Source organism: Phocoena sinus, chromosome 9, assembly GCF_008692025.1.
Source record: "Phocoena sinus isolate mPhoSin1 chromosome 9, mPhoSin1.pri, whole genome shotgun sequence".
NCBI lineage: Eukaryota > Metazoa > Chordata > Mammalia > Artiodactyla > Phocoenidae > Phocoena > Phocoena sinus.
Genome location: NC_045771.1, coordinates 29,227,401 through 29,752,788, shown reverse-complemented (window position 1 = coordinate 29,752,788; position 525,388 = coordinate 29,227,401). Strand labels below are relative to the sequence as shown.

Here is a 525,388-nt window from a genome sequence, read left to right as displayed (position 1 = left end):
AATATGGTGGAATTTTGATGTTTTATGCCTTGTGATAGTCCACATTTATGACTGCTTCTGTGTGCATTGTGTGGCAAATAAAACTTCACTAACAAATGTGAATTACTTGAAATATAAACATCTTTGAGAAAACCTAATAATAGGAGTCCTCCTTAAATTTCCTTGGGGGGGTGGGGAATAAAATGGAGTCCTGTGTCCATCACCGCCTATCTAGAGTCAGTTGCTACAAGACCAGGGTGACGAAGAAACACACACTCTCATGTGGAGAGAAGTAAAATTAAGACCTAAAGAGAACTTGAGTGTCCTGGGTTATGGGAGGAAAAGTCTTGGCAAGCAAGTCACTAAGCTGTGTGTAAGGCAGCAAGCTCCAAAGAGCACGAAAGCCATCAACTCCAAATACCAAGAAAAATGTCCAGTCATCCATCAAATGACACTACCTCTGGCAACAGAGTATCTTCTGGAGTCATAGAGAAGAGCAAAGAAACCCACTTTAATCCTCAGTTACTGCTCAAATTAGGGTGTATGCCAGTTACAAGCAGAGGGCTGCTGAAACCACCCACCATCTGAATGCTGTTGGTGCTACACATTCCTCTAAGTGATAGAAAAATCCCCACACTGAGGGCAGTCTATGACTGCCATTAAAACTGACACAAAGAGTGCAAATCATTCCCAGGTCTCCGAACAGAGATCCTCTTCTATTTCTAGAAAGCAGTGAAGTACCTTTTAAGTCATAGACTTGAAGGGCCCTAGAATAATAAAATTTTAGAGGAAGATGCTTTAGAAGTACATCTCCCACCACCCCCACCTGCTTTTAGTAAATGAGGAACATAGAGCCACGAGAAGTTTTAAAAGTTGCTCATTTACACCTCTAGTTAAATCAGATCCCAAGCTAAAATCCAGAATCATACTCTCTAACTAGTTCAGTGATTCTCAAAATTGCTGTATATTAGAACCCCTTAGGGAGTTTTGGACAAATCCTAACACTCAGGCTATAACCCACACTAATTAAATTGGAATCTCTGCAGATGTGGCCTGGGCGTCCAGATTTTTCAAAGTTTGCAGGGTAATTCTACTCTGCAGCAAAGTTTGAAAACCACTGCAACTAACACTTTACAGATGCCTTAAAACTAGCAAAGGAGTTTCTTCAGGTTTAGTTGGATCAAATCCCTCACCTGTGAATTGATACCTGGGATTATTCCTATGTTAGAAGTTAAGAAGAAAACAGAGCTGCAGTTACTGTTCTAATATTCCTGAAGAATGGTATATCAAAGTCTGTGATCAGCATCTCAGCAGGGGAGACCTCACCACATTTGAGGCATTGCAGAACTGGGTAGTTTTAATAGCTTAAACCTGACCATACCTCCCTATAACTGGTACCACTCAACTCTAGTTCTTCTGCCTTTTGGAATCCACAGCATAAGCAATCCTTCTCCCATATGACAGCCCTTCAACTCCCTGAGGGCAGCTTCTAGTCCCCTCCTCTCTAAGTCTTCTCTTCTCTAGGATCATAGAAGCGCAGTAAGACTTGACATCACAGCTGTCATTCCGTCGGCTCTACATTTTTCTCTGTGAGAATAACGTTTTTGTGCACAAGGGTAGGATAGAAAAATCCCCAAATGGGCATTACAGTTTGAATGTAGAATAACACATTAGGAAGGCGGAATGGTCTGTTCATTGCCCGTGAAGTAGGAACCCAGTTCTCTGGCCATGTATACTTCACTCAGTACCTTTGAGTGTGTGGCCACGTGCTGAAGATACTAAGAATAAGATGGGTCCCTGTCCTTCAAGAAAAGGCAAAACTCTTCTTTTCAGTTTAGAAAACAACAGCAGCTACTATCTACGAGCAGTCTCATGTGTGTCATTCCTACAGTCAGGAGCAAAACTCAGCTAGCTAAGCAGTAATGTAATACAAGTTCTTCAGTCCACAAGGCAGCTCATTTGTCTACATCTTATTGCACTCATTCTGCTCAAGTTGTGCAGAGGGAAGGAGCTGCATAGGTATTTGGTAGGATGACTGAATTTCTGTTGCTTCTTGGTATAATACCCTTAACAGTACACCTGCAACGGTCCTTCACAATCAAAACAGGAAAGATGTTTTGAGAAGTATTATGTTTTGAGAAGTATTATGTGTCTGACATAATAGATGCTTCTCATAAAATGTCTTATTAATTCCTCATAACGACACAGTGGGATACTGAGACTCGGAGAGTTGATTTCTCCAGGGCCATACTGGTAGTAAGAAAAGAAAGTGAGATTCTAAGATCGGTCTGACTCTTTGCATTGTTAATCTGCATTACAATAATATTTCAAATCTTGGTGGGAATTCACTGACAAGCTTCAAGAATAAAAATATTCTAGGCAATTATTATTACTTCTTGAGCACATGAGGCTGAATTTCAAATATGTATACTCTAACTATGACTGGCGAATCTACTTTCACCTTTTACTTCTGAAAGAGTATACTCAGACCTGAGAAAAGCCTTTCGGCACTGAATTACGTAGACTTCACTCACTACAAGCTTAAGGTTGGCAAGTATAAAATGCAGGATGCCCATTTAGATTTGCATTTCAGATCAACAAATAACTTTGCAGCATAAGGATGTCCCAAATATTACATGGGACGAGTATAACATTGGACAAAGACATACTAAAAAATTATTCATTGTTTATCTGAAATTCAAATTTAACTGTGCATCCTACATTTTTATTTGCTAATTCTGACAATCCTATGCAAACTAGAAAATTCAACTCAAAGTACTACAATAAGGATATAAGTAAATATATAATTTCACATAATAGTGTGTGTTCAAAAATAGCAATCTATCCAGTCGGCAATGACATCAGTTCTTTTTCCAGCTTGCTCTTTTGATATATACAGTGTGTCAACTAACGTCCTTGGGCTACATCTTCTCATACTCACAAGATAACTGTGCAAATCCAGGCACTACGTACAGTTATCACTTCTTCTAGAGAAGGAAGAAACTCTTCCCACCTATGGGAAAACTCTCCCAGAAGTTTTGCAGCAGGTTATCTGTTATGATTCATTAGCTAGAACCCTGTCACATACTGATGTATGCATGGATTATTGGCAAGGCTATGGGTCAGCCATGACTGGTTTAAAGCAATCAAGATGCCTTCCCTGTGCCTGGAGCGACTCTTCTCTGAAGCGCACAGCCGAACAGAGGAGGGTAGATAATAGAAAATAATCAGATTTTTGTTTGAACTGCAGGGTAGAGAAAAAAATGGGTGCTGCCATCTTCTCTCGCATTCACCGCTGAAACAACCCAGCTCTCAGCCAACAATTTCTGTGGCACTACTCAGCAAAGGCCCTTAGTTCCTGAGAGAACCACTGAAGCAGGAACCTCCTGGCAACAGCGAAAAACCCTAAGAAAACCCAGATCACATCATTTCCATCCCATGCCATCAGCTTACATCCTGTACCCACATTTTGTACACCATATGATTGAATAGAGAACTGTCCAGGAGCGAGCATGACCATTTGAATGAGAAAGCAGGTTCTGGCAGCGGTGCCCCACTCTGCCCAGCCCATCCCGCGGGTTCTGCGGGCCGGTGTGGAGAAGTGCCCTTCTGGGAGCTTTTCTGCCCCTCGCCAGGTTTTGAAGTTGGAGTCACAGGGGCCAATAACTCATCACACCAGCACTTTGGAGGCTGCTGCTCTGCTGGCGACTCCGTGGAGTCCTTCATCTCCCGAACACTCAAAGCTGAGCAGGGAAGGAAACACGGCTGGGAAGAGTGTAGCCCTGGGACTGGAACAGTGGATTTGGGTCAGAAGACATGAATTTGCAAACTACTATTTTCTAGTAGCCTCTTTGAACTCATGCTTAATGATGTATGACTTATAGGGCTATTGTAAGGATCATTTTTTTTAAAAAATACAAGATATAAATGGAGACAGACCTTCAAGATGGTGGAAGAGTAAGACGTGGAGATCGCATTCCTCCCCACAAATGCATCAGAAATACATCTACATGAGGAACAGCTCCTAGAGAATACCTACTGATTGCTAGCAGAAGACCTCAGACCTCCCAAAAGGCAAGAAACTCCCCACGTACCTGGGTAGGGACAAAGAAAAAAGAAAAATCAGAGACATAAGAATAGGGACGGGACCTGCACCAGTGGGAGGGAGCTGTGAAGGAAGAAAGGTTTCCACACACTAGGAAGCCCCTTCACGGGTGGAGACTGCAAGTGGTGGAGGGGGTAAGCTTCGGGGCCACGGAGGAGAGCGCAGCAACAGGGGTGCAGAGGGCAAAGCGGAGAGATTCCCGCACAGAGGATCAGGGCCGACCAGCACTCACCAGCCCGAGAGGCTTGTCTGCTCACCCACTGGGACAGGTCGGGGCTGGGAGCTGAGGCTTGGGCTTTGGAGGTCGGATCCCAAGGAGAGGACTGGGGGTGGCTGCATGAACACAGCCTGCAGGGGGCTAGTGCGCCACGGCTAGCTGGGAGGGAGTCCGGGAAAAAGTCTGGAGCTGCCTAAGAGGCAACAGACCATTGTTTCAGGGTTCGTGAGGAGAGGGGTTTCAGAGCTCCACCTAAACGAGCTCCAGAGACGGGCGTGAGCCGCGGCTACCAATGTGGACGCCAGAGACGGGCATGAGACGCTAAGGCTGCTGCTGCCGCCACCAGGAAGCCTGTGTGCAAGCATACGCCTCCCTTCCCAGGAGCCTGTGCAGCCCGCCACTGGGGTCCCGGGATCCAGGGACAACTTCTCCGGGAGAACACACGACGTGCCTCACGCTGGTGCAACGTCACACCGGCCTCTGCCACCGCAGGCTCACCCCGCAACCATACCCCTCCCTCCCCCTGGCCTGAGTGAGCCAGAGCCCCCGAATCAGCTGCTCCTTTAACCCCATCCTGTCTGAGCGAAGAACAGATGCCCTCAGGCGACCTACATGCAGAGGCAGGTCCAAATCCAAAGCTGAACCCCAGGAGCTGTGCGAACAAAGAAGAGAAAGGGAAATCTCTCCCAGCAGCCTCAGGAGAAGTGGATTAAATCTCCACAATCAACTTGATGTAACCTGCAACTGTGGAATACCTGAATAGACAACAAATCATCCCAAATTGAGGCGGTGGACTTTGGGAGCAATGATATACATTTTTTTTTTCCTTTTTCTCTTTTTGTGAGTGTATATGTGTATGCTACTTTGTGTGATTTTGTCTGTATAGCTTTGCTTTTACCATTTGTCCTAGGGTTCTGTCTGTCCATTTTCTTGTTGTTGTTTTGGTTCGGTTTGTTTTTGGTTTTGTTTTTTTTTTATTATAGTTTTTAGTGCTTGTTATCATTGGTGGATTTGTTTTGGGTTTCTTTGCTCTCTTCTTCTTCTTTTTTAAATTACTTTTTTATTTTTTTAAATTACTTTTTTATTTTTTTAAATTATTTTTTAATTTTTATTTTAATAACTTTATTTTATTTATTTATTTTTTTCTCCCTTTTCTTCTGAGCTGTGTGGCTGACAGGGTCTTGGTGCTCTGGCCAGGTGTCAGGCTTCTGCCTCTGAGGTAGGAGAGTCGAGTTCAGGACATGATTCCGCCAGAGACCTCCCAGCTCCACGTAATATCCAACAGTGAAAACTCTCCCAGAGATCTCCATCTCAACACTAAGACCCAGCTCCACTCAACGACCAGCAAGCTACAGTGCTGGACACCCCATGCCAAATGACTAGCAAGACAGAACGCAAAACCACCTATTAGCCGAGATGCTGCTTAAAATCATAAAAAAGGTCACAGACACCCCCAAACACACCACCGGATGCAGTCCTGCACACCAGAAAGACAAGATCCAGCCTCATCCACCACAACACAGGCAATAGTCCCCTCCACCAGGAAGCCTACACAACCCACTGAACCAACCTTAGCCACTGGGGACAGACACAAAAAACAATGGGAACTATGAACCTGCAGCCTGCAAAAAGTAAGTTAAGCAAAATGAGAAGACAGAAAAACACACAGCAGATGAAGGAGCAAGGTAAAAACCCACCAGACCAAACAAATGAAGAGAAAATAGTCAGTCTACCTGAAAAACAATTCAGAGTAATGATACTAAAGATAATCTGAAATCTTGGAAATAGAATGGAAAAAATACAAGAAACGTTTAACAAGGACCTAGAGACCTAAAGAGCAAACAAAAAATGATGAACAACACAATAAATGAAATTAGAAATTCTCTAGAAGGCATCAATAGCAGAATAACGGAGGCAGGAGGATGGATAAGTGACCTGGAAGATAAAATAGTGGAAATAACTACTGCAGAGCAGAATAAAGAAAAAAGAATGAAAAGAATTGAGGATAGTCTCAGAGACCTCTGGGAAAACATTAAACACACCAACATTCGAATTATAGGGGTTCCAGAAGAAGAAGAGAAAAAGAAAGGGAAGGAGAAAATATTTGAAGAGATTATAGATGAAAATTTCCCTAATATGGGAAAGGAAATAGTTAAGTCCAGGAAGCACAGAGAGTCCCATACAGGATAAATCCAAGGAGAAACACGGCAAGACACATAAAATCAAACTATAAAAATTAACAACAAAGAAAAAATATTAAAAGCAGCAAGGGAAAAACAAGAAATAACATACAAGGGAATGCCCATAAGGTTAAAAAGCTGATCTTCCAGCAGAAACTCTGCAAACCAGAAGGGACTGGCAGGACATATTTGAAGTGATGAAAGGGAAAAACCTACAACAAAGATTACTCTACCCAGCAAGGATCTCATTCAGATTTGACAGAGAAATTAAAACCTTTACAGATAAGCAAAACTAAGAGAATTCAGCACCACCAAACCAGCTTTATCACAAATGATAAACGAACTTCTCTAGGCAGGAAACACAAGAGAAGGAAAAGACCTACAATAACAAACCCAAAGCAATTAAGAAAATGGGAATAGGAACATACATATCGATAATTACCTTAAATTTAAATGGATTAAATGCTCCAATCAAAAGACCTAGACTGGCCTAAGACATAGACATAGACTGAAAGTGAGAGTATGGAAAAAGATATTCCATGCAAATGGAAATCAAAAGAAAGCTGGAGTACCAATTCTCATATCACACAAAATAGACTTTAAAATAAAGACTATTACAAGAGACAAAGAAGGACACTGCATAACGATCAAGGGATCAGTCCAAGAAGAAGATATAACAATTGTAAAATTTATGCATCCAACATAGGAGCACCTCAGTACCTAAGGCAAATGCTAACAGCCATAAAAGGGGAAATTGACAGTAACACAATCATAGTAGAGGACTTTAACGCCCCATTTTCACCAATGGACAGATCATCAAAAATGTAAATAAATAAGGAAACACAAGCATTAAATGGCACATTAAGCAAGATGGACTTAATTGATATTTATAGGACAGTAAATCCAAAAACAACAGAATACACTTTCTTCTCAAGTGCTCAAGGAACATTCTCCAGGATAGATCATATCTTGGGTCACAAATCAAGCCTTGGTAAATTTAAGAAAATTGAAACCGTATCAAGTATCTTTTCCAAGCCTTGGTAAATTTAAGAAAATTGAAATCGTATCAAGTATCTTTTCCAACCACAACGCTATGAGACTAGATATCAATTACAGGGAAAAAATATGTCAAAAATACAAACACATGGAGGCTAAACAATACACTACTTAATAACCAAGAGATCACTGAACAAATTAAAGAGGAAATTAAAAAATACCTAGAAACAAATGACAATGAAAACACAACAACCCAAAACCTGTGGGATGCAGCAGAAGCAGTTCTAAGAGGGAAGTTTATAGCAATACAATCCTACCTCAACAAAAAAGAAACATCTCAAATAAACAATCTAACCTTACACCTAAAGCAATTAGAGAAAGAAGAAGAAAAAACCCCAAAATTAGCAGAAGGAAAGAAATCATAAAGATCAGATCAGAAATAAATGAAAAAGAAATGAAGGAAACGATAGCAAAGATCAATAACACTAAAAGCTGTTTCTTTGGGAAGATTAACAAAATTGATAAACCATTAGCTAGTCTAATTAAGAAAAAAATGGAGAAGACTCAAATCAATAGAATTAGAAATGAAAAAGGAAAAGTAACAACTGACACTGCAGAAATTCAAAGGATCATGAGAGATTACTACAAGAAACTCTATGCCAATAAAATGGACAACCTGCAAGAAATGGACAAATTCTTAGAAAAGCACAACCTTCTGAGAATGAACCAGGAAGAAATAGACAATATAAACAGACAAATCACAAGCACTGAAATTGAGACTGTGATTAAAAATCTTCCAAAAAACAACAGCCCAGGACCAGATGGCTTCACAGGTAAATTCTATCAAACAGTTTGAGAAGAGCTAACACTTATCCTTCTCAAACTCTTCCAAAATATAGCAGAGGGATGAACACTCCCAAACTCATTCTACGAGGCCACCTTCACCCTGATACCAAAACCAGACAAAGATGTCACAAAGAAAACTACAGGCTGATATCACTGATGAACATAGATGCAAAATCCTCAACAAAATACTAGCAAACAGAATCCACCAGCACATTGAAAGGATTGTATACCATGATCAAGTGGGGTTTATCCCAGGAATGCAAAGATTCTTCAATATACGCAAATCAATCAACGTGATACACCATATTAACAAATTGAAGGATAAAAACCATATGATCATCTCAATAGATTCAGAAAAAGCTTTTGACAAAATCCAACACCTATTTATGATAAAAACCCTCCAGAGAGTAGGCACAGAGAGAACTTACCTCAAAATAATAAAGCCCATATATGACAAACCCACAGCCAACATCGTTCTCAATGGTGAAAAACTGAAAGCATTTCCACTAAGATCAGGAACAAGACAAGGTTGCCCACTCTCACCACTCTTATTCAACATAGTTTTGGAAGTTTTAGCCAGAGCAATCAGAGAAGAAAAAAAATTAAAGGAATCCAAATCAGTAAAGAAGAAGTAAAGCTGTCACTGTTTGCAGATGACATGATACTATACATAGAGAATCCTAAAGATGCTACCAGAAAACTACTAGAGCTAATCAATGAATTTGGTAAAGTAGCAGGATACAAAATTAATGCACAGAAATCTCTTGCACTCCTATACACTAATGATGAAATATCTGAAAGAGAAATAAAGGAAACACTCCCATTTGCCATTGCAACAAAAAGAATAAAATACCTAGGTATAAACCTACCTAAGGAGACAAAAGACCTGTATGCAGAAAACTATAAGACACTGATGAAAGAAATTAAAGATGATACAGATGGAGAGATATACCATGTTCTTGGATTGGAAGAACAACATTGTGAAAATGAGTGTAGTACCCAAAGCAATCTACAGATTCAGTGCAATCCCTATCAAACTGCCAATGGCATTTTTCATAGAACTAGAACAAAAAACTTCACAATCTGTATGGAAACACAAAAGACCCCAAATAGCCAAAGCAATCTTGAGAAAGAAAACTGGAGCTGGAGGAATCAGGCTGCCAGACTTCAGACTATACTACAAAGCTACAGTAACCAAGATAGTTTGGTACTGACACAAAAACAGAAATATAGATCAATGGAACAGGATAGAAAGCCAGGAGATAAACCCATGCACATATGGTCACCTTATCTTTAATAAATGAGGCAAGAATATACAATGGAGAAAAGACATCATCTTCAGTAAGTGGTGCTGGGAAAACTGGACAGCTACATGAAAAAGAATGAAATTAAAACACTCCTTAACACCATACACAAAAATAAACTCAAAATGGATTAAAGACTTAAACGTAAGGCCAGACACTATAAAATTCTTAGAGGAAAACATAAGCAGAACACTCTATGACATAAATCACAGCAAACTCCTTTTTGACCCACCTCTTAGAGAAATGGAAATAAAAACAAAGATAAACAAATGGGACCTAATGAAACTTAAAGCTTTTGCACAGCAAAGGAAACCATAAACAAGACGAAAAGACAACCCTCAGAATGGGAGAAAATATTTGAAAATGAAGCAACTGACAAAGAATTAATCTCCAAAACTTACAAGCAGCTCATGCAGCTCAATATCAGAAAAACAAACAACCCAATCCAAAACTGGACAGAAGACATAAATAGATATTTCTCTAAAAAAGATATACGGATTGCCAACAAACACATGAAAGAATGCTCAACATCACTAATCATTAGAGAAATGCAAATCAAACTACAATGAGGTATCACCTCACACCAGTCAGAATGGCCATCAACAAAAAATCTACAAAAAATAAATGCTGGAGAGAGTGTGGAGAAAAGGGAACCCTCTTGCACTGTTGGTGGGAATGTAAATTGATACAGCCACTATGGAGAACAGTATGGAGGTTCCTTAAAAAACTACAAATAGAACTACCATATGACCCAGCAATCCCACTACTGGTCATACACCCTGAGAAAACCATAATTCAAAAAGAGTCATGTGCCAAAATGTTCATTGCAGCTCTGTTTACAATAGCCAGGACATGGAAGCAACCTAAGTGTCCATCGACAGATGAATGGATAAAGAAGATGTGGTGCATATATACAGTGGAATATTACTCAGCCATAAAAAGAAACGAAATTGAGTTATTTGTAGTGATGTGGATGGACCTAGAGTCTGTCATGCAGAGTGAAGTAAGTCAGAAAGAGAAAAACAAATAACGTATGGTAACACATATATATGGAATAAAAAAAAAAATTGGTTATGAAGAACCTAGGGGCAGGACAAGAATAAGACGCAGACGTAGAGAATGGACTTGAGGACACGGGGAGGGGGATGGGTAAGCTGGGATGAAGTGAGAGAGTGGCATGGACTTACATACACTACCAAATGTAAAATAGATAGCTAGTGGGAAGCAGCCACATAGCACAGGGAGATTAGCTCGGTGCTTTGTGACCACCTAGAGGGGTGGGATAGGGAGGGTGGAGGGAGACGCAAGAGGGAGGAGATATGGGGATGTAGGTATATGTATTGCTGATTCACTTTGTTATAAAGCAGAAACTAACTCACCATTGTAAAGCAATTATACTCCAATAAAGATGTTAAAAAAAATTTGTCCAAATTAGCACTCTTGTACAAAGTCCTAGAAGAATTTCCTCTTAACGTTTATCCAAACCCATCCTCTGTACAAAGTTCAGAGATTTGGATTCATTTCACTGGCTAACATTTGTACAAATAATCCAGTCCTATTCAGTAAATATTTATTGAATTGTTACTACAAACTCAGAACTATGCTAGGAGATAGCAAAAGTTCTAACATAACTTTGCCTCTCAAAGAACTTATAACATCATCAGCATACTTTCTCTTCAGAAAGTGAAACTTACAGAACTTAAGAACTCTTTCCCCTTATAAAAAGTCTTAATTGACAGTTCTTTGAAACAAACTATAAAGAAAAGGAAGGAATATAGCTTCCATTTACAAACAGCTGCCAAACCCTACTTTTCTTAGAAAGATCCCTCAGGAGTTACTCCATTATCTGATGACATCAGCTTCTTATCATGTCCCCAATACAACAGCTAGGAGAAATAAACCAATATTTACCATGAATATTAGACATCTGTCTTCATCTGCCGCCCCTTCAATTCACTTGCCATGTTTTAAAACTTTTAGTTTACTCCAACATGGCATTAATAAGACATTTATTTATTTATGCTAGATACAAATATTTAATTTTTAAAATTATTTGCGGTCGGCTAATCCAAACTCTCGAGTGTCCTCAACCTACCACATATAAACTATGTAACAAAAACAACTGTGATCTTGTGATTATAATTCAGCCTTTACAAAAGTTCTATCGTTGAAATTTAGACTTTCTATTTTTATGTTATTATTGTGTGTATGTGTATCAGCCATAACCACGGGTGGCAAACTAGAGATGTAGTGAATTTTCATTTCATATTTCATGGTATGAATGTGTGAAGGATTGACTGATGAATATGAAAAAAAGCTAGCATTCCTGCTTTCTTTCAGTGAGGGTACTGCTTTTTCTTTTTTCACTCCTAAGAACTAACAATTGCCATTCTGTTTTACTATCTTTGTATTGTCACTATTCTTTCTTAGAAAGTAGTCTCAGATGGTTAGTATTCACAGTAATAAAGAAAAAGATGTCATGACAGGGACATAAGTCAACCATACATAACTCATACAGGTAGTTTTAATAACTTACAAGCATTTCTATTATCTTAGTATATTTCTTAGCTTTATCAGGAATATTACTCACTGTAACTGACTAGAAAAAAAGACTTGGGATGTAACATGGTTGTTTTAGAAAACGTATGCAGATCTTCCAAAATGACTAGTAGGAACTGAATTATGTGTTTTCCTTGTGAGTTTTATACTGATGGTGTTTCATGAGCCCCAGTCACCTTAGCATTGGGTCACAGAAAGGAAACTTCTAAGTCTGCCAAGGTGGAAATGAGTTGGTTCTCACCTCAGAGAAAGTGGCTTCAAATGTGGCAGCAGCCAGCATGGGCTGCAAGACTGACCATATGTTAACTTAATGAACTAGGTCCCAAGATCCATTCCTTAGATCAGACATAAAAATGAGAATGTAACGACTGAAAGCTTATGTTACTTAAGTTTACTCTCTGTCTCGATCTTTTCTTTCTTTTACGGTCCCCAACTTGCACGCGTACTAAGAACATTATAATCATTTCTCCTCTTCCCTCCCCTCCACAAAGTTCACTCTATTCAGGCCGGTGTCGCCAACTATCCCATGAACTTAATGTATTTGCCGTACATCCAAAGTTTCACAGACGTGCCTCATTCAGTTATGGGAGTGGATGGGGATGGCCAGAACCTGAAAAATTAGACCAATCAATTAGGGTGTGACTGGAACTTGAGTGAAGAACCATCAAAGGGCAATGTTAATTCAGGCAGCCAAGCGGAACCAAGAATGAGGGGAATTATTGGCAAGGGCGAGGTGGAAATCTCAGCAGGAAGACAGATGGCAGCCTCAGAGAGGTCCAGCAAATGGTAACAGGCAGGTGCCCTGGCAGACAGACAGAACCCAGTGGCACAGGAGTTGGGCAGCAAAAACACGAAAAGTTTCCCAGAACAAGAAGCGGACCTGCCTCCCCCACACACATCAAGGTGATTTAGCTACTCTCTGCCAAGGCCCAGTCGGTGAGGCTGGTCCACAGAGATGAACGCATGATTCAAGAACAAGAACCACAGTTCCAGAGAAATTCCTCTAGTTTCTACTTTTAAGAGTCATAATATTAAGATTACAAAAGTTTCTGGTTTCCAGATGAAGGAAGATCTTACATGCTGGGCTGAGGAGTTGGCCCTTTATTCAGAGGCAATGGCAGTCACTGAAGGGTTTTGACGTGATCAGAAGAATAATATAACCAACAACAGCAGGGGTTTAGAGTCAGACCCAGATTGGAACGCTGGCTTCTCACTCGCTGGGCTGGTAATGTGATAATGAGCAAATGACCTCACCTCCATAGGTCTCAATTTCTTCATCTGTATAACCTACCTCCTCAAGTGGTCATGAGTATTATGTCATATGTGAGGGGCCTAAATTTAGCCGCGGTCACACCGTCCTTTGAGGTTGAAGTAGAATAGGCTGAGCCTCTTTCCCGCAAGCAGTGGGTACATTTGTTTTCCCCTTGTCATCCCTCTGGAGATTCTTGAGATGGGAAAAGAAGGGGAAACAGTCCTTCTAGAGTTCTGAATCAGTTTACAGGTCACCTTGTCACCCCATGTATTCTTTTCTCTAAAGGGCGACGACCTTCAGAAAAAGATCCCTTCTCTCTCAAAGTATCGCCAGTACAAGCCTCCATTCATAGCTGCCTTTGAAGTCTCAAAGAATCTGAGAGGATTTTTGTAGTAGCATCACATACAACTCAGAAACAAATATTAGAAATCCTGTGGCTATTCTAGTACTACTTATTTCTTCCTGGTTGACTTTTCCTGAAGTTTCCATGTTGACTGACTCCCTCTTCTCTATTCTGCTCTCCCTCTGTTTATACTCCAACCACAAATTCCTAGTCATTTCCCATGCAGACGACATAGCTATCTTTTTTTGTCTTATAGTCTTCTATCAAACTCTGCTCTAGAGGTCTCAGCTTTCAGACAATTCTTTTCCTAAGAGAAATTCTGATGCAAGGAAATTAGCAAGAGATTAGCAGATCAGATTAAGATACAGCCTAGAGTATAGACAGCTAGTTTTCGGAAGAGAACCTGGGATTAAGATAGCTGCGAGGACGGTGTCCCTGATGGCGCAGTGGTTGAGAGTCCGCCTGCCGATGCAGGGGACACGGGTTCGTACCCCGGTCCAGGAAGATCCCACATGCCGCGCCCGCGTACCGCAAAAAAAAAAAAAAAAAAAAAAAAATAGCTGGGAGGAGTTATTCTGGGATCAGAACAAATAGCAGACCCTAACCTTGGAAATTTCCTTCCAAGAAGCTACATTTTGATTGGATTAGGTTATAGAGGACTATTTGCCTGGTGGCATTACTGAAAACAGTATAGGCAACAGCAGCCAGTTCATGGAGTTTACCAGCTGTCTGTGGTCAAGGACAGAGCAGAAGAGAGCCCTACCCGTCCCACTGTCACCCCAGGCTGGCGGGGGGCACACCCAGAGCTGTGCCATCCTGAGGAGCAACATGAGAGGCTTAACACCATGCCGGGAAATGGACTTCACTCAAATGATCCAGGCAATCCCTCAACAAATAAACAAGCAAATAACAATAACAAGCCCCAAAGTGGGAGGGAGTGACCAGAACCTAGAGTTGCACAGTGAATTATCTAAAATACCTAGTTTCTAACAACAAAAAAAAAGGCCTGAAAAGAAACAGGAAAGTGTGACTCATACACCAGGGACAAAAAGCAGACAACAGAAACTGTTTGTGACAGTGACCTGATGTTGGGTCTAACAGAAAAAGATGTCAAAGTAGCCATTATAAATATGCTCACAGCACAAAAGGAAGTACGGCTAGAGAAGTACAGGAAGGAGTGACGGCGGTGTCACATCATATAGATAGCATCAATCAAAAGATATAAATGATAAAAGCCAAATGTCTTTAAGTGCTCTAGTCTCAATGATACATTTTATATTTATACATATAAATACATTTCATATAAACAAAAAATATATATAAAACAACACATTATATCCATGAAATGTGTTGTTGGTCCCATGACATATAGAAATATTATTGTAATATGTTGGCCAATAACAGCAGAAGGAGGTGGGTGGGAGCAAAACTATAACAGGCTGAGGAAATGACTATAGGTGATAAATTAATTATTTTACAAGATAGAAAGGAAAGAAGGAAGGGAGGAAGGGATTCCCCTGTCTACTTCATCAAAGACATTGACACCAGCCCCTATGTTCCTTAGCAGTTACTTGCTAAGTTCCTGATGCCCTTCTGAGTTCTCAACCCCACTCTGGTGCTGAAACAAGCCTGAAGTCACAGTGCAGATGGTATAACAGGAAGGCCAAGCCTATTCACTACCAGAGCTTCTGAGATTCCCTTTGTCCCCCAGCTGTGGCCTGTCCCTATTGTCCTGACACTCCTGGTCCAGTACTAATTATGAGCTCCTGCCTACTTTCCCCACCTGACATTCCAATTTGGATTCTTATTTAGAGTCAGAAATCCTTCCCTAAACCCTATCTTCCTGGCTAGGCCCTAATGCTATTCTTAATCTCTTTCTCTAGAGGCTAGACCTAGCTCCCTATATTTCATTTGCTTTCTTACTTTTCCGGGACCCATTGGGAATGGACCCTTAAACCACTACAGTGCTCCAACCTGCTCAACTTGGAATTTTCTTGATGTTCTTCAAGATCCCCCCACCCCCATCAGCTCCCCACCACCATCACCACCCTCCAACACACATACATACACACACTCACACACACACATTGTTTGACCTTCTTGGATACTAAAACCCGCAAGAAGCAAGTCTGGGTCTGCCTTGACCCCTCAGTCATGTACCTCAACCCCTAGAGCTGGGGCACGTCCCCAGATCTTTCTGATATTGACCTGTAAAGATTTGATGGCTTCTGTGTCTCTGCGTTTGGCCCAAAGTTGCATGAGTTTAACAGTGAATATTTTAAAGTCTCTTTTCAGGACTGATCTCACAGCTTATGGAAGTAAGCAGGTTATTAGCTTCACTCCTGAGTGAGCTTGTGACATAACTGTCTCCTTACTGTCAGGCTGGTTTTTGTTGGTTTGTTTGTTATTTTTGCTGGTTGTAGCAGGCTTGCAACAAGCTACATAGCTCTCCCCTTGCCTATACCTTGCTCTCTTTCCTGTCAAAAGCAAAGGAAGAAATCTTCTAATCTACTTTGAGCAGAAAATCAGGAGAAGCAAGATGATAGAATAGAACTCAGAGTCAGAGGAAATATACTCTAATGGGAGTCTAGAAAAATGCATGAGCTTTAGTGTAAGGATTTCATGTTGTCTGTTTTTGCATAAGGAGTGTGTGTACATGTATGTGTTTTATCCATCTATGTTCTGTGTAGTTAAGGTTCTAAAATCAGTAACTCTGGTCATGTCATGAAAGTATTACTGAACTAACCTTTTGAAAAAAGTCTCTGAGCAAATATTTGAAGGAAAATTTACTTTTCGCAGATTGTGATATTCCAAATCTAATTTTGTTCTGAGCTACTTCAAGCCTATCTGGTGAGTGAAATGACCAGTGAACTGGGAAGCAGAAGACTGAGGTTCTCATCCAGATTTTTTCTGAGCCAGGAAGCCTAGAACTGTTTAATGGCTCTCTACCTGGAGAGGTGGAAAGAGTTTTTCATCCCTAACATTCTATTAACTTCTTTCATTTTAATATTATAGTTCCAACATCGAGCGATTGGACCACATATTTTAAAATTCTGTCCTTTTGAGCTCTGACAAAAATTACTAGCAATAGTAGGTGTTTTAGAGGCAAAATATTCATGACCTAATATCCTTTACTTAAATCTAACACAAAGTGCTGATATGGAGAATGTCCTTCAATTCTATTGATAACAATAGTTCAGCGTTTTGATATTATTATGACAAATCACATCTCAATTGTTAAAGTTCAAAGTTACAACATTAGTTTACATGTTATCTTTGGTTAAAAAAACGAAAAACAATCTCCTGCTTCTCAGAGGCTTTAAAATGGTTCTCGTGTTACATAAAACAAATACTTATATCTCCTCTAGGTGTATCTAGAATTTTAAGTGTTAAATTTGCTTTCTTTCTACTCTTTTATCTTTCAAGTTTGAAGGTGGCTGTGAATTAAAACATACAATTGTATTATGCACCCACATTCATACTTAATCTCATAATTTTTTTGAACATTGGACATTCATAGAAGGCAAAATTGTAGTTTATTAATCTGTGCTAATTTGTAGTTACAAATTTCCTCTGTTCATTCAGATTCAAGACCATAAATCATGATTCATTTTAACCCATTATTCTTTCATTTACAGGATAAAAATGACAATATTATATGATTTTTATGACTTAATAATCATCACAAAATAATTAGTACAGCAGTAATCAATTATAGTTCAGTATAAGTACATTTGAGATTCTTAATTGAACAGAATGAGGGAAAGTTCTGATTTTCAAAAGATATGTTATCTGCTAAAACGAATGGTAGTGCCAAATGTTTTAGAATTTTTTGCCATGCAGATAATAAAACTGCAGCGATTGGACTAGAAATATCAAACTCATTTCAATAACTGGCTCATTCTTAAGACACACTTCCCACTTTGCGTTCTGCATCCTCTACATGAATACTGAAAAGGAAACACTTAACGAGCCCTGATGAATACAACAATTATAACACAAAAGAAATCATTAATGCATCAGAACAGAAGAGTATGTTAAAATTAGGCTTTGGCTGTAATTATCCTCCATTTGAGAAATCTTCTTAATGTAAAAATGATTAAACAAATCATGAGTATTTACTTAGTCTAATTAGTTAGCAGCACTAAGGCACATTTAATTTAATCTGTGCCCTTTTTATATACTCTGTTCTAATGATCTATAGAAGATCTGAATATTTTACCACTTTAAACCTTTTACAATACCCACATCATAAAATCTTTCTTCTACACCCTTAGCTCCAATGCCCACAAAACTCCCCCAGACCAATTTCCCACATTGTGCTTGGTTACTTGTGCTGAAGCGTTAAAAGAGGGAAAGGATTAAGGAAGCATTGTGTGACTGGAGTTAGAACCGAAGGGGAATGAGGGAGGGAAGGAAGTAGGAGAGGGGGAGGGACACGAGGAGGGAGGGGGAGAAGAGGAAGAGATATTGAGGGGAGAAAGAAGAGAAGGAGAGGGGAAGGGAGGGTATGGGACGAGGGGGAAGGGGAGAGAGGCGAGGAGGTTGAAATAAAAAAGAAAGAAAGAAGAATCAGAAAAGGAAGAGTTAATGAGATGGCTGAACTGGAGAGAAGCAGAAACACAAAGATGGTTTTGCACTCATATCACTCATCCATGAGCCAAGCCTATGTTTTAAAATTATCTGTCTCTCTACTTATCTATCTGGCAGCAGATTTTTTTTTTTAGTCATCCTTTTTTTCTCTGGGATAAAACACCTGAAGATAGGACTAAATTCTGCCTATAATTCTCCAAAACAGAAAATTCTCCAAGTTCCCTAATAATTTTTTCTGTCCTTCCATAACCAAGGAAAGTCCGGGCAACCCAGTTGGACTGAGAGTCTATCCTGTTTCTCAGGATCATGGGTTCTTGCTGCCCTCTGGAAATGTGGCCCTTAATCAACAGAGGGCTAGTAGGAGGGTTGGAACAAACAACCTGGGTGCTGGAAAGCAACTTAACGTGTGTACTCTCTGTTGGATATCCACTCCATTTAGATAGGCAGGCAGAGTTGACTCGTATCCGAATCAGTTTCTTCCCCTGGTCGCATCGATGGCAAAAAAAAATTTTTTTAATCAATCTTTCCTTTTAGTACTTTAAAAAATAACTTATGGTCGGCAGTTTATTTGCTGATTACGTTTTTAAAAACCATGCTTAGAAAAGCTGTGCTAAATGAGTTCTTCCCGAATCTTTACGTATAATGATCCCGAGATAGCTCAAGTGCATGCATACACTAAAACGTTGTTTCTATATACGAATGAAATCACGATTTGGATCTATAAAAACCATTTGACAATAATTCAATTTTGATTAGAGATCTGAGGTAGAAAGTAACTCTCAAAATAAGTAGCTCCAGGGGCTTCCCTGGTGGCGCAGTGGTTGGGAGTCCGCCTGCCAATGCAGGGGACACGGGTTCGCGCCCCGCTCCAGGAGGATCCCATGTGCCGAGGAGCGGCTGGGCCCGTGGGCCATGGCCGCTGAGCCTGCGCGTCCAGAGCCTGTGCCCCACAATGGGAGAGGCCACAACAGTGAGAAGCCCGCGTACCGCAAAAAAAAAAAAAAAAAAAAAATAAGTAGCTCCAAAATCTTTTCTATCACCAAAATTAATGTGTAGTAAAATAAATACCTGATGAATGATCAAGGAATCATGCTCAGATTCATTATTGAACCAAAATATTAAAAAAAATATATATGCTGCACACCATTGATTCAAGTTTTCAAGAGGGAGGAAACATTTGGGAACTCATCTAATTTCATCAGAGTTTATATTTATCTGGCAAGCATGGAATGGCTCTACTGGTCATTAAAATATGAAATGCTTCTGAAATAGCTGCTGCTCTGAGCCCTTGGCTCCCCAGCTACCTGGCCCACACTCCCACAATCTTTGACCCCTAGAAAATAAAGCATTAAGGCTGGGGCAGCACTTGCCCTCCAGGAACTATGGAACAGCCATTCTAGTTTGTTGTCGTCTGGACAATAATGGTGTTAAGTATTTTAAGTGCAATCTCTGACTGGAATACATGCTGCCATTTTTCATCAATAGGAGAGAATATGTTTGCAGGGGAAGGAGTGATATGATAACCGTAGTCTTCTGTCTGTCTGTTTTTAAACTGCAAGCTTTTACACACTTATTTCCTTCAACGAGGGCCAGCCTATCTCACCCTGTCCCTGGATATCATTAGAACTTGCTCTATATACAGGCACCAATATGGTGACTCAACTTCCATTGCCAATGCTGTGCTCCATTTCGGTATGCTGTTGCTCCTGGTGATGTAGGCATGACTGCACTGTCATTGTGCCTCCCTTCTTCTCACGGTTTTGTCCACTACTCCCTTGGTTGAAGTAGAAGAATGATATGCATGTGGAGGGCTGAGCCAGTCCTCCTCCAGCCAGTGTAACAATTCTTTTAAGAGGTTCGCGATTAGAGTGGTTTGTGACCCCAGTATTTTCCTGTGCAAATTTTCATTTGCATATTTGAATATTCATTTGAATATTTTATTTAGTTTCCTGAGGCAAGCTTCCTTTGGCACTGGGTTGAAGGTAGCACTTCTAACAGAGATCAACTCTCCTCACCAATAATTACACTGACAAGTCTAAAATGGGACAGCTTTGCTCTCTCCCCTTTTCAAATTGAGTTCCCTGGGACGAGGACCACTGTTGAGAGAAACCCCTCCTTCCTCCAGAGGTGCATCCCAAAGGCCTTGGTTCAGTTCCACAATGTCAGGGCACCATATCGCTTCCAGAAGGTAAATGAAGCCTTCTTGGCGCCATCTAGGTGTGAGATGGTGTTCAGGAGATGAAAAGCCGTTTTCATCTCCACCGCATGCACACAATCGGTCAGGCTACAGGAATGTACTTCCTTTCCCTATCTTCCTTACTACCTTTAGCATCTTCTCAATTATTATTCTTAGTTGTTCCATCCTAATCAAAAACATATCCAAAATAATTGTTTGAGTTTCTATTTTACATGAAACAGTACTGAGGTGCTGAATAAAATAGCACCATCTCTTCTTTCTCCATTTTGTGAAAAAAAAAATTTTTGCTGATGTAAACTCTCCTCATTTCGAATTCATTATTTTGTTTTCTCCCTCTTCTCTGAGGTAAAAGGGCTTTGGGTGAGAAGTGATCGAACATTGATGTGTCACATGAAACTTTCCCTTTTCCACTCAGCACTAATGAAAATATTTGCCTTCTACTTAACTAACAGGTCTTTTCTTTAAAACTTGCTGAACTTGTTTTTAACGTAGTAACTTCGGTGCAGACCATAATAGGGATGCTTCAGATTTTCAACTCTTTCATTCCTTAGGGAAGAAAGAAAGAAAGGAAAAAAATCCCCAAGCTTACAGGCTGAATAAGGAGAATGAAAAAAAGAATCTTAGTTCATAAAATAATCATTCAAAACTTTCATTGGCTTATTAAATTATTGCTTTTCATTAAATACCAAACAAAAAAAGCACTTACTGTCACAGACATAATACATGCAAATTGCCAATATAATTTTATTTTATTTTATAATCATGTGGAAAGCACAAATAGAAATGATCATCCATCATTAACAGGTATGTAGTGCTTTAGAATTTTAACAGTAATATTTACTGATTGGGCTAACTCAAACTGAACATATGGCATACCCAAGTTTTTTATACCCTTAAAATATCTCAATTCTACCTGGAAATGCCCTTCTGTAAATCTACCCATGCAATTTTTAAAAATTGGTAAGACATAAAGGTATATACAGTCAGCATAAGAATATTTTAAACTGTTTCATCTATTTCACAAAATTATTCCACTGAAGCTAAATAAATAGTCATCAAATTACTACCCAGAAGAGTCAGCAGCTGCTTCTATTTAAGGCTTTCATATATGTCTCTACTGTCCCCTCCCTACTCCTCTAAATTAACCCTGGAAGGAGACAGCAGGATTAGTTTCAAGAGTTCTTTCTCCCTGCAGGGCACTGGGAGATGATGGAATGGGGAACAGCTGCATTTCCTGAGCCCACTTTGCCCCTTCTTGTTATTTTTCTTCCTTTTCTTTCCCGCCAGTCTCACCCTACCCTTGTACCATCTCAATTAGTTCTCAAGCTTTAAATTACATTGATATCTTGACGACTCCTATAAGTACATCTCTAGGCCAGAACACTTCTACTGGGAACTCCAGATTCTAGCATCCAACCAGATACAGGTTATGTCAAGTTCACGTGTGCAAAATGGAACTCTTAGCAATGGAACACTACACCACTTCTGAACAAGTAGTAAGTGGGATCACCATTGATTCGAACCACCTTTCAACCAGAAATCTAGATTTTATCCTTGATTCGTTCTTTTATATCGACATTGTATTCACTCTAATGGAAAGTTCTATCAATTCTACTGCAAAGCATACTGCAAATCCATCTCATTTTCTGTCCCCATTGCCACCAACCTAGTCAAACAAACTGCAGTCTCTCAACTGGACTGCTCCCTCAGCCTTTGGCACATTAATATTTGCTCCCCTCAATCCATTCTCCATAAAAATACAGTAGGAATTACTGTCCTATTATGACAGAAAAGGGAAGTGAGGTTCCCGATGGTAAATAAATTTGCCCAAGGCAACATGGCAATAAAGGATAGAGCTAGGATTTTAAGCCAGGTGGATCACGCCAGAAGCTCAGCAATTTATCCCATTCCATATAACTACAAAATGGATCTAGCTAGTTCAGATTGTAAATTCTTTTTACTAAACTATATTGCTACTCTATATTTAAAGGAAGAGTGACCAGAGGGATACTTTTCATGTCTCTGAAATTAAAATGGGCCAGAAAACTCATACATGTGTATATACATATATATATATATATATATGTATACACATCTCTGTTATTCAATTTAAAAGGTGCTTTAGACAAAGACTTAATTGAAAAAGAGTGAATTTCAGTAAGACTGTCATTGGAGATCTTTTCCCTTTCATAGAGCTCTCTTTAAAAACCTCAGTCTTTTTGCATCCAAATGTTGTCACCATCTTTGACCTCTCTCTCTCTCTCTCTCTCTCTCTCTCTCTCAGATTATCCTATTTGATTATTTTAACATTGTTTAGAGTTGGAGCCTGATATAAAATCCCTCTTTCAGAATTTCAGCAGCCACAACAGTACGTAGAAGACAACCCTTTTTATAGTTTCCACAAGTTTTAAAGTCTGACCTTTTGCCTCAAATAATCATGGGGGGGGGGCGGTTAAAAAAATAAAAACAAGCATCTAGGGCTTCCCTGGTGGCGCAGTGGTTGAGAGTCCGCCTGCCGATGCAGGGGACACGGGTTCGTGCCCCGGTCTGGGGGGATCCCACATGCCGCGGAGCGGCTGGGCCCGTGAGCCATGGCCGCTGAGCCTGCGCGTCCGGAGCCTGTCCTCCGCAGCGGGAGAGGCCACAACAGTGAGAGGCCCGCGTAACGCATTAAAAAAAAAAAAAAAAAAAAAAAAAAAAAAAAAAAAAAACAAGCATCTACTGGCTGTATGAAAAAAATGAACACTAGGGCATGTGGCTGGTGAGTGAAGGAGACCTTAAGGAATTAAATAGGCAACCCAAAATCTATAGGGACAATTGCTGGGCTTAGGGATTTTTCTCACTCCAATGGGGCATAGGATATGTGATCTCTGGGAGATTGTATGAGGGCAGAGCTTCAATCCCACGAAGTCTGAAGTTCGAGTTTTTGCAGGGTATCATTTACACTCTGCAGATCATCGCCTAACTTTGCACAAGGGTCTTTGGAGCCTCTGTTTGGCAGCCAGCCACGATTCACCGCAGCAGCATATTGTCAAGGCAGCTGGTCCTTGATCTGCACACACATATACACACACACACAGCCCACTGCAGAAATTAACCCTTTCTCACCTAACAACACATACACACCCTTGTTTTTACACTACCTATAAAAATCACCTCTGTTATTCCATTGAGGGCCAGTTGTGTACCAACTCTTTTCGTATAATATCTCTAAGCTTTTCAACAACCCTATAAGATAGATATCATCATTTTCAATTTATAGATGAGAAGACTAAGAGGTTGAATATCTTTCCCAAGGTCTCAGATCTAGTGTAAGGCTGAACTGTAATTCAAACCAAGATCTGTCTGGTTCCCAAACGCTCTTGCCATTGATAACTCATTGATAATTCATGCATCACACAATAGGACTTAGAGAAGGGGCAAAAGCTCTTTTGAAGTGCAAACTCATGAAAAGTCATTAGGAAGTTAGGTAAATTCCATTATTAAGGTTACAAGTCTGTCTTCATTATTACCAGAGCTGACTTGCTTGAGAAACATAAAAACCAATGACTACTTAAAGTGTGTGCTTTAATCACAAGGATATGTCATATTTTAAATATTCAGTACTTTAAGGAAACAGCGTATTTTAATAAAGCACTAAAAAAGTTATAGATGTTCCAGAAAAGGAAGGGAATTGGCAATAATGCGGTCAGAATGTAGTAGATTCAAGGTCGGTTGTCTAACTCTCAACGGGCCATTCTAGGTTGGCATTCTCTAGTGAATTTACCTAATCTAGACACTGACATCGACTTTTTGATATCACAATTTTGATCTGTGTCTAATACTACAAGTGATTCCTACTAAAGAGAATTTGGGTTCCTCCAGATTGGTTTTCATGTGGAAAAAAATTCATTAATAGATTATTAGTTAAAAAAATATTCAATTTAGTATAGTTATATGTAAAAAAGGATTAGTTCTTCTTTTCAGTTTTCAGTTATTTTATAAACCTATTATCCCATGTAGAAAGCTAACACATTTTCACAGTCCATTTAAAGGAGGTCTTTGGTTACTGTCTGGAACCAGTTATAAGTCTTGTTAATTAAACTCCTTTTAAACATTTTAAACTGCACTAATGCATTTAATATGCTCAATTTTTTTCTATGCATATATGAATTATCTAACAAACTTAATCAAGTATTTGAGGAATACTTAGAAAATTAATAAATGAAACTTTTAAAATGGTTTAAAGTTTTCTTAAATCTTCAAATACTACTGGGTTGGCCAAAAAGTTCGCTGGGGTTTTTCCATGTGGAAAAACCCCAACAAACTTTTTGGTTGACCCAATATTATAAAATTGATTATAGTCAGTCTAGACACATGATTCTATATCACTTCTCATTTAGACATTTTAAAACAATATTACAAGCTTGAGCTGTTTTTCTAACACGTAATGCCTCTTAGGCATTACAGATACTTAATTTAGCGAGTATACACACATTAATTAATGTAAAAAATTAATATTTCATTTTGGTTCTCTTGAATATTCCTACAATTAATTCCAAATCTTTCAGATATGAAAAATTCTTTCCCACAAAGGAAACATATCATCTCACAAAATTTTAGGGGTTATTTCCCCATATGACTTTTGGAGCTGTCTTCTAATCTGCTCAGTGACCTCAGGCAAGTCCTGGGATAAACCTGGATCCTGTCTGTGCAGGGCTGGAATGTACCGAACCCTGTAGATTATAGCAGCCTATAATAAGGACTTCCACTGTGAAAGAAGAAAACTTCATGTGGCTCATATCCATTAGAAGTGAATTACATCGTTATCTAATTTTCAAGTCAGGTTAGGGTCTCCAACTCCCACCCAGGTGGCCATACCTCTTAATTGGATTTTACTTTCCTGAGTTCTTAAGACAAGTAAATGTATTCACATCTAGGTATAATGACATTGGATTGTAAGGCAATCCTGCGTTTTCTCACATTAATCAAACCACCCAACTCTTCCCAGTATTAAACCACATTAAATTGAATTCTGAAATGTCTTGGAGCCTTGTCTGACTCTACTGCTCACAATTTCCAAGGTCATTCTATTGACAGACTCATCTCTTAAGGGAAGATGCACATTAACCAGGCTCACAAAAGTAAAGTGTCAAAACAAAATGCCAATGTATTAATTTACAAGGAGAAACAGAACTGGTAAGGAAGCCGTGCACGTAAAATCCTCTGGTGCACACATTATTTTCCTATAAACAAGCCTCGTAAAGAGGTGAGCTTTTATCTGAAGGCTGCTTGGTGAGTACAGAATCAGAACAAGAGGAATTAAATATATGATTTGGATAACTAAGGACATCAGCACAAGACAATCTGATATACCTGCCAGGGTTTAAAGGAGCCTAATAGATAGCATCCCTTTCTACCCTGTAAGTTTGGTACCAACTGAAAGGCAAATATGGAGTCAAACAGATGGAGCTGTTACTGATAAAGGCTAGAGTGAAGACACAGCTTTAGCTATGCAACTAAGTGCACTTGATAATATTTCTCCATTGAATTAGACCAACTGACATTGTCATTGGTACAGCTGCTCAATCCTAGGTACCACCACAGCCAGGTGTCTGACTACAAGGAAGTAGACAGACCAAAATTGCATGTATACTATGGGAAGGTTGGTTTCCATATAGGGAAGAGAGATATAGAAAGAGAGAGAGATGGGGACAAAGAGAGACATCTTTCTCTTCCAAATTTCACTTATTAGGTAAGACATTTCTTCTCCTGTGGGAAGAAGTAAACAAGGAAAAGAAGGGCCAACAGGGTTTCTCTTAGGGAATCCTTCTCAATTCTACATATGGAATAGGAGATAAGTGCCCTACAAGCCCTGGCAATACCCACCTCCATGTGAGGGATTGCTCTGCTCTGCTGAAGGGCCAGGAAAGGGTTGTATACCTGGATCAGGACAGCTTCTACCTCTGATGGACTCAGGATGGGCACAGCCCATGAGAAAGATTCTCATTTTCCCATCCTTCTACTGAAGATCAATCACTTTTTTCACCTGTAGTTTTTTTTTTTAAGTTCTTTTAATATAAAAAATCAGGTTGATGTCAAGCTTCATGGGCCTGAAAGCTAGTCTGCCTTTCAAAATACTCTGCATGTCTCTGCTCTGATCTGTTATTATATTTCAATCTTAATTCCCTCAACTCCAAATTCAGGAAGGATGACCCTGTCTCCCACCAGCCCAAATCATAAGAGAAGTACTGAATAGACTCTGTGGAGATAAAACTCCACCACGAGACGGAGAGGTTCTTTTCTGTTTACATGCTCTTGGGAACCTTCATTTAATAGCAGTAATTGCTTTCTTTTTACAGATAAATCTGGCTTGCTGCTCAGTTTTTCAAAGCTAAAAAAAATTGCTTAGGAATAAATACATGAGTGCTGAGTTTATTTTTTAAGCAAGGGAAGATTAATATAAAAGTTAAGAAAGTAGTTACTTCTGGGAATAGAGGAGGGGAAATGCAATTGGTAAGGAACACGGGACTTTTAAGTACAGTTAAATGTTACATTCCTTAATCTGAGTTGTGGGTACAGAGGTGTTTATTGTTATTGCGTATACACTAGTTATATATTTAGTATTTTATATATGAATAGTACATTTCAAAATTAAAAATAATTTACTGAATAAAAATGGTAGGTGTAACGATTCCATTTATGTAAAATTTTATGTATGAGTGTGTATGTGTAAAAATAGAGATGTGTAAAATAACAATCATTAAAATATCAATAGAAGATCTCTCCAGATGGTGAGACTTCAGATGTTTTTGGTTTGTTTATGTTTGGAGGGTTTTTTCTGAATTGTTCTTATTAAAATAATTAGAAAAATCAATAAAGCACAATTCTCATTGTGAACCAAGAAGAAATATAACTCCTGCACATAAAAATTATTAAATAAAATTGTATATGTAGCATTGTTTTTTCACATTTATTATTAAATTGTATTCCTAAACATGTATTTTTCTCAGGTTAAAGAAAAAATAATATCTGCTATATTGTATGCTACATGGGTTCAAACCTCACTCTTGGTACCAAAATCTGTATTGTTTTTCTATTGCTGCTGTAACAAGTGACTACAAACTAAATGACTTAAAACAGCACCAGTTTATTATCTTATAATACAGAAACTCAGACGTCCAACACAGGTCTCACGAGGTTGAAATCAAGATGTTTGCAGGGCTGCATGCCTTTCTTGAGGCTCTACAAGATGATCCATTTCTTTGTCTTTTTCAACTTCTAAAGACCATCCATGCTTGGTGGCCTATAGACTCTTTCCTCCATCTCTCTAACCATTTTGCCCTCTGATTCTCTCTTCAGTCTGAGAGGGTCTTACAAGCTCTCACATGATTAGGTTGGGCTCACATGGATAATCCAGGTATTGTCCCCACCTCAAGGTCCTTAAGATTAACTATATCTTCAAAGTGGCTTTATCCATGTAAGATAACACAGATAGTCACAGGTTCCAGGAATTAGAACAGGGACATATTTAGGTGGCCATAATTCCACCTAGAGTAGCTGGCTTGCAGATACAGAAATGTAATTCTGATCATTCTATGTTTATACATATATAATTTTCCTCTAACTTTTAAAAAGATATATTGAGAAATTTCTTTTAATCTTCAGAAGCACATCATCAAATGTGACCCTAATTTGAATTTATTCAAAATAACTTCTAAACAAAAAATGGAAAACATTGTTTATGATAATGACCCAGTCAAAAAATAGGTACTTTTTTTAATTGCCAAAGAGAAATTCAGTCACAAAAATACTGAAAGCCCAAACTTTATAGATCATTTAGGGATTTAATAAAATAAGGTTTCTTCAACAAACTTTTAAAAAGATGATATAACAAAACTGCCACAAAGCTGAAGAATTATTGTACATATTATATATATACTTCAACCAGGGTTAGCTTTCCAAATGGGTGACAAGAAAGCCAGTGAGAGCCAACTGCTGCACCCTACTCAGACCACTTCTTACACCCCATCTATTACTTGTGTAGAAAATTCCTCCAAGAGAGATTCATTCCTTTGGGTTCAAAACGTCTATTAAAATGCCAGTGCTAAGAGTATAAGCTAAATATTAGCAAAAACCTCGGCTTGGATTTGTTAAAAACTAGTATAAAAATTGACATTTGAGGAGAGAAGTGAACCAGAGGAAATCTACTAGAAGCTAGGAGTGAGTCATTAAAAAGGAAAATGCAACAATCTAACTTTACCTATTTTCTAATTTTTAATGCACCATCCTCTACCAATAATAAGACAAGTCATGTCAACCAGCCAGGGGATGATAAAAATGTAAGAATATACAGGAATTTTTATTAAATTAAAAAAATGTAATGTCCTGACCAGAGAGAAGAGTGACAAGGAATTCTTGCTGAAATAATACGAAAGCTAGATATAACTTTCAAGAAATGGAAATAAATATAGGCAGCCTATCATAAATCATTGATCATATGTATGCCTAATGTTCTATAACATTTTCCCAGCAGTACCCATTGTTTATTCATATTAATAAAAAATCACCTGAAATTAGTGCCAAATGCCCTATGAAAATACTGCAAAGCAAGGACATTACTTATAAGATTACTTCTGCTTCTGGTCAAAAGAGTTTGAAAGCTTTACATCACTCAGTGGCATATTTCATTTTAAGCAGCCTTGTCTACTTTCATCTTTGTGCTATGTATAGCATGCTGGACTATCTTCCTAAGATCAAAGGGAAACTCACTGTACTTTATTTACAAAGGCAATTTTAATGGGTAACAAGGGTACTTATTTTACTACACTGACTAGTCCCTTTGAACTACTATCTTCACTGATCCATAGACCAAGCTCAAATGTGGAGAAGGCTTCCTTGAATCTGGAAAATGTTCTTAGCCTAATTGGTGCACTTTCTTTGAACTGCATGCCATTGATTTTACCAGGCAGTAAGTGTACAACAGAGGTTCCTTCAGGACACACAAGGGCTAAAATCTTTTTGAAAACAAAAACCAGAACAAATAAAAAATATACCAACACTGCAAGATAGAAAATATTGGATCTCAATATCAAAACTGGATAAGAATAACTCCTTCCAAAGTCTATGATTATGATATTAGTAGTTTTTACAGTAATTGGCACAGTTCTCTGTGTTATCTGGCTATGGGATAATGTATAATGCTCACTTCTACTTTGATGTAAGTAGAAAATATGTTTGTTCTGTGTGTGACATTGATACCAATGTGATGGTGAATATATGTGAGGCAAGGTGTTGCAATGGAAAGAATATAGATTTAGGAATTTTGCATTCCAATATATCACATAGGTAGAGGGTGATTTTGCCTAAGTTGTTAATATCTCTGAATCTCAGATTCCTTACGTTCAAAATAGGAAGTCCCTTTTTGTGATAGACATCAATGCTGCTCACCAGAATTTCTGGCTCTCTTGCTTTGAGGCACATGAGGAAGTTACATTCTGTTCCCCACTGAAGTGACACATGCTGCTGTAATTTGCTTTGACCAGTGAAATGTGAGTGGAAGTAACATGTCATTTCTGGGAAGAAACATTAAGTGGCATTATGAAACTTTACAGAAGTATCTTTGTTTTCAATTTTGGAAGGATGTATTGATATGATATGGAATTGCAAGTCTGAGCAGTCACGGGGAAAGGAGCTGCCTTTGAGAATTACCTAGATCTAGGCTGTTTTAAGCCACTGAGAGTTGTTATTATAGGATAACCTAACCTATCCTGACTAAACATCTTTGTGAGATGAATGAAAGGATGAAGTAAATTTTATATGTATATACAAAGCACCTAGCTGAGTGCTTAGCACATTTTATTTGATTAACAAACACTGCAACAAAAGCCCAGGACCAGATGGCTTCACAGGCGAATTCTATCAAACATTTAGAGAAGAGCTAACACATATCCCTCTCAAACTCTTCCAAAATATAGCAGAGGTTGGAACACTCCCAAACTCATTCTACGAGACCACCATCACTCTGATACCAAAACCAGTCAAAGATGTCACAAAGAAAGAAAACTACAGGCCAATATCACTGATGAGCACAGATGCAAAAATCCTCAATGAAACACTAGCAAACAGAATCCAACAGCACATTAAAAGGATCATACACCATGATCAAGTGGGGTTTATTCCAGGAATGCAAAGATTCTTCAATATCAATGATTCTTCAAATCAATCAATGTGATACACCATATTAACAAATTGAAGGATAAAAACCATATGATCGTCTCAATAGATGCAGAAAAAGCTTTTGACAAAATTCAACACTCATTTATGATTAAAAACCCTCCAGAAAGTAGGCATAGAGGGAACTTACCTCAATATAATAAAGCCCATATATTACAAACCCACAGCCAACATCGTCCTCAATGGTGAAAAACTGAAACCATTTCCACTAAGATCAGGAACAAGACAAGGTTTCCCAGTCTCACCACTATCATTTAACATAGTTTTGGAAGTTTTAGCCACAGCAATCAGAGAAGAAAAGGAAATAAAAGGAATCCAAATCGGAAAAGAAGAACTAAAGCTGTCACTGTTTGCAGATGACATGATATTATATATAGAGAATCCTAAAGACTCTACCAGAAAACTACTAGAGCTAATCAATGAATTTGGTAAAGTAGCAGGATACAAAATTAATGCACAGAAATCTCTTGCATTCCTATACATTAATGATGAAAAATCTGAAAGAGAAATTAAGGAGACACTCCCATTTACCATTTCAACAAAAAGAATAAACTACCTAGGAATAAACCTACCTAAGGAGACGAAAGACCTGTATGCAGAAAACTATAAGACACTGATGAAAGAATTAAAGATGATACAAACAGATGGAGAGATATACCATGTTCTTGGATTGGAAGAATAAACATTGTGAAAATGACTCTACTACCCAAAGCAATCTACAGATTCAGTGCAATGCCTATCAAACTACCAATGGCATTTTTCACAGAACTAGAAGAAAAAATTTCACAATTTGTATGGAAACACAAAAGACTCCGAATAGCCAAAGCAATCTTGAGAAAGAAAAACAGAGCTAGAGGAATCAGGCTCCCTGACTTCAGACTATACTACAAAGCTACAGTAATCAAGACAGTATGGTACTGGCATAAAAACTGAAATATCGATCAATGGAACAGCAGCTCAATATCAAAAAAACAAACAACCCAGTCCAAAAATGGGTAGAAGAACTAAATAGACATTTCTCCAAAGTACATGTACAGATTGCCAACAAACACATGAAAGAATGCTCAACATCACTAGTCATTAGAGAAATGCAAATCAAAACTACAATGAGGTGTCACCTCACACCAGTCAGAATGTCCTTCAACAAAAAATCTACAAACAATAAATGCTGGAGAGGGTGTGGAGAAAGTGGAACCCTCTTGCACTGTTAGTGGGAATGTAAATTGATACAGCCACTATGGAGAACAGTATGGAGGTTCCTTAAAAAACTACAAATAGAACTACCATATGACCCAGCAATCCCACTACTGGGCATATACCCTGAGAAAACCATAATTCAAAAAGAGACATGTACCACAACGTTCATTGCAGCACTATTTATAGTAGCCAGGACATGGAAGCAACCTAATTGTCCATTGGCAGATGAATGGATAAAGAAGATGTGGCACATATATACAATGGCATATTACTCAGTCATAAAAAGAAATGAAATTGAGTTATTTGTAGTGAGGTGGATGGACCTAGAGTCTGTCATATAGAGTGAAGTAAGTCAGAAAGAAAAACAAATACCGTTTGCTAACACATATATATGGAATCTAAAAAAAAAAAAAAAATCGTTATGAAGAACCTAGGGGCAGGACAGGAATAAAGACACAGACGTAGAGAATGGACTTGAGGACATGGGGAGGGGGAAGGGTAAGCTGGGACGAAGTGAGAGCGTGACATGGACTTATATAAACCACCAAATGTAAAATAGATAACTAGTGGGAAGCAGCCACATAGCACAGGGAGATCAGCTCAGCGCTTTGTGACCACCTAGAGGGGTGAGATAAGGAGGGTGGAGGGAAACGCAAGAGGGAGGAGATATGGGGATATATGTATATGTATAGCTGATTTACTTTGTTATAAAGCAGAAACTAACACACCATTGTAAAGCAATTATACTCCAATAAGGATGTTAAGAAAAAAACAAAACACTGCTTCTTTTCCTTCTCTTTTTCTTCAATCTTGTGCACTTTTAGCAAAGTGAGCCTGCTGTTATAAACTTATTTAAAACAGTACAAAGTTAAAGATTTCCCCTCACCCTTTCCATGTTTTCCTATTATCTTATCACCTCTCCTGCCTCTTTTCCCTGATTTACAACAACCAGCCATTAGAGGCAGAGGTAAAAAAAGTACTTCATAACAATTTCCTCACTCCTCATAGTGGCAGTTTAAAGAGAGAGAATTGAAAGGTTGTTTAAGGGCTTCCCTGGTGGTGCAGTGGTTGGGAATCTGCCTCCCAATGCAGGGGACACGGGTTCAACCCCTGGTCCAGGAAGATCCCACATGCCGTGGAGCAACTAAGCCCGTGTACCACAACTACTGAGCCTGTGCTCTAGAGCCCACGAGCCACAAATACTGAGCCCACGTGCTACAACTACTGAAGCCCACGCGCCTAGAGCCCGTGCTCCGCAACAAGAGAAGCCACCGCAATGAGAAGCCCGCGCACCACAGCGAAGAGTAGCCCCCGCTTGCTGCAACCAGAGAAAAGCCCACACACAGCAACGAAGACCCAATACAGCCAAAAACAATAAATAAATAAAATAATAAAATAAAATAAATAAATTTATTTTAAAAAATAACGATTGCTTAAAATTACCTGCAATTGCTATTTTTGTCTTTCAGAAGCTGCAAGAGTAGTTCTCTCTGGGTTATTATTTTCTTTTTTGATGCTCTCACCTTTGATTACTTCTTAAGAACCATGGCAGTTCTGAAGTGTATTTTCCATTATGTTTACTTCAGGGTCACAATCTCCCTTGGTCTAATTGGTCTGAGCATTAGCTATCATTTTGTTTAAATTATCTTGGTCTTAAATCGATTTTCTTAAATTTACTACTGGACCTAGAAAATGGAAGCATACAGAAACAATAAAACAATTTTTCTAGCTCAGTGGATTCAAGAAATGGCCCTGAACATAGTTTATATCATTAGTGGCCAGCATATGTAGACCACTGACTTTGTGCCAGGAACTTTGCTGAGTATTTTGCAAGCCACCCTTTATGTAATCTTCTTTGCAATCCTATGAAGTAGGCACTGCAATCAAGAATGATGAAGTTGAGCTTAGAGAAACTAACTCATCAACATCTCTATGTAGTATTGAGTGGAGCAGGTGTCCATATGATTAGTCTCCCAACAAGCCATTCTGTAAGTTACCAACCCATATGGTTGTAGGCGTACAGAAACAGACCATTCTAAATTGGTTTCTTATATACCAAGCACCACTTGATAACTCCACCACATCCCACATTCGTCCATAATAAATGGAATGCCTACATCTACATACAGGAATATCACACACAGAGAATATTTGTGTCTGTAAATTTCCTGGAAAGCAGAGGGAGGAACAAGAGGACAGTACTTTTATTTTCTCTTTGTCATCCAAGGCTGAAGTAGCAATTATTTGTTTATTGTACTTGGGTTATTTACAACGAGCTGTTTTTAATCCATATTTATTGAATTACTGGATATGGTTAGATAAATGATATTTATGAATGACTATGAATTCATGAATATCATGAGTATTTATAAAACATAGAAGTCTGATCCTTGTCTCTCAAAGCTCAGTTTCAGAAGGGGAAATGGTTGAAATATATACTAGATTTTTGCTGTTGTGTAACTGTTGTCACCTGGTGTGATGGGGAAGAGAGTAATACAGCTCTAGTTTTCTTTGCAGAATACTTCAATTTCATTCCATGGTTAAGTTAATTTAAACTGCTACGGAAAAGTATCTCTAGTGCCTTATACTTCCTAACCTCAACGTTAATTTTTTATTGTAAGGAGGCTGCTTACAGCACTTCGAAAGTTTTGAAATAGAAAGAAAGTATTACATAAAATGAACTGAAAGAGAACAGGGACAAAATCAAGGAGCAAATGAATAGTTATAAATGTTGTTTTCAGATTAGCAAACAATATTGCTTTCAAATGGCAACTAGCTTCTTTATTTTCTCACATCATCTTTATTTCTACCTCAATTTGTACATATATGTATTCATGGAAATTTTCTAGATTCATGGAAAATTTCTTGAAAGTCCATCATTCACTCGATTCAGTTGTAAAATACTAATTCTACAGAGACAAACAGAGTTAAATGGGAGAAAAATATTGGGGGCTAAAATGTGCCACATAGTTTCATATAATATAGTTGAATAAATATTCATATGACTATAAGTATATGTGCCAAGTCAGAAGGAACTTGGGAGGACATCTCGTTCATACCATGCCTGTAGGTAGGGGAGTCTTTAAATTACCAAAGGCAGACAGTTATTAAGAACTTTTCCTTGATTAGTCATAAATTTGCTGCAGGGAAAAGAGCTAGTGATAAGGAAGCTGATGTTTCCTCAGACAGCGATTTTAAATTTTAATTTTGTTAAGTGTCGGTAAATTACAACAGGAACACATTCTAATTATAGCCACGGAACCAAGCAAAAGTTATACAAAGATAAAGGAAGATACACTACCCCATTTTTTTTTTTTTTTTTTTTTTTTTGCCGTACGCGAGCTTCTCACTGTTGTGGCCTCTCCCATTGCGGAGCACAGGCTCCGGACGCGCAGGCTCAGCGGCCATGGCTCACGGGCCCAGCCGCTCCGCGGCATGTGGGATCTTCCTGGACCGGGGCACGAACCCGTGTCCCCTGCATCGGCGGGCGGACTCTCAACCACTGCACCACCAGGGAAGCCCTACCCCATGTTTTAAATACCCTTCCACCCACGTAACAGGGATAACCTGCATTTCCACATGACCACTCAAACCAGTGTAAACACATATACTCACAGCCACTCTCTCCCTCTCCTCTCTGTCGCTCTCTCTGCCATTCTCTCCCACTCTCTCCCTCTCTCTCTTTTTCATTCACGTTTTGTTTATTGTTTTACAAAAATGGAGTAACACTATTGTATATATTTACATTAACATGCAATCTGATTTTTTCCTTTAAAAATACATCCTTCTGAGTCAATAAATATAAATAGAATTCATACTTTTGAATAGCTACATTGTGTAGATGTACTGAAATTTACTTACCCATTCTTCTATTAATAACACTCAAATTTTTATAGTTTTTGACCAGTAAAAAACCTTTCAATAAATTTTCTTATGTGCAAATATTTACAAACTGTTTATCTTTATTTCTATATAATAAATTCCTCAAGGTGATTTTGGCCTAATAATTATTTTTTGTAATAAATACTTCCAATATTAATCTCAGGTCCTGAAATCAATGACTTTCTAAGTAACTCATCTATAGCTGGTTTGCTTATAAGCATTTCCCTTAATGATCAATTTGTCTAAAACAAAGTCATATTGAGGCACATGGTAGACCATGTAAGTGCCTCATTTGGCTCCCCTTCTTAAATATTTCTTCAATATTAATTTTGTGGGAGAAAATATCAACTAATGATAATTAAATACCAACTTTAGGTTCAAAAGAAAAATTTATATTATATATCCTAAATATCACAAGGCATCTTAATTTTTTGTAACTTTCATTTATAAATCTCTTTCCCATAATTCTTTTAATTGTATTTTTTTTCACTGTGAAAGAACTCCAAAATAATCTGAGTAACTCACCAGGAGGCATGTTAAAGGTTTGTAAACTTAGATAATAAAATATATCACTTTTTTTCCTGGACTTAGTATATGTCTGTAGAATTAGAGCATGGAAAATTAAAATAGAAAGAAGAAAATAGAAAAGTATTTAGTAAGTCAAAAGGTGTGACTTCTTAATGTGGGAAAAGAAGTGGAGTGAAGGATAGTATGGTACACTGATGTTTCTTCCTTGGAGTCTCGCTGTATATATACACATATGTATATTAATGCATTATTTTTTCTATTCACTGAAACCATTATGCACAAAGCGCTAGATGATATGGTGTACTACATAGTTGAGAAGACATAGACCCTGTCCCATACACATATAGTGCTGATTTATTTTGGTCTTGGTCAACTGCTCTTAGAAAAAGAATACACTACCCTTCTTTTATTTTATGCATCTCTGACCACTTTGTCATTAAATTCTCTCTTGCCTAGCTAAAGGTCTTCTGATTCCTGTCATATTGTTTGTTTTTAAAGAGCAAACATAGAATGATTTTAATAGTTTATATACATGTTATGTAATCTGAGGACAACTGAATCCCAAATGGATCAGGCCTAAGTCACTGTGGTAAAGAATTCCTAGATGACAGAGATATCACACAAGAAATACTTACCTATACCTTGATCATAGGTAATATATTGCATTTTGACGAAACTGTCTCCAAAAGAACTGTACTGTAATGCTTTGGTAGGAGTGACTTGTTATACCATTACCATTTCTATGAATTCATCCTCACTCCAATTGGAGATTTAGGAAGATAAGAAAAATACATTAAATGTTTATAGAAGTTTTATATAATTGCCAAAAATTGGAAACAAGCTACATCACCTTCAGCTGATGAAGGAATTAACAACCTATGGTACACCCATCAATGGAATACCACCCAGTTATTCAAGGGAATACACTTCTGATAAACACAAAACATGGATCAATCTCAAATGCGTTATGCTAAATAAAAAGAATCTGACTCAAAAAGTTACATAGTTTCTGATTCTATTTATATGGCATTCTAAAAATGGCAAAACTATACGGACAGAAACAAAGCTTTGTATACCAGTGATTCAGTCTGGTAAAAGAGGATAATGACAAAAGGGATATAAGTTAATTTGAGAGGAGGACAGAACTGTACTCTGTCTTGATTGTGGTGCATTTTTCAAAATGCAAAAAGAATGACTTGCCTTGTATGCAAATTATACCTCAATAAAAAACAAATACCACCACCACCAAAAAGGAAAATATTTTCTAGTAATTACAAAGCATACTGCCATTAAGTGGAATATACTAACTCTACCAAAACCTAACGTATTAATTTTTATGGATTGCCCTAAGGTGAAAGATATAACTATGGTTTGGGACAGAACATTTTTGGAATTTAATTCACAAATGCCTACATAAACATGATATAAAGCCCTTATGTCTGCCTCTTTAACATTGTATGTTTTTTTCAGCATAAGCAGCGAGTTGATGGCTTGGCAGCTGTTAGCATTTGTTCAGTTTTCATTATTTGACGAAATGAGAATAAATCTATTCTCTTGTCAGAGTAGCAAAAAGGTTCCAATTTTATTAAATAATTAGTTTTAAAAATATTTTTCAAATTAGAAAGACCAAACAAACCTATGTCATGGTTTTTAAAATAAGGGAAGTAATTAACAATGGTATTTAAATTAAACATACATGATAATTTTAGTAAAAGAAAAATAGAATCTTTCAGGAGAAACTAATATAAAATACAAATAATTGCTATAAGATACAAAAGACATATACCAAAAAAGCACTTGTTGTATAAATCTGTTAGGAAAGTAGAAATATCACTTTAGAAAAGAAGCGATAACATGGAATGAGGCCATCAGGAATAGACATTTATTAGATTTCTGGAATTTTTGACCCTTTTCTCTCCTTCTTAAACTGACTGTGTGATCCATTGCCAGCCAGGGCCCCAATCCATACACATACAGAGCAGATAATTCCAAATTCTATCCTGCATAATTCTTTCTAGCAAAGCACACTTAAAAATACTTTAATGACTTCTCACAGTGATATTATTATATCACTTATAATACCTAAGCAGGCATTAATCTTTTTTCTTTTCTGAGCATGTTTTAAGAAAATGTATGACTGAATTAACTTGGTTAACTAAAATAAAATATTGCTAGCATGTGGATTTATTTATTGTTTGTTTCCACTTGTGATTCTTAAAAATTTTACAATCTATTTCAAATCAAATTAAATTATCATGCATCTGTTTTTCCATTAGCAAACTGATTCCAAGGGAAGTTCACCAAAATCTAAAATATATGATAAAATAAAGTTTCTTATAAAAATTGAGATAATCCATGAGATTTTCAATTTTTCTAAAAATGAATTTATAAGAACGCTAATTTTCATTTTATGACTTTTTAAGCCTATATTTAGTTTTTACTTAGTAGCAATCTTTTAATTGAAAAAAGAGCATCATATGTAAGATATTAAGAGCATGTGCTAATATATTCTGTTTAACAAAGTAGTGAAAATTGGATACATGCAAATGATTCATCAATGGCATGTTAATCATGGAGGAGAGAGTTGTCTTTTATTCTGTGATGACTGAAATGTGGACCTGAGTAACTCATGGATCCCTCACATAGGTGGACTCTGTGGAAGGTCTGTCTCTCAGGGCTTGCAAGTCCTACTTCTGCAGTAACAGTCTGAAAACCTTTACCTCATCCCAGGAGGTGAGGAGAAGATGCCCATTATCAGATTAAGCCCTCATACTCAAACCCCACACAACTGAAATAGAATGACATGGTCTCATACCCTTGCAAGTGGTGGAAAATATTGACGTGAGCCAGCAAAATTCAGTGTAAGAAAACACTATGTGCTTCTGAGTGGCATGGCTCCCCACTGAATAGAGGTATAGAGGTCAAAATTAAGTGTCATGGTGGCATTATTCTTTCCAGAAAAAATCATATACACAAGGAAACTGGAAATGGGGGAAACAGGAAGACTAATGGAAAGGTAAGTTGCCTTGGGAAGCAAAACTAGACAGACACACTCTTATTAAAAGAATGACCAAAGAGTGAGAGATTATGCTTCTGGTTCAGATGAACAAAGGTGTCCCCAACCCCACAAGTGTTCATTTGGGAGAACCTAAAGTCTCTGGGGTTTGAACTGCTTACTCTCAAGAGGGAAGAAAAGGATAATTTGTGACACTATATCTCCCCCTTACCAAGGGTTCCAAAAGCTATGATGGTGCTGAAGTGATACCTTAGCCAAGATGCAGGGGTCAGTGCTCTGCCTCTGCCCAAGGCTGAGAAAAGAACAAGAACTCTCTCTAAAGTTATTCCACAAATTCTTAATTGTCATGGTAGAAAATCATCTTCCTGAAAGTGATTTTTAATTAAAATCAAGGCTGAGGCTGTATTTTTGAGGGTGTAGGATGAGTAAAATTGAACTGAACTTGTGAAGCATACCTCAGGGAAACTTTCTGATGGGGCTACTGTGGGAGTTCCAGGGAGAATTAGGAATTTGAGTGTAAAGAAAAACTCTTGTCAGAGAGAGTAAAGAGTTCATCTTGGTTGACTAGTCTACACTCGTTGAAAAGCAAAAACCTAGGGAAATAGGATTTTGTTAGTATTTCTCATAGCGCAGATCAGTTGATCTCACCATCTTCAGAAAGGTTTAATTGCATAAGAGAATTGAAAGGAGAAGAAATTTGCAATAGCAAATTATGTGTTTATAAAATACATTACAGACAGAATTTGTGGAAACTTTTATATCCATTATCAAAATCCCAAAGGAAACTTAATTGAGGTTGACTTTGTATTTGGAACTAATGCAAAGGGCAAACTCTGGAGCTGCCCTTGATATTTACTCTTTTTGAACCGAACACTTGGGTCACAGAACATGGGTGCACATACAGATAACTCGTCCAGTTTATACTGACGAAGATTCTCCCCATGATTGAACTTTAGTCAGGCTCTTCTGTGAGCTCTTTTTCAACTAGAAGTCGAGTTTGGGGCTTCTGTTTTCATCCCTGTATTGTTCAATTTTAGCAAGAATCCTGCGAAATTGGTTTAACCAGAATTCCTCATCCTCCATATCTTATCACCCTCAATCATCCTCCAAGATGTCTGATCACCCTGGCATGACTTTACCAAGAACCGTATTAAGTCAGTTTAGCCAGAATCCCCCTTTGCTCCTGATATTTCCTCTTAGTAATTCTCCTTCCAGCAACCCCCAGCTTGCTCCCTGGATAAAAATTCCCACTTTTCCTGGTTGTATTCAGAATTGAGCCAGTTCTATACTGAGGTCTCTTTCCCCAGTTGCCAAAGTTTTTCTGAATAAAATCTGTTTTTATGGCCTTAGCTACTGTCCAGGTCTGGTTTTTCTTTAACACCTAGTTAATGGGAAGGATGCTCCACACTAGATGTTGCTGTTGGAGAAGAGACCTTGAAAATATCTCTGGGCTGGACCTGATCAGGCACTTTTCCAAATAGTTGCTTCTCCAGCAGGGCTCAGATGATAGTTATTCAATGCTGTGTTTCCCCTGCAGCATTTATGGCATAAACAGTCTTTACATATTCGGGATCCAAGTAGTCATAAATACAGCCATTGGAAGCTAGGCTCTTTCACTATAGCTAGGTCTCTTATCAAGCTTACTCCGTTCAGGCAATATTCAAGGTGCATTGTGCCAGGGCATCCAGGCCTTCACTAATTGCTTTTTAAACCACATGATCCTTTTCATAATGGCTAAAACTGTAAGGCTCAAATAAGAACTGCCATCAACTCTTTGGCTTTGGCAGAGGGAAATGTGTTATTAACCTTTCTTATTGCCACCTTTTTAGTTGTGCCAATAAATAAACAAAGTGTGTGTGTGTGTGTGTGTGTGTGTGTGTGTGTGTGAATATATAAAAGAAAGAGAAAAAAGGAGACAGACATGGGTGGGAGTGGGGTGACCGGGGCAGGTGGGCACGTCTTCATACAAGTCCGGTTATTTGTGGGTTGATGTATCTGTGTCTGAAATCCAGGTGTGGAAAGACAGAACTGTATGGTTGAGGTGAACAATAAAATTTATGAAAAATAAAATTTTCAAAAACTACAAAAGTAGCTCCCTAACTGTAGAGGCCATGTCTTTGAAAATTCCTGTGTAGGAGAATTTAGAGTTGAGAAAAATAGAAAAGAGTAAGCAAAGTCAGAAATTAACCAATTAAAGCTGTTAGACTTTTATGTTCACGACACAGAGTAGAAAAGAATCTATTATCCCTAAGGGTAAGATCAATGACAATGAATGAAAGCAAGTAATAATTTGATCTGTACTGGTTTCTTTGATTTGCCACCCAAACCACTATCAATCCATGAGGTCCAGGATCAGATCAGCAATGCAGTCACAACCAAAGAGACCATTTTAAAGTAATTTAAGCTCTTCACATGTATTTCTTAAAGTCCATGAAGGCGGCATATTTCTACTGCAGTGCTTAAAATTCTCCTCCCTCCCCGATCAGCATCTCTCTCATATGGTAGCTTCTGTGCCCCTCCCTTCAAAATTCCTCTGAAAAACATCCATGAAACTTTTATGCCTCAAGCCACTCTAGTACTCAAATTGTTCTCTTTCAGCCCACATTCCTTCTTTTAATAGTTCATCACGAAAGTGCCAAAGACAAGTGGAACAAGACAGGACCATTTTTGGAGATCAGTAGAAGTCTGGTGGAGGGTGAGGGGATGGGGAACTGACTAGATAAAGCCAGAATTTATTTTTGTAGATAAGAGGGAGGAGAAAGGCCAGTATCACTCATTGTTTAATACATTTGCCATCTCACATTGAGAAGACATTTTTTTATCCAAATGCTTAATGCTTTTCTGATTTGATGGCTTAGAGATGCTGACATCTGCATGCCAATCCCTTCCCTCCTGCTTTCCTGTCCCTATATCCTTCGTTCATCTCCATCAGCTTTTTCTTGTACAGGACCCAGTACATGCCTCTTCTGCGAACTAAGTTTTCTTTCCTTTAACATTCTTTATCTTTTCCAAGTCTTAATTGCAAAAGTGTACTTTCTCTACTATTTGGTTGACTTCTTTTTCTCTTCCTAACCTTATTCTCTATTTTTTATTGAAGCATAGTTGATTTATAATACTATATTAGTTTCAGGTGTACAACATAGTGATTCAAGAGTTTTATAGATTATGCTCCATTTAAAATTATTTTAAAATAATGGCTCTATTTCCCTGTGCTGTACAATATATCCTTGTTGCTTATTTGTTTTATACATAGCAGTTTGTGTCTCTTAATCCCATACCTTCACCTCACGCCTCCTTCCATCCCTCTCCACTAACCACTAGTTTGTTCTCCATATCTGTGAGTCTGTTTCTGTTTTGTTATATACATTCATTTTATATTCCACATATAAGTGATAACATAGAGTATTTGTCTTCTCTGTCTGACTTATTTCACCAAGCATGATACACTCAATATAATGAAATATTACTCAGCCTGAGCTTATTCCCTAATTACTAACAAGAGTAATTTGAAAAAGCACATATTGGGTAATTTACATAAATATATAAATAAATTTTAAAATGCTCAAATTTTGCCAAAGGAGAATTTTTATTGGGAAATGACTGCTGTATTTCCGAGTCTGCCTTCACTTATTCAAGTAAACTCTTAATCAAAAAGATCATGTTTTGTTAAAGGCATTATTGCATTACTTGACCTTGGCTTGTACAATTTGCTACGTGTTTCTTCTGCTCACTGGTTGCAAATGTCCCCTTGCAGCTTACTGCAACAGCTGCTTCAACATCCTGTTCACAGTAGTGTTAGGTTGCATCACGGATCACTGAATGCCAGAATACTGGCTGTGGTCCAGGATCTTGGTAGTGGTGATATTATCTGGTCATTTTAGATAAAGTATGGCTTCAGTCGATGGTGATGAAATATATTTCAAGTATAAGATACAGTAATTATGACAAGTGAGATCTTACAAATATGCAACAGGTCATAATCTACCACTGTTCTTTCAGACCTTTAGCTTGGTTAGGAATCTGAAGCCAATATCACAGATTACTCTGCCTTCCAGCACAGCTGTTTCTGATGAAATGTTTCACTTAGCGCACTATTTAACAATATCTTCTGCCTAGGCATATCTGTAGTGATAGCCTTAATTCTAATTTGGCTGGCACAATGCATGCAATGTATCAGTGATTCAATATATGCTACATTAACCCTTCAAAATGGTTGTTTTAATGCTCAGTGAAATAGACTGAACCTGTTTTTTCATAATTGTTGCCATGCTTTGTGTCATATGTCCCTGAAAACCTGGCCAAAACTTTGCATCTTGCATGTATCAATGCCTGACCCAAAGAAGACGTGGCCCGGCAACTTCTAGGAACTCTGCCAGTCAGAGAAGCTATAGTTTGGTTAGAGACCCCCTTTCTGAGATCACCTGACCCCCTTTCTGAGAATATGAATGCAACAAGGAGGCTGCAGTTAGTAAAAAACAACAGAAGCAGACATTGGTGCAGCAGAAGTAGTAGAGACAAAGCATTAGGGAGAATGGGACCACACAGTCAAGGTCCAAATAAACACTTTGTCATTTACTAAGGCTACATGTAGGAAGGAATAAGGAGCCAGCCACAAGCTGAGGTTCCTTGACTGGCCTTCCTAGGGATTATGGTTAATATCCATCAAAGACGTGAGGGATTTTATGTCACAAAGCATGTTGATCATAGCAACATCTGTGATCCTGACTTTTGAAAAGTTTTTTTCCAAAGAATAAAGAAACTGGGAAAATACCTAAAGCTTTTTAAAATGAAATATTTACATGCTATTTGTAAATTTTTGTGATAAATATGCATAATCTAAATTTACCATTTTAATCATTTTTAAAGTATACAATTCAGTAGCATTAAGTGCATTCAAAACATTGGGCAAACTAAAGCACAGCAGGGCAGAGAGAGGTAAGGTTGGTTGGAATAACCTCCTGCCCACAATTTTTTTTTTTTTACATCTTTATTGGAGTATAATTGCTTTACAATGGTGTGTTAGTTTCTGCTTTATAACAAACTGAATCAGTTATACATATACATATGTTCCCATATCTCCTCCCTCTTGCATCTCCCTCCCTCCCACCCATCCAGGTGGTCACAAAGCACCGAGCTGATCCCCCTGTGCTATGCAGCTGCTTCCCACTAGCTATCTATTTTACGTTTGGTAGCATATATATGTCCATGTCACTCTCTCACTTTGTCACATCTTACCCTTCCCCCTCCCCATATCCTCAAGTCCATTCTCTAGTAGGTCTGCATCTTTATTCCCGTCTTACCCCTAGGCTCCTCATGACATTTTTTTTCTTAGATTCCATATATATGTGTTAGCATATGGTATTTCTCTTTCACTTTCTGACTAACTTCACTCTGTATGACAGACTCTAGGTCCATCCACCTCACTACAAATAACTCGATTTCATTTCTTTTTATGGCTGAGTAATATTCCATTGTATATATGTGCCACATCTTCTTTATCCATTCATCTGTCGATGGGCACTTAGGTTGCTTCCATGTCCTAGCTATTGTAAATAGAGCTGCAATGAACATTTTGGTACATGACTCTTTTTGAATTATGGTTTTCTCAGGGTATATGCCCAGTAGTGGGATTGCTGGGTTATATGGTAGTTCTCTTTTTAGTTTTTTAAGGAACCTCCATACTGTTCTCCATAGTGGCTGTGTCAATTCACATTCCCACCAGCAGTGCAAGAGTGTTCCTTTTTATTCACACCCTCTCCAGCATTTATTGTTTCTAGATTTTTTGATGATGGCCATTCTGACTGGTGTGAGATGATATCTCATTGTAGTTTTGATTTGCATTTCTCTAATGATTAATGATGTTGAGCATTCTTTCATGTGTTTGTTGGCAGTCTGTATATCTTCTTTGGAGAAATGTCTATTTAGGTCTTCTGCCCATTTTAGATTGGGTTGTTTGTCTTTTTGTTATTGAGCTGCATGAGCTGCTTATAAATTCTGGAGATTAATGCTTTGTCAGTTGCTTCATTTGCAATTATTTTCTCCCATTCTGAGGGTTGTCTTTTGGTCTTGTTTATGGTCTCATTTGCTGTGCAAAAGCTTTGCAGTTTCATTAGGTCCCATTTGTTTATTTTTGTTTTTATTTCCATTTCTCTAGGAGGTGGGTCAAAAAGGATCTTGCTGTGATTTATGTCATAGGGTGTTCTGCCTACGTTTTCCCCTAAGAGTTTGATAGTTTCTGGCCTGACATTTAGATCTTTAATCCATTTTGAGCTTATTTTTGTGTATGGTGTTAGGGAGTGTTCTAATCTCATTCTTTTACATATACCTGTCCAGTTTTCCCACCACCACTTATTGAAGAGGCTGTCCTTTCTTCACTGTATATTCCTGCCTCCTTTATCAAAGACAAGGTGACCATATGTGCATGGGTTTATCTCTGGGCTTTCTATCCTGTTCCATTGATCTATCTTTCTGTTTTTGTGCCAGTACCATACTGTCTTGATTACTGTAGCTTTGTAGTATAGTCTGAAGTCAGGGAGCCTGATTCCTCCAGCTCCATTTTTCCTTCTCAAGATTGCTTTGGCTATTCGGGGTCTTTTGTGTTTCCATACAAATTGCGAAATTTTTTGTTCTAGTTCTGTGAAAAATGCCAGTGGTAGTTTGATAGGGATTGCATTGACTCTGTAGACTGCTTTGGGTAGTAGAGTCATTTTCACACTCTTGACTCTTCCAATCCAAGAACATGGTATATCTCTCCATCTATTTTTATCATCTTTAATTTCTTTCATCAGTGTCATAATTTTCTGCATACAGGTCTTTTGTCTCCTTAGGTAGGTTTATTCCTAGATATTTTATTCTTTTTATTGCAATGGTAAATGGGAGTGTTTTCTTGATTTCACTTTCAGATTTTTCATCATTAGTGTATAGGAATGCCAGAGATTTCTGTGCATTAATTTTGTATACTGCTACTTTACCAAATTCATTGATTAGTTCTAGTAGTTTTCTGGTAGCATCTTTAGGATTCTCTATGTATAGTATCATGTCATCTGCAAACAGTGACAGCTTTACTTCTTTTCCGATTTGGATTCCTTTCATTTCCTTTTCTTCTCTGATTGCTGTGGCTAAAATTTCTAAAACTATGTTGAATAAGAGTGATGAGAGTGGGCAACCTTGTTTTATTCCTGATCTTAGTGGAAATGCTTTCAGTTTTTCACCATTGAGGACAATGTTGGCTGTGGGTTTGTCATATATGGCCTTTATTATGTTGAGGTAAGTTCCCTCTATGCCTACTTTGTGCAGGGTTTTTATCATAAATGGGTGTTGAATTTTGTCAAAAGCTTTCTCTGCATCTATTGAGATGACCACATGGTTTTCTCCTTCAATTTGTTAATATGATGTATCACGTTGATTGATTTGCATATATTGAAGAATCCTTGCATTCCTGGAATAAACCCCACTTGATCATGGTGTATGATCCTTTCAACGTGCTGCTGGATTCTCTTTGCTAGTATTTTGTTGAGGATTTTTGCATCTATGTTCATCAGTGATATTGGCCTGTAGTTTTCTTTCTCTGTGACATCCTTGTCTTGTTTCGGTATCAGGGTGAAGGTGGCCTCGTAGAATGAATTTGGGATTGTTCCTCCCTCTGCTATATTTTGGAAGAGTTTGAGAAGGATAGGTGTTAGCTCTTCTCTAAATGTTTGATAGAACTCGCCTGTGAAGCCACCTGGTCCTGGGCTTTTGTTTGCTGGAAGATTTTTAATCACAGTTTCAATCTCAGTGCTTGTGATTGGTCTGTTCATCTTTTCTATTTCTTCCTGATTCAGTCTTGTCAGGTTGTGTATTTCTAAGAATTTTTCCATTTCTTCCAGGATGTCCACTTTATTGGCATAGAGTTGCTTCTAGTAATCTCTCATGATCTTTTGTATTTCTGCAGTGTCAGTTGTTACTTCTCCTTTTTCATTTCTAATTCTATTGATTTGAGTCTTCTCCCTTTTTTTCTTGATGAGTCTGTCTAATTTTGTTTATCTTCTCAAAGAACCAGCTTTTAGTTTTATTGATCTTTGCTATCATTTCCTTCATTTCTTTTTCATTTATTTCTGATCTGATCTTTATGACTTCATTCCTTCTGCTAACTTTGGGGTTTTTTCTGTTCTTCTTTCTCTAATTGCTTTAGGTGCAAGGTTAGGTTGTTTATTCGAGATGTTTCCTGTCTCTTAAGGTAGGATTGTATTGCTATAAACTTCCCTCTTAGAACTGCTTTTGCTGCATCCCATAGATTTTGGGTCATCATGTCTCCATTGTCATTTGTTTCTAGGTATTTTTTAATTTCCTCTTTGATTTCTTCAGTGATCACTTGGTTATTAAGTAGTGTATTGTTTAGCCTCCATGTGTTTGTATGTTTTACAGATCTTCTCCTGTAATTGATATCTAGTCTCATAGTGTTGGGGTCGGAAAAGATACTTGATACAATTTCAATTTTATTAAATTTACCAAGGCTTGATTTGTGACCCAAGATATGATCTATCCTGGAGAATGTTCCATGAGCACTTGAGAAAAATGTGTATTCTGTTGTTTTGGGGTGGAATGTCCCATAAATATCAATTAAGTCCATCTTGTTTAATGTATCATTTAAAACTTGTGTTTCCTTATTTATTTTCATTTTGGATGATCTTTCCATTGGTGAAGGTGGGGTGTTAAAGTCCCCTACTATGAATGTATTACTGTCGATTTCCCCTTTTATGGCTGTTAGTATTTGCCTTATGTATTGAGGTGCTCCTATGTTGGGTACATAAATATTTACAATTGTTATATCTTCTTCTTGGATTGATCCCTTGATCATTATGTAGTGTCCTTCTTTGTCTCTTCTAATAGTCTTTATTTTAAAGTCTATTTTGTCTGATATGAGAATTGCTACTCCAGCTTTCTTTTGGTTTCCATTTGCATGGAATATCTTTTTCCATCCCCTTACTTTCAGTCTGTATGTATCTCTAGGTCTGAAGTGGGTCTCTTGTAGACAGTATATATATGGGTCTTGTTTTTGTATCCATTCAGCCAGTCTGTGTCTTTTGGTGGGAGCACTTAATCCATTTACATTTAAGGTAATTATCGATATGTATGTCCCTATTCCCATTTTCTTAATTGTTTTGGGTTTGTTATTGTAGGTCTTTTCCTTCTCTTGTGTTTCTTGCCTAGGGAAGTTCCTTTAGCATTTGTTGTAAAGCTGGTTTGGTGGTGCTGAACTCTCTCATCTTTTGCTTGTCTGTAAAGATTTTAATTTCTCCATCAAATCTGAATGAGATCCTTGCTGGGTAGAGTAATCCTGGTTGTAGGGTTTTCTCCTTCATCACTTTAAATATGTCCTGCCAGTCCCTTCTGGTTTGCAGAGTTTCTGCTGAAAGATCAGCTGTTAACCTTATGGGGAGTCCCCAGTGTGTTATTTGTTGTTTTTCCCTTGCTGCTTTTAATATGTTTTCTTTGTATTTATTTTTGACAGTTTGATTAATATGTGTCTTGGTGTGTTTCCTTGGATTTATCCTGTATGGGACTCTGTGTGCTTCCTGGACTGATTAACTATTTTCTTTCCCATATTAGGGAAGTTTTCAACTATAACCTCTTCAAATATTTTCTCAGTCCCTTTCTTTTTCTCTTCTTCTTCTGGAACCCCCCTAATTCGAATGTTGGTGCTTTTAATATTGTCCCAGAGGTCTCTGAGACTGTCCTCAGTTCTTTTCATTCTTTTTTGTTTATTCTGCTCTGCAGTACTTATTTCCACTACTTTATCTTCCAGGTCACTTATCCATTCTTCTGCCTCATTTATTCTGCTTTGATCCCATCTCGAGGATTTTTAATTTCATTTATTGTGCTGCTCATTGTTGCTTGTTTCATCTTTACTTCTTCTAGGTCCTTGTTAAATGTTTATTGCATTTTCTCTATTCTATTTCCAAGATCTTGGGTCATCTTTACTATCATTATTCTGAATTCTTTTTCAGGCAGACTGCCTATTTCCTCTTCATTTGTTAGGCCTGGTGGATTTTTATTTTGCTCCTTCATCTGCTGTGTGTTTTTCTGTCTTCTCATTTTGCTTATCTTACTGTGTTTGGGGTCTCCTTTTTGCAGGCTGCAGGTTCGTAGTTCCCATTGTTTTTGGTGTCTGTCCCCAGTGGCTAAAGTTGGTTCAGTGGGTTGTGTAGGCTTCCTGGTGGAGGAGACTAGTGCCTGTGTTCTGGTGGATGAGGCTGGATCTTTTCTTTCTGGTGGGGAGGTCCACGTCTGGTGGTGTGTTTTGGGGTGTCTGTGGACTTATTATGATTTTAGGCAGCCTCTCTGCTAATGGGTGGGGTCGTGTTCCTGTCTTGCTAGTTGTTTGGCATAGGGTGTCCAGCACTGTAGCTTGCCGGTCGTTGAGTGAAGCTGGGTGCTGGTGTTGAGATGGAGATCTCTGGGAGATTTTTGCCATTTGTTATTATGTGGAGCTGGGAGGTCTCTTGTGGACCAGTGTCCTGAAGTTGGCTCTCTCACCTCAGAGGCACAGCACTGACTCCTGGCTGAAGCACCACGAGCCTTTCATCCACACGGCTCAGAATAAAAGGGAGAAAAAGTAGTAAGAAAGGAAGGAGGAAAGAAAGAGGATAAAATAAAATAATTAAAATAAATAATAATTATTAAGAAAAAAAATTTTTTAAGAAAAAAAAAAACGGACGGATAGAACCCTAGGACAAATGGTGAAAGCAAAGCTATACAGACCAAATCGCACACAGAAGCATACACATACACACTCACAAAAAGAGAAAAGGGGGAAAAAATCATAAATCTTGCTCTCAAAGTCCACCTCCTCAATTTGAGATGATTCGTTTTTTATTCATGTATTCCACAGATGCAGGGTACATCATTTGGTTGTGGAGCTTTAATCCGCTGCTTCTGAGGCTGCTGGGAGAGATTTCCCTTTCACTTCTTTGTTCGCATAGCTCCCGGGGCTCAGCTTTGGATTTGGCCCCGCCTCTGCGTGTAGGTCGGCGGAGGGCGTCTGTTCTTCGCTCAGACAGGACGGGGTTAAAGGAGCCGCTGATTCCGGGGCTCTGGCGCACTCAGGCCGGGGGAGGGGGGGGGGAAGGAGCACGGAGTGCAGGGCGGGCCGGCGGCGGCAGAGGCTGCTGTGACGTTGCACCAGCCTGAGGCGTGCCGTGCGTTTTCCCGGGGCCCTGGATCCCGGGACCCTGGCAGCGGCGTGCTGCATAAGCTCCCCGGAAGGCGGGTGTGGATAGTGACCTGTGCTCGCACACAGGCTTCTTGGTGGCAGCAGCAGCAGCTTTAGCATCTCATGCCCGTCTCTGGGGTCCGCTCTGTTAGCCGCGGCTCGCGCCCGTCTCTGGAGCTCCTTTAAGCACCGCTCTTAATCCCCTCTACTCGCGCACCATGAAACAAAGAGGTAAGAAAAAGTCTCCTGCCTCTTCGGCAGGTTCAGACTTTTCCCCGGACTCCCTCCCGGCTAGCCGTGGCGCACTAACCCCCTGCAGGCTGTGTTCACGCCGCCAACCCCAGTCCTCTCCCTGTGCTCCGACAGAAGCCGGAGCCTCAGCTCCCAGCCCCGCCCGCCCTGGCGGGTGAGTAGACAAGTCTCTCAGGCATTCCTCTTTGCGGGAATCTCTCCGCTTTGCCCTCCGCACCCCAGTGGCTGTGGTCTCCTCCGCGGCTCCGAAGCTTCCCCCCTCCGCCACCCGCAGTCTCCGCCCGGCGCCCGCCGCCCACGAAGGGGCTTCCTAGTGTGAGGAAACCTTTCATCCTTCACAGCTCCCTCCCACTGGTGCAGGTCCCGTCCCTATTCTTTTGTCTCCGTTTTTCCTTTTTTCTTTTGCCCTACTCAGGTACGTGGGGAGTTTCTTGCCTTTTAGGAGGTCTGAGGTCTTCTGCCAGCGTTCAGTAGGTGTTCTGTAGGAGTTGTTCCACGTGTAGATGTATTTCTGGTGTATCTGTGGGGAGGAAGGTGATCTTCGTGTCTTACTCTTCCGCCATCTTCCCCCTCCCCTCTGCCCATAATTTTTATTGCTTAACAACCAGGGCTTTTGCTACTAGGCAGGATTTAAAACTGCCATTCAAAAAAAGTACCTGTGGGGCTTCCCTGGTGGCGCAGTGGTTGAGAGTCCGCCTGCTGATGTAGGGGACACGGGTTCATGCCCCGATCTGGGAAGATCCCACATGCCACGGAGCGGCTGGTCCCGTGAGCCATGGCCACTGAGCCTGCGCGTCTGGAGCCTGTGCTCCGCAACGGGAGAGGCCACAGCAGTGAGAGGCCCGCGTACCACAAAAAAAAAAAAAAAAAAAGTACCTGTGATAATTAAGCTACTTATTTATTATTTGGCCTGTGGGCTGTTCTTATCAAACTAAAAACTACATTTATTTTGAGCCTCAGACCATGCTAGAAAATATAGCTCTTGATCAAAACCACTTAGTTCATATATGTTTTAACTACATACAAATACATACATATAGTCATTCAGGAAAAAAAATCAAACTCAAATATTTTGTATTTTTACCAATAAGTGCTTCATTTTGTAAAATCAAGTACTTTTTATTTATTTGATTGTAGAGCAAGCACTTATTCCAACAATCACAATTAGAGAATAAAAGATTTCTGAACATCCTTTTAATTGTAAAAACTATGTTTTTATGAGTCATAGTGCTAGGGGCTCTTTTGAGAGAATAAGTCCTGCATCTATACATCAAAGATAACTTCCTGTGTTAAAACAGTACTGCAAACATTTATACATATTCAAATTTCAGTATCTATTCAACATATCTTTATGGGTGGGTGACATTGAAGCATGTAGTTTTGAGGCTTAGTCTTCCACTAATCTGGAATAGATCCTCTGCAATTTTTTGTTGTGTTTTGTTTTGTCTTGTATGATCTTGACAATTTTTCAAGACTATAGGCCACTTACTTTGTAAAATATCCTCAACTTGGGCTTGTCTGATATTCTTTCACAATTAGATTCAGGTTCTACATTTTTGGCAAGAGTACTACAGAAGCAGTGTTGGGTTTTTCCAAAGCATTATGTCAAGAGGCATATGATATTAATTTGCTTCATTTCTGTTGGTATTAATATCAGTCATGTGTTTAGGTAGTGTCTACCAGATTTCTCAAAATTATGATATTTCTCTTTTCACTGATTAGCATTTGGGCAGCGATACTTTGGGACTACTTAAATGTCCTATTTCTCATCACACTGGTACCCATTTGTTCTAGCATTCATTGATGATTTTTGCCTGAACTGATTGTTGCCAAATGGTTACTTTCAAACTTCATTATTCCTTCAACATTTAACAGTTGACATTTCTACTTAACTTTGCCTTCTCAGCCATTTATCATTCCCAGATTTGGCTAGCGAGAGCCCCTTTAAACTGGTTCCTAAGGACAGATTAACTTTTTATTGTGTCTAATAGGAAAGACATGAGATGCATAGGTGTGGTATAATAAAAAACATATTTGATCTTTGTCCTTAGTTCCTGACACAGAGGTAGTACAACTCTTGGACTTCCTGAGTGATATGCATATCTTTTATTTTTCATAACAAGCTCTTTTCAACCATACCTGATTTTTGCTGAGATGACTTGACAGGCCCCTAGATGGCTTCCAAATAATCGGGACTAATCACAAGAAAACTCAACCAGGTAATGAGAGGGTTAGAACTTGCAGCATCGCCCTTTAACCTCCAGGCAAGGGAGAGGGACTGGAGACTGAGTTTAATCATCAATGGCCAATAATTTAATCTGTCACATTTATGTAATAAAATCTCAATTAAAAAAAACACAAAACTAACCAACAGGGTTTGGAGAGCTTCCAGGTTGGTGAACAAATCTAGGTGCTGGGAGGGTGATGTGCCCTGAGAAGGCATGGAAGCTCCCTGCCACCCCTAACTCTTGCATCTTGCCTGATGGATCTCTTCCATATGGATGTTCTTGAGTTGTATCCTTTATAATAAGCCTTTAAATGTAAGAAAGGTCTTTTCCTGATTTCTGAGAGTCATTCTAATGAATTATTGAGCCTGAATGGGATAGGGAGTTGTGACAGTCTCACAATTTGCAGCCACATGAGATGAAATTACAGTTAACCTGGGGACTTAAGACTTGGGACTGGTATCTGAGGTGAGGGCAGCCTTGTGGGACTGAATCCTTAAATCTGTGGAGTCTGATGCTAACTTTGGGTGGTTAACGTCAGAATAGAATTGAATTGTAAGACACCCAATTGGTGTCAGAGAATTGCAGAATTGCTTGATTCTTAAAGACCACGGAGTAGGGATCAGCCAGTCTCCCAAGAGCTGGATACATGGAATTAATTTATAATATTTAACTAAAATAACAAAATCTTTGAATAAAAATCAGATCTAGGATGAAAATAACCTCAACAACCCTGGACAGGAACAGGGAATCGAGGAGAAAGAAATGAAAGTAAGACAGTAGGGAGTTTCACCTTTCACATCTGGTCCTCTGATGCCCTGATGTCTCCTCTGCTGTTCTCAGGATCTCATGATCCTCCCACGCCTTCACCAAATTGTCATGGAAAATAAGATGACAGGCTCCAATTTTATAGCTGGGCTTTGTCAATCACAAGGATGCAAAAATGAGAGAGACACACACAAACTCAATGTGACTCCTGGCCAAACCTCATTTCCTTAATTGGACTTGCTAGAAGTGCAATTTATATTCAAAAAAGAGTCAAGGGATTTTCTTTAGGTACATTAAGTCATAAAGCAAACTGTTCATGGCATTTAGGCTAACTTATGATAGGTTAGCAAACTTGGAGAGTTATTTAAAAGAGTGCTGATAGTGCATTTTAAAAGTGACCCCAGGGGCTTCCCTGGTGGCGCAGTGGTTGGGGGTCCGCCTGCCGATGCAGGGGACGCGGGTTCGTGCCCCTGTCCGGGAGGGTCCCGCGTGCCGCGGAGCGGCTGGGCCCGTGAGCCATGGCCGCTGCGCCTGCGTGTCCAGAGCCTGCGCTCCGCAGCGGGAGAGACCACAGCGGTGAGGGGCCCACATGCCGCAAAAAAAAAAAAAAAAAAAAAAAGTGGCCCCAGTATGTTTGTCCAGGGGAAATAAAGCACAAGGATTTCATCAGTTCATTGAGCTCATAACTACATACATGGTTATGCAGTTTCGACTATTATGGAGATTGATTTCTTCTTCTAGAGAAAAGAGAGGAGGTTGAGTCTTAGAATGAACAAGACATTATACAAAACAGAGCTACTTTTACGGGTAAAATTGCTGTGGTTGTTATTAAAACATAATGGCCTCTAAAGAAAGTGTCCTGGAATGGAGAGGACAGAGTTTCCCTAATAATCCCCAACTCTCCTGCTCCCTGAGTGATAGTCACACCCTTACTAGGTTTATAGTAACTATTGGGTTAGCAGCAGATTAAATGATGCCACTTTGATTGATCAAGTTTAAGGATATGTTATTGGTTGATGTACTCTCTTTCTTTCCGTAGCAGGCTCCTCGTTGTTACTGTAACACACCAGGCACACTCCTCCCTCAGGGCTTTTTACTATCTGTTCCCTTTACATAGAACCTTCTTCCCAGAGATATCTGCCTATATTAGTCACCTTCGGCTGCTATACACATAAAGTGCCATATACTGGGTGGCTTAAACAATAGATATTTATTTCTCACAGTTCTGGAAGCTGGGAAGTCTGAAATCAGGTACAGATTTGGTGTCTGGTGAGAACTCTCTGCCTGATATGTAGATAGCTACTTTCTCACGTGATAGAGAGAAAGAGTGCTCCCGTCTCCTCCTCTTCTTCTAAAAACATTAATCCCAACATGGGGGCCCCACCCCCATGACCTCAACTAAACCTAATTATCCTCCCCAAAGCCTTACCTCCAGATCCCATCATATTGGGGATTAGGGCTTCAACATATGAATTTTGGGGTACACAAACATTCAGTCTATAGCACAACTTCTAAGCAGGTTTTAATTGCTCCAAGTGAGCTTACTGCCTTCTTCTTCTTCACTTCTTCTTATTGGCCACCTTCTCATATGATCTTTTCTTTGATTATCACCTTCCTAACTCTAAAGGGCAAATTGTTAAAAGACCAGCTAGATCCAGACTGCAAGCTTAGAGCTAATGGAAAGGAAAGGGAAAGTATTTCACTTCCTTTCCCCCAGCCTTTTCAATTTTTAATTTTGTGTTCTTCAAGAATACTGGGCTTGCTGGTGGCACAGTGGTTGAGAATCTGCCTGCCAATGCAGGGGACACGGGTTCAAGCCCTGGTCAGGGAAGATCCCACATGCGGCGGAGCAACTAAACCCATGGGCCACAGCTACTGAGCCTGCGCTCTAGAGCCCGTGAGCCACAACTGCTGAGCCCACGTGTCACAACTACTGAAGCCCATGAGCCTAGAGCCCGTGATCCGCAACAAGAGAAGCCACCGCAATGAGAAGCCCACGCACCGCAACAAAGAGTAGCCCCCACCCACCACAACTAGAGAAAGCCCGCATGCAGCAATGAAGACCTAATGCCCCCAAAAATAAATTAATTAATTTAAAAAAATACTTTACTAGAAATTACCAGAAGTAAACTTATATAGCTTGCCCAATGAGCTGTTACAGGAATTTTAAATGGGAAATGCTATCTCCTGTGAATTTCACTGAGTCACTGATATATAGTTTAATAATATCTTCTAAGGATTCCAACTTTAAAGCAGGGATCTACTTCTTAAAAAATTTGTTTTGCTCTGCTTTAATGTGTATTAAGAGATTTTAATTAAAATCACAGTAAATAAAATTAACTATAAGACTCAATTAATTTACACTAGCTATTGTAGTACATTTATTCTAAAATATACATTTAGAACAATTTAGGTCATTAATTACTGTTTATTCAGGTTCTGAAATTTAATAACTGCTCAATAATTCTGCAAATCGAAATCCAAAATAATTCATTTACATAATTTGCCTTTCATTGTAATTTTTGTTTTTGTTTTGTTTAAAAAACAATGTTTTGTTCTGAAAGTATTATATGGATTACAATATTCTTTGTGTAAATATCTCTGCTTATAGAAATCTGTGTCATTAATCATGACACTCTTTGGTTAAATCAGTTATATAATTATCATTTTACCACATTCTTGAATAAGTACTTTGGCTTATAGAGCTATGTGCCATTGGTTAGTCCACTGTTATGTACAATTGCTTTTTATCAAGGAAAACTTATACTTCAATCAATAAGAATACCAGAAACTTACTTTTAACAAAAACAAACAATAACCTCCTCCATGTAAAACTTGTTCTCTAGAGTAAACCTGGGGTAGAGAGTCACATTCTATAACCCAGATAAATAATAATTTTAAGGAAAACAAGTGGAGAAGTACAGCCTGGAAAAACAAAAAGTTCCATCATTATGGTTAACCATATAATATACATTTCCATGAAGTTAATATTATTTCTCTTATTTCCATACATATTTTATCCAAGAGAAGTTTATAATACTCCTACTGACTCTGAAAAGGCTTACACTGACCAGTGTAATGTTATTAAGCTTGAAAATGGGCAAGGGATACTCTAAGTTCACCAACAAATGATTCACTGAGAGTCAAAACTGGTTACTAATTCCTGGATGATTTAATTGAGAAGTATGTTCTAGTAGGACTTGCATTTCTTGGGTTCTAGTTTAGCTGGATGGTGAAAACTAGGAGTAGCCAGAATCTGGATTTATAATAAAACACTAAGGCTGAAAAGACAGGCCCAGGCTTATCTACAGCTGTTGGAAAATAGAAAAGCCCAGTTCAAGAGACATAAAATAGTGTCTAGTATTGGCCAACAGATCATATACTTATACTGTGTGGTAAGCAGCCTCCAAGATGGCCCCCAATGATTCTCCTCTCCTGGTAGTCAGTCCCTTGTGTCCTCTCCTCCCCCATTGAATCAGGGCTGCTATGGATAACAAACAGAGAAAGGTAGAGGTGGGAGTGTGTGACTTCTGAGGTTAGTTCTTAAAGGTCTCTGTGGCTTCTGCTTTGTTCTCTTGGATTGCTCGTGCTGTGGGAAGCCAGCCATCACGCAGCAGGGACACTCAAATCCATGGATCTTGGAGAGATTCATGTGGAGAGAAACTGAGATTCGCTGTCAAAAACTGGCACCAATTTACCATCCATGTGAGAGAACCTTCTCAGAAACACATCCTCCAGCCCCAGTCAAGCCTTCAGATGACTGTATCCCTGGCAGACATCTTGACTGTAACCTCATGAGAGACCCTGAGCCAGAATTGTTGCCCATCAAGCAGCTCCTGAATTCCTGACAAAGTAACTGTGAGAGCTAATAAACGTTTACTGGTGTTTTAAGTCACAAAATTTTAACTTGTTGTGAAACAATAGCTAAATAATGCATATTGTAATCATTATTAAGATAGTAAAGAGGCAGACAGAGCAATAACATTGACTTAGGAACATTCAATATTGAAAGCACAAGCGTCACTATGACAGTGACTCAGATCTGTGGCACAAGCTCAGAGTTACATCAGCAGCAAGAACTTTGAGAAAAAAATGCCTAAATACATCCTATTGAAAATGTTGTGCTTTGACCACAGTACTATAGGGGGAGGGGGAGTACAGATGAGAAGCTAGTAATTTATGGAGAGAAATCTAAGAAGCCTAAGCCTCTGAATTAGTCATAATCATACGAATTCTTCTAATATGTATATAGTACAAATATGAATAAAAATTACTCCACTTGCTTTTTCAGATGGAACTTTAATGTGATTTCTGTGAGTCATGCTCCTATTTATACTGACCTCTAGTCCTGAGTTTGAGCTTTTTTTCCAAGAGGTTATTTTTAGCCATTGTAAAACAGGAACTATTTTAAAGTTGCAATTTCTTGATCTGTAAATTAACACAAATTTACAATAATTCTGTGTTCAATTCTTTTTATCTTGCTGTGTCTGCAAAATATAAGTATTTGCCAAAACAATGATTTCCTATTGTATTTTACTATTTTTTTTAACATCTTTACTGGAGTATAATTGCTTTACAGTGGTGTGCTGGTTTCTGCTTTATAACAAAGTGAATCAGCTATACATATACGTATATCCCCATATTTCCTTTTTAAATTTAAAGGAAATTAGTTGTTACTTTCTGAGCTTCCCAGGACCAGATAAATGGATTGTACCTGCTAAAAATCATTTGGATTTTTAAAATACTCTTCACTCTGTTTCTCATTCAAACTGTATAGTGCCCTACTCTCACTTAGCTGTTAAGAGGTAATGAATAAACCAATTCCCAAAATACACTCATTTCTGACAACTCCCAAGGAATAGGCATTTTTATAAAAAATAATAATTTTAATGGTGGCTTGTTTATGAAGAAACCACTTTTGGAAGGAAAGCCTTCCCACATAGACATTTGCCTGCCCTGCATGAACTCAGGCTTGGGTGTGAGGATCAGCATGGAACTAGCATTTGGACAAAGGAGGACATTTAGAGCAGTTAAACTTTGGAGTAAGGAAAGAGTAACACAGAGTTGTGTTAATTCAAGTCAAAGAGATTTTCATTCCTGCCTACCTTTCTCCACAGACTGGCACTTAAGGAAATTATACTCTTTATACACCTAAAAATACAATGGAATATAAACTAACTTCCTTCCTTCCTTCCTTCCTTACTCTCTCCCTCCTCCTTTCTTTCTTTTTCTTTCTTTCTTTCTTTCTATCTCTTTTCTTTCTTCCTTCCTTCCTTTTTTCTGTCTTTCTTGCTTTCCCCCTTTCTTTCTTTCTTTGTTTTTCTTTCTGTCTCTCTTTCTCTCTCCCTTTCTTTCTTCCTGCCTTTCTCTCTCTCTTTCTCCCTCTCATTCATTCTTTCTTTCTTCCTTTCTTCCTTCCTTTCTTTCTTTCACTTACCTTCACTTTAACAAACAAACTTGCTCTTTGGTTTCTGTCAAAATATATATATAAAAGACTGTCTGAAACATATTTGGAGTCTCTGGGTACCATTAATTGAGTGCTTACCACATGGTAGGTATTATGACAACTTTTCATCTAATGTGTCCAAGTATGTATTATTACCCTCACTTAACAAATAGGGAAATAGGAGCTTGGAGGAGAGAGCAAATAAATGACTTGCCAGTGCCACACTGACAATATAAGGTAGCCCTGGGATTGGTTCCCAGGTCTGCCCAGCTCCAGTGCCATGATTTTAATGACTACACTATATACTGCGGAGAAATATAGCTGCTGTATTGTAGTGCTTACAAATGTCAGGGCTTCCTCTGAGAACTTTACATACAGCTACTCTTTTATTCTTCACAACAGCCTTATGAAGTAGGAACTATTATTATCCCTATTTTCCAGCTAAGTAAACAGAGACAAGGAGAGATTAAGTAACAGCCAATGAGTTATGGAGAAGGCATTTGATTCCATACTGTCCAACTCCTAAGCACATACTACAAACCAATACATCAACAAAAGTTAAAGAAAAAGAAAAAAGCACAGTGTATTTTGAAGACACTACAATATAAAAGGTTTTGAGAAAAATTAAAGTTAAAAATTATCTCTAAATCTATTGCCATAACAATAAAAGCAATAAACAATATCTTGTCAACAGCTTTGAATAAGAATCAGGCTTTGGAGACATTTCAACATTTTAATGATCCAAAAGTAACCTTTCAAAATTGCATTGTATGTTTTTGAAAGGTTCAAATGCATCTTTTTATTTTTAATTTTTTAATTTTTATTTTATATTGGAGTATAGTTGGTTAACAATGTTGTGTTAGTTTCAGATGTACAGCAATGTGATCTAGTTATGCATATCATGTATCTATTCTTTTTCAAATTATTTTCTCATTTAGCTTACTCCAGAGTATTGAGCAGAGTTCCCTGTGCTATACAGTAGGTCCTTGTTGGTTATCTGTTTTAAATAAAGCAGTGTGTACATGTCAATCCCAAACTCCCAATCTATTCCTCCCCACCCCCCACCCCAGTAACTATAAATTTGTTCTCTAAGCCTGTATGTTTCTGTTTTGTATATAAGTTCATTTGTATCATTTTTTTTAGTGTCCACATATAAGTGACATCATATATTTGTCTTTCTCTGTCTGACTTACTTCACTTAGTATGATAATCTCCACGTCCACTCATGTTGCTGCAAATGGCATTATTTCATTCTTTTTTTTTTTTTTTTGATACGCGGGCCTCTCACTGTTGTGGCCTCTCCTGTTGCAGAGCACAGGCTCCAGATGCGCAGGCTCAGCGACCATGGCTCACAGGCCTAGCTGCTCCGCAGCATGTGGGATCTTCCCGGACCAGGGCACGAACCCGTGTCCCCTGCATCGGCAGGCAGACTCTCAACCACTGCGCCACCAGGGAAGCCCTATTTCATTCTTTTTAAAGGCTGAGTAATATTCCATTGTATATATGTACCACATCTTCTTTATCCATTCCTCTGTTGATGGACATTTAGGTTGCTTCCATGTCTTGGCTATTGTAAATAGCACTGCAATGAACATTGGGGTGCATGTATCCTTTTGAACCATGTTTTTCTCTAGATATATGCCCAGGGATGGGATTCAAAATTGCATTATGTTTTAATTCATTTAAAACAATTGCAAAGATGAGTCTTCAAAATTTGCGGTTTTTACTGCACACACAAATAAAATGTTAAGTTAAAATTGGTCTTTTTAACTTTCACTTGTCTAAGGGTTGATCATTTTTAAAGATCTTTATGCTAACAAGAGTAGATAAGGATAACGTAAGTTAATTCAAAACAAATTTTTGAGAAAATGGAAATTAAATGGTTAATAGCTGATGATGTTTTTGCAGACTGTAAAGAAACAAAAAGGAAATTATGACTAATTCAGCTCTAAATGAAATGAACTAAGAGAGAAGGTGTGTATTTCTCTAAATCTGGGCTGAAAGTCAAATTTGAAGGTATACGGAAATTCCGTTTTCCTGTTGGTGAACCAAGTAATGAATAATCTTGATTTTGAAATAGATAAGTTGCCACCCATAAATTATTTCTTGGGTTAAAAATAGATGCATAGTTTAAAGTAAATTTTTTCATAAGAATGATAAAGAACTACTTATTCAGTATTTATCATCGTCAAATTGCATGCATTGACATAGCTATCTCTAAGAGTCTGCAATGAAGATTGTTAACACTCATGCTTACTACTGAGAAAAGAATGTATGATTGCATAATCCTAAAAACCAAGCTGTGCATGTGTGTGTTTATAACGCAGGCTGGGAAGGGAAGGAAGGAGGAGAGAAGAGAGGCATGAGTCCTATTAAGTTTATGTAAATGGTCAGATTTTAAGAAAAGTTAAAGATTTTCTTAAATAATTTAATGAACCTTGATTTTAAAGTTCTGAGCCTTAAAGGAATGAGAAGGATGATACATTTGAACAAATAACTCTTTAAGAAAAAAGACAAAAACTAGGAAAAGATAACTTTGAACATTTTGGACACACATAGGTCATCATGAACTCTTTTTCTACCAGATGGCATTAAAGTGGAAAGCATTGTGAATGGGAGAGAGAAAGAAAGCAGTTCCTTCCATGAAGAAGTTAATTTGGAGGACTCATAAGGGAAAATAATGTCTTATATTTGATATATCAGCAGAAATACATCCAAAATGCTCAATCAAATGTTGGAGTTAGGAAGCTGGGGACATAATACATGCCTCTGGGGATTTGACACTAAGAAAGGCTCATGGTTAGTGATCTTAATGTAAATGAGAAAGCCAGAGTTAAGCTGTAATTGTTGCAACTCATGACAAGGGAGCAAACCATTTTTTCGTCTCTTAAAATTGGACTCTAAATCTTTTTCTTGGCAAATCATTAAAAAAAAAAAAAGGGAACACTAAAAACATGAAACAAAAAATGTGATCAGAACTAAATTTTGACATATATTTCATAAGTGAAATAGAACACATTAATCTATTAGATTGCCTGCAAAATTATAACCAACCAGATATAAGATACATAGTTAAAATAAAATGATTCAAGAAAGGTTGAAAGAAAAAAGCAAACAAATACTAATCATATGGGGAAAAATAAGATTTGCAATATTAATATTAGGCAATTATTAAGTTAAAGCAAAAAGTATTAAAGAAAAAAATACTTTAAAATAATAAAGACTGAAATCCACAGTAAATACCTCTCAAGGATCTTTATGAACCAAATAACAGCTTCAAAATGAAAAAAGGAAAAGCTGTAGGAAATACAAGTAGACATAGAAAAATAACGACAATAACAATACTTAGCATATGATAGATTAAGTAGATAGAAAAATAGTAAGACTATAAAGACCCTCAGTAACAATATCATAGAACTTATAAGTATTGACTATATATTGAAATCAATATCCTCAAAAACACAACCACAGCTTTTCAAAAATTGCTTTAAGCATTTACAAAAATTTGCCACACGTTAAGCTATAAAAATTCAATAAATTCTAAAATGTAGAACACCGAATCAATTTAGGAAAATTAGAAGTCAACAAAAATAGAAACGGTAGCAACATAAAATCCTCACAACTATCTAGAAATTCAAAATTCTCTGGTAAAACAATTTTAGGAGTAAAAGGATATCAACATTTTATAATATTTGCCATGTATAGTAATAACAATGAAAAAATAAAGCAATGCTTAAAGGAAACGTTAGTATTATGCATATACATTACTACATAAGAAAGAATAGAAATAAATATTTTAATCTCAAGAATTTGAAAAGGAACAATTAAATAAAATGAAAAAGAATTGTTTCAGTAAGGTTTTTGGTTGAAACCAATAGATACTAGGTCTATAAGTTTAAATAGATAAGTTAGATAACTAAATAGATAACTAAATAGATAAGTTTAGGTAGTTAATGAATTAATCAGAGGAAACATTGGGTAGCTCACCAACTCTCTGGTAGGACCTGTGAACCAGGCTTAGAAGCTTCACAACTAAGAACAATATAAAAAAAAAAAATCACAGCACTGAATTGAACATACGTATACAGTCACCACTAACTATGGAAAGTGCAGACTGTACCACCAGCTCTGCATGCTGCAAGCGCTGGATGTGGACACCGTCACATTTATCAGAATGAATTCCTCACAGTGCTGGCTTCATCATCAGTTTCTAATTTCTGATTTGATCCACTATGGGTTCATCTTATTGGCAGAGCTGAGATCACACGCTGTAAGGAAATCTGTGAAAGCAATCATCTACATGGCTTTTATTACCATAAGATAAAGAATTCCCCAAACATAGGCAGTACATTCAATGAGCACTCAAAAATATGACAAATATCACCACAGCCCAATGCATTAGCTGCCTAACATTACACACACTCTTTTTTCAAAGCTGAAGTTCTGAAAATTACATCAGTAAAAGCAGCCTAAAATAATGCAACATAATTACATTATCCCCTCATATAAGTGAAAACCTCTGCTTAAAAAGAGACCCTCTACAATCTTATAAATTTCTACATCTAAACCAGCAGAGTCAGAAAGCTGGAAATCAAATATTTGAGAAGAGGGTCACTCTCACTTGAATTACATTCCAGGACTCACCACTTGAAGAAGTAACACTATATATGGGTCCCTGGTTTAGAGCAGATAGTATATCCCATCAGATAGTACATGAAATCTGATCGTCAATTGGCCATTCTACCAATCCATAGGGACAGATTCTTTTAGGATTGTTATATGGTAAGATTTGTGAATCCTATGAATCAAAACTGACTTTATTCTCTAAGGAAAAAAATTATTGCCACTTCAAACTTGGAAGATCTCCAACATATTCACTCTATCACAAAGTTGCCTGGGCCTCATAGGCTAAGATCTGGTTCCTGTTGCTGTCAAATTTGACACATAGTTGTGGCAGTGACCAACTCAATCTTGATGAGAAAAGTTTTTGCTGTTGAGCCCAAACAAAATCTCTGTCCTTGCCCCAGTGCCCACTAAGCCAGCCTTGGAGTTGAACCTGCAAAGTAACAGACTGACATCCACAGAAATGAGCATCTTTCTCATCTGATTATGGAAAGCTTATTTTGCAGTGGGGGTCTTTTGTGAACATTCATATGAGACACAAATATTCTCACTTGTTGGATCATTACCCCAAACCCTTTGTTACCAATCTTCCAAACTGTCTTTCTTCAAGTCACAAATCATTTTGTCAAACAATTAACCATATCATGAATTGATATATCTAACTCCTTACCTCGTCACCCCACTGCACAATTCTTTAATTAGCATTGCTTCCATGCTCTTCAGACTCCACAGCCACAGCCCATCCTAATATCTCACCTTGCATCTGACTTTATCACAGGAGAAATTCTCAGTAGCACAATGATACTCCATATAGGTTTATTACCACACCGCTCATCACCCTCTGACCAGGTAATAACCAATTCCAAAATTATACTTTAATGGCATGCTCTTTAAAGTTACTTCTGGTACCAACTGTCTCAGCTTGGGTTTCCCAGAAAGCAGAGCCAATAGGAGGATGAGTTTTTGACCTGGCCACTGCTTGTTCTCAAGAAGTGTATAAAGTGCATTTCCAGATAGTCACTTGGTGGGTTGGGATGTGGAAAAAATCCATTGGTTTCCATGTTTCTGTGGTCAAAGATTGTCCTCATAGTGTGTTAAGTGCTCTGCAGTTCCAGGGTGTGCATGCATAGGCAAGATCTCAGAGCAGAAGGAAGAAGTAAGAGGCATGCAGCATGGGCTGGAAGTAAGAACTGCACGGTCTAGGGGAAAGGGAAGACGCACATTGTGTGAGAAAGATGCAAGGCACCTGTCTGTTTGTACCCTGGTGAGGTCAGCCAGAGCTCAGGCAGCTTAGAACAAGAAACAGGTGACGCCAGAGGCTCTGAAGGTGTTCATAAACGGTGTCTGATATACAAGGACTCTAAAATGTCTGTAAGTTCTTGATATTCAGTTCTTGGCTGCATTATTTCAGTAATATCGTGAGCCAGCATAATATCTAGTAAGATGTTGAGATAATCAATGTCCCTATGGATTATATTGTGGCATGGAGCTGAAGCAAGATAGAGGAGGTTCACTGCTATCCCCTCTAGATGAAAGAGAACTTCTGATGTTCTCGCTTGAAATACAGAAAAAATCATTTCACAGATCAAGAGCTGCATTACAGGTGCTGGAGGATGGGCTGACTTTCTCCTGGAAGTAGACCACATCTGAAACAACAGTAGCATGACAGGTATGTGTAAGGAACAGTAAGGAAGTCTTCATGACTATAGTGTAGTGAGTGAAGTGAGAAAGCAGAGGAAAATGACACTGCAGAGGTAACAGGACCAATCACTCTGGACTTTGTAGACCATTGTAAAGACGTTGTCTTTTTTTTTTTTTTTTGCGGTACGTGAGCCTCTCACTGTTGTGGCCTCTCCCGTTGTGGAGCACAGGCTCCTGACACGAGACTCAGCGGCCGTGGCTCACGGGCCCAGCCGCTCCACGGCATGCGGGATCTTCCCAGACCGGGGCACGAACCCGTGTCCCCTGCATCGGCAGGCGGACTCTCAACCACTGCGCCACCAGGGAAGCCCAAGATTTTGTCTTTTACTGTGACTGAAATGGTATACCATCGGAAGGTTCTGAGCAGAGGAGAAAAATCATTGGCCTTATCTTAAAGATAACTCTGCCAGTCACGTAGAGAATGGACCCTAGAGAGGAAGGGTGTAGAGGGAAGCATAGAGGCTAGTTAGCATTCTATTACACACACACTACAAACCAATAACCAAACAGAGAGATGATGGTCAATTTTCCCAGGCAGAGATCTTTCAATTTTTAATGGTAGGATTCATCTCTCTGACATTCCTGAAATGTATATCATTTTTGATAATTGGAAGTTTTAGGGTGCAAGATAAAGTTTCCACTTGACCCTTTGTACTACTGTTACCAAATGGGGATTTTCCCAGTTGCTCAATATATCTATTTCAACATTATATTATGCAACAGGGGAAATTATCCCAGACTGAGTTCAGAGTAGCATGGGGCCCACTGTGAGGCAAAGTCAGTTGAAAACTCTACTAATTACATGAATTCTATAAGCACTTATTTTCATTTGTGGACTATAGCATTCTTTGTATCCAAAGATTAACAATTAGTTGAGAGAAATATCCAAGTCCCAGAAAATACACTTAAGTGTATTCCCTTAAGTGCCTATTGTTTCTTTGGGCAAGTTAGTAAGAAAATTGATGGCATTGATTTATAATGATGCGAGGTCCCTTCTCTAGTGTACCAACCTCCTCTTCATTAAATGGATTCTAGGGATTCCACTCAGGTCTTGGAACATAATACAGGGGTTCAGATCAAGCTCCTGTTCTCCAGACCTCGAATTTTTGTTACAGAGGATAAATAGGACCTTAGTGTGCTGCCCAACTATTTAATTCACCAGGACCTGACCAACAATTAGCCATCAGCAGAGATCTTTGCAGGTTAGATCATTCACATTTCCATCCAGGCCCCGGTGTTTATTAAGACCAAGCTCATTCTGCCCCTGGTAGTTAAATGCCCTATTTGAATGCTTATGCTGCTTTGGATCCTAGCATCCCCATTGCAAACAAAGAGCTCATGCCAACTGCATCATCTTTTACCGGCATTCCTGGCTTACAGAATATTTCCCTGGAGTATTTTTTCAAAGTTAGTGGTGCTCTCCTCATAAATATGTTTCTCAGTGTCTTAGTAAAAGGAAGGTCTTCTGGTCCACAAAGCAGACATGATTAAGGGGAGGGTGAGAAAATCACATTTGATAAGTCCATTTCAGCTTTCCTGCCTCCTTCAGTTTAGATTCTTGTCATCAAGGAATTTTGGCATTTCAACTTCATTAAATGTAGGTCACTGTTAAACACACATTTAGTCAACCAGAGAACTACTCCCAACTGCTTGTCTATATGCACCCATATATATAAATCCACCCCTACCTAGAATTGTTTCTCCTTTCCTACTTTAGCATCTTTAAGATCCGTTTCTAATTCTGTTCTCCTTTTCTCCAAAATAAATTAGCACAATGTTGCAAATGTGGGCATATTGGCCCTCTCTTCTTTTTTTAAATTTTACTTTATTTTTTAAAATTTTTATTTATTAATTTTTTTTTTTTTTGCGGTACGCGGGCTTCTCACTGTTGTGGCCTCTCCCGTTGCAGAGCACAGGCTCCAGACACACAGGGTCAGCGGCCATGGCTCACGGGCCCAGCCACTCCGCGGCATGTGGGATCTTCCCGGACCGGGGCACGAACCCGTGTCCCCTGCATCGGCAGGCGGACTCTCAACCACTGCGCCACCAGGGAAGCCCTTACTTTATTTTTTAATTGGAGTATAATTCTTTACAATGTTGTGTTAGTTTCTGCCGTACAACGAAATGAATCAGCTATACGTATACCTATACCCCTCCCTCTTGGACCTCCCTCTAACACCCCCATCCCACCCATCTAGGTCGTCATAGAGAGTCTGACTTTGTATTTCGCCTCTGAGTCAGGCTGGAATTTGATTCTAGTTGTGAGTTTGAAGACAATCAAGAGGAGATGACAGTGAGAAATGAGCAGAATTAGATTCCCTTGAGAGGTAACTCTCTCAGGAATGCTCAATAAGGGATTTTCAAGTAAGGCAGGAATGTCCTCATTTAACCACAAAAGGAGGGCATGGTTTTTCTGGCAGTGGATGCTAAGAAAGATTCGTGAATTGGGGATCTCTGAGTCATCTAAAACTTCCCACAAGACCCCACTCCTATTTTTTTTTTTTTTTTTTTTTGCTGTACGTGGGCCTCTCACTGCTGTGGCCCCTCCCGCTGCGGAGCACAGGCTCCGGACACGCAGGCTCAGTGGCCATGGCCCACGGGCCCAGCCGCTCCGCGGCATGTGGGATCTTCCCGGACCGGGGCACGAACCCGCGTCCCCTGCATCGGCAGGCAGACTCTAAACTACTGCACCACCAGAGAAGCCCCCCCACTCCTATTCTTCGTACCATACTCTTTCTTGAAAAAAAAAAAAAAAATTGTACTCATACAAGATCTGGTAGGATTGTGAATTTCCCTGATGCTACAACCCTATAAATTGCAGAATAAAATTTGGAGTTTACAGATCAGAAAAATAAAATTATTTTATCACAGTTATAAATTTTTTGGAATTCCTTAAGCAAATAATTTAGAAGTTTTCTATTTTTTTTTTTAACTTCTCCAACACAATGTTAAAGCAAAGAGCATACTGTTCTTGAGTTCCTCATGACCTTCCCACTGGAGACCAACATAATCCTAATACCAAAATATACATGGAAAAGACTAGAAAAGAAAACTACAAACCAATAATCCTCATAACCTTAGACACAAAAATCCCTCAAAATATTAATAAATCAAATCTATCAAAATATAGAAAATATTACTATAGTATATAATCAGGTGGGGTTTATCCCAGGAATGCAAAGTTGGTTTAATCTTCAAAAAAATCAATCAACGAAATTCACTATCTTATCAGAACAAAGGAGGAAAATCATATATAATATAAGTAGACTTAGGAAAAGTATTTGACAAAATTCAACACCAATTCATGGTTTTGAAAAACAACTTTCAACACACTAGGAATAGAATGGAAGAACTTCCTCAGTTGGGTAAATGCTACCTTCAGAAATCCTACAGCTATCATCATATTTAATGATGAGCTATTGAACGCTTACCCCTTACAACTAGAAATGAGGCAGGAACATTTTCCTTACTAACACATTTCAACATTTTTCTAGAGTTCTACCCAGTGTAACTGAGGACAAAATAGAAAAGAAGATGTAAATTGTCTGTATTAGTTTTCTAGGGCTTCTATAACAAAATCCCAAAGACTGGGTGGCGTAAACAATAGAAATTTGTTTTCTCATGGTTCTAGAGGCTAGAAGACCAAAATCAAAGCGTTGATAGGGCTTGTTCCTTCTGAGGGCTGTTTTCTCTCTGTGTCTTCACATAGTCTTCTCTGTATGTATGTCTGTGGCCAAATTTCCTCTTCTTATAAGAATACCAGTTATATTGGATTAGGGCCCACCCTAATAACCTCATTTTAAATTAATTACCTCTGTAAAGACCCTTTCTCCAAATGCAGGCATGTTCTCAGGGGATTAGGACTTAGGAATTTGGGGGAGACAATTCAGGCCATAACCTTGTCTTTGTTCACAAATGACATGATTATATACCTAGAAAATATTAAGAAATTTACAAGACAAAAAACACTAAAACTAAGTAAATTTAGCAAGATAACAGTCAATATTTTAAAATTAATTATATTTCATATACCAGTAAGAATAAAGGAATGTTCTAGGATGACAACTGTGCAGTAAGCACAGACAACAACCAGTACCAATTAGAGTAGAATATAAAAAGAGAGATAGTGTGATGGCAAATTAAAGGCGGTTGAGGATTTAGCATGAGAAAAATAGAAAAATAACTGGAAACTACAGGGAGAGAGAGACAGATGAGAGAGAAATAATCAATGGTCCAAATATAAAACACAGTAAAAAATGGCATGACTTTGAGCACCTAATGGAATGTATAAAGTGGTGTTGAAAACACTTTCTTTCAACTGTCCCCATGGTTGTAACACTGGACCCCTAAAGAAGAAAAGCTTCTTTGCCTAAGAACTAAAAAACACTTTCATGGTGCTAATGATGTAAATGTTTCCTATTTTTAATCATTTAGAATTATCCTAGAGACAATGGAAGAAATATTAGTCTCTGGTTACAAGGCGAAACAGAGTATTAACAAATATGACAGTGTAACAATATAGCTACAGAAGGTGGGGAATTGAAGGGGAAGAGGTAAGATAGAAAATAAGGTGGGCACTCTAGTAACTTCATCTTCCAAGTGAGAAGTCAATAGGTGCTTCCTCAAGATGTTGGAGTTAGGATTATAGTTATACACTTTAAGTGTATATAATTAATATTACAAATATAACCAATGACACAACAATTATTTATCAAACCCTGGAAGCAAGGAAGGAGTGTAAGTGTTCTATATTCTCATCTTTTGTATTGAAGAGGCAATAGATCTTATCCAAAATTAATACTTTAAGAACTTTATAGACATGAAATTTTGAGTTCTGAAGGCAACTACCGGAAGAATTAAAAACAGAAACAGTAATTACCTCCAGAGAAAGGAAGGGGGCTGAGGAAGGCATTGCATTGTGTTATAAGCTATTTTATACTATTGTTACCACATGCAGGTGTTACTCAAAACGAAAATCCATATTATCTATTATCTATCACCTCTATTTCTGTCTATAAAATTTGGGGACAATTGAATGATCATTTAGAAAAAAGTTATTTTAGATTGACTTTCTCATATAATAATTCAAAGCCAAATTTCAGATTGTTTAAGAATATTAATAAAGAAAGAAATCCTAAAATAACTAGAAGAAAATCGGGTGAGCATTAAAAATCTTAAAATAGGAAAGGATTTTATTGCAACATGATGAAATTCTGAAACCACAAGGAAAATATTGATAGATTTGATTCAGACTGGGAAGATTCCTGGTCTTTTATCATGATTTTTTATTATTATAAATATAGTAAGAATAAGTAATATTACTATTATTTTTACCAAGGGGAAGGGTAAAGTTGAACATACAAAATGGCCTATCTCAAGCTCTCTTTCACTTTTTGGTTTTTTTGATGACTATTTATTAATTTGGAAAAAACAAAGATATATTTTAAAAGTTCCTTGAACATGTAGAGTCCAGTGGAAAGAAAATAAATGTCTCTGAATTTCATTAAATCAACTACAAAAGAACATATGCTTTGGTAAAATGTGTTGGACTTGACAGTTCCCAGCAATAAGTTATTAAATACTGGAATAGTCTACCAAAAATAATAGTATCATCAATTATACATTAGTATTAGGTGATACATTTCATTTTCTTAATATTTAGATGCCACTGGTTGTTTTTTGTTTGTTTTTTAGTGAGTCAAGAGTTGCAGGTATCAGTGCTCAAGATATATACTAAGAAGATAAGTCATTGTTTCTATATCTGTGGAACTCCTAAAATTTTTACTACACTTTTGTGTAAAATGAGGTGATATTTTTATTCAAAAATACAAAATTATTTTCTTTATTTTTATTTTTCTGCTTTTGCTATTATTTTGTTTTAGGGATTAGAGAAGTAGAAAAAGGAAGAAAACTATGGAGGACAAATGATAATATAATACAAAAATTTGTTTATCACTGCCCTCTACTGTATGATTTTCTCAAACCAACACTATTTGGTTAAGGAGACCACAATGTTACTGATAGGGATGGGACATTGACCCAAGAAGGTTGGGAACTCTTCAACTGCAGCATCAGTCTGCAGCAGGTTTTCTCAAACTTGACGTTTTGGACCTACTAACTGTTGCAGGTGGCTGTCCTGTGCATTGCAGGATGTTTAGCAGCAGCCCTGGCCTCTACCCGGTAGATGCCAGTAGTACTACCCCCAAGTTGTGACAAGTAAAATGTCTCCAGATGTTGCCAAGTGACCCCCGGGGGACAAAATCACTCCTGGTTGAGAACCACTGGTCTACTGTTTAGCAATCATATCTGTAATGTAGTCTCATTATGAATCAAGGCCCTAGGCATCCAACAGTGTTATCTGTTCCCAAGGGTCCACTTATAATCTAGATGACATATAGACTTACTTGTTTACGCCATCAGTTCAGTCCTAAAACACATGTGTTGAGCTAGATGAGAAGGCAGCTCAAGTGATAGCATGACGTTCATTGATGGTGCTCTTCCTCTCATCGTCACACCCTCCAGCCATCATCACACAATCAACACAGTGTGAGAATTCTATTATTAATTAGTTCCAAAGCCTGAACAATGTTGTTTCTGCTACCTCAGCTGACCTTACCTTAGCATTTTGCATGTTGTCCAGTGTTCCAGGATTTCACTTGGCAAATAATCCTTTCCTCCTTGTGTTCTGACCTCATTTCCTATTTGTGTATCTGCTTCCCCCAGATCCTGACCTTTATGTGTCTGACCCAAGGCTGATAATGAGACTAGGTAATGAGACTCAAAATCCTGAATGTTTCCTTTGCTTAATGACTTGGCTTGGTATTTTGACTCTTGGACACCACTTTGACACTGATAGCAATATAACTCAGCATGAAAGTTTTTAGAGAATAAAACTGATTATTCTAAAAATAGTTGACAGATATTTGCTCAGTTTTATAGAACTTGGAAAAATTTGGGGATGCGGACACAACACACTACATAGGTTACCAATCTGATTGCTTTCATTTCCCTCTCATTCTCTCTCTTCACATATATTTCGGATTATAAAATAATTTTAAAGTTTGGAAAATACAGAAATATATATAGAAAATACAGTCACTTCTAATTCTACTATCGTTCAGAAATAACTATTAACTAATTAATGTAATTCAAGTCTAAATCTATATATGTCTGTAAGTGTGTATGGATCTATCCACATACACTTTTTTTTTTTTACAAAAGTACTATCATATTCCACACAGTGTTTGTAACCCAATTTTTCACTTTGTTATGTATCAAGAGTGATCTCCAATATAATTAACAACGCATATAGCAGGGGCTGGTCCCACCTGAGTGAGATAACTCTATCATAGCTACATAATAAGGGAGACTCAGAGAGTCTAATAGGAAGGGCCCAGGTAGCCAGGGTGGTATGGGACATTCTAGTGGCTCAGAGCAGCTGCTACTTACCAACCAGTAGAAGTATTTCAATTATTTATTTTTTTAATTAAGATTTTATTTATTTCTTAGAACAGTTCACAGCAAAATTGAGGGGAAGGTATGGAGATTTCCCACATACTCCCTATCTCCACTCTTGTACAGCCATTATCAACATCCTACACCAAAGTGGTACATTTGTCACAACTGATAAATCTACATTGACACATTGTGATCACCCAAAGCCCATAGTGTAAAATATGGTTCATAACTCTTGGTGTTGTACATTCTATGGGTTTGGACAAATGCATAATTACACTTATAATGACACATATCCATCATTATATTATACAGAGTATTTTCACTGCCCTAAAAAATCCTCTGTGCTCCACCTATTCATCTTCCCAATCCCCCTCATAACTCCTGGTAACAACCAATTTTTCTACTGTCTCAATAGTTTTGGCTTTCCCAGAATGTCATAGTTTGAATCATACAGTATGTAGCCTTTGCATATTGGCTTCTCTTAGTAATGCCTTTAGGGTTCCTCCATGTCTTTTCACGGCTTGATAGCTCATTTCTGTTTAGCACTGAATAATGCTCCATTTTCTGAATGTGCCACAGTTTATTAAACCATTCACCTGTTGAAAGACATCTTGGTTGCTTCCAACTTTTGGCAACTATAAATAAAACTGCTATAAGCATCCATGGGCACGTTTTTATTTGGATATAAGTGTTCAGCTCCTTTGGGTAAATACTAAGGAGCACAATTACTGGACTGTATGCTAAGAATATGTTTAGTTTTATAATAAAACACCAAACTGTCTTCCAAAGAGGCTATACCTGTACTATTTTGCATTTCCACTAGCAATAAATTAGAGTTCCTGTGGCTTAACATTCTCACCAGCACTGTGTTGTCATTGTTCCAGATTCTGGCCATTTTAATAGTGGTATCTCTTTTTAATTTGCGTTTTCCTGATGGCATATAATGTGAAACATCTTATCTCAGTATTTTAACAACGGGTTAGGATTGTATCCATGTAAATCAGCTGATTAGCATTCCTGAATACTTATATAGTAATAAAACTATGATATATAATGGCTGGAAAATACCTGAATCTGTGGATATTTTATCCACTACATCTTTATATTGGTCTCCAGCACTTTTTCCTTTTGCTGAATCTACACCTTCACGATTCATCAAAGAAACCATCAGTTCTCAATCACACTTATGTTATGAATTACTCTTGCTGAATGACCTAGTAGCATCCTCAAAATTTGACCATATTAAACCACCTACCACACTGTATTTACCTAACTATCTGCTTCTCTTACCAAGATGTACATACCGTAAAAGCGGAAGCTGTGTTTTGGCCATATTTTGTATTAGTGGTATTTGCTGTTCAATAAATGTTTACTAAAATGAACTGTAATAATATTCTTTCTCATGTTCTCTAGGAGTCTTACTTATTCGTCAAATTAATATTTAGAACTCCAAATGATTTTTTGAAAAGATAGAGCATCATGAATTACCATATTACTTTCATTTTCCCTCTGCCTGCTCTTCTAGGCAAGCCTAATTAAAAGCTACTTTGGAAGTAAATCAACTTCTGACTCTGAGAATTTTTGGAAAACATTCTATTTAGAAAATTCTCGTCAGCATTCCATTCCAGTTACTTGAATGACCACTGGAATCCCATTTTCTTCACAGAGCTTAGTGGTTAGCAATCGTGATAACTTCATCTTGCCCTCTCTGGTTTGAACTTGGAAACTTATGAACTTGTGCTTGATACTCATGTATTCATTCATTCAAAAATGCATTACATCTTTATTAAACTCATATCACCTTCAGATCTGTGGATCAACAGATGAATAAAACATGATCTTTGCCCTTGAGGAATTCCAGATTAGTGGAGGAGGCAGGCTTTTAGTAGTGTAGTGAGTTTCGTAAGATATTTATGTACAGAGTGTAAGAAAGCACAGTATTGTCATATTTTCACATTCTATTTCTTCAGTGGTAGGAATACCCTAACCAAGCTTAGAAAAATGTTTTGCCCCTACTAGCAAAATAAGACTTCCTAGGCCTTAAATGATTAAAAACAAGATTTAAATAAAAATAAGAAAAAAACCCTTGAATTTTCCAAACACTGCTTCTTGTCAATATCATAGAGCTCCTGAGTGATAAAGGAGAAAAGGAAAAGGAGAATCTTTGAAGGTTTTCCAGCAATGTTAAAAGTCCTTACAGTCGCTGAAATTTTTGATATTGTATCACAAAGAGAAGATGCTTGATAATTTATCTTTACATTACCAGTCTCATGAAAATGAATGTTAGTAAGCTTTCAAAATCGAACACAGAAAATAGTTATAGACCATGATGCCATTGTGTATAAATACATTTACATTTGCCTTCTGTGAGAAGCCCCTAAGTAAGCATCTCAGTGTATCTACCACCTGGAGCAGATAATTTTCTTAGTATACTCCACTTAATAATTTTAGAAAATTATTTTCAAAAATAATCATTACATGAAATAAATAATGATAATAGCCAGAAAAGAAATTCAGACAGTATACATTCTTTTATTGAACTTCATTATATAATCATGCTTGTAATGAATAATTAATTTTACAGTGAAAAGGAAAAAAGTAATGGATTAATCCCTTTTAATTACATTTAAGCAATTTTTGAAAAGGGAAAACATATTGGCATGTTGCAGTAATAAAAAATCTACATTAAAATGTAATAGCAATTAAATATCAAATGAGAAAACTAACAATTTTTAAAGAATACATTTAATTTTGAAGATATTATTTAAATTTAGGAATATGTTTCATGTATGAGCTAAAATTTGCATTTAACAAACAAAAATATTACCCCAGCAGTTCATAGACAGTTTCACTGTTTTAAATTTAAAATACAAATTAAAGCTCCAAGTGATCATATAGAATTACATAATTGAAATAACTCAAGTTCTGTGTCTTTGTCTTTACAAATCAGCATGCTTTCAATGTTTATTTCCAACCCACTATCTAACAGGAATATGTGGTGCCAGTTATTAAAATTCAATCATAACTTCAGAGGTTGTTTAGAACTTAAACCAACAAAATATTTTTTTAGGGAGAAATATTTTATCACTGACACTGCTTAGAATCACTGGCACATTGTGACAATAAAAGCAGACTGAGGATTATTTTTAATCCTCTAAAGACAATGCTCCCTCTTATTTGCCTGCTCCCATTGTAACACCCTTAGAATAGCACTTACTGGACCATTTACCTAACGGTACTGTCACTTCTACAAATAATACTGTTTTATGATTACACTTCTGTGCCAAGCACTGGGCTAGGTACTCATACGTTACTCCTTTGGGCCTCGCCACAATCTAACAGGGCAAGTATCCTTCCTTATTCTTATTTCAAAGGTGAAGAAACAGTCTTAGGGATATTGAGCAACTTGGTTCAGGTCATATGAGCAAGTAACAGTGTTCAAACGTAGGTCTGTCTCACTGAAAAGCCCTACTATACCCAATACTGCTTCCATTTCTTCATGCAAAAAGTAGGAATTGAGTGCCTTTGCAAGCTGGGAATAGCGCAGTGCATAAGAAACAGACCCTGTCAGCAAAGTGTTGTAAAATTAGTCAAGCACCTCACTTTCCGCAAAGGTGGCCACTCTCCTATGTCTATCACCCGAGATTAGTTTTACCTATTCAGAAACTTCACCTCCATGAGTATAAGTCATAGAGTATGTAGCCTTTAGTGTCTCCATTTTTTTTTTTCTGTTCTCTCTGGAACTCCTAGCAACAGGTTTTCAAACTTCAAGACCAACCCTCAAATTTTTCTCTTTTCTCTCTCTTTTTCTTGTTTCTTCTACTTTCTGTATTGATGTCATTAATCATGACATCCGAAACTTGCATTTTTAGAATTCCCCTATTTATCCTATCTGCTACAGTCTCTCAGAGTCTTCATTTCCTTAAGTGATTTGTTACATTTGAGCGTGAGCTCATTTCCAGCAGAAGTTCCTCTTTGTGTCCCAGCCTGAGGAGCAACCCTAACGGGTATTAGTGTATTTGTCTCCATATAAGCTCTCTCCTGTTTCACTCGGCCTGACCAATGTTTACTACCTTGTTAAAGGGTCCCTGCGCCTTGTAAGGAGTCTGAATTTGGACTCTACACTCATGCATGGGTGCAGGTCTGGGGTCTAAATTCCTCTGGGTTGCCTTTTCACTTATGATTCTAGGTAGATGGTTGGCAAGCTTCTTTGCTGTGTTCCCAGTTTCACAGAAGGAGCAGTCCTCTGAGATTACTGGCTTTTTGCAGGATGGTTAGCTTTAGCTCCCTACAAATCTGTGACCTCAGGCTTGTCTTTAAAAAATGATTAAAGAAGACAATTTAGGTGATGCAAAAAAAAAGTTATTTAACACTTCATGATGTGGACCGTCTCCATTTGGAGAACTGCAAAATGGGTTTCCCACCACCTTAAGACAATAATCTCTAGTTCTTTCAGCTCCAATTCTTACTCACTATTCTGACTTTGAGTTTACTCTTCTTTTCTGGCACCTGAGGGTTTCAAGCTTTTTTTTATCGTATTTATCCAGAATTTCCATTTGTCTTGGGGGAATGGTCTTGTGACAGCTTCAGAGCCACTTATCCATCATTCTTCTCAATATTGTCCCCCTCCCATGTGCTGAACCTCCAGAGAGCAATCCCCTCTGCAAAGTCTTCTTAACTCTCGTCCCACTAGTCACTTGCTGTCTTTTTCCTCTCTCTCCTCTTCTCCAGATTCTCCCATCAAAAACACCCAGGAACCAGGTCAGGAAGTAGAACCTTCCTTAAAGCCATCTTTTTAGTTGAGTATTGAGAGTGGAAAAGGCTGGAAACTTCCATTGATATACAAAGTAAGACTATTATCCTACTGCTTATAACTTATCTATTAAGTGACTCAATGAATTTTAAAGATGTAAAATTAGGTCATGTAAAGACAGCATTTTACTCTGCTTTCTTCCCATATTATATCCCTGTCAGGGAGGATATATTGCTTGGCACAAAGTTAAGAAAATATTTCATTTCAAAGTTTCACTCTTGTGGCCTCTCCCGTTGCGGAGCGCAGGCTCCGGACGTGCAGGCTCAGCGGCCATGGCTCACAGGCTCAGCCGCTCCACTGCATGTGGGATCTTCGCGGACCAGGGCACGAACCCGCATCCCCTGCATGGGCAGGCGGACTCTCAACCACTGCGCCACCAGGGAAGCCCTCAAAGTTTTACTAGCAAGTTTTCAAGATGATAGTTTTCTTTGCAAGATAGGGACGTAGCAGAACCTTAAGACACAGGCAAAGGTTCCCCTGAGGTTATGCTATATGAAGGATTTAAATTTTCCTTTCTCTTGGACTCCTGGTAACAGTCATATTTTGCATCCGCTTTGAATCTCTTCCCTATATTCTAATTCCCTCTACTTAGTCTTCATGCAGTACTCTTACATAGCCTTACCCGAACCACTTCTCTTCTAAATTTGGTATGACAGTGGCAGTATAACAGTCGAGTTCTAGGTGGTCCAGCTTCAAAATAAGCAGGGATACAAGGCAAAGCTAACAGTAGCACAAAGGAGCATATCTGCAATATGGATAACTTACAAAGGGTCTTAACACTATTAATGATGATGATAATGGAAGCTGACATTTATTGTATCATAACATTTATCAGGCATTAACCTAACTGCTTTGCTTGGATGATATTATTTCAATCTAACACTCCTATAATTTAGTTACTATTTAGCTACTATTGCTATTTTAGTTTACAGATCAGGAAACAGAGGCACAGAGGGTTAAAATAACTTTCTCAAGGTCATAAAACTCATGTTAGATAAAGTGACAGAGAAAGGGGAAAAAAAGGCAAGGAAAAAACCAGAGCGTCTCTGGGGTATCTGAGCAACAGGAGCCTGTGGACCACCTATTTACTGTGCTGGAATTAATGCAATTCTGCCACCCTGACTTCAGTTTTCAAGTTTCTTCATTCCCAATTTCAAATCCTAAGAGAATGCAACTAATAGGCCCAGCTTTGGTCTGTCCCTGGTAAGTTAATGAGCTCTGGTCAGCTAGCACAGTAATGTAATACAGGTATAGTCATCCCTATATATTAGGAGCATTGCCTAGAAATGCAGTAGTGGTTGTAAGTGGGCAGCTACTCCAAGTGGTATCTACTATATGACCTAATGATGTAAGAAGCTATCACATGTGTGTACATATACAATTTTCTGCAGCTGATACATGGTCTAAGAATAAGAATTACATTCACTACAAACTCTTGGGTGTAAGATAGGCTCAAGGATGTATTGTACAGCATGAGGAATATAGCCAATATTTTGTAATAATTATAAATAGAAAGTAACCTTTAAAACTGTATAAATTTTTTAAAATATCAAATCATTATATTGTACACCTGAAACTAATATGTTTTATGTCAATTATATCTCAACAAAAAAGAAACAAAAAAACAACAGAATTATTGATACATTCATTAATTAAAATATATAGAGTGTAGGTTTTATTATTTTTTAGTGTTCAGGAGTATGTATGTATATTGACTGAATTGGGAACCATATATTATCTCTTTTTCCTTAATATGGAAAACTCCCTGAAGAAGCTCAGTTTACACTGAAATGATGGATTTCCATTTCTATTTTTTCTATTTCTGACAGCTTTCCCCCTCTGAATGAACCACCTGCTGAAAACAACAAAAAATGAAGAGTTTAAAAAAATCAAATACATTGATGAACTGGTAGGAAATGAAGAAATTCTCACAGGGAAAAAAAAGGAAGGAAGAAAAATGAGAATATCCTGAGAAATAATTGAGACCAAAGTGGGCTTCATACCTGTCTTGACCTTGGAACCCAGGAAGAAAAAGTCTCCCCTGAGAATCTATAACAAGCCACTTGGATTTTAGGCCCAAATTCAATCTATCTGTGCAATCCAATAAACTTCAAGTGGAGAATTTAATCTGGTACTAGGATTGATGGTGCCTCCAAGCAACTTGCAGAAGCAAATTCTAAAAATCTCTAGGAAAACTCAGTTTTAACTCTGGCCTCAAAGAATTCCCAGTTACAATCCCAGAAACACAAGTGCAGAGTCCAAAATAACAACCCACAAGGAAAAAGTCACCATGCGCAAAAGCTAGAAGAAACAGCAAACAGCACAAAAAACCAATAAAATTTTCAGTATTGGATTTAACAGAGTATAGACTATGTTTAATTTGTATAAGAAATTAGAAAATGGCTCAAAAAGAGAAGCAAATGGAACTCCTAAAATTAAAAAGTATTTGAAAAATTTGAGATGGATCATATAAAAGAAAGACTAAGTGAAATGGAGTTTAAAGTGAGAAAATTTTATTGATATCATATAGATGTTCTAAGAAATAATGGAGAAAAATAAGAAATGAGCAACTCTAAAGAGATAAGGGCTGAGAATTTTCTACAACTGTTGCAGGGCATTATTCCTGAGATTTAGAAATCCTCTCAAATCTTAAGCATGGTTAAAAAAATTTTTTTTAAGGAAAGAAAGAGGAAGGGAGGAAAGGAAGACATTCATACTTAGATTCATCACTGTGAATTGCAAAAATATCAAAGAGATCTTAAAAGCAGCCAGAAGAAGAAAGGGAGGGAGGAAATAAGACAATGCACTAGATTTTAGATAAAAGTACAGAAAATAAACTAGGTAATTCTTATTAGGACTGAGGTACATTTCCTTTGATATTCATCAATATGACAGGTAAGTATCCTGATTAAGAGCTGTGAAAAAGTCTTGAGTACAAGAAAAAGTAAAGGAGGGAGAAAGGATAAAGTGTTTCAAAAGTAAAGGAGGGAGAAAGGATAAAGTGTTGCATAAAGTGTTTCAACTCCAATCTGAAAAACATAAACAGAACATTAAATTATGAACTAAAGACACATTTCCCTGAAAAAAAAGTTAAGACAGTTGTAAATTAATAATACCCAATCTCTACTGAGTGCAAACGTTTGAAAGAAAAAGGAAACAAACTGAGCAGTGAAAGGCTAAATATAGCACGGTTGAACAAATGCTGGGAGTAGTCGAAAGATTAAAAAAAAAAAAAAAAAGACAACTCCCGGGACTACAGACGTCTAATACAGGCTTTTTACTCAACGTTATCTAGTTATTGCTAAGATAGCCCATTAGATAGTAAGGTTTCATCCGTTATTTCTGCTTGCTCACTTTTTTTCTGGTGCAGGTATATGTATAGATCAATTACATTAGAATGAAGACCAGACGGACCGCAAAATAGACTGTATAAGAGGCTATTGAGAAATATTTGTTCACCTTTTAATAAGGGAAATACATATTTACTCCATATTCTGAGTGTAAACTATCTTAGTTAGATGGCAGCCAATCTATCGTCCCACTTACATCTTTAGGAGTGGATACGGAAGATAAATTCCAGCAATGAGCTCTGTTTTAAACAATCCCAATTGCCCGAACTTTGCTGATAATTCTAGCATTAGAACCTTTGCCGTCTGCCTGGCACTACTTGAAATCCATGACTCACAAACGCCGGGGCGTGGAATCACAGCAGTAAAAAACAGGTGAAAACTTGTTCCTAGTTGTGTTCTGCAGGCGCATACAACTCCCGTCATTCCTCGTGTAAATATCAACAAATAAACAGAGGCACCGCATTTCAGATTCTGTTGCGCACCGTTCGCAACGGCGCTTGGTTTTTGTAGTTTCCACGTGGAGGACTGCCAGCGGGTTCAAGTTTGCTGGGGAGGTGCTAAAACTACACTTCCCACAAAGACGCGGAGGCGGACTCCGGTCGGCCTACGTCAATGCTTCAGCCAGCCAATGACCGCTCCGGGCGGCGGTGAGGCAAGCGCTGTCAGGAGCCAAAGTGGTTTTTTTTTTTTTTTTTTTTTTTTTTCCGCCGAAGCCGAGCGGGCGCTGCTAGCGGAGGCGCCATATTGGAAGGGACAAAACTCCGGCGACAGCGAGTGACACAAATAAACCCTTGGACCCCCTCGCTCCCCCAGCTCTGAGGGCCGCGATGTTGTACCTAGAGGACTATCTGGAAAGTGAGTGGGCGGCACTGGCGGGCCCGACTTGGGGACCTGCGGGCGGGCGAGGGCTGGAGTGGACGGGCTGGCGGGATGGCGGGAGGGAGGGGGAGGCGGGGGATGTTTCTTTCTCACGGTAACTGGCAGCCTCGCTGTGGGCTGCCGGCTCCCTCGACCCCCCCGACGCACGCACGTACGCACGCACGCACGTAGCGACGTATGCGCGTACTTTCGCCTTTGGCCCCGCCCCTCTGACGGACTCTCCCTTTGACAGTGATTGAGCAGCTACCAATGGACCTGCGGGACCGCTTCACCGAGATGCGCGAGATGGACCTGCAGGTGCAGAGTAAGTCGGCGCGTTTGCCCTTGTTCGCTGCGCGCGTTCGGTGCCAGACTTACTTGCCATCGACACCAGCGACTCTGCTCTTTGGCTCTCCTCCGGCTCACTCGCTAGTACAGAAGGAGTTGTCCAAAAGAACCGGCAATGCCAAATCTTGCCTCTTCTGTCTCCCACGCTAATTTTCTCCTGGCTTTTACAAGAGAAGGTGGCATTAGAGCACGTGTGCTCCTTTCTCGAATTTGTGACTGTGCAATAAAAGTTTCTATACCTTCGTTGAGAATGTAGATATGTTTTAGTGCACATCGGCATACATGTTGCGAAGATTTTGACTTGAGACTTCATGTATAGAACATAGATTTCAGCATTTATATTTTTGTTGAAGTTCATGCTAATAAATATTCAAGAGCGGACAACACATAGAAGCACAGGTTATATGTAGTTCTTTAGAGACCCTGGTGAACTTGGAATGTCGCATTTGAAAAGTTACACATTAAAGGATGAATTCTCAACTGTCAACAATATGGTAGTTTCTCAGTCAAAATAAGAAAGTAAATAAAATTTTACTGTAAAGCTTCTTGTCTGCTGTAACAAAAATTTTGCCTTTTCTTCTTTCAGTTATAGCTTGGTAGTCCGGAGACGTGTTCCCCAAAATAACCTTGCTCTTTCATAGAACAGTATTTAATTTATTTGATCTTTTTTTTTCTGTGAAGTTTCTTTAAAGAGTTTATGATTTAGAGAGGGTAAAGAATAAATACCTTTGGAGATAACAAGGTAAATACTTAGAGCAAAATTTCGAAACAAGAAAACAGTGCTGAGTACCAAATGTATGTCCATCATGCTCTGAAAGAACCTCACACACCTTTCCCCTTTGTGAAATGAATATATTATAGCTGTTCCAACTATCTTGTAGAGATACTATATTAAAATTTTTAAATGTGAAATATACGATACATAATTAAAATGTATAATCAAGTGTACTTTGTTGGCTTTGTGTCACTCCTTTTGTTTGGAGAAATGTAAGTACTCCTTAATTGTTTGAATAATATTAATGGCTGGCCTTCATGGGGTATATCTGCAGATGTTTCTTGATCCCATGTGTACCAGCTATGTTTGGAGTATACATAGAATTAGGATTGAGGTAAGTTTCTTGTGCTGACAGGTTTTCTTCTTAGAAAGGTAGGGGTGGGGGAAGATCTGGGTTTTGGGGTATGATAGGGAAGAAAGGAGTATCATGGAAAGCGATCAGAAAACAGCATTCCAGAGTGCGGGAATCTTGAGGTAGCTAAGAACCTGCCCCCCAGCCCCTGCTTCTCTGCCCCACCATGCCACACACACTTCCATACCCAGTGTTCGTGAATATTCTTTTCTTAGCCTCCTGTCGGTTTTATGTGGTGCATAATACAAGGTGATACATCATGGAAATCACCTTCTGTTCAGTGGATTGCAGTGTGGAAGTCTGAATTGTGTGTTGTTTCTCCAGCTTGCTCACGAAATTCATTTTAACTTTAATGTAGTTGAAATGCTAAATATTTGCTAAAGTAGTGTTTTCTACAGGATTGAACGTAGATTTTATCATCAGACAGATCTGAGTTCATTTTAGGGCTTTACTAACTTATTCATTGGCCTTGACCACATTGCCACTTCTGAGGGATTTTTATTGTCTTGCGGATTAAAAGAAATACAGATAAATTAGAAAGTTTAGTACCTGATACGAAGTGGGCATTCAATAAAGGGAAGTTGTTATTTTATACTTTCATTACAAATGTTAAGTCCTCTAGCAATTTGGACTTGATAATGTAAGTTAGAGGTTTTTTAAAGTTGCATTTTTTACAATAATTAGAATTATCTAAAGTGAATAGGTATTATGGATTAACAAAAGATATCTCTTTGTCAAATAAGTTAGGAAATGCACTATTATGCACTGCAGATCTCCAAAACAGTATAGTAAAACGGTTTTCCTCAATTTACATAGCAACAAAATCCCTTTTATTTATTTTTCCTTTTTTAGCAGACATAGAATGAAATGACTATTCTTAGCACACACTTCAGGAAAAACTTATCTGGAACAAATAATAATGTGCGTTAAGTGAATAAATGATTGTACCTATCACGTTCAGTCATGATATGAGATGATGGGGTGCTTAATGGTATATAGCAAGAGGTTGAAACCTTTTTGTCACATTTTTTTATTGAAATAAATGAGAGGATTATCAAGTGGTGATTTCAATAACGAATCGTGTTTCAGCATATCTGGCTGACTTTATACTGTTAGTTTTTGACCCCAAGCCTATACTATTCAACAACTATGGTATAGAATCTATCTACATTGTTGACTACTTTGACTATTGGAAAAAGTTTAGAAGTAACAACAAAAATAAATTGTCAGTAGGGAAAATTGTAGCTTTTTTTTTACTAAGGTAACTAAGGCACCATATATTTACATTATTAAAACATGACATATTTAAGTTATAGACCAAGTAAAACAGTGTATGTGCTCAGATATTTTTTTCTTTCTTCACGTCAAAGCATGTATATTCACTGTATGAGTTTGGTCATCTAAATATGAAATGTTATGTCCTAGATGCAATGGATCAGCTAGAACAAAGAGTCAGTGAATTCTTCATGAATGCAAAGAAAAATAAACCGGAGTGGAGAGAAGAGCAAATGGCATCCATTAAAAAGGTATGTTCAACACTCTGGATGATTTATCTGTGAATTTTTGAGACCCTCTGAGGAAGCTATTTTAAAATTGAATAGTTTGGGGGATATCAAAATGAGGGAAAGTTATCAACAGCTCTTTAGAATTTAAACGTGACTTATAAAATTAAAAATGATGTATTAAATGTTAGAGCTTCAGGTATAGGAATTTATTTTATATATAAATTTGTTTATTTATTTTTGGCTGTGATGGGTCTTCGTTGCTGCGCGCGGGCTTTCTCTAGTTGCGGCGAGCCGGGGCTACTCTTCGTTGCGGTGTGTGGGCTTCTCATTGCAGTGGCTTCTCTCGTTGTGGAGCACGGGCTCTTGGCACACGGGCTTCAGTAGTTGTGGCTTGCAGGTTGTAGAGTGCAGGCTCAGTACTTGTGGCACAGGGGCCCAGTTGCTCCGCGGCATGTGGGATCTTCCCGTACCAGGGTTCGAACCCGTGTCCTCCACATCACTGCGCCACCAAGGAAGTCCAGGAATTTTTAATCATTGAAGCATCTTGGTAATTTAGAAAATTATTTCAATAATTAGTGACTCATTAGAGAGTCACAAAACCATTTAAAAAGTACATTTTTTCTTTTAATTTGTTTTGTTGTAGTTACAGGTAATTAACGTTGCCTTGTCTTTAAATGTGTATTGTCTTCCAATTTGGGCCACAGACTGGAGTGAAAATTAGCAACGTTGAAGCATATTTTATATATTGCTAGGTACCTAGGTTGGTGGAATCATAGAAGAACAGAATCCTAAGAATTGAAAAGATCTTTAAAAAATATTTAGTTTAAAACTCTTAATTTGTACATCAGTTGGTCCTAGAAATACAGAATTCTTTGAGTTTTTGTTAGTTTTATAGTACTCAGAACTCTCTTCCAGTTTAGAATGGGTATCAGCTCTCCCCTCAAGGTTTGCTTTAAAGGCGTGATTTAGTTTATTTGGGGATACGGTGGAAGAACTACTCACAAGCCCTCAGTTTGGTCATGACTGTGCCATTTGACTATGTGACGTGGGACAGGTCCTTTAATACCTCTGAGTAATAATGGCTCCCTTACCCCCAGCCTTCATAGAATTGTTCAAGAATCAACTGAGAAAGAAATTTGAAAATTAGTTGTGTTGTTTATTTTACCACATGGGGGGAATGTTATTTCTGTTAGGAGCAAAAACTTCAGAATCTTCTATAGAATTAGTCCTGACTTGGAGGATATCTGGAGGCCCAGGTGTGTGTGAGTATAGACTTCACATACATGCATCCTAAAGTCATTCATCATCCCTTTATCCTGTTAGGTTTTTGGGGTAGCACGGCTTGGATATACCCTAAAAGTCTGATACTTAATGGAACTTCATAGAATTTTTAAAAAATAATTTGCTTTATACAGGGGAGAAATCTAAAGTATTGGTTGATTGTATGAATTGATACCTAGCTTAAAATGAGAATTATAGAACAGTTGGAAACAACGGACATGCAGGTCAGAATCCTTTCAATAGTTGCTTTTGTAACAAGTTTTAAAAATGGTTAGCATAAATACTCTTTACAAATTAGATAAGTCTTACATCTTAAATAACATTTATTTTTGAAGAAAAAGAACTATTCATTGGCTCACATAACTTGTACTAGAATAGAGGCTAGACTTGGATGATTTTTATTTATATCTTTTCTAGGAATTCTGAACATCTTCCTTTAATCCTTGGCTGTTGTCTAAAATTTCTAATCTTACCCCGTTCCCACCCTATCCCTGACTGGATTTTTATTGCTAATGTATAATGACTGACAGTGATAACAAGCTATGATAATGAAAAATGCAGTTATATGTCCTGCATACACATATTTTTAAATTATTAATTTATTCTTGAAACACAAATGTTTTTATTCAGGATTACTATAAAGCTTTGGAAGATGCAGACGAGAAGGTACAGTTGGCAAACCAGATATATGACTTGGTAAGTAAAATTAATGTGCATGCTATGCCGTATTTTAATTATGGATTATGTTTTAAATGGTGCTTATATGTAATAGGAAGAACAGACTAAACTGAATTATTGCTCTCTTGATCCCATTTAATTTCAGAGTTCAGTGTCTACTTTTTGGTTTCTTTGTGGAAGAGAGCCAGAGAGTCCACAGTCAGTAGTAGGTCAAGAACCTTGTATTTTAGCCAAATCTACGTTGCTATAAGATTGTAGCTCATGTTAAGCTTTTTTTGTTTTTTTAACAAAAATGGGTGTTTATTATACTAATCCTTATCTTCTTAAGGGAGTGTGCTTACTTGCCTGATAAATCATCTTGAGATTGTTTCTGTGACAAAATACACGTAAGAGTACTATGTTGATAGTTCTTGGTAGTCTGATTAAAATGAAGAAGAGACTTATTTCAATCTGTGTTAATGGATAGCACTCAGCTGTCTATTAAGTGATGTCAGTAGATAGTGCTCAACAACTGGCACAGGTGGCAAAACTGGGAAACATGATTAAATGAACTTTAAAAACAGGGTTTTTTACAGTAGCAGCAGCACTTCTTAAAGATTGAAATCACCAAGAAGACAGATATATGCAATATTTCTCAAATTGGTATAATTATGTTTGGTTTTTTTTAATGTAAAGCATCTTCTCCCAAAGTATATACTTTAGGAAATACTCATTTCTGATTCTCTCTCAAAGCAAGTTAAAGCTGAAGACAAATGCTCACTTTTGATTAACTTTAGCATATGGATTCATATCTTATTTTTGTAGTCTTGTGTGGATACAGTTTTATTACTGAACAGATACATGTTAATATAAATGTCATTGGTGTGCATGACACAGGTAAAAGGTACATATCCCATTTGGTATACATTGTGAATGCTATACTAAACTAGAAAGCATTTGTCATGTAAAACCACAGAAAATGCTTAATTGTTTTTACATAGTGAAAATATTTTAATGGATATAAAGATCTAGACTCTTTTGCTCATACAGTTAGTCTGAAAACAGTTTCATTAAAGATACTGACTAAAGAAGGGTAGAGTGGGCTGGTGGCTTGATTTACTGTGGAACGAAAACCAAAAAATGTTCTAAATTGTTTTGGTCTTGAATTAGGTCTATAAACATAGAGAAAGACATTTATGTTTGAATCCAGGACTAATTTGTTTAAAACATTCTTTCTCATATGTAGTGACTAGGTGTCAATCTTTATTTAGAAACTACCTGCTTTTTAAATCATACAGCTCTTTGGTTCCAATCTTCTGTTTATATTTTACTTTACTACTTTTTACACCTTTATTAAAAGTACTTCATGCATTTAGAAAAAAAATATATAACAATTATATGCTTTTTAAATGTGTGTGTGTATCCATCTCTTGTTTACAAACCACACTCTTCATCCACTGTGTACTTGGTGTAATGGAGTTTTATGTGGGTACAATGGAGGAATGAAGAGTAAATGCTATAAATGCTCCTGTCCTCAAGGCGTCTGTTAACTAGTTGGGAAGACATGCCCACAGAGGCGTGCCCATAAGTAAAATGGAGAGCCTGTATAGAAACATGTTAACAAATAAAGATTAATACAGTTGGGTATTAAGGGGATCTGGTAAAAGACTGACCTAAGTCAAGCAGAGTTACTGTTGATTTCTTAGAGGGTATGAGATGAGTTTTGAACAGAATTTATTCAGAGCCTCGGGGGCCTGGATTCAGGTATTGTATTGAGGGGAAAGCATTTCACTCAGAGGTAATGGATAAACACAGAATGAAAATAAAAATTCTTTGAGGGAGATAGGTTATTTAGGCTAGAGATTGAAGGAATAACAGGTGATGTATTAAATTTAATACAATATAATGAATGTAATAAAAAACAAGGACCCATAATGGATTCTTGCAGACGTGAGTTTAGCTACTTCACTGACAGTAAGACTTTGGAAAAGTTATTTAATCCTGGAACCTCAGTTTCCTTATCTGTAAAATAGCAGTATTAATTTGTGCCTTAAAGGAAGATTTGAATCAATCTCTCTCTCTCTCTTTTTCGACAGAGATATAGAGACAAATATAGATACATCTATATACATATGTCTGTATCTGTCTCTGTAAATCTCTTATCTATATCTGTGTGCGCGCACGTGCGCGCACACACACACAGAGTGCTCGTAGCTTGGCAGATAGTAGGCACTCGCTCTTTAAAAAGACTCACTTCATCTCATTTCTCTAACAAATTTTCTACTTTCCTGAAGCCACTGCTTCCCTTTCAGCTCTGCCAAGTTAAACCTGTTTTTTTTTCCATAGTCCCCCATTATTTATTTCTAAGACTGCCTTTTGTCTTTTCTCTACTCTTTCCTATTTCTGTCCCTTTCTTTCCCTCCCCTTTTCTTTTTGTTACTCCCCCCTTCTTCCTTTTTAAAGACTCCATTGCTATTCCAGGTGACCACAATATCCTTAATATAAAATCCATTCTTCTTGAGACTTTATGTTAATTTATTATCTTCCCACCTTTGTGGCCTTTCTCAGTCTCCTTGGATATCACTCAGAGCGGTTGCTGTTCTGAAGGGTTCTGTCTTTGACCTGCATTGTTTCTTACTCTGTTCAGTGGTTCCCATGTAAAGGTAGTTTTCTTCTCATCTTCAGCCCCAACTCCAGAGGCTGATGAGACCAAATGCCACACGGTAAAGCATTGTTGTGATGCCAGTTTTACCCCCTCCCCGCCACACTCACCACCCAAGCTGAGAAACATTTCTCCATTACTTTTCCATGTGTACGCTTAGTTTTAGCAATTATGCAATAATTATTCTTCAAGCTCAAACTTCTCCTCTGAGTCTGTTCTTATCTGAGAATTCCTAGGCCCTGGAACTCATTGTATTAAGACTTAAGTCTTCTTGTTTTACTTCTTTCACTAGCATCACTTCTCATGAATAAATAATTGTTAAAATGTTAAAATCAATTATGTACCCTCATTAAATTCCTATAACATTTAACAGGTGAGATCTTAGAAGGCCCTGTGCTTCAGAGGTGAATAGATAGGATATAGTGTAAGCGTAAAAATACAGGAATTTTTATTTATAGATCCTTTACCCAGTAAACAATGGTACTTGTATTTATACAGTCCTACCTAGTGGGAGAGTATAACTTTCACTCATACAGCAAATATTTATAGATCTCCAACTGTGCGTGGTCACTGGTGCTGGATGGGCAGTAATGATACAGACAGGCAATGAATATAGGCAAACTAGATTATTGGAGATTTTGGTAAGTGCTGTGAAGGAAATAAACATTGTGGAAAGAGGGGGAAAGAGTGAGTCACTGGGGGAGGCTTTAAGAGTCTACTAGTCAGGATGAGTGTAGTCTAAGGAGGTGACACCTGAGGCAGTAGTTGGAAAGCGAGAAAGAGCCACAGCCATGTGACAGGCTTAAGGAAGAACATTTCAGGCAGGTGATGGACCAAATGCAGTGTCTGAGGTGCAGTGTCTCAGTCTCCTTGGGTAGACTGACAGGTTGCAAAAGGAAAGAGGCCAGTGTGCTTGGTGTGTTGTGGGAAAGAAGAGGGTGTGAGCGGGGCAGGCAGAGGCCGGCACGCGCAGGCCTAAAAGCCGATGAAGCAGTGTTTTTAGTCTAAGAGCAGGGGGAGGCCAGTGAAAGATTTTAAACAGAGGAGTGGGACACACCTTAGAGGACATTGTATGTATGGCTTTGCTTAAACATTAATTATTATGGAAATGTCAAGTAAGCAGGTATTATTGTTACAGGTTTTGAGATACAGCAATTGAGTATATAATTGTGTTTGATTTTGCCCCTCAATGTTTTCTATAGCACAGTATTTAATTGTATTATTTTTCATTAAAATATTTTATTTACTTTTAAAATCAACAGTAAGCTTTTTATTCCTGTGACCAGCACTGTACTGACTACCTCATGTATTAAGGAAAAAAATCAGACTGCATAAATATCCACAAATGAAGAAATTTGTGGACCTAGGGGTTCATTGGAACGAACCGACGCTTTATTTAAGAGGGTTTAGTGAAATTTGACTAACAGACAAAAAAAAGATCTATCTTATTAAAATAATTTCTTTCCAGAATCCTGATGTTCGTAGGCTTTAAACACTTTTTGGTGTTCCTCAGTCAGATGTCACTGTCATAAGTCCACATTAGATTACAATACCTAGTGAAGGTGATTTATATATACGCTGATAAAGCTTGAGCTCTTGGTTAATGCTTGAATGGTTTTAGCAGCCTCTTACAGCGCTAAATACCCTTGAACTTGCTTCTTTTTTATATCCTGGTTTATTCCTGAGATGATTATATTTCAGGCCCACATTTTACCTATAAATTTGAGAATTCCTCATCCGATACTCTAATTAAGGAAATATATTATGTGAGCTTGACCTTTTGATTTGTCTCCTATCCTTATTGTCTTTTAGGAGAATGATTAGATGTAGTTTATGTGCTAAGACCTTAAGTATTTGATTCACCCTAAAGATGGATCAAATTTGCATCTAGTTTAAATTTAATTCAGGATGTGAAGAATCATTTTCATGACTTACCATCAGAGAAATGATTTGCCATCATGTTTCCTTTTTATTCCCCAGTTTACCCTCCTGATTCCCTATTACTAGATCTTTTCATGGATAGAAATTTCTCTCTTATTGCCATGGATTTCCACTTAGAACCTTGTAGACTGAGTGCTCATTGTGAAAGGGCAAACTTGACATCTAACTTTTAGAATTTGACAGTGTTGGAAGCCATAAAATCATGGAAAAACTTTTAAAAAGCTTTATTCAGTTCAGTTTGAGTCCATCAAGTGATGCATTTTAAAATTTGAATATTGGAAAACTGGGAGAGACAAAAGAGAAAGAATAAAGGATTATAGCTCTATGCAAAAATAATTAAAGGGTCAGGATTTTTTGTTTGTTTCATGCAGAGGGGCCAAGGGTGACTTAAATATTTTATGATCATGAATATATTAACAAATAATGTTGACAGAATTTCCTTTGTCTCTGTAAAGGTCAGAAAAAGGACACTAATTTAAAGAAGTTATGATTTGGGGTTGTAGGATATGATTTAGGGTTGTAGAATAAGGACCTTTTGTGGCTAGCATTTATTGACATTAATTGGGGAGCAGATCAATAATTAGACTCTGTGGTCAGCCTTGTGTTAGAAATCTGTGGTTAATGAAAAATCTCTCGATTGGATCAGTACCCTCTTTACCACTATAAATCAGTCTTACAGGGTCAGGTGTTTGTAGAGCGGTACGGTAACTTGGGTTCTTGCTTCACCAGATATCTGGGGGGCCATTATGGAGCTCAGCTAGGATAGGTGCTTTACCCATTCAGAATCATGTAGGTAGAGGGAATGCACTTCATAGGTTTCAGATACGTTCAGTGCAGCTCTTACTATTGCTGTTTAATACTGTTTAAGTATCCTGGTGCTTTATAGCTTAAGTTAAATCTTGTGGTCAACTTCTTTCCAACTCCTAATTTGATTTAGTACAGCAGTGGTGAATCGAGTAAAAAGAATTCTCATTGTTTGATAATTGCTTATAATATTAATCAGTTCATAATCTTTTTTACCTACCAGTGGGAATGATTGAAAGCTCCCTTACAAAACTCCCCACCACAATGTGGTTAAGGCTTTTCTGTATCTGTTTATTTTAATTGTGAGTTCCGTTTTTCGAGTTATTAACTCTTTGGGTTCCACTGCTTTTTCTGAACTATCTGATATTGGGAATTCCATCATTATTTCCATGTTTTCAGGTATAATAAACATTATTAGTGCTATCTTAAAAGATTATTAAGCAATTCTTAAATTCAGGGGTGGAATGAGTTAGGGAGGTATGTATGGTTTCTTCATCTCACCTCGATCCCCCCCTGCCCACAACCGAGATTCTAACATTTCCTGTCTATACTGTCTGCCCCTATGACAGGCCACACCAGACTTTGTTTTTCTCTAAGAATTCTGTTTGTCTTCTTGTCTCTATACACTCTTTAGTTCTTTAATTATCACTCCTTCTTTCCACCTGTTTGAAAACAATCCATTCTTCACTATCTAACTCGTTCATAATTCCTTTGTCTACAATAGCCCAATATTATATTTTTTCTTTATGTGCGACTTCTGACCTTTTCTCGCTATTTTTTATTTGTTACATCTAGGAGATTTTTATTTATTTGTTTGTTTATACCTTTACTGTGTTAAAAATCTTACATAAATCTTGATTTGTCAGCTAAATTTTAATTCCTATGAAGGCAGGAATTCTCTCATTCTTCAGGTATTCTCCGTTTACCCAGTGCCAAGCACACGATAGGAACTCAATATTTATTAGTAGTATAGTTGTAGGTAAGAAAGGTGGTGGAGTATTTTCATTGCATTAAGTAGACTTGGAATTTAGATATGAGTATTTTTTCTGATTTCCCTTGAGATTAAATTTTGACAATGTAAGAGATATTCTTGAATAACAGGTCTGTGTTCACACTTTATTATTGGAAGGGAGTTTCCATTAAAAAGGATGCTCAGTTACCTGCAGGTTCTTTGAATAGTAGCATGTGTCTATAATACGTGACCCTATAGAATTTTAAATATTGTAATTACAACTTCTACCAAGCTCTGAAAAATTATGTGTGAAGATGGGAGGAAAATTGGGCCTTGAATTATTGAAAAAATCATAAACCAGCATCCCAATGATTACTGTTAATATACAAAATACAAATAATAAGACAATATTCTTATTTTTTTTCAATTTGAATGCTATTACTTTGAGTTAAAAAATTGGCTTCTGCATGCGGAAGTCCAGAGGGCAATGTTAGGTATAAACAGTGAAGCACAATCTATTACAGATAGATCAGAGTTAAGTCTCATTTTTATAAGGCACTAGTTATTGAATTTGGGCATGTTGCTCAACCCTTGTGAGCTTTAGTTTCTTCACTTATGAAGTTGAGACAGTAATAACCTATCTCAAAAGATTAGAGCAAGGACTAGAAAACATAAACCTTCCAATGCACCAAACACATTTGTGGCATCTAACACCCGCAAATTGTCTTTTGCTACTCTTCTTCCCCACTCCCTCATTTAGATACACATTATTTAATCGAAAGTCTTATTTAAATATTTTGCCCTCTGGTGTATCACAGCATTTTGACATTTGTGAGAAAGTTACTCTTAAATATAACAGTGATTAAGAGGGAAACTAGAGTTTGAAAAAAAAAGATGTTGACAATAATGTGACATGAATATTTTTCAAGACTTGGTGTTTTTTGGTTTCACTTCAAAGTAGTAAATTTGAATAAGTATTGAAAAAATTTAATATTAAGCTTTAAAAATACATTGACTTGTTGCTAGTTTGAGGTGTCATAAAATTTTCTGAAATCAGTCCAAAGATCTCTAGGTGAATGAGAAAATACAATTTTGCCACCTTAACCAAGGGCAACAGTATTACAATAAAACCCTTTTTTTTTTTTTTTTTTGAGGTACGCGGGCCTCTTACTGCCGTGGCCTCTCCCGCCACGGAGCGCAGGCTCCGGACGCACGGGCCCAGCGGCCATGGCTCACAGGCCTAGCCGCTTCGCGGCACATGGAATCCTCCCAGACCGGGGCACGAACCCGCGTCGCCTGCATTGGCAGGCGGACTCCCAACCACTGCGCCACCAGGGAAGCCCACAATAAAACCCTTTTGACCAAGCTCTTTGTGGAATGGCATTTTCTGGCTAAAAACCCTTTTGTTTCAACTCTTTACATAAATGTTTACAAGTATAATGGTCCACTTTCCTGCCTTAGAGAAATGTATGTATAGAATATAGGAGCCTCTTTGTTTGTAGACTGAGGATCTTTCATTCCTTACTGTGACAGTTATTATGGTCTGGCAGTGTGGATGGCCTTGTTATAAGTAGGAGATTAGGCTAAAGGTAATTGCAGGGCATACTAAGAACTGTTACCAACCCTCCTGTACCACCCACCGCCCATCTTTGCTTTACTTTTCATATCCTACTTCTTCCAAACATTTTCTAACAAATTGTGATTCTGGTTTCTTAAAACTTAAAATTTATTCAAGGAAACTTTGGAGATACTTAGCCTAGCACCCTCATGTTATAGATTAAAAACCTGCAGTGTAGGTTGATTGACTTGCTCAAGGATACAAAGCAGATGCACTAAAAGAAATAAAGATTTAGGTTTCCTCATTAAACTGACACTTTAATAGTGTCCCAAATTGTGGTGGTTATCTTTGATCTTCTTTGAAACAGGTAGATCGACACTTGAGAAAGCTGGATCAGGAACTGGCTAAGTTTAAAATGGAGCTGGAAGCTGATAATGCTGGAATTACAGAAATATTAGAGAGGCGTAAGTAAACTTTACAGTTTTGCATCAATGTTGGACAGTACATGTGCACATCACTGAGGAGACACACGTCCCGCAGAGGCTTCTCAGATGCTGCTCCTTGGTGGACGGTGGCACCTGGGTGGGATAGCTTGGTCCCCAGCAGTTGGACTGTTTGGGTCACGGATACTTGGAGAGATAATATATCATCCACTCACTCTGTATGAAAATAACGTATTAAGTCATTCCATTTTTTAACATGGATATATGCTAGTAAGATGAGTGGTAGGAACAAAGATTTAAAGGAATACAACCATCTAGAAACAAGTCAGCCATCTGGCATTACGTGTTTTGACTTTGCCCTGCCAGTTTATGCACTTAAGTGTTGAGGAAGGTTGTTATTTTTTCTTCTTAAGGACTGACTTAAAGCTTTCCCTCAGCTGTGTTACTAAGAAAGATTTTAATGAGTTCTTCAACACTTCCTCTTTTTCTCAAGAAGTCTTTCCTGAACTTTCTCTTATCAGCAAGAAACCATTTTAATATTTCTCTGCAAGACTCGACTTGATCTCCTGCTATAATTTACTCTTATCACTTCTAGGGTTTAACTCAGGAGACTTCCCCAAAATGGAGACATGAGTTCTGTTTCTTTAACTAATTTAGCTCTTCCAGCCTAAATAGATAACGTCCATAAAATCAGATAGTGCTGTGCTAAGCCCAGAGTAGGCACTCACTAAATGTTAGTTGAATCAATCAGTATTATGGCTGATTTCTAGTAGAATTTAATTAAAGGATTCAAGCATCTCTTTTCTTGGTGCATTTCAACAGCAAGAAATAGGTACAGCAACATGTACCTATTTCTACACACAGATGAAAGGTTTCTTTAGAGTGTTAGGTTACATATACCTCTGTTTATATACTCAATAGATGTCAACTAGGGCAGCAACCACACATGAATCCATCTTGGTACCCATAGTTGCATGTTTGTATTCAGAAATAGATCCATCATTTTAGATGATCATCTTATTTATTTGTGATACTTTTATTCCAGGGGGACCCTATTTGAAGATAATAAGTATTTTGAGGCAAAATAAATTTTTTTTTTTTTTGAAATGCTGATAGTAGCTGTGAGTAGCAATAAACCATGCCTATTCAGTACTGCAGGAAGGTTAATGAAGCATCCTCTGTAAGGACTCAGACATTTGAAAGTAAATTAGATCAAGTTATAAAAATTGCTCCACCCTGTGCCCTGCCATAATTTCATCTCAAGGGATCAAGATAAACCCAGGAAATTTCTTTAAAAGTATTTTAAAGCTTGGCGGTAGAGATTCTATGCATCACTTTTCACAAACAAAATCCCTAACTTCTTTTAGGAAGTCTTTACTATCGCATGTCATTTTAATGATCAAAGGATTTTCTTTCATATAGTAATTTCCCATTGCCTAATACTTTAGACTCTCCCATTAAAAGGTCTTCAGCTCAGTAACTCTAGGTTGAGTTTTTCAGATCAGTAATGGAGTTATAATACCCATTCATCCACTTATGTTGTACCAAATGTCGTGAATTCCCTAACTCAGACATTAGCATGCTTTGACCCATTTTGTACTTAAGGTGAATATTGAAAAATAGGTTACTTATTGTTTAGAAAGAGGATCAGATTGGCTCAGGGTAAAATTGGCAGTGGTGACCCTCTAATGTGTTTGGCTAAAATGATACATGCATAGGCATCAGAGCTTGCCAGTTCTTTGCTGGTTAAGGGTACAGAATGCCTGTATTTGATTGATGTGTAAGGTTCTGTGGCGATATCTCATGTGGTATATCTCTATGCCTCTCTTTTTTTTTTTTTAGGGTCTCTGGAATTAGATACTCCTTCACAGCCAGTGAACAATCACCATGCTCACTCACATACTCCAGTGGAAAGTAAGTTTGATTTAGGACAGCTAAAATTTTAAAGACAATTAAAAATTCATTATATTATCTATGTATTCTCTTTCACTAGCTTTACACAACCAATTGAGAAACGAATATCCTCCCCTTTTATTTTGTGAGATGTAGTTTTTTCATTGCAATTACTGGCAGATTTATCTTCTTAATTTGGGAAGAGCATATTTGATTTGGGAACAGGTAGTCTGTTTTCCCTGAAATTCATTGCGGAAGAACGTGTGGTACTAGTAGCAGTGTATACTGACTACATACAGATAACTGATTCTCTCCAGGGAGTGTTAGAACTAAGCCAAACAGTAAACTACTTGATTGTGGGCTCTTTGTCTTTTTTATCCTTGCTTTTCAATTTTTTAGCTTACTGTTGGCTTATAATAAAGTCTCAAATGGTTAGTGAGTTAGTGAGTAAATGAATGGTTAGTCAGATGCTAGCTGGCTAGATGACCGTATCGGTGCCTTTTTTTGACAGAGCAATTTGATATGAAAGAAAGATTGAAAATTATTTTAAATTGTAGTTAATGTTTTGAAAACAGAATTCTCCTCATGTTATATGTGAAACCATGGTGTATCATGGGTTGTCTTCACTACTTTCCTATTAAAGTTTTTTAAACGTCCAAGCAGTCTGCTCTTACTAAAACAGGTGACACAGAGAGTTCTGTTTGTCCTGTCTTCTCAGAAAACATAATGTTCTGTATTCCATGAGGAACTCAGATCATAACTGTATCAGTTTATAACCAGATGGAAGTACAATATTATGCCTTGTCTATAGTTCTCTAAAATTTTTAAAAATTGAATTTTTTATTTATATTCAGAAAGGAAATATAATCCAACTTCTCACCATACGACAACAGATCATATACCTGAAAAGAAGTTTAAATCTGAAGCTCTTTTATCTACCCTAACATCAGATGCCTCTAAGGAAAATACGCTAGGTAAGTTTATTATCTTAAATATGATTGTTTTCTTTTTTTCTTTGCATTAAACTAAAGGGAAATGACAGCAATTAAGATTAATTATACAGATTCTTTACCTGGTTAAAGTGTACGATAGGAAGAAAGAAGTAAAAATGTGACATGAAAATTTTAAATTTAGTGATTATATCTTTGCTGAGAACTAATATATTTTAAGCTCACTAACTTTATGTTCTCTCTAACCATTTTTATTGCTTCTTTAATTCTATACAGGTTGTCGAAATAATAATTCTACAGCTTCTTCTAACAATGCTTACAATGTGAATTCCTCCCAGCCTCTGGCATCCTATAATATTGGCTCCTTGTCTTCAGGAACTGGTGCAGGGGCAATTACCATGGCAGCAGCTCAAGCAGTTCAAGCTACAGCTCAGGTAAAAAGGAAAAAGGTTTGGAAACAATGTTAAATTTTGTCTGGATCCTTGGCAAACTCAAATAGAAACAACTAGATAGGAACAAAAAGAGTTTTCTTGCATTGTAAAATTTCATTTTTAAATCATAGTTTTATGATATCTGACATTTTATCTAATGAAATGAATATGCAGAAATTCCCTGATTGATAATGAAAAGTAAAAAATAGATTCATACAACCTCATGCAGACCCCTTCTCATAGTAATTGCTCATGACGCCCATATTCTTGACTGTAAGCCACAGCACCTGCTAGGACTATACTTTATTCTTTCTACCGGTTCCAGGGCTTTCTCTATAGCCTTAGAACGTAGGTTGCCTTGAGTTTGTTCACTTCTGTACTGGTTATCTGTATTCCAAATTAAGATACCCATCCTGTAGTTACTTCATAACTAGGTAAAAACTGATCTTAAATCTTTACATAAAATAGCTTAAATTACAATGATGAAAATAATGGTTTAAACAAAATAATATTGGATAAGCCAAAATAATGCTGTAACTAGTAAGACTTGAAAAAGAAAATATACATACTTACATTTATTAATACTACCAATGAATGTCTTTCTAAGATGAAAGAGGGACGAAGAACATCAAGTTTAAAAGCCAGTTATGAAGCGTTTAAGAATAATGACTTTCAGCTGGGAAAAGAGTTTTCCATGCCCAGGGAAGCAGCTGGCTATTCATCATCTTCAGCGCTCATGACTACGTTGACACAGAACGCCAGCTCGTCCACAGCAGATTCACGGAGCGGGAGAAAGAGCAAGTAAGTTTTATTGCTACAGTAGCCCGTACCTTTACTAAGTATGCAGACTACCTGGCATCCAGCTGGGCTTCCATATATTAAACAAAGGCAGCATGATATGATGGGTCAGGGTGAACTTTGGGGAGGTGGGGAGACATGACATTTCCTTCACACTGACTTACTTTGAAAGGGATGAAGTCTTTAAAAAGTGCTAAGAGACCATAATTTTTCTAGAGTCTTAAATTGGGTTTATTAATAAATGACTTCTTTTTATTTTCTTTTGTTCATTAAGATAAACCATCTTATGAAACTTTTTCTGCTTATAACACCTTATTTTGTCATGTGTTTCCTGGAAATTTTTTTAAATAAGATTCTTCATTTTGATTAAGAGCAAGTTGTCTTAATTCTTGGTATTACATCCCCAAAATTGAAATTATGAAAATATCCCTAGATTTTGTAGATGAGACTCTTAAGATGATTATATAAAAACCAAACAGCATTTGGCACCATCTTTCCAAAGTACCTGCATATGTTAGGTGTTCATACATAGTGAAAGTTCAAATGCTCGGTCAAAAGAATTGTATCATAATTTTATCATAATTTGTTCTTTAAATGTATTTTCTGCAAGTAAATGTTGTATTTTCTGGGTTCCTGTACTTTCTGTGACTAAATCTCTAAAAGAATGATCAATGTAGAATTACCACAAAAGTGCTAAATATCTTAAAAATTCATTAATGACCCAAACTTTTTATAACTGCCAATGATAAATTTTTGCATTTTTAAAATTTATTAGCATACGGATAATGGTAAATTTCTTGTGAATTTTAACACTTTTTTTTCCTGTCCTACACAGGTAAGTATTCACATGTCAGTTGATGGTCATGATTATTTTCATCAAATGCTTCTGTGTATTTGTATTTTAGATTTTGATGAAGAGTATTCAGTTTGCTTAAAAATACAAAGAATGTCTGTAAGGTAGCCATAACTAATACTAATTCTTAAAAGTATTACCTACAATTTAAATCAATGGTAAGTAGTAACTGATTAAAAATTTATTCTAAAAACTTTGAAATATTTTGAAAGAATTTCCTTTAAATATATTGTTCTCCAGAAAACAAAAATCTCAGATAAAAATAAACTGTTAAGAAAAATGTTTTATTGCTCTAAACAATTGTGCTTTTAAATCTGTTTATCAGATTATTTGAGTGTTAAATATTAATTTATACATTTAATGTTATTTCATATCATACCACTTACTTAGAAGTTATTTTCAGGTAACTTCTTATGGATGCTGAGCAAATAAAACTGATACTGTTTTTTCAGAAACAACAACAAGTCTTCAAGCCAGCAGTCATCATCTTCCTCCTCCTCTTCTTCCTTATCATCATGTTCTTCGTCATCAACTGTTGTACAAGAAATCTCTCAACAGACAACAGTTGTACCAGAATCTGATTCGAACAGTCAGGTTGATTGGACTTATGACCCAAATGAACCACGATACTGCATTTGTAATCAGGTAAAAATCTGACATAGGTCTATAAAAGCATAATCTGAATAAATTAGGAAAAAGAGCTACTCCATTTTTATAGAGTTCTTTTTACTCCAGTTAAAAATACCTTTGCTTCTTTAATATATTTTTCTCCTACTACTTATAAAAATGACATGTTTGCTGTAAATACAGAGTATAAAGAAACATATAAGTCATCCATAATCTTGGCCCTCAGATATAACCTATAATTAAACATTTCAATGTACTACTACTATGTACCCCACATGGATGTTGTCTTAGCCTGCTCAGGCTGCCATAATAAAATACAACAGACTGGGTGGCTTAAACAACAGAAATTTGTTTTCTCACAGTTTTGGAGGCTGGCTAGTCCAAAATTAAGGTGCTGGCCAATTGTGTTCCTGGTGAGGGCTCTCTTCCTGGCTTGCAGACGGCCCCCTTCTTGTTGAGTCCTCACATGGTGAAGAAAGAGAGCTTTGGTATCTCTTCCTTTCATTATAAGGACACCAACTTGATTGAATTAGGACTCCACCCTTACAGCCTCATTTAACCTTTATCCTCTCCTCACAGGCAGTCACATTGGGGGTTAAGACTTTAACACATGAATTTTGGGAAGGGACACAAGCATTCAGTTCATAATACATATGTACACAGATACACACATAGGTGTATGTGTATTTGAATTTGACAGTTGGAATCATGGTATGTCCTTTTATGTAACTGGCTTTTTTCACTAAATCATGTGTACTGAACATGAATTTTCTTGTCATTTTTTTCTCCTCATAGTTATCTGTTATACTCTGTACTGTAACTTATTTAGTCAATATTTAGCTATAAATTATTTTAGTGGTTTTATTTTTTAAAAATTACAAATAACATTATGGTAGGCATTTTTTATGTAATCCATTTCATACATCTAATTTCTAGGACAATTCTTTAGAATTAAAATTAAGTTATAAATATTTGATACCAACTACCAAATTATCTTCTAAAATTTATTACCAAAATTAATTGATGAATATGCCTGTTTCCTAAACCCTGTCCAGCACTGCATTTTATTCTCTCTTAAAAACCATGTACCAATTTTGATAGTTTTGAATCACACAGTTGTTTCAATTTACCTTAGTAGTAAGATTGGATTTTTTTGGCCATTTTGATTTCTTCTTTTATGTGTTGGCTGATTTTTTCTATCATTTTTGTCACATATAAATATTTTGCTTGGTTTAGTTTTTTAATTCTAAAATTCCAATTTTATGTAGTAATGACTGTCAGTCTTTTTCTTTATGAATTCAGCCATGGATTACATCCTTAGGAAGGCCTCTTCCCCTTTACCCCTTATAAATGTGTCTTGATTTTTAAATGTTTTCGTCTGTTGATATGCTTTAATTTCTTCACATTTAAATCTTTAATCTGTCTGCAGTATATTGTGTTTAACAGTGTGAGTTGCCAGTCTCATTTTTAAGAATATGCCATTTAAGAGTTTGCTAGTTCTGCTGTCACCTGATAAACATTTTTTAACGTTAATGATTAAGAATATCCTATAAATATCCTGGCAGTAGAGGTAGATTACCTACAAAAGAACAAAATCAGATTCACCCTAGATTTCCCCTCTATAACACTAAAAATAGAAGTTGATGAAATATGTCTGTAGAGCTTTGAGGGAGAGATCTAAGTACCCTCCCCCCGGCCCCTACCCCACACCCCCGCAAATTGTTACCCAGAGAAGTTGTTGATCGTGTGCATAGAACCACAAACAGATATTTTCACTCATGCAAAGAATCAGGAAGTATGCCATCTAGTAAAATAAACTCTATCTGAGAATGTATTCAGTTCATTGAGAACTTAAATGAATTCAGGAATTAGGAAGTCGTGCTGTAAAGTGCTAGTGAAGAACAGCAAAAAGAAAAATGAGAAAGGACATATAATAAATAGATAATAAGTTTAGAAGTTTCAATGAAATGGGCTATTGACTGCAAAAATATAAATGACCTAACCTGACCCAAGGAAAAGTAAAAAAAAACTTAAGTATGTAAATAATCAAGAAAGAAACTTAAAATCTTTATAAAAGGAACCACCCAAAAAGTTGGCTCCTTTGTCGAGGTAGTCTGCAGAACAAATTCTTGCAGATTTTCAAAGATTACATAATTTCTGTGTATCTCCCCCTACATCCCAGTCCCAAAGAAACCTTCCAGAAAAAAAAACTGTAAACTGTGTAAAATTATATGCCCTGTTTCTTAATGCAGTTGTATATTCAGTGTATTTCCCTCTATTTTCTTAACAGTATCATAGACAATTAATTTGGGTTTAGGTGCTTGTTATATAGTCATAACAAAAATATTTAATTTTCTTTTAACTAGGTATCCTATGGTGAGATGGTGGGCTGCGATAACCAAGATGTAAGTATTAAATTTTTCTATTTAGGAATGAAAAAATCACAGATTATTATTGCTAGAATGTATACTTTTTTGTTTACTGTGTCTCTCAGTATAAGAAAACAGGTTTGAAGTTATGTTAATTATAATAATGCTAGAGTATTCCTCCCCCAAATAGGCTAGTATGCCTTAAGGTATTCCCTATTTTAACTTTTTTAAAGCTAATTTTACAGTTTTATGTGCAGATTATACTTCTCAAAAGGTGCTACGTCGTATGAAAATTAGAAACACCCTCCTCCCCTTTTGCCAAAGAGTGCTGTGTTTGCTAGAATTCAGTTCACTTATCACAGTGAAGAATTGGAACTCTAGAACAGTACATTCTTTCGGGAAGCATGGTGCTAAGGTGAAGGCTCTAACGGGGGTTATTTTCCTCCTATTAGTGTAGTATTTCCTAAGGTACTCGGCAAGTGTCAGCTGATAAGAGCCACTTCTGATATTAAAAAATAAAGAAGGTTTGAAAGAAAAGAATTCCTGTTTATTTTCTTTGAAGCTTAATTTGGGTTAGATATGTTTTGAATGCTGAGAATATTTTTGTCTAGTAATTTCCACTCCCTTCTTAACTGTCACACAGCTCAGCCTCCTCTTGTCCATGTTTTCCTCCAGAGGGGTAACTGAGCCCTGAATTCTAAAGAGGACTAATCAGTAATGTCAAGATCCTAAGGTTAATAATAAGAGTTTTAAATTTTTAAAACAATTTGAAAATTGATCAGGGTTGGCTCATGAAAATGTGTGCTTTCCTGACCTGCCAGGTTCCCAACAACACATTCACATAGAGAAAGACTTTCCTTCCACTCCCTGTGCAGAACCACTGCGGGCTGTTTGTGATTATTGCAAAACCATTTCAAGAAGACCATTGTAAACTGTCTCCTGGGGCGCTTAGTGCAAATGAGGGATGAGAGTTCTGTGAATACCTCGTCATACTCTCTCTGAGCCCTCTCATTCCCAGTTGTGCTCTTCTAAGTGCTAAGATTTTCTGTGAACGTGTAGGACCACTTAGTATATTGCACTGTGGAACTCCTTTTCTCTGCATATCTAGGAGTAGATACACCAGAAAACCCAGGGCAATCCTTTATGTCTTAATTACAAGTAGCTTGTTCTACTTTATGAGGAAATGAATAAGGCTGAATATTAAATAAAATCTTTAAAATACATTTACCGCCGATGTGAGAGACCCATCTCACTTCTTCTTGTGAGTTGGTATCAAAGTACTCTCCAGCTTAATGGAAATTAGTGAATTTGTGTTCATTATTTAAGATTATGGGAGTAGATTACATGAACCTCAGAGTTAACAAAGACGCACAATTTTCTGTGTCTCCATTTCCTCATCTCTGAAACTTACCAGTTGGACTAAATGAACAACAAATCAGCTCCTAGATGTCAAAGTTCTGTTTCCATGGCTCTAATTATTAATATTTAGTCTGCTGGGCATATTTTAACATACTTCCTAATCTTTTACTAAAAACTATTTCTTTGCATTTTTGCTTTCTAGTGCCCCATAGAATGGTTCCATTATGGATGTGTTGGATTGACAGAAGCACCAAAAGGAAAATGGTACTGTCCACAGTGCACTGCTGCCATGAAAAGAAGAGGCAGTCGGCACAAATAAGGGTGGTCATTTCATTTGAGAAAGAAAAAAACTCCAACATTTTATATAGGACTTTAAAAAAAGGAAAAAAAGAGAGAGAAGAGACAATGCATTTCCAGGCAACCACTTAAAGGATTACATAGACAATCCTATAAGATCTTGAACTTGAATTTTATGGGTTGTATTTTAATAATGTAAGTAAATTATTTATGCACTCCTGGTGTGCTCTGAATATTATTCCAGTCAGCCTTGGATTATTTCAGTGGCCAACATATGCAGACGTTTGTACTCCTCAACCATTTTCTCCAAGTAATGGGCATTCTTTAATTTAGACTTCAAGGAATTCCAACGATGAAGATTTTAAGAAAAGGATTTTATATTCAACAGGTATGTTCTGCTGCATGGACTGTACTCCAGAGCTGTTACGTAACACTGTATATAAGTGGTTGCAAAACAAAAAAAAAAGTCAGTGCTTCTAAAAAGAATTTAAGATAATGGTTTTTTAAATGCCTTTATAATAAGCTTTGTTTCTTTGTGAAACTAAATTCAGCGGGCTGAAGGAAATGGTTCATGTGATGAAGTGGGCTGGTGTCCTCTAGAGTACCTGGGTACATAAACAGAAATGCCTGTAGGTAAAAACTAATCTGTGCCATTAGTCTTTATATGTCTCTGCATCCAGATAGAGTGCAGTTCACGAGGGTGGGAGGGGGAGGGGCTGAGGGGAAAGGGTGTTGAAGTGATACATTTTTATACCAAATGTGTTTATTTTTTTGTGCAAGTAATCCTTAAGATTGGAATTGTATTAGGTGTTAAAATAAAGTTTTTAAAAAATTACTTGTATTTATACTTCACACTTAATAATGAAAATTTCTTAATTCCAACTAACTTCCGATTTTCATAATCTAAAAAGGACAGAGACCCAGGACACAGAATGCTGCGTAATCTGTTATTTCTTTAATAATGCTTGGAATTTGTGATATGAAACTAAGGGAAAGACATTTTTAATACAAATTTGAAATGCAAATGTATTTTTCTAGAACATCTCCCTGACTTTTCCTTCAGTCTAAGGGACATGAAAGAAGTCTAACTACAGCAGATAAGATGAAAATAATGATTGTAGTTGTTTTGACTTGTGGCAGTGTGGCCAGCGTAAGTAAAGAGAACCCTTGGATTGGAGCTTAAAATTCAGTTCTCTTTTTGATTCTACCACATGTTGGTATGACAGTTAATTCACATCTTTAATCACTCTGGGCCTTATTAAACCAGGGTGACACTGGCTTCAGGATGTCTATAAAGCACTCCTAAGGTTTTATTCTATAGGTGCTATTTAAATTATAAATTTTGCATAGTGGAAGTTTTATTTAATGTAATATCGAGTCTGGTCGATAGAAAAATCCTTAAAATGTTAGAAATACTTATTATGTTGTATTTCTTTTATATTGAAAGTTACTGGGCCCATCAGATTTCTGCTTTAATCAAAACCACTTATGAGCCTCTTAGAACTTATACAGAAAACTATGAAATCTATGCAATGCTACCCAAAGGGTATGGATTAGATAGGGGATTTCAGAGGTCTCTTTCCAGCTTCAAGATTCCATAATTCTGAGCTGCTGCAGTCTGATTTTATAACTGGACAGCCCATAAAACTAAGTTAGGTTCATTTGTGGGTACTCATGATTTCGTGATACTCAGTATTTTCATGGAGATTTTATAAACCTTTAAAAAATAATATATAATGTAGTATTCAGTTAGCTTATTAGCATGTTGCCTGGAGATGCTCAGTGGTATTGTTTAATCTGTATATAATGACTTTTCCAAACCCATTTTTTTTATAGGAATTGGTCAAAGGGAAGAAGCCTTATGTACAGCCTTATTTTAAGAGAAAGTTCCTTGTCAGAGTCAGGAACATCCCTATTTCCAGCTGCTATAGCCCCTTTCAATGTGTGAGTTCCACTACTTAACTAAATCACTCAGAAAAACATTTTGACAAATTTTAAGCTCAGACATTGAATATTTTATGAAGTGTGTATAAAGAAGTAAACCAAAATTTTGTGCAGTTATTTAGTAATGGGTAGAACCTATTCATATCTGAGATCTATACAATGGGCCAAACATGGAACTACCTCATCAAAAAAAAAAAAATGTGGCCAACTATTAATATTCTTTGTGACATTTACATCAAGGAGTATATGAGCATTTTTGGTATTATAATATACACATTCAAAATCTTTGTTGTACAAAACTTGTGTAACAGTTGGTGACACAAAAAATCCAAATGTGCGTTCACAGTTTATAGGTGGTGAAAATTGAGGCCTTACTGCTGTGGAGTGTATATTACAATGTTCATGGTGACACATTTGAAGCAATAAATGGCTTAATTAAATGCCTAAATGAAGCTGAGTGTTTGATAAACATACAGTCATTCTTTTTAAGGGCAGTTCATTTTTTTGCTCTTTTCTCCTTTAAAGAAATTCCACATATTTTAGATTTTTAACCATCTTTGTTTTGTGCAATGTTAGTGCTCTTTGCCCTTAGACCTCAGAAATAGTCTTCTTGATCTAATTAATTAATTATTTTAGTCTTAGAAGAATAAATATTTAGTATACTGCCAGGAGTAAGAGTCTCTTTGTAGACGTTGTAGCGTTTTCCTTCAACTCTCACATTTAACAAAAAATCTTTCAACAGATGGGTTTTAAGAGTAAAAGAATATCCTCAAAAATGTTCACTTTTGTAATTAAACGTTAAGCACTTAGATGTTGAAAATACACAGATGAAGGTATTCGTGTGTATATGGGCGTATGTGTGTGAGAGTGTGTGTGTATGTTGGTGGGGGAAGTGGGAAAGGATGGACATGTTGACAAGTAATTGCTGTATTTTGATAAGTGCTGTAATAGATGGATGTACAAAGTATTCTAGGAACACTGGGAAGTTTAACATAGGAGGTATCATTTGAACTGATTCCTAAAGACAGATGAAGCAGGGAAGGTTTTCCAGGCAGGTGAAATTGTTCTAGAGCCGCAAACATTCTGGGAATTTAAAAGTAGTCCGGAATGAGTGGACATGGGTTAGGAAGATGTGCTGTCAGGGAAGGGAGCTGGAGAGCTGAGCGAGAGTCCATTCGTGGGCATTTTACACTGGGCCATGGAATTGTTTGTCAATAGGAGCAGTGATAGCATTTACATGTTGTCAGTTAAATACTTTATGATATAACAGTTTAGTGAAATCATAGCACTTTTCTTATTGAGATTATAAACTAGAGATGGCAAAAATTAATTAGTCTATAACTTGGAAGTTGCTTAAAAGTTCTAAATTTAGGGTGAAACTTTTCTCCCAATTTTTGAAACTACAAATCAGAATTGCTAGTCAAGAGTTTTAGATTCCCCTATTTAGATGATAAAATCTAAATTATTAAAACAGATTGTAATTTCTGAACCAGGATCTTAATATTCATGTTTTGATTTTGCTGCAGAGAAAAAGTTTAAAGTGATTAAAAGATGAAATGACTTGAAAGTTGTTTTGTGTTTAACTTAAGTTTGATAATAAGGAAGAGATATACCCCCTTCTGGCCATTTCCATTTTAAAGTAGTAAGTCATGTATATCTTTTAAGTCAATATTTTAACTTAATAAATAAGATAAATGACTTTATTTGCTAACAGATTCCTGGAAACCTAGACATAGTAAAATGTTTATTTGAAAGAGATTTAATAATAAATTCTTCAGAGCCATATACTTTTCTTCACTCCTGGCAAAGGAGACTATAAAGAGCACATTATAATCATTCATTTTTCTGCTGCTCATTGAAAATTCAGAAGCCAATGTGAGAGGTGAGGGTGAGGAATGTGTACAGGTGTGTGTGTTGCTTATTCCCGTTCCCCACTTCTACTGGCCTGTTAGTGAAGAAGAGTAGTTTTTCATAGGAAAGTGTATACTTGCTAGTCTTAATGATGAACTAGTTTAAAACATTTACAAGTTTAATATTGCTTGTAGGAAAAAAACAGTGGTCATATTTTAATTCACTTTGCACTGTTAAATCTACTCCAGTAGAGGGACCCTCCATGCTAATACGTTAAGAATAATTATAATTGGTACCAAGTTACTTTAAAAAGCTGTCGAGGTCAAGTGGAATACAAGGGGCCAGGCAGAAATATTTCTAAATAACCCTGAACATAAATATGAGTCAGTTCATTGGAGTGATTTTGCTGATATTATAATTAGCCCAGTAGAAACTTTTAATGTGACCTCCCCAGTATGTCCCATTAGAATTTATCAATTTTTTATTTGTATCCTTGAAGCATTTATATATTTATCTTCAATATGACAAATAATTGTTTTCTTGAGTAGTTTGAGGCATTGATCATAAGGATAATTTTTTTCATGGGTTTCCCAAGTGTGCCAAAAGATTCTTCACTTTTCCAATGGTTGCCACTTATGAATGTTTGAGAGAGTTCCCTTATCTGTTGAAAACAAAACAAAACAAAACATTAAAAAGCTCATATATTAGCATATGATTTAAATATAGAAGTAGTCTTTTGACTTTATGTGGTATACATGTAACCAAAGAACCATACTCTGTCAAAGAACGTTTCCTTCTTAGCCACTCAGATTGGCTAAATGAATGCCAGTCTTCATTGGAGTGATAAGACCAAACCTACCCCTTCCCATCTCCCATCACACACATCAGTCTTTCAGGGAGAAAATTTAATGCTGGGAAAATTTCAAAATACTTTTTGTTTTCTGAAAATAAAAATGGATTATTGAACTGTGATTACATTTTTTAAAAGAAAACAAGCTAAATTATGTGGCTATCTTGAGAAAATTTCTTTCAGTGTATTATGGTGTCCAAGGAATATTATATTGTCAATCTACAGAGAAGAGGAATGAAATTTCTAGTTAAGGTAAAGAACATAATTTGCTACTGTGATGTAACAAATTGAATTTGTTCATGTTTTGCGTATTAATTGATAAAAAAATTAGGAATTCTGGCTCCATGCCAAGGTGTAAGTTTACATCTCAAAATAGTAAAACATTGGGAATGTATAATTCATTGGATTAAATATTTACCATTCTACCTGTGTAGAGGATGCGAACCTTAAAAGCAAATTTGGAAGGCTTAAAGGAAATAATATGCCCAAGTTGCATTTGTTTGGGGGAGCAGTATAATTACGCATTCAAGGAATGGTTAAAAATCCCAGTGAAACTAATTCTGTCATTGCCACAAGCTGCTCAGGGACTCACTATTCTAAATTAAGTAACAGACCATCTTTGGCACCCACATGTAAAAATTGTGCAACAAACTATTCCTTTGGTTAAACTTCAGTTTCCCAACGTTAGCCCTACTGACATTTTCTGCCAGATGATTCTTTGTTGTGGTGGTGCTGTCGAGTGCATTGTGGGATGTTTAGCAGCATTCCTGGCATCTACACACGAGATTTCATTAGCATCGCTCCTGGGCCCACAAGTTGTGACAACCAGAAAAGGGTGTAGACAATGCCAAATGCCCTCTGGGGAACAAAATTACCCGCACTGGGTTAAATGTTAACAAGATGTGAAATATTTCTTGTGGGAAAAATGGCAATAATATGGAAAAATATTTGAATTTATGATGTATAGACCTCCACAAATGGGAATTTTTAAATCATTTGCAGGAAGACACTGATAGATACTGCAAGAATAAGGAGATGAGTAAAATAGTTTCTGTCAGAAAGCAGTTTATACTGTAAAGAGATATAAGTACACTGATAACTAGAATACAGCATGGAATATGATAAAAGTAATTTTGGGTACTGGTGCAAGCAGATTCAAAATGCTTATGAAGAGAGAAAGTTGTGAAAAATAAGTAGAGTGACTGGTCAAGAAATATGGAGAGCTGGTGAGTGTACGTCCCATTTCAGAAAGGCAGTACCAAGTGTTCTCATATGGACTCTCCAGGAGATTTATATGCTCAGAAACACTGGTCTAGTGGACAATTTAAAATGATAAGCATTTAGGGACTTCCTTGGTGGTGCAGTGGTTAAGACTCCGTGCTCCCATTGCAGGGGGCCTGGGTTCGATCCCTGGTCAGGGAACTAGATCCCACATGCCTGCCGCAACTAAGAGTTTGTATGCCGCAACTGAGGAGCCGGCGAGCTGTAACCAAAGAGCCCTGGAGACGCAACTTAGGAGCCCACCTGCTGCAACTAAGACCCAGTGCAACCAAATAAATAAATAAATATATGTTTTTAAATGATACGCATTTAGTCTGGAGGATTTTGTCTATCTGGACTGTTTTGTTCATCTAGAAATTTATAGACTATAGAATGTATCTGTTCAAGCAAACATCAAACAAGAAAAAGATAGAAAAACGAAGATTTTCACTGTGGTATTTTATTTCCATGTGTAAACTGAACAAATGCTGTGCCTGAGGGAAGTCCCTTCTACCCTTTAATGCAATTCCCAGACCTCTGCAAATCCTGAGCTCACCATTCAGCAGCCTAGAGTGGTTTTAGAACCACTACAAAGGAAGGGAAAAATCTTTTTTTTTTTTTTATTGAACTAAAACCCCATAAAGTTTCAGTGGTCTTAAATTGAAATCCATAGATTTGTACAAAAAGTGACTCCACATAATGTTTAGGAGAGAGGCAATGGAATTGCGTTAAAAGGAAATTAAGCAAGTTTAAATGTTGATTGCATTAGAAATTGCAGAAAACTTGCAAAACTGTTTTCGGATTTCTCTTCATACTCCTCCAGCATATCAAGAACAAGACATGAGCCTAACTGTAGACGGAACTTTTGGTTTTTCATTATAATGAGTGGGAGGTGTAAAGTTCTAAAGACAAGTGAAAGGACGTATGATGCTAACCCTGATATAAATTAGTGCTCTGTGTTTGCATGGCTTTGTGGGATAACACATGATCAGGTATATATGCACGTACCTTACACTAGTGCAGCATTTTCCTCCACAAGGACAGTGTGGGCCCTGAGGCGAGAATCTGACCTTGCACACAGACTTTCCTATTCAATCTTGCATATATGTTGCACCATTGAGAGTAACCACATAAACTTGACCCATGTGGTGGTTCTTATTCTACCCAAAAAACAAAAGAGTTTTTGCTTTGTGAGTTTACAATTAAAGATAGTGGTAATATAACAGTATTCACAGATAAATGAAGATAATGGCCTTCCTAGTCTGACTTATAATATCTTCATTAATAAATCACGTGGGGAAGAAACTTTTTGGATTCCTGTCTACAGATGGCTAAATAAACCCTTTAACTTAGGAATTAGAGCCATCCTTGATCAGGACCGAACTCTCCAGTTCTATCCTTAGTTGTCTCCCACTAAGACATAAAACCTGCAGCAGTTGAAATATTTGTGACTTTTCAGGGCCCAGTTGAGAAACTGCCACTTTCCTGAAGCTTTCCTTATCACTTCTCAAAAGATGTGAACTCCCAATTACAATTCTCCATGGCACTTGACTTATCTCCATCTTAGTTGTGGTTGGGAATGCTATGTTTATCAACCTCTTTTCCTTTTCCTCTTGGGCATGTAGCTAAACCTCATTTTCCATCTCAATTTCAGTTAGGTGGGTCCATATGATTGGGCTCTGACCAGTAGAACGCGGACTGCAGGATATATGCCAATTTGAAGCTTAGTCCCAAAAGACCTCTCACATAATTCTCCTTGCCTTTCTCATTTCTCATCTGCTAGTAGGATTCAGAGGATCTCAGTGGGTGTCCAAGATTCTAGCGTATGGAAAGTCACCAGGTGGAAGGACCTTGGTTACTAAATGTCTTAATGGAAACTGATAAACACTGGAAAATTATATGAATGCAAAACGAGATTTTATTGTATCAAGTCTCTGAGATTTCAAAGTTATTTGTTACAGAAGTTATCCTATCCTGACCAGTTCATCATTGTGTTTATCATATTTTAGTCATTTATGGTATTTGTTATATGTCTTCAGTTTTCCACATTGCCTGGGATGATGTTTTTGCATAGTAAAGATTCAATATGTAATTTGTGATTTAAAAGTTTCCTGTATGTTCAGAGCTTATGGGGAAATTTCCGTAGTCATAATTTGAAGAGAGGTGGTAGGAGCTGGGAAGAGGTCATTCAGACTCTTTAGGGAAGAGGTACTGGAAGGTGAGTGCCCAGGTGTGACTGACAGCAACCCCAGGACTTAACTCATGACATCACCACTAGTATCTACAACTGAATTTTACATCACTGTGGTCAGGAGCTTTCTTGTTTTTTCTTCTTTTTTTTTTTTTTAAGAAGATGTCGGGGGTAGGAGTTTATTAATTAATTTAATTTTGCTGTGTTGCGTCTTCGTTTCTGTGCGAGGGCTTTCTCTAGTTGTGGCAAGCGGGGGCCACTCTTCATCGCGGTGCGCGGGCCTCTCGCTATCGCGGCCTCTCTTGTTGCGGAGCACAGGCTCCAGATGCGCAGGCTCAGTATTTGTGGCTCACGGGCCTAGTTGCTCCGAGGCATGTGGGATCCTCCCAGGCCAGGACTCGAACCCGTGTCCCCTGCATTAACAGGCAGATTCTCAACCACTGTGCCATCAGGGAAGCCCCAGGAGCTTTCTTGAAAGAAAAAGGCTTTCCCCTGCAGGAAACCAAGTGGGCCCAGAATCTGAAGACTTCCTCTTCTTACCAGGTTGCAACAGAGAGGAAATCCATGTCAAAAATGCATCCCTACAAGCGTAACTTTGGAGCCTCAGGTGACCTGTGAGATTATCTAGTGATCGCTGAAGCCGCTATTTTATGAGGAAAGTGACACTCAAAGAGAGAAATACTTTCCCAAAATTCCTGATAGGATACTGGAATCTTCTCTATTAGAGATAGCTTTATTTCTCTAGTTTAAAAAATAAAATAATTTTTAAAAATACCTTTTCAAACAACAATTATTAAATTCAACCTCTCCTTTCACCCCCACTTCATATCAAAACCGAAAGGGAACATAAGTGTGATGGAAGAGCATGTTTTGTGTTAGAGAGGTTTGAAGAGGAAGATTGTTGTGTTTTGTCCAACCTTGAACTATAGAATTCTAAAAGACCTGCCACTCTATTGTCCCAGGTTGATGCCACTTAAATACAGGCCCTTGAACACTGAAGTGATTTAGGGAAAGAGGTACTTTATGAAATTATATGCATAAAAACATTCAGTCTGAAACACTGCCAGAATCCACAGTTTCATATAATTCTACTGCGTGTTACCCTCCTACTCCTCTCACTGAAACAACTTACTCTCTGTCTTCACTGTTCCCTGATCTGACACCTCCAGACTCTAACACATGCTCCTACTTCACCTTGCCTTACAACTAGGGAGTAAATACCTCCCACTTGTAGTCTCCACCTTCCTCTCATCCCTCTCTTGCTCTCATTCTCCCAAACCAGCATCGGCCCCCCCACCATCACCTCAAAGAATAAAGGAAAGAGAACTAATACTAAGTGCTCATGTTTGCTTTGGGGGCTTCTCCAAGAGGCCCGATATTTGATAATTATCTGTTCATATGTCTGGCACCAAACCAGACTGAGCTCAGCCACAGGATTGAAAACATAACAGACATGCATTCAGCATGCATTTTTCCAACACATGTGCACAGAACGCTTATCGTATACATTATTTCATCTAGTCACGCCAACAACACTTCAAAGGAAGAATTAGTATCCTCATTTCACAAATCACTTGTTTAAAACCATGTGATAAGAGGCAGTGCTATGATTCTAAACCCAGATGGGACTAACTCTAATGTCAGATGTTGTCTATGGACTGCCTTAGTCTTTTTGTATCTTATTTCCCACCTCTTCTTTCCAACTTCCCACTCTAATTATCCCTTTTCTCACTTCTGCAGATAGTCGTTTATTTACCATCTTCCCACTGGGTTTTTCAACCTGCCAGTATCATTTCTAGAACACTAATTTGCCATCTTCTGATTCCTGTTACTTGAAGTATAGCTATAAAATTAACTATGCTGTTGTCTTTCACTTCTCCCAGATCAAAGACAATATGATTTTAGCATCTGGTTTATGTTTTAAATTTAATAATGCATAAAAATAACCCCTCAGGTTCCTCAGACTCTCAGTCTTCAGACTTTTTGCCTTAATAGAAATGTGTGTTCATTCCTTTTCACCTAGTAAAGAACTTCGTCTCACCTCAGATCACACCAACACAAGGACAATTCCAGTTTAGAGAACACCAATTCTTATTATCTCTCAAATTACATTGTAACTATATCTTCCAACACTACTGTTTAACCATTTCCTCTTAAAACTCTCTTGGCTTCTAAAAGTCAAATGCCACTTCATTTTCCCCTGCTATCAGTACTTCACTTGTCATGGGATTGAGGATTCTGAATCTATAAATAAAAAATATTTTTAAAAACTGGAGGGGATATATGCAAGGGTTCGGGATAAATCTAGCTTTAGTGTGAATACTTATTCTCTAAAGCTTTAATTAATCTGTTAAGGTGTTAAAGTAGTTTCTTACAAGCGAGAAGGTAGATGACCTTTTGTCTCTGAATCTATAATAGCGAGGCACCCGTAGGGGGCGCTCCGTCTCACAAAATACAAGTGACTGACAGCGTGCCTAAGGGATGGGATCACTTTAGAGGTGTGGCCTCACAGGAGAACCTCAGCCCACAAGAACGAGTTTGGGTCAGAAATAGGTCACAAAACCTATTTAGAAGAGCCTTGGAAGAATATCTGCTATGAGCCTAAGCCAGTCCTGGGTGTCCAGAGATCGCAAAGCAAAGGCTGGGAGAGGTGAGCAACATGCACTGGACAGATTGCCTTTCTCCATGGCATTCCCTGAGCTGACTCAGCAAAAGTGGATGGAGTTTGCAGACTTGCCCTGTTAGGGGTTCCTTGTGGCAGTCTGTATAGCATTAGATTGAGTTGACTTCTGAACAAAGCGTGCTGCGTACCCCTTTCTGATGACCGAAAGTTACCAACGTCTGCTATAGTCCACTCATCACGGGAGTGAAGTGTCAGGCAATTAGCCTTTGAAAGACTCAGCCCTAGTCCAGGAAAGGAGCAATAATGTGATATGAGTTAGGTACTGAGCAGAAAAAGATCATTTCCAGTGGAATCAGTGCATACAACAGACTTTCATGTTCTGAGGTCCAGACAGTACCCGTGACCCTCTTATCCCCATAAGAGTGACCGTAATTCCTTCGAGTGAAGATCCTCCCAATTCCCTCACCGAGCCTGCTTTAGTCTCCCCCTCGACCTTTGACATCAGCTGACGAAGGGCTATTTGTTTTTCCAATGCTGTATTAGAAAAAAAAAGCAGAAGGGGTCAAATATCAAATAATGTATTTAAAATTCTACAGCTCTGGGTGGACAATCACATTTCAGGGGAAATGAGAAATGTTGTTCCAGTCTGGGGAAGCCCACCCTTTCTGATCCTGGGCTAACGGCGCGCTCCGGCAGCCCCCGAGGACCTAAGAGCCCGGGCCTTAGCCCCGCCCCCTCGCCGGACAGTGGCTGCGCTGCCCGCGGGCCCCGCGCCCGGCTCCCTGCGCCCTGCTCCCCGCTCCCCTCAGCGAGTGCGGCCGGCGCGCGTGTGGCTCTGTGTGCCTGCGTGAGTGTGTCCGTGGGTGGGAGATGAATTGGAGTCATACGACTGGGTGTTTCCTTCCGAGTGGTTTTGATCAGCAATCCATTAGGGGATCATTGTAAGTATTTTTTTTTTTCTGGCTAAAGGATGAAAACTGAGTAAGTACGTAGAACTTTGAACTCGAAACGGAATGAAACAAATACAAGGCAAACCCCGCGGATGGTAACCATGTCCCTTCAGACCCTGTATTCCCTTTTTCTGTTAAAAGCCGGGAAGGCTTACAGGAAAGTGGCAGTTTAAAATGGAATGAAGGGAAGCAGTTAAGAAACATGAAAGGCTGAAAGCAGGACAGCTTTAAAACCGGAGGAAAAGTGAGGAACTGTTAAGGCAAGCTGGCCCGCCTCCAGCCGTGCAACAGGCACTATGGTATAAACCTACTGCGTTCTCCGGTGCTGTTTTTAGACTCCAGATTTACTTTGGTGTTGCTTCTCTTTTCCTGTGAAGCTTTTACTGTGAGCCTAAGGATGTTGTGAAAAATAAGGCATTACCGGAAGCAACAGTTTGACAGCCTGGGGTACGCTCAGGTTATTAGTTACAACTATTTTTATTTTGATGTCTTTTTTTAACCGAGGCCAACCACTTTTTACTGTCATCCATGGAAGGGCTCTTATTAACCGCCGCAGACTTTTGGGACCGATGATTCTTTGGCAGGATACTTCGGAAAGTTCTTAAGTGGGGATGGAGCTATCTTGATTTGATTTAAGTTGTGGAAAAAGAAGACAGATTTGTGTTTTTCATGCTGACAAAAAATAGCTGCTATGACTTTTCCGGCAACGTGGACAGGGGCCAAGCGAAGCTGAACTGGTCATGGTCTGTCGTCCAGTGTTCCTTTGTCGTCGGCGATTTTGCCCCCGGCCCTTCTTGGTGGGCTTGGTGGTGGCAATCTGTCTCTTCTACCAGACCCTGACATTCCGGGGGGCAAGGAAGCTCACAGCTGCTGTCCCTGAGGCTGCCCCAAACACACCCACCGAAACCCAGGCAAGCAGATGCAAGGAAGGATTCTCCCTGGACAAGCAGTGCTTACTTCTCTCCGATAAGGCACAGGAAGTCAGAAAGGTAAGGCGGTCATAAGCTTAACCTTGACATTCTCTGCAAAGATAGCAGTCTGCTTCTCTCTGTCCCTTCTGTAAGACTAAAATTAACTTCCATGAGGCCTGAAAAGGATCCAGAGTATACACAGTCCAGACAGTGACCTTATGACAGTGAAACACATGTTAGCTTAAACTTCTTACATTTACTTCCAGAGAGTCCTGGTCATTATTTTCTCTCTCAGAATTTCACTTCATTTCAGCTAAATGAAATAGACAATTTGGAGGAGATGGGAATGATGTGAATTCTTTCTAAAATACTGGGATTCTGAGAGATCTGAAGATTTACAGTTCAGGAACAAAAATCAAATATTCATAAAATTTGGTAAACGTTGAGTGTCTCTTTCCTCAAGGCAGTCAGTATGAGTGGTCAGACCATTCCAGACTTGAAGTTACTGCGAAATTACATTTTATAATTGGTTAAGTCTATTTGTCACATTTCTAAAGCAATATATTTATTTTTCAAAGCACTTAAAAAATAGTAAAATAGGCTTCTTCAAAAGAATTGACACGGCATTTTATTGCTTATAGAATTAGAAAAATACAGATTATTCCATACTTATACTATTCTAATTAACTTTACTAATCTTACTTGTCAAGTGTTGGAAAAACACAAAACATAAGTAAATACACAGAATTTCTATTTTAATATACCACTCTGTTCATGCCTGTTAGTGAAATGAAGACCTTTAAAATAATCCAGTCTAGAAAAGAAACAGAAAAACACACACACATATTCATGATAGCAAAACCATTGATTTCTATGATACAGCAATAGTGTAGCAAGATAATTTAGGAATCTGTAAGTACTATCTTATATCTAGAGTAGATTTAGGTAGGTCCTATGATCATGGTTAGTGTTTGGAGCAGAATTTCTTGTTGAATACCAACACTTACTGCTACCATTATTGCTAACACCACACCATCTTGTTTTAAAAATTCTTTTATGTATTTCACTTCAGACTCATAACCTTTTGAGCTAGGTAAGATAGGTACGATGACACTCAAAGATGTTTAGGCAGGCCACATTATGACATGATACATCCATCTGGTCCCTACTGCAGGGAAGATGCTCTAAAAAGTAAATTCAAAGCTCTGATAACAATTTGTGAAACCACAGCTGTAAGAACTTACTGAAATACGAGGTAATATCAGGTTTGAACAAAGAAAATGTGAAGACTTTTGAGTGATTATTTTATCAACAATGTCCAAGAAATAGGACAAAAAGGCAAATAATATCACTAGAAACATATCGAGATGAAACTTCAATGGCAAGTGTGAATCAAATATTAAATTAATTGAAGAATTTATATTTTTTGTTAATTTATACCAGCATTAACTTAACTCTTATCTACATTTTTAATACATCAAATTTATGATGGGTGTAAACTATGACTTTGAAAGTCACTTCTTGTTTGTTTCCAATAAGTATAATTTCTTTAAAAATATTGGAGATGGTTTTGCTCTTTAGGTACCTAAAACTTTTGCTAAGAACTTTGGACAAAAAGGTTTTTATTCATTAACTTACGGCCTTTCTTACTCACTACTTGACTTTACGGTGACTCCTGTTTTTGACTGTAACTCAGGCATATGTTAACTGTTATTTGTAGGCTGTCACAGAAAATTCCATTTCAGCTTTGGACCTCCTGCCACTTATAAACCATCTGAAACTTATTGGTTGCTCGTGTGAAGCATTCACTCTAGAATGTTCTTCACAAAAAATGCCTAACACATGATGATTTTTTTCCACAGTCTTAAATATTTTAACTGTAAGCAAGATTCTGAAGTCACAATTATAGTTCAGAAGCTCAGTGGATATGAAAACTGAATTTCCAAACATTTGCCATGTACTTCTATTTTCAACTTAACTTGGGCCAGCCTTTGGTTTAGAGCCAGTTTTTTTAGACAGAAAGTATCATGTGGAAGTTAGTTAAAATCCAGTATAAATTAGTTCTCCTTGTAATATATGTTCCAGAAAAGAATCAAATAATAATCCCTTTTTGAAGATTAAATATTCTTTCAGACAGCTAAAGTGAAGAAAGAAATGTGTTTGGAGTACATACATAGATCCTTCTCAAAAACAGCTACTTAAGAAGTTCATTAAAAAGATAACTGATAAGATGCTACCTAGATTTTCCTCAAGACCTAAAATATAGCTTTTTAGGCATTTTATAGAAGATGCATTGTTCCTATCTATAAATTTTGGGTTTTGTTATTACTTTTATTGGCAAACCAAAATATTCATTTTACTAGCGCTTTCCCTTACTTGTATCCATCCATCTTTAGGTGACTTTTAAAGTTACCTAAAACAGCTGGTCTTGACCTAAGGTTCATGGATTCCAGAAAGTATTTGGATGTATAAGATGTCTACCAAACCCAAGCATTTTATGCAAAAAATGTGTGTACATGTATGTGCTGTTCTCTGGGAAAAACTATGATCCTCTTCAGATATTCAGACCTAAAGAAACACTAGGAAATAAGACAATGCTTAAAAAGCAGTACATTTCAACTTTAATTGCCCCTTCAGGAAAAGTTGGGTCTGAGTTTATAAATCTAAAAAAGGAAAAATAATCTTAACGAATCCACTAGAAGACGTTTGAAAAACTATTTCAGTGAATGCTGTAGTGTCTGCAGGGATAGACATTCTGAAACCGAAGTATACTCATAGCGTATTTCTCAAATCATAGTTTTCATACTTTCATGAATAAGCAATAAGTATTTCCCAGTTGTTTTGGTTGTAGTTGTTTCTAAGAGAGGACATTTTATGCTTTACCAGCCAAGTAACAGAGCGTTCTGGAGTAGCAAATATTTAAAGGTAAGTGACTGTGCTCTTTACACCTTTGTAACTGGGATCTGGTTCAATGTCTAAAACTGTTTTCAGCACAGATTGAGATCATGGTATGGTATATGCCAACTTTCCATAGTGAGGAAGTGCGCTCCCTCCTCTGGCCAAATTCCTTTTTCCATTCGAGCTTTACAAACAGCCTTGCTAAGCAGATATACTTTTGTCATTTTTTCTGGGTTTTCTCCCAATATTAGTTGCTTGTGCTGTGTCTTAAAATTATTTCAACTTAATATATAAACTGAAGACAATTTGAGTTATCTTCACTGAAGTAGGTCACACAATAGATTTATTTATTTTCCTAGAATCTAACATTTCAATATTCCATAACATAGGAAGCACATTAAATTATAAACAGACACAATGGAAGAAAATTTCCTTGGTAAATGCTCCTTTAATGGAAACTTAGCTCTTTGGGGAATATATTTGTACTCACCATAGCCATGTGTTTCTGATTATCTCTTGTTGATGTTCCACAAGGAGACTATTTCTTTGTTGTTTGACTCTTTGTTCTCCATTTCTTCTTGACTATTTTCAGTGACAGTTCCCTACAACCACTCTCCCAGTGTCCAACAATAAGCCAATGCAGATAAGTGAATGTTTTCACTACAAATACTTTTTATTTAATCTGTTTCTGTTTCTAATAATGCATGATATATTTAGCATTTGAAAATTCTAAAAATTACTTGTTTAGCCTAGGTTTTCCCAAAACAGAACCTATGGCAAACACTTAAATGATAACATTTTATTGGTTGGTGCAACCCCAGGAATATGAGAGAGGGGGAAATAAAGAAAGAAGGAGAGCAAACACAAATGGGTGAATTATCGGGAGACATTTCCAGAGAGGCCGTATTAAACTACTGCATCTCAGAACAGGCACCGGGGGAAAAGGGCAAGAAGGACAAGCAATTTATCTCTCTCCTGGCTTTCTCTTTCTTCCGTCTTTCATTGGTTAGAATTGGTCCCATGCTGCCTCTAAGTAGTGTTGCGTGGACTCTCTGGGTGGCCATGGGGGAGACAGAGCCTCGGTGGGTGCAGTGCTGCCAGGTAAAAGTGGGGTGGACCCCCCTTTCAATCTGTAATGTGCATAGGAGCGTCCAGGTCTCTGGTGGGCATGGTGGTGAAAAGTGTCCATAACTTTATGATCACAACAGTGGCATGAGTAATGCCCTTTGGAGGGGTAGGGCAGGGTGATCTAGTAGTGTCTGATCCAGTAGTTGTGCTAATTTTGCTTTCTAAAATCCACAGAGAATTTCTAAATATGTTTCTACTCTTGGGAAATAGCATCACTTTCTTTAAATGAAATATTTGTAACTATCTCACTGAGAGCTCTCCTCTCCAACTGAAAAAAAAGCCCTTCCTTCATCTTTACCTTTTCTCCTTCTCATCCCTTTCATTCATTCATTCACTTTCTTCATTTATTTAGTAAATATTTGTTGAGCCATTTATATTTGCCAGACACTGTGTCAGGTACTGGTGATACAGAAATATACAGCACTCTGAGACAGACAAGTAAATAAAGAGAATGTTAGGGAATCCATAACTTTAAGGCAACATTTTGAAAGATGAGAAGGAACTAGAAAGGGTAGAGAAAGAAAAGAGTATTACAAGCAGAAAACACCGCATTTGCAAAGAAGAAATTAAAGAGTGTGTGTGTGTGTGTGTGTGTGTGTGTGTGTGTGTGATGTGTTGAGGGAAGCAGAGCGAGAAGGCAAATAGATGAAGTAGAGAGTTCAGCAGGATCTAGATGTCGGAAATGTGGGCATGATAAGGAGTCTAGATTCTGTCCTGAAGGCAACAGGGAACCCCCAAAGAATGAAAAGCAAAACGTGGCACGAATAGAGAGAACACTCCAGAATGCACATTGCAGAGTGGACTGGACGGGATCGAATTAAAGGCAGGCAGTCCAGTTGAGATGCTGTTTTAGAGATGGGAGTTGTGCGCCGGCAAGCCAAGGAATCCCAAAGCTTGCCAGCAAACCACCAGACGCTCAGAAGAGGCCAGGAAGGATTCCTCTACAGGTTTCAGGGGTAGCATGGCACTGCTGACACCTTGATTTCTAGCTTCTAGCCTCCAGAGTTGTGAGACAATACATTTCTGTTGCTTTAAGCCACTCAGTGTGTGGTACTCTGTAATGGCAGCCCTGGGAAACTAATAAAATTGGGGAGGCAGAATGGTTCAGCACGTGAGCTCTCAAATCAAATCAATAGCACTTGTTACCTTGCTACCTTGGGAACATTTCTTGACCTCTTCAGGATTTTCTTTCCTCACCTGAACATGCATATATTATCACCTTACAAGACTACCGTGAAGCTTAAATGAGAGAAATCATGTGAAGCACTTGAAGTGTCTGGCGGGTAGGAAGTGCTCAGTTAGTGTTAACTATCAGGATAATTATTATTTAATCTCTTTGAGGATTTACCCATTTCTGTAGTTTCTATAGACCCTGACATTTGGCCTTCCCAGAGTAGGTGAGCAATGAGTTATTGCTGGCAGTGAACATAAGTACTTGGGTAAGGAGAGTCTGAGATGAAAGATATATTGAGTTTCTCTCCCTGTTCTCCAACCTCTAAGCTATTGCCTTTTCGCAGTAAAATGAGCCTTTAGAACCAAGATAAAACCTAGGGAGGATGATAATGTCACTCAGAGTGAGGCCTGCTTACCTCTAAGCAAGGTCTTCAGTTTGGGCTGAATTTTTTTTTTTTTTTAAGTTTACAATGCTAGCACTATCCGCACGTTATAGCTGAGGATATGGAGAGATGAGATGGGTGTAGAGTAGGGGAGAGAGGTTAAGATTTTTGACACTGAATAAATATTTATCTATTTGTTTACTATCTGTCTCCCTACATAGAATATAAGCTCCTTAACAGCAACGACTTTATTTGACTGGTTTATTGCTACATCCCCAGTGCCAAAACAGTATCTGACATCTAATGAGCACTGAATAAATATCTAGTCAGTGAATGAATAAATAAATGAATCATGTGTTTAAGGGTCAGAGACAGTCCTCTTTAAAGCAGAGGCCAGGAGATGAGAGGAGCTCCGCCCCGCTCTCTTTTTGCCTTCACTCAACTCTCAGGTCCTCCACTCCATCTTTTCCCTGTACCAATATTCCTCGAAGTCCTTCCTGTACCATTTTTTGCACTTTTACCTAGTGTAACGATCTTGCATTTTGCTACATTGAATTTGCTTCATCAGTTACTATACAGCTCTCTTCTTCTCTTCAGCTCATTTGTCTCTTTGGGATTCTTCTCCTCTAGATAAACATCCTCAAGTATCTACCATAAATTACAAAACAAAAAATCTCTCCTAACCTACATGCCTCCCTAAATACTTCCATCCCTCTTGGCTTCTCTGTCGCCATCATTTAACCCCTCTTTGTCTCAAGCAATTTCCATTTCTTTAACACATTCTGACAAAAATTGAGGTTTTCCTTTTACATGTTTTTATATTTTAACCAGATTTGGATGTAAATATTCTAAAATAGAGCTGATGGCATCTAAAGACAGAGGTCTATGTATAGGAGTCTCTCAGGAGATGTTTTCAGCATACTAACAGGTATGTGATTTTCCTAGAATTGTTTGGGCTAATGATGAGCATTTAATACTTGTGGATTTCTCTGAGATAGTTTTTTTGTTTGTTTTTATTAATATACTTGCATATATTTTATTTTTTGATGTTTTTCTTATTAGTTATCTACTTTACACATATTAGTATATATATGTCAATACCAATCTCCCAATTCATCCCACCACCAGCCCCCCACCCCGCTTTCCCCACTTGGTGTCCATACGTTTGTTCTCTACACGTGTGTCGCTATTTCTGCCTTGAAAACCGGTTCATCTGTACCATTTTTCTAGATCCCACATATATGTGTTAATATACGATATTTGTTTTTCTCTTTCTGACTTACTTCACTCTGTATGAAAGTCTCTAGGTCCATCCACGTCTCTACAAATGACCCAATTTCGTTCCTTTGTATGGCTGAGTAATATTCCGTTGTATATATGTACCACTTCTTCTTTATCCATTCATCTGTTGATGGACACTTAAGTTGCTTCCAAGTCCTGGCTATTGTAAATAGTGCTGCAATGAACATTGGGGTGCATGTGTCTTTTCGAATTATGGTTTTCTCTGGGTGTATGCCCAGTAGTGGGATAGCTAGGTCATATGGTAATTCTATTTTTAATTTTTTAAGGAACCTCCGTACTGTTCTCCATAGTGGCTGTATCAATTTACACTCTCACTAACAGTGCAAGAGGATTCCCTTTTCTCCACACCCTCTCCAGCATTTGTTGTTTATAGATTTTCTGATGATGCCCATTCTAACTGGTGTGAGGTGGTACGTCATTGTAGTTTTGATTTGCATTTCTCTAATAATTAGTGATGTTAAGCAGCTTTTCATGTGCCTCTTGGCCATCTGTATGTCTTCTTTGGAGAAATATCTGTAGGTTTTCTGCTCATTTTTTGATTGGGTTGGTTGTTTTTTTAATATTGAGCTGCATGAGCTGTTTATGTATTTTGGAGATTAATCCTTTGTCCATTGATTCGTTTACAAATATTTTCTCCCATTCTGAGGGTTCTCTTTTCATCTTGTTTATGGTTTCCTTTGCTGTGCAAAAGCTTTTAAGTTTCATTAGGTCCCATTTGTTTATTTTTATTTCTGTTACTATAGGAGGTGGGTCAAAAAGATCTTGCTATGAATATGTCAAAGAGTGTTCTTCCTGTGTTTTCCTCTAAGAGTTTTATAGTGTCTGGTCTTACATTTAGGACTTTAATCCATTTTGAGTTTATTTTTGTGTATGGTGTTAGGGAGTGTTCTAATTTCATTCTTTTAAATGAAGCTGTCCAGTTTTCCCAGCACCCCTTATTGAAGAGACTCTCTTTTTTCCATTGTATATCCTTGCCTCTTTTGTCATAGATTAGTTGACCATAGGTGCCTGGGTTTATCTCCGGGCTTTCGATCCTGTTCCATTGATCTATATTTCTGTTTTTGTGTCAGTACCATATTGTTGTGATTACTGTAGCTTTGTAGTATAGTCTGAAGTCAGGGAGTCTAATTTCTCCAGCTCTGCTTTCTTCCCTCAAGATTGCTTTGGCTATTTGGGGTCTTTTGTGTCTCCATACAAATTTTAAGATTTTTTTGTTCTAGTTCTGTAAAAAATGCCATTGGTAATTTGATGGGGATTGCATTGAATCTGTAGGTTGCTTTGGGTAGTATAGTCATTTTCAAAATGTTGATTCTTCCAGTCAAAGAACATGATATATCTCTCCATCTGTTTGTGTCATCTTTGATTTCTTTCATCAATGTCTTACAGTTTTCTGAGTCTTTTACCTCCTTAGGTAGATTTATTCCTAGGTATTTTATTCTTTTTGTTGCAATGGTGAATGGGATTTTTTAAAAATTTCTCTTTCTGATCTCTCATTGTTAGTGTCTAGGAATGCAAGAGATTTCTGTGCATTAATTTTGTATCCTGAAACGTTACCAGATTCAATGATTAACTCCAGTAGTTTTCTGGTGGCATCTTGAGGATTCTCTATGTACAGTATCATGTCATCTGCAAACAGTGACAGTTTTACGTCTTCTTTTCCAATTTGTATTCCTTTTATTTCTTTTTCTTCTCTGATTGCCATGGCTAGGACTTGCAATACTATGTTGAGTAATAGTGGCAAGAGTGGACATCCTTGTCTTGTTGCTGATCTTAGAGGAAATGCTTTCAATTTTTCACCATTGAGAATGATGTTTGCTGTGGGGTTTTCATATATGGCCTTTATTATGTTGAGGTAGTTACCCTCTATGCCCACTTTCTGGAGAGTTTTTATTGTAAATGGGTGTTGAATTTTGTCAAAAGCTTTTTCTGCATCTATTGAGATGGTCATATGGTTTTTCTCCTTCAGTTTGTTAATATGGTGTATCACACTGATTGATTTGCATATATTGAAGAATCCTTGCATCCCTGCGATAAGTCCCATTTGCTCATGGTGTATGATCCTTTCAATGTGTTGTTGGATTCTCTCTGCTAATATTCTTTTTTTTTTTTTTGCTAGTATTCTTTTGATGATTTTTGCATCTATATTCATCACTGATATTGGTCTGTAATTTTCTTTTTTTGTAGTATCTTTGTCTGGTTTTGGTATCAGGCTTAAGGTGGGATCATAGAATGAGTTTGGGAGTGTTCCTTCCTCTTCAATTTTTTGGAAGAGTTTGAGAAGGTTGGGTGTTAGCTCTTCTCTAAATGTTTGATAGACTTCTCCTGTGAAGCCATCTGGACCTGGGCCTTTGTTTGTTGGAAGCTTTTTAATCCCAGTTTCAATTTCATTACTTGTGATTGCTCTGTTCATATTTTCTATTTCTTCCTGGTTCAGGTTTGGAAGGTTATACCAGTTTAAGAATTTGTCCATTTCTTCCAGGTTGTCCCTTTTATTGGCATAGAGTTGCTTGTAGTAGTCTCTTAGGATGCTTTGTATTTCTGCGGTGTCCGTTGTAATTTATCTTTTTTCATTTCTAATGTCATTGATTTTAGTCCTCTCTCTCTTTTTCTTGATGAGTTTGGCTAAAGGTTTATCAATTTTGCTTATCTTCTCAAAGAACCAGCTTTTAGTTTTAGTGATTTTTGCTCTTGTTTTCTTTGTTTCTATTTCATTTATTTCTGCTCTGATCTTTATGATTTCTTTCCTTCTACTAACTTTGGGTTTTGTTTGTTCTTCTTTCTCTAGTTCCTTTAGGTGTAAGCTTAGATTGTTTATTTGATATTTTTCTTGTTTCTTGAGGTAGGCTTGTATAGCTATAAACTTCCCTCTTAGAACTGCTTTTGCTGCATCCCATAGGTTTTGGATCATCATGTTTTCATTGTCCTTTGTCTCAAGATATTTTTTGATTTCCTCTTTGATTTCTTCAGTGGTCTCCTGGTTATTTAGTAACATATTGTTTAGCCTCCATGTGTTCTTTTTAAAACATAGTTTTCCCTGTGATTCATTTCTAATCTCATAGCATTGTGGTCAGAAAAGATGCTTCATATGATTTCAATTTTCTTAAATTTACTGAGGCTTGATTTGTGACCCAAGATGTGATCTATCCTGGAGAATGTTCCGTGCACACTTGAGAAGCAAGTGTAATCTGCTGGTTTTGGACAGAATGTCCTATAAATATGAATTAAATCTATCTGGTCTATTGTGTCATTTAAAGCTTCTCTTTCCTTATTTATTTTCATTTTGGATGATCTGTCCATTGGTGTAAGTGAGGTGTTAAAGTCCCCCCACTATTATTGTGTTACTGTCGATTTCCTCTTTTAGAGTTGTTAGCAGTTGCCTTACGTATTGAGGTGCTCCTATGTTGGGTGCATATATATTTATAATTGTTATATCTTCTTCTTAGATTGATCCCTTGATCCTTATGTAATGTCCTTCCTTGTCTCTTGTAACATTCTTTACTTTAAAGTCTATTTTATCTGATATGAATATTGCTACTCCAGCTTTCTTTTGCTTTCCATTTTCATGGAGTATCTTTTCCCAACCCCTCACTTTCAGTCTGTATGTGTCCCTAGGTCTGAAGTTGATCTCTTGTAGACAACATATGTGTGGGTCTTGTTTTTGTATCCATTCAGCAAGCCTGTGTCTTTTGTTTGGAGCATTTAATCCATTCATGTTTAAGGTAATTATCGATATGTATGTTCCTACGACCGTTTTCTTAATTGTTTTGGGTTTGTTTTTGTAGGTCCTTTTCTTCTCTTGTGTCTCCCACTTAGAGAATTTCCTTTAGCATTTGTTGTAGAGCTGGTTTGGTGGTGCTGAATTCTCTTAGTTTTTGCTTGTCTGTAAAGCTTTTGATTTCTCCATTGAATCTGAATGAGATCCTTGCCAGGTAGAGTAATCTTGGTTGTAGGTTCTTCCCTTTCATCACTTTAAGTATATCATGCCACTCCCTTCTGGCTTGTAGAGTTTCTGCTGAGAAATCAGCTTTTAACCTTATGGGGGAGTTCCCATGTGTGTTATTTGTCGTTTTCCCCTTCTTGCTTTTAATAATTTTTCTTTGTTTCTTTGATTTGATTACTGTGTGTCTCGGCATGTTTCTCCTTGGGTTTTTCCTGCCTGGGACTCTTTGTGCTTTCTGGACTTGGGTGGCTATTTCCTTTACCATGTTAGGGAAGTTTTTGACTATAATCTCTTCAAATATTTTCTCAGGTCCTTTCTCTCTTCTCCTTCTGGGACCCCTATAATGTGAATGTTGGTGCATTTAATGGCATCCCAGAGGTCTCTTAGGCTGTCTTCATTTCTTTTCATTCTTTTTTCTTATTCTGTTCCGTGGCAGTGAATTCCACCCTTCTGTCTTCCAGGTCACTTATCCATTCTTCTGCTTCAGTTATTCTGCTGTTGATTCTGTCTAGTGTATTTTTCATTTCAGTTACTATATTGTTCATCTCTGTTATTTTGTTCTTTAATTCTTCTAGGTCTTTGTTAAACCTTTCTTGCATCTTCTTGATCTTTGCCTCTATTCTTTTTCCAAGATCCTGGATTATCCTCACTATCATTATTCTGAATTCTTTTTCTGGAAGGTTGCCTATCTCCACTTCATTTAATTGTTTTTCTGGGGTTTTATCTTGTTACTTCATCTGGTATGTAGTCCTCTGCCTTTTCATTTTGTGTATCTTTCTGTGAATGTGGTTTTCGTTCCACAAGCTGCAGGCTTGTAGTTCTTCTTGCTTCTGCTGTCTGCCCTCTGGTGGATGAGACTATGTAAGAAGCTTGTGTAAGTTTCCTGATGGGAGGGACTGCTGGTGGGTAGAGCTGGGTGTTGCTCTGGTTGGCAGAGCTCAGTAAAACTTTAATCCACTTGTCTGCTGATGGGTGGGGCTGAGTTCCCTCCCTGTTGGTTGTTTGGCCTGAGGTGACCCAGCACCGGAGGCTACTGGGTCTTTGGTGTGGCTAATAGCGGACTCTGAGAGGGCTCATGCCAAGGAGTACTTCCTGGAACTTCTGCTGCCAGTGTCCTTGTCCCCGCAGTGAGCCACAGCAACCCTCTGCTGCTGCAGGAGACCCTCCAACACTAGTAGTAGGTCTGGTTCAGTCTCCTATGAGGTCACTGCTCCTTTCCCCTTGGTCCTGATTCACACACTATTTTGTGCAGTCTCTGTTCCCCTCAGTCCGTCTAAGTCCTGCAATCAAATCCTGCTAGTCTTCAAAGTCCGATTCTCTGGGAATTCCTGCTTCCATTGCCGGACGCACAGGTTGGGATGCCTGATGTGGGGCTCAGAACCTTCACTCCAGTAGGTGGACTTCTGTGGTATAATTGCTCTCCAGTTTGTGAGTCACCCACCCAGTGGTTATGGGATTTGATTTGATCGTGATTGCGTCCCTCCTACTGTCTCACTGCGGCTTCTCCTTTGTCTTTGGATGTGGGGTACCTTTTTTGGTGAGTTCCAGTGTCTTCCTGTCGACGATTGTTTAGCAGTTAATTGTGATTCCGGTGCTCTTACAATAGGGGGTGAGCATACATCCTTCTACTCCGCCATCTTGAACCAGTCTCTCTCTGAGATAGTTGATTAGAGCTATGTTAAATTTTTACAGTGAAATATGCACATGGATGAAAAATTGTTCATACTGAGAGAATTTTATACAAATTCGAATTTGCTTACATTAGACAAATTTTAATGAAGTCTTGATGAAGCTCATATTTAAGCAAGTTATGTTACATTTCCTTTGAACCAAGGAATTAATCAGTTTATAGGTGTCATTCTCTCCTGGGTTTTTTTTGCACAATAGTGGCAACAGCCTCTGCCTTTCTCTCTGTAAGCAATTCTGTTTCTTGTTCTAATGGAATTGGAAACTCTCATAAGATAAACCCTCTGAGATGGAAACCACTGGATACACTGACATTATAAAAAGTGCTTCCTATTATCAACTTGGAGTCTGTGGCCTTTGGGGTGAAAAAATGTTTTGGTTTTACTTTTCTGTTTGGTTTCCACTGGATATTTTTTCTAGGGAGCCATTCTCACTAAAACGATGAGCTCATGTTCTAAAATAGGATTTATGTTCTCTAACAGAAACTATACCAAAGTTGGAAATCTGCAAGGTAAAAGTCTTTTGTCAACCTTTGTACTTTACAAAGACTTGTTCAAAATGCAAACCAAAATATCTTGGTTATCAGGCACAGGGTTAAAAAAGGAATATAATGATAGCAGACGTATTGATTGAGTCTTGTTTATATATAAGGATCTTAATGAAAAAAATTTATTCAACTTTCAATTAAATTCACTAATAGAGGCTATGGGTACTTAATAGATGAACCAAAGTAATAATTAAAAAGAGCACAGGAATTTGAAAGTGCAGAATGGATCCTATCAATGTGTTCTGAAATGGAACTGCATTTGGTTTCACTAATCCTTACTTGGGGACTCTGAACAGAACCCCCCACCAGTTTGCTTGTACTGCAACTCAAACAGAATAACTCTTTAAGGCGGAGGCTCTGAGGCTCTGCATATTGATGGGGAGAACAGACCTGACTCTCCCCAGCAAGGCTTCTAACCCCAAACCTGTTTAGTATACAGAATAAGCAGTCTAATAGAGCATCAGAATGTTGTGGAACAAACATGGGCTTTCTTACACATAGGTTAAAATTCCAGACGTGTCATTTACTAGCTATAGCACATAGACAAATTTTACCTAGACTTCTAAACTCTCAATTTTCTCGTTGGAAAAATGAAGCTAACTAAGCCTTACTTGTGAAAACTGATTATGTGTTTGAAAACAGTAAGCATGGTGGCTGACCAGAGTTGGTGTTCAATAAATTATGGTGTCCTTCTTGCCCCTGAGAAGCTGGGTTTAAGCTCTGACCACAAAAACACGCACTTTAAAGGGCTGATATTTGTTTCAATAATGCACGTATAGTACATATTTTTGATCCTCAGCCTATGTGCTTTCTTCGTTATATTTTGCTTAGGCAGATGTTTAAAACGGTGTGTCCTATACTAACCGTCTGTCACTTGACGCTCTCAGTGCAGTCAAACGCAGGCACATTCCACTGGTTTTCCAGGGCTGTGCACAATACTTCCTTCTTCTCCCACTCAAGAAAGTGTTTGCCTGCAAGTAGTGGGCATGCAGCACGTGTTCCCTGATTTCTAAAGTGTAAATTATTACAAATTTTGATATTTTAATTCTTTTTTATAGCCAATGTAGCCAATATCTTATAACATACCTCACAGCTGATCTTGACAAAAAGAACCCGGTATCTGCTGCCATTCTGACTATGACTAAGAGAGACATCTGGGGAAGAGTGGCCAATTCAGGATGGGAGAGTCAGGCAAGGGAAAAAGCCTGATGACAATGACTAATCTATGGGAAGAAAGGACAATTTATTTAAATAGTAATATTGCTCCAGGATCCTGGTGTTTCTCGTCGGTTTTGCAATAAGAAAAAGTGGATGGTGTCGGGCTGGTGGTGTAGACTTCTGGAAACCTCCTGAACCACCTGTTAAAAGTCTGTGTATCTGAGGCAGATCCTGCTGCGCCCCACTCACGGTCTCCAGGCAAAAGAGAACACACACAGATGGGGACCCAGAACCGATGCTGAAAAGTTGAGTGACCATGGACAAGTGATCCTTTGGGGTTCATTTTCGTGGACTGCGGCATGTGGGTGGAAATGCCTGTTACAGGGATGATATGGGATCAAGTTAGGCACGAATTAGGCAGAATGCTTTGGAAAACATGGAGATTATAAAAGGCAGGCGACTAAACATTATCACATTTGTTAAAAGATAAACTGAGACACATTGGAAATTTTAAGACTTTATGTGAGCAAAAGTCGATTCCAATTGGGCAGCACCAAACCCGAAGTGGCTAGGAACGCTCCGAGGGCATGAGCCCAGGGAGAGACTTTTACGGAAAAAAGGTGGAAGGAAGCAGAGCAAGGAAATTATCGATTGGCCACAACTTAAAGCCTCCTTTGTGATTGGTTGTCCTTAAGTGTCAGTTTCAAAACCTCCACTTTGATTTGCTTATATAGACCACTGGCATTACAGCCACCTCAGTCTACAGGCCTACTTGTTCAATTAATTTAACACGTCCCAAAGAATAAGGCCATGAAAATATTCTCATTGCACTTGGTGCCTCTGAGGGAGAAGAGTGCATATATACAGCATAACTGTGAGTACCAGGAATACTCCTTCTTTTCTTTAAAAACTTATAGTGTGCTATACAGATGTCAGGTTATACAGTTATTTTTGAAAATGCCACTAGGAGTCCAAATTGGCACTGTCACAGTTGAGTTTCACTGTTTCTTTAACAAGTGATAGGAAGTATAATAGCATTCCAATAGTTTCAGCCTTAAGCCTGCTTCTTTCCTAGTGGAAAATCTAGCATTAATTTAGCCAAAGTGCACAGATGCCTCAGGAAAAATGGAACAGGAAATTAACTTTTATGTGGCAGGCAGGAACTGCCTGACTTTAGCAAAGTATCAGCCAGAAAGTAGATTTTCATACTGAGCAGTAAACCTTCCCTACCGGACACACCCAGAGGGCAGAAGTGATTTCAAATGGGTTTTTCCTCACTCCTCCATTTATTATTAATTATTTTTTCGAGTAAATAGTGAAAATTAATAACACATCTGAAGCTTCCTACACATAAGCTAAACCTATTTATCCATGTATTTTAGCGCTATACATAAGCTATTTTTAGAGCAGATAGATTTGGAGCAGTTAATTTTCTTTTTCATGGGGGAGTATAGAAGCAAAAAGAGGTAAGCTGATTACTTTTCTTTTAAAGAAACAATGGTTAAAGTAATACTATGTCTGCTTTAAACACACTTGTTTGCTGTAGAGCAGAGCAAATGTATTTGTGAAAATATCTTCTGTCAGAAATAGAAACCTCAAGAAGCTAGAATTGTCTCCTGCTTTTAATATAAAATAACAACACTTTAAAAGGAGCCCTTCTCTGTGATATAAATGAGAGGATGTCTCATCATCCAAAGATGTGCACATGATCTTAAGCACAATTCTTAACAAAACCCTGAACAAAGTAACCAAGTACTTGCAATAATGCAACCACTCCCTGAGAAATCTAGCATTTACACAAAACCTTCTAATAAATTACTGGCAGTTAGATCAGGGCAGGGATCAAGTTTACACAATGCCTGGCACATAAAACGTTGAATGAATTGATGAATGGGAACTCGTATAATTCACGCTGTGTGTCCAGTACAGGACTTCCTGTGGTGGCCAGCAGTCCTTGAATTCTTCTTTTGGGGTTTCAATTGGGTTCTTAAACACTGATCTCCACTGGGTTCATCCAGGTCCTTCTCCATTTATAAGATGTCCTTACCTCCTGCTTTCCTGAGAAAACCAAAGCAATCTGTTGTGTTTGAAGAGATGCTTTCTTCTTTAGGCCTGACCTATGAGATCATCTGGTGGACCCTTTAAAAATAAACTGGACTTCTAGCAAGAGAACTTACTTTTCTAGCCAGTCACAGAAAAAAAAAAAAAACAACAAATGATATTCTGCAATCCCTTACGGAAAGGATTATAGAGTTTAGGGAGTTGAAAATTTGATAACAGTATTAGATGATGTCTTATTCCTTCCTCTAAAGATAGTGCTTATGTTGTGGTATTACTGGATATTGTCATTTCCTGCCAATTTTTGATTTTTAAAGCAAAAAGTTGGCCATGAAATACTTAAACATTCTAGAATGAGTGTGTAATTTGGAGAGCTCTAAGATTTTGGCAGGAATACGTGAGGTTGTGTTATGAGGTGGTGGTGTGATGGTACAGCATCTGGCAATGGGAAGAGGATCAGGGCGGACTGGATGGAGGCTTCTAACGGGGAAGCACAGAGAAGAGGGCTCTCAGGGCTCAGTCAGGCTGGGAGGAGAGTTACCCAGGGTCGTCCTCAAGCTTGTGTATTGGTACTGGCCAGGGAGCTGAAGGGACAAGATGAGGAGACCATAGAGTGTGAACAGCCACTCTGTTCACTCTGAGTGAACAAGGGTGCTCAGAGTAAGCAAGCAAAAAATGTGTGCCAAGGCATAAATGTGCACTTAAGGAGACTTGGTCTACACATTTGATGTAAGGCAGGATGTTTCCTTTCTGCAGACTTTGGTGTCTAGATGTTTAACACGCGTTCCCCCATTCTTTTCAACACTTTGAGCCCCACATGGGTAGGGTGAGGCAGAGTTCCTCTGGGTTTGTGAGATGTGTGCCTCTATCCTGTAGCCTTTCATTCACCCAAGAATTGGAGCTGACCTTTGCTGCCCTGGAGATAGAGGCAGGACCACCTGCATGGAGTGTGTTGGCTTTCTATCCTTAACCATCTGTGCAATTCATGGGGACCCTGGATTTCTGGGGAGAATCCAGATAAACTGGGTGCTACTTGGATGTGAGTGCTGAGGGGAGATGAAAGGAGCCGGGGATGCTATCTGCATGGATTGACAATATTAGACACTTGAAGTGGCCTTAGGAACCTCTCCTGGGAGTATGAATGTGGTGACTGGATCGACAGTGGATGGAGAATCTTAATCGCCATCTCAGTGCCTGAATTCTATCCTTGCATCCAGCAGGTGTTTCATTTAGGCTGGACTCTCTATCCAGGGGAGGGCATATTTGCCATGGTGCTGGAAGAGATTCTTGGCTGGCCACCACAAGTTTTTTCATGGTGGCCTGATGCAGACGCCTGGGGTCTTAGTGTGTGCAGTGGTGAAGTGCAGAGAGGACTGCATGGCTAGGAGGAGAGTCGAGGTCATAAACTGGGAAGGATGGGTGGTGGGAGGATGTGCAGCAAGCCTTGTAGTAGGGACAGTGCAGAGAAGGGAATAGGATTAAAGTGGAGAATGAAGTGAGTAAAAGTTAATAGGTAAGTCCTATGGAAGGTCCTAAGAGCAAACAATGGTGACCATATTTCTAAGCCCCAAAGAGGGAATGTAATCTTGCTAAGGGCTTTTTGTATCGTGGTTGTGAATTTATTTATAGGACATTAAATCATATTTAGTTGTGCAATGAACATACTGCCTAATTTTTATCTGACACCCAAATCTAAAAAGTGTGTCCATTGTGTATGTGGTGTCAGTGGCCATATTTTATTTTCATAATGATGTTTGCTCTGACACTGGATTTTTAGCAGAGAAGAATAGTAGAAATGGTGATCCATTGATTATTTTTAAATGCTTTAATGTCCCTAATATATAAACACAGCCCTTTAATATTCTCCTTGTGACAGAACCCTTATGAAATCATTTGACTGAAGTTTGTAGGGTCTTAATTCTGTTAAATTAATTAAACAAGGAGCCCATTAGACCGAGGTGGCTGTGAGGCTGTGTGGGCCTCTGTAGGCAAACCAAAATCTAATTCTGTGAATGGCTCAGGGTTCCGAAATCAAAACGCCAAGGATGACCAGTCACAAACAGCCAACTAGGCTTTAGGCTACAGCTCATCAATAATTTCCTTTCTCTGCTTCCATACTTTCTCTATATAAGTCTTTCCCCAGCTCCCATTGGCAGAATGTTCCTAATCACTTCAGGTTTGGTGCAGTCCAACTGGAATGGGTTTTTGCTCAAATAAACTCTTAAAATTTTAAATATGCCTCAGTTTATCTTTTAACAATTTAAAATATTTTAATTTGTCAAGATCACTTTTATGCTATTTTTTTTTTTTTTTTTTTTTTTTTTTTTTTTGCGGTACGCGGGCCTCTCACCGCTGTGGCCTCTCCCGTTGCGGAGCACAGGCTCCGGACGCGCAGGCTCAGCGGCCATGGCTCACGGGCCCAGCCGCTCCGCGGCATGTGGGATCTTCCCGGACCGGGGCACGAACCCGTGTCCCCTGCATTGGCAGGCGGACTCCCAACCACTGCACCACCAGGGAAGCCCTATGCTATCATTTTTAAAGTGATATTTATGCCATTGCTTTTTTTTTGGCCACGGGATCTTAGGTCTCCAACCAGGAACCAAACCCGTGCCCCCTGCAGTGAAAGCACAAGAGTCTTAACCGCTGGACCGCCAGGGAAGTCCCAATGTGATCACTTTTTAAGAGATATTTAAATACGCCTTACATTTATGAGGGGTTGTACATTTTCTAAAGATTTTATTTCACTGTTTGAGTCTCCTTTGATCCTTACAACAGTGAGAAAAGTAGGATGGGAGGTTGATGTTCATTTGCAGATGAGGAAAGGGAAGTACACCTAGTGGAGGTTAAGTGGTGTCAGTAGACAATGAATGGGGGAGTGGGGTGGGAAGTAGAATGGAAACTCAGGATTCATAAGTCCTTGGGGTGTTGCTGGCAAAGCCTCTGACTTAGATTCAGGGTCTCTGGCATCCATTAAACTGTTTGGTAGATTGTATGCTGCTTAGGTATTGATATTGTAATGACCCCAGTGTTCTTTCCTTTCTGTTACTGTTGCCTTTGTATGGACTTCTATTTTAAGGTTGAATTGCAGAATTAACTCCTTGTTTTGGCATGGGGGACAGAGACTTGCTATTATTTTAACATTTTTCAAAAGAACAAGGTCTCTCCTTGTCCTCTGCTTGGTATTTCATAATTGGGAATTGTTGATTTTATATTTTGTTATATTTTTACGGATGTCCTTTAACCACTGCTGACACTGTGATAAGATTCAGGGGGCTGGGGAGCTGTTACTCTAAGACCAGCAAACGCTATCAGGGTTTGAGGATGGAAAGCAAATAACGTCTTCCTCCTCTGAAGCTCTATGTGATTAAGTGTCGGATTAATAGAAGACTGAGAATGGGAAAGAACTGTAGAGAAAGAGGAAAGCAGAAGGAAGGAGAAAAGGCAAAAGAGGGACACTTAGAGTGGTTTTTATTTGATCCAAAATAGAAAGTAAAATCAACTGTGCCAAAAGAAAAAGTAATTTACATTCTCTTCTGATCTCATTCAAAGCTTTATCTAATTCTTAAAGATGTCTCCAAGGACGTTATCATGACCACCATCTCCCAGCTAGTCCTGTGTTTTTGTACTCTCAGCTGGGTTTTGTTATGTCTGTAAAGTTATAGCAAATAGTAAACCGATGGCCCACAGCTGTGCATCGTGGGTGGCACCTCAAGGAAAGGAGTCTTGAATTCGTTGGAGGAACAGCCTCCAGAGGAAGCTGAAAAAGATGCTTACTATGACCTTCAAAACAGCTAGAAAAGAGCAACAAAAATTTGGGAGAAGCAGAGAGGCAATCTAAGCTCCTCCATGTTGGTTGAAATGGATGAGCACTTCAGGGGGGTGAGATAGGCAGTCAGCAAATGCAGGCATGGGGAGGCAAGCAATCACAGCAGCAGACTCCAGATAGGGACTCCAGGAGAAACCCCTGTTCTTGTGTTCTTGGTTTGTTTTCAGTTTCTCACTGTCTCCAAGGTGCCTGCTCTGTGTGCGGGTCAGCCTGGGGAAGGAATGAGCTGCACCCAATTGAAGCTACGCCCAACCTGTCTGTACATTGGCTGGGGTTTGAAGAGCTGAGAAGTGGCCTTTTTTTCTTTTTTTTTTTTTTCCTGTCTTGAAAGTTGCTCTTCTCCAGGCACTCCTCTTCTCCTTCCTCTGGCTACACAGGCTCTATACTGCGCACCCCTCTTAGAAAGGCGTGGTGTGGTTCTGAGTTGGGAGGGCAGAGAAGGGCATTAGACAGAGATGGCCGAGGCATTCTCATGGTTTACCATCAGGTTATATGCTTCGTACTTTATAGGTGGAGTGGGAAGTCTCTTCTGATGAGCAAAAATCATACTATATCTCTTAAGTCTCAGTGTTTCAGATGTTCCCAGTGGACTAAGGCAATTTGATGTTTTCTCTCATTAAATATTTTCTAGCTTAGGATGGCCGGGTCAGGCTCTGTCCTGCTGTTCTCTTTTGTTTTCCTCTTTTGTGCCCCTTTCTTCTTCTGCGCCACCAGGGAAGACCTCTGGGTCATCTTTGACACTTTGCCCTGACCAGATATCTTATCTCTGCAGGAACTTATCTTTCATGATACCATTAATTGTCTATTGCTCCTCCCACTAAAAAGTAAGCTCAGTGAGAGCTAGAACTTTATCCAGGTTCTTCACTATTGTATTTCTCAGAGACTAGAACCATGCCTGACACATAGAAAGCGTTCAAATATATATATATATGTATTTGTACATCTTTATTGGAGTATAATTGCTTTACAATGGTGTGTTAGTTTCTGCTTTATAACAAAGTGAATCAGTTATACATATACATATGTTCCCATATCTCTTCCCTCTTGCATCTCCCTCCCTCCCACCCTCCCTATCCCACCCCTCCAGGCAGTCACAAAGCACTGATCTGATCTCCCTGTGCTATGCGGCTGCTTCCCGCTAGCTATCTACCTTACATTTGGTAGTGTATATATGTCCATGCTTCTCTCTCGCTTTGTCACAGCTTACCGTTCCCCCTCCCCATATCCTCAAGTCCGTTCCCTAGTAGGTCTGTGTCTTTATTCCTGTCTTACCCCTAGGTTTTTCATGACATTTTTCCCCTTAAATTCCATATATATGTGTTAGCATACGGTCTTTCTCTTTCTGACTTACTTCACTCTGTATGACAGACTCTAGGTCTATCCACCTCATTACAAATAGCTCAATTTCGTTTCTTTTTATGGCTGAGTAATATTCCATTGTATATATGTGCCACATCTTCTTTATCCATTCATCTGATGATGGACACTTAGGTTTGTTTCCATCTCTGGGCTATTGTAAATAGAGCTGCAATGAACATTTTGGTACATGACTCTTTCTGAATTATGGTTTTCTCAGGGTATATGCCCAGTAGTGGAATTGCTGGGTCATATGGTAGTTCTATTTGTAGTTTTTTAAGGAACCTCCATACTGTTCTTCACAGTGGCTGTATCAATTTACACTCCCACCAACAGTGTAAGAGAGTTCCCTTTTCTCCACACCCTCTCCAGCATTTATTGTTTCTAGATTTTTTAATGATGGCCATTCTGACTGGTGTGAGATGATATCTCATTGTAGTTTTGATTTGCATTTCTCTAATGATTAATGATGTTGAGCATTCTTTCACGTGTTTGTTGGCAGTTTGTATATCTTCTTTGGAGAAATGTCTATTTAGGTCTTCTGCCCATTTTTGGATTGGGTTGTTTGTTTTCTTGTTATTGAGCTGCATGAGCTGCTTATAAATTTTGGAAATTAATCCTTTGTCAGTTGCTTCATTTGCAAATATTTTCTCCCATTCTGAGGGTTGTATTTTGGTCTTGTTTGTGGTTTCCTTTGCTGTGCAAAAGCTTTGAAGTTTCATTAGGTCCCATTTGTTTATTTTTGTTTTTATGTCCATTTCTATAGGAGGTGGGTCAAAAAGGATCTGGCTGTGATTTATGTCATAGAGTGTTCTGCCTATGTTTTCCTCTAAGAGTTTGATAGTTTCTGGCCTTACATTTAGGTCTTCAATCTATTTTGAGCTTATTTTTGTGTATGGTATTAGGGAGTGATCTAATATCATACTTTTACATGTACCTGTCCAGTTTTCCCAGCACCACTTATTGAAGAGGCTGTCCTTTCTCCACTGTACATTCCTGCCTTCTTTATCAAAGTTAAGGTGACCATATGTGCGTGGATTTATCTCTGGGCTTTCTATCCTGTTCCATTGATCTATCTTTCTGTTTTTGTGTCAGTACCATACTGTCTTGATTACTGTAGCTTTGTAGTATAGTCTGAAGTAAGGGAGCCTGATTCCTCCAGCTCCATTTTTTGTTCACAAGTTTGCTTTGGCTATTCGGGGTCTTTTGTGTTTCCATACAAATTGTGATATTTTTTCTTCTAGTTCTGTGAAAAATGCCAGTGGTAGTTTGATAGGGATTGCATTGAATCTGTAGACTGCTTTGGGTAGTAGAGTCATTTTCACACTCTTGACTCTTCCAATCCAAGAACATGGTATATCTCTCCATCTATTTTTATCACTTTTAATTTCTGTCATCACTGTCTTATAATTTTCTGCATACAGGTCTTTCCTTAGGTAGGTGTATTCCTAGATATTTTATTCTTTTTGTTGCAATGGTAAATGGGAGTGTTTTCTTGATTTTACTTTCAGATTTTTCATCATTAGTGTATAGGAATGCAAGAGATTTCTGTGCATTAATTTTGTATCCTGCTACCTTACCAAATTCATTGATTAGTTCTAGTAGTTTTCTGGTAGCATCCTTAGGAATCTCTATGTATAGTATCATGTCATCTGCAAACAGTGACAGCTTTACTTCTTCTTTTCCAGTGTGGATTCCTTTTATTTCCTTTTCTTCTCTGATTGCTGTGGCTAAAACTTCCAAAACTATGTTGAATAAGAGTGGTGAGAGTGGGCAACCTTGTCTTGTTCCTGATCTTGGTGGAAGTGCTTTCAGTTTTTCACCATTGAGGACGATGTTGGCTGTGGGTTTGTCATATATGGCCTTCATTATGTTGAGGAAAGTTCCCTCTATGCCTACTTTCTGCAGGGTTTTTATCATAAATGGGTGTTGAATTTTGTCAAATGCTTTCTCTGCATCCATCGAGATGATCATATGGTTTTTCTCCTTCAGTTTGTTAATATGGTGTATTCCGTTGATTGATTTGCGCATATTGAAGAATCCTTGCATTCCTGGAATAAACCCCACTTGATCATGGTGTATGATCCTTTCAACGTGCTGTTGGATTCTGTTTGCTAGTATTTTGTTGAGGATTTTTTCATCTATGTTCATCAGTGATATTGGCCTGTAGTTTTCTTTCTTTGTGACATTCTTGTCTGGTTTTGGTATCAAGGTGACGGTGGCTTTGTAGAATGAGTTTGGGAGTGTCCCTCCCTCTGCTATATTTTGGAAGAGTTTGAGAAGGATAGGTGTTAGCTCTTCTCTAAATGTTTGATAGAATTCGCCTGTGAAGCCGTCTGGTCCTGGTCTTTTGTTTGTTGGAAGATTTTTAATCAGTTTCAATTTCAGTGCTTGTGATTGGTCTGTTCATCTTTTCTATTTCTTCCTGATTCAGTCTTGGCAGGTTGTGCATTTCTAAGAATTTGTCCATTTCTTCCAGGTTGTCCATTTTATTGGCATAGAGTTGCTTGTAGTAATGTCCTATGATCTTTTGTGTTTCTGCAGTGTCAGTTGTTACTTCCTCTTTTTCATTTCTAATTCTATTGATTTGAGTCTTCTCCATTTTTCTCTTGATGAGTCTGTCTAATGGTTTATCAATTTTGTTTATCTTCTCAAAGAACCAGCTTTTAGTTTTATTGATCTTTGCTATCATTTCCTTCATTTCTTTTTCATTTATTTCTGATCTGATCTTTATGACTTCATTCCTTCTGCTAACTTTGGGGTTTTTTTTGTTCTTCTTTCTCTAATTGCTTTAGGTGCAAGGCTAGGTTGTTTATTCGAGATGTTTCCTGCTTCTTAAGGTGGGCTTGTATTGCTATAAACTTCCCCCTTAGAACGGCTTTTGCTGCATCCCATAGGTTTTGGGTCGTTGTGTCTCCATTGTCATTTGTTTCTAGGTATTTTTTAATTTTCTCTTTGATTTCTTCAGTGATCACTTCGTTATTTAGCCTCCAAGTGTTTGTATTTTTCCCTGATCTTTTCCTGTAATTGATATCTAGTCTCATAGCGTTGTGGTCGGAAAGATACTTGATACAATTTCAATTTTCTTAAATTTACCAAGACTTGATTTGTGACCCAAGATATGATCTATCCTGGAGAATGTTCCCTGAGCCCTTGAGAAAAATGTGTATTCTGATGTTTTTGGTTGGAATGTCCTATAAATATCAATTAAGTCCATCTTGTTTAATGTATCATTTAAAGCTTGTGTTTCCTTATTTATTTTCATTTTGGATGATCTGTCCATTGGTGAAAGTGGGGTGTTAAAGTCCCTTACTATGAATGTGTTACTGTCGATTTCCCCTTTTATGGCTGTTAGTATTTGCCTTATGTATTGAGGTGCTCGTATGTTGGGTGCATTAATATTTACAATTGTTATATCTTCTGGATCGATCCCTTGATCATTATGTAGTGTCCTTCTTTGTCTCTTCTAATAGTCTTTATTTTAAGTCTATTTTGTGTGATATGAGAATTGGTACTCCAGCTTTCTTTTGGTTTCCATTTGCATGAAATATCATTTTCCATCCCCTTACTTTCAGTCTGTATGTGTCTCTAGGTCTGAACTGGGTCTCTTGTCGACACCAAATATATGGGTCTTGTTTTTGTATCCATTCAGCCAATCTGTGTCTTTTGGTGGGAGCATTTACTCCATTTACATTTAAGGTAATTATCGGTATTTATGTTCCTATTCCCATTTTCTAAATTGTTTTGGGTTCGTTATTATAGGTCTTTTCCTTCTCTTGTGTTTCTTGCCTAGAGAAGTTCCTTTAGCAGTTGTTGTAAAGCTGGTTTTTTGATGCTGAACTCTCTCAGCTTTTGCTTGTCTGTAAAGGTTTTAAGTTCTCCATCAAATCTGAATGAGATCCTTGTTGAGTAGAGTAATTTTGGTTGCAGGTTTTTCTCCTTCATCACTTTAAATATGTCCTGCCAGTCCCTTCTGGCTTGCAGAGTTTCTGCTGAAAGATCAGCTGTTAACCTTATGGGGATTCCCTTGTGTGTTATTTGTTGTTTTTCCCTTGCTGCTTTTAATATGTTTACTTTGTATTTAATGTTTGACAGTTTGATTAATATGTGTCTTTGCATATTTCTGCTTGGATTTATGCTGTATGGGACTCTCTGTGCTTTCTGGACTTGATTAACTATTTCCTTTCCCATATTAGGGAAGTTTTCAACTATAATCTCTTCAAATATTTTCTCAGTCCCTTTCTTTTTCTCTTTTTCTTCTGGAATACCTATAATTCGAATGTTGGTGCGTTTAATGTTGTCCCAGACGTCTCTGAGACTGTCCTCAGTTCTTTTCATTCTTTTTTCTTTATTCTGCTCTGCAGTAGTTATTTCTACTACTTTATCTTCCAGGTCACTTATCTGTTCTTCTGCCTCAGTTATTCTGCTATTGATCCCATCTAGAGTATTTTTAATTTCATTTATTGCGTTGTTCATCGTTGCTTGTTTCATCTTTAGTTCTTCTAGGTCCTTGTTAAATGTTTCTTGCATTTTGTCTTCTATTTCCAAGATTTTGGATCATCTTTACTATCATTATTCTGAATTCTTTTTCAGGTAGACTGCCTATTTCCTCTTCATTTGTTAGGTCTGGTGGGTTTTTATCTTACTCCTTCATCTGCTGTGTGTTTTTCTGTCTTCTCATTTTGCTTATCTTACTGTGTTTGGGGTCTCCTTTTTGCAGTCTGCAGGTTCGTAGTTCCCATTGTTTTTGGTGTCTGTCCCCAGTGGCTAAGGTTGGTTCAGTGGGTTGTGTAGGCTTCCTGGTGGAGAGGACTAGTGCCTGTGTTCTGGTGGATAAGGCACTGGATCTTGTCTTTCTGGTGGGCAGGTCCACGTCTGATGGTGTGTTTTGGGGTGTCTGTTGCCTTATTATGATTTTAGGCAGCCTCTCTGCTAATGGGTGGGGTTGTGTTCCTGTCTTGCTAGTTTTTTGGCATAGAGTGTCCAGCACTGGAGCTTGCTGGTCGTTGAGTGAAGCTGGGTGCCGGTGTTGAGATGGAGATCTCTGGGAGATTTTTGCCATTTATTATTATGTGGAGCTGGGAGGTCTCTTGTGGACCAGTGTCCTGAAGTTGGCTCTCTCACCTCAGAGGCACAGCACTGACTCCTGGCTGAAGCACCACGAGCCTTTCATCCACACGGCTCAGAATAAAAGGGAGAAAAAGTAGAAAGAAAGAATTAGTAGAGGAAGAAAGAAAGAAAGAAAGAAAGAAAGGAGGGAGGGAGGGAGCAGGGAAGGAAGGAAAAAAAGAAAGAAGATAAAGTAAAATAAAATAAGATAAAATATAATAAAGTTGTTAAAATAAAAAAATAATCATTAAGAAAAAAAAATTAAAAAAAAAAAAGGACGGATAGAACCCTAGGATAAATGGTGGAAGCAAAACTATACAGACAAAATCTCACACAGAAGCATACACATACACACTCACAAAAAGAGGAAAAAATCATAAATCTTGCTCTCAAAGTCCACCTCCTCAATTTGGGATGATACGTTGTCTATTCAGGTATTCCACAGATGCAGGGTACATCAAGTTGATTGTGGAGCTTTAATCCGCTGCTTCTGAGGCTGCTGGGAGGTGTTTCCCTTTCTCTCCTTTGTTCTCACAGCTCCCAGGGTCTCAGCTTTGGATTCGGCCCCGCCTCTGCGTGTAGGTCGCCGGAGGGCGCATCTGTTTTTCGCTCAGACAGGACAGGATTAAAGGAGCCACTGATTTGGGAGCTCTGGCTCACTCAGGCCGGGGGCGGGGGGGGGGGGGGGGGGGGGGGGGGGGGGAGGGGCACGTAGTGCGGGGCGTGCCTGCGGCGGCAGAGGCCGACGTGACGTTGCATCAGCCTGAGGCGCGCCGTCGTTCTCCCGGGGAAGTTATCCCCGGATCCTGGATCCCGGGACCCTGGCAGTGGCGGGCTGCACAGGCTCCCCGGAAGCGGGGTATGGATAGTGACCTGTGCTTGCACACAGGCTTCTTGGTGGCGGCAGCAGCAGCCTTAGCGTCTCATGCCCGCCTCTGGGGTCCGCGCTTTTAGCCGCGGCTCGCGCCCGTCCCTGGAGCTCCTTTAAGCAGCGCTCTTAATCCCGTCTCCTTGCGCACCAGGAAACAATGAGGGAAGAAAAAGTCTCTTGCCTCTTCGGCAGGTCCAGACTTTTCCCCGGACTCCCTTCCGTTCAGCCGTGGCGCACTAACCCCCTGCAGGCTGTGTTCACGCCGCCAGTCCTCTCCCGGTGCTCCGACCGAAGCCCGAGCCTCAACTCCCAGACCCGCCTGCCCTGGCAGGTGAGCAGACAAGCCTCTCGGGCTGGTGAGTGCCGGTCAGCCCTGATCCTCTTTGCGGGAATCTCTCCGCTTTGCCCTCCGCACCCGTTGCTGTGCTCTCCTCCGCGGTTCCGAGCTTTCCCTCTCCGCCACGCGCAGTCTCCGCCCACGAAGGAGCTTCCTAGTGTGTTGGAAACCTTTCCTCCTTCACAGCTCCCTCCCACTGGTGCAGGTCCCGTCCCATGGAGGGAGGGGGAGTCTGGAGTCTGGAGAAAAAGCAGAGTGATTGACCATCGATAAGAAGTGGACAGGTTTCTTCTCTGGAAATCAGAAGAAAAGAGGAAATGCTGGTTGTGCTGATAGGCTATAGGTTTGCCAAAACAGACGTAGTGTAACTCAGTGTGTCTCCTTCTAAGATGGCTACTTTCCTCTGTCAGGAGGAGGCTGTTATCTGTAGAAATAAGGAGGTAGCTGGAGAGTGGGAAAGTTTGTCACTTTGGAGAATGTGAGAGAGAATTGACCCAGGAAGCATAGTTGGATGGTCTGGGGAGTGTGAGGACTGCATTGGCTTTGCCAACCAGGATCTGTCCAACTGAGCCCTTTTCTTCAGCAGATCTCAGCACCCCAGCCCAGGGGCAGGTCAGGCGGGTTGCAGAGATCTTCCTCGGCTCTCTCAGATCAGAGTTTTCACAGCATCCTCTTCCTCCCGGTTTACCTGGCATGTCATCATTTATTATAACTAGATGTTTATGTCTGCTTTCCTTGATGGGCTGTCACTTCTGTGAGGGCAGAGACTTGCCTGTCTTATTTAATGCTGTGTCTCCAGCTCGTCCATGCTTGAGGTTTTGCCATATGACTGTGATGCACGTACAGTGGAGCAAGGGAATTTAATGTACCGGGTAGGGAATATTGGATCCTGGAATCTGAGATGCAGAGAAGGAAGGTGAAAGGAGGCTAGCAGAAAGTTGGCATTAGGGGGAAAGACCAGTGGTTGAAGAACTGATATATTAGGAATTAAATGAGAAGATCTGGAAATAAATGAATGTGATCAGAGAATGGAGTATCGCATTTTATAATTTCAGAGATGGGACTGTTTGGGGGACCACAAAGATCAAGCAAGATTTGGCCATTGGAGTGGGTGGTTGAAGTGAAGTGGAGGAGAGAGTCATTAGGGATAGAGAGGCCATGGATATCTTATGACTTGAGATGCGGATGTCGAAGCCTCCACGGAGACTTTCTAGTGGATTTTTTTACCTGACAGTGAGTAAAATAATGAAAGGGCATGCATATATTTGCAAGTGATGAACTCATAGTTTGCATTTAGCGTTTATTCATTTGCTCATTCATCCTCCCGTTCACTCTTATTTAGAACCTGGCAGTAGGCTGTGTGTACAACAATGACCAAAGCAGACAAGTCTAGGCCCTCATGAAACATACAGACTTGTAGGAAGGGCAGACAGTATACAAGCGATCTGTAACTATAAATTGTGAAGAGTGTCAAAGGGAAAATTAGATTGAGGAATAGGTGAAGATGAGGTTTGGCAATAGCTATTTCATCAAAGTTACATTGTGGATGCTCTTTAATATTGAAACTTTATTGCTTTTGTTTAGAACTTACATAGAGCCACAGATGGGTAAATTTGCCTTACATTGGATGTTGGGTGTTGGGATAGCCCCAAAGTACAGTTTGGGGGTACATTCAGAGGGTGCTCAGTTGTCATGGAGTAGTTCTGAGAAATGTGTGATCGTTCCATGATGGGCTCAAGGTTCAGCTGAGTCAGCTGTGAGATGGAGGCCGCGGGTCATTATATGTTCATTTAAGTAGGGAACATTCTCCGGGGCTCTGTTTGCATATCCAGGGAACCTGCAGTTCCTAAACTGTCCTACAATTATAAATAGTGTTTAAGTAGAAAATGTATAGGATATGCATCCTGGAAAACTCCATCCATTTTATTCCTTGAATTCTCTAAAATAAGTGTACATCTTGCCAACGGAAAAAAATTCTCTATTCTTGTAGTGGAAAAATTAAAACGTAATTCACTATGATAGACTCTATAATATTTCTAAAATGCCAAAAATCTAGACAGCATGGCAAGTTGACTTTTAGTTTTATATGACACACATACGACGAGGTCTACTATGTGATTTGTATTTGAGCATCAAAAAGTGTCATAAATACGTGGCTACTTTAATAAATCCAGAAAAAAATCTTTCTGTCGTATGGAAAAAAAACAAGTTTTATTTCTCATCTCTACTATATTTTTAAGAGCTGTATTTCTTGCTTTTGTGGTAAGTCTTGGTAGAGACTTGTTAATAGTAACTGAGAAATATAGTGCCTTTATAATATAGCTCTTTATTGGATTTTTTTTTTACTGTAAATTCATTACTTTGCTCAAGTATTTGACTCTATTTTTGTCATTCTTGCCACTATTCTACTGAAACAAATTGCTTTATTTTTATTTTTTTAAACATCTTTATTGGAGTATAATTGCTCTACAATGTTGTGTTAGTTTCTGCTTTATAACAAAGTGAATCAGCCATACATATACATATATCCACATATCTCTTCCCTCTTGTGTCTCCCTCCCACCCTCCCTATCCCACCCCTCTAGGTGGTCACAGAGCACTGAGCTGATCTCCCTGTGCTATGTGGCTGCTTCCCGCTAGCTATCAATTTTACATTTGAAACAAATTTCTTAATACAAATTTTCACCACTTTCTATCCCAATCTTCCATGGTAGTATTTATAAAAAAGACTTTTATATATTGCAAAAAAAGATGTTTGTATTCATTCATTCAAAGAATATTTATTATGTGCCCATATGTGCCAAGGACTATTCTTAGGCTGGGGAAACAAAAGTGAACAAAACAGACAAAAGTATATACTTTCATTTACCTTCTTTTATGGTGTGGGGAAACAGACAATAAACATAATAAAGAAATCATATTTTTGCCTTAAAAGATGATAAACCCGACAGAGAAAAATATGTATCAGGGTATATAGAAGCATATAGTTTACTGTAGAAAGGCTTTTTATGATAGAGACCAAACTATATTAATTGAAAAACTTACAGAATTCCTAATATAAAAGCAGTTACAATATGATATAGATTTTTATTCAATTTTACTTGTATATATTTGACATCGTTTATTGGTGGGATGCTGTGTTGGACACTTTCAAATAGAAAACTGATTTAATTTCACCATACAATCTAATGAAGTAGGATTTGCTACTGCAACTATACATATGAGAAAACTCTGATGTGGGGAGATTACATCACTCTCCCCATTGGATGAAGCACGCGAGTGGCAGAGCCAGAATCCAAATCTAGATTTTTGATTCCTTACATGGCTTCATCTAACCCTCCAACTAGTTTATTACGACACTCTATCCTAAGGCGGCATAGAGGCGTCAGATTTTGAAGTCCTTCCAGTAAAAATAATGTGTTCGGTTATAAAGCAGCTTTCGTGTAGTCCAGCGAAGTGATTTCTGAGGGGCTATTCTGCAGATCTCTCAGGAAGAAGGGAGAGAAGGGAAGTGACTCGGGGTTCAGAGTGTCAACATCCAGTAACACTCATTCTTTTCTAAATTCTCCACAGCAGACCCGCAAGTCTTAAGTTCAGTTGTTGTAGTGATAGCCAGGTTAAATGTATTCTTCCACTAAAAATATACCCTCAAACTTGTAGGAGTCATCAGGAGCTCTCCTTTCCAAACGTGCTGCTCCGGGCATTTGATAATCCCGCATTTGCTGGTGCAGTTGACATAACTGTATTTCACATCCGCAGTGCATGCCCCTGTTGTTGGACCAGCTAAAACCGTTCTCGCCCCTTGGTATTGGGCCATTCTGCTGATACAGGGTGTTATAAATATTATGACAGGGGCAGTTTGTATAATAAAACATAATTTGGCAGGATAAGACAACATAATTTGACAGACAAACTCATTTCCTGTTTATTCTCTGTAGTCTGAGACATGAGTTAAAATTCCAGTGTGTTATAAAGGTTATGATAAAATATGGCCAGTAATTAACACTGTCTCTATAAGATAGGCGGGTAAGAACTATGCTGCTCTTACTTAAACTGATCATGGTTTGGGGGGTGGGGGTGGGAAAGAGGGATTATATCTTTCAAAATAATAAGAACTTAAAGTTTGAAAATATACTCTCCTCATGTGAAATCACCGCTGTACCCGAGCCAGCTGTAATCGAGAGGGGCATCCTGTGATTGTGAAAGAAAATAATGTGAGAAGGGAAATCTGGACACTGTATTTTGCTTGAGTGACACTGATATATTTGGAAGCATCCGTCTTCCCCTTTCACCTAGATGCATGTTTGTTTATTTTGGCCTCCTATGGGCCACCGTTTCCCTCTAATTGCTGAGTCCAAAGGCTCAACCAGTAGTTGGTTTCAAATACTCCTTAATTGTTTATCACTACGAACAATTACAACATTTGCTGGGGAATTATGTCCCAGTTTGCAGTTAAATTCTTGAGTTTAAATTGTTTCGTTATCAATAAAATGCAATGTCCTTTAACAAGGGAAAATATCTGATCATGTTTTCCCAAAGTACCATGCACAGAAGGTGTGATAGCTGGTGTTCTCTTTCTTTCCTTTGTATTCATCACACACGTATTAAGAGCCTATGTTAGCATGTGTCAGGCAAAGCTCAGATACAGAAACAGTGTTTCTGACTCTCTGCTCTTTTTGATATATGACTATTTTAAAAACACATATATAGGACTTCCTTTATGCCAGGCACAGTTCTAAGCACTTTACAAATATTAAGTCCTTAATCCTCACAGCAGCCTTAGGAAGAAGGTACTGTCCAAGGTCACATGATTAGTGCTGGTGGAACCAGGGGATTCGAAGCTGGCAGCCTGGCTGCAGAGTTTGTGTCCTTCTGCGCTACACCATGCTTTGTCTCTGAATTTTCAGATAGCCATCATTTGTATGCAATGAAAATAGGATATGGTTCCTGCCCTCAAAGGGTTTACAAGCTAAAGCTGTTTCTTCTTTCCATATGTATATTCAAAGATCAGATCTTGATAGAGCATTACAGTCCATTCATTTACTAGATATCTTCATTTATTAAGTATGTACGATGTGTACTAGAGACACAGGGACAATGCAGGCTGCCCATTAAGGAACTCACATCAGGGAGAGACACAGTTTCATAAATGCTGATGGAAGGATGTATTTCAATGAAAAATTTCCAAAGAGGTACTGTTTGATTTGGAGTTTGCTAAACAGAAGAATGGAGAGAGAGGAAGGAATTGTTGGTTGAAGGCACAATGGAGTCTGTATGAAGGAGCAGAATGGGATCACGAATGGAAATGACTAAGAGTACAACATGACCAGAGAAGGAAGATGGGGTCTAAGTTCAAATGACCTACATTCCTTGATAAAGATGTGGAATTGTTTCGGTCAGTAGTGGGAAATAATGAAGAAATTTAAGGAGTGAAAAGACAGGGTACAAAATGTGTCTTAGATCACTGAAATGGACAGTTTGATTCAGAGCTGCCACTAAAAGTAATGTGGCTTCCCAATTTCATTTTTTACCTCTTCCCCCTCATCTGCCTCCTCCAACCCCTTTGTCTCCTCTTCTTTGGCCTCTCCCATTTTTTTTTTTTCTCTAACCCCCATCCACTTTCATCACTCCTTCCAGTGGTAAAAAATGTCTACTTTATCAAGGTTTAGTCACAGATTTTCAGGAAAACACATAGTATCCACCATTAAACCGTATAATGAATTTCAATGTCAGTATTCTTTCTACTTGCCAATTCAAACTTCCCTCTTTTTTTTTTTTTAAATAAATTTATTTATTTATTTTTGGCTGCGTTGGGTCTTTGTCGCTGCACGCGGGCCTTCTCTAGTTGCAGCGAGTGAGGGCCACTCTTCATCATGGTGCGCGTGCTTCTTATTGCGGTGGCTTCTCTTGTTATGGAGCACGGGCTCTAGGCGCGTGGGCTTAGTAGTTGTGGCTTGTGGGCTTAGTTGCTCCGCGGCATGTGTGATCTTCCCGATCACACGACACGGCTCGAACCCGTGTCCCCTGTATTGGCAGGCAGATTCTTAAACACTGTGCCACCAGGGAAGTCCCAAAACTTCTCTCTTGTTAACGGTATTTCAAACATCAGCGTGAGAAAGAAGAATATTTCTTTGGAGGAGCAATAAACCACTGAAGGAAGAACCTAAAATTATGATACTTAAGTGATACCCTCCCCTTCTCACATGAAGTTCCATCCTGCCTCATTGAGATGCGTTCAAATTTTGCTGCGTCCTGATGGAGAGAAGCATCAGCATTGTGCGTCTCCAGAGAGCTCTGGGATTGCTTCTCAGCTGTGCTCCCCTGTCCTTCCGGTGCAAAATCCATCCTCCCTGAGTCTATTTCCTCTAATGTGTTTACCTAAAAGAACTGTTAAAAGATAAGGCAGTTGGAACTACTACAGAAAGGCACAATGCAGATGAAAAGCGTTGCTATTAATTTCTATTTTTCAGCCGGAGTTGAGCTCAGTATTTCCATGCTACGGTATTCCTCCAGGAACTCTGTATTTTAATGGCCTGAAATTTTCATCTTTCTGGAATAATGAGAAAAATACAGTTCACCTTCAGTTCTCGCAGATGAGGTTGGCTTTGTCCTGGTCAGCCTTTCAGAGGATCTGTCATTCCTTTACAGAGAAAAACGTAAAAGACAACTTTCTGAACGGCCCCCGATTTGCATTAACGATCTCCTTCAAGGGAAACGTGCTCCTTTTTCTCCTTGAATTTTTATGCCTTCTTTCCTTCTGTAGATCGAAGAGTCAATTGAGATCCACTTCGGCAGCCATGGCAGAAAGGCCATTCTCTACAGGCCTCCTTCCTCCAGCAAAAGGGAGCTTCAGCTCCACCAGCGCATTCTCACTCGGCATCACTATGCGGTTGTCATCACTGAAGAAAGGTTCAGTGCCGACCCTGGGCTGGGGCTACTAGAAAAAGGTCAGAGTCAGAATTAATTACCAAAGTAATTAATTGATTACCAAAGTGGCTTGTCTTCTAATTTAAATACTTCCTGAAATGTGCTACTCTCTTCCTCTAAAAAAATTCACAAGAACCAAGTTTTACCCACGATCAACTTGCTTGCATCATAGAAAACTTGGCGCCTTTTCTGCTTCCTCTCCATTTTCTTTTAGCTACATTTCTTTATTCCCGAAATTATTTTGTTTATATTTTTATAGCATTTTGGAGCTGCATAGTTCATCTTTAAATGCTACATAAAACATGTTTATGTTTATGAGTCCAAATACATGTTCTGCCCAGCACCAAACTGCTCAATATTTTAAGAAAATTGCCACTTCATCTGACTGCAAGTAGAATGTGCTGGAAATTGTTTCGAGAAGCTAGCTTAAATGTGATTCACAGATTGGTTCTAAATGCAAAAGAAGTATAGATATTTATCTCACACGCCATTACTAGCCAAGTACTTTTTATTTCTGTCATTTGAAGTGAAAAATAGGAGACAAGTTTTTAAACAAGTTATTTGAAGAAAAAGTTGAGTAGGTGATGAAGGTCAAAAAGGGCAATAACAGTAACAGCTGACATTTCTTGAGTGACTAACCATGTGACATGTTGTATCCTGTATTCATGGCCTCATTTAATCCTCACTGAAGGCCCCTGAGTGCCCTAAGATTAAGAAATATTCATTCCTTCCCCAATTCCAGAAGAGGAAACAGGCTTTGAGAGGTGCAGTGACTCACCTTGTATCTTAAACCTGCGGTGATGGAAAGGCAGGATTTGAACTCCTGTGTCCCAGCTCTCACTTCTGTGCTTGCCCTCTTCACCTCCGTGTTGCCCACTCCCTCTTTTGGCCCCTTATCCTGCACTAACCTATCATTATTAGAGCTACCAGGATGTATAGCACTCGTTCTCCATGAGCCAATCAGATTTTTCTCTTTACGACAACGCAGTGTATCCGTTTTCCTTTTTATCAAAAGGGAGGGGAGGAAAAGCAATTTGAATCCACTGCTGATCTCCGTGATGGTTTCCTTTGGGAGAAAATGTCAGATCCCGGTGCCACAATAATTTTCATTTGTCATTTCACTTTCAGCCATCTTGACATCCCAGTAGCACTTGCTCTTCAGTTAGGTTCCCCCTTGCTCTTTAAAGTGCTGGTTTATGCTGGTCAGTGGAAGAGGCTGGGGGACATTTAGCCATGATTACTCTTCATGACCTTTTACCATGTTGGCGGTAAAGTTATAAGCTGCTTAGCTAACAAAGCTCCCAGGGAAGAAAGCCCCAAGAGATCCACTTTGATGAAAAGAAAGTTCTTTAAAATGTGCAGAGGTCATTAGCACAGGTCTTCAGGAATGCCATTTGCTGGTCCCCGCCCCCAGGAGAAGTATGGAAATCTAGAGCTTTTGGAAACACATAAGAAAAACAAAAGGGAAGTTGAATGCTCTGGAATATCAAAGCAGCTGGAAACCAAGTTTACAAACCTCACCGGGGTTGGTTCTATTAAGAAGGACCAATCTAAAGTTCTGGAACATCCATAAATGATATTGTCAGAAAAGCACTGATCAGAATAGCTGTTGTTGGTATTAAGGAAAGATGTAAAACATTTAGTCTTCCTCTCATCCCGTAAATTATTTTAGCCCATCGCTGAACCAGGTGCTTGACTGTATAACCACCGCCTTTGTGCCACATGAGCTGTGCTCCTGGAATCCTGCAGAGCGTCGGCCCTGATAACACAACACTATTGTCTGAAATTCCCATGTTCTTCTGTCTCCTTGGTGCTGCTACTGACTGTGTATAGGCACAACTTGGATTATCTGTGCCTTTCAACTTCAATTCCAATTTTCAGTTTTCTCCAGTTGCAAAACAAGGAATATGGCTCTTCTCTCCCTTGATGTCCTTGAGTCAGTTTTACAAGAAAAAGGAGGATGACTTTGCCGCTTCCAAATACCAAGAAAGTGCAAAGAGAGCCTGAAGGCAATAGAATCTGGCAGCAAAGGGAGCTGCTGGGCCTGTAGCACGAGATAACTAGATGGTGTCACCAGAATTTATCAGTGTAAATACTGATTTGGCTCCCTTTCCCCACATTTCCTCAGCTTTGAAAATATCCATGCCTCTTTCTGGGTATTCTTTTACTTTGTATAGTAAGATATTTTTCCTGGATCAGCCTCAAGAAAGGGTAGCAATTTCACAAGTATGGGAAATTGGTTCTTCATTTGATTTTGTAGTTTTCACTGTGAGAGCATGTGCATTGAATACCTGAGATAAAAAAAGTTCTATGACCGTCATCTAACATGTCCCTGATTATCTAACCTACAGAAAAAAAAGCCACTTTTTTATTGCAGCTTATTTTCCATGGCCACACATTTAATCTACAAATTATGTTTGAACTGAAGCCCTTACTGTCCAAAATATTTTCTAGAGATTTGATTCCTGTAAAAATTTTGTTTCTTTAGTTCCACATAGCCACCCCATGCCTATTTTACTATGTGTACAGCAGCAGCGAGTGAGATGCTATATTGGTACATTTAAACTTCATCTCTCCATGTTGAGCAGCTTGGGGAAAGTGGAAGCAATTCAGAATGATCTGGAGACCTACCCCACCTCTCTTTCTTTTCACCATTGCTGTTTGCTAACCTGAAGTTTGAAAATACTACATTAAAAACAAAATAGGCACTCCCACAAAGTACTCAGGTGCAGATTTGACACATTTATAAAATACATTTTTAGTCCTAGGAAAATAAACATAAAATGCGTTTTCCCTATTCTACTCATTTATTCCACCTGCTTTCCAATCCTCTTTTGACTTGACCCCCACCATTTCTTCTGATCACTTTTTTGTGCCATCCTTTGAAGCACAGGTGGCCTTTTTCCAGCATGGGGCCACTTTTTTTTTTTTTTTTACCATTTAAGGCCAGAAATGGATAAAAATTAGAAAAAATTAAAGGGTGCTAGTTCAGGCAGGCAACATCCTACGATTAAGTATAATCTGTTCTTGCAGAGTCACATTTGGGCTTCATATTGTATTTAATTTTCCCACTAATTTAGTAAACATTTATTGAAAGGAAAAGTAACCAGTCTTGGGTTGTAAATTCAAATATGGGCATTATGTTTTTCCCCGGTTAATTCCATTCTATGATATAACAGAAATTGGTGGTTCTAACCGGAACGACTCTAAGGCTGTGTATACTTGACCTTAAGCAAGTTCAGTTCTCTGAGTCCTAGCTCTCTTATCTGTTAAACGCAGTAATGAATTTTTACTTCACAAGAGTGTGTAGTGAGAATTTGATCACTTTGTCCACACGCATCAGAGTTCTGGGAAGAAACAAAGTAAAGCCCCATCGATATTTTTCTCATTCAGTAGTCTGGTAGTGGGACCCAGAAATTTATATGTTAAAAACAGACACAGGTAATTCTGACATGTAACCTAGTTTGGGGAGCATTGTCCTGAGGGATATACTCTTGGTTCAAAGAATAGCAACGTTTAAAGTTAACTTTGGGAATAAAACGATACAAAAGTCTGCTTGCTACAATGCCATTGAACTACTTAAAATTTATTGGTATAGTTAGGTACCAGCATTTTGACTTTAAGCTGATTTTGAGAACAGTAAGAGGACAATTGTCTTTACAGATTTATGCCTACAAAACTTAGCAGAATGTAAAACATATACATTTATGGTCCTTCAATACCCTTCTTTGGAAAAATATATCTTACGTCCCTGCATTTGTAAGAACATGTAATTCTCTAAAGGAAAAGATTGGAAGGACCAACCAATTCTTCCCTTTCCTAGTATCTAGATAGTATTTAGTAAATCAGTGCTTTAGTAAGTGGAACAGTATAGTGGCCCAAAAGAGTAGGTGTTTTCCAAAAAAGTTCTTAACCTATTCCCATGGCAACATCCAAGAAGGGTGTGACTCAGGAGACTCTGATTCAATGGACTTTATCATTAGATCAGAATTATTTATGTATACTTGAAGAGTAGAGCATATTTAGCAATTTTCTGTCCACTCCTGAGTACATCCTGCACTGTTACATTAAGTGTATTATATAGTCAACGTGAAAAACAAATGCCAACTGCTATCAAAGCTACAGAATTGGAGTCACTCTTATGGTTTCAAATTGCTCTTGTTTTTGTAACTTGGGGGTTTTACATGGAATGGTTTTTGAAGAAGTACAGAAAGTGAAAGACCATAGAAATTTTCTTGCCAGGGGTTGGCAAACCATGGCCCACTGGCCAAGTCTGGCCCAACGCCTGTTTCTGTAAACAAAGTTTGATTGGAAAACAGCCACGCATTTGTTTTTGTACTGTCTTTGGCCTTTTTTTCTACAACAGCAGAGCTGAGTAGTTGCAACAGAGACTGTATGGCTCTTAAGGCATAAAATATTTATTATTGGGCCCTTTACAGAAAACATTTGCTGACCCATGGATCTAGACTAATTCTATGTCATCTGATTTCAGACCAAGCTGATGGTTAAACTCTAGGACTGAGGTAGGCTAGGTTTTAACTTACATCAAATCTCATTCAAAAAGGATTTGATGGTTTATAGTCAAACATATAATAATAAGATTACTAAAATGGAAATATAAAATTAGGGCTCAAACTGGATATTCCTCTTAGCTACCATAATTTCGGCTTAATTTTGGCTTGAGCTGCCAAGTACCCAGAGCAACAAGGGAAAGAATAGAGGTTTCACTCTCAGGAAGGAGGGAGTTCTATAGTTCCTTCCGCTGATCTTCGACATGCCCAAGTAGTACATTTAAAACAACTTTTTCAAAGGGATTATTAAGTTGATGACATTATGTAATGGGTCAAGGGTCAGAGCAACATTTGTATTGCAGACGAAGTGGATGTCATATCTCGGTTCACAAAGCAACCTTCCAATGCGAGCTGAGAGTGTAACATGATAGCATGGTATAGTGAAAGCATTTCTAGGAAGGGCAAGGGTTAATACTGTGATAAATAGTATTTATCGATATTTGTATTGATACTACATTTGATATATTGTGTTTGGAGATCGTATTTTAAATAATATTGCTACAGCTTTCCCCCCACTAAGAAGGACACTGTCATTTACCCAACTGTGTTCTTGGGATGCACTATTAAAAGATACAGTTAACAGAGCGAGAGATACAGATCACTACTTAATGTTGTGGAAAATATATTAAAGAAGAAAAAGCCTATTTCCTTCCTTGTTTATAATTTTATAGTTTCTCTCCTCCCATAGTTTTGTTTGCATTCACCTGCACTCTTAAAAATGTCCAACACATCCATGTATCATTTGAAATCTAGTCTAATTTTGAAGGTTTATTTATAATGGCTACTTGCCAGAGCTGTTTCTGCAGTTTATATGGAAAAGAAACATCTCTTATAGACCAACCTTAACTTTTGTAATGGAAAATGTATTACAAAATATATATGTATTCAAAAAGAAGCCATAAGGAAGTTGAGGTTAAATTAAGTAAGAAGAGCTTAACCGCAATAATTGCTTTCTTGGGGAGCTAGTAGACTGTGTTAATTAAAGGGAATAAGCTGTGGAGTTAAGACTGAACCTGGGTTGGACTCCCTAGTGTTACCTTTAATGGTTACACTACCCTGGGCAAGTTAGCCTCTCAAAGCCCTAGTTTTCTCTTCTGTAGTGGATTGTTTTGAGATGGTTCTGAGAATGCCACGTGGTAGGCACTCTAAATATGGGAGGTAATATTGCTACTGCTGTCAGGAACTAGATACAGAAAGGAGATTGTGAATATTCCTTTGCGGAGAGGTACGTTTAAAGTGGGTTCTATCAGTAGCAGAAGGGTGCTGCTACTAGATATTTTGCATTAAATGAACTTGATAGGTCTCCCTATCAGGTCCTGTCCTTTCCAAGTCTCCCTCCCAATTTAACATGTTTTCATTGACAGATCTGTGTTGTAAACCCTCCTGAAATTCCAACACACAGTCTCTTGGATCATTCCATTAGGAAAAAACAGCTAAACTTCTAAAAAATCTGTAAACTCCTTGAGGTCAGGAGCCCTGTCTGCTCAGCTCATCACATAAAACGAAGCCCTCCACATAGGGGCACGCAATAAATATTTATTGGATACATGAATAAATGAGGATAAAATAGTACACCAACAGCTGAGCCCCTTACATAGTGAACTGCCTCAGACTTTCACATTAAAATTTAATTGGTCAACATTTCATTTTTATGTAGCTTTATAGGAACACTGGTATTCTTTTCATGTTCAAATCTCTTACAACAAAAATAATGCAACCAGAAATTCAGTAGTAGATAGAGCTAATACTTTACACATAAAACAGTTCTATACTGTTGAGGTTTTTAATGCTTGTGTCCATTTGTTCCCCTCTTTGGTTTTCAAGATTCCTCTGCCACATTTAGCAGTGTTCCTCAGCCTATTGGTTTTGTAGGGAGGGCGGATGGGTTTAGTTCTGAACATACTCAGACTCGGGTGCCTTGAGGTTTTCATATGGATGTATTTAGCAGAGACTGGAGGTCAGGGCAGGAGATGTAGATTTGTAGGTTATCTGCTTGGAGGTGATGATTGATTCCTTGAAGTTTTAATATTCCGTAAAACAATAGAAGGCACAGTGTTACCTAAAGATTCTCTCCAGTAAAGGACACGGAAAAGTAAGCATATAGCTTTTTCAGCTCGTGAATGTAGACATTAAAGGTCAAAACCCCCATCATGTCATTTAGGTCCTGTTTGTGTCCTCTGCCTTACGCCTTCTGGTTCTTTTCTTAGCATAGTGTAAAATATTCACTTTCATGCTCTTCCAGTCCCTTGCTTTGGAAAAACATATCATATGACCCAGGATTTTTATAACATGTACTTCTCTAAAGAAAAAGAAAGAGGCACCATCAAATTTTTCTCTTTCATAGCATCGAGGTACTATTTAGTAAATCATTGTCTTAGTTCGTAGAATGAATAGTGGCCTAAGAGAAAGTAAATGTTTTCCAAAAGTTTTAAACTTGCTCCCAGGGTAGAGTCTAAGTAATATGTAGTTCCAGAGACTCTGACGCAGAGCATATTTTATCGTTGGGTCGGAATTATTTATGTATACTTGAAGAGGGCATATTTCTACAGTTGCAGCAGAAACCAGAACTGTAGCAGGAACGGGAAAATAGATTGTTCCTATTGAAAAGACCGTTTCTGGGAGGCCCTGCAAGTAGTTGGGCCAGTATTTTTGTATTCCCGCTGTTTAACGGGTCGCTTGAGTACAAGATTTATTTGTGGTAACCCTAGAAGGCATAGGACCAGCTGAAGGATGAACGTTGTATCAATCAGACTCATCCAGCAATGGAACAGCCCATTTCAAAGAGTAGGAAGTTTTGTTGGAATGGGAGCAAAGCAGGGATGCTGCTGAGGGGCTGCTTTATCAGCCAGGAGAATGAGTAAAATCACCATCGACGCCCTTTTCAAATCTGCGGTTCTGGGATGGGCGCTAACATTTATACAACACAGAATGAGAGAAAGCAAGACAAGATTTTAAACCTCTATCATTTTAGGATTCCTTTCCTTGAGTCTTTGCTTTTAGCCTCCTGTCCTCTGGGCAGAAGAGAGGAAGGGGAAGCAAAGAAGGAGTGGAGAAATGTGTATCTGGAGGCAAAATTGTAGACGGTCCCTTTTGGCTAGCAGTGCACGTTCATAACAGATGCTGCTTCTCATCAGTTAAAATTTCAGAGCCTAATGAACACCTCACTCCTCTTCCCCTCCAGCCCCACACCAGCACTCCTGCTGCCTTCCTGAATTTAATATGCGTTACAACTGTTTAGCAGGAAGACAAAAGAGTAAAGGCCCCATTTAAAAGGCACAGTGGGGCTTCCCTGGTGGCGCAGTGATTGAGAGTCCGCCTGCCGATGCAGGGGACACGGGTTCGTGCCCCGGCCTGGGAAGATCCCACATGCCTCGGAGCGGCTGGGCCCGTGGGCTCGTGGGCCATGGCCGCTGAGCCTGCGCGTCCGGAGCCTGTGCTCCGCAACGCGAGAGGCCACAATAGCGGGAGGCCACAACAGTGAGAGGCCCGCGTACCGCAAAAAAAAAAAAAAAAAGGGCACAGTGTGTTTTGCCTTGTCGGTATTTCTCCTCGAACACACTGGACATACGTTTTCTATTAGGCAAGTAATAGGTTTTGCACGGTATCAGAAGTGCTTCTGTGCCTTCAGTTAATCGAACTAGAGAAGAAAAGACATTGAATCAGAGAAACGTATAGGGCTGCACTGTTCTATTTTTTTGTGTATGACACATGGTAATTGTGTGTTCGCATTTATTGTTATTTTCCTCATTGCTCATAGAATTACTGATGTGTTTACAACCGAACAGACTTTGTTCTTTAACTGGCACAGGAGAGCTCAAGGAATGTTTATTAAACCTTAACTCGGTTGAGTTGTTTATACTACAGGGACCTGAGTTCAATTTACTTTAGTTTTTGAAAAAAAAAAAACTTTCTTATTTATAAAAGTTGAGCTGTGAGTGACCTCTCCAGTCTGATGTTTCCTTTACCCTCCACTGTGCAAAAGGGAACAAAAAGCCACTGTCTCATTTTTACTCCAAAGAAACTAAACTACTTCCTTAAGTGCGTTAGTTCTTTCAATTGAAAATGGTAACCAGATGTTTACTGAAATCCCTAGCATTTCTCCTTCAAGCCTAGCTTCTTTCTAATTGTTTGATCTTTTTAAGTTTCATAGAAACCAGATTGGGTATTTGAGTTTTCCATAGCTGGGAAATGTTTAATGCAGCTTTGCAGATACTTTCTTTGTACTGTTTCTTTAAATGCACTTCCTTCTGCTTTTATTTTTTAAAAAGATGCAGCATGGAAAATTTTATAAGTTTTTATTTTTTTTATAAGTAATTTATTACAGATCATTGTTCTTTTCATATTTCTTTAGAATTGAAGAGACTGGGGATTTTTTGTTTGTTTTGTTTTGTTTGGAACTTAGACTTTTTTGCTTGGTTTTGCCACAGACTAAACTGTGCTCTAAGTGACAGATTTAATTTGTAAAAACAAATATTCGTATTATATTTAGATGGAGAAAGACTCTAGGAAGGAAAACAAACTCCTTCATATGGGACCTTTCAAGTGACAGAGTATGTGGATTAATTTAAGGGTGTTTGGAGACTCCAGATACAGTGCATTTACTATGCTAGTGTATTATCAGATTTAGCTGCCTGAAATATTTTAGACCTTGTCCTCAATTTGGTAGGAGTTTAGGAGCAGCTAACCATATTTTCAAGACCACCTCTTAATTTTTGTATCACTTTTACTTTCTACTTTCAGTGTTACAAATATCGTTGAAACGTCCCGAATCACTTCCTTTATAGACTTGACTTTTCTCAGTTAATTACTATTTCGCTCTGGATATCTTATATGGTTTCTATCTTATTTTTAGCTAAAGTGGCTTCCTCTTAACAGCGTCTCTTTGTGGAAGTACAAACCACGGTTTGGGGAACAAAGACTTAAGGAAAAGTAGTTGGTTTTTTTTTTCCCCCCTTGTTAATCTCTCTCTAATTAACTCTCAATAATCAGATTTTCACCCCACCAAAATTGTCCTTTCAGAATTTACCAAGAAATTCCTTTTTGTTACAAAATCCAGCCACCATATTTACAATTGCCTTATTTTTGGTAGAAGAGCATGTTTGAGCATGGGTGGAATGTAAATTAGGCTTTAATGTAAGTTCACTGAGATAATTTCTCAATTTCCGTGATCTTACTCTAGCAGTGTTTCTCAAACTTGGTGAAATGTGTTTATCAGTGGAATAAATACCTATCCTAGCACTGAGGGGGCGCTACATGCTCCAGGATTTTCTTACAAACCCTTTTCTCTCTTAACTTCCTTGATAATGCCCTTGCCTGCTTCTCCCACCTTTCTGACGCCTCCTTCTTTATGATTTTGCCCCAAATATGAGCTTTCTCCAGGTCATTGATCCCTAGCCATCTTTTTTTCATCCTGTCTTGATGTTCCCTCAAGACATCTTTCTACAGATTCAGTGATCTCCTCTGGGAACTCCTCAGTGGTTGCCAGAGGCTGGGGCTGGTGATCAAAGGGTAGGCATGGACATATACACACTACAAAACGTAAGGTAGATAGCTAGTGGGAAGCAGCTGCATAGCACAGGGATATCAGCTCGGTGCTTTGTGACCGCCTGGAGGGGTGGGATAGGGAGGGTGGGAGGGAGGAAGATGCAAGAGGGAGGAGATATGGGAACATATGTATATGTATAACTGATTCACTTTGTTATAAAGCAGAAACTAACACACCATTGTAAAGCAATTATACCCCAATAAAGATGTTAAAAAAAAAAAAGTTCTGGAGATGTAATATATAGCACGGTAACTGGAGTTATAATACTGTATCGTCTATTTGAAAGTTGTTAAGACAGATTGTAAAGGTTATCCTTATCAAAAAAATGTATAACTATATGTGGTGATGGATGTTAACTAGACTCATTGTGGTGATCATTTCACAACATATATATATATATATGTATACATACACACACATACCCAGAGAGAGAGAGAGAGAGAGAATCATTATGTTGTACAGTACACTTGAAACTAATATAATGTTAGATGTCATTTATATCTCAAAAAAAATATTCCACTTGGGATAGAACCTCTAAATAATGTCGAATCCTAATCTGTCTCCTATAAGCTTTGAGAAAGCATGGATTTTCCAGGTACCTGGTAGTTTTGATTTGTGTGTCCCAGGGCCTCAGCATATATAAATAATGGGTAATGCATGATGCTTCCATTCTGTGGGTCTTGCCAGCCATGTTCCTCTGACTAGTACGGCATTCTCTCACCTCCTAGGCTCTAAAGCTCGCATCAGGTCCTCTCTCTCCTTCAGCCACAGCACAGATCCGGCACCCTGAGCCCTGTAAGGTATGCCTTCTCTTGGCCATGACTCCATGTTCCTCACAGTTACTGTGCCTCTTTGGTGCTATCACAGTAACTATTGCTCTCCCAGATGCTCGTCTCTGCCTTCTGTTATACATCCCCACCACAAGTGCCAGTTTAATATTCCACAAGGACACCTCTGCTCAAATCACTTTCCTGTGCAGAAGTGTTTAATGATTTCTTATTTCCTCCTAAACAGAACGCACATTTCTTACCCCAGCATGCGAAGCCATGGAGTCAGACATCTTCATATCCCTGCGGTAGCATGGCTCTCAGGCTTGTCCTCACTCTTGCATTACCCAGGGAATATAAAAATTAAAGAAGCCAATGCCCAGGCCCCACTTCAGAAAATTATATCAGAATTTGGGGGGAAGGGATTGGATCTGGGTATCACTTTTTTTTTTTAATTCTTAACTTTATGGCCTAAAGTTCTTATTTTACCAGAGTTCTTTTTAAAAGCTTTATTTTATTGAGGTATTGTTGATTTACAATGCTGTGTTAATTTCTACTGTACAACACAGTGATTCAGTTATACATATATATGCATTCTTTTTCATATTCTTTTCCATTATAGCTTATCACAGGATGTTGAATATAGTTCCCTGTGCTATCCAGTAGGACCTTGTTGTTTATCCATTCTATTTATAACAGTTTACATCTGCTAATCCCAAACTCCCAATCCATCCCTCCTCTCCCCCTCTGCAACCTCGTCTATCTATGTCTGTGAGTCAGTTTCTATTTCATAGATAAGTTCATATGTGTCTTGATTCCACATATAAATGGTATCATATGGTATTTGTCTTTCTCTTTCTGACTTACTTCACTTAGTATGATAATCTCTAGGTCCATCCATGTTGCTACAAATGGCATTATTTCATTCTTTTTTATGGCTGAGTAATATTCCATTGTATATAAGTACCACATCTTCTTTATCCGTTCATCTGTTGATGGACATTTAGGTTGTCTCTATGTCTTGACTATTGTAAACAACGCTGCAATGAACATAGGGGTGCATGTATCTTTTTGAATTATAGTTTTCTCCGGACATTGGGCATTACTTTTTTTTTAAAAGCTTCCCAGGTGATATTAATATGTGGGCAGAATGGAGAACCACTTTGATTGGGCTACTCACCTTTGATCACATTTCAAAACTTTCTACTTTGCAGTGCTATTGAGGCTTTTGTCTCCTAGAATTTCCTCCTTTCTGCCATTTGTTAAAATCCAAATTAATACATAAATTCACCCATAAATTCCCCTCAAACTAGAAATGGTAAACAAGTTAACTAAGGCCTCATTACACGTTAGTCATATACCTCTGATGCCTAGATTATGCTTTGTTATATTTTTATAATTTTTGTCTGTTACTCTCATCTCCCCTTTTATATGACAAACTTCTTGTAGAACAGGGAGTATTTTGTTCATCTATTTATTCATTATCCTGCATAGGATGGTGCCTTGTGTATACCTAGTAGGTACACAATTAAATGAATAAGCAATTGAAAAAATAAACCTACAAATATACTAATAAAAGAGCTGAATATTTCCTTCAGATATTCAAGCATCATTTGCTTCTTTGAAGTTTAGAGAAAAAATAGTGAGTGCTTGATAGGAAATAGCTGTATTGTAGAGCAAAATGAAATGTGCTTCGGAATGTGTCTGAGCAAAACCAGCTGAAGAACAGAACTCACATGCCCACTGCCTCTAGTGAAAGTTCTCTGTAACCTTGTTTCAGAGTCCGTCAAGCCAGTGATGTCTCTGTTTTCAAAGAAAGAAGAATTCTGCCAATAGCTAATAATAACCTTTAATAATAATAACTCATTTCAGCTCTTTGTCTAAGGAAAAACATGAAAGTCATATGTGAATCTCATCATCTGTGCAACAAAATGATCTATTTAGAGCAGGGAACTCTTGGAATTTAAAAACTCTGTTTAGCATTCCAACTCGTTATCAGAGTGACCAAACAAGTGATTAAGGAGTGTAGAGGACAGAAATGACTCTCAGGGGTCCCTGCTTCTCTAATTGCTAGCTCTGTATTTTATACTTATCAGAAGGTAAAAGGAATCCTTCCCTGAATACTTGCTTAAGGAACATGGTTTTGGCAAAGTTTGACCATAGTATCTACCGATTTGCTAGGACTGTGATTCTCAAATTTAGTATGCATTAGAATTATCTGGAAAGTTTGTCAAATCACAGATTGCTGGGCCCTACTTCCAGTTGATCTGATTCAGCAAGGATAGGGAGGTGGGTTAAGAAATAATAAGTTCCCAGGTAATGCTAATGTGTTGGTCCTGGACCACTTGTTGAAAACTACTGTCCTAGGTATTTCTTTATTACAGATTTTCAGTGTTTCTTCCAGAAGCACAAAGATGTTCTGCCTATTTGCTATTTTAAGTATTTAGTGGCCAAGCAGTTCCCCATTTGCCTCGCTAGGACCCTGAGTCAACCTTCTACCTTGGTGAGAAGCCCCCTCCTAAATTTACGTAGATGCTAAACCCATTAATTATGAGTTAACATGCAAAGCCTTGGTACATGTTAGCTTAATTCTTTACAGTCAAAAGACCAGTGATCGCATTTTAAAATGATAGCAACAAGTAGCTGAATTTAAACTGTCTTTGGACATGTTGGGCTTGCTTGAAGATAGTGGGATGAAGGTAAAAATGTGGACAGATAATTTATTCCAAATGATAGTTCTATGCTCCCAAAGAGAAGCAAGATGGTACTGTGGAAGAGAGGAATACTGGCTTGTGTTGCAATGTCTATGTGAAACCATGACTAAGTTACTTAATTTCTTAGATTCCTTTCATTTTACAGAAGGTGCAGATTTTTGGATTAGATGATATTTAAGATCTAGTTCAACTGGAAAATATATAAAAAGAATAATAGGGCTTCCCTGGTGGCGCAGTGGTTGAGAGTCTGCCTGCTGATGCAGGGGACACGGGTTCGTGCCCCGGTCTGGGAAGATCCCACATGCTGCGGAGCGGCTGGGCCCATGAGCCATGGCTGCTGGGCCTGCGTGTCCAGAGCCTGTGCTCCGCAACGGGAGAGGCCACAACAGTGAGAGGCCCGCATACCTCAAAAAAAAAAAGAATAAAGAATGAAGGAGATTACCTAAAATGCCACCAGCAAAGACAGTTAATTTGGGGCACATTTCTTTATAAGTTTTTTATACATTTTATACAATTTTCTAGTTTGCTTTTTTACCATACTATTATATCAGAAATACATGCTGTAAAAACTTTGTAAATGTTATTTCAAGGCCTACATAAAATTATATTACTGGATGTATTTAATATTTACTTAATTTAATGTCCTTAATCTTTCCCATATGTTAGATATTTATGATATTTTTAATGTTTTGCTATTGTAAATATTGCACTCACAAAATTGTTGTTGTTCTATGGAAGTATAGCATGAAAATCCAAGTTCACAGCTGTAGTATAAAACAGATTAATATTCTGCTGGAAATTGGTACTTGCATCGTAGTAGGAATGCTGGGAATGCCAGAATGGCAGGCACATTCCATGGTAATCTGAAGGCTCATCTGAGAGAGCCAGTATCAGGAATAACAAGTGTTTGCCCTTCCATTGGTTTGTTTGCTCAAGCATTCCTGTTCATTATTTGTTCATTTTTGGAGAAACAGCATATTAAGGGTATCAGAAAGACCTTACTTTGTGTTGTGTGAAATCTCTAACTCATAACTGTACACACCATGACTCTAGCACCCTGAGACTGATTTTGTTTCTTGTCTTATGGAAGGAAATCCTATTACTTTGTCACATTGAGTATTTTACATCAATTTTCATCACAGACATTTTGAATTTTAAAATGATTGAGATCTATGTTAATTTTATGTATTTTTTCATTTGTATATAGCAGTTGATTGGCATCTTAACAGTACTTTGAAAGACGTACAATGTTTGAAAAGACTCAGTGTCTGTTTTTCTTAGAAACTAATAGTTCTTTATTTGGATGCATATTCTAACCACATTTTTAGAAAATAGTTTTCCCATTTATAAAGATGTTATATGTTTATGGTAGAATATTGAATCAAACCTTTGCAAGTACAAAGATGAAAGCGAAAATCATTCCAAATCCCACCACCCAGAGATAACACAGTTAAATAATGTTGTGCATGTTTCCAGGCACCTCTCTAAGCATAACACACACGTACAAACACACACACACCCACACACAACCACACACATTTACATTCTGACTTTTTGCCTCCTGCCTCTTTTACAATAGTTTACCCCACATGTTTTAACAGATACTTTTTTCAAATTTTTTTGGCTGCCACACGCAACTTGCGGGATCTTAGTTCCTCGACCAGGGATTGAACCTGGGGCCCCAGCAATGGAAGCGCAGAGTCCTAACCACTGGACCACCAGGGAATTCCTGAGACATTTTTAATATTTTGATAAAAATAAAGACTGTGATAAAAGTATTGTCATATCAATGTAGTTTTTAAGGATTGTGATAAATTGTTATATCACTAGTTTTAAGTTAGCCTTTTTTGATCATTAACTAAATGCACTGTGCTATGTAGTTTATATACATTAACTTATTGAATTCTCACTTCTAGTCCCCAAGGTAGCTATTTCTGTTTCACAGATGAGGAACTGAACAGTGTATACCATAAATGGTGGAGTTAAGGTTTGACCCAAGGACTGTCTTTCTCCAAACCTGAGTCTTTGACCACAGTATCATCCTAGTTTCTTGAAAGTGTATGCAAAGTATTTGCTTCATTCTGTTTTGTGTTTTATTGTATGGGTATACCATAGTTTTTAAACCAAGTTCTTCTTGACAGATAGTTAGAATTTTTTCAACTTGTTAATACAAAATCCAACTTTACTACCATATTTGTTTATATTGCTTTTTTGAGATTTGGGTGTAATGTGGGATTATTGTATCAATGCATTAAATATTAAAACTGTGGTTCTTCCTGCCACATTCCTCTACAAAATGATGGTTCCTATTTTTACTTTCATCAGCAGCACTAGTTCTCCATGGATCTTCAGTATCACATTTTTTAATCTGATGAAGTTAAAAATGTCACATCATTTAAATTCTTTCATAGGAAAGGAAGCTTTACTTACACATCAATTTAAAAATATTTCTATTTTTCTAAGTGCTATTTTTTAAATTTAATTTTTTATTTCTAAATCTTTTTTATACAAAGGATATGAATAAGCAGTTTATATTTTCATATCTAAATGTCAAAACAAAGGAGAAAAGATCATGAAGTTCACAAAAAGCTACAGAAAGACAATTTAAAGTATAGCATATCACTTTACAGTCCCAGGACTGGCAAATTTCAAAATTGGTGATATCACCTGTTGCTGGTGGACATTCCAGGAAAGGAAGCTCTCATACATTGCCTGTGGAAGTGTGAAATATTGTAGCCTTTTTTTGGAAAACAATCTGGAAAATCTATAACATTTAAAATACTTATAGTTTCTAAGCCAGCAATATTATTCTTGGGAATTAATTTGACAGAAGTTAAAGCATTAAAAGATAATAAAATATATACATAAATCTTAAAATTAACACTGTCAAAGAAAATGGTTTTAACTAAGGACAATCAAAATAAGGGAAATGAGATTATGCTACAAATTTTGAGTAATAAATAATTAGAGAGAAAAATAGCAAATTATGTTCCTAGACTCTCTGGAGAGGTGGAAAACTCATGTTAAGAGATTAGAGGAAACACCAGTTTTGCAGAATTCTATTAAAATATGTGGAAAAAATGTGCTTCTTAGATGTGTAGGAACAATACACTTTAATAATACGGTACACTTTAATATACTTGGCCTAGTTTCATATGGGCTAAGTGTTCTTCATCTCATAGATGACAGCATTATTAGCCTCAGGAGACACTTCTGATACCCCCTTGGCTTCTGAGAGCAGGGCCAATTTTAAGAAAATTATGAAGCGGATGAAACGGGTTTTAGGCAATAGCTCTGCTTACCCATTACCCAAGTCCCTCCTTACCTAAAGCACCCACTTTAGCGTCCCACAGGGTTGGCCTAACTAGTCAGGTCACATCTATCACATGGGGCTCATTGCTACTCACTCATGAAAATGTACCTTCCTTCATCATCAGTTTCAGGGCTGAAGATGTCACATATTCTAGCAAATGCACTTGTACTGCCAATGAGAGAAAACTGATCCCAGTTCTAGGTCCCAGTTCTAGACAATGTGTATGAATTTTAACTGAGGCCTCATGCTGAAGAAGTCCTCTGTTTCCCTTAGACCAAAACCACCAAATGGTGTCTGTTGAGTTAACATACTCTCCTTCTACGGTAAGAAGGCCTATTAACAAAACATGAAGGGGTGGTACAGAATTGAGACAGAAGATTATTTTCTGTGTTTTCTAAATTCTACTCATACTGCCCTATTCAGAAGGCTTAAATAATAGGCGGCAAGACATATAGAAGATGTCACATTTCTTCTTGAGTTTATCATCGAGACCACAAATTTATCTGCCTGTATCTTACCTCCCACCCACCTATCTATTCATTAAACAACAAATACTTATGTAAAGCTTATCAAGTACTAGGCACTGTCCTAAGCACTTTACAAACATTAACTCATTTAATTTTCATAATATCCTCCCAAGAGTGGTATTAGTGTTACTAGGAGATCTGAGTTTTAGGCCTCACATCTGCTTTTTGGAATGACCTTGAACAAGCTCATTAGATCATCTATTGCTTGGTATGAAAATGGAAGATAAGACCTGTTCCGTAAATATCTCACGGAAATATTATGATTGGTTTAAGTAAATCTCCAAAGATTATTGAAAATAATGCTTTATGAATAAGAGCTGTGTAATCCTGAAATACCTGTGGCATTAAGTAATAAGCCATTGAGAGAATTGATTCTTTTTCTCATGTTAGTGAACTATATTTTCTCAAGCCTTGATTCTCATCTGTGCTGAATTAGTGCATAATTATTCTTAGAATAAATTTTAAATCAATGACTCCCACCTCCCTCTCAGATTGCTTGAAGTCCCCAGTGCATTATTATACAATGTTAAACCAGATATGATTAGGTTTTATTCACTGCATTTTAAAGAAGTCATGCAAAATGACTTTTAATAAATCAGGAAGAAGGAATAATATTTGGTTAAATGAAGTGTCACCACACTAATTATACACTAAAACCTCCTGCACCATTCTGTGGAATTTGGTACAAGGAGTGTCTGTCAAAAACTCAAGTCAAGTACTCAAGTAATAAAAGAACCCATTTTCAAGCATCGTCCTCATAACAAGGATTATGACAAGGACATTATAGCCAGGCATCAGAATATTTTATAATTGACACTAAACACGTTTTATTTAACACATGTTTATTAAACATGAGCTGGGTGTAGGATACTAAAATCGGTGTGGATGGAGAGAGAGCATTATAAAAGTGAGTGAGACCTTTCAAGGAACTATAGGGCAGAGGTGTATATCAGTGTTTCTCAAACTCACATGTGCATACTGGGGATTTTGTTACTGACAAATTTGATTTGGTAAGGTCTGAGTTGGGGACTGAAATTTTTCATTTCTAACAAGCTTTCACTATATGAAAACATTACAGATCCAAGGATCATTTTTGAGTAGGAAAGATGTACATGTTTAACTGTAATATAAGATACAATAGGAGCAGTATGAAGAGCAGAAATAAAATGTTCTGAGAGAACAGAAAAGGAAGGGACCAATGCTGAATGTGGGGGTCTAGGAAGGTGTCACAAGTGAATACTTGATATGTGACAATGATTTCTCAAGTAGATTTTAGAGGGGAGAGCATTCATCAGTATGAGCTGCATGTTAGGGCACGCAGGTCTAAAAGTGTATGGATCAAATGGTAGCTCTATTTTTAGTACTTTTTTAAGGAACCTCCATACTGTTCTCCATAGTGGCTGTACCAATTTACATTCCCACCAACAGTGTAGGAGGGTTCCCTTTTCTCCACACCCTCTCCAGCATTGATTGTTTATAGATGTTTGTTTTGATGATGGCCATTCTTACGCTGTGAGGTGATACCTCATTATAGTTTTGATTTGCATTTCTCTGATAATTAGTGATGTTGAGCATCTTTTCATGTGCCTCTTGGCCATCTGTATGTCTTTTTTGGAGAAATGTCTATTTAGATCTTCTGCCCATTTTTTGATTAGGTTTTTGTTTTTTCGATATTGAGTTGCATGAGCTGTTTGTGTATTTTGGAGATTAATCCCTTGCCACTCCTGGGCATATATCTGGAGAAAACCATAATTCAGAAAGATATGTGTATCCCAGTGTTCACTGCAGCACTGTTTACAATAGCCAGGATATGGAAGCAACCTAAATGTCCATCGATGGAGGAATGGATAAAGAAGATGTGGTATATATATATATATATATATATATGAAATGAAATATTACTCGGCCATAAAAAAGAACAAAATAATGCCATTTGCAGTGACATGGGTGGACCTAGAGATTGTCATACTGAGTGAAGTAAGTCAGAGAAAGACAAATTAAAAAATATAAAAGAATGGTACAAATGAAACTATTTACAAAACAGAAATAATAGACTCACAGATGTAAAAAACAAACTTATGGTTACCAAGGGGGAAAGGGAGGTGGGAGGGATAAATTGGGAGATTGAGATTGACATATACACACTACTATATATAAAATAGATAACTAATAAGGACCTACTGTAGAGCACAAGGAACTCTACTCAATACACTGTAATGACCTATATAGGAATAGGATCTAAAAAAGAGTGGATATATGTATATGTAAAATTGATTCACTTTGCTGTACAGCAGAAACTAACACAACATTGTAAATCAACTCTACTCCAATAAAAATTAATTGAAAAATAAATAAAAGTGTATGGAGTCTCAGGGGCCAACAAGGGTCCATGTGGCTGAGAAGTGGGATTTGGGGAGTGCTGCTTTGAGGGAAAGAGCTAGAGAACTAGGTTGGGGCAGGTGTGAAGGATCTCTGTTGCTTTGCTAAGGAATTTGATCTGTATTGTGGTGGCAATGATAAGATCTGTGTTTTCAGAGGATGATTGTGGCTTTATGGAGGAAAATGGATTAATGAAGGGAAAAGAAATAGAAGCAGGGTGACTAATTAGGAGACTTTGCTGAGATAGTGAGATCTTAGATTTAGACTGTGATAGGATTTGGAAAGGTCAGGCAGGAACTATTTAAGAAATTCTAATTTAGGTTGGATGGGAATTGGAGATCAATGGGAAGTGGAATGAGAGACAAGTACTAGTTGAAGGTGATGTTATGCTTTCTAGCTTGAGGGAGAGAAGGTGACTACACCTTTGACGATAATAAAACTGGAAGGACAGACAGGTTTTTGGTAGGAGATACAGGTTCTGATTCATATGTGTTCAGCAGGGCATTTGTCTTAGGATGTAACTGGAGATCTGAAACATAAGAAAGGTTAAGAAATGTAAATTTGAGAGTCAGTGGCAGGGAAGCAATAGCTAAAGCAATGAATGTAAATAAATCATCAAAGGAGTTGAATTTAGAGAGAAATGGTAACAAGTGAAATGAAAGGCTAGAAATTTGGGGAGCTGCATGTATTGAGGAGGGTCTCAAACCCTGAACTTGATCTGTTTTTCAGTCTTCTGTATTTTAAATACCATTGGAATTGTCTTTATCAGAGAATCCATCTTGTATAGAAAGTAATTATTTTTCACTTTCTTCATTGTAGTGCAGATTGGTTTTGTAATACAACATTCTTAGTATAAAATACTTGGTGAGATACGTAATTAATATGTGTCTAGTTACAGCCATATACTTAACAGTCATCATCTTTTTTTCTCTGGAGAATATGTTTATTCTGATTTTTTTTTAAAAAACTAAAGTCCATACTTCATTCAGATTTTTAAACTTTTTACCTAATGTCCTTTTTCTGTTCCAAGATCCCATCCAGGATACATTACATTTAGTTGTCGTGTTTCCTTAGGCTTCTCTTGGCTGTGACCTTTTCTCAGACTTTATTTGTTTTTGATGACCTTGGCAGTTTTGAGAAGAACTGGTCAGGTGTTCTGATGTGCCTCAGTTGGGTCATGCCTGGTATTTTCTGATTAGTATAGGGTTATGGTTTGGGGGAGTAAGACCACGGAGGTAAAATTCTCATCATATCATATCAAGGGTATAGACTATCCACATGACTTATCACTGTTGATATTAACCTTAATCACCTGAGAGGTAGTGTTTGTCAGGTTTTTCCACTGCAAATTATACTTTTATTTCCCCTTTCCATACTGGACTCTTTGGAAGGGTGTCACTGTGAGCAGCTCATGCCCAAGGGCTAGGAAGTTGTGATCTACCTCCTTGAGTCTGTAGTAACTATGAAAATTATTTGATATTTTTCCACACCAGAGATTTGTCTCTTCCTCCCCATTTATTTTTTTATTCAATAATTTGTTTATATCAGTATGGACTAGTGGATATTTATTTTATACCAATATTACTTTATTTATTTTTTGCTCCAATTGTTCCAGTTTTGACCGTTGGCTCCCATGCCCCTTTAACATACCTCCATCACTGCTTTTGTTCATTTGTTTGTTTGCTTGTTTGGTTTTGAGCTCTTCCTCATTTTCTGGCACTGTGATGCTCTAGGCTCATCTTGTACACTTACTTTTCCAGCCCTTGAATCAGCCATAGCTCCAAGGACCCCTGGTTCCTCTTATTGGAGAATGGAATTGGAAACCAATATCTGAGTGTTAGGTGCAGTCTGAGTTTTAAATTGCAGTCTGAGTTTTAAGTTGCTGCAGAGTTCATTTCTTTCAAGGTCTCCTAAGATGGTGAGAATTCCAGACTTGTAGAAATTTGGTAAAATGCAATAATGAGAGTTTTCTCCCAGATAAACAATAGTCTTGAAGCAGTAAAAGTTTAAACACACATGCACACACATCTAATCAGTTATACTTCAATAGAAGACTATATAAGTGGCATGAAAATCTTTTTTTAAAAAAGTCACTTTAAAAAAAGAGAACAAATGTATGGATACCAAGGGGGAAAAGGGGTGGGGTGGGAGGAATTGGGAGATTGGGATTGATACATATACACTACTGATACTATGTATAAAATAGGCAACTAATGAGAACATACTGTACAGCACAGGAAACTCTACCTAATTCACTGTGGGGACCGAAATGAGAAGGAAATCCAAAAAAGAGAGGAGATATATATATATATATATATATATATACATATATATATATATATATATATATATATATGTATATATATATATATATATCTGATTCATTTTGCCATACAGTAGAAACGAACACAACATTGTAAAGCAACTATACTCCAATAAAAATTATTAAAAAAAAAAAAGCCTATGGGACTTCCCTGATGGTGCAGTGGTTAAGACTCTGAGCTCCCAATGCAGGGGGCCTGGGTTTGATCCTTGGTCAGGGAACTAGATCCCGCGTGCTGCAACTAAAGATCCTGCATGCCGCAACTAAGAGCACGCATGCTGCAACTAAGACCAGGTACAGCCAAATAAATATTTAAAAAAACAGAAAACAAACCAACAAAAAAACCTATAGAAGGAAACTTTAGCAAGCCTTCTAAAGTAAACATTTCTTGAGCTTATTTCATAGAAATAAACTTATCTATTTCTTTTCATGATCTTCTTAATGAAAAGTTCCTTTAGAACAGGAGTCTTTTAACTTTTGCAAAAGTTTAAGCATAGTGTTGCTTTCTTTTTTTTTTTTTTTTTTTTTTTTTTTGGTACGCGGGCCTCTCACTGTTGCGGCCTCTCCGGACACGCAGACTCAGCAGCCATGGCTCACGGGCCCAGCCGCTCCGTGGCATGTGTGATCTTCCCGGACCAGGGCACGAACCTGTGTCCCCTGCTTTGGCAGATGGACTCTCAACCACTGTGCCACCAGGGAAGCCCAGTGTTGCTTTCTTGAACTTGTGAGTAGGTTAGAAAAATTTCAGGAGTTCAAAACTCTTCACAGAAACAATCTCCAAACCTCTCTTAGGGCAGAAAGCTGGTAGACATTAGGGCAGGAAAACTTTATCCCTAGTGTGGATTTAAAACATCAAGGGAGAGAATGGTTTAGAATTTCTCTGTGGTGAAACACAAAGTTTTCATCATCAGCTCTTAGAGGTTAAGGAGCCAGAGGCATAACAAGCAAAAGTCCATGACCAGCGTCTTGGGGCAAGAAACCAGATTTAATTAGGGTTTGTGACCATGTTATATAATGCATTGAAAATCTCAAGTTTCAATATATATGATTTCTTTTAAAATGAATTCTGAAAATTGAAATATATAATCCAATAAACATCTACTAAGTGTCTACTATAATCAGTGTTATATACAAGAACTTGGATGTTTGTTGTCCTTAAAGAAAAGCCATGAATAAAATTAATTATGGGTAGATCCATCGTATTAAGAATACAGTTAAGGGAACAGGTTAATGCAGCTTGGTTCAGGAATGGCTAATTTATATTCAAACAATCTTGTGATAGAATCAAGCATAGAACCCAATTTATTATTAATAAGTTAATAATGTATTCAATAATGTAAACTATCTACTAAGTCTGGTAAAAGAAGGATACAGAGAAAGGAAGACTTTATTATGTGATAAGAATCTTATAGTTGTGAATAAAAGGCTGTACAAAGGGAACAGTGAACATGTAAAATATCCTGTTATAAAGGAATTTTATGTATTATTTAATAATTGTTATATTATAAAGGAATATTATGTATTATTTAAAAATTAAACATTTTCAGTATTTCACACTGAAATAAAACAAATTTTAGGAAATCATACTACTGTATCCTTAAGGAATATAAATAGTGTAATACTATGAATAAGTAAATGAGACTTGGCTTTAGTAGCTATGTATCTTAAAAGTTCCTGGACAAGTTTCTTTTCCAAGTCATACTTTATAAATCTTTTCTGCTTCAGTCAAATGTATGTGGTCACAGAAAAGTTTCTAATAAGTAAAGCACTTGGAATCTGCTATTAGTTTTCATAATTAATATTACAATTCTTTAAATGCAATGACTGGTTACCTTTGTTTTTCTTATGTACTTCTCTCCTTCATTCTTACTAAGAACCAAAATGTATCTTTATGTCCTTTTTAAAAAAACTACTCTAATATTTTTTCTTATTATTCATCCATTTTTAATTTTTACAAAAATATTTCAATATCCTAGCATTTTATTGAGTCTTAGTTATTGGTCTACTGCTCACATTCAGTTATTCATTCATCTATGCATTTAGCAAATAGGTAGCAAATACTTGTTAAGTTCCAGCCACTGTTGTAGATACTGAGAATACAGCAGTGATTAAAATAGGCCCTGTTCTGCCCTCGTGAAGCTCACATTCAAATGGGGATAGACAGGCAATAAACAAATAGATAAGAAATACATAATGTGTCAGATGATGATAGATGCTATGGAGAAAAGTAAAGCAGGAATAGACTTGTGATTCCTTGAGAATAAACAGCATGTATAAGAATGATGCTATCTCAGAGCTCTCCGTTGTTCTCTGGGTTGAATTACTGATCCAGTAGACTTTATCAATGAGGAGGTCATTTGAGAGCCAGGAACGATTGTTTGCTTTACAATCTGACAGCCTGACTATGAGAACCTGGAAATATTCTAAAGGAAGCCTCACTCCTTAGGGCAGATGCTTGATTAAAACAAAAACAAAAAGCTTTAAAAATAGCTCTTACTTTTAACACTGAGATGTTAGGTGGTTCCTGAGAATGCTTAGAGAAGGATAAAAACTATAGTCAGTGCCATATTATGTCTGAATTAATAAAGCTGGACCCTGACATCTCCTTCTAAAATTGTCTGTGGAGTTTTCATTGCTTCCAGACCCAACACTATGGAGGCATGATAATGAGCAATAATGTTCTACAGTTTATGGGGAGAATCCTATAGATTTTTCACGTTGAGATGGAGAATGGAACACCCACATCCTGTTTTCTAAGAACTATGTCCTATGACCTCTCTGTTTAAGGGCTTGGCTAGCCTGATCTGGGAGCTTGTCCTGCCCTGGTTTCTTTGTGACAGGGAAAGAAATCATTTTCATCATCAAAAAAAAGCTGAGAAACTTTTAGAGGTTTCTTTTCAAAAGTAGGTAGAAACCCAGTTAATATTTATAGTTCCTGAGTACATGTGCAGTTGAGAGCCATCTCCTTTTACACGTGAATATTTCTCTTACTTCAGTTACCAGTGGTATCACTAATAATGTTTTAGGATGCTATTGCTGGGTGAGGGTCTAGGAATACCTGAGTTATACCTGTTATAGTCTTCTTCCTCCAAGGTCCCAAAGGAAAATAGACACTGGACAGTAGTTGAGAAAATACCAAAGCTAGATAGTTCCTCTTTGTCTCAGTTTCTTCTTCTGTAAAGTATGTGTAATAATAGTTTCTACTCCACAGTGTTGTTGGAAGTTCTGCATAAGTTAATACATATAAGGCATCAAAAGCTAAGTGTCTGTGTTGCCTCCCTGTTTTTTGAAGCAATAATGATGTAATGATCACAAACATGGCTTCTGGAGCTAGACTTCCTGTATTCAAACTCCCTTCCCATCACGAACTAGATGGCTGACCTTGGGCAAGTTATTTAACCTTTCTGCACTAAAAAAAAAAAAGAAAAAGTATATCTAGCAGGGTACTGTATAAAATAAATTAATTAATGCAAATACTCGGAACAGTACCTGGCATACTCTAAGTACTCAAGAGCTAATTGCTGTTGATTCATTACCACTACTACTATTCCTATTCCTTATTTATTAGTGTGGCCTTGGCGCCCAAATCCTAATGCAGTATTCTAAAGAGTTAGGCTGAGTCACATAAAGGTCTCCTTTCCCTGTGCCAGGAAAGCCTAAGAAGCCATCATCCAAATTGGCCAGGATCTGCTTTGCCTGTTTTTTCCTGAATCTAAATCTTTTTTTTTTTTTAAGTTACTTTTTATTGGAGTATAGTTGCTTTACAATGTTGTGTTAGTTTCAGTCCAAATCTGACTTCTCAGCTCTTACACTAATGTCGACCTTCAGGGGACAGAAGAAACACATCAAGTAAGACCAACACCAAAAATGTTTGCCTCGGTGCCTAGAAAGAGCCTGTCCTGGACCACGTATAACTGTGGCAACAGCCCTGAGACAGACTGAATGTGGAAAGAGTCCAACGAGAGAGTGTGAACAAGAAAGAAATGAAGGCAGGTCCACCTAGGAGTGGGACCTGGTCCACTTTAGCAATCCAACCAAAAAGACATAAGGGAAAAAGATGGCTACAGGCCAATCGTTTTTTTCCAGGCTTGTTAGAGAAAGAACGACTCGAAGAGGCCACACTTCAGTCCTTGCCAACTTTAAGATGGCCAACCAAATGTCTTTGGAGTTGAAGTGACCTTATTCAACCGTGCGAAAGAGCACGGCCAAAGATGGAAAGCAAAGGGTATGTTCAGACATCCTTTAAAGACCAACTGAGCAAATATCAACTGCCTATAGTCATCTCAACAAAACCAATTTACCTAATGAACAAGCCTAATTCATTGAGAGCTAAAACATGGAACATCAACTTGCTGAATGAACAATTCGTGGAAAACTGACAAACCAGTGTTTTATACCAGTTCTAAGGACTGTTTGCTGCTACGAAAGCCAGAGCCCAGGCAGAGTTTGGGCCAGGTCGGGCCACTAAGGTAAACTACAGAAAATGTGGGAAGCTGGCCTCAGCTGTCAGTGGCTGCCTTGTAGGATATGAACCCAAAACTTCTAAGTTTTCAAATGAAAGCTGAAATCTGGATTTTTATGTGAATTGTGCTAACATTTGCATTTTGACAAACGCTTAAAATAAAAAACAAAACAAACACTGTGCAGACCAAATGCACCCTATACGCGGGCATTACACCCCCTGTGTGCCCGCAGTCTGCAGTCTCTGCTGTACGCATCGTCCACTAAACACTCATGCTTTTAGGTTGTTGAGCGTGGCCCCAAAGCTTCACAGTATATAGTAATCTGTAATCTTGTTGAGGAACAGATTTGTATCCCAGATGTTCCAAGGTTGACTTCTGAATGTTATTTACTTCACTACTGAGTATGCTTTGCTCTCTGCCCAGTTTCTAGATTTCAGTATGGTTTTGGGAGTTTTTTAAACCAAGCTTGAATTCATAGCACCACTCATAAAACAAATAAAGCTTTTTTCTTTAAAAAAGGGCTGTGGGAATCAGGCAAGGGAGTAGATTTCTATATAGAAATGAAGAGAAATTGAAAAGGTCTACTTTAACTAGAAAATTGAACTAGGAAATAGAGATTTGGAAGTTTGATGTAGAATTCAGCAAGGGTAACAGTAGGAATTTTGAGTGGAAACAACCAGCATTTTTTTCAGACCGTGGTAGCAAGAATTAGGCAAGAAGGATATGAAGAGATCGCTGAAAATTTTTGGTTATACTTTACTTCATTTTAAGAGGAAATTGATGTGCTCTACGGTATTTTTGAAATATTAACTTTTCACTTAAAATATTAATTAAATATTTTTGAGAGATGAGGGGTAACCTTATGAATATCAAGAAATTGTGTGATGCTTTATAAGTTAGCCTAAATTCTTTTTGATGTTTAGATTCCTTATAGCTGCTAAGGGCAGTGACTGTCTGCCCTTTTGTTTTGCTATTTACTTTCATATTTCTAGTACAGTGTTCAGCTCAGAGGAGGTTCTTAATAAACTGAATACTTTGAATTATTTAAATGTGTCTCCAGTTTCAAACATTTATGGCTTAAATATGTATTTCTTTCTATCAATTCTAGAAATTGTGTGTATGCCTTGGGTAGTGAAGGGGGGCATGCTTCAGACTTAGAGGAATATAAAACGTACTGTTTTTTAACTCCCAAACAATGCAGTCCATAATATGAAATTCCTCTTTCTCTGCATATTCTTATCTTCTGAAAATATTTAGTTGTGTATATTATAACAGGAAGTTTCCTCTAGGGCTTTAGTGTTTCCTGGGCTAGAAGTAATATCGAATGAAAATAGTCTCTGTGTTTTCCCTTTTGAATCCATGTCAGAGGTTTTGGCTGAAAATGCCAGGTGCACATTTAAAATAAAGTATTGGAATCATCATAGAGTATTAGGTTTTGGCCATTGGAATCTGCTTGTAGTTTCCTTCAAAGTGAGAGTGCATGGGACAGGGTAGACCCTTGACACCTAAGGCCTGATGGCTATTACCTGGGTGAGTTCTCTCCCAACTCCCAATCAACAACATCATTTCTCCTTGTTCTTTTGAACTATTGTGCTATCTTCCAGCATCTTGAGATACATCAAGCAAACAGAGAAGCTCTAGGACAAGAGCTCAGTTAACTTGAGTTCAGTTGTCTGGATCCTTTTGTTTGGCAGAGAGGTTTCCCTTCCAGCAACAGGACAACTATAGAGGGACCAATAGCTCAGACAGCACAGGACTTGTCAAATGGAAAAGGACTTGATTAGTGCAGAGTGAAATTTCATTCCTAATTGTCATAGATATTCTTCCTCATCAACTTTTTTTTTCCTGTATAATTCTTCTTTGAAAGCATTATGCTCTCAAGTGAGAAATTCTAGGAAATTTTTAAAAGATAGAATTTGGAGGCATTGGATATTTTCTAGCTTTTTGAAGCCACTAATAACGCAGGAACTGACTTGTGAGGTCTGGCATAAATAGTTACTTGAAGGAACATTTATCTTAGTATTGATCAACAAAAGATGCCATGTGTACAGCAATTGCTTCATTGTCTAAACCGGATTTCCGTCCAAAATGGAGAACGTTTCCCAGGTAGTACCAATTCTTTTATATATTACTTAGTGTTCTTTTTCTGTTTTTTTTTTTCTTGAGATAGATATTTCTATATTGTTTCTGAAGTAATGTGTTTACTACCCTATCATTAGCTAGTTATTCATTCATGCATTTAACAAATATTTCTAAAGCATCAGTTATATGCAAGGTAAGCTGATACAAATTTATGTAAATAGATCAGAAAGAATAAGGGGGCTTCCCTGGTGGCACAGTGGTTAAGAGTCCGCCTGCCGATGCAGGGGACACAGGTTCGTGCCCCGGTCCAAGAAGATCACACATGCCACGGAGCGGCTGGGCCCGTGAGCCATGGCTGCTGAACCTGCGCGTCCGGAGCCTGTGGTCCGCAACGGGAGAGGCCACAACGGTGAGAGGCCTGCGTACCGCAAAAAAAAAAAAAAAAAGAGTAAGGGAAAATAAACCCATATATAGCCACATAAATGTTAATTTTTAAGTATTCAATTACTTATGCAAGAATATACTCTGCTGAGATTATTTTGGCAAGTAACTATGATTTATTGACAAAGAACTTTGTTCTTGGTGAAATAGATGAAATATCATTTCTTTAGTCTGTGTTATACTCTGTATTTTAGAGTCAACTCTGTCTATAACTAGAACACAAATTCCTTTTAGACTAAACCTATCTTAAATTTTTCATTAAATTTTATTTTCTACCTAACATAACTTTTTCTTTGTAAGAAAACTTACAAGAGCATTTTTAAAAATTTATTTATTTAAGTTATTTACTTTTGGCTGCGTTGGGTCTTCATTGCTGCGTGCGGGCTTTTCTCTAGTTGCGGCGAGCGGAGGCTACTCTTCGTTGTGGTGTGCGGGCTTCTCATTGCAGTGGCTTCTCTTGTTGCAGAGCATGGGCTCTAGAGCGCAGGCTCAGTAGTCGTGGCGCACGGGGCTTAGTTGCTCCACGGCATGTGGGATCTTCCCAGACCAGGGCTCGAACCCGTGTCCCCTGCATTGACAGGTGGATTCTTAACCACTGCACCACCAGGGAAGCCCCTTAAGAGCGTTTTTGGTTTTCAAGATCTATGAAAAGTAATGGTAATACGGAGGCCCAGAACAAAATGTTCGATGTTTTGAGTTCATATTGTTATAACTCTCTCATCTCTTAAAAGACTTTATAATTTTCTTTCCTCCCAATCTCCAATTAAGATTTTATAAATTTATAAAATTAGTGATTTGAAACATTCTAATTTTAGTCTTTTAAAGGAATTTTATGATATAACTTAAGATAATTGGATTTTCCCTAGGATACAATATTAAAGTGTTATTTCTGCTTAATTAGAAAAGGTGAATTTTAGTTACTTTGAATATATGCTTTTAAGTATATTCAGAATCATTGTTACTTGTGTTTTAGGATTTAAATAATTACATTCTTTAATCTGAAGAAGTAAATGGTGCCTTTAAAAATCTGATAAGAAATTGTTTGTTTTTCCATACTCTTTTGCTATTAGGTGATTTGGGCTCTTGGGATCTGCTCGTTTGCCTGTCTTCTGGGAAAGCTGGTGGAAAACCTTGCATATCCAGGGAAGACATGTGCCAGTTAGGTTTGCATCAAAAGGTAAACATTCTTTTTCAAAATGTGCACAGATTTTATCAGATCTATGAACATTAACACCAGTACTTCCTGGTCCATAATGTTGAAAAAAAAAAGTATTGAAAAACTGGAACCGTTGAATCTTTGGAGAAAGTTTCAATGGCCATGCGTTATACACTTTACCATAAATTTTCACCATTTGGGTTTGATAAGATCCCCTTCAACTTCAGCTGCTAACAATGAGGATCCAGTTTTAGCTAGTGGGACCCAAAACTTGACCTTGAAATACATAGCCCATGGAGTGTTGCTTACCCTGGCCACCTGTTCATCCAAAGTAGTAAAAATTTTATTTACTAGATCCCTATTTTGACTTTTCAAACTTAAATTGATATCCTGAATTATAACAAATTTATATAGTTTTTATTAACTTTTAAAATTGACATCCTATATCTACTATCGTGTGTAAACTTTTACAAATGCTTCTAGAAAAATTAACTAAAAATTATCAGATGCCTACAATGTGCTAGTCACCGTGCTGGAAAATTTGCATATGCTCTATTTTTGGTAACTTTAACAAATCTGTGAGAAAAGTGTCAAAACCAATAGCTATTTTTCAATAGTAAAAGAGTACTATAGTAGCTACCGTGATCATTTGATATTTCTGCAATTGACAGTTGTGATCACTCCTTCTTCCTTCTAACTCTTTCCTCCCTTGACCCTTAGACTGAGCACATTCTTTCGCTTCTTCTTGTACATCTTTGGCCATCCTTTCTGTGTCCTTCAGAGCCACCTTTTCTCTGTCCATTCTTTAAATGCCTCTGTTCCCCAGCACCACCCCTAACGTTTCACCTACCATTTGTAATTGATGACTCCCAAATCTACATCTAAAGTTCAAAGCAGTTTCCCATGCTTCAGGCTTGCGTGTGTAACTACCCACTGAGCATCTCCACTTAGACGTCACATAGGACCTCAGACTCAATGTAGAGAAAATGAATTCATTATTTTCCCTGGTAAACTCACATCTGTGCTTGCATTTAGAAGCTCTGCAGAATTGCTCTGCTGTTCATGAGCGTGATTAACCACTCTGTCACTTCCTAATATAGAAATCTGGCCTTCACCTTTGAGCCCTTCCTCTCTCTTGTCATCTGCATTCTATCAATCATGAATACTAAGGAATTTAACTTCTAAATAGTTCTCAAATATCTTACCTACTCTCCGTTCTTACTACCTTTATCCTGGTCAGACAGTCACCATGTATAACCAGGACCATTGCTGAATCCTCCTCACTGATTTTTCTGAAGCAAGTGTTTTGCTCCTGAAATCCATCGGGCTCTCAGTTATCAGAGTGAAAACTAGAAAATGATGAATTAACTGGGTTACTCCTGTGCTTAAAATCTTGCATGGCTTCCCATCAGCTACAGGATAAAGTCGACAATATTTGCTGTGTGTATCAGTCAACCTCCCAGCAGGAAACAAATGCCATACTCCAAAGGATTTAACTGAAGAGAAACTAATGAAAGAGCTATTTACAGAGCTTTTGGCAGGATAAGAGAAACAAAAAAGATTAGAGGCACCCAGGGACCAGCAACATCATAAGGTTTTACCACCCTTGGTCTGAAGAAAGGTGCGTACAATAGAAGGAATTGTATAGCAAAACCAAATAAGAGCCGGAGCCAAGAAAGAGGGATCTGTGGAAAGGAGCTATAAACATAGGGGAATGTAGCCATTGCCAAATCATAGCCCTGTAGACAGGAAGCCAGGAAGATAAGTATTCAGCCTCTCTCTACTCCCACCTTCCAATCTCTTGCCAAGGCCTCCTCCTGAGAACAATTCTAAGTGCTTACATATTTGTTTATATACGTTCTTTACATATGAAGAGACTGAAGCACAGAGAGATTTAAGAAAATTACTTAAGTCCTCCTAGCTAATAAATGAAGCATCTAGGATTCAAACTCTGGAAGTCTGACTTTAAATTCTGTGTTCTTAACCATATCACTATAGAGCCTTTCTAAATAAATATTTAGCTGCTGCACTTAAAACCTATTCTAATGAATATTCTTAAAGAATATACAAATTCTAAATGATACATTTAGATAACTATCACTTTGGAGCATGAATAATTTGAAGTTTTGTGAACCATGACTTATTTATGTAAACATAAATATTCAAAACAGAAATTGCTTCAGATTTGTTGGGTATGTGTTAGGATTGTTAATGACCTTAGAATGAACAAAGAAAGGGCACCTGCTCAGATGAGGATTACTCACCTCTTCAGAGCTTTGGAATTTAAGTGCTTAATGAAAATGATCTTAAGGTCTGTTATAGATGATGAATGACCAGGAGTCTCTCTAGCCAGGAGGAAAGTAACAGGAATTTAAAACTGTATTGGTCTGTGTGATGCTGAAAGTGAAGCAAGGTCCACTATTTGGGGTGACACTAAGTTTAGTAAGTGGGGCTCTGTCTCACCTCTAACAGGTCCTGGTATTTCAAGAGCAGAGAAATTCGTTTTTAGTTCTGAATGTGTGTAGGATTAGCAGTCCCTGAATCTGGGATGCTGTTTTTAGTACTTGGAGCACTGAGAACTACTGAAATGGCTCTTATTTTACAGTGTGCTAGGACATTTTCAGGTGACCGTGATGGAGTGATAATTACCTGGGAGAGACATGGATGATAATAAGACTTTTTTCTTTCATTAGCTGGTTCCCTTCTTGCCATTAATTCTCTTCATTATGGATGACACTGAACAGCTTTCAGAGAAGGTCTGATTTTTGATAAAAGATGTGAACATCTGTACAGATCTAATGAAGAAAAAGGACAGTTCCCTAAGACACAATGTGACATGTGTGTCACTCTCAATGTTCATGAGTGACCAAAAAAAATTTTTTCCCTGGGTGCTTTCTTACACTTTATATAAATAGCTCATCTCAAATGTCTACTTCCCTTAATGAGTTAATGGTATTACTGTAGTTTTAGTTTTTTTGAGTTATAAACACTTTCTGAATGTTTATAATTAACATCATACTGTTGCTCTTATTAATGAAATATGTCTCAAAATAAGAATGATTTTTTTTTTACTTTTGCTTCTGACGGTATGTAATGAAAACAATTTAGATTACCACAGAGTAGGACTAAAATATTTTTAAATGCACATTTCCTTTCTCCCAGTTTGATCTCAGAAATATTCTAGGGCCCAAATGTCATTATCATTTTTTATATGCATTCTAATCCTTTCAAAGATACAGAAGCTTCTGTGCCAAGAAAAACAGCTGTCTATATAAAATATACATGCGCACACTTGCACGCACACACACACACACACACACACACACATATAAAGCATTCAAACCCAGTACAAAATCGGTATATATTAAAAATGACTGTTGGGGTGGTAATGATGTGTCAGTGTAGCTTCATCAATTGTAACAGATGTACCACTCTGGGGGAGATGTTGATAATGGGGGAGGCTGTGTGTGGGTCGGGGGGAGTGGGTATATGGGAAATCTCTGTACCTTCTGTTCAATTTTGCTGTGAACTTAAATTCTATTAAAAATAATTATTGCAGTATTAAGCTGGAGGAGCTCATCGTATAGAAGTCAGCTAATCCCAGTGAAAACTTCTTTATGTTCCACTTGATAATGATGCAAATCTTATATATTTTATGATGTACATAAAAATAAGAAAAAGCACTAGGATATTGAAGAACATTATTAGGTTTAACAATTAAAAAGTTAATTAAGAAAGTTAATATGTGTAATAAAGTTGATTTAGCACAGCGGTAGGACCCATAGCCTTGTATGTGTTTATTTTTTTGTGCCAAGTTATTTAGTTTAACTGCTTAGCTTGGTGCTCAGTTCCAGAGTAGAACAGAGACGATATTTCTAGTGTCACGTGTCACCATGGCCAGGTCATCTTCTTCCACTCTGTGAATTCCAAGGATGTGCTTTGGAGGAAAGAGCAGTGGAAGAGGTTATTGGGTAGGAGATGGGAAAGTGAGAGCAGTTGCTTCCTTTGGCTTGACTCTGGTTTTTTGAAGCAAATGCTTTGTTGACCCTGAGTCAGTTCATCGTTGTGACCCAAGGTCTCATGTGAAAAGTCATCTCTCTGATATGACACAACAACTACCCTTGTATCTGAAATCTGTGCGAGCTGTACTCTGTCTTTGCAGCATTTACACACATTCTTCTGGCCCGTTAGTTCAGTTACTGTTATCCATTTAACCAGGGCTCTGCTAGTCCTTTCAGTTTGTAGAGGTCAGGACGGCATACCAGGGATGCTCTAAACGTCTGCAAGGCCGGTACATTTACTCTGAGCCCTTCAAGAAGTGGGAGAAGGTTTTCAATAGGACCTGTGTCCATACACAGCCTTCACTACTGCTTACCTAATGCTGCTTCTTTTTCTTGGCCCTTCTATCGTTAAAGATTCTATTTAGTCAATAGCAAATGAGTGATTTTTTTCCTTAAGTGGAGGAAAATGGTTCAAGTTTATTGACTTTTAAACCTTTTCACAATCTAATTTAGAAAGGTTCTTTGTGTGTTAACAATAACAGCAAAACCCCCAAGCCTCTAGGATGGGTTCCCCAGACCTTTGCAATCATGCTCTGTCCCTCCCTCCAGCCTGTCTTAGACTGAACTGAAAACTTCAGGAGTTTATGAAAGCCCTTCTTCTTTTCCTACATTTAGACTCTAAAATTGATCACTTTTGAATTTGAGAAATGTAGACATTCCTAAAATCTAAAGTGTACTATACACTTTTCTCAATTCTCATATTCACAAGAGCGGATTCTGCTGAAGCCTGGGCTTTATTTATGCATGACCTGGGCTGAAGTTTACAGTTTGCTGAATAAACGGATAGAGTTAACAAAATTGCAAGGGTTAGAGAACTTTTAAACGATGAACTGTTTCAAAGCACTTTAAATGAATCCTTTTTTAAAAACTACAGCTTATGACTGAATTATTGAATTGATCAAAGCTTAGAGCAGAAGTGGTATTTAGAGACCCAAGGCTCTATTTTACAAATGGAGAAATTGAAAAGAAGTAAAGTGACGGGCTCAAGGTTCTGATTTTGTTACATGCCAGAAGTGGGACTACAGCCCATGTCTCTGGTTCTCTCTCTTTTCTCCAGCTGCAGCTGAGTTCTTTTTATCCAGTCAGGCCAGCCGGCCACAGTAAAGAAACTCTAATATGTTTTTAGGGTAGAGTGAATTAATTTGAAAGTAATCAATAATTGCTCAAAAATGAATCTGATTTTCAAGCTGATTTACACTGACTCTTTCTGTTGGTTTTAACGAGGCGTTACCATGTTTGGCATTATTTGGGGGATTTAGCTGAGAATAGCTAATCTGTCAATTCAGAAGAGGAGGGAATTAAGCTTGCTTGTATCTTTTCTTTAAAAATTGTAAGATATGTTTGAGTTTATGACAATATTTATGAAGCTTTCTAAGAACAAATTTTTGTTAAAATATAGTTTTGTGGTGACTGGGTTTTATACTCGAAAGCAGTAAATACCCTTCAGTATGAAGTGAAAACTATAAATGCTAACAGGTTTAGCATTGAATTACCACTAGATGTCCGTGATTCAAATCACTGAGGGCCTTTGGAACTTGGCAGTGTAGTTGACTTTGAGGAATGTTTAGTACTAGTTTTTGCCAAAGCAAAATGTGCAACTATCAAGTGAGTAGTGTTACTCTACTTGCCATAATGACATAAATTTTTCTCTAGCAAATTTCATGGCTTTGAAATATATCAAGGTTTTAACAAGTATTCCCCAATATTTTGAACATTTCTAAGGGCACGTTTTTATTTTATGTTATCAAATAAACCACTCTATTATTTTGGATTTTAATGTTGACTTACAGAGATTTGAAAGTAAGAGGTGGATGGTGTAGACAATGCTTCACATCTGTACCCTGTAGGCTGTTTGTATTTTCTTTGCTTTAGCAGAGAATGCCTAACTCACTAGAATCGTTTTTATTCCTTTCAGGTAAACATATTACCAGAAATACAACATCAGCTTTGCAGAAGGGAAGGATTATGTCAACTAATTAGAAGATTTCCAGGTAATCTTTCATTTGCTTCCTTATGCGTAAACCTGTGAGATATATAGGCTTCCTCAGCAGACACCGACTAAGGAGCTCTCAGATCAGCATACTAAGCTCCTTGGTTTATCAATTCCACTATCACAAATCTTCCAGAATCCACAAGGTTTTGCCAATGGGAGGACCTTGATAATAAGGAATAACACAAAACATTGATATTCTTTCTTTTAGATTTGCCTTCTAACTTTCTAGATGAATATTCCTTTTCTTCCTATGTATTTGTCTTCAAAATAATTGCTGCTTCATATTTAAAACAGTTATTATAGTACTTCTTAATTATACAAAACTTGAGGTTTTAAAAAAATGTATTTCTTTATGTTAAGTGATTCTGATCTTAACAATTTTGTTTCTTCTTTCTGAAGTTCTCTCAATTTGTCTTGACAACTTTAGAAATTTGGGACAAAAATTACCATCTCACTTCCTCGTAGAACCCCAGAGTGTAAAAAACACATCAGATGGCATATGAGTCTTCATAGATGAAATTATAGCCTACTTGAAAACCCATCAGTGAAAGAGTTCCTCACATTTCTAGTTTAAAACCCACTTAATGTTTAATAGTTATGCCCCTAGAAAGTATTGCACTATATAATTAAAATTTAAATCCACATAATTTAAATTATGTTTTTAAAAATTAATTTGTGTCTGAGTTGAATCAGAAAACTGGTATCTTAACCCATCAGCTTTTCCATGGGGTTTCTGCTTCTACATCAAACATTAACCACATTGACATATCCCATTATAAAGACTACAGTCTTCTATTGTCACTTACCAAGGATTAAAATAAAATAAATATAAATCAGCAATTAATCTTTCAATTTAAGATACTTGTTTAAAATAAATAATAGCTGTATAAACCTGGTTCTGCAGTTATCATTTTATATGACAGGTGTATTTGACTCCCTAATCTCTTTGTTTTGTTTTTGTAAACTTTAGTTGGATAGTTTTTTATTTTATAAAAAAAATAAGTAATGTTTTCGTGAGAAGCAAGTAAAATATTCCCATTAATGCATTATTAATAAGTATCTAGAAATCCTTTAATTAAGGCAATTTGAAAAACGTTTGTTTATGTTTTGACCAGAACTTACATACTTCTAAAGTATGTTTTTCTTTGTTGCTGTTTACATTTCAAAATGATTGATTAGCACTGGAGTTAGCAGAATAGAATCATAATAATGAAAATCTGTTTGTAGCCAGAAATGGATTACCAGTTTAAAAAAATTCCCCAAACAACTCTTACCTAAGTTTATATTTTGCTTCCATAAAGTTAAAAAGTTTTTTTTCTGTCTTTTTTGCCTTAAACATTTTTTTTTCTCAGGAACATCTGTAAGTTCCAGACACATGTAGTCCTTTCCCCACTCTGTCTAGTTTGTAATTTTCTATTTATCTCTGTGACTAACAAGGTAATTTCATGGAATATACAGCCTTTCTAATTGAATTATTTCTCCTGTAATGTTATCTTTCTGTAGCTGAAGATAATTTTCTTAGATGTGTAGCTTTAAAGCAATATGTCTACAACATTGTTTTCTGATATAAGCTTTATAAACAATAGCTTATGTTAGAGACTCTGGCAATGAATATACAGTATACACTATAAAATCAGTATTCACAAGATTAAAAAACACGTTATTTGTTGTGAATGCTGAATGTTTAATATTGAATACAGATTAGATAGCATCATGCCAGTACCTAAAGTTATTTTATAAAGCAAGGTGTTATTAAAAAGATAGTAAAACTAAACATAATACTATATACTTTAGCCATTTTATTTAAAGCCGAAGTGGCCCATACTGTTTTGAGCTGTGTTTCATTTAAAGACAGGCAAAACACAAATTTTGAAACCATAGATTTTTAGCTCTACCGCGTATTAGCTGTGTGAGTTAAATTTGGGGTTTGTTGGTTTTTGTTTTTGTTTTTTAATCTATATAGTGAGTAGAGTGAGACCCATTTCACAGATTTAATTTAAAAAATAAAGTGTAGCTACAGGTATGTCTATGTGTGTGTATAATTTTATTTGAAGAATGAAGCATATTACAATATATATGTATTATGTTACCTCCAAAATGGTAACTGGATGATCCTAGATTTGAAAAGTCCATTAACAGGCCTTTCAATATTTTCTCTCTTCATATGATTATCACTACAGTTTTATGTTTCTGTCAAAAACTGTGAGGAGTCTGAGATTTCACCTACTTCCAAGCTCACAAGTCTGCCTGCCACAGTTTCATGGGAGCTGGCAGAAGACAGGAGACTCCTGGGTCAGAGACAAATGACTTTATTGTTTGTAGCGATAGCAGCAGACAGATTATCAGCATTGACACTGGTTCACTGAATCCCAGCTCCAGCAGGGCAAGTGAAGAGGGCTATGAGGTGACACTTGTATACTAAGTGGTTTGCATTTCCAGAGCAGAACTCTGACCTTAGGGAGCTTGAATGTTCCTAATGGTCAGTGAGTATGCCTGCCCTTTGCCTCAGAGAGACACATTATTTTTGTTATACTGGACAAAAACTTCTCTTTGCTCTGGAGCGAGACACCATCTCTATCTTTCAAGGCTATCTGCTGCATAAATATCTTTGAAAAGATAGTTCAGAACAGATTGTCAGTGCCTCTGTTTGCAAACGATGCAAAAATGTGAAAGATGCATGGAGAAGTATCTCCTAACCATTTCAGAGAAGAATACCTGACAGGTTTTAGCTCTGAAGCTTAAACAATGTATAATTCAGAGCAAGATTTAAAGCCTGGTTGTGCTTCAGTTTTTTTATCTATAAAAATAAGACATTTGGCAGTGATCAATAATGGTGAGATTTCATGATTCCACCGTGCCTTTTTCCCATACAGACGCGCTCTCCCAGGCTTTATCTTGAGCAGTAGGTAGAGACAAGGATGCTATGAAAGGAGGGATGATCATCCTGATAAATCTGAGTGGGACCTTGCAAGTGTGGCAGGACAAGCAGAGTGTGGGCCAGATATATATGGGAGCGTTTGAAGACAGAGTGTCAGACTAAGACAGTCTGTTCCGTTCCCCAACCACACAGAGTGTACCTGCCATTAGACTTGGGACTCACATTGAAAGGCACAAATCCATGGAATTTTTACTGGCTAGCACAAAGGTTTATTTTTATCTTGCCATTTAATGCTTTGGTGTTTGAAATCAAATGTTTTCATTGGCCCAAACTTTTTGCTAATGGTTTTTGTTGCTTTTTATTGTTTGTTTTTTTTTGATAAAAAGTTTTTTTCCCCTATATTTGAAATATAAGTACAAAACAAAACATCACAGAAACTGTTTTACTTGGGTTGTTGTTTTTGTTCTCCTTTATGATATCCAAGAAGCCCTGGTTAGGAGTGTGCCAAAGTTTTGGCTATTACTCATTCTTTCCAGTAGTTTTATCTTAGTTCTGAGCACTGGCTTTTACATGAAATTTGAAATGTACCCAGACTCGTACTCAAAGATAGCATTTTGAACATTTTAGGATCTCTGGCCTCATCTTTTTAGTAATGTGAGTACATAAAAAAAGAAAAGGAAAATGATAAATAGGATTTACACATTCTGTTGTATTGAAACAAGTGTAGACTTTAAAAAATTATAGATATTTACAACCAAATATAAAATATATCTTTAAATAACATAATTGAACTTATTTTAAAATATTGACCAATAATAGCTTTTATCTCACATGGAACTGATGATTGTTTTTAAAATTCTAGGTCTAAAAAATTCTGTTTATCATATGATATCAGTGAAGTATTGTCAGGGAAGCAAATAGCCTAGCTTGAATTTAAACAAAGCAACATGGAAATTGTCAATGCTTAATACCATTTGAGGATTTTTATTGGTTTCATTTTTTCCTCTCCTCTGCTGTAAGGAATGTACTCCTTCAAACAAGAATGTGAGAAATGAGATTCCCAGTGTTAAAGGAAACTGGGGACTTACCTCTACGAGGCAATCAGGCAAACTTTCACAGCAGACCAGAGTTTGCTTATTCTCTGTGCTCTCTAATGCTGACACCCCCGCTATGTGTCCTCTGAATGCTCCTTCATGCTTATATCTTTCCAAAGTCTTCCACCTCTGTCCCACACATGATTATATCCTTTGTGCAAAACATTCTTTCCCCAAGTAAAACTCTCATCTTTTTAGTATGACTGACTTCAGCTAGGTAATAGCAGCAAGTAAGTTGATGGAACTAATTCAGACTAAATTACACCCTCACCCCAGTCATAAGCCTCTTAGATGTATTTGCATTTTTATAAAAGAAGCTTGCAAACCCAATGAATTTCTAATTGGTAGAATTTCTGGAAGCGCATTCAAATTCCCACTCAGTTCATCCAGTCCATTACCGAGACTATAGCCAGAGTGATCTTTTCCTCCATCTCTTTCAGAAATAAAACAAGTCTATTGGGCAGTTTGTCTACGGACTAAACAGTGAGGCCCAGGTAACTAGCCATCTGATGCTCTGACTCGAGCTGGGGATAGATTTTTAACTAGATCAGAAGTCACACACCCAAATGTTAACAAGAGCGTGGCATGTGACATAAAGAATTCATAACCAATACAGAAGCTTGAGAGACCAAATAACCCGCACATTTTCAGTATTTGGCTTGTCTTCAAATGTATAGACTCATTAACATAAGCCATTTGGGCTCCAAGAAGAGAAGAGGAGTTGGAGACATAGGAAAGTACAAGGCAGTATGACATAGCATCACCCAGATATACCTCAGCAGAGTGGCATTGCTGGAAACATAAAGTTCCCTCATGTTTCTCATCCCTGTTGAATTCAGTTACCACTAAGATTCAGATCCCATCTGGTGGCCTGGTCCTTCTCCTTCTACCTCTTTATTCCCGTACTTCTCTCCACTCCTTCTTCTTCGCACATGTTTGCATTTCTCTAAACCCTTGTTAACTCCACCTTCCATTTTCCTCACAAAGTGGTAACTTTGTTAATCCCTAAGAACAATGAAGCTGGGTGTTCTACTAAAACCTTAATCTCTGGAGTTGGGAGGGATTTGTTGGTGTCTCTCTGCCAGTCCTCCTTACTCCCATCTCTCAACATCCTGATCATTCAGAATATTCAATAAGAAAATCATCACCTTGGTTAACTTCTCCTGGAGACTTCAGATCTGCTATCATTCTTATCAGTTTTGATGTCCACACCAATGACCCTTTCATCATCACAGCTCTTTGATCTCATCAAATCCATGACCTTCCTTTCTCTGCACCTTCTGCCTCCCGCCTGTGTAGCCTTGCTGATTGATTAGTAACTCGCATCACAGACAACTGCATCCATCTTTGAGACTTTAAACTAATTTACCACTTTATAATCACTGTCTTTCTGGCTTTTTCACTCCTTCAATGCCTCTGAGCCTAGAATCTCAGATGTCACTTTCAGTACTCTTAATTCTGCTACTTTCTCCAAGGCCCTCAGCCATATTTGGCCATTAGAGAGCATGAATAGTGGTCAGTGGAGGTAGATTCTGTTTATCAAGCGTGATTCTGTTTTCAGGCATGAAAGGTCACAGAAATGTTCTTCTCTTTCTTTCCTGTATCCTGTTACGTTTTTTGGCCACCCATGAGAAGGAAAATAGAAATCAGATTTTAAAAATGATCAAACATGCATTTTTTTAATTCCTTTTCCCTTTCCCTTTTATTATGCTAGTGAGCCACATTCAACATGAAAAGAATAGAAAATACAGATAAGCAAAAAAAAATGTAAATTTAGTGAAGCTACATAATTTTCCATACTTTTCCTGTTCATGAACAATTTTTACATACTAGAGTACTATGCAATTCAAGTGTGAGCAAGTCGTGGCATGTTTATCTGTGGAAAACTATGAAGACCTTAAAAGTGATGGGAAGTAGGGGTAAAAGTGATGGAGGGACTTCCCTGACTGTCCACTGGTTAAGACTTTGCCTTCCAGTGCAGGGGGTGTGGGTTCAGTCCCTGGTCAGGGAGTTAAGATCCCACATGCCTTGCAGCCGAAAAACCAAAACATAAAACAGAAGGAGTATTGTAACAAATTAAATAAAGACTTTAAAAATGGTCCATATCAACAACAACAAAATCTTTAAAAAAAAATAATGGAGAGCTACATTTATTGGCATAGAAAAATATTCACACTATATTGTTGAGTTAAAAATAAAGAGGAGTAATCCCAATATATATATATATTACATATATTTTATATTAGTATATATTTTACCTATTCATACAATATCTATGTAAAATATATGTTAATAATATATTTTGTTTTAAAACTATATACTTACATATACACATATGTATATTAATTCATTTAGTCCTCACAATGTCTCCATGAGGGAGATATCATTATTATTCCTATTTATCTCAAGTGTAGAGAAATTAAGTAAAATTTTCAGTATCACACATCTAACAAATGGTATCTTCACATAGTCAGTATGAGTCTGGAGTCTGCTTTCTTAACCACTTCACTCCTCCAAACTCCTCCGGGTGGCATTCACGGCCTGCCACAGGCTGAGGTCCCTACATTTCTCCCTGGTCTCCTGTTGTCCCCCAACCTAACTCTCTGCTCAAGCCAAGTCCCGCCCTTCACTGTCCCTTCAACACCAGGCTTACTGCCCGCTCCTTTTCCTGCCTTTACCCTAATGACCTCATTTAACTTAACCATCTCTTTAAAGACGTTTTCTCCAAATACAGTCACATTCTGAGGTACTGGCGGTTAGGCCTTCAACATGAATTTTGAGGATTCAGCCCATAACAGCCAAGAAAGAGGCAGGGAACTGTGATTGGCAGTTCACCAGATCCATATGGTGAGAGGAGAACAGATCCCCAAAGGAAGAAAGATACTGGACAGATAAAAACAATGGATGTCTATTATTATAGGTTTTTCTGTTTTTGTTTTTGGTTTTTGCGGTACGCGGGCCTCTCACTGTTGTGGCCTCTCCCGCTGCGGAGCACAGGCGCTGGACGCGCAGGTTCAGTGGCCATGGCTCATGGGCCCAGCCGCTCCGCGGCATGTGGGATCTTCCCGGACCATAGCACGAACCCGTGTCCCCTGCATCGGCAGGCGGACTCTCAACCACTGCGCCACCAGGGAAGCCCTATTGTAGGTTTTTGATAAATATTTATTGATTGTTTATGATAAAGTCCATGCCATTCTTTAGGCAGAACGAACCATTCTGCCTAAATGATTCATTTTAAAGTAAGGGAATATTCATGTTTCCTTCTCTTTGTTACTTTCTACCATGAACCCCAGTTCTCACATGTTCTCAGACCTTTCTCTGCTCTCCAGAGCTAGCTAATATGAGTAATTATTTCGTTCTGCTCTACTTTCCTCTCTCAAGTATACCCTTTTTTTCATTCGATATACTTCAACCCAAAATACTAATTTTATGGATAACAATTTTAGACACCATTGCAGACCAGTCAGAATTTCATGGAGACTATTGAATCATGCAGATGCAGCAATCATCTACTGAGTCTGGCCTATCCATAAAACTGATCACTCTGCCTGTGAGCCATAAATCTCTAAATGGACTAATCACAGACACAATCAAATGGAGACTTTGAGAAAACGGTAGCATCGCCTTGCTTCATTTCCTTGAAAACGGGAAAAAATACTTGCTGCTTATTATAGCCTGTTAGTCGTAAACTACGTAATTCTTCTTTCCATTTGGCATATCTTAAGACTAAGAAGCAACCTTGTCGATGTGCCTGGCATATACACTGTGAACGTGCTTCCTGCCCGGCCACTGGCAAGACAGGAGGGAGGGTCAGTGGAGGCTGGTAGCACTGGGGTATGAGGATCAGTGGGAGCTTTGGGAGACTCACTTTTTCTTTGGGAGAAGCTAGATCGAGCTCAGTGACCCAAAGGTGCTTCTTGCTCTGGTGTTGCTCACGATGTTATACTTTGCACTTTGGGCATCAGGACAGTGTGAAAGGGACAACACGTCCATGTTCCAGTAATGGAGAGCAGCATAATGGCAGCTCCTTGACGTCTCGGAAGTTGTGCTAAAGACCGGCTGGCTGAGGAAGCTGATTGATCCCTCTGCTCTTTGGTTAAATGGCCCTGACCTTTTAAACTTGAACTGGTTTGGTGAATCTTTACATTTCTGGTTCATGACTTGTGTACCTCCTGCCATCATGTAGGTATATTTACTTATTTCACTTCGGGAGTTTGTTATCTTGTGCCAAACACTGGGACACATGAGGGGCAAGATTGCGTAGCACACTTGCAACAATGTGTGTGATTCTGATGATTAAATCTGATTTTCAGCAGACCATAGAGGAAGAGGTGATAAGAGAGATACTTACTTTTGTTGTCCAAATCTTTCCAGCAAGTCCCCATTTACTTATTTCTGTGCTAAACATAGTAGAGTAGCACTGTGTCTAAATGGCACCAAAACAACTTGTTAAAACATGAACAACTTTAAACAACGAAACTGAGTTCCCTTTGCATTACGTAATAAAAACTCAGTGAACTGTACTTGTACTTCATGGATTTGTTTACCCTGTTTGCCCAGCCTGCATCTATTAATCAATAGTTTATTCCTCGCTGTGTGTAGACACGTTCCGTGACTCAATATGTTGCCCTCTGAAATAAACTCTACCATATTTGTTTGCCTTTTCCTCAACGAAAACATTGCCCAAGCAGTGATTGTGATATTTTCCCCATACCACTTCTTCCTGAGCCACTGTATTTGCAACAGAAATACTAGCAGAGAATCTGAAATCTTGATAAGATGCCTCCCAAAAACATAACTTGCTTTAAAATAGATGAAAAACTTCTTGCAGAAATGGCCAAACTTTTTATTTTAAGCCATCAGGGGCTGCTTTATTTGGGGATTACAAGAGCTAGATTAAGAAGGGGGCAAAATGAAATCAAGTTCTAGAATCTAGCTGCTGAAGTGGTGAAAATTCATCCTGAAACTTACATACTTGCCTTGTTTTGTGAGTAAACTGAATAAGCAAAAGAGAACTATTCTATGATTTTGATTCATTTATTTCTGTATATATATACAGAGACAGAGAGAGACAGAGATTTTGGTGTTGGAGGATATAGTATGTTGAACTTCAAGAAAATCTCTTACCCAGTCTCCTTCTGGTGGTAGAGGTAGATACTGAACAGCAACAACAAAATTACAAGTGTTATGAAAGAAAAACAATGTTAGTAGATTTGCAGAGCTCATGGCTTGTTCATTCATTTTCATGGAACTCCAGGGCTGGGAGCTGACTTTTGATTTGCAGGATATCATTGATATCAGGAAATGAAAACCCGCTAAAGTGATGCATTTAGCCCTAAGGCACACAACTTCATAGAGTGTATGTTACATAACACATTTATTCGTGGGAAGATGATGCTTGTTGTGACTAGTCTCTTGAAGTTCTCATTGTAACCATAATAATTAATAATATGATTTATTAGGACTGATACATTTTAATAGGCATTTAGTGTCTTCCAGTCTGATAGATCCTATTGAAATATATATTGATAAAAACCAAAAATGGGATTTGCAGCAAGCTACAAAGTGAAATAATTCATTTCCCTAAATAGAATCTTAGAATCCTTCATCTGTAGTTGAAGTTATGATTAGAAAGGTTACGTATCTTGGCAGAAGTATAATTAACTGAATGAATGGGGTTGTTTTGGAAGATGCTTTACTCTTTGATGATGGGTTGGGTGTGCTTCTGTCTGGGAGAGACGCATAGACTCTATTATATGGTAAACCCCATTCAAATCCTGTGATTCACTGCTTCGATAACTTTTGGGACGATTTTCTTTAAACTTCTCTTAGCACCACCTAATGGTAAAAATGATATCATAGTCATAGCAGCAGTTACAGTCCCAGTGTTGATAGTCATTTCACAAGAAAATGTGTAGCTTATCAAAGGGTCAACCTACCCCTAAATAGACAAAAGTTGGTAATTCAGCCACGTTAACTGAGAAGGCCTTTTGAAGGACTCTCTTGCCTCATCCATTTCTGGGTGGGCTCATAAGTACTGGTAAGAATCCTAGCCTGAGGTCAGAAGAATTCTAACCTTCAACCTAGTAAAGGCGGAAGTCAGGAATCCTGTGGTCCCCGTATGAGGAGACCTGAATTCTAGTTCCACACAGCTACTAAGTATAGTGACATGACTCTGGGAAAAGTACTTGGTCCATTTGTGCCTCTTTTCTAGACTTGTAAGATAGGAACAATTATAGTGACCATTCTTTCCTCACAGAGTTGTCATGCAAATGCTTTATAGAAGAATATGTGTTCTAAATCTATAAAAGTAATATTAAGGTATTATTTCTATATTGCTCAAGATATCCATGAATTGATTCAGAGAGAAAAATTGAATGAGGCGTTCAGTTTTTCAGATTGACATAAAACTGTCACAACAATATATATTGTTCTTCTTTTTGGAGGCATGCTGATATGGAAAGAAAGCATATTGATGCCCAAGTATTTATCTAAAGTTAGAGGTTGAGTATAGATAGTCATCAAACACGATTAGTAGTAATTTTGTGTTTGTTTTACAAATAGATTGGGGCTTCATGATTTATGCCACAAGGTTATATTATAGATAAATTACCCTCAAATAATAACACATGGTAACATTAATTCTTTACTTATCATGTGTCAGACACTGTGTCAAGCCCTTTATCTACTTACTCTTTTAACCCTCTGTAACCATCTGTGGGGCAGATACTGATATGCCTTCTTTAGATAGAGGAATGAAAGCTCCAAGAACGTCTGAGCTACACAGCTGGAAAGGAGCAGATCCATATCTCAGGTACCATGCTATACCTCTTGTAACAAGCTTGAGCCACTATACTGTATTTTAAGCCTGTCCCTTACAATGCAAGAAAATAAGAAAGGAGCTATTTAAGAAAGCCTAATACCTGGGCCTAATGAGAAAGGGAACTTGTTTACCACTTTTATTATTATTAATCATCAATATTATTATTTGATCAACTAAAGTAATTCTTATAATTTCTTATTTATCATAATATTTACATATAAGGAGATATTAAGTGAATTTGCTGCAGGCAGGAGATTGTTTTGCTTTAGTCTTTTTTGTTTGTTTGTTTTAGTTTTTTAATAGGGAACTCAGTAACAGATGGGAATTGCCTACCCGGGGAGAGTCAGAAGCTCAGGTCCTCAGTGCTCACTGGCACTTTCTGGAGGGTCCTCTCTACCTTTCTTCTGTTACCGTTTTATCTGATGTGCCTACTCAGGCTCAGCTCCTTAAGCCATCCACAACCATTTTTAGGCAAAGTAGCAAATTTCACGGGACAAACCTCATACCGCAGCCGTATGCCTGGAGTTCGGGGCATCTCAGATGTGGGTGTAGCCACCAGCCTGAGGTCTGGGCCTCTGGAATGACAGTGACCACTTTGGGCCACGTGGAAGGACCAAGTATTAGTAGTCCTGGCTCTTCAAAGCTGCTCTTCTGACCTTTTTGGGAGGGCTTTTAGAATTCACTGGCTGTGCTGCCAAAAGGGTTTATAAAGCACCAATCTGGGGATGTGAAATTAATGAATGTAAGTAGAACAAAATTACGTTTTGTGGGTGATACATGATTTCTGTCAGAACAAGTAATTGCTTTGACCTGATGGCACATCTGCTGTTGGGTAGTGGCGAGTGCAGACTGAGCCCGGCTGCATATGTGTGGATCCCATCTTGACGTCTTAATAGCCCACTGTCCTTGGGCAAGTTTCTTACCTTCTCCATGCTTCAGTTTTCTGTCTGCAGTGTAGGGACAATAATGACTCTGCCTCCTGGGGTTGGTAGGAGGGTCGAAGGAGTTCATGCACTTAAAGTACTTGGAACAATGCCTCACACAGAGTCAGCAACCCTGGAACATTAAGTATTTAATAAGCATTTCCATAAATATTAGTTGCTTCAGTAAGTATTTCCATAAATATTCGTTGATAAGTACTAACCACTGCTCCTATCCATTTGGTGAGACCCATGTTTTTCAAGATTCACTAACCTGGGAATAAAGCTAGGATATATATATATTTTTTTAATGTCTTTATTGGAGTATAATTGCTTTACAATAGTGTGTTAGTTTCTGCTGTATAACAAAGTGAATCAGCTATACATATACATATATCCCCATATCCCCTCCCTCTTGCGTCTCCCTCCCACCCTCCCTACCCCACCCCTCTAGGTGATCAAAAAGCACCGAGCTGATTTCCCTGTGCGATGCAACTTAAAGCGAGGATCTTAAAATGGTCACAAAAACATTTCTTTGCCTCCACCTACACTCACTATCTTCAGGTCTCTTCATCTCAAAATCCTGCTTCCAATCACTTTTGGATCATCCTAAAGCAATCTTTTCATTCATTCCTATCAGACCTCACAGTCTTTTTGGATAAATTTATTTATTAATCTCTGGTGGATCTGGAAGGAACAAGCCCTAATGTAATGCCCTAACTTTGATTCAAAGGACAAATAAAAGGCAAGTACTTTATAGTGTAACAATTTGTAATCTAATATGTAAATGTTTAGGCATAATGACAGCATAAGGAGTAATGAAATAGTCAAATGCTCCCTCTTTTATTTGGAATCTCCATGAATGTGACAGGTACAAATTCAGATTGGTGCAGTTGGATCATAAGGAAACTAAGATTCCACGGGTCACATCGCTGTCGGTGAACAACTCTTGAGACAGTCACAAGCAAAACAAAGTATAGTGTTCCCTTGCTTGACTATGAAATCGCACTCCTGAAAAATTCAGGGTATGTTAAAACTGGGTAAAGTGCTTGGGGTTTATATATAAAATGGAGTCAAGCTCCAGGTTCAAATAATTACCAACAGGCTTTTCATCCACTTCAATGTCCAGTGAGACATTCAAAAGTGATATAGGGTGGGGGAGAATTTACTGTTTTGCACAGAGCGATATTCAACATAGTAACAGCTGTTGTGGTATGTGCCTTGGCCGATGAGAATGGATATCTCACTATTCAAACGGGCGCTGGACTCTGCACCTTACCAATACATTCCAAGTAAACATCAGCCTTATGCTACATAAGGCAGAGATCTGGGCTTTATAACCCTCATCTATTAAATTTCAGTAGCATTCTTGATCATTGTGATGGCCTCAAATGCCCCCTTTGTCTCAGAGGGTGTACCTTATGTGCTCATGAACACAATCCTCTTATACTCGATACCGTGTCCACTATTTTCTCCATTTCTGCTCTGGTGCCCTGTGGTCATCTACTGCCAATGTAACCGCTGGTCACACCCACCAAAGGTGTTCTGCCACTGGAGTGCCCCATGGCAGAGGCTGCTGCTGCACCTGCCATTGTCTGTGGTGTCCCATGCCCAGTGTAAGGGATCCTGAGGTTCACGCTGTGCCTGCTTCTCCTCTGGCTGCTGCTGAAACTGTTGGTGCCATGTCCCATGTACCAGTCACTGTCTTGTCCATTGGCTGGAAGTCTACCGGTATTCTCAGAAGCCTGAATAAGTCAACACTAAATTGATTCAGCAGTAAAAAATCAATAGTCAAAATCTTCCTTTATGTTATTTTTTTTCTATTGTATGTAATGTTACACTCTCACTAAAAAAAACATTCTTTCAGTATTGTTTTAGCTTCTGACCTAAAACCTGGAGTGGCAGTAAGGCCTGTGGAATATAGGAGCAACATACTAAAAGCTGCCCTTCTCTTTCATGTTGTCCTGTTATCCTTGGACTTCTCTTCCATCCACTCTTTTTTCTCTAGGACAGATTCCTTACTATTAGGCTTTACCCACCGTTCTTCCAGTCAGGGCCAGACATAGTGAACTCCTAGCTGGACACGGATTGGTGTCACACTAAAACTCCATCACACTGGTCAATAATAACCAGACAGCATTCTTGTCATCATTCATTGACCATAGGGTTTCAAAGAACAGCCAAAGTAGGTGTCTTGTCTTATCCTAGTTGAGGGGGTTGGGATGGTCGTGTTTAATATCATTGAGTTCTAACAATGTCACGACTGGACCTGAAATATTTCTGTTGAGCATATGGAAATAGGACTGCATTTATCCTTCAGATATAAAGCCATAGCTATTTATATTCTTGTGTTCCAAATATTGCAGAAGCGGGAATGTTTACTTTGTATCTAAATACAGAATTAAGAAAAAGAGAAAGATTATGTGGTTAAGTAAACTGATTATGCCTAATTTATCTTTTCGGTTCAGTATTTTGTAATGTTTCTGTTTCTAGATTCCTTCTCTCAGTCCTGTGTAGGTCATTCAGCAGCCAACTTTAGAAGAGCTTGTGTCATTTAAGAGAAAGAACTTTAAACTATATTCAAAGAGGACTACGAAAAGCAAAGATACCACCGGCAAAGTGATATTTAAAATTTTCCAGTTACATGAGTTATTGGTAAATCTACACGGGCTGTGCCACGAGCAAAACAATGTGCCAGGTGTACTCTGAGCTTTTAATTAAGAGAAATTTTACCTTTTGGACAGATTTTAATAGGGTATTTTGCTGTTTGTAAGCCATTGAAACAACGGTTTAAGCCATTCGTGGGTGAAAAGCCCTTAATTATGTAGAATATAGATCATGAGGGAAGCAAAACTGAAAAACAACCCCAAATCCTAGAGACTCATGTCAATTTGGAAAATTTCTAGTCGTGCCCCAATGTCACCTCAAGCCCCTAGAACTAATGGATTCTGTGAACGGTTTAAGTGATTTGGTAAATAAAAGCCAGATTTGGGGGACCGAAGAAAATGCTGAGTAAAGAGCAACATTCTCAGAGAAATCAGCTGTAGTGGTGAGTTGGAGGCCAGGTGAGTAGTTGTGAGGCAGCGAGCTGAAAACGTGAATCGCAAATCATTCCATGGATAATGGCGGCCATGAACCGTTGTCACTTTTCACTCTAGATCCATGAAATTGAATGCACAGCCCTTCTAATAGAAACTTAATGTACTTTTCTCTAAATCAGATTTTGCTCACCTGCCTGTGTCTGTATCACCCCCCCTGGCCCTGCCTCTTCCTCATAGCTATATGCCCCAGCAGCCAAGTGGCCCAAGGGACCTGACCTTGGCCCCAGGGGATTAAGCCAGGTGTGGCAGGGAGCTTAGGCAAAAATAGCCCCTCCGAGGGCTTCCCTGGTGGCGCAGTGGTTGAGAGTCCGCCTGCCGATGCAGGGGACACGGGTTCGTGCCCCGGTCCGGGAGGATCCCACGTGCCGCGGAGCGACTGGGTCCGTGAGCCATGGCCGCTGAGCCTGCGCGTCCGGAGCCTGTGCTCCGCAGCGGGAGAGGCCACAGCGGTGAGAGGCCCGCGTACCACACACAAAAAAAGGCCCCTCCGAGAGAATGCTGAGCATTAGGTTGTGTTAAGCAAACAAATAAATTAATTAAAACGCCCCCTCCAACAACAGCATGATTTACTGGTAAATAAGCCTTGAGGAGTAGTTTAAATTTTTTAATAGTTTTTTTGTTTCTTTGTTTCTGAGAGTAGAGCTGGGAACAATATGGCAGCCAAGGGGCAATTAGCCTTATTCAACACACAATGAAATTTCTGCAAAATTCTACTCTTACAACCCTCTTTTTCCCCTAGGCAACCCCCTCAGCTCACCAAAACACCATCCTGCACATCCGCTCTCCTCAATGGTCTCTTTGTCCACTTTCCTCTCTAACTCATTTATATAGATTTAAATATAAATTTATTTTTTCCCATACTTCAAACAACATTACGAAGATTTGGTTCCCATATAAGCATGTATCATTCTTTCTTAGAGAGGAAAAGAGGACCAAAGGAGCAGAAACCTCTACTTTGATAATTTTTCACTGTTACTTAGCCTTTTCCCCTTTTGACTTAAAACTAGCTTGAATTTTTTCCACTACTTACAATCCAAGCTTTTGATTCAGCTTCCATTGGCTGGGTCTACAGAGTCAAACTCTAGCAGAGAGCTTGATTGTTAACTCATGACTTTGAACCCCTGAGTGATGCCACAGCTTACAGAATTTTTTAAAGCCATGACTGCACATCCCTAAGTTATTGAAAATGACTGAGATATTATTGGATACCAGAGAATTATTTTCCCTAAGACATTTAGCGTATTTTGTAAGAAATAGCAAGATATAAATGACATTATCCACCACCCACCTATTTTAAGGCATCTAAGTAGCAGCTTAGACCTGGAAGTACAGTCTGGGATTGCAAGGACATGCAAACAAGTGGTGTTAACTGAGATAAAATGCTGATGTCAAGGGGTGGTGGTGTGATGAATTGGAAGATTGGGATTGACATATTTACACTAATATGTATAAAATGGATAACTAATAAGAGCTTGCTGTATAAAAAAATAAATGAAATTCAAAATAAAACCCCAAAACAAAAAGCTCTGTAGCTTGAGTTAGAGTGTGTTAAATCTCTGGAAAATAATATATGTATATAATATAAATATATGTTTATATAATATATTAAATAAATTATATATAAATTAGGTAATTTGTATATATACATATGTATACACATATGAACACATAATCTAAAAGTAACTTGTCTGTACAAAAGATGTGAGATGTATGAAGAAAATATGAAGAATATTCTTATAGAAAATATTTATTTGAATTTAATGTCCTGGCCTAAATTCTACCCAGAGTAGAGAGTTTAGGGAGAAAAAATTCAAGATTTTAATCACCTTATTAACATCTTTAAAGACCAACAGTTATTTAACACTTCAGATATGAAGACCCTTCCCTCCCTTGGCTCAGTTAGTTGGTTAATTCTTTAGTCATTTACAAGATACAAAATAGGCCAAACGTACCTGGCTACTGATGGGCTTACCCAGCTCAAGGTGAAACTGAAGCACCAATTCAGAAACTCTTGTCAGGCTCTGCTTGGCTTCTGACTTGCCCTTGGTGCCCTCATCTATGAGGAGTAGATTCCTGTGTCGCTCAGCCGAAACTGACATCCGCAGACTCCAGTCATATCACTGGTCAATTGGAGGGAAAGAACCTGAGGACAAAATGGTTCCGTAGGAACATGTTTGCTCAGTGTCATAACCAAAAATCTCTTCTGACATATTTCCATGTTTTTGACCTATTTCTGGCATTGGGATCTCTGGCCCTCATTAGATTTCATTTTGGCAATTGTCTCTAGTCTCTGAATGTTCTATATTTGTCTCACTCTTGGAGTCAGATATTATGAAAATATTGTTATTTTAAATATGTACTGGTTCACATATAATAAGTTTATTTGTAAATACTATAGAAGTGGAGAAGGAAATTGAAGGTGATACCATGTACCTTTTATTATACAAAAAATATAGAGTGAAAATTGAAAACGGAGTTGGTTCGTGAAGGTGCCATTAAAGAAGAGCTATGTTCATGCGTGTTTTCACTTAAAATAGGCTCAATGACTCACAGTGTTTGTGTCTTACATTTAAATTGAGATTGACTTGAATATACTTAAAAAAGAATTTGGAATCACTGTTACAAATTTCTAGTAAGTCATTTATTATTCTGATGTAAATGATATCAATAACATTTCATGGTTTACTCCAGAAAATGTTCCTGAGAAAAAGTTTAATATTAATAAAGTGATTAACTTATTTTTGCAGTGAGTGGGCTTAGACAGCTATTCTATTATCATATTTGTTGCACTCTAGGTACTAATGTTTGTGGGAGGTTGTGTTTCAAATTGTTATTAATGACGCTCATTAATTTATACCAAATTATTCATCTTTGGGCTTGCTGAAGTAGCCAAGTATTTTTTCTTTTCCTTTTCTTTTCCCCTGGAAAATTCATGTAGAAAAACATCAAAGCAAAATTAAGTTGCCATAAAGTAATAAAACAATCTTTCATGCTGCTTGATCATTGCAGTGAAATCATAGGGGCAAGAAATTGAAGTAGGAGTCTAGACATAGCTTTTATTACCAAGGAAAATGAGAATTCAAGGTTTTTACGTTGTCATGGTTAAAACATAGAGGAGTCCATGGGGAAAATTGTTTTTGTAGAATTGCATGACTTTGACACTTCCACTGAAAAAGAGCAGAAAGGAGGGCATTTATGACTTGCATTTACTGAGTGCTCAGTAAGTAAACAGTTGATTGATTGGTTAGTTGGTGGAAACTTTATGCAATGATTACACTTTGATTTTTCTAACCTTGTACATACACCTATTTTTTAAAAGTATCAATATGAGTGTTCGGAAATAAGTCATTATTGTTGGTCTTTACTTTTACACACTTCAAAAACCCACTAAATAATATTTTACAAAATAATGAAGCACTCTGGTTGAGGTTACCAAGGTCATGAAGCATGACAAACTCTAGCACGTGAAGGACTGTATTGTCAGGAAATCAACTCAAGTTATCTATATAAAATTCTCATCGCAAACAGAAGGCAACTCCTGCAGCCACCATCCCCTAATCGAGAGAGCATCTCCTAGCTGTATGGAAGAAAGACCCTCTTGGTGTGGGACAGAAGGAGACATCAAATCTACTTCACCTTCTGAGAAAAAATTTTGAAATCAGTTATTATAATTGTTTTTCTAGTCTGTGGTAAGATAACATACTACAAAGCAAATGCCCCTCTAAACATGCCTTCATGCTTGAGGGATTGAACCTTGGTTCGGAATGGGGAGAGAATTTGTGGCCTCTTTCCCTTGGAACCAGTAGTTTAACATAGCAGACTCTATTATGGAAGCCATTCCAAAAGGAAACAATAGAATGACTGTTTTTTGCCCTGTTGAATCTTTTCAGAATTGCAACTTCCGGTGAGCCCGTCAGTATGTCTGGATCAGAGCATACAATTAAAGCTGAGTAATTCAAGTCACCTTTTAAAAACAGTGAAGTCATATATGTGGAAACCAGGAGACTGGAGACGTGAACAGCTGTAAGCTAATTATCTTGAATTGTTATGTCAAGCGTGCATTTTAAGAGATAGCTAATAAGAGAAAAGCACCAAACACATCTGGGGGTTTTACATGTTTGAATTATTAGGTTCTGTTATATAAATTTTAGGCTATCTCTTCTTAATAAATAATGCCACCATCGATTTTCTGCTACACTAATTCAAATCTATCTTGCCATAGAATAAACGTTTGGGTAAATAGGACTCTTATCCAGGAAGTTACATTAATGGAAATTGAATTTAAAACCTTGGCCATGTGAAACTAAAATTTTAACTTCCATTTTATACTCAAATAACATGCCTTGGTCTACGAGTATGGCTGAATGATTTTTTTCTATTATTATTTTTTTATGGCTCTGAGAAAGCAACTGTAGGGTACCAAGTTATTCAAGTTACCTTCAGGGAAAGGATTTTGTCATGTAGATAAATTATAGTGAAAAATTAAGAGATTTTAATTATCTTACCCAACACACAAAATAGTTTGCCCCATGTAATTTTATAATTATTAGGTAGTATTCCACAGTTAATAGTTTTTATTGAAGAATCGTATGCATTTCTGCTCACCTAGACTTCAAAAGATGAAACAGCACAGTCTTTTCATTGATCAAACTTAGATATTTGAAATATAGAAATATGATGCCGAAAAGAAAATAGTTATACATTTTGGTATCATTTATAATGAAATTATGTTTGTTTTATCACAAAATATTTAACTAGTGTTATTTTTCCTTTTTTAGACTGAAGTGTTTCCTAATACTTCATCCCTTAAATTAACCCTTAATTATCTGTGGTGCAGGTTATTAGGTAGAATCAAATTAGTGGGGAAAGTATTTCGGCATATTTTTGGTGACCTGCCTGTCCACTATTGAGAAACAGTATCTTTTCTTGTGGAGGATAAGATAGAGCAAAGGTAGGAGAGGGCAGAACCAGAAAATTTCAGGGGTATCCTAAACTTTTATATGTATCACTTTTGTTGGGATGGTACCAGATGTGACTAATTTAAATTTTTTAGATCTTTAAGCCTCATTTCAGGTACAATTTTAGACATCGTTTAAGACAACCCATACACTGAAAGCTGGGGTCCAGTGAAAGAGAGATGGGGTGTACAAAGCTCTGAGGCAATTTATAAATTACATACCCCAAATTATGGAGCTTTAATTATATTTTTAATTTTTTAGGAATCAAACCACAGTCCTAGCTCCACAAGAAATACTCTTGAGAGCCAAAGATTTATCCGTAATTCTTAAAGCGTATGTGCTGGTGACATCCTTAACTCCTCTGCGTGCATTCATTCATTCGACTGGCACGGTTTGGAATCCACCAAAGAAAAAACGCTTCACTGTCAAGGTAAAATTTCCATTGTTGCAGTTATTTCCCACAAAGTATACTGGAGATAAGTAAAGTGAGTTGGGCTGCCTTTCTCCGACCTTTATGATTATCAAATCCCAAGGAGCAAAGATTGTATCGTTTTATTGCTGCAAGCAGAGATTTTCATTTAATAGGTGCAGGTTCAAAAATGAACTGGAAACAGCTTAATTCACTAGGGATCACAAAGGCTACATCTTCTTTTTCTCTCAATTCATCTTTTTAGTTCAGTTCTTTGACCCATTGTAGAACTAGTTCTCAGCTGTGGTCTGTTTTTCTTGACTTTCCACTCATTCAAGAAAAATGTAGTCAGTGCAACAGAGGAAAATATAATTTTGCCCTTATGCTTTTTGCTTCATTTTTAGGAAGCATAATGCCTGTTTCATTTCACCATTCAATATGGAATATTTGCTGAGTAAAAAACAATGCTCTCAAGGGTGCCTGACATAGTAGCCATGACATAAAGCATGATGAGAAAGTTTTCAAGGTAGAACTTAATAATAACCTACTTAATAATAACCTCCAAAAAGTTTAGTTATAAGAGGTAATTCAGGTTAGCTCATTCGAAAATAAGGTCTAGTGAGAATATACGTGATACATTTTAAGGAGTTTCTGATTTTACAGAAATAATTTTTCAAAGTGTAGTTAAGGGGAAATGCACACATGCATTCTTTCAGTTTCTTCCCACTTCCTCATATCTGTTTTCTGAACAATTATTTCTGTAAGATCAAAGATGCCTTCAAAGAACAAATACTACCCGATCCCTCTTATAGAAGGAATCTAAACTAGTCAAACTCACAGAAGCGGAGAATAGAATGGTAGTTAGCAGGGGCTGGGGAAAGAGGGAAATAGGGAGGTGTTAGTCTAAGGGTCTAAAGTTTCAGTTATGCTAGATGAATAAGTCCTGGAGATCGACTTACAGTATAGCGCCTATAGTTAATAATACTGAGATTTGCTAAGAGGATAGATTTTATGTTCTTATCACTAAATAAATAAATAAATAGGGTGGGTGGAAACTTTTGAAGTGGATAGATACGTTTATGACTTGATTGTAGTGATGGTTTCATGGGCGTATACTTATCTCTAAACTCATCAAATTGTATGCATTAAATACGTACAGGTTTTTGTATTTTAATCATAAAAAAAGGCACAAGTGCCTTTTATAGTTTTGAGAGATTTAAAAGTGACTGTACTTGATACTTTTCAGAATTTTTCTTACATAAACTGCACTTTAAGTTTTGGAAAATCTTCCAACAGGGAAATAATTTTAAATGGTATGTTTAAAAATTGTCAGTTAAAAAACAGATAAGCATGACAAAAGATGCAGATGTTACATTACTTAGTAAAGTAGGTAACTGATATTTTAAGGAAATGGTGTTGATGACTTAGGTCTTAAGGGTGGTTTATTTTAAAGACAATCATCTCATCTCAATTATATCAGTATTAAGTGGTTTTTGATCAGGAAAAAGTGGAATCTAATTTGATTTGTCTTTCATGTTATCTCCCACAAGTCTTCACAGTGGCTGTTTATATTTCCCTAAGAACCTTTAATTATTCCCCAGTTGCCTTTTCTGTTAAGTTGAATTGTATGCAATTGCTGACAATTGGCCAGTTTTGACCTACAAAAAATTACAGTTTCATATGATTCAACCAAATAATTAGAAATCAGATATAGAGAGATACAAGAATCATAATCCTCTATTCATGTCACATTCATGTATTCGACAAATGTTTGTTGAGCAGAGATCCAAATCCCTGTCCTTGTAGAACTTGCAACATCTGTGTGTGCAAGCCTCCTCTCCTATTTTATCTTTTTTATTTAATACATTTTATCGCCGTTTCCCACTTAATTATCATTCCTCTCAAAGGCCATCATTATAATGATTTAATGTGTGTTTTTTGTGCATATTCTTGTAAAATAAGCATTTTTATTTTGTTATGCATGCAAGTATCTTTAGCATATAAACTGTATTATATAGTTTTTCCTTTTTCTTTTACTATATATATATATATATATATATATATATATATATATATATATATTGGGCCGTGCGGCATGTGGGATCTTAGTTCCCTGACCAGGGATCAAACCCATGCCCCGCCCCCTGCAGTGGAAGCGTGGAGTCTTAACAATTGGACCGCCAAGAAAGCCCCTCTGACTATTTTTTAAAATGCAGCACTACGTATTTTTAGGAAGAAACCTTCCACGTTGCTATGTGTATATCTTCTGTTACTTTTTCACTGATTTGCAGTATTAGTGATGTGTTTTCCCTTATAGTTTACCTCCCCATTGCTCCAGTGATAGACATCTGGATTGCTCCAGCTCTTGGCTAAAGCAAACAGTACTTCAAATGCACAAATCCTTGTATCTGACTCTTTATGAACCTGCATATGATTTTCTGAAGAGTGTATACCCAGAACTGGGATGGCTGGGGCATAAGATATAGGTTCATTTGATAGAATTAAATAATGCCAGCTCGCCCTCCAAAGTGCCTGTATCAATTTCTGTACCCCCACATAAGCCAACATTTGACCGTTTCCAGCTGTGACAGGTGAAAAGTGTTATTTTGATCTTGCAAATAGCTCAATTTGCCGTCTCTCTGTTAACTTTATCACAGTGTTATTTTTTGATTAGAAATCTTCAATTCATTAATCAAATTAATTTTTCCATATGCTTCCTCTTTGGGGATTTAGTTTCAGAAATCCTTTCTTATCTCTAAGTCACAAAGGTGTGCTTCTCCATTTTTTTCTATTACCTTTATAATTTTCCCTGGACATGTAAATATTTAATTCAACTAGAGATCACCTCTGATCCAGTTTTTTTCTTTTTTCCTAAATATTCCATTCTCACGGGCTAAAAACTCATCATTTCCTATGAATCTGACATCACTTTTGTTGTATAACTTTCCATATGTATATGGAGCCGCCTCTGATGTCTCTGTTCGGTTCCAGTTGGCCCACTCTTTTTTAATATTTTGGCAGTATAAGTATGTCTTCATGCCTGACACGGGAGGTACCTCTTGTCTACTTCTTCTTTTCAAGATTGTTAACTATGTGGTGGGCGTTTATTTCCTCATAAACATTTTAGAATATCAATTATACTTTTAAACTCCTACTGGATCCACCTCCTAGAGTAATGGAAATAAAAACAAAAATAAACAAATGGGACCTAATGAAACTTAAAAAGTTTTGCAAAGCAAAGAAAACTACAAACAAGACGAAAAGACAGCCCTCAGAATGGGAGAAAATATTTGCAAATGAATCAACGGGCAAAGGATTAATCTCCAAAATATATGAACAGCTCATGCAGCTCAATGTTAAAAAAAACAAAAACCCAATCAAAAAATGGGCAGGAGACCTAAATAGACATTTCTCCAAAGAAGGCATACAGATGGCCAAGAGACACATGAAAAGCGGCTCAACATCACTAATTATTAGAGAAATGCAAATCAAAACCACAATGAGCTATCACCTCACACCAGTTAGAGTGGGCATCATCAGAAAATCTACAAACAACAAATGCTGGAGAGGGTGTGGAGAAAAGGGAGCCCTCTTGCACTGTTGGTGGGAATGTAAATTGATACAGCCACTTTGGAGAACAGTATGGAGGTTCCTTAAAAAACTAAACATAGGGGCTTCCCTGGTGGCGCAGTGGTTGAGAGTCCGCCTGCCGATGCAGGGGACATGGATTCGTGCCCTGGTCCGGGAGGATCCCACATGCTGCAGAGCGGCTGGGCCTGTGAGCCATGGCCGCTGGGCCGGCGTGTCCGGAGCCTGTGCTCCGCAACGGGAGAGACCACAACAGTGAGAGGCCCGCGTACTGCCAAAAAAAAAAAAAAAAAAAAAAAACACTAAATATAGAATTACCATACGATCCAGCAATCCCACTACCAGGCATATACCCAGAGAAAACCATAATGCAAAAAGACACATGCACCCCAATGTTCATTGCAGCACTATTTACAATAGCCAGGTCATGGAAGCAACCTAAATGCCCCTCGACAGACGAATGGATAAAGAAGATGTGGTACATATATGCAATGGAATATTACTCAGCCATAAAAAGGAATGAAATTGGGTCATCTGTAGAGACGTGGATGGATCTAGAGACTGTCATACAGAGTGAACTAAGTCATAAAGAGAAAAACAAATATTGTATATTAAAGCATATATGTGGAACCTAGAAAAATGGTACAGATGAACTGGTTTGCAGGGCAGAAATAGAGACACAGATGTAGAGAACAAGCGTATGCACACCAAGGGGGGAAAGTGGCGGGGGTGGTGGTGGTGGAATGAATTGGGAGATTGGGATTGATACATATACACTAATATGTATAAAATAGATAACTTATAAGAACCTGCTGTTTAAAAAAATAAATAAAATTCAAAAAAAAAATCCTACTGGAATTTCAATATAATACTGAATTTTTAGCTTAATTTTTGAAGAGTTGATTATTCATAATATTGTCTTTCCATTTATTCAGGTCATTTTATTTGTCCTTTATTAGAGTTTAATTTTTATTCCTCCACAGAGATCTTATATGGTTTTGCTTAAGTTTATTTCAAGATTCCTGGGAGTATTTTTTGATATTGTTATTTATTTATTTATTTTTTTTTTAACATCTTTATTGGAGTATAATTGCTTTACAGTGGTGTGTTAGTTTCTGCTGTATGACAAAGTGAATCAGCTATACAGATACATATATCCCCATATCCCCTCCCTCTTGTGTCTCCCTCCCAACCTCCCTATCCCACCCCTGTAGTTGGTCACATAGCACCGAGCTGATCTCCCTGTGCTATGCGGCTGCTTCCCACTGGCTATCTATTTTACATTTGCTAGTGTATATATGGCACTGCTACTCTCTCACTTCGTCACAGCTTACCCTTCCCCTTCCCCATGTCCTCAAGTCCATTCTCTACTTCTGCATCTTTATTCCTGTCCTCCCCCTAGGTTCATCAGAACCATTTTCTTTTTTAGATTCCATATATATGTGTTAACATACGGTATTTGTTTTTCTCTTTCTGACTGACTTCACTCTGTATGACAAACTCTAGGTCCATCCAGCTCACTACAAATAACTCAATTTCATTTCTTTTTATGGTTGAGTAATATTCCATTGTATATATGTGCCACATCTTCTTTATCCATTCATCTGTCAGTGGACACTTAGGTTGCTTCCATGTCCTGGCTACTGTAAATAGTGCTGCAATGAACATTCTGGTATGACTCTTTTTAAATTATGGTTTTCTCAGGGTATATGCCCAGTAGTGGGATTGCTGGGTCATATGGTAGTTCTATTTTTAGTTTTTTAAGGAACCTCCATACTGCTCTCCATAGTGAGAACAGTAGTGGCTGTATCAATTTACATTCCCACCAACAGTGCAAGAGGGTTCCCTTTTCTCCACACTCTCTCCAGTATTTATTGTTCGTAGATTTTTTGATGATGGCCATTCTGACTGGTGTGAGGTGATACCTCATTGTGGTTTTGATTTGCATTTCTCTAATGATTAGCGGTGTTGAGCATCCTTTCATGTGTTTGTTGGCAATTTGTATATCTTCTTTGGAGAAATGTCCGTTTAGGTCTTCTTCCCATTTTTTGGACTGGGTTGTTTGTTTTTTTGATATTGAGCTGCATGAGTTGCTTGTATATTTTGGAGATTAATCTTTTGTCAGTTGCTTTGTTTGCAAATGTTTTCTCCCATTCTGAGGGTTATCTTTTCACCCTGTTTATGGTTTTCTTTGCTATGCAAAAGCTTTTAAGTTTCATTAGATCCCATTTGTTTATTTTTGTTTTTATTTCCATTTCTCTAGGAGGTGGGTCAAAAAGGATCTTGCTGTGCTTTATGCCATAGAGTGTTCTGCCTATGTTTTCCTGTAAGAGTTTTATAGTGTCTGGCCTTACATTTAGGTCTCTAATCCATTTTTAGTTTATTTTTGTGTAAGGTGTTAGGGAGTGTTCTAAGTTCATTCTTTTACATGTAGCTGTCCAGTTTTCCCAGCACCACTTATTGAAGAGGCTGTCTTTTCTCCATTGTATTCTCTTGCCTCCCCTATCAAAGATAAGGTGACCATATGTGCATAGGTTTATCTCTGGGCTTTCTATGCTGTTCCATTGATCTGTATTTCTGTTTTTGTGCTGGTACCATACTGTCTTGATTACTGTACCTTTGTAGTATAAAATAAAGTCAGGGAGCCTGATTCCTCCAGCTCTGTTTTTCTTTCTCAAGAGTGCTTTGGCTCTTAGGGTCTTATGTATGTCCATACAAATTGTGAAGTTTCTTGTTCTAATTCTGTGAAAAATGCCATTGGTAGTTTGATAGGGATTGCACTGAATCTGTAGATTGCTTTGGGTAGTATAGTCATTTTCACAATTTTGATTCTTCTAATCCAAGAACATCGTATATCTCTCCATCTGTTTATATCATCTTTAATTTCATATGGGTCTTTCATCTCCTTAGGTAGGTTTATTCCTAGCTAGTCTACTCTTTTTGTTGCAGTGGTTAATGGGAGTGTTTCCATAAATGTTCCTTCAGAGTTTTCATCATTAATGTATAGGAATGCAAGAGATTTCGGTGCATTAATTTTGTATCCTGCTACTTTACAAAATTCATTGATTAGCTCTAGTAGTTTTCTGGTAGGATCTTTAGGATTCTCTATATATAGTATCATGTCATCTGCAACAGTGACAGTTTTACTTCTTCTTTTCCGATTTGGATTCCTTTTATTTCTTTTTTTTCTCTGATTGCTGTGGCTAAAACTTCCAAAACTATGTTGAATAATAGTGCTGAGAGTGGGCAACCTTGTCTTGTTCCTGATCTTAGTGGAAATGGTTTCACTTTTTCACCATTGAGAATGATGTTGGCTGTGGGTTTGTCATATATATGACCTTTATTATGTTGAGGTAGGTTCCCTCTACGCCCTTTCTGGAGAGTTTTTATCATAAATGGGTGTTGAATTTTGTCGAAAGCTTTTTCTGAATCTATTGAGCTGATCATATGGTTTTTATCCTTCAGTTTGTTAATATGGTGTATCACATTGATTTGCATATATTGAAGAATCCTTGCATTCCTGGGATAAACCCCACTTGATCATGGTGTATGATCCTTTTAATGTGCTGGTGGATTCTGTTTGCTAGTATTTTGTTGAGGATTTTTGCATCTATGTTCATCAGTGATACTGGCCTGTAGTTTTCTTCCTTTGTTACATCTTTGTCTGGTTTGGGTATCAGGGTGATGGTGGCCTCATAGAATGAGTTTGGGAGTGTTCCTCCCTCTGCTATATTTTGGAAGAGTTTGTGAAGGATAGGTGTTAGCTCTTCTCTAAATGTTTGATAGAATTCACCTGTGAGGTCATCTGGTCCTGGGCTTTTGTTTGTTGGAAGATTTTTAATAACAGTTTCATTTTCAGTGCTTGTGATTGGTCTGTTTATATTTTCTATTTCTTCCTGGTTCAGTCTCAGAATGTTGTGCTTTTGTAAGAATTTGTCCTTTTCTTCCAGGGTGTCCATTTATTGGCACATAGTTGCCTGTGGTAATCTCTCATGATCCTTTGTATTTCTGCAAGGTCAGTTGTTACTTCTCCTTTTTCATTTCTAATTCTATTGATTTGAGTCTTCTCCCTTTTTTTCTTGATGAGTCTGGCTAATGGTTTATAAATTTCGTTTATCTTCTCAAAGAACCACCTTTCAGTTTTATTGATCTTTGCTATTGTTTCCTTCATCTCTTTTTCATTTATTTCTGATCTTTTCTTTATGATTTCTTTCCTTCTGCTAACTTTGGGATATTTTTGTTCTTCTTTCTCTAATAGCTTTAGATGTAAGTTTAGGCTGTTTATTTGAAATGTTTCTTGTTTTTTGAGGTAGGCATGTATTACTATAAACTTCCCTCTTAGAACTTCTTTTGCTGAATCCCATAGGTTTTGGGCTGTTGTGTTTTGATCGTCATTTGTTTCTAGGTATTTTTTAATTTCCTCTTTGATTTCTTCAGTGATCTCTTGGTTATATAGTAGCATATTGTTTAGCCTCTATGTGTTTTTATTTTTTACAGATTTTTTCCTGTAATTGATATCTAGTCTCATAGTGTTGTGGTCAGAAAAGAAACTTGATATGATTTCAATTTTCTTAAGTTTACCAAGGCTTGATATGTGACCCAAGATATGATCTGTCCTGGAGAATGTTCCATGAGCACTTGAGAAGAAAGTGTATTCTGTTGTTTTTGGATGGAATGTCCTATAAATATCAATTAAGTCCATCTTGTTTAATGTGTCATTTAAAGCTTGTGTTTCCTTATTTATTTTCATTTTGGATGATCTGTTTGCTGGTGAAAGTGTGGTGTTAAAGTCCCCTACTATGATTGCGTTACTGTCGATTTCCTCTTCTGTGGCTGTTAGCATTTGCCTTATGTATTGAGGTGCTCCTATGTTGGGTGCATAAATATTTTTGATTGTTATATCCTCTTGGATTGATCCCTTCATCATTATGTAGTGTCCTTCTTTGTGTCTTGTAATAGTCTTTATTTTAAAGTCTATTTTGTCTGCTATGAGAATTGCTACTCCAGCTTTCTTTCGATTTCCATTTGCATGGAATACCTTTTTCCATCCCCTCACTTTCAGTCTGTATGTGTCCCTAGATCTGAAGTGGGTCTTTGTACACAGCCTGTATATGGGTCTTGTTTTTGTATCCATTCAGCCAGTTTGTGTCTTTTGGTTGGAGCATTTAATCCATTTCCTTGTAAGGTAGTTATCGATATGTATGTTCCTATTACCATTTTCTTAATTGTTTTGGGTTTGTTATTGTAGGTCTTTTCCTTGTCTTGTGTTTCCTGCCTAGAGAAGTTCCTTTAGCATTTTTTGTAAAGCTGGTCTGGTGGTACTGAATTCTCTAAACTTCTGCTTGTCTATAAAGGTTTTAATTTCTCTGTCGAATCTGAATGAGATCCTTGCTGGGGAGAATAATCTTGGTTGTAGGTTTTTCCCTTTCATCACTTTAAATATGTCCTGCCACTGCCTTCTGGCTTGCAGATTTTCTAGTGAAAGATCCGCTGCTGACCTTATGGGTATTCTGTCCTATGTTTTTTGTTGCTTTTCTCTTGCTGCTTTTAATATTTTTCTTTGTATTTAATTTTTGATAGTTTTATTAGTATGTGTCTCGGTGTGTTTCTCTTTGGGTTTATCCTCTGTGGGACTCTCTGTGCTTCCTGGACTTGATTGGCTATTTCCTTTCCCATGTTAGGGAAGTTTTCAACTATAATCTCTTCAAATATTTTCTCAGAGGTTTTCTTTTTCTCTTCTCCTTCTGGGACCTCTATAATTCTAATGTTGGTGCATTTGATGTTGTCCCAGAGGCCTCTGAGACTGTCCTCAGTTCTGTTCATTCTTTTTTCTTTATTCTGCTCCCTGGCAGTTTTTCCATCATTTTATCTTCCAACTCACTTATCTGTTCTTCTGCCTCAGTTATTCTGCTATTGATTCCTTCTAAAGTATTTTTAATTTCAGTTATTTTTTTGTTCATCATTGTTTGTTTGCTCTTTAGTTCTTCTAGATCTTTGTTAAATGTTTCTTGTATTTTCTCCATTCTGTTTCCAAGATTTTCGATCATCTTTACTATCATTACTCTGAATTCTTTTTCAGGTAGTTTGCCTATGTCGTCTTCATTTATTTGGTCTTGTAGGTTTTTACCTTGCTCCTTCATCTGTAACATATTCTTTTGTCATTCCTTTTTTTTTTTTTTTTTTTTTTTGGGTGGGTCTATATTCCTGTCTTACTGATTGTTTAGCCTGAGGTGTCCAAAACTGGAGTTTTCGGGCAGTTGGATAGAGCCTGGTCTTGGTCCTGAGATTAGGACCTCTGGGAAGCCTCACTCCAATTAACCTGGGGTCTGAGGTTCTCTCTTAGTCCAGTGGTTTGGACTCAGAGCTCCCACCACAGGAGCTTGGGCCCGACCTCCTGCAAGCTGGTCATTGGCAGTTCCTCCCATCCCCTTTGGTGTCCGTAGTCCCCCAGTGATGCCTGGTAGGTGCCCTAGTTGTGCAGAGATGTGAATTCCATGTTCTTCTAGCCTGCCATCTTCAAGAAATACTATTTTTAAAGTGGAATTTCTATTTGATAAACTTGTTCCAATAATTTAACTATTAATATCATTGGTTTTACGAGGTGTTTTATCTGCAAATAAGGTCATGTTAATCTCTTTCCTTTTAATTCTTGGCTATCTTCTTTTCTACTTCCTTCTTTTTTTTTTTTCTTTTCCTTGACTAATGTTGCCAAGAATCTTTAAAAGCAGAACTGATAGTGGATGTTCTTGAGTTGAACATCTTTTAAGATGGGCACATCTCAAGTTTCTCCATTAAGTAAAATGCTCGCAGTAGGTTTTTGGTATGTAATCTTTGCAATGTCTGCCAAAGCAGTGAGAATAATATAATTAAGTACAATGGATCTATCATTACATTTCAGCCGTTACAATTTATAGGTAGTCTTGTTTCATCTGTACCCTCTCTACTCCCTTTCCCTAGCACTAATTTATTTTGAAACAAATACAAGACATCATATGATTTCATTTATAAATCTTTTTACAATATAACTCAAAGACATATGGATTTATAAACTTTACCAAGTCAAGGAAATTCTCTTTTATTTTTAGTTTGCTGGAAATCTTCATCGTGAAATGATTTTGAACTTCACCAACACTTTTTCTCTGCATTTTGAGATAATCATGATTTTTAATCCTCCTCAAGTTTATGTGTATTATATTGCTAGATTTTCTCTTAATAAAACCTCCTTGCATAAATGAGATAAAACCTACTTGATAAGTATGTGCTATTTTCAGTACTCTGTTGGATTTGTTTATTTACAATTTTTATACCTTTGATCATAAATTATGTAGATTTATATTTTCTTATATTTCTCATACTTGGTTTTTACAGTTGAGATTATTGTAGCTTCATAAAATTAAGCTGGATAACTTTCACTTTTTTTCAGTTTTTTGGAGCAACTTATATAAGATAGAAATTAGCTTACCCTCAGGAATTTGGTACAAGTCTCTTGAAAAAAATAGATTTGGAGGTTTTTTAAAATAGCATTGACATTTCAACTTATTAAAACATTTTGATTTTAAGTTCACAATTTCTTCTTGTACAATTTGGCAATTTTGGGGGGGTTACCAATTTCGTCAAATTTTCAAATTCTTTAGTGTATAGTTGATTATAATGTTTTGATTTTTGTATCTGTTGTGTCTATAGCTATTTCATCTTTTTAAATTTATCCTTTGTAGATATGTGTTTTTTTAAATTTTTTGATTAGAATTGCCAGAAGTTTTTTTTTTTAGAGTTGGTTAAATCTTTTTAAAGAAACTAGTTTTTTATTTTGTTAACCTTTTTCATCATTTTGAAGTTGTTCCCAGTTTCACAGATTTATGCCCTTATTTGTGTCATTTCTTGGTTTCTAGTGTTTTGTTTGTTTGCTCTATTGTTTCTTTATAGTTTCTTTATTTGAATGTTTGCCTCCTTTATGCTTAACATTTTTTGTTTCCTAGTAAAAATGGCTAAATCTATATGTTCCTTTTATGTCCTGCTTTAGTCATGTCCCATAAATTTTGAATTATTTAATTCTAATTATTTTTTAATATTCTTTATGACTGCCTTGTTTAACTCAAGGTATTTAATAACATATTATTCCATTTATAAACAAAGGATTCTTTTTCAGCTATCCTTTTGTTATGAATTTCTAATATATTGCATTATTATCAGAGGGACAAATCCTGTATGCTACTGCTGTCTTGGAATTTATCCAGGCTTTCTTTTATTAATAATCTTTCTATTAAAAAAAAAACTTCCATGGGTGCTTGAAAAGAAAAACTCTACATGGGTATAGAAATTCTGTATATATTAATAGTTAAAGGCTCTCTTATTAATCATATTTTGCAGATACCTATTTGTTTTCCTCTTGATCTGATAGTTGCTAAGTGGAATGTATTAAAATCTCCAACTACAGTTGTTGGTCTGTTTCTCCCTGCCATTCAGTGGGTTGACTATTTTGAAGTTATATTGTTTGCTACCTGTTATTTATGACGGGTACAACTTCTTTCTCCATAGTTCCTTTAACCAGTATATATTAGCTTTCTTTTGTCTTAGGATACTACTGCTTTAATTTCTATTTTCGTCAGCTGTGCGTTTGCTTTTAGTTCATATTTTTGTTTTACCATATGTATTTTTAATTTTACCCTTTCTACATGACTTTGTAGTAAATGTATTTTTAAATAGTCAATATAGTTTTGGAATTGATTGTTTTCATCCAATCTGAGAATCTTTGTTTTCAATTTATGATTTTTTTTTTTTTTTTTTGCGGTACCCAGGCCTCTCACTGCCGTGGCCTCTCCCATTGTGGAACACAGGCTCCGGACGCGCAGGCTCAGCAGCCATGGCTCATGGGCCCAGCCGCTCCGCGGCATGTGGGATCTTCCTGGACCAGGGCACGAACCCGCGTCCCCTGCGTCGGCAGGCGGACTCTCAACCACTGCGCCACCAGGGAAGCCCTAATTTATGATTTTTAACTTATGTGCCTAGATTGTGACTACCATCTTATTTTTTTAATTTTTCAATGCATTCTTTTTGTTTTATTTAAAATATTTTTTCCTGCTTTTCACTGTAAAGATTGAATTTTCTTCTGTCAGCTTAAAAGTTATACATTCTTAATATAACATGCAGTGGATATCCTTCATTTAAGACATATATTCATGTTTATTTTCTCCTATTAAGTTCTTAAATTTTTAATATCTCCCACTCTGCCCCCTTAAGACTAATATCCTTTGCTCCCTACACTACTTCCCCACATTGCAGTGTAGATCTACAGTGTAGATTTTTAATTCTGGTTGAAATAATCACTTTTTGTTTTGTTTTGTTTTCTTAAAAAACCAAACCTAACCAAACTTTATCAAGGAATTTATCACCCTCACATCCCCTAAACTGTTCACAACATCCCCCTGGATTTGTTTCTTTTCTTATTTGTGTTTCCAGTTTGGGCCTGAAGTCTTTACTCTTTAATTCTGGGAAATTTGTTTCCATTATTTCTTGGAATATTTTTGCTCACTGTTTCTTCTTTCTTTCTTCTGTTGTTCAGATTTTGACCCCTTCCGTCATCTGCCGATACCCCACAACTTGAGAACTATGCACATTTTTACTTAGATTTCTTACTATTTTTCCTCTTGGTTCTTTTTAATGATCTTCTTTAATATTTCATTTTGCTACTATCTTCCATTATTTCTAGTATGAGTATATTAATCATGCTTATTTTAAATTCCTAGCCCATTGGTTTTAGAAGTCCAATGTGCTATCCATTGCCACAGAACCCCTTGTCCTTTAGTTTTAGGAGCGTGATATATGGCATTTAGTTTGTTGCTTTTCTTTCCAGGTGCCTATACTTTTCATTTGTCCCCTATTTTGTCCTTTGAGCTTAAGTTATCCTGCAGATACTATTTATTCTCACCATTATCATATTGGGGGAAGGCCAGGTAAATCCAAAAGAGGTATGAGGATGAGTTCCAGGCATTGTAAAACCACTTTTGATCACTTCTCTCAGCTACTACGGTATCAGGTGACTTCCTTGGTCAGAATCTCACTCCCTAACCTCTTAGATAGAAAAGCCCTGGGGGGAGGCACTCTCCTTCATTATAATCCATCAAACTTGGGGTTTGAGAGAGAATAGGGTAGAGGAGTGAATGCCAGATGTGATGTAATCCCACACGTCTCATCACCTCCTCATCTGAGCGGGACATTCAGCAACCTGAATCCTGGGGTGGGCTTCACATCCTTAACAAGAAAGGAGCAGCAGTGAATGTCCTAGGGGACCACAGGGGGAGGCAGGAGGGAAACAAAAATGCTTTCCTCCAAACTGTCCTCTCAAAGAAACCTCTGGCAACACCCTCCTCAAACTCCAGCAATCCCTGCCCACTGCCACCACTGGCCAAGCCAGTTCAAAATATCTTTCAAAATCATTTTCACACAAGTTTTCATTTGTTCTTTAGTTAAATTCATACTTTAATCTCATTTAACCTATAATAGTTCACCATCTTGATGGGAAACTGAAGCTCCTAGATAGTCCAAGTAATTGTTTTTTAAGTTTTATTTTGTTTTTTCTTTATTTAAGCACCACATCCTCCAACCCCAGTAGAAATGACTGGTAGAAATGATATGCTTTTTTGTGTGATAGTTTTTATGTATTTCCTAAAGGAAAATCATATGAAAAGAAAGCTCTTTGTGATTTGGTTTTCTTTAGATTTTCATGCTTTGTTCACTGCTTTGTTTGTTATTCATATCTTTGTCATGTCTGCAGGACAGATGTGAGCTGCAGTTGTAGCATGGGAAAGCTTGCAGTTCTTGTCATTTTCATCCTCTCCTTGGGATTTGTCTTTTCAAGATCTTGCTTGATTATTCTGGACAGTACTGTTATCTGCTCTCAAAGGGAGGTAGTGCAGCTTCCTGGATTAATGTGCCAGAGAGCAATTATTTCCTTCTAGAGGTCAAAGTTATACTTGATGCTACAGATAGATTCAGAAAACAAGGGTCTATTTATTTACCCAACTGAAGTACTTATAGCTTCAGTTAAAACAAATAGATTATACTTATCTGTTAAATCACTTAACCATTCTCCAAAATACAGCTACCTTGTGATATTTTTAGAAGTGAAAAAATACAGAAATGGTTTTCAGTGCTAACGTGGAGGACAGGACCAAAACCCACTTTAAAGACTAACCATGTGATATCAATGTTTTATTAAATACTGTTCTTAAATTTCCACAAAACATAATTTGCGTGTGTGTGTGTTTGTACTGAGTCCTGAATACAAAGGCTAAATTGCTCGGTTAAATCAGTAGTGATTTATGCACTGTGCAGTGAGGCAAGCCCACTAAACTGGTTATTGGTGGCCATTTATAGAAGATTCTGGCAGCTAAAGGAGTATGAAAGTAATAACAGATATAACTATGAGCTCATTTATTTCCAGTTACGTCTGCTGCTGAGATACTTTATGTACTATAGCTTTGGAGAGAGTTGAAAAATATCATTAATGCAAATTTGAGAAATAATGGAAATAGAAGCTTTATAAACTAAACTTTTCTAAAATCCCCTTCTGTACAGTAAAAATAATTTAAAATATAAGTGTTAGATGTTTCCAAAGAATGTTCAAATTTAAAAGGGAAAGGGAGGTGGAGAAGAAAGAAAATTAGTAGCAAATGCAACATTTGATTATTATATCCTTTGATCCAGTTTTAAAACCACCACTTTTGCTGCTTGCTGTTAAGCAATGTCATTTTCTTGGTGAATATAATAAATTCAACTGCAAGCAATATTTTATTCAAACATTTCTTCCCTGAAAAATCTCTCAATTCAATTATAAAACCCTCCAGTTATACCTATGCATTGAAGAGTAGAACTCTTCCACAGACACTGTAACTATACCTTTCAGTCAAATACATCCATGGCTGTCTTTATATGCAAGTCATGTAGATTAACTGCAAGAAATTTAAATTTGGTTCTTAGAGTAAAAAGTCACAAGTTATCCCGTCATCCACTGTAAAGTTATCCAGCAGAGAGGAAGCTCTCCTGTCTATAACTTCTTTATGATGTCTGGAGATTCTGTATACTTGTGATCATGGCTGACTGCTTTGATGAAAATGTATTGCTGGAGTGATTTATGACTTCTGGCGGGAAGACCTATCCAAAGCCTTATTTTCTCTAGTTGAGACATAACTTAAATGAATTTGTATTTTGATCAGCCATTCCATATTTGAAGGCGTTCTTTTGTTGATATTTGATATTCAGAGGTTACATGAGGATAATTCCTTGAATGTAATCAGCTCTTGATAAATGCTTGGGTGGCATTCAATCAAAGATGATTTAAAATTGTTTAACCATGTGAAGAAATTGCCCAAGGATATTTAATCCCTAGCTGTTCTAATTCAGCCCTGTATTTTGCAATGATCTTCTAGTGGCTTTCCAGGAAATGTAATAGGCAGATGTCATCATCTGAATTTCTGGGCAGGGCCACTTTGATGGAAAAGGGAAAACACAGGACATTGCCGTCTTTGCTCACGTCAGTATCTGTGAGAATCACCTCCAGTGGAAACCAAAGTTAAAGCAAGCTGCCGCCCAGTCTCTGAATCACCAGCTCTCTACCACCACTGCACTGGCCTTTGGGGGACCATTCTTCCATTTCCAGTGCCCACAGTTCCCTCTCACATCGATGCAAATCAGCAAATGTGCACAGAGGAGAGAGTGAACCTTGGCAAAGAGGGGCATGTTGTTATTTACAAGGACCCCTTTTAAAAGATGCATATGTCTCTTATTCAGTTTGGGAACCATGATACAGTTGTAGGGATAAAGTTAGCCTCATTTGCCGTCAATATTTATACAGTGCCTTTCATAATGTCAGGTGAGATAGCTCATATATTCTCAAGATAAAAATGAGTAATGTCTTTCGAAGCAGGTATAAAGTTACATTATAGTTTTTCAACTTGAGGAAGTGTTCTTCTCCTGATCTTCATTTTACATCTAAACTGCAGACTATGGAGCAGACCTTGTAAAAGACTTCTTTACTGAGCATCTGGCCCTTCTGTAGGCCCAGGAGATTTATGTCAGCTGTAGCAGGAATGTGAATCAAAGCCTGCTTCTGGGATTTTGTAAAAAGAGTTGATGTATTACTTGGTCTACTCTTGCTTGGATTAAATTTAAAAATTGCATCAGGGTGTTCATTTTAAAGTATGATTTTATATAAATAGAAATTATAGATAACCAGAATAAAATTGAATAAACGTGATGAGAGCTGGCTTACAATAAAAACCTAAATAATAATTGCAAAATAACACTTATCTAATCAGCCCATATTGGTGTTAAATATTATTTCAGGTATATGTTAGCTCTAGAAAAAGAATGATTATTTTGCAACTGCCCAGGATTTTAAAGTGCATAAATGCAAAATAATTTTATGCTGTTGATGGCATTGATGCTGCCCATGGCAACTTTGTCTCTTGTGTTGAAAAATTTCCTTTATTCATTCATTTTATTCACTCATTCATTTCCATCTTTGTTCCATAAAAGGCTTTCGGGTAATTTTGTACATTCATTTATTCTTAATACTGAACCTGGATTATTAGCCTAAGAAAATTATTCATTAATCATGGCCATGTTTACTTGATCAAAAGTGATCATTTAAATCCATGAACCTAAGCTTGCAGAACTGCAGGCAAAATATATTTTTAAAAATTTACTTATTTTATTTATTTATTTTGGCTGTGTTGGGTCTTCATTGCTGCACACGGGCTTTCTCTAGTTGCGTTGAGCAGGGGCTACTCTTCATTGTGGTGTGCAGGCTTCTCATTGCGGTGGCTTCTCTTGTTGCAGAGCGCGGGCTCTAGGTGCACGGCCTTCAGTAGTTGTGGCTCACGGTCTCTAGAGCGCAGGCTCAGTAGTTGTGGCGCACAGACTTAGTTGCTCTGCAGCATGTGGGATCTTCCTGGACCAAGGCTCGAACCCATGTCCCCTGCATTGGCAGACGGATTCTTAACCACTGCACCACCAGGGAAGCCCTCAAAAAATATTAATCAGTGAATGATTGTCTATCATTATCATTTTTGTTAAAGGTATCTTGTTAACTGTAACTTGCTAAAAACTGAAACTTGGGGAAATATTTTAGAATAGGTTCTGCGACAGAAGATAAATTTTAGAGTAGGCTCTGCAACAGAAGATAAATACGAATTTTTTATATATACCATCTTTGTTAATTATGTCATCTCTTCTGAACTAACATAGTGAACAGATATAATTATCTGATATGGACACATTATATATATGCATTGTAGTGACAACATAAAGGTGAAACTTAACCCTAATGAATAAATTTGCTAATTATTATTTCCTTTAATGCAAGAAAACTGATGGACAAGTGTTAATTATCCATCCAGAAAAATGGAGGTTAACTGATATTCAGGGACTTCAGGTGAAGTAAGTGAATCCATTCAGGGTGCTGGAGAGATGGAAGAGGGAAGGCCTCAGTGGTAGTTTGGGGTTTAAGGTGTGTATTTGCCTACTCCTTTGCTCCCTGCCCCCCCTTTACCTGTCCTGATCAAAGCCCCCTTCTCCTTGGCGCCATCTAGTGGATGCCTGTGTCGGGATGAGGAAGATGCCCAGTTAAGGATTTGCAAAGATCAAGTGTCATTTCTCCAAACTGGAACCTAGGAGTGGATGGCCTGTGGACATCACAGAAGCTCTTATAAATTAGTTTATGGAGGCTCTTCCTCTTTCTGTTGTTATCCCATACAGACTTATTGCTCTGGTTTCTGGTACACCTCACTGATCAGAAGTTTATAAAATAAACAAGGGTTTAGAGTAAAAACTGAGCATGAAAAATGAGGACTCTTGTAAGCAGTGCTCCAGAGCAGTTTAAGCATCCACAGGGAACATCTTAATTTTTCAGTTTCTCATTATTTCTTCAATAGATGAGCTAGCTAAGCCAGAAAGATGTTCAAAGGCAGAGCAGCTATAATCTCTTCCTTCACTACCCTCCATATGATAAGGATTTGTTAAAATGAATCTTTGGGTAATGGACCCATGAATTAAGGCAAAACTCCCTGCCATCTTCCTGATATTTTTTTCACTTCTAAGAAGGCATCAAGAGAGTTACCAAATTTAATTTCATAAGCCTTGATTCTTGGACTTTGACAACAAGGCTCACCTGAGTTTTGCATCCCTGTGGTAATGTTAAATATCTTCTGAGGACAGGAAAATATATTGGGAGAAAAAATTAGATAAAGTAAATAAAAGAGTCAAGAGAACAAAAACGAAGCAGAAAAATTTACTTGCCTAAATACATGTAAAATTCTTTAAAGAAGAGATTATGTTTATTTTTGATTTACAAAAGAAAAACCTTCAGTGCCTGACACAATACTTAATACTCAGCAGACAGAGGGGAGAGAAATGGCTTGGAATAGAGACTCCACTCATCAACTTGCTGTTGATGTAATAATCAGTAATTATTAGTAATAAATAATAAATAATCAGTAATAAAATAACCCCTTTACAAAGTATGATGTGAACGCAAAGTAATAACAGTGAAGACAATGGGAGTAAATGTTGTCAAAAATTAATTACTTTAATGCTTAAGTTTATTCTAAAATACATACCCAGTGGAGAAGACAGGTGATATGTACATTTTCACTTTAGGTATAGAAACAAAATAACTTTCCACTAGTACATTTTGAAGATCATTATATGTTTGTCATTTTAAACATTTCTATTTACAGTTTCCTTTATTCTTTGAGATCTATCTTTAAAGCTGTGACAAATTCTAAATATAAAATATTCCCAAATGTGCCAGCTAGGTAAGACTGATTTGTCTGCTAAAAGAAGACAGACTTTTGTTCCCTTCAGGAGAAAATCTGACTTGCATTTGTCTTATGTGATTTATGCATTGTAAGTTTAAAATGAAATACAGCCTTTCCCCTCCCATATATTAAAATGGGACTTCAAATTTGAAAGAAACAGCAATCTTCTCTGAAACCTACATAGCTATGTGATGAGACACAACAAAAATACTGTATTGCCCCCAAGTGGTCTTTATAGGTATTGCCTGCACTGTCCAATAGTGAAAGAAAAAGAGAAAGCAAAAATACTTGGACAGCAAATCTTTGACCATTTTCTTTCACTGGAATATACATATTTATTTTTGAAAAGTTATTTGATAATCCGTGCTGTGGTAGTAAGGCTATATTGCTAAGTAGAGATTCTGAATGGTGGTAAATCTTCAGTGCAATTTAAATTGCCTAGGTTACACAGTTATTTGGAATGATATCAACATTTGTAAGTCACTGGGAATTGTTTTTCCATTTCAGGAGATTTTGCAATGCATAGGTTTTTCTTTTAATTACTGTAAAGTTAGTACTAGCACTTTCGACTCAGCATCTGAGAGTGCATTATTTTTATCCACGTATCTTCTGTGTGTACTTCTGTTTGATTTCAACCTGAACCTCAAATCGGTTTTTAGCCTGAATTCCTTTGAATTATATAAATGACCTAATATTGTGAGGTGGAACTGAAAGTTTGTCTTTCATTTCTCTGAATGTTACTAAGGCAGACAAAGATGGATTCTTTCTCAGGATCCTGCACACACGCATCGTGCTGTATTCTATACGTACTGCAATATACAGACATATTTCATTGCTTTTTAAAATTCTGTTTCTTTGGAGCATCTTCCAGTAAAGCAGTCATTCTCTGACTTCCTCATTTCCTGATATGGAGCATCCGCATACCCCCCAGTCTATCCTCTGTCTCATAACAGCTTGTCCTCTCTCCCTCACCTCCATGCTTATGAAACTATTAATAGTTATTAGAAGCTCTATGAAGCAAGTTTTACCATTTGGAGAAAGGGACTGCAAACAAGAGAGGAATTCCTGGTATCCCTGTATTTATATGTATCTATATGTGGTATGTGTCCCCTTCTAAACCAGCTCCCCGATGCCTGGTGTCTAGTCTTCCAGAATCCAATAGTCCCAGCCATCACAGCCTCCTTTACCTGTTTAAAACAGTACTGTTCCTGTTTTCCCTGGTGGTGCAGTGGTTGAGAATCTGCCTGCTAATGCCGGGGACGCGGGTTCGAGCCCTGGTCTGAGAGGATCCCACATGCCGCGGAGCAGCTAGGCCCGTGAGCCACAACTACTGAGCCTGCGCATCTGGAGCCTGTGCTCCGCAACAAGAGAGGCTGCGATAGCGAGAGGCCCGCGCACCGCGATGAAGAGTGGCCCCCGCTTGCCACAACTAGAGAATGCCCTCGCACAGAAACGAAGACGCAACACAGCAAAAATAAATTAATTAATTAATAAACTCCTACCCCCAACGTCTTAAAAAAAAAAAAAAAAGTACTGTTCCAAATTGATTTCTATCAGAAATTTGATTCCAGATATATTTGAAAGGCATAAGAATTTTCCCGTGTGCTTGATTACCCAGATCATCTACATAAAGAATATGTATTCAAGTCACAGAGAGTGAAATTATTACTTTAAACTCAGAAGTCAAAGAAGAAAAACATTACGCTGAGGAACTGTGTTACATTTTCATGCTTTCAAGGAGTTACCATTAAAGGAAAAAGAAATGTGATTTTAAAATACGAATAAGACAATGATGACGTTCTTTCAGGCTGAGTGAGAAGCATATATCCAATTGCATTTTTACTCTAAAGGAGAGAGAAATAAATCACTAGTACTGGATCTATAGTGTTGGATCTACAGAACTAAAAACAAAAATCCCAAAGCATGACCTCTAGAGGCCTAGATATGGATGTGCAGTAGGAAGATCCTTGTACCAACTGTGTGACCTCAGGCAAGTCTTTCAACCTCTCTGAACCACTTTTTCTATCTGAAAGATAGGACTAGTTTCCTATGGGTTAAATAAGTTTTTTGATTCCTTGTACAAATATTTACTGGGCACTTCTCATATGAAGTGTCTCATATGCTAGACATTTTGTTAGGTTCAAGTGATATAGTAACAAACAAGACAAAGTCCCTGCTTTCATGGAGTTTATTCTTGTGTTGAATAGTAGATGAAATACAGATAAAAATTAATTATACATATATAAACAAATACAGAGAACTACAATTTTTAAATAAAACTTTGAAAGGTTGCTTTCCATGAACAGTTATTACAAAATATTGGCTCTATTCCCCGTGTTATACAATACCTCCTTCAGCCTATCTTACACCCAATAGTTTGTACCTCCCACTCCCCCCCCACTGTCTCCCCCCAACCCCGGCAACTGGTAACCACTAACTTGTTCTCTATATCTGTGAGTCTGCTTCTTTTTTGTTATCCTCACTAGTTTGTTGTATTTTTTTAATTCCACATATAAGTGACATCATACAGTATTTGTCTTTCTCTGTCTGACTTACTTCCCTTGGCATAATGCAGATTTTTAATATTGCTAAGAATGCAACGAGGGAGGAGGCTGTGTAGAAAGTGACTGGGTTGCCTACTTTTGAGAGGTAGCAAGATCTCCCTGACCAAGTGACATCTGAGCTGTGCTTCATGGAGGAGACTGAGTGTCATTTGAAGAGCTAGTGGTAAAGCATTCCCAGCAAAGGGCCCATTCCGATGCCCTGAGGTAGGAGAGTCCAGGCATGATCACAGAACACCACGGTGTCGTCATGAGATCTGCCTTTTCAAGCCCACTCTGCTGCTGCTGTGTAGAGAACGGACTCAAGAGGATTATGAGTGGGGACAGAGCGACCAGTTGCAACGCATCTGGGTGAGGAGGATGGTGGCTTGGATGGGTCGGTGAGGTGGTGATCTAAAGAAGGTGAGAAGGGCGTCCCTGGTGGGGCAGTGGTTGAGAGTCCGCCTGCCGATGCAGGGAACACGGGTTCGTGCCCCGGTCCGGGAAGATCCCACATGCTGCGGAGCGGCTGGGCCCGTGAGCCATGGCCGCTGAGCCTGCATGTCCGGAGCCTGTGCTCCGCAACGGGAGAGGCCACAACAGTGAGAGGCCCGCGTACCGAAAAAAAAAAAAAAAAAAAAAAAAAGGTGAGAAACTGGCACCTTTTGGAGGTAGAAACAAGAGTCAGTGGTGAGGTGAGAGAGAGGGACTAGACAGAGAGGACTCTGCAGCCATGGTGTGACTGGTGGTGCCCTTTCCTGAGACAAAGAACATGGAAGCGGGTGGGACAGAGAAGCGGGAAGTAAGGAGGTGGAGAGGAGGAGAGCTTCCTCCTGTCACGGCAGACTAGCCAGTTACATGATTCGTCTCCATTTGTCTGGCTCTTAGGTCTCCTTTGCTCCAAAACTCGCCCGAGGGCCCTGCATAGAATAAGTTCTTGCCTTGGGAGCTTGGTGTTTCTTTTCCCGCTCACTTTCCTCCCTGCCTTTCTCCACCTCATTCCCTCTCCCTTCTGCCACTTCTAAGTCGTGAGCAGAATAACTAGTTGCTCATCCTGCCTAGTGTGACAAGGCAGGCCCCAGGTGTCCAAGTCCCCATTACTGTAAAAACAACCCAGGCAGAAGTGCCTGCTTCTCAGCCACCATGGGATCAAGGGTTCTCTTCAAAAACATGGGACCTCAACTCACAGATCAGTTCCCTTGGAGGATAGTAGGATGATGAAGTGTGATGTATTCCAGTAAGAAGGTGAGAAGAGAATAATTAGGAATCTGTGCACCCTAGTAAGGGTTCAGTTTATCCAGCGTTTGGGGTGGAAGCCAGAGTGAGGTTGGAGAAACCAAACTAGAAGGAGCAAGCATTCGACTGTGCATTCTAGGCACTGAAAATGAAGAAGCTGTGACCTGCTTGAACAATGGCAATCATATAAGGAAAATCAGGAGACATATGTCCACAGAGTCCAATGATAAAATCTTACAACTTTTACTTTTTTTTTTGCGGTATGTGGGCCTCTCATTGTTGTGGCCTCTCCCGTTGCGGAGCACAGGCTCCGGACGCGCAGGCTCAGCGGCCATGGCTCACGGGCACAGCCGCTCCGCGGCATGTGGGATCTTCCCGGACCGGGGCACGAACCCGTGTTCCCTGCATCGTCAGGCGGACTCTCAACCACTGCGCCACCAGGGAAGACCCTAACTTTTACTTTTTTCTGTAAAATCTCTCCAATCCTTTATATCCTACTGAGAGATTCTAGACGGGGCAATAAGGATAACCTGCCAGCTCCCTGAGAGGGTTGAATGTAACGCAATCAGGGTTCTACCATTCAAAGCAAATAATTAAATTTTTATGCTCTTCATAGCCTTCTGTATTTTGGTACCTTGCTCCCGATCAATTCTCTGATATACATATGGGGAATTTAAAATTTTTTAACCATGAAACTGATTAAATCACAGAATCTACTTTCTGAATTTCCAATTTTAATGTATGCTTTAAAGCTTAGGGTTATTAAGAAGTACAAATGAATAAAATCATTCATGTTACCGGAAGCATGAAACTTACTTAAATATTGGAGTTTTGATCTAATTCCAGAGAATGAGGAAAAACTATCCTAATTTAGGTTCAGTCAATTAATTGAGTTTTTCTGTGGTTTACCCTAAAGCAAGCCAATTTTCAGTGAGCTAAAACAAATGACGAGAATATTTATTTTCTTAAACCATTTGACTTAACACAGAATTTGTTCTTGATTCAGGCAATTTCATTTAAGTCACAAAGAAATGTCCTTAGTTTTTCCAAAAGGTAATTAGGCTACGCAAATGCTCAAGTTGTTGAGTTGATTTGTTAGATGTGTGGGTGTTTGAGAATTGTGACAGTTTCAAACACATTTTCCGTGAAAGTAAAAACACAGATGATTCATTCTTCAATATTTCAGGGTCCATCCACATTCCTAAATCTGTATAATCAAAGCCGCAGTAGCAGAGGTAATGCTGGGGCTTTGCAGCCAAGCAGACTGGTTTCAACACCCATACAGGTTACCTTTTAGCTGTAAAACCTTAGGCAAATTACTTGTGTTCTCAGCCCTCGGTTTCTTCATCTATGAAACAGGGATAATGAGTATCAACCTCATAGCATTGCTGTGAATATAAACAAAACAGTGCATGAGAAACACACAGTGTCTGGCACATGGTGTCAACTTGGCTGGGGTTAGTGAGTATTATTAAGTATGACATAGAATTTTATCCAAATACCACATGTGTGTGAAATGAAGAATCACATCAGTGCTTAGGTTTGTAATTTAGTCATTTTCTTCCCTCCCTTTCTCAAATCTTTTTTCCTCTTTTCCTTCTGTTTTTATATATCTGATTTTCCCCCTAAATCATGACCCTTTAAAACACAAAGGAGACTTCTTGCTACGGTCCAGAATGCTCACCAGCCCTTCATCCCCTTCCACAGCCCTCTGACGTGCAGCAGATGTGTTCTCTGGGCCAGACACAGCCAGAGCTATGATCCTCAAGTGGGGTGTCGTGTGCCTCTGGGGAGCGATGAAGACTCTCCAAGGGGTACACAGGCCCATAGATAGTTTCAAAAGAATCAATGCCCATAACTTCATCTTTCCCACGTATACCTTCCTAAAATTTGATCTTGCTGAGACAGCGCCTCTAAAGCGGGTGCTTTTTATTACCCATCCCTTCATGCACAGACCTCTGCTCTTCAAAAGAAAGACCTAGCGCTCATCTATCCCTAATATTATAATAATAATTGCTCCAGGGTGAAAAAATTTTTGCAGACCCTCCCCAAAACAGGTGCATTTAAATATGGTTTTCATTAGAGAAAGTGAAGGATGCTAATCACCAAGTAACAAATCCTCCACAACTCAGATTGTTTTCAGTTTTTAACAAAATTAAATATTTCATGATAAATCACTACTTGTTTTTTTTTCATATACTTTGGAGGGAGCTCAAGGAATTAAATCATGTTGCTCTAGCTAAACCCTTCCATCTACATCTATGTATTTGTGTGAACAAATCTCCATGCTTACATTGAAAATAATATTAATACCAATACTGAACCCTTCTCATTCTAACAATAAATACTGTTGTCTCAATGGATAAAAAGACTCAACTAAGTGAATAAAAAGAAGTCGTATCCATCTAAGGGGTGCATTTCCAAAACAATTTTACTTTTTATTTTATAAATTATTTATTAAGATTTGTAATGTATTTCTATTTTTCTGACCAATTGTGTACAACAAATAATTGTAATCGTAACTCTTTGGAAAAAATATTTTAAAATTTAGAGCCATATGGTAACTGCAATTTTAAATTAAATTTATAAACATTTGTCTTATTGAGAATTGTAAGGTGATCAAAAAATACTTTGTATATAAAATATATTACATTGGAATAAAATTCTGAGGTGTTCAAATTCCTTCAGATACACTTTAAGAGTTTGGCAAGTGCCAGGGAGAGAGAATGATTAGGTCAGAGTCAGACAGAGAGATCCCAATTGAGTCTGTAAAAGGCAGAATAATAATATCAATCAAGAACAATAGACTTGGGCTTCCCTGGTGGCGCGGTGGTTGGGAGTCTGCTTGCCGATGCAGGGGACAGGGGTTCGTGCCTCGGTCCGGGAAGATCCCACATGCCGCGGAGCGGCTGTGCCCGTGAGCCATGGCTGCTGAGCCTGCACGTTCGGAGCTTGTGCTTCGCAACAAGAGAGGCCACAACAGTGAGAGGCCCGCGTACCGCAAAAAATTAAATTCCAACTGTATTAAAAAGAGGTAGATTTGAATGCATATTTATTCCCCTTTTAATTTGGAAAAGAACATAGACTCTTGGATTTCATATATTTAGTTGTGTCCTTAGTTCTACCATGGATAAAACTGAGTCAGAACTCTTATGTGATATTTCCTTTTAAGGGAAAATATCACATAAGATATTTTCCTTTAAAAAAAAGTCTTTTCCTTTTAACCTGAAATGATCATCCTCTAGACTTCGTGTTCCATCATAAATTTGTCCTCTATTCTTGGTCATTCCTACGAGCATTCAAGCTTGCTGTGTGATATTTCTCAGACTAAACAAGCAAAAAGTTCAAGGTTAAAAGATTGTTTCTGGATAAAACAGTGAGTAAGAGGAGACGGAATAGAGATGGAAACTATTTGCAGGAGCTGAGAAATGGAGCAAGGGAGGGGTTTTTTGTGTTTTGTTTATTTTGCAAAATTTATAACCATTAAAAAGGTGTTCTTCTGGACTTTTGTGGTACAAAATTAACAGGTGTTTAAACATGGTTGTTAGAGGGAGTAAGGCTGTGAAAACTGCAATATTACTTAAAATTTTTTTTAAATTGTGGTAATATATACATAACATGAAATTTACCATCTTAACCATTTTAAGTGTACAGTTCAGTAGTGTTGAAAATATTTACCTTGTTGTGAAACCAGTGTCGAGAACTTTTTGCAAAACTGACATTATATACTCATTAAACAACTTTGCATTTCCCCCTCCCCCCAAGCCACTGGCAACCACTATTTTATTTCCTTTTTCTAGGAATGTGACGACTCTAGATACCTTATGTAAGTGGAATCAGGCAGTGTCTTTTGTGACTGGATTATTTCAACTAGCATACTATCCTCAGGGTTCATCTGAGTTGCAATATGTGTCTGAATGTCTTTCCTTTTTAAGGCTAAATAATATTCCATTATGTGTATATACTACATTTTGTCTATCCATTCATCCATGGATGGATACTTGAGTTGCTTCCACCATTTAGCTATTGTGACTAATGCTGCTGTGAACATGGATGAACAAATATTTCTTTGAGACCCTGTTTTCAATTCTCTTGGCTCTGTACCCAGAAGCTGAATCACTGGATCATATGGTGATTCTATTTTGATTTCTTGAGGAACCTCCATACTGTTTTGCATAGTGGCTGCACCATTTAATATTCCCACCAGCAGTGCTCAAGGGTTCTGATTTCTTCCCATCCTTGCCCACACTTAATATTTTATGGGTTTTTTAAAATAGTAGCCATCCTAATGGATGTGAGGTGATATCTCATTGTGGTTTTGATTTGCATTTCCCTAATGACTAGTGATGTTGAGCATCTTTTCATATGCTTGTGGGTGAAAAATGGTTTTAAGTACTAATATTCTTCTTTATTTTGAGAAGATGAAAACTCCTCTCTCCCGCATTAATACTGAGGGAAATTCTGGTAAGCTTTAATAAGGTACAATGCTATTAAACACTACTGAAAATTCAAAATATTGAAATATCAGTATTCTGCTATAGCTTCTCAGTTAATCAAGAACATGACTTTAAAAAAAAACTCTAATATTGGTTAATCTTTCATCCTGTGTTTTAACTCTTATGTTATCTTTTTCTTATCTCAAAAATTCTCCTGAACAGCTGTGAGCTTCTATTTTTCAAAGGTTTTATTACAAGTCACCAGAAAAATGCTCATCCTCCCTCGCTCACGAGATGGAAACGAGAGATAAACATGTTGTCCTAAGGAGAAAATTTATGTTATCCAGAAGTTCCAGTAAACTATTTCTCTTATCAAAGTCTCTGTGGTTTCTGTAATGTTATACTTAGGTTTAGTTACTCAACAGTGTTTACTTAATACCTACCCTGTGTTAGATACTGGCCACCCAAAGATAAAATGGTACAGTATCTGCCCTAAAAGATCTTATGGTCTAATGGTGAGAGCAAACAAGAAAGTCAACAAGTTCAACACAGAACAACATGCTTTGCCACTGAGAACCATCTGCCTAAGGTCCTATGGGAGGATAAAGGAAATTAATCAGGTGAAGCCCAGAATTTAGCACAGGAGGGGTTTGTGAGAGGTGGGGTGGGGGAATGAGGTGAATATAAGGGCAGTTTAGAAATATTTTAAGATATTAAAAACATAACTGAAGTTTTCCTACAAATATTTTGAAGTTCATCCTTAGTCCCTCTTGTCCTTCTATTTTTAGTTGATAATTTTGACCGATCTACGTATATTTCAATGGCTAGATGTGGAAATTACAAATACGTTACTGGGTTATTGCTTGAATTTTACACAAGTACAAACAAGTGGTGATGCTTTAACTACCTGGTTTTACAGCCATGATCTTACAAGGTCATTTTCTACATAATTTATTTTGCACTAAATTTGTGTTTCATTTTTGTACTGAAGGAGGAAAATTTATAGTTCATAAAATAGTTTCATGTCATGTTAAATGTTTTAAGATCTTCTTTTATTCATTTTTACCTTACTGCCAAGGCACTGATTTCCTTGGGAACTTATATCCTCATGTTTAGGTAATTCAAAAACATCGATTAAACGTCTTGATCTAGAGACAGAGAAGTCTCCGTGATATTTGAGTTCATGGCTGATTTTAACTTACAAAAGTGAAGGTGTTCTTTCAGATATTTGTGTTTGGGTTAAGAAAGCTCCTGTGAAAAGTGTATTGTGGGTTCTGATAGCTTTGAATGGAATTACTATCAAATAATTTCAGATTTGACATTGTCTCATGAAATCATCAAGCACATTTCTCTCTTTCTACGTGCGAGCACGTTGAGATGCACAGAACTCAAGTATTTGACCAAGGAAATACAATTAGTGTAACAAATTACAATATGAGCAGACAGTCAAGGAAGTCTGCCACTTAGCCTAAGTGGATTAGCTTCAAAAATTGATATAAGTATTCTGCCCTCACTGGGCAACTTATTGAAAGTTGATGATTAAAAAAAAAATAGTAAGCATTTGCATGATTCTACTTTCACTTCTGGCATATGTAATTTGCTTGCCACTGTACTAAATAAAGAGATGACTCATCTAGAATTTTCTTTGACTTGAAGGACTTAAATAAATAGAAATGCATGCAATGAGATAGAAGGAAATGCATATAGAGACAAAGATTGGTAACAGAACGAATACAAAAATGAAGAAGTCTCTCTGTTTTGAATTGTGCCTTTTAAATGCCATTTCTATCTCCTCTCTCCACATTTCTGTTTGTAATGGCAGGTGTCTAGCTTCTTGTCCCCCTGCTTTCATGAGTGGTGGTTGACATTGGTCCTTCTCTTGGAAGGCTGAGTTTTAGGGAAATGGGAGGAAAGCCAGTTATTCTGGTCCTTCAGTTCTCCTCTTTCACTTCTGCTGGGAAACATACCAGTGATGGGGTCTATTTACCCACCATGCCTCTTTCTTCTCCCTTTTAAATATATTTCTATTGAAAGGCTTATCATATATTTTTTAAATGTTCTTCCTTGATTGAAGGAAGGCTGTGGACTTTTGTTTTAATTAATAAAAGGCGCTAACGTGTACTGAATATTGATGTGTGATGGGTGGTGGTGTACCTTATGTACATTCTCTGATTTAATCCTAGCGATACCTCCATAAAGTTACTGTTAGTAATCCCGCAAAGTCTCACAATTTAGTAGTAACAGGAGAACCAAAGTCGAAACTGTGACTTTCAGCCTCTAAAGTCTATAGAGTTACCACCATGCTATGTATCTTGTCCCCCAAAACCCAGCACACAGTGCTTTCCACATGGTGAAAAATTAATTCCAGTCAAAAATTAAGAAATACACATTTCCACAGTAGAAGAATAAATACAATCCTGAGCAGTAATTTGCTAATTATTTTTTACCATGGAGGATATAATTTGATAATAAATCTTATATATCCTATGTGCTACACAAACATTTCCAACTTTCTTAAATTATTAACCTTGAACCCTGTGATATTCAGAAAACATTAAAATGGAAAAATGCAATAATATTATCAATAACCCTTTCTATATAACATGGTGAAGTGAGTGAAATGTGATGAGTTACTTTGATTTGGAAAAACATGTGACTCTGTTTTGGCTCAAGGGTGTTAATATTTTTAGTGTTAGCTTTGACTTATTTTCTTTTGATCATACAGTTATTACATTCATTTTCCTTAGTCCTTAGAGAGGGAAAAACACCCCAACTGCCAAACGCTAATGATGTGTTTATAGGGTCTTAAAGTGTACATCTCATTAGGTTTCTGGTTTTCAGCTGGGAAGAGTTTATGAAGTCAGCATTTGCTTCTCTTGGGTGAATTTTGCTTGCGTATCTTAAAGATACATTTACCATCTCCCTCAGGTGATTTGTGCCAATATCTGTCCTTCATTATTATAACAACAAAAGTTTTTCACTTTGCAGTCTTACGCAGCTCAGATAAATTTAGTTTGTTCTTCCAAAAATATTAATAGTATACCTGCTGCATGTTTTTTCAAAAAATATTTTTTGTTCTTCATTTTTGAAAGCGTGTGTTTATCCAGAGAAGGTTTATGAATCAATTTGAGGTCTGTTTTATACTTTTTAGAAAGTTTGACTTGAACTTTGGTGTTAAGCATCCTCAAGGTACAGTTTTGTTGTTGTGATTGTTTTCATATTTAAGCAAATAAAAATAGCTCTTTGTGATACCAACTATAGTGTTTCTGTGAAGACATAAACCTAACATCCTGCCCCTTTTTGTAATACGGCCTCGTTCTCTCTAGCCACATGAAGCCTGAAATTAACATGTTAGGAGGACACTGAGATTCTCTTAGATTCTTCTGTGGTTGGCTAGAGCTCTCACAGCAAAACACTGTGAAGAAGAAGCGATTTCGATATAGTTCTTTTTGTTCTGATATATGCAGGAAAGGGATAATAATAAAAAGCTTAATTTGAATTTCATACTTTACAGTGACTTTCTTGCAATTTGGCCTCACAACTCTCTTTTTGGTAGGTAGTAACCCATTTTAAAGAAAAGGACACAAAAATTCGGAGGAGTGAGTTGCAAGTCCAAGTTCACCTAGGTAGAAGAGTCACAAAATAAACTTGGCAGTTCTGATCACAAGCTCTGTGAGTTCCACTTCACTTTCCATGATTACGTGCCATGGAATGAGAAGAAAAACGGAGTAAGCACCTCTAAAGTAATTTAAATTACAGGATGTTTTGGCACCCCACATTCAATCGGAGGGCTTATATTTTTAAATGTATACAATATATATACATTATATATTACGTGATAATATATATTTATTATATACCTTAAGTATATTATATACTCTTTCAGTATATTTTACAATATATGTATATTTAAAATATATATGTATGTATATATGTCTTAGATGATCAAATTTTCCTTTTTAAGGAAGTTTTTTTGAGTGTGTCAAGGAGAGATAGTCTGAAGGGATCTTTCACATTGTTCACTTTGGAAATGATAGAGAGACAAATTGAGATTGTAGTTTCAACATGTGAATCCTTTACTTTGTTCATAGCTGCAAACATTTTTTGAGACGTTCCTGAGAACAAGTTCACCTCTTCAGGCTTTTGATAACATGAAGGAAGCTATTAGCAAACTCCTGCTAGCAGCTGAAGTATTCAGTGAAACATCTACTCTGGGACCAAAGGTCTTCCATAGGTAAAAACAAATTTCAATGTTAAAAAAAATTTAAAAAAACCCTACTTCTAACAATTGATTGTTAGTGAAAATATATCTTAATTATCACAAGTAGGTGCTACTTGGAAAATTTTATATCAGTGTAAAATATGAACTTCTAAACTTATGTTTTCTAATTTGTTGATCCTAAAACTTCAGAGCATGTTAAAGACTCACCAGTATTTAAATAGTGGTGACAAGAAATAAGGCAGAGTTATTTAAATTATCTTTTTAATTGCAGCCCCTTTCAAACTCAGTTATTTTTATCATATATGCTTTCCATTGACTAGGTATATTTTTATTTATAGATTTTTATTAACAAAATTCATTAACTCATCTCCGTATCTCAGTTTACTTGAATATAGTTTCTTTTTCTAGGGAAATGTTAAATCGAGTATGTCAAAAAAGGAGGTGCCTCCATGTAAGCTTTATCGTGCTTTATATGCGAATAAGAATGCCTAGCACAGAGGAGTAGGAGAGCTTCCTTTTCCATATTACATTTTTATGGAGTCACTTCATTGTTTCGTTTAATGTATTATGAATACTTTAGATATATTTGTATTTTCTGTAAGGAACGAAACAGATTCCAAATCCAAAGATAATTTGTATTCAATTTTGGATTATCCAAGCCACTGCTCTTTGTAATTAGTATGGACCTTGAAATTTAACCTTAGTGATTAGTAATCATATAGTATCAAATAATAGAGTAAATACAGCAAATAGAATGTATTTTTGTTACCTTGTGTTTTTATTTCAGATGCAGATTATGTTTTCAGCTTTTAACTTTTGATATTGGTTATGGCAGCGTCAGGTCCCCTGTAGTGCTCCAGGTGAGTATGCCGGAGTCCTCATGGGATCTTCCCCTTTGGCTGAAGTGAAGGGTGTGTGTGTGTGTGTGTGGTGGTGGTGGTGTGTTCATTCATAGTAACTGATCAATGAGTGCAACTTGCGTCAAACTTACTACAGACTTATATTTACTGTGGTTCAGAGAATTAACTAGCATATGGAGAGTCTCTGATTTGAGTTACAATACCCACTCTGCATCCCTGTTGAAAAAATATGGATTTTTTTTTGTGGTTCAACCACTGTTTTTGAAATAAATGTGGAATAAAGCTAAGTATGTGTTAATGCAGGAAAACAGACATTTAGATAATAGAAAATAGCAGGTAACCTAGCTTATTCATATGGGTTTATAAAAAAGGTAACTCTTTTATTCTTTACATATAGATATTTAGTTTAAAATTGGCCTATATTTTAATTTTAAAAGCCATAGGAATTTTTGAAATATTTGTTTTCAATATTTGTTTAAATATATGGAAACTTAAGAGTGTTTTTTGTACACTCTGATTCTTTTACTTCCTCTTAAATTAAATTAACTCATTCAGGTCATCTCCTCCAGCATATTTTTAATCTAAAATGGCCCTTAGTGGCAAGAAGATTTTTAAATTGATTGCATTAGTCTACAGAAAGCTATCTTGGGATATGGGCTGAGAAGAAATGAAGAGAAACAAAATAAAATTACGTGCAACCAGAGTTTGACTTCATACTGTAATGACTGGTTTTCAAACTATTACACAAGGAGAATGATTACATTATATATGGCTCAGACATTTGGCTGAATAGTTCAAAGATTTATCTCTAAAATTTTGAAATTTTATGAATCTACATCTTCTAATGGTCATTTATTCATTATTTTACACACATATCTAATAGTTTATATTATGATTTTTAAAATTTATTGTTCAGAAATGTTATTTCCATAAACACAAGGTCTTCAACAATGAAGGAGTTCAAGACAAACTAATTTGATTTTACAAAACAGTTAATGTTCTTATAAAGAATTGTATTTTCAAAAGAGCATTACTTAGATTTTATAAAACTGTTGACCTCCAAAAGGACCACTAGATGTCAGTTCTGATCTTTAATCCAACGGGAAATGAATCACGTCTTAGAAGTGGTTTCACTGCATTAAAAGTAAGTCGATGAAAAATACTTGCTGTGCTTTTACTCTTTCACAGGTGCATGAGCATTTAAATTTTCAAGATGATGGTAATATGGATTTTGAGGACCAAAACACAGAAGAATTCCTTTTAAAAGACACTTTCAATTTTCTCCTGTCTAATGAATCTTCACTTTCCATATTTTCTGAGATATTTCAGAGACTTTATAGATCAGGTATATTTAAGGTAAGTGCATATTTTTGTACTGACAAATACTTATTTCATTTTTGGAAGGTGCCATTTTCTTTACTGTGCAGGTAAGCAACGTGATAATTCATTTGAAATTGATTTGTATCCATTATATAAACCTCTTAATATTTTTCCGACCTAAGGACCAATATTATTTTTATGTCTCCTAAGTATGTGACTGACTGATTATGATGAAATTATGGGTTGAAAATGAAGTAAAGCAGTCCCTAATTCCCAGGGAAAATTTGTGGTTATAATGAATAATACATATTACATATTATAAAATACTTTAAAAGGAATACCTGAACCTTTTAGAGGCAGTTAGAATAGCCGTGAGTGCTCTAGATTAACATCAAGGGACTAGAGTTATAATACTAATTTTTTTTTAAAGCATTCACATCTGGTTAACGTCTTTGGTTAGATAGATGCCGATGATTATGGAATAGTGCTTCAGAGTAAGATTGGTTAATTTTTATCATCTGTTAGTACAAGTTTTCTTGATGCATAAAAAAATATGTACAGGTTACTAGGTACAGTATTGTTTTCTATGTATCTTTCAGTTTTAAAACCATAATTGGAAAATTTGGAAAAGTAGAATGTGAAGGGTCTCACCAAGAAGCAACGCTCTAGAGAGAGATGGTTTTGAGAGAGATGACATTATAGACTGTTGTTTCCCTATGATTTTATTGATTCCTTCCTAGAGTTCCGTTTCCCTTCCTTAGTGAGTGGATTGCCATTAAAACCATTAGAACCATTTGACCCAGAGGGAATGGTAATATGTGTATCTTTTGCTCTAAGGGATGCATTATAATGAAAAATGAATGTGAGGAACATGGGGGGTTGAGTCTGTTTACTGGAATCCGTGAAACTCGAAAATGGTAACGTCCCATACATGAGGTTCACGTGTAAATTTGCTGCTCTGATCTTTTGTACCCTGAAGACTAAAAAAAGACTTTTCCTGCATTTCCAAACTGTCACACTCATTCTGTCCTTCTGGGCCCAATTTCCCAACCTTACTACCAAAGTAGTACTTACTGAGCTATTTCAGGTCCTTTGGTCAAATATGAAGCTTTCTTATATTCTGACATCATTTTGGCAAGTTAAAGTTATTATGTATTATTTAGAATTAATTAGCCCAGCTGTTTATAGAGTTCAAAATTTGGTTCTTGAATTGTGTTAAACATGGTTTGACTTTGTAGCAATTGCTTAAGAGTTGCATTTTTTCTCCCCATTATAGGGTGAAAACTATCAAAAAGAACTAAATCAATGCCTATCTTTAGAGGAGATTAACTCAATTATGACTTTCATAAAGGAACTCAGGAGTTTGGGACAATTCCAACTGGTAAAACAAAAGTGACCTTTGATTCCTCTTGATTACTGAGATTACAGTAGATCAGCCATAAGAGACTTGATTTTGACTTAAAACTAGGTGAAGATATTTCTTTAAGGAATAGAAATCTTTGTAAGCTTCTTCTTTTCAGAGATATAAATATTAAGATGAGCAGAATGCATATTCTTTAAGAGTTTGCAGATAATACATGACTTACTAAAAGTGAAAGAATATGGAATTAGTATAGCTGGCAGGATTTGATAGTTCTTAAGGGGAAAATGCTAACATTTTTCCAAAAAAGTTTGCTTTTAGCTTTGGGACATTTACATGTAACCAAAATTTCCTTCTGTTTATTATGCCCTTTTTCATTTGTGTAAAAGTAAATATTACTCAATAGAACAATAATATTTTTTAAAACTACCTAAATCTTAATTTGTTGTAACTCTGTAGCAAAATCCAAAGAAAGAAAATGTAAATAATTATAATAACTTTTACTGGTTTCAGCCAAAAAATATATATGGCATTTATTTTGTTTTCTATGTATTTTCCTGGATTCTGTTAAGTTATTGCTCAATATCAAAGGATAATTTATTACATATACATATGCATGCTCAGTACTCGCTTCGTTTCCAGTTCCGCCCTTATATAGGTAAATTATATTGGATTCATATTTTTCTACCTAAGATGTGTTTATACAAAATATCTCTTTAAAATAGCATTTTTAAAAGTCTACTAATAATTTATTATTAATCTGTTTGAATAAAATACTTATTTTTTACTTAAAATAATCTGTGTATTCAGATGCTACTTGTATGAATTATAACCAAATTACTAAATTAATTAGTGAAGGTTTGACACTTGTTTTTATAATTTAGCTCCATATTTTAGAGGGTTCAAAGTAAGCTTATTGCTCCAAAGATAGTGTAATTGATGGGTTATTTTAATTAATTTAAATATAATAAGTATTACATTCATGACAGTTTGGGTCAATACTCTACAAAGATAATCAGAGACCTGGCTTCATCCTTCATCCTTCAATATCTTCAATTTAAGATATTGTGAAAGTAAAGAACATCTCTTGGCACAGTGTGAAGAATAGAAGAATTATTTTGTAGGAGAAAGGGCAGACACTAATTTCCTGACTCTCAGAGTAGAAAGAGGATAACCATAGATTTTTTTTTGGTAGGATTAATATCTCTCACCCTGAGATTTGTAAGGCACTTGTAACCCAAGAGAATCTCTCCTCATTTTTCCTGCTACCTGACGCACTCTGTTATTCAGCTGTTTTCAGGTATCTATAGAAAGCAGATATCCATTTCCTTTCAATGAAAAGGGAAATAAAATTCACCACATTTGAAAGTATACACATCAGCAAAATTAGTTCCTTATAAAAAGTGGCATTTACCTTGACAGCAACACAGAAAATTAAATTATGGTATAGATAATGGATTTAAATAAATATCTGATTTTTAAAATATCTGAATAAATAAATATAAGGCCTTTCCTAGTAATACTACATTTTATTTTCCATAACTTAGTCTGATATTCTGCTTTCAAATATTCCTTCTCAGCTCTTCCCATCTACCACTCCTGGGTTTCAATCTTTGATGCGTGAATTTTATGATATGGCAAATCCTGTGGGGAAACCTGGTTCCATCCTGACCCAATACTGGTCTCTTTTAAATGTATTCGAACAATTTCAGCTCCTGAATAAAAAGGCACAGCCACACCCGCTGGAATGGTAAGAGAGCCACAAATTTGAATTGTGCAACCCCAAAAATCTCTAAAGATTGATTTCAAAAGGCATTGCCTACATTAAAGAAAGCAACAAAAAGAAGTGTGTCCAAAAATTCATGCTCTGGAAAATAAGCTTCTTTAAAACATTGAAACCATAATGATTCTAGTGGTCTTCAAACACTGTAACAAAAATATATCCAACAGTTTTTCAAACCATCAGGACTTGACTCCATTCAAAAGTCATGTTTAAAATTAAAAGTTTCAAGCTAGTTTCATCCTGTGATATATATCCTTGAATTACAGGAGCATCAGACAGAAAGAATTAGGTGAGATTTGTTTTATGAACCATCAGTCAGAGTGGAGCCCGAGACGGTATGAGCATTCATTTGGAGTTTTTGAGGCATGACTTTATTCTAGGCAAAACCTATCCAAATTTATAAATATGTCTGTCTCTACCGCAAGATTAGAACTTTTTTTTTAGAAGATGGGATCTCAGAGAGAAGCATTCGGCCAGGAGAAAAGGTCCTTGGCCTCCTATGTCCACTTCCACTCTAATGAGGGGTAGTAATGAGTGAATAAGAGGGTTGCTGGGCCAGAGAACATAGTAACACCCCCAGTTGCCAGGGGAAGGGGCAGTGCCTATGGTGCCAGCTAAGTCTGCTTCCCTTTTATATGATAGAATTAAGAGTATTTGACTTGTCTATTGCCAGGAAAACAGAAGTAAACCTAACCTCCCAAGGGAATGAAAGACTAGATGGCCGTGCATGGTCATCAGTGTCTCTGAAGTTACCCTCACAAACGGCCTCAATTCTACTGACTTGTCCTTCATTTCCTTCTGCCTCAGGAGACAGTGAAAACAGTCCTATAAGAAACATTTTTTTAATAGTTCAAAAATACAAGCAATCACATATTCAAAGAATTCATAGGACATCTCCCAGGACCAGAACTCACTTTAATTGCCACATCTTTATGCAGCTGGCCTTATTCTCGAAATAATAGGATTGATAGAAGGTTTTGTTTGTTTGTTTGAAAGTTAGGTTTTAAATAATACAGCCTACTGTCCCTTTGTTTGTTCTTTGCACTCACTCAATCCAAGACTGTCTCTTTCGCCGTTGTCGATGAGGGAAGAACAGACTTGATTTACCAAGGAGTCTATTTAAGTATGGTTTTTAACTTTGGGTAAGTTCCTTTGAGATATGCAAGCTTTGGAAAGTTTATTCCCAAAATTTGTCTCAAGGTCCACATTTGTTATAAGGTTAAGCAATTGCCTTAATTTCGGAATATCGAATTTAAGCCTAATTCTAACCCTAACTGATTCCTTCCAACAATGAAATTTACTAAAGGTCAGTTTTAAATATAGTTAGAAAAAGTCAGGACCTTTTTGAATCAGAGAGACTTGGATTCAAAAATCCCAACTCTAGAGTTTATTAATTACAGCAGGTAAGATTTTCCTCTGAGTCTCAGTTTCCATACCTGTAAAATATGGATTATACCACCTACCAAGTATTGTTTCAAGATTACATAAGATAACCTCCATCATGTACTGCATAGTGTGTGGTGTGCTGCAGAGCAGATAGGTAGTAAATATTAATATACTTTCGGTTTCCTGTTCCTATACCATCCAAAAGTCACTTCAGCATCGACAAATGGGGTATATATTTTTCTTTCATTTATAGGAAAATCAAGATAAGTATGAAAGCTTTATCTAAGTTAACACTAAGATAAGTAAACTTGAAGTCTTTATCAAGAAACAATTACATAAATTGTTTCTAGAACATTTTAAGAAAGAATACTCAATTCTAATTATCTTCAAGTTTACCAGTGAATGTATATATATTTAATTATCATTCATGTGTATTACAAGGAGGATGGCATATGATACACATTTTCCAGATGAGGAAACTGAGGTGCTGAGAAGATGGGTTATTTGCCCAAGCCACGCAGCTGTTTGAGTTGAGACTAGGGCCCTGGCCTCTTGCCCGTCGTCCAGCGCTTTACACCAAGACCTCATGCTGACAGGAAGATCACGTGTAGTCATTCATAATTGCCCTTATCTTCACAGTGGTCTTCTCCAGTTTTTCATACCAAAAAAGCCAATTTTACATACCTGTACTATCTGTGGGGTTTAATGCCTTCCTCTACCCTTTTAAATAAAGATCATCTGCTTATAGCAACAAGGTGAGGAGAAATAAAGTCAAAAGTGACACTTATGTCTGTGCCCTGAGGCTCAGAATCCAGAGGTCCCAACAGAATTAGTGGAAATCTTAACAGAATGAAAACACTAAAATCAATGTGTGTGTACTCTCTGCTAATTTTCACTTTACTGGAAATAAAGTAGCAAGTGTAATTTGCTCTAATCACATGCTTTCCATAAAAATACACGTTGTCAAAACAAATAAGTTATTCACAAAATTACACAAGAAATCACTTGCAGGATGAGTAAACATACAAAGCATCCCATTCCATTAAGATAGTAACATTTCTAAAATTCAGTTTACATGCATTTCAGAGTTGTATCTTTTATGAGCTTTGTTTAGAGTGTTTACTTCATATGAAATCAGAGATTTTTTTTTTTTTACTTTGGCCTGGCACTCAAACTTCAAGTAAACGTATATCACCCCATGCTTGCTTTATCTATTTCTTCATTCCTCGGAGGAGGAAAGTTATTTTAAAGTCCTAGACATCATAATTTTTCACCCCTGATTACATCATTGCATATACTAAAGGGAAAAAAAGACTTTAAAAATAAAACTGCAATAACATGATCACACCTCCCAACATTAACTATAGTTTTAGTTCCTTGATGCTTCTTAATTTCCTATCTGATGCTTATATTTTAAGGGAATTGAAAATGCCTTATTCACCTCTACTGGTACAGTACAATATCTGGAACAATAAATCTTTATAAAATGTAATTTAACACAGAGCGTTTGATTGAATCTTCATAGCATCCTTGTGAAGTAAGGCCAGTGTTGTTATCTCTGTTTCTCCGGAGTAGAAATGGAGCCTCACAAATGGAGTAAAGTGAAGTCACATCCTGTCCAGTATTCTCTATCATCAGGACCAGCAATTTTTCTGTCTGCAACTTAAGATTACTTTGGTCCCAAATTTGAGGATTTAAAGGCCAATCTGGCTGAGCATTTAGTTATACAACAGAAAAATGAGGCAAACACACCAAGATATAACTAACCCTTAAAATTCATTCCTGTTCATCAGAGTTTAAGGATAGAATCCCTGGCAGGACAGGTCACTTTCTGCATGGTACGCTTCAATTTCTTAGATTATATGGATGTTCTTCTCAGTCTGTGTCTCAGAGTTTCCAAGACTTCTTGCTTCAAGACTTTGTAATTTTAGCCAAACAGATTCCAATAGGAATGTGTGTTTCTGAATCACTTCTGTTGGACCTAGGCTATCAGAGATTGTTCCCTTTTGGACCAAAGAGTGACTTTTTGCCCTGGTTTTCTTCAAATGTGCTTCTGCTGATTAGAGATGATGAGATTTCCATCCACCTCACTTGAGACAAGATTGCCAGTTTTGAGGAATGAAATCCAGAAAGTTTTTCTTTGTGTTCATCAAAATAACTGTGCTCACACACAGGAAAAAAGATAGTGTGTTAGATGTAATTTCCATGAATTTTGTTCAGTGCATTGATCCAGAGATGTTTGATATTGCATTCACAGGAATTCTTTCGCAGAGGATGAGAACATGAAAAAACCACAAGTACCATTTAATGCAATTGAAAATAAAAAAGGTAAAGGATGTAGTCCCACTTCTTTCTACATGAAAAACAAGTATTGTGTGGCCAAAAACATAAAAAATGTTTAGCTTTATTAGCAATCAAAATTAAACTGGAAAATGCTGTTTTCCCTCAAATTTGGAAAGAGTTTTCCTCTTGAAGATAATAGAGTTGGGAAGAGTGTAGGAAAATGAGTATTCTCATGTTGCTGGTGGGTGTATAATTTAGAACAATCTTTCTTAAGGGGCCATTTAACAACACGTAAGAAAAGCTTTAAAAGTTATTCTTACATACCAGAAATTTCACTTCCAGATATTCATTTTAAGGAAATAGTTAAGAATGTACACAAAAATTTAATTACATAAATTACTAATAAATGAAAAAAATAGCAACTACCATTATTGCAATAATAGTGGATTGGATTAAGCTATAGTCATCCAATAAATTGCTATAAAGCCATTCTAATATTGTGGAAAAATAGCTATACATTAAAGATGTTTAAGATACATTATTAAATGAAACAATTGGCTATGAGCAATATGGACCTTAAGGAAAATTAATGGTGATTTTGATTTCTCTCTTAAGCTTATCTCAATTTTCAGTTTTTTTCCTTCTAAAGAACATCTGAGCTTTATGTCACATGAAAAGAAAATGTTTCTAATTTTCAGAAGAAAAAATGAAAAGAAGTACATGTGTCTACACTTTTTTTAAAAAAATCGAAGTTTTCCTACTACAAATCAAGGTTTAATCCAATGTAGTGGTTCTGGGTGTGTAGCCCCTAAACCAACAGCAACAGCATCATCTGGGAAGCTTGGAAAATTCAGATCTACTGAATCAGAATCTCTGGGTATAAGGCCCAGTATTCTTTATTTTAACAAGCCCTTCACATGATTCTGAGGCATGCTAAAGTTTGATAATAAAATGAATCAATAAGGTCAGGGAAGAACTGATGTTAAACTGCTGTTCTGATTGTCTTTCTCTCTCCCACCATTTTTTTCTTCTCTAAATGATTCTTTATGCACTCTGTTTTTATTCACTCATTTGTCCCATTGGTATTTATTAAGAAGTCTTTTAGATAAATGTTTAGTTGAATTTAGAAACAAAGTAAATATCAGTGGAACCAACTGGATGGAATTTATGTAATTCTAATGGTTTGAGAAATTATAGCCATAAGATCATAGAACTAGAGGAATTCTGATAGATCAACTTCAAGCAATAGATGGCATTTAGACCATTCATTTTTCTCCCTTAATGTTTTCATATTTGAAATAATTATTTTTCTGCAATTTGAACCAAATAGCTTCTTTTGTTTTACTCTAGGTTTCAGTTTAACTTAGAAGTGCTTTCTGATGTAATAAAAATTAAATAATAAAATATGTGTTTTATTAAATTATCCTGAGTTTCAGATACCTGAATATGTATTCTTTTTATTTTGATTAATAGTTTCATTTTTTAATTTACATTTCTTTTTTTAGCTGCAGTTCCACAAATTATTAATGAAACCAAAGAAATACATTGCATTAATGGTGAGTTCCAATGAAAGTGCTTCAGAATCATAATCAACACTTAGGTTGAATAAGTCATCATATTGGGGCATCTTTAGGCTGATTATGTATTTTATGTAAATTTTCAGAAGTTATGAGATTTCTGAATGAATTCATGTTTGCTACTTTTGTATAAAAAGATTTTTAATTTTCCATTTTTGAAAATCGAACATTATATTTTTATATTTAAAGACAGTAACTTCCAAACTTATTTTGAGGGGCCCTAACGGTGCTAATGCTTTGCCTTGGGGACTCTCAAATGGAAGAGCTTGGCATCTCCTCTATATATTGATTTTTAGGACTCTCACTACCCAACAGTGATCCTTTTCTCCCAGATTGTTGATATAATGGATAGTACTTGATTTGAGTTTTCTTTATAACAATTGAGAGTTTGTTTTTTTTTGTTTGTCTTCTTTTTTTGCGGTACGCGGGCCTCTCACTGCTGTGGCCTCTCCCGTTGCGGAGCACAGGCTCTGGACGCGCAGGCTCAGCGGCCATGGCTCACGGGCCCAGCCGCTCTGCGGCATGTGGGATCTTCCTGGACCGGGGCACGAACCTGTGTCCCCTGCATCAGCAGGCGGACTCTCAACCACTGCACCACCAGGGAAGCCCCACAATTGAGAGTTTTTAAGCCAAATTTCAATTTCTTTTCTTAAAATTCATGAATTTTTTAACCAAGGTATAATCAATAATATAAATACATATATAATAGTAATACATTTTAAGTATTATATAGATTTTTTAAATAATTTTCTTCATTCTGGTCAGTATTATTCCAGTGGTCTTGCAAATATATCATTCTAGGGAATCTTACTGACTTTTCCAAGATCACAGTGCTATTAAATGCACGAGCTGGATCATGAAAATGGGTCTTCAGATTCTTTGTCCAAGGCTCATGTATTATCTTAATATCCTATAATAAATAATATGATGGAAAAATAAGAATTCTACTTATCAGGTTTGTTTTTTGGCAGTGTATACGTTTTTAACATATATATGTGTATATATATATAATTGGTGCTGAAACATACATAGAAAATTTAGCCTTTCAGAAAAAAATCTATTCTGATAAAACATTAAAGGTGAAAACAATAAAATTTATGGACTAAGATCTAATTTATGATAAATAGAAGTCTTCCAATTTAATAAATCTAATTTGTCTCTTCTAAAATGCAATTTAATTCATTCACTGTGTTTTAACACTATCATTAAAATCACGATAGGTTGAGAGGTGATACAATAATGTGGTTTAATAGAATCAACAAATACATCCAATTAAAAAAAAGAGCATTTTGAATAAAGTACTGCTGATCAGGAAAAAGTAACAGATATCCTTACACTATTCCCTCCCTGCATTTATCATCCAATCTCCCACTTCTAGAAAAATACATGCTACTCAGTTCTCTTGGGAGGCTGGTACCCAGTGTGTAGTGAGAAAAGGACTAGTTTTGAGAAAACTAGGAGCAAGGTTAGAACGAACATTTGTTGAGGGTCTAGTGTGCCAGGATCTGGGTTAGATCAGGAAAGCCACTTCACCTCTTTGGTCTTTTGTTTTCTCATTTATAAGAGGAACGATTGTACAAATTAATCTCATTTTTTTTTTTTTTTTTTAGTTTTCAGGTAGCATAGGGTGGAGGATACAAACACGTTAAATAAGCTCTTCAACTTTGTTCATATTTTTATGTTGATTAAAAACTAGTCCTACCTGGGTCTTCAAAGTTAATATTCCTATTTTTATGGTATAAGATTTAAAAAAATAACTCGATGCCTTAGAACAAGTGGGATTATCTTTCAGTGTCTAGGCTGTTTTTGTGTTTAATATGAGTTACGATTATCCCTCAAGAGGGTAACAAAATTCTGCAGTTAAAAGAAATCCATTAAAAGCAACCAGGACTTCAAACAGCTTTCCCATATATACTTGCCAAATACGTTAAGCAGCCTGCTACCACCTTACCTCACAGTGGGTTCTCTGCAGAGCTAAGGTAAGCTGGCCTGAGACGAGTTGGGACTGGATTGGGAAGGATGCCAAGGAAACACCAGGTGTTTGTAGGCAGCACCACTGATGATTCAGTTGAAGATGATGTCAGGACAAAATCAGCTTTCAAGCAGGGGTCTAGGATGCAGTACATAAGCCAGAGGTGAAGAGTTTCTGATGAAACCAAAAACAAGCACTTGCTAAAATCTTCCTTAAGAGAATGATTACACATTTTCTTTCTTTTAGGGCTGAGTTTCAGTGTTGTAATGGGCAGGCCCCATTGAAAATGTTCACTATTAAGTGAAAGTATAAACTGCGAGGAAATTAACTCTCAGTGACTATTTTATAAAAATATATAAAGTTAAAGTATCAATACATTTCCTATGATTACTATTTTGAAAAAAATCTTCCACTTTGTTATTCATCTAACTGGTTCTGAGCATAAAAGTGTAGCGCACATATTTATATTCCCTTTCTGCCTAAGAAATGGTGCTTTTGAAAGCACATTCCATATCCCTGAACTCCAGCTTGTTTAAAGTGTTAGATTGGGTTCACAGTCTCCATTTGAATCAGAGCTCATGACCAAAAGTAACCTGTTTTTACTGTGCTTATTTCAGTGCCTTGAACATAGACTATGCCAGAAAAAAAAAAAATCTTTGATGAAAAAATGAATGTGTTATTAATAAGTGATTGAATTCAAATGAAAAGCTATGGTCCTTTTCAAGGTTAAATCTAATAATACAGTCTCACCCTTATTCTTTCATTTTTTTCTCTTTCATTATAAAAAAATTTATGAGCTGGTAGGATTATTGAAATTATAGATGAAGTCCACCTACATCTGTCACCCAGATAGAATCTTTCATAACAAGTAAAATCAATCAAGCAGGTATTTACCCAATTCACTGAGTTATTCAACCAAACTGACTAATTTTTATTGACTTTTCCCTGCAATGACATTACAATGTATCTATTTTATTATTATTGTTCCTAATTTGTACCAGAGTAGTTTTTTCTTTGACCACCTGAGAAAACTCTCCTGGAATGTGGGTCAGAAATACACACATTTATTCACTTTCATTATTTTAGGGCATGATGGGAATTAAACTGACACCTAGTTCTCAGAACTAGAATGAAACACCTATAAAGTTGGTGGTATTCATTGCCATGGATTTGGTGATGCATCTGTCTCCGTGTCTGGCAAAGAAATATAAAACTTTTGGTATTGTTGAATCACAAAGTCCAGGATGTGTTGGGAGATGGGAAGGAGAACCAAGGAAGTGGTTATGAGATGCCTTGTAAGCTTTATTGGGAACTTGGCCTAGATTCTGGCAGTGATGAGAAACTGTTAAAGAACTGAAGCCAAGTCATCAGATGTGATTTTAGAAAAATCGTTGTGATAGCTCTATAACAATAGAGGAAGAGACAGCCGTTAACAGGATAATCGACTTTTCTTTAAGTGCAGGTGTATAGCTTCCTGTGGCAAATTTGGTGTTATCCTTCTGTCGCTATGTTAAACATCATTGAACATCTTATTTAAAGGCAACAGAAGACATTTTCATTTTACTGGTTTTTACAGAATTTCCTATGTTACCTTTACTGGAATTTTGTTGACTATTGAAAAGTATTTCTGGCACAAAATACTTGTTAATATTTCTTTGAAAAACATTTGCTTTTGAGTAATTTGTTTATTTCAAATATGAACATAATGTAGTTTAGCAGTGGCTGGTGTATGTGCCTAGAAACATGTTTTTAGTTTTTTCTAAGATACTTTTGCAAAAAATTGAGTTATCAAATAGAAACGCTTTTTTTAAAAATGGCTTAGAATCAATTATATGAAATAATATGCTAGGTTCTGTAACAGGGTTGAGCAGAGGATAGCATTTCCTTCTTATACTTTAGGGTACTTTCTTAGGTTAAGGTGGCCGGAGTATGGAGGGGGTCTCATGTTTTTGTGTCTGAGTGTTTGGCATGATTTGGATTTCACATTCTTTGCTTCACCCTCCTGCCTGTAAGCTACATATCAATCCAATGGCAGTTTAATGACACTTCCCATCAAGAAATTTTCCTTATTCCCTGCTGGTATCCTTCTGTCACCACCCCACAGAGTCATCTCCCCCCCATTTACACAGTTGCTTGATATATGCAATAAATGTTATGAAATGTTATCAGTCCACTGGAGAGACATTTTCTGACCTTCTGTGCCTTTAAACTTTTAAAGGCTGAGCAAAAAATATCAACTAAAGTCAACAACTGTTATATGAGGCAAGGTCTACAAAATTTGGCAAATAGAAAACCCAGCTGAAGCCACAAATCAACTATGACCAGAGGACCAAATGGAAAATCAGCAGTGATCACTAAAGTTATTCAAAAGAATTTTAAAAACCTTAATCATATATGATTTTTAAACATTTATCCATGCCGCAGGTGTTTCTATCATTGTTTTGTTTTTTTAAACAGATAAAGATGCACAATGTCATATCAAGCAGATCTTCACACATCCGCATTTAGAACTAAATCCTGAATTTAACTCAAAGATCAAAGATTATTACTCTGAAGTCCCATTTGATGTGGTAACGCTGACAATTGGAGCAGAGACTTCTAAGTGTCAGTGCAAGGTGTACCTGCAGGAACGGGCAGGACCAAGGTATGAAGGAGCTGACAGGGGCTGAGGGGAGACATCATAGCGGGAAGCACACCTTGGAAGCAACCTTTGAAGATGGTTCAGAAAACCTGAGGCACAAGATCTTTTGGAGGGATTGCCAGGGTGTGAAATCCCTCTGCTTTACAGATGCCATGTTGTTAAAAAGAACACATGAGTGCTCTACTGATCTATTAACAATCTTTGTGTTTAATCTTTGTAACAATGTTGTAACAAGAGAGGATCTTGTGATATGAAAAGTATCAAAGAGGACTCATTCAGGGAAAATTGAGTTTATTGTTATCTTTATGTTTTTAGGTAGTTGAAGAGTTCACCCTTCTGAATAGTAGCCTCCTCTACCCCAACCCAGCTCCTCAAGTTTTTGAAGATTCAGGTGTTGATTACTTAATAAACATGTTGGTGAAAATTTGTGGACATAGTAACACTAACTTTCTTAGTCTCATGGGATTTTTTTCTATTGACTCTTTTGAGAGTCATCAACTCTTTGGTTGATAATTTGAACAGAAGATAGAATTTTATGACATTCCATGTCCACGGCAAGAAATATACTCATATTCCTATGTTGTATGGAAAGAAATGCACCCAGCATTCCTGGGAGCTCAGAAAGTATAATAGAAAGGAAAGAGGATTCAAGTCAGGCCAACCTGGGTCCCAACCCTGACTCTACCATACTCCACTATATGTAAAATGGGAAGTATCATAGTTTTTGTATGGAGTTGTGAATATTAAATGAGATAATATATGACCCTGACAGGTGGTTAATAATATTAGTTCCCTTCCCTGTAATTGATAGGGGACATGACTTGCTCTGCAAGATAACTCTTGGTATACCAAAGCACAATGAAACATAAGTTAAAATAGTTTTTTCACATTTTAGGTTTCTTATGAAATGGTGCAGATCTTATCTGTTTTTAATGAAAATTGTATACATTTAATAAATATTGATGTATGAGTCAATATGGGTTGTCTCTCTCATTCTCTCTCCAGCTTTGCCAACTACCCTCTGGGCTTAGGGATGAACAAAATCTCAATGCTTGTGGTGGATGAATCTCCAATCCAAGGTGAGACCCTGATCACATACAAACTCACCATCTATAGAGAAGACCGTCCAAGTCTGCCTTTGTTTGAGGACTTCGCAGCATGCGGTTTTGTGCAGGTAAGTGAATTTTACATTTGCACATGGGTTGAATTGGGAGTGATCCTTTAACCCAGGTGAAAAAGTCCAAATGAAAATTATTAGAAAAAAGTGGATGCTTTCAAATCCAAATAATTGTGGCCTCATTTCAAAAAAGAGTACCAGCCAGGTATCTAAGATACCTTTTTGTGAGTGATTTTCTTTTAAGTGTGGTGGCTATTCCCTGCACTTATAGTGTGCAGTGGATTTATTGTGGTTAATATTGAAAAAAATGTCTGAGTACTCGCACTTAGTTATGAAATTGGTTTTACATTTCCTGTTTAAATTGTGCTGTGTTTCTTGGATTTGTCCCTGGAACTACTTTGAAATTTTAAACTAGATTCAGTGGAATTTGTTTTAAAGAATAAAAGGAAAATTTATGAAACTATTTTACAAAAGGGATACCAGATGAATGAAATTAAATTTCCTTGGGTAGATACATTTCGCCTTCACTTCTTGTACCTTAATCATTTCTAAAGTTTGCAGTTGCTCCAGTGAGCAACACATACCATTCTGTAGCCCTGTTGATTTTGGAGGAGGGTGAACATTACCCAGAGACTTTGTCTTATTTGGTGGTTCTTTCTTCTGTGTTTTCATTTTTTAGGAGTCTGTGTATAACCCTCTATATTTGTGTACATCATACACCCTGGCTACAAGTGATTCCAGGGAAGTAGTAATTGATACTCTCACCATATCTACTAATCCACTTAGAATAATTCCACCTATGTCGTATCTCAGTGATTGATATGCTAGTGGGAGCATGAACCACAGATGGTTAATAAACGAGAGAAATGGCTGACTGGGCCTCAGTGAGTAGGATGGATACCATGTTTTCCTAAATGTAGTGGCCATATAGAGTGTTCTCTCCCCTCTACCCACCACCACCACAATCTCATCTCTTCTCAAGAATTTAACACTATTTTGTAAGGGTACTCATTGCTGAGATTTTTATTTTTCAAGAAAATATAAAAGAAAGGTTGCTTCAGAGGTTGCTTCCAAGGTGTGCTTCCCGCTATGATGTCTCCCCTCAGCCCCTGTCAGCTCCTTCATACCTCAGTCCTGCCCGTTCCTGCAGGTACACCTTACAGTGACACTTAGAAGTCTCTGCTCCAATTGTCAGTGGGAGGGAGCTGTGAAGGAGGAAAGGTTTCCACACACTAGGAAGCCCCTTCACGGGAGGAGACTGTGGGTAGCAGAGCGGGGAAGCTTCAGAGCCATGGAGGAGAGTGCAGCAACAAAGGTGCGGAGGGCAAAGCGGAGAGATTCCTGCACAGAGGATCGGGGCCGACTGGCACTCACCAGCCCGAGAGGCTTGTCTGCTTACCCGCCAGGGCGGGTGGGGCTGGGAGCTGAGGCTCGGGCTTCGGTCGGAGCGCAGGGAGAGGACTGGGGTTGGCTGCGTGAACATAGCCTGAAGGGGGCTAGTCCACCACGGCTAGCTGGGAGGGAGTCCGGGAAAAGTCTGGACCTGCCTAGGAGGCAAGAGACCATTGTTTCGGGTGCGCGAGGAGTGGGGATTCAGAGCACTGCCTAAACGAGCTCCAGAGACAGGCACGAACTGCCGCTATCAGCGCGGACCCCAGAGACGGGCATGAGACGCTAAGGCTGCTGTAGCAGCCACCAAGAAGCTTGTGTGCAAGGCCAGGTCACTCTCCACACCTCCCCTCCCAGGAGCCTGTGCAGCCCGCCACTGCCAGGGTCCCGGGATCCAGGGACAACTTCTGCGGGAGAACGCACGGTGCGCCGCAGGCTGGTGCAACGTCATGCCGGCTTCTGCCCCTGCAGGCTCACCCTGCATCCGCACCCCTCCCTCCACCTGGCCTGAGTGAGCCGGAGCCCCCAGATCAGCTGCTCCTTTAACCCCGTCCTGTCTGAGCAAAGAACAGATGCCATCAGGCGACTTACACGCAGAGGCGGGGCCAAATCCAAAGCTGAACCCCGGGAGCTGTGCGAACAAAGAAGAGAAAGGGAAATCTCTCCCAGCAGCCTCAGAAGCAGCGGATTAAATCTCCCCAATCAACTTGATGTACCCTGCATCTGTGGAATACCTCAATAGACAACGAATCATACCAAAATTGAGGCATTGGGCTTTGGGAGAGGCTGTACACTTGGGGTTTGCTGTATGTGACTGACTGGTTTCTGGTTTTATGTTTATCTTAGTTTAGGATTTAGAGTTTATTATCACTGGTAGATTTGTTTATTGATTCGGTTGCTCTCTTCCTTTGTCTCTTACATATATATATATATATATATATATATTTCCTTTTTCTCTTTTTGTGAGTGTGAATGTGTATGCTTCTTTGTGTGATTTTGTCTGTATAGCTTTGCTTTTACCATTTGACATAGGGTCTGCCTGTCCGTTTTCTTTTTTTTTTTTTAATACAGTTTTTAGCGCTTGTTATCATTGGTGGGTTTGTTTTTGGTCGGGTTGCTCTCTTCTTTCGTTCTTTTTTTTTTTTTATTAAAATTTTTACTAATTATTTTTTATTTTGATAACTTTATTTTATTTTATTTTATTTTTTCTTTCTTTCTCTTTTTCTCCCTTTTCTTCTGAGCCGTGTGGCTGACAGGGTCTTGGTGCTCCAGCCGGGTGTCAGGCTTGTGCCTCTGAGGTGGGAGAGCTGAGTTCAGGACATTGGTCCACCAGAGACCTCCCAGCTCCACATAATATCAAACGGCAAAAATCTCCCAGAGATCTCCATCTCAACGCAAAGACCCAGCCCCACTCAATGACCAGCAAGCTACAGTGCTGGATACCCTATGCCAAACAACTAGCAAGACAGGAACACAACCCCACCCATTAGCAGAGAGGCTGCCTAAAATCATAATAAGGTCACAGACACACCAAAACACACCACTGGATGCGGTCCTGCCCCCCAGAAAGGCAAGACCCAGCCTCATCCACCAGAACACAGGCAGCAGTCCCCTCCACCAGGAAGCCTACACAAGCCGCTGAACCAACCTTACCTGCTGGGGGCAGACACCAAAAACAACGGGAACTACAAACTTGCAGCCTGTGAAAAGGAGCCCCCAAACACATCAAGTTAAGCCAAATGAGAAGACAGAGAAACACACAGCAGATGAAGGAGCAAAGCAAAACTCCACCAGACCAAACAAATGAAGAGGAAATAGGCAGTCTACATGAAACAGAATTCAGAGTAATGATAGTAAAGATGATCCAAAATCTTGGAAATAGAATAGAGAAAACACAAGAAACATTTAACAAGGACCTAGAAGAACTAAAGAGCAAGCAAACAATGATGAACAACACAATAAATAAAATTAGAAATTCTCTAGAAAGAATCAATAGCAGAATAACTGAGGCAGAAGAACGGATAAGTGACCTGGAAGATAAAATAGTGGAAATAACTACTGCAGAGCAGAATAAAGAAAAGAGAATGAAAAGAATTGAGGACAGTCTCAGAGACCTCTGGGACAACATTAAACGCATGAACATTCTAATTATAGGGGTGCCAGAAGAAGAAGAGAAAAAGAAAGAGACTGAGAAAATATTTGAAGAGATTATAGTTGAAAACTTCCCTAATTTGGGAAAGGAAATAGTTAATCAAGTACAGGGAGCGCAGAGAGTCCCATACCGGATAAATCCAAGGAGAAACACACCAAGACACATATTAATCAAACTATCAAAAATTAAGTACAAAGAAAAAATATTAAAAGCAGCAAGGGAAAAGCAACAAATAACATACAAGGGAATCCCCATAAGGTAACAGTTGATATTTCAGCAGAAACTGCAAGCCAGAAGGGAGTAGCAGGACGTATTTAAATTGATGAAAAGGAAAAAGCTACAACCAAGATTATTCTTCCCAGCAAGGATCTCATTCAGATTTGATGGAGAAATTAAAACCTTTACAGACAAGCAAAAGCTAAGAAAATTCAGCACCACCAAACCAGCTTTACAACAAAGGTTAAAGGAACTTCTTGAGGCAGGAAACACAAGAGAAGGAAAAGACCTACAATAACAAACCCAAAAGAATTAAGAAAATGGTAATAGGAACATACATATTGGTAATTACCTTACATGTAAATGGATTAAATGCTCCAACCAAAAGACACAGACTGGCTGAATGGTTACAAAAACAAGACCCGTATACATGCTGTCTCCAAGAGACCCACTTCAGACCAAGGGACACATATGGACTGAAAGTGAGGAGATGGAAAAGGTATTCCATGCAAATGTAAAGCAAAAGAAAGCTGGAGTAGCAATTCTCATATCAGACAAAATACACTTTAAAATATAGACTGTTATAAGAGACAAAGAAGGACACTACATAATGAGCAAGGAATCAATCCACGAAGAATATATAACAATTGTAAGTATTTATGCACCCAGAATAGGAGCACCTCAATACATAAGGCAAATGCTAACAGCCATAAAAGGGGAAATCGACAGTAACACAATCGTAGTAGGGGACTTTAACAGCCCACTTACACCAATGGACAGATCATCCACAATGAAAATAAATAAGGAAACACAAGCTTTAAATGATATATTAATTAAGATGGACTTAATTGACATTTATAGGACATTCCATCCAAAACAACAGAATACACTTTCTTCTCAAGTGCTCATGGAACATTCTCCAGGATAGATCATATCTTGGGTCACAAATCAAGCTGTGGTAAATTTAAGAAAATTCAAATCATATCAGTTATCTTTTCCAACCACAATGCTGAGACGAGATATCAATTACAGGGAAAAAAATGTAAAATCTACAAACACATGGAAGCTAAACAGTACACTACTTCATAACCAAGAGATCACTGAAGAAATCAAAGTGAAAATAAAAACTTACCTAGAAAGAAATGACAATGAAAACACGATGACCCAAAACCTACAGGATGCAGCAAAAGCAGTTCTAAGAGGGAATTTTATAGCAATGCAATCCTACCTCAAGAAATAAGAAACATCTCAAATAAACAACCTAACCTTACACTTAAAGCAAGTAGAGAAAGAAGAACAAAAAACCCCCAAAGTTAGCAGAAGGAAAGAAATCACAAAGATCAGATCAGAAATAAATGAAAAAGAAATGAAGGAAATGATAACAAAGATCAGTAAAAATGAAGCTGTTTCTTTTAGAAGATAAACAAAATTGATAAACCATTAGACAGACTCATCAAGAGAAAAAGGGAGAAGACTCAAATCAATAGAATTAGAAATTAAAAAGGAGAAGTAACAATTGACACTGCAGAAATGCAAAGGATCATGAGATTTCTACAAGCAATTCTGTGCCAATAAATTGGACAGCCTGGAAGAAATGGACAAATTGTTAGAAAAGCACAACCTTCTGAGACTGAACCAGGAAGAAATAGAAAATATAAACAGACCAATCACAAGCACTGAAATTGAGACTGTGATTAAAAATCCTCCAACAAACAAAAGCTCAGGACCAGATGGTTTCACAGGCGAATTCTATCAAACATTTAGAGAAGAGCTAACACCCATCCTTCTCAAACTCTTACAAAATACAACAGAGGGAAGAACACTCCCAAACTCAATCTACAAGGCCACCATCACCCTGATACCAAAACCAGACAAAGATGTCAGAAAGAAAGAAAATACAGGCCAATATCACTGATGAACATAGGTACAAAAATCCTCAACAAAATACTAGCAAACAGAATCCAACAGCACATTAAAAGGATCATACACCATGATCAAGTGAGATTTATCCCAGGAATGCAAGGATTCTTCAATACATGCAAATCAATCAATATGATAAACCATATTAGCAAATTGAAAGAGAAGAACCATATGATCATCTCAATAGGTGCAGAAAAAATTTTCAACAAAAGTCAACACCTATCTATGATTAAAAAAAGCCCCAGAAAGTAGGCATAGAAGGAACCTACCTCAACATAATAAGGGCCATATATGACAAACCCACAGCCAACATCGTTCCCAACGGTGAAAAACTGAAACCCTTCCACTAAGATCAGGAGCAAGACAAGGTTGTCCACTCTCACCACTGTTATTCAACATAGTGTTGGAAATTTTAGCCTCAGCGATCAGAGAAGAAAAAGAAATAAAAGGAATCCAAATCGTAAAAGAAAAAGTAAAACTGTCACTGTTTGCAGATGACATGATACTGTACATAGAGAATCCTAAAGACTCTACCAGAAAACTACTAGAGCTAGTCAATGAATTTGGTAAAGTCACAGGATACAAAATTAATGCACTGAAATCTCTTGCATTCCTATACACTAATGATGAAAAATCTGAAAGCGAAATTAAGGAAACATTCCCATTTACCATTGCAACAAAAAGAATAAAATACACTGATGAAAGAAATTGTAGATGATACAAACAGATGGAGAGGTATACCATGTTCTTGGATTAGAAGAGTCAACATTGTGAAAATGACTATACTACCCAAAGCAATCTACAGATTCAAGGCAATCCCCATCAAACTATCAATGGCATTTTTCACAGAACTAGAACAAAAAATTTCACAATTTGTATGCAGACACAAAAGACCCCGAATAGCCAAAGCAATCTTAAGAAAGAAAAACAGAGCTGGAGGAATCAGGATCCCGGACTTCAGACTATACTGGCAAAGCTACAGTAATCAAGACAGTATGGTACTGGCACAAATACAGAAATATAGATCAATGGAACATAATAGAAAACCCAGAGATAAACGCATGCACATATGGTCACCTTATTTTTGATAAAGGAGGCAAAAGTATGCAATGGAGAAAAGACAGCCTCTTCAATAAGTGGTGCTGGGAAAACTGGACAGCTACACCTAAAAGAATGAAATTAGAACACTCCCTAACACCGTACAGAAAAATAAACTCAAAATGGATTTAAGTCCTAAATGCAAGGCCAGACACTATAAAACTCTTAGAGGAAAACATAGGCAGAACACTCTATGGCATAAGTCACAGCAAGATCCTTTTTGACCCACCTCCTAGAGAAATGGAAATATAAACAAAAATAAACAAATGGGACCGAATGAAACTTAAAAGCTTTTGCACAGCAAAGAAAACCATAAACAAGACAAAAAAACAACCCTCAGAATGGGAGAAAATATTTGCAAATGAAGCAACTGACAAAGGATTAATCTCCAAAATTTATAAGCAGCTCATGCATCTCAATAACAAAAAAACAAACAACCCAATCCAAAAATGCACAGAAGACCTAAATAGACATTTCTCCAAAGAAGGTATATAGATTGCCGACAAACACATGAAAGAATGCTCAACATCATTAATCATTAGAGAAATGCAAATCAAAACTACGATGAGATATCATTTCACACCAGTCAGAATGGCCATCATCAAAAAATCTAGAAACAATAAATGCTGGAGAGGGTGTGGAGTAAAGGGAACACTCTTGCACTGCTGGTGGGAATGTGAATTGGTACAGCCACTATGGAGAACAGTATGGAGGTTCCTTAAAAAACAACAAATAGAACTACCATATGACCCAGCAATCCCACTACTTGGCATATACCCTGAGAAAACCATAATTCAAAGAGTCATGTACCAAAGTGTTCATTGCAGCACTATTTGCAATAGGCAGGACATGGAAGCAACCTAAGTGTCCATCCACAGATGAATGGATAAAGAAGATGTGGCACATACATACAATGGAATATTACTCAGCCAGAAAAGTAAACGAAATTGAGTTATTTGTAGTGAGGTGGATGGACCTAAAGACTGTCATACAGAGTGAAGTAAGTCAGAAAGAGAAAAACCAATACTGTATGCTAACACATATATATGGAATCTAAAAAATAAAAAGATGGTTCTGAATAACTTAGGTGCAGGACATGAATAATGACACAGAGGTAGAGAATGGACTTGAGGACATGGGGAGGGGGAAGGGTAAGCTGGGACAAAGTGAGAGAGTGGCATGGACATATATACACTACCAAATGTAAAATAGATAGCTAGTGGGAAGCAGCCACATAGCACAGGGAGATCAGCTCGGTGCTTTGTGACCACCTAGAGGGGTGGGATAGGGAGGGTGGGAGGGAGATGCAAGAGGGAGGGGCTATGGGGATATATGTATACATATAGCTGATTCACTTTGTTATAAAGCAGAAACTCACACACCATTGTAAAGCAATTATATTCCAATAAAGATGTTAAAAAAAAAAAGATAGGAAAAAGTAGTGTTGTATGGTTATGAAACTATGGATTAAACAAAATTAAGTAGGTTTCTTTACTGTAGAACTTCTTTGAACGTTTCAGATACTTATTTAAATGGTGGACTTTCAAAAGAAGAATATGTAGTGTCCAGCATTTCCAAACTTATTTGACATCTTTTTAATGGACTACCTATTGATATTCTTCTGTGGAACAGAGTTGGGGAAACAGGGGTCTAGACTATGGAGAAGACTTCAAGATTATGTTCCTCTCGGCTATCTACTTTTCAGTTTGCTTTCTTAGGGTTGCTATACCTCAGTCTTTTTCCAAGCTGGAAAACAAATTATAGAGCCACACCAAAAATGTTCATGAGGGAGGGAACCAAAACCTAGAGGGAGGTGTGTTTTTGCCTAAGTGTGTGTATGCGGTGTGTGTGTAGTTATGTCCAACTAAATATTCTCACCTTCTTTAGTGTGTGACTCTGTTTTTCCATTTTTCTCTTTCTGACTCTAATATTTTATATAGAAACTAGCTCTTAAAATAAATCATCTTTGAGGGAAAGCTAAGAGTATGAATGATTTTTTCCAGAATATTTATGGTTACCAACGACAATTATTTTTACCTCAAAAAGCACCATAGATTTAATTTTAATGTAGATTTTAATTTTTAAAAGTCTCTATAGGTAACTACATTTTTACTGGTCAGTAAACTTGACTTTTATATGGAATAAATATATAATAAAAGTTACAAAGTAAAATAAAATTTCTACATTAGGACATGAAAGAATGTATTTTTACTTTTCACTTTTCACGTTAGGTTTGTGCTATTGAATTTTTGCTGTATCTTTTGAAATGTAATTGTGTTACAATTATGGGTATAGCTGTATATTTTGGTTCCCCTCTAAACTTAAACATGGTAAATGACTCATTCATTATTCTGCTATATGCAAAACCCATTTAAAAATTTTTAAACTTCTACGTGTTCATAAAAGTGTACAATCCTTATGCTGGATCTTTTAACACTGACATTCATTTCAGGAATATATATTCCTACCTGGCTGTCATTTGAAGAGACCTTTGTACATTTAATTGTAATTATATACATGATAAATGTCTAGAGAGGTGTCAGTAGGAATGGAGATGATACCATGAGTAGAAAGGGATGTTGCAGAGGTGGAATCTGCAGGATTTGCCCACTTGTCTCTGATTTATCCTTTCTTTGTCCTTCTTATGACACTATTCTGGTTCAGTTCTTGTTACTTGTTGACTCAAATACTAAAATAGTCCCCAGCTTTGTTTCCCTGTATCTGTCTGACTCTTTTCCAGTTCAGTTTTGCAAGCTTGATCTTGATCAACTTAAAGCGCACTCTGTCATACATAGGCTTTGCCAAAAATGCTCCAAGCTGTCCCTCTGATGCTCATTCACTTCTCTCATGTTGGTCCATATGTTTTTTCAGCCTCATGTCTCATTGTTTGTCAGTGTATTTTATGCCTCTGCTAACCTGGCCTATTTACCCTTCCCCAGACATGCTTTCCAATCCTGTGACACTGTCTGGGGCTGTCCCTTCCACTGGAAACTAAAATGAGTTTATTTGATGTCACGCTAGAAGCTGTAACTTGGATTTAGGTGTAGGAGTTTTGATCCAAGTTGTATAAAAAAGAGTTCTTTAAAGGTCAAAACTGCTCCCAAATAGGTATTATTGACTATCATTTACTAAGTGCCAGGCTGTGTCGTAAATGCTTTAGATTTAGTTATAGTCTCTTTAATGCTTACAGCATCCTTATAGATTGAATTCTGCTCTTAGCCCTCGGTTTCAGAGGAGAAACCCCAAAGATCAGAGGGGTTAAAGAAATTGCCCAAGGTCACATAGTTAGTGAGTGGCAAGGCTTGGATTCAGATCCAGTTGTGCCTAGTTCCAAAGGCCATGCTGTATTACATTGCCTCCTGGCTCCCTCACGGGTGGAGACTTTTCTGTCCCAGGAAGTATTCAAGCACCAACTGGAAATCCATCTCTCAAGGAACAGATGAGGAATTGGATTAGATGATTTTTGAGTTTCCTTTATGTTAATAAAATGAGAAGTCTCGTTGACCCTTGGTGTATTGCAAAGTCCTGTGATTAAAGTACACTGCTGCTGAGGTCGCCTTGTGCCAGGGTGGGCTGGCTTGGTGGGGTTGGGGTGTGGGACCCACAGAAGGAGGAGTGGCCCCAGTCCTTGCCCGTGCCTGTCTGCTTGGCTCTGGGCTCTGCAACTGCAGGCCGCCACGTCTTCCACTCAGGAGTGGACCTGCCCCTATGGACTCCAGTGAGGATTCAGACCCCTGGAGCTTGCCATCCCCGATTGCCTGATTCCAGTTGTCTAGTCACGTACGCTTTAGGCTCCACTAACATTGGCGGGAACCTGCCTCCTGAGCCCAAAGAGAAAGAATAAACTAGCGAAGCAGGTGCTACTGTCCCCCAGAAAGTGGTATTGGCCTCGTCTGCTGGCAGGAAGAACCGCCCTTTGGAGGATGATGGGGAGAAGCCCCCTTCACACAAACCAGGGATCCTTAGTTGGGATGAGTGAGGGCAAAAGCCTGGAAGCTGGACTGCTGGGTGACCCTTTGGTCTGTTGGTGCCATCTGATATTTTTTTTAGAGTTTGCAACTCCCCGTGAGCTAGGGAAAAAAAGGTCAAGAAAAGTTGCCAGAAAATTATGAGGCTGAGATAGAAAGACACTTACTTTACAAGAAGAAGATAACCCAATGGCCAAGAAGCATATGAAAAGATGCCCAATTCCATCAATCATCAGGGAAATGCAAGTTAAAATGACAATGAGATACCACTACCAACCCACCACAATGAAAACCACTAAAAGGACTAACAATACAAAGTGTTGGAGAGGACATAGAGCAAGCTTTCGTTCATACGCTGCTGGGGGGAGTGTCAAATGTTTGCCCGTTTTGGAAAAAGTTGCCAGTATTAGTATAACTAACATATAGCTAACATCCTATGACACAGCAATCCTGCTAACTGCGTACCCAAGATAAATGAAGTCATAGTTCCATCAAAAGATATATCCAAGAAATCTTTTTTTTTTAACTTTTAAAGCATTTTATTTTTTAGAGCAGTTTTAAGTTTACAATAAATGAGAAGAAGGTACAGAGATTGCCCACGTACACCCAGCCCCACATATACATAGCCTCTTGTTATCAACATCACTCATCAGAATGGTACATTTTTTACCAGGGATGAACCTGCATTGACACATCATAATCACCCAAAGTCCATAGTTTACCTTAGGGTTTACTCCTTGTGTTATACATTCTATGGGTTGGGACAAATGTATAATGACATGGATCCAACATTGTAAAATCATACAAAGTATTTTCACTGCCCTGAAAATCTTCTGTGCTCCACCTATTCATCTCTCCCACTGCCTACCAACCCCTGGCAGCTACTGATTTTTTTTCATTGTCTCCATAGCTTTAGCTGTTTTAGAATGTCATACAGTTGGGATCATACAGTATGTAACTTCTCAGGTTGGCTTCTTTCACTTAGTGATGCATTTAAGTTTCCTCCATATCTTTTCATGGCTTGATAGCTCTTTTCATTTAAGCACAAGAAATCTTCATATCAGTTTTATAAAATCTAAAAGCTAGAAAAAGTTCAATAAGAAAAGAGATAAACAAATTCAATGTAATGCTTTTGAGACATTTAAAAATAAATTAACTGTTGATACACACAAACATGGGTAAACCTCCAAAACATTATGTCGAGAAAAAGAAGCCAGACATAAAAAGACGTACTATAATTCATTTATATGAAGTTTAAGAACAGTCAAAACTAATCCGTGGTGATAGAAATCAAAATAGTTGTTACCTACAAGGTGTGGGAGCTTCTAAGCATGAGGAAACTTTTTGGGCAAATGTCCTATATCTATTTTTTTTTGCGGTACGTGGGCCTCTCACCGCTGTGGCCTCTCGCGTTGCAGAGCAGAGGCCCCGGACGCGCAGGCTCAGCGGCCATGGCCCACGGGCCCAGCCGCTCCGCGGCACGTGGGATCCTCCCGGACCGGGGCATGAACCCGCGTCCCCTGCATCGGCAGGCAGACTCTCAACCACTGCGCCACCAGGGAAGCCCATGTCCTATATCTTAATCTGAGTGGTGGTTACATATATAACCAGGTGGTGTATAGATGTATAAAAATTTAATTGTGCACCTCAGATTTGTGCAATTAACTGTGTATAATACTTATAAGTATGTTTGGCTATATATAAATTATGTATACTAAATATAAATTATACCTCAATAATATAAGAAAAATACATTAGTGGGGAAGTATGTAATATATTCCAAGACATGCCTCCCTTCTCAAATATACTGATCAGAAAGAAGTTAATTATCATCCAATTAACTTAGGCAATAGGTTATATTAGGAATGTGTTACTATAATATCAAGAAAAATATTAGAAAATTCTTGTGGGATATATCCTACAGATGATTGCAGAAAAGTATTTCAGTCACTTATAAGAGTCCTTTCCAGAAGGTCTTAATTTAAAGTTTAATGGGTGGTCCATCCGCAGTACTCTAGTATATAAAATGGAAAAGTGTCTAATAAGTACTACTATTTTTTTAGCCTTCCTTTTAGAAACCATAAAATGAATGAAAAGATAATGAATGAATAATGTGGATTGTTTTAGACACTTAACTAGGCATGAGAGGCCTCGGGAACTGGTAGGATTCAATAGCAGAGGTAGGATTTTCTCACCATGGGCTCCAGTTAAAATTCTAATCAGAGACCTTTCCCTTATTTATCTTTTATGCTTAATCTCATTAGAGTCTTTAGGTTTCATGGCAAACTGATGCTATGATGAAGTGTAGAATACAAAAAGTGAGGGATAACATTTCTAATCTTCTATCAAATTTTTGGCCTTCCAAATTGTTCTTTTTCTTTTTTTTTCCCAACAACTATAGTGCCTTCGTTATATTTTTAAGTTTGAAATCCAGAGTTGAACTACTGCACATTAAATGATAGACTGTTATACATGTATTTGATCCCCCAAAGCCTATACATGGCAAGCTAAAAGGAAATGGATTAAACCTTAATTATATTTTATTTGTTGGTTAAGAGGAAAAATTATAATTCCTCCTTACATTTCAAATTAAATTTTGGCCTAATGGACTCTATTATTAAGTGTTAAATAAACATAAAAAGCAGTCCACCTTCAAGTAACCAAAAGAGGAGAATCCAATGTGCAGTTAATCAAGTTTCCTAATTTCTCCTTCCCCCATTCTCTCACCTCCTGGACATCAACTATTCATCTTCTTATTTAACCAAAAGACTAACAGTGAAGAGGAAAGCAAATATAAGGCATACCAGTCAATTAAAAAATCAATTACTATGACAATTTGGTGAATAATAAGATAATTTAATTAATTTGTTAATACACATTCCATTATTTACATAATCAAACATTTTAAGTACCTACTTAGCCATAATTAACTATTTGAGTTTAGTGTCTATTTCTAATTATATCGCCAGTTGCAATTTGCATATGGTAGCTGTAGAGGCAACTCTTAGTTTAGTTATTATCAGTGAGGGAGAAAGGGCTAATTTACATGACTGATATAAAACAACCAGATTTGGACCAAGGCTTCTCCACCTCAGCATTATTGATATTGTGGCTGGATAATCTTCATTCTGGGGAGCTGTCTTGTGCACTGTAGGATGTTGAGCAGCGTCCCTGGCCTCCATCCACTAGATTTCCAGTAGTACGCCCCTTCCCAGGCAAAATCAGCCCCTCAGAGGACATCTTTGAGACTCAGTGAGAACCACTGATGTATATCAATAAGACGTCCTGCTTTTCTACTTTCTACTAGTAAAGCTAGTAAATCTGTAGTGGATTTACTAGAGGTATGAATAGTTTAAAGGTAATCCCTCAAAGTTGAATGTTGAAGAATTATTCTTATCTGCTTTCATCCTTATATTTTTAATCATTTCTGTAGTCAGTGATAGGACTCTGAGAGCTCTTTATTCTACTCATTAATCTGCCATCTTTTTTGTCTAATGTAATTATAATCAGAAGTATGCATTCAATTATAGAAAACATGATTCTTAATGAAACATAAAAAGTCAAATAACTTACCTAGACTATTTCATGTTGATTTATCCATAAATAGCATAATGTTTTGCTGTTCGGGAGAAAGATTTAGATAGTAATAAGCTGTTATTATTGCTGGAATATGTCATGCATAGGAATTAAGAAGATATATTTATGTTCTAAGGAAATTAAAATACATATGGGGAAATATTTCTTTTAATATCTCCTTCCAAATCAAAAAGTTTTGACATGGATAACAATAGAGCATCCACAGAAATTGATTTGCACAGATGATCTGTGGTCTCATATACATTTTGCCTCCAAAGTGTTGTGCCAGATAGAGTCATAAATAAAATCTGCAGAAAGGTCATAGGGCAAAACTGTAGGAGACTACATTTCATGGATCCATTTGCTAGAAGCAGCTTTCATTTTTAAATACATTTCAATTAATAAAGAAAGGGAAAATACCAAGGAAAGAAAAAATACCATTTAAAAGAATGATGCGTCCAGCATTTAGCTACACATTTAAAACTGGTATTTGCTGCTTTATTTTACAAAAACACTAATTAACAATCTAGATGCTGAGTTATTAAATGTTGTGTGAATGACTCCGGTTATAGCATTTGGAAATGCTTTATAAAATGTTCCCATTTATTTGTACATTTCCAACAACACATAAGGACAATTATAAAACAACTCATATGATAGTTGTCTAATGTGTTAGCAAATGTCCATAATAAAAGAAGAGAATAGCATTTAGCAATGACTGCTTAATAAAAATTTGTTCGATTCCAAAGTTGTAGTAAATACTCATTTTAGTGGTTTTTATTTACCTTGTTTACGTCAGTATACCAGAGGAATGTGACTTAATTTTTCAACAGTAGAGTCTGTGTTGTAGTGAAATGCTCCCAACCAGCAACTGTTTAAGTATCTGCTCTGCACTCTGCTCTTAGAAATTTGCCATGTGCTATAGGGGAAGACACGGACAGCAGCAGCCGCAGAAGGAGGAGGAGTAGTTGTGCAACATTTATAGAACTTTTATTATGTGCCAGGCATATGTTAAGCACTTTTCCTTCCTACCTTACTTAGTGTTCTCCACAACCCTAAACAGATGATTTTTTTATCCCCTCCCTTTTTTTAACATACGAAGAAACTAAGACTTTAGAATAGTTAGAACAGTTAGAAAGCTTGTTCAGGCTTTCTACATAACATATGTAATTAGTGGCAAAGGTGGGGTTTGAATACGGGTCTGATGCAAATCTATCCCCTTAATCATTATTCTGGACCATAGAATCTAAAGCCCTCCTCACACTTACAATCTAATTGACCTTTTGGGGAAGCTCTCATTCAGCGAGAATTCAACTTGTTAAAATTTAGTTAACTAAATTTGTTTCTGTGGTCACGTACAGTGATAATTTTTATAATGTTCTGGAGTCACTGCAAAATTCTGAGATCTTCATAATCTTTATTTGGTGAGTAATATCAGATAGCAGAGTCTTCCCATTGAGAGTCTACCTATGAGGAAAGTTTTAGAGCTAATATCTAATATTTTACTAGACACCTTATATATCCTAATATCTGACTATATTGGTATCCAATGTTTAAATCAGGTTATAATAGTTTACATATTAGAATTCTACTTAGCCAGAATACTATTATTGCTACTCATTGTTAAAATGATTTCTAGTGCACAGGCTTTTTTTTTAATGTTATGCTTGATTACAGAATTAGAATAATTTCCAATTAATCGCTTTCACTATTTAACACACCTTACTACCTTATTGTTTCTATTAAAATATCCACAGTACATTTTTTCAAAACTTTGTTCACGCATACTTTATAACAGTGAGAAGGCTGTACTGTGGAGCTGACAATTTGACAGTGCTTCAGTGACACAGTCATCGAGGGGAAAAAAATCCCTTTCAGACTCTTATTTAACCTTCATAAGCAGATTAGATAATGTAGCTAATTTTTATTATCTACTCCACCCTACCCCCTTCTCCGAGGAAACTAAGTCTTAGGCGAAGTATTTTATATTTTACTATTTATTTATACATTAATTAATTTATTTTTATCTTTTTAAATTTATTCATATTTTATATTTATTATAGTTATTTAGATTTTGTATTAAATGCTGTATATTTTGGTGATATTTCTCAAGGGCATCATGAACAGTTTCTTCAAGGGTAAATTTCCACCTCTGATGACTTCCCATGATATCTCTCTGCCTTTAATGAGTGAAAATTAAGTAGGCTCCTGAATGCTTTGATCGAATACTGCACTTAGTTTTTAAACATGTAGAAAAGAATGTCTCCTTTGTAAAAGTCAGAATATTCTCTTGCTCTATAAATAGGATGAGAGTCACTTTTCTCCGTGGAAATTATTTTATCAGGGCAAACTGCATCTTAACAAAGCGTCTCAGGCCATTTTCCTAACCTAGTGGTTAAAAGCCGTGGACTCCAAGGCTCATGCTTGTAATCACTGTCAGAGAAGCCTGACTGTGGTCCCGGCTCTGCTTCTAACTGCCCTCATTGTCTGTGTCTCCTAGTGCAAGGCTTATAAGCTCCCCTCAGCTTCAGTTTTCTTATCTTTAAGAATAGAACTAGTAAAAAAAAAAAAAAAAAAAAAAAGAATAGAACTAGTAATAGAACCTATCTTATAGCACCAGTCTGAGGATTCAACTAGATAATTAATGCAGAGTTCTGCCACAAGTCTAGTACATGATCAAGTGCTCGGTCAAGGTTGAATAAGCATCGTCGTCGTCATCACCATCATGAAAACTCCTGGTCCCGATGCCCCTCTAGGGCTTACCTGCAAGTGTATAGAGAAGGAGATGAGGGAAGAAAGACGACAGCAAAAGAAGTAGGAGCCTGTGGTACCGAGAAATTCTGGAATTGTAAAGGAATCAGGACAGGAATGATGAGTTGGGAGTTAGAAAGGACAGTGAGTGACCTGGGCTGTTCCACACGGTTGCATTCCTGAGGTTCATGGATCCTGGCACTTTTGCCTTTGTGGACCCCTTCTTTCAGGAAAAAAAATACTTAAAATTGTATTTTACCACTGTGTTGATATAACAATGAATATATTAATATTCATCTCTATAAAGACTCATCTCTATAGAGAATAGAGACTTTTCTTGGACCTAAAATTTCATTTTTTTCTTCTGAATTTAAAGGAGATTCAGATGTTTTCCTGGACTGCTAAAAGTAGTTTATGCTGTAGGCATGGTCGCCACTGCGCCTGGTAGAGAACTGGCTCTTGTCTTCTACTTCCCTCTGCAGGATCTGCAGCAGAGGCATCCATTTCCTTAGCAATGACCTCAATTGTAGGCACTCTTTCAAGTCTTCTTAAGTGCCCTTGACTTCAGCACTTAGCCTTCTGCAGTTGTTTCGTGTTCTGTGTGCTAAGCCTGCGCAACCCTTTACCGGCGTTCTTCATGAGCCCATGTAGCACCCAGGGGAATGATCTGCTATTTTCACGAGCACTTTGCACACCCAGACGTTCTGAACGCAGAGGCTACCTCAGTGCCCAGTAAGCCTTCACAGACACCAAAGGCTTGGGAATTTTGTGTAACATTGTTTTCTTAAAAAGCAGGCAAAGACGAGAGGGGTGTGTTCTTTAATTCACGATCTCTTTTAGTGCTTCTATAAATTATCTTTCTGAGTTGGTGAAAACGAGTTATGTTAAACACTCACCTCTGAGTTAATGTAACTTATGGTCAGACAAATTACCGCTTAAATAAAAACGTTTGCTCAGCACATCTGTTTCTCCATGTTTCTCCAAGTCACATCTGCTTCTTTTACAAGAAGAAACAAACTTTTACTACCGAGACCCTGTGGAAGAGAGTCGGGTCTTCCTGGCTTCCAACAGCATCCAGAGGTTTCCCTGAGTGCAACCTTCTGCTGTATACAGTCATGTTCGTTTGAAGTTTATGTTTTGACATTCTAAGAATTAGTCTTCTAATTTCAGAATTATTGGACAGGGAAATAGAAAAAGAAAAAACCTGGGAGGTTTTTAAATAAAAGATTCTGTTAGACTTACCACATTTCAAATGTGACATTTGAAACTTTGAAGGAGGTTTAGTTAAAAGAGAAGCAGATAAACAGAGTCCCTTTTTGATAACTCCAATTCCTAAATACCCACTTTGGGGGCTTTAATGGCTCCAGAGGATCCCTAGATCTTTAATTTCTCCTTCTCCATTTTCTTACCCATTTCTCAAGTCCAGATTAACTCTAGCAAAGTTACACACCAGAAGAGCAAGGGTGGTAGTGAGAGAGAGGAGAGACCTTGGGTATTAGGGTGAGCAGTTTTATAAGTCCTCCTCCCACTCCAAAGCAAGTCTAGAACATGACTTATTTTTAAAAAGACATTTTTGGCTTCATCAAACAACAGAGCTTGGCTCTGTATAAGACAAGGGAAGGCAAATGATGTCTCTGAGCCAGTGATTCTTCAGCTTTTGGAGGAAGCAGGTACCCTTTTGAATATCTCATGAAAGTTTTGACCCTTTGTCTCAAGGAATAATGTACAATCACAGCCAATGCTGTGTACAATTTCAGAGATATGAAAAAGCCCAGGTTAAAAAAAATTCTTATTCTAGTAACTCATAATCTGAAGCAGAAGATCCTTAGCAGCAACAAGCATAATAAGGACAGTTTCATTTCTGGCATAAATGTACATGATTGTAATTCAGTTTATGGAGCACCTACTTTGTCCCAGCAACTGTGCTATTGCCATATATTATTTGACTTATAGTCCTAATGATAAAGAAATTAGTATCTATATAACAATAGTACATTTTGGAATTATGTGTAGTCTTTCAATGATCTCTGCGAGCACAGAGAATCAGCAATTATTATAGTTTTCAGAGTGCCACCAAATCTAATATTGCCTTAGAAATAAACATCTGTGCAGCGCTTCCTCACCGTTGCTTTCTGCTCCCGGGCTCAGAAAGTTGTTGTGAGTTGTAGGTCGTGGTGGTCCAGGGGACGAAATTTAATAATACGTCATTTGGGCAGTTACAGTTGTCCTCATTAGTCAAAGCCATTGCTGTGCTTTCTTTCAGCAGGCTGTACCAGATTGGTTTTTGTTCAAAGAAAGGTTGGCCCCATGTCTCAATTAGGTGATGTGGAGAAAATTTCCACATGCAGTTGACCAACTCTAACCTCTCCTTCCATAGGCGTGTGTTGTAGGAACAAGAATGAGGGATGGGGTATTTCTTGCAGACAGTTTCACCGATTGCAGAACCACAAGCTGGTTTGACACATGTTCCCTCGAGGCAGAGTTAGGACCCCTGGCTACCTGACATATTTAATTTCTTTTGAAAATCCTGCTAATTTGTCTTTCTTTTTTTCTTTCTTACCCACATCCTTTTTTTTTTTTAGGCAGGACTAATGAGCTTAAAACACTGAGCATGACCTCACTCTTCAAAGCCCGTCAGACCTCTCCACCCCACTGGCCCCCCGACTCTTCAGAACCTCATTCTTCAGCAATGTGGTGCAGACTTCCACTGACTCTGGGGGTTTTTTCACCTCCTCTGCCTCCCCTCCCTCTCACCTCCCAAATGCTTCAGGATGATCTTTCCAGACCTAATGATTTGGAAAATAAATTTTGCATGTGGAATTCTTGACCTGATAGGTTATTTTAAAATTAAATTCCTGATAAAGTTAAGAGACCCAGATTTCAAAGGTTTTAGAAATAACAGGGAGGGAAACATTTTCTTTAAGTGAAATAACCTCTCTTAAATACTTTCATCAAAACATTATTTATGCTGTCTGGATTTGAGCTGCAGTTCGTCACGTGCGTGTTTGGAGACCTTGTGAAAGTTTCTCATCTGTCATGGATATAACAGTACTGACCCCATAAGGTGGTTTTAAGGAAAACCTGAGTTAATATCGTGAAGAGCTTCAAATAGTGCTTGGGCACAAGAGGAGCTCAGTATACAGGTTTGCAAAAGAGAGATAGGCAGATAAATCAAATATGTCTTCAGGTTGGTAAAGGAGGAACGTTTAAAACAGGCTTTATGTTTTTCTATTGAGGTCTAGCAAAATGATTTGGAGATTTTAAAATTGCTTATATTTAAATTTTGATTTAACAAGATGTAAACATGTGAAGGGCTTTGCAGAACAACCTGCCTGTGCTAAATTATACTATAAATTTTGTAGTGAAGGTGCTAAACCAAAATTCCAGAATTGAGTGTAAAATTTGCCCTGAACATGTGTTTTAATTTTGATGGTTGCATGATTAATTTTGTATGTCATCTTGTTAGCAATCTCAGCTGAGAAACTGAGAATTCAAGAGTTTTCAACAAAAAAGAGGGGAAGTATTTCTTTGCCACCATGGCAATATCTTTCTGGTGGATTCCATTAAAGATAACGAACTCAATGTTCCCTGTGCCATTTTTACAAATGAACAGCAAAGGACAAAGATTATACCTTTTTGTCATCAGGCACAAGGTATAACCATAATTTAGTATTTTAGTATGTGTAATCTCTTTTTAAAAGAAGGACTATCATTTTGAAAGCCATCATTTCAAAAGACAATAAACTTATTTATACCTGATAATAATCTAAATGAGAAAACAAGTCTCATTCTATATACACATCATAATTTCAACCCAAACTGCTAAACTTTCCCCCACTTTTTTTTTTTTTTTTTTTTTTTTTTTTTTTTTTTTTTTATGCGTTACGCGGGCCTCTCACCGCTGCGGCCTCTCCCGCTGTGGAGAACAGGCTCCGGACGCGCAGGCCCAGCGGCCACGGCCCACGGGCCCAGCCGCTCCGCGGCACGCGGGATCCTCCCAGACCGGGGCACGAACCCGTGTCCCCTGCATCGGCAGGCGGACTCTCAACCACTGCGCCACCAGGGAAGCCCTCCCCCACTTTTTAAAAATCAGAATTTGTTCCAAATGACTTTTGGATATTTCCCAAATGTTAATACATCTTCACAGTTTAGAAATTTGTCTCTTTTGAGAATACTTAAGTTGCATAGTATCTAACATTTTTTCCACCACTTATTGTGTACCCGGGCGTATTCTAATTGCTTTACATGTATTAACTGAATTCTCAAAGCAAAACCCTTAGAAGGTAGACACTTTGATAATTCCTATTCCATAGATGGAGAAATGGAGGCCCAGAGAACTTGCCCAAGGTCACATAGCTTAGAGTAGCAGAGTCTGTTTTTGAACCCAGGCAGCCTGGTTCCAGAACTCTGCTACTTTACAAGCTATGCTCTTAGGCACTCCGCTCCACTCCAAAAGTAGATTGCTGAAATAAGTGTATGTTTTCCAAAATACTTTGGCCCCAAATGTTAATTTGTAGGTTATTGTTTGGATCATGTAGTCATTTTTTTTTTCTATAAAAGAAAGTTTACAAGTGAGATTAGGTTACAGGGGACCTTCAGAAATCCTCTTTGTCAGTTATATCTCAGTAAAACTTGGGAAAAAGTCTTCTTAACTGAGGATATCATAGTGGGGAAGGGCTTCAGGGGCCAAAGCTGTAAATGAGGCAGATGCCCGTGGAGGGGAGTGTGAGTAGCTGAGTACATCTCTAGCTGTAGGACTGACCAGTAGATCTGTGGGCAGGAGTTATATTCATTTTTATGACATTTGTGAATCTTGTGTTCCAACATCACATTAAATTTTATTTTTAAAAAATTTATTTATTTTTAATGGTGTGTTAGTTTCTGCTGTATAACAAAGTGAATCAGCTATACATATACATATATCCCCATAAACCCTCCCTCTTGCGTCTCCCTCCCACCCTCCCTATCCTGCCCCTCTAGGTGGTCACAAAGCACCGAGCTGATATCCCTGTGCTATGCGGCTGCTTCCCACTAGCTATCTATTTTACATTTGGTAATGTACATATGTCCATGCCACTCTCTCACTTTGTCACAGCTTACCCTTCCCCCTCCCCATGTCCTGAAGTCCATTCTCTACCTCTGTGTCTTTATTCCTGTCCTGACCCTAGGTTCTTCAGAAGCATTTTAAAATTTTTTTTAGATTCCATATATATGTGTTAGCATACGGTATTTGTTTTTCTCTTTCTGACTTACTTCACTCTGTATGACAGACTCTAGGTCCATCCACCTCCCTACAAATAACTCAATTTCATTTCTTTTTATGGCTGAGTAATATTCCATTGTATATATGTGCCACATTAAACTTTAGAGTTGGGGGGGTCTTGGATGTCTAACTCCTCACCCTGGATACAGATAAGACTCAATAACTTGCCAAGGCTTATAGTCAATAAATTACCAAGGTTCATTGCCAGTCAGTGCAGAGTGAGGATGAGAACCCGTGGACTGGTTATCAAACCTCCTGGCAGTGAGTAGTTGTACCCTCTGTAGAAGAGCTGTTGGAATTCAGACCTAGACACGGTTCCTGAGTTCCTTGAGCCAGTTCTCCATCCTTAAGAAAGTCTTTAATGCAAAATTGCTATTTCTAAATTTATCAAATGAATGATCGATTGCAAATTTACCGACCATTCTCCTCGAATAAAAAGAGGTCTCTATTTCTTCTTTAGAATATGTACCCTACTATTCCACACCCTTATTTGTTAAGTCTTTTGGCATCCTCTTGATATTAAAAAATATATCCTCTTGATGAAAGGAAGGCATTATATTTAGAGGTAATATAAAGCATTATTTTAAAAAAATCCTCTCTCAGTGATGTCTCCAAGTATGAGACTTACTTTGGTAATCTGCAAATCTTCAGTAGCCAGTGAACAAATACATTTGTCTGTGTCAATACTGGCACAGAATGAAAAAATAATGATTCGTATAAAGCCCCCAAAATAGCACGCACTGCCTGGGACTCTCTGGCATCCTCTTTCCCATACTAAGTCCATCTGTGATCACACTAACCCCTCAGTCTGGCCCGCAGCCTTCCTGCCAACTGGCCACATGCCGCTAATGATCAGCCTCTCACCCCCTTTCATAACCAGAGCACAAATATTAGATGAATTTCCTTTGAACCTAGCTTCCCTTTGGCTCTTAACATAGTCTAGCTCCTTAGATGAAACACTTCAGGTTCTGGGAGGCACAGAATCCCTTATTAATCATCGTTTCTTTTCCCCTGGATAAGCGAATATGAAAAGAATTTTTATACATCTCCAAGGTATTTGATACCTTACATCATGATTGGAAACAATGTCCTATTTCTTAAATATTTAATTAGAATTTGTCTCTGCGATATGTGGAATATTAACTATCAAGCCCTTAAAATGATTACTAAGGTTTCTCTGTGTAACAATAATAATATTAATAATAGGAAACCACAGTCATTTTCTATTTGATACTAATTCTGAGATATCTATTTACTTAGATATCTTAGTGTGTAACTGACCAGACAACAGCCAATCCATATTTAAATAACTTAATAAAATAATAGGTGCTGTATATTAGAAGTAATATTCCAGGAATATTATATTCTTTTTAACACCATTATCTAGTTAGAACATTTTTGCCCATAATGATAATAATTTCCAGCTGCCTCAAATCCTAAAAGTAAAGTGCCAACCCCCCCAAATATATTTTGTTACTGAAACATGTGTAAACAATTATGAATATCTAAGCCATACTGACATTGGTTTTCAGACTCTCTCCAAAGCTGTAGGGAAAAAAATGCTTTTTAATAAGTATGTTGATAGATATATCCAACTTCAAAAGTTGCTTTTGCAGACCCACAGAGTAAAGGTTTCACTTTTTATTAGGTATAATAAAAATGGTATAAAGTTTAAATTTTACATCCAAGAAGGAGTAAACACATCTATGAAACTCAGAGTTTTCAAAACTGCCCTGAGGATCCATGGGTGGAGAAGGATGCTCACTTTTCAGTAAGATCCTGCTCTGGGGGAGGTCAAAGTGGGCCTCTGACTTGATTAAAAGTTTGTATTTGTTTGTTTGTTCATGTTTTGTTTTGTTTTGCTTTTTCAAAAAATCCAAACAGAAGTACATGGATCCATTAGGCCAAGTACATGGATTCATTACACCAGGAAAGAATTTGAGGGAATACACATGTTTTAAGTCTTGAAATGTTTGGTTTAAATGTATTTTTTAAATGAATCTCTTATTTTTTTTTACCAGAGGGAGCACTCAGAACCTCATTCAAATCCTATTTTAAACAGAGCAAATTCCCCTACCCATTAGCACAATATTCTTCAAGATGGGGAAACCTTTGTGGGTAAATCTGTATTATAACTCTATACTTAACTAACAGTCTGTTCCTGGAACTTATGCTCTGTCTCTACTATCTCTCTGCCTCTCTCTCTCTTTCTCATTCTCTCCCTTTGTCTCTCCCTCTTTCACATGCACATATGTGCATGGGTGTTTGCGTGCATACACACATGCAGAGTACGTTTCTTCAGGCCAAATTCTAGGTCTTTAATCACCCCACTTAGTACAATGCCTAGAAAGATTCTTAATTAATATTTGTAAAATTAAATGATACTTCCAAGCTAAATACAAAATATATGTTCTGTTTTTTTAAGTTATGCTCTAGGTCATATGGATACAACCTTTCAAAAATGTTAAAATGCATTATTACATTCGTAGGAGAATAGTGTTGGCATCATTCTTGCCCCTGAAGGTAACCAAATAATGCAAAGTTTCTAAACACTTCTTGCCTCAGTAAAAAGAAAGCTTCCTTCTTAGCCTTTGACTTTCCCATACTTAGCATCAAGAGTGGTATGAAGGGACTGAGAAAGAGAAGAGTTGACCTTTGGGGAATGCATTGTTCTAGAAGTAAGGCTACCTACTTCCCACCACTTCTAGTGGAGAAAGATGTCCATGATTTCGTCTCTCTGAAGGAATCGCCTTCAAAGTTTGGAGATGATTTCAAGGAGAGGAAGGTGTTTATTTACCCAGTTGGATGTCTGCTTAATTACATGGCTTGCAGAATGGCCTTGTACTACTAGAAGGAGAAAGAACTTTCTGAGATATTGCAGTTGGTGAGGTTCAGAGGCTAAGAAAGGACAAGGACCTAGAACTATATCTATACCAAGAGGTATATCTCAGGGCCTGGAGATATATCTGTCTCAAGCCATAGTCCCCAGTGTTGAAGCTGTAGAAGGTAGAAGAGCCTAGGTTCTTCTATAGGCTAATCAGGGACCCAGCATGGGACAACTAGGTACCTTAGGCTGTAAATGAGCTCAGCTGAAAAAGGTAGCTGAGACTCAGTGCTCCAGGCAGCTGCTTCATCATCAGCACTTATTTGAGGCTACCTCCATCTGCATCAAGTGTAGACAATGAGCTAGGTCAACAATGATGAGCACTGAAGAGGAGATTTCTCTTCCCCTCTCCTTCTTCCTGACTCAAATCAAGAGGAGTGAGTTTAGGAAAGCCCGAGAGAGAATATCTCATCCACTACTTCCAACCTCCTGGTATTAGTGTTCTATTTGTTTGTAATAAATTATCACACATTTATCAGCTTAAAACAACATCCATATAAAATAGATAACCAACAAGGACCTACTGTATAGCACAGGGAACGAAACTCAATATCTTGTAATAACCTATAGTGAAAAAGAATGTAAAAAAAATATGTATACGTATAGATAAATAGATAGATAACTGAATCACTTTGCTGTATACCTGAAACTAACACAACATTGTGAATCAGTTATATTTCAATAAAAATTAAAATAAAATACAACATCCGTTTACTGGTTCACAGTTTGGTAGCTCTGAAATCCAGGAACAGTGTGACTGGTTTCTCTGCTCAGGAGCTGAAAGCTGAAACCAAGGTGTTGGTCAGGTGGAATTCTTGGCTGGAGGCTCTGGGAAAGAATTGGCTTCCAAGTTTATTCAGGTTGTTGCAGAATTCAGTTCCTTGCAGCTGTAGGACTGAAGTTTCTGTTTCCTTGCTACCTGTCAGCCGAGGGCTTCTCTCAGCTCCCAGAGGCTGCCTGCATTCCTTGCCATGGGGTTCCCTCCAACTCCGAGCTGGCAATGGAGAATCTCCCACATCTTGAATCCCTCTCAGATTCGTTTCTTTCTCTCTCTCTGTTCCCTATCTCGGATCTCTAAACCCAGATTTAATCTCCCTAATTTAAGGTCAACTGATTCAGGACGTTATTACATCTGCAAAAAACCCTTCACAGCAACACCTAGATTAGTGTTTTCTTGAATAACTGGAAGAACATGTATATACACCAGGGGCCAAGAACGGTAAGGGCCATCTTAGAATTAAACCCATCATAAGCTGCAGGAGCTACAAGTCTAACCTTCCCTCAGGAAAGCTTTGGGTCTAGTATAAAATTAAAGTTTTAGTGAATAGGCTTAACCTTTCTAATGAAAATGAGACTTTTTATAAATGACAATGACTGAAGTGTAATGATACAGAGCTTTAATATCATTAAGGGATCCAGGCCCATTAAGACAGGGGATAGATTAGTCCATGGAGCATGACAGTTGTAGTTATTGGAAAAAATGAAATTAGTTTTTATTTATACCTTACAAGTTGAAAGTCCCCAGTCAGAACTATCATACACTATTGGAATAAGCTCATACAGTACAGCAGTCTATCATAATAAATGCCTACATGGCACGTTCTGTTCTTGGCATATTTTATCACTTAAGTTTATACGTGACAACCGTATGTGATAGGCACTATCATCGCAGCAAACACGGGGCAGACCTAGGACTTAAATTCAGGTCTGTCTGGTTTTAAAGCTCATGATATTCGTTGTTATTTAATTAGCTGCTCCTAACCCACTGAGATATTTGTGCCCCAGATGACAAGTGAGGAAACCTGCTCAGCCGTGAAATAAAATGCCTATTATCAGGGATCATGTTCTGCCCCAAATAAATTCCTATAAGCCTGATATACGGAGTGTGATTAGGCTTCCAAGTGTGTGTTAGTTCCTCTTTCAAGATTGGCAGTTTCACTGCATTTTGTTTGCATTTGCTTACCTTTTACTTAAATGAAATAACTTAAGAGGCCTGGGCAGACCTCGCTGACCATAACGTGTTGCAAACACAAATCCTTTCAGAGGTGGGTAACGTACATGACAGAATTAGACCAATGTGAGGCAATACGAAGTGGTAGGCACTGTGTATCTGGCTCAGTATTGTCAGATCTCCTGAGTCTTCAAAAGAAGCCAAATATTTGGATTTTAATGGAAGACCCCCCCCCCCAAGTGTTTTAGGGGTTTTTTTGCGGTACGTAGCCCTCTCACTGTTGTGGCCTCTCGCGTTGCGGAGCACAGGCTCTGGACGCGCAGGCTCAGCGGCCATGGCTCACGGGCCCAGCCGCTCCGCGGCATGTGGGATCTTCCCGGACTGGGGCACGAACACGTGTCCCCTGCATCGGCAGGCGGACTCTCAACCACTGTGCCACCAGGGAAGCCCTACCCCCCCCACCAAGTTTTATACGTTGGTGATAATTTTTAAAAAGGGACTCTCTGCAAACCAAACAAACAAATAAATAAAAATTCTGTGATCAGATTCAACTCAGACCGTCAGTTTGTGCCTTCTGATATAACCTGCTTTACTCATATTACAAATGATAAACTTAATATGTGTGGGAAGGAAGAATGGGAGTTGAAGAGAAGGGATCTAATGGTGAGAACAGTTTATGTTGCTAATGTTAAAAACCCAACTTGAACTGCATTTTAAAATAAAGGGGGGAATTCCCTGGCTGTCCAGTGGTTAGGACTCCACTCCCTCCCAGGTCGGGGAATTAAAATCCCACAAGCCACATGGTGCAGCCAATAAATAAATAAATAAATAAATAAAATACTATCATTTTAAATAAATAAATAAAAATAAAGGGGATTTACTAGCTGATGTAACTGAAAACATCTAGAGATATTTTTGGCTTCAGGTGAAGTCTGATTCAATGCTTAAATGGTGTCACTGTTTCCTCTTCATCTCACTGGTATACATACTGGTTGTTGCTTCTCCCTCAGACTCCACCTGGGAACCCTTGGGCAACTATAGGTCCTCTTAGATATCTACACATGTCTGTGGCCATAACAGACTTCATATCCTCATGTCACATTCCTAGAAGTTCTTGCAAAATCTGCACAAATCTCATTATCTCTGATTTGATTTTGTGCCCAACTATTTACTATTGATTAACTTAAGCCAGCAAGGTCTATCTCTAGAACTGGTAAGAGGTCAGTTACCCAAAGCTCATAGCTGACTATGGATAAGAAACAATTATCAAAAGAAATTGGAATACTCTTTCAGGAGAGATGGGTGAATTCTATAGGGTTCATCTTCTGGAAGAATATTTCTTCCAGTCCTAGGACTTTAAAGATGGCTATGAATTACCTACCTCCAGTCTCAACCCTCCTCATGGACTCCACCCACTTCTCCAACTGCCTATGAACCACTTTTACTTAGATAACCCACCTTCTGTCACAGTCAACATCTTTAATGTCAAATTCATTATTTCTTACCCCCTCTCAACTTCCCACAGCCTTTCATCATAATCTACTTTAACAGATTCTTGGGTGCAAGAAACAGAAATCAATTCTGGCTACCGTAAGTGGAAAAGGAACTTGTCCAAAATATACCTGACAACCTGTAGAACTGAGCTATTGCAGAAAGACTAAAGAACCAGAAAATAGATAGGAATCAAGGGAAGTAGAAGAAGCCACAGACAATGTCACGCCAGGGGAACCATCTGGTCTGGATGCCCCTCCTGGCATCATCACTGGCTGCTGCTTCTGCCATTGCTGCTGAACATCAGGGCCAATAGATAATCGCTAAACTGTCCCTTCTTATTTGTCATTTGCTCCAGACTCAGATTCTTAGGGTGAGATATCCAGTTGTCAAGTTTAGGTCACAGGTTCTCATCCAATTTACTAGACAGATGGAGCAGGTGTACCCAGATTTCATAGTACAGGATTCCTCCTAAATAAGAGGAGATTGAGTAATGGGCAGTGAAAAAAATGACAGATGTCCCTAATTCTGGTATTTTGTTGAGCCTCACAACAGCAAGAAGACAGCTACCAGTTCAATATAAGTGAGTGCATTATCATACCTATAGCTTTCCAAAGACAACACAATAGGTGCCCTCGAGAAGCAATCAGTTTCTCTTCAAAGTATCCAAAGCATAGACTAGTTGACTACTTGGGAGCAATATTAAAGAAAGAATTCAGGCATCACAGGGTGGGGTGGACCAGATGACTTTTTAAAACCTCACTAATCTATACATATTAAATAAATGAAAAGTTAGAAGGCTATCCCAGTCTCAATTTACTGCTAGATGCTATTCTCTTTTTTTTCATTGTGTGTGTGTTTTAAATACCAAGGAGCAAAAGTTTAGGACATCACAAGTCTGATTCAGGGGGCTCATTAAGACCCTGTGATCACTCCCTTTCCCAGATGTCTTGGGGTCTGTCCCACTGCTGGCTATTTGAACCAGGGTTTAAGGGGGCTGTGTGCCAAAGCAGATTTGGAGGATTAGACCCAAGGCTTGCCATCTCATTCCTCTCCAGTCTGGTATACTTCTTTAGTTCACTTCCATCTCGACCTTAGCTTCTTAAGTGTCACCGGTTGCTTGTACCGGATGACGGTACCCTCCCGCAGAAAGGGTTAGACCATTTTGCCAGGGCTCACTGTCCTTGCTATAGTCAACTGCCTTCAGTGTCCTTTCACTCCTCTCCCATCACTGCTTTTCCTTATACTAGTGATTCTTAGACTTGAGCATGCGTGGAAATCTCCTGGAAGGCTAGTTAAAGCATAGATTGCTGGCCCCAGCCCCAGCTTCTGACTCAGTAGGACTAGTGTAGTTTCCAGAATTTGTATGTCTAACAAGTTTTATAGTGATGCAGATCCTGGGCATCTGGTCCAGGAACCGCCCTCTGAGAACCATTGCCTTTTAATATCGGAATGTATGCCCTTCTTTCTCATATAAAAAGCACCTGCTTTTAGGATCATGCAACTCAGGTGCATTCTCTTTTCAATATGGTTCTTCCGTAGTCCATTTATTTGTATGATAGGAAAAACAGTTTCTTTACTTCTCAAGAAACCCTGTTGCGGTGTGTGAAAAGACTAATTTCTAGGTAACGTCACCGGGGAGATAGATTTTCAGGGAACAAAATAAATGCCTTCAGTGGTGCTTCCCATAGCTTGACTTTCAATCTTATATTGATCACCCTGTATTCTTTATGGCACAAATGTGTATTTATTCATTTTCTTAATATTTTCTAACCTTTCCTATAAGTGATTCTAAACAACAAAGACGTTTTCCTATGTTTTTTCTTGAATTCTCCAGAATTGTCAAAGGCATTCATGCTTTGCTTTTATAATGTTATATCAGATTGAGTATTTCAGTGGTTATTTTGATAACATAAATGATGATGTTTTTTAGTTTTATTTGCCCTTGCTAAACATAATTCAAATCTATGAAAACAAAAAGGAACCAAAACAAAAAGGAAAACTTCACCAAATGTCAGGTAAAAGACATACCAAACAAAGTAGTGTATTTTGGATAAAAGCTTCGTTTAAGAATCCAATAAGTATTTTTTTCTTGTTTTCTTTTGTTTTTTTGTTTGTATCTGTTTTGATAAAAAGCAACTTTTAAAAGCCAAAGTCCACTTCTTTTTGTTAAACATTAAAAAGTTGAAACTTCTAAATTGACCAATAATGAAAATGTGCTCATCAATGGACCAGATTCATGTTTGGTGACATATTATTGTATGAATATATTCAAATGGTCTTTACCCCATTCCTCCTAGTATTCAGTCATCAAAGAGTGATGATATGTTTAGTAATCATCTGACCAATCTGTACTTCATTAAAAAGTCCTTTTCTTAGAAATGAATACCCTCCACACTCTAATTTCCTTCTCTTTCATTCTGTCCCCAATCTCTAGAGACCTCACCACAGAGTTCACAATGCATCCTCATCCTACTTCAGTCCTCTGTGTAATTAACCACCACTGAGTCTAAAGTTTCTAAATTCTTCCTTTCTTTTTCTTCTTTTTGGTATGTGAGTGGGTGGGGAAGGTAAAATTTTTACAATTTCGAAAAAGTCTTAAAATATTTTAAGATTGGCATTTATAAAATCCAACATTTCTTTTGATTCTGGCTTTCATTTAAATCATTTGTATTCCATTGGTTTGTTAAATTTCTACATGGTCTCTTCAGCATCAAGCCAAAATATGATTTCTTGTATTTGTGGCTTTTATACACTTCATGCTATTCAGAGTCATCCAAGGTTATAGAAGAATTGTAATGTATGTAGCTATTTTGACAAACTAACATCCTTCTTATTAAATCAGCGCAGTATATATGATTTTTTTACTTTAGAATGCTAATTGAATAAACCCAATTTACCCACCACCTCTGCCAAGAAGGCTTCATTGAGTGAATGCCTTTTTTTTTTTAAACTGCTAGTGCATTCCACCAGAAGACCACATTTTGTGAAATGTTACTCATTTATACACAAGGATTGGGTGTGGCATCAGAAGACCTGGATTTTCGTACTGCCTCTATCACTTATTACCTTAGTGACATTGAGATTGCCACTTAACAGAAAATTGCTATGATGTTTAAAATGTAGATAATAATATCTGCCCCAAACTTTTTCATTGGATTGTAATTAAGAATAAAATGATAATGGATAAAAAGGGCTTTTGTAAATTATAAAGTGTTATAGAGATGAGAGATACTGTATCATATTCATTTATATATTCAACATATTGATTAATTTAAAAATGATTCCAGTTCATTCTTTTTTGGCATTTCAGTTAAACATATATTCTAACACCATACTCTATCAGAGGAAAGGCTGCTGTTTTTGTCTGATATACGCTGAAATTTGTAACCAGATTGGATAAGCCTGTATTGTAAAAACAACTCACGATGATGTTCCCTCTGCCAGTTCCAAAGGGATGTTTGTCTTTGAATTTTAAGAGGCAAAATTATTTTGGTTCCTTTTATCTTTAGAGTAATTCCATGTTTCGTCTTCCTTTTAAAGTTAAGAATCATGCAGCAATAAAAATATACAATAGGTTATGGCATTTTCCTAGATGCTACAAGAAACAAATGTAGAAAAAAGTTCTTTAATGTAAAAATTCCTAAGTGTTAACAGATCGTGAAAATCGGCAACAACTGTTGTGCTGAGGATCACGATCTACAAGTAGAGGGCAGATAATTCCACCGAGATGAAAAGAGTGCGTCTGGTGTTTGAGCTGTGGCCACGTTTGACTTTCATGTCCTTTTGGGACACGACACATTTTGTGGGAGAAGAAAGTTAATGCAGCTGCCTTCACTCATCAGTCAATGCGAGCCAGCCCCTCGGGGAGGAAGGCAAAGGCAGCTATACTCAGACCCAGCAACCTGGCTGATTAACAGCAAATTTGCTGGTAAAGTCACCCTCTTGAGTCTGTCTAGCCCATCAGACCTAGAAATGTAATTTAGATGATTATCTCTATGCCCATTAAACCTCATGACCTATTGCAGCTCGTTTGAAGTTGGCCTGCTTACACTTGCTAATAGGAAAAAAAGAAGGATTAACTCAAAGGTCATGAAATCAGAGGGCAGCCAAGATGATGGCAAAAGAGCGTAAGAAGCCTTCCTCAGCCCTTGCAGGAGAGAGGAAGGACCCTACTAAGAATAAGGGGCTGTCAACAGAATTCATTTCATTATGGAAAAAGGAGTTCTTTGGAACGAAACAAATACTGAGACCTTCATCCCTCACTAGTTTCAGCCTGTTTTGTTTGATTTCTAAGCATCATATTCCAGCAAGGTGGGATATCACGTTTAAAACCGTGGGATTATTGAAAGGGATCGTAGCATAAATTCTGATTGGGAAACTTAATGAAGATAATAGATGCATTTTCTGCATCCTGTAACCGTTTGAAGCAGATGCCTTAACGTATTTGGGATCTGATGTAAAAGTTAAATAACTTTGTGTGGATTTTATAGCATGAAAGACGGTACTAGACCCCTTAGTTTTAGTTCTCCTCAAGAGTCTACTGCTTTTAAACTTGCAAGAACTGAGCTCACTTTCTGAGGTCCTTACTCGACTCAGCCTCTCCTTGTACGCAGAGTGCTTTCTTACTGGCGTACTTTTTAGACACCATAATAGCAGGAGTATTTATTACTGATCAGAGTTGTACTGAGAGTTGTAAAGAGAGTTGCTCAATAAAAGCTACTTATCATCTGAACTCTTTACCCAATGAATATTTAAACTTTCACTCTATAAAAATCGGAAGTGATTTTTTTTAATTTACAATTCTTAAAAAGTCAGTGAGAAAATTCTAATATTTCAAAAGTAGTCTTCCCCAACCACAGGATCAAAATTCTGTATTCTCTGAAGCATTACATTTACTATGATTTTATTAATCATGATTTTTTTGCCAAAACACATTCCCATACAATTTTTTAGAAACAAGACTATTAGTAAAGCCAGACACTGCCATACGGCAAACTCTACAGATGTTTCACGGTCATAAGAAAAGGGAAAATCAAGCTGAAGTTTAAAACCTCAACTAGGTTTTTTAAAAAAAATTCTAGATTTATAATGGCTGAAAACAATTGAGATTAATATCCAATACAACATAAATGTATGTGCACATACTTGCAAAGTATTCTGATGAAACAACTTTAACATTACAAGTTTTTTAAAATACAATTTTGAAAGCTTACTTTCCATTTACAGTTATTATAAAATATTGGCTCTATTCCCCGTGTTGTACAATACATCCTTCAGCCTATCTTACACCTGGTACTACTTTGTACCTCCCACTCCCCCACCGCAATATAGCCCACCCCCTCCCCACTGGTGACCACTAGTTTTTTCTCTGTATCTGTGAGCCTGCTTTTTTTGTTGTTATATTCACTAGTTTGTTGTATTTTTTAGATTCCACATATAAGTGATATCATACAGTATTTGTCTTTCTCTGGACTTGTTTCATTTAGCATAATGCTCTCCAAGTCCATCTATATCGCTGCAAATGGCAAAATTTTGTTCTTTTTTATGGCTGAAGAGTATTCCATTGCATACATATACCCCGTCTTCTTTATTTATTCATCTGTTGTTGGACACTTAGGTTGTTTCCATGTCTTGGCAATTATACATAATGCTGCTATGAACGTTGGGGTGCATTGTCTTTTTGAATTAGTGGGGTTTTTTTCAGATATATACACAGGAGTGGAATTGCTGGTCATGTGGTAGTTCTATTTTTAGTTTTCGGAGGAACCTCCATACAGTTTTCCACAGTGGCTGCACCAATATACACTCCTACCAACAGTGTATGAGGGTTCCCTTTTGTCCACGTTGTCGCCAACATTTGTTATTTGTGTTCTTTTTGATGATGGCCATTCTGATAGGTGTGAGGTGATATCTCATTGTGGTTTTGATTTGCATTTCCCTGATGATTAGCAATGTTGAGTATCTTTTCATGTGCCTGCTGGCCATCTGTGGCCTGTCGGTTTCATCATTTATATGGAGTAGCTGATCTTTACAGGCCCTGTCACCCTGGACTGCATTCTGCTTGGCAAAAGAGTCTTTTGAACTTCATTCTATAAATTTAAGGCATTTTGCCTGGATTTATTAGCTCAACAAATAAAATTAAATGTACTTTTCAATAATACATATAAAATGCTTGAAAAGGGTCTGACAATAATCACTCAATAAAAGTTAACACACTATTGTCATTATTATTACTATGTTCCAAATACAGTGTGGATTAAAATAGGTATAATCTTTGTTCTCATGGAGTTCAGAGTCTAGTGGAAAAAATAAATGTTCAATAAATAAGTGTACAAATAATAAATTAGTTTTAATTGTCATAAGTACAATGATGAGGGGTACAAAGTGTAATGAGAAATGAGTTTTCATCCTTTATTAAAATTCAAAAGATGAGATCTTTATGTCTTTCAATCTAATATTACCTACTGAGGAGGTTATTTTGTCATCGTCAAAAGTGTTGGTCAAAGAATTTCTAGAATACTCAGTAAATGTTAATCTCTCTCTACCATTTAAATTTAGAAAAATTCTTGTGCCAAACATTAAAATTACTCAAATTTAAATGCCTGTTTTTCTTCAATACATCTTTACATATTTTCTAATGGAGTAAATTTGTTTTAACTGATAATAGAAATAATATTTTAGATTATCAAATGAAAAAATGTAATATCAGGGATTCCCTGGTGGCGCAGTGGTTGAGAGTCCGCCTGCCGATGCAAGGGACACGGGTTCGTGCCCCGGTCCGGGAGGATCCCACATGCCGTGGAGCGGCTGGGCCCGTGAGCCATGGCCGCTGAGCCTGCGCGTCCGGAGCCTCTGCCCCGCAACGGGAGAGGCCACAACAGTGAGAGGCCCGCATACCGCAAAAAAAAAAAAATAATAATAATATCTAAATTTAAGCAGAAACAGACTCAGGTACACAGAACAAACTAGTGGCTGCCAGAGGGGAAGGAGGTGGAGGTGGGTGAAATAGGTGAAGGGGAGTAAGAGGTACAAACTACCAACTACAAAATAAGTAAGTCACAAGGATATAACATACAGCACAGGGAATAAAGTCAATAACATTGTATAAAATAATAATAATAAATAAACTTAGAGAAATACATAAACTTAGTTTATGATCACTTATGTGTCCAAATTTTAGCTAGTAAATTTTCCCTAATTAATAATAACTGTATCGGGCTTCCCTGGTGGCCCAGTGGTTGGGAGTCCGCCTGCCGATGCAGGGGACGCGGGTTCGTGCCCCGCTCCGGGAGGATCCCGCATGCCGCGGGGCGGCTGGGCCCGTGAGCCATGGCCGCTGGGCCTGCGCATCCGGAGCCTGTGCTGCGCGATAGGAGAGGCCACAACAGTGAGAGGTCCACGTACCGCAAAAAAAAAAAGAAAAAAAAAGTACACATGTTGTTATGTCCATCCACAATACCTCCTGAGCCTGTCTTCACAGTCATGTTTTTCTGCAACCTACATGTTATTAAAATAATATATTATAATCTATTTGAGCTTTGTTTGTAAACCTCAGTCAATACAATAAAATAATACTATGAAATTATCTGAAATATCCTGAATATTTGCTTTTCCAAATTTTTCCTAATATGCCATAAACCAAGCCTGTGTATTCCTACCACAATGGATAAAATGGTGTTTCTTACTGTTTTTAAATCTCTCAGTGCTTAAGAATTGAGAAATCTCTGTTTATTATTCCTAAATTAAAATGCATTCATTATAAAATCAATGAATATTTATTACTAAATTGATTTCTTAATGGACAATAATATATTTTCAACTATCATCATGACCTTGGAATTTGGAATAAAAAAATCTAGGCTTGAGTTGCTTTTTCTTTTTAAAATTATTTATTTACACCCTTCTCTGGAAAGGAAGGCTTTGTGGTGGGTTACAGTGAAATCTATATAGAGTGGTAACAGAGAGCCTAAGGGGAGGGAAGGTTAAATAACTTGTCAAGATGAAACAACTAGTAACTCACAGACCACATCCCTATGTAAGTCCCGGTCATTACTGTACACTGAGCAGAGTGATTAGGTCTGCTGCAGAAAGAATTGTACCAGGTGGGCAGAAATCAGTATCTTCTAGATTGAATGTTTGGAGACATTTTTTACAGATTTACAGATATACAAATATATTAACAGATTTATAAATATATTAACAGATTTACAAATATATTAACAGATTTACAAATATATTATATTTACAAATATATTAACAGATTTTCTATAAATCCAGTGCTTAATTCACAATGCTAGGCAAGTATTGAAAGCCAAGGATATATTTCTTTTATCTCACAGTTTTATCAACTCTGTCCAGATTGAAATACTGTTAATGTTTCTTCCTAATAATTTTTTCTCTATTTTGAATTTGAACTATGTTGGAGATTTTTTTCTTTCTTTACTATAGTTAATAAATCTCCTGTGAAGCTTAAAGATTGTAGAAAGCTGCTTTCTCATAGAAAGGTAGAGTGATGTTGGTGTCAATAAAATATTTTAACAAACATTTTTTTATATCCTTTCAGAATTTTGATTTATGGGCCAGTGAGTCTGTTTAGAATGTAAGGCAGACCTATCATAAATGGATAGATAGATAGATGATAGCTTAGACCAAATATCTGTGTATTTTAGGGTTTTATATTACATATCATTCTGCTCAAAGTCAGATCCCAAACAGAATATAATCTATAATAACATGGAGAAAATGCATGTAATTGATTTCTCAGTGTATAGACACATCCAGCTGGCTCTGCCTATCAGGCCTAAGAAAATAATCTAGATTTAGTATTGAAGGATTTGCAAGTCCTTAGTGATTAATAGTTCCAAACTTTATATAAATGAACATGAATCTGGATAAAGCATATACACTGCCCTGTGATTGCTTTCTTTGTGTGTGCGTACATGTTTTGAATTTCCAACCAGAAATCAATATCCTTGAGGCACAGACCATTTTGGGGAGAGGCTGGTAGGGACTTGATATCCTCCCTTGTATTTTAGCTCATGACATGCAGTTCTTCAGAGGTGCTTGTAGCTACTCACTCGCAAAATAATAGTGTTTTAAGTGTTGCCATGCATTTAATTACCACAACAGCCCTTGAAATAGATACTATTATTAACCCCCCATTTTGTAATTATAAAAACTGAGGCTCAGAACAGTTAAGTATCTCTTAGATCCCACAGGATAGTGGAACTGGAATTCAAATGCAAAGTTTGGTCTCAGAGTCTTGTATTCTTAACTATTCTTCCATTCTGCCTTAGCTAAAAGCCATCAGCATCATTACTGCAATGTTTCTTGGATTCAAATATGAATATTTCAAGAAAGCAGCAAAACTGGAGATGGAATTTCTTTAAAATGAAGGTCTAATATTTAAGTTAAAATAAATTTTGAATGAGCGACTATCATATTTTGGAACTTGTCAGCACGACATGGCTGTTCACCCGCTGTAGGAAGAGTGATAAAGGAAGGCTAAAGCTGACACCAAAATGAGCCCCTGAAGTAGACAAGCTCGAAAGCAGCTCTTGATGACAAAAGATTTGTCAGGCAAGGCAGCTAGACCACGGTATATGGTTTATCTTTTTTTTCAGAGAAGCAGTGGCAGTGGTTGACTTGAGGCGAGAGGCCTCCAACACCGAGGAGACTGGAATGAACGATGCTTGGTGATTTAGGACAGGAAGGTTTGAAGCATGTAAGGGGTTAGTCCAGTGCCAGCAAGACCCACTCCACAGGGATAGGGTTAGAGGAATAAAGATTTCATGTGCTGAAAAAAAAAACCCAGGAAATAACATGAATTTCATGATTTTTTTAAAAAAAATAATAACAAACAAAGCCTACTGAATAACAATGAAAAAGGAGAATTTCTATAAGTAGTTCACAGAGTTACAGCAGTCATAGAAGCCACCACTATCTCTGTTTCCTTTGGTTTTCCTTGGATTTTTTTTTTTCAAGTGGTTTACAGGGAATCAGTAGCTTTTGTAATATCACATTTGGAATACTACAGAAAAAGAATCACCCTTGGAATACTATATTAAGTTTTGGTTTGCTCATTACTAAATATATAAACCAGTTGGATGGAGTTCAGAGAAAGGCAAGAAAAACCATTAAGAGAATAAAAGAACTGATTTATTAGCCATGATTAAAGGAACCAAATATGTCCAAATGCAGAGAAGAGGAGCATGACAACAGCTCACAAATATCTGAAAGGTGCAGTGGCTTCTGGAGGACACAGATATTTTATCTGTATCACAGCAAGTGTATCTTGGCAAACAGATACGGTTTAGAAAGAAAAATCACAACTTTGTTCATTTATAGAAACAGTGGAAAGAACCACTCAGATATAACTTACTGTACACTTTTTCAGCAGGTAGTCTCCCATTTGGAAAAAGACCAGGGCAATCTGAAATGAAATACAAGTTATTTATATTATTCCTATCATGGGAATTTCTGCAATGGTTGGAAAGGAAACACTCATGATTATAGTGACTAGAAGTGCTCCAAAGAATAGGATTGATAGCTTTAAGGTAAATCTGTCATGTTTTGACCTACAACTACTTAATTTTACTACCTAGGAAGTAAAAGTACTCTGGCATCCAGATGCTTGCTTTGGAGTAGCAAGGAATGGCGGCAATTCACGTTTTGTGTTTTTTTGGTGTGTATGTTGGGAACGACCACTGAGATTTAGATGCATTGGGATCAGATTATTTGCTAGCTATTTCCCCTTCGGTAAGTGACTTCTTAGTGAGAGAGATGCAGGTTCCTCTCGTGGCTGTGTCACTTACTAGCTTCTTAAGGTGGGAATAATGGAATCTCACCTTCCTAACGGCAAGGATTAAATAGAACAGTGAGGTGTGTCAAGTGGTCCAGCCCACAGAAGGTGCTGAGTTGATATTAGTTCTCTCTCCTTGGCACCCCCTCATCCTCTCTTCATCCTTTCAACCTCTATTCAAGCCGGTTCTGTACAAATCCCTGACTTTGCCCATTTTTACTATTTTCCTAAAAATTTTAGAAAATGCTGTTTTTATGTGAAAACTCTCAATTCATGAAAAAATTTCCCCAAAAAAGGCTTTAAAACTTTGAATAAACCAACAAACAAACAAACCCCACATCTAAAGACCATATATTTACCTTGAATGATTCTTTCTTTGGAAATGCTGCTGTTGAGGTATATGGTGAGACAGTGTCTTTGAAAATATTTTTTTGTGGTTTTAGTTTCTTTTCCTAATTAAAAAAATTTTTTTATTGAAGTATAGTTGATTTACAATGATCTGTTAGTTTAAGGTATATGGCAAAGTGATTCATATATATATGTGTGTATATATATAAATCATGTACATTATATATTTGGACTTTTTTATTCAACTATAGTTGATTTACCATATTGTGTTAGTTTCAAGTGTACAGCACAATGATTCAGTCACACAAACACACATACATATGTATATTCTTTTAAGATTCTTTCCCCTTATAGGTTATTACAAAATATTGAGTATAGCTCCCTGTGCTATACATTCGGTCCTTGTTGGTTATCTATTTTATATATAGTAGTGTGTATATGTTAATCCCAAACTCCTAATTTATCCCTCCTCCTCCCTTTCCCCTTTGGTAACCATAAGTTTGTTTTCTATGTCTGTGACTCTATTTCTGTTTTGCAAATAAGTTCATTTTATCATTTTTTTAGATTCCACATATAAGCCATATCATATTATATTTGTCTTTCTCTGTCTGGCTTACTTAGTATGATAATCTCTAGGTCCATCCATGTTGGTGCAAGTGGCATTATTTCATTCTTTTTTATGGCTGAATAATATTCCATTGTATACATATATCACATCTTCTTTATCCATTCAACTATCAGTGGACATTTAGGTTGCTTTCATGTCTTGGCTATTGTAAATAGTGCTTCAGTGAACACTGGGGCACATGTATCTTTTTGAATTATGGTTTTCTCTGGATATATGCCCACGAGTGGAATTGCTGGATCATATGTAACTTTATTTTTAGTTTTTTAAGGAAACTCCATACTGTTTTCCACAGTGGCTGTACCAATTTACATTCCTACCAACATTCCTCTGCATCCTCTCCAGCATTTATTATTTGTAGACTTTTTGATGATGGCCATTCTGACTGGTGTGAGGTGATACCTCATTGTAGTTTTGATTTGCATTTCTCTAATAATTAGTGATGTTAAACATCTTTTCACGTGCCTTTTGGTCATCTGTATGTCTTCCTTGGAAAAATGTCTGTTTAGGTCTTCTGCCCTTTTTTGTGTGTGTGTGTGTGTTGTTTGTTTTTTTGATATTGAGCTGCATGAGCTGTTTGTATATTTTGGAGATTAATCCCTTGTCAGTTGCATCATTTGCAAATATTTTCTCCCATTCTGTAGGTTGTCTTTTCGTTTTGTTTATGGTTTCCTTTGCTGTGCAAAAGCTTTGAAGTTTAATTAGGTCCCATTTGTTTATTTTTGTTTTTATTTCCATTATCCTAGGAGATGGATCCAAAAAGGTATTGCTGCGCTTTACGTCATAGAGTGTTCTGCCTCTCTTTTCCTGTAGGAGTTTTATAGTATCTGGTCTTACATTTAGGTCTTCAATCCATTTTGAGTTTATTTTCATATATGGTGTTAGAGAATGTTCTAATTTCATTATTTTACATGTAGCTGTCCAGTTTTCCCAGCACCACTTATTGAAGAGTCTGTCTTTCTCCATTTTATATTTCTGCCTGCTTTGTCACAGATTAATTGACCCTAGGTGTGTGGGTTTATTTCTGGGCTTTTTATCCTGTTCCATTGATCTATATTTCTGTTTTTATGCCAGTACCATACTGTTTTGATGACTGTAGCTTTGTAGTATAGTCTGAATTCAGGGAGCCTGACTCCCCCAGCTCCGTTTTTTTGTTTGTTTGTTTGTTTTTCCTTCAAAGATTGTTTTGGCTATTTGGGGTCTTTTGTGTTTCCATACAAATTTAAAATTTTTAAAAATATATCCTTAGAAAACAAAAACAGGCATTGAATGTTTGTGACCTGTTCATAGAAATGAACAAAGGGGCTTCTCTGGTGGCACAGTGGTTAAGAATCCGCCTGCCAATGCAGGGGACACGGGTTCAAGCCCTGGCCCAGGCAGATCCCACCACATGCCACGGAGCAACTAAGCCCGTGCACCACAACAACTGAAGCCCGTGCACCATGCTCTGCAATAAGAGAAGCCACTGCAATGAGAAGCCCGTGCACCGCAACGAAGACCCAACTCAGCCAAAAATAAAAATAAATAAAATAAATTTTTAAAAAAATAAAGAAATGAACAAAGTTTAAAGAAAAAAAGTGCAGTGGGCAGTTCCTTCCAATGAACAGCCTGTAGAAAGTGATGCACTGCAGCTGAGCGATTTTCCTATTTGGAGGATAGGTTTGCCTATGGTTTTTTTAAGTTATGCTGCTATGATGTAATGAAATGATATTTTGTAATATTAACCTATGCCTATTCCCTCTTTTTCTGGTTACCCCTACCTGCCTTCACTGTAGGAAGTAGCTTATGCCCCAGGGGGTAAGGCTGTTATAGCATGAACAAGAAGATAAAATTGATTCAATAAGCTGAATTCTCCCCTACAGAAAAGATTTCTGGGAACCAGTCCCTTATAACCATCCCCAAGATAGGAAGGTTCTTAGAATTGTGGAAAAGGATTGAAAAGCAGCAGGGAAGAAAGAGAGCTGGGTACTGGGAAGTGTCCCTGAGAAGGAGCCTTTGTACCAGATTCTGTCACAAGAACCACAAAGCTGTTGGAGGCCCAGTAGCACAGCAGATCTCTCCCTCACTTTTCTGAATGTGGCCTCTAAGGAGGGAGCAAGCTGAGTCAGCAACTTGGCAAACCAGGAAAAATGACAGCACGGATATTCAGGAGGTAGCACCTGAGACAGCCCCATCAAATGTCCAGTGGCCCCATCACCAAAGGCAAATGCATTGAGAAGTTTCCCATCCTCTGACTGCTTTGAGGAATAGACATTTAACTAGAAATTAAATTTCTTTTCAGAGAAAGAAAGTTGTATTTTCACAGTTTGTGGTCTGTGAAACCTGTAGCTACTATACTAATACACGTGGGTATTTTTTGCTTAAGGTGAAGGACATTAACCTTAGGCTGTAGTGTCAGGGCAGAGAGGGTGTGGGGGCTGCTTGATCTGAAATATTTACTTGAAGTGCATTTGAAGAAGAGTCTTAAACGTGAAAAAAAAGTTGTGCCACCAGGTGGGCAGGACTGTGTATGATGTTGCAAAGTGAACAACGGTGATGATGGACAGGAACATACCCATCAGAGTGAAGCAGCCAAAGCAGTGAAATGTGATAGAAGGATTTGAGCTTAGATGACGGAGGGTGAATGGTGGCCCCAATAAATACATGGGGAGAGCAAGACGAGCTGACTTTGTGGAGAGGATGGGGATGTTCACTGGACCAGCTGAATTGAAGGCACAGGTGGGTAATGTAGCAGAGATATCAGGCAAACTGAATAGAAATTTGAAGGGGAGAGTTGAGACTGGGGTTGGAGATATGAGTGTCATTGGTATAAAAATGATAACTGAGTCTGTGAAGCCAAATGAGATTATCCAAGAAGGGGGCGGGGGAAGATGTTCAGGGAGAGAATTATGGAATAGCCCTTATACGTAGAGGGTAGGGGAAAGGAAGCGGCCAGCACATGCAACAGAAAAACAAGGTTGGAGATGTGGGAGGAGAAACAAGATGTACCATGCCTTGAAAAATCAAGAGAGAAAGATGTTTCAAAAGGAGTGGTCAGTGGAATCAAACACTGGAGAAGAGTACGAGTATGAGCTGACCTCTTCTTGGCCCAGTCAGTTAGGCGCTTAGAGATCATAGAAGGTCCTGTTTCTCTGGAATGGTGAAGGCAGATGCTAGGTCGCTAGGGTAAGAAAGGAGTGAGTGAGGAGAAATTAATAGCAGTAGATGTATACACTCTTTGTAAGCAGTTTGGCAGTGAATGAAGTAGGGATTGATAGTTGGAGTGAGGTCAAACAAAGCATGTCAGGAAGCGTCCAACTTAACATCGTCCTTTACATTTTATTGTATGTGGGCAATAAATTTAAAGGATGGGGAGGATTATTATCTGAAGATGATTTTATGCCCTACATCTTGCTGACTTAGTATGACAATAGTGTACAGAATGGAATGTTTCTGGTACCTTCTTACAAACAGCACCGGAAGATGGTTTTTTTCATGACTCTATATCTTTAAGCTTTTAATTATGGAACTCACTTTATTTGCTTCATATCCTTATATGATTTTCTGTTGTCTACCTGAATTTAAGTGTGTTCAGATGCTTAAGATCTGAGATGAATAACAGCTCAAGCGCAATGGCTTTTCAACTCAACGTAACAGTTTATTGTTAGCTTCGTAATCACTGTGTATTAGAGTTATTGTTTAGCCCTGGTCCAAAGTGGTGAGGGAGAAGTGCATTTTAATTAGTATAATAAGAAGTCAAATTAATCATATTCCTTTGGTAGTCTGAAGTTTCATTAATAAACGTCTAACGTTTTCAATTATTCACAGTGTTTGTGAACGAAAAAAGAAGCTAACAATTATTCTGCTGTGTTCTGTGATACACATTGCAATCAACACCTCACACTTAGAGCACAGAGCTTATTTGCAGTTGTGTTTTCCTATTTACTGTATGACTTTGTCAAAGTTCACATCACTTTGCTATCCTCTCAATGAATGAAGTTTCTTGGATTTCCAAAATCCTGGAATAATAGCAGATGTAGCCCAGACGATGTCTAGCTTTCTTCCTGACATTTCCTACTGGAAGGGTTTCATTGCACTTGGGCAAACTGCAAGAGACATGTGTGTGATGATTCCTAAATGGATTCATCATGTTTTCACATGAGTACAATATCATACTGCAGGAGGGACAACTGTTTTCAGCTGATGGCCTGTTTTACTTTTTTTTTAAGGCAATATGTGAATTGTTTCCTCAGATTTTTAGAAATATATTTCTCTGAGAAAATAGAACATTGAAATGGAAATAGACTTAATGTGTCAGCAACTTTGATTTTCTTTTGAGAATTCTGAGGTTCTTAATTTGGTTTTTGCCATTATTCATGTACAGTTACAAAGATATACTCTTTTCCTTTTTAATCAGAATATATCTGTTTTGCTGATTTTCTTTTTAAGAACACTGGATTCTATATGTTTATCCATTTAATTGGTAGTTTAAAGTCACCATTTACCTAATTTTAATTTTTTACAAAACACATAACAAAAGTTAGACTTTAGAAAAGTCAAAAATACCAAAGTAAGCAGTCCATCAAGTGAGGAGAGAACTTAATATTCATATTAATACTTTGAAACCAATAGGTTTCCTAAAAATAATTATTTTAATACAGCCACGTAGAGTTCATACAAAAACCTAGACTTATTTGGTACGTTTTCTGTACACTCTTCTTCCCCAAGTGTCCTGCAGTCGCGCCCCACAGTGAATTACACCTTGGTACACGGTCTTCATACTGCTTACATCTGCTATTATTGGCCCCAGTTTTTCAGTGCCCCTTAGATATGTCTTTACTACACAATGGGGAGAAAAGGAAGAGAAAAAAGGAAGAGAGTTTAATCTGCCCTTTATGGTAGAAACAGGATAGTATCATGATCAATCGGTTGTTTTTAAAATGAATACCTCACCTCTAATACTTAGTCATTTTTAAAACAAATGTGGTGATAAGCAGAGATGTGTCTGAGCATTTAATTATCTCCAAACTAACTTGGCTCTTTTTTGCAAAATAACATTTTAAACTACTATTTTTTATCGTTTTCAAGAAATACCCAATAGCAAGAGTTCTATTGCAGTCAGGCATATTGCATAAGATAGTGTGTGATGATTCCTGTGTTTTCATTGATTTGTTATGAACTGTGCACTATGCTTTCATGTGAGTGATTATCATACTGCAGGAGAAAAATTGGTTTTAGCTAATACCTAGTTCACATTTCTTTAAAAAAGTGAATGTTTGCCCTAGCTTGCTTGATACAGAGGTGTATACTTCAGGTATCCACTAAGATTTAGTGGTATTTTACTCATCATGTAAGAGCAAAAGGCTATTCCATGCAGAGGGAGCATGAAAAGCAAAAAATAAACTGGGTCATGAAGTTCCCAGTTGCTCAAATACTTAAATATTTACATATTGGTTGGTAAAGAACCACTATCCCCAGGTCTCGGCAATGACTGAATTATATTGGAATCTATATATTTCTTTGGAAGGAATTCAAGATAATCGTTTGAAATACATCTCTCACAAAATATGGCTGTCATTCATATATAAATACATTATTGACTTTTAATGGTAATCATAAGGTGTTTTAAAAATTTATATTCAATATCAAAACATAACATTGAAAGCTCTTTCCAGTTACACCTCTGACTAAAAAGATACTAGTCAGTCCTTAACCAAAATGTCAACTTGGCTAATAGTAAAAGTTTTCAAGTATGGTTACTTGCATGAATACACTTGTAATATTTTAATCAACCCTAGTAAAACTGTTAAAGGCTACATCCTCCAAAAATGTGAGGAAGGTGTATTATTAGGTCCATTTTACAGATGAAAAAAATGAAACACAGAGTGGATAAGTCACTTTCCAAAGGTCACACACCTAGTTTATGGCAGGTCTGGGATATAATTGTCAGACAACTCTAGATAAAAGAATATTAGGGACTTCCCTGGTGGTACAGTGGTTAAGAATCTGCCTGCCAATGCACGGGTCACGGGTTTGACTCCTGGTCCAGGAAGATCCCACATGCTGTGGAGCAACTAAGCCCGTGCACCACAACTACTGAGCCCTCGCTCTAGAGCAGGCAAGCCACAACTACTGAGCCTGCGTGCCACAACTACTGAAGTCCACGCGCCTAGAGCCTGTGTTCTGCAACAAGAGAAGCCACCACAATGAGAAGCCCATGCACTGCACCTAAGAATAGCCCCCACTCATCGCAACTAGAGAAAGCCCACACACAGCAATGAAGACCCAACACAGCCAAAAATAAATAAATAAAATAAAGTAGGCAAAGTATATAAATAGACATTTAATAAAATTTTTAAAAAGTGAATATTTGATGCATATTAATTGAGTATATTTCAGTTTCACAACTCTTAATATGGTTCTGAATTAGATATTTCTGGACAAAGCTGATATATGGAAATTCAAAAGCCATATCTATTCCAAAATAGACATGGGAAACTATTTAGGGGGTCATTAATGTCTATCTGTATCAGCTGTGTCACACATGTTTACTTCCCTCACAAAAATATTCTGCGCTGGACTCATCCAACATATTAAACTATTTCAGTACTTTTAACAATAAGCAACAGTAAAAACCAGTACAAAAGCTATAGTAAAATTAGAATTGTCAGCCCACACTAAATACCTAAATGAACGCTTTTTAAAATTTTAATGATATTACATTTCCTGAAATAAAAATTTGTTTAAAATTCATAAAAATAATGCCAGAAGGCTTAGGTAGACCATGTTAAGGTGTTTATTATTTCATTAAAAGCAGATCAGCCCTTATCAAAATGAAAGAAATCCATTTAATGGAGAGAATAACTGGTAACATTCAGCAATTCATTTTCCTTCCTTCTTTCCCTCCTTCCCCCTTCCCTCCCTCCCTCCCTCCTTCATTCCTTCCTTCCCTCCCCTTTCATTCCTCCCTTCTTGCCTGCCTTTCTTCTCTCCCTTTCTTCCTCCCCTCTTCCCTCCCTCCCATCCCCCTTCCTTTTTTGATTATTTGCTCTGTGGTTATTGAGCATCATTATGTTTCTAAGGCTGAGACTTCTCTTCTGATTCAACTGATGTTCAGTGTAGCTGGAAACAGCAGGCCAAAAAGAGCACCACTGGTGACAGCATAAATTCTAGAGCTAGACAGGGCCCAGCCGCTCTGCGGCATGTGGGATCCTCCCGGACCGGGGCACGAACTTGTGTCCCCTGCATCGGCAGGCGGACTCTCAACCACTGCGTCACCAGGGAAGCCCCCAGCCCTGGGTTTAAATTCCAGTGTTCCCCTTGCTGTTGGGATTACTTCAGGCAAGCTACTTTACCTCTTCTCTAAGGTGGGGATAGTAGTACTTACTTGGCTGTGTCATTGGGAGCATTATTTAATTAAACAGTTAATTTAATTATGAAGCCCGAGGACCACTGTGCCTGGTACATGGAAGGTGTTTGAAGTATATTTGTTCCCTCTTTTTACCTTACTCCCTTTTTTACCTTACTCCCCTTTATACTAACATATTTTTCTTCAAAGAGTTATTCCTATTTATTATTCCACGGTCCAACCTTTGTCCTTTCGAAGAAAAAAGCTCATTTAGCTTTTCTACAAAGCCTTACAAAAATGTAAGAATCTGCCCCCAAATAGTAATTATTAATAGTTATGGATAATTCATAGTAATTTTGTCCTATAGAACCCACAGTCTTCCCCCAAGTGCCAAGTGTTTATCTAAAATTTTGGGGCCTAGAAACCATTGGGCTTTGACAGCCCAATAAGTTCTTTCCCTCAAGGTTTCCAGCAGCTCCTGCTTCCATTCAGCTTAGGATTTCTTCTTTTTGTAGCTGTCAGCAGGAAATGAAGTGGCATATGGCAATAACAATTTTGAAATTTAAGTGATGTTTGCTTCCAAGTTTTTCAAACTTTTGAAAGCTAGAGTCGGTGACAGTTGTCAGCCAAGAGGAATTTACTTACTGAGTATTAATTCGGACTTAGATTTGAGAACATAAGGCGCCATTATCCTCATAAAGCTTCCCAAGGGGAGGTTGGGGGGCAGTATGGACTTTCAGGAATCCCAGATATCTGCAGAGTAATTCAGGAGTCTTCTGTACATCACATACAGTGTGGATTCCATCTTCATGTTTCCTCACAGGCCTCTGCCCCTAGTAGACAAGCAACAAACAGCAGATAAGTGAATGAATAGCTATAGCAAACTGCTCCAGTAAAAATTTAACTGGGATGAAATACCTCACCTATTAGTGGGGATTAGATGTGAATAGAAGAACATAATTAATATTTTTTGCCAGGTGAATTTCAATTTTATTTTCAAAGTTGGTTTATAATATAAAGAATAAGGCACAGAACATGTTTAAGTTTTAATACCTGAAGAGGTATCAGACTGTTAATGATTAAGGATTCATGCAGCTCACTTGGGGGGGGAAAGGAGTTGTTCTCTGCACTTCTTTAAAAATTATTTCTTTTGTGTGACTCTTTTCACCCAAGAGGAAGGAAGTGGAAGCACAGTTGCATTCTTTAGTGGATGTTGAAGCGTTTTGATTTAGCCATTTTTCCTATTATTTAAATGATAAACTGACAATGTAGAAAGGGGAGGAGAGTGAGTACCTTAAGTCCACAGGAAAATTGAGGGCAAACGAACACTTTCTGTGAACAGTTGAAATGTAAACACAGTTGAGAATCTGGTCCAGTTTCAGATAAATGTAAAATAAATAATGTGATTATTTTAACTTAATCCTAAAACTGTTTTTCATTATTTCTGGGTTTTACTACACCCATCAAAAGCCATACAATGCGTAACCTTTCTTGTCAAACTTTTAAGGGGACTCATATTTCCTCTTAATAAACTTTGCATCGTATTTCATACAGAAAACCAGTGGGTGGTTTTTCCATTTCTTCCAACTTTAACAATAGTAAAGACAATTGTTAACTATTTTCTGAGTTATATTTTGAGTACACTTAGCAGTTGCCTGAATCAAAAAAGCTGGCAAAGAAATGAGGGTAAGAACTAGAGGTGGGTGAACAGAAAATCATTGCGAAGAGGATACAGAAGTGTACTCAGTTCCCACTGATAGTAAATTAGTGGGGAATAGGAGGATTAATAAGTTTTCCATAAAAAATGAACAACTTCTCTCTGAAAACAGTTACGTTTCCTTAACAAAGTGAGCCTTGCAGAGCCTAGAGGAGGGAACAATATTCAAGTAAGTATGTGGTTGAAAGCATAAAAATAATTGTTGCTCTGTCTGGAACTATTTAATTCTTGTTAAGTAAGGAGTGAAGGCGACACAGGGATTCCTTTATGAGGAGCTTAACCCCACTCTGTTCTGCAGTTCATACTACACAGCAGCCTTTGATGAAACACCAATTTCAGAATTGGATGCTGTTCATCATGAATGACTGTATAAGGTGTGCAAGCCCAGGTATGGCTCAGTGTAACACTGTCACCATTCCAGAGACACAAAGCAGATGCTCTAGCAATATCATCAATTCTATATGATTCTATACATTCTTTATAAAGAACAGTGTATGGTCTCTGGACATTTTTAATGGCATATACAAATATAAATGTTTACTAGACCGAAAAGTACAGCAAATGATGTATCTCTATTACAGAGATGGAATGAGATACAATGAATACTCCATTCTCTTACTCTTTAGAAATTATACATATACATTTTCTAAATGACTATGGCAGATAGCATAGGAAAATACTTCTAGCAGGATTATTTCAGAGTATCTATTCTTATCTCAAAGAAGTTTAAATTTTAATTCCAAAGTCCTCTTTCTTAAAAAATTTTTAACATCTTTATTAGACTATAATTGCTTTACCATGGAGTGTTAGTTTTTGCTTTATGACAAAGTGAATCAGCTATACATATACATATATCCCCATATCTCTTCCCTCTTGTGTCTCCCTCCCTCCCACCCTTCCTATCCCACCCCTCTAGGTGGTCACAAAGCACCGAGCTGATCTCCCTGTGCTATGCTACTGCTTCCCACTAGCTATCTGTTACATTTGGTAGTGTATATATGTCCATGCCACTCTCTCGCTTTGTCACAGCTTACCCTTCCCCCTCCCCATGTCTGCAAGTCCATTCTCTGTGTCTTTATTCCTGTCCTGCCCCTAGGTTCTTCATGACCTTTCTTTTTAAAATATATAATCCATATATATGTGTTAGTGTACGGTATTTGTTTTTCTCTTTCTGACTTACTTCACTCTGTATGACAGACTCTAGGTCCATCCACCTCACTACAAATAACTCAATTTCGTTTCTTTTTATGGCTGAGTAATATTCCATTGTATATATGTGCCACATCTTTTTTATCCGTTCATCTGTGGATGGACACTTGGGTTGCTTTAAAGGCCTGGCTATTGTAAATACAGCTGCAATGAACATTGTGTGACATGATTCTTCTTGAATTATGGTTTTCTCAGGGTATATGCCCAGTAGTGGGATTGCTGGGTCGTATGGAAGTTCTATTTTTAGTTTTTTAAGGAACCTACAAACTGTTCTCCATAGTGGCGGTATCAATTTACATTCCCACCAACAGTGTAACAGGGTTGCCTTTCTCCACACCCTCGCGAGCATTTATTATTTGTAGATTTTTCGATGATGGCCATTCTGACCAGTGCAAGATTGTAGCTTATAGTTTTGATTTGCATTTCTCTAATGATTAGTGATGCTGAGCATCCTTTCATGTGCTTGTTGGCAATCTGTATATCTTCTTTGGAGAAATGTCTATTTAGGTCTTCTGCCCATTTTTGGATTGGGTTGTTTGTTTTTTTGTTATTGAGCTGCATGAGCTGCTTATAAATTTTGGAGATTAATCCTTTGTCAGTTGCTTCATTTGCAAATATTTTCTCCCATTCTGAGGGTTGTCTTTTCATCTTGTTTATGGTTTCCTTTGCTGTGCAAAAGCTTTTAAGTTTCATTTGGTCCCATTTGTTTATTTTTGTTTTATTTCCATTACTCTAGGAGGTGGATCAAAAAAGATCTTTGTGATTTATGTCAAAGAGTGTTTTTCCTATATTTTCCTCTAAGAGTTGTATAGTGTCCAGTCTTACATTTAGGTCTCTAAACCCTTTTGAGTTTAGTTTTGTGTATGATGTTAGGGAGTGTTCTAATTTCATTTTTTACATGTAGCTGTCCAGATTTCCCAGCACCACTTACTGAAGAGACTGTCTTTTCTCCATTTTATATCCTCTCCTCCTTTGTCATAGATTAGTTGACCATAGGTGCATGGGTTTATCTCTGGGCTTTCTATCCTGTTCCATTGATCTATATTTCTGTTTTTGTGCCAGTACCGTATTGTCTTGGTTACTGTAGCTTTGTAGTGTGTCTGAAGTCAGGGAATCTGATTCCTCCAGTTCTGTTTTTTCTCTCAAGACTGCTTTGGCTATTTGGGGTCAATTGTGTCTCCATACAAATTTTAATATTTTTTTGTTCTAGTGCTGTAAAAATGCCATTGGTAATTTGACAGGGATTTGACTGAATCTGTAGATTGCTATGGGTAGTATAGTCATTTTTACAATGTTGATTCTTCCAATCCAAGAGCATGGTATATCTCTCCATCTGTTTGTATCATCTTTAATTTCTTTCATCAGTGTCTTATTGTTTTCTGCATACAGGCCTTTTGTCCCTTAGGTAGGTTTATTCCTAGGTATTTTATTCTTTTTGTTGCAATGATAAATGGGAGTGTTTCCTTAATTTCTCTTTCTGATCTTTCGTTGTTAGTGTCTAGGAATGCAAGAGATTTCTGTGCATTAATTTTGTAGCCTGCAAGTTTGCCAAATTCATTGATTAGCTCTAGCAGTTTTCTGATAGCATCTTTAGGATTCTCTATGTATAGTATCATGTCATCTGCAAACAGTGACAGTTTTACTTCTTCTTTTCCAATTTTGATTCCTTTTATTTCTTTTTCTTCTCTGATTGCCATGGCTAGGACTTCCAAAACTACATCGAATAATAGTGGTGAGAGTGGACATCCTTGACTTGTTCCTGATCTTAGAGGAAATGCTTTCAGTTTTTCACCATTGAGAATGATGTTTGCTGTGGGTTTGTTGTATATGGCCTTTATTATCTTGAGGTAGGTTCCCTTTATGCCCAATTTCTGGAGAGTTTTTACCATAAACCGGTGTTGAATTTTGTCAAAAGCTTTTTCTGCATCTATTGAGATGATCATATGGTTTTTATTCTTCAGTTTGTTAATATGGTGTATCACATTGCTTGGTTTGCATATATTGAAGAATCCTTTCATCCCTGGGATAAATCCCACTTGATCATGGTGTATGATCCTTTAAATGTGTTGTTGGATTCTGTTTGTTAGTATTTTGTTGAGGAGTTTTGCATCTATATTCATTAGTGATATTGGTCTGTAATTTTCTTTTTTGTAGTGTCTTTGATTTTTGTATCAGGGCGATGGTGGCCTCATAGAATGAGTTTTGGAGTGTTCCTTTCTCTGCAATTTTTTGGAAGATTTTGAGGAGGATGGGTGTTAGCTCTTCTCTAAATTTTTGATAGAATTCACCTGTGAAGTCATCCGGTCCTGGACTTTTGTTTGTTGGAAGGTGTTTAATCACAGTTTCAATTTCATTACTTGTGATTGGTTTGTTCACATTTTCTATTTCTACCTGGTTCAGTCTTGGAAGGTTATACCTTTCTAAGAATTTGTCCATTTCTTCCAGGTTGTCCTTTTTATTGGCATAGAGTTGCTTGTAGTAGTCTCTTAGGATGCTTTGTATTTCTGTGATGTCTGTTATAACTTTTCCTTTTTCACTTCTTATTTTATTGATTTGAGTCCTCTCCCTCTTATTGTTGATGATTCTGGTTACTGTTTCATCAATTTTGTTTATCTTCTCAAAGATCCACCTTTTAGGTTTATTGATTTTTGCTATTTTTTTCTTTGTTTCCATTTCATTTATTTCTGCTCTGATCTTTATGATTTCTTTCCTTCTACTAACTTTGGCTTTTGTTTGTTCTTCTTTCTCTAGTTGCTTTAGGTGTAAGGTTAGATTGTTTATTTGAGATTTTTCTTGTTTGTTGAGGCAGGCTTGTATTGCTATAAACTTGCCTCTTAGTACTGATTTCACTGCATCCCATCGGTTTGGATCATTTTGTTTTCCTTGTAATTAGTCTCTAGGTATTTTTTGATTTCCTCTTTGATTTCTTCAGTGATCTCTTGGTTATTTAGTAACATATTGTTTAGTCTCCATTTGTTTGTGTTTTTTACGTTTTTTTCCCTGTAATTGATTTCTGATCTCATAGCACTGTGGTGAGAAAAGATGCTTGATATGATTTCCATTTTCTTAAATTTACTGAGGCTTTATTTGTTACCCAAGATGTGATCTATCTGGAGAATGTTCTGTGCACTCTTGAGAAGAAAGTGTAATCTGCTGTTTTTGCATGGAATGTCCTATAAATATCAATTAAATCTATCTGGTTTATTGTGTCATTTAAAGCATGTGTTTCCTTATTAATTTTCTGTTTGGATGATCTGTCCATTGGTGTAAGTGAGGTGTTAACGTCCCCCACTATTATTGTGTTACTGTTGATTTCCTCTTTTATAGCTGTTAGCAGTTGCCTTATGTATTGAGGTGCTCTTATGTTGGGTGCATATATATTTATAATTGTTATATCTTCATCTTGGATTGATCCCTTGATCATTATGTAGTGTCCTTCCTTGTCTCTTGTAACATTCTTTATTTTAAAGTCTATTTTATGTGATATGAGTATTGCTACTCCAGCTTTCTTTTGATTTCCATTTGCATGGAATATCTTTTTCCATCCCCTCACTTTCAGTCTGTATGTGTCCCTAGGTCTGAATTGGGCCTCTTGTAGACAGCATATATATGGGTCTTGTTTTTGTATCCTTTCAGTGAGCCTGTGTCTTTTGGTTGGAACATTAATCCATTCATGTTTAAGGTAATTATTGATATGTATGTTCCTATTACCTTTTTCTAATTTATTTTGTGTTTGTTTTTGTAGGTCCTTTTCTTCTCTTGTGTTTCCCACTTAGAGAGATTCTTTTAGCATTAGTTGTAGAGCTGGTTTGGTGGTGTTGAATTCTCTTAGCTTTTGCTTGTCTGTAAAACCTTTGATTTCTCCATCGAATGTGAGTGAGATCCTTGCCGGGTGGAGTAATCTTGGTTGTAGGTTCCTCCCTTTTACCACTTTAAATATGTCATGCCACTCCCTTCTGGCTTGTAGAGTTTCTGCTGAGAAATCAGCTGTTAACCTTATGGGGGTTCCCTTGTATGTTATTTGTCATTTTTCTCTTGCTGATTTCAATAATTATTCTTTGTCTTTAATTTTTGCCAATTTGATTACTATGTGTCTCGGTGTGTTTCTCCTTGGGTTTATCCTGTATGGAACTCTCCGTGCTTCTTGTACTTGGGTCGCTATTTCCTTTCCCATGTTAAGGAAGTTTTCGACTATAATCTCTTCAGATATTTTCTCGGTTCCTTTCTCTCTCTCTTCCGCTCTGGGACCCCTATAATGCAAATGTTGTTGCATTTAATATTGTCCCAGAGGTCTCTTAGGCTGTCTTCATTTCTTTTCATTCTTTTTTCTTTATTCTATTCGGCAGCAGTGTATTCCACCATTCTGTCTTCCAGGTCACTTAACCGTTCTTCTGCTTCAGTTATTCTATTATTGGTTCCTTCTAGTATATTTTTAATTTCAGTTATTGTATTGTTCATCTCTGTTTGTCTGTTTGTTAATTCTTTTAGGTCTTTGTTAAACATTTCTTGCATCTTCTCGATCTTTTCCTCCATTCTTTTTCTCAGGTCCTGGATCATTTTCACTCTCATTATTCTGAATTCTTTTTCTGGAAGGTTGCCTATCTCCACTTCATTTAGTTGTTTTTCTTGGGTTTTATCTTGTTCCTTCATCTGGTACATAACCCTCTGCCTTTTCATCTTACCTATCTTTCTGTGAATGTGACTTTTGTTCTACAGGCTGCAGGATTGTGGTTCTTGCTTCTGCTGTCTGCCCTCTCTTCTAGGTCCTTGTGAAACGTTTCTTGTGTTTTCTCCATTCTATTTCTGTATTTGGGGTCAGGTTTACTATCATTACTCTGAATTCTTTTTCAGGTAGACTGCCTATTTCCTCTTCATTCGTTTGGTCTGGTGGGTTTTTACCTTGCTCCTTCACCTGCTGTGTGTTTCTGTCTTCTCATTTTGCTTAACTTACTGTGTTTGGGGTCTCCTTTTCACAGGCTGCAGTTTCCTAGTTCCTGTTGTTTTTGGTGTCTGCCCCCAGTGGCTAAGGTTGGTTCAGTGGGCTGTGTCGGCTTCCTGGTGGAGGGGACTAATGCCTGTGTTCTGGATGCTGAGACTGCATCCTGTCTTTCTGGTGGGCAGGACTGCGTCTGGTGTTGTGTTTGGGGTGTTTGTTACCTTATTATGATTTTAGGTAGCCTCTCTGCTAATGGGTGGGGTTGTGTTCCTGTCTTGCTAGTTGTTTGGCATAGGGTGTCCAGCTCTGTAGCTTGCTGGTCATTGAGTGGAGCTGGATCTCAGTGTTGAGGTGGAGATCTCTGGGAGAGCTTTTGCCATTTGATATTCCATGGAGCCTGAAGGTCTCTGGTGGACCAATATCCTGAACTCGTCTCTCCCACCTCAGAGGCACAAGCCTAACACCCAGCCAGAGCACTAAGACCCTGTCAGCCACACAGCTGAGAAGAAAAGGGAGAAAAAAAGAAAGAAAGAAAGATAAAAATAAAATAAAGTTATTATAATAAAAAATTATTATTAAAAATAAAAGAAAATTAAAAAGTAATTTAAAAAAGAAAGAAAGAAGAGAGTAACCACACAAAAAAACAAATCCACCAATGATAACAAGCACTAAAAACTATACTAAGAAAAAATAAAACAGTAAAACAGAGACAGAACCCTACGACAAATGGTAAAAGCAAAGTTATGCAGACAAAATCACACCAAGAAGAATACATATACACACTCACAAAAAGAGAAAAGGGAAAAATATATATTGTTGCTCCTAAAGTCCACCACCTCAATTTTGGGAATATTCGTTGTCTACTCAGGTATTCCACAGATGCAGGGTACATCAAGTTGATTGAGAAATTTCCCTTTCTCTTCTTTGTTCGCATAGTTTCTAGGGTTCAGCTTTGGATTTGGCCCCGCCTCTGAGTGTAGGTTGCCTGAGGGCATCTGTTCTTCACCCAGACAGGATGGGGTTAAAGGGGCAGCTGATTCGGGGGCTCTGGCTCACTCAGGCTGGGAGGAGGGAGGGGTACGGAATGCGGGGCGAGCCTGTGGCAGAGACCAGCGTGACGTTCCACCAGCCTGAGGAGTGCCGTGTGTTCTCCCGGGGAAGTTGTCCCTGGATCACGGGACCCTGCTAGTGGTGGGCTGCACAGGCTCCCGGGAGGGGAGGTGTGGAGAGTGACCTGTTCTTGCACACAGGCTTCTTGGTGGCTGCAGCAGCAGCCTTAGCATCACTTGCTCGTCTCTGGTGTCCCTGCTGATAGCCGCGGCTTGCACCCATATCTGGAGCTCGTTTAGGCGGTCCTCTGAATCCCCTCTCCTTGCGCACCAGAAACGATGGTCTCTTGCCTCTTAGGCATGTCCAGACTTTTTTCCCGGACCCCCTCCCGGCTAGCTGTGTAGCACTAGCCCCCTTCAGGCTGTGTTCACGCCGCCAACCCCAGTCCTCTTCCTGCGCTCCGACCGAAGCCCGAGCCTCAGCTCCCAGCCCTTGCCCACCCCGGCGGGTGAGCAGACAATCCTCTTGGTCTGGTGAGTGCTGGTTGGCACCGATCCTCTTTGCGGGAATCTCTCTGCTTTGCTCTCTTTACCCCTGTTGCTGAGTTTTCCTCCATGGCTTCGAAGCTTCCCACCCACCCAGCCCCCCGTCTCCACCAGTGAAGGGGCTTCCTAGTGTGTGGAAACATTTCCTCCTTCACAGCTCCCTCCCAGAGGTGCAGGTCCTGTCCCTATTCTTTTGTCTCTGTTTTTTCTTTTTTCTTTTGCCCTACCCAGGTATGTGGGTAGTTTCTTGCCCTTTGGGAAGTCTGAGGTCTTCTATCAGCATTCAGTAGGTGTTCTGTAGGAGTTGTTCCATATGTAGACGTATTTCTGATGTATTTGTGGGGAGGAAGGCGATCTCCACGTCTTACTCTTCCACCATCTTGAAGGTCTCCTCCTCCAAATCCCTCTTAAATCACAGGAGATAAAATAAATAAATAGGCAATATACAAAGGTTGATAAAATATAATAGCCAAGAGGTAAAAAGAAAATATATTTTATTGCTTGTAATTAAGAATATAATTTTAAGCTGTGGAATCAATATCTAAGTAATAGTGGAGGTTGCGGCAGAAACTACACAGAGAAAGATCAAGTTCAACATGATTACCTTCTGCACTGCATTCCCCATCTCTGGGAAGCATCATGATTTGGAACTGCAAAGCTCAGCAAGCAGCTGCGTTTGGTGAACATGGGCAAACTGCGTTTACTGGGGGTTCTTATGATTAATTGCTATTGCTGACATGTGTCCAATTATCACAGTTTCCTAATGGATTTTTTAGATCCACAGCATGTTCCTGCTAACTGAGATTCTCTGCTTGAACAACCCATAAGCCCCATTCCAACATGAGGGAAGAAAGCAATGTGCTGGGAAAATTGCAGTGGACGGGTAGTAATCTGACATAGGACATTTGAAATGCTTTTCAAACAACTAATTAGCCATATATGATTATGTATTACAGTGTCAAGAGCTATATCCAACAAACTGGTTGTAACACCGATTATTATGGAATATATGTTTTTAGTAGTTACACCGGTTGCCCTTCCACACCATCATTAAGAAAACAGACCCAGGAGAAGAAAGGCATTTAGTTTCATATATTTTTATTCGCTGTCCTACCCAAAATCTTACTGCATATTCAAGACCTTTTTATTTATAATTTTGAGCAGATGGGGAAATATATTTGCAATTGTTGTCCAAATTTTTGCTGTGGCCTTTATTCTTTCTCTATCTTTGATAAAATATGCTTCAAATTTTGCTTAAAGACTTGCAAATTACCTAGAAATTATATGCATGGGGATTTGTAGTAAGCTTCTTTTTCCATAAATTTAAAAATTCATGAAATAATGTTTGAATATTGTGGATGAGATGCGCTTATCTTCTAGATGGTTATTATAAAAGAGAGTAATTATGACTCTATTTGGAATTCCTGATATTTTATGCCTCCATAAAAATGCTATCCCAAGGCCAGTATGAATTTTTTATTTTCTGGTGCCTGAAAAGCTGAACAGCAGCATAATATGTAATTCTTAGAAGATTCACAACATGAGGATATTGTGCATATATCTGGCAAAACTATAAAAATAAAACATCAAATGTTATAGGTGCCTAGCGGTTTATCAATGAAACAAAGTCTTTTGTGAGACTCAGAGAAATGAAAGAGTTCTGTGTTCTATAAATTTGCTAGAAATTTTTTTATCTTTAAGTTATCTTAAATCCTTGTAAGTCTAGTGGCACTGGTTTTTTTGTTTTGTTTTTTTTTAATTTTTTTTGCTGTACACAGGCTACTCACTGTTGTGGCCTCTCCCATTGCGGAGCATCTCATGCATCCCTGAAGCCTAAACTGTAGATCCAGCTGGGGACTGCTCCCTAGCATACCTGGCCAACTCTGAAACATATTCATTCATTCCTTTCATTGTAGATGCAATTTTCTAGGCACTGAGAGACAGTGGTCAACAAAATCGACATGATTTTTCTCCTGCTCTTGTGGAGTTTACAGTATATTATTTGAGGATTTAGACATTAAACATCCAAATAAAGGATATAGTAATTATGGATTATGCAAAGTGCTATAAGAGAAGTGATGGACAATGACGAGCCCTATAGGCAGGGTTGTCAGAGAATGTCTCACTGTGAAAGGGATATTTCAAATAAGAGGAAACCAGTCTTAAGAAAACTTGGGATAAGAAAATCGTAAGAAACTGCTTGTTTAAAGGTCTGTGGCGGGGCTTCCCTGGTCGTACAGTGGTTGAGAGTCCGCCTGCCGATGCAGGGGACGCGGGTTCGTGCCCCGGTCTGGGAAGATTCCACATGCCATGGAGCGGCTGGGCCTGTGAACCACGGCCGCTGAGCCTGCGCGTCCGGAGCCTGTGCTCCGCAATGGGAGAGGCCGCAACAGTGAGAGGCCCGTGTACCAAAAAAAAAAAAAAAAAGGTCTGTGGCAAGAAAGAGCTTAGCACTTTTGAAGAAAAAAAGTGAGAGGTCAGTTTGGTGAGAAAGTGATTGGCCTAGGGAGAAGGTGGTACATGGAGAGGATGAAGAGGTACCCAGGACCAGCTCATGCAGCTCTTTGTAGAGCTGGCATGGGCATTTAGATTTTACGTTCATTGCACCTAAAGGCACCCCAGACTCATCATGACCAAAATTAAACTTGTGATCTTCTTGTCTGTATCAACCAAGTCAGCCAAGAACAGGAAACACTCCAGGTCTTTCAAACAGAGTTAATGTAATTGAGGGAATTGCTTACACAGGCGACAGAAGAGATGAGAAGCAAAAGAGCATGATGAAACAACCTTAGAAATTACAAAGTCTCTATCACCCTGGAGGAGCAAGGAGAGGAGCTGGCTTTTCAGACTCTGGTCTCGTTCCATATTACAATGTGGCTATAATGTTTGGAACATAGATTTTTAAAATTTTACTCATTTATTTTAATTTTACAGGTTGAATAACCAGACGCTATGTGCTTCTTGATATGATGTAATAGGGAAGAACACAGTACCACCCAATTAGATGCAATGTTTAGATCCTGTTAGGCTCATAATTCAAACAAACCAATGATTAAAATACACGTGAAAACAGTGTAAGAGTAACGTGTAAGCAGTAAACACTGGATATTTGCTGAGATTAAGGAATTTTAATTTTTTTTAATTTGACTTTAGTTACATTAAAAAGTACTTATCTTTTAGAGATATATATTGAAGAATTTACAGATGAGATGACATGATGTCTGGAAACGGCTTTACATTAATCCACTGAGAGTAGGCGAGGGAATAGGAGTTTAGATAAAATAAGATTGACCATATGTTTCTAATTGTTGTAGATGAGTATTCAGTATACCAATTAATCTATTTTTTTTGTCTGAACGTTCTAAAATAAAACATTAGAACTAAACAACTTTGTGGGGATGAAAGACACTTCCTAGAGGGAGTTTATGAGGAAAAAAGATAAGAGATGCAAAACTTGAGCCTTGAAGACCATAGCTTTTAGAGATGGGGAAAGGGAAGAACCAGAAAAGGAGACTGAAAAGAGGAGGGGGGAGAGCAAAGATGAAGAAAGAAAATTAGGAGCGTGTGGCATCACAGAACCAAGAGAGAAGAGGCGTAGGGGTCAAAATATGTGGACTGTGACTAGCAGAGAAGTCCTCTTCATCTCAAGTGTGATCTGGGGCTCTGTTGTCTTACTGGGAAGAGGGTAGAAAGATAAGATTGGGATTTGGTCTTGGGGCAGGGACACATTGCTCCTTGCACTTTGAGTACGTGATCTGCCCGGTTTACTAAAGAAAACTGGGACACAAACATGAGCCTGGGGACTTTGGCTCTCATTTGCCATTATCCCTTATATGATTATCTCAGGAACTTCTAAAAGAAGTGGCTACATCTTATGGTGAGATTCTGGCACTCCTCAGCCCTGAATATATATTGTCACATAACAGTGTTCAGTGCTATCCTCACTTCTTACATCTTCCATGTTCCAGGATAGCTTTTCTCATTTATGGTGGATATTTTTGAAGTCTGTGTGAAGAAGACCCATAAAGTCAAAGAAAGATTGTTAACATAAAATAATCTATCCACGATGCCTTGCAATTTATGAAAAATAGTTTATCCATGGGTAATTTTTTAAGTCCTCACAATTTTTTGAAAAGAAATGAGGTTGGTTCTAGCCGAACCCTTGTTCTACTTTCTTAAGTTTTTTTATATAAACTGCCTATAATTGCCTTTTTTACCACCTTAACTCGATGTCCATTTAGGATAGAGATGTAAAGATTTATTCATTCATTCCACAAGCAAATCAACAAGTATTCATTGAGTGTCTATTAAGTATCAGGCACTATTACAGACACTAGGCAGTGGACAAGAACCAGGCAATAAACAAAAACAGACAAAAATCCCTGGTTTCATGATATTTACATTTGGGTTGAAGAGATATTTAAAATTTAAAAAATATATATACAAAATGTCTGGTAGTGATAAGCACTATGAAGAAAGATCAAGCATAGTAAAAGGACAAAAAGTGAGAAAGGTGCTCTTTTAACAGTTGATTAATGATGAGGTGGCATTTGAACAGAAACTTGAACGAAGTGAGAGAGAGAGCCTTGCCCTCTGGGAAGAGCAGCCCAGGCAAAAGGAGCAGCAAATGCAAAGGCCCTGAGGTGACCGCATGCTTGATTTGCAGAACAATGAGTAGAGGAGGCAGTGTGGCTCCTGCAGAGAGAGTGAGGAGGAGAGTGGAGAGACTGAGAGAACAGGATGGGTGCAGGAAGATTGGGGAATGGAAACAGATCGTGAAAAGCCTTGCAGACCACACTGAAGACTAGATTTTATTGTGGGGGGAGGGGGAAGGGATTGGATGGTTTTGAGAACAAGCATGGCATTTTCTGACTTAGTTTTTAAAAAGATTTGTATATTTATATGTATTCACCCATTGTTTATCTGATCCTGTAAACTTTAAGGATATTTCTTAGAAATGGTCAAGCAAAGTATAAACATCTCTTTATTCCTTACGAGCTCCACAAGGCCATTTAAAGTCCTAGAAAAGCTCATAAAGTAACATGTGACAAATAAATGAAATATTTGGCATGTATGCAAGGTATTATTAACATGGCAAGGTTGCCTTCCTAAATGTCAATTAAATACAGCCATATTGGTTGAAAGTAACTTCTAGCCCATTTTCTCCCTTCTCTTTCTAATTTGTGGAAGAACAAACTGAAGCCAAGAGCACTTAGTTTCTCTGTCCAGGACCACATATCTGAGTATTTTAAATAGGACAGGGCTTCCCTGGTGGCGCAGTGGTTGAGGGTCCGCCTGCTGATGCAGGGGACACGGCTTCGTGCCCCGGTCCGGGAAGATCCCACATGCCGCGGAGCGGCTGGGCCCGTGAGCCACGGCCGCTGAGCCTGCGCGTCCAGAGCCTGTGCTCTGCAACGGGAGAGGCCACAACAGTGAGAGGCCCGCGTACCGCAAAAAAAAATTAAATTAAATTAATTTTAAAAAAATAAATAGGACAAAGACGAAGGTTTTCTCACTTCCGGTCCTGTGTTTTTCAGACACTACTGCTCCAATCCCATGTATTAGTTTCATGACTAATATATCAATTCTAACTTTAGAAAAACTAGAGAGACAAAATTTTTCTAGACTCAGGAAAACAGGAAAATAAATCAATAACTAGGTGATATTTAATAAAATACTTTTTATTCACCCACTTTTATTTCCTGTTATCAGAGAAATGTATACCCTTTTGTGACCATCAAAAACTCTCTCAAAGAATACAGACTTTCAAACTCTGAAAAATGAAATCAGCTCTGAATTATTCTACAACATTTAACAAAAGTCTAAAGTTGAAACCTGAAGGTGATGACAGGATTTTATTAAATCTTGGTGAAGTCATGTGAGTTAAACTACAAATTAGTTTACAAAAGTCACACATATACAAATCAAATTTTCCCCATCCCCAAATCATCGCTGAGTTTTAAATACTGTCTGGCCAGTCTTAACTGTTACAGTGTTGGTTCCTTTAGCCTGTAAATGTCAATGTCAGTTGGAGGTAAGGACCATGTGGTGTTAGGGAAAGACAGATTAAAAGAATGAGAAAAACATTTCCAATCTCAGAGGATAGGTACTTGGGGGAAAATAAAAGAATTGTATGATGCATGCTTTTGCCATATTTTGGAATATAAACTCAAACCCAAAGTCTTCTAAAAACCCTGAGCACAGGAAAAAGACAAGGTGTTTAGAGATTAACAAATAGTTTCCAGATTTCAAGGGAAATTCACGCTCTAGTGGTCAAAAGGACACTGTAAATCTATATCCTGCAGTGTACAACGTGTAAAGCATTGATTTCAGTGTGTTAGGGAAGACTTCTGGAGGAGATGGCATTCGAGATGATTTTGAAGGACTGGTAGAAGGGAGACTGTGGAGGAGCACATTCTCAGCCCTCCTGAGAGGGAGGACATCGGAAGTAAAGATGAAAAGCAGTTTAGCGTGTCTGAGAAACAACACGTAGTTCAATCTTGCTGGTGCAAAATACCCAACAAAAACTCCCTTGGTACTTTTATCTGGTGGAATGGATGCATTGAAACTCATTTGCTGGGTTGACAGGAAAGAGTTATTAGAAGTTGTCAAAGACAAGCTAGTGTTAATTTCTACACCCAAACAGTGTAGAAAATGGGTGCCTTTTTATGAAGGATTTCAGACAGTCTGGGCACACCTTCATTTTTGTCTACTTTCAAGGGCACTGTGAGTTGAATTGAGATCAAGCTGTAAAGTCAGGTAGCGAAAATCCTTGCAGTTCTCAATAGAAAACAGAAATACATTAAACAGTATATAATACTTAGGAAGACTTGTTTGAGATTTTTCGGTGTTGTTCTTTCTCCACGCCTCTACCTATGCCTAATGGATCAACAAATCCTAGCATTTCTGCACTTTAGTATCTTTTGAATTTACCTTCACTATTTCTCAGCTGGGCTTCTGACACACCTTTCTCTCTGCTTTTAGTCTCATGCAATTCTAGTCCCAGTTCTATTGAAGTGATTTTCCTCAGGTGCAACTATGATTTTATTCTGCCCATAAATCTCTTGTCCCCCATACCTTCTGGATAAAATCTAGTCTCCTTACATAATGGCCCCCATGGTTCGAATTCCCATCTTGTGCTTCATCTTCTGGACTCCTCATTTTACTATTATTTCCTTCTAGTTTGCTATTCTTTAACATGTGCTACCCCTTTGCTTGAAATGCTTTCTTCTCCTTTTCCTGGCAAATACATTCAGTTCAAGTTTAATCTCTCCTAGGAAGTCAATCTGAGGTTTTTGACCAAGTGTGGGAGAAAACTTCAGGCTTCCTCAGATTATCTTTTCTTACCTGTCACGGAGCACAAATCACACTGTATTATAAGGGTTTGTCTTACCAGCTAAGAACTTCTTAATGGCTGGGACTCTGTCTTTTATTTATGTGTCTTTCACATCCAATGAATTGTGATTTAGTCAAAGTTCTCAGTAAATATTTGTGAAATAAAATGAATTAATGTGTTCTATCCCTAAAAGTCATCCACATACCTCTGTTTTTCAAATGTAAAAAATACAAAGGAAAAGTTAAAGGTAATTTCTTTATAAACTTGCCTCCCTTTCTATCAAAAACATAAGTTGTATACGTTAAAATAGATTTTTAAAGGCATAGTTTTCAAAAACACTTGAGTGAAAAACTTAGTCAAAATTGTTATTAGAAAGCCTCTTTTGCAAGGGAGGCCTTTGAATTGAAATTTGGGGTTCTTCCTATGGTTTCTGCAGTAAGAATGTTGCAGTACAATTATGTGCAGTCTGTGTTCATTTTTTCTACTATCCATCAATTCTCCAGATCCTTTTGGGGAGGTGGAATGCCTGTGGCTTTCTGACTAGTGTGGCAAAACAGAACAGTTCTAATTTGCTTAAATTTGGGTGGTTATTGGTCGCATGCCTCTGTGGTTCTTTTTCATTGAATTTTGAGTCCAAAATATCAGTTTCAGACCTCAATCAAAATGTATTTTTAATTGGCAAGCTCATCACAGAAACTGAGAAAGATGGTATAAAGAAAAAAAGGAAATACTATTATTTGAACAATTCAAATTTATACACTTTCCTTCAGCAATTTCCCTAATATAACAGCATACTGACACTACAGTTAGGTCCACAGGAAAAATTTTAGTCAAACTCTTGTTTGATCTCTTGTCTAAATGGCAGCAACAAAAACACTTCCTAGGCCTTCCCTGGTGGCGCAGTGGTTGAGAGCCCGCCTGCCGATGCAGTGGACGCAGGTTCGTGCCCCGGTCCAGGAAGATCCCACATGCCACGGAACAGCTGGGCCCGTGAGCCATGGCTGCTGAGCCTGCGCGTCCGGAGCCTGTGCTCCGCAACGGGAGAGGCCACAACAGTGAGAGGCCTGCATACTGCAAAAAAAAAACCACAAAAACTTACTAGATAGTGGGTATATAAGTGAGTCTGTAAAAAGACTTTTACATACTTGCAAATACCTTCTATAGCAATCCTATTTCTAGCGTATGAGAAAATCAGAGAGCCAGAGCAGAGAAGAATGAAACTGGAAAGGGGAAACTCAGTTTAAGCTTCAACATTATATTTGAATTTGCAGCTGTTAACTGCCACATCTATTGGCGACTTCCTAAATATCTTTGGCACTTTTTTGTGTCATCTTATTTTTTTCACCATTTTCCCCCATCCCCTCCTATAGCAGGGAAATATGTTGTTCTAGTCTCAATTCAATTGAACAACAATTGATGTTGATGATTGGATGATAGTATGATGGATGACATCATTAGTTTATGTGCTGCTTTGTGCCTATATTCTCTGAAATCAAGTAATAGCATCCTTGAGTACAAGGGCTAACCTTACCTTATTCTTGGTACTCATCACATAGCTTAACATTGTGCATCAAATGCTTGATACATTCTGCTCAAATTTGAATGACTAATACTTATTAGGAGTCAGGAGAAGTACAAGAAGGATGAAAGGATAAAGAAATTTTCAGGAAAAAAAAATACCTTTTCTTCATGTCTGGGTCTGAATGCAAAACACATGCTTTAAAATAAATCAATAAATGTTCATCCCTGGTGACAAAGAGAGACATTTATATCAAAACTAAAGAATAGGGGCTTCCCTGGTGGTGCAGTGGTTGAGAGTCCGCCTGCCGTTGCAGGGGACATGGGTTCGTGCCCCGGTCCGGGAAGAACCCACATGCCGTGGAGCAGCTAGGCCTGCGAGCCATGGCCGCTGAGCCTGTGCGTCCAGAGCCTGTGCTCCGCAATGGGAGAGGCCACAGCAGTGAGAGGCCCGCGTACCACACACACACAAAAAACGTAAAGAATAGGCAAAATAGATAAGATTTTGCTGTTTTCAGTTGAGGAGAAGCAGAGCGCTTCCCCCTGCCTTTCTGACAATTTGTTGCCAGGCTCAACCATGTATTTTCTGGGAACTTCATCAAGTAAAATCATTCTAAGACATTACTGCTTTCAAAACGTAGATCACATTTCCTTTTGGATCTGAAAGAGCATATAGAACTCTTAAAATGGATTAATTTTTATTCTGTCCATCTGATCTCTTTCATTTATCATTTAATAAGTTGACACAGGGACTGAAATACACTGAGACACGGAATTTTGGGTTACCCAAAGCGAAATCCTCTGATTCAGTCAAATTTGTGGTTTATGTTTTAGCCATCACTATGGTTAATTTCTGTTTGTTTTTACAATGCATATGAACAAATGTTCGATAAAAAAAATTAAAAGAGAAAGAACCAGAAGAGAAACGTGAGAGCAGTTAGTCCGGCCAATGTTGTATTGAAGATACCAAGCTAAATGGTGGAAAATGTGAACAATCTGGGTTTCTTTCGTAGAAAAAATAAACCATCGATAGTACCCTAATACCATTAAGGCTTGTTTGGTGGACATTAAAGCTTTTCTTTCTTTAGTGTGGAAGTTTCTACTGGGCCATTTCAACTAATAAAATCAAAATCACATTAATTCAATTTCTTCTCTAATTTCTCCATCTTCTCCTGGATCATCTGAAATTTTCAGCTATGTCGTGATGTGCTTCAGGAATCCAAAGAGTAGGCTATAAGCAAATGAAAGATAGGAGACTTAAAGCAGAGGCAAGGTAGGGGAAATTGGGGGACCTGCCATTTCCTGACCACCTACTGTGCGTTCTGCTTCATTAGGTACCTTTATATACGTTACCTCACAAAACCCCACTACATATGTGTTGTCAACTACAGGTGAGGAACTTAAGGTTTTAAAAGGGCAATAACTTGCCCAGGGTTAGTAGTAGAGTTCAGATTTAATCCTGGTTCTGATTTATGCCAAACTTTCACTATTTCTAATTAACCTGCAAAACTGGGATACGAGTAATAAATGCCTGATATATATATATATATATATATATATATATATATATATGCATAATAAAATAAGAGTTAGAAATTAGTATCTGTGGACTTCAGTTATCTATGCAGGCTTGGCCTCTATTACTATGGATGAGCAAGCACTGACTATAATATATTTTTAAATGATAGCAGTAACAAATGTTCATGGCACTACCTGAATAATACTGATTAAAAATAACTAATCATCACAGGCCAAACTATAAATTCATTTTACCAGCTTTCCAGGCCACTGAAGCAGAGCATGTTTTGTCTCCACACAGCAAAACGGTGACTGATGATCATTCCAATTACCAGCTGAACATGGTTTGGGGTCTTTTTCCTGTTAAATCTGTCAAGCTTTTCAACTCAGTATGTCTCATTGCTTATTAGAAAATGTAATATAATATGAAGAACAGAAAGGAATACGAATTCGTTTGTGTTTTGAGGCTTTCTAATGTCTCATAATGGAAAAGGAGTTTTCAATTTTGTAAGTTCTATTATAGAAGAACTAAAATGATCCTTTTTATTAGTTTTTCTAGAAATGCTATGTTTTTCTTTCTTAGTATACTACAATATACAAACCACCATACCAGAGTCTTTTGTTTTTATTGATCAGTCTATTAATATTGATTCAAAATTAGGAGGTACAAATATAAACACATAAGACCTCAGACCCATTTAGTAGACATGATAAAATATCTACACCATTAACCCTGGAAATCCTTGTGTAGAATTAACAACCTGATTATGAAGACACGAAAGTTAAAAAATATTTTTTTCCTTTTTTTCTTCCATAATTTAAGTAATCTCATTTTTGGGGGGGATGCTGGGGAGCACCTTTCACTATACGCTAGCCCTTATTAAAACAAAGAACTGCTCATTTGTCAAGTGATTGAAAGTACGTCAGCATAACTAACGTTGATAATTCAAGTGAGGATTTAATGTTTTTAAGAATCTAATCATTTTAGATTAACAGAGAAGTACATCTAACACACTTATGCTAGTCTGAGAATATGAAAAACTGCTTTAAATGTTTGCTCTGGACCCATATGTAGAAAAGTTTGGGCAAGTCATGGATCAATCATAACTAAATTTACCTCAAGAATATTTCAACTCATCTCCACCTGGTAATGACCACGGAAAGGGAGACAGAAATTTGCATATGTGTCTAAGAAACTTAAGGGATATCCAGACAGCTATGAATTTTGAAGAAAATGTTTATCTTCATCATAAAACAATCAAATAAATGTAAGGTTATTTTTCTTGCACAAACACTACTCAGTGCCTATTCCTGGTGTCATGACTTCTAACAAAACCTCAGGCTTGGTCGGTGTTGGTCTGAATATGTGTTCTCATGAACGTGCTATAAATTGACTGTGGAGAAGCAGGGGTTTTTCTGGAGTATAGGAAGCCTTGTTGTGTTGTTTGGTAGTTGCTTTTGTGCCGTGAATGTAACACGTGAAGCGACTCTTGCCGCTTTCCTAGAAGGCAGGGGGAGATGGTGTTCAGTGGGTCTGCTGGTTGAGTAGGCCAAAGTAAACTTTGTTGTAAGCGCTGTCTCGTGGTAGAATACATTCCTTTGCCAAGCATGTCATTCAGTTTTCAACATAATTTAGCTGCTTTGGGACGTGGGGAGCGAGGAGGAGTTTTGCTATCGCCTGCTGGAATAGTCCTGGTGAATAAGATGGTGGGGAGAAGATTGCTGTGAGCAATCTGTTGCTAAGAGCTGGAGAGAATTGAAACTTCAGTCCGCTCATTTGGCACTAGCTGTAGGCAGTCTGTTGCAGGCCTCGTGTGACAGCTCCCTGCAGACTGACGCTCAGTAAGCCAGCAGCCTCCAGTGTACCTTCTGACTGCTTGCAACAGTAAGGCAAATGCTTAATCAGTAGCTTTTGAGAAAGTGCACGATGAATAAACCCATAAAATTCTCTTCTCTGATTAAAGCAGCAACTCTGTGGCAAAATCTCTTAGCGTTTAGTTAGAGACCATTACAGAGGAGAAAATAAATTATTAAAGGACTGATTTGTAGGTACTCTAGGAAAATAGATTTGGCTGCGCTTGTCCTGTCTCCCAGCTGTGAGAATTAAATAGGAGTCTGGGGACATGTTAAATTTAGTGGAGGACGTTGTTATAAGACAGCAGGGGAAAATACTGTAACTGAAAGGTGGCAGCTTTCCTCCATAAAATGCACACTGATTTTCAAAGGCCAGAGTGATTCTGATTCAGGCCCTGAGTTACTGTATGCTGATGGGGAAGACTAGACGCGGTCACATTTCAGATCACACTTCATTTTCTTTTTCAGTTTTCTTTTTAAACCTTTTTTCCACAAGTCTAGCTCATTAGAGTAGGGAAGCTTTAATGAGATAATGGGCATAAAATTCATCTGGAAACTTAAACAGCTCAGTTCAGTCATCATTCAGCCTTAACTGAACTCAGTTTTCATTTTATGTAAGTTTATCGCAGTTGAAGGACATCAGGTATAAAATAAAATAAATGTTTGCTTCTCCAGACTTGCACACTACAATATGCATTTTCAAAAAGTAGTTCATCCAAACTAGTGGTTACCAGGGAGGAGAGGGGTGAGGGGCAACATAGGGTGGGGAAGTGGGAGGTACAAACTACTGGGTATACAAAAGGCTACAAGGATGTGTCGTACAACACGGGGAATATAGCCAATAATTTGTAATGACTGTAAATGAAGTGTAACCTTTAAAAACTGTATAAAAATTTTAAAAACAATTTTAAGTAGCGCAATGTAACAGCCCTCTAAATAAGATGCTAATAAAATAACAATGCATTGCACAATGAAAAAATATGTAGTTCACCTACAAATTACCAGCAGCAGACCTTTGCTTTATTTTAGTTCTTCCTTTTTAAAAAATTACAAGTTTTTCCTAAAGAGTATCTAGTGAGTCCTGACATTGTTAAGAGAAAATTCCTAGATCAGTTTTTTTAAATGATAGCGAATTAGTACATTGATTCTCACTTTAAAATTTCTTGTTTTGTGTTTATTTACTTATTCCTTTATTCTATAAATGTTCATATGATCACATAAAATGTGCAAGTTCACGTGAAGTGCTGTCAGGGATACAAAACTAATAATGATACCAGTAATTCCGTTATTATGATTACTGCTACTAATAGCAAATCACTTACAAAAGGCTTATTATATATCAAGCACTGTTCTAAGCATTCTATGGAAATTCATTTATTCCTCACAGCAACACTATGAGGTACGTGCTATTATTCTGCTGATTTTTGCATTTGAGGAGAGTGAGACACAGAGAGGTTAAGTAATGGGCAAGGTCACACAGCTAGTAATTGGCAGAGCTGGAATTTAATTCAGGCAGAAATATTAACTCATTACACTTGAGAGTGTGTGTGTGTGTGTGTGTGTGTGTGTGTGTGTGTGTGCAGGAGAAGGAATAGAAGAATGCTTAGCAAAGTGCTGAGGGGACCCAGAGGATGGGAAGTCCCAGCTATTGAGAGAACTGTGGAAGTGGGCTGAACCTTGGATGTTGAGCGTGAGCTGAACGTGCAGAGTTGGTGGCTGGGCCTGCCAGGCCACAAGAGTAGAGGAGCAAGCTGCCCAAATTGCCTAGTGTGTAGAGTATACAAAGCCGATTATGGGGGTAAAGGTGGAGTGGTAGCTTGGGCCAAATTATAAAAACCCTAAAGGCCAGGCCAGGGAATATGGTCTTGGTTTAATGCCGATGGAGAATCATTGACTTTTTTTTTTAATATTGGGGAGATGTGTCCAGAAATGTGTTTCACAGTTTGTCTAGTAACAAAATGTTGTGGGGTGAATTACGAGGCAGAAACACTGATACAACTTGTTTACTATAAAAGAGTTAAAAGATAGCATTTGGGGATGGTAGTTATTATGCAGAAGACAAGCTAGTTCCAGCAGAATATTTTATTATTTCAGAAGAAAGGCACCCCCATTCCCCTCCATCTTGGCGTCCATAAACTAGGAAGTCTCAGAAGAGCCTGTAGGACCGGCCTGACAAAATGAGAACCCTTACTGTTGACATGCAAAGTCCTGAATGTCATGGGCAAACATCTTTCTTGATGCCTTTCTGTTTCTTATATGCAAGCTCATCTTTGATAGTTACAATCAGTATGGTTTCTTGTGTACACGCTACGCTTCTGCGTGAAAGATGAGTAGTATATCAGATCCATTTTCATTATAATTCTCCTCGGATGGCGAGCGTGAGTGGAGCGGACACACTTTTGTCTGATTGAAAGCATCTGCAGTTTGTTTTCCATGGCGTTGTTCCCTGACTCATGCCTTGGAGAACACTGCCCAATCCTGCTGTTTTCTTCTCGAGGCAACTTTCAGATCAGCTGCCATCAAGGCTGCCTTCTCACCACGCTCTGGAATTCTCTGGGCCAGAGGCTACTCTGTAGGTTCAGGTGAAATACAGCCACCTCAAACCCCTCCACCTGGCTATAGATACAGATGATTACAAGATACCACTCACGGGCGGGCATAATTGTGTTACAGACGTGGGGTGACTTATCCAAGTGTGTGATTTTATCATATCATTTCCATCAGTAACTGAAAACACAGCCTAAATCAGTTATTTCCTAGCTTTACTATATGGACCTTCAGTGTTTAGTACACATCTGTGAAGTTTCCCTGAAGCAAGTGTGGTAGTAGTGGAGACTTTAATCCCTGTTTTTTTTCCCTACCCTCCAAGGAGTAGAGTAGAGAGGTTATGAGAAACAATGGCCATCTATTCAATAAATACAAATTCAATGCCCAGGAATAGCTACAGCCTGTAAATGCTTAAAATCTATTGAAATTTACTGAAATGCCATTGGAATGGTTGAGCTGATGTAGGAATTTCATGTGCACATTGGCGTTCTGACTGCAGAGCTAGGAAGAGTCTAACAAGGGGTCTCAGATGGTATCAGCTCAGCTCTACTGGACCTTGTCCTCTGAGTTTCATAGGCTGAAGTAGGGAACGGACAACAGGAACAGTACACACAGGGGGTATAATAATGAGTCAGAGTGTAAACACCTTGGAGGATACAATTCAATTCACTGGCTCTCCTAACTTTGCCAACCAAATTAATTCAGCCAACGGTATGTTTTCAATAGCTTCATTGGGTAAAACATCTTTCAGTGTGCTACAAGAAAATACAAAATATGGGAAGAACACACTTCCTATTTTCTAGGCCAGTACCATCCGGTGGAAAGATAATGTTAGCCACATATATAATTTAAAATTTTCTGGTAGCCACATTTTAAAAAGTAAGAAGAAAGAAACAAAGTTAATTTTTCTAACCTTTGAATTTAAAGGAAAGGGAAATTATGTGTTCTCATCATGTCAGCAAAATAATTGAAATGCTACTTGATTTATCTCATAATATTTTTCCATTATATTTGTTGTTTACTTTTTGCTGATAGTAAATATGTTGACCAATTGTTACTTTGTTCTTTTTTAATCATAATTTTTTAGTGAGATTTAAAAAGGCAAAGTTCATTTTAATAATGTTTTTAAATGAAATATACCCAAATTATTTCAATATATAATCAGTATAAAATTATTAATGAGATATCTTACATCCTTTTTTCATATTGGTTTCCAAACCTGCTGTGTATTTTACACTTACAATGCATCTCAAACTGAGACAAGCTACACGTAGCTCCTGGACAGCACAATTCTACACACCTAAAAATCCATTTGGCATGAAAAGTGAGAAAAATAAAATCTTTGGACATGGGGGTAAAAATATAAATCCTGCAAACAAATGGGATTTTCATATTTATCATTTAATGAATCAATTAGGGTAATGTTTCCAGAAGTGTGGTCTGAGAAACATGGCTTTTCCTTTAAGGTGTTTCGCAGAAAGTGATGTGTGATTATATAGGATCAGAATATTCTGGGTTAAACAAATTTTCTTCTGCTTCTCTGCAGGTAAAAGGCTCAGATATACTGATGTACAGTATAGATTTCTGAGAAGAGAATGTATGTACGATAGTTCCTATTCTTAACTGATGATGAAATTGTTTTTACACAGAACATCTCTTGGGTCTAGTGTTACAGGGAACCTACCGTGGAAAATGCTGATTTAAGCCCAAAATAAGTGATGTAAGAATTTGGAAATCAGAAAGAGGCAAACTGGAGAGGTCCTGGGAAGCCTTCATGGGGATGTGGGTGTACCTGCAGTTCATTCTTCTCCAGTGTGTCCAGCAGCATCTCTGTTAGAGCATTTGTTTCATTTTTCACTTGGCGGTCTCCTGCAAACATTTTTAAGTTCCTTGCAAGAAAAAGGAGATAGAGTCTTATTCACATCTTGATCCCACACTGGACCAGGCACACTTATCAGTAAGTATTTGTGAGATTGAATTAAATAGAAAATTCAATAGAGACCAATGCAGAATAGAACACTTAAAGAGAAATGAACTTTATAAGCCCGAGAAGAGAGACACATCACACCACCAACTTGAGGTTAGTGGGGAAATAACCATGAGAGACAAGTATCATCCTTGGGAAGTGCTGCTCAGCTCATCACAGGCCTTCACTGTCAGGGTCTTTCACAGGAGAATATTCACGTTCCAGGTAAATCAGAATGAGAGGGCAAGGAAAGCAGCGGACAGAAGGGCAGACCAGGCTAGGCGGGGAATCACACACCAAAATTCAACAAAAACCTGCCTTCACTGTAACACGTATGGGAGTTTCTGCCTTTACCAGATAGATCTTTAGGTTTTTGAGAAAGTGAGGTCTGAGACAAATGGCAGAAGAAGGTACGTGTCAGACGGTAAGATCAAGAACCAGAACTTGAGGAAGAAACTCTGGAAAATACACTTTTCTACCCCAAGAACCACATGATTTACTGAAATCAATTATTTAGAGATGAATGTCCAGGAAATTGCCTTCTTCACAGTTTTTGCTGCTTTGCTCACATCTAGATATGGAATGATTGGCCCCCTGCCCCTATCTGGTAAACTCTCTAGGAATCTAATTTCTGAATCCACTTTCAAGACACGGTCCTTCACAGAAGAAGACTGAAAGCAGAAAGTAAAGCAATCTCCATTTCATCTTTCTCCCTACCTTTGCTCTTCATTTAATCTGCAGCCTGTATCTTTTCTTGTTTGAAAAATCCTGGGTTTTGAAACAGACTTCCTTCTTAGCCTGAACACAAAAGAAGAGAAAGATTCCCACTGCCTTCCACCACTGACAACAATATTTGAATGTTAGAGGAAAGGAAACTGTGAAGCAAGATGGGGTATGCTAAAGAACGTTGGATGTAGTGTAAAAAAATGAAAACTGGCCATAAATGTAATGATGGACTCTTCCCAGAGCTCCTGGATGCATTTCAGGGAATATTTTTTTCCATTCTAGACTTAGACATCAAAAAGAAAAGGCAGTTTCCTTAATTCTACTCCCAGAAATCCTCTCCAGAGCATTACCTTTGACCTGGCTTCCGATCACCAGACATACTCTTTGAGCTTGACCTTCCAAAGTTTTGACCATTCAAAGAATGCACCAGGCTAGAGATCAAAGGACTCTTCTGGTTTACACTTGGCTGCTAGGATGGCTCTGTGTTGTGCCTCTGCTGGAATTAGCACTGCTGTCTTCAGAGGAGCCAGCCACAGACACAGGGCAACCAGTCACTGGAGACATAAGGAACTGGTGAGGCTGCCATGAGCGCAGCGTAAAGCCATGCTCCCAACTTCCCAGTGAGAGACAGTGGCTGCTATGCCTGGCTGGGAAACTGCGAAGGAAAGAATTCTAAGCCTGTGAGAGCCGTAGGGCATCGTTTGGAGGCAGAGCCTTCTATCCAGAAACTGTCATCATTGTTATGATGGTGATCAAACAGGACAATTGTTTCAAGAAAAAAATTACTTTCCTATCCATTTATTTTTCTCTAGTTGGGCTCCAGAATTATCAAAACACATTCTGATATATTAACTCATTTGACCCTCCTGGTAAAGGAAGCAAGGTTGGGAGCCACCGCACTGATGGAAACTTGAGAACAGAGTCAATCTTGTTTACTATTGTGCCTGCAATCCCTAACAGAGCTCCTGGCATGTAGTAGGCTATCAATAAATATTTATTGAGTGTATCAATGGATACCCATTTGCAAGTGGACAACCTTATTTGGAAATAATTAATGATTTTGCCAAAGCCAGCAAAGCTATTAAGTAGCTGAGTTGGTGCTATAACCCAGGTCTTCTGATACATTTTCCAAAGCAACTCCAGAAAGGCTTTTGTACTTAATAAGTTTTCAAAACATGTTTAATGCAAAATACGTTGATTATGTTTTTTTCTAGAGTTTTTTCCTCCTTTGGGCTTAGGCTTTTGTTAATCTCTGAAACCAGTTGCTCCTATTTTAAGACACACTGACGTGCAGCCCATCATAAATAAAGATGACACACCTGGCCCACCACCAGAGGACATGATCCATCCATTCCAAATCTTTTCCACTCTTCTCAAGCTTTCATCCCTATGCCCTAAGTCTCAACAGATCATTAACAAGATCAAAGTCAGCTGGTATGAACCCACAATGTCTCCAAATTCTTCTATACCTTCATAGAGTCTTCCGCTCTCAAAGGCTATCCTCTGCACTGCCCTCAGACCTCACCACCTCCTGTCTCCTGGAAGCCTTGCTCCATCAATTCATTATTCTTCAGACTCATCCTTTCTACTACCTTCTTCCTCTCTGTCAGCAAACATACAAGACACCTCCATATATAAAAATAATAGTTTCTCTATCCCTGTGACTCCTGGGACCATCATACCATCTTTCCACGTCCTCTTCTGTCAACAGCTGAGCCCCTGCAACATGGCTTCCACTCTTCCAACAGACCATTCTGTGCCATCCCAGAGGTCAAATCCGGATGTGCAAGGACGGCTGATTAGAAGAAAGAATAGAAGAGAAACATAAGACAGGAAGAAAAGGTGGGAAGCTGCTTGCTAGCTGGGGATACGGGGAAGCACTGTTCCCAGGTCTTGGAGCTGTCACTACATAGTCAGAAAAGCCAAGACATCCCCCTCTCCACCAGAGCTCCCCCATTTGCATCTGCTCTCGTCCCGGCCCCGTTCTCCGCTCTCAAGGAGGGGAGGCACAGAGGGGCTCAGAAAGGAGAGATTCACCACAGTCTCTATTTCCTCAACACTGCACATTCCAGGACACTCACAGGGAAATAAATGCCTACTCTAAAAATTGCTTTCACCTACTTAATGATGTCTCAGCTTCAAACCGTTTGTTCCAAAATGAGGTAGAACGGGCTTAAAAGACAAACTAAAGTTCATTTACAGTTGAGTTACAAAAATAATAGTATCCTTTGCTTTTTTGCCATGGTGACCTAGAAACTCAGCAGATCAGAAACGTAAAAATCTATATCAGGTTTACAAAGTAGAAACCCCTGAATTAGAAAAAGTATTGGAAAAAGGCCGGAGACGCTGAAGGAAAACTTCAAGTAAAAGTGCTGGAAGAGCCCAGCCCTGTTCAGTTTCATCTGGGAAAAGGCAGAAGGAAATTCTACACAGATACATTCCAAAGTCTGCCCATCAGCACATGTCTACAGGGAGCCAGATCTCAGACCCTCCTCCTGTTCGTGACGACCCCCAGGTGCCCGACCTGGGGGTTCTGGTTGGTCCCCCAGAGCGATGGGCAGAGCAGGTCACAGTGCCCAGGTGGTGTCCAGGTTGTGCTGCTTGTGCCTTCTCAGAGGACTGGTCAGTAGCCCAGATGATCTAAAAAGGAGAGGCACATTATCTCATTTCCCCCGGATAAAATAGTAGTTAAAAGTGGAAAGAATTATAAACAGAAAGTTACAGCTTCATTAAGCCCATGATGCAGGTCAAGTTTCCTGGCAGCCCATTCAGCCGCAGGCTAGTGCGAGACATGTAGTCATTTACAGGCAGAAATAATAGCAGATTATATAGTCCTTTCTGTGCAACATGTGTCGGAGCTTTATATAGCTATCAATGCTCCTTTCTTGCAGAAAATGGTCAGGTAAATATAACCAAAAAAGGGTCATTGCCTAATCTTGATGATTCAAATGGGGGTTGCAGGCTACCTTCATAAAACATTGGTTTTCTTTTCTGAAATGCAGTTCCTTTCCATTATTGATTCAGAAAAGGCTGAAATCATTTCCACTCTGGAAAGTAAGGTTTATTTTGTGGATGAAGATTTCCAGTGAATTTTAAATACTGAGAAAATGACGTGACTGTACTAACAGGTATAATAATTGCTATAATTTTTCCTTTTATTTGAGGACTTTTAAAAAATTTATGTTGTCAAACACAAAAAGTCTTCCCATGTTTTATGAGACCATTAGAAACATTGGCCTTTATAAATTAGAAATAGAGAAATCATATAAATTTTTATAATTTGGGATTTTATAAATCCCACTTACCTGTCAATGAAACAACACTTCCACTTGGAGTAAATTAATTATTTCACCCACTCTTTTATTTTTCATCCTGTAAGTAATTATGAATTCTTGATTCACTTTTCACACTGTAGGAAAAGATTTTCTGGACACTCTTCCATTGATATTTAAGAAAGTGTATTTTCAGAATATAACATGGATATAATCCATATTATTATGAATTATATTTGGTTATAATCTTTCCTTCACATCTTCAGAGGTTTCTGGTATTTTGTTTTTTATTTTTATTTTCTGAAAACCGAGCTCCAGTTAACACTGAGCTAATTTTCTTTTTTAGTAGCCCCAAACTAGAGAATGGAGTTATATATGATTTTATATAAAGAAATAAAATTTAAATCGTTCATTTTGCTTACTTATCTTGACTCTCTCAAAAGCATTCACCTGTAGTGATTCCTGGGTTCGAGCTATGACTTTGCTGTCTTTGAAGGCTTAAGGCGCTGTGACCTATTCAGTTCCAATGTATTTTAAATATTCAGAAACTATTGATAAAACACACCTTGGAACACAGGTAGTTAGCAAGTAGAAAGCTGAAAGTTACCTAACCGTTTAGTTTGTTAACTTAAACAGGCTGATAAAAGCTGACTTTGGACCAAATGTGGGCATCAGCTTCATGCCTATGAGAAAGAAAAGCTCATCCCTCTGACGGGAAAGCTGCTGGACAGCTACTGGCTCAGGATTTTTTAACTGGGGCAAATCCAGTCATCTGCTCCCTGTATGTGAGTACAGGCAGCAGTAACCTTCCTTCTTCCATGTTGAAATGGAAGCTACATCAATGCTAAAACAGATCCCCTCCCATAAAGAAAAAGGACAGATCCCCTCCCTCAAAAGAAAAAAGAGGGACTGGATGCATAGAAGTGGGGCGTGGAGCTTTCCCTGAGAGGGCTAATAAAAGCAAAATAATAACATTTTTCTCTGACAGCTTTTAAACAGATAATTAAGAACCCCTGACTTCTATTTCTCCAAAGGACAAGCCTTAAATAGGCCAAAAGGGGCAGCTGGGAGTCGTGAATATTAATATCACAAAAAAGGTATATTCGCTTTATAGAAGGATATTTTGCATAATTGAAAACTCTACTGATCTAATTAAAATATAATTTTCCTTAATGAAATTTAATTTGCACAGAACTTTTAAAGAACATATCTAGGGTATAAAACAAACCATGATGACCTTTTGTTAATGGTTATTTGTTTTACTATTTTTTATTGCTTTTATTTCAAACGTTATGAAATGTATATAACAAATTATGAATGCTTTTTCTAACCCTGCCCCAAACATCATGGTTTGGTATAAATACATCTAGCCTTTTAACTATTATACATATTTAGCAAAAAATGAGGCATAAACTTTTGTTTGTAACTTATGTTTTCCCTTGCAATATTATGGATAACTTTCTAGATCCATATTTGCTTTATTCTTTTTTCCTTTTATTGGTTGAAATACTACTACAAATCAAAAGAAAAATTTACTCATAATCCCACTATTTTTTTCAAAAAAAAACAGTTAAACCTCAGGTGAAAATTTGCTCTCCACTCATCTGACCACCCACACTTATACTCTGATAGTAAATACTATTAACAGTTGGGAGAATATCCTTCCAGATTTTGACCACATTGATAACTGACATATCTATATACACTTCTGCATATGTATGTATTTTTTAAATAAAAAAGAAGAGTGCTAAAGTAGTGGTCTGAAACTTTCTTTTTCATCCAACTTAAATATGTATGTACATCTTTTCAGATCAGTGATATAAAATTACCTCCATTTTTTAATGGCTGCATATTTTATTATGTGAATGTACTGTATTGACTTACTTAGTACTTTATTGACAGACATTCAAATGGTTTCTTATGCTTTGCTATCATGAATATTGCTCATCCTTTTGCATATAGATCTTTATATATTTGCACCCTTATATCTTTTCTTAATTTTTAAATTTTATTTTATTTATTTTATACAGAAGGTTCTTATTAGTTATCCATTTTGCACATATTAGTGTATATATGTCAACCCCAATCTGCCGATTCATCCCACCAACCCCCGAAGCCCTCCACCACTTTCCCCCCTTGGTGTCCATATGTTTCTTTTCTACATCTGAGTCTCTATTTCTGCCCTGCAAACTGGTTCATCTGTACCATTTTTCTAGGTTCCACATATATGTGTTAATATACAATATTTGTTTTCCACTTTCTGACTTACTTCACTCTGTATGACAGTCTCTAGATCCACCCACGTCTCTACAAATGACCCAATTTCGTTCCTTTGTATGGCTGAGTAATATTCCATTGTATATATGTACCACATTTTCTTTATCCATTCCATTCATCTGTTGATGGGCTTTTAGGTTGCTTCCATGACCTGGCTATTGTAAATAGTGCTGTAATAAACATTGGGGTGCATGTGTCTTTTTGAATTATGGATTTCTCTGGGTATATGCCCAGTAGTGGGATTGCTGCGTCATATGGTAATTCTATTTTTAGTTTTTTAAGGAACCTCCATACTGTTCTCCATAGTGGCTGTATCAATTTACATTCCCACCAACAGTGCAAGAGGATTCCCTTTTCTCCACAGCCTCTCCAGCATTTGTTGTTTGTAGATTTTCTGATGATGCCCATTCTAACTGGTGTGAGGTGATACCTCATTGCAGTTTTGATTTGCATTTCTCTAATAATTAGTGATGTTGAGCAGCTTTTCATGTGCTTCTTGGCCATCTGTGTGCCTTCTTTGGGGAAATGTCTATTTAGGTCTTCTACCAATTTTTAGATTGGGTTGTTTGTTTTTTTGATACTGAGCTGCATGAGCTGTTTGTATATTTTGGAGATTAATCCTTTGTTGATTCATTTGCAATTATTTTCTCCCATTCTGAGGGCTGTCTTTTTGTCTTGTTTGTAGTTTCCTTTGCTTTGCAAAAGCTTTTAAGTTTCATTAGGTTGCATTTGTTTATTTTTGTTTTTATTTCCATTACTCTAGGAGGTGGATCAAAAAGACCTTCCTGTGATTTATGTCAAAGAGTGTTCTTCCTATGTTTTCCTCTAAGAGTTTTATAGTGTCCAGTCTTACATTTAGGTCTCTAATCCATTTTGAGTTTATTTTTGTGTATGGTGTTAGGGAGTGTTATAATTTCATTCTTTTACATGTAGCTGTCCAGTTTTCCCTGCACCACTCATGGAAGAGGCTGTCTTTTCTCCACTGTATATCATTGCCTCCTTTGTCATAGATTATTTGACTATAGGTGCGTGGGTTTATCTCTGGGCTTTCGATCCTGTTCCATTGATCTATATTTCTGTTTTTGTGCCAGTACCATATTGTCTTGATTATTGTAACTTTGTAGTATAGTCTGAAATCAGGGAGTATGATTCCTCCAGCTCCATTTTTTCCCTTCAACACTGCTTTGGCTATTCGGGGTCTTTTGTGTCTCCATACAAATTTTAAGATTTGTTGTTTTAGTTCTGTAAAAAGTGCCATTGTTAATTTGATAGGGATTGCATTGTCTGTAGATTGCTTTGGGTAGTATAGTCATTTTCAAAATGTTGATTCTTCCCATCCAAGAACATGGTATATCTCTCCATCTGTTTGTATCATCTTCAATTTCTTTCATCAGTGTCTTATAGTTTTCTGCATACAGGTCTTTTGTCTCCCTAGGTGGGTTTATTCCTAGGTATTTTATTCTTTTTGTTGCAGTGGTAAATGGGATTGTTTTCTTAATTTCTCTTTCTGATCTTTCATTGTTAGTGTCTAGGAATGCAAGAGATTTCTGTGCATTAATTTTGTATCCTGCAACTTTACCAAATTCATTGATTAGCTCTAATAGTTTCCTGGTGGCATCTTTAGGATCCTCTATGCATAGTGTCATGTCATCTGCAAACAGTGACAGCTTTACTTCTTCTTTTCCAATTTGTATTCCTTTTGTTTTTTTTTTTCTTCTCTGATCGCTGTGGCTAGGACTTCCAAAACCATGTTGAAAACTATTGGTGAGAGTGGACATCCTTGTCTTGTTCCTGATCTTAGAAGAAATGCTTTCAGTTTTTCACCATTGAGAATGATGTTGGCTGTGGGTTTGTCATATACGGCCTTTATCATGTTCAGGTAGATTCCCTCTATGTCCACTTTCTGGACAGTTTTTCTCATAAATGGGTGTTGAATTTTGTCAAAAGCTTTTTCTGCATCTATTGAGATGATCATATGGTTTTTATTCTACAATTTGTTAATATGGTGTATCACATTGATTGATTTGCATATACTGAAGAATCCTTGCATCCCTGGGATAAATCCCACTTGATCATGGTGTATGATCCTTTTAATGTGTTGTTGGATTCTGTTTGCTAGTATTTTGTTGAGAATTTTTTCATCTATATTCATCAGTGATATTGGCCTGTAGTTTTCTTTTTCGTACTATCTTTGGTTTCAGTATCAGGGTGATGCTGGCCTCATAGAATGAGTTTGAGAGTGTACCTTCCTCTGCTATTTTTTGGAAGAGTTTGAGAAGGATGGGTGTTAGCTCTTCTCTAAATGTTTGATAGAATTCACCTGTGGAGGCATCCAGTCCTGGACTTCTGTTTGTTAGAAGATTTTTAATTACAGTTTCAATTTCATTACTTGTGATTTGTCTGTTCATATTTTCTATTTCTTCCTGGTTCAGGCTTGAAAGATTATACCTTTCTAAGAATTTGTCCATTTATTCCAGGTTATCCATTTTATTGGCATAGAGTTGTTTGTAGTAGTCTCTTAGGATGCTTTGTATTTCTGCGGTGTCTGTTGTAACTTCTTTTTCTAATTTTATTGATTTGAGTCCCCTCCGTCTTTTTCTTGATGAGTCTGGCTAATGGTTTATCAATTTTGTTTATCTTCTCAAAGAACCAACTTTTAGTTTTATTGATCTTTGTTATTGTTTTCTTTGATTCTATTTCATTTATTTCTGCTCTGATCTTAATGATTTCTTGCCTTCTACTAACTTTGGGCTTTGTTTGTTCTTCTTTCTCTAGTTCCTTTAGGTGTAAGGTTAGATTGTTTATTTGACATATTTCTTATTTCTTGAGATAGGCTTGTATTGCTATAACCTTTCCTCTTAGAACTACTTTTGCTGCATCCCATAGGTTTTGGATCGTCGTGTTTTCGTTGTAATTTGTCCCTAGGTATTTTTTTATTTCCTCTGATTTCTTCAGTGATCTCTTGGTTATTTAGTAATATATTGTTTAGCCTCCATGTATTTGTGTTTTTTACATTTTTTTCGCTGTAATTGATTTCTAATCTCAGAGCATTGTGGTCCCAAAAGATGCTTGATATGATTTCAATTTTCTTAAATTTACTGAGGCTTTATTTGTGACCCAAGATGTGATCTATCCTGGAGAATATTCCACGTGCACTTGAGAAGAAAGTGTATTCTGTTGTTTTTGGGTGGAATATCCTATAAATATCAATTAAATCTATCTGGTCTATTGAGTCATTTAAAGTTTGTGTTTCCTTATTAATTTTCTGTTTGGATGATCTGTCCATTGGTGTAAGTGAGGTGTTAACGTCCCCCACTATTATTGTGTTACTGTTGATTTCCTCTTTTATAGCTGTTAGCAGTTGCCTTATGTATTGAGGTGCTCCTATGTTGGGTGCATATATATTTATAATTGTTATATCTTCATCTTGGATTGATCCCTTGACCATTATGTAGTGTCCTTCCTTGTCTCTTGTAACATTCTTTATTTTAAAGTCTATTTTATGTGATATGAGTATTGCTACTCCAGCTTTCTTTTGATTTCCATTTGCATGGAATATCTTTTTCCATCCCCTCACTTTCAGTTTGTATGTGTCTCTAGGTCTGAAGTGGGTCTTTTGTAGTCAGAATATATAAGGGTCTTGTTTTGGTATCAGCAAGCCTGTGTCTTTTGGTTGGAGCATTTAATCCATTCACGTTTAAGGTAGTTATTGATATGTATGTTCCTATTACCATTTTCTTAATTGTTATGGGTTTGTTTTTGTAGGTCCTTTTCTTCTCTTGTGTTTCCCACTTAGAGAAGTTCCTTTAGCATTTGTTGTAGAGCTGGTTTGGTGGTGCTGAATTCTCTAGCTTTTGCTTGTCTGTAAAGGTTTTGATTTCTCTGTCAAATCTGAATGAGATCCTTGCCAGGTAGAGTAATCTTGATTGTAGTTTCTTCCCTTTCCTCACTTTAAATGTATCATACCACTCCCTTCTGGCTCGTAGAGTTTCTGCCTAGAAATCAGCTGTTAACCTTATGGGAGTTCCCTTGTATATTATTTGTCGTTTTTCCCTTGTTGCTCTCAATGATTTTTCTTTGTTTTTAATTTTTGCCAATTTGATTACTATGTGTTTTGGCATGTTTCTCCTTGAGTTTATCCTGCCTGGGACTCTCTGCACTTCTTGGACTTGGGTCGCTATTTCCTTTCCCATGTTAGGGAAGTTTTCAACTATAATCCCCTCAAATATTTTCTCAAGTCCTTTCTCTGTCTCTTCTCCTTCTGGGACCCCTATCATGCAAATGTTGTTGCATTTAATGTCCCAGAGGTCTCTGTGACTGTCTTCATTTCTTTTCATTCTTTTTTCTTTATTCTGTTCTGCAGCAGTGAATTCCACCATTCTGTCTTCCAGGTCACTTATCTCTTCTTCTGCAGTAGTTATTCTGCTGTTGATTCCTTGTAGTGTATTTTTCATTTCATTGTTCATCTCTGTTTGTTTGTTCTTTAATTTTTCTAGGTGTTTGTTCTTTAATTCTTCTAGGTCTTTGTTAAACCTTTCTTGTGTCTTCTCCATCTTTGCCTCCATTCTTTTCCAAGGTCCTGGATCATCCTCACTATCATTATTCTGAATTATTTTTCTGGAAGGTTGCCTATCTCCTCTTCATTTAGTTGTTTTTCTGGCATTTTATCTTGCTCCTTCATCTGGTACATAGCCCTCTGCCTTTTCATCTTGTCTATCTTTCTGTGAAAGTGGTTTTTGTTCCACAGGCTGCAGGATTGTAGTTCTTCTTGCTCTGCTGTCAGCCCTCTGGTGGATGAGGCTATCTAAGAGGCTTGTGCAAGTTTCCTGATGGAAGGGAGTGGTGGTGGCTAGAACTGGCTGTTGCTCTGGTGGGCAGAGCTCAGTAAAACTTTAATTGGCTTGACTGCTGATGGGTGGGGCTGGGTTCCCTCCCTGTTGGTTGTTTGGCCTGAAGCGACCCAACACTGGAGCCTACCTGGGCTCTTTGGTGGGGCTAATGGCAGACTCTGGGAGGGCTCATGCCCAGAACTTCTGCTGCCAGTGTCCTTGTCCTCATGGTGAGCTACAGCCACTCCCTACCTCTGCAGGAGACCCTCCAACACTAGCAGGTAGGTCTCGTTCAGTCTCCTGTGGGGTCACTGCTCCTTTCCTTGGGTCCTGATGCGCACACTACTTTGTGTGTGCCCTCCAAGAGTGGAGTCTCTGTTTCCCCCAGTCCTGTCACAGTCCTGCAATCAAATCCTGCTAGCCTTCAAGGTCTGATTCTCTAGGAATTCCTCCTCCCGCTGCTGGACCCCCAGGTTGGGAAGCCTGACATGGGGCTCAGAATCTTCACTCCAGTGCATGGATTTTTGTGGTATTAGTGTTCTCCAGTTTGTGAGTCAACCACCCAGCAGTTATGGGATTTGATTTTATTGTGACTGCGCCCCTCCTACCATCTCATTGTAGCTTCTCCTTTGTCTTTGGATGTGGGGTATCTTTTTTGGTGAGTTCCAGTGTCTTCCTCTCGATGATTGTTCAGCAGTTAGTTGTGATTCTGGTGTTCTCGCAAGAGGGAGTGAGAGCACGTCCTTCTACTCCACCATCCTGAACCAATCTCCCTTGCACCCCTATTTTTGTCATAAAGATTCCTAGAAGTGAAATTAATAGATGAAAACAAATTTTGAACTTTAATATGCCCTGCCAAATTACTTTCCATAAACAATGTATGAGCATACCTGTGTCCCCACACTCTCATCGACATTGGTGTTTGTTACAACGTTATATATTAAAGAGAAAAATACAAATCACATGGTCAGCTCAGGTCTCAGACAAGTGGACATAAATTTGCACAGGGAAGTGCTCCATTAATTTATATACATCACTGAGAGGTATTGATTCTTCTCTCCTACAGCACTAATTTCAGGTTTTCTTATTACCAAGGGGAATATCATTATACGCCAAGAAGCTGAAAGAGAATTGAATTGATATTTAATATTGATTAAATATATGGCTTAATACAAATCATATATTGAGCAAAGGCCAAAGTGACTTAAAACCCATATTTATTCAGTTGATGCTATTGTCTGCATACTGTTTATGTTGTCTAGTTCTTGGGGCAAATATATAGGTATATATATGTATGGGGGAGAGAGAGAGATGCATAAATCATATACATATGTACACATGTACATATATAAAAATAGATATAGATACATAAATATCAATCTTTGAGAAAAATATACCTACATATATATAAGTAGTTACAATAGAGTATGATATGTCTGATAAATGTGTTGTGTTATGACATTACAGCAAAGAAGACAACCTCTTTTGGGCAGGGAGGGGAGTGGGAGCCAAGAAAGGTTTCTCACAAGACATAACAATTTTGTGTGGCCCCAGAGCATCCTAGGACTTCTAGACAGAGGTGACAGTGCGGGGGAAGAGCAGGTAGATCACTTGGATGGAATACAGGATGATGACGGGAACGGGAGGGAAAAGGCACGCAAGTGAGAAAAATTGACTTCAAGCGTGAAGGATTTTGGTTGTTATGCCAAAAAATTTGGATCTGAGCCTGTACCCACTAGTGAGCTAGTGGATTTTTACAAAGTTGAACAAATAATTGTAGAACATAATCATTCTAGAAAGATGACGAATCGTCACTTGGGTGGACTTGTGCAACTTCTCATAACCCACAGTGAATGATTAGTCAAAGAAACATTACTCTGACTCTGAGAAACAGTAGTTTGATAAATATCACCATATTTGGCCTCTCCTCAGAATTCTACATTTAAACCTTTTATCCCACTGTCCATTGGACCGTCTACTCGCATATTTCACAAGCATTTCCAGTTCCACAACTAAACTGAACGCCTCTCCCTCCACCTCGCTTTGTACACAAACCATCCCCTTTCTTCTCATTTGTCCATCCAGTAACCCGAAGATTCCCAAAAGTTATCCTTTCCCCCCGCTCTCCTTCACTGCTTATAGCTGCCTCCTACACGTCTTTTGTATCCTGGCCACTTCCTCAGCATCCTAATTGAGCCTGTGATCCCTTTCCCTGAACATTTATAATAGTCTCCTAACCCACCTTCCCGCCTCTAGAGTCAGAAGTCTGCAGTCTAGCTTCTGTAGTTCTTTTGTAACATGCATATCTAATTGTGTTGCAAGATCCCACTCCACCACCATCACCATTAAAACTCTTCCATCATGTCCATGATGTACTGTCAGGATAAAAAAAAAAAATGGTTACAAAACATAGTGAACAGTTTAATTTCACTTTTGTAAAATAGATGCACGTGTAATAAATACTATGTGTATAATACACAAGTGGAACAGTATGCACATATAGAGGCATGGAGAAATCCAAAATGTTACCTGTACTTTACATTTTCTTTTTTTTAATTTATTTTTTATTTTCCAGCTTCATAATGAGCATAGATATTATAAATAAATAAATACTAAGTAAGTAGATGAGGGAGAGGAAAGATAAACTCTAAATCCCTTAGTAGGATATTAGCTCGGTGCTTTGTGACAGCCTGGAAGGGTGGGATGGGGAGAGTGGGAGGGAGGGAGACGCAAGAGGGAAGACATATGGGAACATATGTATATGTATAGCTGATTCACTTTGTTATAAAGCAGAAACTAACACACCATTGTAAAGCAATTATACCCCAATAAAGATGTTTAAAAAAAAAAAAAAAAAAAAAAAATAAATCCCTTAGTATAGTTTATATCACTCCATACTTCGGTCCCTGCTACCCACAAAACCTAAAGTTGAGCCATACCTGTGTCCTCGATGTTCTTAAAATACACCACACCTCTCTAATTGTTAGCTCTTGCCTGTTTATTCTCTCTTCTTGAAGACATTTGTTTCCTCTTCTCTTCCTACTCATCCTTCAAATCTCCACTCCTTTTTAACACTATGTTCCTTGAAAATGAGGGCTTTTTCATCCTATTCATCTCTGTATTCTGTGGTTAGAGCTCAACAGATCATCCCTGAGCAAATGAATGGTGAATAATTTCTTGGCTGTAAGTTGAAGATCTAGCCTCCCTCAACACTTGCATTAATGCTTTGTATACAGCCTCTAAAAAGAACTCCAAATGGCTTTCTCTGTTGTGTTAAAATAGACAGTGGCTGCTCATAGTAGGCAAAGCTTCAGAAAACATGAACTTCTAACTGTATTATTCCTCTATTTTTAAAAAAGGACCCATGGATGTTCTAAGTCACATTTGAGGTTTGAAGCTTTCTATTTTTATTTAATTTTAATTATTTTTACATAAAGTGCATTCTATTTCTTTAATATGGAAATGACTACAGTTGTTTTTAAACTCATTAGAAAGGGCTCATTTAACTACGTATACAATCATCCGTTGGCATCTGCTTCAAAGATGCTCAAGTGCCTTATAGAAAATGGTGTAGTAATTGCATGCAACCTACATACATCTTCCCATATACTTTAAATCATCTCTAGATTACTTACAATACTTAATACAATGTAAATACTATGTAAATAGTTGTAAATACAGTATAGATGCTACGTAAATACCACGGCAAATTCAAGTTTTGCTTTTTGGAACTTTCTGGAATCTTTTTTTTTCTGAATATTTTTGATTAGTGGTTGGTTGAATCCATGGATGGGGAACCTGTAGCTATGGAAGGTTGACTGTATATTGCTATTTAAATTCACTGAGAATTAAATAAGCTAACACTTATAGGTAATTTTAAGAGTTTAAGATAAATAATAGCTAAAAGGAGCACAATAATTTCTTAATCCTCAAGCAGGTAAATATTCTTAGCTAATAGGTTAAATTATTGAAGCCAATATGATATAGTATTACATGTGAACTTTAAAAGCAGGTTTTTAAAACATTGTTTTTTTTCTCTCCTGTTCCATAATGAAAGGAACATCCTTGGTTACATGTTCTTATGTATATCCAGGGAGATACAATTTCATCAATAATTGTTTTTTCTAGCCTGCAGCCTACTTTCACCATTTAATACTGCTCAACAATATCAGACCACCTTCTAATTTTTACTGATTTACAATACTTACAAAATCGTTCTTAAACTGTGAGAAAACTGTTTGAATGTCTAATTCTCATTACAAGGAATAAATGATTTTTGTTTCTATTTTAAAAATAAAATACATATACTTTTTATCTTGGTTAACTTAGTTGCAAATAAAAAATAATTTTTTCTCCTATATGTGTTAGAAATTTCCCCAACGTGGTGGTGGTGCGGGGGGGAACCTGAAAGTGTTGAGCCAACTTAAAGGAAACTTAAATCTTATAGGTATTTAACTGAGTTAACTGCTGCCACCTATATATTCATCGTAAGCCAGTTGCTGAGTAATAGGTTAGATAGTGGTTATCAAGAATTTTAAAAAGCACTGTGTAGTAATTTACAAGTGATCCGTGCCTTCTCACACAGTATTATTTGAATAGAAACAATGCTAGGTCTATACGAGCAATAAACATTGGTATCCCCATGTTAAATGTGAGAAAACTGAGGCTCAGAGAAAATAGTTTATATTTGTCCCATGTTACACAGCTAGCATGAGCCCAGGTGTTTTTATTTTAAATTCCAGAATGATATGAGGAAATGAGTGAGAATTTAGAATTGTACAGACTTGTGTCTAAATTCTGACCACACATGACGTAAATTACTTAACTCTGTAAGTGCTATTTGTTTAGAATTTCTCTTAGTGGAGCTAACACTGTCCAACTCGTAGTGAGTTATGAGTTATGAACTATGTTGTATAATGGACGTAATGTGACCATTGGCACAATGCTATTCAATTCTAATCATAGCCTCATTTATTGAGCCCTTTTTGTGGATCACACATGGTTCTTCATTGTTTACATGTATTAATTTGTTTAATCCTCTCAGCAATCTTGTAAGGCAGGCTTTCACAGAAGAGGAAACTCCTCCAACTAGGGGTTTGATTTGCCCAGGGTTACAGAGAGGTGGAGTGAAATCTGAATCCTGCAGTCTCCCGCAGCAGCGCTCACCCTGAAGCGTTGTACTACTAAACATATTAGCTCTCGACCCCTCTATTCCCTTGTTATGTGCCACCATGGCCTCAATGACTCTGTTTTCCAGGACTCTGCATTCAAGCAAAACTTCATAAGCTAACTCTTTAGTGTATGCCAATTTCAGGGACATAATGATGGATAGCATCTGATGTAGCAAAGAAATGTGACTGATGTTTTTTAGAAAAGAAACCCCACTTTAAAAATTAAATTTAGTAGCATAGTGTACAGTCTGAATAATGACTTTTGTTATTGATACCCAGGAAAATTACAAAGAAATGGATGTATTCATAGAATAGGGTTATATCACGTACATAATATGTGACTTACTCAAAAAGGAAAACTTGCAACTAACTCAAGAACGTATTCTTTCTCAGGAATGATTTCTTAGTTATGCCAGACAGGTGTCTGTCATCACAGAATATTTCTTTTGTTTATAATTTTAAAAAAATAGTAAATGGATTTACTGTTTAAAAACAGGTATAACATATGAGATTTTCACTCACGACCCCATCATAGAACAAGTGATCTCACACGATTTCTTAGTTTAGTGTTTTTGACACAAACTAGTCATCAGAACAGCTAAATTTATGTAGATTCTCCTGGTCATGGGTTCATTAAGAAATAGTTGAAGAGATTTCATAAAAAATGACTTTCTCCTCAGGAAATTAAAACTCTGAAATAGCTAAATTATCTCTAGTATTAACAATGACAACTTGTTAAACCCTTTTCAGAATCAGCTTCATTAAATAATAAAAATTTATTAGTAGAACACCTTACTACTGACAGTGAAAATAAGCAAAATCTATTTAAAATTTTTTGCCAAAAATTCATTTAGTTGGTCTGCACCATTACTTTTGGACTTAACACCTTCTTACTAACCTCCCAGAAATCTGTATTTCATGGAACGCATTTGGGGGAAGGTATAGCCCTTCTCTGAATTCTTATATCATTTTTATTTCAATAAAAATTGTAGAGTAGAATTAGTGTTTTGAAACTTTATGAAACACCATAGGAAATGATAAAAAAAAATAATGGCCAATCTATTAAACAATTTATTCTCCTGGGTACTATTTTTTTTGCCAATTATCAGCATTAGCTGTTAAACCATTTAGTCATATCCCAGCTCCAGTTACAAGGAATATCTGGCATAAGAAAGGGGGAATCAGTGGGAATTAGCCATGTCTAGTGCTATGTCCATTTCGGTTTTGACCTGTCAAAGTTAGTCGATGCAGTGGAGACTTAAGACACAGATGGCCTTTTAAAGATAAAACACTGAGGAGCAACCAAGTATCAGATCTGGGCAGGATAACAACTGCAAAGTTCTAGAGCAAAGCCAGGCCTCTGACTTTAAAGCAACATTCCCTATAACTCAGCTCTGCTAGGCCAAGCAAGCATATCTGATTGGTGACGGCAGAATCCTGCAACAGCTGTTGACTCAGGCAGAGAAGTGACACATTGTGGAGATCAGCTTGAAATGCCACGTGGTTGTGGATTACTGAGAAGCAATGGTAGAAGGCAGGTCCCCTGAGCGTGTGACCCAGGAGAGAAGACCCAGTGGTTTCAGCTGTGTAGAGGGAGGCACCCTGGGGCAGACTCATCCCAGAAGCTAAAGCTGTGGAGACAGAGAGATGTGATCTATAAGGACTCACTCATCAGACTTGGCTTTGAATGAAAGAGTCATTTCATCCCACACAGCGAGTTGTAACAACCACTTACCAGTAATGATCAAATCACAGCAACAGCATTCAAGTTCGGGAAATAATGAGATAATTTAAAACCCCTGGGGAATTTAAGACGCACTCAATGACAATCTTATATCTTGAAATTTCTCCAGGACACCTCCTTATAACGGGGTCATGGAGTCTTAAGTTCCCCCATTAAAATGGGCAACCCTTAATTCTGCATTGGATGCCAAGGAAGACAGCACATTTTCCACAGGAAAATGCCAAGTCCTCACTGGGCAAGCTTGCTGATAACTGACACTATCGAAGCTTGAACAGATATGGCTGGGGTAGGTTCTGAGCAAACTGCTTCAGAGTTTTGTAACTAACACCATATGTTTTACACAGTCCCCAAACACAAGTAGACAAAAGCCATTCCCAATCTGCTCCAGATTGTCTTGTGGATTTTATGGCTAAGGACTGAATCCCAAGCTAATAGTCACAGCAGGGGGGAAAAAAAGTAGCAATTTATAAATTAGGGTGCAGTTGTCTTCAGATATAAAGGATGCCTACTCTTGTGTAAGCATTGGCACAGGAGGTCAGCTGCTTTGAGCCGCCATCACCCCTGCTTGCCTCCATTGTTTCCACTGCTTGGAAACCCATCAGCCCCCATCTTCCTGGTGAACTCCAATATATTTCCAGTTGTAATCTCCTTTGTAAAACAGAGTCGATCACATTCCTTTGTGCCAACCGTGTGTCCAGAACAATTTTCATGACAGCTGTTTAGCACTTTATACAGCAATTGTGTGTTTACATATCTGTTTTCTCTGCTAGAACTTCATGACGGCAGGGGCTGTGTCTGGCTCATGGAGATGCTGAACAAATGTCTGTTAAAGGAATCAGTTGAAAAAAAACAAATGAATAAATGTCATAAACTATAAACTTCTTTGGAGAACTGAAAACACATGACAAATGAGTACTGATAATTTTGAAAATCATATGAAAACATATATGTTCCTTGATGATAGGCAGTAATAGATAAGTATTCATTGTCTACTGTGGGAATCAATGTGAAGTCTTTAGTTAATAATTAATTTCCTAATGTGCTAGTACTGAAAAGTAAAAAAGTATTTGAGTAACAAAGCAAAGGCTGGAAAGGTACTTGGAGGCTTTTCTTCCACCAGAGGGAATAGATTTGACCTGAATCATACACACTCTTGCCTAGTCCCACTTTTGACCAACTGTAAGCATTTAAAGTACAGCTGGTTATGTTTAGGGATGCCATCTGTAGTCATGAAAAAAGTCTTCCCTGATGAAGAGTTAATTGGTCTAAATGTTTCATAAACACGATCTTTATGTCTGAGTACAGTGTGTTTTGTTTTATTTTGTCTTTCAGTCTATGAAGCAGGGGTTTGAACTCAGATAGAACCATGGTTCCAACTTTAGCTACTCTACTTACTAAGGTGCTTGATTTTAGAAAAGCTTCCACAAAGCTCTACAAATCTTTATGTCTTCATCTCTTGAATGAGGATAATATTCACTTCAAAACAGTTGTAAAGATTCAATGCAGTAGTGTATAGGGTGTGCCTTCCCCGGTACTTGACATAACCTGAGTTTTCTATAAATGGCATTTCCCTTGATCCTTGCCAACTGACTGGGAGATTGTTATCTCCTGAAGAGTTAGTCCATAAATACAATAGGTATTTCTTTAGCCTATGGACTGTCCTCCCACAATTCTCATAATTTTTAAGAGCACAACGATTGTAGATCAAACTTTATGGGATATCCATGAATGCCAGTTAGGTGTGACTACACAGAGCCATTGCTCTGCTGTATGAAAGAACCTCCAACAAAACTTTTTAAAAGCCTTTGAATGATTAAAACGTTCTATCATCAGTGTATTTTTGCCCTTCAAGAAAAATCTAAAACATGGTTGTCAAATTACACTAATCTTTTTTTTTTTTTTTTTTTTTTTTGCGGTACGCGGGCCTCTCACTGTTGTGGCCTCTCCCGTTGCGGAGCACAGGCTCCGGACGCGCAGGCTCAGCGGCCATGGCTCACGGGCCCAGCCGCTCCACGGCATGTGGGATCTTCCCAGACCGGGGCACGAACCCGCGTCCCCTGCATCGGCAGGCGGACTCTCAACCACGGCGCCACCAGGGAAGCCCTACACTAATCTTTTAACTTTTAATACTAATTCTAGAGTTACAGAAAGTTCCCAAATATCCTTACCCAGCTTCCCCTAATATTAACGTTTTACATGACGATGGTACTTTATCAATACTATCAATAGTAAGAAGTTAATACTGGTACAGTATATTTACTTAACCAGATAATTTATGTGGATTTCACTATTCTTTTTCTGTTCCAGGATCCCAAATTGCTTTTAGCTATTATGTTTCTTAGTCTCCTCTAATCTGTGACACTTCCACATGACCTTGATACTTGAGAAGAATGCAGGTCAGTTATTTTGTAGAATGACTCTCAGTCGGGAATTGTATCTTGTTTTCTCATTAAATGAAGCTCAACATTTGTGGCAAGAATACTGCAGAAATGATGTGTTTCTCATGATCACTTGATGAGGGTAGCGTTGGCTGGGTTTCTCCACTGTAACGTTACAATTTTCCCTGTGTAATTAATAAATATCTTAGGGGGGATGACCTTTAGACTGCTGCTAGAGTATTTTTAGAGTATTTTGTAAAAGTCTGATTAACATGTATTAAAATAGAAGACGACACAAAGAAAGGACTTGCCTGTCATAGCACAATTATTTTCATAGGTATCTAATTTTTGCATTGGTAGGATATGTTTATACTAAAATTTAATATTAACTTTTTATCTTACAATATCATAACAGTTTGGATGTTCAGTTTTTTGGTTTTTTTGTGGTACGCGGGCCTCTCACTGTTGCGGCCTCTCCCGCTGCTCCGGACGCGCAGGCTCATCAGCCATGGCTCACGGGCGCAGCCGCTCCGCTGCATGTGGGATCCTCCCAGACCGGGGCACGAACCCGTGTCCCCTGCATCGGCAGGCGGACTCTCAACCACTGCGCCACCAGGGAAGCCCTGGATGTTCAGTTTTTAATGTTTCAGCATTTTATTCTAAACAGAATTTAGATACATTTAGCATGCTTTTGAGCTTAACTGTGGAGGTACAGGTTGCTGATTAGTGGGTAATCTTTAAAAATACTATTTAGTGCTACACAATTACTATTCAAGCCTCAAAGGAGGCAGAATTTATAACTTACGACATGTAATGATAGAATTATTTTATAGCCTAACATACTCCCCCCAAGTTTTAAAATCTCACGGTTCTAAGGATCGCTGTATGTGTGCACCTGTGTGTGCATGTATAAGTGTGTGTAGGTGTAAGTGTGTTTGTGTAGCAGTTACCAAGATGAATGTAGTCAGGAAGTGCCCACATGGTGCCCAAAACTACTGTAACTGCATATTTCATTAAAATATTCAACTCTATTTGTGCCGCTCAGATTTCCTACCAGAGCTACATTTTTAAAGATCACAACCTCATATACTTTATTAGTAGACTATTTATAAGTGGGACGGTCCATGTTGAAATACTTATAACAGCAGTTATGTTCACTATGACTGATCCATATATCCTTGGAAGACCCACTTGCTGTTTTATTTGTGGCAAATATTTGTTATGTTTGGTGTCACATTATTGATAAATATGCATCTTTTAAAATATCTCTGTAGCCTACTGCCTATTTCCACTCACTACTGTTTTTCATCAGTCTACCCATAATGGATTTGCTCTTTTGGAATATGAAATAAGTTTTTCTTTTTGTCATTGTTATTGTTCTGTCACTTCCCAAACGGATCCAGCTTCTGCAAAGTATGAGAGAGTCCATCATTGTACATTCAGCTCCAATGCCATATTCTTTGTTCAAAAATCAAAAAGAACTGAACGTTTTCAAATACTCAGACATATAAATTCATTCTTTTTTTCATTTGCATTCACATCTACCCTTCTGGATTCCATCTGGAACCAAAACCAAAAGTGTTGAAAAACCACAACAGAGGCTGCTTTCCTTGGAGTTTCTAGCTCACCGGAAGTGGGAAGCATTAGTCATTTCACAGGCCCCATGTAACTAGATTTTCCAGTCCAAATTCTACAAAGCCTGGAGACTCAGATGTATTTCTAAATTGAGAATACAGGGTGCCTTTCAGAACGGACTCCAGCAAGCAGGATCACACTGGCCCCATCCTAGTTAATTTGGAGACCATCTAGATTAAAAAAGAGAAAACTGCATATTATCAGTTCAGGGATTTGGAATGCATGAGAAGTATAAAGAAGTATTCCAAATGTTGATGTCGTATTTATACGACAAATAAATTTATTTGACTAGAACTAATTCATCTGCTTATAATTTGTTTCAATTTCCTTTGTTCCTGAGTTCAATTCATAGGGGACTAAAAATTCTTAGGTAGTATAATGTACAGCCACATTTCAGTTGAAATTTTTTTGAGGAAACAAACACATGCAATGGTGTTATATGGTGGTTCATTACTACTTGGATTCTAATGTGTTTTAAATAAGACTATGAACTCCAAACACAGATAGCAACTCAAGGTGCATATACAATTCTGCTCCTCAACACCAAGTTACATTGTTTTTTAAAAACAATTAAAATTGAAAACTTATTTGTAAACTCTCACTAAAACAGGATAACATCTAGCATTGAAACACATCAATTTTTAAAGCAATATTATTAGAGATCTCTTCTGCACGAAGTGCAGAATGACTTGGCTAGCTACTTAGTTTCATTAAAATTCAAAATAAAGTAATTGTATAGGTAAACTTTGTTCACTGCAAATATTTTATTAGAACAAACTAAAGTCAAAATGTCCCCTACTCCTCAGTAAAGATGTTTTACTGTCCTTTAAAAGGGCAGCTGCTTAGTAAAAAATTTTATAAGTTTTATAAAAGGGAATAGAGTTTAGAGATTGATCTGATAAGAATCTTTAAACAGAAAAAAAATTAAAGAAGCTTAGTTCATTGCCACAATCCTAAATTTTGTGTCATTAGAATGAGCCAAGGATTAGAATCATGATTCCAAAATAACTTTACTGACCTCTACTTACTTCCTGTCATGGTCTCCAAACACTGCCCACTTGGAACTTGATTGGCCATGTTTTCACTCAGTCCTAGATTGCGTCATGCTCCTCCTTCTACCCGGAATATTTACTCAATTCCCTTGTAGTTATGTTTCCTCTAATAAACTGTAAACTCTGTGAACACAGTACAGTACACGGGACAGAACACAGGACAGTATTAAATGACTTTGCAGGCCCATAGCCCTTCATGGACTTCAGAAGGAACCAAACCTGCCAATGTCTTGATTTGGACTTCCAGCCTCTAGAACTGTGAAACAATAAATTTCTGTGGTTCAAAGCACCTAGCTTGTGCTACTATGTTACAGCAGCCGTAGGAAACTAATATACTTTCAAAGGAACTATCAGTCCTCTTCTGATTTTCTATTCTTTTACTTTACGATTTTAAATATTATTTTCTTTACTTAAATTTGTATTTTTTTTAAAAAAGTATAATTCATACCAATGGTAAAAATCTTCAGAAAAAGTTCATTTTTGCTTCTCCATCTCTGGCCTACCATCCTTAAGTTCCCAAGAAAGCCACTATTCAGCGTTTCCTGTGCACCATTCCAGAAGTTATCTATGCACAGTCAAGCATGTATAATATCTAGCACTTTATTTACTAAATAAGATCAAGGTGTATATAATGTCCTGCAACTTGATTTATTGCTCTTAATAATATACCTTATATCTCTCTATATATCTTCACTCTGCCTCCTTCTCAAGAATTACAGAATGTTCCATTATGTAATGTACAACTTATTTAATCAGTTCCCTGTTGATGGACACTTAAGTATTGTCAAGTTTTCTATTACACGAAGTGCTCTAGTAAATTTCCTTACACATGAATTTTTGGAGACTTTACCAAGTATGTCTGTAGGATTAAATCTTAGCAGTATAATTATATTTGTGAGATATTTCCAAATTGCCTTCTGTAAAGCATATAAATCTCTTTGAATATGAATTTATATGCATTACATTCTTTTTTTAAACATCTTTATTGGAGTATTGTTGCTTAACAATGTTGTGTTAGTTTCTGCAGTATAACAAAGTGAATCAGCTATATGTGTACATACATCCCCATATCCCCTCCCCCTTGTGTCTCCCTCCCACCCTCCCTATCCCACCCTTCTAGGTGGTCACAAAGCATCAAGCTGATCTTTCTGTGCTATGCAGCTGCTTCCCACTAGCTATCTATTTTACATTTGGTAGTGTATATATGTCAATGCTACTCTCTCACTGTCCCAGCTTACGCTCCCCCCTCCTCGTGTCCTCAAGTCCATTCTCTACGTCTGCGTCTTTATTCCTGCTGCCCTGCCCCTAGGTTCTTCAGAATCTTTTTTTTTTTTTTTTTTTTTTTAAGATTCCATATATATGTGTTAGCATACGGTATTTGTTTTTCTCTTTCTGACTTACTTCACTCTGTATGACAGACTCTAGGTCCACCTACTTCACTACAAATAACTCAATTTCATTTCTTTTTATGGCTGAGTAATATTGCATTGTATATATGTGCCACATCTTCTTTATCCATTCATCTGTCAATGGGCACTTAGGTTTCTTCCATGTCCTGGCTATTGTAAATAGTGCTGCAATGAACATTGTGGTACATGACTCTTTTTGAATTATGGTTTTCTCAGGGTATATGCCCAGTAGTGGGATCGCTGGGTCATATGGTAGTTCTATTTTTAGTTTTTTAAGGAACCTCCATACTGTTCTCCATAGTGGCTGTATCAATTTACACTCCACCAACAGTGCAAGAGGGTTCCCGTTTCTCCACACCCTCTCCAGCATTTATTGTTTCTAGATTTTTTGATGATGGCCATTCTGACTGGTGTGAGGTGATGCCTCATTGTGGTTTTGATTTGCATTTCTCTAATGATTAGTGGTGCTGAGCATGCTTTCATGTGTTCTAGCAATCTGTATATCTTCTTTGGAGAAATGTCTATTTAGGTCTTCTGCCTATTTTTAGATTGGATTGTTTGTTTTTTTTGATATGGAGCTGCATGAGCTCCTTGTATGTTTTGGAGATTAATCCTCTGTCAGTTGCTTCATTTGCAAATATTTCTCCTATTCTGAGGGTTGTCTTTTCATCTTGTTTATGGTTTTCTTTGCTGTGCAAAAGCTTTTAAGTTTCGTTAGGTCCCATTTGTTTATTTTTGTTTTTATTTCCATTTCTCTAGGAGGTGGGTCAAAAAGATCTTGCTGTGATTTATGTCATAGAGTGTTCTGCCTGCGTTTTCCTCTAAGAGTTTTATAGTGTCTGGCCTTACATTTAGGTCTTTAATCCATTTTGAGTTTAGTTTTGTGTAAGGTGTTAGGGAGTGTTATAATTTCATTCTTTTACATGTAGCTGTCCAGTTTTCCCAGCACCACTTATTGAAGGGGCTGTCTTTTTTCCAGTGTATATTCTTGCCTCCTTTATAAAAAATAAGGTGGCCATATGTGCGTGGGTTTATCTCTGGGCTTTCTGGCATGTTCCATTGATCTATATTTCTGTTTTTGTGTCAGTATCATACTATCTTGATTACTGTAGCTTTGTAGTATAGTCTGAAGTCAGGGAGTCTGATTCCTCCAGCTCTGTTTTTCTTTCTCAAGAAGGCTTTGGCTTATTCGGGGTCTTTTGTGTTTCCATACAAATTGTAAAATTTTTTGTTCTAGTTCTGTGAAAAATGCCATTGGTAGTTTGATAAGGATTGCCTTGAATCTGTAGATGCTTTGGGTAGTATATTCATTTTCACAATGTTGATTCTTCCAATCCAAGAACATGGTATATCTCTCCATCTGTTTGTATCGTCTTTAATTTCTTTCATCAGTGTCTTATAGTTTTCTGCATATGCATTCTTTTCTTCATGAAAAACATTCAGTTTTAGGATCACTGTGGTATGTAAAAGATGATTTCAGATGGATTATGCTGTAATGATTCATCGCTAATCTATACCTCAGATAATTATTCTGTAAATGGTCATTCTGTGTCTAATACTGTGAATCACACAATAGCTACCATTTTATGGCTGGCTGACTACAATACAAGGAAAGCAGTTGTTAAATTTAGAGGCAATGTGAAGACAGAAAATTATTCATCCTTTTGAAACAAGATAGTAAAATTAGCTCATCAAGAATTTTGTCTCTTATGGGAAAAGGAACATTCTTAATCTGGAAGAGGACTCTGCCTTTCTGCAGGGAGGCAACCGTGCCAATATTGTAAAGTCTGAGCAGTCACTACTGACTTATTAGAAATAGCAGCAGCCCAGGGGAAAGAAATGGGTCCCTCTGGAAAATCTGGGTGCCACAAGGAGTAAATGTATATTTTTAAATTTAGAATGTGGACATTTTTCATTTTTTAGTAGAAGAAAGGGAGAACTGTTTGATCTTAAAAGAATGATTCTGTGGCACCAAAAAAGTAGGTAAGGTTTAAAATTACCTACTAGATCAAATAGTCCAATTTGATATCGCTCTAAAAATATAGCAAAATCACATAAAAATGAAAAGTACTACTAATTCATTTGTGGCCAAATACATCTGTAAAAAACTAAATGGGTTTCCAGAGGAATTGGTAACAAGAACAGTGGTCATGTATTCATGGGTAGGGCAGAGGGTGAAGCCAAGGGCACCTTAATATCTTCTGTTGGTAACTACAGCATTTCATGAAAAGTTAAGCAAATTTTTAAAATTATGTACTAAACGCATATACTCTGCACATGTTTGAACAAGAAAACCCATTAATTATCTCATTGCACTCTGTTGAAAGCTATGACAGTCCATTCAGGAATTTGTGAAGTCTCCAGCAAAGGGATACACTCTAAATGTGGAGATTTCTGGGGTAAATTTTAAGCTTCTCTGCTAAATACTACCTTTTCCGTGTACCTAGACTCAGGGGCTCCAAGAGATGACATGTAAGGCCAGAAGAGCTATTATTCATTTTCTTGAATATGCCTGAATGTGACTAAATTACTGATCACACCAGTGAAGAAAGAATGAGATATGCTAATGAGTTTTTCCCTTTCAAAAATTGTTTAATTTTTTTTATTAGTGGGGTTTATCACTTTTAAGATCTAAAGGGATTCTCAAAGTTTCATGTGGCCCAACAATAGGTTTCACAAACTCTTAGAGGAAGAGAGAAGTTTGGCTGCATATTATATTTCCATAGTGGTTTGACCAAGTAAGTGTTTGTTTTTCTTCCAATGCAAGAAGTGCAGAGGCGGGCAGCCCAAAGTCAGCATGCGACAGCTTTACAGCAGCATAGGCATCCTACTTCCTATCTTTCTGCTCATGGTTTCCTCATGATTACAACATGGCTGCTCCTCCTTCAGGCTCACATCCACATTCCTAGCAGAAATCGGAAACAGAGTAACAAAGAAAACATGACATCAGGGAAACAAAATTTTTCCAGAGATCTGTAGCCAATTTCCACTTATATTTCTTTGGCTGGAATTGTGTCACATGGCCATGTTTAGCTACAAAGGAGACTGGGAAATAGAGTTTTATTTGTTTGATTTTTTTTAATGCTAAACACATTGCTCCCTCCAACAAAATGAAGGTCTTTCTACTAGAAAGGAAGAAGGGAGAATGAATATTGTGTAGGCACCTCACATCATCTGCTGTGGTATCTTCTCTCTACCTTTCACCATTTTATATTGAGAAAACTAGATCAAGTGACTTACTCAGTAGCACACAGCCAGTTCATGGCAAAGCTGGACTAAAATTCATGAGTGCAAGTATCACAGGGCTGACCTGCTGACTGTGGAAGAACAGGTACCCCGTAGGAGCCTCCATCTGAGGTAGAGATATCACCACGCCGGGGAACAATTCAAACGCGAAGACAAGGCCAAGATTCTAAGCAGCCGGAGCGGTCACCCTGTCTGGTTCCCACTTACATTATGCTTTTCTATGTTCTGCATTATGTTTACTCTATTATAATAGGCTCATATGTGGGATCTTGGGTATTCAGTAAGTGCAAACATTGAACATTTAAAAATATTATTATTCTCTATTGCCAGTCATTTGTTTCAGCACCTTTGAAGTCAGGTCAGAACATGCTTCTATATTATTATGATAAATGTGTTCTAAACTGCACCGAAGAGGATAATTAGAACAAATAAATGGAGTTCAGTTCAGGATTAAGAAGAAACTTCTGATGATGAACTAGATTATGTTGCTTGAGGTCAAGTACCTGCATTCTAGCAAGGCACTTTGCAGGTTCTAGGTATTAAATCAATACCTTTCCATTTGAAAGCTGTATCCAGAATTGCTCAGGACCACATCATGGATTATCATTCTTCCTCTGAGTAGGAGTTTGTAGCAGATAACCTTGGAGGTACATCTCAAGAAAAAAAATGTCATGATTTGATTATTAAAATATAGATTGTCAACATAGTTTTTTTAATAATTTTTTTTGCCTAAGATGTCAGATAAACCTTTTTCCCACCTTGTGACCTTTGACATGCAACTCCCTCTTCTTGAAATTTTCATCCCCCCAGTTTTTCACATCCTTCAGTTCAGATGTCATTCCTCAGAAAGGCTGCCTGTGGCTAACATATCTGAAATAGCCCACACCCACTCATCAGAGATTGAGTTTGGTTTCCTACTGGATAAGCCATCAGCACACCTAACAATACATCTTTCTAACTGATTGATACAGCCAATAATATGTTCAGCTTCGAAGATACCCACTGGGGCTTTGGCATCTGGGATCTAGACTCTTTCTAATGCCCTCCAGATGAGTATTAGGGCACAATCACACACACACACACACACACACACACACCCCACAGAGACCCCAAACAAACAATCATCTCTAGACAAACGTTTATCTAAATCCAGACTTTTAGGAATGTTTCGACATTATTTGCATTGTTAATAACTTGAACGCAACACCTCAGTCTGAAATACCTGAATTTAGATGACTTTGCCACATGTTCACGATGTGCTTCGTGTGGAATGTATTATTCTGGAACAAAACAAGGTCTTCAGTTTTTTCTTAATTATATGCCTGGGAAATCTCTCCATCTTCGTTCATTTAGATCTATCTTTATACATGTTCTTTATGCATTGCATGAGGGTTTTTCTGGAGTAGACTTTGAAAAGTCTAACTTTGGGGCTACGGAGTCTGTGAATTTTTAATTTTACTGTGAACTACCTTCCAAAGTAGCTGAACTAATTTGTACTCCTTATCAGCAGTATTTAATGGTAATTATTTCTCCCCACCCTCCCTAACATTTGATATAAAACATTTTTTTTCAATCTGATAGATACATAATGCCATTTTTCTGGCAAAAAAGGTCTAGTCTCCACCTAAAACAAATGGATAGATAGATGGATAGATATCACACATACATTAACATATATCATTCATAGATATTTATTCAGACTAAATCTTCTCACATCATTATAAACTCTGTTATTTTTAACTGCTTTATTATGATGAACATTTTAATACAAATCACAATTCTAATTTTAATCAGTTTCCTAAACTTCAATTTCAGTCATGAATTAAAGAATGAAAATATGTGTACTAAGTCAAGATTTCAAAAAGTCGCACACTACCTCCATTCCTTTTTTTCCTTAATATCCGGACATGTTGGTATGAGATCTAGGAATCTGAGTTGGTGGTTAGGATGTTTGAAAGTCTGAGGGAAGCTGACCAGAAATTGCTCATTAGAGGCAGAGGTACAGAGCAAACAAGAGGTCAAAACAATTTTCTCTCCATTACTGAGAATTTATAATATAAAAAGGGGGACAACTAACTGTAACATTTTACACATTCAACAAATATTTATCATTATCTACTGTACGCTAGGGGCTGGGTGTATGTGGGAGCCAAATAATTATCCATTCTCATGGAGTATTCAGTCTAGTGGAAAGGCACAAATAACCAATGCAATTACCAAGTGGTGAAGAGTATGAAGGAAACAAATGATGCCGACAGACAGTAACACCTAACTGTGCTACCGTTTCAAGAGACCTAAGACACAAAGAGATGCTCTCCGTGCAAAATTAGGAAGAAAGCATTCCTCAGAGTGATTTTAGCATTTTTACCTGGCCTTAGTTGTGGTAGGCTGAGAGAACCCGGTGAAAAGAGTGGCAGTGGAACCAGGTGAGGTGGGATAGAGGGAAACAGGACAGGTACAGATGCCAATAGCTTTGTAGGATAAGCTAAGAGAAAATGAGAGCAGGACAGCCTACTAGAGCAGAGGAGAGATTTCAAAGCCAACGAACTGCCGCTCTTCAATGCATATGGCAGACTATGGAAGGCATTGCTTAGTACAGAACATGCCTCCCTAATGAATTTCATTGCAGTGAGCTGTTACATACTTTTATAAATATGTGAAGGTGCTTTAGATAAAATATATGTATTTGATTCCATTTCTAGCATATCATAGATCCTCAATAAATGTGTGTTGAAATGAAATTCATCTGTTAAATTAACATTCTCCCCAAATATTTCCCATTTCTTTTCTCACATTGAGTCTTTTCCCCTTGATATATTGTCCTCTATTATACTATGTTATATTTTTAATGAGTCAACAACACACAGGTATATTTTTAAAGTAAAACTGACATTTATTTCTTTAAAAATTGGCAGAGCAGTAACATGAGTATCAATGCCAAAATAAAGATTAACTTATCATTAGAATTTATTAATATGAAGCCCCTAATGGAAGTAGCTATTAATAGCAAAAACAACTATTGATGAATAAATATCAAGAGAAGGGCAAACAAGAATTGCTCCCTTTTATCCAAAAGTTATTTGGCACAGAAAGTCTTGTTTTGTAGATTTTATCACTACAGGTCAGGTTAATTACTATACAGCTAATTTTTATCATTTTAATGCAGGATTGTGGTTTGCTGATTCAACCAGAGGAAACCTGCGGGTTACAGCCCATTTCTTCTGACTACATTGAAGCCATTTCACAGCCGGGACTAAAGACCTGTCCATCTGGGGACACAAAAGGTGACTATTACACTGGATATCATTTCTACTTTTTTTTTAAAAAATCCTTTAATATAGATAAGTAGTAGATGTTTATTTATTAAACTCTTCTTGTACAAAAAAAAATCAAGGTAATATGACACTTTTTCATTAATATGAACTACAGCACATAAAATTAATGTAAATGCATTGTTTTAATATGTGAAATATTTTGATTAATCAAATGCTTTTCTTTTCATCCTCTGCTCTTTGCTCAGTTAATGCATATTCACCTTTAGATTTCAGCCAAAAAGTCACTTGTGCCGTAATGCCTTCCTTGAGTCTCTGACTTGTTTTCCTTATTACGTATTTTCATAGCACCCAGTGTTCTTCTTCCATGGTGATTTCCTCAATTATTCAAATGATTAAATGTGTAGTTGATTGTTTGATGTCAGTCTTCCTGGGCTGTCAGCTGCATGAGAGCAGGGCGTCTCAGTTGTTCACACTCTACCAATTCGCTTAACACTATACTTTCCACAGAGTAGGTACAAAATAAGTTGACCTTGTGAACCCAAAGAACTGGAAAGGCTACAAGTTCAGTTTTAAACCATTTCTTTTAGTTAAAAAAAAAATCTTTGGGAATGGTCACTAACATCTCCCATACATTGAACATGCATAGAGGCAGGAAAACCATGATGTCAAATTCAAATTACAGTGTTCAATCCTGCCTACGCCTAGGGCAGACCTGGAATGAGGCACTTTGGTGCCACTGTCTACTTCCCCTGTTTCTTTCCTTCCCCAGCACTGTTCTTTCAGTGGAGGCTAGCTGGAACTAAAAATGCCTCCAAGACAGTAAGAGGAGCAAAGAGCATCTTCTCTGTGATTCCTGGTTACTGCTCTGGCCTCCTGACCCCAAGTCTCCCTCCATGTAAAAAGTCTGAGAAAACACTCAGGAGCTTTTCTACCCTTGCCATGAACTTCACACCACAGCTTGAACAGGAAATGAGTTTCACAAACGGGTGGGACAAATTGCAATTTGGCATGCACGGCTAACAAACGTGGGCATTTCTTGAACATGTGTCCTAAATAATAAATTACAGTCAGTGCATAGGGAGGAATTTACCCATTATGGTGTGTCAGGTGGTATGATTTACGATTCTTGGCTAAATGAGATATATACTCTTATATACAAAGGAGACACCAATGTGTCTAGGTATTTTTTATCAGATGACAATTTATGAGAATCATAAAAACAACTTAATTCTGTTCCTCCTGCTGAACCGAGTCAAAAGTTCTTCAACAAAAAGTTGAAGATACATTACTGAGATTCCTCAAGAAGTGGCAGCTTCTTCTGTCCGTTAAACTTGCAGTAACTTATGCCAGGCCCTGTTCTGAAGCCATGCCTGGTTCTTACAAGAGAGGCTGCCATAAAACAGGGGCCTTGGGACTTCCCTGGTGGCACAGTGGTTAAGAATATGCCTGCCAGTGCAGGGGACACGGGTTCAATCCCTGGCCCAGGAAGATCCCACGTGCCGTGGAGCAACTAAGCCCGCAAGCCACAACTACTGAGCCCACGTGCCGCAACTACTGAAGCCTGCGTGCCTAGAGCCCATGCTCTGCAACAAGAGAAGTCACTGCAATGAGAAGCCCGCGCACTGCAACTAAGAGTAGCCCCCACTCGCCACAACTAGAAAGCCCGGGTGCAGCAATGAAGATCCAGTGCAGCCCAAAAATAAATAAAATTAAAAACAAAAAAACACAGGGGCCTTCTGGTAACTTGAGTAGTTATGCCTCTTTAAAAAAAAAAACACAATATTGACACCCCAGTCAAGTTCATATTCCTTAATCTGACAATAATCTGACCTCTCCTATCTCTCCCAACTCGTCCTAGCCTCTTTTTCTTCTTTCTTTTTTGCTCTGCATTGGGTCTTCCTTGCTACACATGGGCTTTCTCTAGTTGCAACGATCAGGGGCTACTCTTTGTTGCGGAGCACACGCTCTAGGCGTGCAGGCTTCAGTACTTGCAGCACATGGGCTCAGTAGTTGCGGCACGGGGGCCCTATAGTGCAGGCTCAGTAGTTGTGGTGCACAGACTTAGTTGCTCCACGGCATGTGGGATCTTCCCAGACCAGGGATCGAACCCATGTCCCCTGCATGGGCAGGTGGATTCTTAACCACTGCGCCATGAGGGAAGCCCCATCTTAGCCTCTTGACCTCATTTCATGCTGATAATCAGCTGCAGGACTCCAGACTACTCCCTAGGAAGTCCTTCTTTACTACCCCACCCCTAGAGTTGCTTCTCTTCTACGCACCCAGAATATCCTGGACATATGTCTACAAATAGCACTCACCTCATTGTATTTCAAGTATCTAATTTACATGTTTCTCTCTCTTCCTCTAATCAGTAGTCTTCAAAGTGGAATACTGCAGCCATGCAAGGGGAGTGAGTGGCACAGAACAATCCACAGGGAAGAAGCCAGTAAAGATGAAAATATATGTACATTTATTTTTATTTAATTATGCTTATTTTTATGTTTTATGATGGATATGTATATATGTAATATATACATAGAGGAGTAGGTGTACGTGTAGTACAGGGTACGTGTATTAATATGTCAAAGGTACATCAGCGATAAGTTTGTACTGATGGCTGCATGTAGATCACAAGTGTGTCCAGAGCAAAGATTGTACCTTATTCATCTTTCAGTGTCTGAGATATGATTTTAAAATAGTGGCTGAACTAAAACCATGATCCAAGCCCTCCTCTCTTTCACAGAAGACTCTTAGCAGCAGGGCACAATCAGCTAGAGACAACAGCTCCATCCTTGAGGTCCTAGAGACCTAAAGATTCAAAGCAAATGAGTGAGATCAGAGACAGCACTTTGCAAGAATGCACTTTTTTTTTTTTGCTGTCAGAGATGATTTCCTTCCTTGATGGTAGGATTCCCTTCTATAGAAAGAAGTTGTCACATTAGATGACATTGGGAGGACGTTTATTTTAGGACTCTTGCTTTAGCTTATAAGGCCATAGAATGGCTCCAAAATCTTATTTTCACAGCACATTACAGTTATTTGGCAGAACTGAATCCATTTTTTCTCCTTGAAAAATGTTTTTTCAATAACACTAGCTAATATAATTTTTTTTTTTTTTTTTTTTTTTTTTTTTTGCGGTACACGGGCCTCTCACTGCTGTGGCCTCTCCCGCCGCGGAGCACAGGTTCCGGACGCGCAGGCTCAGCGGCCATGGCTCACGGGCCCAGCCGCCCTGCGCATGTGGGATCTTCCCGGACCGGGGCACGAACCCACGTCCCCTGCATTGGCAGGCGGACTCTCAACCACTGCGCCACCAGGGAAGCCCTAGCTAATATAATTTTGAGTGACTTCTTTTTACTAAGTTGAATTCTAGCCTTTTGAAAAGTTTAACTATAAGACACAACCTAAGAATAAAATCTTTTGCTCAGTAAAGAAAAAATGATTCTTCTAATTTGCAGAAAGAAGAAATTTATATGATCATTGAGTGAGAATTACATTTAAAGAAAATAATTTAGATTGCATTTTATAATATGTAAACAAAAGCTTTTATCGTATCTTTTTTTTTTTTGCGGTACGCGGGCCTCTCACTGATGTGGCCTCTCCCGTTGCGGAGCACAGGCTCCAGACGCGCAGGCTCAGCAGTCATGGCCCATGGGCCCAGCCGCTTCGCGGCATGTGGGATCTTCCCAGACCGGGGCACGAACCCACGTCCCCTCATCGACAGGCGGACTCTCAACCACTGTGCCACCAGGGAAGCCCTATCGTATCTTTTTTTGGAAGGAAATATAACAACTTACAGTTTAGTATTTCTAATATTGAAAATATAAATGTATTTTTTCTTCTTAAGTAAAAACTGCCTTATTTTATAGCATTATAGATTCAGGAATTAGTGCTGTCATTTATATGATTTTACATCTCACCATGGCCCTAAATCACAAAGTCGAACTTCTTTTCTCCATTATATCACCCAATCCAATTCACTTAAATGGCTGAAATTTAACTTGCATTAAATATAAAGCTATAATGATAAATTAAATAACTGCTCCCAAAAGGCAATTTCATTCCTCAGAATGTTATTCCCTAAGACATATGTCATACCTTATTTCAGAAATCACAGCTTTGATTCATTCATTGTTTAAATATATAACACAGAATTTATGTCCTTCTTCTTGACAATTTTTGTTGAGCTGGAATCATTTAAAATGTCAAGAAAGCCCAGTCCTGCAGATGTTATACAGATGTCTACTATTTCAAGTAGTATTACTAACTCACAATAAAAAAGGCATTATTAAGTGATACAAAAATGCAAAGAGTTATGACTATAAATATATAGTAGCAGGAACCATTGGAGCTAAGTTTTCAGAGACCCAATCAGGCATCTTTTTTTATGTGCATGTGATTTTATGGCCACAAGCTAATACATATTTGTATCTTTGTGCATGCAACTGGTCACCTGTTTCTTCAGCCTTAGCAGCAAATGGCCAAAGATCTTGGTTTGTGCAAAACTAGCTGTCAATGAGTTTGGGAGTCGGGTGAGGAGACAGTATTTGGGGAGGGGATACACACACTGTTAGGTACTCAAGGATCTGAGGAAAACTGAGCCCTTCAAAGTATTATTAAATAACATCTCATTTTCAGAAACACATTTATGTCCCCAGCATACCACCATCTTACGAAAAAAACATAGTCTCTGAGTACATGAACCCACTGAATAAATCCAGCTTATAAAAATACATTTATTGCGACAACCTGTTTGTGGTTTTCTTCTATAAGTGCTACCAGAGAGACTGCTGAGCCATATTGCATTTTCAGCTGATGATTATGTGCTGACCTAACCTAACGTGATAAAAGGATCAGCACACTGGAGACTCTGAGACCTCGATTTTGGTCCAGCCCTGTTGTTGGCATGATCCCACTTCTGTCATTTAACATCTTGGGCCTCAGTTATCCTCACTATAAAAGAAGAGGATGGAAAAGAGGAGATCCCAGGCCCCTTCCAACTGTATCCACAACCCACAAAACGTCTATGGAAAAAAAAAGACTATTTCAGAAGGAGGTTTTCTTGAGGAATTCATCGACGAAGGATAAACGTAAAGGCCGTGTCTAAATCAAATAGTATTAGGAACCAAACAAAGATGTGAAAGATGTGGATAACTGGTTACAAACCCTGTATGCCAGGGCAAAATTAGAATTAGAAAGCAAGATATATTCTGAATGAAAACCGCAGAAGAATTATAAAAGAGAATCGGATGGAGAAACAAACACTTTTGAGAATGGTCTTCATTTTGCCATTCAAACCTCAGCACCGCTCCCAAATGTTCAGTGTTGTATCTTTAAGTATTACTGCTATTCTCTCCATCTACAAACTTGGAAACAACTTTCACCGAGCAGACCTTCTTTTTATCTCCAGTATATACGGTCTGTCGTGGAGAGCAGTCACTTCTTCAGTCTCACTCCTGTCAGGTCTGTCTCCACTTAAAATCATCCATTCCACCTCTCCGAATCTTATCTATTCACAAACCCCTCTTCACATCTTATCTGCTCCACGGAACCTGCCAGACAACTCTGACCCCCATGGTGCTGTCTTTATTCTGATCTGCCATGGCTTGCTTAAGGTGAAGTTGGGTGGGGACGGTAAAATATATTCATCAATTTCTAGTATAAAGGCACTGTGGCCGATGCTCTACATATTTTTCTTAAAGAGAAGTAAATGTAATCATGAAAAGATTAAGTAATTTGTCCGAGGTAAACAGTGGTTCTCAACCTTGACTGCATATTGGAATCACTTGAAAAACATTAAAAAAAATACTGATACCTGAGTTCCGTATCCAGTGGTTCTGAGATAATCAGTCTAGGGTACGACCTGGGCATGAGGATTTTTAAAACCGTTCCAGGTGACTTTAATGTACTGAGTTGAGGTCCACAGAGCTACCTGGAAGGAGAGCCCAGGTGTGTATGTCTCCAAAGCCCAGGCTCTTTGAGTACCACACTGATATTTTTTCTTAATTATGAATTACCTATTATTAAGCTTTTTACATGTATAAATTGTACCCTTCTCACCTGATTATAATTTTTGAGGTTTCACATTATAATCAACAGCATGGACTCTGGAGCTGACTCTTCAGCTCCATTCCTGGGTCTACCACCTCCTAGCTGGAATATATTGGACAAGTAACTTAACCTTTCTGAGTCCCAGTTAAGTCATTAGCACAATGTGGGTGATAATAGGGTGTCTCTGAGTTTAAATAAGTTAATATATTAAAGTGCTCAGAACATCCCTGACATCTGAGAGGTGCTATAACAATGTTAACTATTTCTTTCTTAGTTATTACCTTATTTTAACAACAAGAGTGCCTAATACCTAACAGGGTACATACTTCAACACTGTATTGAATGAAAATCCTCCTAGATGGAGCGTGATATGTATGTAGAGAAATGGAAGGTCATTCACCAGACCTGAAATTGTGGAGATAGTATATTTAATGGGTAGATATTGAATAAGGCAGTTTTCTGGAATTCACATTAAGTTTAAAAAACAAAGCAAAGAAAAAATTGTATGGTAAGAGGAACAAACAAGTCCACATTACTTTTGGACTGTCCAGTAGCTCAGCTCTCTGCTCCTGTTGGCACAGCGCTCCACTAAAGCAATTTTGCTGTGTGTATTCATCTCTTCCTTGGAAGTCATACTCTTCTTGTCTCCTTTCCTTTCTATTTCCTTCTGTTTCTCCCAGTTTCTCTCTCTTAATATACCCATGCTTTTTTTTTTTTTAATTGGGGTATAGTTGCTTTACAATGGTGTGTTACTTTCTACTGTACAAAAAAGTGAATCAGCTATACGTATACATATATCCCCTCCCTCTTGGACCTCCCACACCCCCTCCATCCCACCCATCTAGGTCACCACAGAGCACCAAGCTGAGCTCCCTGTGCTATATAGCAGGTTCCCATTAGCTATCTATTTTACACATGGTAGTGTATTTATGTCCATCCCAATCTCCCAATTCATCCCACCCCCCTTCCCCCCACCATGTCCACAGGTCCGTTCTCTAAGAAGTCTGCATCTCTATTCCTGCCCTGCCAATAGGTTCATCTGTACCATTTTTCTAGATTCCACATATATGCGTTAATATACGATATCTGTTTTTCTCTTTCTGACTTACTTCACTAGGTATGACAGGCTCTAGTTCCATCCATGTCTCTATGAATGACCCAATTTCATTCCATTTTATGGCTGTTCTGTGATCAACCAGTAAGAGCTATAAACTAGATCTCTCTCCGTATTTTGTTATTTGTAACTATGTCCACACACACAAACCCTCACATACACAATTCTGACATCCCCGAGTCATGAAATTTAAAATGAAGCCTATTAATCCCCTGAAAGTAGAAATTCTTCCTGCTAAAATTAGTGTCACACCGGATACTTTTGTTAGCAGAACCATAAATCAAAGCCAGAGTGGATAAACTTGTTTAAAACTTTCCTTTCTAACTCAAAAACTATCGGGGAATATTTAGCTCCTCAATACATTTTTTAAAACAAAGGTTTTTCTTTTCTTTCTTTCTTTATTTGGCTGTGTTGGGTCTTCGTTGCTGCGTGTGGCGAGCGGGGGCTACTCTTCGTTGCGGTGCACGGGCTTCTCATTATGGTGGCTTCTCTTCTTGCGAAGCACGTGTTCAAGGTGCTCAGGCTTCAGTAGTTGTTGCACGTGGGCTCAGCAGTTGTGGCTGTGAGCTCTAGAGTGGAGGGTCAGTAGTTGTGGCACACAGGCTTCATTGCTCCGCAGCATGTGGGATTGTCCTGGACCAGGACTCGAACCCGTGTCCCCTGCATTGGCAGGCGGATTCTTAACCACTGCGCCACTAGGGAAGTCCCATAGCTCCTCGATATTTTGAAGAGAAGCATGAAGCAGTAACATAAGCAAGACCTTTTGGGTAGAGCAGATGATTGTTGAAGACATCAAGGTATTCTCCACAAAGGGCACAAATAACTGCTCCATGTTTAACATGCTGGTTCACACTCCGTTCCTGAAAAGATAAACAAGGAAAAAACAAAAATCAAAAGTCATTTTAGGGCTTCCCTGGTGGCGCAGTGGTTGAGAGTCCACCTGCCGATGCAGGGGACACGGGTTCGTGCCCCAGTCCGGGAAGATCCCACATGCCGCGGAGCGGCTGGGCACGTGAGCCATGACCGCTGAGCCTGCGCGTCCGGAGCCTGTACTCCGCAGCGGGAGAGGCCACAACAGTGAGAGGCCCGCGTACCGCAAAAAAAAAAAAAAAAAAAGTCATTTCATGATATTTTTCTAATAAATTATTAATGTGTCCACTCACACTAAAAGCTGCAGTGTTTTGAATGCATATTACTTTATCAGTAAAATAAGAAAAATCTTAAATGCAGCTTTTTGACAATATTCATTTATCTTATAAACATTTACTAAAGCTTGTGCCCTACTTTGTGCCTGAAATCAGCTGCTAACAAAGGTGAATATGATGTGGTAACTGTGCTGGGTCCTTTAAATACTTTATCCCATTAAATCCTCATACCAATCATGTGAGGAGAACAGTACACACCTCATCTAACAGATGAAAAAATTAAGGTGACAGAGCTAGAAGGAGGTGAAGAGATTCACAGCAAAAAGGCCACCGATCAGATTAAGGAGCAATCACTATTCTTCAAAACAATAAATTATCAGAATATTAAAGTAATTGTCTTATCGTATCTTGAATCTCTGGAGAGTAGAGAATGTAACTATTATTGGATTGGTAACCTAAGCATGTGTTAGGCTAGGAAATATGTGTGGCCAACCACCTCAGTATCAGTGGCTCCCTATATACTTTGGTCCTATTAAGTGCCTCGTGTACTGTTTGAAAATAAATAATAATTGAGTAGTACCCAATCACTTTAATTTTTTTTTAAGTATGTGTTTTTACAGAACAGAATTCATACTTGACTTCAGCATGAACTGTGTTATTTCAAAACATTACTACTTTAGGGTTTCCCTGGTGGCGCAGTGGTTGAGAGCCCGCCTGCCGATGCAGGGGACACAGGTTCGTGTCCCGGTCCGGGAAGCTCCCACATGCCGCGGAGCGGCTGGGCCCGTGAGCCATGGCTGCTGAGCCTGTGCATCCGGAGCCTGTGCTCCTTAGCGGGAGAGGCCACAACGCTGAGAGGCCCGCGTATCACACACACACACACAAAAAATTACTACTTGAGATTCTGTTTGGTCAGCAGGAGGCCATGCACTGCTCCACTGGGTTTATATAAGAGTGGTCTGCTCTGTGATTTCTGTAATGGTGTGCCATCGCTGAATTCTAGACTTACTTGCAAACTGTAATTTCACCCATAGAAACTGAACCAAAGAAGTGTTGCTGTCTCTTCCAGGCCAGTGGATCGTGCCTTGCCTTAGCTGTTCAGACAACAGGACCTGTGACTGGAGAGAAATCACTTGGCAGCCTCACAACTGTCACTATGGTGTCCTAACTAAGCCTCAGCTCCAGCAGTGCCTGGGAGGAAGGAAGGTAGGCTCTGGATCAGTGGAGGAGACCTTTCATTTACACCACCCACAGCACCAAAACTGTACTTACTAGACCAATTCCTTCTCCCTCACTCTGCAGAGGACAGCTAACAACGCAGTTTGGCTTTTTGAATGAATGCATTATCATAGAAGAGCCTTAACAATTTTTGCTCACAATGCTCAGTTATTTCCAAATAAGTCTGCTTGACAGATTGAGGCTCTAAAAATCATGTCCTGTGCTGACCCAGTTCCATGCTGGGCCAGGGTTTTCTCAGCCCACATGGGTAAGAGCTGGCCATGTCAACTGACAGTTGGCGATTCAGAGCATCTGGCCTTGTCAACTGCAGCTCTCGCAAGGCACTGCAGTTAAAACAGCCATCTGTGGCTCGCACAGGCTGTAGAATGTTCCTGCATGTAAGACTTCTGCTCCAGCTTACCCCGTGCATAGCATGGTTTTTACACACTAACCTTCCTGATCTTCTCTCACGTTCCCGGGCAGGTCTCGCATGGACCTCGCTAGGCTGCTTTTCCTTTAGTGTGGCTTCTAAGCTGATCTCTTGGACATGCAGTGTCTCCTTGCTAGGCGTGCTCTGACTGGGTAGATTCTGGCAGAGCTCTCGGACGTGCGAACTGGGCACATAGACTGAGATGCTTGATTAACATGAAGTAAGTAATCCTTCTGCAGACTTTCAAAGTACCTTTTATTAGATGGACATTTCCTTACAAACTGTTTGCAAGCTCTCAAGCACGGGCAAGACTGATTTCAAAACCTGATTGTTTTCAGAAGCTCTGATTCATAAAGTGCAGTGGAGTAAATATATGTCAGTTTTTCAGATTAGGCCTATGTTCAGATTTTCTACCAGCAAATGGTTTAAAGAAGAATGACAGGTGGGAGAAGCAAGGCAGGGGAATGGACCTCTTCTTCATGGAGATTCTAATATAAATGCCCCAAAGTTCGTGACTGAGAGGATATCTAAAGATAAAGCAGCAGTATTAGTTAGTTTCAAAAAAGGGAAGGGAAGAAAAGAAATGTCAGAAACTTCTGTTGCTGTATTATTAAGTGAGCATTGATTCTGTGCAAAGAACCGTGCTACCGACTTGTTCACACCTTAAATCCTATCAGACTTTGAGCTTTAGGAGGGCAGCCAGTGTGTTTGATTCACTACCATAATCTTGCTTGGCACGGCGTTTGTAACAAAATAGTCACTTAATAAATATTTGTTGAGTAAATGAATAAGTTAAAATTTTATTTATTCCTATTCACAAGTCTGTAAGGTAGATATTTTTAGATCCGTTTTCTACTTAAGAATGTTAAAGTTCAGAGAGATTGAGTAATTCACCTGTGATCCCACGTGTATGTAAGCGGCCACTACTCAGGCAGTTTGAACCACCAGTTTGGACAACCCAACCTCCATATCCTAGAAATGTAGGACTGGAAACAATGAAAATAGTCCTTGTCATAAGTCAGACTTCTCCAAACTCTTTCAGAATCTCGTTCTGACCTCAGGAAGATTCCGAGATGTCATCGTCTATTAACCTGAAAGTCAGTAGATGTTAAAGTTCATCACTAAAGTCCATGGCTTTGGACAGGACACATTGTTTCTCAGGCTCATTTTCTTCATCTGTAAAAGAATAAGTCTATATGATCTAATCCCATGCTGTAGATTAATCACCTTTGTAGAAAGCTAAATGCCTTCCCTGTCAGTCTTAAAATACCATAGCCTGAGTGACTTAAACAGATATTTATTTCTCAGTAGTTCTGGAGGCTGAGAAGTCCAAGATCAGGGTGCCAGCACAGTTGGGTTCTGGTGAGAGGCCGCTTCCTGGCTTCTGTTGGGTGCCTTTTTGCTGTGTCCTCATAAGGTAGAGAGACAGAGACAGAGAGACCTCTAATGTCTTCCGGCACTAATCCCATTATGGGGCCAACACCCTCATGACCTCATCTAGACCTGATTACCTTCTAAAGCTCCACCTCCTAATACCATCACATCATGGGCAGGTGTGGAGGGGGGAAATTAGGGTTTCAACATGTGAATTTCGGGAGGACACAAACACGAAGTCCACAATACCGTCTTTGTTCATTTCAATTATTAGCAACTCTACAAAGCAATGATAAGAAAAAGGGAAGATCTCTTCTTCATATGCGTGAGAGAGAGACGATGTTACAGAGTCTGAAAATAAAGGCCTGTGTTCAAGTCAGGCGATCCCCGCAGAGACCAACCAGCTGGCTGCTAGGAAGTGAGGGCTTGTCTTAGGGATTCTTTGGGTCCAGAAGCGTCCTTCAGAATCGCAAGCTCAGAAACTCATATTTGCCAGCATGCTGGCAGTGGTCCTACAGAGTCTGCTGTGTTTACCAGGATGCCAATTCACTTTATACCCAGCAGGGAAGTACTGTACATTTTTAGCAGAGCAGCGGCACAACCAGAATTAGCAAAACCATCCTGCAGTGGTATGGAGACTGCCTACGGCAGGAAGCAATGGGCATGGTGCTGGGGGGCGCAGAGACTGTTTAATGGAAAAATTCTATCACGCCACACTGAGGAAGCCACGAAAGTCAAGAATACGTATAGAATAATCTCACCAATGCAAAACCTCATGCAGACATGCTTACACACACGGAATATTTCTGGATGTAACAAGCCCTTAAGAATGATTACATAAGTTGGACTTCCCCGGTGGCGCAGTGGTTAAGAATCTGCCTGCCCATGCAGGGGACGCGGGTTCAATCCCTGGTCCCGGAAGATCCCACATGCCACGGAGCAACTAAGCCCGTGCGCCACAACTGCTGAGCCTGCGTGACAGAGCCCATGAGCCACAACTACTGAGCCCGTGTGCCTAGAGCCCATGCTCCGCAACAAGAGAAGCCACCACAGTGAGAAGCCCGTGCACCGCGATGAAGAGTAGCCCTCGCTCACCACAACTAGAGAAAGCCTAAGGGCAGCAGTGAAGACCCAACACAGCCAAAATTAATTAATTAATTAATTAGTTTTAAAAAGATTGATTACGTAAGTGGAGGGGAGTAGGGGAGGAGTGGGATGGTGACAGGATTGGCCATATATTCTGCCAGGCCCAGGGCAAAACGGAAGTGCAGGACCCTGTGTTCAATAATTATTAAGAATTTTGAGAAGGCAAAAGCAGAACAATAAACCAAGCACAGGATCCTTTTACACACAGACCCTGTGTGAATGCCGAGAACATATGGCTGTGAAGCCAATCCAGGTAGTAAATTATGGTTGGCAAAGTGTGAAGAAGTCTTTTTAAATACAGGTTTCCCCCGCTATCCAAAAGTAGAGCGCTCCTATGAAGCCTTTCGTAAATCGAAATGGAGGACAGTGAAGAGTATCCCCGATTTTCAGAAAGTTCAATTGACAACAATTTGCTTTTCTGAAAGACCTATATTAGTACCCATTTTTGCTAACCAAAAGAAATCTGAAGAGGATTTTCACTTTTAGGAAAAATGCCTGTCTTAATGTAGGTTTCAGAAAAATGAAGTGACATAAATTGAACTTTCGGAAAGAAGGGGATACATGTATGTGTGTTACCTTTATATTTACAATGTGTGAGCACCTTTTTAAATCCAAAAATCTATATTTTGAAAAGTTGTATAAATCAAAACTTGGGCAGAGGCCGTGGAAATGTAAAGAAGGGAAAAACTGACAAAGACATTTTATATTCTGAATCACAGGACTTGGTAATGTGCAGACAGGTTTATACCCTCATGTACCACACAGCACAGAGATAATTGTGTAAACATTCACAATTACAACTATGAAATCGCACTTATTTTAAGAAAGCTTCACTTATGAATAGGAGTTGGTTAGCAGAAGGTTTTCCGTATACATCTATTTCTCATTCTCCTGGAGAAAAATATAAACATACAAAGTGATGGTGAAACTCTTATATTTCATTACTGAGGCAAGGGAGTTCTCATCCTACCCAGAACTTTTTATAGTCACCATTCTATTTCAAAGACAAATACATGTTAAAGCATATCAGTTACAAAACTTGAGAAACAAGTAACACAAATATTTTGTTTTATAAACACCTGACTCTTTTGGGGGGTGAGGTGCAGGTAGGGGACTCTTTTTGCCATGTCAAACATTCAAGAAAAGAGGCATATTATTGGGGTGATATCATCAGAAATTCACTTTACAAATGCTAAAGGACAGCAGTTTCAGACTGGCACTCAGGAATGAAGTGACTCTTTTATTCATGGAAGGAATCAGAGTAACTCTGCTGCCCCACATCAGAAACCTTGCAATCTCAGTTATCCCTAACATGTTCTCACAGAGTCGAAGCCAGCTGACCACTTAACACAATTAAGCCCAGAACACTTTTTCAACTTTTGGGATGTCACCTTGTTATTCATTCATCTAGTTCCGTTGAGCTAAGAATCTGTTCTACGTGTGCACACCACGATCCTCCAAGGTGCCAAATGTCTAGTGGAAGGAGACAAATGAGAGAAGTGATCGTTACAAAATCGCGTGATCATTGCAAAGGTTGGGAGAAGCCCAGAGGCTGGCACCTGACCTGGACTGGGAAGGTCTGGAAAAGTTGCCAAAAGAGAAAGTGCCTGAGCAGGGTGGTGTTGGTAGTTACAGGCAATCTACCCATCACATGACTTTGAAATAGTTTAATTGAACGAGAAAAAAATAAAGATCTTCATTTTTTCTCAAAAGAACCTATGGTGAGAGTTGTATCACTCAAGCTTAGTGCCTTTTTTGAATTTTCTCTTACTGGAGGGAACAGAGAATGGAGGGAACAGACAATGGGCAGGAACCTAGCAGGCAAGGAGTGCACTGGAGGTGATTCTGAGTTACTCGTTTTCTGTGTGGTCCAGTTTATGCCTCTTGGATTGTGTAAAAGTGGGGACATACCTAGACATGCAATTTCTAATGGTATAGTACCCTTACTCATCTGAAAACTTTCAATTAATATGGAAAACTCAGACTTTTTACCGTGAGAAGCCAAAAATGTCACTGTTCCCGTGTACAGTAGTGCAAATATGTTGTGCTACGAAAAAACACAGAAGTTTATTTTAAATCCTAATCAAGGTAACCTTTAAGGGAATGCATTAAACTGAGTTATCTTTCTCAAAAGAATCCAATTAAAAGGCAACAGAATTTGACTGGGCCCGTGAGAAGTATTGGAAAGTTAGGCCTTCAAACAGTGTTCTGCTTTCTTTAGAAGCTCCAGTAGTCATTTCTCTCAGTTGAATTTCCTTATGTTGTTATTATGATCTTTTACATCTTTTTACCACTGCTTTCCAGTGATGAATGGAAGGCTATACTTGGAAATGGAGGCCCACCAGTGGGGAAGAAACAAAACACAGATCAGTTGGGATTTAAAAAGGCGTTCCGTTTTCCTGTAACTTTGACCAAGAATGTCACTGCACTCAGTGGTGTGTAAGCAGGACCAAACTTTTTATACCTCAGTCATTTGCCTTTGCTTCAGTGAACAAGAGGCTGATCTCTGCAGAAAGATGGCACAGGGCTTCTCCTCAGAGCATTTGTATCACTTTCTATGGCATACTTGTTCGTGTCTGGAGGGCAGGTAAATACGAGACCCCTCTTAGTCTAAATCTATCCAAATGTGAGTTATTTCATTTGTAAGCTCTTGTAGATATGTATAGGTTTTTTGATGTGCCATCGTGTTGAATCAAAGCAAAATTCATTGAAAAAGAACAAACTATGTGTTCAGTTATACTCTTGACATATGTCTCTAAATAGACACACACCTCTTACTTAATAAACTTTGGTTGGAACATTTAGAAAAATTTATCAGAGCATAACTTTGTAATCACAGTGCAAAATACATAGGAAATAGTTTAGAAGTAGGGTAATGAAATTTACAACTGAAAGAACTTAGGAGGTTGACCAAAACTGAATGAAACGAGCTTTTATTTTGTTTGTCAGAAACATAGTTCAACTGACAAACTCAGTATTTTATTACTCAGTAATAAAATATCTGAGAGAAGAGTGCAATTAAGAAAGGAAAATATAAAAAGGCAATATTTACTGAAAGTATTTAAACTCAGCTGTTAAAACAGGAAATGTAACTTGCAGTTTTAAGCTATGTTTGCAAGTTAAGTACTGTCTTGGATTTAAAGGTGTTTACATATTTGAAGTACGCCCAATTTAAAATAATATGTTCTGACTAATACGTGAATTCCATTATGGTTACACAATTCATTGTTGCTTGTCAGTTTCAATAAAAAAGGGTGAAAAGAAGAAAAGGAGTGTACCTGACTCTCACCAGGAAAGGATGGCTTACACATAATGCCCACAGTCCAGAGAGAAGAGCAAAATAGATACATATTTTTGTTCCAAGCAGTTAGAAGATCTGTGTCTAGGTGATATTGTTCAGTTGTTTGTTTTTCTTTTCTGCCAAATTTCATGTGTTTTAGAGTGACTTGCCTACATGTCAGTTTTCATCTGTTCTTGACTCCAAAGAGCAATTTGTTTGGTCCTCTATAGCCAATTTAATCAAATGCATCATTGAAAAAACATTTGTTGCAATCATATTACATTTCACAGAGAGACGCTTTGATGAGCTAGATTTTCATCATGCCCTAAATATCACTAACCATCTGAACAGTCTCAGCTTCATATTAGAGCTGAATCACCCTATACCTCACTTAGAATGGGAAGTTATTTTATGAGAGCAGTGGTGCTCAATCATGGGGCTCATTGGAATCACTGTGGAGCTTTCTAAACGTATGGGCTATGCTTGGCCCTGGATTAGATGTAATGAATAGGACTCCTCCTCGCTTTCGTTTCCTTTATTTACCAAGATGAGAGCTCTCCAGTAAGCAGGCATTGCCTAGATTAATGGACAAGAAGCTCCTGTGTAACTTCCCCTCTTGGAAGCTTCCAGTGGGTTCCTATTTGCTGGCTGAGACCTGTGTTGGCATCTCCATGTACTTTGTTGTTCTGAAGAAATATCCCCATCTCTGTGAATATTGAAGATAGAACCTATGCAAGAGGAAAGAAAGGAAGATAGAAAATTATTTTAAATCAAGGTGTTTTTTTTTTCCCTGTCTATTGATTCTACATATACCCAGTTCTTTCCTAGCTTCAAAAGATCAGAAGAATCTGAGAAGCTAACAAACTACCTTTATATTGACTCAACACAGACAGCCCCCATTGCTTCTCTTCATTTCTTTATAACTTGCTTTGCTAACTATGTCCTTGTTACTTTTGGTGACTTTGGAGACAGGAGGTAATGGAGTAAAATATTTACATGTTAAGTATCGTCATCATTAGTTCCCTTTATTCATGATGAGATAAAGTGGGATGAAAATTGTTTTATCGTATATTTCAATCAAAAATTCCCAGGGCTTCCCTGGTGGCGCAGTGGTTGAGAGTCCTCCTGCCAATGCAGGGGACATGGGTTCGTGCCCCGGTCCGGGAGGATCCCAGGTGCCGCGGAGCAGCTGGGCCCGTGAGCCATGGCCCCTGGGCCTGCGCGTCCAGAGCCTGTGCTCCGCAACGCGAGAGGCCACAGCAGTGAGAGGCCCACGTACCGCAAAAAAAAAAAAAAAAAACTAAAGTTTTTGTTGTATTTTCACTAATAAATGATATTTCTTGCTCTTATTTGTCCCAAGGAATCAATATCTCTAAGAACAGAAGTGCTCTTATGCATTATGTAGATTATAAATTTAGGCTTTCAGATGCTTCACACTTTTACTAATTCACAGGTAGAAAATCTGAATTTAGGTGTTTTTATTTCCCCAGAAAGACTTAGCACGTAGGAGAATGTGGTAAAGACTAGGGAAGTGTTCATCAAACTCATTTCTTCTTCTTTCCGGCACAAAGCTTGACTACGTTTCTCAGTCTCCCTTGAGATCAGGTACACGACCACATGACTGAGTTCCAACCAATGGAATGTGAGCAGCAGTGATGTGCCCAGCTCCCAGCGTGGGCCCATAGGAAACCTGGCAGCTCTTTACTCCTTCCCCCAGCTGGATATCAATGCCCAGTGAGGTCTCGGAATCCGTATTTGAGGAAGGCACAGTGTAACCATCCTGGGACCCTGAATGACCTCCCGGCCCCATCCCGCCCCCATACCCCTGCCTGGAACCACCTGGACTGTTTTCCTGAAGGAGAAGTAAACATCAATTGTATTTAGGCCATTATACATTTGGGGGCTCTGTTTGTTAATAGCACTTAGCCTGTGTCACCTAATACAGGGATGATATAATGTTGAGAAATTAGAAATGAAAACAAAGACAGTTTCATGGTTTTTAAGACTATTTTAAAGTAAGCCCAAGCTTTAATAGAGCCTAAGAACAGGATGTGCTTCTAGGTCCTATGGTCCATGATGGTGTGAAAATAGTAGAAAAAACACCAGGCCCTATACACTTTTCAGTGACACCTTGCATGCCAAGTTTGGGGAATAGAACAGATGCAGAACTCTTCTAAACACATCTTTGTCTCCCGCTGATGAGCTGAGATCCAGCCTCTAATGACACATCGAGACACAGATGTTTCTGCTCCTCTCCAGAGCCCACCTTGATGGAGGCAGCCTCCCTTCATAACACAGGACCAGAAGAGAGATGCTACATAGCAAAAAGCCATTCAATCTTTAGAATAAAGCTGCTACTGGAATTCAAAATACGATTAGTGTTATTCCTGTGATAGGTTTATTGAACCAATGTTTAATCTTGATTCTCTTAGGCCATTGTTCTACAGTAATCAAGACAGTATTGTACTGGCACAAAAACAGAAGTATAGATCAGTGGTACAGGATAGAAAGCCCAGAGATAAACCCACGCACACGTGGTCACCTAATTTATAACAAAGGAGGCAAGGACATACAATGGAGAAAAGACAGCCTCTTTAATAAGTGGTGCTGGGAAAACTGGACAGCTACATGTAAAAGAACGAAATTAGAACACTTCCTAACACCATACACAAAAATAAACTCAAAATACATTAAAGACCTAAATGTAAGACAGGACACTATAAAGCTCTTAGATGAAAACAGGAAAAACACGCTTTGACATAAACCACAGCAAGATCTTTTTTGACCCACCTCCTAGGGTAATGAAAATAAAAACAAAGATGAGCAAATAAGACCTAATGAAACTTAAAAAACCCTCAGAATGGGAGAAAATATCTGCAAACAAAGCAACTGACAAAAGATTAATCTCCAAAATATACAAACAACAAATGGAGCTCAATATCAAAAAAACAAACAACCCAATTAAAAAATGGGTGGAAGATCTAAACAGACATTTCACCAAAGAAAGCATACCAAGAGGCACATGAAAAGATACCACTAATTATTAGAGAAATGCAAATCAAAACTACAATGAGGTATCACCTCACACCAGTCAGAATGGCCATCATCAAAAAATCTACAAGCAATAAATGCTGGAGAGGGTGCGGAGAAAAGGGAACCCTCCTACACTATTGGTGGGAATGTAAATTGATACAGCCACTATGGAGAACAGTATGGAGGTTCCTTAAAAAACTAAAAATAGACCTATCATATGACCCAGCAATCCCACTACTGGGCATATACCCTGAGAAAACCATAATTCAAAAGGACACATGTACCCTAATGTTCATTGCAACACTATTTACAATAGTCAGGAAGTGGAAACAGCCTAAATGTCCAACGACAGATGAATGGATAAAGCAGAGGTGGCACATATATACAATGGAATATTACTCAGCCATAAAGAGAAACGAAATTGGGTCACTTGTAGAGATGTGGATGGACCTAGAGACTGTCATACAGAGTAAAGTAAGCCAGAAAGAGAAAAACAAATATTGTATATTAACACATGTATGTGGAATCTAGAAAAATGGTGCAGATGAACCTATTTGCAGGGCAGGAATAGAGACATAGATGTAGAGAACGGACCTGTGGACACAAGGTTGGGGGTGGTTGGGGGGGTGGGGCGAACTGGGAGATGAGGATTGACATATGTACACTACCATGCGTAAAACAGATAGCTAGTGGGAAGCAGCCGCATAGCACAGGAAGCTCAGCTCGGTGCTCTGTGACAACCTAGATAGGTGGGATGGGAGGGTGGTGAGAGGGAGGTCCGATAGGGAGGGGATATACATATACATATAGCTGATTCACTTCATTGTACAGCAGAAACTAACACAACATTGTAAAGCAATTAGAGTCCAATAAAAAAAAAGCACTGGAATTTCAAAATTTTTAAAAAGTAGAAATAAAGTTTATTTAAGCTGATTATTTTTACGTGAATTTTCAAAATGCTTTTAAACAAATGGATTTACTGTTATTGTTGCCACTGTTGCTGCTTTTGTTTTCTTAATTAATCTAAAAAGCCAATATCTGTTCATTTAGAAAATACAAATGAGCGAAAAGAATAAACTGTCATAATATCATCACTTCAGAATAACCCGGGTCAGGCTTCCCTATGGCACAGTGGTTAAGAATCTGACTGCCAATGGAGGGAACACGGGTTCGAGCCCTGGTCTGGGAAGATCCCATATGCCACAGAGCAACTAAGCCCGTGTGCCACGGCTACTGAGCCTGCGCTCTAGAGCTCGCGAGGCACAACTACTGAAGCCCACGTGCCACAACTACTGAAGCCCACACACCTAGAGCCCGTGCTCCTCAACAAGAGAAGCCACTGCAATGAGAAACCCATGCACTGCGATGAAGAGTAGCCCCTACTCGCTGCAACTAGAGAAAGCCCGCCCGCAGCAACGAAGACCCAATGCAGCCAAAATTAAATAAATTAAATAATAAATTTTTTTTAAAATCAGGGTTTTTTCTATGCATCCATATGCTTTACTTTTACAAAAATGCAACAATTATTTATATTCTGATTATAATCATCTTTTTATAAACGTTAACCAAAATGTTCCCATCACAATATATCCATATTACAATATCATTGTTAAAAGATTAAAAGAATTGAAGTGTACGATTATAACTTAATGTAATCAATCTGATAGACATTTATGTTGCTTCCAGTTTATTTTGCTTTTAAATGTATTTTCATGGGCATCCATGAAATTTCCTAGAAGTAGAAAACTGCTGATTTATATACACAGCATCAAAGTTTCCAATCATCCATTTAACAAATGAGGACTGACTTTTACACCAGGCAGTATTCTGGACACTTGGAATTCAACAGTTTAAAAAAAAAAAAGAAAGAAAGCGTCTCTCCCTTGCGGTTCTTACATAGTAGTATATGAGAGGGTTCATTTCCCTGAACTCATGATATCATTGGACCTTTAAAAATCTTTTTTAATCTTTATTAAAGTAGTTATCTTAATGTTTTACTGCTAATATTGATTATTTTTATAATTGCTTACTGGTTACTTGGTTTTTTTTTCTTTGATTGCATCTGCCAACCAACACCTGTGCATGCTAGTATAGGGCAAAAATCTTCACAGGAAAGAAGAATTCTTTACAAAATGTGTGGCTAGTTATAAATATTTGTTATGGTAATTTAGACCTTTTAAAGTGGAAGTAGACCTTGAAAACAAATAATCTGCAAATTTCCTTTTAAAAATTCACCAAGTCAAATGATCTAAAAGATATAAAGACTGAATATGAATCACGTGGCTGAAGAGAACCACTTTTCTTCTGGGTATTATTTTTTAATTGCGTGCACTTAAAAAAGCTGATAACTTGACGTTAGAAATCTTTTAGTTAGGAATACCGATTGACCTCTTCCAAAAACTGCTTTACCTACAGAACCAGCAATTTAAAATTCACAAGTGCATTTTCACTTTAGTTATAATTTATCATTTCTGTCTTTCATGAATAGAAAGGCACTGGGCTAAAATAATTCTCCAGGACATAGTCTTCCCAGAGCTGTGTCTGCTGGGCTTGAAAAATGCTATCTAGATATTTGCAGTTTAGAAGAACTTGTTTTGCAGATGGTGGTGGTGATGCTTCCTTCTCCCATCCCTGTAGCTCTTGTTAGTCACTGATCAGCAGTGGAGACAGACGTGAGGAACCTTTCAGAGATCCTTGGTTTGCTCAGGGTGGCGATCTCTCTCCCGGCTCTTGATTCAGAGTCTCAGTTTCACCAGCAACCCTACTAGCCCTGCTGAGAGTCTGTAACAGGGTGGATAGGACAGGAGAGAGGCTGCTGTGATTTAGACACTTCTTATCTTTACTGACATTTTCTCTGAAATAGCTAACAAATTTTAAAGCGCCTAGCAGTGCACTGCAGGACACACTAGAAGCACTCCAAAACACTTCTTGCTTTCCTGTGCTTTAATGCTGGCTCCCATTTGTTGTGTGCTGTGTGCCAGGAATAAGATAAGTATTTAAAAGCTCATTAAAGTCCTTTACAGTGGTGCTATTATTTTCCCCAATATACACATAAGGAAATGAACCCATGAAGAGGTCACATAATTTGTCTAAGATCATCTGGTTAATAAATAACAGTACCTAAGAATTCTGAAACACAACTTCTTTTTGCCCCTGTCGTGCACTGGTGGGCTGCATCTTCATACAACCCCACAGAAAAAAATGGAAATCTAGAAATTTTTTTTTCTCTCAGTAACAGGCAGCTCGTTGGATTTTCTTCAACCTCTGTAGTTCTCTCTGTAGCCCACAATACAGACACCCAGTGATCTTACCGGCTGCCCAGAGAGACACTAGGAGGGATTGCGTCTTGATACTGAAATGAAAAGACCCCATAAGAAAAATCTGTAGTGGAAATTTAGCTTAACAACCGGATTTCCAAGGTCCTTTACTGGTATTAAAAGCTGAATTGTGTTTCTACCCAACCAAATTCATATGTTGAAGTCCTAATTCCCAGTCCTAATAACCTCAGAATGTGGCTGTTTTGGAGATAGAACCTTTAAAGAGATGATTAAGTTAAAACAAGGCCAGGCTTCCCTGGTGGCGTAGTGGTTGAGAGTCCACCTGCCGATGCAGTGGACACGGGTTCATACCCCGGTCCGGGAAGATCTCACATGCCGTGGAGCGGCTGGGCCCGTGAGCCATGGCTGCTGAGCCTGTGCTCCACAACGGGAGAGGCCACAACAGTGAGAGGCCCACTTACCGCAAAAAAAAAAAACAAAACAAGGCCATTATGGTGGGCCCTAATCCAATATGACAGGTGTCCTTATAAGTAGAGGAGATTAAGACACAGACATACACAGAAGAAAGACCATATGTAGACACAGAGAAGATGGCCATCTACAAGTCAAGCAGAGATGCCCTCAGAAGAAACCAACCATGCAAATACGTTGATCTTGGACTTCTAGCCAAGAATCATGAGAAAATAAATTTCTGTTGTTTAAGCTACCCAGTCTGTGGTACTTTGTTATGGCAGCCCTAGCAAACTATTACAAATGGAGTTGGATAATTACTAGTCTCTGAAATGAAGAGCTTTCCTGATAATTCAAAGTTTCCCTTTTAAAAAATCAGAAATCTGGGCCAGAAAAACAAACAAATAATTATAGGTCAAATCCAGTAGGAAGAATTTCAAGTGATTTCACAAAGTATTTTTCTCATACTGGGATTTTATTGCCCCAAATGGAACTTGACCGAGAGACTCAGTGACTGGGACCTTGACATCTTACATCATACAGTTGAGTCTGGCTATGCTTATGGTAACAGTGTTTGATGGGAAACAAATTCTGAAGGAGAATGCCTTCTGGGTTTCTTCACACAGCTACTTGAATACACTTACTGTGGAAAAAATAAACCTTTGCAGTCTCACTATGGATGGGTGAACGCACGAGTGCCTGAGAAGTGATGCAGTGACTGCTTTTAAAATCAGAAGTGAATATGTACATGACTAATGCAAAGGGAAATCTCAACAGAAAGAGAAAAAAACTGAAGTACAAATTAAACCTTCTCCAAAGACATTAAAAGGAATTGTCTCTAATAGAAGTCCCTTTGACGTTCAGTTCACTAAATATTTTTAAAATGCATGCATAGAACTATGGGGGAAATTAGAATTTAGAAATTAACCTTGACTCTGACCTCAAATCCTTCTTGATATGATATGAGAAAAAAGATACAGAGACAGCCATAATTTCATGTAGTCTTTGATAAAATCAATAATGGAAATAAAAATTATAATGAAATCACGGAGGACAGAGAAGGTTACTTTCGCTGGGGCATTGGACAAGACCGGCTGAGAGAGCCGTTTATGGCGAGTCTGGAGACTCGTAGCATTTACACAGGTGGGGTTGCAGAGAGAGGGGCTTTCTAGGCAGACGGATTAGCACAAGGAAAAACAGATGTTGCTGAGTGCAAATCATGTTCAGTGAAAAAGTAGGAATCTGACCTGCTTACTTTAGGAGAAGTGTTGAGAGCATGGGGCCATCGACCCTGCACTTGGAGATAAAGGACTTGGATTTGAGTCCTGTGTTCCCCATTTACTAGATTTATAACCTCAGTCTCCCTGAGCCTCAAAGCCCTCATCTGTGAAACAGAGAATGATTCACACCCCACGATTATGAAGATTAAAATTGAGTACCCTATGTGAAATCTCCACTTAGCAAAAGCCGATATGCAATAAAAATTCAGCAAATGTTAACTGAACCTCAGGAGTTAAGATTTGATTCTGTAGTACGTGGGGAGCCGATAAGGTTTCTGAGTGTGAAAGTGAGATGAGACATTTGGAAATTTATCCCAGTATTACTGTGTGGAGAATGAATTAGAGGGCAGCCATTGTGCAAGAAGACCCATTAAGCAAGTGTTAACAATAGCACACCTTTGAGGCAGTCGGAGCCTGAAGCAGGGCTCCGCTGGTGGGAATGGGAAGGAGGTGATGGGTGAGAGGCTTCCAGGGCAAATGGCACTGGGATTTGCATCCTGGGACACAGACTGCTTTTCAGAATATTAAATTCTCGTCCTGTGGCTCTTTTCTCAAGTAGTAGCTTGACCTCTATCGAGCTAGCTAACCTCTGTGGATTCCCAGATTTCTCATCTATGAAATAAAGAGATTGGAAAATCTCTAAGTATTCTTACAGCACTAGAATACTTCATGCCTATTTGGATCGATGAAATGTGTTAAGCTGATTCGATGAGAAAGTTAAGAGCATAAGCGAGGTAGAGAAATTAAAGACAGCATAAAGATAGCAAAAAGCTTTAAAAGTGAGTTAGTAGGTCAGTAGATGATGTCATTACTAGGAATATGGAAAAGGAAAATGAATGGGTTTGGGGGAGAATACGATTAATGTCATTTCTGACCATTTAAAGGGCTATGCTTCAATTAGATTTGTGGCTTTGTTTTCATCAAAGTATTTATTTTATATTGTTTTCTATATCATATAAGCATCAGATTTGAAAGCAAAATTTTTTAACTTATAGATTCTTTTCATTGGAGATTCGACCAACAGAGGGATAATGTACTATCTGATCGAAAGATTGAATGAAACCTTTCAAGAATGGCAGAAGGTGCATGGCACTAAATTCTATCACAACGTCAATGGTGGGAAGACTTTGATCAGTTATTCCTACTATCCACAGTTCTGGATAAGCCCTTCGTTGAGACCAACATTTGAAAAAGCCCTTGAACATCTCTTGCAAAGGTACAGTGGAACTATTTTGAATGAAAGAATACCACAATGGATTGATGTTTTACTAGCTGTCATAATTGTTTGCTGTATATCAAATGCACTGAAAAGTTTAAATACCAAGTAATATGGCTGAAAACGAGTTAGAAATGACAGGGAGGTCCTGTGATCAGGATGCCAGATATGGTTCAATGAAATGTGAGGCAATGCTGTTAAAATGTTTACCATCTGTTTCAAGGCAACATGTGTTGTTTTTCTTTCAGATCACATCCCCTGGAGGATACCAGCCAGACTGTATTAGTCGTTGGTGGTGTTCAGTGGCTTAATTCCAATCACCTGCAGATTATTCACAAGGTTTTAAAGAGGTACACTTCTGCAATAATAATTAGTGTTCTAAGTAAAAAAAAAAAAAGTTACTCGATGTGAGAGAATTTTATCAAGATTTTATATAAAGGGCAGCTTGTAATTTAGAATCCAGTACTTAAAGTCTACTTTAAAATGTTTCAAAATACTTTTATATTCGATCACAAGATGGCTCTTCAGTATCCAAGTTTACGTTTACTCCAGATCAAAACATGCCCACTGACGCATAAAACTCTATCCACAAAAAAAGAAAACAACACTAATATATATTAAACCTATAAAATGAGAATTTAGTCCTATACGCCAATTATCACATTCTAAAGGAATTCCACTCTGCTTGCTTTTGTGAACACGGACATCCAGAAATGTAATCAAAGTTCATGGCTTGCGTTCTGATTATTTCACAGGGAAAATTTACTCAATATCCTTGTGATCATCAAAACGTTGGGAATTGGATTTCATCTGCCGGTGGATGGAGTACACTTCCTAACGCAGGTAAGCCCATTTTCACCAGGCTATGTGAACTTCAAGTTTCCTGTAAGGATCCTTGCTGGTGTCTGAAAAAGGATCCCCAAGGCACTACGTAATATTAAGCAACCTTCATAAAATTCAAAGGAGATGATATACTTAAGGATTATGATTATAAATCAGATATAATTACTCCTGGAAATAAGGGGACTACAGCCCATAAATATGTCATAAATAACGCTTTGAGTTCATAAAAGAAGAAAGGGGGTACCGGAGTTTGAAAAGATAAAGACTTGAGGGGTAGATGAGATGGATCATGCTTTAAAGTATCTCCTAACCTCAGTAATGTTTCACACACCGTTAAAGGCTCATGCTGAAACACATGTGACATTGTCAGCATCAATGAGTATTTAGGAAAAGAGTGTCTTTTTAAGATGATTTCTGACTGATTGCTTTAAAAACTCAGTAGTGTTTTTAAAGTAGTATCATTCGTTTTGCCTCTGGTTGGATATTCGTAAATGAAAGGCGTTAGGGGCCTCTGACCGGTTCTTATAGAAGACAGTAACTAGTTAGTCTCAGCAGTAAATAGAAGTCTCAGAAAAGAAAGGAAAGACAACATCTGTAGATGAGAGAATCAGCTGCCCTTGCTCAGCAAGAAGAGTTCACAGGCAGCCGGGTTTGTGTGCAGTTCCTCAGGGGAGCTCGTCGGCGGGGGGGCACTGGGAACTGGGGAGACAGGAGGCTGTCCATTTAATGTGTAAACCGAGTGAGATTTATTTTTGTGTCAATTACGAGCGCTCCTAGTTTTCTCCGACAGGGATTACAGGATCTTCCTCTCCTTTCTCGAAACTTTGCCTGCCTGGCCGCCAGATCTGTGATGCCAAAGCAGGAGAACTGGTAGAAAGTGGCCCAAATAAAACCTCCAAATTCAGCCTCTTGGAGTCAGGAAGGGTTAAGGTCTTTTAAAGTGAGTTGAGACATTTAGCATCTGGGGTAGCTGAAGGGTTTGAGATGGTCGGGGATTAGGAGAGGGGTCTTTTGATAATTGTCTCTGTGGGTTATGAGTTGAATCTCCTTTCATGTTATTTGAAAGCTGCAGGTCAAATTTGTAATTCCTCCTTGAGGACTCTGGTAGCTCCGCTTTGCTTCCTTGACTGTGGCTTCTCGCAGGAACTGGAGTACTTGTGATGCCTACTTCGATTTAGAATGAACTCATCTCTGCCAACAGTTCTTCGGCACTTACCTTGCTCCAGACACTGTTAACCGTCGTGCTTGCCACCAGGGCTTCCATTGTGCTCATCAGTCTTTGCAAACTGGGTGAAAACAAAAGGAGGGAAGAAGAGGAGGGGGAATGATAGAACAAAAGAGAAAAGGACAAGAGCAAGTGGAGGCAGAAAAGAACTCTGAACTTGTCATCAGACACTGGCATTCATCATCCTCATCGTGGCCATTCAAGACGTGGCCTCCGCCTTCCTCGGTAGACTTAGTCCTTGCTTCCACACATATGCACACGTGTACACACACATGCGCGCGCGCACACACACACTCCACACCGAGTGTTTCAACTCCTCAAGCATGCCATGCTCTCAGTCACCTCCAGGTCTTGGAAGTCACTGTTCCCTCTTCCCAAAGAACACTCTCCCACTACCCCCTCACCTGGGTAACTTCTGGTCACCCTTCAAGTGTTAGTTTAAATGCAGTTTTCTCTGGAAAGATTTAATTGACACCCTGGACTCAGTTGGCTTTTCCTGCTATGAGCTCGTTTGACATTGTCCGGTGTCCTCATCCAGGTCCCTCAACAGATACCAGCTTTGGTTGTCTGTCTCCCCTGCTAGACTAATCTCTGTGGGAGCCAGCATGGGGGAGGGAAGTCTGCATGGCTCACTCTGGTACCCCAAATGCAAAACACAGTGCTCAGCACATAGGAGACTCTCAGAAAACCTCTCACGCATGAATGAGTGAGTGACGTTTTGTAGGATTTGCATGCTCCCAGATGGTCCCTTCAGGGCTGAGACATTCATTCCTCCGGGCTGCTGCGGGTGTGACCTGAGTCCCAGCAGGAATTGCCCTTTGGGCAGAGCCTCAACCAAGACTCAGCCCCCTTTCCTTAATTTGGGCCATCTCAGAAGGGCCACCCCAGCTCTAGAACTCCCGGTGGGATCAGCAAAAGCCTCTGTTGCAACGATGTTGCAGCTCAACTTCTCTCTCTATCCCGCGTTTAGGCCCTCACTCCCCTGGAGGAGCTGATCCCAAGGGCGCTTTCCTGATGGCCTCCTGCATGCAAATTTCTGACTCAGAGTCTGTTTCCCAGAGAACTGAACCTTCTCTGTAAAACACTCCCTGTAAAGTTTCTTCTGCCTTTTATAATTGGACACATTAAAGTTGAGAGGGTACTGTAACCAAACACGAAAAGGCCTACAAATGATACTGAGCATTATTTTTCAGGGATGGCAGAGACCAAATTCCCATCTGTCTCTTTTCCTCCAGGTTTCTCCTTTATGAGCCTTTTCTATTCACTGCATTTATTTGGGGGGCAGAGGGGAGCATTCTTCTTTGAATGTCACATAAAAATAGTTATGCAAGCACAGTGGAGAAGACAGAAAATTAGATGTCTTTGTACTGCTTCTTTTACCTTGCAGGTGGATTAATAAATGCAAGTAATTATTTGCTGTTTTACCTGGAAAATGAAAAAAAATTTTTTTTTGTTCTTTAGAAAAGACAAGGGGAGTTCAATTCCCTCCCTGTGTTAGTTTGGGTTCTCAAAGAGACAGACACCATGACAGGGTTAGCCAAATAAAGGGATTTATTAGAAAGAATGTTTGAGAAGAATAAAAAGGAGGGGGCAGAAGTAGGTGAGAACAGTTTCAGACCACACTACCCAATGCATATCACTCAATCTTGCATGAAATATTTTTTGAATGTCTACTCTGTACTGGGAACCGTGTTTGACTGTAATGTGTCTGATATAAAGGGAGTAGAAGAAGGATGGATGAGGTAGGAAGAATCTCAGACTATGGGTCAGTCTGAGAAAGTCTTGGCCAAGCCAATGAGGCATCCTGGAGCTGGAGTAGTTAGTGGAGGAGTCCCTCTTCTCAACAGTGGACCTGAACTAGAACCCCCGCCGAGCTCCATCATTGCTTCAGACACAGCTGGTGAGGGAGGGAGGAATATGATTTAGAGAAGCAGCAGCTGGAGCCTTCACTCACTTCTGGGGTTCGCCAAACACACTCCCACTCTCTGTTTTCCCACCCTGTTTGCCAACCAGCAAACCTCACTCTGCTCAGGAACCCCTCTTGAAGTCTCCCTGTCCAGCTGTCCCCCTGCCCCTGCAGAGCTATTCCCTTTTCTCTCCCAGCCCAGAGCCTGGTATATTTACCTCCAATAAAGGACTTAGTAAATATTTACATATACATTTCTCCTATTTGAATGCAATGTCTTAAGAGCAGGTACCATGGTTTATTTATCCTTGTATTCCTGTCCCCCAGCACAGAGCTAAAAACAAAACATAATAATTAATACTCAAATGCCTAAAAGAATAAGAACTCAAATAGATGGAGCTAGGATTTGTGATTTTCAAGTCTTGGTTTTTAAATTGAGAATCTTAGCTACTTCAGTGGATCTCTGTGGGCAATAAACCTAACTGTTTTCATAGAAGAAAAAGTTCCAAACTGTGTGTCACTATAGATATTGATATATTGCTATTTTATATTTACATCAATGTTCATATAAGGGGAACATGAAAATTGGAACACATCTTAAAGAAATTAATTCTTTATCTTACAATAAGATCAATCTTTAAAAAGACATTTATATGATTTTACCTGAATTAGTAAATCATAAAAGTCTTCTTAATCAAAATTCTCATTGTTCTCTTTTCCAATACAGAGTGAAGTTCAGAATTTATGGAAAGAAAATTTGATTATTCTGGAAGCTGCAAAAAAATATGGCTATGAAGTGGTTGACACATTCACTATAACAATGGGGCGATACAAAGAGTTTTTGCAGGGGACGTGCGGATGTCATTTTCATGAGGTATTTATGCTGGCTCTCTGATTTTTGTAGCTTTTGATTTTTTTAAATTTCTCATTATATCTTTAATTGCATTGTCAGTCTTATTTTGCATTAAAGAAACCATGACCGGAGGAGATTAAACAATGTGTTCATCATCACTCAGCCAAAGCATGTAGCAGTCCCAACTCGAGGTTCTACAAAATGAAGTGTGTTAGAATAATTACTGTTTACGTAGACACCTGAAAACCAGAATCACTGGTCAACACGAGCAGGAAGATGGGAACCTGGAGAGCACTTGTCTTTTCTAATAGGCTCCAAGCCTTCCCATCAGAAATTGTATCCAAAGAAGGTGGCAAATGTCTTAGTGGAGCTTGAAAATCAAGGCTAAATTGATGAATGAGCTTCCTCCACTGGTTTATCCAATGCATTAACCAGAGGGCCTGTGGTGTTTATCTGTTTGTTTTCCTTTGTTAGGTTCGGTTTTTTGCTTTGTTTTTGTTTTTGGCTGCACCGCCTGGCTTATGGGATCTTAGTTCCCAGACCAGGGATCGAACCTGGCCCCAGCCAAATTCTAACCACTGGACCACCAGGGAATTCCTGGAGGGCCTGTGTTTTGAATAGTTTTTCCTTCCTAGTGGTGGAAATGATTTTATTTGTAGCCAGTAATTAAATAGTCTTAGCTGAGAAGGTGATAGCAGAAAATATTTTTTTCCTTCCCCCCGCCCTGCCCTTTCAAACTCTGTGGATTATTTCCTCCCTACACTTGCATAAAATCTTGGTAAGTCCCAATATTTTAAAGCCACTTTCAGATAATAATAGGACTCCAATCACTTTCAGGTACAAGAAGACTCTCACTTCAGTACTAAAATTGCCCAGTCCTGTGTTATAAACACATGAAGGTATTTCCTTCCCCCAGCTCAGGCCTGCCTCAGTCTCAAAAGCCCAAAGTAAGAGAGAGGGTGCAGGAGGCTCCTTTCCTTTTTCCCCCATCGTGCTTTGCTACTCTTCTCCCGTCCCTTTCTTCATTGGGTCAGGTTAGGGAGATGTTAAGGGCAACAAAAGTCTGACCTGAGTGGCATAAGCATAACCCATCGATGTGCTTTCTGGGCATAACATGCTGGTTCTTTCCTTTCAACGTGCTCTTGTGAACTTTCTTGAAGACACTCCCACCGAGCCCTCCGATAATAGCTTCTTTGACAGAGGCGATGTCTACCTTACAGCTGCATTCCTTCCTTGCCCCCTTGGCTTCCAACTGTCCACCCCTCTGTTGGGGGTCACACTGCTTCTCCAGGCTTCCTCTTGGAAAATATTCTGCATAGCACCAGGTTCACTCTACTTAGTTGTCCACATTTGGTCCACAAGAAACACCCATGCATCCTTGCTCTGCTGTTGCTAGAAATACAGTGAGCTCCCAGTGCAGCCCTGTCTCTTTTTTCTCTCTTTCTCTCTCTAGCTCTCACTCTCACTCTTGCTCTCTCATTCTCTCTGCCACCTTAAAGCTGATCTATAGCCATGGTGTCTCATACCAGTTCTAATGCTTCCAATCCCCAAAGGACACATGTCCGCCTCTCAAAGTTGGTCTCTTGAAGTCCTGTCTCACTTGGCTTAAAGCAAGGATGAAGCAACTGCCCAAGATGGAGGAAAACCATAAAGTATTGGGGAAATGTCCTTCACAGAAATTCTTTCTCTTCCTTATTCTCCTTTTCCCAACACCTAATCAGACAAGGGTTTGCTAAGCAGGATTTTGTCCACACTTTTGCATACATTGCCCGTACATTGCTTTGGACTATGAGGTTACTTGGCTACTGTTGTTGGCTTCAGATCTCAGGAGCTTCAGCTGAAACTGCGATGGAGATTGTCTCGTTTGACCGTCCTGTCAGATACCGATCCAGTTGTTCTTCCTGGTGTGGCCCCCTTTGTAAACCAGAGTGCAGTCATGAGTGGGTTGACTAGTGAGGTGACAACTAAAGGTTTCTTCTGATCCTGTTTTTCAGCCCTAAGATGACTATCAGACTCCATCTCGATCCTCAGATTTTTATGAATGTCCAAAAGTTATTGACACTGCATTGGTTCTTCTGTATGTTCTGCTAATGAATGCATGTTATATTTTTGTGTGGCAATGGAACTACATCTCAGAGAAGCGAGAACCTCCACCAACAGCTGAGAGCATGGCATTTTAGCAACTTGAAGCTTGGCCATGCTGTTGCAGATCAGATTTTTAAGCTGTAGGATACTGTGTGTCTACTTACTTCTTCCATAAGAAAATATCCTTCCAATGCCTTTCCTATTTACAAAAGGTCAAGGCTTAGAAATACAAGAGCAGGTAGCTTGAAAGGAAGAAACTGAACTTGCAGCTGAGCCAACCTAGTATCACCATAACCATTTTGGCTGTAAAAACAAGCCAGAGGTTGCCAAACCCACAGAAAATGGGGGCTTTGAAAGACAACATACATATGACAACATACAGAGGTTTTTTGCCTCTTTTAGAAAAGGTTTACTTATTTACTTTTACATAATGTGTCTCCAGTTAGTATTTTGGGGGAGGGTACCTGTTTTTCTTTTTTCAGCTTTAGTGCTCTGGAAGTCTAAAAAAGAGAAGTCCTCTACTGATTTCCCACATGACTCCAATTAAAAACAAAATGTGCGGGAATTCCCTGGCCGTCCAGTGGTTAGGACTCCATGCTCTCACTGCTGAGGGCCCGAGTTCGATCCCTGGTCAGGGAACTAAACTCCCACAAGCCACACAATGCAGCTAAAACAAAATAAAAACTGAAGATGCCCTTCCCACATGACTGTCACAGGATCAACCAGTTGACAGTAAGAGTCATGGAATTTGAGAACTACAGTAAAGACTCTTTGAACCATCAGAACTTGAATATTGGCTTATAATTATTACTAATAAAAACCATCCTTAATTTCCATAATCATGATTTAAGCATGTCAGGTAAAATTACTTCGCTTCTTTGATTTTATAATTTTTTGTGTGCAATTATTATACACAAATTGTGTTTTATTAAACCCTATTTCTAATGTGTGCCACCTTGATGGCAAGCTATATAGGTATTGCCCAAATTATCTCTGTTGATTCTCAAGCAGTGTTATCCATTTTGATGTTTTCCTGTTGGAGCTGAAATACTTCTGGAAGCATTCGCCTTTCCAGTTACAACATGGAACTGATAAGATCATCTTTCTCAACTGACTCCCTTTATCACAAAGTCTCGAAACCCATTCATCACTTGGGCATAATTGTTGCTTAACTCTTGAACAATTTGTACCACTTGTACCTCAGGAAGTTTCCAGTGCTGACACGGATGTTTTATAATCTTTCTAAACCATCACCCAACATCTTGAGTCACTGTTAGCTTATTATAAACAATCAAGAAAATCGAAAGCTTTTTGCAAAGGATGATTTGATGATGAATGTGGCAAGCCAAGAAAACGTAGATTACTCATCTCATACAAAACATTAAAGGCAGAAATGCATTAATAACAACCATTTCTTCCTCTGTGCTGGACTCAGGAGCTGGGAAAGGAATTTGTCATACAGTAAAAGCAAGCATTAAGATCTACTGTATTAGAACAATAAGATTTTGGGTTTGGGAGCCTTATATCTTTTGGTGTTCAATTAAACCATTCCCACTATAGATTCATAGATACCTGAGAAGGATTGCTGTAATCATCACAGTAAGATCTCGATGTGTTCTCTTTGATTTGTGGTGAGAATTCTATCCTAGACATAACAAACCTGCTCCAGTGGGCTCTTGCTGCCATAGGTGAGATTAAAGGTCTTGGGGTGTCTCTTTCATCTGTCAAGTCACCAAGAGAGGATATGTTGCCACCATGAATCTATAAACAATTTCCCAACTGGTATGCATCAAGTTCGACAAAAATGTTCCTGCTGATTAGAAAAGCAGGTGTTTCTCTTCATGGGTAGAAGTGGAATTTGTTTTCCCAGTGTTTATACAGGACAACAAACAGGATCCAGGTAGCGGTCGCCCAAGAGTGGTTTTAGATGGTGCCTTTAGTTATGTGGCAAACATCTACTGTGAGTGAGCTAAAACCTGGAAAGGATACAAACATATTACCAGCCCAAGCCTGGCTGCAGAAGGGGCAAACCCACAACTAAGTGTTATGCACAAACTTTCTATGAAGTCTCTGTTTTCTGGCAGATGTCGCTCCAGCTTTTGACTCAGTCGAAAACAAAACAAAACACAGCAAAACACAGAAACCCTCCGGCATCACCACCCAGCTCTAATATCAACAGGTTTCCTTTGATTCTTGCACCTTGGAAAGAAGAGGTTTTCAGTTCTTTGCCAGAGACGATTTCCTGTTATTATTTAATCTTAATTAAATTAACAAAAGCTTATCTGGCCTAGAAATGTTTTCCTTCTGTATTGTGGACCTAAAGGTTTTCTCTTTTTCCTTCAAACTTTCAAAGTTTATTATGAACACAGTTGAAGAAAGAAGCCTTTAAATTCATCAGTCTAAAAAACTGAACTATTGACTTTTCAAGAAAAAATAACTGATTCAAGTATAGTCATCTTACATAGCAGATCCCAGAATTTAACTATCAGCATGGCTATTTTTAATAAATTAGTAATAGAAATCTACTTCAACAAATTTTTGAGTGTCTATATAGGCATTGTACTAACTGCTGTCAAATGAAGTAGGAAACATTTTGTAGAATTCCTATAAGCGTCTCAAACTCAACGTTTCCAAATTGAGAATTAATATTCCCTTTACGCTCTCTTGTTCTCTTGTATTCCTGAATTCACTCTCTTGCACTGTCATTTACAAGCTAGGGTCATCCTTGACTCTTCCTTATGTTTCTTCAGCCCCCTAGCACTTCCAACCAGCTAGTTACCAAATCCTGTTTACCTCGTAAATATTCTTCCAAGTCTTTCCCCTATACTCTGTTCCAATTGCCTCGACCACATTTATTCTTTTACTTAATTGTCCAATATTTATCTTTTGAGTCCAGTTCTTGAGCTAAACAAGAGTAATGCAAAAATAAATAAGACACATTTTCTACTTTTAACACATTGTAGTCAGAGAGTCAGGCATAAAAATCCATACTATGAAACAATACGTTAAAGAGATATAATAAGGTATTGTAATAATACCAAGAAGGGGCACCTAATCCAATCTGAGGATTGAGTGAATCTCTCCTTGAAAACTACCCAAGTTTCTTATTAAAGGATGAGTTGGTCCTAGTCAAGTAGTAAGGTAATAGCAGAAGGAACCATTCCAACCCCTAAGACAATGTGAACCAAAGTAGCTTTGAAATAACCTGATGTTCTCAGGAAATCACAAGCAATTCTATATATTGTAGAACATCAATTATAAAAGGGGACTGGGAAAAGTAGGCCAGGGCCAGATCATGGTAAGAGCTTAGACTTTATCCTCTAAGTGATGGAGAGTCAGTGAAAGGTTTTCGAGAGAAGTGAGATGATTGCATCTTTGTTTCAAATAGGTAAGTCTGAGAACCATGAGGAGTGAAGATTTGAAAAGGACTCAGCCAGGGAGAGAAGTTAGGAGAATTTTTCAGAAGTCAGGTAAGAGATGATAAAGGGCTCACCCAAACCTGGACAGAGACAGCAATCATAAGAGAGAAGCAGACAAATAGAAGCCCTATTAAATATGTATCTGTAGATCTTATGAGTGGCATGAGGTGTAAGAAGAATCAAAAATGATTCCTAACTTGGGTGACAGATTAGAGAACCGAACCGGCAATTGAGACATGGAGTAACTGAGAAGGTACAGGCTTAGGGAAAAGATGAATTCCGTTTTGAACATATTGTGTTTGAGATGCCTGTGGGACATCCAGGATGCCTGCCTGCCTCCTAACAGGCAGTTGGAGATACACATCTGAAGCTTGAGGGACAGGGTGGGGCTGGAGATTAAAAAGTTGGAAGTCCTCAGAAAATAGGTAAATGATAAAAATAGATCATCCAAAGAAAGTGAGAAGAGTAAGAAGAGTTGAGGAAGGAACCCTTGGAAACACCAATATTTAAGCCAAGTTGGGAGAAATAGGAGCATTTGCATTTAGAGAATAAACTGTTAGAGGAAAGCTCTAGTAGAGTGGAGTGCCATGGAAAACCAAAAAGTGAAAATGTGTAAGGAGAGATTGAAACAGGGTTAATGTTGTCTAGTGTAATAGATAACTCTATTAAGACAGGGATTTTAAAATAGTCATTGATTTTTGGCATTGATAAGGTCCTTTCTTACCATATTAAGAGTAGTTTCAGTAAAATATTGGGAGTAAACTACAATAGAATGAAGAGGTATAAGAAGTGAGAAAAGGTAAAACCTTTCAACAAGTAACAATAAGAAAGAGGAGAAGATATTGGATTTAGAAGAGAAAGTGATCTAGGGGCAGTTTATAGGAGGAATAACTTTGGCATGTTTATGGGCAGAGGGGGAATAGTTAATACTAGGGGTAGAGTGAGTATACAGGAGCGGGTAGGACTGGTAGAGGAAGGCTCCTGACAACGTGGGAGAGGACCAGGTCAAGGACACTGGTAAATAGTTGGTAGGATGCTGGTAAATGAACAAGATGAGTTGGAAGGTCTTCTTCCCTGTCATTCATTTGCCCTAGACTATTACAATATCTTCCTCTTGGAACCTTCACTTTGAACTACTTGAGTTCATCTTTCCTGCCCCCACCAGGTGTAATGTTTCTACACTGCAAATGGAATGGTGTCACCTGAAATCTTTCAATGACTCTGTAACTAAAGAAGAGTCACAGAAGCTTTCTCTACCTACCATTCCTACACCCCATTTTTTGGAAGATAATTCTAAACAGTCCTTTCTGTGTAAAAGGATTCACGTTCATTCCATTTGCAAGTGAATTCTAGCCTTTTCTAGTGGCCGATTAGATTCAAGATCGGTGCCTTGAATCTAATTCAAGATTAGATCTTGAATCTATCTATCAGGATAGATTCAAGATCTAATCTTGAATTAGATTTAAGATCGGTGAGAATGAACTCATTAGCCATAATGGAGCCCAACCTTTCCTGAGATGGATTGGTACAAAATCCTCTTCCAAAGGGACCATCCTCTATGGAATGGTGGATACCCAATAACATCAGGGTATCTCTCTTAAGAAGGACAGTTATAATGGACGATGAACAAAGAAAAGTGTCAGTCACTCTACGTTGCACTGGTAGTATATCCCCAGGAGGCAGCTGTCCAGCCCAACCTCTGCAGTACTGGAACATGGAATGTCAGTATGCCTTAGAAAGAGATGCTGACACATCACTATTTTATCTCATATTCTGTGCAATGAACGCTCATTTCTGGAGGTTTCACTACCAACCTTTAAGTGCCAAGCTGAGATGGACTTTGAACTGCTTTGATTAGCATTTTTCCTACTTTAGGTTTTAGCATTCTAGCCTGGTGAAAACAGGATCTGCGGTTTGGGAAATACTGTATCCCCCTCCACTTTAAGGATTCTTAAATAGTATTAGTATATTAAATGATCCCAAAGCCCTTACAGCAAAGAAACGGTTTAGCTTAGTTTGACCCAGATTTTCCCAAAATGTTGGCCAGAGAACCACTTTTCTTTTTTTAATAACAGCTATTAACACCTCAGTAAACACACTTTAGGAAAACTAGCATAGACAATAAGGTCTAAAATCACGTTTGGAGTACAGATTAAATGTGGCAGATTGACCACAAGCATATATCTTCTCTTCCACTTGAAACTCCACGAAAAAGACTTTAAAGACATAAATCTTCACCACCACCACCACCCAAAAAAAAGACAGAATAAGAAATAACTCATAACAGACAGAATTCATTTTAAGAAGTTTGACTTAGCCTGCAGAGGAATTTACAATGTAAAGTGCCTAACAAGGACCTACTGTATAGCACAGGGAACTATACTCAATATCTTATAATAACCTATAATGTAAAAGAATCTAAAAAAGAATAGATAGATATATATATGCACAACCGAATCACTTTGCTGTACACCTGAAACTAACACAACACTGTAAATCAACTATATTTCAATAAAAACTAAAAAATATATTAAAAATTGGTTCCTAGCTTTAAAGAATAAAAGTTCATATTTTCCCTAAAAAAATAAAGTGCTTAGAGAGGAGAAACACCAATTATAGGAGGGGCACCCTTGACCCACGGATCGTCTGAATGGCTCAGACCTGAAGGAGCCACGTGGTGAGGAAGGCAGGGCTACAGCACACGTCAGAAAACAACTGGTTCAAAGTCTCGGTGCAAAACTGGTAGACCCTGAGTCCCTTACCCCAACCCATGCAGTCAAGAACCTACAACCATACATATGATTTCTTTTAAAGTTGAACAGCAGAGAGTCTAGACTCAGAAACACAGGGAAAGCAAAGAGCAAACTAATCTAGAAGCTAAAATCAGAAAGCCAAAAGCGAAATTGGCTGCTGAAAAGTAGAGCCCCCCAAACTTCTCCCCAAGACCCCTACATACCAGCAGTCAGTCAGGCATGTGCCGCCTCAGACAGGATGCTGGAGAGCTCTTCTGACAAGAAATGCAATGGCCTAGTAGATCTCTTTTAAAAAGGCCAGGATAGTGCTGGGCAAATTCCTACAGTGATTCCAGCAGTGAGAAATGTTGGTCCACACAAATTGTTCCCTAAATAATATTTTAGTGCCATATATATATATATATATATATATATATATATATATATATTTTTTTTTTTTTTTTTTTTTTTTTTTGTCCGCTCTGTGCAGCTTGCAGGATCTCAGTTCCCCTACCAGGGATTGAACCTGTGCCACGGCAGTGAAAAGCTCAGAATCCTAACCACTAGGCCACCAGGGAACTCCCAATAGTGCCATATTCTTAAATATAAATTCTAAGTTCAGGAGAGATGGATGGAAACAAACACCTGTGAGTTAAGATCAAAATAGATTCCAAGACACAACATGTCCATCTAAATAGAGCAGGGAAGTAACATAGCTTGAAATCGATTAGACTAACAAAGGTTATTCAAATAGTATCAAGAATCCAGTTACATGAATACTCAACCACTTAGGAAACTGAGTTTAAGACAGGGAGTTAGTCTCTGGGGAACTGCGTAGAAGTGTAAGATAGAACCAACAGTTTAACATGAAATAGGTAAACTACTGATCTGTAGTTCCCTCTAATGAATATTCCCACTTCAGAGCAGAATTTGTTCCCAAAGTCAGGAACTGAGCTCTGACTGGGGACAGGAATGAAAAAGCCTCAGCTGTCAGGTAAAAAGGGTTGAAGATTTGGAGGTAGGATGGGAGACAGAGACATTGCATATCTGGAAACACCAAAAACAAAATGAAAAAAAAAATCCTCATTCCTAAAGAAAACTTTAGTCTTGCCCTCTAATCCTCAGCATCTTTGACCCATTGAGAAGTTGGACTCCCTTCACTCAAAACATAGCTTGTTTCATGTGGCCATAATTAAATATTGGGGGTGGGGGGGTAGATGAAAGAATTCCTTATTATCTGTAAAAATTGCATGATTTCCTGAAATGAAATATAAGGACTGGCTTCTAGCTATTGTTTGTCACTTTATTTTTATTCTATTTCTGTGAATTCTTAAACTACTTTTGCAGCTGGTCATAACTTTTGTGACTAGATCTTGGATTGAATGCAGAATGACAATATCAAATAAAAAGTACTTCAATAGTATACATTCATCTTAAAAGATTGTGTTAGCAGGTTTTGCCTGGTCAAGCTCATGTTTTCTAACCTTAAAAAACCATTACCCTCATTCCTCAGACCCTACCCATGATTGTGAAACACATTTGTAATCAGAGCATTCCCCCCTAATCTGGTCTAGAGATTTTGGAACACTTGCACCACTGAAAATTGTTTTCTATTTTGTTCTGTGGATCTGGAACCACATCAGAAGTTCCTTGGGTGTTATTCAAGTCAAGATCAGTTTTAGAAAAGGTATTTGCTTGTAATCTGCCTGACGCTTTTCCAATTCACCAAGCTTTCCCATTTTATATTGGCTTTTTGAAAATTCATAGTAGACCAGACACTATAAAACTCTTTGAGGAAAACACAGGAAGAACACTCTTTGACATAAATCACAGCAAGATCTTTTGTGACCCACCTCCTAGAGTAATGGAAATAAAAACAAAAATAAACAAATGGGACCTAGTGAAACTTAAAAGCTTTTTCACAGCAAAGGAAACTATTAACAAGATGAAAAGACAACACTCAGAATGGGAGAAAATATTTGCAAACGAATCAACGGACAAAGGATTAATCTCCAAAATATATAAACAGCTCATGCAGCTCAATATTAAAAAAACAAACAACCCAGTCAAAAAATGGGCAGAAGATCTAAATAGACATTTCTCCAAAGAAGACATACAGATGGCCAAGAAGTACATGAAAACCTTCTCAACATCACTAATTATTAGAGAAATGCAAATCAAAACTACAATGAGGTATCCCCTCACACCAGTCAGAATGGGCATCATCAGAAAATCTACAAACAACAAATGCTGGAGAGGGTGTGTAGAAAACGGAACCCTCTTGCACTGTTGGTGGGAATGTAAATTGAGTGGGGGGAGGTGGTGGTGTGATGAATTGGGAGATTGGGATTGACATATATACACTGATATGTATAAAATAGATAACTAATAAGAACCTGCTGTATAAAAAAAATAAAATTAAATTTAAAAAAAAGATACAGCCACTATGGAGAACAGTATGGAGGTTCCTTAAAAAACTAAAAATAGAATTACCACATGATCCAGCAATCCCACTACTGGGCATACACCCAGAGAAAACCATAATTCAAAAAGACACATGCACCCCAATGTTCATTGCAGCACTATTTACAATAGCCAGGACATGGAAGCAACCTAAATGCCCATTGACAGATGAATGGATAAAGAAGATGTGGTACACATGTACAAGGCAATATTACGCAGCCATAAAACGGAATGAAATTGAGTCATTTGTAGAGACGTGGATGGATCTAGGGACTGTCATACAGAGTGTAGTAAGCCAGAAAGAGAAAAACAAATATCGTATATTCACGCATATATGTGGAATCTAGAAAAATGGTACAGATGAACCGGTTTGCAGGGCAGAAATGGAGACACAGATGTAGAGAACAAACGTATGGACACAAAGGGGGCAAAGCAGTGGGGGCAGGGGGGGTGGGTGGGATGAATTGGGAGATTGGGACTGACATGTATACACTAATAAGTATAAAATAGATAACTAATAAGAACCTGCTGTATAAAAATAAATTAAATTTTTAAAAAAGGAAATTCATAGTTATTTTAGATGCAGCAATTAATTGACATGGTAACACATTCATTCTGATGACTATTTATGTGAAATCAATTTTGAGTGTTGAAGTTACATGAATTTAATAGTAAAAGTTGCCATGTACTTTTGTCCTGTAATTTATAACACTTTTTCATTTGTTTGGGAAGTCTTACAATAGCCATTGACCCAAACCAGTCAAGTTGAATTATGGGCATTTGTATGCCTTCTAAAATGTCTGTGTGCCCAAGTCCTTAATTATATAGAGATGTGGAAAGATATACGATCATAAAGTGGGAGACTTCTTAGCATATAAGAAGCCTAAGAGAAAGCAAAAGTTACTTCTACACACCAAAGCACAGATTTTTTTGTTGGACTGAGTCACAGAAGAATGTGATCATCTACATAACCTATAATATCTTATCCCCATTGCAGCCCTTGATTCCAGCTCCAAAATTACTCTCCAAGTTTCCATAGATACTATAATAAAAATCTATTACTGTTTTGAAACACTATAATCCTTACTTAAAAGTCTATTCCTATTTGTAACTTAATCTAAATTTGAACATTGCTGTGAGAAAAAAATAATTTTAATTATTACACTTATACTTGTGATTAGGGAACAATGCTGACCTAACAGGTTATCACATTTTATGGAGACCAATTGTCCTTCACTCTCTCTTCCTAATTTTAAGTATAATTTGACACAGCAAAGTCACAAAAAGAAAATAATGACAACAAAGCTAAAGACAAGGAGTTACTTTGGATTATTTTAAAGTGGCAAAAAGAACAATAAAACTCCAGCTAACACTCATGTTTCAAGTAATGTAAACATTTCCCCAATCACATGGCTATGTGTTATTAACCATATGTAGTAGTTCCTTTTTCCTCTAGATAGATGCGTCTCTTTCTCAGTTGTTGAGCCGTATGCACCCAGATTTAGAGAAGCTTTTGGAAGCATCAAGATGTTAGTCACCTCTGATTGAGGTGACCACCGTACACAAACATCTAGAGTCCTTTGTCCCTGGTTCAAGACCTAAATCTTTCACCATTGTTTTCTAATAGCTTATTTTTGTTGTTTACTGCTATTATGCCCCAGAGATAAACCTAACATTTGTATTGCTAACACCTCTCTTTCAAAGCTACATTCCAGTCGCCACTGTAGTTGGAATTTAGTAACCCCAAATGGTCCTCTGATTTTGGAAGGACTCACATGGGCACATTTCTACACATGAGATCAAAGAAAAGAAACAGTTCACTCTTTACTGTACAGGTATCAAACATCCTTCACTTGCATAACATTTCCAAGACTTAAAAATGTAGCTAATTCCTCTTCCTCCACTTTAGAGTCAGTAAGAGTAGGTAAAATACAGTAATATTTTGAAACTCAGAGATAGCAGTTTGACGGCAATATCAGACACCAAATTTTACACATAAGTTCAAAGAAATAATAGCTGTGTGAACAAGTTATCATGGCCACCATAAATTAGCACTGTCTCCTTAATGTACTTACTAAGGAACTATTCATTACACGGAAACAACATGGTGCCTGACCTTGGGGATCTAGTCTCAGACAATGTCTTTGAAGTCATTTCATTCTTGTTCTTACTTCAAGTGTCTTAGACATGTGTCTTTATATAGTCCCCTTGAGGGTAGGGACTATATCTGAATTACTCCATGTGTTTCCTAACACAGAGAACTCTGAAGATGGATATTATATGGCAAAAATAAATCATAAATTTTAATTTTGAAAGATACAGCATCACTTTGTCTCTCTTCTACTGCTTTTCTATTATAAAAGGATTACATGAATTCTTGCTAATGCTAAACATTTTTACATAAGTATATACAATAAAAACAAAAATACTTTTGTTTTTACACTACGCACACCCCCTCAATTTTCACTCCCTTCTTCATTGGAGACCCTATTAGCAGTTCGGCACTTAGCTCCATTTTAAACACACACTCTTGATTTTAATCCCGTGTAATTAAAGCTATTAGGCTAGGCTTCCCTGGTGGCGCAGTGGTTGGGAGTCCGCCTGCCGATGCGGGGGACCCGGGTTCGTGCCCCGGTCCGCGAGGGCCCCGCATGCCGCAGAGCGGCCGGGCCCTTGAGTCGTGGCCGCTGGGCCTGCGCGTCCGGAGACTGTGCTCCGCGGCAGGAGAGGCCGCGGCAGAGGGAGGCCCGCGTACCACAAAAAAAAAAAAACAAAAACAAAAACTCTTAGGCTGTTAACATTTATGGTCACTGGATTTATATGACATTGGGTGCTATTTAGAACTACCTTATTTCTCCATGAAAATTTTTAGGGAACGGGCAGTTTATAAAATACATTTTAACCTGCAATGTGAAAATTTCTGGTTTTTTCTATCTCAGTATTGAATTCTGCTTATACTTGCTTATACAGCCAACAAATTGAGTCCATGGTAGGTTGATGGTAGACTCAAGTCCTGTTGATGAATGAATATCTGGTATTGAAAGTATCCTCTCATCACTGCTTTTTTTTCTTTCCAAATGGTCTTGGCTATTTTCCTACATTTATTCTTTAAGATCTGTTTTAGAATTCCTTTGTCACATGCCCCCAAATCCTGCTGTGATTAAAATTGGAATAGCTCTTTAATTAACTTGGGACGATTTGACATGTTATGTCTTTCCATTTATTCATGTTTTCTTTTATGTCTCATTAAATTTTTGACACATTTTTCACCTGTGTCCTATAGATTATCATTGAACTTGATGAAGTTGTTTTAATATTGTAATGAAATCTTTTCTCTAATATATTTCTTATTATTGATATAATATAGAAAGCTATATAATTTTTAAATATTAACTTTAAACTATCTCCTTATTTTACTGTAGATTTCTTTGAGTTTTCAGGGCAAACAATCATATAGCTACAAATAATTCTTTGGTAATTTCCTGTGACAAAATATTTCATAATATTGAAGCTTAACATTCCTGAAATAAATTGTATGTGCTAGTAATACAGCCCATAATACTGCTAGATTTTTAAAATGCTCCTAGATTCCATTTACAATAACATTTTGGGAGGATTTTTTATGTCTGTGTTTTGACAAATCAAAATTGAAATCATTCTTTCTCTGTAGATTTGTCAGCTTTTAGGATTCATCAGGGTGATACTGGCTTAACAAAGGAATTGGGAAACTCATTATCTTTGATTATTTCCTGAAAAATAGTTTTCAAAGGAAATCAACTGACTTAGGTATTGTTGGGCCAATCCCTGGCATGGCTGTGTAGGGGTCAATCTCATATAGCATAATAGAAGTGTTCCCTGTAGGAGACATTAGGCTGGTCCTCAGGAGCTGGCGGAGACACCATCATTCCATCTCCCTTTCTCAGAGATCATCTTAGTGATTTAAAAATAGAAGTATATCATCAACCTTCCCACTGTGATCTGGCAAAATACTGACACTACTCCCGAGTGGAAGCTACATGCTTCAGCAAATACACTGGAAATAGGTATTTTTTGTATATCCCTTTTATGAGTCACTTTCAAGATTACTGTAAGCATTTAAACTAGCATTATCCAACACTGGTAATGCAACATTAAATGCAACCCTGAAATCACACAAAACATTAAAAATTTTAAGGAATATGACCTTTTTGCATTGGGATGAACCTTTTTATATTTTTCATGTAATTAGCATGCAGATCATCAGGCAATTGAAAAAGCCAGAACTTAAGATAACATTATATAAACAAAATTAACCTTATTTTGGCTTCAGAACATCGGAATAATATTTTTTCAGGGTTGACTGTAATATTTATGCTTCAGTGTTTCCTTAAGTAAACTTCCTTAAGAATGTTCACTTATCTTGCTATAGGTGAATACAAACCTCCTCCAAAATGGACAAAACCTTCAGGAACACATTGGTGCACCTCCCCAGCCTATCATATTTAAAGTTATTGTACAACCAGATGTAGAAGGAGCGGTGCATAATAGAAACTCACAACGTTGGGACCTGGAATATTAATCAGTGGTTAACTGCAGACTGAGCTGTAAATTACGATCCATAGGGATTCCTCACCACAACCCGCTGATTTCACTGAACTTGTTAAGAGTTACTTCATCTGAGGGCCTGATCATGAAAAGCCAAACCTCCCATAGTTACAAAAAAACAATTCATTTATTTGGGGTTAGCAGGGTATATTGTCTTTAAAAGGCATTCCTGTTCTATTTGTCTTCAAAATGGGAATAGCTTCAATGTTTTTACGATTACAAAGTAATGCACATTCGTTGCAGTAAAATTAAAGTCAAGACCAAAAATTTACAAAGAATACATTTTAAATTACCTATAATTCATCCACCTAAAGATCACTGCTCTTAACCTTTCGGGGTAGACTGTTATAGAATTTCTATTCAAACAACTCTTCTAAAATGGTCCCCTCTAACTTACAACCTAACTAAAAATACCTACCTTCGAAATAGATCGCATGCTGCTTTTTTCAAATATTCTATATTGTTGGAACTGTCTTCATTGCATTCTTTTATATGGGATCAAAAAATATGTACCTAAATCATTATATAGCCCTCAAAAGAATTTTAAAAATCCATATGTGCTAGTTTGCTTTCATTAGTCATCAGTAATAAATAATGTGTCCATAGTGACTGAAAATGTCTTACAGTTGCATTAATTTGATGAAATTAAAGATTTGCTATTACTTTGTAAACACACCCAAAAAATTTTTGCCAGTATTTTCACTTTTCCCTACTTCTCAGCCCTCCCCTCCCCCAGTCTTTCTGGGTCCCCACCTCGTTTTCTCTGACTTTTGTTGCTAACTCCCTGAGATATATTAGCCCAGTGATTAAAGCTGACAATTATAGGATTTCACCAGAGCAAAGTTTTACATACTGTACAAATAGACAATAAATATGGCCTCTTTGTTTTCATGTGTGTGTGTTAATATTCATAAAATGTCCATGAAGAGAATCCCGAAGAAACTATAATATATGTTGCTTCTGGGGAGGCTGTTGAGTGATTGAAAGTGAGGAGAAGAGATGGGAAGGAAACTTTTTATTATATACTCTTTTATGCTTTATAAATGCTTATACTGCCTATTCAAAACAATTTTAAGGTAAAACTATACATATGTACAAACATTTATAAAGTTATTAGCTTAATAGAGCATAGGCTGCTCCTTCGGATTCCATGACTTACTAAGTGCCCAGAGAAATGAAACTACTAACTGTAACAGCGTCAGTTTATGGGTGTGCAATGCAAAACTATTTTCTCTTTTCTCTGAAAATAGTTGTAGCTATCATTCTATAAAAGGATGCCATGACGGGCTTAGAGTACCATGTTTGAATCAGTGACTCAACAAAGGCATGTTAGTATCCTCTGTATGTTAGCATCTGGCCTAAACACACACACACACAGCAGTGAGGCAGAGACACTGTCTGAGACTACTCCTTAGTTGCATTAAAGACAGCTGCCCTGAGGTAAGAAAAGGGGCAGAAATTCTAATTTCAACCTTGGTCCTTTTTGAAAGATAAGTTACATTGGTTCTTGGTCATGTCAATCATATTCATGTCCCTTGGGCAACATCTGTAACATCTATGTGCTAGAGATGTTTTCTTCAAGTTTGTGAGTTAATTATCCTGCTCTTTGCGGGTCTCAAATGTCCTTGATTTTACCTCACTATTTTTTTTTTTTTTTTTTTGCTCTTTATTTGCAGGTAGTGAAATCAAAATTATCCAAAGAATATCACTTTCTTAAAATGAAACGATCAAGAAATCATATTGTGGGAAAATATTTCAGCAATCAAAGCAAAGTACAACAACGACAACAAGACTCTGTAACAAACGTTCAATCACCGTATCATGTCAGAGGTCCAGTTAATCAGGTTTGCTCCGAAATCCTTCTCAGCAGGATGTGTGCCAGTGAAAGAACTGTGCAGACTCTGCAGAAGGACTGAACTTGGAATAGGATTCAAGTCACTCACCCGGACCATGGTTTAGCAGCCGAATCCTGTGCATGCTGTGTATTTTGGTTCCACCGCCCATGCTGAGGCACACCGGCACACACAAACACACCAATGCACACGTAGCTAGAAAAGTCCTAACACTTTCTTTTTCTACAGCTTTATAAAGTTAGGATGTGCACATGGAAATCAGCTGGTTTCAAGATGAAAGACAGAACTAGAAAATGGTGACCTGAAGTATAATCACAAACTAGATCCACTGTGGCCTGGGTATTGCATTGTGATAATAAAGAGAAATATAGACATTTGAAACATGGGGGGAAAAGATAATGCTCTTGAGTATTGCCTTATCATCTTTATCGTCACCTTAGTACTGGAAAGGGGAAAAAGGAATTACATTACACCTGCAAGTGGGGATTACGCTCGTGCCCTTTACCAGGAGAAAACATGGCTCTGATGAGGCTTTAGGCTTTGTGAATCCAATGCTTATGAAAACCGCTTCTTCCTAGATTTTTAACATCCTGTAACTGAAAGGAAAAGAATAGTAATGCTCCTCCAGGGAATTCTAAGAGATTCTATGAAAGCGATAGGAAGTGTAATATTTTACAGTTAAAACATCAATATATTTCTTTGCATTCTTTGTAGTTTTCATAAACATTCCCTCCTAGCCTGTCTGTGAACTTGGATGGGTAACTGCAGTCTAAGTTGATTAAATATGTAATTTTAAAGTGAGAAAATATAGTTCTTCATGGGTTACTTTATAATGTTTCATTGATGATATTACTTAAGAAGGCCTTTGTTTGCTGTTAGAACTCTATATAATTTAAGATTGCAATTATATTTTATGTAAATATTTTGCAAAGGTTAAGCATTCTCAAGTGCATAGGCATTTATTTCCAGAAAGCATTTGTATATGTCCACAAATACTACTCTGTTACTAGTAACTGTATTTTGATTTTCCTGAGCAACTGTATCTAATCCAGATTTAGAAAAGACATAGAATTATTTTTTTATAAAACTGTGGCATACATGTAAAACACATCTAATCCTAGTACTGAGAACTTTCTCTTCTATACTTCAAGTTTAAGATAGTAAAATTTTTTATTGTACAAGCGATTTGTTGTGAGATAACATCTCACAGTTACAATGGCTCTTAAAGGATTATTTTCCTTTTGGGGAAAAAAGGCTGAGAGGGTTAATTCAGTATTTAGCTGAAATTACCAAATGTACGAATACCTCAATTTCATTACTATACAAAAACATAAAACTATTTTGATTGATCAGTTCCTTAGTATGAATATCCACCTCCTTTAAATACTCTATTTTTATATATATTTTTATATGAAAGTAAATATGAATTTATATTAACGGTCTTAAATTATATCTAGAAATGAAAATCACTTGATATAAACAATACATACCTGCATATGACGATGATAAATTTTTTAAAAGAATGGTACAGAATTAACTTTTAAAATGAAAGATTTTCTAGTATCTGCAGCTATATGCAAGCATCATTTTTAGGTTTTCAATGGTTTTTTAATGATATAAAAGGTTGCCAATTCATGTAGCATCTCCATCCTGTTTTAATATACAGTACTACATATTCTGTAACAGATTTATAGTCAGTGGATGTTTCTTGTAATTTACTATCAACCTAACTGTAATATACTTCTGACTGAGGTTAGCTTTGCATTTACCTCTTCACCATTGCAATAATAATGGATTTTAGAAACTATTTAATAATACAATTAATAAATGTCTTACTAGTAATAGTCTGTGTTTAGAGAGTATTTTTTTTTCCTTTTTATTGGAGGTATACACCATATAGTCAGTGATCCCTTGGCAGAGATATCATCCCATGGATTCAACTACTAAAGTCTGGTTCAATAAGATAAGATATACTTCCTTCCAACCCTGATATTCTCTAAATTTTGATCAAATGAACTCCCTGCTGTACAATGACCAAAGCTTTTGGACACAGTGCGGTGATGAGTTTTGTTTATAAGGCACTGAAATGCTACTAATCATTTTAGTTACTCCTTAATTGAATAAACTACATTTTATTTACCTTGGGGAAATAAGTGTGTGTGTGTTTGTGCACGTGTATGTGTGTGTGCTTAACAAGTTCATAATTGCAATGAGAAAAAATAGAGTACGCATTTTCACATATCTTTCGATGTAAAGGTTAAAGGAAGTGAATTATTTTTGGTAAGAATTGATTAGTATCCAATCTAAACTAAAGAAAACATTATAATATTAAAAGTCAAGAATGACTGCATAAGCATTTCCAAGCATCCCTGCTGACATTGTGTGTGTGTGCGCGCACGCACGCCTGCACTTAGAGGCACGGTACACTATTTGCCAGCCATCCAAGTAGGCAAAGAGGATCCCATAGGGACATATGAAAAAGAAGGTTCACCATCGGCTTTATACTTGGATCATTTAATCTTCTTTATGTAGTTCCCTCTGTTCTGCAATCTTTGCTACAGAACGATTCCCAGAAGGCATTGGAAAAAAAATCACTGGTTCTTTAGGATTCTTTATGTATAGCATCATGTCATCTGCAAACAGTGACAGCTTTACTTCTTCGTTTCTGACTTGGATTCCTTTTATCTCTTTTTCTTCTCTGATTGCTGTGGCTAAAACTTCTAAAACTATGGTGAATAATAGTGGTGAGAGTGGGCGACCTTGTCTTGTTCCTGATCTTAGAGGAAATGCTTTCAGTTTTTCACCATTGAGAATGATGTTGGCTGTGGGTTTATCATATATGGCCTTTATTACATTGAGGTAGGTTCCCTCTATGCCTACTTTCTGGAGAGTTTTTATCATAAATGGGTGTTGAATTCTGTCAAAAGCTTTTTCTGCAACTATTGAGATTATCATATGGTTTTTATCCTTCAATTTGTTAATATGGTGTATCACGTTGATTGATTTGCATATATTGAAGAATCCTTGCATTCCTGGGATAAACCCCACTTGATCATGGTGTATGATCCTTTTAATGTGCTGTTGGATTCTGTTTGCTAGTATTTTGTTGAGGATTTTTGCATCTATGTTCATCAGTGATATTGGCCTGTAGTTTTCTTTCTTTGTGACATCTTTGTCTGGTTTTGGTATCAGGGTGATGGTGGCCTCGTAGAATGAGTTTGGGAGTGTTCCTCCCTCGGAGAAAAGGGAACCCTCTTGCACTGTTGGTGGGAATGTAAACTGATACAGCCACTATGGAGAACAGTATGGAGGTTCCTTAAGAAACTAAAAATAGAATTACCATATGATCCAGCAGTCCCACTACTGGGCATATACCCTGAGAAAATCATATTTCAAAAAGAGTCATGTACCACAATCTTCATTGCAGCACTATTTACAATAGCCAGGACATGGAAGCAGCTTAAGTGTCCATCCACAGATGAATGGATAAAGAAGATGTGGCACATATATACAATGGAATATTACTCAGCCATAAAAAGAAACAAAATTGAGTTATTTGTAGTGAGGTGGATGGACCTAGAGTCTGTCATACAGAGTGAAGTAAGTCAGAAAGAGAAAAACAAATACTGTATGCTAACACATATATATGGAATCTAAAAAAAAATAATGGTTCTGATGAATCTAGGGGCAGGACAGGAATAAAGATGCAGATGTAGAGAATGGACTTGAGGACACGGGGAGGGGGAAGGGTAAGCTGGGATGAAGTGAGAAAGTAGCATTGACATATATACACTACCAAATGTAAAATGGATAGCTAGTGGGAAGCAGCCCCGTAGCACAGGGAGATCAGCTGGGTACTTTGTGACCACCTAGGCGGGTGGGACTGGAAGGGAGATGCAAGAGGGAAGGGGTATGGGGATATATGTATACATATAGCTGATTCACTTTGTTATACAGCAGAAACTAACACAACATTGTAAAGCAATTATACTCCAATAAAGATGTTTAAAAGAGAAAGCATTGATTCTTGAGATGGAAATAGTTCTGGTAATGTTTATGGGGAAAACATAATGCTGTTCTGCATCTGAAATTTCTTCTTTTAGTTCCATTTCACTGAAGGATTCCAAGAAGAAATACAGAAACTGATCAAAAATTATGTAACCCAATAAGAGTCATTTCAAAGCCATAATGCTTTGGCATGGTGGGAGTGGGGTGAAGAGGAGTGGCGGGTGTCTAATACAGTGATAAGTTAAGAGCTCAGAGAGGTGATCAGGGTTAGGATCTTATTAAATATTATCTTACGGGCTCCTTAATTTGAGCAAATACTGAGAGAATCATCAGTATCTAAAATTTTTCTCTGAGCATTTTCATCTTATAAAAAGAAAGTTAAAAATGTCATCAAAATCAGTGGCTAGGATTATTGTATTTAAAATGAACAAACAAGACTTTGAGTAAGCTTATATGGGCTGATAACGTCAAAAACATGTATCCAAGTACAAAACAATACTGCACTACAGCATATTCTACCATTTTGACTGGATCAAGGAGTAGTAAGTGCTCTGCCAATACTACTGTAGTTTTTTTTTTTTAATATGTTTTTGAAGTTCAAATGATTTTGACTGTTCTTCGGAACCAAGGCTTCAAAATGCTTGGCTTTGTTTGTTTGTTTGTTTGTTTTTGGCTGTGTTGGGTTTTCGTTTCTGTGCGAGGTCTTTCTCTAGTTGTGGCAAGCAGGGGCCACTCTTCATCGCGGTGCACGAGCCTCTCACTATCGCGGCCTCTCTTGTTGGGGAGCACAGGCTCCAGACGCGCAGGCTCAGTAGTTGTGGCTCACGGGCCCAGCCGCTCCGTGGCAGGTGGGATCTTCCCAGACCAGAGCTCGAACGCGTATCCTTTGCATTAGCAGGCAGATTCTCAACCACTGCGCCGCCAGGGAAGCCCGGAAACAAGGCATTTTGATAGATCACTTCAACTTAAGGAGATGAACTAGACGTCGTCAGAAACCCCTACTAAAGACAGCAGGATACTGCCAGTCCCTACAAAATAGGTTTTGTATTTGCCCCAGCTTCCAAGATTTCTTACTGTCAAAGAGCCTTTTATCATGTTTTTACTGGGGCCGTAACTGCTATTAGCAACTTCCATATTTATTTTACGGTTCAGTCACTTGGTGTTTGGGGCTGTAGAACTCATTTTTTTCTAACTGATTCAGACCGTGCAGTCCCCTCCTAAAATCATGCTCCATTTGTTTTCTCTATGTTCGTTGAAATATAAAGAATTTGTTTTATAGCTCTACTAAATGTCGGACCACTATGCTTTACATACTCAATACACAATCAAAACACTAATTCTTAAAACTTATCAAGAGTATTTACAATTTGTAAGTCTATCTACAGTGTAAATAAAGATTATAACTTAAACCCAACTAACGGTAAGAACAAAATTAAAGCAGCTACGTTTAGAAAAAAACACTATAAAAGGATTCCTACAGGATCGTCATATCTAGGTAAATTAGATTTTCAATTTGATTTATGCTAACTGGTATCTTTTCCCAAGTCCATAGCACTCTGCAAAGAACTGTTTTCACTTAGTTTTTAAAAGTCTTTTTCCAACTCTTTGTGTAATATATCTGGGGGGAAAATTGCATTTTAGATTAGGTTATGAGAAGACATTTAATATATCTAACCAAGTTATTTTCTTAAGAAATTTGTGTGTAGCTTCATATTATTATTTCCATTACATGGAAAAGTCATTCTTATAAAAATCATTAAAATATTTACATCTTTTAAAAGCAAAGTAATTACAATTGATTATAGGCACATCAGAATTCAGAAACAATATGGTGTCATAAGTATAAAGTGTATTCAGCTGATTCTCAACTTGTAGTGATTTTTCTTATTTTACGGTTGGCTGGTGAAATACATCAATTTGATGCGGCTTTTAGTGCTAGGCTAAACGATTTAATGGTGATGGTATGTGATTTATTTATATAGTTTGTTCAATTGTACTTCCATATTTAAAAGATAATAAAATCTGTTCAAAATCTGTAGATTAAATTCTCAGTATTGGCATCAAGGTCAACATTTTGATTTTCTTTACAATCCATAATTTAATTTTTTATTTGGTCTATAATTTGTCTGCTTTTAAAATTAAATTATGAATTTGTATATTAGAAAAAAAATTTTAAGAATGTTAAAATAAAATGGGCATATGTTGTAACATATGTTCAGTCATATATCCACTGATCTCCACTTTGATATGAGGTTGTTTGGTCTTCTGTAGATCTTCTTACATTAATAGCTGAAGGTTTGGGATTCAGGACTCTTGACATCCCTTTGCAGTAAAAACATGGAGATGAGATTATGGTACGAGATGCCAACACTGAAGCCAGTGTTAATGCTTTAGGCCCATCACCATCAGAACTGGTTGGAAAGGGGGGCTACCGCAGAGGAGAGAGCCTCTTCCCGCACTGGGTTCTGGGATGGATAAAAATTATGAGCACCTCCAGCTGCCTTTGACAGACCCTGGACATCTCTTCAGACCTCTTCTTAATACACAAGTCACTTTGGAGGGTCTCATTCCTAAGGAAAAAATAAATAATAATTTTCAAACTTTATTGGACCCAAAATTATAACTTAGATTAACCAAATAGCAGCTGAATGTGCCTTTAATGATACCTTCTTATTTATAATCAGGAAATATAGAAAGTGACCTCTAACCACCAACATAGCATATCCTCTGGAGAACTTGGAACAGTAATCCATTCCTCACTTCATTTTTTTTTCGCCCATGGGATCATTCACCCTACTGCTTGTCCTCAGCTTTGCCTTTGAAACTGAACATGTGTGCGGTATTTTCCGCATGCATTTAATATGTAATACAAGATACATTTTAAAACTTACATTTTTACTCTCTCCTCCTTGCCTTAGTTACATGTAACATGAAGCTTATGTTTTAACAGTCATGAGCTCTCCAGTTTTACAGTATCATAAAAAGAGTTTATGAGCCTTTTGTTAAAACTCGGTGCCTATGTCATGGGCAGGGCATGAAATTATTTTCAGCTACTTCTTCTACTTATAAGATAAAATTTGGTCTGAATTAAGAATCACACAGGGGGAAATTGAAACAATGCCTTTGTAGCCTAAAATGAGTTTAGTCATCAAATGATACAGATTTGGGTTCACCAGTTTCCACCACATGTGCATACCCCCCAGGGAAAACCTGGTCTCTGTTCATACTTGTCTCTAAAAAGTCCCCATTTCAATGTTCACATTAGTTATGCAAAATCAATGGCATGTTTTTAAAGGGTGTGGATACAACCTTAGCACAAGTTATTCCTGCCAAGAACAGGAATCATTTCAATAGGATGGAGTTTCCAGGGCCATGTTATTGGTAAACACCGGAACTCTCTTGGCCACCTACCCTATAAATAAATGGAAATCTTCCATGAATTATTTATGGATTCTGAGATGAGGCTGATACAGACATTGTATCTCAGATTTCTATTTCCCAGAAGGATGGGCAGTCTCAAGTGGGTGATCGGCCTAAGTGGTGTTTTTCTGTTTCCTGGGGTCATCATAAGCGTTTGAAGTACTGAGTCACTGGAAGTCGATTTCTCTCCCAATGGCAGCCCCCCTGGGCAGCATCTTCAGTAAACCGTTATCAATTACAGTGCAAATAAATGCCTTCCCTTCACCACTGAGCACGGACTTGTTATCCTGCCTCTGCAGACATGAAAGCACAAACTTGGAGGCCAAAACCAAGCCTTCTCTGGTCTGTGTCTGGGCAGAGGGTGTGTGTCAAATAAGGGATTCAGAAATGGATTCTGGATTATTTTAAACAAAAGTTCATACTGAGAAAAAAAATACACATACACCCACTTGTGTAAATATGTGTTTCTTTGTGTACATACACATACACACAAAATAAAATAGATGGTCAACAGGTAACAAATCATCTTTGAGCCATTGTATTAGTTTCTTTGAAACATTCCTCTTAATTTTGATTTATAACGCTGTGGAAAGCCTTTAGAATAACAGGTTCTCCATCTCTGGAGGCCTCAGCCAGGTGCTCGTCTGGACACGCGGGGAATGTAGCTGGAGGTCTCTGCCAGGCAGAGCCTGGAGGGGCGTGCAAGGGCGGGGTCCGGCAGATGCTTCTCTCTGAGAGGTGACAAGCGACCCAACTGCCAGAAACCATCAGCTTGAGACGATGTTAGGAAAAGCTGGACTCCACTAAGATGATAAAGAGAACTTGGAGAAGGAAAGAGGCCGGGGCAGCTCGGTGTCCTGTTGAAAATAAAAATGGATCATTAGGGCTTTCTGGGAGCAATTACTCTTTTATGGTCGAGGATGCAGTGATGAGCTCCGCCCCCTCGCCTCCGCCCTCCTCTCCCCCTCCCAGCTCTCCGGAGGGGCTCTGATCTCTCTCACCGGGCTTTCCCGCTGGCAAACGCTGAAGTGGCTGAGGAATGAGAGGGCGGCTTAACTGAATCCTGTAGGCTGTGGCGAGGGCACCGTTGCATGCAAGGCACTTGGCAAGATCACAGTGGTACAGCTCATTAGGTTAAAAGGGAACTGCCTCCCCCCGTGGAATTTGTCCCCCTTTTTGTTACTTCCGCAGTCCCTATATCCAACTCTGCCATTGCACTACCACATTATACAATAATTATCTAAACTCCCCAATTTTTATTCACCATCCCGCATGCCCCCACTAACCTGGGCCCCTCAAGGCCTGGTATTGACTCTTTTTTTGTTGTTGTTAACATCTTTATTGGAGTATAATTGCTTTACAGTGGTGTGTTAGTTTCTGCTTTATAACAAAGTCAATCAGCTGTACAAATACATATATCCCCATATCCCCTCCCTCTTGCGTCTCCCTTCCTCGGACCCTCCCTATCCCACCCCTCTAGGTGGTCACGAAGCACCGAGCTGATCTCCCTGTGCTATGCAGCAGCTTCCCACTAGCCACTGGGATTGACTCTTATGCGAGTTTCTGCCATATACTTCCTAACACAGTGTCGGAGCTCAGCATCTATTTTTCTCTCATGCTCCTTCCTCTGTCTACTGCCTCTCAGCTCAGATGCCATCTCCTCTAGGAATCGTCCTCTGATTCCCCAGATACGGGTCAAAGTGGCCTTTCTTTGTGCTTCCTCAGCGCTCTCTGCTTCCCTCCATCCCAAGCTTTATCTTTCTTTGTCTGTTTCATAATTTGTACCCACTGGAATATCAATCCACAAGGAAGGAACTGAGTTTTTTGTTTGTGCTTATTTACTATTTATTTTTAACTGTTTTATTGAGATACAGTTTACATACCATAAAATCCCCTCATTCCAAGTGTACAATTCACTGGTTTTTAGTGTATTTACACGTTTGCAACCGTCACCATAATCTAACTTTAGGACATTTTTGTCCCCCTAAAACAAATACAGCAGTCGCTCTCCACCCTTCCCCTTTTCCACCCCAACCTTAGGCGACCACTGGTCTGCTTTCTGTTCCTATAGATCAACTTGCCCTGAATATTTCCTATAAGTGGAGTCATACAATATGTGGTCTTCTACAGCTGGCTTCTTTCACTTAGTATTTTAATCTTTGCATTCTCAGTTTAGAAATAAATTGCTTAGCACAGAAAAGAGATTCAATGAATTTTTCTACCATGAAAAAATAAATGCACTAACCAACTCTAGCATTTTCTGGAGCTAGAAGTTGTGCTCAAGAGAGAGCTCGTCCAAGAGGCTTCGACAAAGCTTTATGTTAGAAATAGCATTATCGCTTCCTAAGCCCTTTTTAGCAGGTGCCAATTGTTTGTTTGTTTTTTCCCATGGGGCCCCTTGGACTGAGGTGAGGCACGGAAGAGGTAGCTGGGGGAGGGGTGAGCCACGCATGGGAGCTGCCTGCCTGGGCTCCGGGGAGGCTGCTGGGCGCTCAGGGAGCTGCTGAGGCCGGGTGCCGGGCCCTAAGTTTTGCAGCCCACGCAGGTCTGAGGTGCCCCTGCCTCCTCTTCGCTGGACCGAGTCACTGCTCACAGCACTCACTGATGCTCTTTCCGCCCTGCCCTGTCAAAACTGGAGAGGGTTTGCTGAAGTCATGCCCAGGTTTAATGAATAATCGGTACTGAGGTTTTCAGAGAGGACACGGTCAGACATTTTTAGTTGTAGAATTTCAGAAATCAGCTGTCCAGAAATGGGGCTGTTGGAAGAAGCGAGGAGCGTCACATAATGTATCTCAAGGATTCTGCCATTCCCAAGAACAGAGGAGACAGGAGAGAGGCTGTAGAGATGGCCCCATCCACAGCTGCCTGCTAACCTGACCCCGGGGTTTGTGGGAAGATGCTCCTTCAGGCGTGCATACCAGTGAGGCACGGCTTCTGATCTGTAGAAATATTTCTATTAACTTTCTTTTTCTACCGTACTATTGTCAACTGCAATATTAATGTAGCATCAAAATTTATCATTTTTATGTCATAAATCTCCCTTTAATTTTATACATAATAAGTGCTTACAGATGCAAATCATGTTTGAATGGAAGGACATAATGGTTAAAAGAAGTACTGGCCATATTGTAGTAATTTTGCAAACAGCTGGTTCAAGTTAACATATGTGTATTCCCAGTCTCGTGTATATGAGATACAAGTTAATGTTAACAGTACTTTAACAATGCAACTGAATCTAATTATGGAATTGAAAGCGCTATGGGTAGAGGGATCACATTTTCACTGAAAAGCATAGGTAGACATCTGTTTCTGGTGAGTTTCAAATAGGTACTTGCATCTTTTACACTCACCAATTCCATAATTTTTTGCAACCGTGGATTAACTAATTGTCTGCATTTTTTTTTTCTAAAACTAGATGGCAGATATATTCTTCAGCAATTTAATTTTGCCAGTGGCATTATATATGCCTTTTAAATATGGGAGGTGTAAAGAGGGCTGCGACTGGAATTTAGGGCAAAGGGAAAGCTTCCTTGCTTTGTCACCAGATGGCTCCCCACTGTGTCCACAATTCTTTATTTTACTAGATTCTTCTGTTGGAAATCCTTTCAATTAGTGAAATCACTTACATTAACCTTCAGGGTCTCTTAAGATGCTAATATCCTTGGAACATTGGGGCTGTTAGACATTTCAAGTAGGAGTGAATTAAATTACATTATTTTTCTCCCGGTAGCTGGCTAAAGTCAATGCACTGAGTAAATACAAGGAATGGAGCATGATTTTGAAGGGAACCCAGTTGCAAAGAAGATCCCTCTGAGAGAAAGGGGAGCCTGAGAAACAAGGGGCATTGGCTGCCAATGGACCACTGTGCCCAAGTGCCATGCTGTGTGCCAAGTTCACTTCTGACAGCTGACATTTAAAATCGTTTATTCTTGAGCAACGGACTTGGAATACAGTACCTCTGCAGAACTGCTAAAGGAATTCAAAATTTTCACCTGGAGAGGTGAAGGTTTCAAAGATGGCCTGATTGGGCTCTTCCCATAACCTACCGTTGTTTTGCATTTTATCAGTTCAGCTAAGTCAGAAGACCCAATTAGAATCACATTTGTTCCTCCTCTAGCTTTTCACGTGCTGCTTTCCACTGCCCAAAACAATGAAAGATTGTGCTTTTTTTTGGCATTGCACTTTTTCTTTTTTTTTTTTTTTTTTTTTTTGCGGTACTCAGGCCTCTCACTGTTGTGGCCTCTCCCGTTGCAGAGCACAGGCTCCGGACACGCAGGCCCAGCGGCCATGGCTCACGGGCCCAGCCGCTCCGCGGCATGTGGGATCTTCCCGGACCGGGGCACGAACCCGCGTCCCCTGCATCGGCAGGCGGACTCTCAACCACTGCGCCACCAGGGAAGCCCCAGGGTTGCACTTTTAAGCAGGAGCCCAATGCATCTAAGAGCAGGTCACTTAGACAGTTGTCAAAGACGTAAAGCATTGTTAAAGGGGAGACAATCACTCACCGGCTTAATTGTTGATGGAAATAAAAAGTTTATGTTCATCCTTTATTGCTTCGAGGATTTGAATATCAGTGCAATTGGTCTATGATGCCAACTATCTCAAGGATTTCCAGGATCAATCTGTCGGGTCTGGTGGGCTGTGTCCCAAGTGTTTTATCTATTCTCATGGTTCCATGCAGGTGCATTTTTCAGAGAGAAAATGAGTTACTTAGTCAAGTGTATGATGACAATGGTCCCCTCCTTCTAGAGCTTCCAAACAAACTCCTCCAGATCATGTATATGTGAAGATATATTCCACAAGCTTGTAAGACGTGAATGGTCACTGGCAAATGAGGCAGATTAAAGAACACAGTGGTGAAATTCCATGTTTTAAGGGACTTTGAAGTATTTTTAAAATTTGACTAAATATGCCCATTGTCTCCGGTGTCCAGAAAGGTAAGGTAGTTTAGTGGCCTGAGGGTAACCTACAAACATTTCTATCCTTCTGTCTCTTCCATGAAAATGTAAAGCATAACTTTTAACCTAAACAGAGTGTGCTCCACTTTGCAAGTGTTTACTTTTATGTCGTACTGAAAGACAACCACTGGCAAAAGGTTTCTTGGAGGAACAGGATTCAAACACTTAAACCACAAATTCTTATAGTTCCAGAAATGTCAGCTTTTTTTTTTTTTTCAGCAGCACACCAGTTGGGAAGGCAAGCCAGTTTTGACCATCAGGTTACAAGAAGGAAAGAAAACTAAAAAGAGGACGCAAGAGAAGACGAGAAAAATAAGGCAAGGGAAGGAATGGGAGCAAGAGGAATTAAGGGGAGAAAGAAAAAGGGGTTTAGAAACCTTAAGAAATGGTAGCAGATGTCATTTGTTGTCATGTTCATCAGTCAGCCAAAATGGTCTAAAATTTAACCACAAATTCAGCAAGTGGAACTTCGAGGCTATGTCACAAAAGGCAACAATGGGTCAGAGTCTCCAGCTGAAAGCTAAAATTTTCAATTATCCAGATGTGTGTTTGGTTTTACAGCCATTAGGTAACTGCATTGCTGACAAAATACAAAGATGCTCTTAATCAGAGAGAGGTTACTTGTAGTCACGAAAGGAAAATGTCTTATTTTATACTAACTAATCTGATTAGTTTGAAACTGCCTTTTGAAAAGGACTTACCTTTTTCTTAGCTTAGTCTCCAGAATCATGAGAATTTTCTTGTTTTTGGAATAAACCTAACCATGGTAGCCCACTTGCTAATTGTATTTCTTGCTTTTCCCTGTAATAAAAGTTGTCCTTGGGCTTCCCTGGTGGCGCAGTGGTTAAGAATCCGCCTGCCAACACAAGGAACACGGGTTTGATCCCTGATCCGGGAAGATCCCACATGCCGCGGAGCAACTAAGCCTGTGCGCCACAACTACTGAGCCTGCGCTCTAGAGCCCGTGAGCCACAACTACTGAGCCCGTGTGCCACAACTACTGAAGCCCACGTGCCTAGAGCCCGTGCTCCGCAACAAGAGAAGCCACCTTAATGAGAAGCCTGCACACCACAACGAAGAGTAGCCCCCACTCGCCACAACTAGAGAAAGCCCGCGCTCAACAACAAAGACCCAATGCAGCCAAATTTATTATTTTTTAATTTATTATTTTTTCAATAAATTAAAAAAAAAATAGTTGTCCTTTATTTTGATTCAAGTGTTCCCAGTGTAGAAACTTAACCCTTTAAGTTATCGAGATATTTCAGTGAGGTTTCATTAGATTTTCTGTACAAGCCTGATCATGCTAAAACAAACAGATGAGCAAACCTCCACAATATTTAGACAGTGAATGCTTAGACCTCTCAAGTCCTCTCCTGTGCTAGACTGAAGAACATTAGCCAATATCATCAAAACAGGAGACTGGAATACTCTTCTTTGGGGAACCTGACTATTCTAAGATACAAGACGTAAATATACTGATATTAAAGATTCGCTAATAAAATGACCCATTGAAATTACCCTAAAATAAAATCCAAAATCAACAAGTCCTACCCATATGCTCAGAGCTAATTGGCTTTAAATGCTCCACTCGTAAACATGAGCAAAAACAAGGATTCCCAGATATCTGAGGCAAGCTTCTAAAATGACAGATAGAGACAAAGCAAACAGAACAGAGCCATGTGGAAGAAGCAGGGGGAAGAAAATTGCAAAAAACATCATTAATATACTGTGTTAGACAGAAGAATGGCCCCCCAAATATGTCCACATCTGTATTGTTTTTTCAGAGCTGTTATAACAAAATACCACAAACAGAGTGGCTTAAAAACAGGAGAACTTTATTCTCTCACAGTTTTGAAGGCCAGAAATCTGAAAAAAAGATGTCAGTAGGGCTACAGTCCCACTGCAGGCTCTAGGGGAGAATACTTCCTTGCCTCTTCCAGCTTCTGGTGGCTCCAAACATTCCCTGGGGTATTGCTCCTCAGTCTTCCTACCGCCTCCTCCTTTTTCCCTTTATCTGTCTTCTCCTTTGCCGTCTCTCATAAGGACTCTTGTCATTGGGTTTGGGGCCCACCCGGGTTACCCATGATGATATCATTTAAGATTCTGAACTTAATTATATCTGCAAAGAAATATAATTCAGAAAAATCCAAATAAGAGCACATTCACAGGTTCTGGGTATTAGGCAGTGGGCATATCTTCTGGGGAGAGCTGCCACTCAACCCACTACAATGTTCTAAGTCCTGGAATCTATTAATGGGTTACCTTATCTGGAAAAAGAGATTTTGAAGGAATAATTAAGGTAAAGATCTTGAAAGGGAAAGATAGTCCTGGATTATCCACATGACCCCAATGTAATCACCAAAGTCTTTGTAAGAGGGAGGCAGGAGGGTCATAGTCAGTGAGAGGGGTATGACAGTAGAGGCAGAGATCAGAGTGATGTGAGGAAACAGCCATGAACCAAGGAATGCAGGTGGCTTCTAGAAGCTAGAAATGACAAAGAACCAGATTTTCCCCTAGAGCCTTCAGAAGGAACCCAACCCTGCTGACCCACTGTAGACTTTTGACCTCCAGAACGGTAACATGATCAATGTGTGTTATTTTAAGTCACTAAAATTGTGAGAATTTTTATAGCTGTAATAGGAAACGAATACATATATTCAAAATGACGAGAAAATATCAAACCCTTAAAATCACAACAGGATATTATTTAATTTTAAAATGGAACGTGCAGAGAACATAAAGAAGATCTCTTCGAAATCAGACACACGCACACACACACACACGCACACAAGCACATATCCACATATACACATGTATACCAGCAGAACTGAAAAAATAGAATCCAAAAACGATACAACTGAGAAAAATCTCACAGATATTAGAGGAAAAAAATATGAAAATTAGAACAGAGTACTTACAAAACTTACAGAACCAGACAGTTAATCCAACATTCACAAAATAAAAGTTCTAGAAAGCGGAAAGAAAATAGCGGAGAGAAAATCATCAATGAAACAATTTTAAAATATTTTTCTACAAAAACACGATTTTCACATTGAGATGGCCTACTGAGAGTCCAGAATAGGTAAAAATACACCCACATTTAGCCACATCATCATGAAATTTCAAAATATCACAGAGAAAGAGAAGATTTCAAAAGATATCAAAGGAAAAAAATAAATTCATATACAAAAGATCTGGAATTAGACTATATTCCGATGTTTTAATGATAACAACGGAAGCTAGAAAACAATGGAGAAATGTCTTCAAAATTCTGAAAGAAAATTATCCCTAACCTAGAATTCACCACTAGTCAACCTACTAGAATAGGATAAAACTATTTTAAGACAGACAAGTTCTCATAAAGTTTATCTCACATACACTCTTTCTCGGGAAGCTACAGGAACATGTGCTCCCCTAGAACAGGGGCCTAAACCAAAAATGGGAAATACACAAGATTCAGAAAATGAGGTTTCTACAAAGACACAAGAAAAATGTGATCTGTGGGGTGATAGTGAAGCAGATCACAGATGACACTGGCCACCAGATGCGGAGGCAACCATTCCAGACTGGGACAGGTGAGGGGACATGGGAGACTCTGTGTCAAAAAGATAAAACGAATGAAGCTTCTGATTCACCTCAGGAAATTTAGAAAATTGGGAGGTTTGGGGTTGGATTCATGATAAGCACAAAGAAACCAGGAAAACAAGGGACTTCCCCAGCTGTCCAGTGGTTGAGACTCCACGCTTCCACTGTAGGGGGTGCGGGTTCGATCCCTGGTCAGGGAACTAAGACCTCATGTTCCGTGAGACGTGGCCAAAAAAAAGGAAAACCAGGAAAATAGGGGGAAAAAGCAAGTAAGGAAAGGAAAATAATCACAGTACATTACATGGCTTAGCATGAATAACATTATGTGTCTTATAATATAAAAACTGACTGCTGACCTAACCACAATTTTGAGATAAATATATTGAGAATATAAAGGCTACAAAAATACATGCTGCGGGGAGGAGTGAAGCAGAGCAAACCCTCAAATTCCAGAGTGGAAAGTCACAGATAAAGCCTAATATTTTCAAAATTAAGAAGTAACAGTATAGGGCTTCCCTGGTGGCGCAGAGGTTAAGAACCTGCCTGCCAACACAGGGAATGCGGGTTCGACCCCTGGTCCAGGAAGATCCCACATGCCGTGGAGCGACTAAGTGCCATAACTACTGAGCCTGCACTCTAGAGCCTGTGAGCCACAACTACTGAGCCCGCGAGCCTAGAGCCCATGCTACACAACAAGAGAAGCCACCGCAATGAGAAGCCCGCACACCACAACGAAGAGCAGCCCCCCCTCACCGCAGCTAGAGAAATCCCACGGGCAGCAAGGAAGACCCAACGCAGCCAAAAATAAATAAATAAATAAATTTATAAAAAAATAAAAGTAACAGTATAAGTATGAAGTTTAACAGGTTAGAGCAAAATACCAAAAGAATTCAGCTAAGAGAGCCGGAAGTTAGTACTTCTGGGGAGAGTGTACAGGGAGTGGCGAGTAGGAAACTGCTGTTTTTCATTACAAGACTTAGCTAATTGTTTAATTATGTCATACAGATGATTTTTCAATACCTGTGATACTGTGAGAATTTTTAGTAGAAGGATCGTTTTATTTAAGTTGTTTTGCAAAGTTCCATTGATTCACTGGTGTACCCCTTTGATTAGATTACTGAATGGTAGGTATAGTTTAAATATAAGGAAAAGAGACCCAGAAAGATTCCAAGAAAGAAAGATTCCAAGAGGCCACTGAATAAAACTAAGTCAGAAAGATAGACAATGCTGCCTGAGTTTCCTCTTTCCGAGAGGTTCTTCTGTTTTCTCCAGCTGTGAAATATATTTATGACTTTCAACTCCTTTCTTTTGTTCATTTTTGAGGGCCAAGTGAAGACACACCTTAAAGCAAGCGATTAACAAAAATAACCCTCCATCAAAAGTGTTATCAAATGATTTAAATGATCCTGAAAACATATAGCATGTTTCTTGGTATGCAATCACAAGGAGCTCTAACATGTTTTGTCTGGTCTGAACATTTATGCAACTCATCAACAAATAATTGTGCATACGAAATGAATCAAAATATTTCTTCAGCGTTTTAATGAACATCTATATACATCAATATTACAACATATTTCTCAAATTTAGCCTACTGACGTTAAGCCTCCTGTTGATTACCTATCTTGTGACTTCTCCTCATCCACCTGTCTATCCTTATATCGATTACTCTAGACCACCCAACATGCTTCTGGGCCACTTGCCTGAGATGACAATGTGTGAGGGACCATGAATTAATTTCACTGTTACCAAAGGAAACCACAAGCAGAAAAATAAACCAAATAATGTGTTCTGAGGTTAAATAAGTAGAGGAGGATGACATTATTCAGGGCCGCTATGATTTTTGCTGAAATCATCCCTCTGCTCCTCTGGGTTAATCTGTATCTTACCAGAGCTGCCAAGGGCACAGGGCGCTAGTGCTGCAACGGGTATTGATGTGTCCTCTACTCACCACTCCCTACGCTGATACTAATTATCACTGCATAGCTTGTCTTTTCTCAGAATACAGTCCACAGCCTCTGGGTCACAGTTATCCTGCCCATAGCTTCTGTAAGAGATTCTTCATCTGCCTGCCCATCTAGCTTGAGGGCTTGCCATTCTACATTTTACAGTAGGCAGCAGACTGATACCTTGCTGTCTGCCCAAGGAAGTAAGGACATCCTTCAACATGTCTGTACTCTCATTTCTTTCTTCTATGGTGAGGAAATCTGTACCCTATTTCCCACCTCATTGGTTACTCCTCCCCTGCAGAGAAAGAGTGGCCAGTCAATGGGTCCCTGTCACCAGTGGGTACCTCCAAAGCAGGATGGCCCCACCTGCCCTCTTCATAGGCCTGGACATCCTCGGGTAGAGTGAGCTGTCCTCGCCACTTCCTGTGGCCTCCTGCCAGCCTCCTTTCTCAGGTCCAGTTTTTCAGCGTGAGACTGGGTGGATCTATTGGATCAGCCTTGCTGTCTTCAATTCAGGGGGAAGGAATAGAAAACTTCACTTCGCATAATCTAGCTCGACTAGGAAGCCTTACACTTAATAAACCTGATACTTTGCCCAAACTGGTTCAGTTTTCCGTCTGCATGCTTTATTCATCAGAACCCCTGGGACAGGGAGGGGAGGGGAGTATCAAGGGGAAGATTCCAGCACTGAACCCCGCCCTGGACTGCCAACAATCACTATAAGATTAAGATATGCTGAAGGCCAAATCAGTCCCTGAAGGAAAACTCCTTTCAGCCGAAGCCTGCCATAACGCAGTTAGCCTATAAGGCAAATTTTAGTTCTCTCCCCAAAACAGCATGAAAAAGTGGCTCCACTGTATTTGTCTGGTGCTGGTTTCGTGAGTGTGCCCTGGGGATTGCAGACAATACGCTGGTGCTGAAGTAGCAACTGAAATCTTTTACCCAGTCGGCTGGACTCAGGCTCTGTTCTGGCATGTGGCCCAGTATATCAATATTGTGGTTTTCAACCCATTTTGGAAGCCGTTTCACTAAGCTATGTGACAACCCCTAAAGTTGGTCTGGCACCAGGAGACTTCATCAGATTGCGAACTTGAGAGCCCTCAAGTCAGCTGTTTCTGTATTGATGCCTCCCTTCCTGTAATCACTAACAGAAGGTGAGGGGGCTACAGTCAGAACACACCTCACACCTTCAACGCCGTTCATGTTTATGTCTCTGAACCCTCGTAAATCTCCTGGGCTCTGAGCACTTGCTGACTCAAATAAAAGCACTCTCTGGAGGCAACTTCAAGTAAGCGTTTGAGTTATTAGCAGAGCTCAACAGACGTACCTGGAAAAAGCACGTGGCATGGCTACAGATTTGTCAGAAAGATTTAAGAGTATCGGTGTATTTACCGATTTGAACACTAGCAAAAACCGAAGCTGCGAATACTCTAGACCCAGCCGTCTGATGGTCCCCTTGGAAATTGTGCAGACCATGTGGACCGTACTATGCAACGTACTAGGTACAAGTCATGGCGGACTTCCAGCTGAAAAGTGGCAAATTAGTAGATGATGTCAATGCTGACAGCTCTCAACTTTATGCTTCATTCATTCCAGTGTCAGGAGAGATGCCTTGTCTGTTAGAACGACAACCACACAACCAGTATTGAACACCTACTACCCACTCAGCCTTGTTGTAGGCATTGGGGGGGGGGGCGTGCAAAAGAATTCCTCATATTCTTTGATTTGAAGAGGTTTATAATGTAATTGGTGACTTACAGTGAAGGCACGTTAAACCACCAGAAAGCAAAAGTAAATTAAGAGATACATCTTCTGATAGGTACCTCAGATGAAGTAGAAATTAGGCAGAGAGGGGTGTTAATATGATTAACTGTGTAAGACTCCCTGAAAAAGTGTGACCCAAAGAATGGGTAGGCAGGCTTGGGTAAGTAAAAAAGAAAGAAAAAATTCTAGGTATGGAGGCAGGGTTTCTCAAGAAATCGAAATAGTAACATGCAAGCCCTGCTTGTGGAAAAGGGAAGAAAGACATTGGGCTGCCTAGGGAGAATGACCATAAGGAAATAGAGTGAATTTAATAAAAAAAAAACAGCTATGGAGAAATCCTGAATGAAGGATTTTTAGAAGTCAAACCAAAGGTTTTACAACATAGGGAGGGGTAAATAAGAAATCATTCAAGGTTTCAGTGGGGAAAGTGAAAAAATTAAAGTTAAATTTAAATGTGATTCATCTGGTGTGAAGATGGAGTAAACATCAAATGGTAACTGTTGCTTGACCAGACTTAACAAACCTCACTTCAACGTGCTGCCCACCCACGATGAGGACAGTAGCCAATGGTCAGACGTATGGACAACCGCCTCGAATACAAAGGCAGTTTCAGCATTTGCTGAGTTTTGACTGGCATTTTGTTGACAGAATTACATCACAACAATTAAATGTAATTATGCAGACCAACAGTTAGAATAAGATAGACACCGCTGATTCTTTCTAAATGACTTCCCTCCAAGTTTTCTCCCTTAAAGTTTGAGATTGCTTGATTTTAGTAAAAAGGAAAAAAAAGGGCTTCCCTGGTGGTGCAGTGGTTGAGAATCCGCCTGCCGATGCAGGGGTCACAGGTTCGTGCCCCGGTCTGGGAGGATCCCACATGCCGCGGAGCGGCTGGGCCCGTGAGCCATGGCCGCTGAGCCTGTGCGTCCGGAGCCTGTGCTCCGCAACGGGAGAGGCCACAACAGTGAGAGGCCCACGTATCGCAAAAAAAAAAGAGAAAATTTGTTTTTTTCCATTATAGACATCCCAGTGATCTCTCCATAAATAGTACTCCTAAAAATATGAAAGTCCAGATTTTTGAAGTTTTCTTGATAATTTTTTAAACTCAATAATAATTCATTAATTCAGTTGTTTTGTTATACAGAATTCAGAAAAAAAAATGTTTTGAAAAGGGGTATGGAGAGATTCAACATTCTCCATGCATTTCAGTTTTGACAAATAGTGACCACTCTTTTTTGTCAAGGATTTTACTTATGTTCCCTCATTCCGAAAAGATTGCATAATCAGTGCAGATAACCACTAGAGACGAGCCACTTTCCATTAACACTTATCGAGTCTTCTTCAATCTTAATTTCTAGGACAAGTAAACAAAAAAAATTTTTTTTTTACTTTCATAGTTGTGAAAATTTACAAAGCAAGACAGCATCCTTCAACTCCTGTCCCTTCTCCTAGTTCTGTCACTGGTGTCTCCTCTGCTGCTCCAAGTCGGGCTTTTCAGGCCACCAAAGGACAACAGGACATCCAGAATGCCATTCTCTGCCCCCTCCTGAGAGCCAGTGGTCACAAGCCTGTGCTCTGTCCCACACTGGTAGCATCCAGGTGGAATTTAAAATAGAATGGATGAGGACCCAGTTATGTAAAAAGTCACCTCTGGTCTTCTGTTCCATCATGAGAGTTAAGACCAGCTGGGGTGCTTCTGGTATCAGTTTCCAGTACATAAGTCTCTGTGATCTGCAGCAGAAATTCTTACAACAGGGCCCTTAGAAGTCTCGTCCTCTGATGGACTGCCAGAGACAGAGTCCAAGGCATATCTGTGCAGGCAGACTTTTTGCTGAGTTTCCCAGGGACTGAGAGAAAACTACCAGAAGGCACAGCCTCTCCTGGGTTCTACAGCTAATCATCTACAATTGTCCCGGATGGGAGGTGGGGTTTATTGCTGGCCAGCTACTTATCTTGGTTCAACTGGCCCAGTTGGTCAGAGAGGACCATGGTCAGAGATGCAGTCTCTCTGAAGAGCTTCTCTGAGTGAAATGAATATTTCCTCTGGCTCTCCCTCCTAAATCCCCTTTTCCAGAATGTAGCTCAAAACACCTTACCGTTGCTAGGAAAACAAATTCATGTACCCTTTTCGCCAGATCAAGAAGCTACAGATGCTTCAGTAATCTGTGCAAACTTGGAGTTACACTGTGCTTTGCTTCACAGCATTAATCAAATTTTAGGTAGCTGGGCTCAGATCATGGGATGATATAAGTTCAGCTCCCATTTTGAACAATTAGTGGTATGATCTTTACAACATTTTTTAGAAAGCCTGCCTAAGACAGTAAGCACCAGGTTATGTTCTATCAGACAGTTAATATTTTGTTCTCTCTCTGAATTACAAAATCACAAATAATAAATAGGAAATGAGATTCCTTCTTGCTGCTAAAGAAACAAACAATTTGAAATGTGTAGTTGCGTATATGTTTGGATTTGACCCATCATTTACTTTATTCTTCATCTTTAAATAGAGAGCATAACCCCCACTAATGGTAGTAGAGATGAACCACTTCAAATTAATAAGAGATATAAATTAGATTCTGAAGGAGCCCCTCACCTTCATATTCCAGGATAAAGAAAATATCTGTAACTTCTTTTATCTTCTAAATAAAGTTTCATGTGACCTGACAGGATTATAATACATTTTAAAATTCGACCACCTTAAGATATTTCTGCAAAGAAAATATTTCATTTTAGTTAAAATCCACAAGGAAAAGTGGAACAGAAGATACAAAATGGGGGCCAGAAAACTCTAGCCTGTGCCACCCTAAGAACTGGGGCCCCTCTCTCAGGTAGACAAACCCGGTCGCTAGGCTTCCTCCTCCTAGGAGTGCAAATTCACTAGCAAATGCAGTCTCTCCACCCCACCACATCCATGTACACACCATGCCTACCGCCTCCCTCCCTCCAGCCCTGTGGAAACTCCAGTAAGAGATTCAGATCCGAAAGAGCTTTTGAGCATTTTACAGGTGAGAAAGCTGAGGATCAAAAGTGAAATTGATTGCCCAAGGTTATAACCTGCTAACTGGAAACCCAATCGCTCAGCTCAGCCCAGTGCTCTTCCCACTATACCTCCCAGTCCACAAAAACCAGACAGCAAAGTGGGGGTGGGGGACGGGGGTGGAGGTGGAATGGAAGGGCATCCACGCAGACCGCCATCTGCCTCTGAGAGACCCGACTTCAGGGAGACCTCTTCAGGAGACCCACCCACCCATTGTGGGTTTTTGTTTATGTTCACAGAACAGAACATCTCTTTTGATGGCGAGATCTGTGAACTGTGATATAAAGATCCACGGGACACAGAAGAGGAATTTAGACCTTGAGACCAGATACCTGGGATTTGGTCAAAAAAAGGAAAAAAAAAAAAAAGCAGTGCTTTTTAATCAAGTTCTGAGGCAGTATGTTGTGGTAGGAGAAACAAGACCTCTAAAATAAGATCGATTTTTGACTCTACTATCTTCTAGCTGAGTGGCCTTGAGCAAGTTTCTTAGTGTCTCCAAATTCATTTCTTTATCTATAAAATGAGCACCAATTTGAGGGGTTTGAATCTTTGCATGGAGAGAGAAGAGAGAAAACACAGGGGGCATGTAGGCTCTCAGTGCATGACACAAAAAAGGCACTCAAATGTCTGCTTGTTGAATAAGAAGCTTAATTCTTCAGCTGGACCATCTCCTGGAAGTAAGTCTCCTTTGCTTTAGAGATATGAACAGAATGACCCCTAAGGCCCTAGACCACACAGAAAAGATGCAGGACCACTCAGGCCCTGAAACTGTGCCTTGGATTTGAAACTAGTTGACCCAGTGGTCTTCGACTCTAAGGATAGAATACTGTGAGTGCCCCTCTAAAGGTTTATCTGGACGCCTGGACAGTGTTTGATCCCTAGACTAACAACAAAGGCAACATTCAAGTGACCCCACTCCCAAACTAGATTAAGTAATCCTACAGTGTGTGTTCCCAGAGCACAATACTTCCCCAATGCATTCATTGCTCTGGCTGTGATTGCCAACTGGGCTATAAACTCCACTACCATTTAACTCAGTGCTATCCCCACTTTTTAACCCGTAACAGAGGCTCAGTATATCTTCCTAAAGGAAAAAAGTCCAGCAACTTCCTTAAAACATCTACCATCGTTGGCTCGAAAAATCAACCTAAAGTATTCGTGTTCTCCACTCCCCCAGTTCTTCCCCAATACCCCTGCAGAGGAAGCCTCTTCTCTAGTTTCACCATTTGGGCCACTTAGATATCTGCTCGGGATGTTCCTCACCACGTTCTTAATCTGTTCAGTAAATTGTGCTCAAAACCAGGATCTCGTGTACTGGGCCCCATGGCAGGAGTTCAGCAGGGAATTCTCCACTATCCCTCATGGAGAGGCTCACAGAATAAAGTGAGCTTGGATGAAGCCTCTGGTTTTCAGAGAGGCCACTAGCCATTAGCCAAAATATTTCTGGATCAGTAACTACACCCTATCATCAACTTGACTCTCTAAAAATTACAATGTGGCTTTAGGACCTGGTACATAGCGTTCACTCAATAAATATTTGTTGGATAAAGGAATGAATGGGACAGGATGGGAATTTCAGTGAGCTTTTATTGCTCTGGGCTGATATAGGAGACATGCAGCAAATAAAATCATTTATTTGAGGATAAAGCTAATAAAGTAAATCTTTAATTTGAGTAAGTCTGGATTTTGGAACCCACTAAGGTGGTATGCCCTGAAGAGTTTACGAACATTTCAGAAGTCCTCTGAGGAGCAGGTGATGCCCCTCATAAACATTTCCTGTCACCAGCTAGGTGAGAGAGGGTTTTCTGATACCGCAGCCAAGCACGTGCCGCCAGAATTCAGAGTTCTCCCCAGAGATCCTCTAACCTGGAAAACACTGGTTAACTAAACTCTCTGAACTTCCAGGCACCAGAACATTCTCCTGCTTCCGAACTCTTTGGCTCCAAAGAGTAACTTGCTGGAGTCTATACTTTCCTTTACTGATAATCTCAAATTATTTTGTTTCAGACTTGTCTCCACGGCTGGAGACAAGACCAGAAAGGCTGTGCCTTTAAGGGAAGGGATCTTCATAAATTCTCACAATAGTGGACACACAGTAGGTGTTTCATAAGTAAGCTTTTGAAATTTGTCTTCAATGTGTAGCCCTGTCCAAAGTCTCCAAGAGAGACATAGTGTGCATTGGAGAGAAGGGAAAGAACACAGCCCTCATCTTTCTAGAGCTCTCCAGACAGCTCTCACTCGCATTCTCTCTGTGCCCTCCATCTTCTGACAGTGCCCTCAAAGACTACGGAAGATAAGCAAAATCGTAAAAGAAAATCACCTAACACAATTTAAATATGGTAGGTTCGATGCTAGGCTGGAATCTTCCCTTTCGATAAAAGTAAACGCCTGCACATTGCACGATGTGCACGATGATCGACCTCAAGCTTGACAAGTACTTTACTCATTCTCTAAAGTCTCCTGAAACGTTGAGACCTCAAGCAGGGTGTTGAAAGGTCAATTTTTTGGTACCAACTCTGACTCAAAAAGAGGTGAAGGAGAGGAAAGAAACGGGGGCAGTGAGATTTTTCCATCCACTCCACCCAGAGGGTAATTAATCCAAATGAGACTGGGGTGGGTGGAACTCAAACGTCGCCCATTCAACCCACACCTTCACCCAGGGTTGTTAAGACAGAAGCTCCCCTATCAGTCTTCGGGTTGAATCAATACCCCTCCCGCAGAGACCCGCTCTCAGGAAACTGCGACAGGAGGAAAGGTCAGGAACACAGGATCTGGACCGGCTGTCGGGGAACAGCGGGCCCGAGCGCCCCCCGCGGAGCCTGCTCTCAGCCAATGAGAGCCTGAGGACCCGGGATGATGAGATGAGGGGCCGCTGCTGGGCCAATCAGGCTCCAGGCGCGGCCAGGGGGAGGAGATGGGAGGAGAGGCCGGGGGCGATGGAGACAGAGCTACATCAACAGAAGTTTCTCACCTTGGAATGCGAGGGACGCTCCCGCATCTCCGGCACATCTTCAACTCGTCTCGGGAGGAGTGCCCCAAGCTACTTTCCCAACTTCCTCACGCTGCTCCCAGCTCGCGAGGAGAAGGCTGCTGAGAGCCCCTACTACGGCTGGCCTTCTTTTTACGTTGTCTGCAGGGAGAAAGGAGGCGAGGGACAACTTGGTGCTGGGGAACTGACCTCTGTCCTGGTGGGCCTCTGGCTGGGGAGGGTCGAAGAGGAGTGGCTGGGCCTGGGGGACTCCATGCGGGGGCCATGGACAGAGCAGCGCTCCAGGGACTGTCCCGCCTGTGCGCGCTGTGGGCAGCCCTGCTCACGCTGTTCCCCTGCGGAGCCCAAGGAAACTGGATGTGAGTATGGGGGCAGCAGGGGCGCACGGGGTTTGTGGCAAAAGGGATGTCCAGCCTCAGGGAACTTTCAGCTGAGGCTGGAGAGGAGAGGCGGGACTCTAGGGCGGGCGACCTAAATTTCGGGTAAACATCTGGGATTGGGAGGAGAGCAGGGCAGCGGCTGACGCTAGGGGCGGCCGTGTCTTACAGGTGGTTGGGCATCGCCTCCTTTGGGGTTCCGGAGAAGCTGGGCTGCGCCAGCTTGCCGCTGAACAGCCGCCAGAAGGAGCTGTGCAAGAGGAAACCGTACCTGCTGCCGAGCATCTGCGAGGGCGCCCGTCTGGGCATTCAGGAGTGCAGGAGCCAGTTCAGATACGAGAGATGGAACTGCCTGGCGGCCGCCGCCGCCCCGTCTGACACCAGCCCTCTCTTTGGCTACGAGCTGAGCAGCGGTGAGTCCCGGGACGCTCGCAGCTGGCGCGGGACGGAGGGCAGGTCCTCCAATTCTTGTAAATAAAGAGTGCTTGCGTGGTCCCGTCGCTCCCTAAATCCCCAGAGAGTTCCTTTAGTGCAATGAAACTGGGGGCGACTGAAGCCAGACCCGGGTGCAGGTGCTGTCCTGGACAGGGTGACACCCCAGGTCCCGAGCGGGGCGCGTGGAGCTGTAGCTCTTCCCCCTTCCCCGCGGCGCCCGGCCGGAGTTGGGGAAAAGCTGACACTCCACCCCGCCGACCCCTCGGACCCCGTAGCGCCCCCCTACGTGGGTGACCAGCTGGAGAAACATGATGTCGGCTACAGGGAATGCCGCTGCCGCAGCTGCTTTGATTTAAAAGCAGCTCCGCTGCGCACCGAGCCCTGGCTAATTGCAGCGAAGCCCCAAGCTGGTTGGCTCCTTACAGCACCGGGAAGACGGGATAATGGCGATTTTAAAGGGACTGTCCCGGGCAGCCCCACGTGAGGCTAGCTCGAGCACTACTTTAGTTCTCCCCTCTATTCCTTTCCTTCTATCTTTTCCCTCCTCTGCGCACAGCCGCGGCGCGGGAAGCTGCAGTAACACAAAGTTCCACTTCCACCGGCCTAGCAGTGACTTGGTAAGGATAAAGGTACAGAGGTATCAGCAGATTCAAAGGACTTCAGGCCCTGGGCGCTGAAAGATTCTTAGTTGTTTTTCACATTCATTTCGGTTCCCCCTCCACCTTTGACCCTTCCCCGCCGGGTCCCTACACTCACCGCCGCCAAAGCATCGCTTTTGCCCCGCTGCGCTTTGGCCGGCACACCCTTCCGAAAGAGCCCTGACTCCCTGCAGAAAAAAAAGAAGAGGATGTGTTCTTCACAGTTGCTGAAATGTAGAGGCATCAGCTGTTGAAAGGGTTTATTGGACAACGACGTGATAACGTTTCTACTCCAATCTAAACATCTCCAAAGGGGGGGAAAATGTCGCCCGCTGAGTCCCTTCTAGTCCATTTTATTACTGTTTTAATGGGACTTTAATTGTCAAAGATTTTAGCTCAAAAACCTATTGCAGGTGTGTGATATCCATATTCAACATTCAGTTGTTTTCCATAACAATTTTTTTTTTTTGCTGATGACATTTCAATTATCTTTAACTGCCTTTAATACTGTAAGACGATATAATACTGTATATAAGAATATATAATATTTAACTTTCATATTAATATTGTTTTTCAGGATATCCTTAAAAAATCAGTCTTTGATGTGAAATGAAACTGCAACATTTATCTCCTAATTGCTTTGGTCTTTGCTTAATTTGCATTCTGACATGTATTTTTTACACAACAAAAGTCATACCAAATTTTTCAGCTTGTGTTTTCTGATAACACATTTTAAATTTAACGAGAAGGGTAAGCAGGACTCCTTTGGGCATTGTATCACTATTTACGTATCCATACGAGGGATTTTAAATTCAACGTGTATTTATAGAATTTTTATTGTCTGTTAAGTGCTGAGCTGGATGCTGACATATATTTCAAATTTTAAAAATAAACAGATGATATTAAGGTATGGGGACAATTTATGATATACAATATAGGAAAATCATACCGAAAATTCATGTTGCTTTTTTAAAAGCTGAGAACAATATGAAATTGTCCTTTCTTAAATATGTACTCATTAAAGCATCCATTGAAAAGTTGCTTCCCTGATAAGAAGATAAGTAGAAGACTTTGTTATGAACATAAACAGAGAACGGTATGACTCATTCATTTAGCAACTTATGTTTTATTCTAGGCACCAAGGAAACAGCATTTATTTATGCTGTGATGGCTGCAGGCCTGGTGCATTCTGTGACCAGGTCATGCAGTGCAGGCAACATGACCGAGTGTTCCTGTGACACCACGTTGCAGAACGGCGGCTCAGCAAATGAAGGCTGGCACTGGGGGGGCTGCTCTGATGATGTCCAGTATGGCATGTGGTTCAGCAGAAAGTTCCTAGATTTCCCCATCAGAAACACCACGGGAAAAGACAGCAAAGTACTGTTAGCAATGAACCTACATAACAATGAAGCTGGAAGGCAGGTATGTATTAGAAAATGGAATCGAAATCCAGTGCCTTTAGGTAAATAACACTAGGATTACACTTCTGGATCAATCTGACCAAATGGTTTAAAAACCAAACGCTTGCAGTCTAAGAATATATATGTATGTGTGTGTGTGTGTGTGTGTGTGTGTGTGTGTGTGTGTGTGTGTATGTAAAATTATATGTTTACTATATAACAGCAAGTATATATATATATATATATATATATTCTTTCATGAGCCTGTACTGACCATATTGATTTAGTTTAAGTTTCCATCTGATGTGAGTTGAATCTTATTATACAATATATTTGTGATTGTATAGTTCGTATACCTAAAACACCAATTATAAAATAACAGAGGTACAAGTGCCTGTTGGGTCATTTTATTCCACCCTCTTAGATAGTTAGTTGCAGAGCTAGAATAAGACTTACAGTATCTGCCTTTCTAACGGGACTGAATCAAATTTCATTTTTTCAAATTTGAATTTTCATTATATTTTTAAATCTTTATTTTAGTAGGCAATGACATCTAAAGAAGTTATCAGTTCTGTCCTTACTTTCTCTAGCAAAACATTCTTGAATACATTAGAGAATACACAACTCAAGTAATATTTTTCGTAAAACAAAATTTATTTAAGGGAAGTAGTTATGTTATTATAAAGCAATGTAGATTCACTGTAAAAACTGATGAATACAGATAAATTAAAGCAACTATAGATATATTAAATATTTTGATATTTAAAAATATAGATATATTAAAGATCTAGGGATAGGGAAATTTGAAGAATCACATCTAATTAACCTCTTTTATGAATATTTTAATGCTAAATTTTCTTAAAATGGTGTAAATTTGTAGATTAATTTAACTTTTATGTATTTCCCTTAATGAATATTGACACAATAAGCTTTGAGTTCTACAACATAGTTGAATTACTTGGTAATTCATAGTGACTTTCCAAAAACAGTCAAAACCTCTCTTAGGTATATAGATTTTCTATTTTGTAATAATCTTTTCAGGATGGGAATATCACCACATATCGTATATTACTGTAAATATTCAATAACCTGTAAAGGTCCCAAAGTAGTCATTGCAATCTGCCACATTCTCCTGCAATAAATTAAAATGAGTTGCGGTATCTCTTAGGAATATTTAAAGTACATGCTGCATTTGTTTTACATTTTTGGAAAGTGAATAAATGGAACTCTCTTGGAATAGTTGCAAGTTTCAGCCAGTTTTCTTTACTTAACCACTTTGGTTTAAAATACAAAAACCGAAAACTCAATAAATATATCATCATAACACTTCAAATTCAAATTTGACTATTCAGTTCTATTTGAATATTGATTCAAAACGGAAGATTCGAAAATAGGAAAGTCAGTAAATAGCTATGTAAGCTTTTCATTGTTTTGTTTTGAAATTTTAAGTTAATTTATCTCACTAAAGTAACTCCTGCTAACACCACAGTTATGCACAGGTCTCTTCTTGATAAAGTTTTACATTAAAAAAAATTAAATGAATGAGTTTTTGCTTCAATTTAAATAATATCCAATAAAGGAATTTTTTTCTAACATATTAATATAAAAGAGGTTAAAGGTAATTAACATTTGTTCTTTAAAACTCTAAACTAGAGAAAAACATCAAGTCAAATTCATACATTTTAAAAACAAGAAAACAATTGAATGAATAGTATCACCTTAGACCTTAAATCTTCTTTAGTCATTCTTTAAATAATTTGGTAGAGACTAAAAAAATTTAATCAGAAAACAAAACTTCAAACTTATGTTATAATTCATTCTTTTGAATAAAGTTATCTCCAGACTTATGAAAAGTCCTAAAGTATTCTAAAATGTATTTTTATTAGCAATATTAGACAGTTATTTAGTTTTATTCTGTCTTACGTGGCTTTTTTTCAAATTAGGTAGCAATATTTGCCTCTATAACTATTAACTTTGATCTATTTATATTCTGATTTTTAAAAAAAAACATACAATTATTCAGCATCAATTTTAATCCACTGTTTGTTGGCAATAAAACAGTGTCCTCACTTTACTGAGGTTTTCCCTATTATTCTAATTATGCCCAAAAAATTCAACCTTTAGGTATATACACATTTTGTGTAAATTTCAGTTTTCTCTACTGAATCTTTTTTTTTTCCACATTGGTCTAGATGGAATTTTTAAATATTACAAAATATTACCTGGATATTTTGAGGGCACTACACTGATGTTTCTGTTGGTCTTTTCTCATGAACTATTACAATTCAAAACATTTTAATATTTTTCTTTCCATTGGTGGTCAAAAAAAAAAAACAAGAAAAAAGCCAACACCACCACCAGCACCAGAACAACAACAAAAATCAACCGGGTTTCCAAGGTATTACCTAACGTGGAAGAACAAAAAACTACGTTTTCAATATTGGCAATTAGGAGTTTAATCTAATAGGTATATCCTTCTGATTAAGGTTCAAGGTCTGCATTCAACTGAGTTGATTTTCCTCATCTCAAAATTCCAAACTCAAAACGTAGGAAAGCGTTCAGAGAAATGTGGGTACTGGTGCTTAGTAGTGCTGTGAGCAGAATAGATGACTTTCTAACCGCTGACCTTAAATACTCTAATTCCCACTTGGTTTCTGACACCATTCCTAAAGTTATGACTCCAAGAATAATGTTGCCGAATGGTGATTGTCTAACAGAACGATGTGATGTCTTCCAGGGGCAGAACTTCTGAGAATAATGTGACTTGGAATATTTATGGGTATTTCTTTTGGTGTGCTTAAAATATTTCCATTCTTCCCATGTCCACCTCATAAACTTTTAAGTTTCCCTACCCCATAATTTGTTTTAAGATGAGTAACTCAAAAAAGTGGCATGGGCCCCACCCCCAAATTTCATTAACCTGTTTCAAGAATATTTACAAGTACTTGAACAACACACAAGTGTTTTGCTTTTCAGCAGGTTCATATATATTTTTGGACTGAAAGGGACAAAATGGGTCAGAGAAATAGGAATACTACAATTAACCATCCAATTTATGTCACCGTTTTCATAAAAACTTAAGCAGATCATCTGATAGTTGACAAATGAAATGTCACAAAATGTTCCATAACAGTTTTTTTTTTTTTTTTTTTTTTTTAGTCATTTCTGTAAAGCTTGGATAAAGCAACCTACCAAAAAACAATCACCTCCGGCTGTGTTACCTCTGAGTCAAAACTAACTCCTTAGACCACTTCTCAAACAGTTTCTAGTTTTACATTAAGTGTTAATGATACATCTTTCCTATTTCACTTCATCAGAAATTTATCAAACCAAAACTTAACATAGGGTGCCCAGTAGATTAAATGCTATGCTCCCAATTGCTCTCCCATAGTTTAAAAATATTTCACCAAAATGTGCACATCTGTTTGCAATAGTTAACAAAACATTACTCTGTTAATATCGTTATAAACCTTAACAACTCAGCGAAGTAGAGAAAGGAATTTTCTCATAACCACACACAACTCATTCGCTTGCTATTCTCTTACTTCTCCTGTTAGAAAATCACTATGCTATCACTGCATCTCAGAATGGCTATTTGATATCAATTAAGAATCCTAGCTGAAAAGCTCCAGAATATATATTTTTGGAGTGTTCATGCAATTTTCTTAAATATATTTGTACTTTCCACTTTCATTTTTCTCTGTTCTATCAAAATTATCCTGCTGCATATAAAGACTTTATATCATATATTACCATCTATCCTTATGGAAGACAAGTGTCTCAACGAGGCTATTTATTTTTCTGTCAAATTGGAATAATAAGCGAGGACATGTTCATGAACTACCTACTATATGCAAGGCATTTCTTCCTATAAAACTAAATCAAGTAAAATAATTTATGAAAATTTAACTCTGAGAGTAAAATTCTGTGTGTGTGTGTGTGTGTGTGTGTGTGTGTACGTGTTATCTGCCCTTGAACTCTGCATTTCATCACATTCTCCTAGTGGTGGTTGCATCGCTTTATTTTATCCCTATTTGTCCAAGTTTCTTCCTTGGAGTCTTACAAGGGTATAATCATTTAAATTGCATGTCAAGTTCTTTGTCTTTCTATTCTAGAATATCAATATGAATAGTATTCACATATATAATAAAAATACTATTTCTTTTCTTATACTTATCGTTAAAGACAAAAACGTAATGGAATTGAAAGATAATAGAATTAAATTCCTTAAAAATACCTCTAGAAAGTTTAGTTAACTCCACGTATTTAAAAGTTTCTAGTTTTCTATGGCAGGAAACTCTCCCCAAAATTCGGGTACAAATTCAGCAGGTGGTATCCCTGGATTCAAGATCAGTCTTCCCTCTTATCCTTCACACCTGGGCAGTCGTGTGTCACTCTTGTGTCCTAACACTGTTGTGGGCTGAGGAATTGGAGGAAAACCCAGCCAGATCAGGGTCTCCCAATATCACTGACTTCCTGGCAGTGACTCTTTTGTTGAAGAAAGTGGTCTTTATTACTTCCTCTTGATTCAGATTACCAACAGAGGATGAGTTAAAACTGTTCAAGGGAGCTAGACTAACCATTCAATGAGTATTTGGTGAGCGTCTATTCTGTCCTCCATGCTTTGCAAATTGGCAACACCATAGGTAATGTCTGAACTGATTAATAAAAGGAAAAGGCAGCTCCTCAGTCAAGAATCTGAGCGAGAGGCAGCTCTAAATCACTAAGTGATGACTGTAATGAGCATTGATCAGGCTTAAACACATAAACTTACATTCTTAGATTTTTGGCTTTCTTTGGACAATTTGTTTTGCTGTTACCTGGCATTGATTGAGCTCTCTTTTTCTCATATCCTTTGGGCACTTAAAATCTGAACAAAAGTAGGCAGATTGCATTAATTTGAACATTTATTTGCCTGGAGACTTTTTAAAAATTGAAGGCTTTGTGAATATCAAATGCCATAAATTTAACCAAATAAACTTGTGTGCCAAATTGTTCTCAATTGAAAGGTAAATTTTACCTGAGATAATAAGAAACAGACATATCTACTCGCTTCTTAGTTTCATGAGTTCAAAACAAGCATATGGGGGCTTCCCTGGTGGCACAGTGGTTGAGGGTCCGCCTGCCGATGCAGGGGGCACGGGTTCGTGCCCCGGTACGGGGGGATCCCACGTGCCGCGGAGCGGCTGGGCCCGTGAGCCATGGTCACTGAGCCTGCGCGTCCAGAGCCTGTGCTCCGCAAAAAAAAAAAAAAAAAAAAAAAAAAAAAAAAAAAAAACAAGCATATGTGTCGTATCCCTATAAAAGACAGTGTTTAAATGTTGTTCGGTTTATTATTTTAAACACTAATAAAAAGTATTGAATATTACACAAATCAATACCATATGCTCTCATTCAAGGCTGCAAATATAACAAATTGTTTGAAATACTCTGTCTCATTAGATAGTTCAGAAACTTTAGTTAATTTGTTAGGAAACGTAACATTCCACAAACATGTCAGTGTCAACTGTGGTACAAAATAACAAAGTAGAAACCCCTGTCATTTTATAGTTTTGATAAGAACTGTAAGTGGAATTTAAGCGGTGGGGTTTTTCCTTTATTTGGCGAGATTACACACATAATTTCCAAGTTATCGAATAGCTAGACCCATTTTTTATTTTACCCAGCCTGTTGACAGAATGTCAACTCTCCAGTTAGTCCTGACGATTTATTAATCTGCTCTGCCATCCTCTGGGGATTGAAGGAAGTTATGCTGACTGGCCGGTATGTGAGAAATTAGAACTATAAACTTTTATTTTAGGAATCTCTGCATTGTTTTTGCACGGTTAGCCCCATTTGAAATTTTATCTCAACTCTTACCGTACCTTCTTCGTCAGGGACAGGGGGCATTTATTTTGACCTTAATGTGTGTCGGGCAATGGACTCTAACCCATGTATGTCATCTCATTGAATTCCTCCATCTGAACAGAATAACTCAGCACTTGGAATTGAAAAATCATATAAATATTATACCTTTTCTATGTTAGGAGGGTGCTACTGATACATCAAGAATAGGACATATGTTTTGAATTAATTTTCCAGAAGAGGGGAAGAATTGGCTGGGAGCCACTGCACTCTCCAACCCCTTCTTTTGACCAACTTAAGTTGATTAGTCAGGATTTCTCATGTGTTCTGTGACCAGGGGAGAGCATATCCCCCCAAACCCCTGTGAATATAACTGACTTTTGCAGTGATCAAACCTGAGAGCTGTCAGTTCAGTAGCTCTCATCCTTGGATGCCCTTGGAATCATCTGAGCAGCTTTGTAGAAGTCATTGCCTGGACCCCACCTTGACATATTAAATAAGAATCTCAGGGGTTATTTGTAAAGTTCCACAGCTGTTTCTGAGTGCATACAAGTCACCTGAGGATCTTATTAAAATGCAGATTTTGATTCCACAGCTTTGGTGAGGGACCTGAGAGTCTGTATTTCTCACAAGTGATGCTGGCGCTATTGGTCCATGAACCACACTCTGAGTAGCAAGGTGCTAAAATGAACGGTATCAGGAACATAGAGGCACTAATGAACATCCTCTCACACCCAAAATTAATGAGAGATTAGAAGTAAACGTTAACTTTCCTTTGTTATCTCAGCTAATCTCTGTTAACATTATTAGCTTGGTCTGCAGCTTTACATTAGACTCAGAAAGGTTTGTTCTGTAGAGTGAAGAGAAGGACAAAACATTTGAATTCTAAGCGATCTAAAAGATCCTTTACGTGCAAAATCATCCTTATTTTTAAAAATTATTATTTTTCTATTATTTAATTGAAGTATTTTTAAAACTATTATTATTTTATTTAATTTTAATTGAAGTATATAACCATCATTTTTATACAGGAGTAAACAGATCCAGAGCTGGTAGTGCTTCTGTTGTTGAGTAAAACACTTCATGAACCATGTTTCACTCATTTCCTGTTGGTTTCAGGCTGTCGCCAAGTTGATGTCATTAGACTGCCGGTGTCACGGAGTTTCCGGCTCCTGTGCTGTGAAAACGTGCTGGAAAACCATGTCTTCTTTTGAAAAGATTGGCCGTCTGTTGAAGGATAAATATGAAAACAGTGTCCAAATCTCAGACAAAATAAAGAGGAAAATGCACAGGAGAGAGAAAGATCAGAGGAAAATACCGATCCACAAGGATGATCTGCTCTACATTAATAAGTCTCCCAATTACTGTGTAGAGGATAAGAAACTCGGGATCCCCGGGACCCAAGGCAGAGAGTGCAACCGCACGTCAGAGGGCGCAGACGGTTGCAACCTCCTCTGCTGCGGCAGGGGCTACAACACCCACGTGGTCAGGCACGTGGAGCGATGCGAGTGCAAGTTTATCTGGTGCTGCTACGTCCGCTGCAGGAGGTGTGAAAGCATGACTGATGTCCACACTTGCAAGTAACCACTCTAGCCTTGGGCAAGAGTCCCCAGTGACAGACGTACAACGGGAGTGGCTCCCACTGTGCTGGGCTGGGGAGCCTGACACCTGCCTCCTCAGAATTCCCAGATCCTCGAGGCTCTCTCAGAAGTCCCTTTACCTGATCGATGTCAATGTCACACAATAGGCATGTAGATTTCTTGGGATTCTAAAACTGAAAAAGTTTGAGTTCATATGTTGGTGGTTTAGGGAACAGATATTGAGGGCAAGGAAGATAAACTGTCTCGTAAGCAAGAAAGAACAGGAAAGAGCCTTCATGCCGAGAGAACTGGTCCATACTCAGGATAAGATCCTTGACTATGGAACACGGTTATGGAACTCAATAGTGGTGGGTGAATATTAGTCATTTAAAAAAGACATCTATTAGAGCAGCATGGAGCAGTAAACATGAATCTCATTCTCTGAGTATTTTTTATGAAGAAATCATACTAAGTGTTGGTGCATAGAAACAGAAGGTGTTGGGACAGGTTAACAGAAGTGGTGGGTGCCTACTTAACACCTTCATTCATTTCAGAAGAAAGAATCTTCATAAGTGATATAACACCCCCTAAAACATGTTTGTTAGCGATATTTCGTGACAAAACAAAAGAAGCAAGATGTAAGAAGCAAAATGTAAAAAGCAAAATGTATGATTTGGAGTTTAAGTGACTTTTAACCAGGAGAATTGATCTAGAAGAGTAGCAGTGAGGTATATAGCAACCTTTATCTTTGGCTTCACACTTTCATTATAGACCAGCTTCCACTATTAAAAACTCAGCTCTGAAATACTGGAGGAAGGGATCCTGAAAGCATGTGGGAAAATCAGAGGTAGAAATATAAAGGGCTCTCGTACATTGTAAGGAAAAGCACCCTTTAAATGTGTAGAGACAGTATTTTGTACAGTATTTTGTTAAATTTTTTTATATTTTGTAAATAATGTTTTTAAGTTATATGATATATATTGAAACTTAAGATATTTTTTTGCCAAAGCCCAAGAGCTAAGGCAATAAAATTATCTCAGAAATAATATTAGCTTCTGTTTCCTTTCATACTATTAACTTTGACATTTTTTCATACATTGAGAAAGAAGTTCATTGAGCAGTTAGTTACATGGATGTGTATTTCCTGCCGAAATGGCAGCTTTATATGTTGTAAATTAAAATATGCGGCAATATATTGACAATTGTGCTCTTTCAGCAGTCAGATTAGTTGAATTCTGTTCTCAATTAGTTATGTTTAACTGGTAAGGTTATTATAATAAATTATACAGTAAAAGTCTTAACTGGAAAAAAGAATCTAAATCAGAATAATGATCAATTTGACATCCTGGATATTTATTATGTTGTGTGAAATGCTGCACTTCCATGTGAATTTTGAGTGGTCTTGTTTTAGTATTCATGCATGTATATTCATGATATTTTACAAGGTTCCTGGTGAAAATTACAGGGCTGTATTTAAGGTGGTATTTTAATGTAAATGCTATGTTTTTTATGAATTGTTCAATATTTCAGTATCATATAGAAAAAATAGATTTTCTAAGTTCAGAATGGACAAAGAAAGAATATTCTTTTTCTCAAAATAAGCTAAAGAAATGTTTCCCTGACCATCCTGGTCTCATTCTATTTCCTTTCAATTTTATTTAAAAGGCAAAGCAATAATTTGTGAAAAAGAGCAAACCATGGAAAATGACTCTGATCTAATATTAAAATCAAGGCTAAACATTTAACTGTGACCCTTAAAATTTAACAAAATTACTATTTACTGAATGAGAGACTCCAAAATGACAAATGAACAAATACAGTGCTTATTTGAGTGGTTTACCGTTCTTTAGCATCCACTGATGAGAATAACCTGAAAAATAGACACTTATTCTTTTTTTTTTTTTTTTTTTTTTTTGGTACGTGGGCCTCTCACTGTTGTGGCCTCTCCGGTTGCGGAGCACAGGCTCCGGATGCACAGGCTCAGCGGCCAGGGCTCACGGGCCCATCCCCTCCGCGGCATGTGGGATCTTCCCCGACCGGGGCACGAGCCCGTGTACCCTGCATCGGCAGGCGGACTCTCGAACACTGCGCCACCAGGGAAGCCCTAGACACTTATTCTTATGCCTTCTTTTGCAAAGTAAATCTGTTTTATCTGCATTGAAAATAAGCACTCTTTCTTAAAACAGGAAGACTGCAGTTTCCGTTAATGACCATTTTTTTTCCTATCAACTAGAAAACTTTTCGTAATTAACTTACCGATTGTGAGAACCAGGGAGACTTTAATTCACAAATACATGACTACTATTCAGCCATTAGCACCACCCCGTAACCCCCGCATGCCTGAGCAAGAACTCCCAACTCCCAAGCTGTGTCTTTGGTTTCTTCTTTTCTGTCTCCCTGGCATCACCATGGAAGCCATCCATGAATGTCTCACCTGTTTTACTGGTTAACTGCCTAGCTTTGGCCCATTTCCTTCCCAGTCCCCATCGTAGTATAGGTAGCTCCTGGAAATACAAGTTCTGGGGCCCAAACGCTTCTATCCAGTTTAGGCTATTGTGCCTTCATGGTTTAGGGCTCCTTATGGTGCTGGTAACAAAAAAAAGCAACCCAGACTGACGAACATTAAAGGAAATGTACTGACTCAGTGGCTGAAAAGTCTAGAGTTGTGACCGATTCAGATGAAGTTTGATCCAAAAGCTCACACCATGTTCCCAGGGCTCATGTCTCTCCATCTCCAGCCTAAAGAAGCTGGCTTCTGTGAAGTTGTCTTCGACTGCAGGCTCCACAGGGTTCTGTGCCAACCCCCCCAATACCCTAGTCTCAGCAGCTCTGGGCTCTCGGCTTTTCTCATCAACGTGGCTGCCACACTTCCTTCCAGATCTAACATTCTCCTACTACTCATTCTAAGGAAAGGGAGAGATTCTTTTTGGGTTTTTTTTTGGTTGCTCACACAAGAGAGAGGGCAAACTTATTTCTCAGAATGCCCAGCAAAAGTCATCATTGGCTCTGATTGGTTAATGTGCCTATCCCTGAGCCAATCACAATGGCCACTGGGGATTGGGGTTGGATGATAAATACACTGATCGTTTTAAAGCAATCAAGACCCATGCTGGGAAATGGCAGTGGGGTTCATTCCAACTAAACCCACATAGTTTGAGAATAGGAATGAGTCCACAGGAGGTTATGTTACCATAAAGGGTCCTCTATGTTGGACAGTCTCCAGTTCTAGTGATGTGTTTAGGAAACAGCTTTCTGGTATCACATGGATCAGGCTCACTGCCAGACAATCACTGTGGGTAAAATGCCCTTTTATGATGATAAAAGGGGAGGGGAGTTACACTCTAGTGTATTAATTTTCAATTTAGGAGTTCAACATTTTGTAAACTGGGAACTGCTTAATAGAGGCAATGGTTAGAGGCAATGATGATTATCTTGAAACGTGATCAAGAAAAACGTATCAAACAGCATTATCTGTAATCTCTGGATACGGAAGTTGGTTAATTAAAGCATTTCCCTGATAATAATACTTTACACAACACAAAAACACTTTAATTTGTTTGAATACAAATAACAGCATTATTTCCTTATTCATGATCTGGGTGACAGTTGGTTTTGTTGTTGGTGGTTTTTCGTTTGTTTGTTTTTTAAGGAACTATGACAGTTATATTAAGAATACAATGGAATTGAACTATGTAAGTTAGATGCTATGACCCCATTTTGCAGATTTGTAACCACGATATTCACAGTAAATATTTTAGAAACACTTTAATTTTCTGAAGTACTGTCAGTACTGATGTGTTTGGTTTTACTTAAGATATGGAACCAGAAGAGCTTTTCATCAAAATATTTATTTACAGGCAATTTGGTGAGCTGCTGGTATTTTTTTGCATCACCTTCCAAAGGCCATCAAATACTGAGGAATTAAACCCACCATTTGGAGCCAGTTAGTTATCCAGAACACTACAATACACTTAGCTGACTTGAAGGAAGAAAGATTCAAATCGTATCTCCAGGAACCATGTATACTCGGCAAGACAAGACTTTCCTAAAAAAAAAAAAAAAAAAAAAAAAGACAAGACTTTCTTAAGGAAAGTTGGCTAAGATCCTTGATTTTTTAAAAAAATTTCAGTTTCAGTATAGACCAGATGTGACAAGTCATAACATTTCTTGGAGTAGGATAATGAGGTAAACTGAGAAGGACAAATGTGTGGCCCAGCATGAAAGGGAACACAGCGGTACACCAAGGACTCAACACCTTTGAAAAAGAAAATAATGTTAGTAAACACTTAGATAGCACTTACCATGTACCAGGCATTGTTCTAAGTAAATCGTATATATTAAGACATTCGATCCTCACGATAACCTCATAAAGTAGGTGCTATTATTGTGGTCCTTATTGTACAGAAACAGACACAGTAATGGTGAGGTAAGTAGCTGGCCCAGGTCACAAAGAACAGACTAGCTTCAGAGACTGGGCCCTTAACCGTCATATCGTTATTGCACCTCTCACAGAAACAAAATAGTACAGAGTTTACAGTATACCATTTAAAGGGTTTGGGGATTTGTAAACATAATGACAGCTACAGGGTGTTCCTCCCTGGTTTGATTATATAAACTTGGTTGAGAAGCTGGAGAGAAGTGATGGGAGAATTGAGGTCTTAGAATTCACCATGAAATGTAATTAAAATACACTGCCTCTTGATTTCTAAACTCTAAATGATTTAAACTGCCTTCTATTTTAGATCACCATGTGGCCAGCGGTTGGATTATGCTTCAAGAGCCTAACAATCATTCCAAAAGGAAATGACTAGGGGTGAAGATCAAACTAATTTAGTGCGACATTAAATAAATACTTACATCCTTTTGATTGTTGTGCTTACAGCCAATTGTTACATAAGGTGTTATTTTTAATAGATGGATGAAATTTACCGTTGGTAATAGTTTACATCCACATCCAAAGAAAAACCAGTAGAGATGGTTTGCATGATTAAAATCTCTTGAAACAAAATCATGCTACAAAGAGCAGCCTCTCCCACTTGTTGTAAAGGGAGAGTAATAATAAATGTGGGCCAAGTCAACACAAAGTTTCACATGTGACTTTTAAATTTGCAGAAAGAAATGAAAGCATCTGATTGCTGTGTGAGAATTATACGAGCAGGGAGAACGGGGATATAGGGCCGCCTGTTTCCCTCTGTTAAACTGCCATTCTGAACCCTAGGGGTGATTCACCTCCAAAGAGGCCAGGAAGCCTTCTTTTCTGCGTGTCAGTAACAGCCGTCTGTGATCATGGCTCATATCCACCCCGCCGTGTTTAGCCAAGAAAAAGGAAGGGTGGCCCGTTATAGATCCTAATTACTCTTTTTTTTTTTTTTTTTTGCGGTACGCGGGCCTCTCACTGCTGTGGCCTCTCCCGTTGCGGAGCACAGGCTCCGGACACGCAGGCTCAGCGGCCGTGGCTCACGGGCCCAGCCACTCCGCGGCATGTGGGATCTTCCCGGACCGGGGCACGAACCCGTGTCCCCTGCATCGGCAGGTGGACTCTCAACCACTGCGCCACCAGGGAAGGCCCTAATTACTCTTTGATAAAAGAGGAATATCACTAAATTTAACTGCATATTTAAACACACCTGAACTCTTCGTAACCAAGGAAAAGTGTAAATAAACAAAATGTAAGTCAATAATTACCTATTTATTTCTAGTACATAATCTATACTTTTAAAAAATGTTTAAAAAATTTTGTCAGTTGTATTGTTTTTATATTTTCCCCAGCTTTATTGAGATATAATTGACATATAACACTGTGTAAGTTTAAAGTCTTACCCATTTTAATTGCTTGATCTCAAACTCCCTGGCAAACAGCTCATTTTTCCTCCACACAAGGCTCTATGCAAGCAAGGCAAGAAATAGCATATGGTACGATAGCAAGATGGGAAAACTGAAAAAGTAAATGTGATAAATCCTCTTTAGCATGCCTGATATTTAATGGGTCCAGGCTTAACACTTTTACAAGCTGAAAGATAAATTTCTGAGAAAAAATTCTCCCCTCTGCTAGCTTAAACACTTTTTCTTCACCCAAATCACTTCTTGAGAAACTATACTCTAAAATTTGTTGACTTAATATACTAACTACAACGTCAGAATTTCAATTGCCACAGTGCCTGTAACTGTGCCCATCCCACAATCCCAGTGCTGTAGAACTGTAGGGAAACTTCTCCAGGGTATTTTCATAATGGGATTTGTTTTTCTTCATAATGGGATTTTAACAGTTCCGTAAGAATTGGCTCTCAACCCCATTCCCAGGCCAGAAGTTTCAGATTTCCATAGGAGTTGAAGTGTCACCTCATTTACTGATCTTAAATCCCAGGTTCTCTCCCTGAGGGAGAACAGAAAGTCACCAGGGAAAGGTGCACTCCCCTTGGTCAAGCGCACACGGGCTCATTCCTCACACCTCAGGATATCCTCACCAACCACTCTTCTTCCACCCAGGGCCTCCCCATGAGAATCACAACCCTCAGGGACCACTGAGACCACAGCCTTCCCCAAGACTGAACATATTTCTACCCCTCAGCATCGTTTGCTTTCCCTTCTCCTCTGCTCAGAGCTTGGACCTGCAAGACATTTTCTTTGAAATTCATTTCTATTCTTGTCAAACGAAGCACACAGTACTTCTCTAATCAGGTTCCCTCTACACGGGGGTGCAGAGAAGCCAATTTCCAGGTCCACCATCTCATTCCACTGGCGACGCAGAAGGCTAAGACCCTGCAAAGAAGTCCTCGCACCAGTACTGAGTTTGTTCATCTCATCAGGTGACATCCAAGCAGTACCAACAGCACCTGCGTGAAGGTAGACAAGCAGGACTGCATATGAACACATAATGCATTGCTGAAAATGTGTTTGAAAGCCCAATGAATACATTTCAAATAACAGACTTATAAGGGAAGTGTTGATCCCAGAGACCAAAAAGACGTTTCAAAGTTCTCATTCAAAATTCTTCTTTTGCCCAGGCACCCCTGCTGATAGGTAGGAACCTTCACAGGCCCTCTGAGCAAGAAGCAAATGCTGGGGTGCAAGGGGGTCAGCCAAGTCTCAGTATCTTCTCTGACCTGATGGCCGCCCCACCCTGCCGTGTGCAGGAGTTGGGTGGCGAGTTTGGAGGTTTTCGTGTGCTCTCTGGGGCTGGGGCTTCAGCAGAATGTCCTATGAGACTCAGCTGCTGCCACAGGAAGGAATCGGAAAACACCCCGACTCTGACTGAAGTCACATAACTTCACATACTTGTGGGGGGCCAGCAAGTGAAACTATATCATGTGATCATTTGAAATGCTAGCTGCATGGAGATACACAAAAGCTTGAATTCTGCACATGAAAGGGAGTTCAGCGTCAGAGTGGAAGGGTTGGTAGTATATATAGTCAGAGGCCTGGAGGTTAAGGAGAACCTCTGGTGAATAGCTGTAGCCTCTCTCATGATCTTACTACCCTAGTCATTTAATGGTTCCCTTCTGGCTTGGTGTCTTGGTCTGTTCGGGCTGCTATAACGAAACACCACAGACCGGGTGGCTTATAAAGAGCACATTTATTTCTTACGGTTCTGGAGACTGGGAAGTCCAAGATCAAGGTGTCAATAGACTCGGTGTCTGGAAACGACCTGCTTCCTGGTTCACAGATGGCCATCTTCTCACTGCGTCCTCACATGGCAGAGAAGCCCAGCCAGGGAGCTCTCTGGGGTCTGCTTGATAAGGGCAATAATCCTGTTCATGAGGGCTCCACCCTCATGACTTAATCACCTCCAAAAGGCCCCACCTCCAAATACCATCACATTGGGGATTAGGTTTCAACGTGTGAATTCTGAGGGGACACAAATATTCAGACCATAACACTTGGTATGATGAGGTTGGAAAGCTAGAGGCTGACTTAACTTTCCTCTATGGCTAAAACATTACTAGAATGCAAAAGATACAGCAATACTAGAAATGCTAACAGCTGCATTTAAAGAGTAGTTTGTGTCAGGCATTTTGGTAAACACCACAAATACATAGTTCTATCCCAGTTTTACAGGAGATGATACTGACTTTCTCAAGGTCCTCATGTAGCTGATGGTGGAACAGAGACACATACTCAGGCAGGTCTGTGTACTCTTAGCCAGTAGGCTACCCTGTCGAATTACAGAATTCTCTCCTCTTTAAGATTTTAGGCCCTGCTCCTCTCTGGTTATCAAGTGAAACAATATGGGATGATTATATGGAACATTAGAAGCTTGCAGGTTCATAAATCAATTTTCCCTAATAAAGGGAGTATCTTTTGCCAACTGAGTTTCAACTTGTTCTTTCAATTGTCAATACACTCAGGTGGTAGGCACGATTTCTGCAGAGCTGAACAGGGAGCTTAGCGATGGCAGCCCGCTGTACCTGTGAACCAGCTGTACTGACTGGGAAGACTGTCTTCGCTGTGTTACGTTTGCTTATAAACTATCCATGGAACAAACCCAAGAGAAACCTCTCTTCTGTCTCTACCCAAAGGGCTGGCAGTCCCTCTTCCTTTCTGAGCACTCCTAGAAGAGTCATCTTAGTGTGGAGAGTGTTTCCTTAATACAGCTGCCGTCCAGTACTCTGCCCCTCACTGGATTGGAGGAAGGTTCTGGGGCAGGACATCTCTTAGATTCCAGATGGGCTTTCACCAGGCTGGCTGCACCATCCTTTGCTGCTCCCTGATACTCCCAGGCCAGGCCTGCCTGCTTTTCGCTCCATCTAACTCTTGATTTCACTGGAACCTCAAGGAAGGAGATGGGGACAATAGTAGAGGCTGAGTCCAGGCTGAGGGAGCTTTGAGGGAAACAGAGATTAACTAGCCATTGGCATGTGCCAATCAAAAACCAAGTCTACAACAGAAAAACCATCCTGGGAAGAGACAGCAAGAGAACGCTTCTGAGGAATGCTTTAGAAAAAGTAAGATCTGGTACTTCATTCTACAACTCCTAATTTACATGCACTTACTGCTGTCGAAGGCCCAGGTGAAGAGGTTAAGTGGCAAATCTTTTTCCTGATCAACACGAGCAATTATTTTTCCCTTTCATATTCATTTTTTAAACTATTGTAAATGCATTTCCACTTTCAACTGCTCTACTAACTGAACATAGCACATTTCTCATTCTTTCATTTAAGAATGGGGAGTGTCAATGAAACTGAATTAAACTATCATCTTTTGGGGGGGGTCAACCTATTTATAATTTGTATACACTAAATATAAAGTGCATTTCAGGCTAAAGGCATTGAGCTTCATCGGGCAAAAAATGATAAAATATCAGCTAATTCATTTCAAAACAAATACAATATAGAAAGAACAGTGATAAACTTTAATTAAAGTCAAGAATATAAAGATTCTGGCTCAATTTTTCTTTCATTTCCCCATATCACTTATTTTCCTACTGTCTTTGCTGAATTTTAACAGGCATATTATAATATACTTGTTCTGGGACAGCCTCTATGATTACAGATAAAAAATACACATCCATAAGTCCTTAAACACCATTTAAGAAACCAAAGTGTCAATGCCAAATTTTTGATTTTAATGAAAATTCTGAACATTAAATGACACTGCTGCATTTACAATGCTGATTTTTAAAAGCTATCTGAAAATAAAATACAGTAAAATTATTGCTTCCAAAGTTATGTTGACATAATGTATACAAGGCAGAATTGAAACAATGGCAAACTGCATGAAAGCAGTTACATAACCAATCTTTATACCTCCTTTTGGCATTTTATATACCTCTACAAAGCTATCATATTATAGTCCTTATCCTGAAAGGGATGTCCTGCCGTCTAGATACTTAAATTCTATCCATGTTAAGATATCTCCTGAGGATATTAGTGTGTTTACCCATAGGAATGACTTTAATTTTGCATGTTAAGCAGTACAATACACACTTGACAAACCTCAGTGTGAAGTTCTACAGGCATATATTACTTTGCCAGATAATACAAAAAAAATTCACAATGCAAAACCAAGAGTATTTATTCTCATTATTTAAAAAAAAGCAACACTTATTTCACAATCCCTGGAACTGTAAAATAGCCATTCTTTTAATTTACAGAATTGAGGGAAGTATTTTAAATGTCAAAACACACATGCTGAATGTGATTTAGTGTATCAGCACCAAAAATCTGAAAAGTTTACAAAAATTGTTTAGATGTGTAAGGTGCATTTATTCATGAATTACATTCAGTTTGAGGGAAGAAACAGTACCCCCAAACTCACTGATATTTAAGAAATAGCTGAATAACTTCCACCTTGGTTTACAGCAAAATAAAAAATACTGCTTTTAGTTTTTCTTATATGTCATCTAAAATTTAGATCCAAAATTGAACTGCTGCCTTTTACTGGGAATAGAAGTTTGATTGTTACACTTTTTATGTTCCAGTTTAAGATACTTCACACACAATAGATAGTTAATGCCCTAAAAATATTTTTAAAACTTGAGTCATTTTGTGAACATCTGAAGGTAAGAAAAGGTAGATCTCTCGTATTTTTATGTAGAATTGGGTATAAAGTCATTGTGTATCAAAATTATTTTTTTTAAACAGTATCAGTCCCAATCAGTAATCAGGACCTTTCTAAATATGTCGTTAACTTTTCGGGCAAAAATTACTCTTACGAAGTTAGATGAAAGTAAATACAGAATTTCTTGGTTTACAATCCAAAATTATTGTGACATTAAAACATGCCTCTTTCAAAACCACTTGGTCATTGCTGATGACACTTAAATAAGGAAAACTTAGGCCAGTATTGCTCTAACTATACTGACATGCTGTCCTGAATGACCTACCAAGGCTGGGGAAGGGACTTGGCCTGGTTCCTCAGCTCTGTGGAGTTGCCCGCCCCCGCCCCCCACCCACCCCGCCGTCTTACTCTATAGCTTCTGCAAAATCAACTCATGCATACTATTAACTCAAAATCCAGCAAGCTACAGCCCTGATGCACCTACATTCATATAGTTCCTCTTTACTGTGTACATTAAACGGAAGAATTCTGTTGTGCTTTTCACATATTTGATACAAGCTTTCATATTTTATTTCTAGGTTTCTTGGGATGGAAAGAGAAAGACTAAGAAAAGAAATACAACAGGGGAGTCAGACTGTAAAGTAACATTACACCCACAACTAGCCCAATATCTTTTTAATTTAAAAGATACTATCATCAAAAGGCCATATATATATATAAAAGAAAACAAAGTCTCCTCCCTAAAACCCATATTATTCCATGACAGATTTTTCACAGCGACTAGTATATATATCAATACATTTTTCAAATCTGTTCAGTTATCCATTGTGTAACGCTTTTAGAATTAAAAGATGCCATCATCATCGCAGTCTGAACACTGTACCATTAGGGAGATGTGCTTAGAAACGGTTCAGTGATTTGCTCTTTATGATGACTATTTACAAAGATGTCTATTTACGTTAGCAATAAATAATCCTGACATCAAAAGAGATAATGGTCATGCACACACCGAGATGGCTGCATGCTCTTAAAATATTTACATGTAGGTTTTCGGTTAGGGCTTTCCCATTAGCAAGTGAAAGTATGGTCCCTTCAATTTTCTCCACATCAGTCTTGCTTCTGGGGGATGCATCCTTCCATTTCTACCACTTCAGGCCACCCTTCATATTTGTTTGTGTCCTTATTGTTCTTTATGTGCTGTTGGAACACAATCACAGTATACGGTTTTTAGAACTTTAGCGAACTGCAGATCTGCAATAGCATACTTATGCGTACTCACTTCAGTAACACTTCTATCAACATGTAAATTATTGTTCAATATATTAAATGAGCAACACTTGGCATCTGGCATGTAGTAGCAGACCTTCAAAGAACAGCTGAAAGAACAAAACACTGCAGATGGTCTTTAAAGGATCATTTGTTAGTCAAAAGTAGGTTTACATTCTACCAAGTTCTAAAGTATTTCTAAAGTTAATTGATTACAGCAACAAAAGTTCAATTAAAGTCTTTAATAACCAACTTCCTAAAAGGCTTAAGATAAAACTAATCATATGCCAATGCACTGTCATGTAGGAAAAAAATTTTCATGCAGAATTGACTACTTTTAAGTTTAAAATCAAAATAGTGCCACGGTTATTTCAAATACTTGATTACCAAGAACCTATGAAAAACACATGAACATATTTAATGTCTGCTTTATCTAAGTTTCAAATAACTGGGATAGGAATAGGCACTGCATGGTTTCACACAATTGCTTTTGTCCATTAATTAGGAAAGCCTAAGACACTAACCTGTTCAAAAGGGCTTTTTGTCTTAATGCCTTTTCCACCACAGAAGACCCAGTTGTCTCTAAAACCAAGATGAGTAATAGATGTACTCCCCAATTCAGCAATGAGCTGCCGGGCCTCATCATTGAGTCTTAAAGAGGGAGGAAAAGAATAATACAATAAATGTAGTGCCCTGTATGTTATTTAAGTAATACTGATACAGTTAGGATACTTAACATACAACCATGAAATAAATGAGAGAGAATGCTGGCTTAGATAAGAGAACATAAAAAAATTTTTTTATCAGAGTAACATTCCTACTATTTGAGTTTTTTTTTTTAAATGAATTTTTTTTTTTTTTTGGCTGCATGGGGTCTTCGTTGCTGTGCACGGGCTTTCTCTACTTGCGGCGAGCAGGGGCTACTCTTCGTTGTGGTGCGTGGGCTTCTCATTGCGGTGGCTTCTCTTACTGTGGAGCCTGGGCCCAAGAGCATGCGGGCTTCAGTAGTTGTGGCTCGCAGGGTCTAGAGTGCAGGCTCAGTAGTTGTGGTGCACGGACTTAGTTGCTCCGAGGCATGTGGGATCTTCCTGGACCAGGGATCGAACCTGAGTCCCCTACATTGGCAGGCGGATTCTTAACCATTGTGCCACCAGGGAAGTCCTATTTGAATTCTTTAGTGATGAAAGCCATGAAATCTAGAAATTAATTTCAAGTTCATGCTATTTAGAAGTACCTTTTAGGTGTCTTTATTTCACAACAATTCATTTTCATTTACATCCATCAAATAAATAAGAGAAACTGTAGTCAGCAGGTGCCTATTCAGGTTAATCCAAGATCTTAAGCAACCAACATCTTTGTAAAATTAAAAATCACTTTGAATCTCCACTAAACCCTTTGTAAATTACAGTTGAATAGAATAAAGGTAAATGTTGATAGAAATTTGGATGTTTCTAACACAAGATGTTTTATTTAAAAGAAAATGAATTTTGAGAATAGGGATATAAATTCTACTTCAGAGACAACTGCCAAGTGGTTATTTAATAAAAATGAAAATATTAACCACATAGCAGCTAAGAAAGGGCAGTGACAAAAGGCAACTGCTAGGGAAACAGCTAACTGAAAGATGTCTTTAAGGAATTTTGTGTAGGTTCTTATCATAATGTTGCGTGATTCTCCATCTCTCCTCTGTCTCAAAAGGGAGAAGAAATTCAGAAGATACGTGCTGGTTGTAGAGCCAAAAAAAAAAAAAAAAAAACCACGAAAAGATAACTAAGGGACACCTGTGCAGGTATCTGGCCGGTAAGTCCTCTATATCACCCAAAAGATGGCATTTATAGGTCAATTAGAGAGGTTTGTTCTTCTAAAATCTGAGGCAAGGCAAGTTTTATATTTGCAAATAAGTGGAGGATCATTGGCTGCAAAGTAGCAGGAGGGCCAGTGAGGAAGGCGCCTGTTTATCCTGCAGCCTTCTTTGAAGCGCCCCATGCTAATATCAGCTGGCTCCATTAATGTATAAATGAAAGAAACATGAGGCACAACAGTTCTAATGTAACTTACCTGAAGATAAACAGGATACTTTATGTTTAAAAAAGCTTCATAAAACAGGAAAGAGCTACAATGTTATTAGCCTTCCACAATTATACAAACCACATCCATGGGGCATGGAGCTGTTTTAACCATAGCTTGGGCACTGCTGTCCTCCTGGGGGAAGTTCACTAGAATCAGTGAGAAAATCAGGGGCAGCCCTGGAATATTTAGCCTTTCAGACTGATCTATATAAAGCGATGTCTTTATAATCAAGGGAAATAAAAATAAATGAAATGGCTGTGCAAAAGGACCAGTGAAGTCTCAGCCTCTGAAGATTTTGAGACCTTCACAGAGAACCACGTGTACCCACGTCTGGCTTTCTCCCCAAAGTCTGTCTGTAGCTGTGTTTCCTGTACCCATCCTTACAAGAATTAGCTATCACTTCCATTCGTCTGCTCACTTGATAAGCAACTTGTATGTGAGAGGGACATTCCCAGAAAGTATTGTCTGAACCCTGTTTTCTTGTTTCTAAATCGTGTTAGGATGTCATGGATCTGCAGACCGTCATATTCTACTCCTTAGTTTATCCAAATGTTTTATTTCTGGCTCCTTAATTAGAACATTTTACTTGCACCATCAGTACTAGTAGTGAGTTTTGCTGCTTTATCGAGAACAAATGGTGTTGAAGTACAGAGGTCAGGCTTACTGGGCAGCGTAATGACAACCTCCTGGAGGAAAGCCTCAGGGCTTGATTCAGTTACATCTCAGAAAAATCACAAATTGCACCTCACAGGCTTCGGGTTGCTCATGAATGTTAGGTTCACAAATGCCAAGAGATTGCTTCATACACAAAAACTGCTTGCAAGGTAGGTGGTTATCCAAACGCAGGCCTGGCCCTCAGCCGGAAGTACATAAATTTTTTTCTTATCTAAAAATTTTTACATCAATTAAATATATTGAAGGGCCGTCATTTTTCCTTCTGTACTTCTAAATTTCAGAAGTGGTCATTTTGATCTGTATGAATAAACTAAGCCAATTTAGCCAAAGATCTAGAAGCAACTTGAAACAGCTTTGCATTTTGATCCCGTTAATCTTTCCTTACTTTTCGATGAGAACACCCTTAGGTCCTGTGCAGAAAAGGGTTAAGAAAACAGGCCTTAGAAAGCCCTAACAGCAAGACTGGTCCTTGGCTGGCATCTGGAAACTTGGATTTGGGGAGGCTCCCCTCATTCACAGAACTGATCAGAATGGTTCACTGTGTCTAAACTGTACAAACAATACAGTTTATGCTGAACACCTATTTTCTGTCTGGGAGTCTGGAATTTGGGGATATGTAAGGCGGAGGGTGTCTCCATGACCAGCTCCCAGTAAAAACCCTGGGCCATGAGTCTCTAATAACCTTCCCTAGTGGACAGCATTTCATAGTCTTGTCACAATTTGTCGCTGGAGGAATTAAGCATGTCCTGTGTCACTCCACTCGGGAGAGGAACTCGAGCCTGGCTTCCTCCAGACTTTGCTCTCTGCTAGCTCCCCTTTGCTGATTCTGCTTTGTATCCTTTTGCTGTAGCATATCATAGCAGTGAGTGAGCAGGTCTGTATGCTGGGTCCTGTGACTCCTCCCAGTGAATCATCAAAGCTGGGGGTGGTCTTGGGCAGCCCTGCCGCATGTCCCTATGTATATCTAACTATAGATTTAGAACAAGACAACTTTCTCAATAATTTCTAAAGTTTTCTAATCTGCCTATGTAGAATCTGGGGGATTTTTATTATTCCTTTTTGATATCTTTTATGTAAGTAAAAGATGATTTCATGTTTTAAAAAGAAGTTTAAAACCATGCAACACAGCCCATATTTTGAGCATTTGATACAGTAGGTATCAAAATGTCCCATTTCTTTAAAAGGCAGTGTAGTGTAACTAATATATCTATACATAGCATTAATTTTGGAGATACAACTGACCCTTGAACAACATGGGTTTGAACTCCCTGAGTCCACTTACATTGTGTGATGGGTTCAAACTGAGAAAAGGAAGTGTGCAAAAATACAAGGCACATCATGTTACTAATGACAAAACTTTTAATACTACTACCAGGAAGACCTGAGTGCTCAAAATGAGATGTGACTCATACAACTACTGAAGGCCACAGAGAGAACTTTTGCTACCAAGTACAAATAATGAAGGGACCCACTGTTTCATAAGAATGATGTAATATCAAGATCAAAGCACAACTGTCTTTTCCAGGGAGGCAAACACTCTTCGGTCAACATAAAAAGGGAAAAGTAGTTCAGGAATGTCCATATTAAGTGCTTTAAAATAAATTTAAGCCTCCAGGCCCACATATGTCACACACTTAAAATTCTTAAGGAACTTATTAATAAAGTCTTCAAGGTCGTGTCGGTTATTTTAGAAGCATCATGGAAAATGAAGATGCTAAGATATTAAAAGTTAGTTAAATATTCCAGTTTTCAAAAAAGACAAGGAAAATTTTTAAAACAATGGTCCAATCAAACTAATTCTAACTCCTAGCAAAATTCTAGAATGGAGTAGAAATTTTAGAGTGGATCTCCTGTGAGTATTACACAAAGAAGAAGAAAAGAAAGAGAGGGAGGGCTTCCCTGGTGGCGCAGTGGTTAAGAATCCACCTGCCAATGCAGGGGACATGGGTTCGAGCTCTGGTCCGGGAAGATCCCACATGCTGTGGAGCAACTAAGCCTGTGCGCCACAACTACTGAGCTTGCGCTCTAGAGCCCACGAGCCACAGCTACTGAGCCCGTGAGCCACAACTACTGAAGCCCGCGTGCCTAGAGCCTGTGCTCCGCAACAAGAGAAGCCACCACAATGAGAAGGCTGTGCACCGCAACGAAGAGTAGCCCCTGCTCGCTGCAACTAGAGAAAGCCCGTGCGCAGCAACAAAGACCCAACGCGGCCAAAAATTTAATTAAAAAAAAAGAGAGAGCGGGTAGTTGGAAGGAGGCAGGAATAAATAAAGCCAAGTTAACATCATCTCATATATTTCAGATTTAGAAGAGGTTTTGGGGCAGTAGATCAGGGTATTATAATTAGCATCGTTCATGAATTTCAAGTGAGTATCTGATGGTCTCAGAAAATAAAATAATTAAACAGCAGCTGAATGGTATGCCTATTAGGATACAGTGGAAACTGAAAAGTAGTTCTGCAGTTGATGACTAGATGAATCCCTTGGAGGTGGCCTCCAGCTGGTGGCACATTGCCTGTGGTAAACATGCTTGTCAATGACTTAGATTTAGACACCTGAATGACTCTGGAGAGAGTATGAAGCCTGGGCCATGGAAACCTCATAGGACAAATGTCAGAATCGAGACCAAGTGGGCCAATAACAGCAAAATTAAATTTAACAAGGATATATGAATATAAAGTCCTTCATTCACATTAAACAAAGCAAGTTCTGAAATGGGGAGGAAGACCTGACTTGGCAGTGGTTTAAAAAAAAAAAAAAAATCTGAGATCAAATGAGAATTTAAGTTGACCAAAAATGTGATGTGACTGCCAAAAGCAAACGAATACAACACTAGTCTCCATGAATATTAAACGTAACTTCTCAAACATGGTGAGCTAGCATCTCCATTGTACCCTGTACTGGCCAGACCACATCTGGGAACACTATGTCCAACTTGGGGCACCATTTTAAGAGAGACAATAATCACCTAGAGAACGCCCAAGAAATCCAACCAGGAGGGTAAAATGACCTGGAAACGTAACATGATAAAAGGTTAAAAGAGCCATTACAGCTTTAAAGTGTGTTCACGGAACACACTTCGGGAAATGCCATTAAAAAATGCTACTGAAGAATATTATTGTCAGAGAAAACTATATAGTTGTTAAAAACAGAACATAAATGAGTATAACAAACTTCATGTACAACGTGATTCTAACTTCACAACAATGTATCACAATAAATACAAGAAAGAAGAAGGCAAAATAAAAAAATGTTAATGGTGTTCATCTGAAAGTTGGATTACCTTGCTCTGTATTATAAATGTTTTCATTGAAAATGTATTTCTTATATTATTATAAATTATAACTGAAAAGTTGCATAAATTTTTAAGTTTACATACTTGGTTGCTCCATCATCATATGTTCCCATTAAGACTATTGTTCCATCTTGTATGGCCTTCAGAAACTCAATAAATGGGGCCACATCTGAAAAAAAAGAAAGGGTTGAGGGTTGGTTTTTTGGGTTTTTTTTTAAATGACTGAGTAAACACCATGATAATCTCTTAAAAGTTAGTAATATAAAAACGAAGTTCTTGTAAATCAATAATTTCTAACGTAGAGTAACCAAAAGAAAGACAAATCTTACGAACAGGTTAAAAATTAAGTTTCCCATCAACTTAAAATTTCCCAATCCTGATTCATCCTGTACGTTTTTTATACTGATATTCCAGGGGCTAAATGAAAAAACCATAGCAAAGTCATATTAAAGCATGACTTATGATTTAAAGTAAGAAATCTAGGGGAGCAGGAGAAAGGCTCATGGACTCCCTGAGTACATGGCAAATTGTTTGCACAGATACTTTTCTAAAAATGAAGACAGAGAACTTTTATTTAATGCACAAAAGGATCTGTAATTTAAAAAAATTATATAAATATGTGTACATTCGACCCTTGAACAACAGGGGTTTGAACTCAGGAGTCCACTTATACGCAGATTGTTTTTCAATAAGTATTACAGTACCACATAACCCACACTTGGTTGAATCCGCGGATGCCTAACTGCAGATACGGAGGTCAAATTATGGAACTTGAGCATATGCAGATTATGGGTTATCCGTGGACGGTCCTGGAACCAGTCCCCTGCAGATACAAGGGACAACCGTATACACACACACACTGATTTAAAGAAACTTCTGGGCATATCTACTTACTATAAACTAGGGGAAGGAATGTAGGTTAGTTATCACTAAAAGCCAAACTAATTAAGGTAAATATTGCAGTCTTTACCTGCTTCATCTAGCATATCAAGATTCAGAAGGGCTTAAACACCACTTCAGTGACAATAAACTGATGATGCCAAAGAGGCTGATCAGGTACTGCAAATCATTCTACATCTTGAACTCCTTACAACGTCAGGTTCCCTTACAGCCCGCAAGTCTAATACTACTTCAAAACTGGGTTCCTTCAAATCTACTCAGTTTCTTTCCACAGCAAAGATTCCAAAGATTTTCTCTACTGAATTCTATCTTAAAATAATAGCATTTTTAATTCAGAAAAAATGTAACAGAGCAGCTAACAAATCACTTCGATTTAAATCCAAAAATGGCAGTAATTTACAACTTCTTCTTAATTTGAGGAGTATTTTTAGCAGTAGTTAATCCACCTGAGATGAAATACCAGAGCTGGTCACATGAGTGATTTCGACAATAGTTTTATGAGAGTTATTCCACGCAATAAATTTTGGTAGAACCAATTACGCCTTTAGTATCTAAAATTGATGGTACATTTTAAGTTTACACAGTTTTGACAGCTATGCAAAGTTCTTCTGATCTCATTTAAAAAATAAATAATACATGCATTATCTCATTACAAGCTGAAGAAATATTAGAAAAGCTGAATGGTCTGAAAACAAGATAAATTTCAGGAAGCCTAGCAACTGCTGCTTCCAGGGAATATACAAAGTGGATGAGAATGGGGAGGTGCAGGGGAGAGCCTCGACTTAGAAAAGAATCAGAAGCTAAATCAGTGCTGGCCTTCCTTCTCTCAGGCACATCCTTCTTCGAGGTGCCGGTTCCTTCCCTCTGCATGCTGGTGACTAACTTCCACCTGCTCCTTGAGGAACTTCCAACTTAGGAAGATCATCTGTGGATTGTTCTTAGTCCAGTAAACCAGAAAGGAAATTCCATTCCTTCTCTCAAATATTCATCTACTTGAATAATAATCCTTGTTATAAACTTAGTTTTGAGACTGAAAAATCATATGAAAAGAAATCAATTCAGTCAGCTAAGAATGCTTACACTGGATATGTCCTTCTTCAAATTACTTATTCTTTTTTTTAGAAATTTCAGGCAGAAACCTAAAAGAGCCCGAAGCTTTGAATTAGTTGTCCTGCAAAAAGTAGGACTCAGATTTTTTTAAAATCTCGATTGTGATATTATTGCTCTTAATTACACATCACCAACAATTTTTATAAAAAGCAAAGTGTATGCAGTATGACTGATCACTTAAATACAGCTAGACATTCAGTGAAAAGAAAGAGTAATAAAATGAACTAACACAAAATTAGTACCATTATTTTCTCATTAATGGGCTACATTATATTGATGTGATTCAGTGCCAGCAACAGAACACTTATATGTTATTCATACTTACTTCCTCCCCACATGTCAAAATATCTGGTGTCTATTAGATCTCCTGTTTTTCCTGAAAGAGATTGAATTCACAGCAAATTATGCAACTGAAATATACTCTACACTATATAAGACAAATGATCTTATCCAATGACTGATGTGAATTCATTAGCAGAGGAAGAATTATTATGACAAATACTTAAAATTTGAACTGTATGCATCTGAACATTTTTTCTAAAAGGGTGTTTTTTTGAGTACGACTTTCTCACTAATCTTATAAGCTGAAGAGTAGCAAACAGAAGTTCACTGTTGACTGTAGATCATTGGAAGTTAGCTATTTTTCATCCGTATGTGTTACCATCTTCCCTTATTTTAAAATTACCCCAAAATACATAAACCTTTAAAAAAAAAACATGAATCATGCTATTTTCTATTGTCAAAGCCATCTTTCAAAAAATTTATATATAATTCCCTTTGAAAAAAATTTTTTTGCTATCAATTAAATAGACAAATACGTATAGAACATTTTATAGCTAAGAAAATGAAGAAAGTAGAAACACAAAAATGTATCTCTTGTGAAAGAAGTAAACAATATTTTCCTACACTGTGAACTGGAGAAGGTGGTTGTAGTTTATAATCACCCTATAGATTTACAAGGGTGACTGTCCCAGAAAGAGAAGACGAGTATGCAGCTGAGTCTCACTTCATGGGTTCATATTTTCAGATGTGATTTTGCAAGAACACTCGAGATGTTCAGGACTCAACGTGGACGCTACTGAAAAATTACAATCGACTCCTACTCTTCACTCAGCCCCACACCCCATCCAGTAGTCCACCACGCTCTGTCATTCTATAAACCCTCATTCACGCCCATCTGTATTATGTTAGGATTCCAAAATCTGCAGCAAGGATTCATCAGTTTAATGTTAGATTGGTTGTCTCCTGACAATCTCGTGGGAAGTTCTCTACTCACTGGACAGCAAGCTGGATGCTTCCAAGAAAGCACGCTATAAATACTGAGATGCAGAGTCTCGACCTACAGTTGGTGTTCTGGGAGGGTGTGGGGAGGGCTTTTAATGTCAAGCCTGGCTCTTTCTCACCTGATCTCTTGATATTAGAGTGCATTTTACTTTGGGACATATGAATATACACTGAGTACATTCATAAGCTAAAATAATTATTCTTACCATTTACCAAGGCAACATTGATCCCTCTTCCAACATTATTCTTAACACCACTCATTAAACTGAAGGGGGAAAGTCAAGACAAATTTAGAATTAGATACTGAACATAAACATACATTAAAGAAATAAAGCCATCCATGACAAAAAAAAAAAAGTTGGGGATGTTATATATACGTACAATTGTTTAGTACTGCAGTGGAGACTGAAAGGTCTCTACCAAGTCAGAGGAGACAGTCTAACATTGAATAATTTTAAAGCACTGTTCTTAAATAAGATTTCATGAATAGAAATATATATTACAAAGTATTAGTGCTGAAATACTAGACTATTTCTTGCTGCTCTGTGTGTCAGGTTATGAAATACCATTTTAGAAAATCCTTCAAACATGCGGACATTATGCACATAGTCTGCACCATCCTCAAGGGAACAAACAAGGGTAACCTCTTTTCTACCTTCTACAATATCAATGTGACATGTAACAGAAGCGAGATGCTACTAAAATATTTTATAATCTGAGAGCAAGAAGAATTTAACTTAATTGTGAACATTCTCTTAGTGATTACCAAGGCAAAATTTCTCAATACCCAGAAGAAGGAATATTGTATTCATATAATTACCGCATCTAACCATGAGACTTGTAATGTCATTCTGCAGTAATCAACCACTAGCAGCTCACAGACCATGACATAAAGATAATAAATACTGTGAAACAGAAGGCATGAATAAAACATTTGCTTGTTATCAGTTCAGTTTGTTGAATTAGAATTATTAAACTAAAATTGTAGGTACCTTCTATTCTAAAAATTCACAGTGATGTGCTGTTCAATGATTAACAATCATTGAGGTTGGGTTGAGGTTGGTGGAGAGGGGGGAGTTGCATGTGTGTGAACACACACAACCGTATTCGTATATGATACCATCTATCTATCTATCTATTCTTTATCCATCCATCAACAGACATTTAGATTGTTTCTATCTCTTACCTATTGTGGATAATTACATTCCCAACCAATGACGTAAGTTTATTATAAATTTTACTGACAGAAAGGATCTGTAGCACACATTTTACAACTAATAAAATATATACTTTATTATAAATTTCACTTAGCCATTGATTCTCACAGAATGTGCTAGACGATTTTCATATAACTCATCTGTGCTTAACCTATGGTTGCAAGTGATGAATGAGTAAAATTCTAATACAAAAGTTGGATGCTATTTCATTTGAAGAGTAAGATAAAGCAAAAGCTGAAACAGTGAGCAATAAAGACATATGTTGGCACTTCCCTTGTCTGTTAATGATGTGTGTGATGTTTTTGTCGAATCATGTAATACGTTTTCAAATACGAGAAGACAATTTTCTCAAAAAAAAGAATAAAATGGCAGGCTTAAGTCCTAACATGTCAATAATTATAATAAATATAAATAGTCCAAACATATCAAATGAAAAGAGCAACTGGCACAGTGGATTAAAATAAGACCCAACTACATGCTGTCTACAAGAAACAAGTAGAAACAACCCAGAAGTTCACAAACTAATGAATGGATAAAATGTGACATATCTGTACAATCAAATATTATTCAGCCATAAAAAGGAATGAAGTACTGATATATGCTATAACATGGATGAACTTTGAAAACACTATTCTAAGTGAAGAAGCTAATCACACAAAAAATCTACATATTATATAATACTATCTATATAGAATTTCCAAAATAGGTAAATCTATAGAGACAGAAAGTAAACCTGGTGGTTACTTAGGGCTGGTCGGAGGGGAGGGGAGACGGAGTAGAATGGGATGGGAATGGAACAGGAGGGCAATAGCTAAAGGACACAGCATTTCTTTCTGAGGTATGATAGTGTTCTAGAACTGACAGTGGTGATGGTTGCACACATCTCTGAATACACTAAAAACCACTGGCTGTATACTTTAAATGAATGTATTGTATGGTATATGAGCTGTATCTCAATAAAGCTATTTAAACAAAAGAAAGCAGGAATGTCTATATTAATATCAATTAAAATACTAAGCAATCAAGATATAAAATATGTGAAGCAAACTCAGATAGAACTGACAGGAGAAACAGACAAATGTACAATTACAGTTGGACATGTCAATACCCCTCTCAACAGCTGATAGACAGAAAATTACAAAGGGTATAGAAAACTCAACAGCAGCATTAACCAACATGGTCTAATTGACATTTAAAGAACGTTCTACCCAACAACAGCAAAATACACATTCTTTTCAAGAACCCATGGAGCATATACTATGACAGACCATATCGTGGGCCATAAAGTAAACCTCAACAAATTTAAAAGAACTGAACTCATACCAAATTTGTCTCTGACCACAATGAAATCAAAATCAAAGATAATAGGAAAATCACCAAACACTTGGAAACTAAGCAATATATGTCTAAATAATCTATGGGTCAAAGAAGTCTGAAGTGAAATTAAAAAACACATTGAAAACACAGCTTATTAAAATTTGTGAGGCATAGCTAAAAGAGTACTGAGATTGAGGAATTTATAGCACTAAGTGCTCACATTTAAAAAGAAAGTTTCACATTAATAACCTAAGCTCTCATCTCACAAAACTAAAAAGAAACCTAAAGCAGAAGGGAAGAAATTAAAAAGAGCAGAAATCAAGGGAACTGAAAAGAGAAAAATAGAGAAAAAAATCAATGAAACAAAAAGCTGGTTCTTTGAAAAGGTCAATAAAATTAACAAACCTTTAATAAGACTGACAGAGAAAAAAAAAAGACACAAATCACCAATATCAAGAATGAATGGGGGACTTCCCTGGTGGCGCAGTGGTTAAGAATCCGCCTGCCAATGCAGGGAACACAGGTTCGATCCCTGGTCCAGGAAGATCCCACATGCCATGGAGCAACTAAGCCCGTGTGCCACAACTACTGAGGCAGCGCGCCACAACTACTGAAGCCCATGCACCCTAGGGCCTGCACGCCGCAACTGAGAAGGCCGTGAACCGCAATGGAGTAGCCCCCACTTGCCGCAACTAGAGAGAGCCCGTGTGCAGCAACAAAGACCCAACGCAGCCAAAAATAAATTTAAAAAAAAAGAGTGAAATGGGATGTCCCTATAGACCCTGCACATAGCAAAAGGATAATAAAGGAATACTATGAACAACTCCACACATGTAAATTTGACAACTTAGATGAACTGCACCAATTCCTGAGCTAGTACAAACTAACACAACTCATCCATTGTGAAATAGGTCATTTAAATAGTCCTATAACTATGAAAAATATTGAATTTGTTTATAAACTCCCCCCACCCCCAAAATCTCCAAAGCCCAGAGAGTTTCAGTGGAGACGTCTACCAAATGTTTTTAAAAAAAGAATTAACACCAACTCTACACAAACTCTTTCCAAAAACACAAGTGAAGGGTATACTTCTCAATTTATTCTACAAAGCCAGTATTACAATGGTACCAAAACCTACAAGAAAACAACAAACCAATAAGCCTCATTAAAGTACAGGCAAAAATCCTTAACAATACATTAGTAAATGGAATTCAGCAGTATATTTTTAAAAAATTATCATAAGCCATGACTAAGTCAGGTTTAGTCTAAGGATGAAAGGTTAATTATTTGAACAGTTAATGTAATCCACTATATATTAACAGGCTTAAGAAAAATCACATGATCATCTCAATGCAGAAAATGCATCTGACAAAATTCCACACCCGTTCATGATAAAAAGTCTCAGAAAAGTAGTAATAGAGGTGAACTTCCTCACACTGATTAAAAAAAAAAAAAAAAAAAAGAAAGAAATCTACAAAAAAACTACTGTGTAACAAAGGCTGAAGGCTTTTCCTCTAAAATTGGGAGCAAGTCCAGGATGGCTGCTCTCACCACTATTACCCAACACAGTATTGCAAGTCCTAGCCGACTTCCAAGAAAAGGAAATGAAGGCATATAGATTGGAAAGGAAGAAAATAAAGCTGTCCCTATTTGCAGATGGCATGTTTGTCATCTGCATGTTTGGATAATCCCAAGGAAGCTACAAAAACAAGAACAAAAAAACCTCTTGGAAGTAATAATTCAGCAACATTACAAGATACAAGATCAACATATAAAAATCAATTGGGTGTCAATATACTAACGAACACAAGGAAACTGAAATTAAAAACACAATGTCATCTATGATTGCTCAATAAAAGGGGGGATGCTTAGGTATAAACCTAATAAAGCATGTGTAGGACCTTATGCTGAAAACCACAAAATGGTGATGAAAGACATGAAAGAAGACATAAATAAATGAAACATGTCATACTCATGGACTGAAAGATTCAACATTGTAAAGATGGTCAATTCTCCATAAATTAACATATAGGTTTAACAAAATTCCTAACAAAATCCCTGCAAGGTTTTCTGTAGATAGAGGCAAGATTATTCTAAAATGTCATATACAAAGGCAAAGAAACTAAAGCAGCTAAAAACAATTTTGGAAAAAAAAAAAGAGTAAAGTTGGAGGCATCATTCTACCTCATTTCAAGACTTATTCCATAACTAGTATAATCAACAGCATGTGGTGTTGGTGGAGGAATAGATATACAGATCAATGGAACAAAGAGAGAACAAGAAGTGGACCAGTGGAACAAAGAAATGTACTAGTGGAAGTATGGCCAACTTATTTTTTACCAAAGGAGGAAAAGCAAGTCAATGGAGAAAGGACAGTCATTTCAACAAACTGTAATGAAGCAAGTGGATATCCAAAGGCCAAAAAATTGACCCTTAATGTGAATCTCATACTTCATTCAAAACTTAATGTAGAATGGATCACAGATTCATATGTAAAACATAAAGCTATAAAAATTTTAGAAGATAATGTAGAGAAAAATCTTTGAAAACTAGGGCTTGTTGAAAAGTTCTTAGGCATAACACCAATCCATAAACAAACAATAAAGCATAACCCATAAAAGAAAAACATTGATAAATTGGACTTTATTAAAATTAATAACTTTGGTTCTGCAAAAGACCCTGGTAAGTGGAATGAAAAGACAAGCTACAGGCTGGAAGAAAACAGTTACAAACCACATATCTGACAACAGGATGCATATCTAGAATATATTAAAAGAACTCAAAACTCAGCCGTAAAAAACCAAACAATCCAATTAGAAAATGGACAAGAGACATGAATAGATATTTCACTGAAGAGAATATACAGGTGGGAAAAAAACACATTAAAAGATGTTCAACATCACCAGACATAAGGGACAGATAATTGAGATACCACTACATACCTATTAGAACTAAAATAAAAAATAGTGACAATACCAAATGCAGGTAAATATACAGAGAAACTGGATCTCTCATGCACTGCTGGTAGGAATGTAATATGGAGCAGTCACTCTGGACAATGTTTGGCAGTTTCTTACAAAATTAAACATTACACTTACCACACAACCCAGAGCTTCTGGGCATTCTATTACAGAGAAATAAAGATGCATTCGAAATTCAAAAATCTCTATATGACTGTTCATAGCAGCTTTATCAATAACAGCCCAATTTAGAAGCACTGAAATTGTCTGGTTGAGGACAAAAGGTGATAGATAAACTGTGGTATATCCATACCACAGAATATTAGTCAGCAATAAAATAGGAGCAAATTATTAATACGAACCAGTATTTCAAAAGCATTGTCCTGAGTGAAAAAAATCCAATCTCAAATGGTTACATATTGTATGACTGTTTATATAACATTCTGAAAACATCAAAATGATAGAAATGATAAAAAGATTAGTGGTTTCCAGGGGTCAGTGATGGTGGAGGTGACTATTAGAGGGTGTTATGAAAGAGATCTTCGTGGTGATAGAATAATTCTGTATCCTAATTGCTGTACTGGTTACATGAGTCTACACATGATAAAATGACATAGAACTAAACACACACATTATACTAACTGATAATTTCCATTCTGATATTATACTGTAATTATTGATACATAAGATACAACCACGTGGAAAAATGGGTAAAGCGCACACGAGACCTCTCTGTACTATCTTTGCAATGGCCTGATATTTCTGTAATTTTTTCAAAACTAAAAAAAAAAAAAAACAAAACTCTACTCCAAGATCCATTAAAAAAGGAAAAGCATAAGAATTTGATTTGTAAAAGCTTAGTAACATTTAACTATTTACCCATACTCGTCGCGTATCTGTCTTCAAAATTTCACTCGTTCTCTAAAACTTAAATGTAGTTAGTAAAACACAGGCCTTTTTTATGTGTGTGCAAGACCAGTTGTGAAAGGTGGGCCATAAAAGAACCAAACAAGTCTGCAGCATAAGAGGGAAGTTTCAAAATGCATTTGTTCTGCTCCTTTCAGAAATGCGCTGTAGCCATCACTGATATGAAGAAGCCACAGCTATGATTAACCTGTTAGAGTAATAATTAAGTGTCACGGCGTCTTCTCCAACAGAGATCATTTGGAGTGTGTGGCTGCGTCTATCAGAGAGCAGAGAAATAAAGGCAACAAAGCAGCACTATGACATAGGCTTCCCACAAGAGGGCAGTAGCTTATCAAGTTTTAAAAACTAAATTCTATCAGGGGAAACCTACAGCCAGCAAAGGACAAACCACTAAAGATTTTTAAATGTATAAAAGGTTAGTCCCTCTTACTAACACAAGTTGAAATATTTTCTTTTATCCTTAACGAATATGAAGGTCGCCCCACCACCGCTCCACACCTGCAGGCAAATAGCTTAAAAAAAAAGGATTATACAATCTATAGATAGATTCTACAACTTTGAACAGAGTTCTGTTTCAAATACCTCCAACGTGCTCTAGCTATTATGATTCGTTTAGAGAAGGGTTTAACAAACTACAGCCCATGGGTCAAAACTAGCCGGCTGGCTGGTTGGCTGTTCTGTTTTACCACTCATGACGTTAAAATGGTTTTTACTTTTTTAAAATGTTTATATTTTAAATGATTATGTAAGTACCTACAAAGTATCCTTGATTTTACCTTTTGGACCTCACAGCCCAAAACACTATCTTGCCTCTCAGTGTGAAAAAAAAAATCCCTCAAAATAGTCTGCCATATAATTTCTGTACCAAACATTGAGATTATAATAAAAGGTGAAGTATTATTCCTAATATCAACTTCATATAAACTGAAATCATACGAGTAAATGCCTGAAATAAAAGCTGTATCTTGAATATTAGTAAACTCTATGGGTTCTCTAATACAAAAGAAAAAGAGCTACAATTCCTGTATTGTGTGACACCAGATATTTATACCCGGGATTTTCTATTTCTAACTAATGAGAAGCTTGAAAACCATCTCATTCTCCATGATGTATCTTGACTGCGTCCACTTGTCCTTAAAACCATGACCACGACCCTATCTTACCATCTTTTATCTGTACTGCGGTTTCTAAATCTCAGTCTATGATGATATTATGGACCTGATAATTCGTGTGGAAGGGCTATCCTGTGCACCGTAGGAGGTTTAAGAGCATCCCTGGCCTCTATAAGCAGCACCTCCACAGCTCTGATGTCCCCAAATGTTTGCAGACCTCGACAAGTGTCCCCTGGGGAGAAAATCAACCCCACTGAGAAGCAATGATCTGGACTAGTAGTCTCCAAAATGAGTTTGCATATGCTCAGAGCATGTGTAGGAAAATATTAAAATTTCTACTTATGTATTTTTAGTATTCACTTACATATTTCAGCGGGTACACAGGCAGAAAAAGTCTCTTGCTAACTGTGTGCGGGGTGGGGGGAGTGGAATTGAAGAGCTATGGCAGCCATGGTAATCGCCCTCCGATTGCTCTCTTTTACTTCTCCAATCATTTTACCCAGCAGTCAGATCATTTTCTTCAATGTAAATGAAGTGATGACATGCCAGAGTTTGAAAACCTTCAGCAACCTCTCAGCACACTCAGAAAAAGATCTCATCTCTTTCCCTGCATGGCCTGTAAATTCCACTCGCCTAGCCCTTACTTCTCTCCAGCTCTGTCCCATCTTAGGGCCTTCAAGCATGCTCTTCCTTCTGTCTAGAATGGTCTTCCCCCACTCTTCACCTGGCTGTCTTCCTTCTTATCCTTTAGTTCTCAGACTAAACATCACTGTCTTAGAGAAATTATTCCTTGACCCACTCAATCTAAAGTTGGACACCTGGACCTCACCTCACTTGCCCCAGTAAGTATTCTTCACACCTTGCTGCTCTGTGCAGCGTGTGCCACAATTTCTAATTATTTATTTGCATTTACTTCTTAAATATCCATCTCCCTACTATACTGTATGTTCCATGAAAGCAGGGACTGTGCTCAGCAAATATTTGTTGAATAAGTGAATGGAATGAATGATGCTAAGAAAACTTAGACTCTTTCTTTAACATTTTTTGTTGGAAAAACTTTCTAGAAACATGCTATTTAATGTCTCAAATTACCCATTGGCTACAAATGAATATGCCATGTATCAATCTGCTTTTATTATTATTATTTTTTTTTTGGCCACGCAGCATGCAGGATCTTAGTTTCCCGACCAGAGATCAAACCTGCACCCCCTGCCAGTGGAAGCGCGGCATCCTAACCATTGGACCACCAGGGAATTCCCTGGAAAAACTTTCAATACAGAAATAGAATATACTGGAAAAGGTACTAGACTGTGAATTGTCCCTATTTCTCCACTAGGGATCCCTGGCCAATTATTCAGTCCTTCTTCAAGGACTAGATTTCAGGGCCTGAGGCAAAACTGTAAAATCCCATCAATTATTTAGCCTCTCATGGGAATGGCAGAATGATTCCTGAAAAGAGGATGGATAGGTAGCCTGTCTCAATTTTACGGTTAAACGAACTGAAATACAAATTCTACATGACATGCCCACTATGCTAGAACCAAGTTCTCTGGCTCTGAGCCCGAACTTATTTTACCAGACTCCACTGCCTGCATACATATGCTTCTCTCTTCTTTTTGACCTGTTCTAATCTGTGAATAGAGAACCTGCTAGTCTTCATTAGAGTTTGATCTCTTCTTCTTTGCATTAAAACTTTCATACTTCAAGGGGGCAGAGGTGTCTAAAGACAATCTACCATGGGCTGGGCATTCTAAGAAAACTTCTGCTTATTATTCAGAATCAAATTTCCGGCCCCTTTAGCCAAACAAGGTGAAAAAGGTGAAAATGGTGAATGGGAACACTCTAAGGTAATGCGAAGGATGTTATTTAATGCAAAATCTACTAACTTCTAAAATCCAAGTGCTTTTTAATTCAATTCAGTAAAGCAAGACTATTATGAGACATCAGAGGACAATGGATTATCATCAGCATGAGGAAAAAGGAAATGAGTAGGGATCCTTAAGATCACCTAGCTCAAGCCTTTAATCTATAAGAAAAGTGTTATTTTAAGAGGCTAAATAACCTATGCATGGTTAACTGAAAAAGGGGGTAAGATAAAAATGTTAGCGCTTCTATATTAAAAAGAAAAGACACACAAAATGCTGGGAAAAACTGCCTCGTTTCCTTCTATCTGTAAAATTACCTCACTCTTTATTCTACATATTAATGGTACATATATTATTTTATGTGAAGCTTAAATAAGCTCACATATCTAATTTTTCAGGCAAGACCAGATTAAAAGCAACCAACTGAAAGTAAGGTTTGCAACTTCACAGGCAGGAACTTCACAATCAAGTTGGACACTGGGGTAGGAGGCTGAAAAAACCCTAAAAAGTATACTTTGTAGAGCACCTCAGTAAAGGAAACCATTCAGTTTAGTGGCAAGCAGTTCTGGGCCACAATGGACTAGAGGTTATTGCTGGGTTATTTCATACTTCAACAAGCAGCATTCAAACATTTAAGATGGAAGATGTTGGTTTGTAAGATAAAGTGTTCATTATCTAGGGCAGTGCTATCTATTTGACAAAAACGGTCCTATTTGGACTTCTTTGCAGCGATGGAAATGCCCTCTGTCTGTGCTGTTCAGCTGGGTAGGCACAAGCTGTCCGTGACTATTAGCACTTAAAATGTGGCTGGTGTGACTGAGGAACTGAACTTTTAATTAATTTAAATGAATTAACTTTTCCCCTATTACTTAAGAATCAAAATTAAACAGCCACCTTGTGTCTATGACTACCAGTTGGGATGTAGAGAATTTACTCAGAGGAAATCTCTCATCTTTACACGAAGCTGAATAAATGCTATGTTCTTATGTCACTCTTAATATGGAATGTAAGAACTTTAAGACTCCTTAAATGAGTGGGGAAAAATTGTATAATGGAAACGGAAATCACTTTTCTTTAGTAAAAGCATGCCCAATACATTGTCAAAGGATCCATTAAACTCAGGTTCAATTTGCTAAAATTTAATAGCACACGTTATACTTCCAAATTGATAAATACTTACACATTGTCTTCCAGGCAGATTTTGGGTCCTACCACATTAGCTGCTCCACTTGCCATTTTAAAAGCAAAATGCTTCTCAGGGCAAGCTTTTGAGATCCCACATTTATATCTGGGAGGTTTTGTAGCTTTGGAGAGAAAAAAAATTTATTTTAAGAAAACAATGTTAACAGACTCTGTATTCAGTTTGTTTCATATCTCAAATCACAAAGGGCATTATGCAAAACACCAAGATATACATATCTTAAACTACATGCTAGTTTTTTTTTTTTTCCTGAGAGTTTCAAAGAACTTCAAAACAAAACAAAACGGAACCTCCTAGGAACCAAGCTACCAGTTAACATAAATGGAACAAGTAACATGATCTTCATGAGGGTAAATATATTTTATCTAATTATTTTTAAGCTTATTTAAAAAAACCAGGATGGGGGAGGTCTGGAATTGTTACTTTGCATTTCCAGTCCATATATGCAAAATAAATGGACAGTAAAAAGCCTGATGCATCACTGAATATCTGCTCACATACTAGTTCTAACTAGGAATTCTTTTTTTTTTTAATATCTTTATTGGAGTATAACTGCTTTACAAATGGTGTGTTAGTTTCTGCTTTATAACAAAGTGAATCAGCTACACATATACATATATCCCCTAACTAGGAATTCTTTTACACACTTTCTGTACTTATAATACTGAAGCTAAAAAACACTAATGGAACAAAATATCCATTATAAATACATACCCAAAATATTGAGCTATCCAATCAAATAGCTTCCTTAAAACTTAATAATTTCTAAAATCAGTTTTGCTCACATTGAACTATATCCATTGTTTGAATATAGGTTCTCATATGCCTAAGAGAAAAAGAATAAACCATCTGCAAAATATTGAGATGAAATACTTACAACGTGCAACTGAGTCCAGTGCTGACCTTGCTAAGGAAAAAAAAGTTATCTTCGTTAGAAAGAATAAAGTTATTGGCAAGTATCACTTTTAAACATGTGTGGAGCTAACAGGCCTATAAAAATGTGTTTGAATTATTGCTTAGTATACAATACATAAAACACGAATATCACTTTAGAGAAAAAGTGAGAAAGTAACTTTAGGCTACATAATTCACTACAAACAATTATGTAGAGGAATTATGGAGGGTATTATTTTATTATTGATAGAGTACTTTGTTTTTACCTTTACATTTTATGTTTAGTTTTAGTTATTATAAATTTAAATCCCAATCAGAAAGTTACTCTACAAGCTTAACTTTTTTAAATTCATTTTTTATTTTTTCCAGCTTTCTCGAGATACAGTTGACACATAAAATTGTGTAAGTTTAGGTGCACAACACTTTGATATGATACATTTAAAAACTGCAAAATGATTACCACGATACCAGTACATATAGTGGTATAATACTACACCCCAATAATAGTAGCTAGCACCTCTATCCCATTACATACTTACCACTTCCTTTCTGTGGTGAGAACATTTAAAGATCTACTCTTTTAGCAACATTCAAGTATATGACAGTATTATTAGCTTATAATCACCATGTTGTACATTCAATCCCCAAACTTGTTAATCTTATAACTGGGAGTTTGTACCCTTTGAGCAATGTCTCCTCATTAACTCCGCCCCCTCCCAACACCTGGTAACCAGCATTCTTTTCTGTTTCTCTGAGTTTGTTCTTTTTAGATTCCATATATAAGTGATATCATACAGTATTTCAAACTTCCCTTTAAATGAGTTTAAATATATACTTGGTGACTATCAGGGTGTTTAAAAGTTGTTGCTGCTGTATGGTGTACTGTACATATGCATATAAAGTCCTATCTATCTCAGAGGTTAGGCTAAGAGATTTGGGGAGTGGGAAGCACACAAGAGGGATAGTGGTGGTAGGAAGCTTTAATTTCCCTAAAATAGAAATGTATTAGGTACAATAATAATTTAAAAAAAGGTCATTACTAGGAGTTTTTATCATTTATCAGTTCAAGGAAGCCAGAATTTTCTGATCAAATCTTAACCCGAATGCAGTAGATGTCAACCTGGACATCTACACTTAGAGTTTTTTAAAAGCACAAACATCTGATCCCAGCCCAGGAGATTACAATTCAGATCATCAACAGTATTGTGGCTAGCCATTTCCTGATTTAGCTAATAAGCATGCAGTGTCATAAATGTTTGCCAGCTGTTTGACTATAAATAGTCACTTAGTTTTTAGTTCTGTACTATTTTAGATAACTGCGAATTTCCTGTAAAACCAGTACTGAAACTGGAGAAGAGAATGTTAAAGCTGAAAATAATATGTAGATGTTTAAAAACAGGAAAACGACTAAGTAAATGAAGGTCATTAACTCTACAGAACACTCAGAATATTATGCACCGTTGAAGTCATAAATGCAATGCAGTCACATGGGAAAAGTTTAATGCGTGGAATAGAGCAAAAAACAAACTTTATCTGTGAGTACTAAATATATTCACGGATAAGGACAAAGACTTGAAGGAAACAAAAAATGATCAATTAGTAAATTAGGGTGCTGGGGCTCATTCTTTCAATTTTCTTAATTATATCATTTTTCCTTAATTATGTCACAAAAGGGAAAAATAATTCGAGACCATTCGGTCCAATGCTCTCACTTTTGTAAATGAGAAAATGAAAGCCAGAGAGTGACTAGCAACCAGTGATTAGCAGCATGCAGACTATTAAGTCTTGAGACTTCCCTGGTTGCGCAGTGGTTAAGAATCCGCCTGCCAATGCAGAGGACACGGGTTCGAGCCCTGGTCTGGGAAGATCCCACATGCCGTGAGCAACTAAGCCCGTGCGCCACAACTACTGAAGCCTGCATGTCTAGAGCCCGTGCTCCGCAACAAGAGAAGCCACCACAATGAGAAGCCCGCGCACCGCAACGAAGAGTAGCCCCTGCTCTCCGCAACTAGAGAAAGCCCGCGTGTGCCCAGCAATGAAGACCCAATGCAGCCAAAAATAAATGAATAAATAAATTAATTTTAAAAAAAAAGAAAGTCTCAATTTCACTTAGACCTAAACAAACATGTATCATCAGGCTCAGATGTTAAGATGCTTACGGAGCAATATTGTTCAAATCAGGACTGCTGGCATACCCAACTTATGATAGCCAGATATGGGGAAGACAGTGGGATCAAAACAGGGTATTGTAATATAACAGCTCATTCACATATGTGGGGCACTCTATCAAGTACTTTTGCATGTATTGTTGATTTGCCCATCAGCTCTGTTTTAAAGAGAAAGAAACTGAGAACAGATAGGTTTAGCAACTGGATTTGTTCTATGCATAATTAGTAATCGGCAGAGCCAGTTTTCAAAGCCATATCTCATTCTAGCACCCAGACTTATATTCACCCCCCCCCCAACAAAATGGGACTGTCTGAGGTCTAATGATCACAGGTATAAAAACCACTAGTCCTGCCAGGAGCAGGAAGCAGGATAGGGAGCTTTCAGAACCATCTTTCTGACTGCAGAGTGGAGCACAGACTGCAGAGGATTCAAGACTCGAGACAAGGAGTCCACAAGGACAAGGACGCTGCTAAGGTAATCCAGGTAAAAAAGGGTAGCAACCTGAACAAAAGCAGTGACTGTGGGTTTGAAAAAAGTAGACAGGCTCAGAACAACTAAGGCTGTGGAACACACCAGATGGAAGGGTGATGGAAAGGGAGGAATCAAGTTTACCGCTCAGACACTTGCCTTTAGAAGCATTCATTTATCCATTTACATGAGCCAAAGAACAAAAACACTGTCTCTCACTCAAAATGTTTGTTGTCTAGTGAGGAGATGGGGTGTGGTAATGGGTGCTGAGCTCTCTGTGGACCTGTTAATTTTAAGACACTTGGAGAAGACCCAGGCAGAAGTCTAGAGGCCAGCTGTAAATGAGACCTGGGATGAAGATATAAACTGGAAAATTGGCAAATGATGAGGCCACACAAAGGGAGGAGTTAAAATGAGGAGAGGGCTGAGGAGAGAAATCTTAGAGACATTAATCATCAACTAACACTCAGAGGAAGAGTGTGGCTGAGGAAAAGGAGACAGAAGGAAAACCAGGGATGAGCTTCTAAAATGGTCAAATGGGTTTGACTGGAAAACTTAAGAGGTATTAATAAATAAATAATAAATCAATGCAACTCAATTTAAAAAACTTTACTGGGATAAAATTTGGGGTAAATGTTTCTTAATCATCAGATTTTTGAGAAATAACATCACCTCCATTTAATTTGTGTAAGAGTAAGGGGAGAAGATGCTCAAAGGAAAAAAAAAGCCTCTTGTGAAAAACTTTTCAGATTAAAACAAATTTTATCCAATATGCATCACAAGCAAAAGCCCTCTATTTGGCCTGAAGTTCTGAGAATTTTAGCACCTGGAGGCCAAAAAGGTAAATTTTCATAAATAAAACGGGATGTTTTCCACACGTAGAGTTTGGGCACAACACACGAACACAAAAATCCCTCCTTTTCTGCAACTTTCATTTCTCAAACTACCTTGATAGTTTTAATTCTTAATGTCTTTCAATATATTCAGCTTTTCACTTCAAGAAACGATAATAAACATTTGGTTTTATCAGTGAATGTCTTTCAACAAGTCAGGTTAAAGAAATTCAATAGAACTACTTTGTACTTTAGTTTTTAATAATGTCTCAAATAATTTATATGTATATAACATTTCAGTGGTTTAAATCTGAAAGGTAAAAATAAATCGACTAAAGAGAATATTAAGTACTTACTGCAAAAATATTTTGGACTGTTTTCAGTACATTTACTAGCTGTTAAGTATCCATATTGAAAACTAACACTATGTTAAACCACAATCATAACTAAGACTGGTAGATTGTACCCATGTTGATGTCCTAGTGTGACACTACACTGTATGTAGCTTTATAAGACGTTACCAATGAGAAACTGAGTAAAGGGTATGTAGGATCTCTCCATATTATCTCTTACAAATGCATGTGAATCCACAATTATCTTAAATTAAAAAGTTTTGTTAAAAATTGTTTAAAAAATATCAGAATCTATTTTGGTTATTTCAACTACTAATTGCAGGCAAAATTTTTCATTCTTCCTTTCTAGAAATGTTGTATTTTTATAAAACAGTACTATATAATCAACTTGAATGTAAATTTACATAAACTATCAAGTAAGTTATTATATCAACAAGTTGAAAAATGGGAAAAGTTCACCACCAAAAGAACTATAGTTAATCTCATGGGTCCCTCTAAGATACTGATTATAGAAACAATCTTAATGTTGAGTTAAACTTGTTAGATGCTAAACAAATGGCAAACACAACCATATCTCCATCTTTGCTGAATTATTCTGAAATAAGAATTAAAACTAACCACACAAATTAAATTTTCACCAATTCAATAGATTGGAATCCAATAAGGTTTTGTGGATACAAAACATAACTTCAGTTGTCCTAACTTCAGTTATGACAACAAAATAAACCATCTGCCCTAAGAATGCCTAAATTAAATAGCTAAAACATACACAATAAAAACTTGAACGTTCGTAACATTAGGAAAAATCAAAATGAAAATTAAGAAAGACGACTATCCTAGTTAAAGTAGCTCAGTGTTTGTTCATAGCTGACAACCAGTGGCTTGTCAACTAATACAGCTTTAAATGAATCCCACTTTGAAAATACTCCTCCTCCCCATGTAAAAATCCTAATCCTCAATTACCTATATCCATTTTCCACTCAATCAGCATTTATTATGTACAGGACCCAGCGCTAGATGCTGGGTGAGTCACTAAGATATTATTGCTCTCAACATTCATTCTCCAGTAAGGGAGGCCGAATACATGAAAAAGAATAAAAGAAATTCTATAACGTAAGGCAGAATAAAATCAGGCCAAATTGAGATATAAGTACTATGCATTATAATGGACAGTTCAGAAAAAGGAGAAACATTCTAACAGGGAAAAGAGGGAGACTAAAATACAATTTCTCCCAAGAAGGGGCATTTATGCAGTTTTGAAAAATGAGAAGGATTAACAGATGAAGGGGAGATGAGAAAGATGCGCGGGGTGAGGAAGCATGAATGCTGAGGTAGGAAAGGACAGGACAGGGTTTGTGTCTGTAGATCACGTGCATGTGGGCACAGCCAGCGGGGGGCAGGGGGGGGTAGGGCAGGAAGGGTGGGGGAGTACAGGTGGGGAAGGCAGAGGCAGGCTGGGGACTGAGTGCCATCCTAGCAGGGAGTTCAGATTTTACTCTCCACTGAAATACTAAAGGTTCAAGAGTTTTAAGAGAATTGCTCTGGCAGTGGTGACATAGGCAGATATCAAAGATAAGAAATAGACCCAAGAACATCCCTGCAATGTCCAAATAAACCATCCAGACTGGAGATGATGATCCAAACCAGGGAAACACTGTGGCCACACCCAGCCTCTTCTCTCTGAAAACAGTGGGCCTTTTCCCAAAGTAATTTTTCATTTGTACCAATGGTCCCGTGGCCCCCTTCTCTCCAGGATCATCCTTTTCTCTCTGTTTAATCTCTTCCCATTGATTTGTAATTCACTGACTCTTTGCCCGCGGCCTATAGAGAAGTGAAAACCTCTCTATTACTTCAAAAAAGAAAAAAATGTTCAACTTACTTCTGCCTCAAGCTACCATCCCCAAAGTTGTCTCCCTTACCATCAACCTTACTTAGAAGAATTAGCTACAGCACACTGTTTCCACAGCAACACTGAACAAGTCCTCAATGCCTTCCATGTTTTTGTGCCCCATCCTTCAACTGAAACCAGCTGTGCTCTCAAAGGACCCCAGGTTGGCCCTTTGCAGTAACAGACGCACATAGCCCAGGAGAAGTCAAGACAATTCTCACTACACTTTGCAACAACTATTCTACGCTCGATCCTGGATACTTCACTTTAAGATGGGTGCCAAAAAACTGACAGGAGGAAAATAAACAGTGCATTAAGAAGAATGGTTCAAAGGGAGGATTTTATAACTTGATAAGATGAACACTTATAAAAAGATGGCATGGAGGAGAATAACCACAACTTAACTATTTAACAGATCATTAATGTGGAAGAGAGCTCCAGCAGGTAAAAGCAAGATCAGTGGATTGAAATTACTTGGGAGAATAAAAGGCAGAATTCAGTGCAAAACAAGGAAGTACTTTTAAGTAGTCATTGTAAGAAAAGTCACCTGAACATGTACAGAAATGAAAATATACAGAAACTTGAGGACTACATGCCAGAACTGTCTAAAGCCTGATACCTAGTATATGGTCCATGGATGGGAAATCAGCATCACCTGGGATCTTGTTAGAAATGCAGACTCTCAGGCCCCATCCCAGACACTGAATCAGAATCTGCATTTATCAAGATTCCCTAGAGATTCCCTTGACATCGAAGTTTGAGAAACACTGGTTTAAGGGAGTCTTGAAACTAGATGTGAGAGGGAATGTATTCGGTCTTGTATTAATTTACGGAAAGCAAAACTCACCAACTATTCCAGAGATCTCAAAGTTGTTTCATTCGATTTCTGCCTACTAGGTCAAAATACTGTTTCTAGGTTTCAGAGCCTGACCTTTCATGAGTTATTTTTTTTTTTTTTTTTTTTTTTATGCGTTACGCGGGCCTCTCACTGCTGTGGCCTCTCCCGTTGCGGAGGACAGGCTCCGGACGCGCAGGCTCAGCGGCCATGGCTCACGGGCCCAGCCGCTCCGCGGCATGCGGGATCCTCCCAGACCGGGGCACGAACCCGCGTCCCCCGCATCGGCAGGCGGACTCTCAACCACTGCGCCACCAGGGAAGCCCCCCATGAGTTATTTTTTAATACTTTAAACAGTGCTCAGCCAAAGCTTAGCAAATGTTAACTTATTTTATCAACTTAAAGATTTTGTTTAAAACTGAATTAAGGCAGCTCGTAGTGGTACATTTACAACATAGCATCAAATAAACTGCTAAAAGGAAAAATGGTGCAGAAGGAAAATAAGGGTAGGAAAGCAATATGGATTTCTATGGCTGGTATTTAAAATGCATTATCATGACTCCTAATCACTTGCTAACTGAGGGTTAGATTTGGTTCCAAGTTTTTAAGCAGCCAACTCAAATAGGGTGTGATATCTTCTAGCATGTGCATTTAGAATGCCATGAATAATGTCCGTAGGCATGCATAAAATAGGCCCCATTAAATATATTCAAAATGTTGAATAGAAGATTCGTGTTTTATATTGAATTGTAAGATTTTTCTATTGTACATTTTAGAATATTCCAATGAATCACACTTACCAATATAATTTCATTTTCTTTTCTAGACAGCCTAAACAGCAGAGTAACTCAATGTTGATAACTGGTATAAATTTAAAGACAATCTCATCACAAATAAAATTTAAGGAAGGGAAAAAGAAACAAAACTTACCAAATAGATTTCCTAGACTTGCATCCATTTTTATTTCAAATACTTGAGAAATAACATAGAATGTCAGTAAAAATACTGCCACAGCTACCACCAACTTTGCAGCACCTAGATAAAGGGCAGAAATAATTCAACATGAGCTTATGAGCCCATCGAATTTTTAGTTATGCATTTCCATGAAAAACGTAAGTGTATTTAAAAAATTCTTAAGACTAACAAATATCTACTTCTTATCTACTGGATCTTAATTTTACTTGAGTTACAACAAAAACTGTACCAACAATCTATTTTGATTGATTTTTCTGATCAAACAATTATGAGATTGTCTAGCAACCTAGACACAGGACTGCCTGAGGCATCTGCTTAGTTTTCTCATGGAAAAAAAATGACCTGCTATCAACTTCTGGCTGACTACACAAAAGTATCAAGGCCAATGGAACACCGCCACCAAGTATGCAGGATGACACATTCTCAATCCTTTTCAATGATAAAGGGCAATACAAGACAGAGAGAATACAAAAACACTGAACCTTCCAGAGATACTAAGGCAACAGACCAGGATGTCCACTCGGCAATGAGTTCTCAAGTGAAATGTAACAGGCTTACTGTCCTCACCAACCCACACATCTCTTGAAGCACACAAGTGCTCCTGGTATGGTGAACAATGAAATATCTCCCCTCATACTTAACACCAAAGTTTAAGCCACGCGTTCCCCACTCCTGGAGGACTGAATTTGGCACCTGTCACATTTAACACGGTTACATGGTAAGCTCTGTGAATAGACTCTTAGTCTTCCGTACCTTTGTATGTTTAATTATTTCTGAGTGCCTTACAAATAATTAGCAATGCTACTAATTAATTAACTGCTTAATGTGAATCATCACTTGTCTTTCTTCTCCACAGCTAAGCAAATCTAGGAAAGAAAAAGTATAAGATACAAAAGGACATGAAAAATGACAGGAAAGAAACATCATCTTCTTACTCTTAGAATTTCAGAGCCATCTCATTAGGCTATTCAGAAACAATATTAATATTTGCCTATATAATCTCCATTCCCCTCTCTTACCAAAAGTTTAATTTAAATTGATCTAAAAGATCAGCAGTCATTTCACTATCCTTACTTAAGGAAACAAAAGCCCACAAGTGAGGCAACTGCCCAAGATTACAGATATCTTAGCGGCAGCACAAGGACAGGAATCCAGGGATCCTGACAGAGCCCAGTGCTTTGTAAGGTTCTCCACTACAATCAAATTACCACATTCTTCAGGGAAACTACCAAAACTCAACTTACCGGATAAGGAAGAGCAAAAAAGAACTGTGTTCATCCTAATTTCATAAACGTAGAGACTGGGACTGTATCCTTACGGGGATGGGAAATGAATGAACTGATGATGCTCAGAAGGGCTGACGATGCTGAGAAGCAGGAGATTCTCAGAGCTACTCATTTTTATTTAGAAACGCTCTATAAATATAGAAATGAGATGGCAAGGAGGAAGCCTAACTACTAAACCAATCAATTCCCACCCCGCCTCCTGTTTTGTTCCTTCTCCCCCTTCCAAAACTGCTTCCTGTTTTCATGCAAAAGACTCTGACAAGTACGGGTTTCTGGTAACTGACTATACTGCTGAACTGAATGAATAAGCGTTTTCAGAACTCTAATGGAAAACTGATGAATTCATAAAAGTGCTAACAAAAGATCAAGATAAAAAAATATTAATTACATGGGACTGAGTGAACTGATGAGGATGATTATAATTTTTGTGACTTTCTGTTTGAATAAAAAGAAAAAAAAAGAGTGACTACCAGTCATCTACATTTTCAGCACAGAAGCGAGTAAAATTCCATTAGGCTTTGAACTCTTCCCCCACAGGATCTAGTAGAGTGCCTTGTACTGATACACAGTAACACTCTAAACAAGTGTTTGCTAAAGGTTAACAGGTGGCATATTCCTTCTGGATCATTTAAGACCAAGGGCTGGAAGATTATACGTCACATGACAGGCTTAACATCTCATTTTCTAGCAAGCATGGGCGTGTGCAAATAATCTTTCCCTGTCCCTTAAAGCAGATGTACCAAACCTTCGTTGTTCAAGACTGAAATATTACAGTGATTAAGATACCAAGTTTATAATACACAAAAGTTCTGGACTAAATTCAATACCAAGCTAAACCTAAGCCTACACTAAACAATATACATCATATTTACATATACATACATGTACATAAAATATACACACACCATTTAGTGAGTGCCTACTACAGATCTAAGTGCCTTATTAGCAGAACTTCATTTGTACAGCCTTTCAAGATACTCTTTTCATTTTACAAATAAGGAAAACAAGGTCAAAGATTTAGATCACTTGCCTAAGGTCACATAACTAGTCAGCAGCAGAATTTAGTTTTAAACCAAGACCTATTGAAGTATAAGAAACCATCAAAGGAAGCAGGAGGAAACAAAAGCTCTAAGAGACAGAGAATTTAGAGGCGGAGAAACTAACTGGTGATAGAACAAGCAGAAGGTCCCTGAGAGGGGCAGGCGGGTGAAGACCAGCACAGCCTCCATAACGGTAGGGTTCTGGACCTCCTGTTGCAGAGGGGCTCCTCCAGAGCTGTCACCATCCACTTCTGGACTGGGAGGGGCTTACCCACAATACACCACAGTTCCCATTCCACCCATGAATCGATTCCCTCCTACTTCCAGCCATGGACTGTACTAATCTGAGTGTGTCCCTATTTTTCACAAACCAAAAAGCATAAACTTGAGATATTAATGCCTCACTGTAAGAATAACGGCTATAAGGATATTTCAAAGCAACCAGGATTTTTTTTTAATTAGAAGAGATTAATTAGTCTACAATCAATAAACTAATAGCTAATCTTCCTTATTCCTTCATTAAAGACAGTCCCCTTGAGACCTATACTAAGAACAGTGTCAAATATAACATCAGCACTCAGTGAATAATTACTCATCAATTAACCTTGGTATTAATAGTCAAAATCAGAGAAATGGATTAGATGACAAAGTTAATTTCAACTAGAATGAATGTAGAATTACATGAGAAAGAGAAACTTGCTTTATTTCAAATCACCATGCTTAAATAAGTAACGTACTTTTAGAACCATGCCTTTAGAGACGCCCCCATAAGAATATTTTTTTTTACTGGTGAGATGATAATTAAAAGAATGACTATCTTGATTTTGAGAAATGACAAGCTGTCTCCTATGATGGACACACACTACTTAGTAGAAATTTCTATGTAAAGTGTGCACTTCCTCTACACAGTGGCTGTGCTAGAGGGGCAGGGTGGAGGGATCACACTTGTTTTCACTATAGTTAGGAAGAGGTCTCAGCCTCTCCTGTTATTTATGGATCTGTCTTTTGATAAAGGTAACTACCTTAATACTATGAACACCAAATGGTATTTTTAAATTTCCTCAGTATGCTGCCTAAGGAACAGATGTCCTTACACATAACCTCACTTATGCAGGCTAAACCTGACCTAGCAAATACAACAGTCATTTACGCAAAACACATTTTACTGAATTCTTCACGTAAACTAGTTTCAATTTATGTACACACATAGGAAAGATTTAAGCTTTTAAAGTTCACAATTCATTTTTCTCAACAAGCTACAACTTAGCAAAAATAAAAATCAGCCTTCCTAAGTTGTCAAAATCGTTCTTTATATGAACATTATACATATATATATTTATATTTTTATATTATTAGGCAAACAAGCTTAATGTATAAGGACGTAAACATTAAAAATCATAACTTAAAATATTTAGCATAAATAATTTCAACAGAAGTGTCCCCCAAAAACTTATGTAGAACCCACTAAACGTCCAATTTATGATTTGCCAACTACCTAAAAAAGTAAAAAGGCTAAATAATGATTTAGTTTGTTATATTCAGTCACACTTAACATAGAAAATGATTATTTACCCTCTCATTCAGTCATTACTAAACAGGTTATACAAAAAGCAAAATTATTTCTACTGAATTAAGTATCTTACCTGCTACCCTCATGTTTGGTTTTTCAGTCTATGGCACTTTTCATTAAATAAGCTCCTAAAATCAAAAGAAAAGGCAAACAGCATTAGGTCTAGAATGAGCATTCCTCCCCAGATTGAGTTTGATTTGGAGTGTATATATCAAACTAATTAAGTAAATGTCATGACATTTCTAAGTATTCTACCAATATTAACATTTAATGAAAAAGCTCTTAGCGCTGGGCCTGTCTCCTTCCACTGGGCCATAAAAGCTCCGGAGAGGAGGGTGTGTCTAAAACTGCTCTATCTCCCGCTCCCTAACTGAAGGATGGAGGGAAAACTTGTCATCAAGCATGGACAGAATGATGCCTTACTGTTCTCAGTGATTATGCATCTGTAACAAACTTTTGATATTTAGTTCCAAACCACCAGTTTTCAGCTGAGGTCCAAAGAGGTTAAGCTGCTTATCTAGTCAGGGAACAAATTACCTGCAGAAACGGGGTGAGGATTTAGGTCTGCTGGCTCCTGCTCTAGGGCTCACTCCTATGACACAATTCAGGTGTCACTATGATAAGCACTTATAGGAAAGGCACCTTATCTTAATACCAGGGGTCCTCTTCCTCTTCATGTTTTCAATTTAAGTTTGTGAAAGAACATATTCAGACCTATAGAACTGCAATTTTAAATATTCCAGCAATCATCATTATTGACAGTGTATGTTATACATCAAATGAAACTGTAATCTGATATTATTCTAATAATAACAAGAAATAGATACTGGAAAAAGAAATCTGCGTACATGTTTGTGTGCTCCCCCCTAAGAAAAAACTGAAGATAGGTGAAATTTTAAAAAGAAAATGGGAAAGCAAGTATACGAGTTTGATAGGAAATTCATGCTCGAGTTCAGCTAGACAGCTTCCACAGTCTACTCAATCTATTGTACAGGAAAGGTAGTCAAAAGAAAATTTCGATTAATGAATTGCATCAATCAAGAATATATATTTCTTTATTTTAGACAGTATTTTAGTACTGGTGTTTCAATGTTGATGTCTGATCTAGTAATGCACAGAATGATTGAAATAAAAACAATGGCAGACTCCTGAAGGACACTGAAAGGGAGTGAGACATCCAGTTTTCTTATTCACCAATAAGGATTTATCGGGGGTGGAGGTAGTGAGCATCTAAAAGGACCAATGTTCTTACGGGAACTCCCTTTCCTTCTGCTCAATCTACTCTGAAGAAAATATCAACATTTATATATATACTAGTACTGAACTGAGCATTATTGATCTCCTTTGTTAGTTATCTGAACACCTTCCACATAATAGGAAAAAACACTGTTACTTAGCCACAGGCCAGGAAAACGCTACAAGGAAACAAGAGATACTGAAGTATCCAGGAAACAAGAGATACTGAAGTACCACAAGTTACCACATAAAAGCAGAAAAAAAAAAAAAAATCTTGGCTTCTCAAATGAAAAACCTAACGAGCTATAAATCCTCTTTTGACTTCCAGCAAGATTGAATATTATGTTCAAAACACACATATATGCCTTTCCTCCCAGCTAACACTCCAAAATAACATCACTCTTCTGTGAACATGGCCTGCAATAATTTTTGGGGGGAGAGTGATAAGCAGTTGAGCAGACACCTGATGTTCTATTTCACTGTTTCCATTACCTGCCGAGGAGGTCACACCTGTACAATTACAATCACTGCCTCATGTACCTACCCCTTGTTTGGACTGCCTAACCAGCCTGCTTCTAAACTTAACACTAGTAAGACCACAATATGAGTAACTACAATGGTCTAGCCAAATTCATGTTTTCCATTAAATTTCTCAGAGAGTAACATTTAATAAAATCTCTAAATTAAAATCTCATAAAATCTCAGCCACGACACATTTTTAATTAGTTTGCTTAAGAAGCAAATTAATGATTCAAGAGTGTAAATCGGCATAAGGAAAGAGTATTGAATATATTTGAGAGCAAATCAAGGAGTATCTGTTTACAATATGCTAATTCCAAATCATTCCTAACTTGTCTTCTTAGGAGGACATTAAAAACAAAGAAAATCTTTACATAGAATCATCTTGGGGGACGGGGGGGAAGTAAACCACCTTAATGGAGTCTGGTATATACCTCAAACTGAACCTCCAACAACCAAGGGGAGGTAGAAAAGGTCCAGAGAAAATGAACACAGCAATAAAACGAGGAAAAAGGTCTCTGCTAAAAACTCAGAGCCCTTTAATTCAGAGGCAACAGGTGAAAATTTTATAACTGTTCTTATATATTAATTAAAAAGTAGAGATATAGAAATTAGAGCCATTTCCAAAATAAGAATATGGGTGGTAGGAGGAGAGTGTTTTTAAGACAGATTAAAAACAAACAAACAAACAAAAACCCTAATAGCACATTTGTGAAATACATTTGTAAAATACATTTTGCCCCCCAAAAGTGTAGTCTAGGTCAAAACAATAAGTTTCAGTGTTTTATAGATCAATGACTGAGTCAGATCAGCCAGATCATCAGAGCCCACTGCAAGCAGGGCCATCCTGCTGCCCTGAGCAAGGAAGCACCGTTCTGGATAAACGCTAATTTAGTAAGTAACCTGGATTGAAAGAGAGAACCTGAATTAGGGTCTCGGATCAACATACCGGATTTCTTCGAATTTCTTATAATTTAAACATTTCCTTTAGCCCAACTGTCTACGCTGGTCTGATTCATGAAGTTTTGTTCAATTCAGGCCTGAATAAACAGGCATTGTCCTAGAACCAATCACCTTCAGGACAATAGATAAAAACACAGGTCAAGTGACACTTTCATTCCTTCCTTGAGAAGCGGACTCGAGCTACATCAGGTAAATAAGAAGGGCCCATTCTATATCAACAAAATAAGCCATAAAAACAGGACGGGAAAGTCTTGCCATTTAACAAAAACTAGGAAATAATGCAAACAGCAGAGTATGTCACACACATTCTCATTTTATGTAATCTTCCCATCAGCCCTGTGGCATTATAGATGAGGTCAAGGGATTTGTCCAAGGTCATGTGAAGGGAAAGTAAGAAGCTGATACTATAAACAATTCCACTTCCCTTCCACTTCCCAGCAGCTCCCTGCCATGCTCTGAGAAGCTTCCTGACAAAATTCCATGTCAATCAATTTGGCTTTTGCAAATTGCTCTGGGAATTGCTAATCCCTGCTGCCAACTAGCCACTCTAGGGCTCTGATGGGTTGTCAAAATGACTAAGCATATGTGTTAGAACACTCGTCTGTCCCCACTGTGGGTAGGGGGCGTGGAGCCCAAAGCCTGTATCCTGCTCTCATCCTGCTGAGCCGGGAAGGGAGCAGAGATGCCTGCCCAGGCACCCCCACCTCCCCTGGGGCCCTGGCTGAGGCCCCATCCTGTCCACAGAGCCCCAGAGGAGGCCCACCCCGTGGACGCGGCCTGAGGGGCACTGGGCGAGGCCTGTGCAGCCTGGGCTCCCTCCCGCCTGTGTGTCGGTACTCCGCCTTTTTCCTCATCCCACCTCCTCAGACACCTGGCTTAAGGGCCCTGACTCTTTCCTGCAAATAATGAGGAAACATGGTGTCCCAGCCAAAGGGTTCCCCCTCCCACCTCCTCGGGGTAGGAGGTTAAAGAGGGTTCAATACCAAACGCCCTGCCCCAGAAGAGAAATAGTCAGTTGAGTTTGGGGTCAGAAGCAAGGGCAGGAGAGGCAGTCCCACAGGGTCAGTGTGCCATGATCAGGTCCGTTTGGTTTGTCTTTTTGCTTTGTTTTGTTTTGTTTTAAATAATCATTAGTGAGATTTTTCTTCAGCCACCAGTGTTGGCCTTGAAGCAGAGAGCTGCAGCCCGTAGTATCTGTAAAATAAGAAAGAATACACAGCGTGGCCATGGTTGGGTTTTTTTTTTCCCTCCTTTGAGAATTTTCTTTTGTAAAAGCAAATTTAAATATTTTTTTAATACTGAAATTAAAATGAAATTAAAATGGATGAAATAGAAGCTGGAACCCTCCTCTTGGACTATGCAGCCTAAGAACCTCATGGGACTATGAATTCACCCAAAATTTTCATTTGCCATCAGGCCGAGCTTTGAAAGAAAAACTGTTCTCTAACCAGGATTGTTAACAATAGTGTAGATACTATTTCAGAGTTGAAAGCTGATGGTGCAAATATGTATATAACGTACTGTATTTTTACGATGATCGCATGACTCTACTCCGCCCCCTTTTTGTACTCTGTATCTGTCTTCCAGAAACGTCACCTGCCTTGCCTCCTGGGGTCTCTTAATCCAATAACTGTATTACTGCCTTTAAAGGATGCAGTTATTTAAAAAGAAAAAAAAAAGAACACTCGTCCAAGACAGAAAGGACAAAGGAAAATGAAGTATACAGACACACTCACTGATACATTTAATATTAACAAACGACTACTTAATTAAGCCAGAAGAAAATACTACCAATTATACTCCAAAAATACACTCCATTCAATCCACTTTTAACTCAGTGCTGGCTGAACAGCAATGTAAGGAAACAAAATTTGCATCCCCAAATGTCTCTTTGGTGTGTTAATTATTTTGAGCTGGAAACAGTCAAGGCCCAAAAGACTCTTTGACCTTCCCCCTTAGCTGCCTAAAGAATTTATAGAGGGTCTGTAACAGGAAGGGAACTATCACCACAGATAACTGTAGTATGAACTACATGTGTAGATAGGGAGGAACCTAGCAAAATCTGTTTGTTAGAATTCCTCTAGGTGTCCCATTGCTACTGCAAGACCCAGCAAACATTTACCAAACATCTGCTTTTCCATCTCCACGTGAATTGCCTTCCTCCCCTTTGAAGTCCCAAACCACTACCCCCTACATCCCTCCTCTTCAGTCTTTAGCGGAAGGTAGTATTTAAGGACTCAGTTTTCCTGGGCCTCCCCATGTATACATGTTATTGAACTATTGATTTTCTGCTTATCTGTTTCATGTTAATTTAATTTTTAGACCAGGCAGAGGAACCTAGAAGGGTAGAAGAAAATTTTTCCTCCTGGACAGCAATTTTAAATGAATCAACTGACAATCAACAGACGATTCTAATATTCATATGAACTGGGGCTTTTCAAGAGGACTAAGGGGGGAAAAAAAGGTAAAAGTGCAAGCAAATAGATTCAAAGTACATTTAGGCCCTGTGACGGCTAATTTATGTGTGTCAACTCCACTAGGCCACTGGGTGCCCAGATACCGTACTTTGTTAAACATTCTGGGTGTGTCTGTGAGGGTCTTATTGGATGAGATTAACATCTGAGTAAAGCAATTTGCCTTCCCCAAGTGAGTGAGCATTGTCCAATCCATTGGGAGACCTGACTAGAACAAAAAGGCTGAGAGGGCAGCATTTGCTCTTTCTGCCTACTGTCTTCAAGCTGGTCCACTGGTCTTCACCTGCCTTCGGACTTGGACTGAAACTTATACCACTGACTTCTCCCAGCTCTCAGGCCTGTGGACTCCCGCCTGCCAACTGCAGACCCTGGGACTTCTCAGCCTCCACGACTGCATGAGCTGATTCCTTCTGATAGTTATCTATCTCAGATAGATAGACAGACAGACAGACAGTCTCCTATTGGTTCTATTTCTCTGGAGAACCCAGACCACCTCTCAAGATCAAAATGTAAGGGACTAAATTTTCAGTCCCAGATCAGTTAAAGAGGAAAATGATATAATACTGAAATCAAAAGAATACTGCAGCTACAAGTCACAAGGGTAAGTTCTTCTAATGTTATGCTTACAAACAAAAGTATGGTATTTAAAGAAAACTATTTGCAAAAAATACCTGCATTTATGTAAATAAAATAGAGCAAGTGTTGGCAACTTTCTGTAAAAGGGCCAGACGGTAAATGCTTTAGCTTTGTAGACCATATAGTGTCTATTCAAACCACTCTGCTCTGCAGTCATAACTGAAAAGCAGCCATACACAATATGGAAACAAATGGGCTCAGTTGTGTTATAAAACTTTACTTATGCACACTGAAATTTGAATTTCATAAAATTTTCACATTACAAAATATTCTTCTTCTTTTGATTTTTTCTTTCCAACCACTTAAAAATATAAAAGCCAGTCTTGGTTCATGACCCATGTGGACCCATAGGTCACAATTTGCCAACCTGAGATAAAGGAATAAAAAATGAACTTAAATTTTAAAAACTTTAAAAATAGAGGAATAAAAAACTTTCCTGACCATGCTCTAATATTCCAACATTTCTTGCTGGGCTATCTGTGGGCTATACAATTCCCATAAGGCTTCTATGGGTCCTCTTAGAAGTACTAGTACAGAAGTAGGACAAATCAGACAACGCTGAATTCTGTGTTCTATACGTGTTCACCATACATTTTCATAATCAACTACTCTTCATGGAAGAAGCATATACTCCGTGAGAAGCAATATAATGGATCCTCTTCAAGAGAAAAGAAGTCCTTCCCTTCCTACAGATGAAGCTGTCCACCTACAGCAAAGATGGGAATAAATCTAGGAATGTTTTCCAAACGATCCCAGGAGACATTAAAAAAAACAGGGAAAATTAATCTTATTATATCCCATTTCATTAACTGTAAAATGATGGTGACGAGATCTTAACTGTTTTCTAAAGTCTTTAAAAGTGATTATTTTTGTGATGGGCTTAAAAAGGGAGAAGGGGGAACGGGTAACTGTGCACCTGATGTTTGATCAATTTTTAAAATTCCAAATATTTAGTTTTAAGAAATCTTTGCTTTAATAGAAAGCTGTCACTATAGTAGGTGCAGACTGCTATCAAGTACCCATCTCCCCCAGATGCCACTATGCACACATCTTCACCAGGAGGGATACATTTCTGAAATAACGAAATGAAGAGGATGAGAAGACTGTATTCATTTGAAAGAATCTTAACATTCAAACACTCAGTATGATATGTGAGCTGCTATCACTGTGTTATAAATATTGTGAATTTAATAGAATTTGGTGTTTTCTGTTAAGCAACAGAAAAAAATCCAATTACTACCTTAACAGTATTTTAGTTCTAGTAGGAGACTCTGATATAGAATCCTAGAGAATGTTTTAAAAATCTACCATTTTAACACACATGTGTCAGACACTTAAAAGTGTAAGTATGACCCTATATGGTGAAAGGGAAATTCTTCGACGTCTACATAACAACTAGAAAAGTATCCCAGGTTTTTAAACTAATCTTACATTTTGACTAGAAGAAAAAACAAAGTATTTGGTAAAGAAAGGAGGAGATCTGTATAATTCTATAATGCCAAGAATATATTCACTTTTTCCAAAGATCACTGAGGAAAAGGTAAATGTATCCAATCTCCTGCAAAGTGGCCTTCAAAAAGGTGAGACTGCAGAGCAACAGACCAAAAACTTCTAAACAATGGCTCTATAGAACCAATAAATAAATCTTTTAGAAGAAAACGTTAATGTTCTATTGAAAACCTTAAGAAGAGAGGGATACGAATGATCTAACCCTGGGTTTATAAGTTTTCTGAACTAATACCATTACTTATTTTCTTAATACGATAGCATCACATTGAAATTACACATTGAAATTACATTAAAAAGGGATTAATATCTAACTGGGCCTCAGAAACAGAATTAAAAGCATACTGTGGAAAAGCACAAATGAACCAGAAGGCACCCCACCCTTCCCCGCAAAATGTTCTGGGTGCACTTAGCTTTCCTCCACAGTCTGTCTACCCAGCATAATCTGCTATCCTTTGTTTTTATCTGCTTCTCCTGGCAGTGCCTGGAGAGAGTAACACTTCAGAAAACTTCCATCTGTTCTGCAGCAGCTGGATAAAACTTCATTCTCTTAAGAATGAGACACGACAAACTATAACTGTCATCCCAACCTGTCCCTCGAGTTAAAAACCAGTTAGCAAAGAGCCCTGCTAATCATGCAAGTGCCCTGCCTGTCCTGACTTGGCCCCAGTGACTAGTGCAGGGAGAAGTAATCAAGCCTGCCAGACCACATGCACACTACCCTCTAAAAGCAGAACTATTGCAACAGTGTTCACCCTACACTGAGAGTTCCAGAGGACAACTCCTTCCACCACTGTGATGTGAATTTGCTAGAGACCTACAGTCTTCCCTCTTCAGAAATTTGGTATTAGATTTCTGAAATATTTCACTTGATCAACAGGCATTTAACCATGTTTTCTGTAAATATCAATACCTGAAGTAATTAGAAACTAAATGGACACGTATTCAGCTTTCCCCATCCCAAATCTAACATAGTTAAGCAGGTTTCTCCTGACAAAAATATTTCGTTTGCCAAAATGATGTCACTAAGGAAATACCACAGCAGGAGGGGCTGCTCTTCAATGAATTCTCATTGATGAGCAAAGATTTGTCCTAATCTACAGATATTCCCTCATTCAGGACCCAATGTACCACCATGGTGTTTCTATTTAAGATGGCAAGCAAAGTTCAGGTTTATTCTGACCCAGACTTGGTGCTGATGCCAATTACCACCACAACATCCTAAAACTACTCATTATAGGACAGTAGGTGGCTGGTGTATATGCATATAACTGGCTAGCTTGCACTGATGAGGGCTATGATCTCTCTAACAGAAAAAAAGTGACAAAAAAGAAATCAAATGATCAAGCCACAATAATGTCAACGTGACATTAAGTAAATATTTTAATGGACTGTGATTACAAAATGGAAATCGCTGAAGTACACAGAAGCTTAAAAATAAGACTTCTTACCTGATCTGAAATACCAACATGTGAAAGACTGGAATGGGTAGGATGAAAATAATATGGGGCCAAATTGGAGTGCATTACACCCTATGATCCAGCTACCTTGCATTTTAAAACAAAGTCATCAGTATAATCTTCGTTACAAACTTATGTCAAGTACAGGCATCACATATTAAACTCTATTATAAACAAATTTTACAAAGCAAAAGGTCTAAAGAATTGTTAACATTATAATTCTTTTATCCCATAGCTTCGTAATAACCCTTTACCATAACAAGAGGAGCTTGTGGTTTCTCAGGTACCTAACACTCTGTATTTTGATTCCAAGAAAAACACTACTTCCCTTATTTTAACAAGTTTTAAATCAGGATGAGGCTCAAAACCACATTTTTGTGGTTAAAAATAATAAAATAATGGTGTACCTTACAAAGATCTTAGATTCAATGAAACATCATATCTGGTTCTTTGAATCCCTAACTATAAAATAACACACACCATGGGCACCACAATTACTAGTGGGCTTTTTACGAGGCAAACTCCTGAGCCCAGAATCCCGTGGAGTGAGGATTAAAACTCCTGCATGGTTAAGAAACTCCCCAGGCGATCCTCATTCCAGCTTAGATGTGAGAACTTCAGCCCAACAGTACACCAATCCAAACACACAGAGAAGTTTGGAGTAGTGGTGGGGAGTAAGTCAGACCTAGGCCAAAAAAGCCCAAAGGTAAAATTCACAAGACAAAGGCTTCCCTGGTGGTGCAGTGGCTGACAGTCCACCTGTTGATGCAGGGGACACGGGTTCGTGCCCCGGTCCGGTAAGATCCCACATGCCGTGGAGCGGCTGGGCCCGTGAGCCATGGCCGCTGAGCCTGCGCGTCTGGAGCCTGTGCTCCGCAAAGGGAGAGGCCACAGCAGTGAGAGGCCCGTGTACCGCAAAAAAAAAAAAAAAAAAAAAAAAAAAAAAAAAAAAAATTCACAGGACAAGAATCTTCATTCTTTCCTTCACAATGAATGGAAATCAACCTGACTCTGGGCCAGGTCTCCTGCAGGGGTGAGAAGGGAGAGGTGGGCAGTGAATAAATCTGGAAATAATGTGCTGAGGAACAGAGCAAAGAGAACTCCTGTTTGCAATGGTTACAACAGAGTGCAAAATTAAAACTGTCTCAATATTTTCTTGCAGTTTCCTCTCTACCAAAGCAGAATTTTGCTTAAAAAGTCATAATCCAGTTGAAGAAATGAAATGGGGATCAGATTTCTGTAACTGACAGTACAAACATACCAAAAAGAGAAAACAAGACAAAATGACATTTTGTTCTGTCTGCTCCTTCAGAGCTCCACAACTGTCGATTAAACAGCTGTAACGTAACCTACTTTAATGCTACACTATACCATCCAAGAGGAGAAAGAAAGATGGATGAATGGGTAGATGGAAAGAAAGAAAGGGAGGGAGAAACAGACATTGTTGAGTACAACAGCAAAAACAAAACTACATGTTAACTATACGAAGTTGAACATAAGCAGGATAAAGAAGTGTCTCGTTCACAAATCGCTACAAAATGAGACGAAAGGCACAAATTTACAGGAGTATAACTAGTAAACTATCTTCATCTCCTCATGTAACTATAATATTTTACATTATATTAGATGGGATGTTACAAGTTCCTATTCTGAATGTTTTAGAATTCCCCTATATATTCACTTCATTTATACGGTCTTTAAGTAGTCTGCAGAATTTCACTGCACCAGGGCAGACATAATTCTATCAGTCAAACTTGTCATGTGAAGAAATGGAGGAGCAGAGTCTGCCCAAGGGCCCTGGAGATGCAAGTTAGCAGCCATTTGCAAAGAACTGGTAGTAAGAAGATTCTAGTGTAAAACTTTCTGAACCAATTAAAAAATTCATTTTTTGGTCCTTTGATACAAGCACAGGTCCTTCAATACACATTTAATGATCAACTAACTGCAGATGCTGAACGGTATGGAGAGTCAAGTAGTACACCTGATAACCATGGTACTATCTAAACGAGCCATGCAGAACTTATGATGAAAATTAATGCAGACTCGTAGCTACAGACGTCCACATAACTTTTTCTCACTAGCACACAAAAACCCACCAGGGTCCATCAATGGATGAATGACTAAACAAAATGTAATATGTGTCTATACATGGAATATTATTCAGCCATAAAAAGGAACGAAGTACTGATACAGGCTACAACATGAATGAACCTCTAAAACATAATGCTAAGTAAAAGAAGCTAGACACAAAAGATCACCTGTTTTGACTCCATTTACATGGAATATTCAGAATAGATAAATCTGTAGACAGAGAAAGCGGACTAGCGGTTGCCAAAGGTTGGGGAACGGTGAGTAACTGCTTAACGAACATGAGGTTCCCTTTTAGGGTGATGAAAACGTTGTAGAACTAAACAGAAGTGGTGACTGCACAATACTACGAATGCACTAAATGCCACTGAATTGTACACTTAAAATGGTGAATTTTATGTTATGTGGATTAAATTTAGTTTTTAAAGGAAATTTAAAAACTCACCAGAGACTAGAAAAATAATGAACAGATGAAAATTAATTAGATTATAAATAAGGCAGATGTAAGTAATAAAATAGCTTGAATCAAACAAACAGGCCGATGAAGGAGACAATAAAAGAATACTGATGGGGTAAACTGTGGAAATTTAGAGGCAGTGGAATACAATTTCCTCCTCTGAGAGAACATCAGCTGGCTCTATTTTAGGAGCAGAATAAAATTCACAAAACCTTTTAGAGTTCCATAAGATGTTATGGAAAAACCCGAACGAACTTTTTGGCCAACCCACTAGCTTTGTGAGGGCCCAGGCTGCCTTATTCACAGTATCCACCTTACCTATAATTACTGGCACATATAGGCACTCTCATATGTCTAAATGAATGTAAAAATTGTTGAATACTGAGACTGCCCATTTAAGACCTAAAATATGAGGTAAAAAAAAAATAACATTCTTATGATTCCCCACAGGGACTACTTTTCACCATTCAACAATCTCTTTGTCCTCTGACCCTCTCTCCAGTGACTTTTCCCTTTTTAACGTATCTTCTTTAATTATGAAAAGATTAGTTAGTAATTCTGTTTTAATTGTAACATATATTAAGTTTATTTAAAAAGTCACTTTAACCCAGTGGTGCTCAGTCTTATTTTGACTCCCTTTTAAACAGAAGCCCCCTCCATTGGGGATTTGGGGGCGGGGCAGGGGACAGGGGGGGCTGACTGCATCCTTTTTAAAAACCCTCATTTATGGGTGATTCTGAGAGATCCCCAGGTTGAGAATCACTGCATGAAACTCGTTTTATTTCTTACTATCAAGAAATGCTAGTCTTTAAAGAACTGAGAAAACATTACACAGAATCTGTGAAACAAAGCTTCTCACACCTGTATACACTGGAAAAAAAAAAAAAAACCTGTGATTTAATTAGTAAACTGCCAGAGAACTCAAGAGACTGGCAGCCTTTAAAAAGAGATAGTTAATGATATGACCAACCCGGATGCTGATTCTGCCAATCTCTGGCTGAATGGCATGAGTTAGTAACTTGTATGTTCTAAATTAAATGGAGATCCCTCTGTACTCAATGATGCACTATATGAGTAACATTAAGGTTTCCCTACACGTAAAATTGTAAAATGTGACAGCATACCGTTAGTCCTGAAAGGTGGTTAAGAGTTCAAGGGGTCTGGGATCTACTGTCAGCATCAACCTCAACCTCTATGGGAGTTCATAATTTCTCAGTAAAATTGGGAAAGATACACAAACGGACCTACTCTATGGGTTGTAAGAAATAAATGTGCATATGAAAGCACTTGACACAGTGCCTAGTAAGCAATCTAATATCTAGGATCATTGTATTCATATTCTTTTAGGCCAAATAAAAAGAAACAAAGAAAAGGTTCTGTCAATTAAATAGTTTTGTATGAAACGAAATTTTAAAAAGCAAAAGGTAGAGGATGATGAAAACACAAAAAATTACAGCTGGAGATCTTAATCTCAACGTCAGTCCAACACTCATTATTCAGATCTAGGGTCACAAATCTTAACATATGGTAGAAACTGTGAGGACAGCGGCAAACTAATGGGGAAAAAATAAGAAAAAGAAAAAAAAAAAGGAACGAACAGCACATCCATCAATGACACCGAATGCCAATGGGCCGACATAGGTTTTAAAAATAAAAAGTACTTCCAACTTAGAAGACACTAAAACTTTACAAGTGAGCCAAGACCGCCCTCCTCAGAGTTCAAATGCAACCTACAACTCCATCCCCGCCTCTTTTGAGCACTCGGCCCCCATTTCCAACACGAGCGGGAGCCCCAGAGCCGGACGCGCGCCCCAGGTGCCAGTCACAGGCCGGAGCGCCAGGTGCAGTGGCTGCCCCGCCCTCCGCGAACTGGCCGCCGTACTGGGGATGCCCGAGCGGGGGCGGCGGCCCGGACCCCCGGCCAACCACGCTCTGGTGCCCTGGTCCTGCCGCGCCCTGCCCTCGGCGGGACGCGCCACGACGACCCGAGTACGCCCGGGCACACCCCGGACCGGCGGTCGCGGGGTGAGCAGAGGATAAAGGTGAAGGTGGGTGCCCGGCTGCCCCCAGCCTCCCTCTATCCTCCCCGCCCTCGGCCGCGGCTCCGTCCGCCTCACCGTGCGTCTCACCGGCCTTCCGCCCGCCTCTCCGCCGCGCGTGCCCGCTTTTCGGCCTCCCTGCGGTCAGTCTTGCCAGAGGTCGACAGGAGCCGCCGCCGCCTCCCGCTCGCTCCTCCGCTTCCTCCCGGGTTCCTACGGCTTCCCCTCACCCCCGCGAGTGGCCAAGAGGAAGCCAGCTAGCCGCTGGGCCGCCTCCCTCGCTTCCCCGCCGCGACCAATGGGCCCCGCCGCCGGGAAGCCGCGCCCGCCCCCTGGCGGTGGAGGACCGAACGGTCGCCCCGCAGGCCGAGGGCCGTAGAGCTGAGAGGGAGGGCCCTGCGGCCCCGCCCCCCCCGCCTGCGCTGCGCTTTCGGGACCTGCCACGTGGGAGCCGCTGGGGCGGCGGCCGGCCGCACCCCAGAAGAGGGCAAATAGGTATCGTCTCTTCCTACCACACGCCGCCTTGACCCACACTTCCATAATCCCCACCTTAAAGGAAGAAATTTTAAAGTAATCAGTCCCATTCTAGAAGTCCACCAGCTAGGGTATACGAGACGGTCATATCAACGTAAGGTCGTAGGCGAGTTCCTTTTGACTCCTTAAAAGCTAACTAACCTACGGTGAAAATACTACCTGTCGGAGCGCTAGAACGTTGGTAACCCCAAATGTCTGACCCAAGGAGAAAGGTAGTGCTTGTATTTTGCACCTCACTTTTGTTTCATTTATTTAGGAACCCGACAGTTAGAAATGTTTTTCTCCTGTACACACCTTTTCCCACGATTGTGCTGTTAATTGAGAAGTCAATCCAAGTCCCACTATCCAAAACTTGAGAACACAAAATAATTTCATAATTCCGATACATACTCCAGGATAATTAATAACTATAACTCTCATCATTAACTATTATTAGGTAGAATGTTGGAACAACACATGGTTGTAGAAATTAAATTGCATTAAAGAAATAATAGGGTCTAACCATAGTTAGTCTTCTACCAAGTCTTAACTTTCCTGCAAAAATATAAAACACAGAACTTAAGTAATAGCTATGAATTTGGAAGTTTGTGTTCATGGTAGGAGGAGGAAGCAATAAATGCATTCTGAGAGCCTTATTTTGCTTGGACCTTGATGGGCCTTTGGGAATGTGTTCTCATTTAATGCTCACAACTCAACCGAAGTCAATATGATCTGTATTTTGCTTTAACAAATCAAAAAACCAAGACTCCAAAGTTGAGTTTAAATCACTTGTTCAAACATATAAGTAGTAAGTTGTGAAGTTGGAATTACAGCCTAGTCCATCTAGCTCCAAACAAACAAGGCACTTTGTTTCTTATGATACCAAAATGCAACATGTACTGTCACCATGCCTCCCCTAGTTCCTCGGGTCCCACTGAAAGAATTTAGAAGCCTCTTGATTAGGGAGGTCAGGCCATATTTGTGAAAAAAGATTTTTGCTCCATAACCAAATTGGCCTGTATGAAAATGACATATGCTATATTCTTATAGCACCACACTTGAAACAATTTCTGGACTGAAAGTGTGTTGAATATCCAATGACCATAATATGTAACTTAGAACCCTTCAGTAGGTAATGAAATTAATAATAGTGGGTCACAACCAACATTTTGTTGTTGATTCACTGAAATAGAATAGAACAAAAAACATCAGAGTTCACAGCACAACTTGAGGATAAGTATTGTTTCATGACATATTTGTACAGTGTTAAGTGTGGTTGAATAGGTTACAGTGTCCTGGCCTACAATGTAAATTATATTTTTTCATAGGAATTGCAATGTTTAAAAGTTGGTAAATCACTTCTTTAGAGCAGCTGTTAATTAACCAGTTTTTTCACCTACCTTTTTACTTGGCAAGAGGTGGGGAGGCAGGAGAAATAGTCAGGATTAGTGATTGCGTTTAGTAAGACTACAGAAAACTTTGCAGCTCCAAGAGGCTTAATCCAAAGAAGTGTTGCTATGTTACATAATAGGTAATGATAATTTATATTTTTAAAGCTGATATTTATTATTATTTGTTTTGCGCCAGACTCTTTCCTAAGCACTTTATTTACTCATATAATCCTCACAATAATCCTATAAATACAGAGAAGAAAAGTGCATGACAGAAAGAGAAAGTTGTCCAGAATCCTGCTGCTAGTATGTGGCAGAGCCAAGATTCAAACCCACATGCCCAAAATTCAAACCTCAAAGCTCACTCTTGTCTATACTTAAAAAGAAAATTAATTCTCTCTTCAAAGGGTACAAGGTTTTATATAAAACTATAATTTATACTATACTATTTCCCACATAAAGATTATATAATATTGCTAAAGGTTAAACTTGATGAAAAGCCTCAGAATATTAACTGGACCCATTCTCAAGCAGAATATTTCATTTGGCATCAGTTATCTGTATATGGAGTAGTAGACTGCCTGCAAATACAGCCACCAACATTCCTCCCATTCCTGTAAATTCATGCCACTTTTACGTAGAGTCTGTGTCCCTCGTCTGCAAACTAGGCTGGCCCTGGGACTTATTTTGACCCACAGAATGCAGCTAAAGTGCTGCTGTGTGACTTCTGGGCCTTGAAGCTTCCATTTTCTTAGGATCCAGTCATCACATAAAGAAACTCAGACCAGGTTACTGAACGAGAAAAAACTACGTGGAGAGAAAGAGAGGCCAACGCAGAGCAACTAAGCCTGTGCACCACAACTACTGAGCCTGCGCTCTAGAGCCTGTGAGCCACAACTACTGAGCCCGCGAGCCACAACTACTGAAGCCCACACGCCTAGAGCCCGTGCTCCACAACAAGAGAAGTGACTGCAACGAGAAGCCCACACACCACAACGAAGAGTAGCCCCCACTCACTGCAACTAAAGAAAGCCCACACACAGCAACGAAGACCCAACACAGCCAAAAAAAAAAATAATAATAAAATTAAAAAACAACAACAACAAAAGAAGCATTAGTGGAGGAAAGGCCTAGTTAGACCCATACCATCCAGCCACGCAGTCAGTAGATGAGTGAAGTCATCTGTGTAGTCCAGTCCCAGCTAAGCTCCTTGCTGAGTGCATCACATGAGTGACCCCAGACAATACCACATGGGAACCAGCCAGCCCAAAGAATCTTGAGAAATCATTGTTTTTGTATCTTTTAATTTATTATTTTTTTAATTTATTTTTGGCTGCGTTGTGTCTCGGTTACTGCGCGCAGGCTTTCTCTAGTTGCGGCGAGCGGGGGCTCCTCTTCGTTGCGGTGTGCAGGCTTCTCATTGCCGTGGCTACGAAACATGGGCTCTAGGCGCGCGAGCTTCAGTAGTTGTGGCTCGCGGGCTCTAGAGTGCATGCTCAGTAGTTGTGGTGCACGGGCTTAGTTGCTCCGCGGCATGTGGGATCTTCCCGGACCAGGGCTTGAACCCGTGTCCCCTGCCTTGGCAGGCGGATTCTTAACCACCGCACCACCAGGGAAGCCCGAGAAATCATTGTTTGTTGCTGTTTTCAATTGCTAAGTTTTTTGGTAGTTTTTTAATGTAGTGATAAGTTACTGAAACATGGAGGAAAAGGTTTGTAAAAAGACAAAGTAAAAATAAATAAACAAATACGTACATACATACATGCATAAATGCAAGCTGACCAGTCCTAGGAGTGGGATGACATTAAAATATTAAAGCATGCTTATACTGGATCGTAAAGTCAAACTTGTAGAGATAGCCAGGAACTCTCCTAGCTTTTAAAGAATATCAGGGGGAGGGAAGAAACAGAGGTAGACTAATAAAAACAAGAGTTAAAGTGTCAAATATGATACCTACACTAAGTTAAATACCACACCCAGGTGTGGCTTAAAAACTGTTGTTCAGAATGTTTACAGAAGTGTGCATTCAGGACTCTCAAACTTCCTCCAGCCTATGGGTATAAGACATGGGACACCAGTGTTACCCTCTCATCCTACCAACTCCTTTCCTGCCAAGCTAAACGTGTCATCAGTTGAGCCAAGTTTAATCCTAGTTGTCTCTGTAAAGACTCCAAATTTCCTGACTTCTCTTTCTCTCAGCCTGTGTTGAATGAGTCAGATGGACTTTTGCCTAAATGCCTCACCCTAAACCCCCCTCCTTTCCTTTCCTTAGATACATTTACCATTTTAACATAAAATTTTACCATTTTAACTGTTTTTAAGTGTACAGTCTGCGGATAAGTACATTCACATTGTTGTGCAATCAGCACTACCTCCCACCTCCAGAACTCTTCATCTCGAAGAAATGAAACTCTGGACCCATTAAGCAATAACTCCTCATCCTCCTGTCTCTCCAATCCATTGCAGCCCTTCTGCATTCCATTTCTATGAGTTTGACTACTCTAGATACCTCAGATAAGCAAAATAGTATCGTTTAAAAAACTAGCTAAGGGCTTCCCTGGTGGAGCAGTGGTTGAGAGTCCGCCTGCCGATGTAGGGGACATGGGTTCGTGCCCCGGTCTGGGAAGATCCCACATGCCGTGGAGTGGCTGGGCCCGTGAGCCATGGCCGCTGGGCCTGTGCATCCGAAGCCTGTGCTCCGCAACGAGAGAGGCCACAACAGTGAGAGGCCCGCGTTCCGCAAAAAAAAAAACCAAAAAACTAGCAAGCCCACAGATTTCATGACACTGTATTTGGTCCATAAGTAACACAGTCTATACAAAATAAGTGGTTTAATTTACCATGAAACATATGTAAGATACAATGAAATCATCATAACAAATGTATTTTTACGTAAAGAAGTACTCTAGTTTTCCATCTATTACTGCTTTTCTAGCAACATACAAGAAAATTATAGAGACCATAAAATTTTGGGTTTTTTTAATGATATCTTTTTGCTACTCCCTAGGAAATTCTGGTTTGGATTAGATCTTTTAATAGATCTTTCAGTGTGGGAAAATTTGGCATTTTTGTCTTGGTTATAAATCATATTAAATAATATACTGAATATGGTAACCCACATCTAAAATATGTATTGTAATCATGACTGCAAAGAAACTTCCCTTTCCCTGAAAGTAAGTACGAGTGTGTATTATAAACAATTATTAAGATTACTAGTGGTTTCTTCAGAAGAATAGTTTATTATTCTGTTTTATAAAACATTACTGGCTAGAAAAATGTCTGACTCAGCATCATAATCTAAAAAATACTTTTTGAAGTCTTATATGGCAATGTTACCTGTTTGTAATGCCAAGCAAAGATACAGAAGCCAGAGATCAGCCTAAACACACACACACACACACACACACACACACACACAGAAACAACACACATCTTGCATGTACACAATACTCACATAGTCTATGAGGTATTTTAAAATATATATTTCTCAGACCTTGGGAGAAAAATTTTTTTTTTTTTTTACTGCTACAGAGCAAATGGGAAAATGTGGCTGCACCCCTAATTCTAATTAAATGAATGAATAAGCCTCACATAAAGTCATCTAAAAACACTTCTTTCCACATCTCATTAAAAAAGAAAAATCTATCAGAAAATCCTCTGAGAAGAAGCAACTGAACAAATACGGAACAAACTTTGTATTTTCCTAAAACATAATTGCTTCAGTCTGTAACTTCAGTCCTTGATTAAGAACTGAATGTGAGAACCCTTTTCTCTAAGCACAAAAGGATTCACTGTGATTGTGGTATTTTTATTAAACATTAAGATCTCTAGTTACGTTAAATTGTAATGCATTGTTTGCTTTGAAGGGCCAAGCCACAGGAATATGTGTAACAAAATATCATCCAATGGATAGTATTGCATTAAGACCTGTTCTCTAGTGGATTTAGTGGCCACTAAACATAATTCAGCAACACTCCAGGAGGCCAAAATCCCATGTGATTACAGCAGGTCTAAGAAACATACAAGTAGCGAAACAAAATAAAACAAAACCAAACCTATTCCATGCTTTGCTGCCATCTTTGTGTGTTCTTTTCACGTAGTTTTATACACTCTTAAATCTGTTGAACCTTTTTCCTAATGTTACTCATTTCAATATCACCTGTCCAAAGAATTAGTTGGAAACACTGGAATCCCAGATCATGCCATTGACTTTCAAATCCTATAGTCTGTATGACTTGTGCAAGGCTGTATGTGCAAAATGCCTTTCCTTGATATACCTATGACTTAGATAGGGAAGGGAATCAGTCTACCTACTAAAATTCGTTTCATGAGCCGCATTTAATTTTAGGTCAATTTCTATTGCAGTTTCTTCAATACCACCCCCCCCACCAAGATACCACATCTGAGTTCTGAACTTGTATCCTGATTAAATATGAAAGGATATTTATGAGTCCCTAACCTGTTCATTTTTTGCACTTTTATTTTGAAATGTTTCTTGTAGAACTGCTGTGGTCTCACTGAGTTTTGGTACATATTTTTAAGCGTAATTTATTTACTCAGAGAAGTTCTGCTCAAATATAGCATCTGGTATTTTGTGGAGTTCTATCCAATACTCAAAATTTCCATCTCTATTCCTGAAACAAAAGCCAGGGAAATTGCTCACTTGACTTTAAAAAGCCAGGAGTGGGGAATTTAACCTTCAGTGTCTATAGATTCCAAAATAATGTCACCTTCCCCAATTCTGTTTCTCTTCTGTACCTCCAGGACACCCCTCCCTGACCGAATCATTGAGATGGGAGAGTTGGGCTGGATTTGGAGTCAGACAGATGAATTTAGATGCTGGCTCTATCACTAGCGGCTAGGTGACCTTAGGCAAGTTGCTTCCTCTGTCCAAGCCAGTTTCCACCCCCTAAATGAAAACAATAACAATTCCCTGACAAAGTTTGGGGATTTTTTCTTTAGTAGTGGAAAACATTTAGTATAGTTTTTAGTATAGGAGGTAAAACTCATTTGCCATATGAGAATGAGAGAATTCTTGTTTTTTGGTTTTTGGGTTTTTTTTGCGGTACGTGGGCCTCTCACTGTTGTGGCCTCTCCCGTTGCGGAGCACAGGCTCTGGACGCGCGGGCTCAGCGGCCATGGCTCATGGGCCCAGCCACCCCACAGCATGTGGGATCTTCCCGGACCAGGGCACGAACCCGTGTCCCCTGCATCGGCAGGCGGACTCTCAACCACTGCGCCACCAGGGAAGCCCAAGAATGAGAGAATTCTTAAATGCCCTCACCCACCGTCCCTCTGATCTGCCTGCAAAACTTTGATGAGATATCTGCTTATCAGTTCAGACTGCCAGTTGTCCTGGAACTTTGCACGGCCTTACTTTGTTTGGTTCTCCCTAAAACTCTTGGGACTCATCTTTGTAAGGCTCTGTTGTTAGTTGTTTTCTGTACTACTGCTTTATGTACAGCTTGTCTGATTCATAGGAGATGACATCTCATGGCTCTATCCAACCCAGGAGAACTATCATCTCTCCATCACCAATGGTAGACCTAAGTGGTCAAGCTCATCACTGGTGCATTTACCCTTTTCCAGGAATCCAGAGGCCACATGGCTTATTATTAACTGTCTGCACCTGTATCTTAACCTAAACTATTTACTTTCTCACATCCTTAACTCATCTCCCGAATTCTCTCACAGTTTCTCACAGTTCCTTACTGGAGACAGAACTTTTACTTATTTCTTACGTAACCACCATTGTACCTGTTCTTCAATCCCATCCCTTTTCATTTTTTTGTTTGTTTGTTTGTTTTGATGGAAGAAATTTTCACATACTGAGGTATGGGGGAGTCATTCTGGCTTATACAAGATTTGGCTTGAACTTTATGCTGCCTAGCACGGTTTGTCTTATGGTCTGTAAAACATGCATTGTCCATCTGCTTTAACCATTAAAGAAAAGAATGCATCTAAAATAGAATAACTGCAATTCAGGCATTCATAATAGAGCGAGGTGCCCACTGTGGTTTCAGACATGTTACTACATCACTGATAACTTGAATTTTCCAAACTGTATCGAATTCAAGGACACCACCAGCTGTTCTCAAAATAATATCTGCTAGCAGCTGCCAGCTGCAACCTTATTTTTAAAGATTTATTTATTTATTTAATTTATTTTTGGCTGCATCGGGTCTTAGTTGCGGCACGTGGGATCTTTATTGAGGCATGCGGGATCTTTGGTTGTGGAGCTCGGGCTTCTCTCTAGTTGTGGGGTGCAGGTTTTCTCTTCTCTAGTGGCGTGCAGGCTCCAGGGCGCGTGAACTCTGTAGTTTGCCGCATGTGGGCTCTAGCTCAGTAGTTGTGTTGCGTGGGCTTAGTTGCCCCGCTGCATGTGGGATCTTAGTTCCCTGACCAGGGATCGAACCCACATCCCCCGCATTGTAAGGTGGATTCTTTACCACTGGACCACCAGGGAAGTCCCAGCATTCTTACTTCTTGCCAGCTCCAACTATAACTCATGTAACTAACTGTAACCTTGTGATTTTTGCCTTTATAAACCTCCTCCAATTTGTAGTCGGATGGAACACAATTCAAGTGTTTCTTGAATCTGTGTCTCCTGGGCTATAGCCCTCAGTTTGGCTCAAATAAAGTTCTTTTCTATTCCTATTATAGATTGTTTATTATTTCCATCAACAGTTTGTCTGTTTGTTTGTTGTTGTTATTGTTCAGTTATATCCTGTCTCTCTTTGAGCCTCTCATACATGGTGGGTCGTTTTCCCCACCAAAGGGCTTAACATATTACTCCATATAATGAGAGTCTTCTCATTTGACATTTTAGTGCATTTCCCAAGGCAAGGATTGAGTATTCCCAGTGTCAAAATAATGTCAGGCGAACAAAAGATTTCCCTAAATATTTACTGAATCAAAAAATTAATTTGCTGTATAGGACAACTTTAAGTCCCCTGAGAAATTTAAAATAACTTTTACTTTCAAGAGAATACACACCTCCTGGCGACCACTAACCTGTTATCCATCTCTGTAATTTTATCATTTCAAGAATGTTATATAGTGGAATCGTATGGTATATAACCTTTTGGAATTGACTTTTTACACTCAGCATAATTCTCTTGAGATTCACCAATCTGTTATCCTCAAGGGTAGTTGGGGGTGGGGACATAAGGAGGTGGGTATGGTTATAAAAGGGCAATCTGAGGGATCCTTGTGGCAGAAGAATACTTTTGTTTCTTGACTGAGGTGGTGGATACGTGAACCAATAAAGGCGATCAAATTATATAAACTAAATACACACACACCAATGAGTACAATTAAAATTGGGGAAATCTGAATAAGATCATTGGATTGTATCCATGTTGATATCCTGGTTGTGACATTGCACTATAATTTTGTAAGATGTTACCATTTGATTTTACCAACTGGGTATCTACATGTGAATGTACATGTGAATCTACAATGATCTCAAAATAGAAGGTTTTAGAATACACATGAGGCATTTTTGACTATTAGAGTAAGACAGCATTCTTGAAAAATCATGTAATTTGAATGGCAGTTTTTGAAAGAGCCTGAGGAATTTTGCACCCGGGATTTTAAACATTTCAAACAGTACATATGCAAGGTGCCTACAGCAATTGTCTTGTTAGTGTCTAAGATAAAAATGGTTCTACTATTATACACAGATACAATGGAGACTAATTCTACAAACAGCCCAAGGGAAAGATGGATATGTTAGTTTCCTAAGGCTGCCCATAACAAATTACCAAAACCTAGGTGGTTTAAACAGCAGAAATTCATTATTTCACAGTTCTGGAGGCTAGAATTCTGAAATCAGGGGCTGACAGGGTTGTGCTCCCTCAAGGATCTAGGGGGGAATTCGTCCTTTCTTCTTCCAGCTTCTAGTGGCTTCAGGCATTCCTTGGCTTGTGAATGCATCACTCCAATCAATGTGTCTATTGTCTCCTGTCTTTTGCTTCTTCTCTCTGTGTCTTTTCCTCTTCTGTGTCTTAAAAGGACTTGTCTTTGGATTTAGGGCCCGCTGGATAATCCAGTATGCTCTTATCTCAAGATCCTTAATTACATTTACAAAGAAACTTTTTCCAGATAAGGTCACCTTCACAAGTGCAGGGGTTGGGATGTGAATATATCTTTTGGGGGGGCACCATTCAAGCTACTACAATGAGCAATAATTAACTCATCCATTCATTCTTTCAAGAACATTCTTTTGAGCTCCTAATAGGAACATAATATCATCCTAGGAAACATGATCCATGTACCATGGCATCTATGAATAACTTGTAGTCACATTGTGGGAAAAATACATGCCAAAGCTTATGACAGTAGATACAAGAAATGCATAAATACAGGTGAGGGAAGGGGTCAAGTACAGGAGATCCAAGAAGGTTAGTCCATTGTAAACTGCTGTTAGGTAGATTTCTCATGGGCTATATGAAAGAAAAAATAGCTTAAATTGGGCCTTAAAAAGCAGTAGGCTTCATTTCAGGCTTGAAGAAAAATATGGGCAAAAGTATCGTGGTGGAAATGACCCCTGTACCCAAATGTAAGTATGAAGGAAATAAAATTAATGAGGGCAAATGGCTGATATTGAGGGAAAATTTACATTGAGGCTAGATCCCAAAGTGTTAATGTAATTAAGGAAGTTTATGATAAAGGAGAACCATGGGATGTTTCTTAAAAGAGGGTGGCAATGATTGATTTTATTTGTGAGACTCTGACAGGGAAGTACCCCAAATGAGAGATTAGCTGGGAGCTCTGGCATAGGGCTCCCAAGAACAGACAAAGTTCTGAGCTCCTTGCAAAGGTGGGAATCAAAAGAAACTGAAGGGTATGGAAGATACCCAAGGTAGGCTTTACAGGGGAGCGCTCAGTCACGTAGAGCCTGTATTAGTCTGGCTCTCCACAGAAACAGAATCAATAGGCTAATATACATAATTGGCTCATGCTTTTATGGAGGCTAAGTCCCCAAATCTGCAGGGTGAGCTGGCAAGCTGGGGACCCGGAAGAGTCACTAATGTAGTTCCAGTCCCAAGGCCAGCAGGTTTAAGACCCAGGCAGAGTCTGAAAAGGAAAAAGCTCATGTCCCGTTTTGGAGGCAGTCATGCAGGATGCATCCTCTTTTATGCAGAGGAGGGGCAGCCTTTTCGTTCTATTCTAACTTCTATCTACTGGATAAAGCCTACTTACATTAGAGAGGGCAATCTGCTTTACTCCGTCCACAGATTTAAACGTTAATATCATCCTAAAATGCTCTCACACTAACACCCGGAATAATGTTTGACCGAATAGCTGGACGCCCAGTGACCCAGTCAAGTGGACATATATAAAATTAACCATCACAGGGCCCCACGGTCAAAAGGACCCTGCTTGGGGTTTAATGCTCTGAGGTCACTGTCTTAAAATTCTTAACAATTTTATCTTTCAATCTGTGTTTTGTAAGTGAAATCTAATGGGGCAATGAAGCATGTTTTGGATGTGTGGAGCCACTGTTCCCCAGTAATCCTATCCACCGCCCCAAGCCTCCTCATCTCCCCAGGGTGGGTTCTCGACCACCAGCCTCACGCCCCACCCTTGGTGTCCTTGGCTGTGCCCAGCTTCCTTTCCCTGCCCTGGCCTAGTGATCACTGCCACCCTCTGCCCCAGTGGGGCCTCCTGCTGGCACGGAGAGGGTTACAGATGGCCATGCATGCTCTGCAGCATGTCACAGAGAGGCCTGGAGGCCAAGGCCCAGCCCCAGCTGGCAGGGCCACGACATATTCAATGGGTAACTCCCTGGGAGCAAGCCCTTGTCCCTCTCCCACCTAGCCACGAAGCATGTCCTGGCACACAGGTTGTAATCTTATGGGTCATCGTCCACTGGGGATTTCCTGATCCCACCTGGGGCCTGGAATGTGATCCAGCAGCTAATGGGACAGTGGTCCTGGCCGCTAGTAGTCATGGGGCGGGGACTGAGTGACCCTATGTTTTTATTTATTTGGCTGCGTTGGGTCTTCATTGCTGCACACGGGCTTTCTCTAGTTGCGGCGAGCGGGGGCTACTCTTCATTGTGGTGCACGGGCTTCTCATTGCGGTGGCTTCTCTTGTTGCAGAGCATGGGCTCTAGAGCGCAGGCTCAGTAGTTGTGGCTCACAGGCTTAGCTGCTCCGTGGCATTTGGGATCTTCCTGGACCAGGGCTCGAACCCGTGTCCCCTGCAATGGCAGGCGATCCTTAACCACTGCAACACTAGGGAAGCCCTGAGTGACCCTGTGTTGAGGGAGTGCTTCACTGAATCACAAATGAAAAAACACCAGGACAGATTGAGAGGGAAAGACTGCTTAGCTCCTTTCATGGTATCTTTTTTTCTGCTTTTCGAACAGGGGTGCTGCATTTTTATTTTGCACTGGGCCCCACAAATGATGTTGTAGTTTGGGAAATACCATAAAGGGATACCAGACAGGCATTGGGATGGAATGGATGTGAAAACGCAGAGAGGAAAGGTACCAAGATTATGATTTTAGATGACAGAGAAGGTGGAAAGCTCTGTTGCCAGAAATTGCCAGTCAGAAAGGGAGCTAATCTCTGAGGAAGGTGACCAGCCATGTTAGGTATGTTACAGTGTGAACTTGTTTGGACATTAAGCCGCCAGGGCTAACATTCAGGGCCCTTCTTGCTGAGTGGACCCCGATAGGTTCCTCTTCTTGGTTCTGAAGCTGTGGTACTGCCCCCTAACTCTGGGCAACCTTCCTTCAACTAAACCTTCTAATCTCCCAACTCCCCCAAAGCTGCTCTTTGCATGAGGTGCAGAGAAGCCGCTTTAGCTTAGAAGAGGTCATGTGCGCATGTCTCAAGAATGAGGGAAAAGCTTAAGCGGCTGCTGTGACATCTGTGTATTATTGTAAAGAACTTCAGCCTTGACAACCTGATGACACATTTGTTTTAATTTGAGCTCGACTCTAGAGTAGTCAGTGCCTTAATCAGAAATTCACAATTTTGGGGTTACCTCTTCGCGTTTAAGGAAGGCTGCACCCCAGAAGCAGCTATACCACAAGGGCTACAGATGTCTTTGTCTTCCGTCAATGCCAAAGACTTTGCTAATCAGTACAACAAAGGTTAAAAACTGTGTTCACTCATTGGCAGAATTAGTGGCTTTGTGATATATGTATTAGAAAAAATATTTTAGAAGATTCCCTCCCCATTGTATGAACAAGGTATAAGACTCTAGTAATTTGTATTCCAAAGGATGATCCCTAAAGTTACTGCCTCTACAATGTTCCTGCCTCCAGAATATTGTGTCAGTATCACACGGACCTCTTATGTAACTTGTGTTCAAACCTCTTCAGAGTACAGAGAACTGGGATTTCAAAGAATTTATAGAAGAGTTTGTATCAACGGTTTTATCCTGTTTCGTGCCCACTTGCTAGTAAACATTTGTTTAATAAATGTATATATGGCAGACTTCTGGTCCAAGACTGACTTTCATTATACACTGTTGACAAATTTGTAGATATTAACCTTCAACTACCTCTACTGGTAACAACCAATAACTATAACAAATAATCTAAAAGTTGTAATGAGCCAATTGGCTTAAGACAGGTTTAAACCCTTCATAAACTCACATACTAGCCATTTGCTGACACTCAAGGAGCACATGTTATCCACTTGGGTTTCTTGTGAGCCAAGACCCTAATGAAAATTTGTGAGGTGAGTTTCAAAAAGAAAAGGCTGAGAATTTGTCTTTCAAAATTGAAAAATTCAAGGAAAGGAATGAGTCATCTTGGCTTTGAAAAGATCTTTGCAGCGATGTCAAAGCACAAATATCTAGAAAGAAGAAAAAGAGGAAATGCCAAAAAAGAATCTTAATTTCCTGGAGATGTTGATCTGTCTCTGTTATTAAAAAAAAGAGACACACGGAGATTTAAAAAACAAAAAATACCAAGAGAGTCCAGAAATATTCAATATTACTTATTAAAAAAATTTTTCCTCTCTCTTAGTTCCTTTCCTTCTCAATTTCTTTGCCTCTGTGTACAGATAAGTACCTGATGAAAACCATGGATCTTTTTCCCCCAAAAAAATATTGAAAGAAAGAATCCAGGTGCTTAGCCCAACAAAGGGGCCACCTGCTCTGTAAGCAGCATCAAGCATTTTCTGAGACCTCGTGGTTCCCTTTGACAGATTCAAGTTCCTTAGAAGGAAGTTATGGTTCAAAATAGAGATTTGTCCTTTTTGATATGCCTATCATTTCAGAAGGTATAGGGACCTTCTGAAGCCCATCCATCAACATCAGACTGCAGTCACCTGAACTACCCTTTCAATTACCAACAGACTACTAAGCAAATCACCCCATTGGCCAGATTCCCTTCTATATATCATATTTCCTTTCCATGTACCAGTGAGCGTCCTTGAGGTGAAATGAATTTGATGAACTGGGAGAAAGACTGTTTTTGTATAACACTGTTCAAATACTTCTCCACAACTTATAATGCAAAGGATAGTTTTAGTGATTTCTCCCTCCCACTACCAAAATATTTTTCCTAAATGTAAACTAATTCAGAGCCTAGGAAGAGAGGGAGCCCCTGTTTAGGAAGACTGCAATAGTTGGAAATCAATGTGAGCTCACCTTTCTGTGATGTGGCTTCTTTATTACTTGACTAGGATAATATCTTGGCCTAATCTCTGTAGCAGCCACATGGCCTCTGATAGTGATGCCATCTTTTTGAAAGGCTATTCATCTCATGTCTGTCAATTTTCTTTTCCAAATGCTCATACCCTAATGCATTTTCCACTGAGTTCTGTTTTCAGATTTCAGATATGTAACTTCATCTTGGTTTGTGGTGTAGATGTGATCAATCAACATGCCCACACCCAATTAGCACCCATTCTATCTTCCCAGATGCTGGCCGATGGCTCCCTTTCCAGGAGTGGTTTGTTATTCTAGTAGGATGGGATTTTCTGTTTTCTTCACCTTCTTTGTCTTTTCCATTTAGGTTCCCTGTGGTCTTTAAGCAAAGTGATCAATATTAGCAGGAGAAAGTTCTTTAGTTACTCTAAAAATGCCTGTGAGAATTTATTCACTGAACATATGTTTATTAAATATCTATTGTGTGCCAAGCGCAATTGTAGGAATTGGGGATTTGGAGAAGAATATGTAAAGTCCATGTCCTCAAAGAGCTTACGATACGATGGGGGAGGATTTGAAGTAAGAGGGGACTTGAGATAGTAAGTTCCAGGGCAGGAAACTTTGATGGACTTTGTAAGCTTAAGAGCAGAGGTCAAGGCCAATACCTGGAGGAAATCTAATAGAAAATGAAGGAGAAAGGCTCAGGGAGGGACAAGCCTTCTGGTCACTCCAGGAAGGTGAAATTGGCATTGACTGAAGTGTGTCCTAAGGAAATAGTAAAGAAGAGTTTGTATCAGCCTCTGAACTCCAAGGCTACTCTTGGCAGGCCACGGTTAGAATTTTTTAAAAGGTGATAGATTAAGTGGATTCTATGTATCTTCTTAATCATCATGGATCAAAATTGAGATGGCTTATACAACATCAGAAGATAATAGATTTTAGAAGCAAGCAGAAATGAAGATTGTTATCTCACAGCACGTGTGTACTTGTAAAAAAAAGATGATGAAATTAAGTTCAAAACATATAATCCATCAGAAGGCTACTCTAATCATGAACTATGCTAATTTATTATAATTGCTTAAAGTTACGGTTTCTTTTTCTATTTCCACATGGAAGAAATTTTTAAAAGGAGGAGGAGGAGAGGTTACTAACACCTACATTTTCCTTTTAATTATAAATGTATTTAAATTCACTATTAAAATATTTCAATAAATATGTTTAACTCGTGATCCAATAATTCATGGGGAAGTAAATGAGCTGAATTCAGCTTTGTCAGTAGGATTTAGAAAATAGGCACATTGGGCCTAATTCTCATCTTATAAAATCTTTACAAGATTAACCAAGCACACTTATATTACTAAGATATTGAACGAAGTAGAGATATATTAATATTCTTGATAGTGTTTCTTACTTTTCAACAATTTTTGCTGTCAATTATGCATGTGAAGTTTAATTGTTTAGAAGTTCAACAGAAATGAATGGGGGGTGAACTTTTAGCCTCCCATTTAAAAACTAATTAATTTTCATAGGCTGTATATTTTTCTTTCCTATTTACTAGATTTAACATTATAGTTATATAATGTTGGATCTCTTCCTAAAAGCATTTACTTAGGGAAGTACTTGGCATTGACTCAGGGAAGTAAAACATATCTTACTTCTGTTTCCTTGCTCCGATTATATATTTACTCACCATAGCTTGCACCAACCTAAAGGAACCCAGAGTGTGCATGATGACCAGGTAGCCACCTAGGACAGTTTATCTGACAAACTCAGTGCACAAGCAGATTTTTCCACTTGGATCCTCTCTAGACAGTGTGGAACCCACACCGTTCTTGGTAGAGTGCTTCCTCACATAGACCCAACCACATGTTGATGTCTATATACATGAAATATGGTAAAGAAAGCGTGAACACCAAAGGCGAACTTTAATCTTGAAGAGAGAAAGAGAAACAAAAAAGGGGTTATAGATTGAATGGGGATTTGGGGCTTGGAGTCTGGAGAAGGAAAGCCAGGCATTTTTCAGCTGTTTTGACTTGATGCTAAGAGAAGAATTACGAATTGTGTTTACATGTATGAACCTCAGGTGTTTCTTAAAATACCAACTGCAGCAGTAGGAAAACTGGAACAAAGCCTCCATGTTACTGTAACGTGAGGGTGGCTCTGTCTCTGAAGACCTGAATTTCTGCCCTTTCAAAGTTGAAATATGAAACAGACAAATAAACAAAAGACCCCACAAAACAATAAAGAGATTTCTTTTTTCTTTGACAATAGTCCCTTAATAAAATTCAAATCCGTCCTGAAAAATATCACCACTAAAATGTTAGTGAGGGTGACTTATCAGGTTTGTTTTAGCCTTATCTTAAAAAAAAAAATGAACAAAAAAACCGAAACCCACATAGAGATAGATGAAGAGGAGCAAGGTGGTGGTGGTGCATTTGAAGTAGAGATCTCCGAAAATGTTAAGAATCAACCATTGTAAATGTATTGTATGCTGATATAAATCTGCTTATGTCTATTATCTATATGTCAATATCTATGTACGTTTTTGCCTAAAATGAAAAAACCACAGAAGCTAGTCAACTGAAAAGAAGAGTGGAAGTATGTTAATATATACCTTAAGACTTTGAAGGATTATCACAGGCATGTTTAAAGCCTGCTTCTCCACTGCCCATCCCAAATATATGTGTATGTGTATGATTGCCTTTCCACTCTTAATATTGATTTTTTGATGTATAATCTCTTATGTACCTTAAATGTAATCTTTGTTAGGGTACCCACTGGAAACTAACAGTAGCCACTTTATAATTTCCAGTGGCTACCCTAACAAATCACCACAATGATGGCTTAAAATAATAGCTTAAAATAACATAAATTTATTCTCTCACAGTTTTGGAGGCCAGAAGTCCAAAATCAAGGTGTTGGCAGGACTGCACTCTATGTGAAGGCTCTAGGGGAGAATCCTTCCTTGCCTCTTTCAGCTTCTGGTGGTTGTTGGCATTCCTCGGCTTATGGCCACGTCGCTCCCACCTCTGCCACCTTGCTCACCTCACCTTCTCCTCTGTGTCTGCTCTCTTCTCTGTGTGTCTCGTCACTAAATTTTGGGCCTGCTTGGATAATTTACATTGATTTCCTCATCTCAAGATCCTTAACTTAATCACATCTACAAAAAGTCTTTTTCCAAATAAGGTAACATTCACCGATTCTGGGGATTAGGTCATGGACCTATCATTTTGGGATCTTCCATTCAACCCGCTACATTTCAATATCCACTCAAGTTTTTGTTTCATAAATAAACCCTGAAATTTCTATCAAGTACCTCAGTCAAACGTTTGAGGTTAAAAAAACTCTTCCAGTCTACAGGCAAGATTTGCTTTTCATGGAGTCTCGTAGTAGTTGGTCCTTCCTCACCTTGAGCTGTTGGCAGCTGTCAATGATTGATCAATTTTGTGGATGCTGTACTTTTTTTTTTTTTTTTTTTTTTTTTATGCGTTACGCGGGCCTCTCACCGTTGCGGCCCCTCCCGCTGCGGAGGACAGGCTCCGGACGCGCAGGCCCAGCGGCCATGGCCCACGGGCCCAGCCGCTCCGCGGCACGCGGGATCCTCCCCGACCGGGGCACGAACCCGCGTCCCCTGCATCGGCAGGCGGACTCCCAACCACTGCGCCACCAGGGAAGCCCGGATGCTGTACTTTTTAAAACAATTTTTCTTTTAAGGGCCTATCTTTTTATAAAAAATACAGATCTGTAGTCTCTCTGCTTACTGATGCTCTTAGAACTCCCAGGTAAGAGCACACAGTGACTACCTTAGCTAGTTTTCAGGTGGCTTGGCCCATGAACCTGGGTTTTTATTTTGTCAGAAAATATTTTTGACAAACTTGGCACAACTTAGAGTTCAAATAAAATAAACAATAGCAAATGTTTCTCACAAATATTGTCACCATTAATTATTAAATTTTCAACTCTTTTAGCTAGTTCTTTTGGTGTTATGACCCTCAGCCCATCTAGAACACACACACACACACACACACACACACACGTGCACACACAGCACACACATACAGAGAGTTCACTTTCCCATATTATTCTTTTATTGTTACACTAGTTTGGTATTTTTCATTTAGTATCAGTTTTCCCAATTGTTCAATGCCAAAGTTATCAAAATACAGGCTACTTCCTATAAGGCCAAAAGGAATTAAATCAATATTTAGTGTGTATGAGTATGTAAATTTTGTTTGAAACTGAGCCAAGTTTTATATATTTTTCTTTAAAATTTTTTTCCTAGATAGTACTTGTCTCGTCTTTTCATGTGCTTAGTTTTTTATGCATTTATAACTAATTCATTCTCAAACTTTCCTAGAGAAGTGTGAATCTCTGATCAATATTGTGCAACATATTAGATAATGTGTCAGTTCCAATTTTTTTATTAGAACCTTCATTTCTGCCACCCCTCCATCCTTCTGCCCTAGGCTGCTGCAATCCTGTAGTAGGACTTCCCTACCATCCCGAAGACTCTAATGAGGTTTTTCAGAATAGCATTTCTCCTGCTTCTGCACTGTCTTCTTCCTTGTCTATCATTGCTTTGAACTCTGCCTCTCTGGAGGGGGTCTTTCCTCAGGTGCCCCGTGACCTTGGCTGTTGACTTGTATTTAAGGGCAGGCCACTGAAATGCTGACTGGAAGCCTGAAGTGTAGCTGTGGCGTCCCAGATTAAGAACCTCTGTTCCAGAGATTATAGACTATGATGTCAACCACAAAAATGTTTGATTCTCACAATTTTTTCCTATTTCCATTCTATCCAAACTCCTGTCCAACGTTTACATGGTCAACAAAATCAGGCACTTTCCTATCTCCCTGACTTCATTTCTTCCTCTTCCCTGTTTACTCTGCTCCAGGCATATTGGCCTTCTTGCTGTTCCTCAACCAGCCAGGGTGGCTCCTGCCTCATGATCTTTACACTTGCTGTTATCTCTACCTGGAATTTTCCTCCCCCAGATCTTTGCTTTATCTCATCATTCAGTTCTCTGATCAGTTCTCAGTAGGGAGGCTTTGCTTGACTCTCACCTAAACACTCACTGTTCCCTTACTCTGCTTTATTTTCTTCACGGTACTAATAGTAGTTTTATATTATTTATTTGTTTACTTGTTTATTGTTTATCTCTGCCATGAGAATTTAAGCTCCACTTTGCTTTGTTCAATCACTGTTTCCTTAGGATGTAGAATAGTGCCTGTGACCTAGTAGCATTCAATAAATATTTGTCCAAAGAATCAATACAGAGATGACTACCATGACTAACATAACATCTTCTCTGGAGAATAAGCATATAAACAAAGAAAGTATAGTTGGAGATGACAACCCAATTGCTATTCAAACACTTTATGCTAAATTTCCAAGTTAAATACCCTTTAAAGTGCTCTTCTCCCGTGAGAAGCCATCTTCATCACCATTTATGCTATATGTAGAAAGTTGTTCTTACAATAGAAGTGTTGTACGGTTTCTCACTCAGTTCAACACCAACAAAAAATAAGTGAGCACCTTCTATATACCATGGATTGTATTACAACTTACTTTATCGAGATTATAAAGCCATCTTATGCATGAAACAAGTAACTAAACTAATCCCCATGATAAATAAGTTAGGATTTGTCATCTTGCTCTCAGAAAATATATTGCTAGAATATCAAATGCAGTAATAGCATATTAGTCAAGGTTCTTCAGGAACAAAACCACTAGTATGTGTGAGTGTGTATGAATATGAAAGAGAGAGAGAGAGAGAGAGAATGTTAGGGAATTGGGAATTGGCTCATGAAATTGTAGAGAATGGCAAGATTAATATCTGCTGGGTGAGTGGGCAGGCTGGAGACCCAGGGAAGAGTTAATATTGCAGTTTGAACCCTAAAGCAACAGGCTGGCAGAATTTCCTCTTTCTTGGGGGAAGTCAATCTTTCTTCTGTTAAGGCCTTCAACTGACTGGATGAGGTCAGTCCACATTATAGAGGATAATCTGCTTGACTCAGCGTTTCCTCATTTAAATGTTAATCTCGTCTAAAAAATACTTTCACAGAAACATCTAGAATAATGTTTGACCAACTACCTGGGTACCTGGCCTACCTAAGTTGACACACAATATTAACCATCACAAATAATAAAAGGAAAAGAGTTATATCCTGAGTAATCTTATCCTGCTAATATTACTAGTTGCATTATTGATATAGGGTAAAAGTGATTCGTAAAAACTTTGGTTTTCATTTATGCTGTGAAATTGTCTCTATTAATTAACCAAATAATTAGAGGTTAAAAAAAAAACAAACCTTAGCATACATTTAAGGACCTTGTCTACGTTTCTAGTTTTTACATAATTCGAAGTAAACAGTTAAAAAGCTATGGCATTAAAATTTGAAGCATAAAACTCCTTAAAAGAAAGGGTTTTTTTTGCTAGGTGAAATTTTTTAAATCTGTTAAACCTAATCAATTCTGAGCTGGTTATTATCACCATTTGGGAAGAAACAGTAAGAAAAATTCTTGCAAAACTGTGGGTAGACCTATATTTTTCCTCAACCTACGCTCGTTTTATTTTGTCCCATGAGAGCTGTTAACAATCACTCTGCATGTATAGAAGTACAGAATTTTATCTCTGTCAAATTTTACCACCTTCCGTTGAAGCGATAGGTAGGAACACATCCAGTGACAGAAATGAGCAAAACTGAGATGCGTTGCACATTACCACACCCACGCTGCAGTGGATGTGAAGGGGTTAAACAATAATCCCGCCGAAAGGGAAGACTCGGTTGTTTTAGAAATAGAGCATCCTAGTTGTGCATTCCATTTTTATCCCAGAATCCAATCCGGAAGTGACTTTTCCTACCAAAGGGAGCTTACTGTAATTTACCCTAACTCCTTAACTTGGCAGCAGGGTAGGGAATACTACCCAGAGAGGGGAACAAAAACGTAGGAGAGACAGTGCTCAAAAAGAGACAGAGCTTCAGGACTGAGCTAAGAGAAATATTAGACATGTGAATGGCACTTTCTAGCCACTTTCTAGTGGGCACGTTATTAACTTCCTTGGCCTTCAAGTTCCTCCTTAGTAAAACGGGGATAATATCACCTACTGCACAGTGCTGTCAGGGTTAAACGAGACAATGTATTTATAATGGGGAACTTTTGTTTTTGGCCACGCGGCATCTCACCTTTGAGGCTATGCTTCTCGCCTACTACGTGTGATTCTAGAGGGCTGTCGATCCCCAGACCACACTCTATAATGTCAAGTGTGGGCACATGGTCAAGGCTAGGGTAACCAGAATCTCTTTCCAGAAATTTGAATTATGAATGGAGACACATTGAAAAGGGTGCCTTCCAGGAGAATTGGTGCTACTTAGATTCTGGGAGGCATTCTGTTTCCTGTCCTTTCTAAGACCTGATTGTTCAGTCTTTACTTTGATCCTTTGATTGTTAGGAGCACAGCATTCTTGCTTAAATGGCTATGCCATTGTCTATTGCTTGTAACCAAGGAACCTAAAACAATGCAGAGTATAAAGTGCTTAGCACATTAGCTTAGTAACTGCTTAAAAATAATTTTTATTATGACGGCAAAAGTTTTGGTGCTCACGGTGGGAAAAAAATCAACTAAGCAATTCTAGCTGCAGAATGCTGTCAACAAGTTGTTTTGTTTGTTTACTGTTTTTTAAATTTTTTTCTATTGTGAGGTAATAAATAAAGAGAGAGGTGCAGCCCTCTCTCTTAGAAAATGAGCATAGTATAACACGAAGAATGTTGGACTAGGGGTTAGGCGACTGGGTTCTGGTGTTGGGTCTTCTACTAGCTCATTTCATGACTTTTGAAAGTCACCCAGCTTCTCTATGTTTTTCATCATCTATAGAGTAAGAGTATTGGGCTGAATGATCTTCAGGGGGCATTCTAATTCTAAATTGGGTTGTTTTCACAATTAACTATAATATCAAGCACATTGTTTTGGAGAAATTGATAAGCTGACCTAAAAATTCACATGGGACCCCAAGTAGCCAAAACAATCTTGAAAAAGAACAAAGCTAGAGCATTTCTTAATTTCAAAAGTTACTACAAAGCTCCATAATCAAAACAGTGTGGTAGGGCTTCCCTGGTGGTGCAGTGGTTAAGAATCCACCTGCCAATGCAGAGGACATGGGTTCGAGCCCTGGTCCGGGAAGATCCCACGTGCCATGGAGCAACTAAGCCCGTGCACCACAACTACTGAGCCTGTGCTCTAGAGCCTGTGTGCCACAGCTCCTTAAGCCTGTGCGCCTAGAACCCGTGCTCCACAACAAGAGAAGCCACGCACCGCAATGAAGAGTAGCCCCTGCTCGGCGCAACTAGAGAAAGACCTGGCGTGGCAATGAAGACCCAATGTAGCAAAAAATAAATTAATAAATAAAAATATGCCAAGGTTAAAAAAAAAACCAAAACAGTGTGGTACTGGCATAAAGACAGACATATAGACAATGGAATACAATAGAAAGCCTAGAAGTAAACCCTTGCATATATGGTCAAATGATTTTTGACAAGAGTGCCAAGATCATGCAATTGGAAAATGTGTCCTTTCAACAAATTGTACTGGGAGAACTGGATATCCACGTGCAAGAGAATGAAGTTGGACCCTTATCTAATACCAAATTAAAACATTAACTCAAAA

The 525,388-nt window shown here is 38.3% G+C and overlaps 4 protein-coding genes across 12 annotated transcripts; 3 read left to right on the top strand and 1 right to left on the bottom strand.

The window, feature by feature from the left end:
* The first annotated feature begins 81,931 nt into the window (after positions 1–81,931).
* ING3 (inhibitor of growth family member 3) lies at positions 81,932–105,407 on the top strand. Of its 6 annotated transcripts, none has more exons than XM_032643602.1 (12): positions 81,932–82,094; positions 82,351–82,422; positions 84,998–85,098; positions 86,989–87,054; positions 95,300–95,396; positions 97,218–97,289; positions 98,123–98,242; positions 98,495–98,652; positions 99,257–99,450; positions 100,753–100,945; positions 103,294–103,332; positions 104,858–105,407. In XM_032643602.1, exons 1-12 carry the CDS (start codon positions 82,067–82,069, stop codon positions 104,972–104,974), a joined length of 1,257 nt encoding a protein of 418 aa, XP_032499493.1. In that variant the 5' UTR covers positions 81,932–82,066; the 3' UTR covers positions 104,975–105,407. The 6 variants fall into 6 exon arrangements, 2 of the variants coding, with proteins under 2 accessions (XP_032499493.1, XP_032499494.1); XR_004351507.1 differs by having other exon boundaries at positions 81,950–82,094; positions 100,353–100,945; positions 104,858–105,172; XR_004351508.1 differs by lacking the exons at positions 99,257–99,450; positions 100,753–100,945; positions 103,294–103,332; positions 104,858–105,407 and having other exon boundaries at positions 81,950–82,094; positions 97,218–97,293; positions 98,495–98,632.
* An 11,079-nt stretch (positions 105,408–116,486) lies between these two features.
* Positions 116,487–410,966, top strand: CPED1 (cadherin like and PC-esterase domain containing 1). Its single transcript, XM_032643898.1, has 22 exons — positions 116,487–117,610; positions 152,068–152,251; positions 182,427–182,533; positions 188,489–188,564; positions 207,273–207,405; positions 208,602–208,770; positions 240,456–240,598; positions 241,374–241,446; positions 242,635–242,802; positions 244,043–244,147; positions 245,707–245,876; positions 249,553–249,623; positions 251,084–251,134; positions 255,585–255,771; positions 256,774–256,942; positions 361,750–361,867; positions 371,238–371,374; positions 386,653–386,873; positions 387,122–387,223; positions 387,629–387,716; positions 391,575–391,721; positions 408,660–410,966. Exons 1-22 carry the CDS (start codon positions 117,362–117,364, stop codon positions 408,897–408,899), a joined length of 3,108 nt encoding a protein of 1,035 aa, XP_032499789.1. The 5' UTR covers positions 116,487–117,361; the 3' UTR covers positions 408,900–410,966.
* Positions 410,967–434,468: 23,502 nt separating this feature from the next.
* Positions 434,469–446,390, top strand: WNT16 (Wnt family member 16). The gene is made up of 4 exons (XM_032642189.1): positions 434,469–434,905; positions 435,095–435,336; positions 437,132–437,418; positions 444,360–446,390. The coding sequence occupies exons 1-4, from the start codon at positions 434,811–434,813 to the stop codon at positions 444,822–444,824; spliced, it is 1,089 nt and encodes a 362-aa protein (XP_032498080.1). The 5' UTR covers positions 434,469–434,810; the 3' UTR covers positions 444,825–446,390.
* Positions 446,391–454,148: 7,758 nt separating this feature from the next.
* On the bottom strand, positions 454,149–502,501 carry FAM3C (FAM3 metabolism regulating signaling molecule C). Of its 4 annotated transcripts, none has more exons than XM_032643368.1 (10): positions 502,295–502,487; positions 488,900–488,954; positions 484,886–484,990; positions 477,393–477,422; positions 476,495–476,618; positions 466,123–466,181; positions 464,958–465,008; positions 462,707–462,791; positions 457,108–457,234; positions 454,149–456,514 (listed from the first exon to the last, which is right to left on the bottom strand). In XM_032643368.1, the coding sequence occupies exons 2-10, from the start codon at positions 488,910–488,912 to the stop codon at positions 456,425–456,427; spliced, it is 684 nt and encodes a 227-aa protein (XP_032499259.1). In that variant the 5' UTR covers positions 488,913–488,954; positions 502,295–502,487; the 3' UTR covers positions 454,149–456,424. The 4 variants fall into 4 exon arrangements, with proteins under 4 accessions (XP_032499259.1, XP_032499258.1, XP_032499260.1 ...); XM_032643367.1 differs by having other exon boundaries at positions 454,151–456,514; positions 502,283–502,501; XM_032643369.1 differs by having other exon boundaries at positions 454,151–456,514; positions 502,370–502,422.
* Between the last annotated feature and the right edge of the window lie 22,887 nt (positions 502,502–525,388).

What these genes read in the sequence shown, in the direction of transcription:
- ING3 (XM_032643602.1), top strand. Translation starts at nt 82,067, where the DNA reads ATGTTGTACCTAGAGGACTATCTGGAAA. An exon ending in CAAACCAGATATATGACTTG is followed by an intron (nt 87,055 to 95,299) that starts GTAAGTAAAATT and finishes TCTTTGAAACAG; the next exon opens with GTAGATCGACACTTGAGAAA. An exon ending in CTCACATACTCCAGTGGAAA is followed by an intron (nt 97,290 to 98,122) that starts GTAAGTTTGATT and finishes ATTTATATTCAG; the next exon opens with AAAGGAAATATAATCCAACT.
- CPED1 (XM_032643898.1), top strand. Translation starts at nt 117,362, where the DNA reads ATGGTCTGTCGTCCAGTGTTCCTTTGTCGTCGGCGATTTTGCCCCCGG. An exon ending in GGACCAAAGGTCTTCCATAG is followed by an intron (nt 240,599 to 241,373) that starts GTAAAAACAAAT and finishes TTTTTATTTCAG; the next exon opens with ATGCAGATTATGTTTTCAGC. An exon ending in GCGGATGTCATTTTCATGAG is followed by an intron (nt 391,722 to 408,659) that starts GTATTTATGCTG and finishes CTTTATTTGCAG; the next exon opens with GTAGTGAAATCAAAATTATC.
- WNT16 (XM_032642189.1), top strand. Translation starts at nt 434,811, where the DNA reads ATGGACAGAGCAGCGCTCCAGGGACTGTCCCGCCTGTGCGCGCTGTGG. An exon ending in GGAGCCCAAGGAAACTGGAT is followed by an intron (nt 434,906 to 435,094) that starts GTGAGTATGGGG and finishes CGTGTCTTACAG; the next exon opens with GTGGTTGGGCATCGCCTCCT. An exon ending in ACAATGAAGCTGGAAGGCAG is followed by an intron (nt 437,419 to 444,359) that starts GTATGTATTAGA and finishes TGTTGGTTTCAG; the next exon opens with GCTGTCGCCAAGTTGATGTC.
- FAM3C (XM_032643367.1), bottom strand. An exon ending in AAGTCTAGGAAATCTATTTG is followed by an intron (nt 477,423 to 484,885) that starts GTAAGTTTTGTT and finishes TTTTTTCCTTAG; the next exon opens with CAAGGTCAGCACTGGACTCA. An exon ending in ATCTGCCTGGAAGACAATGT is followed by an intron (nt 466,182 to 476,494) that starts GTAAGTATTTAT and finishes TTCCCCCTTCAG; the next exon opens with TTTAATGAGTGGTGTTAAGA.